This window comes from Spea bombifrons, chromosome 1 (genome assembly GCF_027358695.1).
Source record: "Spea bombifrons isolate aSpeBom1 chromosome 1, aSpeBom1.2.pri, whole genome shotgun sequence".
In the NCBI taxonomy this organism is placed as follows: Eukaryota; Metazoa; Chordata; class Amphibia; order Anura; family Pelobatidae; genus Spea; species Spea bombifrons.
In genome coordinates, this window is record NC_071087.1 from 120478503 (window position 1) to 121032834 (window position 554332).

General features: G+C 40.8%; 3 protein-coding genes and 2 long non-coding RNA genes across 13 annotated transcripts in view; 1 reads left to right on the forward strand and 4 right to left on the reverse strand.

The window, feature by feature from the left end:
* The window catches only part of LOC128471485 (uncharacterized), a 3420-nt gene extending 406 nt beyond the window's left edge, over positions 1 to 3014 (forward strand). The window contains exons 2-3 of the mRNA XM_053453468.1: positions 623 to 865; positions 2352 to 3014. Coding sequence (XP_053309443.1) covers positions 623 to 865; positions 2352 to 3014 — 906 coding nt within the window. The remainder of the gene's footprint in view (positions 1 to 622; positions 866 to 2351) is intronic.
* A 2411-nt stretch (positions 3015 to 5425) lies between these two features.
* Positions 5426 to 23398, reverse strand: CHFR (checkpoint with forkhead and ring finger domains). The gene is made up of 18 exons (XM_053471492.1): positions 23253 to 23398; positions 20623 to 20755; positions 18051 to 18150; positions 17170 to 17279; positions 16883 to 16942; positions 16303 to 16470; positions 15738 to 15917; positions 15143 to 15287; positions 14256 to 14410; positions 13884 to 14046; positions 13483 to 13619; positions 13075 to 13194; positions 12704 to 12787; positions 12342 to 12412; positions 8760 to 8847; positions 7638 to 7745; positions 6212 to 6284; positions 5426 to 5932 (listed from the first exon to the last, which is right to left on the reverse strand). Exons 2-18 carry the CDS (start codon positions 20747 to 20749, stop codon positions 5890 to 5892), a joined length of 1932 nt encoding a protein of 643 aa, XP_053327467.1. The 5' UTR covers positions 20750 to 20755; positions 23253 to 23398; the 3' UTR covers positions 5426 to 5889.
* Positions 23399 to 41471: 18073 nt separating this feature from the next.
* Positions 41472 to 270137, reverse strand: FBRSL1 (fibrosin like 1). Of its 9 annotated transcripts, none has more exons than XM_053471388.1 (19): positions 269608 to 270137; positions 199952 to 200152; positions 171485 to 171586; positions 165174 to 165209; positions 108506 to 108535; positions 64832 to 64880; positions 58802 to 59186; positions 58016 to 58281; positions 56008 to 56216; positions 54456 to 54506; positions 52704 to 52799; positions 52392 to 52463; positions 51564 to 51593; positions 51027 to 51098; positions 49537 to 49669; positions 46756 to 46839; positions 45583 to 45666; positions 44702 to 44927; positions 41472 to 44219 (listed from the first exon to the last, which is right to left on the reverse strand). In XM_053471388.1, exons 1-19 carry the CDS (start codon positions 269902 to 269904, stop codon positions 42956 to 42958), a joined length of 3687 nt encoding a protein of 1228 aa, XP_053327363.1. In that variant the 5' UTR covers positions 269905 to 270137; the 3' UTR covers positions 41472 to 42955. The 9 variants fall into 9 exon arrangements, with proteins under 9 accessions (XP_053327363.1, XP_053327355.1, XP_053327348.1 ...); XM_053471380.1 differs by having other exon boundaries at positions 46762 to 46839; positions 55987 to 56216; XM_053471373.1 differs by having other exon boundaries at positions 55987 to 56216.
* A 284-nt stretch (positions 270138 to 270421) lies between these two features.
* On the reverse strand, positions 270422 to 310535 carry LOC128501858 (uncharacterized). Its single transcript, XR_008355063.1, has 2 exons — positions 310470 to 310535; positions 270422 to 270629 (listed from the first exon to the last, which is right to left on the reverse strand). It is a non-coding gene; the product is annotated as an uncharacterized LOC128501858 (long non-coding RNA).
* A 241380-nt stretch (positions 310536 to 551915) lies between these two features.
* LOC128501874 (uncharacterized) lies at positions 551916 to 553009 on the reverse strand. The gene is made up of 2 exons (XR_008355064.1): positions 552963 to 553009; positions 551916 to 552048 (listed from the first exon to the last, which is right to left on the reverse strand). It is a non-coding gene; the product is annotated as an uncharacterized LOC128501874 (long non-coding RNA).
* Between the last annotated feature and the right edge of the window lie 1323 nt (positions 553010 to 554332).

Genomic DNA, 554332 nt, shown 5'->3' on the forward strand with positions numbered 1-554332 from the left:
TTTTGCATACTGCAAGCAGTGATGCTTCCTTAAGACAAAATACAAAAAAAGGGGGTAATGTGGATTGTGGTGAGATGTGGGAATTGGTAAGGAGATTTTTATGTAAATCCCTGTACCAAAAGTAGCCATTATCTCACTGCTCCCACGCTGCTTAGCACTACTGAGTATAAGCTCCTTGTGAGCAGGTAAGTCTCTCTTCATAGAGAAGGTCTTGTCAAACTGCTGCTCCACAAAACTTAATTGACTGGAACTCCCATGATTCCCAGTTTTTAAAAAAAAGTTCTTACCCAAATAGAAGTTGGCAATACTAAGTAAATTCTAGCTAAACTACAATTAAAGTAAAGGATATGGGCCTTTGTTTTCTTCTTTAAGTGAAAACCTATGGTTAACGTTGGTTTTCAAACTCAAAACCAGTGTTTTATGAGGGTTTGTAGACCACACCTTATCAGATGTTGATCAGATTAGACATGGTCTCTCTGTCAAGCTCTTTCCCACTCTGGTTAATAACATTTATTTTAGTTATCTCTTAAAATTTTTCAAGATCTCTTAATATCTTCCCTCCTCATGCTTTTGAGCCTTCCTGTCGCTAGTTCTACATGTTACTTTCTACTTCACTTTACAGGGTCGCATTCTTAAGAGGAGTGTTACCAGCCCGGCATCTGTATCGGACTGGTTGAATGCCGATTATACAAGTGTGGATCTCAGTGTGGACGACAAAGAGGCTGAAAGTCTAGAGGTGGATTCAGCGAGACAGAGAACATGGAGCATCCGTACCTTTAACAGTCTCCTGCCACCAATACCACAGCTTCAGGTGAAATGGAGCAGCCGGATATCTGCTGGTTCCTTCACTAAACTAGTAGACAGTGTAAGTATATCAATGCAGATTGCTACGATTGTCAAATCTCAGTGGACTATGAGGCGCCCCAATTACAATGCTGCAGCGCTCTGGGTACTGAGCTGGTCTGCACAGGCAGTGTTCACACATTCAGGTTGGGGATAGGTGCTTGTACAAGCTCATATGCACCTTATTATTTCATTTAGGTGTTTCAACCACACCCATTGTTAACAATTGTATAAAATCAAGCACATAGACCGCCATCATAGACAAACATTGGCAATAGAATAGGTTGTACTGGAGACCTGAGTGACCTAAGTGGCATTATCATAGGATGCCCCCTTTGCCTCCAGTCTTTTGTCCCTGCTAGATCTGTCCCTGCCCACTGTGATGTTATTGTGAGCGGTAGATCACTCACATAGTGGGGCTGCTAAAAATTGCCTGTCCTCTGAGGCATCGCTTACTGTAGAGTTCCAAACTGCCTCTGAAGCAACATCAGCGCAAGCACTATGTGTCAAGAGTTTCACGAAATTGGCTTGTGTGCAGCTGCTTGGCCATGGAAACCCAAGATCACTGTGTGCAATGCCAAATGTGAGCTGGAGTGATGTAAAGCACACCGCCACTGGACACTGGAGTAGAGGAAATGTATTCTCTGAAGTGATGAATCACTACCTGGGAGTATGATGAACAAATGCAAATACCAGGAAAACACTACTTACCAGAATTCATTTTACAGTAAAGTTTGGTGGAGGAGGGATAATGTCTGGGCTGTTGGTCAGGGTTTGGGTTATGCCCCTTATTTTCAGTGAATGGTGATGTTAAAGCTACAAAGACATTTTAGACAATGCTATGTTTCCAACTTTGTGGCACCAGTTTGGAGAAGGCCTTTCCCTGTTCCAACATGACAATGTGCACAAACCCCACTGAAGACTGATCGCTAGTCTACATAAATGCTCTTTTTGCTCAGCGGGGGCGAATTCCCACAAACACACTCAACTTCTTGTGGAAAGCCTTCAAAGGGAGTGCCAATACCGTGGTTATAGAATGGGCTGTCTAACAGGTTCATATAGGTGTGATGGTCAGGTGTCCCTATACTTATATAGTTTATTGGGATGTAGCAATAACCTTTTTAGTATATCTTCAAAATATCTCCAGAAACAATCGATAATATGTGCTTACATAATTTTTTTTATTTTTTTTTTGAAGACCCATAATCTGGGCATTGTGATAACAATGTACCTTGCACAGTTTAACAGGGAAGATGCTGTTTACATAGCAGACACGTTTATGCGTTAAAGAATGTGTTTGCAGATGAGATGTGGTTTCATTTCACTGGCTTTTTTATCCATTATGATGGTCTAAGTAATCCATGACATCCATAATAGGTATACTATATTAAATGTCCATAACGCCAATGTATTGTGATTTGAAGTCCTCCCTCTGACTTCCATTAATGTATATTCTGTGTACATGTTTGTGTAGGCAGTGGTTATTATTCCTTCCATTTTTATTTCAGGGTTGTACCGTTCCACCCACTATCTCAAGCCCTCATATTCCTAGAAGAGCAGGCTCGGCTATACAGATAGAGGGCAGTACCAGCCGTTTATTCTCTGAGTCTTCAGACAGCAATGCCTCCTATCCCCTCACCAATTCCGCACAGCTAAATCGCAAACTCCCGTCCTGCAATCTCAAGAGGACCCGGCCTTATTTCGGGTTTCTGAATGGTACCTCAGATGCTCTCCGCTCTTCCAATACGAAAACTACGTGTTCTAAGGAGAAACACCTATGCCAACATTCTGGCACAGAATTCACAGGTTGTTTCAAAAGCCCTATGACTAATGGAGTTCACACCAAAGAGCTTTCTATGGATGTGGAGAAGCCAAAGACTGTTTTTGTAATTTGCGAAGAAGCAGATGACCAACAGCCTCTGGTATTTGATGACCACCTGAGTCCTAGTGAAGAAGTATTATCTGGATCTTTTGAGGGTAGATGTGAAGATGATGCCGCAATGGATAGTTGTGATTTCAGCACCCATGTGAAAGTTCCAGAAGATTACACATATCCATGTACAAGGATCACATCTTCATTTAACTCTCAGTCCACAACCATTAATTCTAGACACAAATCTGCACCGGATACACATTCTCCATTTAACCAGATGGGGTTGGCTACAGACTGATGTTCCTTAGAACGTGTCCATTTATTTAAATGTAAACCTGCAGTTTCTTCCACGGATTTGGCATTTCTTATGGCAGTTAATCGAAGCCCTTCACTACGGCTACTGATTCAAAGCCAACAAAATGTTTTGTGTTCACTTGATATTCTCTTTCTTAAATGCATCATAATTACGTGCCAAACAATGAAAAGAGCAGTTACCACAGAATTAAAATGCTGGCCAAACTTTATATTTTCTGCTTGTAGACATAAATACTAACAAATGTCATGACAATGTGTGACATGGTAACAAAACGATGACTTACCACTATATTCAATTTTTTTCTACTACTGAACATTCTTCATTCATTTCTTTGGCAGCTTAAGACTAATTTTCTTCTCTAGATGTACAGGATACACTGCACAGAAACCAGCTATTTTCTGAGGTTAAACAGTATTTTTTTTAGAACTTGTAAAATGTATATATTCTTGCGGGGTTGAGGATTACAATTTATAGGAAAGCAGCTAGCAAAGAAGTGCACCTTTTTTTCTTTTGTTTAGAGTGATTGGGGTTCCTACATGTAATGCACAAAGCAACATATCGTTGTTAACTATTCACACACAAGAGTACTATGCAATGGGGCATTGGTATCCGTTTCTGGAGTGATATTTATTTATGAATCACCTCCCACCCACCACTACTTTGATTTTTTCCCCCTAGTTATAGATATGTATGTATGTATGTATTTTAGGAAGGTATACCCAAATGGACATTAGGTATTCTGTAAGCACTTAAATGATCACGAACATTACAATGAATAAATCATGCTCTCACCAATCATGAAGGAATAAAAAAAGTAATTTTAGAAAACATACTGAAAAGTACACAAGCAGGTTTTCCACATTGGTGAAAAAAGACCTACAGTCCACTCAAAGTACCAGAGAATGTCTAAAACACATCATTTATATAGTGGTATTAAATTTGTATTTGTAGCCAGAGTAGCTAATTCTTAAAAATCAGGTTTATTTTGAAATAGTAAATTCACACACATCTTCCAAGGAACGTGGGCATGTACAACCCCTTTATAACAAAATAGTAACCTCAGTGAAAACCAAGATGCCTATGAGTATTGCAACAAAAACAATGCATTAACTTTTGATTTAACAGGTCGACAAAGTGGTTTAATAATGTGAAATATCCAACATTTCAGAAAAGGATTTACATATTTTGCTGACTCCTTTTCCGCAGAAGCCACTATTTTTCCATTTATATAGAAAGTTTATATATTGCTTGTCCAGAATCATTTTCAGCAGTCGTGATCAGTAATTGAAATGTAATTGTGAAATAGTGATGTAAAATATTAAATGATTTTGTCCTAAAGCCTGGGGTTATGCGTTTTCCTAATATAATATGCATTATCTTGGTGCAGCATGGTATGTAATTGCTATATTCCCACACTATTGTACATAAAGTCGAACCCTTACTGAGAAATCCACATTATGAAGGTCCCATGTCTATGAGGTTCTGCTGCTTGAAGAGCTTGGTTGGCCCTGTTACATGCATTGTTAAAACATTGCGACATCTTCAAATTCTCACATAAAAAAATGCATTATATAGGACCAGCTCAGCCCTTCTTGCTGGAGAAACTGCCTGCGTTGGCCATAATGAATAATTAAGTATAAGAGTAGAAACCACAGCTCTCCCCCAAACTCACCTGTCATGTCTCCCTTTAGTGGACAAACGTTTGTCTTCTCATCACTATTTTAATAATCTGTGCTGCATTGGTTTGCTATGAGCTAGCACGTGACTAGAGGACATGCTGGCCACTGCTTGATATCAAAAGCTCAGCTCCCATGTTTGGCTTGCTGAGCATTATGGAAGATGGTTTTACAGCTGCAGGGGAGTTAAACACCCCTAGAATGGTCCTTCCATCTGTCAGGACACAGAAAAATCATGGGTAACAGTCATATGACTAGAGACTTTTGGAAGGTCACTCAGAATAATGACCAAAAAGCATGCAAAAAAGGGACAGGGAGCCCAAACCCAGAAGATAACAAGAAACAAATATGTATTCATAGTAACGACTCCTTAATAAGCACCGACCAGGCAATATACAGCAGGCCGAGCTTAGTTTAAAGTAGGAGGAGGAGGATCACAAATAATTAAAAAATTGAACCTGCTTAATGTTTTTGCATTCTATTTGCATGTAACGATTGGTAACATCAAAGGGGTAAGAGTAGTGCAGGCAGATTACCTCCTGCCAGACAACACCAATAGCAGAAAATATTCCCAGGAGAGGTTTGGATGTATAAATGTAATGTATTCCCTCATAATAACAATGCTGCTAATAATTTCCCAGCCTCAAAGCACTATTTCTTAGAGGGATGTAAGGCCCACTGAAAGGAAGGCGTGACAAGTAGACATTGTTACAGTGCTTTGTTTTTTAAATAACACAAATGTTTGTTAGTAACCAAAGAACAAGAATTTCAAAGGTCAGTTATAACATTCATGGGGCACGGCTGCTGCCTCATTGCCCACAGATGAAAAGTTTACAAACTTCAAGGATATTCTACTCCAGAATTAAATTGTTTTTAATGACACGTGACAAATCCAGCTTTTATCATCCCTGCCCCTTCCTCTGGATTACACACAAAGATCCCATCGGTCTCTAGATATTGAATACATTAGCACAGTTAGGTTTAGGTCACTTTGTGTAAAGTTACATGTGTGTGACACAACTGCCATCAATGTGTGAAGCTGTCAACAGCCCTTTGACTACGGAGTTCACAGATAGTGGAACGTTCAGGTTAATCCTCAACACTCCAGCCGGGAAAGCGGAGAAGCACATCCAGTAGCGGGTTGATTGTAGTTGGCTTAAATCCTAAGCGCCAAAAACCATTCAGTTCTTGAAGCGTGTTTGTTCACATATATGGTTGAATTTCCTAAAACAGAAAAATAATTTAAACAAAATGACATCAAACAACCCCAGGGACCGTAAAAAATGCATTTGTTTTGAAATCCTGTTGTATGCAAATCCCAATGAACACACACACACGCACACACACACACATTATATATTTCTTCAGAGTCCTTCCAATTTAGAACAAGTTCTATTTGGGGGTTACGGCCTGTCTGATTTGACCCCAAAGCGCCTCTGCATATGCCTTGTGACGAGCCTGGGCACTGTTCCTCTGGGGTAACGGACAGAACGAAATACTTACATTGCATGGTGCGCTTTGACCTGAGTTCTGCAGTTGCGTCCCCAGTAGCAATTTGGCCGAGATGTCACCGAGACTGAAAAGAAATGAAGATAAATCATCAACAGGAGACCGCTCACCACTTACTGTTATAGGTACACTTATCTAAGGATCAATAGTCCACTCAGACCTCACTCAGATCACTTCAAACTTAAACCATGCAACCTAGCAAGTATGTTTTTGTGCAACATTAGATGCCATCCCCTTACAGAGTCTAATTTATGGCGCTTTACAGCCCAAAATCATAACCAGTGTTAAGCTTTTTATAGTTTGCATCATCATCATTTTCAAAATAGCGAGGCTTTGGAAACATGTATATATCATTAGCTGACTGCTCTTTGCAAATGTCATTGGATCAGTCTCCTGTCTGGTTAAAGGGGCGATGCGGTGCAAAGAAGTACTTCTTCCCTCTATCTCACCTTAAATATATTTTTAATTTGTTTCTACTCCAGGAGCACAGAGGGAGCAAAACAAAAAGGGACCTGTATAATAGCTTCTCCATAGAAATCCACATGTAGACAAAATATAAATGTTCTAAGAGAGTCTACGATTAGTTATCTGTACCGCTGTATGCAAGGTGGCATCATATAAACCAGTGTTCCGGCAAGCACAATCGTTTTAACATTTCTATTGATCTGGAATGTTTTGTGCAGCCTCTTCTCTCTCTTTTGAAAGTAATGCTTTTCGTTTCTGCCCAATAATGACCTTTAAACAAAGACCGTTAAGCTCTCTCTCAGTTGATAGTTACCTGTCCATTGCACCAGTTAACTGGCGTTCATAAGATCTCCCCTGGTTTTGCAACATGAAAGATGCTAAAATGGTTATTGTGGTGGACTGGGGAGATAACGCAAGACCCAGCATCCTGGACTTTCCTTGATTAGTAGACATGCAAACTATGGCATAACGTGGGTCAATACTGACCTCATTCACACTGTCTCCGAATTCGTCCTTACCAAGAAGACATATAATCCTGCCATTAGACTGCTAAGCAGAGCTTCTCAAGCTTTGCTATACAAAAATGGCTCAGGCATTTAACGAGGAAGATGTGAAATATATGTAGGAAAAAAAGCAAATGTTCCTTTTATGGAAAACTACACCTTAACGCAATGGGTATTTGAATTTTTAATTAACTAAATGATAAAATACAACATAGGTGCAGATAAAGCAAGCTACAGATTAAGTACCTTAATCGGCCATCAAATAATACAGAAACGTGCAGGTTTTCTTGATAAACCAAGCAGAAAACTTGATACAATTAAATCTAGCCACAACATTAACCTTAATTTTACATCTGTCTATACAGAACAGGAAGGAACTGTAGCCTGCATGATATACGAGGATGGTTAAATAAACCAAATCTTATTTTCCCTGTTGTCATTGAATGGAGTACCTGGTAAGTCAGCAGCTGGGATGTTTTGCCTGTACTGGTAAGTTAGATCTCTAAAGTTTCGCAAGCCACAGAAGTAGCAGAGCACAGTAGATCCATTTATCCTGTAGTCTGAGAGGATGATAAAGAAAAAAATCAAACACACAAAACAGACACGTCAAAAAGAAAATCACAAACTGGTATATTCTAGAAATTGGTATAACTGGTATATTCTAGAAAAGCCACTGCAAGAATAAGAGCGCAGCCAGCGAAGAGCTAATTCAAGGAGAGGGAGAAGAGAGATTGAGAAAAATGGAAGGAAAACATGGCAACCCCAGTTTAATGAGACAGCTGCCCGAGAAAGCTTCGGAAAAGCTGAAAATAAGTTACGCCTAAAATATATTTGACATTTTAAAAAGGACGTAAGTATTTACTTGGCTGATGTGTAAATTGTGCTACCATTGGATAATCAACACGCATTAAATATAAATATAAACAAAGCATATACAGGCAATAAGTGCATGCGACATCAAACAGATTTCAAACGGCTAGGCATAAGCTGAAAGGACAGTTTAGTGTCTTTGGTACTTTAATATGCATTCTTTACTGAAAAAAAAATAGTACTTACCTTTAGAAGAAAGTATAGCTCTTGGGCTGCAGACTACTGCCCATTCCTACATTCCTCTATTCTTGCATTCACTCAATGACATTTCTATAAATGAGTGGGGGGTCTTCTTAGATCCCCCTGAAACTTTTGCCAGTCAGCACTGAATCACCCATTTTAAAAAGTGTCCCTTTCACCCCTTCACATCCGGTGACGTACCAGGATCATCATGCCCAAAAAAACATCCCCACATCGCCACTACCAAGAATATTTTGTAAAAACTTATGCTTAAGTACATCAAAGTTAATAATGAACACAAACTATAAAATCAGTATTTTCATTTTAGTAAGAATATCCTTACTAGCTTTACACTGCGGTACTAAACAAGGTTAAATGGATGTACGGCACAGATGTAATTTAGACATGTAAGAGGTGCATGAGCACCACCTAGTGGAAGTGTTATTCACTGCAAGATACCCAGGAGATTCAGACTGCCTTAAGCCACTTATTTAAAAAGGGCATCCTACAAGCAGGAGGCTCACCTGGAAGCATAAAAGACCCTCTCTGGACAGCTGCAAGGCTTTCATTAAGCAAGTCCTTCCACGTCAAGCCTCTGGATGCCAGGTAATTCTGAAACCAATTACAAGAGAACCTATTTAGTAACCCTTTTAGTAAGGGCTGTAACTCCTTTAACCCCTTCGAGACAAAGGCTGATTTTACTTTTTGTACCCTTTGTGACAATGGCCTTTTTAACATTTCTGCGCTGCTTGTGTTTAGCTGTAATTTTCTTCTTTCCCGTTTACTGAACCCACACACATTAGATATTGTTTTTTTCAGGACAAGAAGGGCTTTCTTTAGATGACATTGTTTTGATTGTATCATATTATTTACTATTAAAAAAATTATAAAATATGGTGAAAAATTTAGAAAAAAATGACTGTTTCTAACTTTTAGTTGAAAAATCTTTTACTCATCTATAAAAGGTAATGAAAAAACCTGCTAAATAGATTCTACTATTTGTCCTGAGTTTAGAAATACCCAATGTTTTTATGTTTTTTTGCTTTTTTCTACCCATTATGGGGCAATAAGTACAGGTAGCGTTTTGCTATTTCAAAGCCATTTTTTCCAATTCTGGTAATTCTTCCCCCCTTGTGCCATTTCGGGTATCTTTGAACCCGGCCAATGCAATTTACCCCATCAAGTCATATATTTTTGAAAACTAGACAGCCCAGGGTATTCCAAATGCTAGTATTTTAACTCTTTCCATGCACCATATCTACCACCAGTCTTTGTCAAACTTTATGGTAGTCATTTTTTTGCATTTGTTTTGTCATACACATTTTACTTCAGGTATGAATTAAAATGTTCTCGTTTATGTCACTATCACAAAACACCCCAATATGTGTTCAGCAACATCTCCTGAGCACAGCGATACCCCACATGAATGATTTTGCCTGGCTGTTTGGGGGCAAAAGGGCCACATTTGGGGCATGCGCTTTTTTCAATGTTGAACTTTGGCATTTGGGGATCCACTGCCCATGCCCTATTTGGTACATCTTTGAGCCGGGCCATTTCAGTGTGCCCAATAAACCCATATATTTTTGAAAACTAGACACCCCAGGGTATTTCAAATGCTAGTATTTTAACTCTTTCCATGCACCATATCTACCACCAGTCTTTGTCAAACTTTGTGGTAGTCATTTGTTTGCATTTGGTTTTCCACACACATTTTAATTCAGGTATGAATTAAAATGTTCTCGTTTATGTCACTATCACAAAACACCCCAATATGTGTTCAGCAACATCTCCTGAGCGGAGTGATACCCCACATGAATGATTTTGCCTGGCTGTTTTGGGGCAAAAGGGCCACATTTGGGGCATGCGCTTTTTTCAATGTTGAACTTTGGCATTTGGATCCACTGCCCATGCCCTATTTGGTACATCTTTGAGCCAGGCCATTTCAGTGTGCCCAACAAAACCATATATTTTTCAAAACTAGACACCACAGGGTATTTTAAATGCTGGTATTTTAACTCTTTGCATGCACACATTTTACCACCAGCATTTTTTCAAAGTTTGCAGTAGTATTTTTGTGTGTATTTTTCCCCCACACACCTACTTTATGTATGAATTTACAGCTCCTGGTATATGCCGCTGTCACACGACACCCCATAATGTGTTCAGCAACATCTCCTGAGTGCAGTGATACCCCACATGCATGGGTGTGTCATTTTTGGGGGGAACTAAAAGGCCACATTTGGTACGTGTGCATTTTTCTAATTGGAAATTAGATGTGTGGCCATCCTTCCCCCCGTGTTAATTGGGACGTTGTTGAACCTGGCCCATTCAATTTACCCCATCAAATCATACATTTTTTAAAAGTAGACACCCCACGGGCATTTAATATGCCAGTATTTTAACTCTTTCCATGCGAGAATTGTTTTAAGCTTATATGCTATTAGGACTTGCTCACAAAAATATATTTTTTATATATATATATTTTTTTTTTATTTTTTTTAAAAAAAATTTTAACATTTTTTTTCAACTTGGAGGTTCCCCTGATAGTGACATCAGTGGGAAATGATTTTTACATTTTACTGTTTTTTTTACTATTTTTTTCTAATTATTATTAATTTTATTTTATTTTTTAATTTATTTTTACTAATCACACTGTGATTAGAAAGCTGGGCTCCATTGACTTGCATGGTGAATGCAGTACCTGTATTCAACCTGCAAGTGGAGCCAAAGTTCTCTAGATGGTCTGGACCATCTAGCTAAATTTTAAAATTTGTTGGTTCCTGTTACAGGACGGCGGCCATCTTCCTTGATGGCGAAGATTGCCGGTAGCTGCGGCTGTGACCGCTCTCCGGAGCGGTCACAGCCCATCAAAAGGTTAGTGTTTGGTGTCGCTGGATGCCTCCTGATCGAGGCATTCCAGCGACACCATTTAAGTTTAGGAGGCGATCGTCGATCGCCTCCTAAACGCTTTTAAAACGGGCGTCCGCCGCCATACAAAGTATGGCGGATGTTGACGCCCCGTGGAGGGGCCAGAGATGGCCCCTTCGTGCCGATCGCGGCGTTGCTGAATGCCTCGAGGTCGAGGCATTCAGCAACGCTTTTTGGGTGCAGAAAGCGATAGTAGATCGCTTTCTGCACCCGTTTAAAGACGTGCCGGTCCTGGCACGTCAATTGTCGTAAAGCACATGCTTTTCCGTGCCGTGCCAGGACCGGCAATTGTCATTAAGGGGTTAAATGTGTTCATATGTGTCAAACCTCACACTAGTTGTACTAAAAACAACTTGATAATCAAGATAGATCTGTCTCAATAACCTTGTGCGCTCCCTCAAAAAAATCAGCAGAAGCCTTGCAAAGGCCCAAGGCTGGTAAATTTAAGGTCCCAGAAGTGTTATAGAAACTCTTGCCATAGTAGCCAAAAACAAGAATCCTAACTGAAAGTTGATTGAAGACATAGGATTAGTTGGCAATTGTACCACTTCATAAAACAGTCTCTCTCTCTCTTTTAGAACTTAATTTCTGTAACATTGTCTCTGATAGAAGTCTCATACATAAATGGGTTTGGATATGAGAATAATTGAATAGTTAAAGCAATGGGTGAGCAACAAGAAAAAAAGGTCGTAATTAATAATGCCTGTGACATGTAATTATTAGCAATTTCATGAGGTTTAAAATTCCGGTATCTCTCTACAATAGGACAGACATTCCTGGTAGAGTGAGCCAAAGGCTAATTATCTACGTAGCATTAGAAGAGTACATGGAGAGTACTGTGCTGCCATCAACAAGGGAAAGGTACTGGAAGGGGATTATTTGTGCTGATCTAATGGTAGGCAAACTAGACGTCCCGCATGTTTCTCCTCTGAGATCAGGTTCTACGTTTGTATGTACGACCATAAGGAAATATTCCTGTAACCGATCTATTGTAACTATTGCAAGTTAACTCCTTGGTCACGTCTCACTTTTTTTTTTTTTTAATTATTCCAATGGAAATGTTTTTGGAGTCACAAGCATATTAGCCATGTATTTATTTTCCTTTAAATGTTACACAATTGTGATTTTTTTTTTTAAATAATACCCAAACCACAAAAAATAATGGTTATAAACCTCACCTTAAGAATGTCTGACTCATAATTATTGTTGTTAAGTACAGAATCCAAACATTTCTCTCCAAGATTTAATTCTGCAACAAAATAAAATAAGAGATATGACTTAACTATAGTACTTCATGGGAGTGCATAGTTCAATTTTAACTCAAGCTTGATTATATCAGGACAAATGAATGACAATAAAATGGTATTACCAGTCTCAGTTTAAGACAGGGGAACAATCATGGTGTTTTGGTTATTCAGTGGGTTGTAATAACTATCACATAAAAAAACAAATTGTGATTTGTGCTGCAAGAGTAATACATTATCAATCTGGTATTCATAAGAATTAACAAAACACGAAAACAGACAACATAGTACCGTACCACAGAATGGAGCTAGACATCCAAAACAGCCCATCCTGGTACATCCCCAGTACATGTGACAGAACGGCTGTAAACACACAGTGCCTGGGAAAGTGGTTTCAAAATGAAAACATGTTAAGTTACTGAAAAAATGTTTGCTGAAAACCATCATTAGAAAATTCTTGTTAAGATACACACATGTATATTTCTACTGATAGAAATGACACGGTAACATATCGATAAAGCTATATGTATGTGTGCAGATATCTAATCTATACAGACCACACCACTTCACCCTCCCCATACGTGCTAATCATTACTACGTAAGTTAGCGGATAAATGATAAATAAATTCCATATTGTCTCCAAAAGTACGACAACTGGATGACTTACATTGTTGGGGTGCGACATGGGGGTTTTGCTCCCTTTCTGCCCTCCGGTCGGGCATTGGCTGGAAGCAGCAGGTGCAGATCACGTGACTTCCCTGGGAAGGACATACATATTCCTGGACAGCTGCGAGGACAGAAAAGAACGTGAGAGAAAGTGAACAACTTTACAACAAATAATGGCAAAATTTAAGGGAACTCAACAACACAGTATCTTATGGCTGTTGCAGCTCCCCCTGGAATGGTGAGCCAAAGGGTGCCCTGAACATTGTCCTTAGGAATAACAAATTGCAATGTACCAGAGATTAATGTTAACCCATGGCCATGGCCATGGCAAATACATATCACCAATGCATCAAAGCATAAAAACCAAGCATGCTTACAAAAATGTATAAATACAACTCTCAAAACCAACCTGAGGGAAAGTTGGAGGAGGTAGAGGGAGCATCACCTAGAGCTTCAGGTGGTGACAGATACGGTGGTGGTGGTGGTGGCGGCGGCATACTGTGCCTGCCATACCCTGGGCACTGCCGGCACACTGTGTAAGGCTGGCTGCATGGAAAATACAAAATGCAACATGAACCATCCAAAGTATTGGAAATATCCCTTACTAAAATGCAGAACTGGAGAATTTCTAATAAAAAGATCGATAGATAATATAAAAATAATAAAACCGTAATAACAAAAATGGGACTAAAGTCTCGAAAGTGCCTTTGCCAGGACCTACTCTTTTTACATAATTGCACATTCAGGTAATCAGGGAGCAGCGGCCTCAATGAAATCATGTGAAAACAGAAGGCTCCAAGGTCAGCAAACCTTATATCTGAGGATTCACTGTCCACATCAGAAAGCTCCAGCAGATCCTCCGAACTTCCCTCCTCATCCGAGAAAGACCGGCGTACTTTGGGCTGCAGCATGTCCTGTGTGATTTTGTTCCGTGCATCCATGCTGCGTCGGTCTTCCTCACTTCGGCACTTATCTGTATTATACAAGAGGATTTTAAGACGTCCAAATTAGATAAAACACCAAGGTGGCACAGAGGAGGAGGCATTCTACTTTCAGGACTCTAATCCATTATTATTAAGGAATCTAGTCTATTATTATTATGACTACACTGAACTGGATGCACTGGAGCATCAGAAGGGCCATTTTCAGCCAACAACAAGCCTTTATCCCTTAACTACTTGCCTGGGTGCTGGAGCAGATAGGCTTCGACCAGGTTGTTCAGTATGTGGTTTTTGCAGATGCGCTCGACTGGACAGCGGCAGGTGGGACAGAGGGAGGAACGCTCCATCCAGCCGGAGTAGCAGGCAGCACAGAACGTGTGCATGCAGGGCTGCAAACTGGTAAAAAATATCCATATGCTCCGTGAAGTGTTCTCTGTGCCAATTATCAGTTACATCTAATATATCCTAAGTTTTGTGTGAACTTGCCTATGTTGAATATGCCTTTTTTTTTTTAATTATAAAAAAGGAGAACATGTCACATTTGAGATAATCCCTAATTGGAATTGCTTTCACTATTGACTTTGTTATTAGTACAAAATACATTACTTTCTGTATGCAAGAGCGGCTATAGGTTCCTGAAATCGTCCAGGTATCGGATTTCAATACCAGATTTTACGGTTTTATCTAAAATGTGTCAGCTCCCCATTGCTCAGAATTTGATTGATTACCACACTGTTTTCTTACTTACTGTACTATTGGTTTATTTTTACATATAACCTGTATAAAGTGGTAAAAGTTGTGCCGTTGTGCGGAACATTTCACTTTTCTCTATGGAGCCAATTGTTCCATCTTTACTTTCTGAATTGCTCGTTCTACGTATGAACTAACTTTAAGAAAATATTATTGGTTCAAGGCCGTCGAAGTCCAATGAACGGCATAAGGGGCTCAGAACACTGAAACGTAAATTCAGAAATATAGAAATATTCTATCAATGTTGTTCAAGAACATCGAAGAGCCCACTGCAATTATTGACTAGTTCAACTGAATTCAATTCAAAAGTAAAGCACCACTTAAGCCTATGACGAAAGGAAAGCCAGACTGCTCCAATGCCAGAGTTGTCCCCATTACCTGACACAGTCATGCAACAACTCTTGACAGATGATACAGGTCAACGTCTCTTCCATCTTGTCCGGCTTCACACTCGCACCCTTCATTTCCTCCGCTGCACATTTTGAAGTATCGGAAGTTGCAGGATTTTCTGAGCAGTCATCCTCTGCAAAAAATGACCAAACTAAACTAAACTGTAAACTTTTCTCCCTGAAATGTGTTTGCAGCAGAACTGTTTAGAGCCTGATTATCTACTAAATAGTGAAGTCAGGCTTTCATAGAACAGATACATGTAATGTATATAGATAATTGATATCATTAACTCATAGCCCCCCCCATTAGTTTTATCTTTCCCTTGTGCTTATATTTAGGAACTTGGGGAAATTAGATTGTCAGCACTTTTTCTGTATTATGCATGCTACATTGAACCCCATACCCCCCTCCCCAGAAAATGTTTTAAGTATTTATGTCTGCAATGTTATACAAAAGGATCGATCAAATAGGATACGTGCGGAGGTTGCATGGTTAAATACACATGCTTGTCCTCTGTATGCAGCCCATGAACCTTCATACAGACAGCCTACGTAACCGAGATCATTCATTTCATAGCACTAACCTGTCCTGAGCCTCTTTTTTGGAGGTGGAAGATCGCCTTGCTCTGCTGTTTGCACGGTATCCGTAAGGAGATGTCCTGCAGCTGTCTGTCTGTTATCTGGAGCGAGACCAGAACCACCAACTCTGGCTTGAGACTCCTCATCGTGTTGAGGTTGTGCTACAGTAGCTACTAATTCAGTCCCTGTATATTTTAGAGAGGAAACAAATACATCTAAGGAAAGAGAGCAGCAACATAAAAGAAAAGGGTAACTTAATAAACTGGGTAAACTCTAATAAAAGTAAACTCTAAAAAAAGATAAAAATGGATTCTCCAAAAATAAAAGCACAAAGCTGAAAAAGATCATTCTCAGTAGCTTTGGGGTTGGGTGAATAGAAGATTAACCAGTAAACTATATGAGGAATCTATACATCATCTTTTTCTCCATTTATAGAAATAATGTTTAATGTAGTGTAAAATATTCCCCTTAAATATTCAGCTTTATAGTCTCTGGTTCGATTGAAGGCTTAATAACAGAAAGGCCTGCAGTGAATACATACAGCAATAGGATGCTCAGGCCATCACCTACCTGCTGAGAATGGCTGAAACTGCAGTGCAGATGATGGCTCGCTGGCAGAGGTAGTAGGTGTGCTGAAGAGGTTGGAGGTGGATGTTGATGGCCGAGGTTCTTCATAAGACATAAGCGTGTCCTGAGAAGATGACACGGTCTTATCGATTTCCTCAGTGCCTGAGGTATCTGCAAGAAGTGATCGCATGGATTTAGCAAGCATGATTAGAACAGATGAAAACAAATGCATATGCAACGGCTCTTTGAACCTTTTCACAAAGGAATACAAACATTCTTTGGTTGTGAAATTCCAAAGTTTAACCTTCTATCAGTGCTGACCTGAAGGCTAACGTATGCTTGTAAGTCATCAGCAATTTCTAGAGGCTATCATGGCACCATCCTTTCTCAATGAAGAGAGCTCTGTCCATCTTTTCACAGCCTTTGCTGTAGTACGGTTACTATGCCAAAGTTTGAAAACACTTTTCAACAGCTGCAGATCATTTTTGTGGCGATTTAACCACCTCTAAGCACGGCAACTCAAAGTTGGAAAGAGAACTGTAAAGCATAAAATTACAGATGTAAGAAAACATATGTAAAGTACCTTCTTTCTCTTGCATACTGTCCTGTGCTTCATTCAAAGATTTATACATATATGCAACATCTGAAAGCAGACAAAAATGGTAACAGAAATTATCTGGGCTTTATAACCGAATCAAAAAGTGTTTTCCAGAAAGAAAAATACATACCATAAATAAGAGCACAATAAGGCACAGAAAAGGGAACTTTAACTAAACTGAAAGTTTCCAGTATAAAAAAAAAAAGACAAGGGGCATGAATTGCTATTTACACATCTGTGTGCAAGTCATTTAACATTTATTTTGGACTCACTTTGCTCTGGCTCATTTTTCTTATAAACAAGATAGATCACATCCCCGTTTTTCAGCGGGTACGACTGTTTCTTCACCAGCTTCAGCCTGTTAATCACCGTGCCATTTGTGCTGCAAAGTAACAGGATAACACAGTAAGGATCGGGGTGTTTTTGAAAATGGGGGAAGAGCCATGTGAACAAACAAAAGGACATCCATGTCTAGTTCAAAGGATGAGGGGTATAAAAAGCTTGCGCAACAAAACTAGCACGACTTAACACATTCGTCCGGTCTGTAGCGCTGGAATGGATAAGGAACCCCCCATCACACTGATCCACGTTTCTTGACCTACTAGTGCTACTAGTACATGTTGTATGAAATCCTGGTAGAAATTACATATTTGCAAGGGGAAGTCCCATGGAAAAACCCAAATATTTTTCTTTAACAGGAAATATAGTGCTGCATACATTAATGTAGCCTGTACTAAAGAAACATTATTTAATATTGTACTATTAAACTACTTTTATCTGCAGACAGTCCTAATAGTCTGGATGACTTTCCCTGATCCACAAGTGAATTATTTATGGTCACTAAAGGGCCAGCATGAAAAGGTGTTAGCATAGGCTAATATAACAAAAAAATGGTTATATGCAGTTCCTTGAATACATTATTTTAAGCACAGATTAGAACATTTTTTTTTTTTTTTTAAAGAAAATGACGCATCGTGAAACCTATTTTTAATCTACTACTAGTAATGAAAAAGTATCATAATTACATTACATAACTGTAATGTTTTGTGTATTAAATGTGTCTGAAAGCATCTATTTAATCAAATAAAATGGTTAAGTGTGTAACTGTGCCAGGGTACACAGATGACTAGGCTTCGCTCCATTTAGCCGTTACCTGGTGTCTTCTAAGGAAACAAGCCCGGATTCTTCATCCACTGTGATTTTGCAGTGTTCCCCAGAAACCAACTTGTTGCCAGGGAAGGAGAGGTCACAGGCTGTGTAATTAAATTAGACCGTTAAGAAAACAACAAAAAAAAGAGAACATTTACCAACATAAACTTAAATAACATCACTTAGCATGTATTACATTATACTGTCATCTAAATGTAAAGCTTTCAAACTGATCTACATCATTTATCATAACCCATAGAACTCAACTATTTTGCCCAAGGATCTCCACGTGTATCCAGTGAAGTAAAGAAGAAAGAGGTAACACGATTATACCAGGGACGTGTAATTGGCAAGTGGCAGCACTATAGACTAAGTCACTGAGAAAAATCATAACCCAAAAGCATCATAAATGAATGTAAAGTATTTGAGAAACAGGGAGCTCTAGACATGTTTTATAAAATAATATGACGGATATTATCAGCATAAAATTTGTTGACAAGCATATAATAATCATTGCCTACGGCAGGGCTTGACAAATCCCAGGCGCCAGGTCGCCATAGTGACTGAGAATTTTGTCCTGGCGCCTAGATACGGGGCGTCCAACATGCGGCCCACCGGGTAGGCTGGCAGACCAACGTTCATGTAGTGTGGCCCCGAGGTGAGGTGGTAAGACCGCTTTAATTTTATTAGGCGGCCGGCTTGTACACACCATGCTGCTGAGTGGCAGTGCTCAGTGAGGCTCTTCGTCCCCCCGCTTTCAAGATGTGACGCTCAAGGGGGCGGGGCTCACAGAAGAGCAAATGGAGTTGTGGATTTGGTCAAAGTTAATGGTCTCCTCAATGCAGAGAAGCACAGGCAGATACTCATCCGTCATAGAATACCATGAAGGAGGCATCCGATTGGCCCAAAATGTATTCTGCAGCATGACAGTGACCCCATTTAAGACCTATCTTCAGCGTAAAGGACAAGGAGTCCAGAAAATGATGGAATGGCCCCCCACAGACCCCTAATCTCAACACCATCGAGTCTGACATTACATGAAGAGAGAGAAGCAACTCAGGCTGCCAAAATCCACAGAAGAACTGTGGTTAGTTCTCCAAGATGTTTGGAATCACCTGCCAAGTTTCTTAACCCCTTCCATACCGGTGATGTACCTGGTACTTCCTGGTTGGGTGTCACCCCCACACGGGGACGTACCAGGTACGTCACTGATCATGCGTGATCCAGGGTCGCTATGGACGCTGGGATCGCGAGGGGCGGCTGCTACTGACCGCTGGGTGTCCCCAGCGATCCGTAGCAGCCACTCCCCCTCAATTCCATGCACGTGATCACTTTGAAGCGAATCACGAGCACAGAATTAAAATATTTAAATAAAACTGCGGTCTTCAAGGGAAGACGCAGTACAAGAACACTGGTACGGAAGGGGTTAACAAAACTGTGTGTGTGTACCTGGTTCTGTTTTGAAGGCAAAGGGGGCTCACACCAAATATTATCCAATAATACACTAGGTGGCACCTGGATAATAACACAAGTACTGATTGTTTTCTTCTGTTCACTCACTTTGTATTTTGTCAAAAGATAAAAACAAAACAAACAAAAATGAACATGTCTATTTTTGAAAGCATTCTTACTTTACAACATTTTTTCACACCTTCCTAAAACATTTGCAAAGTAACATATATTTTCAGAAAGTCATGTGACCAACCTACTAAACAGACATTATTTCCCTATAAGTTAATTAGCTTAGGTTAGCCACACTAGGAGGAGGTGTCGTAAAAAAAAAAAAAGACCGCTACACGGTTAGTTTCTGCACATACATAGAAACTTAAATCTGAAAAAAAAGTGTGCCAAAATGCAAAAGGTGATCTAATTTTTAGTCCTGCCACAAAATATACATACACACACACACACACACATATATATATATATATATATATATATATATATGTAATATGTTATAACTAAACAAGAACCCTCAGCCATTCAATCACTGGTGTTAGCCCTGTGGTCTGAAATAACAAAATCTGCATAGGGAAATAAATTCTCAGCCATTTCTTTTTTTATTCACTTTTATCCTCCATTTCAATGGCTTCATACTGACACGGAGGAAAAGGACAAGCTCAGAGTATATGTTTATAAACGCCTCTTTTGGTTCAGTAGGTCAATATGATAATGTGAGATATATATATATATATATATATATACACACACACACACAAATATATATATACAAACAATTATATACATACACACATACACAGCTTGAATATCCACACTTCATTGTCAATTTGCAATTAGCATGCCCCTTTCCAAATCTTTCCAAACCTTTCCCTTAATATCTATTTTACAATCAACAAGAATATATAAAAGCATAAAAACAGAAAACAGACGTTAATGCGCGCAGGGCATCTGAATATTCAGAACAAGCAATCCTACCAGAGAGCGAAGCCCGAGAGACCGGGGTGGTTTTACAATAATCTCAGTAAAGCTTGCTTCATTACGGCAATAATAAGACAGCTGAGCTTTTAAAAACGAACAACCGTGCAAGAGCTTAGCAGTGTCAGGTGGTAGGTTACCTTTTTTCCTTCCTATCGTCCATTCCCTTTTGCAAAGAAGGAGTTCAGATGCAGATTCTGTTTCAGCTCCCAGCAGCCTGCTCAGTTTCCCCCAGGGCTTCATCTCCCCAAAGCCTTCCATCTCCATTCACATCTGAATCGGTAAAAGAAACACAATGTGTTAGGGGGCAGGGAGGCCTAAACTTACCCTTCAGGGAGGCTCAAGAGCTCAAAGCTCCCCTCCCCACCATCCAGACACAACAGTAGCAGCTCAGACTGCAGAGAAAGCCATGATTGTAACAATTTCCATCAGAAACACACACTAACACCCCCAACACCCAAACAACAGAAACATGCTATGCGTAAAAATTAACATGATGCCGGGGGAGGGGATCTGTACAGCAAACTAATTTCAATAGTGAGCCCCAAGTCTCATCGGTAGCGCGGCTGAAAGGAGACAAAGCAATCATGTCTTTGGTGACGTTTGAAACCGTTATACGGATTCAGCGTTAAGACAATTAATATATAGAACCATGTGCATTAAAGTTGTCATGGGATGCCACTCTAGCCAAAGGAGCTGCAAACAGTTACAGATGGGGTGTAAATTTCTACGTGCCATGTTTGTGTTGTTTCCCGAATGCAAAGAACGCAGAAGATGTTTTTTCTTTCGCAATATCCAACGACAACATAAAATACGAAATGAAAAACCGTGTTCAGTGATATTGGAGATCACAAACGATTTGCATGTAAAGCTACATAAAGTAGGCACTTTGCCTGGGATATACTTATTGTTGCAGCCTGTATTGTTCCAAGAGGTTTCCCAGTTGAGTCACAGAGTGGGGGCAGAAGGCAGCTGTCTGTGAATGTGGGCGTCTGATTGGGTGATGAGATGCCATGGAATTCGAGAGTGGGACAGACTACAGGCGGGAGGTGTGGGATCGGTTGGGGGAGGTCTCCTTCCTCCTAAATGTGGAGAACTTACAGGAGGGTCACCGTTTACTTAATGTGGATGTAGGAGGCGGAGGGATTTGGCTGGGAAGCAGTTTCACGTTCTGACATAAGAATCCAGAATGTTGGATCATAATATATATCTCACCGGTGGGTTGGACGGGGATATCAGCGTCTTCATTAAGGGGATAAAGTGAAACAGGGACATCCATGAAAATATATGCAGTCAGAAGGAAGGATGAATATGAAAGGGGAGGCATAGCGATGCAAGATGTCGAATTAACGCAATAATCGTTATATGAGCGACAAAAAAAGACAAAGGATAGGCAGCCAAGGGCAACGGGAAGGAGACAATAGAAGATCAAAGTAATGGAGAAAGCAAAGGAGGAAATGGGGGGGGCAACACAAAAAAAGGGGAATAGTAGCCAAAGAAATAGGAAAGCAAGGAGTTAAAGGAAGAGATAATTGAGATAATAGAAAGGAGAGAATGCTATGGAGAGCAAATGGGATACGGTGGGAGTGCAATATGTGCAGCAGGTGACAATAAGGTACCTTGCGTATACAGACAGCAGATTATATATATATATATATATATATATAAATATAAATAAAAGCGGGAAATGAAATATGGGAAGACAAAACCAGAAGATTTATCTAAAAACAAGGAGTGACGGGGCTTTACGTGAGCTCCGTAGGGGAAGAGAAGAGTAAAAGTGAAAGGGATTAGAAACATCATAAGCACATTTGCAAAGTCACTGAGATGGGCTGACAAATACTGGAATAAACCAGCGAAGTTACAGTGATGACAAACATCAACATCTAAAGCAGCCAACTAATCCTTCACCAAGATCCAATCCACCCAGGCCTCGCTGTATATAAGATTGTGTATGGGTTGCCGCATTTTCTTGGGGGGAATTTTTGCTTTTGAAAAAGTGGATGATGACTAAAGTCTTTTAGAGGGGTATAAGAGCTTAGGGCATGTCATTGGCAGGAACAGGTAGAGCAAGAAACAACCTACACTACGGAATGTGGCAAGGAACATTTTTAATGGCGTGCTAATAATATGTGGAGGAGATGGCTTGTGCAGCACTAAGTAGAAAGGTGAAAGACTATAGCGGTGGTTGGTGGTCCTGCTTATGTTTATGGAGGATGGGAGGTAAGGCTCACATTAATGCCAGGCATGAGTTACAGCCTACACTGGGGGTAGCTGTGAAGGGGACATCAGCACCTGCATTTATTGGATGAGTGACAGTGTCAGGAACAGGGGAGTCACCATAACTACCAACACTGAGAGTAAACGACACTCTGAATCTACACCCAATACTTATCCATAGAGTTTGTTGTGTCTAGACAGGCAGTGGATAGCTAAAAAGGGGGTACACAATGCAAATTCCCATGATGCACGGCTGCAATTCAGTGTAAAACACAATGCAAGAGCAGCTGCCACATGGCCTCAGGTACAATCGATTACCTATAATCACTAGTACTGGAGGGGATGCGTGTCTAAGCGCCCCTGGCAGCCCGGCCATGTATGTAGTGTGTGTGTGTGTGTGTGTGTGTGTATGCAGTGTGTGTGTGTGACTTGCATTAGGTAGTGCCTGTGCTGTCTCGGGCTGGGTGTTCGGGGATACAATTGATGGGTGTCTAAGGCCTGTCGCGAACTGCCCCTCCACTCGCCCGTCAATCACCCCATTTCCCCTTACCCCCAACACAGTGCTGAATGTCTCTGAATTAAACCGCGTACATTCCCAGTCCCTGAGGTTGCGGTTACCGACTCTATCTCCTTTCTCCGCCGTCTCCTCTTCCGCCGCCTCCCTGTCACAACACAGCCAAGGCGGCGTCAGCTGATCCGGGGGAGGAGCCTGCACCGTACGTGGCGTCTCCTATAGAAACATCCTCCCTCCCCTTCCAAACTATTAGAAAGAGCTGACATCTGGTGGAGCCGCCTCCGACCATCTTTGTTGTGGGCACAGGTTTGGTGCGTATTGTAAACGCCCTCTAGTGGAGAATCTTGATATCCTCTGCCTTTTCACATGTGAAGAGACTCATGCCTACCAACATCCCCAACGGCCATTGGCACGGCCTGACTTGGGATGACAAGTCGGCCCTGGCACTTTAAGGTTGTCAGCCACTTAATGATTTAACTGCGGCCTACGGCTGGATATGACAAGCCACACACACACATACCTGTGAACTCTCCGGGTTTGACCCAGAGAACTCCTGGAGAAGCACCGCGCGGGGTCTTGACACACCAAACTTCTTGTCCATTTCCCCCTTAAATGAGGGTTTTTCTGTGATACCCAGCATTCTGAGCTCCTAGCAAAGTTGGACATCAGATGAAGAAAGAGGATTTAGCTCCTAAAGATGGGCTATTTTTCATAAATAGGGGCACTTGAGAGGTGTGGTAGTGAAAGGCTTTAACCCTTAATAGCCAATGGCATAACAGAACTTCAGTACCCTGATTAGAGAATAAATACTAGGTCAGCTCTCTTATTTTGCTCCCACAACTACTTACTCATCTGATTCATTCATACTCTGCACATCACAAATATTATGTATTTAAACAATTATTATGCATATATAAATGAATGTTATTATTACATGATAGTTATTACATATTATGTATAGAAAACCAGTGGATTTTGCAGGATAATTACAATCACTGGCAGTTACAGTAAAGGCACACTCCAGGCATCCTATGCACTTTATACAGTATGATGGCTGCATGGTTCCTTTAAATGTTTGTGTGAGGGGAATTTGCAGAATCTCCCCAATCGGATGCCCCCCTTCCCACACACCGGTGCTTTGTGCTCTGCAGGCGATGTGTTCGGCTGAGCTCATCTCCCAGCACATGATATACATCCAGTCAGCTGCAATGCTGGTTCCAGTGAACACGGTGTGCTGGGGTTTGTTTAGATCCCCGTGCGCATGTGTGTTAAGTCCTCCCATTGGTTTTAATGGGTGCACTTTCCTGCCACTGATTGCTTCAAACAGCCAATCAGTGGCAAAAAATGGAAAAGAGAAAAAATGGGGAGTCCATCGATAATTCCCGGTGACCTTGTTTAATTGGTCCAACGGAACAGCTCCATCCCCCCCATGCAGATCACCCTCAGCCAGCAGCCACAGAGTTCAGACCTTGTATACATGATTGGCATTAGTGCTTTTGTTATACATTACTTTGTATATGTGATTAACCACTACAGCTTCTCTCAAATAATAATAATGCCTATAAGGGGATAGAGTGAGCTCCAATTGGCTGTTCACTCTCCTTCGTCCTTTGCTTCACTGCCTTCCCTTTACTTCCCCTCTATTATATTGGCTTGTGTGGCCAGTCACAGGCTGCACAGGAGCTTGTACCCTGCTGGTAAGGGGGCTGCAACCCCCAGACAACAAGGAAGTGTCTTGAAGTGCAATGAGTAACAGCAACTATCCTCTTTTAGAGGAGCTTAAGCGCCTAGTGTTTTCCACCCGTGTTGTGTGGTAATATGCTGTACCCCACATTATATTTTTTCCAGTTTCCAGATATGATGAGTCAATGTCCTAGTTGCCAATAGCCCTGTCCAAGTCACATGTGCAGTGCCTACTTTACAGTGAAGCATGGTTTGCACATGTGTTGTTCCCAGTCCTAGTTGAGACATAATGTGATGCCAACACTAAATATGAACAGAGGAACATCATAAAAGTATGTAGGAATACGTAGAAATATAAAATAAACTTGAAATATTTTTTACAATGTTTTATTTGTGGTGATGTGGACAAAAGTTGGGAGCGAGAAAAGAGGGGCACTTTTTGTATAAGCACTCCAGGGGCCCAAGATCCTTAACCTGGCATTGCATCTTCTCTTTCCTATGCCTGAAATGGAAAGTTAAGGACATCTATATGAGAGCTGGCCTACCGGCACATATCTCTTTGTTAGTGTATAGATTACATAGATCCAATAGATTTTTGTTTTCTTTGACCATATTCTGGGACACACTGTTGTGACATGGGAATAGATGGTTCCTCAAATCACCATTTTCATGGGCACTCTCAGTAGTGAATCAGTATATTACCAATATTGTCTCTCAGAAAGATAGTAGGAACCATGCATAGGTAAGACATGTTAAATAATTAAAACAGTGCCAATAGATTCCGCAGAGAAGTACAGTGACATATACTACAGTGACGTATAGTATAAAAACAGACATAAGCATACCTGGGAACTCTCCGGGTTTGCAGGGAGATTGCCAGGTGAAGCACCGCTTCTCCGGGTCAAGACCCGAATCCTCCGGGTCGCGGGAGCGGGGTCTTGACACTCCCCGCTCCCCCATTTTCCCTTTAAATGGGGGTGTTTCCCGCTGGCCGCGTCCCGCAATGGAAGGCTCCAGGTAGCCGGAGCCCAGAAGTTCCCAGGTATGGACATAAGGTATAGAGGGGAAAAAAATTGTCGGTGCACTAAGCTAGTCCCAGGCTCAAATCATTCAAGTGTGTAAAATGAGGCCTCTCAAACAGGTGTGAGCATGCTCCAAATACAGTGTATTGGCTGTACAGTGTATACAAAAAACAAAAACTTTCTGTGCTTCTCACCCTAATAAAGTTGGCAACAAATATATAAACATAATATAAATGAGGTTTTGGTTATATGAATTGGCCAAAGTATAGAGGGTCCTGGTTTTTAAAACTTATAATGTGAAGGATTGTCATTCATTGTCAAATTCTACTGTTCTTTCAACTACATGTTGTGGATTTGTTTGTGATAGTCCTATGAGTTCTAATTACCTATACCTCACACAGTGTATGTATTTAACAAAGCTTAATACGTACAATGCGATACAGTAAATGCCAAGAGTCAGCATTACTTTAGGGGAGACAACCCTGCAGGGTAGATCTAAGATTCAGGATTCTACGCAAGAATGACTCTAATTGGTCCTTAAGGGATATGCACTTGCTTATGCTCAGGATTTTTTAAATTAATATCTAATTAACCAATTAAGTCTGTGTATCACTAAGCAATTTGTTAAGTATTACTTTGTAAGCCTTTAGAACAGGAATGTTAATGACACACTTCAAAGTATATTACAGATGTCAATCTTGATTACAGAGAAGTACACTGGGTTAAAGATGCTTTAAGTCTGTATGTATGAACGAGACTTTTCAGAGCATTGATATTTATATTCCTAAAACACTAACGTTCTGATGCAGAATGCTAGTGCAGAATATCTTCTGGAGTTAGCTTGGTCCTTCTGGATTCCGTGGGTTTATATAAAGGTTCAGATGGAGTGTGGCCAGAGGCATAGGATTCCTATTTCAAATTCCCATTACGAAATGTCAATATTGACATATAAGGTCATTCCATTCTGAAAAGAGATTGCTAATGCTTCAGTTATTCTTTGGTCATTCAAATGTATTGATCAGGTGATATATTGCCAGAAGAGATTTCCATGATGTAGACCCAATGCAAGTCAATAACCAGAGGATAGGTGATAGGTGTACATGAACTCGAGGCAATACAAACAAGATGTTACCTGAATGGTTTGTAAAGCATGTGTGGAATCCATAGAGAGTGTATATTATAAACAGTGGTGGAATAATGTATGGGGTCTCAGATGAAGCAAAAGTGCTGTGAGAGGGCATGTAGACCTTATTTGAAGATTAACAGCGAGTTCGTTAACATGCATTCTTCATAAACGAAAAAAATAAAAGCACTTACCTCTAGAAACCGCAGCTCAGCTTTGTCGTCTGATGATTTTTGCCACTAGTTAACGGCAAGAAAGGATTCATTGAAATCAATGGGGGAATTTTAAGCGCATGTACATAGGTGCCTCAATTGACCCCGACCCTCTGCATTTGCCAAGCACTGGAGCTAGCTGGCAGTAAGTATATCACAGAAGATGTGTTTGGCGGGAAAAGGGGCAAATGCTTTTGGGGGATTCTGCAGGATACCCCCATATATTTGCAAAAGGGACATAACATAATTTTCCATTGGCTCTGATGCATTTTTTTGCATCTAAATTGGTGCATTGATCTTAGTTACTGGGGTTGGAGAAGGTGCCTTCTGTCTCATTTAACTCCTCCCCTAGGTGCCTCTAAGGTAAGATGAAAGCATTCTTATGTACACTTCTTGCGCATTCCGATTGAGTCTTTATTATTATTATTATTATCTTTTATTTATATTGCGCCAACAATTTACGCAGCGCTTAATACAATACATATATTCAAGGGGTATGACTCGAACACCTTTGGGATGAAGTGAAATGGAGATTACGAGCCAGGCCTTCTCGTCCAACATCAGGTCAAAAGACACGGTTGATGAGTTTGGTGTGGAAGAACTTGACTTGCCCATCGAACACCTCTGGGATGAAGTGAAATGGAGATTTCACTCGAAGACCTTTGGGATGAAGTGAAATGGAGATTACGAGCCAGGCCTTCTCGTCCAACATCAGTTCCTGACCTCACAGATGCTCTACTGAATTAATGAGCAATGAATTTGCACAGAAACACTCCAAAATCTTGTGGAAAGCCTTCCCAGAAGTGTGGAAGCTGTAATAGCTGCAAAGAGGGAACCAAGTACATATTAATGGAATGCAATGTCATAAAAGTCCCTGTTGATGTAAAGGTCGGGTGTCCCAATACTTTTGTCCGTATAGTCTATGTTTTGAGTTGCTTTATTACTGGGCCACTTGGCTGCACTTGCCCCACAGGTTAATGCTGCCTTCACTTCCTTGAGGATTGGTTGGATAGTAACATAATGTCCACCTTGAAGGACCAGCATTTAGACACCCTAATCAATCAGTTTACTATATATTATTAAATAAACCTGAGGACTTTCTAGCTCCTGCCACCCAGAGCCCCCCTTGCGTGATGCGAGTAGGAAGTCAACGTTGATGCCGGTGGTCGGTCTTTCTGACGTTGTGGGTGGGGAGTGTGGTGTGCAACAACACTACTCCAGCAACCCAGAGTTTCCCCACAGGGACCAAGAGAAGCAGCGCTTCACCCAGAGTCTCCAGGCAAAATAAGGGACGTTCCCAGGTTTGCAAATTAGTGCTTGGTGTGTTTGTGACTTACCAGAGCAGAGCTGCTTAACATTTGGAGAGTGATACACATGGCTTAGACAGGGTAAGATTCAGTGCACTACATAATTTTACAGAAAAAGGCTGTGTGGATCGCCTGTTATTATCCATTGGACTCTTTAAATTCAGCTGAAGAACATGCTCCACTGTGCAGCAAATAGATCAGTAGATGGCACTGTTGGTCCATAAAACAAAAATAATGGCAGACGTTCAACACACGTCAGTCCCTAAAATACCTCTCTAAAATGTGTATTGTCTTCAAAAGAAACTTGAGGCTGACAGAGAACTACATGGGGAAACTGATAAGTATAAATGAACATTTAGAAGGAACTAAATTAGAATTGCCAAAATATATTAAACCTGATTTTTTCCCTGCAGTGAAATCAATTTCCTTCAAACCTCTGTTCACCTTTCATGAAGCTATGGTAACGAATCCTGCATCTTCATCCTCTTTATTCTAAAAAAAAAATCCCTCTATACTTCAGGAAATTACTTTTAAAAACAGTCTAGGTCATTAGCATAGTACACCATACCACGCTCTGTCATGGTTTTAATATTTGCTCCTTGTCTTATTTTTTTAGTATCCATTGGGTAATTAATGTTATTATCCGCCCAATTAGAAGGCAGATCTGTATTACCGCTAAGGGTAAGCAATTGTCACAACTCACCTTACGCTTATAAAAGTATAATAGACGTATTGATTTAAATCAAGCAACACACATGCCAATCCCCTATATTTAGGTGCTGTGGCCAGAGTGGGTTTATTTTAAAAAGGCCTTTAATTTTAATTTACTGTGCTTATTCTGCCATTCAAATTTATGTGTGGTAAGAGAAAAAATCTTGTGATTCTAGTGAAACTATCCTGATCTTTGTTCAGTTGTCAAATTTTTACCTACTCTTGCTGTTTTCCAGGAGAACCTCCAAAGCCATATCGTTATTAACCAGGGACATGTTTGGAAAACGTATAATGCAAAGATTAAGTACGGCTCTAAGTTTCATCTATAAGTAATGATAACTTTCGTAACATAGCTTTACACTTGTATAGATCTCTATAGATAGATGGTGTATTCCTGGCAAGCCCAACTAGCTTTAGGCCCAGGGTGGATGTTCCATGAGGTGGTGGCAGCCCCTGTTACGCGGCAACAAATCACCCTATTGTAATCACCAGAGATTGAGGCATGGCCTCCTTAGCGAGTTTACTCTGTGCCATGTACCCTTAAAATGCACAGTGCCAGGTTATGACATCATATGCCAGAACGCGTTCTAGACAGCAGTCTTGGAGGTAAGTGGTGGGGGTTTCTTCTTTTTAGTTTGAGCTAGCATCTTCAAAAACTGGACCATGATGAACCAGCCCAAAGGTGCCAAAGGTTAGCTTCTAGTTAAACAGCACCAAAGATGTGCAAGGAACATACTGCTGTACACTAATAGCAGAGGTAGAGGATGCTGGGTAAGCATGGCGGATAGACGGTGGGTTGCATGGCACAAGCAGAACCAAGCCAGATCCAGAGACTCTGTTTGTTGAGTCACACACAACATAATCGAAACATACTCAGGAAATTGTTTTTGTTAGGGCTTGGCAAGTGAACTGCCTGATTGGTACAAATAAATATGGCCAATACATATTTAAATAACAAAACAGACACAGAGGTGTGTATCAAACACTGTAACATTTTATTTCAAGGCAAACCGTAATGAGCATATAATCCAACTAATAAAATGTGTTAGTTTGAACTTGATAACTGAGTCGATCTGGCTGCAGTCCTGACATAGGCATAACCACAGGTGTAACTTTCCTGCATGGTGGACTCCTTGTCACTCACCAGGGATCGAACCCATGGTGAGTCTTGCACTTACCTCATAGGGCAAGTGGCACCCGAACCAGCCGTACCTCAATTTACGCTAATAATATTCAATGATATGCTTGATAAGGCAGCCCCTTATTGATGCTGAATCATGGGATGTCATCTAAACTCTAGAGCCCAACCCCTGAACCTATGGCTCTGTATCCTAATGAACTCCCAGTCACTCAAGCAGCCCTGTTATTGCTACTGGGCTGTTATACATAATAACCAGCAAGCTCTAACCACCCTTAAACATTAAATTGACCTGACTTTATTACAATATAGTGAGGCAAACCCTTCAATGTTGCTTGCAGGTCTGTTATAAGCTAACTGCACTCTACACTGTCTACTCTACTGCATAGTTGCCAACTGTCCCAGTACTTTCACAGGACGTGTCTGGGAAAATCGCCATGTGCGGGTGTTGGGTGCAGATCATGGATCTCCCTCTAACAGCCCAGAATTAAGGAAGCCCAAGGCCCAGGGGCGGGCTGGGGCGAAACCTAATCTAAACGGCCGCTGGCTGCTGATGCCGCCGGCCGGCACTACTTTAATACTTTTTTTAAAAAATTTAATATGGCAAGCCGGATCGGCTATTAAATGAAAAAAAAAATTGTATTAAAGCAGCGCCGGCCGGCGGCATCAGCACCCAGCAGCTGTATGCGATGGCCGCCAAGTGATGGGAGCAGCGTGAGGGGTGAAAGCTCCGCCCCCTCGCACTCACCTATCACCCCTCACACTGCTCCCATCACTATGCGGCCATCAGATTGTTGGAAATCGAATCTAAACGGCCGCTGGGTGCTGATGCTGCCGGCCGGCGCTACTTTAATACTTTATTTATTTATTTTTAATATGGCAAGCCAATCCGGCATATTAAATAAATTTTAAAAAAAGTAGCTCCGGCCGGTGGCATCAGCACCCAGTGGCCGTTTAGATCAGTTTTCCAGCAGTCTGATGGCCGCATAGCGATGGGAGCAGCGTGAGGGGTGAAAGGTGAATGCGAGGGGGCGGATCCACTTCACTTGACTTGCCCCCAGGCCTTAGGCTGCCAGCCCTCCCCTGCCAAGGCCTGTTTCTTCAGACCTCTGCATCAGTGCCCCTGCACACTGTGTGCTGACAATTGATGCTGAGCACTGGAATATGACATCATATCCAAGCTCTTAGCATGGAAGCTGCGCACACAGCGAAGGAGCACAGCACTGAAGCAGAGGTCTGAAGAAACAGACCTCGAGCTCCACAAGAGTTAAAGAATACAAGGAAGAAAGGTAAGAGATGGGGAGAATAGTTTTGCTTGCCATCTTCTACATTAAACCTAATGTAGTGATTACTTGTCTGCAAGCAAATTTATGTCTTCAGTTTATGTTACTGTAATTCCATCATGTATTAGGAGATGTATACTTATAATATTTATAACAGACAATTGCAGAAAACGGGCTTATTTTCTATTGTGTGTACATGGCATCTTTTTTTTAACCCTTTTGAGTACAATGTCAGGAAAACCATTTTTCATTTTTGTGGAAGACTGAGCTATACATATATAAGTATGTTAGTATGTGCGTGAGCATATGCCAGTGTGTGAACGTGTGTCTTTGGTTATTTTTGTGTGTTAGTGTATGTGGGCATTTGAGTGTGTGAACATGTGTCTAGCGATATTAGCATGTAGAACACTGCATTGGGAGGCGGGTCCCCCGGGCGCGGGCGGTCTTGCTGGGGTTGCGGGCAGGAGAGGGCGGTCAGGCACTGTACCTGCGGGTCCCGGTAATCCCGCGCAGTCCCGCAAGGCTGCCTTCTCGCTGCTCCCTTACAGTGTCTCCTCTCTTGCTCCGCCCAGGAACAAAACAGAGTCACGTGATGGGACGTCACTTCCCGTGACTCTGCCTTGTTCCTGGGCAGAGCAAGAGAAGAGATGCTGTGAGGGAGCAACTTGAGGGCAGCCTTGCGGGACTGCGCAGGAAATCTGCAGTTCAGGTAAGGAGGTGGGCGGGATTGGCCACAAATGTGGCGGGAGCGGAACACCCACATTGCGGGAGCAGACGGGATTGGGCAAAAAATCAGCGGGAGCGGGATTAAAAAAGCAGTCCCGTGCAGGGCTCTATTAGCATGTGTGTTTCAGTATGTTAGCGTGTATGCGGCTAGGTATGGTAACATGTGAGTATGAGTATGCCAGCGTATGTGCGTGAACATGTGTCTTTGGGTATGTTAGAATGTGTTTCTGGGGACGTTAGCGTGAGTGAATGGGCCCAGAATTTACATTTCGGTGCATCCCTGCTATATACTAAGCCAGACACGGAAGTCATAGGCCTACAGCACATCAATTGCTTAGTATATAGTGATAGGGGTTTTGCTGCATTATTGTCAATGTGTGCCTCAGTATATAGTGATAGGTGTTATACTGTTCCCCTGTCAATGTTTGCCTCAGTATATAGTGATAGGTGTTATGCTGTACCCCCATCAATGTCTGCTTCGGTATATAATGACAACAGTTATGTTGTATGCCTGTTAATGTTTGCCTTATGATAGAAGCTATGCAGTTTTAAAGTGTGTGTGTGTGGGGGGGTGCCACAGGATCTGCCCCAGGTGCGCCCCTGAGTGTGTGTACAGATGTTTTAATGTGTGAACATGTGTCTGGGTATGTTAGTGTGTCTGGTTGTGTTAGTTTGAGTATCTGGGGATGTTAAATTATGCCAATTATGTGGTTTGCGCAGAGTATGCAGAGCTTTGTGGCTGGGGGTATGATACATTTTCAAGGGGATAAATGATAGCTGCGCCACAGTGTCCCTGGATTTTGTTCAAATGTTGGCAACTATGCTACTGTACATCAATACACTTTTTTTGAAGCAGGACCAGTAAGCTACATGCAAAGCCTATTACACTAAAACTGGCTACTCGATGACTATTACACGCACCATCATGCAGCCTCTGCATCAATTCCTAATTCCAGGGGTGTTTAAACACACCACTACCGTGTGTAGCAGTCACTCGATCCAGGCACTTGAGGGAGATAAGATGATTATGTGTGCTTTGTCTCAGTACTACCATTTATATTACAGGGTCGGGAAAGGCCTGAGGGCGAAAAAAATACTTAACAGCAGTTACCTCTAGTTAATTCTTTGCTGGTATATTTTGGAAGGATTTGGTAGACTCAGGCAAAGAATTAATATCCAAGCATCACTAATTTTTACCAGCGAAGGAAACAAAATACAGTCCAAACGAAATCACCAGACCTCCATTCACCATAAAATGTTATTTACATAATATCGCAGGGAGCTTGTCCGACGTTTTGTTTCTTTTAGCAAACCAGATCAATCATAAAAATGTCTCCACGGCTTCCATATTTTCCATGGGCCATCACCTGAGCAAGCAGCTAGCAAGCAGACAGCAACCAGACAGCTTGTATGCCCTCATCTAATGCATCCAAGCAAAAGACATAGGTCAGTGTTTCTCAACCCAGGACATTAATAATTCTGAAATGCATAATGTGGGCATTTCCCGTTGAATTTCCCCAGCTATAAGGGCATGAAAATAACTCTCGTTATAGCTAGAGGGGTTTGGCTGAGATGCGCAAAGTGTATGACTGTGTCTCAGTTGGTATTTATATCTTTATCAGTACCGGTACTGATAAAGATCAGATACCGCTGATTGACTACTATGTTTCAAACGTGTGTTTTAATGCCAATGTATTCCTGGGCCACTTGGCTGGGTCTGCCTTGTTGGGCAATCGTCATCTGTAAGCAGGATGTATGTGATATTACTGCACTAGTAACAAGTTTCAAGAAGACTATTTTGAAATGTTTATTGGCAGCTGTATTTTGACCTATAGCAGTGGTGTCCAAGTTTTTTTTTTTTGCAGTGGGCCACTTCTTCAGAAATGTATGTGTGCCTGGGCCGCACTAATTTTTCACTGAGAGAAAATATGGCCTTTTAGCTTTATAATGCATATTAATATAGGGTTAATTTGGCGATAATGAAGAAAGCAGTGGACAAAGTTTTTTGATCAACCTTTATATGTCATTCTATCAATACTAAATTACTTAAACAGTAAAACAAAGTCAGTTTACAAACCATTTAAAATAGCCAAATAAAACTGCACAAGGCTGGCGCACACTGTGGGTACCAGCTGGATTTAAGTTGGATGACGCACACTGAGTTGATCAGGGCTGAATTCACACCGACACCAGGCATTATGGGCCTGGTGCTGAGGATTTTGGTGGCCATTTTATGGAAATAAATAAAAAAAAAAAGACAGAATCTTAACTCCTCAGCATTGATGTATACTGGATAAAGATGACATCAGTGCTCGGCCGATAACACAAGATCATATCTTATGTGATGGGACTGGGAGTAATCAGTACACTAAACACGGGATGCCCGAAGCTACAATTTAGTACCACTGATCCTTTTACTAAAATATGCAGATTGAAACAGAGTAAATAACACAAAACCTTTACTTTTCCTCTCACTAATTTCTGGGCCTTGAAAGTTTTGTCCTCTAAAGTGACTACAAATTCAGGAGCATGTTTTATCTCTAGATAAGTAAAAATGAAATACTGTATTTGCTTGATTATAAGACGACCCTGATTATAAGACGATTCCCCAAAATTTGAATATTAATTTAGGAAAAAAAGAAAAAACCTGAATATAAGACGACCCTATAGGAAAAAAGTTTTACCAGTAAATGTTAATTCATGTAAACTATGTAAACTATTTTTTTTAAAATAAAAGCTATGATTGAGAAAAATATTTTGTTTTTATTTTATTTTTATTTTCCAACCTGCCCCCCCAGTTATGCACATCTGCCCCCAGGCTTGCCACTCTGCCCCAGAAATGCCTCATACCCACTATATGCCACTGTGCTCCATGATATGTCTTTTAACCCTCTAAATGCCACTGTGCCCCATGATATGCCTTTTAACCCTCCATATGCCACAGTGCCCCATGATATGCCTTTTGACCCCCTATGTGCCACTCTGTCTCCAGAAATGCCTTATACCCCAATATGCCACCCCTGCATTTAGGGGGTTAAAAGGCATATTATGGGGCAGAGTGGCATATAGGGAGGTATAAGGCATTTCAGGAGGCGGAGTGGTGTATAGAGGGTTAAAAGGGATTTCTGGAGGCAGAGTGGCATTAAGGGGGTTAAAAGGCATTTCATAGAGCACTCTGCCTACAGAAATGCCATATGCCCCTCATATAACACTCCCCCCACCCCCAAACTTACCAGTGCTGCGGATTCCTCGGTGTGTTGTCCGGGCAGCGTGTAGTCGTCTACGCGAATTGTGCAGACATCTACATGCTACCCCGGCTACATACCGGGGAATCAGAAGCACCGGTAAGTTGGGGGGGGACAGGAGGATCCAGGTCCCCTACAGAGTTGCGGGGGATCTGGATCTTAGTCTCATAGTCAGACCTATTTGAGGTCTGATTATAAGACTAGGGGTATTTTTCAGATCATTTTCTCTGAAAAAAAATCTTGTCTTATAATCGAGCAAATACGGTAGTTCTATTTATTCCTACAGTAAGTAAAGTGTCAGGAGCCTTTACTGGTGTGTGTTTCTGGGTGTCTATGTGGCAGAGCCTGTCCTGGTGTGTATTTGGTCATCTGTTTCCTGACACTTTAAAGTGTCAGGAAACAGATGACCAAATACACACCAGGACAGGCTCTGCCACACCAACACCCAAACACACACATACCAGGACAGGCTCTGCCACAGTGACACCCACATACACACACCAGGACGGGCTCTGCCACACCGAAGCCCAAACACATACACCAGGACGGGCTCTGCCACACCAATACCCCCACACACACCAGGACGGACTCTGCCACACCGACACCCAAACACACATACCAGGACAGGCTCTGCCACACCGACACCCAGACACACACACACCAGGACAGGCTCTGCCACACCGACACCCAAATACACACACACCAGGATAGGCTCTGCCACACTGACACCCAGACACACACACCAGGACAAGCTCTGCCCCACCAACACCCAAATACACACACACCAGGATAGGCTCTGCCACACCGACACCCAAATATACACACCAGGACAGGCTCTGCCACACCGACACCCAAACACATACACTATGACAGGCTCTGCTACACTGACACCCAAACACATACACTACGACAGACTCTGCTACACCGACACCCAAACACATACACCAGTACGGGCTCTGCCACACGACACCCAAATACACACACCAGGACAGGCTCTACCACACTGATACCTAAACACACACACACACCAGGACATGCTCTGCCACACTGAAACCCAAACACACACACCAGGACAAGATTTGCCACACCGACACCCAAATACACACACCAGGACAGGCTCTGCCACACCGACACTCAAATACACACACCAGGACAGGCTCTACCACACTGATACCTAAACACACACACACACACACACACCAGGAGAGGCTCTGCCACACTGAAACCCAAACACACACACCAGGACAGGCTCTGCCACATTGAACCCCAAACACACATACCAGGACAGGCTCTGCCACACGGATACCCAAACACACACAACAGGATAGGCTCTGCCACACCGACAACCAAACCCACACACACCAGGACAGGCTCTGCGTACCGACACCCAAATACACACAGCAGGACAGACTCTGCCACACCGACACCCAAACACACACACCAGGACAGGCTCTACCACACTAACATCCAAACACACACACACCAGGACGGGCTCTGCCACACTGACACCCAAATACACCCAAATACACACACACACACACACACACACAAGGACAGGCTCTGCCACACTAACATCCAAACACACACACACATCAGGACAGGCTCTGCCACACCAACACCCAAATACACACACCAGGACAGGCTCTGCCACACTAACATCCAAACACACACACCAGGACAGGCTCTGCCACACCGACACCCAAATACACGCACCAGGACAGGCTCTACCACACTAACATCTAAACACACTAACACACCCACCCACACACCCCAGGACAGGCTCTGCCACACTGACACCCGCATTAGGGTGGGTTAAGCTACACAAAGCATTAAAAAAAGCTTTCCACACTGCTTTGTTGTTTGTGTATTGCCCCATGTGCATTTATGCCCCCCCACACCTTTGTGTATTGATTTTATGTAATGCCCCCAGCCAGCCCCAACCCCCTTTTCTACTGGTTAATGTAATGCCCCCCCATAGCAATGTGTATTGTAAACAGACACCCACCCTCCCCTTTTTGTATTGATTTATATGTGATGCCCCAACCACCCTGTTGTGTGCTTATAACCCTCAGCCACCCCCTTTTTGTATTATTTGTTGCCCCAAGACAGCCCCCCTTTGAATATGGGTCCCTTTCCACCTATCATCCTAAGTATTTTTGAAATTACTTTTTTTGCTGGCTTCTTACCCTGCAGACCACTCTCCTCCGACATGCTCTGCTCCCCGTCGTGAGGAACTCTTCTGTGCAAGCCCCCCCCCCCCCCGAGTGCCACATCGCATCTTCAAAGGGGCGGAACGAAGAGCCATATTAAGGCACCGGGGGGCATGGTGCCTGCGGAAGCAGCCGTAATAGCATCTCTGCGTGCCGGCCCTGCTCATGTTGGACGCCCCTGACCTACGGCTTATCCATGCTTATAACATGAGAAACAATGTTGTTTTTTTTCATACACCCATGGGCACTAAGCCAAAATGTGGTCATCAATAAACAATTTAGAAAAACTCAGATAATTTGGAAACAGTTTTGCAAAATATCAAACTATTGCGGAGGCATAGCAAGAGATATTTATTTTGTTCAGTTAGATATTTGTTGTCATAGATGCCTATTTTTAAGCTAACTCTGATGTAAACTATGATGAGATAGGCCCTATAAAATAAACCTTATTATCTAGTTTATAATTATAAGGGATCTGCTGTTGGTTAATAATATCAAAGTCTACTGGAAAGATACTTAATGATAAGGTAGGAAGGGTGTTAATGACTATGATACATCGTGGCTTTTAATAGAAGCTGTGGACCTGTTGACACAGTTATCACTACCATTGACGTTTATCGCTTGCAGATTCTGCTGGTTGTAACACAACAGCCTTTAACAACTCAAACTTTGACATGAACATGCACAGATAAGATAAGGAGTAAGTCTCCTGGACTTGTTGCTTCACCTCTGAGAAGATTACAGGCCTTACTTTATGATTAGTTTACAAGACTAAAGCAATTGGGTAGATAACTACTGGCTTCACATAAATAACACTGGCTCAGTTCAGAAAGTAGCGTATTCCAGGTCTGGCATGTACTCAAGCCATTGAAGCCAAGTATTAACTGCAATCTACTCTCTACTCTGGAGCCCAATAATTCAATAACATTTTGGCCACTCTGCATTATAGAGACCGCATCTGGGGCAGGAAAAGCCATTACGACTCTATAGCTCACTCTTTTGAAGGAGTGATGCATATTATTAGCCTGGAACTGAGGGGGAGAAAACGTATAACTTGTACCTACACGCCTTTCCATCAGCATGTTTACTTTATACAAGAAGGGTGTCTACCATACCATGAACCCTAATTTTCCGAAAGCTACATATGCTCTAAAGCATTTAGAAAGCTAACGTTCTAAAGCCCTAAAACAATGTGTGTGTGCAAATGGCTGTACCCTTATTAATAAAAAGTATAAAATAAAAATAAAATATTCTTCTTTCAATTACCAGAGGGGTACTTGTTGCATATGGTGTAGTTAAGGATGTGGCCAAGGCTTTGCAAAACCTATTAATAGTTATTAACCCAGTAATGGGGTGTTCTTTAGAATCTTTCACATAGGGAATGGGCTTCATTTTTTCGCCAATAATGATCGTATACGTCAAAAATATACAGTTGTGCATTTTTAGGTATTCAAATATTAAATGTTCCTATTCTGTGGCATCATGTTTATGAATTATGATCAATTAGCTGCTGTGTTCTGTACCAAAGTTTGGTAATATGCTTTAAGATTTGATTAGTAGGAATGGCAGCATGCTTCTCTAAATATCATCTGAAGGAAGACAATGATGACAGAGAATGGCGCTAAGTGGCAGAATTGGGGCTTAGAAAGACTCTGCTGGGCACAGAGAGGCTGCAGAGGTTTTAGTTCTGCTAAAATTCAACCTTTATTAGTCTCTGAAGAAAAAAAAAAATCAAACGGTGGGAGGTGTTCCTGAACTAGAAATCATCCATTAATAGCAAAAATTCAGAATTTGCTGCATTCAGTACGTATATTAACACTGGCTTCCCAAGGAGAAAAGATGCACCAGATAGAAATCACCCGAAAATGTGCATTTAATTGGTGTATTCTTTTTGTGTTATAATAGCTTATAACGGGTGATTCAGTATAATGGTCTGTATTCTGAAACCTTAACTGCTCAGCTTTTTGGCAAATCTGAGTCTTCATTTGAACACAAATACTCCAATGCAAATTTTCAATAAGATCAAAAGTTGTAATTGTTCCTACATCATAATCTGAAATTGTTTAGGTTACAAAGAGTTTAGAATGAAATAGTACAAGAAAAATAGGGGGGTTTGGAAGCAAATAATACACAGTGTCAAAATTACTTAAAACCAGGGAGTGAAGGGCTGGAGGGCAGTCAGCCGACTAAAGATATTACTTTCTTATAAAAACGGCTAGACAATTGCATACGCAACAAGATTTATGCAAATGTTTCTTATTCTCTTCCATACTGACCTACAACATAATGGACGCGAGGAAAACTCGTTTCTATTGTTCACCTGAGTTAGCCATGACTGGGGGAGTTGGCAGGACAGGTGCGGTGTGAACTCCCTGAATTCACTATCCCTTCGGAAAGGCAATCCCTGGCAAGCTTCTTGAGCTGGCCCTGTATAATTCAATAAGTGGGGAGACTTAAACATGCTTTATACAGGGACATCCAAGCTATTGCTGCAGAAGCCCCCGAATGGGGTTAGCCTTTTAAATGTATATAGCTATTTAGAGCTGTGATGATTTGGCAAAATTTCTTTACATTCATACTCAAAGACTTCAGGCCTTACATTTACCTTCGAGGTCCTGAGTGATGCCATTATTATTATTCATTTTATTATATAGTAGTAGTAAAAGCCAGTGTTGGCCTGTGGCTCCAGTCTCCAGTAGGGGGGCAATGCAGTTATCCAGTCAATGGACAAACTTGACAGTCTAGCCGGTAGATGAATGAACGTTGCAACCAATTTCTTTAAATTATTTCATGCATATTATAAATGCAACCACTAAAATACCTGCATTACAGGTATAATTCCCCAATTATTCAATGACACAAAGAGAAATGTGGATATTATTGGTACCATTTGCATCACCAATGTGCAAAAGTATTATAAAGCCTTTTGGCAGATTTGTTATGCTCCTGACACCATTTGGCCTTTAATGCTCATTTTCTGTTTTCATAGCACTAAAGGCCTGCACCACAATGCCTTCTCCAGCTGGAGGCAGAATACTCTCCAGTGCTGCAAGGAGTAGGAATGGTATTCTCCAACAACATTAACCACGGGTGGGCTACTGTCTAACCACGCAACCATCAGGCTACTGGCCTGACTGTGGAGTGGAGATGTTACACAAATCAATACTAGTTTTATACATCCTCTCCTCAAATAAAGATAAAACGTGTGGATACTGAGCAACTATATGTAAAGTAATTCCTGACATATTACATGGGTAAGCCCAACCAAGGATGATATGCATTGTAGTCATTTGTACAGCTTCAAAGTGGATTACATGTTAAGCAGAAGCTGGTAATAAGGTATCATTTGACAATTTAATGTGGCCAACTTTCAAAAGGTATCCATTGTACTACAAAGGACACACTTGTCGCAAGGCGATGAATGGATTCTGTTCATTTCTCATAAGGACTGTTGGGGTTGAGGCTCCCTTCACATTTCACATCCGGTATGTATTCTGCATGGTCGCAGTTTGGCCGCGCGCTTGAAGATGTGTGGCAAACTAACATTGGTTTTGTAATTGAATTAGTACAAACAGAAGCAAATAAGACACAGAAACACTGGAAATGCAGGATCATATTCCACGGAAAAATAAGGGACCAAAAATTGGACTGCAACTTTAGACACTTTTTCTTTCCACCATTATATATATATTTAGAGATATTATAGATATATTAATATATATATATATTTGATTTTGCGCACTCCTAAGATTCTACCGCTCTTGTATACAGATTTCAATGAAAACACTGCACAGGTTCAAAGCACAAAGGGTTTACAGGGATAAATAAATCATGTCCATTTGAGGTGGCATTTTAGGTTGGAAGTAATCCCACCCTTTCAAAGATAAACCCTGGTGACAAGGGGGATTGTTGCTTCAGTCCTTTTACTGACCACTCCATCCAAAAACATCAACTCTGTTTGACATGGTTACACATTTTAGCTCTTCCGCGGCTATACAGATCATATATTTCCGTTCCAGCGTAAGTCAATCAAAGTGCCTTTTTATATTTTTGGAAGGTGGCAGATACAGACAATAAGGACACAGGATAGGCAAGGCAGAATTTGGAAGTATACCAGTATACCCTCTTCCAGGACCCGCCTCACACCAATTGCATAGTAAGATGATGAGGTGTTTGTGTGACTGCAAGTGTGATCCTTGAAATCCGTGTTATCTGCTTGAGAGTGGGTTCACAAAGTCTGTGGTGGATCCGTTATCATATGAGGTGTACAAACCTAGTAAATCAATATATACAAATCCTGCAAGAATCTAGGTATTTTATTTTTTCCAAGAAAAAAAAAAACTTTAAAATTTATGTAATAAAATAAGGCAAAAAAGCAACTGTTTTGTACATTAATCTTATTATTTTAATAATAAATCTGTGATTTCTGTTCAAAAAATGGTAGCAATAATGTTGATTTGTTAGCTGAATAAAGAAAAATCCATATAATCCTGTTGACCCTTCAATGCAGAAAGCATGAACAAGAAACTGCAGAGCAGTATATATGCATGTATAAATATGCATCGCAAAATCATGTTCAAATCTACTGCATAGAAGGGGATGAAGAACCTCATGTAGTTTATGGAAAGATCAGATATACTCGTTTTCCACCCATATGAGAGGAAAATGCAACTAATATAAAATTAAAGAAAAGGGTATTTTTTTTTTTTTATAGGAAGAGACTAAGAACACCGTAGCGAAAAACAAAATACTGTAAAAACTACAAAAATCCATTTAAAAAGTCCCCCTCCTAAACCCATCCCACTCTGGCTACTGGGCCTCTCGTGTCAAAAAAAAATAGTCACACGACCAGAGACCTTAAGCGGAATCCTTTTTTTCCAGGTTGGAACATTTATCAGCCCTGAAGTTTCCCCCTGGCTAAAGGAAAAAGTGTGCTTAGCCTACAAATGTACATTTACAAAAACAGGAGGAGGAAAAGAAGAAAAGTTTTTGAGCAGTGCACTTTCATAAAGTTATGTACAGGACAAGTTTAAAATTCATGGTTGTTTCCTGTGGGTCTTTTTTTTTTGTAGTAAAGAACTATCGAGCTTCAACTTCCTTGGGGTTTCTAGAAGGAGAGAAGTCCCGAGCCTCTGAGCTTGTGAGGGGATTAGTCCTGCGGGGAGAGGCGGGCCTTGTGTTGCTGGCTGGAACCAAGGGCGGGGGGGCACTGAGTGCTGCTGTGGGTGGGGTCCGATTAAGGAGCCCATTGTGCATGGCGCTAGAAGGACTCAGTCTGGGATAGGGCACGCTGCTCAGATGAGACATGAAGGATGGCATGTGTGGCAGATGGCTCTCTAGTGGGGAGGAATGCAAGTGGTGCATGCGTGCCCTTTCTATCTCTTCCCTCAAGTGCAGTCGCTCCCTCTCATCTGCATGCCTCAGCCTCTCCTGTTCCCTTCTTGCTTCTAGGAGCCGCTCATGGCTGTAATCATGTGGCTCACGGTCTCGGTACGAACGTTCATGGTCATAAAAGCTGGCAGCAGTCGTGGGTGGGTATCGATGCATGCCATCAGCACGAAGGTGGAAATCCATTCTCCTTTGCAAGTCTAGAGTGCGGTAAGCATCTCGTAAAGGGTCCCTTACTGGGTCCCAAGTGAAACCTGCATGCGGTAACCTCTCTCTGCCAGGAAGAGGGCTCATGCCCATGAGGGGTGTCATTACCCTACTGCGTTCCAGCATGTTCAAGTTGTTTAAGTTGTTTAAGTTGTTCATCTGGTGGACACTACCCATTGAGAGGGGCATAGAGGCTGCCATTGTGTGATGCAAGGATAACCCATGTAAAGAAGTTGGGGGTGGATGTGGTTGGTGTTCCAATGTCCTTGCTGAATGAGGAGGCTCTGAACCAACCACTAACACATCTGAATCTTCCTTACGTTCTTCCTTAACTTTTATATCACTTTTGATCTTTTGGAGATCAGTGGGCAAGTCAGATTTCCTTTCGTTGTCTTTCCCGACCAGGTTGCTCAACTTTAAGCTGTCACTCAGGGCTGGTTTCCCATACGGAGAGACAGACTGGATCACTGGCTTGGTGCCATCTTCTGATGACCTTTTGTCATGGATGGAGGACTCTTTAACTGGTGATCGACTCTCCTTGATCTTGTGCTCTATGGGTAGAGGCTCCCGTAAACGGTCAGCATTCTCCCTCTCTGTATCTTTGGACCGGTCCCCTAGATTCCCTTGCCTTAAGGAGTCACTGGGAGTCTGGCTGTTGCTGCGGATAAGGTTGCTTATTTGGTGACTGACCGGTGCAGATGCCGGGGAGGATCTGTTAGAATGATGTCGGCTCTTGTCCAGTATATCCCTGAATTGAAAAAGATAAAGCTAATGAGCATTCTGTATTGTGAGTCACGGGTATAAGACTACATACACTATATATAAATCTGCTTGTGAGATGAGAGTCAAAGCACATGGGTTGGGGATGAACCATGGAGGAAATAAAGGTAGGAAGAGGGAGAGAAAGGCAGTTAATGTGGCAGAAGTTTTACTGCCTAGCTGATAATTTACTAGTTGACCTATAAACACTGAATGTATGTTTAATGTTAAGTGCAGTATCATGAAGCAGGGGCAACCATAACACAGCGTGGGAAAGAGGAATGAGATGCATGTATTATTCGCTTTAGTGACATTTCGCTTGGTTCATATGTAATGCATCTAATGGCAAGTATAGGATTTTTGAATATAACAGAATTTTAGCCACTTGGAAAGCTTAATGCAACATGGCAAAACGTGACGATCACCAATGTAGTTCATGTTTCTGTTAATCTTCATTCTTGTAGTACCCACCTTTCCTTGTCTCTTTCATCCTTTGTGATTGAAAGTTCCCTCTTTTCCTCTCGATCTCTGTCATGGTTGTTCACCGATGAGCTGCGCTCTGGATCTCCAACTTTGGACCACTGTGGAGGGGTTGGGAAGGAGGGGGGCGTCCTGTGAAGCCGGTTCCAAGGTTCATGTGGATTTGTGAAGCTCTGTAGAGTGGGACTGTCTTTGTGAGCGAACAAGCTATTGTGAGCTGCATGGGCAGGAAAAGAATAAAGAATTAAATTACTTCCTACGCAAGAACCTATCTTTAACAGCATGGCCTTGAAGCAGCAGTGCCACTAATCGAATTCAACCATAATGTTAATGTTAGAAATCCTCACTTTTGATATTTATTTTACACAAAAATATTTATTATGCTTTCATGTAGCAATAAAGTTAACAAAACATGGCTGGTGACCATTTTGATTATGTACACCATATAGATCATAAATGTACTGGTAAAGATAACTAAAATGGAGAGTGTAGGAAAAATGACAAACAAATGGCACTGCTGCTTTCAAAGCCACACTTTATGTTTTCCTGAGCTATTCAGCAGCTGATATTGGCAGAAGAGGGATTAGTTCTATTATTGGATCCTTAAGCGGGCACCATAAAGATCAGATTCAATGCTTCCCTGTCTGCACTTCTATGCAAATCACAAGCACAGCACCACTGCCACCAAAGCACATTTAGAATTGCCTTGCAGCATTTCAGCGGAGATGCAAATGAAAGGTTCCCATGTGGCCCAAAATATGGCTAATATTCATCTCCCCTGGGGCGACAGCTGACCAATCAGAACGCAAGGATTATATTCTAGTACCCGGCCTTGTTTACAATTGACTTCAAAGCCCTTGGCCAGTACTTACTTAGAGCATGACTGGCTAATCCTCCAAAGGCATTGCTGCCTAAGTTCCCCAGGCCGCTGAAGCTGCTTGACCTGCTAAATGGATCTGGAAAGGCAAACAGGGATTGAAGAGGCGTTTATCCAAGAGCACTGGAGAATGAAACGCACTCCTGACCCTCCTATTCTAAGCTACCAATGGGGGTTTAGGGGTGGATTTTGTGGTCCCCCGGTTAGCACACAGCAAAAAGATAACTCCAGGATTTGATGGATTCAGCTGTGGTACTGTAGGGAGACTGTTACCTTCATATCATGAAGGAACTAGGAGCAGACGGTGGTCTTTTTGTTCAGTGTAAGCTTGATATGATTAAATCTACTGCTATACTAGACTGGGCATCCAAAACTGTGGCTTGGAAACCGTCAGCAACTGGCAGTGGTGACTTCTGCAAAGACGCCCTGGCACAGCGAGGTTACCTCTACAACTATGTATCCTGAATAAAATAGACCGCATAGCTTGCCATTGTTAGGCCACAAATAAGCGTCCAAGTCTTTGCTGAACACAACTAGTAGAAGGCACTGGCTCAAGGCTGGGCAGATGAATGTAGAACTTTCCTCCTGAAGTTTCCGTTACAGTTTCTTAAGGCCATGCATGGAGACCCACCCAACAAGTTAGGCACCAGCAGAACAAATCAATGAGCCATTTGTTAACTGGTTTCTCAGATTTGTCCAGCCATGTCTGTGTATATGTTATGTGTGCAAGTGATAATATATATCCGATTATTACAATATGCTGGATATTTAATTACTCCCTACATGCGTTGGAACACATGTTTAGGGGCATTTAGTGTATAAAAGGCAATGCTGGAAGCACAGCAGTACCATCAGTGCAATGTTTACTTGTTAGGCGACTGCACCACTTTTACCACCACGCATTACCGCTTAATACTCATGTGAGTGCAATAATACTAATGGAATACCTTACTAGTTCAGTATGGTTTCAACCATAACAGTATACAATTTAATATTCGGTTGCTTGATTCTCACCTTTTCATAGGTGACTGGTTATCTTGAATAATACATGTCATGTTAACTCAGTACTGGACATTTGACCTTTTTTTTTTGGTGGCCCTTGCTCTCCCACCAACTATGCAAACCAGCTACAAACAATGTTGAAATTTGAGGATTGGTTTTTACTTACACTTACCAGCCAGATGGCTCGTGGGCAGGAAACTGCTATGATGCGGGGAAGGCCCAAACGGGGTAGCGGCCGGATGTGTTGGACCTGGTGGAACAGACAACAAGGTGTATTTAGAGCCCTCTTTTTGGGAATAGTAAGACCGTCACCTCCAATTCCCGCACAGAATGCACTTAGACTTGTTCCTTAGCCTATATGCTGAATAGGACAGCCTTGACTATAGATGGTGAGCTTACACACTATTTGTTACCAGCCATAGTTTCCTAATGTGAGTTTTACTATTTGCAATATAAAAAAGTTTTTTTTTCAGGAACGGGTAATTTGCTTTACTCTGTCGAGGTGTTTGGTAACACGCGATGGCCCTGATGTCACAGTGAAGGCTGGAAGTTGCCTGCTTTGCCTAAATGAAAGCGTACATTGATGCAGCCCCTCCACAGATTGTGTGGGAACTCGCAGCCCACGTAGCCTCACAGTCACTCAAACTGTAGATAAGGTACAAGTCTGCTTTAATTATGTCAATAAACATATTGTGTTTGCCATCCTTGCGGAAAGAAACAGTATGGAGGAGGCATATTAACATGTGATATACTGAATATAGGAACTGCGTACAGAGCCCATTCACAAACAGAGCTGAAGATTCTATTCGCTACTCTGTCATATCTAGTTATTTAACCTTAAAATCGTATCTGATATGAAGAATGTGTAAATCCTGAATGTCTGTTTGTTTATACACTTTGTGCACAATTCATCTTTCTCGCACAAATACACTACTTTTAGGTCAAGGACATGTAGCTTTCCAAAGTCAAAATGAGTGGGTTAAGGCTTTAAACAAGCATTTTCCACATGGCGGAGCAGTGCCTGCACCAGGAATGACATATTTCTGCTCCCAGATGATTTCAGTCTGTTAATAATGAGGTTTGCTGAGCACGGGGACCGATTCCAAACACTGCTAAAGCTGAGCTTGTGCAAAAAAGAAAATAAGCCTTCTCCAAGTGAAGACGGCGGCAGAGCCCTTACAGCTGTCTTGTGCTTATTAAATGGAACGATTCTCAGGCGGCCACGCATCCATCTTACAGACTTTGAGCCTGGAGATAGATGGAGCAGCCGAGGGTAACGAGGGAGCTCAGTCAGAGCGATGGTTCATGCTGTGACACGGCTGTCTGATAAGGAGAGAAGGATCACACCGATACTGCGTGTATGGCATTTTATTCTTTGACTGACGCTGCTGTGTTTGTGCCGTGTTATCTAAATAGGGGCCTAGCCTTTACACACACAATTATATTATATACACACATACTATATATATATTATATATATATATATATATATATATATATATGAACATAAAACCTTTGAGGTATGTCTTTATAGCAAATTACATATTCAAATGTTATGCACACATTTATATTCCCCTCTTGCACCAGTAAACATTCGTGGAGCTTTTTGCTTAAACATACATAAAATGGCAACACATCTTTCCTAGAGGACAAAACTCGGGAAATCCAATGTACGATTTCACAACGTAGCCAGCAAACAGTCCATATCATTATTGGCTTAATGATAAATACAACAGGTGATGGAAAAAAAAGCCAAAGTGCTGCACACCAATATACATTTCAAGAAAAATACTTTCTCTTTAAGAGCAATTGTAAAAAACAAATAATCTAACAGGGCAGCGCGAACTTTTGTTATATTGAACAGTATGTTTGAGGAGCCCTTTCCTGTTTGTCTCTGTACCCGGTGACCGCCCCCCCCCCCCCGCAAGTGACTATATGCAAGTATTGAGGTCCCATTAACACACACAGGAACAGTGGGTTGTTTCTAAAGAAGGCAATCTTGTGATTTTTACATATTTTAGTCATTTTCAGACAACCTTCACTATGTATTCTGCTCTGTCGCTGTTTTCCACGTACTCACAATGGGTACTTTACACAATCTTTGTATGGACTACCAGATCATTTTCCTTTATTTTTTACATTTATTGTGGCTTTTTTGCCATCACCTGTTGAACCTTATTTTTACACACTGTGTGGGACATGTTACAGAGATTGCAGTATATGAAATATTGGCAACATTGTTATTCCTTGGTGTAAGTCTATCAACCTTGAATACACTTTATACGCCTAACTACACAACCCTGATAAATACATCAATCTCCAGCTCTCTGCAGGCACCATTCCGGATGACTACAGCTAGTTTTCTATTTAAATTCCACTAAATTAGTGATGTGGGATTCAGTAGCGAGTCTCAAAGATGCTTTCGGAGGAGGAAGCTGTAGGACATCTTGGCCCTCTTTAACCAACTAGGTATCCATACGCTTTCTATGAAACGTGACTGTGAGACATGCATCGTTTCCGATAAAAGATTTAAAGAGATTAAAGATTACCAACCATGAAAGATTCAAAGAGAGCTTTGGCAGATGTCCGTGTGACCTTTTCAAATAAGAAAATTTGTGGTGTTTCAAAGAGACGGTGCCAACAATGTGGCATCATATGCAAATAGGATATTCTCTCATTCAGTATTTCATTTGCATTTGGTGCTGTTTGGGCATGATGCAAATGGGGAGCCAACAAATCTAAAGGTTCTTTTCTGTATGTTTCCTGGAAACGTTGGCACATTTTTCGAAGGAGAATCACGGCCTGGCTGGCCAGTATCAGCAATTCTACACCATTACTACATAAGCATACAGTATATCTGGAGAAGTCTTAGAAAATGGGTCATACACGAGACGGGTTAAAGCAGGTCCGGCTAAAGGAGAGGACGCATTGTTTTTTTTTGCCTTACCGGTGGTGGAGAATAGGGGTCGGGCCAAATCATGAGGGTAGTGGAACCCTGGAAAAACTCCAGGGGCTGGAGGTCTGCTGAACAAGTCAAGTTTGCCACAAATGTCCAGCTTGTGTGGATCCATCTGCATTTGCTGTCGATAAAAAAAATGATAAAGATTAGTTATTTGCCAATGGCATATATATATAGGCTTATTTTTAACGCCTATCTACATACAAAGAAGCATTTTTTTAATAGTGTTTATGAACAAATCTTTTAAATGCCATTAACCATGAGTTGACAATGTAAAGGCACAGCAATTGTAAAGAACGCCACGTTTGTTTTTTCTGAAAACACTGTACTATATTCACACTTTAGACAAGCTAGATGTGTTGCATTAACTCAGAACAAACTATTCCTACAGCCCCTCTATATTGTAAACATTTCATTAGCTAATGAAAGTTGTATCATGTGTGTAATGCAGTTTGTGTACCATTTAAAATATTTTACAAGCTTCAAATAGCCCACACAATGCAAGCAGTTGCATGCTTCATATGGACGTACTGGAAGAGCTTACTTCAACTCATAATGATTGGATCCAAATGCATTCATACAAGGTCACATAGTGGATACCACATAAAATTACCAACAATTCAAGTTTATTTTGTACTTCCCACTACCTGAGAGTGGTTGCATGCTGCCGTTTGGGCCAATAAAAAAAAATAAAATAAGATAAGATAAAAACAACCACAAAGCCACTTCCCACACCGAATCCAAAAAGGGGAAAAATTATCATCAATATTGTAGCCACTGAAAATCATCTGTCCCTATGTTTGATCAGCACTCCCAACAATGTCAGACTTGATTCTCTCAACGGCCCAGTGAAAAGGTTACTGGTGTAGATAGGGCTGTATTAAACGTTCAGATTTATTACAAAGTTTGCCTGGAGCTCCTGCAACCTTCCCCACCACTGCAACAACATTCAGCAGAACTGCCCAAGGCCTCTCTCACTCTTTAATTGGGTTATTCCCTAAAGGGATTTTTTTTTTTTTTCAGAAAAAGTTTAAGTATATTCTTTGTAGGTAGCAATACTTCCATAAAGAACATCATAATCCTTGCGCAGTAAGGTCAATGACGTGAGTCAGGCCCCATCTAATGTTTTGGTTCATTAGGAATAGTCAAGACAGTTTAATATTAATTGATGTGTCTCCTCACATGTCTGTACAGGCTGTTGCATCCCAGTTAAAGAGGGATATAGGACAAGGAGAATCTAAATTCTTTTATGATAATGGGCTGATACTATAGTCTCAGAGTCCAGATAAGCTCACACTTGATTAATATGACAAGGGTGGAAAGGGAACACTAGATAGAGCAACAGTGTATTGCCAATAAACTATTCCAGGCTTATCAAGGTTTGGCAAGCATTCTGACACTGGGGGTTAAATCTTTATATATTGGCTTGTTGCATGACACTGCCCAGATGCAGAAAACGCTAAAGCAAGGCTTTTTACCTTCATCTTCTGCTGGTGGTGATAGATTTGCCAAGCTATCTGCACATGTACTGCACACCACTTGCCTGGTTTCTGCAAAAGCAAGGAAAACTACAGTGAGTGCTGGGAAGGGGGTTATGGCTGCTAGGGGTATCGCCACAAGGCCCAAATATAATTTTAGAATTTCATCAGTGGTGGAGGTTAACGGTAAAGGTTTGCTTTTTGGAGTGCTTAAAAGGGGTTGTTGTAAGAAAGGACTGTACGAATTTAAAACATTTCAAGTTTTTACGTTAACCTGCTCCCCCCCCCACTCCCTCGCGTGACAAAATTACAGCGTAAAAAAACAAACAATATATGTTTTACAACAGAAATTGTAACTGACTGCTGTGCATAGCATGTTCTTTTTAATATATTTTATGAGTAATAACAGAAGAAGATAATTTAAGTACTCCAGTATCTGGCTCCAAGAGAGTCAAACTGAGCTAAATGCTGAACACCAAGATTTGCATGTGAATTCACAGGAAGTAAAAGGATATTCTACATAAGAAGTAAACTTACTCTAACTGATGTCCTGTATGGATCTGTTACCTGCAGAGGAAGCAGACATATTAGTATAGCTACAGCACACACAGTATGTCCCATGTGATATCACTCAAACAGGAAAGAACGATGCAAAATAAATGTGCCTTCCTTGTGCAAATCATTTCTAGATCAATTACATATTTTCATGTCAACAGAAGCTGATATTTGATATGCAAATTAAGTTTAACAAAACTTAAACATTTTCAATGCAACCCATGTTGATCTGCAGGTATGATTTATTTATTGTTCTGGACTACGGTTAAACATCCCAATGTGTAAAAACACAAGGATAAACCGACACACACAGCGCCCCAGCTGCTTGTCAGTGGTATGTTCCAATCCTGCATGTCTTTTGGGACCGGCTTTTGATTGGCTTAGCATGGATGACTATCTGATTACTAACACTTTACTGCTCACTGGTCTGGAACCATTTGATGTAACTTATTATGACAATTATTTCTATATTGAGACATCACATGTCACTTGTTTACGGTATACTGACGCTACTGTGCATTTATTTACACTGGCAAAGGCCCTATTTCATCTTCTGATAATTGGCTGTCCTGTGATTGCTATCCATTGCTTGGTAAAAGGTTTTCTTCTCAAACCTGTGTGCCTGTTAGCAGGGCAAAGTATGTCATGCCCTCTTCTGACATGTAAAGGGCACACGAACACGAGTCTTCTATTCAGTGCTGGTGTATTTTTATATGTATGTGTCAGGGGTTTACACATCTAACTCTCAATGAGTTTATTTCTTCAGCCAGGTTATGTCTCACTTCCGGAAATAATGAAACATCTACATACCCCAGGAGTCTTCTGTAGGAGGGTGTGATGCACCGCGCTGGATCTGCTTGTGATATCAATGGGGTTTGAGGTCTGCAAAAAAAACATAAAAAAAAAGTTTTTTTCTTCCTTGGATAATCCCAACACATGAAAATGATTAAAGCAGAAAAACTTTACGCGATTGTATTAAATAATCAAGATACAGAAACAGCTATAAGAGAAACTACTGTGTAAGCTAAAACCAAGTAACACTAATATCTCTGTTCCTCATATATTATATATATATATATTCTGTATTTGAATATATTCATTTAAATGCAACTCCTGGCTCACCTTCGGCTGAAAAGCTCCCTGAAGAGACCCAAATGGACCTGAATGTGGAAGCATTGGGGGCATCCCAGGCACCGGAGAGGTGTACGTTGGAAAGAACTGAAAAATAGGAGAAAGAGGTTTATCTTAGGTCCCTTCCCAATGTATACATATACACACAAAAGAAAAAAGGAAGCGAGCAGAAGCAGCAGGTAATAAAATATGCTTTTCTGTTGCGACCTCCCAGAGGACACACTGTATTACTACTGACTAGCGGAAAGGACAGTAAACATTTCATTACTATGCATTACCGAGTTCACAAACTTCTTGCTTGTCATGCTGAACAAATCTCACTGATACGGATACTGATAAGGGATAAGATCAGACCTCCTCCGCGCATGTGATCTGGCTCTGGACTTGTTTTAAAGTTTATAGCCCTCATCCGTGGCACATACAGTTAAGAACGCGCACAATCACAATTAATCTTCTCTAATCTTTCTTTTCGCCATATTGGAAGCCGCTTTCACCTAGGGGATATCTTTTAAGCAATATTTGTCGTGCCAATTTCTAGTATACTGATACTTCCTTTCTTTGGAGACACAGAGGTTTATTCTCTGAACAGGGAGATGGAAGCGATGATAAAATTAACTATACAGTTTGCAAGGCCAACTTGGCGCTTTGCTCTGGAAAAATGTGCTCTGGTGGGGAGGGAAACTGGACTGACTCTCTACTCATCCTCACACTTCGGAAAGAAGTACACGGCATGAGGTGCGCTTTTGGCAGCATCCTAAAATGTAATTAGATTAGTATTTCTTTTTATCAGCTACAACTTGTGGTTTAGTAAATAAAGCCAACAGAGTGAGTCAGCCAGTTATTTTAGTGTTTGTGACTCACTGCTGAGCACGTTAATACCTGTAAAATGATATCCTTAAAGATATTCTTCCAACAAAAGTCTTAAACTAAGAATACCATTTTCTATACATTACTGAAGCTTGCTCGCATAGGGAAAGGTTACCATATACACTTTTAGTATAGGACATCACTGTACTTTATGGAGTGCCTAATTCTGTTCAGTAGATAAGCTTTTGGAACATTGAAAATTCTAATCCAAGCAATACAAGTTTATGCTCCTTAAAGGGAAATTTGTAACGGATCACACAGGAATCCATGTGCGACATAACTAAATATAAGTGACATTGTGCCACAATGCAACGCATCCATGCTCACTTGATGTTAACTATAATCAAGTTAGCTCACCTGATGCCAGCTACAAAAACAAAATCATATATCCCTGTGTATTTATAATGGTGAAGCTATCAAAATGTTTAAAATATTAGAATTTCCCTTTAATGGTGGAGAATGAACGTCATGGCCTGATTTAGCAGGGATGAAGCAGGGTCTAAGCAATAACGGTCACCGAGGGTACAGACTGAGTAGACATCAAAATCACCAAATGAATCACAGTGACAGCAAGCAAATGCACAGAGGGGTCGAAACAAATGTGATCAGCTCCAGCCTTGAGGTCACTGCAGTTTTATTTATTTATTTTTAAGATATGGGTACCCTTTGTAATTTCCCATCCGGGGAGAGGAGTCTTAAGCAGTGCCTTGTTATGTCAATCACAAATGTTTGTGGCCTAGCAGCAAGGAAGGGAATTAGATTATCCGCAACCAAAAACAGAAAGAGAACATGGAAAAAAAAATAACTTCAACAGATAAGCTTTGGAAGAATGGGTGCAAAGACCGCAGGTATGCCAAGGAATACTTAGAAACTCACGCTGGGATGGCGGAAATAAGAGCTGTCTAAATTGGGAGCATACTTGTCAAACTAAAATAGAAGAGAAAATGGCAAATGGGTATATGTTCTGACTCTACAGCATTTACATATCAAATTCACAGGTTGAGGCCTTTCCAGTGTAAGAGGGTTTTGCAATGTACTATATAATGCACCAAGCGGCCCTCTGGCACTCGAAGGGTGAAACAAATTGGTGCCCAGGTATGGGTTGCAGAAAGTCCGTGGTACACAAACATTAATATTTACAATGATTTAGTGCTTTGCTACTTGTAGAGGTAACATCTCCCTGATGCTGAGATCTCTCTCAGGGTACAGTCTAACATACAGTATGACATATAAAGCACAACCCCCCAATAAAAACATTGTTATAACATTGATCAAATTGCATTTGGATACAGTTACAGGCTCCCATTTCAGTGAGTGAGCAACTTGGCAGATGGTGAAACTACAGCATTAAATACGCTGCTCCAGAAGGGTCTGTTTGTGGGATAGAGCGGCACCTGCTCCTTTATCTGCTTTACATCTGTATCTTAAGCCGATATCTTGGAATCGGGATAGGAACCAGGTGCAGTATAAGTGAAATCGCTGTGCAATGAGTTTCCAATTAAACTGAAGCTGCCATGTGCTCATGCACAACCACTTAAGGTAATGCCTGCATGATCATCAATTTAACATTGACATTTATTTTCTCGACAAATTCAGACAAAATAGTTATAATTCACATACACATTTTCCTTTAACCACATTGATGGCACCACATAGGTGGTCAGTGCGACTAGATGTGTATGTTACAGGTAACGCATTCAATGGATCAACTAGGCCTCTCTGGCTACTGTCTTCCGGCATTTTCCAGATGTTCCAGTTATGCAAAAAATATTACCACCACTCTATAGCTTATAAACTTTCAGAAGGAAAAAAGTGACAACAAAAACAACACAGAAGCTTTTAAGAAGCTTTTCAGATCCAAGGACCTCTCCGTGCGTTTGTGCCACATGACAATCAAGCACTTCCAAAAAAATATGAGGCAAAACATTACTTTTTTGGCATTCAAAAGTAGTAAAAATTAAGTTTCTAATTGGTTACAAAAGTGTTAAATTAAGCAAAGTAGTTGGAACAGCAACTCTAACAGACAAAATGTGAAAATTCTGAGGTTGGAAACATTCACTGGTCCAGAAAAGAACCCAACATGCAGAAAATTCATGTCAGACGTTAGACAGAGAGGCCTGTCCTTGATTCCAGATACTAGCCACAATGCATATGAAAAAAGGATACAATTAAGCAAAAACAAACAGGAATTGTGTTTAGAAAGAAACCATTTATCTACCCTGTTAATTGTGAAAAAGAAAGGGGAAAATGTGATGACCAGAAGTTAAAATCCAGCTGTGAAAAGAAACAACTGGTCGGGAACTTTAGGTGGACAGATAATGTGCACAAACCCCAATATAACCCCAAAGATATACAAGTGAAGGGAGTGGGGAGTGAAACTGGACTGAGACGCTTTACTTATCCTCACATTTCGGGCAGGGGTACGCACCATGGGGGGTGCATTTGGCGGCATAAGTTGCGTCGGGGGCAGGCTGGAAGTGAAGGGGGTAAATGTGTGCTGGTGCGTGTGTTGGTGCGTGTGTTGGTGCTGGTGAAATTCCGCCCTCAGCAGCGGCACAGAGCCGAGAGGGGCGCCCGCCCGATCCGCAGTCTGAACCAAAAAGCGATTATTCAGCTCTTGCCTGAGAAGTTCATGATCTAAAAGAGACAGAGAGACAAAAAGACACAGAGGCCCATCGGCCCATCAGTTTCCCCAAAAACATAGAAGGAAAAAGCGCAGATATTCACCTGGCATTCCCTGTTTCTGCAGGTCATGCTGTGGTGGTTTTCTACGTGAGGACTCATTGGTGGAGGTAAGAGAGATGCCTGTGACAAAGTACCAATCAGAATCCCCGAATGAGGCTGGCAATACATGATTGGTTGGTTGAATGATATCAACAGGCTGGTATCTAAAGACAAGAAAGAACACCATGAGTCATCTCAGGAGAAAACACAGTGGGGCTTCTTATAATGCAGTATAAACAAGGCACACCCAACTACCCCAAGCATACCCTCCTTCACCAATAGCTGGGGCCTGCAAATTATCTGCTCTTGTTTGGGAGTATTCAGGTCTCTGTTTTTATTTTATTTTTTTTTTTTTAGTTTGCTTACACCCCAGAAAGGTTGTGTGAGCAAAACAAATTAGCCAGAATGACAGACTAGCATGTTTACAACAAGTACAATCATCATTTTATACACAGCTGATTATACACCATGACAAATACCACGTCACTGTTAGAAGTTACACTATAGAAGGAGATCACTACTGTACACACATTAAGACTAAAGTGACCTTAACACTAGGGTAATTCCACTCTGAGATCAGTGGGATGGAGCACACATTTTGTTTTGAACGAATGAACTAATGTCCTGCACCGTATCTGGAATCCAAATGGCACAGTGCAAGCTCGTAATTCACACTGCACGGGGATTTTGAGTGTTCACGGCAAAAATACGTTTTAATGGAAGATAAAAAATGGAAACAGATTAACAGTGGAACATTCCATAACTCCAACCATCCTGCACATTCCGGCTATGATGTGCTATGTCCAGGACTTCATTTGCTTAAGTAAAGGACTGGCCTTTGGTCAATAAACATTCCAATTATTTACTTTATTTTATATGATTCAAATTTTTTTTTTTGTAAAGAAAATCTTAAGAACAAATGTGTTATATTTTGAATCATGTTTTCATATCTAAAATAAACAGATTTCATATTGGTGAAGTCAAACTTCTGGCTTTAAGGACAACACTCTTGACATGATTTTGATACCTCAAGCTAAAAAAAATAAAAAAATCGCTTGTTTGTGACCATCAAGTCCTGAAGTCTGACCCCCTGGTTTACACCATTACATGACTGTGCTTTGACTTTGGGGATATATCTCAATGCTACTGGGACTTTTCAGTGCTTAAGCACATTCTTAACGATGTGTTACTGGTATAAAAGGTAGCCTGGATGGCAATAAACAGGAGTAGAGCAATCTAGGAGTACTTACAGCATTTGCCAGTTCAGTCTTCAGAACAGCAGCACTCTTGTGAGTTAGAGCACTCTGTTTCATTAGAGATTTTTTTTTTAGCCCAAATCTAACAATTTTACTCTGGTACTGACTGCATTTTTTATATAAAGTCAGATGACATACTATCCTGGTATGGTGAAGTATGTTACTTGGTAACTGATCGTTTAACTAAAACCTGACGTGCATTCACAGATGTGATACGCTGCATCACCAATAAGTTACTATAACTTTAATGCACACCCAGTTAAGCACCTGTACCAGTTTGCCCAGCGCTTGGGAATAAGCCTGAGAGGTATATTTAGACAAACTACATGTTGCCATGTCAGCAGAAATATAACCATGGCTTCCTTCTATGCTGTTCTAAACTGGGTGAGGACTGAAACTTTACACCACCCGTATGCATGCTATACATCAGCAAAACAACAAGACAGAAACACCTACCTGAGTATCCTGCTCCAGCAGGGTGGCCAGGGATAACAAGGCCGTTTGTGGGTAAAGTTGGTGGTGGTGGCAGCGTAGGAGGGGCAGCAAACATGGCCGGATGATGCTGGGCTTGAGATCTGAGAGCAAAGTGCGAGGAGGTAGCGAGGTTGGATATGGAGAGAGGCAGGCCCGGTCCGGGAGGGTGATGGGGGGGGACCTGAGGGGAAGGCGGAAGGTGTTTGGGGAGGCTGATGCTTGCTGCACTGCTGGCACTGCTGCTACGGCTGTGAGGAACCCGAGAGAAGAGAAGGTGAGATCAGTGAGAAATCTCTGCATGCCCTGTCCCAGACATACCATACCATGTACGCATTTGAAAATCATCATAAACACAGCAAGTACCAGTTTGTAACTTGCATGTGGTCTTTGACCAAGGGTAGAGCTAAACAATCATTTTACATTTTGAAAATGTGCCAGCACTGGAACTGTACTTGCATCGTCCCCAGTGCAACAGTTGAGTTTAGAACTGACCATGGGTCTTCATAGGCACAAAGGCTTGAGAGACAGGCTGGGTTGCCACCATCAATGTGTAATGCTGCACATATAAACTATGCAGAGGTGAGTGGTTGTGAATGTCCATTTTAATTAAAAATTAATCTAAAGAACACCGCTTTAACTACAGGTATGTTTACATCAACATCTAATGGTCTTACAAGATTGATCCAGGCTAAAGTATTTAAAACATAGCATTGCATTTGTCCCCACGAGATGCATCTATAGCTTCCCTTCATTCATCCCCACCATTACCTGATGCTGGCAATCCCGTTGTGCGGCACCTGCTGATGCACAGGGTAGTTGTGATGGGCAGGGAGGTGATTCTGAGATCGGAATTCCAGGGGAAGCAGCTGAGGCTGAGACAAGGGGCGTGAGTGGGGCCGTGGTTGCGGCTGCGGAGTGAGCCGTGGAGGAGCTGGGGCTACAAGGGTTGGCTCTTTTTTGACCTGCGGGCTGGCACGAGTGCTGGAGGCTGGTGTGGAGGACGCAGAGGTGACTATAGCAGCAGCTGGGGGCGGTGGACTGTGTATAGGTGGGATGAAAGAGACTTCAGTGTTTAATTCCTGGCTGCGCTCCAGCCCCGAGACCTTTGGGTGGTTGGCCAGTTGTGCTTCTGTTTTGTCATTCAGAAGGGCACCTAAGAACATAACACAATGTAGTCACATACACACACATCAGATTAAAAACATACAAGCAGTGTTGCTTTCTTTGTATACTGTGCCAAATTATTTGTTAGAAAACAGTACACTTTTACACGTTGGGCACAAAAGCAGTATACGTTTTTATTGCAAAAGCACATCTTAAAGATGGCTCTCCAAAAATTCCCCTCTTTTATAGACAACAAAACAGTGATATAGATAACTGGTGCATTGTTCTCCATTCCAAATGGAAGCCAATTTACTCTACTATTTAATTCAATTTCCAATCATTCAGACTTTAATTAATTTGAGTTACTGTGGTCACATCCTGCAATGTTCAGAAGGGAAACGCACACACTTTCAGCTTCTGTATGTCCTATTTAATTCAGCTCTCTCGTTAAAAAGGGACTTCTATTAGTCGCGTTTCCATAAAATCCAATTAGTTAAGTCTCTGCATTTGGTTCATGTGTCTTCCCTTTACGCTGAATAGAGGCATTAGTTAATCTAATCATTCTGAACAGATAAAGAGAAACGGACTGAAGAATTAGATTTGAATCTGATTCCAAACCTGCAACGTGTGTGTGTGTGTGTGTGTGTGTGTACACATGTTTGCGCGCAGGTAGATGTGTGTGATTAGAAGGATGTTCTTGCCTATATATTAACAATGTATGGGTTTCCCATGCAACTCTTCTTGTTAGATAATGGTGCCAAGCAATCTGAAAGGTCTTTGTAACCAAAAGGGAGACAAGGGATATAACTGGATATGTGCAGATCAGAGAAGCTAGCTGCTTGTAGTAGGACACGGGCACTCTGTGTTGTTCATGTCATTTGGGGACAAGAACCATGTATGTGAAGAAAAAACAAAGAACCAAACATTTCATATGGGCTTTTTTTTTTTTTTTTACAACGGCAGAGTTGTAGTTTTAACTCGTGGACTTCATTACACATTATGAAGGCACAACCCAAGTGAGCTTCTGCTGCATGAAGAGCTTCACTGGCCCTGTATAATGCATAGTTAAATCTGTTGGATTGCTTAAGTCTCTTTAGTTCAGGCCAGTTCAGCCATTCCAGCTAGAAAAATGACCCAGCGTTGGCACTTCATTATGAATAGCGAAGAAGTTGTGAACCCTCCTGCCAACTCACCCTTTAGTGAATAAATCCCTTTGGTTCAACTCCATATACTTTTCAAGAGGAACTGTCTTGTGACAAAGAATACACCCTTAGAGCAGCTGCCACTATCAATTACTACTTGTCAGATGCTTGGACTGTCAGGAAACATGGAGAAGGCAGTTGTCAGCTTTAATAAACTGAAGTGACCCAGTGATGTCAGTGGTCAGACAGCTGCGGGCTACAGAAGTTCAGAGCGAAGAGCAAAACGCATCATAAACCGAAAGTCATCGGATCCCTTATTAACAGAGACACGTAATGTGATTTACCATGTAAAATGCAAATAGTTATTGAGCGTGAAAACCATAACAATAAAAGATGAGATTTATATGAACACTAGGAGGGGATGGAAAGTGAAATAGTTCATTGTTATTTATGTCAGTACGTTTTCCATTTTCTCCATATGGGAATAATAAATGTGTTGTAGAGGAGAACATGTGAGAGGAATCTGGGGCTGGCAGAGTACAATGGAGTTGTAATTCTTTCAAAATTAGACATGTGCTGCTAGAGCAAGCGGTGTCTGGACCAACTCCCACGACTACTGCTTATACCCCTTCACTCCTCGGGCCCTGGAGTAATAAGCAAGGTATAATACTTTCACATGGCCCAGCAATCCCGACTACTCCAGTGGGATTTACATTGGTTAAATTGTAGTCCGTTCGTGGCCCACCACCACCACACTCCGCAGACCCCCTCCCAGAACCCTTTTAACGCGGACGCTGGGGACGCAGCACCTGCGGTGTGAGCCTGACGGCCGGGACAAGCTGCAGACAGAGATAAATTGACAGGGGCAGCTAAGCAGCACTTTAAGCGACAGGGAACGGATGCCTTGGGGGGAGGGGTGCGTGCATCTCAGAGTGTATGTATCTCCAGATCATGAACGCCTGTCACAAGCACAGCCACGGGAGGACTCATCTGACAGTAAGATGCAGGGATTTATGCCTTCCAGCCAGATATGTGTTACATTAATTGTACTGAAGAAATCAGCCTCTTCTAGAAACGATCTACATGCAAACAGTTCACACACACACGGAGCATCAGCACAAGATGTTCAATCATTAACCTTTACACTGCTGGGTAGGAAACACTCTTCACTAAAGCTTGCGTGCGGATGTCAGGTTTGCTAGAATTTAGTTTTAAAAACGTTGATTGCGTTTCTGGCTTACAAACCATAGTTTGCCCTGACAAGTGCTCCTTCAGCACTCAAGGAGTTAACAGCTACTGACTGTCTACAGAGCAAACAAGAGCCAACCACAAAACGTAGGGCTTGCCGGCTGTCGCTTACTATTCATATTGATTGTCATGTATCCCTCTGAGTGAGTTATTAATCACAGCAATTAAATCATGAACACGGCCCCGGTGTTCATATTGAGCGTCTACCAACAGATCGATAGCAGCAAACCTCCAGAAGCAATTACCGTTCAGTGTAACGTAACTACTATTTATTCAGGGCGTAGCGAGGAGCTGGCCACGCGGTCACCACAGTGCCCTCCTATTAGCCCTGGTTATTACGTCAGCGCACACTAGCCAGCTAGCCTCTTTTCAATCACATCCCATCCATATTCATATTCATCTCACTTTAGAAACAGCCTGAACGTCTAACATGGTGCGGTGCAGTACAGACAGAACGAGGCACGCCGTGTAAACTAAAGCTGAGTGCGCCTTCTAATGAATCCTCAGCCACCTACACCACTCACACTGACATACATCAGATTCCAGGGGAAGCGCACACTCTAAATCCCCAATGAGTATGGGAACTACTGCATTGGGTACAAGGTGGGCAAACATGTCCGTGGGGAACCGCATTGTCTGCCCCCGCTGTCTATTAACCTCCATGTAAAAGTACACCTAAAGCACTCTACATACAGACCTTGAAACGCACTGCTTCTCACAGCTTGAGATGCCATCCGTCAGCATCGCTAGAAAAGCAACGCAGGGGAAAATACTATGTGTATGTCAGGTAGTGGGGCGCCTAAAGCATCAGGAAGCAATTCAAATGTATCATTTTTACCGCAATTAAAAAGTAATTGAATAGTGTGTTTCTTTATGTTTTTTTTGTCTTCTGTCTGATTGCTGTCTGTTTTTCCCATAGAGGCCAACTTTACTTATGGGACTCTGATAGGTGCTGCTAGAGGTACCCCTAGAGGTATCTCTGCACCATGCTTATTGTGCAGGTATAACAGACACAAACATATGGTCCGTAGGCTCAACTTCAAAAGATGAGGGACAGCTCTGTAAGGCAATGGTGGGGGGGGGGGGGCTGGTTTGAGGTCTTATTATATGATATGGCTTATGATATCCTGAATCGTTATTCTCGGTCGGAACGCAGGCACGTTTCATCTCAAGAAAGGTTTTTGAGGGAAGGGAGAAAGAAGACCTATTAGGTCAGTTCACAGGATTTTCATAAAGATAAAACGATACACAAATAAAAGATGCATTTTAGGTGACATTTTTCACAATGTCTCAGCTGCTGGCGAGATTCAATGCTGTATGATCATTATGTGAGTTTTGAGGAGCAGGATGAAAAGAATAAGGCTGGATGGGACTACAATACAGGTCTGTAACCTGAAAACCAAGAGGGGATGAGCTACTAGTTGCTAATTAAGAACCCCTGATTTGTATGGCAGGTGTCCCATACATCCGGTTCCCATGGCAACAGAGCCTGGCAGCATGCAGCAGGGAGTCAAGACTGCTTAACCCTCATGCTGCTCTGTTGCCATGATGCTTCCAAGAATAAAGCGTATTTGGAATAGGACAATTTTCAGATTGCAAAGGGTCAAACTAAGCCAATTATAAAGGCCCCCTAAGGACGTTTACTGAGGTCTTCTTTTGATTTTATAGTACTTTGAACAGACACCTTGTGCTGTGTTGCATTACCAATTAAGTGATGCTTATGCGGATGTTTTCCCAAATATTACGCGGCTTAGTGCACTAAAAAAGCCTACAGAGTAAAATGTTACATACGTATTATAAACCTGTTGTACGTGTATACCATAGGGGGAGTTATATCATAGCTTTCCTGTTCTCTGGATCTGTATTATTATTCCTCCCGCTTATGCCCCCCCCATCCTACTGTTATTTTGTGATTGTTGCTGATTTTTTGCAGCATTTTGAAGGTTGGGATGAGGGGAAGGGAAAGAACTTCAGTACAAGATATTGATTAGGTATATGAGTTGTGCACAAACCTCGGCTTCAATAAGGCACCAACTATTTACAATGATCAGTTAATAAGAATCACTAGCTATATGTAGTTTTGATAAATGCTCAAGTTATATTATACAATGTGATGGTTCCTCTTACAGAACACTTTTCAGCATGCTTAACGACTGGAAAGGTGATCTCTTACTATTTGCAAAGTGTCCTTTAACAAGAGGAGCAAGGCTTGGTCTTCTGAATAAAAACAAAATCACACTAATCTGAAAATCAATAAGGGACCTGGTGCCTGGAACATGGCACAGGGAGGATTAGCACACATTGACCGATTCTGGCCAAGGAACGAGATTATGGGAGGGGGATAAAATACAAATCCTTTTGTGACACAGAGAATTGGTGCTCAATGCAACATTTAGAGCTATGTGGAAAACGGAATCCACGCTATCAACCCAATCAGTGCTTTGATGATTCATGGAATAATATTAACGGAACATTAGAAACAGGGATATGTCATTGTAAGTGCAGCAGTTTTGGTTCCGTGACCATATTAAAGGCAACCCCACACAATATCAGGTTTATTGTATGTTTTGTCAAAAGCTTTTTTTTCCCCCCCAAAGAAAATACTGGTCTACCAAGAACATAATGAAGAGATTGCCGTTTCAACACCAAGGTAATTAATTAGCATTACAAGTATTGTTTGAAAGCGCTCCTGATTTCAGATGTAAATCCCTTAAGAATTGGAGCCGTGATGAATGGGGTTACCATGCCCTGTGGGTTATTGTTCATGCAGAGGTCAGCTGTCCTTGTAAAAATCAGTAGGGAAGTGATGCTGTTGACTCACACAGGAGCAGTTTGACCCTGAGGTCAGTGCCAGATCTCTCTGGGGAGAGAGGCATAAGACGGACGGGCCTCCTGTATTTGGTGCGCAGAAGGAAGATGATGTTGTTTGCTTCTAAGACACGCAAGGGCACTGAAGCTATTGTCTTTTTTTGCTTCTGATCTAATACAAATTGGAACAAATAGAGACTGACAGAAGAGTTGAATTGGATAGAAGCACCAGCTCCATCATCTGATAAGACTTTTGAGTTAGGTTGTTGGTCAAAGGGCTGTTAATAACGTAAGACTTGGGCATATATCACTTCTACATTATTGCGTGTGAACAAAAAGCTTTTATACTATGCTATGGATTTGCCTTCCAAAGCAAGCATCTAGGACGAAATGCTTAGAACAGCAGCCCAATGGACATGATTGTCTCTAAAAAAAATTTTTGTAACACAACTTGAAAGGAAACATACGACAATGCTGGTCCTTTGGACCTGCTTACCTGTGGAAGCAGCTGGCGTGAAGAGGATCTCAGAGCCAACATTGGAGCACTGCGGAGGAGAAAGAAGAAGTGTTAAACACCATAAAATAAACTTAGTAGGCTTTACAAGCAAGCATTACAATTCCCTCACCCCAGCGTGTACCGGGCAGAGAAACCATTTTGCAGCTAAAAAGCTATAAATTCTTATTTTGTCGAGTCTGTCTTACAAATATTTTTGTGCTAGCCTGAAGGGTGCAACACTGAGCCGTCATCCGGGACATACAATTAGCACTTGTAAAATATTAAACCTATTCCACATGATTGTTGTAATACAACGCAGGGGGTAGTAAATTGCAGTCTTCCAACCACAAAGGCCATCTGGGATTACAAAACAGCAAAACCATGAACAAAATGACTAAAGGATAATCCACAAGCTCTATTCTTTTGTTTTTACGTTCTCTGCAAAGAGATTCTTTTAAGTGTCACATTATGGGGCATGTTTTATGTACATCCTATTCAGTGTTAGATTTATAGGAACCTGGACTGCCATTTAAGATCTAGCTGGCAGAGCAACATCACAACAGGGGTTTACATATAAAAAGTCCTTCTGGTACAAAGTGGTTAAAAGGGCAACAAATTGAATAATATCCTTGCCGACTGCTTTAACTTTATCGCTTCTGTTCGCTCATCATAAATACAAAAGACAATATAAATCAAACTGGAAACCATTACGTTTTTTTGTCACTATACAAGTGAATATGGTAGAATACCAGGAAAAGATTAAGAATTCTTATATTTTCATTATTCCATTATTTCCTCTGAATTGCAAAGGCATAGGTATTTAGTTGTTCTTGATGGCTAAGAGGATTTCAGCGAGCAAACACCTCACCCTCACAATACTTCTAACTGCTATCCTGACAATGCTTTTGTGGAATTATAACCACGGAGAGAAGTGAACCTGATAAAAGATCTTAAGTTATATTTTCTTGAAAACTAGCATTTCATCTTGCATTACGAGAACCGGTGAGAGAAACACCTTTGTTTTTCGGGCCACAATTAATATAATCAAAAGCTTTAGAATGATTAGCTTTGGCAGTCTTTTTCTTGCTAGAATGACTGAATTAATTTGCAGAGAGAAAAGTGGGTCCTTAAACTGCTAAAACAAAGCTGGAAGACCTCAATCTACGACGGACTACCTTTAGTATAAAACCATGATCCTAGCGCCCATTATTCTGGTCTATCCAATGCCAGGCAAACCTACTTCGCCTCCCAACTGTTTTGCAATACACTTCTTCTTACGCCCGGTTTATGCATTGTACATTGCTGCAGAATATGAGGGAGCTATATAAATAAAATAGCCTAGAGTATAAAAGTAAAATACAGTTAACGCACGTGCCGGTTGTTTCCCACGTTTCAGATTGTCTTTAAAAGGAAACATATTCACATCTTTCAGACACGTCTTGGCTGCCCTCTCAAACAGCAGCCTTTCCCCTCAGCTGTCTATCCTACCATTTACATACAGACACCAGCTGTTGAGGTTCATCATGCCTGCCTGTCCACCACTTCTCCAAATTAACACCCTACCCACGCCGCATGGGAGCGGATTAATCAGACAGGGGTGAAGAGAAGCCCTTTCATGCAGAGAGCCTGCACGGGGAGCAATCATTCAGCTCTGAAATACTCAGATATCATCCAAATGAAGCAACGCTCGTTAGAGCTAGAAGCAAGGAGGACACAGCAGGGCAGAAAATCTTTAAACCTAGGAGACAGCAGACGAAATGCGGGAAAGGTCTGATTAACGAAAAAAATAATGAGAAATCCTGGAATGTATACTTTTCTCTACCAAACACTACATGACTCGGAATAATGACTGAAAAGGTGATTAATTTTATGTTTGCAGATAAAATTATGTATGAAATTGTGAAACAATAAATTAGTGGCATCCGACATAAAACAGACCTGCGACAAATTTCAAACAGCAGAAACCGAATTTAACCTTTTACACACTACACATTCTCTAAATGTGCTTAAATTGTATTGGGCTGGCACCACCGTTTCATTTTCTTCAGACAAAGCTCTTATAAAGAACCTTTTCTGTGCGATCTCCCGCAACGAAGGATTTTTGGAAGTGCTGGACAGATGAGCTGGAAGGAAGTGTTCAGGATCGGTTACAGAAGGGGACACGGCCAACGCTGGACAGCTTCCAGTGGCTTAACCGAAGTTCAGCTTACATTATTTCTGCGCACATACGATTATCCTTTTTTCCCTCCTGCAAAATGTCACCAATTTAGTTTAGCCTGGGGGCCCATTGGAAGTTTTACCTCTAATACGGAGAAAGGCATTTTTCAAGCTGTTACCACTTAACTGCACTGATACAGTCACTCAGGAGACTCAATATTGTTTACACATCCTGCTCAGTGGAATAAAGTAGTCTTGCCAGAACTCTGCCGGAGCTGCGAAGGAGACGTTTGCTCTCCGTTTTATGAGATTTCCTCAATTTGTGGCCTTCTCAATGGTCGTAAAAACAGCTGTAAATCAAAAGAGCTCCACAAAATTGCAATAACAAGCACAGAACTGTGCTGTGCGGAACATAACTGCAGGCGGCAGGAGGTGGAAGGCAATGGCTGACTTAATACCAGGTGCGAGAAGTTTTTGGCGGTCCTGGAGGAGGTAACGGTGTTTGTGAAGCCCACGAATGAGTTCATGCCAGCTCGAGTAGGATGGGGCTTTGTGTCACTAACCAAAATCCTGTGTCTTTCCCCTCCAGCCACCCTCCCATTCGCAGCATGGTCTTGTTCCAACTGGCTGGGTATGAACTGAGCTTAGACAAATAACTGGGAAAGACATAACACTGTTTAAAGCATTAACAGGAATAGTCAACGGCACGTCAAAACACTAACGATATGAAGCAGTTCTCTTGGCCGCAGAAGCGATGGGTTTAGCAGACTCCCTGGCGGTGATGCAGAGGGATTCTGTTAAAGCTGCAGGACGTCATCCGATGAAACCACTTACAGGAAGGTTTTTTTGGTTTGGTTTATAGTTCTATTACACTGCACTCTAATGAAAGGAAATGTTTGAGAAGTCCTATATGGGATGCCGCAAGAGCATTTGTTGGGTATATCCAAAGTCAAAACTTTAGAAGTAGCCCAACAGAAGGAGTCAGACAACACTCATTCATGGCACTTGCTCTCTTTGATTTCCATCCTTGTAGAATAATGAGTCCTTAATCTAACACATTCAAATTGACTAGGGCTGGTCTCCTTCCCAGCAGGGTAAAGCCTCACGTAATGTTCGTCAAAATATGAGCTAAATCTCTGCAATCGCGTACACACGGGCGTGCATGCCAATTGCCTGGAAGGTGGTCATATTTGACATGGATGGCACAGTTCTCCCAGACACAGATTACTCTGTTGGTTCTTGGTGCGCCATCTCTTTTTCCTGTGCAGGATATGAAGGTACGCTGGATTAGGTGCCCGTGCCAGAGCACCTGTGACAATACAGGCCAGCCTTCTCTATCCCTGAGGCACCCCACGCAACCTGTGCTGGATTTGTCTGGTGGAAATGTAATGGCTCATGTGAAACGGACAGCAAGGCACTTTATTGCTGGCCAACAAGTATGACGTAGGAAAACATAAGCCTTTTTATGATGTGTGGTTGCAATGTTTTCCAGACTAAGATATGATGAGCATTGGCACAAATGGAATATCTTTCTGATGCAATGTGGAAAACCACAAGGTTAAAAAATTAAGTATTAAAGATATCATATGGGAACATGAAGTTCCCAAGAAAATTAATATTTTACTTTAAGTCTTATGAGGACCTCCTTGAAACACAGAACAATGTCCCCATTTGTGTGCTTTTTGTCAAATAAAGCAGTTTCACATAAATGTATTCTAGTCAATCGTGCTTCAATCCCCCATCACATACGATGACACTGGTGGGAAGTGCTCAGTTCTACTAACCAAGCTGCTGTATGCTCTGTGGCCAAGATAATAGTTATTGAGTTCCCTGCAGGTCTCTGCGGTGGGGATTAACCCACAAAGCTGAATCTCAAGGCGATCCCGGTATCAGAACGTGCATCTGCTTTTTTTCTGCTGCTATGTCCCTAGGGTAGCAGCCTCCTAATAATCACTGTCCTGGGGGGCCGCTCTCACACCTCCTCGGAAACAGGATGGCTGCACCAAGCTCTGCAGTGCATATTATTTATGCAGGACCACGAAAGCCACACATCTTTGGATACATTTACATAAATGTTAACACGGAGCTAACAGCTCTGAATTAGGAAAATGGAATCATTGTTACATGGAAGTATTTTGAATTTGAAAAATATAGACACAAGCCATTGAAAAACGAGATATACTTCCAAGAAAATTATTCTTCTGAGCGTTCAATCTGTCTATCTTGATGATTAGTCCATATGTGTGTTACAGATTAAGCCACGGGTGTGTATTAAACTGAAATCTTAAGGTTAATACAAATCAATATTCCGGTTACAAACGGAATAACCTGTATTCTTAGAATCTTAGATTAGGTCATTAAAAACACGTTCAACGTGGCAGAAATATAGACTTTGGTTTGTGTCATTTCTGTTGTGTTTGTGTTATACCAACACCATTACAATAGAGAAGTGATGTGCACTTTACCCAGCACTAAAACAGTTAAGAAGGTTCAAAACATACATTGTGTAGGGATGCACGGAGCATATACATTTGGGCGATAGGCTCAGGCAGTAGAGAAAAGGGTTAAATAATGAATGTAAGAGGAGGAAAGGAGTGTGGAGTGCAGGGAAATCATATCAAGGAATCCCACTGGGTTAGAAAATTAGGTTCTCAATTTTCTTTCAGCTTCAGAAGAATAACATCTGACATACTGTAACCGCCTCACTGCTGGATGGGCTGCGACTGGGATTTCACAGCTCTATCTAGCCTTACAAATGGGACGTTGGCACATGTCCAAAGAATGGCGCTAAAGCTAACAGAAAGGAGAGTTTATGGGCAGAAGACTGACACAACAGACCAGTCCATTAAAAAAAGACCAGAGAATACCAAGTTGTGATATGGACCCTCAACTTCCATAAAAGTAATACTAGCATTATTTAATCTGCTTTATATATTCATATGCTATCACATGTAAAAATGCCATTTGAACTTATTTCCCCTTAAAATTACATTTTAATTTTGATACTCCCGAATTAGCAATGGGTGCTTTCAGCTAAATGTTCCTTCTATAGGCTACTGGGAACTCTTACCTCCTACATGAACCATTTTGAAAATTAAAATAAACGGATGAGGAACATGAGAGAGTATAAAACAGAAACTTCCTCAAGTCTTATCTCAGCTGGGTAGAGTTCTGACCCGAGCCACGTCTATAAAAGTAACATGTCTTGCCACGACAACTTAACTACGTAGTAGATTTTTGGTAAACTTAATATAAACTGCGTTAATGTGTTCCATGCAACAGAATCATTACAGACTTCTATAATAAAATGTGTCCCGCGGGAAAAAAATGACAAATAAAGCCTCCCAACAGCAGTCACTGGCCCTGCTCCCCGTGGCCAGCCCGAAGCTCTGTGCTGCACAGAAAATCGATACCACAGCTGCAAGCTGGAGGTCTGCAGAAGCAGAATTAAACTCCCTCCAAGATGAAAGAAGAGGAGATGGGGCTAATCTCTCTGATTATGCTCTGCGGGGTGGCTCCTTTTGACAGGAGTAGATTGCTACATGCTGGGAAGAGTGCATTGTGAAATGCCCCCGGTCCCTATGGGGAAGAGACGCCATGCTGTAACTTTCAATGGCTCCATCAGCTCAAGCGTGTAAAGTGGTCCCAGTTCCCGCTGGGAACATAGGAAAATGGGATGGAAGCAGGACGAGTGTCCAGGAGAGCATTACAGAGAAGAGAACCATGCAGACAGGAAAGAGCTATTGCTCCATGTGCAAGGGGCACAGCATGATCGAGGAGAGAGAAATTAATGTGCTTCCTGAGGTAATGTCAAGTGACCCAGTGCTTCAAACTGTGCCATTCAAAGCGGAAATTAAAGAGAAAGTCCAATGTCTCAGACTAAAAAAAACAAAACCAGAAACATACAAAAGGAGTTTAGTTGTACAGAAGAGTTGATGAATTTATTCTCACTGCATTGACCTGCCATGGACAACCTGGACCTTTCATTGTAACTCACTATTAAACAGTCCAATCGGTTACGATAGATAGAGCATTATATATATATATATATATATATATATATATATATATATATATATATTGCTCTTTCTATAAGTGATAGAATACCAGGCTTCCGCAGACATGCATTGCAAGCAGCGCAATACTGAACTAAAAGGTAAGGCTCAGCGCTACGCATGTGTTGGCTTCACGGCAGAATGTTTTAAGTTCACATTCAGGTCTGAAGCTACTATACTCCCAGCACAAAGCATCTCCCTCCATTATCAGCCCCCCATCACTGCTGCTCCATGTAGCTTGGTTGACAAGATTCTTTATTGCTTCGCCGCCAGAAGCATTCAAACCATCCTTTGCACACAGGGATTCCAAGTTTCCGAGGTCTCACAAAAAGACAGCAGAGCAAGGGATGTTTGTGTACACTGTCCCTACTTCAAAGTGACACGAAGAAGCCATGTCATGTATAATAATGGTGGAAATCCGCTCGGAGCATTTTGCGGGATGGAGTGGTTTGCTGTATTCCGTCATCGTGCTATTCACACTGAATGTGTAATGCAAACCTTTTACAATACAGAGAGAAAAAAAACAAAAAAAACCCAGAAATTCCCATTGGGAATCTCTTTGTTTTTCAACATCATGTTCTAGAAATAGCAATACAAATTCAGGAGATTCCTATTTATACTGTGACTATCTTAATCATGAAATACCTTTACTAGAGAGTATTATTTTACAGTTCCTCACATCTACATACTAAGCAGGCTTTCCCCCGTAATACCAAAAGGACATTTCCCAACTGAGAGCACAGTGAAGTAACAGGGAATGTCCCATTCTGGACACCGCTCATCCACAGAAATACGCCACTGTCCACTTTCCCAGCAGTTTCTGCAATGATTTTGTTGATTCTTTCCCTAAACTGCTCTAATAATTTTTGGGTGAATAAGGTTCCATTTAATGAGCTCTCTGGGCTTTAGTGAAGAAAGTTCCCAGACAGACTGCATTTTGTATGCTTTGTACAAGTTTCTCAGTCTCATGTCATATCTCGAGGGGATGATCTGGCACCAGGCTCTGCCAAATTACACTCCTCTATCATATGAGAGAGCAGGATAAACATCGCACTTTCATGTGGCCCATTCATTAGTGTGCAGCAACTCCCCGAGGCACTGAGCTGGGGGATGTGTAAACTTTCCCATACAGCACGGTGCTTCAGTGACAATCGACCAACAGCAGCTCAAGCCTTCGGTTAAACGAAAAACATTATGCATATATTCAGGCTTAAGTTAGTTACTTTTTGGGATGGCATACCATGATTCCAAGTCAAAACTTTATGATTTCACAATTTACTGAGATCGATACACACACACACACACACACACACTATTACCATCAATCAACAGGTCTAAAGGCATGCCCGCAGGGTTACTACATCATCTGTAACAATAACAATTTCTCCTCTGCATTTAAATAATTGTAGAGAACTCTTTTTTTTTTTTTTTTACATGAAGACCCATCTCTCACAGACTATTAACCTGCAAGATATATCCAAAGGGATACCTCTGATAAGTTAAAGATGTCCTTTCAAATCTAATGGCACCAGGTATCACAAATTGGAATATGGAGCATATGGCCATAAAGCATTAAAAAACAGATGTATTCTCTCATTCCCTATTCTCACCATCAATATTCAATGCATGGACTATGCCAGATCACAAGAGAAATTAAAGTGAATAAACAACTGCTTTTATATGTATATTATTTATGTAAAGCTTTTCTTAAGCACCATTAGCACATTCCTTGATGAATATCTGCCGATTGTCACAACTATTAAAGGCAGGCACAGAATCCCAATATAAAATGTCTGAGAATGTGGCGCCGTATAAATATCTGAGCACTTACAGCCATGTGTTTATTTACAAAGAATGACATGTGACAGATGTCAGCGTCACAAATCAGCTGCTTTACACAGTGTATACTCTGTATAGTCTTCAGGCGTGTAAAGAGAGGAGGCTGGAGGAATGATGTGGAATCCCTCCAGGGTCTAAGCGGGGCTGGCCTAATATCCTAAGCAAACTATGCCTCCAGCATGTGCACGTAGAAGAGAACCTCATCGCGGTGCCTTAGGCAGCTGCCCACTAGGGCTGAAACAACTAATCGATAAGATCGATAATCGATTATGAAAATCGTTGGCAACGAATTTCATCATCGATTAATCGGATCGATTTTTATCGATTACAAAAAGAGGTTTTTTTCAGAGCAAATGCTCTGAAAAACCCCTCTCCTTATATAATCCGACCTCAAACAGAGATCGGATTATAACACCGGAATCCAGATCCCCCGCTACGCTGCAGGGGACCTGGATTCCCCTCACTGTCGGCCGGTCTCTCACTTCCGTCTCTCTCTTCCGTCTCTCTCCCCCTCCCATCTGCCTCCTCCCCCCTCCCATACGTCACTCTGCCTATCTACCCGGCACCGTTACTGACAGGAACTTTCCCTGCAGCTTCATAGAAGCCTCAGTGTAAGTGAAGGTGAGTAACGGAGTCTGTCTGTGCGATGCAAACCCCCACCGGCTAACAGAGAATCATCCTCTCTGACAGCCGGTGAGGGTCAGCATCGCACAGACAGACTCCGTTACTGCACTTCACTTACACTGTGGCTTCTATGAAGCTGCAGTGAAAGTGCCTTCAGTAACGGAGCCGGGTAGAGAGGCAGAGCGGTGTATGGGAGGGGGGAGGAGTCAGGAGTGTATGGGAGCCACCCTCCAATACACCACCTTGGCTCCTCCCCCTCTCATACGCCACTCTGCCTCTCTACCCGGCTCCCTGGTGTCTTGTCAGAAACGGAGGTTCACAGGAGGCAGAGTGGAGTATGGGAGGGGGGAGGAGGCAAAGTGATGTATGGGAGGGGGAGGAGGCAAAGTGATGTATGGGAGGGGGAGGAGCCAAAGTGATGTATGGGAGGGGGAGGAGGCAGAGTGCTGTATGGGAGGGGGAGGAGGCAGAGTGCTGTATGGGAGGAGGCAGAGTAGAGTATGGGAGGGGGAGGAGCCAAAGTGATGTATGGGAGGGGAGGAGGCAGAGTGGTATATGGGAGGGGGAGGAGGCAAAGTGATGTATGGGAGGGGAGGAGCCAAAGTGATGTATGGGCGGGGGAGGAGGCAGAGTGGTGTATGGGAGGGGGAGGAGCCAGAGTGGTGTATGGGAGGGGGAGGAGCCAGAGTGGTGTATGGGTGAGTTATAGTGGTGTATGGGGGGTATTATGAATTTTTAGGGCATATAGGGGGTATAAGGCATATGGATATTAGGCATATCAGGGGGGCATAAACATATCTGGGGGTAAAAGGTATATCAGGGGGCTCAGTGGCATATAGGGGGTATAAGACATATCGATATTAGGCATATCAGGGGGGGCATAAAACAAATCTGGGGGTAAAAGATATATCAGGGGGCTCAGTTGCATATCACTGGCATATAAGGAGTATAAGGCATATCAGGGGGCACAGTGGCATATCAGGGGGCACAGTGGAATCTGGCATATAAGAGGTATAAGGCATATATGGGGGCAGAGTGGCAAGCTGGGGGTCAGATGTGCATAACTGGGGGCAGTTTGGTAAATAAAAAATTTAAACAAGGCTTTTTTCTCAGTTTTTATTAAATATGAAAAATAGTTAACATATGAATTAATATTTACTAATACCTTTGTATTAAAACCTAGTTTGAGAAACACTGTGTTTGGGTTCTTGTAGCTTTTATTATTATGTCAGTAAAATAAGAAGGTGAATAGAGAGAGGCCATTACAAAGAGATGAAAGTGTAAATTGTACGTTTTTTATTGCAATTTTTCTTCAATTTAAAATAATGTATTTTTTTATCCGATTAATCGATTAATCGACAAAATAATCGGCCAACTAATCGATTATTAAAATAATCGTTAGTTGCAGCCCTACTGCCCACGCAGGGATATTACCGGCTCAGCTCAGTTTGTAGGCAGACGTGTGAAAAAGGAGACCAATTCACAAAAGCAGTAGCACTTGATCCCGGGGAGGGAGGAGAATTTAAATTAAGACTTGGAATAGACATAATCCAACGCAGCTTTCTATATGAGCAATTTTGGAACATACATAAAGTTTTTGTAAGTTTGCCTTCACGATACCAGTACTACTTTCCCAAGTGTACAGTACTTTACAGATATCCGCTTACAATTTCCAGTCTCTGAAAAGTGATGCGTTGCACCTAACCGAGGAAAGTTGCTCAGAAGCTTCCCCCAGAATGTGTCTAAGTACACAGCTGCAGCTCCTTGAGCTAGATGACACACAGATGATCCACGCCATCCTGTTTAAAGCCTGCCAAACCAACTTCTATGCAAACAGTTCATCTGGCTGAACATACACACGTCTAAAGCTTGGAAAAGAAAAATAAATATAATAAAAGTGGAAAGTATGCAGTGTCAACTCTCTGGTGCATTAACAAGGCAGATGCCCCCATCAAGAACCTCTAAGTGGATGCACTGGGATAAGCAGATATATAAATGGCAGCCTCCAGCAAATGTATCCCAACGAAGCAATTGGCTCACGTTGGGGTCTGGAAACTGGCTATGCATAATTCAAGGGCTTTCGCTTGCTGCAAACACACAAGTGCCCCGTGGCATCTTGAAAATCCAGAAGCATGAATCTCCAAACCCTCTAGTTCTATATTGCTAAAGAGGAGTGCAGACTATTACACGTGTCTCTCCCAGCTGAACGTTTAGCTGAAAGTATAGCCATGCAGCACTGTACCGATATAGCATCCAGGGGCATCACCACACTAGAATTCGGTATGATGCCGGCACAAACCATAACTGCATATGGGCAAAGAAGAGAATCTACTATGAATCCATCATGGCATGATGCGTTCTAAAGCCGTCGTACACCTAAACATGACATCGTCAGACCTGGGTTTCTAAAATTCATAAATCCATACCCCTCAGCTTGGCAGAAAAAGCTAATTTTATATATTATATTATAATATAATATATATATATATAATTGAAATGGATAAGAATTATCAAATATTACAGCAAATAATGAAATCAAAATAAAGCAGAGTGTACAGACGGTTGTATGAAAGAACTATACCTGTAGTAGCAGCGAGTTTTATGTACAGAAAGGGTTGACTTTGAACGAGGCTTCAAAGCACAGACAACCCCTTTGACCCGGCTACAGACATATCCCTCAGCTTGCACGTGACAGCAGTGTGCAAGTAGGGAAGCTAAGCTTATCCAGTACAGAAAGACTACCTTGGAAACAGACCATCATTTATTTTTGAAAAACAGCCATGTGTATAGAGGTGTTCATTAGGGCAAAATCTCTAAAGTAAGATTCAACTGTTGGAGGCCAGATGAGTGGATGCATTTAGTGTGTCCAGCTCCACCAAGGGCACTACAGATGTGATACCGTGCTATCTGGTGCGGGTGAGCCACTTGTCACTGATCGATGCTGATGTTGGGGAGATCAAGTAACCCGTTATGAATCCTCATGAATATTCTGCATTGGGTTTTTTTTCGTTCTCAAAAATATCCCCCCCCCCAACATTTCTAGATTGGTATTGTCTGTCAACCATACTTCGAGGCAGTTTAACTCAACAACGTTGTGTCTTTGTTAAAATGCGCCGTGTTTATATATGAACCGTTACAACTGCCCCTTGCCAAATAGGCATTACTGCACAAACAAGTCTTGGAAACCAAAAAGATCTCACCGCAGCGCTTGTAGACATGTGACTGAATTACTTGGAGCGTGTTGGAGGGGTTTGTTGGTCCTTAAGGGGTTAATTGTCTTTTATTAAGTGTAAACAGGGTGTCTTCTCCTGTCCAAGTATCATCAACATTGGCAACTTTTAACAAGCTACAAGTATTTCTGTGAAGCATGCACAATGTCAAAAGAAGCCCTTACTTCTTAACACTGCAGAAAGTCTCATTGGAACAAACCACTTTGTGTAAGGGGGGGGTGGAGTCATGTGGAATAAAACACTAATTTGTGAAAGAGGCAGCTGTGTATTGGCCCTGAGGATATTTGGAACCAGGGCAGAGCACCCCTATGGCCCTTGCACTGTGGTAAAGCCTGCCCTGACTGTGATGTCAAATACTGCTGTGACATCACAATGCTGTGATGTTCTTTAAAAGCACATCCAGAGACTCTGGTTGTTTCAGATTATGAACAGTAGCAGTACTGAGCATAACATTTACCTGTCCACTACAGGGAGTGAAATTGCGCTTTCAATTGAATTTGAAAAGACAAAATAGGCAGAGATTAAAAGGCTTTCATTTGTGTGCACGCAATACCCTGCACATAGGTGCGAGTCTCATCACCTGACCATATTTGACTGACACCCGACAGGTACACATTTCAGCCATCATGGAGTGCACTTGCTTTGGCACTCCTAGCCCTCAGACAAGAATCAAAATGACATTCACGCTGTATGTACTTGGCTGGGCGCTCTTGTGCGGCGGATCTGTACTTTCTGTCTATGGGTTCCAGTCATGCCAGTCCGACAGCTGTAAGACCTACAAGGTGATCGGCCCGGTACTTGCTGGGATAGGGCTGGTATGTTTAGTGATGGCAGAGTTTACTGCCATACTAGAGAGAAGAAGGAGGGAATTGGCAGGAGACCCGTCGGATCCAGATAGACGCTTCCTCTGCGGGAAAAGCCGGCGGTTTGTGCAGTTCCTAATACCTGGGATCCTGTTATTGGCTTGCGCGGTACTACTTAGTATCCCAGGACTTGTGCTACCAGCCTGCAAGCCAGTATCCAACACAGACAAAACCCCTAAAGTCTGTGAAGCTCGCTTACTGGAGATAGCCATACTCACACTATTCGGCTTGTTTTTCTGCATGGCTGCCTGTGTGAGCGCAAACCATCCGGACGGGGACTCTGAGGAGGACCCAGAACTCTTCAGAAATCAGCCAGTTCGTTTAACAGTGGGTGACGAAGTCTTCACGTTCCCGCCACCCCCACCTCCATACTTTGTAGGAGGACACGATAGGTCAATGAGCGAGGACCCTCCTTCCGACTACAGCGTCCTTTTTGAAAGGGGCGACCATGAATCCAGCGGACGCGATGGGGAAAACCAATACAACGTTCCACGGCTGTGCTGGCCAACCGTACAATACATTGACGAGTGTCTCCCTTTGGAGCCACCTCCAAGATACGAGGACATATATCCCACTCAGCCGGATCCTGAACAGAGTTCATCACCGTATTACTCCATTTCAGAATCATCAGAGTCGAGTGACTATGAGCTCGCACCAGAACCCTAAACGTGGAAAGTCTGAACTATTGGGGTTTTTTTTTTTTCTAACATTTCAATTCAGTACAGTTTGAGCTGGAAGCGTCACCCAAAATATCACATCTGACAATATCCAGGTCTGCAGATAAAGGACTGAAATCAGACCGGGTTTTTTTTTTAATCAGTGCCAGCACTGTACATAACGCCTGTTGAAATGTTTTTTTTTTTCCTCCCCATGAGACTTTCCCTTTAAATAACAGATAAATAAAATGACATCTTTTCATGGTTGCCTCTCAAACAGTATCTGTGCGTGTTTGTATGTGTGTGTGTGTGTATGTTGGATATCCTGTGTACGAGGTCACATTATCGTATGGAAATAATTTCTTATTCAAGTAGTGACCATAATACATACAGTGTTGGTTAAGAGCAAGAAGCAACATCACACCTAACATGTTGCTGTGGGTGCTTAACTTTTCGTCAATGTATGATCGTTCTTTATAGATTTTCCCATTCCTTGCGGTCAGTTTCAATTCGTATACAGATCGGTATGCTATATACAAATACATTTTAATTCGGGAGCGGTGCACAAGAGACTACCAGCATTGGTTTTGAGAGAGAATGTGGAAGTGGTCACCTGCTTGTGCTCGGTCAGCCATTACTCACACTATAAACAGAGCAGATGTGATGGCAGATCTGTAGACTCAGCACACAGATTTCAACAGTCTTGCAACTAGCTTCCGATTTCATTACCGCACTTAACAACAACAAACTCCATCTCAATCTCATCGTCAAACGGTCCTTCAGATCAAAGACCAACCGGCTGCTGTCAGAGAGACCAACACCAAAATACAAACAGTCTCCGATTACTGCTGCAGCCGCTCCGATCTTCTGAGTGAGAAGACAAGGATCAGTTTTCAAATTCCATAATTAACCGGCTTCGGCAACCCAAACTTCAGGCAGCTGCCACATATCTGAGCTGTGACCTAAAATGCATAGTGCTATTAACGTTAAGCTAGTGTGTTCCCCAGTAGACCGATATGAAAAAAGCAGCAGCAACAGCCCCATGGGATCTATCTGAAAGAAAAACAAACATTCAAAAGTAAAGGGGATAAAATCAGATATGCTTAATCCATGCTTTACCATACCAGATGGTAGAAGTAGTTTGGATTTTATTTTAATCCTCCTGGGAAGGATGTGCCTTCAGGAGATGTCCCAAAGCAAAGTCTCCGAACAAAGCCCCAGGATGGGTGAATGCCTAATGATCTCCTGACAGATGTACATGGGACTTTGAATTCTTCCCTCTACAATATAATACTTCAAATTCCACATTGAAATCCCAATAAAGACTTCTCATGAGAACTCATTAGACCCACTGTGTACCCCCAAGAACGCAACACATTTAGAACTCACCCTAACCCATAGTATCCGACAGTTTGCTCAGCTATAAAAGTTTATCAGGTAAGAGAAAGATTAGTTTCTTGGTTGCTGACCAAACCACCTGGGCTGACATGTAGAAGCCTGGAAACCTGAACTGTTGGGGCCTCTCTAAGTTCAGGGAAAGGATATCACGTAAAGTTTTTAGGAATGCCTCCAAACTGTCACAGGATACCGGCTCTTTCTGCTTCTGCAAACCAATAAATGGAATACTATTCCTAGCACCGTAGACCAAAGACTTCCCATTAATAAGTCAATTAAAATGTCCCCTTGCTCACATTTCCTTAACTATAACGTGGTACATAAAGTAGGCTTGGGTAGGTTGGTGTCATAGTAACTGAAAGGAAAAAAAAATCTGCCGAGCTGTTTTTATGAGACACCTTCAAAGTTATTATTAAAATGACAGATCTGCTAAAAATGGGTTCCTTAACATGGCAATTATGTTGTCCAAGACGACGCACCTTTCAAGTAAACTTTGCAAGGAAAACTTAAGTTTCAGTAAGGGTGACTCACAGGAATCTGGTAACCGGCGCTTCAAAACCGGGTCTACTTCTAGAAGATGAAAGAATTAGGTAGGACATTAAATATTCAGTTTAAAAAGTCTTCCTTTTCACCCCCAGTGATTCAGTAAAGCACATTATATCGTAAAAAAACAACATGGGAGCACATGTAAAAATGAATAAGTGCTTTTAAGGGATGCTAATAAAATGCTATGAGCTATGTCCTACTATCCTCATAAGCAAGAAAGGGGTTAAGAGACAACACAGCATACAAAGAGAAAAGGAGCGTTTCACAGAACAAAGACATGGATCAAGGTCCAGGGATCTATGCCAGAGTGACAGAGGACAAGTAAAAGCTATTATCTCCTCTGTCTTCATGTATCTTTAATGCCAGCAGAAGGATAGCAGCGCTGAAGTGTAAGTGGAGGCTAAGGGTTTGGTTTCTACGCGTATCATGTTCACGGCTTCCATTTCCAGACACTCAGTTTCTCACCAGCACAAGATGCGCTTTCAATTGCTTTAAAAACCCTAAAGAGCGTCCTCGACGTTCAGCCCTTTCAGTTTGAGAGAGAGCGTGGAAAGCACTACAGAAGTTAACATTGACAGCTGTCGGGAACGGACTTAAACCATCCCGAGGATGAGCTCGTTGGACTGCTTTCCATACAAACATATTGTTAGCAAAGTGCTCAGAGTAACAACGTCTGCAATTAGTATCTTGCTTATGTAACAATTCCAGCAACGCGAGATAGAAACAGTCACAATTTGTTTCGTATTTGCCCCTGGAACTTGTGTGGCCAGTATACATGTAAGCTGAGCATACCTCCATTACTGTAAATAGCAGGGAAGAGCAGAAAGAGTAAACACATAGGAGTTCCTGTGCCAGCTGGAATGTTCCTTGAAGCTGCAGCAATCATTTTAGTTGTATAAGCAGCTCTACCAGTACCTGTCGGTATAAGAAGTACACCCTAAACGTAAACGCAGGCAGTTTATCCTATTTCACGGAGCAAGGAGCTTGCCATGAAATCAGGTCTACGCAGGATAGTGTCCATGACAGCTGTGACACAACGTCTTCTCTATTATAGAAGAAACCGTGTTCCTGCGCATTGTGATCATAGTTAAGATTTTAGGTAGGTTTACGTCTTACACAAAGGAGAACACATGCAACACTAATTGATGACAGATGGTATTAACAGAACGATGGCGCTAGGGTACTGTCTGCTTTTTAAACGATGGAGGAGAGGTAGGGTAGATGCTGACCTTGCCCTACTAACCATGAGTTTTTATTCCCTATATTACAATATCACTAAAGCTGAAGGTATAACATTCTACATGGTATATACATATATAACTCTACAAGGATATACATTTAGTGATCTCATACCCCTATTACATCATACTACCATTCCCGAAAGAACCTCTGCTAGTTCCGACACACATTTATAACACTATTTAGAACTAAGAAAAACAAATTCTTACATGCCACTTTCTAAGGCCAATACAGGACACAAAGGTACCCAAAAATGTATTCTATCACTTAACTCAGTTCTCCATTTTTCCAAGAGGAAAGTGAGTGGGGAAGTGTGAACTCCGTTGTTAGATATGATGGTGCAAAGAATTGTCCAACAAGGAGAAATACTTCAATAAATCATTTGAGAAATATGAAAGCAATTCAATGAAATGTAATTTGAATGGCAATGAGAAGTGGCACAATCCATACAGAGGTCAGACATCATGCCACCACAGCAATCCTAACGAACCTAATAGCCCACGGTGCCTGAGCCTCAGTCTCCGCTGCTAGTTAGCTGGCCTAGCCTTTTCCATATAGCAGCTCGACTCCTTTGAGAGCAGGACTGCTGATCGAGGCCAGCGTGCCAGGTGCTGCCTGAACTCGATTCCACGTCTATCCCACACAGCGCGGGGAACAGGTGCGTGAAACACAGAGAGGGCATCTCGCTCAAATTACAGTGAACAGATTAAAAGGATTGTCACCATGAAGCACAGTCCCACCCTGCCAGAAGATCCACATTTATACCGGTTCCCATGACCGACACACAGGGCCAGCTTCTACTACCCTCGCAACATTAAGGCATTTCCACGCTCTGCAATGTGCACGGTAGGAAAATGCTTCTACTTGCAGCTGACCAACTCGGTCGCCGAAAAGGGAGGAAAACGAAGTCTCATTAAATTTACAAGGACTTTTCAAAAACACTCTTCAGTGTATAGAAAGGCCAAAGGATTAAAGAGAAGCATACTTTGGAGATTTCTTTTGGCTACCAGTGTAACGCTGGCAGCCTAAAGGAAGAAGGAATACGGCCATTTCACAGAACTTCAGTCGAGCTAACTTTATGCCAAATTAACACAATGTAATGTTTACAGCGGATAGGTAGTGAGAAACCAGCGCCAACGCAATGTTACACACGACAGCAATGTTCAGATAAACCCATGTGGGGATCACACAACGTGTAGGACACATCAAGGTAAATTCCAACAAGTCCTTTAATGAGAGGTTTTAGAAACGATATGCAAATTCTATATTTCAGGAGCTGTGCGCTCTATCACTGTCCTTTATGACAAGCGACGTATATGGCCCCCTCGGCAGATCCAGGAGTCCCCCGAGCAGCGCTTAAGAGACCATCCGGAGCCCGGGAGCGAACGTAGCTGGAATAGCCTTTTCTTTAAACAGGTATTAAAACAGTACATGAAATGTAGGCATATATATCTACAATGTGACAAGGAAAGGGTTCATTAATTAAACACAACCCCCGAATAAAAATACCCCTAATGAATCTAGCAGGAAGCAGTCATTTCGCTGCATATCATTTTTAAGTGACTTTGTGGCTCCCAGAGTCTGCGAGAACACAGCGCTTTGCTATAAAACTGCTACACCTCAGCTCCCAAGGACATTAAATCCTTGTAAAAGTGCCTGCATTTTAAGTAGCCGATATTTCAGCGTGCCAGTCTCTGCTTCCCTCGGGAGGAGATTTAAATGATGGGGAGAAGTAAAATGCATAAACCAAACATCGTTATCGCATTATATTTTGGGCGGTGGATGGGATGTGCTGCAGCCTGGAATATAAAGCAGTAGCGGCTACTGCGCTCGGTCACGCCGGAGAACCCGGAGCGGGGGGCAGCGTCAGATTAAACGGACCTTTTGTATGAGGCCATATGGACAAAGGATGGCCAAAAAGAGGAAACAGTATCACTTATTTAAGCAAATTTATATATCTATATATTAAGAAGAAAAGAAAACAAAACACACAGCGCCTGATTAAATAGGATGATGCATTTAAACTGCAGCACAAATTACTTACATGCTGGGTAAAAGTTCTGATGATGAATTAAATGAAATCTATACAAAGCAGCCATCTTAAGACGCAGAAATACAGAATAGCAAGAATATCCATAAAAATCAGTATTACTAGGGAGTGGATAAAATAAAGAAGGCAGCAAGACATCATAAAACGGCACAAGAAGATCTAGTCGTGTATGTAATATTGAGACGGGTGAGTAGTGTATTCCATGGCTGTTTGAAGGGTTAAACGTGAGACCGCCGCATGTGGGTTGAGATATACAATGTGAAATTACACTAATTCCACGTTCCACAGCAATGAAGTCAGAGGGATCAAGGTACGCAAAATGCAAGTAACCATTATAAGGAACCTTCAACCACCACGTCGGATCGGCTGATCCCACAAACGACAAACACATGTGCGCTCGTGCCCACTCAAAGCTGCGCTCCAGCGAAGGCGCATACTGTGTGTGTTCTCTTGGCATCAGCTCTGAACGTTTGAAAACTCTTTCTTCCTTTTATTCCCCCATTGACAGGAAAAGACTGCTGGCTGAGGGGAAACACGCTTTAACCCTTTGATGGACCAGCTAGCCACAATATTCTTCAGCACAACGCAGGACACACATGTTCATTGGTGACATCGCGTATTCTTCAGATATCACTTCTATCAAAGTACAGATGCTTGATACAAATATTGTGTAATAACTGACATAACGCAAGACAAATACGCTGCATGTACGGACATATATTACACGCTTTGTCCCATTGAATATCTATGAGCAGCGTACAGAGAACGTGGAGACTAAGATGCTTTGGCAAGGAAGCCGATGTCAGAGCCGCGCAGGTTCATTTATTCAGCAGCACATAACTGCTGGGGGCTTGTCAGTTCCTCTATTTCTCATATCGGGTTTTAAGTTTTTACAAACAACTCCGATATTTCCAGGGCTATCAGTGAGCCCGGAGCAGATCACGTCGGTAACGTTGCTCTTACGGATACCAAAAAAACAGTCCTTGAAATCCAATACGTTTTTCTTTGTGAACAGAAAACATGACCACTAATGCACCTTTAATCACAACGCTGCACAATTTGTAAGGTCTCAAGCAAAAGACATAAGAGGCAAGTCTGCAATTTAGCGAAACATATTGAAGTATTAAGCATGGATCTATGTTCCTAGGAACACGCACTTTGCTCTGTAAGTGCCCTGAAGGCTAGCCTCGCAAGAGGAGGTGAGCTCCTACAGCGGGGGTAAGAGAAAACCATCGCCCCGCCGCTCCTCCAGCAATGTCACATCTGTCAGTGAATCAAGGCTTGAGTTATTGCCTGTGACAGGTGAACCGTAAGCTGCTAATTATTGCTTGCTGGGTAATCTGCACGGGACAAGGAATATAAAGGGATTAGCAGAGCCTGCTAAAAGAGGATCAGGTTAACCACTGCAATGCCAGAGGGGCTTAGACTCTTCTAACCCAACAGCCGCTTCGTTTTCTGACAGATCTGTGATCTGACGAGACCCCCATCGATTACTGCGCCCATTAAGTCCGTAGGTGTTCAGCTCAATTCTCTGCTACTGAAGAACAAAAGTAGCAGTCTTTGGGGTTTAAAACCCTAACTTCATTAACAGCTGGGGATCGCAGTATGTTAAGAATGTGTCTCTCTGTGACCCTGCGAGGTCCATCAGGACAGCACCATGAATGAGAGTAACGCTTGGAGCTTGACACTGAAGACTGTACTGTACACCAGAAACATTGAGTTTTATGGAATACGAGGGCTTCAGAAAGTCAATGTATCTCATGTACAGTACAGAATAATTTAGCTAAACCTGGAGCTGGCCACTCATTTTGCTCCTCATGCTGCGTGGATCATTGGGGTCAAACTGAGGGACATGCTTTATCCTTAGAAACCAGGAACATTCCCCTCATCCTGATAAGCTGGCTTAATTATTAACATGTTCATTGATAACACAGAATGGTTTCATGGAGATATGTTTAGATTCAGGAATGATAAAATCATGGAGGTCTATCGATGACTTGCTTAAGAGTTTTATTGACTTGGTAGGCTTCTAAATCAGCTTCCAAGATTGTGTAGTAAAGTTAAGAACCATTTCAAAGTCAGAACACATATCTTTAACTCCAACTGAATTGGAGTTTATATCAATGGTTGGTTACGAACACAGCCATAATTACGATTTCCTAATTATGCTAGCAGAGTAGGAACCAGAAGGACACACAAAGCTTAGAGAGCAAACAATCACCTCTCGACTGCTCGCAGATATCACCATTATGGATTTACAGTGCATCCACGTGACTGCCAGCCATGTCTGATGTGAACACTTAGAAGATAAATTAGGTTTATCTTGTATCTCATGAGCACAGAGTTTGCAAGTAAATCAGATTCCAGAAGAGGTAAGAATATAACAGCTTACATACCACATGGAGTATGCAACGCTCTGAGCAGGCGGATAGGATTTCAGTCGCACTTAGAGGTATAAGGTTCTGCGCTCACGCAGCTTTTTTGGGGAGGAAGGCGAGGTGTTATTACATCTGATATTTATCAGCTAACTGGTCTGCGGGGACATTTTTCTAAGAAAAAAAAAATTTGCTATTTTTTTTTCTTATTTGGTATCAGCATGATTAGAAAATCGCTGCTCTCAAAATAAAATAAAACCCAATGAAAAATAAAGGGTACTGCATAGTGTATCGGGTTAACGGGCAACATGCCAAAGCCGCATCGCCCCCTTCACCCAACGTGATGACACCGGGGCTGCTGGAGGCCTGTCAACCCACTGACCCTCTGGAACCAAGCCAAGGGGTGTCTACGTGGTCAAAGGGATCCAATTAAATTATCGCAATTGTAAGACACAACCTGGGAAAAATAAACAAGATATTGGCTCAATAAAAATATTAACAATAAAAAGAACAAAAAAAAAGAAACATCAGTGTTGGGTTACTGTTTATCTAAAAAGGTAGGATATATATATATATATATATATATATATATATATATATATGAATGATACATTTTTAAAATAACTGTTTTTTGCCCATGCTAAATAAACACTTCCTTGTGTTCGGAATCAAAGAACGCACACAGGGTTGTGCAAAGCCGGGAAAGAAACTTCCATCTATTTCCCAGGTGAAATAGAAATCTTTATAAAGTCCACATACAAATCCTAATTTCTTGGGTTTTTTCACATTTTTCCTCGACTAAAGCAGACGGCTGAATCTGTTTAAATCCAATTGTAGAATAACTATTTGTGTTTGCAGCTAGAAGCAGTAGGTTACGATGAAAAATAATTTCATATTACACTCACCGTAATAACTCTGCGATTAGAAACAATCAGATGGGTATTAATAAAAATATTCTGATTCTATCTATGCCAAGAGAGCGGATAATATAAACTCAAGCCGGTATACAGCATTTGTCTCCTTCTAGACGGTATAGCGAAGAGATGCAATGGAGTCAGACAAATCAACTCCATGCCATTCTCCCCCATTTTTAATCTCTCTACTACAAGAAAAAAATGCGCAAAGAACAAAACAATCCCGCCACATCTGTAAAGACATCCACCGCTGGCACTGGAGGGCATGAGAGACATTCAAGGACATTCGTGATCGCTTAGGTTCAGATCCAAACCCTCTTCAGTCTGCAAACAGCTGCAAAACAATCTGCCCCTACGTTTACCAACGCAGATCGAGCGAATGTCAAATTTAAAATACAAACTACAGACAGAAAGAATGTGATTTTATAGCAATAGTGGAAAAATAAACAGAATAAAAGCAACGGCATCTTAAACAATAGCAATCATGAGATCTGATCTGGGTGGAAAGGTGATAATTACATGTACTGTACGCTCGCCAATCAATCGGAGTTCAATGCATGCTCCTAAAGCCTTTGTGTCATGTTGGCCAGATGTGTGACCTGTCCACTTCGGGCTCCTACAGAACCGCATTGTACCAGTTATCAGTTAGATTGCAAGCTCTTTTGACTTTAATATATGTGCATCCAGCATATGTGGTTCACATACAGCGCGCTGGTGATCTGAGCATACACAGCAGGACAAAAGATATAAGAAGGCTACTATCACTACCTTGTGACAGCTGCAGCAGGTAAACAATGACATGGTATCATTAACCCTTTAAGTGCCCATTGTGTAAACGGTTTCATAAAACAGGACTAACGTGGGAAGTGTTTTGATGCATTTGAGAGAGTTTCGCATACATCCCGATTGCGATCACCGGATCTCCGCACAGCGATGAGCAGATCGCGGGCAGAGAGCTCCACTTACCTACGGCAGCAGCTCGACCAAGGCAGGCGAGGAATAAATCAACCGCAATAATCCACAAACGGATCCAAATTCAACGCGGCGTGCAATAAATCCGAAACAAGCGATCAGTGTGCAGCGCGGGGTCCCACGCACTAACCCGGGTTACCCTCCGCTCGGAGGCTACGGGGCATAGCGCGCCGATCCTTTGTACGCTCCCAATGCTGCGCGCTGCGGCTCCTTTAACATCCAAAGCCAAAGTTTCTCTCCAGATCGCAAATCCTCGGCACGGAAGGAACGGCTGGCTTGGGGGAAGGGAGCGGCCCTTCAAAAGGTTTTCCCGCCGTGCTTATTAAGTGCAAATGTACAAACATACATCCCAGGGCAACAACTTTCTAGAGATGAGGCTGCCACACCACAGCCCGAAATGGCCAAGCTAAGCGGTAATAAGAAAAAGCAACGAAAATCCACGCAGGGCTCAGGCGACCTGCAAACAGAACAGGGGCTCCTTCGGCCGCTTAGGTTTTGGGCTCCATGGTTCCGGTTGCTGGGGCGGACAGGGCTGGGGAGGCTCCTTTCTGTAGCGGAGATCTCCAGCGAATGCTCTGCCTGCCGCTAGCTGCTAAAAGGTAAAGAGCAGACAGCTCCAGGCCCAACTAATCCATCCCAGAGAACACGATTGCGAGCTGTTGGCAGTCATGCGGACTCTGTCATCCCCAGCTAGTAGAGGCTGTTAACCTCTTAGGTACCGAAGGCCTGCCTACCTGCCATTCCTTTCCCTCGTATTTTAGTGGGTTTCACAGGGTTCAGTAACACAACGAGCCAGGAAATCAGGGAATAAGGCAGCTTTCATTCGTTTTTTTCAAAGTAACTTATTTGACCACCATTCCTGGCCTCTTTGGGATACAAATGCATAGAAAACTGTAATTTTCCATCAGATATGCAAAACCTAGAGTGGAAACATTAGTAAGTAAATGCCTAAAAGCCACAGGGTCCTGTGCGCGAAATACACACATTCCCAAACCAGGCTACCAGGCACAGGGAAGCTGCCATCTTGGCTTCCTCGCAGTTTATTCAGGCAGCTAAAACATGAAATACATTAATGGCTAAACCGGGCGTCAGTGAGCGTATACCGAGAATCTACAGCCTGCTGGGGTTCCTAAGCAACGTTAACTGGACCTGTTCTCGGGCAGCGTTTATACGTCGCGCAAAGCCATTCCGTCCTAATCCAGCAACAATCCCTATGTCTAACTAACATCACGTCCAGCCGCACACATTCCCAAAGGCGCCGTCCTCCAACTCTTTGGAAAAGGTTGGATAAAGCAAAGCCAGAAAAGAGGATCAGGGTCTAGTGTAATAACTAAATGGAAGCCAACCGGTCACATGGTTATAAGCGGAAAAGGGAGGGATATATACGGTATATATATACAAAGAAACTTTAAAGATTTAAGAAACTACCTAGCAGGGCTTTGGTTTTCCATCGCAAAACAATCACGCCAAGAAAAAATAAGAACGAGGTCAATTCATTTATGATTAAAGGAGTATTTCCAGAAGGGACCGGAAAGTGGACGGTATTAGGTATATAACATGTCTAATGAAAGTTTATCATTCAGCAGAGTAGCTGGAACAGCATCTTAAATTAGGGAGAGAATGCCAGCTGTACCCAGCGTTGGGCGTTCTAGCAGCCACTTGACGGCGGCTTGCACAGATACCGATCAGCAGGCCTGCGTTTGTTTGCCGAGGTGTTATCAAGGTTTGTTCTAAACTAACAATTAGTTCTCCAGATGGTGTTCTTCTGCCTCCTAATCCTTGCCTGCAGATCTATGCCGCGTTACCGCACCTTGTACAGCCCCAGGCATATTACACAAACCACATGCTCTATCAGATGATATTGTGTAATGACAGAACTGTCATATTACATGTATGTTCTGTAAGGAGATTTAAAGCCACAGGTAATCCCACATTTCAAACACACTTATATTTGGAGTAAAGCTTTGCAGGCGTTGGGGTGCAAGCCACATGTAATAGTCATGGCAATGCACGGTAGTATTTTGAATTTGTTTTTAAAGAAGCAAACGCATCAAGAAATCAAGCAGAAAGTGGGCTATGTTACTTTGTTTGATCTTTTACTCCAGGAGCCTAAATAGCGAGGTCTCAAATATTATTATGGGAGGAGATCGCACAGATTATGCTTTTACGCAGAATAATTCTGGGAAGCATGGGACACATTATCTACGAATCGCCTGAATTTAGAGTTAGTGTTCTTTTCACTAGCTAGGGCCCAGATCAGATTCATTACATTGATTTACATAGCGCCAGCAGATGCCGTAGCGCTGACAGGCTCACAGACCTTTGTAGGAGGACATTTGCCAAATACCTGATGCATAATAATTGCCCCAGTGTCGCTAGACACCTAATACTGAAATATACATCCTTATAGCTGCTGAACAATAAAAATCAATAACTAGAAACTCGTTATACTCTCCTGATTAATGTAAAGTTCTCTCTGCCAATCACAATGCAGCCCTCGCCGTACAGGTATTAGTATTTTCATTTTTTCTGTTAGCATACATACGGCGCATCTGCGTCTTAAAACATTCACCACGGCCAAAACTACAAGACTTCTCTGAATAGTATATGAACACGCACATTAACACAACGCTGCACGACACAGGCAGGGACCAGGAACACACAGAAGGTGTAGCGTCTGTGGCAGATCGGGAGCGGACATGCTTTTGGCTAGCACATCAGCTGCATACAGCGCACAGTTTGTGTTAACATATGTGCACACAGAACAAGAGCGAGGCAGATTTCTGTACATTTCCCTATGTGTCACTGTAATAATGAATCTGCCCACCCCCACCCCTTCACACCACGGAATGGGAAAAAAGAAATGTAATAAAAAAGGAACACAAAGGAGCGTGCTCGGCTTTGTTCTCTGGAACATTCCTCTGTAGCGCACACTGCATTTAAACGCTGTCAGCTGCCTGCGGGCATCCCGGCCTGTGTCTCCAATTAAAGGGAACAAGGATCTGCCTCTAGTTTGATTGCTTTTGCCTGGGGCAGCAAACCCTTCTTTATAACAGCAGCAGCAGCAGCATCTAAAGGATATTGGGGAATGAAATCACAGCATTGTCTGTTGAATGCATTAGACGTGGCCTTTCTCGCCTGTCATTTCACAGCATCACTGTTCTCTTGTGCATTACAGCTTCTGGAGGATGTCAGTCTTAAAAATGTACATGATTTCGTTTGTAGATATACACGCTGTTGGAGTGGGTACGCGCCAGGCTGTTACTGTATTTTTGTAGGTCATACAGGTAAAGGACACCTGGTTACACCAGTCTAATTGTGGCCATGCACATGTATATGGTATATATAACGGAAACAAACAGAGGAGAGACGTGCAGATATGGGTTATGGAAGCCCGCTTCACCTCTCACTGGTTATGTAGTTTAATCAAAAATACTACCATATGGAATCCCTGAAATGCACACCATCATAAATAATATAATAAATCTACCCCTCGCTCAGCCAGTTATGCTCCTGGCTGTAAAATGGTTATAAAATAGAAATAAAAAATGTAGTGGGATTTCAGGGTCCAGTGGTGTATGGGTCATACAGGAACAGAAGAGTATGTATCAATCACAACAATTCATACTACACATTAAACTGTTTGCGCTTCCCATCATCCCAGGGGCAGTTTACCCAGTGTCAGTTGATGTTGGTTAGGTAATCATGGCGAAATTAACGGACTCATTTTAGTTTTAATATTTTAAGATATAATTGACCATGAGTATAATTCCCCCCCCCCCATGAAAACTGTGTTAACAGGTTTGGTTTATATATACAAAGGGAAAGCATATGTGTACACAACTGAAGGAATATTATCTATAAGCATAGCACATTTGCAGTTATCTGAAGGCAGCGCTCCTCTTCGGCCAGACGGTTCCTTCCACAGAACATATACCCCTTTGAAGCCCTGAAACTCCCCCAGGGCCTGCACGTCAGCAACACTTCTCTCACTCTATCCATCACATTTACACAAATCCCCTTGGTGGGCTGCCTTCTAAATGTCTTTACCTGGTGCATTATCCCCAGGCTTAACAATCCAATATCAGAGCAGCCAAAGATAATTACTCTGCATTGATGATAAAACACCCTGAATCCTGGCAGATGGGGTAATTTGCATCTTCCAGGGCTTCAGATCAATATGGCCAGCAAGAAGTGAAACCTGATTAGATGCTCGGAGCAAAAGGAGGAGAGAGGGGAAAGGATACTGCCTGTCAAAGAGAGGGCTCGCTTGAAGCAGACAGAGAAACGTCCAATGTGCTTGTGCACATTGTGTAACACTGTCCATGTTTTCTGAGCATGAAACAATACTAAGACCACACTGGATTTTACTACCAATTATTTAAAGAATAATGGAGTTCAGAGCAAAGGAAAGAGTTGATTCCAATGGTTAATAAAAAATTCTGCAGAGGGTAACAGTTACACGTTTTGTGCCCATAACGTTCCCCCTTGACACATTACCAGCGTTCAATGAATGCACTACTCATTTGCCATTAGAAAATATCCTTACCTCTACATTCCAATAAAAAAGCAAAGCATAGTTGAACAGTTTTACAGCACACGCTTCAGCCATATAAAAATTAAACTAGCCATTCATTTACAAAAAACTAGTCTCTTTCTCATATCCTAAATTTCAACGCACTCGGGATTTGCAATATATTGGGTTCTTGCTCTAAGGATACTCCCAACTATTCCTTCCTGTAAAACGATTGTGCCCTTTTTGTTGAATGACTTTTCTGTGTTGACGGAAGTCGATTCTAGCACGCTAGTGACACTTAAGTCATCCTGGCTTTCATCTCCACTTCAGAGTGTTTCTAGGTGTGGTACCTGAGCCCCATCACTATTATTAATGAGGAAATAAAGGGATTTGGGTCCCAAGGGCGTGTGGGGTATGGATCAGTAAATAAATAAAAGCCTCTTTACTTACAATAACCACGTAAAACATCAGATATAATAATTGTGACCAGTACACTGCTCCAAACACATATCCACTTTATTTCCTCCTCCTCCAAAACCCTATATTCCTGTCCCTAAATAACTGGATATCTGCACAAGTTTAGCGATCTACAAGGAAATCAATGATAATACCTAATGTGTTAAGTAATGTCACTGGAGACTGGAGATCCTGAGAATATAGATTACATTTCTATTTCCAGATATATCTATAATCCATTTACAAATCCTTCCGGTTGTTACAGAATCCCACTAATGTGTAAAGAATGGTGCAACAAATGGAATAGAATTAGCCATGCTTGGGTATGGAAGATGGACAATATTATACATTGGAATTCAAGGGAAAATCCTTGATTGTTTTTTGTTTTATTGGCACATGCTACAATGATTTTCAGAAAATACAGTGGTTTTGTGGCTTTGTCTAGAAATCTCTAATAGCACTTTGCGCTTCTAGACAAACACATACGTGTCATTATCATTATTATGGCTTTTGGGAAAACAACAGAATAATTTGCTTGTCTATGTTTCTGATAATCTGAGCAGCATTTCACTTGGTGGCTGCATCTTTACTTCAATAAGGCAGAGGGGGCTATCTTTCGGATTGGAGCGCCTGCAGAGGGGTTCACTAAGGAAACTAATGGCGAGTAATGTTTGTGAATTGCCCAATATTATATAATAGCCTAATAAGCAATAGGTTGGTAGGGACAGCTAAAACACATTAGCTGCTCCTTAAAGATATAAAGGTATCCTTCATAACACTGGCAGATCAGAGATGCAGGAACCACTTGAAGCACAAAGCCTCATGCATCGCGACCAGTTCTGATGCAGGGAGTTAACCAAGAGTGCAGATAGGAATCAACAAGGTCAGCGGGAGTTTGAAGTCTAATGGCTAAAAGACAGCTGCACTCTGGGTCACATATGGAAATGACTAAAGCTATTTAAATCAGCAGAGGTTATTAATAAATCTTCCGCTATTTCCTTAACTAAATAACTGAAAGTCCTATCTCCCCAGCACGTTTGGTCTGGATATGTTGAGGGACCAATTTTGTATCCTTCCTTAGCACACCAGACAGGAAGGACAGACCTCTGGCGTTAACAATGGCTTAACTATAAGTTCTAAGCATTCATATGGCTCTCATTTTGATGGCTGTTCTAGCTTCTTCACAGCTGGAGATGAATTCATGTCGGGTCTGGAAAACAAGCGCTTCATCTTGCCTGTGCTACATAGCATGCAGGCCTCACCAGGGCTTCTTGCAGCTCTGCTGATGCGATATGTCAAATGGGAAAGAAACAAGTTTCCAACATTCCGACGCTTATCTGAAACCAAGAATGCTTCCTTATAAGTGAAGATGCTTACATAGGTGAACAAGTGTGTCTGTTTACCAAAGGACGTTGAGATGAGTTCCTCCTGGAACACTATACCCATGAGAGGTAATAATAATAATAGCAGTAAGAGAGATGATCTGTATTAGTAGTTGTTTAGAGGGACAGCAAAGCCTTGTAGCAAGAATAACACAGAGAAGGTTGTGGATTTTCTGGATGCCCATCAGGTTTAAATTTTTTCAGGATTCTTTCGTATAACTTTTACAAGAGTCTTGGAGATGGTGATCTACCACAACTTGAGTGACAAAAGGTTAACCATCACTAGAATAGGCCTTCTAAGTTTTATTATAGGTCAGAATTTCTAAATCCACCTTTAATATACCCTTCACTAACTTGTCATTAACCTTTAAATGTCATATAAATGTCAAACGGATGGGACCCTTGAGCTATAAAGTTTCCTCTGCAAGTTAATGATGCTTCAGCAAAGAACCAATGTGATTATCAGGGGTTTCAAAATACATCCAACGCACAAGCTGCATGCATCCAAATGTTTAGCTTTGAGCCCTATTCATGTTGTTTTAATGAATGTACAATTCTGAACAGAACATTGGCATAGACCTTTCCCTCAGCCTGTCAAGGCCTTATCTCTGACTGCAGGGTTTCTTGCTTCCCATAGGTGGCCTTGCCATTTTTTTCTTATGCTTTGGTAGCGTTTTATCCTGTTTCCTTAAAACATAACAGCATTTAAGCAGACCTTTTTATTTCTTCTAAACAATACCTCCAAGTTACCTGGATTAGTGTGAGATTATCCACTATCCAAAATGATGACACGTGAAGATGTTACATTTTGACCCAGTGAGCCCAAATCAATCTTAAAGGGGAACGGCCACTTTTTTTCCCTCCGCGTTTGGAATATTTCAGTAGGGTACCTAGCAATGTGGTAGCAGGTTTCTAGAAGCATAAGAGGAAAACAGAGTTTTGAATATGTGTCCTTTAGTTCCTGTTCTCCTAGCAGTAAATACAACGTTTACTCCAGTTATTGTGTGGAGCCTTTCTTGGAGTGACTATGGACACTAAGGGGTGATAAGCCTGAGCTAACATCAGGAGCGATGTACATGAAGGCAAAGTACTGTCACAAATAAACACACATTTTGCTATTTTGGCAATGGGTGGCTTGTATAAGGTCATATGATGAGTGAATGAAACAGGGCTTAAAAGATCTGAAATGGAGACAGTTGGCAGAAACCATGAGCTCCGGCAAGTGGCCCACAGTAGATTGCCATTAATAAAGTGCTACCTCTGACACACAGACGGCCCCCATGTTGTATAGTTCCATCATTAAAATGCACGCCATGCTTGTTTATGTTTAGAAAACTCTACACACCTCTGTATGTGTGGGCTTTGGTTATCTGATTGTTTTGTGTTGTGTATGACTGAAGAACACAGCGGGTGACTGTGTATATGCTTTTAGTGTAAGCTTCCTCTTGCTGTGAGTTTGGCTTAGGAATAAAGTTGTACATTTTATCTGGTTTCCTCTAGGAAAACAATAACTTGTTTATAGCAGGTTTTGGAGAGGGAAAGGAGACAAAATTGCAAGATTTGAAGGGGAAATGAGGTCAAGGAGGCCTAGACTTTGATGTAGAATAAAACCTTCAACACATATTGTGGGCACAGCCCTTCCTGTACTTAACAGTACACATCCATACTTGTCTGCACTAACTCAAATATACACATTTATCAACTCCTCCCCACCGCATTTCTGGGGTAGCTGCACATATGCTAGAAGAGATGTGGCGTTAAAAATGTTTAAATAGCATATCTACCTTTCTAGAAGCTCAATGTGTAAATTGTCTACAGCCTTAAAAGTCCCCGTAATAATAAATTATATATATATATATATTTAATTTATCAGTAGGTCCCAGTCATCCCCCAAAACCATATTGTCCCACTCTGGCTATTTGAATCTTACGGAAGGTATGAATTAGGCGACTACAGATTACATGTTGACATATATGTATGGGGGACATTTAAAACATGTTTATTGTGGAGCGTGTGCGACACACATATACACAACAGATTTTGACAAAGAGGAACAACATTTTATGTAAAAGCGGAGGCAAGCACAGAGTTCAGTGAGTGCTGTCAGATATGGCTGTGATGCATTTACACAGCATTTCTAAAAACGATCCGTAAACTAGATACAGAATCTCTGGGATAGAACATATCGATGCAGAAGAAATTCCCAGGCCCCTCCGGGCACTGAAAGGGTTGAATCTTCCTCCCGACACACACTTCCAAACCTCTGCCGCTCTGCTTCCCTTTAGACAAAGCCGCCCGCCCGGCTGTGCTAATGAAGGAGATGGATTAATTTAACTGGCGGCCTTGGCTGACAGTGCTATTAATGATCTTCCCTGCCCTGCAGGCGGTAATGGGCCCCGCTGGGACTTCCTGGAGATCACCAATTTGTATGGAGGATTTAGACATAACATACTCGCAGGAAAAAGAAAGCAAGCGGCATGGAGGGGGCTGGGGGTGGTGTTAAATTAAAGACCTCTCGTGGGAGAGGGAATTCATCACCCCTCAAAGGCCTTCTCCTTTCAATCAAAAAAGTGCTTTATTGTCAATAGCAATCTGTTGCATTCCCCAGATCACAGGCCAGTAAAATGAAGATTCTGGGCTGACTTAACCCCGTTAAACCTTTTACATTTTTAAAGGCTGTTGAGGCTTGAATGCAGTCTTTCGTCGAAGCCGATACCTTTTATTTGGCCAACACAGAAAAAGATGTAAGCTTACATAAGCTTTTGGAACCTCAGAGGTCTCTTCTTTAGATTCAATCAGAAGAATTCAATTTAGTATAATCTGAACAATTTAGTATAATCTGAGCAATATATTACATTTAACTGGATTATATCTGAATGCATCGCTCTTTTTGGAATTTAACATCCGTTAAGGACACAATAACCCAACAGAGGCTTTGGCTCTGTAATAAAACGACAACAAAATATAGCAGGCTGTGCCGTTTCCTCTGCATTCTGACTTTCCATTCACAGAAATCAGTGGCCGCTTTTCCACTATCCCTGCAACGGTAGAACCCCATAGACATCAAACTGGCTGTTACCATGGTGACACGAGTTTTTCTTGTAGAACACGTCCAATAGTTGCGCGATACATGTACTATTCTTTACAGGGTCACTCAGTGTATGTTATAATACAGATTTTACAACACCGGCTTCCAATATGAAGCTGTTTAGTTCCCCTTGATTTTGATTGCAGATATGGAAACAATCAAGGTGTATTCACCAAACTGTGTAGAAGGTGGGCTAAATTTTTCAACGCCAGTTGCTGAATTGGGCCGGGGGAATGCATAGAAAAACGTTTGACCCTTTCCAGGAGAATTATCACACATTAACTATGCATCATGCAGGGTCCGCTTACCCCATCATACAGGAGAACCAATGGAAAGCCCATGTGGATTGGTTGCTATGGTCAGATCAGAATCACTTTTTATACATTCCCAGTTTATCTGGAACCTACAATTGCGTAGGATTTCGACGTATTTGCAAAAGGTAATAATATGTATTACTCCGATATTGGAAAGACAGCTTGAGGTTTGGCTGCCAATCGGTTTTATTATAATACGAATCGCACAACTACTGGGTTTATTCATGAAAGTCAAGTTGTGGTGAGAAGAAACAAAGTCTAACTCCCTAGTGCTGGCGCTATCGGTGAATAAACTCGAAGGACACAGAGCGTTCCAGTTTCTTTCTCTCTGTACTTTAATGAAAGCCGATTTATGAAAATCAAGCCAAAAAGAAACTAAATTCCAGTCATTTCATCCTTTCAATATATGCCGGCTCTTTACTCTCCGCCCCAGCTGGAAGCAGCCCAGCCACCGTGCCACGCTGGTGCTCCCGCTCTGAAACCCTATTCCTCCGTCAGCCCGTTTCCCATTCGTTCTGCCTCACTCTGTCAAATTAAAACGCAGCCAGCAGCTCATTTCTCCTGCTCTCCGAGTTACAAATTAGTCCATTAAGCTGTCTGTAGCAAAGCCTTCCCCCCCTGTTCCGTGTAATGGCCTAGGAGAATTCCTTCATAATCTTAGCGCTCTCCTGGGATGCCCACGGCGGGTGGGAGCTGCTGTTTCTGGGCTAGAAATCACACATTTCAATGACACAAACAGCACTCTCTTATAGACGAGCATTGCTTGGTTCTGCTACATTTAAATATTAGGTGAGCTTAGTAAGGAACACAAATATAAATATATCACACACACAAATCCCGCTTCTTGGTCACAGAACGGCATATTCATTTTATAGCCGCATTGCCACCTCATTGTTAGTGCTATTTTTATGAGGACGTGGGAGAGGATTAGAGTCTGACGGGCAACGGGAGAACTGTAGGCTAGAAAAAAATAAATAAATAAAACCCAAGCGTTAAAATGTACTTAATGGGCTGATGGCCGCACAGAAGCATGATTTGCAGAGGAGATGATTTTGGAGTACCGTAACAGGAGGCGACGATTTAATATAGGAGGAGAAAAGTCAAGCGGAGAAAAAAGGTGTAGAGAAAAAGGTAAAAGAATGCAGATAGGGCACGTTGTTTTTAAAAAAAAAAAAAAAAAAAAAAAAAAAAAGTGTAAGCCCTTCCAAGTTGGATTAGAAGACGCTGCTAAGAATGTGTGGCTGCTTGGAATGGTGCCATCCTGAACAGATTGGCAGGGCTGATCACAATCACAGCAGGCTGCCTAATGAGTCCCACACAATTTTTCACCCCATATTTTTCCAATAAAAAAGCAGTTAAATACCAACCGCAGCTCCAGCAGTGCCTGCCATCTGGCAGCTTTTATCTCCAGCCATCATTAAAAACACTTCTTGGCAGTTTACACCTCTCTTTCTCCCTACAGATGTGGAACGAATTTTCTGACAACTCTTTGGAGAGAATGGGGATTGGTGGGAGGGTTGGAGAGCGATGTAGCGGGGAGGAGGGGGGGATAAGGATACTTAGCTGCAGCTAACTTTATGGACAGATTTTTAAAGTGCTAAGCGGGCTGTGCGAGCTCAAAGCAAATACTATTACTACTTAGACTGTAAAATAGTAGCACTTGGCACCCTTGTCCTGTTCTTCATTTGAAGCTGCAGCTTAGCCCTACTGCCAAAACAAATTGCAACAAGAGGCAGTTTTCTATGCATTGTCTAAAGAAACATAATCCCCAGCCCTCTTAAAGGGATCCATCCACTGTAATAATGTAATGGGATACGGGTTAAGCCAGCGGATCAGGTAAGCATTAGGAACTACGCACTGAGTTGAAACAATAAAGAAAGCTATAACGGAAACAGCTGTAATTGAAGGAGTCTGCTTTACAATCTGCTAATGTTCTTTGTGAATAGGAGAACAGACGCACTAGAGAGAAAAAAAAGAAATTAAACACAGATGACGGCTTCGCGTTTCAAATTTATCCGGTATGTAATCTGGACAGAATTTATCGGGTGTGCTTAGTGACAATAGCTGCATGTCATTCTGCAGGCAGCCGCCAATAAGCAATACTGACCACCAAAAGGCCAGGCGCTCTCTCTGAGCGCACGAGTAGCTTCTAGCGAGGCAGGAATCCTCTCCTGGAGTAGGCAGAATGGAGAAATCTCACTCGGCTGTGACTGCCACCACATCCCTCCAACATCTGTTGCTTATTAAAGATGCAGAATGCAGAGCTCATAAAGAATAAGCGACAGGGAAGCAATGGCACTTCAGCTGTCATGGCTGAAATCTCAAGGCATGCTTAGTCATCTTGCAGGCTGGCTAAGCATCGTGGGTGTAGCAGCAGAAGAAACTGTGATTTTATTACTTTTACCGACATGACACCATTTTATTTGCCGTATGCAAATGTAATCTTCCACCTTACCAAAGTTTTCAAACACAGGTCAGCGGGGGTATCCACCTTCTGCCGCACGGAAGCTTGCTTTGATGACTACGCAGCTTGTGCAGGGTGTACAGCACAAACGGGATGTGGATATCACTTACAAACCATTTTACAAATGATGTCTTGATTACACAGAACCAGCTTATATAATAACTCAATTTGCCTCAGTCTTGTGGAGAAGAGAGACGACCATTAATAACAAGCTCTGTGGTACTAAGTGTTCAATAAATAGTAATTAAGTCTTATTTTGTATGCAGCACAGCTGTGATATTTGAATAAAGCACCCTTAAATATATATTTCCTTTATAGCCTGCAAGAACACATTTAATTGGTCAACAAATCTGTTTTCAGTGGAAAACACCAGCGAAAAGGAAAGTTAAAACACAATGCATCGTTATTGCACATGGGCCTAAGGAAGCATCAGCCATCTTGAAGAACATGTTTTCTGTGGGTACGTAGATAAAGGCTGACTTACACCTATCATGGCTGATCCACGGCCTGACTACCTAGTGAAGGCAGCAGAACAGGAGTCAGGGAGGGTTGCAGTGCCATGACGAGACTTCCATTAACACTAATTAGTGCTCTGTCTCTTTGATCCCTGTGGAGCCCAGCAGGGCTAAGGAAACATCATGTGCTCCTGGGAAAGCCTTTCCACACCTGCCTCAATTTGTAGAGGACCTCCTGTAATAGTAAACCAGGAGTCGCAGTATTTTCTATACACTGTTGTATTCAACCTAAAGTGTTTCAATTTTAGGTCTGTTAAAAAACAAAAAAGACTAGCACCTAACCACAGCTGCCAAGATGATGCTGACAGCTTCAAGAGTAAGAGAGTCCGATGGCACAAAGCATTGAGACCTGTTTCCCTGATAGCCAGGGTCACTGGAGCCATATTTATCCAAAGGCATCCGAATGTTATATGTCCGTGCTATGTAATGAAATAAAAATAATATTCCTCCTGTACGAGAGCAGATTAGGAATCTGCCCCTTTAAGAGAGAAGGCTCTCAGCTGTGAAGGAATAGACGTTACCATGCCGTCAGCTAATTGAAGACAGCTGTGACACCTTAATGCCATTCCCCAGATCCCATGATGGCTGCTTCCTTTTTGCTCTGTTTAAAGCCTTTACCCGTGAGAAATAATAACATGTCACTATTTGCACATGGTTTAATTTAATGGATTAGAGAGCAAACGTGTGGAGCTCTACCGATTCTCTATAATAGTGCATATACAGTACAGTTACCATGGCAATGCATAATGTATGGTTTTTATTAGCCATACTAGACCATCTCGTACGACGTAACCATGATTTTGTAGGCACCACGCAGTCTAATGGTGTGGGAGTTAGAGATGTACACAGAGGCTCTGTTATATCATAATGCTGCATTGTACAACCCCACACACAGGTCTCTGTGTAGTTATTGCATGGGGTGGCAGCTAATCGCGAGACGCTGGGCTTCTGTGCTGTGCCCGTGTTCTCAATCTGAACACCCTTTCAGACATAGCAGCGCTTCATGGAAGAGCAGCATGCCTCTAGAATCATAAACTCTACCCCCCAACTAGGTGAATTCTCACACAAAAACAGCTAAGGGCCAATGACCGGGGTCACAGTTCAAATAGAGACCGTGTATAGTGCCTGAGGCAAGTTTATGGGTGAGGACGCTTCCTGCTGTTGTAGGACAGACACATCAAAAAAAAGTTCAGTTAATAGATGGATATAATGTTGCTTGTTGGCACATATCATTTTGGGAGTCTTAGATAAAGAGTTTTAAATAATAATAGACATGGTCAAGATCACATCTGATTATTAGAACACTGGCTTCCTTCTCATTCATCTAAAAAAATAAAAAATAAAAAAATATAAAATCACATTCATGATCACACTGAAGCCTAAATCTTAGCTTAGCTGCTAGGGAATGAGAGCGCATTAGTTGGCCATTATCTGATTTTCATTAAGGCCTTGCACACGTGCATAGAGACCGGTTTAAAGGGCACACTGGGAAGCGGACAATAACTGTATTCCAATCGGTGGGAATGCCATTTGTGTGGTGAGCACATATTATGAATACAGTCTAACAGAGCAAGGTGTGCTTCTACCATTCTGGGGCCCATTCGCGTATTTGTCTCCTACATGTAAACACCTGTGTCTTGGAGCATGTCATTGCACATACATGAATTAGGGGATATGGTTAAACAATGGAGTAAACAAATGCAAGGTGCCACTTTGCACAAAATTAAGCTAGTGATACCATGCACCTTATAAATCCCATCTTTAACGGGATCACAGGAATCCTTGAGGACCTGGGTTATGCTCCTGAACCAAACTAGAATCATCATGTCATTTTGTACTAGTCTATTGTGAATTTCTGCTCATAATACAGGGCGGAAATAAGACAAATCATATATACGATTTTCATCCACAGACAATAGCACAATTCAACAACCCTCTGACACTTCAGCAGTTTTTGGCTCACAACGCCCGTTACCCAAGTGGAGTAAAGCTCTGCATGTTTTTCCTAGCCCACGCCATAGTGTTAAAGCACGCGTATATATTGGAATATAAGCAGACATTCATGCAGCGTAGGAAGTTCCTACTGGATCCAACTCCAGCAAAATAAACAAATCTGCTTTTTATTGCCTGTACAGCAAATCTGCAAGCAATTACTTCTAGGACTATGATGATTGGATAATGTGCACTTACTTAGTGGTTATATTTCAGAACAAATCCATAACGTTATAGAAGCCAGCAAAGAACAATTAAATTCTTCCCCCGCCTTCCTTGTCCCCATATGGATTACATCTGCCAGGAACATTGAGCTGATGGGGAACTTCTTAGGCCTTTGCTTTTATTTAATCTCTGTCTAATTAGGCATACTGTGCAGGGTGGAAAAACACACCAGCAGAGCTTAGTCACTGCTTTCGCCTGCATTCATAGTACATATGCTCATTATATTCACCATAATTGTAAAAATATTGTATGTGCCCCACAAATATTAAGAGAGTTTGATTTGGCAGAACAGGAAAATCTTTCAAGGCACATCATTGCCTCTGGATTAGTGCCAATTTTTAGCAAGGTCATGCAAGGCTGAGGATCTGGTTCCTTCCAGAGACAGGTTTACTTATTGCGGAGCGGTACACGTAAATTGCTGCATCCTACATAAACTCATGGAAAGGAACCAATTACTTGGTTATACATCCCACACACTGCAGGGCAGCACTTAACCTGTGTGATGAGCAATACACACCTCCTAACTGCCCCGCATTAGTCAGTTTTTGATCTACACTGACTGGCCTACACACTGGAAATCGGTTGGGGTCTGATTGCAGCACAGACGTCAATCACAGTGACCACATGGTCTCCTGTTGATGTGGTAAAGTTATGCATCAGGATATGATGTCATATGCTCTTTCAATGCATCACAAGGTAGTAAGGAAAGTTCCAGGGCCTGACCCTGTCTCTAACCACACACCCAAATGTGCCCTATTTTTGGCACTGGGGTGTATGGTAATTTGTGAATATGATGTGCGTCCTGGAAATCGCAGCTGATGTGGTCACCCTAGTTCACAGGTAACAGCTGAAATACATGACTGTCTTTCCATGAGAACAGAATGGGTGTATTGGACAGTACGCACAAACCTTGTTGTAGAGAGCATTAAGAAACGTACGTAATACAGTGACTGCCCCAATTACTTCATTTTAAAAGTCCACATTTTTTACAGACTGCATGCAAAGAATTCTAAAAACCCTTCTGTTCTGTTTTTGTCCCATTGCGTCCCTCAGTTTGTAGGAGGTCAGAAAGAGTCCCCCATTGTCTATGTTAAATGTTGGGAGTAATGTTTTACAGTATACCAAATAAGCATCCACATTTTAAAATAATTCATTAGAAGCCCATAGCTTCCCAAGGGTACCTGCCTACACGATTTGCCCATCTCTGAAACAAGGAACTGTAGTCAGAGTTTAGGGGATATCTGGTAACTAATGCCAGGGCAAAAAAAACTCCTCGATCAAATCTCGTCATAGAATATACCGTCTGAAAACACTTTCAAAATTATCTCCTTGGTTTTCTCCAGCTCTGCAGGCACAATTAAAATCATTTTAAACAGTGATGAGATCTGGAGATGCACAGAAGCATAAATTTGGTGGCTAATCGCAGCAGCACTTAATTTCCACGGGCTGTTTCTAATTAGCATTAATGTTCCTCAATAAGGCTGCACTTTCGCTGAACTCCTGCTCTGGCACATAGATCGCTGCTCATGTATCTGTCCTGACTCTACTTACCACCCCCAAGCCATCCTCTGAATACACATAGGGTATGCATCAGAGCTACAGGTCTCAGGTCTGCAGTGTAGATACGCACACTGCATGCAAAATTTTGCATTTCCTCATTGCAAATTCTAATACACAGCGTGTTTTTTTTTTTTTTTACAGTGTCATCAAACTAGAGCCCTGTGGACCAGATCTGGCCCATACCATATTGTACAAAGTCCAACAAGCAGTCCATGCTACTCAATTGGCTTCTTTATCATTAACATCTAAATATTATGTAAACATTGTTTAAAGTGTGTACTCAGAGGATAAAATCGACCTATACAATGATCTAAGAAATAAAAAGCAACCTATAGATATAGAGAACAACTGGGTGTTAAACTTTGCTAACTCTGCCCTATGACATCATTATATACCAGGAACAACAACCATAGCAGAAGATAAACCAGACTTCTCTTCTAGTCCCCCTGATTTTGGCGAGTCCCCTCTAATCCTAACATGGCTGTATTGCTTACCATAGAGCTGAATCAACAGGACTAAGTACTTTTGACCTCCTGAGACTCTCCTTCAAGCTATAGCTATCTCTGGACAGAATGAGACAGCGGTTTGGTGGACAAAAGTCAGGACATTAACATATTCACAAAAATATCAAAAGAACTTGCCAACACGTGGGTAATTTGACACAGTGCTGTATTAACCTATATACGTTGCTAGAGAAGATAAATTACACACAACGGTGGATGTGGTGGCTGTTTGACCAATGCTTTTTCATTTTTCCATCCGCCTTCTACTTTTTTTTTTATTTTATTTTTTTAACTCTTCATGTTCAGCCACCCTGCCTTTGCTTTATCACAATTTTTCTTCTGTCTCTTCACATCGCCCGAATTCAGAGGATATTTTCTCTGCAAATTGCTTTTAAATTAAAGAAGGTGATGAAAGCAATGTGCCGTCTCAGCAATTTCCCAGGTGCACCTAATCTAATTTCATTAAGAAGATCAGGACGAACGATCGCTACGGTCCAAACATTAAGTCTGTCCATTTCTCCATGAAAAGCTATTAAGCCTGCCATGGCGTCCGCGGGTGGGCTCTTTATTATTGCACTTGAAGGCCACGCTTTGCTTCCCCACTCAGCTGTCGGGCTCACTAGAGCACGTCAGAGGAAGGCTGTCAAATGCTCAACACAGTATTCTCGGGAACGTGCAAGCAGACTGCCAGTTACCTTATTCAGAGGCATTTACTTAAACACACTAGGACCAGTGGCTGAAAGGTATTGCTCAATGCCACCATTAAATGCAGCCACTGTTGCTGTGGTGCTTTAACCATTTTTCCCCATTTATTGTATCTCTGATGCCCTGCATTACCCAATGAATATGAGAACGAAATCTGTGTGGTTCCGTTCATTAGAAAACAGCCCCAAGCCTTCTTCTAAACGGAGAATTAAAAAAATTAGAATGTTAAGACATATCAAGTAACCAGGTATACTTCAAGTCTCTTCTCTAAAAAATACCTTTTGCTACATGAATGTTTACAGCCTTGCTTGAGATCTTGCCTGCGGCAAAGTATCAGCTCTTACTCCTCTGGCGCTACCTACATTGTTGTCTGCTGAGACCCATCATCTCAATCCATGGCAGATGGGAACCTATAAAAACTTCATGCAGTTGTTTCTGTGTTTTGAGTTGTTTTTATACGTAGTGATGAGTGGACTCAGAGGAAAAATTAAAAAAAGGGTAAAAACCATCGAAGGAAAATTCACCCAGGCCTTCTATGTCAGGAAGCGTCGGTACAAAAACAGACCTGATACAGTCCCAATGTGTGGGGCAAACAACCAGATTTAAACGTCTCCTGATAACCAACAGGTTAAAGCTGTTTGTTATTAGGGGCAAGGTGAGGTTGTACAAAACACATATTTGAGAAATAAGGGGAATGCCTGTGGCAGTCAATAGGATTATTTTGAATCTTTCTAATGTAAGGCATATTAAATGAAGAAAAGCACCATATGACCCCACCTACATTCTTGGCCATTTTCCAAGTCCAACTATGTGTGCCAAAGCAGATTAGAATATTATTATTTTCAGGCAGCTATCTATAGGAAAAAAAAGTGTTTAATAAGAACTGCAATGTGAAAGGTTAAGTGTCAATTACAGCTAATGGATGACCTCTTACTTCAGGTTCTTGGCACATGGTATGGTACTGCACATCTCCTGCTGGCATTGAGGAACAATCACCAGTCATGGCGTTAACTACATTGGTGTGTACAAAATTGTTCCTGGGCAAACGTTTACAGCATTTTCTGCCACCCGTTCTGTTAAATGCCCCAATGCATGTGTGCAACAAACAGTTAAAATGAAAGCATATTCAGGCTGCTTCGTGCCATCCCAAGCAGGTAGCAGACAATAAGTGAAGTGTTGATGCTTTATATTACTCCATTATGTTAATGCTCACTAAAGTATGCCATAAGCTCCCTCTCATTATGTGTGTATAAACCAATTCTCGGAGGTGTTATTTTTGAGCTAAATGTTATAACTACATAAATCTTGAATTAATGGAGACGTTATCGTTCCTGAAAATGAAGGGTAATTGCTGTCTGCTAATGCTGTTGTTGCTATTAAATGAAGTATATATTTTCTGTGGTGATGTTTAGAGAGCATGGGGCCAAAATGGCAGAACAGAAGAGCAATCCATCAGAATGCAGCCTGATTCTGCTATCACTGCAGAAGAAATACACGCAAAGGTCTTACTTACCAACGCCAAGTGTTGTAGTGTTTTATCATTACATGTGAACTTTTCAAGAAATAATCATAAGAAAAGTATTGACATGAGTGCTTTTGTTATGGACGTTCAAAGATTTTTTGATACGTTCTTGAGGGCCAGCATTCAGAGTAAGGCACAAAGGCTGCAAAATCTCACAGATCCCTTCTTCAGATGTAACCCACACTACGTGTTTATGGCTCTGTATCTAACTCTATAACACTGACCCACCATATCAGTCATTTATTTGGACAATCTCTAGGACCAATATGAAAATATCCGTCATGGTTCTGACATGCGAGGACACTTACATGACATTTCCAAATGTGACTTATAACTGTACCTTTAAGGATCACATGTATTCCAGGTACTGGGGAGAGACAGCGGAAAGGTCAGACCCCTTCGTACCGTTATCTGTGCACGCGACTCAAGAATTTCTTCTTTTCATTAAATGTTGAATTTAAATAAAACAGTGTTTCAACTAATGCCACTTAAACGCAGATACGCAGGTGGGGTTTTTCCTGTAAGTAACGTGCAATCTCTCAGAATGATACAAGTTCTATACAACTGGGGAAAAAAAGGCCTCGATTGTACAGGGTAACGCCAAGGAAATAGAGTAATCACAATCTGGAATTCTATTACCTAAGCGCTCTGCCGGTGACACTAACTTACCAGTCACACACAATCCAGCCTCCTCTGAAGGTAACCTCCGATCTCACATTCTGAAAGCTAATCAATGTTGTTCAGATTTCAATTTCTACACTACAAGGTGAAGTCAAACCTAATCTAGCGGACGTCAGTCTCCAATGTAATGCAGCTGGCTGGGCCTGCCGCTGTAATTTAGACAATCATTAATAGCAGAGCTGTATTATAAAACTACATGCCACTTACAACTTCATCTCAACTCTGACAGGCAGATCCCTTAAACAGCCTTCTGAGCAATTGCTTTTAGTCTATCCAATTGTGAAGAAAGACGTTAACCCCTGAGGTGAAATACTTCACGTTCACAGGTCGTGGTTTAGAAAGCATTTTTTCCCAGTAGATGAGCCCATTTGCAATGACAGGCTAGAGTGACTCTGGGAAATGGGATATTTGGTACCCTTTAGTGTGTGGCTGCAGAAGCACCTATACGGCCACTGGTGACATTACCAGACATTGGCCACGGTGGAAAATCCACAGCCCTATTTCAAGACCTTATGAGTATTGCATAACCTTAAAGCACATTTTTACAACAGCAATCCACAAAACACAATACACAGATTGCATTACTACATAAACAGCCTCAGCACCCGCTGATCAATGGACATCTATGTATGTGCCTCCTCTGTGTCCCCCACAGCCCAGCCACATATTTAAAAGGGGTAAAGGTGGATGAGGTACATTTCGGGGGAACACAGGTGAATGACGCAACCGCCAACCCCCTACTTATGGATGCTTAACTCCATTAAGCTAAAAACGGGTTTGCATCAGAAAGAATATAGCACACACACACGGAAAAGAGGAAGAGAACCCAGTCTTACCTTATCGTCAACATCACTTTCGCTGTCACACTGCAAATAAAAATGAGAAGAGATGTAATTAGAATATCGTTCCAAAAATTAGGTTTTTTTTCATAGCATGGAGCCAAATTACTTAAACCTTAAAATGTATGGTTACTTCTTGTTCCCCAGTTTCCATCTTGAAAATTCAAAAAATAGAAATGTGCATGTTAAAGCTTTCTCTGACATTACACTGATGACAGAAATCTTACACAAAAGCAAACAATATCAATATGTTTATTCGGTTAAATTAACCATTAAAGTAACCTTACTGCAAACGTTTTGCCTTTGTCTGCAAATTCTTTTTGCAGCAAAAAGCAGAACGTTTGTATCTCTTAAAAAAAAATAAAAGTAAAGAGTGCTGTCTTAAATCATGGTTTGTGTAGGATTAAACGAGGACTGGTGGGTACAAAAGGGAGAACTTTTTCTGTGTTCATCAAATGAACTTTCCTGTTAGGGAACCAAAAAGACAGAGTGATGGAATGAGCGAGACCAAATGAAGAAGTGAAACTCTGGCTAGATACATAGAGAAGTTGCGGTACTTTGCAGCACTGAGTATCACCGCCACCGCACTGTAACCACTGGTTTCAGTACATTGCTGCTTAACCACTGATATAGCCACGGCAATAGAAGTCAGCTCTCTCACTACTTGGTTTCAGGATGATGACTGACATAGCACACTTGGCAGGGGGGAGGATGGGGTAACAGTGATATGCTTAACACCCTAAAGTGACAAAGAAGCAAAATCCCCAGTGGAAACATAAACCTCAAACCTAAACAGAAAAGATAAGGTTGAGCGCCTTTCAATGAGCTTGTCCAGATCTTTGAACAACAATGTACCCTGTGACTAACCCTCCTTCTTCCATTAAAAAAGTGCATTTATTGTTTAGTTTGATTTGGTAGTCTTGGACCTAGATTATATCACCTGTGTTAAAACGTATCACTTATCCTCAAATTTTTGAATGGGAGAATTAGTATTCAGTTAGTGGTGATACGTTGTTTTCTGCTGTGTTCGGTGCTACAAAAAAATCCTTATTTGATCCATTTAAAAAGTGCTTTAGTATAGTTATGCCCCAAATCTGAATAATGCTGGATGACATCACTGACTAATGTCCGCAGACATCTTTAGAGACGCACCACAAGATTTTATGGAACAAGCCAACCATGAAGCTTTTCAGAAGCAGAAGAGGAAAGGTACTGAATATTAAACTCTCGGAATTCCAACAATAAAAAAGATCCATATAAAAATTAGTAAATGTCAATTAAGCCTACTGCATTTTTATTAAAGATTCCTAGGGAGGAGGCATGAAAATGTGAAAGGCTAATATCCCTTGTGTAAAAGTAAAATGATCAGCTCAAATTGTGGAAATCTCTGCCAAATATATTAAGGTACTGATGCCCTGCAAGTATAGACAGTTTTGGCAGAAACAGCATAGAGATTGCTATAGAATGAAAGCCGGAGGGTGGAGGAAACGTACCGACCCATTAATGTTTATATAAAACTAAACAAATGGTAATAAGGCATCCAATTTTCCTCTAATAAACAAACTGCTTTCAAGTTGACCTGCAAGGGTTTCCCAGGGACCTCTTTGCAACAGAGTATTACAAATGGAAAAAGGGACGAAGAATAAAAAGGAAAAAAAATAAAGAAAAGGCTAAAACAAGACTCAAGTCACACAACGAGTTTGTACACAAGCTTTGCCCCGGAGGAATGTCAACAAATGAGAAAAAGACCTGCACAAAAGAGATGAAAAAAGTCCTTCAGTTCTGCCTCCCACGCAGCTGTTGTCATCAGGACAAAAGCCCTTGTCAAAATATCGAGGTAAAGAAATGTGTAGAATAGCAACTGATGACAGCTCTGGGAGTGCTCGGTGAAAGACAAGAACCTCAATTACCTGGAGTTTCCAAAGGACCCTGTTAACACTCCCAGAGGAGAAGTGAAACAGTAAACAGCCCAGTGGGCCTCCTTCAGAGAAGCTTGTAAAGGGATTACTTGCTTAGATGTGCCAATTGCCTTTTAATTCCACCAAGAATGTTTGCAAAGCAAAGCCTAATTGCCCCCACATTTTGTAAACAGAACCCTCCCTTACAAGGTTCAAGTTGGGACGCTTCACGCTTGGAAAGTGACATAGTCAACAGAAGATATTGTTAGGCAGCCCAGAAACTCTTCACAAAAAAGGAAGAGAGCTCTTTAACGGCCCACTTCTAAAAATAAAACCTTTTACAATGTGTCCATATCTAGCCTTGGTGATGTCGTGTATAATGGCAGCAGACCCGGATCCCTGGGTGTCTAAAATCTGGAGACAACCTAAACAACACACTAAAGAAAGAGAATCAAGACTCCAGATTGCAATACAGGCTTAGATCTTTTATCGGGCCACCATAGAAAGAATTATAAAGTTAAAACAAGCTTTTGGGACCTCAGAGGTCTCTTCTCCTGATGAAATATGTATTTTCACGACTTAGTTCCTATGTGAAAGGTTCAGGTGTATTACAAATACAACCATCTTACCGACCACTGGAGATGATTTATAAAAGGTACTGCACGCACTTTATATGCGTAATGTCCCATATCACGCTTGTGACATGACAATGCACACCCTGAATACGTCTGTTGAAACGCGATTCTGCTACTTTGTAAGTGGCGTTCTAATTTTCCTGTTTTTATCTATAAATATTTATCCATGGGTAATCACTCTTTTTATATTATGAGATTTGTGTAACCACAGGTTTGCATATTGTTCCCTCCGTTTTGCATCTGTTACTGTCCATTAAATTCAGCATTAAAGTTAAAAAAAAAAAAATTTGGAAAAACATTATCAGCCACTAAATGCACACGTATGTGCATGTGATACATGTATTAGAAAGTCATATGTCAATTCTACAATGGACTTCACTTCCTATAGCAGCAGAGAGAGCTCATTTATCTGTGAAGCGAGTACAGATTTAGTCTTAAGCAAAACAGCAAAATCAATACTGCTGTGTTAATTTATGTGTAAAATAAAGATCAAATGAGCTCCATTTGTTTCAATCAATGGCGCTGTGCGGCATCATATAAGAAAACGTTCTAGGACGGGACTTAAACCCCCTGGCACCACATACTTATTACACCCATATTTTATTGCTTTTTGAGCCAAGCTCAGCTCTTATAAACAAGCAGGCTAAACGATTACCTACAGCTGTCTTATAATGAAAACCGTATAGTAGACTTCTACTGCTGCTCTGGCTCCCGGGTTCATATAACCAGCTATATCGAGACTCGGGCAATTTTAATTAATGTGCAACATAAACAAACACACTGATGATGCTAACATTTGGATAAGAAGCTGCTTCCTCCCGCTCCCACTTTATATCATGTGCATACTCCTCATATCATCCGGAGAAGCGTCTTGGAAGGTCCCAGGGATCACTTGTGGTCTACAAATCATTCCCCCATAGCTCCGATATAACAGAAATGGTTTACCACAATCTGTTACATATATAACATAGGCTCTGTAGAGAGATAAACCTATTAAAGCCCAGTTGATAATGTTGATCAGGTGGCACATACACAAACACAAAAAGGAGTATAGCTACAATTAAACCTGTACATCATCCCTCCTTTGAATGCATGTGGCTTCTAATGTTTTCACATTTGGTAAATTAAAGGTTTTGCTACTACTTGACATGCATGTGGTTCAGATGTGTAACATCAACAGTTAGGTGTGACTTTAGAGACTGTTTATGAGTGAATCTATACCAAAAGTCTCTGTGTGAGCGGATGAAGAACAATGTGATATTTAAGAGCTGGAAACAGGCAGTGTAACATGTGGGAGGTATGAGCTTAAGTTTTCAGCTGAACAGGCCCCATGTGCTAACTCATTAAATGACAGAAAAGCAGAATTCTTTGTTTCTGCTGTAGCTAGGTCCTCCACTACATATACCTCCTCCCCACTATCCAGATCCGACTCTACTAGAGCTTGGCATGGGGATGGAGATGGGTGGAGTGGCTTGTTCAGCCTGGCACAGATTTCATGTCTGCAGGGGTACTAGACGATGATAGGAGAGGAGGGTTTTATCCGGAGCCAAGCTGACAGCAAAACCTGCTAATGGGACTGAAAGCAGCCGCAGAGCCACAGTGCCAGAACTTCCAGCTCCTGCCAAGTCAGGAGGGGATACTGATTTATTGCAGCAATTTCAGCACTCTATCCTTTGGAGGGTCCCACAAGCCATTTCTGGATGGCATAGAGCCACTGAGTTCAGATGCAAAGCTGCCCGGCAGCAACACGGAAATGAAGCGGGACTGGAAATTGAATGCTGTCTCGATCTCGCCCCAGGCATGAGAGGGCTCTCCTAGCTCCAGCGGCTTCTTGACAGTTTGATAAAATGAGTCCGGGCCTCCCTGTGGCCTTCAACAGACGGGCTGAAGAGAGCCAGGCTGGAGGTATGAAGAACAGATTGAGCCTTAGGCAGCCCTTATGTTTTCTCTTTTTTTCCTTTTTTTGTGTTTAGGGTAAAAGGCTTGTAAGTAAAGCAACATACTAATAAAATAAAAACCCACATAGTTATACATTTTAATGCAGCATTGCATTATCTTTAGGGTGTTTGGATGGCAGATTCTTTCTAGAAATCCGTCATGCACGCCGTAATTATACCCATCTCCTCTTTCTACTCATACCCTTCCCATCAACTAATTTACTTCTGGTTTAGAGGGAATTGGTAAAGAGCGTTATGAAGTTTGAAGAAAAACAATAGAGAAACACAGTTGGAGCATTAGTGCTGTCAGCTGTGGATGGCCCTGAGCGGCAAAACTCATTTCGAGAGGCAATGAAGCATCTTCTGGTCTGTTTGCTGTGTGCTCTCATGAGCCCCTGTAGTGAAGCAGCAATCAAGAAGTGGATTTCTGGAGTGCCCACGAGAGGAGAATATTGAGAAGAACACTAAGGACAAGCGTCTGAGTCATGTAGAGTTTCCCTATCCTTAGAACAACAGAAAGCAGGAGCATAAAGTTGCAGTAAAACCTTTAGTTCTGGGCACTGCAGCCAACATGCCAGTGGATTCCAAAATACAAGCTCCCTGAGAAAAACCTCACAAAAAAGCTCAAGATTGGACACACTGGTACCTTGCAATATGATTCCAAATTAAAAGCACAAAATGATCAAAATAGTTCTGCAAAGGATCTATCCTTAGGCAGTACATCTCTTACTGGCCTGCATCCTGAACTAGAATCCCTCCCAGACAGGTTTGATGTGCTTTTCTACTTAGGTTCAAAGCACTTAATCATTATGACCTGGGCCAAGTCATTCCATGTACAGGCACATAAAAGAAGCTCCCCTGGTGATTCAAGTTAATAACGATTAGAAGCAACAACAAAAAAAGTAAAGAAGGGCAGAAAAGATAAAGCACTTGAAAAAAAATACACCAACAGCTTCTTGAATTCTGAAAATGTAAGCTGAAGAACAAATTCTGCATTTCTGCATTTCTTTCGAAAAAAAGTTCTTACATAATTTAGTGAACAAATTAACGTTGGGAGGAACAAGAGAAAAAATTGATTCTTCACTGTTTTCAGCCCCCTTCTTTACATGGTATAATAAAGACCAATAAATTCAATGGAGGGTGGTGGACTAATTTTAATACATTTTTTTGCTAAGATGCAAACCCAACGTTGACCTGTTATACAGATAGACGTATGGGGTTTTGTCATTGTCATTAAACATGAGCCATTAAGAAGGTTGAAGATTTGCCTGTGCTTCTCAAGGAGACAAGATCTCCAGTTGTCCCATTTTCTAGAGGTTTATGACATGCCAAGTGGCAACAAAAGAAAAAGTTCTAAACCGGCATTCCCGTTCCAGTAGGCATCTCGGGGGCAAAGCGATTACCTGGAAACCATATTTTGTTACAGTGCTTGATGACAGTAGTATTTGAACAACTTGCACTTAAATCTGATGGGTACTAAAGAACTGGTTCCACAAAAACGTCCACTGGAGTCTGATATTTTGTTACAAAACTGGGGCTATAGAATGGACTTTGTGAAAAAAACATGACTTTAAACACAGATGGGAGATTTTTATAAACCAGTAATTTCCCAAACAGTTTTACTATTGTTTGTTTGCCACCTCGAAAAGCCATTTAAATGTTTTTGGACAAGGTTGCTGTAAAGAGTTCAAGCCAAGGACCTGATCAGCAGTATCTCTGCAGAGGTAAACTAGGACCAAGTCCCTGTCCCTTGTGCTAAAACTCTGCAGAAGCCTTAATGTCCATTGTCTAACACTGCAGAAAACGACGGTGCTATATAAATCAATAAATAATAACTTTGGTTTTTTAAAACAGTGCAGACAATGGCAACATTAAAACTCCGTATCCTGCTCAGGGAAAAGAATGTGTAATTGGTCCACGCTTGTCACTAACCCGACATTAATCATAAATCCTCCTCCTGCCCCACTTCATCTAGTACACAAGTGCGCAGTCCTCGTGAAAGAGACATTTCTTAGAAAGTATACATAGTAAATCAGCCTTTATCTGTTCATTTTATCTCCGGGCCTGTCTTCTAAATTAACACGGCTCCCGCATACCTCCCCTCATAAACACCATATTTTTTAATTTAAAGCGCAATAGCCTCTCCAGCTCTGACTTTGTAATGAAAAACGGCAATAATTACCCAGCGTAAATCTCGCTTTTCCGCTTACAGTGAGCGTTGCTCTAGATCCAATCGGCTCTTTTGCTACTGAAAATAAAAAGCTGCCTAGCAACTGCAATTATGAAGATACTTCCTTGTCAAATGAATTATATTAGCGAGAATAAATCTTCTTAAGATGCGCGGGACTGTTATCTGGCTCCAGTCAGACACTCGCATTACTGGTTTTATACGTTGCACTCTACTTGATTAATATAGGTAATCAAATTATATTGCTTTCCTCTGTGCTCTCACATTCAAGGCTATAATGTTTTCAATGACAAAGTTCATGGCAAAAAAAAAAAAAAGCACCTTGCTCTGCGTCTGCTCTTTATTGTAGTAGTAAAACACCATTTTCAATTTAGTGCTACATACTATAAATCAGTGTGCGCCGATAGGCAAAGCTGGGTGTCGTTAAGACATAGCCCAGGTACACCCCAAACCGAGACAAGCAAAAGAGATTTACTCCAAGTCAGGGAACTCAACAGGACACCAAAGAAAACCAGGTTCCCTATAACTTATATTATTCTCGGATGTCTACGGGAGGCTTGCATTTACACCTAACAAAAGAGGAGACCGCTTCATAGCGTAAGTCCCAATGACACACGAACATCTTGTCGGACTGTAAATCCTTTTGATCGTTAGGTATTCAGAGTCTGTTCCAAATGCAGCAGAACTCACTTTGATATTTCTAAACACGTGACTCAAGATTTGCAAAGGAACGTTATTTGATCCTGCTGGCTGACACAGAAAAGATGGACGAAATCACAGCATGATGAATGGCAGCCGATGTTCCTATTATGATGTTGTGGCATGGAGCATACCGAGCAACGGAAAAAAGAGGGCATTGTTAATCTCGCCTGGAGAAGACTTTAAAGCCTTGCTCAACACGTACAACGGATACGAAGAAACTGTTAAATATATCACAAAACGCATTTTGCTTACTCAGTCCCCTGTAGCTTTGCATGAACCACCATTGAATCAAGATGAGAAGAATGGAGTAAACAACAATATGTCTACTGACAAATGGAAACGGATCCAAGGTTAAAAATAAATAAAGATATATAAAAAAAAGGAGAGAGGAAAGATAACAAATATCAAACACTAAACACCAGCTGGCAGAAAGCGATACAGAAGACGAAAAACCCGCAGCAAAGAACAATTCAGATGATGTTGGAATTGTCGGTATTTTTATTCTGCATTTATAGATTAGTAGATCTGCGGTGTTTGAGAAAATGTAAGGGAAGATAAAACATTTTTTTTTTTTTAAAAAAGATCATTTTAAATAATTGATCTCTTTGGATATATACTTTCCTGGCTAAAAAAAATGAATTCCAGTTGGCTCTGCATTATATAATAAATAAATACACACATATATATATATATATATATATATACATACATATATATATTTTGTACTATGATGCACAGAACTTGAATATGTACTGAATACCTTTAACTGTACTTCTTCTCAGTACCCGTAGCACTCAAAAGGTTAAGTGGGTCTCATTTCGGATGATGAGTCCCGTTTCATTTGTGGCCTTCTCCTCTTTAATTAAAGCAGATGAATGTTTTAGATGGAACACTGAAATCTCCCATTAAACTGTCACTTTGGCTGTAGGTGATCAGACCTTTCAAGCTGAACAGAATAATTTCTTATTTAAGTAGCACTGCATCGAGTTCATGAAGGTGCAATTAGCTGACTTAGCTTGTTTTAGAGATCCCTCATTTCTTAGCGTTCGATGTGGGGATCACACTAGTATGAAAACCAATGTATTGTACACAGCCAAGAGGATCTGCTCTTCAAAATAACCATTGTCAACAGCCTTTATGTGACACTTAAAATGGCTAGTAACAGCACTCTCAAACACTAAACCATTTTATTCTGGAACATAATAATAATGTAAAGTATGAGTGGGCGATCCATTGGCTTACAGTGACAGCCTATTTTGCTACACTGCTGAAAATCTAAAATATATTTTAATGATATAGTACCAACAACCATAACACAGGCTACCCTTCCTAAAACATGTCTTGCCAAGGAATCATCCTTCCACCTATTGTTGCCCTGCATTTTCCATGATGCTCAGCCGACATCAAGCTGTATACACGGCCTATATATATATATATATACGGTCAGTTTAGAACCACTTGTTCTCTGCTCCGTTAATATTTTTATCGGTAGATATCCAGGACAGCCATTTTCTTTACTATTTTGATAACTATTTTGAAAGTTGCCACTCTATAATTTGGCAAAATATATGGTTCCTCAAAGTCGATATTATGGGATTTCAGGATAACTGCAGCAATATACTGAGCTATCTGTAAAATTACAGATTAATGGGCATAAATCTAAGAAAGCATATGACACTGGTCCAACAGAGATCATTGAGCTGATCTCCCCGTGCTGGAGCTGAAAAAGAGGCAAATATTCTGAGATTGTCCACTTCATGTGATATTACAAGCTATTAACACCTTTAGTGTTCTAAAGAAGTATTCTCTCAGCATTTAGAACACCATAAAGAGAAGGGAAACGTGGAGCGCTGTTATTCAGCTGAATTATGCGTCCCTCACATGCATAGTACAATATACAATATCGGAGCCAATGATGTAGCCCGTAGACCAGGTGTACAAAGGGAAGACCTATAGCTCCACTACTAATGGTCAATAAATTGAAACAAATAAGTTAGAAAATGAAAGAGAAAAACTCAGATTCCTCATACTGGCAAGATCTCATGATCTAACATTCTATACTTGAATAAAGTCAAACCACGTAATGCTACGGTGCCACCATAATTATCACGTGAGTGGCACAGGATTCGGAGGTGCTAGAGAAAACACTCGTAGAGGGGAAAAGTGCCCTTTTCTGCACCTCTTGGAAATGACACATTTGTCTTTGTACGTATAACTTTGGTTTGATAATGCTACTGTTTGTGCCAGGATAACAGGGCTTCCAGACTAGTTGGAGTCACCGTCGGTGCATTTCCTTAAAACGTATAAATTCTCCAGCAGGTCCAATTCCTTGAAGCCAATCTCTACACAGGGCACAGACTCACTTTAAGGCCAGATAAACCCCAGATACAATTAGGGAAGCTGTTTCTCACTGTACACTTATATACACGATGAAGGCAATTTACTGGCAATGAGAGCGAGCTGGGTACATGAGCTACATTTGAACAATGATGTGGGCTTCTTTTGGACTAGAAGCCATATTTAAGCACCAAGGAACCATCAATTAATGAAAAGAATCCAACATAATGAAACCACAACAAAGCAAACCTTCTAATTAGTGTGAAAAGCTCATCTGTAATAATTGTTATTAGGTGGGCTGTACATTTTTTCAGCACAGTGATGATGTGAGGGCCTGGGGACAGGTCTATTGTTGGTGGGAGGCGATGTGCCAGTTTCTTTGCCCTTGTTTGTTTGTGTTTTCTCAGATCTCCGGGGCTTTTCTTGACTCTTTACGAGTACACGACAATTAAAACCCTCCCTGGGAGTTTGCAATGATTGTGAAAATAGCATATAGGCTGGCAAAACAACCATACGGTAAAGTACATGTATGAAAACTGGTACAGCATTTCACAAAGTCCTCAATCATAAAAGAATGACCTGCTTCATATAGCTGCATGCGTAATATTCAGCAGGAATACACAATTATAGGCAAGCAATGGGGAAAAACGATGGTAACGCAGGGAAATACGCATTTATAAAGTAAAAATATAAAAAAAATTCTGACGTGCACATTTGAGTATATTGATAGGATGAGTAGGACTTCTGTTGATGTAGAGAACAAGACTAGGGGTATGATATTCTTTAAATTGTGCATTTACGAAAAAAAAAAGTGCACACGTGTATGAAAATAAAGGAAAAGGTTGAGCATTCTCATTAACGCATAGTCAAGATCATAACGGAATACATTATTAGATCCTGCTGAATTAATGTTTAACTGCAATAAAGTCAAAATTGAATGAGGCAATTAATCAGAAAAAAGGAGAGAGAGGGGAATAGCTGGCTTTGATTTCAGCCCATTTTGAATAAATGAGCAGAGCGACCTTCACAAGATGTCCGACAGTCACACAGGTGCTGCGGTGGGAGAGAAATTAGTCTTCTTGGAATTGAGGGCCTCGTGCTGTGAGTCAGAAGGCTGAATTCACTCTTTGGCTTAAAGGGGAAGCATCATTCATTCTGGAAATAGACATCTTGGATATTTGGTAAAATAGAAATAAATCGTTTGAGCGTTGTTGCCATTGATAAGACGTTTTCAGGTAACAGAGATTAGAGCAAACAACTCCACCGTCAAGTGGATGCTTTCCATGTAGAAGATGCTTTCCATGTAGAAGAGGACATTGTTAAAGCACCCCATAAACACGTAATATATTTTGGGGTTAATAACGATTCTTCTGAATCATACCTTTACCAGCATTTCAAATGGCCAAAATGGCCTTTGTTTTAGACAGTGTGGATAGGGGGTAGTGGTTTACCAAGACTTTTTATGTCACTTTGCGACTGCTAGATAGTGATTTATGGCATTCAGAAGAAGAATAATGAATTTTAACATATTCCTATGAAGCATACACATGATACCTCTAGACTCAAAGGCAGCATCACCTGTCTTATAGTGATGTACATTGTGAATACCATACACTGCTACGGGCACCAGGGAAGGAACAGAATGTATTACCCGTGCTGCTCACACATTGTCACTGTAGTCTATTATGAGAATTGTGCTGCTAAATTGTTTGGTCTGGTGACAATCACTATTGACCACACATTTGCTTGTGTCCCCAGTCCATGGTTAGCTGTAAAACACAGACTCTCAGTTCATGCAATTAACAGGCACACGTTATGTGTTATGTCTGTCCAGTTATCACTGCATAGGCACTTAGGGCAACACATAAGGACTCTACAATTCTGGTGTTGCCTGGGTTATAATTTAAAGTGTGTGTGTGTGTATTTAATATATATACATATACATACATACATCTGTTACACACTCAGCACCCACTCACTACCTGCACAACTTCCTCATTCTTATACAAAGTTCCTGATTTTAAGTGGTTATTTGCTCAAGGTTACTACAGTTTGGTATATTTTACTGTTGTCTTTTTAGCTTTACATTTCAGTGGCAAAATGTTACAGATCACATCATTACCATGTAGTAAAAATATACAATTTAAGTATCACTACATTAAACAAAAATGGGTTAATCAAAATGACAATTGGTAAGCAAACTGTTTTAATGGCTAGTTTTGGGATGCCACAGCATGGATTAAGACTAAAACGGACAAATCCCAGGATCTATTCTATCAGGTCACTTAAAATTATTAACTGCTTGAGGTTTTTACGTAGAAATCTATGGACATGCCTGGCTCTTAAATTTAAAATATTTTCTGTTAAAAAGTCTATAAAATAATATTTTTAAATGCTTTTAATTATTATTGTTATGTTTAAACTGAAGTGTAATGCTATGATCGGCACAGGATTTAAAGGAGATGTATTTGTAATGTGTATGAACGAATAAAGGAATGGAAAATGTGGACTTTTAAGAGAATGTGACACCAAAAACTGGAGATGGATTTAATGATCCTAATGTCTTTATCGCTATGGTTTTTGAAAAGGCTCTTGGTTCAGCAATTCATCGACACACTTAACTTTAATTTTACTCTGGAAGACCAGACCTTTTCTGGAAAAAACGCTCATTATGCCTTTGTCAGACACAGGGTACACGTGCCAAATCTCAGAACAGAAATGACTAAGCTTTGCCACTAATCTCAAAGCGAGTCAAACGCAGCTTCAGGGAGTGAAACCAGTGACCGTTAGAAGATGTCAGATGGCTTCATGTGAAAGGAAGCCATCGCCTTACAGTAAGCGACCCGAAGGTTTAAAGAAGAGCTGCACTGGAAGGGTTTTTAGGTCACAAGACTATTATTCTCATTTATTTTCATATTAGGCTAACAAGGTGCCATGCGCGGTGAATGATGAATAACAATGTAAAACTCCAACCGTGATCTGCCTTCAAAACAGCAAGCAACGGCAACTTACTTCTTCACCTATTCACTTTACAGGGGCATTTCCACGCAGCCGCATCTCTCACACTCTACAGAGGGTACGGACTATAAAAACACGGACATGGGATATTTCGGTGTGCTACTTGGTGCTGGAACCAGTGCTGAGATATGTACCAAATAGCACAGGGTCATACATGCGCATTCCTTGTACAACTACCTCCGCAGTTTATGGTCTGTTTATTAGGGTCAGCCAGCACACCCTGACTCTGCACTAATAGCAATAATGACATAATTAAAGGAGAATTTGCTTCTTATTCACAGAACACAAGAATGCCATTTGGCTTGCAAATGTCAAAGCAGCTCCCCGGCTCGAAATATTTGCACGTGTGAAGGATTCTTTAGCCGCAAACAATGTCAGTGGTGCAGCGGGGAAGAGGAGTCGGTACATGCGAATGGCAGCTCTAACTGCATTTAGAATAATATGCCCCAAAGACAAAGGAAAACAAAGGCAGACTCACGTTAGACAAGTGAGTGCTCATACACTGGGGTGAGAACGCGCAAAGATAACATCAACAAAGCAATTAAGCTGCAACAAAAACAAAACCCATTTTCCTCTTTTTTTAAGAACCTGAATGCTAATTACAGAGCTTTACAGCACAGATAATGAGGTGGCTTACAGCCTGGTGCTTCTCTAACAAAGACATGAAAAATTCATGAGCAGGAGAGGCCTGTAGGCTGATCCCTCAGCAAGGCGGCTGTCCTCGAAGGTTACGCAGCACTATCTGGTGGTCTGGGTCCCAAGCTATGTATATGTAGCTTCGGATAGCCGTGTTAGTCCAGTAGTGCTGATTGAAGAAGAAACAAAAGATGAGTACTGCAATATTAAATAATACCTTTTTACTGGACTAATATTCCATTTGAAGGATGAGCTTTCAAAAGTATCGACCTCCTTTTATCACGTCAAAAGCAATACTTTGTAGCCCTTTAGTTGGAATGACTCCATGTTTTCAGAAGGCGCCTCAGTGATTCCTTGACTTATACCGCCACAAACCTTTCAAATATTACCTTTTCAATATATGGACTGAAGGAGCAGAAAAACTCACAAAGCATTTCATAACTCATATAACACTTTCAATCCATCAAGTAAAACTGGTGTTTTCACACAACCATAAAAATCACCAGTGGGACGCTCCACTCATCTGTATACAGACAGACACAGCTAACGTCCAGGTTTCACCGATCCCACTCGTATTATTCAGAGCCAAGCCATGAGACACCACACACGGACTCTGAGGGCCGCAATAAGCAACTGAAAACACTATCCGAGTCATTTAAGGGGCTACAAAACCAGGATATTTACAAAGAAAATTAAATCTGCATTAGAAACACCCCCCCCCCGAGAACAACGATTACAATACAATGTGAATGATACCACTACATGTACCCCATTAGTGGCTAACTATACTAGAGGGAACCTGCAAAATAGTAAAGGATTTAACAACCACTACTAACAGAGGATACAGTGTTAAAAGAAATATTCCCTGACAGCCACCCAACCTAAAATAAACACTCGTCCATCGAAAACTGCTGAGTGAATAAAACATTATTACTACATCGAAGACCTCGAAATAAAAGTACTGAAGGGAAAATTCAAAAACACATAAGCCATTTAAAACAGATGTTTAACCATTTCAGCACTAAAGACACCAGGCTTAACATCATTTAACAGACATCGCTTCGTCTAAAGATATATGTATGAGTTTGTTTGGTTTAACAATTCCATGATCGCCCTCACTTTCTCTGCCCTTACAATTTCTTCTCACGCTGGCTAAACAAATTTAAGACTGCCTCAAACTGCTGTGACCTATACCTTATCACTCTCTGTCATCTTCCTTAACCCCTGCCATGCTGCCCATGTCTTATTAGTTGTTTTGGGTTTAGTATTGCTTATGATTTGATAAAGTGAGGTTGATACTCTCGAAAGCTCATCCTTAAAATGGAATGTTAGTTGAATAAAAGGGTATTTTATATTACAGTACTCATCATTGTATACGTGTGTGTGTGTGTGGCCAAGGGTGCGTGACACTTACCTTTGACATGCCTGCCTATAGGCATGAAGCGCTGGTAGTTTCAGTGCGGTGACCAGCAGGATGCCCAGCCAACAAGTGCAGACCATAAACTACATACATTGCAGCTCTGCTCTTACAGGGCACAGACCTAGGACTCTCGCCGTATATCATTTGACCCACTTCCTCATAATATGACTCATTTCTACCCACTTCACTTTCTGCGTGACCAGACTGATATTAACCTTTCTTGTGTGAAGGTGCACAGTGATGCCATTCTGTGGCGGCTTCTTCCCCTGCATTTTTCGTGCTGAAAAGTGTGTCATAGCGTCACCGTATTTTTTTTTCATCGGCAATAAAATCAAAGTCATATCCTACCTACTGCAGGCCAATATAAATATCCAAGATAAGAACAATGTCCTCTAGGAAACATCACCTTTGACTAAGTATCAATAATAGTTGGTTCCAAGTCAGTTCTCCTGGCATTTGAAGAATAATGTTGTAAAGAATAAAAAAAAAAAAATAGATGATAAAAAAAAAAAAAAAATAGCTTTTGCACCCAAACTACAGGCAGGCTTGGAACTCTCTCTTATTGACTGGTAATTTTCTTTTGGCTTGCAAGCCTTGGTAACATCTTTCCTATACCAAAGACAGATCATTTATTCAGTTTATAAAATTATTATTTTTTTTTTATTATTTTTATTGTAATAGACAAAAAAATAAGCTTAAAAACAAAACAATATTAAAAAGAGAAAGTACACAGGTCCTATGTTATCCCGTATATTTAAAAAAAGACTAGCGGACTGTATCAAGAACAATCTCATCACTGGATGCCTTCTACCCAAAACACAATATTTGGTTATTAACCCCAAATTATGTTTTATGGTTCTTGTCCCAATAACAGCATCACGAAAGCTTACCATGGGATCATCATAATTATCATCAAAACTCGCAATCTGCCTGCTCCCAATCCAAGTTAAAAGCAGTTCCTACATAAGTTTATGTGGAAACCCAATTATGTGCATGAGTAAGAGATTATGAAGAGCCTTGCAATAGAGAATTGGCTTTTCTCTTATAATCTAACACAAGGGTAAATCAAGGTGGGCATGAAGAATTGGCAATAAAATGAAAAGCGACTGATAATGAAACTGAATTGAAATCAGCAAATAGTTAGTGTCGTGGGAAACAAACTAACACATAGAGTAATGGGAATTCATCTGAGAATATGGATACGGTTATGTACCTTTCTTTAGAAATTGCTATTTACTTGGCCAGAGGGGGGCTGAGCTGTATACAGTCTCATTAACCCTACGCTTCCAGGGTGGTAGATAACTTTTCTAGCACGGATGATGTCACAGTTCGGTAGCCATTAGACACACAGACACTGTTTGTCTTCAACAAGATTTAGCTTTTGGCTTTTAATAAGGAGACCTTGGAGACTGGAAAAAAAGACAACTATCTGCCACTCGATAATTAGATCACAAGTTTATGTCTTGACATAGTTGCTCCTTTTGTCTCTAGGGCCAAGATAAAGCAGCCTTTATTCTCTGTTGATTTCCGCGATCAATACAACTGACCTGTCCAGCAAGGAAAAAGGGCCAGATCGGATCAGATGATTGCATCTTGAAATATAACACAATTTTGAACAGGAAAATATACGATCCGGTGCCCACACATTTATGGTTCAATAGACTTCTAGAGTTAAGTTCTTTGGCAAGTGCTATTGTATAGTGTTTCTGTCCAGAGTTTCATTTCAAAGGAAATTCTCCACCATGAGTGAAATGGTAATGCTACCCAAAATCTGTATTTAGTGAACCTTTGCAATGTGGAGGTCCAATGAAATAAGTACATCTTAGAGTCTTGGAATTTAAAAGAACCATTACCATCTACTAAGAAACAGACAGCCTCACATTATTCCTAAATATATAGGTTTATTTACTAACTGATGACTTCAACCAGACCAAGACCTTGAACTCTTCCAAAGAACACGGACAGGGAATTGGGTCAGTTCCCGCTCCAACCAAAATAAAAAAACACATATAATTCATTGGGGGGGGGGTTTTGCTAGAACAATGTAACTTTTATATACTCTGTCCATATAATGGTGACCTTGTCTTCCTTTTTTTCGTAACCTGCTATAAGGCTAACACGATTTACAAGTGCAATGTTTCAACAGCACTACCTCCAGTGCAGTACTCTGTAATCAGCCTGTAATGGGTCTCTAGAGAAGCTCCCTCGAGTACAGTAAAAGAGCAGGATATTAAGCAAGGATAAAAAGAATTGAAAAAGTTCTCGTTGGAATTTATGGTTATCCATAAAGGGCCTCAGGGAACTGCGCAGGCAAGGTGAAAAGGGAAGTGAACGTGGCGTAAGAGAGGACATTTGAAATGCTCACCAAGGAAAAGTGCTGGCCAAATGGTTTTGAGTAAAATCACATTTCATTATATTCTCTTCTCCAGAGGACAAAAAAAAATATATCAAATGATTGTAGGATTTAGAAGATTAGGGAAATACTCACATATAAAGCCAGGTCTCCTGTTGGACCAGTGGATATTGCAAAATTTATAGAAAGCATAGAAAAACGCATTCAAAGTAAACATTCAAAAGAGCCATCATTTATCTGAAGAGCAGAGCAAAAGCACAAATGTACCAACACCCCTTTCTTAATGTGCCAGGTTACAGAGGGATGATTGATGGTGACAGAAGCACACAGTGTTTCTACTGTATAGGGAGAGGTCACCCCGGGTCACAATGATAAAAGGCTCCAGAGAATGTTTGTAAAATGAAAATATACTTTAAAGTTAAGTCCTTAAAGCGAGGTATGCCTGTACAGCATAGTATAAGCTTACGCTAGACTCTCTGGTCTTACATACAACAGGTAGGCTGTTATAGTGGCACACAACCTTTGCGAGAACAATAATGATTTGAAAACAGAATTATTTCATTCCCGGGTTTATGTGTTAAAGATGGAGCCTTCATAAATCTTGTCATTGAGGGCCACCAAAAAGCCTTTAGCTACCAAATACCAAAAGTTAATTTTAAACCTTTCATTACACTGTGCTCTCCAGTATGTGCAGCAAACAAACCATAGCAGACCTCTTATTATTTCTTCTAAGTTTAATCACATAGAAACCTTTAGGAAGTTTTTTCAGTTTTTACAGCAACAGCCTACCAATGCTTTTGTCCCGAGACAATTGTTGTGGAAGTGGAGTAACGCGCGTGGACATCAAGACATAACAGCAACACTGTTTAAGGGAAGAAAGTGACCCTTAATCGTTTTCTTAGCTTATTTAATGCCAGGGCACGTCATCGATCATTCACTGATTGTTTTTCTGTGACGTGCCTGTCATGTCATTGGTCGTTAGGGGTTAACGTTAAGTAAAATATTTTAAAGAATGAGTAATTTGAGTCCCAAGCGACTCTTTGGAGGTATTCTGTTAAGAGTATAATTCACGATTGTCAGTACATTAGTAACTGTATCTGTCAGAGTGATGCATTTACACACACACATACACAGACACACACACACACACAGTTGCATACATGGCATCAATATGTACAGCACATTTCAATGCGCTTTTAGACTGGCTGCTGTACCTAAAAGACATGAATATGGAGTAAGTGGTTTTCAACATAAATCCCTTCCGTTTTCTTTATGAAATCACTTATTCTTTTACATTATGAGAGGGTTTATGCTTCTCTGGCTTAAAGAGCGGGAATCTCTGTGTTGTATTAAAGTAATCCCCTCATGCCGACCCCTTATTACAGTGCATTCTTTGCCGAGAGACAGCATTTTAAGTAGATTTCACAAGTCAGGCCCAATTGTATATAAAAAGAGTACGTATTTTTGTCATTACTCCAAAAGAAATTCTCTTGCAAAGAGGCCTCTAGATGAACAGTTGCATACTATAAGGAACATTTCCCTTTTTTTTTTTTTTTTTATTAGAAACACTTTTCTTAGTGACTTCGCTAGGAAAGCGCGATAATAGCGACAAAAACAGTAGGAAGTGTCTAGACTAGGGATTCATGTGGGGCAGAGCTACAGGAAATGAATACAGCAACCTCACTCCGAGATGGGGGAAACTTTCATAGTCCAGTGGAACTATACAATTTCTCCACCTATCAAAATATACAAGATATACGGCTGTGCCCGCGAGGCACTAAAAAGTATTTTCAGATACCCGCTAAGGCTATAAATTCCAGTTTATATTTTTTGCCATGAGAGTTCTCTGCAAATCCATTCTGGGGAGAAAACCCTTACTATCAACAAATCCTTGTGTGGGCTTCCAGCAGGGCATGGGTTAAATTGCTATTTGTCAGGCAAGACAAGCTTTGCCAAACTGATTGCAGCAGGAACACGCAGAGAGCGAGGCGTGTAAACGCTACGGGTTGTTTACTGCCTGAACGGCTAATGTTGCGCCGCTTCGCACAGCTCGGCTCTGTATTGATCGGTATAAGCAGCGTGCTACAAAGGTCAATAAAGAAGAGAATTTCTCTATTACAGCAGTGTTTCATGAAAGCGATGATTACTATAGCCCTGGCATGCCTTCAGGAAGGAGGAGGAGGCGGCAATAGACATGAAGAAAGGCAATGTTATGCAAAGTAATAGGGCTTTGACTGCAATCCAGAAAGCCTTCGGTTTTATTCTAGCACCCCTATGCCATATACAATGCATGTAGAGATAGACTCCACGAAAGGGAATCCCAAAAACCCTTCAAGCCATATTGGAATATAATGTCATTCATAGCCCATACGAGTCCACACGGAGTTTACCTTAACACATGTCGATAAACACAATATATTTACAAATGTGCTTTTTTTTTTTTATATTGTGGACATAGAATAAACCCCATTCTGGTGGAAAACGTATTGGGAATTATTGGCAGTTGAAGTAAAAACTAATAAGTTGAATAATCAGCGTGCACATTTCATTGGTTGCTATGGCGATTGCTTGAAAATCTCTTTATAATCCCATTTAACTACATTGTTTTTATGGAGAAGAAACTCCATATTTTTTGGGAGTGCTTGCCAGACACAGAAGAATTTTCCTTCCAATGATTTTACAATAAACTTTCTTCGTAAAACATACTGTACCTGTCTTTAAGTGATAACGGTTTGGTTTTTATCCTTAATCAAATAATGTAGTTCACTGCTCATCCGTCCTGATAAAATTGCAAGCACCTGGCCTTAAGAAACTTCATGAAGTTCCTACAGCAGAGGTGATGGGTCTAAGAAATACCAACAAATACACAAAGGGTCATCCTGATATATATATATGAACCAGAGTGAAAGACTTCTTACCACTGAGCTCTTGTGAGAACATTCATCTAGCCTGCTTGAGAAGTAAAAAGTTTTGGATGAATTTTATGGTATGCAGGAGAGGCAAACTAACATTTGCAGTATTTTTTTCCATGGTTTTCAGTTATAGTGTACCTATCTAAAACAACGTACCTTACAGACAATCAAAGAAACCGTAGGAAACAGGCACAGATTCAGACGTAATATTTTTCTTCTGCTACATATTCGCACTGGTTGGAAAATACAATAAAGTTTAAAGTGTTGATGGCAGTGAAGTCAAAATCAGCTTCCATCTGATTATCTGCCTGTTCCATTTAATCTATTATGAAAACTGGTAAAGCTACATGTCCTGAACCTAATTTAAGACATCAAACCACTAACTAAACCTGCTAAAAAGTTTTTATAGTCTGGCAGCCATTTATGAGTCCTTTTGCAATGACTGCTCGAAGTCCCTATAGGCCGTAGTCTACCAACCTGAAGAGTATGCATAATCTATAATACAACAAGACTACATCAGAGCCACTGTTCATTGCTAAAATCATACCAAGTGGAACTGACACACCAGACCTGCTGCTGAATTTTGACAAGAGGATTTTATATCCTGAACATTAATAACGTGCAGGGGAAGAAAAAGCAAGAGTGAAATCCTTCAATCCCAGGAGAAATTCCAGCTTCTCCCACCTGCGCTCTTGAGCTCAAATCAATTTTCTTTCAGTCGATAACTAGCGCAAAGGTTCTGACCTTCATTTGTGCTCCAAATACTCAATTGGGGATGTAGAACACATACCAATTAAACGATTCAGCTAAAATAAGGAGGACATGAACCAGCAAAGCTCCTCCAACAGCCTACAGGGATGTGGGGTTATCGGCTTGGGGAAAAGATAATTTATAGAGCTTAATACTTTGCGAAATGTTCTCGTGATAATAAGATTGTAAGATCGTTTTAATATCTGGAGTCATGTTGAAAAGGTCACTTCTCATATTTGTATGCCTACCTTGGTCATGTAAATTGGATCTGTTCAAACTAAAGGAAAGTGGGATTTTCACTCTTCTAATGTGTGAGTAAAGAATGAAAAAAGCACGAGCCAGGAGTCTGGATGGGAAAATGATTCACTCTAAACTTACTCTAAAGGCCTTACATTGAGCTCCTTTAACTATACAGAGATGTTAAAGAAGCAGTATTTGCAACTTTGCACTTGTTTTCAATATAGTTACACTGAAAACTAGTAAAATATGATGAATGCAAAATATTTGTATTAGTATATATTTTGGAAAGGACAGTACTTCCAAATCCTTCTCTTCCTCTTCCCTTCCCCCAATGTCTCACTTTTGTAAGAGCTCAATTGTTTGGTGGGCATGAGTGCATCACAGTATTATATATATATACACACACAAATATACAAATACATAACTATAAAAGGTCACAGTCTGTTTTCTAGTACTTTAAAAGTTTAAACATGTGCATTCTGTAAAATGTTATTACAGTAGCATTTGTGCCAGCATACAGGGACATTATATATATATATATATATATATATATATATATATATATACGCTTCCAGTGTAGTACTTCCAAAGTGTACTTAATGAGCATCACCCCCTTGGGATTTCTTAGGTATGACAGTTTTGTAGATTATACCCAAACCTCTCGGGTGCGTGTGCAGGAGCAGAGCAGGGGGCAGAAGCAGGAATGGATGAGCAATATAGGCTGTCACAGATGTTCCCACAAGGATATCTGTGGTGTAGATGTCTATACAAAGCTGTGTGGATAACTGATGGCTAACCCCATCCGCATTTTGGGTGTTGGTACTCCAAAAAAGAAAATTATTATTTTTTTTTTATCTTGCCGCAAATAAGATGTTTTGACAGAGACTGACTTACCTACTAACAGAAGGAAGAGAGCAATAACTACAAAAAGAGAGCAACAGCATCATTACTTGCTATAGACTACATTATAATCAGCTCACTGTGCAGAATAATTGGAATCTTAAAATATAAAATACAAGTGCTTCACAGAATACCCGTGACTGATCTGCCCCTCCGACCTGAATGACAATGGTCAACATCAACATTTGTGAAGGGAACCTACCACGTCATATGGTAACCTTTCAGGTAGAACACACTCATAGTGAGAAGCAGGAGAGATTCACTGTGATTTTATTTACGAGTCCTTTTTTTTTTTTTAACCGAGGATTGACCCAGAATTAGTTGAATGAAAGCGTAATCTGGTTAGACTACGGACCGGAAATATGGCCTGTGGGCTTTACAACACATTTAAAAGGTCTCATACTCACTGGCATGTCCTGAATATTTATTGCATAGCTATTACAAAGTAGTACATACATGCATCTAAAAAACAAGAGCCATACATTTTTAATATTACAATTAGATTAAAAATATGTTTTCCCAAGGTTTTTTGGGGGGACACAACGAGATGAAAGAAGTTTCTGTCAGCAATAACCTACATTACTGTATATAGTACTGTAGCTTAGCCTCCTCTGTAAAGCATTTTAATATGTTTCTAAAGGAGACCTACACTACATATCGGTTATAAAGCCTCAGGACAGAGTGCATTTCAGAAGTGGAACCTATATATATAGTGATCGCGTGAACACTTGGCTTTGGAATCTAGTGTTTCCACTGCAAGGATCGAGAGTTAATACATTATCTTCAGTGTTCCCTATATTGTGTACATTTAATTACAACTCATTGAATTAACTTGTATCCCTCCTTGTCGTATCTAAAAGTATTGTCTTCCATTCTAGATTAAAATGTCCGAAGCAGTCACGCAACATTACAAACAAATAATTGCCAGACTATCTTTCCCGAAGTTTAATCAACAAAGTCACTGGAGCAAGTGGTTGAAATATAACGCAAGTTCCAAGAAGGGGAAAAGTTTTAATGAAAGTATCGTGTGTATCTGTGCCGTGGGATTCCCTTTCCTCCAACGTTCACCCCCCAATCAAGCGGGGAACAGGGAGGAGGAGGAAAAAGTCTCATAATAAAAGGTTGATTAATTATGCACTGTATCTGGGACTGCATATCATGAAAATTCCATTCTTGTTTACTCAGCTAATTTACTTTTTATGAGTGTTTAGGCTTTAAAGCAAAACAAAGCACTAATTACCCAATTAACGAGCAATTAAGTTACTGCAGCCTAATAGCCTGTACAGTGGCTGCCTTTATGAGCTTGATGGTGAGTTAGAGACCCATTAAACAAATTTATACACAGCTGTAGCAAACACGACATACCCAGAGATGTTACATTATGCACTGATTTTTTTTTCTGTTCCGCCAGCATCAATTTGGGAGTTGATACAAGCTGCATTACAATGCGAGCTTCCGATCTCCATTAAACAGTATCCCTCAAATCTCTTCATTCCATTGTAGGAGGGAGTTCATAAGAGGATTCCCAAAAGAAGTGCAGCTTTGGGCTATAGGAATATGCATCAGACGCGCTTGACACTAGCGGTATAACAGAGATTGCTTTGAATTTGTTGATCTTTCATTTTATTGGCTTCCATTATAAAAATACAAAATCCCCACATACTACAGCGGGCCTTCTTATTCCTTTCTACTCTAGATTTCTGACACGTAGCCCCCCTGAGTGCACCGAAACACCACTGAAAGTTTTTCTGCTGCTTCACCGCCGCTGGATAGACCTGCAATCTATTAGTTTGGATGGACTGTTCACTGTATTCTTGCTCATTATTTCATGGTTGGTTGCTCTCATTTTCCAAACTAGCAGAATTTGCTGTGTTTTGCAAAAGCCTTGTCCAGATTACATGGAGCAATCATGTAACGTCTCAGCCAGAACCTCCCATGGAGGACAGAAGCAGCTGTTGCTTCATTACTGAGAAACCGGACAATTACTGCAGGGATAAAGCAGAAATATCAGATCCCATGGAAAAGCAGAACACTATGGAAGGTATTACTGGCACGATGCTGCATCAAAATCAAGAAGCTAAAAACACACAGAACTTGCTTGAATATGTCTCTCTGCGGCTATTGTTTCTAATTTCTGTTTAATTTTCCTTTCAAATATGCGTAGATAAATAAGAAATATTACTTTGGGATTAGGCTATGCAGGCAAGATTTTCTTGAATGACAGCATGTCATCAGATGATTTTTCATCTCCGACTTCAAGCAACTCCATTGATGTTCAGCTAGCCAAAGAGGCTAGCAAAGCATTGTGGAAGCTCTAGTTCAGCAACATGAAGAAGCTTGCATGTTACCCAGCTGCCTGCAGCAAAAGTTAATACAAGGACTAGGATTTTGGAAGATGACAGTTCTATGTTAAACACAGTTTATTTTGGGATAATTATTTAAACACGGTTTCTTTTATGTAGGATGTTGGCCAGAACAAAGAGGAGACGGCACCGTGGCACATCACGGAATACAGACAGAACTTAAGTCTTCCCTTCTGTCTTTCCTCCTAATAGATTGACACTGTATGTTTATGTGTATGTTTTAGTAAATTTTAGTAACTTTCTATTCTCCTCTATGTATGCCATATATTGCAGTTAGATTATGCAAAACTAATTAGGGTTCTTAATATCTGGTAGTCATTCCACTGAACCATTTGGCCTCAAAGCTTTAGGTTAGGTTCTAGACGTACAAATGCACAAACACACGGATCCCACGTAATAAATCTGGAAAATAATAAAGGTGTACGCGTGTAAACGCATTCAGGCTCAGGGATCTGTGTTATTGTGTTCCTGTTTCCCAGCAATATACTACACATGAGAAAATGTGGGCCCATCTGATCATAAAAGAAGTTTCTAAAGTACCGTGAGATAATGAGAATCTGATTTTTGTTTAAGCTGCTACAGAGGCGTGTGTCAGATTTTGAATGCAATATTCTTTTTCTCATTAGCGCATTTCCCATGTAGACCTTCAAATGCGCTAATAATTAATGAGTCTGTGTCAGAAAATGAATAAAAGATTCCTCTGATGCTCCACTGTACGGGGCTGACCTTTCGCAGTGTCTACTGTATTAATATATTCTTGTGTTGTCAAGATTCAAAGAGCTAACTGCCTTATGAATTATTTATAAACACAAAAAGTCTTAACCAGAAACAGTGTTAACATTAATTTCTAACCCTCTGTGTCACAGCAAAGCCTGCCTGCATTCCATAATTGAATTTTGGTTTTAGACAAGCAATCACAGAACCCGGTTTTGTTGCTGTAAGATGGAAGCCAGCAAGAGCAACACTAAAGGAAATCTTACATCTGGGGTGCTGTGTACACAATATGAAAGGATGCCATTTATCTTTCCCAAAGCCTATACGAGACTGCTGAGACAGCTGAGCGATGGGGATAAAATTGACCGTATCAAAGGTAACCTGGGGAGAAATTATCTTAACTTGATCTGTCATATTTCCCAAATTTTATAGTTTCATGCATTAAATAAAGCCAGGGTTTAAAGATTAAAGGAACCATACCGCTCTGTCCATTCACTGCTACAGGGTCAAGTAATGTCACCTAACATGACCCCACCAAGCTCCTGCCACCCAGGGTGGTCTGACCAAAGTTGTTTGAAAACTCTGGGGCATCCTTGACTGGCTATAAATAAAATGTAGCAAAGTTATCGATGCTTTCCTTGAAAGTTCCCCTATGGCGCACAGCATGCCCAAGGACACTGCCATAAAGGGAAACTTCGAGACACCTACATCTACATGGGTGGTGATAGGTATTGTAACAAAAATCCAATGCAGAGGTGGGTGTCCTGTTGTTGGACTCCCACCTCACTCAGTCGGCAGCTTGCTAAGGATGATAGGGATTGTGTAAAAAAAAGTAAAAATACCAAACCTGAAATCTATAGCACAAATCATAACTGTGTAGTTGATCCAAGCCACAAAGATTTGCTTTAAAACCCTTCCAAACACTACTAATTATATTCTAACCTGGCGCAACAGAATGCCAGGGCTCAAGAGCTGGCTACATGCCTTAGACCAACACTCGCCCACTCTTTCTCTCTACCAAGCCAATTTGGCGACCACCTCAAACCCGCATCAATGTGCAGCATGTTCTCCCTATCAGTATTATATTCACAACAGGAGATCTCATGGCACTATCACAAAAGGGGAGAGTGAAAACAAAACTGATACCATGCAGAATGAACACACATTAAACATATTGATACAGAAGCAGAAAAGGATCCTTTTTTGTCAGTTTACAGACTATTCAGGAATAAGGCGAGGGATCCAGTACTTGTATCAGCACAGTCTGAATCTGAGTCTGAATCACACAGCACACGTGAACAGCTAACGGGTTATTAAAAGATATAAACGGTGCCTTCTCATTACTTTTAATCAATAAGATTATACCGGCCAATGATCAGCTGGCCATGGTGCTCAAGTCACATTATGTGGACACATTTAACATACAGGTTAAATGCATTTTTATATTTCTTTTAAGAAGCTCCATTAAGATAAATGCATACGTATGCAAGCTTAATTCTTACCAATGAAGAGGTAATGAGCTCACTAGAGTGTTTCCTGTGCAACCTATATGAAGAACGCTCAATCTTTTTTTTTATCGCTAGTATCAGATTAAAATTAAGTCTTCGAAACAATTGGTGTTTTCTTTTGAAATACACTTAAAAGACAGCTACATATTGACCATTTATATGTGTTCTAGCTGTGTTATCTTAGCGCAATCTAGTAGACAAACACTCTGACTACTTATTGTACTGCCTGTTATAAACAATAAAGAGGCTCATTGTTAATCATCCAGCTAGATACTCAAATCTAATTAAAGTCTATGGAGGAACAGACTTCATTAGCACTGCCATAAAGTGTCAGCTCGGTGTGGTGTTTGAGCAAGGAAAGTGAACAACAATATCATATCATAGACAACAATGACAGTTTCCAGATACAGAAAGTTTATTGGAACAAAATGGAATAAAAAAACAGATTTCTTCCAATGTCAACCTACATTACTACATCCAGCACTGGATTTTAGGCTCATGGAGAAACTTTGTTTTTTTAACATGAGAAATGCACTTTATAACAAATAGCACTGTTTTTCTAATCCTTCACTGTATTTTCCCAACCATATACATTTGGATTGTTAAAATGAATGTTATATATATATATATATATATATATATATATATAACCTGGGGTGGTGTCAATTTTAACTGCTACCAACTAATACCCTTCTGACTTACTCTGAGATTATAGATATTGCTATTAATTGCAATTGTGAAACACAGCAAAAAGCTGTAACACACAAAGCCTTAGTATAAAATAATGTGTATACCCTCCTGACACTAAAGAGCTTACACGTGAGGGGACTAAACAGAAGTGACTATGTTATGGGGTTTAAGAAGCGTACCATAATTCAATGCCTTTCCCTGGCTCCTTATACACATATTTCATATGTATAATAATTTACACAGCTGCCAAATGCACAAATCCACTAAATACGTTTATGAGAAAGTCTTAGTGGAGTCTGGAAAAGAAGGTTTTAAAGAACAAATCCACTGGTTACAAAATCATCAGAGGGTTAATGTTACCCCTAGGAAGCCTGAGATAACTATGGCGCATGGGGGCTTTAAAAATGTCCCCACCCTTCAGTGCTAAATTCCAAGAAACAGACTTTTTCCAACTGCTGGAAACACTTTCACATAATGACCATCTGTTCGCTTAAATCTCCTGCCAAGGCTGGAATTTATTAGCTGTCCTTAGCTCCTTTGCTGCACCGGCAGGAGAGAGGTTAAGCACTTACAGGAGGCTCCAGCACACTCAGTAATAGCCGGATCCCTGCTGATTTGTCCAATGTGGCTGCACACATGGAAAACCGGTGGCCAAGCCAACTGGAAGCCGAGAAGTTTATATAGCAGCACCATAAATGAGGTTTGAAAATGACTGATACGTTGGGACCGACTTTTGGCTCAAACTGTGCCCCGCGAAAGGCGTAATCCCCCAATTACAAATTATAAAAACTGGCAAGTAAATTTGTATGTGTAATTGCTTGCGAACTCTGTCCAAGGATGCCCTGGGCAGTTTTCTCTTCTATTCTGCACATGGCATAGATGCAACAGGTTTAAAGAGAAATGAAGACAGGCGGCTTGTGGCGGCTGGACTGGCATCATAGCGGCATATACCACTAGGAGAATGGGAAGACCAATGCAAATTTCCAGGCACTGTAATGCAAGAAAGTCATTCTTTTTTTTTTGCCTGAAAAGAATAAGCAAACAACTTGCAATGTATGTGTTTACTACCAACTACACCTATATAATATTACTGATTCCAATCTATCAATGAGATTAATACTAAATACCTCCAAGGCGACACATACAATATGCTTGGCGTCCATATAAACTAGCGACCACAAGCCTGGATCATGTTTTATTATTATTATTATTTAATCTCCCCGTGCAACACACCAGACTAAGCTCGTAAAAATCAGTCTGTTATGGTCTTTTAAAACAACATGACACCCTCTCTGGCAGTTATGACATAACCCTGCAGCCTGTTCTTGTTACGGGGCTGTTTTAAGTGCCTCCCTAAATGTGAATCCAATTACCAGAGCCTTTGTTTTTTGTTAACAAAGGGACTGTGTTTTGCGTCCGTCTGGTCTGGATTCAATCATTTCCTCCAGAAGGGAGCTCTGAGTACACCACCTTGGGATGCCTTCTTTAAAAACAGCTTTGGGGAAGGTGCGTGAGGTGAAAGAGTGAAGTTCTTCATCCAGCAGAGCCTCAGGAAGACAGGCCGTGGCCAAGCATACAGTCAGCATAATGACTCTCGCAGGACCCGAGTTGGCGGATTAGAATAAAATATTTTCTGCCGGGTTTAGGGATTAGAAGGAAAAAAAAAACAGTAAGTGCTTTTAAATTCTTCGCTGGACTTTGCGTTTGAAAAGACTTCCAACAAAAGACTGCATGAGTCAGAGTGGAAGGTGTTCACCATCTTCTTTATGGATTAGGAAGATGTTCAAAAATACAGAAATAGCTGAAAAGCAGCGAATGCATCAGAGACAGTTTGGCGTTAAGGTTTTACCACGTAGGTACAAGAGGGATGAGAGCATAACTGCGCATGCATAAGAGAAAAATCACAGTATAGCCATTAGTGGGTGTTAGTAAGTATGAGTAAAATAGTCACTCACACATTTATGCTAAAAGATAACAAAATACACAGCACTGTGGCTACACCAAATAAATATCTGATACTAAGTACAGCGAACCATACTATGAATATTACAATACCTGCACCTGTCCCTTCTCAATATACAGTATATGAATGCTGACATCATACAAAACAGTATTGACTTCATAGGTATCTGGGTGAGGCAGTGGCTTTCAGAATTCCAACCAACTCAATCATCAATGGAGAGAAAGTGGAAATACCTGTGTTACTGAGAGTGGCTACAACTGTCTAAATGTGGCGGTGGTGGGCAGCAGGAACGGGATCCCGCATGCCCACCACCGTAGGCCAGCCAAATGGAACTGGGTTTCAGCGACTTATGGCAAACGTGGCATTCTGCGTGTTTCTGCATTGCATAGGGTGTTGTGCTGCCTTCCCCTCCTACGGTGGTCTTTCTGCGTTTTGTAAAGTAACAGTCTAGTCCCCCAAACGCTATTAATAATGTATGTTCAGAGTCCACTTTTTACCGCAGCAGCTGGAGTTCTGTCTCATTTAACCTCTTCCGCACTAGTGTGTATTCCTCTGGCACATGTTCGTAAGCACTCCATCGAAGTCTGTGGGAGCGGAGCTATCAATGACATCTCTGAGCATACCAATAGTTAATTACATTACTGACAAAATAAATCAGTGTAGTTCCGCTGAAAGCTGTGACATGGACAGTTGTTCTCTCTAATGAAAGAGGTGGTTGGGGTGGTGTGGTAGCCACTGGCTGGTAACATGCCATTCTTTGGAGTTACACATGCCCAGGCAAAGCAAACAACCATATCTGCCCCGCAGCTCTCTGTACTTTGTTTACTAATTCTATAAGCTTAATTCCATTAAATATAGATTTACAGATAACAAACTTACTGCTAATTCCTACCTCCCACCCTGGCTAATCCTCCTCACTATGCCCGTCACAGGTAGTCTTTAACCCCTGGATACAAAAAACAAACACGCAAGAACCAAGGAAACATAATAAAAACTGCTAGGATAAAAAAAATACCCATCCCACATAAGCAACATTTTTCATTTACTTCAAAAATACCAATAGCCTTTATTTAATGATATATGACAATTAAAATGAAAAGCCTAGAATGACAAAACATTAGTTAAAATAATATGGGACATATAGGAGGGCACATATTTTTGATTTATTAAACTCCCATTAATGTTACATATTTGCCATTGAGTCAACTTTATGGTAGGAGCATTAATTAAAAAACAAAAAAACATTTACTTTCTAGAATATAACTAGTCCTTATTTAAACAGGTCGGGCTGATACCTCGGATGATCCTCCAGCTGAGAAGACCTTGCTTGGGTCTAATCAAAGCTTAAGCACAGAAATCAGGCACATTGTGACGTCTATAAGTTAGTGTAGCTTTTCTGGGTAAGTACATGTGTCAATACGTGTCTTTTTTGTTTCACATGTATTATCCCTATCTTGCCTTTCACGTGACCCTTTGTGATGATTAGCGAATAAAAAGTTCAGCTTTTCTTTTATCTAATAAATTCAAATGAATTCCTACGAGGGTCTCAGAAACAACAGCATTATCTTTACAGGTATTCTACACGAGACTAAACCTTTCTACTGTTTACAGGAAGAGGGGACATTTTAGCAAAATTCAAGAAATTACAAAATGTTATTTTAATCAAAAATAATTTATTTTTTGGGGGGATCTATAACTGCATTGATCTTTTAAAAAACAAACGAACAAACACCTATTTGATAAGGTTAATACTGATGATTGACGGCACTTTAACAGGTGTAAAGTTCAAGGCACTGCTTGTATGACATTACTTGACAGGAGTCCAGTAAAAACCCTCCTGTTTAGAATCTTGAAATTCTACGCTGAACAATCATGTTTTAAAACGTGTGCGTCTGTGTGTAATCGTTTTTGACGTGGTCTATCTATACCACAAACTCTGGATTTAGAGGGGACACACGGCAGCCTACAGACAGAATCGCACATTCTGCTTCTCCAAATCCCTTCGAAATCCCCACAAGAATGGTCTTCTCGTCATTATGTGAAATGTTTTTGGCTGCATGTTTACAAACAAAATAAACAACTATGTGGATCATCTGTCTACAGCACACATCACTACTAGATTGATATCACTCTTTTGTTAAGCTTAAGGGCTTCAGCATCAAAACTTCCAACTGTCTGTGGACCCAGTGAGCCTTTCATGTGTTTCACGATAACATTTGTTTAAGCTGTGATAAACGCTTTGTTGATTCCATGCAGCTGAGCGGAACCGGAAGACTGCAGGGAAGAGAGTATTCCGATCCGAGTGGCTGTGTGGCTGCTGTCCTGGGCTTTAGATATTCTCAGACAACATCTATTACAACGCGCTTCACATTGTGCGATGCAGACACAAAGTCACATTGTCTACCTGGAACTATGATCAATTAGTAAGATAAGCCTCATACATCATAAGTATCCAAGTTCCACATTGCATTTTCTGGATACATACTCAGAAGTTAGTTTATGATGTAGAGAGCTACCTAATTTATTCCTGTGAATTAACATATTGGTGGCTGAGAACCTACTATAACTATATCAATGATATGATAACATCTAGTCCCCCGAAGGTCTATTTTGCTGCTCACTATTTTATTTTTATTTTTTTACATATCCTGGCTTTCTTTTGTTTTCTTTAATTCAAACACAAACGTGTTATAGAATTGAGGAGATTATGATGCCAAGAATATTGATTCTGTAATCATTTTACAGTGATCTGTGTGTGGGATTATAACCATGCTGGGAATATACATTTCCAACCTAACCTCTTTAGAGAAGTACAGATAGATAGATAGATAGATAGATAGATACAGAGTCTTGCTTTTCCACCATATGGAGACAATATTTTATCTGTCGGTTAAATGTAACTGTCACAATACATTTGCTCAGAATGAAACCAACATAAAATAAGTGCCCACTATATGATGAACCCACATCTCACATCTTCTTTGTAGAAGCTCAGAATGTTTGGTGGGTGTGAGTACAGAGTTCTGTAGCCACAAGAAGTCACGATGATGTGTGTCTGAATAGCATGTGTTTAATTTATAAACGGTCTAAAAGATGCATTCTGTATATAAATCTTACCGTTACAATAACAGATATATTATATAAGATATACAATATACATATATTATGGTACATACCCTAAACTCAAGCTGTCACTTTTCAGCCATTTGAAGTTTTAGGAGGTATATCTTCTCCTCTCAGGATCCAGCTAGACGCTTTTAGGAGTCTGGGGAGCATTTGCTCGTAGAAATTACTATAAAGAACCAGGACACCTCCTGCCCTTGTCTAGGTTTGGCCGCAACGAGTAACTACTGTCCCTCAAAATATATGTAATATAAAATGTGGAATTGAAGGAAAATGGTAGAATACAAATATTAACAGAAGTGATTCTCATGGAATTATTTTGCATTCCTTTTTTCTCCTCAGGGATTTGAAAAATAAATTAACAGAAAAATGCAGCCATGGAAAAAGAAAAAAAAGAAAGATAATGATAAGGATTTTAACTTGTGAACAGGTGTTTTTGTCATCCGGGAAATTGCCAGTTGCCAGGCGAAAACGTGGGCCCTGCTCAGTTTTATTTCAATCTCAGCTCCTTTTATTAAAATAATAACAGGCTTTATACTCCTAGGGCTGTAATTAAACAAATGCTATGGAAAGAAGGCCAAACGCTCACAGCACTGGAAAGGAAATGTCACAAGTACAAAGCTACATGACTGGCTGGCTGGCTGCGTGGTGCTGTGCACCATAGGAAGGCAGCATATAATGCAATATTTTCCTTTGAATTTAGGTAGTCTGTAGTCTGTGTGTTGCCAAAGCAGCGTGCTAAACTCTGACACATTTGAGAAATTAGCAGAACAAATAAATATTCAGGCTTCGCACTTCAAGAAGAAATCTAAAGTGCTTTCATGTGTAATAAAGTGCAGGTATATACGCATAATAGGTGGAAGGAGAGCACTAAGCTTAACGCGTTTGCGTCTTAGATGGAGCTCATGAGGATGAGAAACTCGGGGGGGGGGGTGTTGGAGTTTAATTTCAAATTAATTATGAATTGAATGTGCCATACTTTACATAGATGCATAGTTACTAAAGCTGATCAAAGACCATTGAGCCCATCCTTTTCAAGACATCCCTAACTGCATACAGGCTGACATTTCTTGTGTTAAAGCACTGAGTTTATGGATGCAGGGGGCAGATGGCCCGTGGTTTTAAGTTCATATATGCATTTGTTGCTTGGAACAGGTATTATACTCAGTGGCAAAAAAAAAAAAACAGGTAATGGTGAAGCACACGTAACATTAATACGAAGTGCTCTTCTCAGCGGCGTTACTGGCAGCTGAACCTCAGGTTATATCGCTTGTATGTTAAGCCTATCACTAAACCACAGCTAGGACAGCAGAAAGGAACCCTTGGTTTTTTTCTTGTTGAAAGAAAAATGTCTGGGAAGTGGCTGCACACGGGGGTCATGTTTACGTAACCTCTTGTTATTAATAGGATGCACTAGGGGCAGAACATGCTCCCCAGGGCTGGATGGCGGAGAAAGGCTAGAGCAAAAATAAAATACACAGATAAAAGAAATGTGTGTAGTGATGAGTGAGAAGGCAGCCCAGCTGGGTTAAAATAATGTCCACCGAGACACCAAAGCCGACTGTAACCGATATATCATTGGCCCATTTCTTAGTTTGTTCACTTAATATATAACATCTTTTGATTAATAATTATTATTTAAAACATCCATAGGAACAAAAATAACACAATGGTATATATAAAGAACAAATAAATCAGACTATAAAATCATAAAGAACATTTTGCTAACTTTCAGCAGCTGCATATTGCACACAAGCAACCTGGTGCAGTTGGGACTTCACACAACGGCATTTCCTCATTTTTCTACACCATCAGTCATTGAGTCACAAAATGTCACATCTTAAGACCTCAGAAAATGTGCATCCTTCTTCCCACCTGATCATGGAACATGCAGTGGGGCCATAGCCCTTCACCGCTTACATCTTTTGGGGTCAGGCATGGCTGCGGTGTGGAGGGAGGGTGGGAGAGAGAGAGGGGGGTAGAGAGAATGAGAAAGAGAGAGCGAGAGGGAGAGAGAGAAATGGAATTTCAGCAACATAAAACATCTTTTTCTTGTTTCTACATTCAAAGGAATAATAGGAGTAAGTATAAGTCATTTTAAATGAATAATGCCTGGTAAGAAGAAAAACTATATGACTACTTCTAGTTGTGCTTTTTGTTGGAAAATCGATATAAATATACATCCGAGTATAATTAAGTCTAGCCTAGCCCATGCAAAAAAAAAAACACTGTCATGATGATAATACATGGATGGGGAGTGGGTAGGTTATCTTGCCCATAAAGGTTACTATTGCGGCATCTCAGAGGATAAGCACCATGCTTCTTGGGTGACTTGTAACCATGACAAACAGAAGATAACAAGGATCAGAGGGCAGAGGCAAACCCTGAATGAGAAAACATCATGGTTTCTGTCACTTCTGACAAACCTCCTTAACACTGGGCAGCCATGGGGAATCATCTAATCACTTTGCAGCTTCTATTAAGCCTAAGACAATCTTCAGAAGAAATGTGATTAATCCATGCATGACAGCTTAAAGGTCAAAGCCAGAATGCAGAAGAGTCCTGACTGCGAGGAAAGAACTGACTTATTTTTATCTCTTCTTTAAAAATTACAGCAGCCATGAAGTGGCTCAAAGAGCAGAGTAATGAATGCCATAAACCTGCCTCATAAAAATGGCATTCATGCGGTAATACGGCAGGTCAGATGCGCAGGGAACATTTCATTAAAAAGTCCCCTTCATTTTGGCCCACGAGAGGCTTAAAACTAATCATATAAAGTGGATGAATGACACCATTAATGAGCATTAATATTTTAAACCTTCAATAGTACAACAGAGCAAGGCTGTTATATCGAAATTATACCACGTTATTAGGCAATGCAGCTGGATGTCCGGCACTTGAACCGTCAGTAACTCTCAGTGGAAATATTGAGATGGACCAAGGTCAATAGAAGAAGCACTTCACATGCTTACATCCAAATATGATGCTCCAAATATACATCCTTATATGATGGCTGACCCTTCTCTGGTCCAGTCAAAAGGGTGAACGCACACAACCTTCCAACAAAAGGAAATGAAAAGGGAGAGAGAGCAGGGTTTTGCGGACTCTCTCTCATTATGATTTATAGGGTGAATGGGTAGATAACTCTTAAACTACATTTTTTTGATTCACTGACACGTAAAACAATTAAAACATTTTTTGCCGCAAGGCAGTCGATAAATTTTCCTGTTTGTTTTTTTTTTACTTGTTCAAAATAAAAACAACGTGTATTTCTCTCTAGCCTGTATCAATACTTCTGCTGAGAAAATAGCATTTCAAGATAGCTAATTCCCCAAAATTCCTTTTGTTTATACACATTAAGGTAATCTGGATTTTTGACCAATCCTAAAGAAACTGAACATAAAAAAGCTTCAACACAAATGAAAGGTGTCAGCCCAAGCTCATACTTTTAGGCGTGTAAAAGGTGACAAGCGTCTAGAGTCAGAGATATTGGCAGATATCAGAAGTATTATGTTTTGTGACAAGTGACAGAAGTTGATCAGCAATCCCAATGAAGATTAAAAGGTGGCCATCACGAGAAATACACAGCATGGACAAGATGATTTCAGTATATGCCTATAGTTGGAGAAATCCAGTTTTACACAAACTGCTACACACACTAGAATGAGACAGCTAGGAGATGAAGTATACTGTGTAAGCAGACTGTATGTGCATCACTACATATTAGGACAGCAATTTATCCAGCGCACAGAACACTTAGTCAACTCATTACTCAAGTGTTTACACACAGCACCACTGTTAAAGCACATTCAAGTCGTTGGAACGTGATAACTATGACACAAGATATCAGTTTAGAATTAATGTAGTCCACATCAAATATATTTACCTCAACAAATGCGTCAACCCAAGCCTCTCTGAAGTGTGATAACACTATGCCGTAGCCAAAATACTAATGAGCCTGTAACACGAGAATGACTGAACAATTAATCTTTTCAAGATAAGTTATCTTAGTTTTGTTAAAATCTGTGTGTTCTTTAATTCAAATAGGGTATTGGGAGAGCTTCTATTGTTTGTTCCTTAAATACTGTGTATGTATGTCTCAATTTTGGACAGACAATACATGCCCATGTGATCATATACAACTATGTCACTGTACAACTCACAGGACAAGCCACATTTCATTACATGTTCATGTTATAGAGATATTATCTACCATATATTATATCGATAGCTGTCAATCAAAGAGCCAAGAAATCTGATTGGTTAATTCTGCCAATTTCTTTAATACAAACTGTTGATTGGTTGTTAACACATACTTTATATTACCCACAAGTTGGAGATGCGACCATCATTTGCAGAAGCCATCAAGCATTCTATTTAGGCAACCTAGTAACCTTTTTGAGTCCTACAAACCACACAATGTCAATCACATCATCTCAAGCAGCATGAAAACAGGGTTCTGCTTACACTCTTCAAGCACTTCATAAAGGGGGATTGAATACAAGGCATTGATGGATGTGTTCCTACATGGAAGCTTCTTGATCACACCTGGGAACTCTACGGTTTGACCAGATAAACTCTGGGTCGCTGGTCACACCAATTTTCCTCAATGTGGGGCTAGCCCCACACGTAAAATCCACAGGACTGCCTCACTCCTTCCCGAAAAGGGAGGGCTCCAGGTAGCTGAAGCCTGAATGTTCCAAAGTATTTTCATGGTAATCAGTGTTCAAATATAATTGTTTAAAAAGACCTGTGTGAAAATTGTGCTTTAGACTGTGCAGAATATACTTGGATCATATTTTTAACACCTGCTATAATGGATAAGTATATTTCCCGCCTTTGGGGTCTTTCTCAAAAGGAAATGGAGGTCATGGCAAAAGTTCTAATAATGCACATGGACATCTCTCTGATCATACAGACCATTCTAGGAATACTCATGTAAAAGAGATGAGCAGTAACGGAAAGCACTCACCGTGCGAGCATTTAATCTCAGAATTTAGTTTTACATTCTACTTCCCAAGTGGGAAGCTCACCAATGAACTGAAAGAACAGTTGTCTGTTTGATAAATGATGGATTGATGTAAAATGATTTCCTCTTGCTAAGATCCAGCAATTATTTTCATCTTACAGTGCATGTGTCTACCTCCCCGCAGAACTTTATGAGACGCCGGGAGATTTGCCAGTCTCATTTCAGAGGTCACCTTACGGATTCCATCTCTGAATTGATATCAAAACTACCTTTCTGCTCTATAAAAATTCAAACATGCTGGAGCTGCCCACACTGAATCTCAATGACATGTAAATGTGGTGAGCACTCACTGGTACACAGCGGCTGGCCGGCAGAAGGAGAGCAACCATGAGAAACACAGACCCGTTCTTAAATAAAAGTTTAATTTGACTGACACCTATACATGAAATATAACTTCAACTTTTTTAAGTTGTAGTAGCCTAAAACCTATACCACAGAAATTGGTATAAATATATACTGTAAATATATACTGTAACGGCAAGAGTTTCTATGTATACATGTACCTGTGTCATGCTGCAGAAGGCCAATGCATCATTCCAAGTAACCAGACAGGCACCAAGCGTGCCACCATTTGATCAGAAGAACCAATAAGCTTCTAATGCGGCATGTGGACTTCAGGTTGTAACTTTGCACCCATCTAAATGGAGAACTCAACTACAGGGCATGATAAGCGCAGGCAGACTGGACAATTCACAATACTGGTATTTACAAAGAAGGCAAATAGGCAACATCAGGTAAAAGTTGTAAGTCCTGTAAGTGTTATGGAAATAGGAAATCAGCATTCTCTGCTTATCTGCTATGCTTTCCTTGTATGCACATTCAAATTCCCTGCCCAGTTTATAGGCCGTACATCTGTACCAGGCTACTGAAAACATTTTTTTTTCCTTTTCAACATGGGGACAGATTTATTTATCTAAATAGTCATTTGTTTTTCTTCTGGCTCTGGCATTTTTTTTTATTTATTCATATATAATTTTATTTTTTACAAAAAGTAACAGAATCTTAGTGATCATGAAGACAATGTGTGGGGCACATGATTCATCTTATGCTAAAGAAAAGAACCATTGAGGGAGAATTAATGTCTTTAGCTGGAACACAAACTCTGCACAGAAGATGAAACCCATCCGCAAAATGAATCTGAGAGCTGGAATGAGAGCTGACAGTTAACTCCACAATTAATGGAAGAAAGGAGCGAGTGATTTATGGAGCCTGTTGGAAGTGAGGAGGCTGGAAAGTGTTTCTGACAATGGTAATGGTAACATGAGAAAAATAACCAGGAAGCATTTATCTTGCAAAAGACACACTTTAATAATGAATCCATTCTCTCTCTATTATTTTAAGCTGCTGTGTAGAATGTGTGTACTAGGCGCGCAGAAGATTCAAAGTCAATTATCTGAGGCTACCTCAATACACATTACTACATATACACATTGCTGATACCATTACTCATAAGATAAAGCGAGTGAGGCCATCGCCTTCAAGGTGCTACAAGAAGTGTGACAAATTCTACAAAATTACAGCCGAGTTATCAGCAATTCTTCTATTTTTATATAAATAAATGAACACGGATGTCTATGAGTAGCACAATGCAAATGGTATACAAACCAACAAGAAAATTGTGTTGGTCGAAGACCTGTGATGGATTTTTATTTCTGCTTGGGTTTAGAAAGCCCTACATTGGTATTTTATGAAGATTTAATACAGTCTAGTGCTCATGTCACTCTTAGATAAACAACCATTATATGTTCTGTAAGTAAAACACCAGAAGACGTCAGAGACGAGCAGATGCAGAAAAGGTCATCACATGAAAACATGTGTGGGGATACTTTTCTGCTGTTCATGTCAGATAAGTCCCATAACGGCATCACTGAAATAAGAAGGAAATCTCCAGATTGGAATTTGGTCATTTTTTGGAAAGGAAAAAAAAAATGGATTGAGACACAGATAGTTAAGAAAACATTTGTGTCACAAATCCCTGTCCGTTCCTTAAAAGACTAAGCACACCTGTAACAGCATAGACAAGATTGGACAGGTAAAAACAGGTGCATCTGTCTGAGCTTTAACTCAGATACTGTAATACAGATATTTAATAAACGCACATGTAACCAGACAGCTTTCTCGTTTATCTGCGCTGAATCCCACGGAAGGAAGTAATAGCTGCTTATCGAATGAACAGATCAGAAAGTGGTAACTCAACCAGGCGGTCTCTTTTTCTTTCAAGCTGGAATGCCTTATTCCACTAAACCTATTATTTTTAAATAAAGAAATTTGTTTTCCACAGCCTCAGTTTCTACAGGTCTGCTGTAACAAAAACTTCCATCCAAATAAAAGTGGTTTGTTATGTGTTGCTTAGCTGCATACATCTAGAGCTGTGTGATGGGAGAGAAAGGTGCTAAAAGGAGCAGCGACCCAAGCATCAAAGCTCTGTCAATTATTTTTATCCCTGCGACAGGCACAGTCCTCCCCCTCTGCAACTGTGAAAAACCACCCATATGGAATCACTAGCTTTTTGTGATTTATCATTCCTGGTTATTCACCCTGGGACACGGAAGGGTTTAACCAATGCTGCTTTGGAGCCCATATATACCAACAAGGGCTCATTGGAGCCACACTTTACACTCCCCAGTAAAAACATTTGCCTTGGTCTTTTTCTAAAACACTGGGAATTGCTCACTGGTGTTAGAAGCTGCTTTCCCAACTTTTTAACATTTTCTACTGGAGCCAACTGTTACCGATTTCCTTCATCAATCTCCCTGCGCCAGCTCTTCTCGCAGTAAGACTTGTTGGAAGCCTTTCACCCAACATGGCTTTGAATTTAGTTGCCATATTTTGGATTATAGCGCATGGTAATGAGCACTTGTGATCTAGTAAGACTATTTTTTTTTTAATTGTGCGTTAATGTGTATTCTAAAATGCGAAGCTGTATCATTTCATCTGCTGGTGGGAAAGGTAGCGGAAAGCTAGACGTTGCAGTTTAGTCAAATATAAAAATAAGATCTGAGTCATCAAATTACTTTGAAAAAAATCTGAAGCATATTGAAAACAGGATATTTCAGAGATGAAACTTTTGCACACACTATATATATAGGTGACGTGGTTTATGGGTCTTTTCTGCTGGAACTGCATAATTAAAGAAACGAGTGTAGGACGAGGTGCCGTGTTTATATTGTTATCATAGTAGTAACAATAATAATGAATTTACCCTCGAGAACACACTGGGGCATTCAAGGTGCATTGCTATGATAGGAAGCAGACATGTTCAACCGTATTAGTAAGCAACGGATGAAATTACCAGTCTTCAACGGCGCAGACAATTTTATACCAATTTGGGGATGGAAGAATGGAACGGGAAATAAATCCCAAAAGGCAATCAAGTAAATCAGGTAATTATATCCTGGAAGGGCAGATTGCATCATGGAAATTAACCACACTGCTGCTTGTACCGCCGAGACAAGCAAAGCTTTCACACATCAATTACACGTTATCATTCTGAGTATACATTATACTTACAGACAAGCAAAAGCAGTTTCTAAATTCTCCACAGAAATGAACAGAAAGCTGATCTAGCATTAGCAACGAATTATATTTACCTTATTAGTTATCATCCCCAGGTAATGATGTTTGTTTACACTCCAAACTCGACACGATGTGGGAATCCTATCCCTTAACTGTATTCAAGACTGTGAAACAGAACATTCTATAATGGGCGCCCGCAGAAGTTTTCCACTTGAGAGTAAACGGGGAGCCAAAATAAAAGCAATAATATTTCCTTCCCCCTTTCTGCTTCTCCGCAAACAGAAAAAAATTATAATAATAATAAAAGCTATGAAAGCAATACAAATGTAGGCACAGTAGCTTACTGCCGTTACTTCACAGAGAACTATCGCAGCTTTTAGCATAACTAAATTCATTAAATTAAAACCTTTTTTTTTTTTTTTTTTTGAATGTCAAGTGTCGTCGTTTTGGAATCATCTCGTTTCTAAGTTAAATATGCGATCAATCTGTGTCAGAGCCTGTCCCTGAAGTTCTCTGCCTTTACTGTACCAACCCTTACAAAGGCTGCCTGAACTATCAGCAACATACCAACAGGGCAGCGAGACGTGTATATATATATATATATATATATATATATATATATATATATATATATATATATATATATGGTATATGATAGCCGAGTATTTGAACAGATGAATGGAACAATTCCTCGGAATTCCCCTCCATGCATTTGTTCCGCGTCCTCAGTACATTTGTACATTAAAGCTGATTTTCCATTTATACCTAACCTGGTGGAATTATGAAATGCATGGTGTCTGGCTGGAAAAGGAGCGCGCCTTGCTCGCTTGTGTCGCAGTGGCAGGATAAAAACATTGCTGGTAATTCACAATGAATTCATCTTTACAGAATTAAATGGCTTGTAAGTGCGATCTATAAAACCAGGTCAAAATGATAAATACCCAGAAGTTCATTTAATTCAGAGAAAAGGAAAAAAAAAAAGACTCTGGCAGAAAGACTTCAAAGAGAATAATTACTTGAATGCAGCTTTTAATTCTCGCTACTTGCAAAGAGCGACTATATGTAATAATGATCCATTTATCCTCTCAGCCCCTGATTAAGATTCCTCTGTGGGCTCCGAGGAGTGAAGAAGCAGATAGTCCATAATGAGATTGCATGCAATGATGCCTTCTTACCAACCACGTTAGCATAAAGAAGACATTTCTCCTCCTCTTGCTGTCACTATAGCCATGTACTAACACAGCAGGCTAGAAAGATTATATTTACTTTTCAGAAATTATGGAAAGATATATTTTGGGACACTTTTTACATAAATTATTTTCTTTTTTTCTTATTATAATAGTCACAGGTGTTCTGTGTACACATAGGTCTGCTTGAGGGTCTTCATTCATTTACATGATAGCAGATCCAGCTACAAAGACCTCAGAGAGAAAGACTCCATGTGGCTCTTTTAGCCTGTTTAGCGAAATTACCGACACATTAGTGGCAAAGGCCGGTGGCAGGAAACCTTTACGCTAAAGAATGTTTACAGCCAGTAATGAAAAGTAAAAAGGGAAGGATCATAATTAAAACAGAAACATTTTATCTGTAATGACAGCTTTGTTTCTTGTTTGGAGAATGAGGAGACAAAATGCAGATGAGCAGCTTACACGATGCTGCACATGTTCTTAATTTAACAGCCGAGTGCTCTCAAATATTTTATTCTTAGGAACAAAATATCCAGTTTAACTTATCAATTTTAAATGGATTAAAAGAAATAGATGAACTACAGAAGTATGAGGTAGCACAGTGCATCTGTATATAAATAAATATACTATCACATGGCTAATGTACCCGATTAGATAAATAAAAATAATTCCACCCGTCACTGATTTTGCTATATTTGGTGATATTACAAGAGAAAGAAGGTTTAAGGGGGGTTACGGAGAGAACATACTGGGGGGGGGGGAACCACAATACTTATGAAGGACATAGTACGAACCACCTTCAGGTAGAAAGAGGAAAAGCACTCTGCAGGGTTTCTGGTATGCACTCCATCCATGGCCACATCACTGAACCGCAAACATAGTCCCTAAACGGTAAGTTGTCTGTGTGTTGAAACCAACATGATCGTTTAGTAATTGTAATCATGAGTCTTTAAACTAGGCCCTAATGTGTGACAAGAAATTAGGGGTTTTGCAAGTCGCATTCATAAGATAAATTGTTAAGTTGACTGACTCCAAGCATGGAGTGGGTTTCCCAGAGCAAGGAGTGGAATGTGGATACTAATGTCATTTGAAACAAATAAAGGAGCAGACTAAACCCCTAATGAAGCAGTAGTGCTTGGTGAAGCATGCGTCAGACGCAGATGGTTCCTTTGTTACCCTCCATTCCTTATGTTATGCATTATAATTCAATCGTACAATAGTTGTAGGTCTCCACATATACAACTTCTGTTGAGGAAAGGCCACCTCTACGTACTATTAGTGAGGTTTAGTGTCTAATGTTGGGTGTAAATATTCAGCGATAGTGTTCACTATATTGAGGCACTTGTCGCATATGAACGCTTTGATTTTTACTCAGTGATTGAATTACAATACCTTAGGATGTTCATTCATACTACTCACACACTGCATCCAACCTGCTATTTTAGAGTTTCTCCTTTTGGATTATTAGTTTAGATATTTCTTCTAAGTTATATTTTAGATACTATTTAGGATTACATAATTGTGTTGGGTATGCACAGTAGACTAAGACCTATTATACTATACTCATATCTAGCGTGTTTAAAAACTCCGCTAACTCAGAAACCCCGTGTGCAGTCTCTACGTGTTGCTGCTGTAGTTTGCAGTGTGTGGGTAACCTCATCAGATGCTATCAGTCAGTTCCAGTAAAGGGCAATCAGATGTGAGGTTTCAAAAAGATGTGCGTGACAAGAACATTTTCACACCGTCTTATGGGGACGATTGACTTACATTGGCCTCCATTTCACTTGATTTTTCCGCTTCGTGAAGTGTCTCGCTAACCAAACTAGGGAAACTTTTGGTCACCGATACAGGCAGGTATTATTAGATAGCTGAACTGTAACTTTCATTAATATCCCTCATGAAGATTAGACATAACACAATGTAATTTCATACTTTGATATTTAAAAGAAAAAAAAAAGTACATCCTTCTTAAACTAATATAGTTTAGTATAGGAAAGTATACCATAATCCCTTATTGCAGATGTTAAAACCAGCAAAAATATGTTCAAAGGGACAGTCTGGTGTGCCATACAGCCTCACAATGACCAATTCATACTATAGCACATTGTATATATACACTATATGGACAAAAGTATTGGGACAGACCTCAATTATTGAATTCAGGTGTTTCAATCAGACCCATTGCTACAAGTGTATAAAATCAAGCACCGAGCTCAGTGAATTTAAATGTGGTACTGTGTAAGGATGCCACCTTTTCAGTTTGTGAAGTATAATGCCAAGTGTCGGACCAATGCCGCCACTGTGTGGAAGAACTTGACTGGCTAACACAACGCCCTGACCGCAACACCATTTAACACTTTTGGGATGAACTGGTACAGAGATTGCTGGCTAGGCCTTCTCATCCAACATCAGTGCCTGACCTCACAAATGCTCTACTGGATGAATGGGCAAAAATTCCCACAGAATCCAAAATCTTGTGGAAAGCCTTCTCATAAAGGCTCCCTGTTATGTGGCAGAAGGATTATGGCCCCTTGGACATGTCATCCTACGCTACTGGTCAAAACTAATAAACAATTCTTCCTAAACAATGTACTCCAGCACCTAGATACAGCACCGAACCAGATAGCAAATAGCAATGTAAGGGAAGGAACAAAGAAAACTGACAGTCATTATTACCGTATAGAAAACCATATATTTTTGTTTGAATTTAAATTATTCATAATTATATAATTTAAAACAATCCGTGCATCACATTAATACTTAAGAGCATTTTTTGGGGTGGGGGGCATATTCCATATCAAATAGCTGTGGCTTAGCAACCTTTCTGACTTTCATGGTCCCATAACATACAAATGAACAGGGCAGGTGGACGTGGAAATAACAAATGATGCGGGGTTATATGCCACGAAAGCGTATTCAACCATACTAAGAAGCTAGAAATAGAAGACTGAATTACTATCAAGTAAATGAGACGTACTTTTCTTCCCCAATGTCATATTACTGGTTCAACTATAATAATGCCGACGCTCCAGAGTAATGAAGCCACTGGTGTGAATAATGAAACTTTGATGAAGAAAAGAATCAAATGTATCTTTTCTTCCTTCTTTTCACTATTTAGAAGGGAAGGAGAGGACAGGGATGTTTGAACAATGTTAAGCTATTATAAGTGTGTCTATCAATCGTACGGTTTAAACGGAGTGGCTTGTTAGGGAAATATTCTGTACGTTGAACGTTATGGGGCTTAAAGGCTATGAAAGCAATAGTTTCCCTTTAATTACATTGCCTAAAAAGGTATGAACCTGACAGTTCCCCTTTAATTACATTGCCTAAAAAGGTATGAACGCAACAGTTCTCCTTTAATTCCATTATCTAAAACGTATGAACGTGACAGGCCCCCTTTAAGTACAATGCCTGAAAGCTATGAACGCGACAGGCCCCCTTTTAACTACATTGCCTGAAAGCTATGAACGCGACAGGCCTCCTTTTAAGTATATTGCCTGAAAGCTATGAAAGCGATAGGCCCTCTTTTAGTACATTGCCTAAAAAAGCTATCAACGCGACAGGCCGCCTTTTCAGTACATTGTCTAACAGCCTACTCAAGGAACAAAGAATATTAAAATATATCATTTAAGGCTATATATCAGGCTAACATTTGAAATGGCAATTCAAATAGGGGACACAATGATCCCTAAAAATATGCGATGAAACATAAAAAGCCCATTAAGTTTCCAGGCATGATGGTATCATGCACAGTTTATACCAGTCCAGCACCTGTCTGCTCCCAGTCAGAGGTATTTGCAGTAAGATCCTACTCGTTTCAATGAACTTTTTATAGGGTACTAATAAACAGTGGTGTACCATCTTAGCATTAGAATGCCCCATTTAATAAAGTACATGACTTATATACATCAATGTCTACATTGTTCAAACTGAGAAGACAACATTTATGTCATGTAAATGGTCTATAAGATGCAGCGGTAGGGCCAATATTCTCCCTGTTAGAGTTCATTGCGCCTACAGCCCCAGCAGGAACTGAGGGAGGAAGCAGACAGGAAAGATTGAGTCCTTTTGTCTCTGTACCATATTTGAAGAAAGAGATGCTCGTGCATATTTAGTTTTCTGGTAGGAGGATGAAGATGAACAAGAAAACGTTATGGTTAGCATGATGGATATCCAGTACATAAAACACATTCCACTGCTCAACATGAAGAGTAAAAATGTATAAGCACAGCCGAAGGAATATCAAATAAAACACAGCACATAACTGAGGGCCAGAACGTAGAATGAAGAGCCAGAATATGCCTCCATACAGGTTTTGTGAAAAATGTAAGCACCTAGAGGGGACATATACAGATATTTACACCTTCAGTGAGAAATCTGCTAAAGGGCCTTTGTAACAAAGCAGAGAACAAAGTGACTTTATGGCTAACTATTTCTCTAGAGCGGAAATGTCTCCCTCTTGACTTCAGCACCTGCACTCAAGAAGTCAGGCACAGTCTGTCTTAACATGGCTTTTGTCTAAACTGACAATTCCTCAGACACTGCGTTGAAAGCTTCTTGTCAAATTCTCTTTCTTGTCGATAGTGGAAGTCAAATGTCTGTCTGCTTGTGGGAACTGGATCCTCCTTGACTAGCAGACGGCAGATATTTACACTGGTTTTCTATTCCAAGGACAACTTGTCTGTGCAGGGAAAGCCTGTGAGCACAAACAGGTGCTGGTGCCAAGATGCACGAAACATTCAAGATAGGACCTACAACCGAGCTCTGTTTCCTGAAGGGAAATTCATTTTGCCATAACTGTATTACAAGCTCTATTGTACGGTTAGGCAAACTTCGTAGGCTTTAGTCTATGAACTCAGATGATGGAGTGTAGGACACTAAATTCCACAGCCAGTTTATGTGGTGTTTTAGAGCCCGCGTGCACCCAAAGCGTTATTGTTTGGGCCCTAAACCCAAACCTCTTGTCCTTCTTTCCTCTGCTGATGTCCCCCTTTTCTAAGGCGCTCAGAAAGTATAAATAATGCATGAGCAGTTGAAAAAACTAGATGGACCAAATGGTTCTTATCTGCCAGCAAATTCTATGTTTCTATACGTATACATAAATAACGTCTATTTTCATTTCCCTTGATCTTAGCAGGTGAATTTCAGCCAAAGCATATGTGTACACGTTCCCTGCTCTGTAAAAAAAAAAAAACAAAAAACAAACAGACAAGGTCTACTCAACACTCAAAAGGTTTGACATGAAAATTGACTGAATTACACTTCCTATTCGCATCACTGGAGACGGTTTAGTTTATGGCCTAACAGAGGAATAATAGCCAACAGCCTTACAAAGTTGCCCCTTGGCACCTCCCTATTGGCTTATTGTAGGGTAATATGCATTTTCATGGTTTAAATTGGTTTCTCAATCTTTAATTTTAACATTAAACAAGAATAGATAAACATTAAGGATACCGGTGTATACATGTATATATGATACAATGCAAGCAAAATAAATTATACTTATGTCAATATGGATATCACGTTCTACGAGCCGAGTCCCGCTGATAAGGTACACGGTGCAATTTGTTAAATAAATGTAAAAATTGCACTTTATTTTTTATTAGTAATTAGCACACTATGCAGTTTAGCTTTGAAAAGTTGTTTGGATCTACATCGTATTTTGCTATTCACCGACACAAATAAGTATTTTCAGGATTGTGACTATTACCCTGAAGGTGTTAAGCACCAGATTCCCTCCACTTTATTGTAACAATACAGACACTGCCAAGCGGGGCTGCGGCTTTTCACAAAGACAATAACAGCTTATATAGCTCAGCCTTTAATAAAGACCTAGAGAAAGCCGGCTCCCTAGCAGAGGCGGATAATTGAGGGGTTAATTACCCAGGCAATAAAGTAGGGTTTATGATTTACGGTGCACAGCCAGTCTCAATATTCCAGCAATAAATAAAAGGCTACAGATAAGGAGAGCTGCAGGCAAGGCAGGGCCCAGCATCTTTAATGGGCAGTTATATGACCCGCTGTGCATGTACAGCCAGTAAATCAGCAGAAACATCTTTTATGGAGTCCTGGCTTTTATGATGTCATTAACTTTCCTCCTTATACTTTAAAGCTAATGAAATAAAGTCATGAGGAGGGATCAAAGATGAGCCGCTGCTTTGGGGGAATCTTGTTCTATTCTGTTTCAGTCGCTGGGGAGGGTTATATATCTGCAGTGGGACCGGCTCGGACGCAGATATTGGGGGGGTATTTTATATTGTGCCCTTGTCAGAAGTAAATAATTGCTTTGGAATTACCAGCCTCCGGCATATATATGATTAATAGAGCTGGGTGAAGAAATACACAAAGAACTGTACGTTTTTATTACCCAAATGCTGTGAACGTTACTTTGAAAAGGCATCAAGTGCAAGAATTTAAAAGTATAGACACGCAAACGTTTATTAACTGGAGCGAAACCGCTAGATGCAAGAACCATCCCATGTTCTGCCGAATCTTTGTTCTTGTTGAGACAGACGCGCCTCCTAGTATATCGTAGTCCTTTGAAATGAATCCATGTAGCCAGATACGGATGCCATTACGGTTTCGGAGCAGCAGGGAACAAATTATAGCGTCTTAGATATTTCTTGCTACTGATCTTCCTGTATGAAGCGGACACTTTATGCCTTAAAGTTCATACGCAGACAGTGACGGCGTTAATGAGCCGTGCTAGCGCCCATCTAGCCTAGACCAACCATAATGTGGCTTAACCCTTTCAGTAAAAGGAGGCAGGCATTGCATAGATTGACAAAGAATTCTTCATGCTAATCACAATGAAAAGGTTAAATATTAAAAATGGTTTTCAGTACTGTTTGTGACTACCAATAGTTTTTGTATCTATCTATCTATCTATCTATCTATCTATCTATCTATCTATATATTTATATATATATAAACACAAACACACACACTATGGCCGAGGGATTTACAGCCCAATCATGGTGTGTTATTATAATAAGGGATTATTGAGGAATAGGCAGTTCAATCCTCTGGTTAATGTTAGATAAAACTCCTGTCAATATTATGAGTCAAAGTGCCTCAGTTGATCTGTTCGGCTTTGAATTCTGGATGTGTTATCTTGGTTTAGAGGTCACCAAACCCTGGGAATGGTGGCCAAGCATAGTTGCTTTGTAATAATTAGTTTTACCTCAAGGGCATGAGGACCTGGTCGGCAAGGTTTCGTACACGGGCATCAGTGTTTTTCACCACAATTTGTGGTGTTGGTCACCTTGTTGGTTCCCTCCAGAGGCAGATGGAACTGTTTCATACAGAACTCTGCTCTCTTACTGCTCCTTCATGATGTACACCCTCTGTTGATTCTGAGCGCAAACATATGTTATCATATCAGGGCCCTCAACACTAAAAAAGCGCATACCATGCAATGGAGCACCGAAGAAGGCCGCTCCTGCCACTGGATCACCAGGGTTGGAAGAAGAATAAAGGAGAGAGAGGGAGAGAGAGAAACGTTAGAGATAGGGAGAAAGGGAAGTGTGTGCTAGGATGCTTGTGTGTAAGGGTAAATGTGAATATGTTTCTGGCAAGCACGTTTATTTTGACAGTCAATAAATTACTACTTCTGTTTTGGGCCTAAAGGGAATAAAATGGCTCATTCTACCACACTTCACCACATTGTTTTAATTTTCTTTTTTTAAATATAGCATCTTTCTGCAGTAGCTTTAAAAACGTCCGCTATGAACTATGCCCGTGCCTATCCTTCTGCGAGGACCTGTGGCACAACATTATCTAATGTATTTCCTGTCCTGAAGTTTACCTCCACAAAGACCACCCTTACAATTGCTGCTTGGACCAATCAACAACAATCAGCAACTTAACACTAAGGTAGAGATACCTACACTGCGAAGAACAAAACAGATCTAAAGAATACTTGGAAAGGGTGATTGATCTGCTTTGAAACAACCAATATAAACAATATAACTGCATTAATAAGGAGGACAGCCTTCACAACCTCCCACTCGTGGTAATGGGTAAATTGCATTCATTCTTTCTCTCCTTTTTTCTAAAGTAGATGTGCTTTAGAACAAAAAGGAATTTAGTGAAAGAGCAGATAAAAGGAGGGAGTATGAAATCAAAGAGACTCAATCAAATGAAGTCTTCTGGACTAAATTACCGAGTCTATACCATAGTATGTTCAGCCAGTGGAAATTATTTAGCAACAGCAAACACACAGGCCAAAGACCTCAAAGTCTTTATCCAGGCCACATGACTGATGTGTTGCCATCCCTGCAGTGTTTAGCAGCGATTCTTATCTGTTGCTAGAGGCAACAACCAGGGTCCCAGCATGGGGTCCAGCAGCAGGTCTCCTTGCTGAAGCAGGCCCACACAGGGACAGACAAATAGGCTTTTCAGCCGGACGGGTCTCATGGGGGGTTTTGACATAAAGGGACCCTTCAGAAAGGCTGGAATTGTCAGTCATTGGTGGATTCATGCTGGGCCATTAGCTTCTGTTACTAATTTGCACTGGATGGAGGAGGCTGAGCTGCATGAACACCTGCAAGAGGCTCTGCTGTGAATTGTGGGAATAGCTAATTTCCACAAAAGAGATGGCATGAAGGGGCCAGGCAGTCACTGTCCATTTATTTAAAGGGCTCTGAGGGTGCCTCTTGGAGAAACTGATTTTTGTGAAAAAAAACAAACACTTTATGGTGTTTGTAAGAGTAGATATAAATGCAGTAAGCCAAGAGCACTTGCAGGTTAAATATAATATAATGCTGGAACATCACAAAGTCAAGTTGGTAATCTATAAACCTCATAACCACTAAGCTTTATGGGAGGATGTCTTGTATGTATGAATGAATGTGTATTTTTACAGCGCTGTTGAATACGATGGCGATATATAAAACAAAATACTACTACTACTGGAACTGGTATACTTAGCGCTTTACGGCTTAGAGTATAATAAAGGAGAGATATATTAAGTGCAGCCATAAAAAGTACAGTAATCATGCAGTTTGACGGGGGTCATGTCAAAATCTCAAAATCAAAATGTCAAAAACCTTTTCGCTCCAGACTTGCTCTACCTACATAGTTTTAGAAGTGTAATGCCATAAACAGATACTTGGACACAAACCCTGCACCCATACATGGTGACTTACTCTTTGTTAAGGAGCGTCTGAGCAATAATCAAATGCACACTTCAAATTATTTTTCTCCAAACCGTAAAGGACGTATGGTCTGATCAGTAGAGCTAATGCCTTTCTGTTTAAAAAGCGTGACCTTCCACATTCAGAGTGACTTAAGCCAAAAACATCATAATTTCCTATCCCAGCACACATTGGCTCATCTGTGGTTTTATCAGATTCCTTTGCTTTACGATTCCCAGCATGCCTTCAGGCCTTGCCAGACCAGTCCCTGGCTCTCAAATATCAACGCCTAAAGCCAACAAACTAAATAATGGATAGAATATGTCTTCGTATTGTGTAGTGTCTGTCTGGCTTCAGTATTCTCACGGCTCTGCTCCATCTCCCCTGGCAGGACAGATGACCTGTTTTCACTTATTATTACATCCCACTTCTAATTCGTTTATAGGAAACAGCATCTCTGCAAAGACAAAAGGCTAAGATAGCTGCAGTCTTGGATTTACTACTGCTAAATAAAATAAAAATGTGGAAAGCTCAGTAATTGGGATTTTCAGTCTTTTTTAATCTTGGCTTTGGTTTGTAACGCATCACTAACCACGTACACCTTCCTTTATAACTAAAGATAGCAGGATCTACAGTCTACCACTACTAATCCTTGCCTCAAGTTAGTATATTATGCAAAGCTGCCTGATTTGAGTGGGGGTACTTATGGATGGCTATACACATATCACTGATCCTGAAACGTACATTTTTGATGAGTCCATGATTGAAGAGGACATTTTGTCACATATTGCAGAAGATTCAAACAATCAACAAGAAATGAATCAAGTTCCCATTGTCTCATAAAATGCATTTTAAAATTGTACACAAAGCATCTGGACTGCCCACATTTGACAGTTTGTGTAATTTCTTGTATGTGTTATGCTTCAGTCTATGGGGAGAGATGTATCTATTTGTAAAACGCCTGCTGCCACTGTGTTGGCATTAAACTGCCAAGTCTGATCTGTCATCGGTTGGTGCGACTGAGTCTCTAAAAATATACAACGCTAGTTTTCTTATGTATTTTACAGATGAGCACTGATAAAACCCAAAATTTACATTCCTGTGTGTTTCAAGCAGTAGTGCTCCATCTAAAGTGAGCAGTAAAACACAGACAGGCTTCAAAAGGGACCGCTGGAAACCCATGCTGCGATCTGTAATCAGTGTAATGACAACACTGGAATCGATATTTTGAGTGCTGGGCAATGCAAGAATCTTGGTTTTCTTTAACACAACACTGGAAAACACTAGAATATCTCTCCTTTCCTCTCATTTTAGGGGAAAGACGATATGCAATTGCCAGACACATACATATTAACACACAGCCTGCAGCAGAATCGCTGCTACCGTGCGCTCTGCACCATGAATATTTTTAACATGGATTAACATGGAGGCTTTGACGTTGCATGGATTGCATATGCAGGAGCCCCCAGACGAAGCGCTCAAACTGGCCTTAGAGCTAAAGAGAGCATCTTTTCCGTAAAACTTTAATTGGTAGCCTGACAGTATCTAATTTGTACAATGTGGCCCTGGCGGTGTTGTTAATAATGCATCAAAAGCGCCGCCCTAATGGATTACCACATGCTACTTCGATAAGGAAGGGCATTTTTTTATTTTGGATATAGCGGATTCTACAGGGCGGACTTGACAAACTGGTCACACAAACAGTTTGTAAATGCAGCAAAAAGGCTGACACAAGTGATCATGATTTATAATCACTTATAGTGGGCCAAGCCCTGGGAGCATCTCCTGCAAGATGTGCTTGGCTGGCCCAGTACGATAAATATTGAAATCCTCTTACGTGCTGAACTATACATTATACACATACCTGGGAACATCCAGAACATCAGTTACAGGGAGTCCTGCCCTTTCAGGATGCGTTTAGGCGATCCCGCTGAAGTTGCCGGTGGTCCTGCTGATGTAGCAAGCGGCGGTAGCCCCAACATGCAGGAAAACACTGTGGGTGGGGGATGTCGCAACGACACTGCCGAGACCCGGATTTTCTGCGTGGTGACCAAGAGATGCACTGCTACATGACACTTGGCAGTGTGGGTCCTTCTTATCAAATAGTGGAACCAGTGAGTTATTTGGTGCCACTGCAGAAAACTTACCTTTTTTGATTACTAACAAACGATTACTTCTCTTACACTATTCTTTTATAGATGAAATATATTCAACCTACCCCAAGCCACGCACTGTGGTGGGGGAAAAGTGCATATTAAAAAAAGAAATCTGTTAATCAGACCGGTCACCTTAACAAGGTTATGCTTGGCTACTGCTGTAGAGCAGAGGGTTAGAGGAGCTAGTTATTCTTCAAGTTACAGATGACAAGCGCTTGTTTTTTAGTTCAGCAAATTCTTAGAAAAAGCGTTTTGCAGATGTTATCTGGGAGTGTGGTGGCCGTGCGATAACCGAGTGATTTCCGTCACAGCCAGCCTGAGTGTTTCTACCGCACTGCATTAGGGAAACCACAGCGAGGGAGCCCGGGCCCCCTTGTATCATGCCACAGAGCCCCAGGAGCGATGAAAGGGTGGGAACCTCAGGTGATTGAGTCGGCAGGAAACCAGAGGCAGACCACAGCCTGCGTGCAAGCCTGACCACAGATAACACAATCACAAGAACGAGAGCTTTCAGCACAGACACCTCTTCCTGTGTGAAGGCCGCTTTCTTCATACTTAATAGGGATGTGGAGACTGTGCGGTGTATACTTCCAGATAATTCTGTCGATACAGGCCAGCGTGTTTATGACATCTATTTTCACACCATTATATGTTGTATCATTATCCATTTGGTGACTGATGAAGGTGTTAGAATGACTGTACAGGCATATATGAACTGTACAATAAACACTATCACACTTATAGAGAGATAGCGGGTGAGACAACACAAGCAGAAGCTCCTGGCATTACAATGAGAAGTTTAACAAATTATTAATGTCTGTGTCAAACGCACAAACTGCTAGTCGCCATCTGCATGGCCTCAGGCAGTTTGTAGAGAACAGAGACTAGAGGATTCAGATTTTATATCAGTGTACATTCAAACTTGCTTTATAGAATGATGTGAGCGATTAATCAAAATAAAACAGATTAGTAAAGTAATATGACAGCAGAAAGTATGTGACACGTATGCAACATTAATTCAATCTTTTAGTAAAAAGTAATAAACGCAACTATTCACTTAAGTCTATAAAGACTGGATGATTGGAGCTTTTGATCAGCTGACACTGCTAACCGTTTTAACACTAGGGGTACCACAGGCTTTTATCCCCCAAAAAAGAGAGAAGGTGAGAGAGGGTAAAAGGAAAGTTGTTTTTGGCACTGGAATTTTTATAAATTCTGTATTTTTAATAAAGCGCCTGAATAAAGTTCTGCGTGTTGTGTCTCTGATCCCACAAACTGATCTAATACCCCAGCAGGTGGGGAGGGGGGCACGTACAATAATAGGACAGCTATTTATAGAAGAAAATTTGCGCGTTTGGGGTTTAGTGAAAATCCTGCCACGTCCACTGATGTGTCAGGGTGAAATCCGGTTATCTCTGCAGCCCGCATCCCAGCTCAGATCATAACCTCCCCTCCCTCCTCCTCCAGCATCTGCACAGAAGCCAAATCCCCCTGTACTCAATTTTCACATCTCCTTAGACAAGTGGCGGATTATTTACGGCTGTTTATTCCTCTACCTCCACAATGTGCAGATCCGGTAAGCGTGCTTATCCCTTGTGACAGGGCTTCAAAGAGACAGCTTAGAGCATTCATTCTTTAAGGTATTTGTAACACACGGAGGAAATGGGATCCTGCTGGATATTACCGTCTCTGTGGGTTTAGCTGCTGATCACAGAAGATGCACAAGTCACTTCTCACCAAGAACCCTCTTAGGCCGATTTGAAAGTGAAGCAAGGCGAAGTTCTTTGTAGACCATTGGACTATGCTCTTTGTATGAGCACAGCACGTGTCTTTCTCTGACCTTCGTTTTAGGCAGCGGTATAGGGGCAGATACATCAGGACCAGTGCAGCACCTAGTGCTAGCCCATACAAGTGTAGGTACAGGTGTTCAAAGAGCACACAATGTAGAGGTCTCAATATTTTGCTATAAAGGCATGTACTGCTTAGCTTTAAAGCATGAAATAATTTCATTTTATGTATATACAATATAATAAAGCATTAAATGGATATCTGAACTGCAGAGCTATCCGCATCACATCACGTAAATAGTAGGAAGAAGATTAAACTGGATGCATTCTAACGTAATATATATATAAATAAAGATTCGTTGAATCAGTTTAGCCAACATACAAAACTGGTGGCTGTCTTTTGGTCAACTACTTATATTGTGTTGACAACCTTTGCAGAATAGTATTAAAAAGTGTATTTTAAGACAATTCGGATGCAAACGCCGTGACCATCGCTGACCAAAGTGCAGCCACATAGGCATGCTGCATTCTTATAAACACAACGTTGACGCGTTTAATAAGAAGCGTCACAATGACCTAGACGCCAGTTAGCACATATATGCGTGCAGTCTGCTATATTCTGAGCTGTTCAATTTTTACTGTTCAGCATTTGTCATTTGAAATCTCCTTTCCTCTCTGTTCAAAGCCTGCCATAGGAAGCTCTACTGCTGAAATGCAGGTTAGCAAGGCCGCTTTGAAGCTCTTAGGTATAAGCGGAGGAAAATGCTGCAAAGAAAGAACTTTTTCTGCATGTAGGCAGTTTGATCTTGAGTTTTTCTCTCATTAGTTCTTTATCTGTTTTGGCTTCTCTCTGCTAGAACATGTTCTATATGAAGCCCGGCACCAGCCATGCAGGGACCCAACCATCGGCGGAATGGATGGCCTGGTGAAAAGAACACTGAGAAGAGAACAGTTCCACCTTACACACCTGATAAAGAAATAGAGCAAAGCTCATTTCTCTAACATACAGAGATGTTCTTCACGTGATTTCATCTGGGTTCGTTACTGAGCATTATAAATAATTGTAGCTTTACTTTGAAAGGGCTCATTAAGAGCGATTCAATTTAAAAGAAAATGGAAAAACTTCCTGATCAAAGTAAACGACTCGTATCTTACGCCTGACATTTTTAGAAAGATCAAGAAAAAGACAGCAGGATTTATTCCAATGCCAGGAAGCACGGAAAAATGTCTGTTTTACAAACACGCTATGTAAACAGCTTGAATGCATTTACTGTAAAATAACAGGACTGCCACCCCCCCAATAAGCAAGCATGGTAGTTCTGTTGCTTAAACAACATTGATATTTATATGGATAGCTACAGCATCCAACATGTACAGCGGTACAAATGTATTAAACACACAGCGTGGGGTGGGATAAACGCATGAAGGTTACCTCATCCAGGGGATTTTTTTTATTTTTAAAGTAGTTAATGCAAGAATCCCCCTTTAAGAAGGATATTGAGGGGGTTCATAAAGAGCATTCCACATACTCTTCTGTAAGATATGGGAAGAAAAGAGTCGACTTACTGAGTAGCCGCGTCCAGAAAGGGATTGAGCGGAGCTCTGTGAAGGAAAGAAAGCAACGTCAGCAATGAGAACAATAGAAACTTTCTTCATTTTTTATAAGCCACACTTAAAATCAAATTGATCCATCGAGCACCAAGATATCCCGTAATATTTGAAGCTCCAGGGGTACCATGCGCTACTCTGAAAAGATGATCAAACCTTAAACCCCCAGAATTCCAGAATTCCTTGCTGCTGCCTGCAAAGAACACAGCAATCTGTACAAATGAATGGTTGCTCAAATGTGAATTATGAGTCAGCTCTGTTAAATCGGCAAAAATCTAAGATCTTCGGCAAAAATATCTGCTTCAAAAAAAAAGTATGCTTTATAATCTATCCAGTGAAGTGCAATTTATTTAAACACATATATTATGACCACAAACTTGCTGCTAGAATACAAGATTCAAAGCACCTGCATAGGGTGGAAGCACTCAAGGGTTTGGATGGGTTATACTAAAGACATGAAAGTACAGCGTTACGTGTTACACATAACAGAAAATACACACACGAGACAGCCGCTGCAACGTGAACAACACAAACAAGCAAGATCTTTGCATCATATGGCTCCAGATCAGGCTCATCTGACTACATACAACGTCCCAAGATCTAATTTGGAAAAATAAAAGCAGCACGTACACAAATCATTAAGGAATATTTCCAGTGTAATGTGATTTCATAGCTTGCAAGAGCAAACTTCTCCTCTTCCACCAGAATGTCTTAATGTGCACTAATGTTAGTCAATTTTGGTATATTGTCAATTTTAATATTATTGTTAATTTTCCCTCTAACTGCTGGTGCTTCCAGAAGTAGGGCTGAGCTGGGCCTGATAGTTAAATCTGTGAGATTTCCACCTTATCTATCCAAACAAGACACACTCTTTTGTACGAGACATTCCTTGGGGCTGTCCTTCATAATGCAGTCATATCAGAGAGGTGAAATGTTCACGATTGGGGAATATACCCCAAAATTGTTTGCTCCCATTCCTTATTTGTTCCAGCAAAAGGCAGAAAAACATATCATTAAATTACTGCTGTTCCATAACCTTACTTCCTTTATTAATACAGATCTATCATTCTGCATTACGCAGAAGAAGAAGAAAATTATCTCTATAAATATTAATATAGTTAATTGTGATAATACTGTCTACAGAGAACATTTTATATTGTATTATTTATTATTGCTTTTACTAATTAATAATTTAATATAATGGAGAGGAGGTAATATGAAATATCCTTATTTTATATTTTTCTCTTCTGCTTTAAGGCTTTAACCTTTCAGATACTTTTGTGCTTTCAATTGGATTAAGTTGTGTGTGTTTACACTATTGTAGCGTAATTAGGCTATAAACATTTGTTTGAAACATAAGGAAACTTGAGATGGTTTTCTCCAAAGGTCTGGAGGAAAAACAGATTGCACATGGACAACTTTGCTGCACGTCAAAGACCACATTACCCTTCTCACTTTCGTGGATCTCAATAGACTTTACTACATTCAAACTGGAGCATGCGATCCTCGGTTACTGGAAACTCGGACTCCCCCAGTCGCCTCTACTGAAAGTTTTAGTATATGGACTGCTTGCACATGCTCAGTTGCACCCATGCAAGCCAACGAAGCAGCAGCTAATTGTATTTATGCTAGGAAAACATTAGTGTACACCCTTTGATTTCATTGGGCTTTAACTGTATGAACAACGATACATAAAACATAAAAGGTCACGGTAAAGACACAGAACATATGTTCGAGTTTATGACGGCTTTGGTAATGTATGGGCTGCATTTTCATCATATTTAACCTTTAGACAGAAAGAATAAAGAAAGAGAAAGTAAGACAGAGAGAAGGGAAATAAATACATTTGAGAGAACGCAGTGTGAAGGCACACTAAAAGCATTGCCGGGGGGGGAAGTCCACTTCAACCCCACAACATCTACAGCCCATACCCTCACTTCAATAGCGTTCTAAACTCCTCCGACGCCGTGAATTCCAGCCACCCGAGCCATGTAGCAGTGTATGAGGTCATCTGATCGGAAGCTCCTCCATCACCCTAATCTCTTCAACTCTCAAGACACATTCCCCCCTGAAGGGCACAGCCAGCATAGACTTCCAATAAACTGGTAAGCAGCGTTTAGTAAGCGTCTGGTCAGAGAGTGTTTATACCCTGAAATCGCCCAAGGGTAATGGAGGAGCATCAGACCCGGGGAAAATGATTCACCAGTCTCTTGATAGTGGAGAAAATGTTCTTCCAAAACGGTTGAATTATCAGGCAATCCCACCACATATTTAAGTATGACCCAAATGATGCCACAACCCTTTTTTTAATGGGAGCTTGGTTCTCATTGAGTAGAACTGGAGTTCCACTGAGCATGTGCAGAAAACATACCACTGTATGCTTCCTGGTAGAGCCCTGTACGGGACTGTTTTCTTAATCCCGCTCCCGCTGAATTTCTGACCATTACCGCCTGCTCCCGCAACGTGTGTGTTCCGCTCCCGCAACATATGTCCAATCAAAACATTATTCACAAACATTCACTCATTCTCTCAATCATGCATACTCGTTCATACAAACTCCCCCACCCCCTTACCTGAACTTCAGATTTCCTGCACACTCCCGCAAGGCTGCCTTCGTGTTGCCCGTACAAATCTCTCTCTCTCTATATCTCTCTCCTCTCTCTCTCTCTCTCTCTCTCTCTCTATATATATATATATATATCTCTCTCTCTCTATATATATATATATATCTATATCTCTCTCTCTCTCTATCTAGATATATATATATATATATCTATATATCTATATATATATATATCTATCTATATCTCTATCTATCTATATCTCTATCTATCTATCTATATATATTACACATTCACACACAAAATGGGCCGGAATTACTCTTCGACCAAAACCAAATTGCAGGATTTGAAAAAAGTAGCAATGTATGAATCGTCATGTTTCTCCTCCCCTATAAAAATGCTGCTAAATCAGGGATGGATCTAGATTCTGGTTTCTCTCCTGCCCCCACCCCCCAGCTTTCCCTTGCAGTCATTCAGCAGGGAAAAGGTTAAACGCGCAACGAGCATACATGTGAATAATGTAGCTGCATTTTCCATTTTCTGCTGGTGACTCAAATGTGAGCAGTGCACCTGCCAACCTTTCCCGCTAAGCCAATAATTGCCAATTTAATCTTTGCCTCTTGGTATCACTCATGTTTAGCCCTTGCTGTGCCCTGAATACATCTTCATTCATCTGGGGGGCCGCTCTTGACAATTAGAGTGTTAGCTTCAACTAACTAGGGCAGGCGGTTTTGCAAGGCCAGGGAGACAATTATTAGTCTATTTTCCCATCATGTAGTGGGTGTGGGGGGAGGGGGGAAATCAAGAACCTGTGACAATTGCAATGAGTTATTTCTCTCTCCCCCTCCCCTCCCCTCCCCCAGCCTGCCTTCACCTTCAGAATATTTCACATTATCACAGCTTTACAACCGCATTCAAATTTTCCATGTTCACAGGGACTGAGGCTTCTATTTAAATGATAATGAGGGACAATCCATTCAATTGAGCGAGGGAGAAAATCCATTAAAACACAGGCAGCTCTTAAGCTGGGTCATGAAACATGAAAGAAAAAAAAACCTCCAGCCCCTCCCTTCTTCCTCCTCTTTAAAAGCCATTATGAGAGACCATGTATGGATTTTTACACGGCCCAGGACATCACTAAAGATTAAGGGAACAATTACACAGAGACATAAACAATATTTAGGTGCCTGGGGATGGAGACGCAGGATGCAGGAAAGGGAAGCCCTAAAGCAAACACTTGAGAGTTAACTCATTAAGTGAAGTACAAAACCTGCCACCGCTCCCCATCACCCCCGTTAATGTAAAGAAACGGGATCTACCGCTTGTCGAAAAGCAGATGGGGACAGACAGAGGGCAAGTCAATCCAACATGTCAGCAGGAGATGTAACGAGCCATGCCCTGCTAAACAGAAGGAAGGAATTCTAATTGGCAGCCTTACTTATAAAACTATCTGCCGAGTGCGATAAACCCATCAAAATGCCCCGGCCACAAAGCTTGATTGAGCGCAAACTCATGGAGCAGCATGACAGGTTTATGAGGTTGCCATGGATACCCTACATTTTTCTCCTCCACTATTTGCCCAAATAGAATTCTGGAGTGTTCCATTCCTCTAAAACGTGTGGGGAGCTTCAATTGTATTAATTGTGGAAAACAATTCTATTTTGCTAAATACACATGAAATGTATTTTAGAGGCTATGTGTAAAGAGGATTTCACTGCATGACAACACAATTATAATGAAAAAGTATTGACTGGAATGCTATCCCATCCTAACATGCAAGGATTGCAATTAATGTTATATTACTGAATTACAACAAAACCGCTGCTCTCAATCCTAGGCTTCTTCTCATCAGCGAGATGCATAGAACCCTCCCACACAAACACACGCACATACACACACACATACATGCACATACACACATACACGCATCCCTCCCATAACTTTTGCCTGTCAGAGCTGTCAACTCAAACACAGCTTTTATCTGCCAGGAGCACATTTCTCCTGACATTTTTAAATAAATACTTTCAGCTCCTTAACACATTTGCAGCAAATACCTCCTTCTCCTTAATGTCATGTTTCTCTCCTTGCAGAATATGAGCCGGGACACTAAAAGCAATACATACAACCACGTGTGTGTCTGTGTATTAATCACAGTGTTTTGATAACGCGTAGTGATTTGTCTGACCACGTACAGTAGCACAGTGTTCATTACTGTCGCTATCTTTAATCACTACTTAAGTGCTCATTAACCCAAGGAAGTAGCTGCTTATTACTATAGAGTGGGTAATATTTGGGTAGGGTGTCTTTGAGCTATTTGAGTGACGGGGTACTTGAATGGACCGGCTCCTATGTGCCTGCTGACTGCTGACAGAACAACAGTTCATTCCATACTGAGCGATTCATCCATCTGTAGAAGGGAGCTGGTTAAATCCAAATGTTATTGTTTTGCGAGCCTCAGAGACTCCCCCCCTCCTTTCCGCTACTTTGCATTCTGAAAAAGAGGCAGTGTTTTCAATTTAAAATCTAAATTAGCTGTCCAATTGAATCTGGCTGGCATAAAGCGTTCCTTGTGACAGGCTGTAGCTATGAAACATATTTTACATTAATAGAACTCAACATGACTCCCACGTGTAGGGTGGAAGCTGGAGGGGGTGATGTGCTCTGCTATTGAAATGTTAAATCCAATATTGCAGAAATTGCAGGCATTTGATTTTTGTTCTCTCGTCTTACTTAAATCTCTCTGGAATAAGGGGCAAATGTAGTTTTAATTAGTTGCAGGAAAATATGTTGTAATGGGGAGACCTGCTGATTGCCAACATGGCTGTTTTTCTGCCAGTGATTAAAATGTCATAATGTGGAAGTGTCCAGTCTGCTGTGAGCGGGTATCGAGTTCTCCTCAATCTCAGGCACACAGGCAGCAGAAGACAATGTGTGTCCAGGAAATGTGACTTGCATTTAATTCCTTTTAATTTTAAGTTACTCTGAATATACAGTAGTATTAATATTATGGCAGTATAGTATACCAAGAACCAGTCAATGGGCAGGCAACCAAGTACTATAAAGGTGCTGCATTTGGTTTAAGAGAGCATTGTCCTGGTTGTGCACGCTTGACAATAGGGATCAGACTGCAAATCTGGTTTACCAGAGAAAATATACAGAGGACTTCAAAGTACCAGGGAGCAGTAGACACATCATGATGGGGCTTTGAGAATGATTAATTATGTTAGAAAACTTAGTGCTGAATTAATGAAAGAGGAGAAATATATTACATAGATGGTGTGTGTGGAGGGGGTTGTCTGGCAAATTCCCTATTCATCAAGCACCTTTCGAAGGCTGCGTATGATGAGGATTGCACTCATAATCAAGAAGTTAGCAACTGGCATAAAGTACAAATGTGTTTCTAAGACTTGCTAGGGTCACTCTGTTAAGTTTCCCCAGCCGGCAGGGTCTAGCAGACCCTTTAACTTTTTTACAGAACTAAATTCATAGGACATCCCAGCCCTTAGTAACTACACCCAATATGGTATCTGCAATGTGAAAGACAACTTACTCAAGTGAGAATGAAGTTGAGTACCAAATACTTTCCCTCCCACGTGAGATTATTAACCTGCCCAATGAGGTGTCTGGCATGAGGCAGCGTTTGGTGGAACTTCCTATGGACATCACAAGCAGCTTCAAGCCATTTGTTTGATATGATATGATACTTACATCACTGAGACGGTCATGGGAGCTGCTACGTTGGGAACTCATTGCTTCCCTGATGCCTCCATCTTCACTGTTCCTGCCATTTCTGTTCCTGGAGCTCTTGATCTGCAAAAGAACAGAAAGTGAATTTATTAATTTGTAATGCTGCTGTAAAGTCTGTATCACCATCACTGAAATACTGCGCTGGACTGCCCTGTAAAACAAGGCTGAAAAGCAAATATTCCAGGACCACAGATAGTCCAACACTGCTGTACCTTGTCAGAGAAACATTAACAATGCACTTTATTCACTGAAGTTGCACTGTATGAAGCACATGATTCAATTGGTGAGAAGATTGGTCAAGAAAACTTGAGATTACCAATACACTGTGCAGGACCAGCCAAACTTCTCCTACAGCAAATGTGGCACTGGGGCTGGCCCTTCACAAGGCACAGTGAAGTTAAGCCGAAACCACAACTCTCTTGCCAACTTCTGCTTTAGTGAATAAACCGCTTGTACTACTTTGTATTTCTCTTAAAGGAATGTAAAATTATATAATAATTATACAACTACATAATACTCAAACACTGACTCAAACAATCAGTATGTGGAAATCCCATTTTCTGTGTCTTTCTAGTTTAGCTCATTAATTAATCTGTATTTAAAATAACAGCAAGGCTGCTGCATACTGAAGCTGTCGGACCTAATGAGGCTGCGCACTGGCAATCAAATTAGAGGCTTGGCTGACGTTATTAACCTTCCTGAGTAAATATCAATTGTTAGATGTGCCAAAAGGGGTCCGGCCCGCTATGTGCTGCTAGAAATTACAAGGACCTCTTTGCAGCTGTGACAGATCGTGTTCATTTACACCTGCTGCCTGCATCTGCGATGGAGAAGCCTGCCTAACCTCATCAGCAATTACTCTAATTAGTTAAAATTAAGAATTTGCAAAACAGAGCGCCCCCTACAGTTCTGCAAGGATCCGATGTTCCGTGCATCACGTGAATGAATACGTGTTCAAAGGCAGAGGTAAGAGGCGTTGGGATATGCGCACAGCTATCCTGTATATGAGACCAAGGACCATATAATAGAAGTTTTAATGAGCAACAAAAGGGCTGGTGAGATGGGCCAAATGCTTACTAAATAGGCCTCAGCACATCCGGCCTGTAGCTCATATAGCAGTATAGACGGACAAGCTCCATCCGGGAACTCCATCTGTCTGATTATTTTGACCCTGAGTAGCTAAAGGCTGCCCATTTAATGTGATTTCCTACAACAAGGTGTGAGTATCAAAAACAAACATTTGCATTCCAACAATTTCTGCTTATCCCAGGACAAACAAATGGACAAAATAACACCCAGAGAAGATGTGATCTGCTCTTTTGTTTTTGAGCCAACACAGGATCACATGTTCTTTTCCTCTGAAGTGCATGAGTGCTAGGAATAATCGTATTCCACTACTACGACCTCCATCTCTGCTACTGATATCTCATTGCAAGAATGACACATAGCTGAGCTTCAACCCGCATCCTCCCAGTGCAGCATTTAATCACAAAGTAACCAAAGCGTAATGCATCTTTCTACGATTGTGGCGTCCAGCCAAATAAAAGCTTCACGCTGGGCATTCTGCAAGGATGTAAGACCAATGCAGAATACTAAATTCTATCATTAAAGCTCCAGCCTTCGCTCCTTGACGCATTAACCAAAATGGGAAAATGTTCTGCTAGCAAATATTTTTGCAGCAATGGCTTTTGTTTTATTTATTATCTGGACACACAATACAAATACAAGTAAAGAGTTGTTGGGCAGGATGAGTGCATTCATCTCACCGAGCTGCTCCACTTCTCCATTTTCTTACGGTGTTTTGGGTTTTCCAATGCCACCGGAAAACCGTGTGTGATAAGCATCACTTTTCAGATCACAGACAGGCTGCCCTGGCTCATTATTAATAAATACACTTCCATTTATCAAAAGCTCCCTTTGAGCTCAGCAGGGAGCCTTGGGGCAAAAGGAGACAAATTCTTTTCTTAAGTCATTCTGAAAGGTGGCGGGCGATGGGACCCTAACCCCCATTAACTCCGCAGAGTTCGCCTGCCCTCACAAGGAGGGAGAGGGAGATGCTTCTGCAGCGGTAAACTCGCACTGATCCCGTGCCATCTCAATATATTTGTTCATTATCTTGCGCACACACAGAAGCATTTGGAAATGTACTCGGGGCACAGGCCAAATTGAATCATCTGCCTTCATTTTCCGCACGAACCACGGCTACAGCTGCTGCAAACAGGCTGAACGCTTATTTATCCGTCTAACAGGCTGGTTTCCCCCTCGTTCTTAAAGGTGCAGGCCGTACGTTCCGTGCTGTACAGCTACCGACGCATTTTGGTAAATGTCCCAAGGGTCAGGCCAGGCACAATGTCGAGCAGTAAAGAGTCACACAGACCTACCAGGAGATAGAAGGTGCTTAAGGTACTAGGCATGATTTATAACTGCTACATATACACTGCGTGCGTTAACTTTGGTTCTCTCATCATGACTATGTTCAAAAAAGCCTAGCGAGGACCATCTACTGGCCAGCTAGCCACACCGTCCCACATGATCACAGATATAAAGGGGTGAAAGCACGGGATGGCCAAAGCCCAGCACCAAAAATACATCTCTACTGCTGGATTTCATCCACCTCGGTGTGAACCGGGGCCCAAGGACACAGCATTCTCTCTTATTATGATTGGATGCATCACAGCTAATATCTTGCCTCCGTTATTTCCTCACTAAATTACCTTTAATGACCATCGGCTCCGTTAAAAAGGCAATTTACTGCCTTAATAAATACAAATGGACATTTTAATTACAAATATATTGGAGGGTATCAAAAAAGCTTATAGAGATTAAATTGGCCAAAACTCCAGATATGAGAACTTTCCGGATCATTTAAAACAGACAAAACTGTAAAGCACAGAATATGTCATTTATCTGTAAAACACTAACTGTAGCGAGAACGGCACAAATTAAAAACTCAACTATCTCATCAAGTCTCTTCCACTTAATATTAGGGAAAACATTACCGTAATTTACCGGAATAGAAAACTTTTTTGAAGAAGAGGAAGAAAATAAAAGATGATATCTTCTGTAAACAGCCAAAATCTTCAGTATGCAAAGACACTCTTTATTACCAAGATGCCTTTTTGTTGATAAAATGATAAATGTTTGCCTTTTTTAGTAGATTAAACAGATAAGAGGTCACTGATTAACTAAATGAACTAAACACATTTGTTACTCAAAGTAAAAAAATACTAAATTATTTTGGAGACTTGTAACGTATCATGGATGAAGACACATAGTAACGGAGGTTTTCACACCAGAACAGGCTCTCTCCCGTCCTATGCAAAAAATACAGTATATACAGCGCCTTTCTCCCAGCGGGACCCAAAGCTCTCGGTATGAACCCAATCGGCAGATGAATAACAAAAAGTGATAGACAGATAGAATTTAAAGCACTAACGTCACTGAATTAATGAAGTGCAGTAATTTTACACACTGCCGAGCAGATTTTTAACATGCGGATTCCAGTGCCTTTAGGAAGCCATCTGGTTCTGCAACAGTACCCATAGGAAAACTTAATAGCTAGAAAGTAAAAGTCTCCTTTAACCAGGTCGCCTCTTTGTAAGTACGGGTGAATATCACTAGCTGAGAGGCGGAAATATCAGCAAATAGCGCAGCACAATTCGCTGACAGGTCTCGTATACTATTTTTTGTTTAAAGGGACTATCCAGTCATGATATCCACTTTAATGCATTTGACAGCTAAGACAATCCCTTTTCATTTTTGTGATGTCCACTTTGGGGTCTAACAAGACTCCACCGTGAAGGTGCCAAGGAAACGATCCCTGTGCTTTCTTGACACTGATTGCTTGCTTGAAAAGTAAGATCAGAGAGGAGACGGGGAGCTGCAGCTTCTGCATAAGTATTTCTTCTGCAGGGCAAATTCATGTATAAGAAAGTAGTTACAGAAGTATTTATAGTTCAGGAGGCTCCATGAGACACTGGAGCGCCCCTTTAAACAGCAGTCACACCAAATGTTTTCGTTCTTTACCCTGTTCATGCTCGGCAAACAGCCCACTAGACATGATCCGGTTCGCAGGTGTTGGCAGCACATGGATTGTCATGGTTCACCTAGGAGGACACAGGGACTTCCATATGAATGAAAAAAGGAGAGCCTTTCGTGCAACCACCTTCCGTGTTTTGTACAGCTGCCTTCCATTGTACAACTCGGCTAAAACCCATAACAGCCAAGTGTTCCTGCATTAGTTGGACAGTCCTGGTTTTTTAATCAAGTCCTACCACACAGGGTTGGCCGGCATTGTAAGGATTGAAATAAATGGGCGGACTAGTGATAAGATACACTACTCGATATCTTCCAAATAAAGCAGTTGTTCTGTTTTTGTGAAAATAGTGTTTATAATGTGTCGTGTAAACGAGGGCCTAAGTGATAACAATCTCCCAGTTTACATTACTTTCCAGGGGTGTTATCACGCCAAAGCCTCGCTACAAGCCTTCCAGACACAGAAGACAGCTGCTGCTCTGCGCATGCCCGCTAAAGGTAATTAAGATGTTTTTACTTATTTGGAGGCAGATTTTTCCTTTAAATGGGAACACAGAAAAATAGTGTCAATGGAATAAACCATCATATTTTTAAGCAAAAAATTACAAGGCCCCCCTCATTACAATATTATCGGAAGACAAAGAGTCACGCAAGGATTGGTCTGTTCATTATCAAAGGCAACGCATGCAGCAAAATATATGACAGAGGAATAGAGACTTCAGATGTAATTGAAAACGGGCAGCTTGTACATTCGGAATAAAATACATGCTCTGCTTGTAGGGTTGTTAAGTAAAAATATTAACATTTGGCTCTGGAACTGAGAGAAAGCAGAGAGCAGTTGGCCAAAACGTGCCCTCGGTGTCTCAGAGTAGAACGTCTGATGCTCTCAGCTCCTAACGAGACAGACTGGGAAAATTCCCTGGCTTGCTTGGATATCTCCCGCCGAGTGTATCTGGGCGCTTTGGCGATCGCGTATTCCCCTAGAACCTCAGTAATCACTTTGAATGGCAAGTTATTTGCTATCTGGGCCACATCGGTTTTATGGCTTCGTCGAATTACACAGAATAGGTCTCTGCGCTTAGAGAAAAATCTGGCCTTTTCTTCTCTATCTCAGGTGCTAAACTGTAAAAGATTTCAATGAAAAAACAGAGAAAACATTATGGGCAAATATATAAATATGACACAAGACAGTAAAAGGAAATAGCCCCAACCGGACCTCCTCTCAAACCGTTAAAGAATACGGATGCTTTAAACCTCACAATCTTACGCAGCATTAGAACCATCATTCCTACCACTATTTAAAGTCCAAACCATTCCGGGAAACATTTTTGGTTCATTCATAATTTTTGCCAGGAATACTTAATCGTGTGACATAATAACAGACACTCATAGGTTGTTGCCACAGAAACGTGTTTATGGAGAAATTTCTCTAAACGTTGACTTGCTTGGTAGCATTACCAATACGGCTCTAAATATAAGACGCAGCGAGCCTTTATCCTACTGCAGAGCGTTAAATATAATGCCCCAAAATAACTTCATGATCAGCGACGGGCGCCCGGGAAATGGCCACATAAACGTTCCTGTATACTGCCTAGAACCCTAATGAAATGTTAAAAGGGGTATATCTATTTTAATAGTGGAATGAAATGACAACGCTACAGGAAAGACCGGGAAAAAAGGGTTACACCAGAAACAGACTAACTATAAATAAGAGACACCAGCACAGCTGCACAGGAACAACGGCGTGTTTGTGGAACGAAATCTGTTCGCAGCTATAATTGAACTGTACAGATCTGTGCAGAGATCACTTTGGAGCAGGGCTTAAATATCAAACATTTGGTAGCGAGCAGAGTCCTAAGGGAGCTGCGTAAAAGAGTTGGGAAAACATTGGGCTTTTTTGGAAGGAGCTTGGTTTGAAATTGTCAGATCTGATTACAGCGTATGTGAGGCGGCTAACTTCTCTAGAGGGTAATGAAGACTTTGCTATGGGGCCGATCGGAGTGTATTGCAAGGATCGGTATACATAAGGATATCAAATGATTTTACGATAATAGAGCTGAGGAATTTATAATCCCAAATGCTTTAAAAGGGAAATCCCACTAAAAGCAAATTTATGTAAGCTGCCATTAGTAAGACTCCGTGTACATAAACATTTATACAAATAATGTGGCCAGCAGCTAGTAAGAATGTTCATGTTAATCGTTATCGGTACCTTTATAGTACGAACAATGTATACCGTAAATAAAGAGAAACTGATACATAAGGGCTTAGGACCTAGAGGAATATCACAAAACCTGTAACTATAAAGGGGTAATTGGGGATGGCCCATCATAACGCATAGTCAAGGTGGAGAATGCCGACATGTCTCTTGACAACTCTTGCTTTAGTAAATAAACCTCAAAGGCGCAATACCTCAGCATTGCCAAGGTTTTTTGGGGATATTTTTTCTCCAGTGATAAAAACAGAACTTCCTTACCTGACTCTACAAGGCAAACCTTCCTAGGACAGTCCAGAAGGCGAGGCCAGCATAGTAAGTGAATAACTCAAATATTTTACAATCAAACCTTACTGCATTGGGTGGTGGGTAATAAAGTAGTCAAGTTCTCGTCAACAGAATAGGAAATCACTGTACAGTGTTATTGTATGAAGTCAGGTCTTATACTAATAAATGGGGACACCTGGAAACTCTCTGGGTTTGCTGGGAGAATCCGGTTTAAGCACCGTTTCTCCAGGTCACAATGGAGAGTCGGGGCACTCCTCGTCTTACCACTTTCAAATTTCAGCATGTAGGGCTAGCCCTGCACCAAACCTCAGCAGACTGCTGACTGATGTCAACGGGGCCGCCCACCGATGTCAACGGGGCCGCCCACCGATGTCAACGGGGCCGCCCACCGATGTCAACGGGGCCGCCCACCGATGTCAACGGGGCCGCCCACCGATGTCAACGGGGCCGCCCACCGATGTCAACGGGGCCGCCCACCGATGTCAACGGGGCCGACCACCGATGTCAACGGGGCCGACCACCGATGTCAACGGGGCCGACCACCGATGTCAACGGGGCCGACCACCGATGTCAACGGGGCCGACCACCGATGTCAACGGGGCCGCCCACCGATGTCAACGGGGCCGCCCACCGATGTCAACGGGGCCGCCCACCGATGTCAACGGGGCCGCCCACCGATGTCAGTAAAGCATCCCTCACATCCCAAAAAGTAAGGGCTCTGTGCAGGCGAAGCCTGAATGAGTATAATGAAGAACACTTTAGTGTTTAATGTCTGCTTTTGAGGTGCTTAAGAAAGCCCATCAAATGTGTCAATCTTTGACACGCCAAGCAAAGGATTGCAGCATTACACACTCAGTACCCTACAGGCAGCCACAGTTTTTCAGTCTATTTACAATATTCAGTTTTTATGTAAACTGTCATTGTGCATCACATGATGAATCATATGTACAGTCCTGAGTATTCCATTTTAATACGCAGCACTCGTTATTGTAAATAGTTCTGCTACACATTTTCGGTGTCCCTTATTTCGTTAAATAGCGTCAACAATTTACGCGGAAATTCTCAAAATACATATATTCAAGGGTATGACAAAACTAGAACCAAGAGACTAAGACAAACCAATACATTAAAGAGGACCCTGCTCGCAAGCTTACAATCTTTATGAGCAGCCAACGTGGGACAAAAGTCTGCTGTTAGTCACCAAAGAGTTTGTGCAGTTCTTTCTGAAAATGACTGCCAGAGTCCAGCCATCCCTGGACGTCTTTCTTACACAGGTTTTTGGAACAACATGGAGTAAAAGCCCCTGATCCCTGAGTGACACACAGGAAGAACTCCTTGCGTGCCATTTGAATCAGATGGTGGGGAGCAAATGCGACCCCAGTTATTACACAATAAAGAAAGACTCTGTATGGTGACCGACGAGAAGAAGCATAAACAAGAAGATCACAAGGCTTGAGGTACACGCACACTATAAGAAACACTCTATTACTAAATGACATCAATAGTATAGAAAATCCATTCAGACTGCATCAAATTCTGCCATAGTGGAAGATGGCAATTCTATGAAGGTCAAGAGTTGCGGTATTTGAAAGGTATATAATAACACACAAATATTACAGCACTCGATCACTTATCACCCCATTCTCCTTTCAACACCCTGATACCATCAACCTATTCACCTCAAACCACACAGCTACCCATCACCCCATTCTCCTTAGAAACACCCTGATACCATCATTGTATTCCACTATGGCACATCATTACCCATTACCTATTCCCCTTAATGCTACACCAATAGTATTTCAAGGTTCTTCACCAAAATTTTCTCTCTGCTATTTATATGTTGATATTAATTAAGAAGAGGTGATGATTATAAAATGCTGGATCACTGCTTTGTCAAAATGGTACAAGAGGAAATAGGCATTTCCCATGCAGCCGACGGCATAGAACACATTAGAAACATATTGTATGCTGAATGTGGGATTAACAGATAAGGGCGACAGTCGGTAGGGAATGAGCACAGATGCTGTCTCCAGTTTCCATGGTTCATAAAAAGAATCATGTCGATATGGTAGCACCAATAAAGTCTATGCTAGATGTCTCCTTTTACTAGTGACACGTGGAATATAAACACACCTGGGCTCAACATCTACCCTGAATAATGGAGTTTTAGAGGAGCAGGTTCTCCAGCTCAATGACACATAACACACCACCTCAACTACAATTAGCAGGGCAGAGATACAGAACGGTTACAGCCGAAACAGAAAAGCTTATCCAATGACTAGGTCTTTGGGGGACTCGGTAGCCTTAAGCACAAACATAATTCTTTCAGGACAATAAAAATAAAGTGAAATTTTAAATGCGTGGCAAAGACATTCTAATAGAACCTGCACAACAATAACACGGCCTGAAATCTGCTATTCTTAATTAGCTTCCAGCACGGCTGGGCTTTGTAATCAGCCTTTGCTGATTAAATGACAAGAACAGCCTTCCGATGCATACGGTGATTGGTTAATGCGCTGTTTCCAAGGTGTTACATCTAAAATTGCCTGTGAATTGATTTCTTTTATTGAATTAATAAGTGTTATCGTACAGTACAGAAGGTAATATTGCCACTGGATGTGAGCGATAACGTATAATTACAGAGAATCAAAGCCTAATCGGCCTAGCCGAGCCAGGTGTCAACGTTTTAATTGTAGTTGGGGAATGTGCTGTAACATAGAAGATTAAAAAAAAACAGACAGCAGACGGGCCTGAAGCAAGCAAAACGCGAGCCTCGTGTCATTATAATGCACCATAGGTTTCACATCTTTCACAGGAGTGTTCTGTAGGTTATGTATCGATTACATCCCCATCAATGTTTTTGGGAACCCTGAGATTTTTTTTTACTATAAGATACAAATAAATAATGTTCAAAGGTTTTTGAATCATCCTGCTGTGATTTTGCGCAGGAATGAGAGAGTTATGTTTGCAAATGAATAAACAAACACAGATGATTAGTTAAAAGGCCAGGCTGCAACGTACATCATGAAGTAATAAATAGCGCTTCCCTATGAATTGTATAGCTGTGTGTAATTTCGCAATAAATGCCTACGCATAGGATATAAAACATTTATTTCACAGATATATGCAGTGGTCGTTCAAATATGGAATGAGATGACGCTAAGCTGTCAGACAGCTGGGCTCCTTCTGTCTGTCCTATAAACCAAAGGCCTACGTACCAAAAGCACCATTTAACATGCAGAAGGTCAGACTAACTGCATATATCAAGTGTTGAGCTATGGGACAAGGCAACAATATGAAGACGACGGTGCTCAGAGATGTAGAAGTCCAGCCAATACACCACAAAGACACACAACGGACTTGCAGTGATTCATACAATCAGTAAGCATTCAGAGAGTGACCTTTATTCCTGGCATCACAGAAGAGTTGGTGCAGGATAAACAAGCTTGTTCCACTGTAAAACACCATGTAACAAACACACAAGGGGCCAGCCAGGGCCAGATGTACCATAAGGCAGCGTAATGGTTGCTGCATATTAGCCATCCATTTTTACCAAGTGGTACCGAATTTAATAGGATATCAGCAGCAATATTAAACTGTCATTAAGCTAAAGCCACCATTGGTTTCATAATGAATTTTTCTTTTAAGAATCATTATGGAGTTAAAACTGGCTATTCCACCAATGCTATGGGCCGGTCTAGATTAATTTAACCCTTTGTGTAAGCGGAGACGTGTTACGTATAATGAGAACAGCCAGGAATGCAAATACAAGCCATCTGAGCACCTGCCCTTTAAAATCAATCTGGGGCAGGAACTCTCTGTGCGAACGGCTCTGCGCGAAGCGGGCTACTAGCTCTACATCAATAGATGTTTTATGCTTCTAATTTAAAGCTGACAAGCTCAATATGTCTTAGAAATGGGTTTTAATGGAAAACCAGTTCACTAACCATAACTGATGTATGAAAACTGAAAATAACAAATTGGTTATAATTCTTTATTTAACATGGTTTGGATTTGCAGGCTGTTACAGAGGGAAAATGCCATACGCTGAAAAGGTAGAACCTTTTATAAACATTTTTTCTAAACAAACGAGAAAAAAAAATGCAACTCACGGTCATCACAACCTTAAGGGATTCTATGATGGCGACATTACCTTATATCTATTTCTAGAGCGCCAGCAGATTCCATTATGTTGGTACAAAAGAAACGTTACCTTCTACAAAACAGCGAAAATGGATACAAAAAAAGCTGGGTTTATCCTAGACCAAAATCTTTGCTTTTGTATAAAGCAGAAATGAGGAGCTGGTGGGGGAAATGTTTTGTCAAATCGTCAAGCCAAACGAAAAATGTTTGTGCCGAAGCCTCAGAAGTGCAGAGAAAAGGGGCCAAACATGGCCTAATGTAACACGCCAACCTGTACCAGTTAGCAATATCTTGTGCTGAAAATATGAAGGAGTAAAAGAAAGACAAATGGATACAAGCTACACAAACACTGCCCTTGGTAATAGGACGCAGCGTATCGTCAGTGAAATGATCTGCAGGATCTGGTCTGGCTCACACACGGTTGGAGATGTGGGGGTCCATACTGTGTTCCGGGAAGAGTGGCATGATTTATTAATTCTCGGTGATGCTGCATGGTTACAGTGAGGTGGGCAATTCACCACGGAATGTGGGGAAAGGATTTAAGAAAATATGTGTCTATAAATCCTATATGAGCCCCAGAGATTTCTGCTATTATTCACTCATGCAAGAGTTTTCCCCATGGTGACCTAGGAATGTTTGACATGATATACTGTCTCTGAAGTACATGTATCAAACTACCGCATAGAGACATGGAACGGAGACCCAGTAATGGATTTCATACGTTAATGACATGCAGATGCCGAGATCCGAGTAAAATTGGCCCATCAGAGATTAAGCTGTCTACCGATCCCTCCGTGTTCTTCCTCTTTATAAAACGGCAGGACCATCATTTCATGTGAGCCCCGAGTCAGGCTTTAGATACAGACAGAAGGATATGGACCTTGATGTCACCCCAGACACCACTTAAATTCCTGACCTCCCTCAGGGGAAAGCCTTTGTCTCCATCCCAGCTCTGATAAGCAGACACAGCTCACATATGCTGTTGGGCTCATGCCATATGAGCATTACTGTAACTTTGAGTGGAAAACAGATTCTGCATCAAACGCAACAGCACCGGCAGCTGGAGCAGGAGGTTTTCTCATGTAAACCACAGGAGCCAATCTGAAGAAGAATTCATGGAGTTTAAACCACTCTTCTTATTAATACAAGCTTGCTCGGGCAACAGTTTGGGTTATGGCTGTTATGTATTAAACAGAACGCTAGCTGAATGTGGTAGTAAAAGTGAAACCATCAGAAAGAACATTATGTGGGTTGCTATGGTTACTGCACACCCTTCAACACTAGAATTGCTCTTTATTCTAATGTATATTCGTATGTGTGCCGTATATAACTAGAATTGCTCTTTATTCTAATGTATAATCATGTGCGGTAAAATTGTTCTGTTTTTTTAAAAGAAAAGAACACTCCGAACGTGGAGCAATCACAGCCGGTACAGAATGCTCCTTCTGATTGTTTAGCATTGACACCCAGGCCCTAGAAGCGCTCAGAAGAAATAAGACCCAACAGGACTTGTAGCGCTAGGACACAGAATATGTCTGTACCGTGTTCACAGTGAAAATAAGGAATACGAGGCAAAGAACAGACAGCAAGCGCGTGTGGGATGCCTTCTGTTTCTACCCACTGAATTGCTATACACTTTCCCCACAGTGTGGCACCAATGCACCACCGGTACGAAGAACACAGACACCTCTAACTGTGCCCATCAGCCGCACGCAGGAAAACACGCAGCTAACCGGGTGGAAGTTCATTACAGTTTCTCCATAACGACACTGATATAAGTCACTGGTTTCTTTACAATTACAGATCTGAGGTGGCTCTTTGTATGAGGGGTTCATAGAGATGGGGATGTTCCAAACGCACGCTGAACATGGCTATCCCACCAAGCTGCGAGGCTGCCTGGGTAATTCCTCCCCACTCGTGATTACTGGGTCCTTTGCAGTAGGCTGCAGTAATTAAGTCTTGCCCTGCGTCCCGGAGGAGATGCACAGAAGGTTAGTGATCCTTAGACATTACATGCTGTTATTTATAGCTGATTAAGGCCTATTTATCTCTGTGTAAATGTTGCCAGAGATAGGATGGATCCTGCTGCACATCTGCCATCGATTAGAATTCACCAGCTGTGTGTCACCAGCTCCGCTGCAGGGTAGGGAGAGCCAACGTTTAACCCTTCAGTTTCCCAGGCAAACCTTTTCTGAAGGGCCTTCTATTCACCCAAAAGATGGGTACGAGTCTCAGCAGAGGTATCAATACGGTCTTCTGACACAGGTCTAAGGCAATTAATCCATGCGTGCGGATATAATCTATATATACATATATATGTATATATATATATATATGTGTGTATATATGTGTGTGCATGCATCTGGCTAGGCAGAGGTGAATTAGTATACATTTCATTAAAATGATTTTCACACAGAGGGAGTCTGGCTCAGAAGGTACGATTGATCTAGATCATACACAGTGCAGAGAGTCAAAATAACAGGGGTGTTAAAGATCACTTGAGCAAGTCTAAGGAGAACACGTCCCTCTCTGCTGCCAGCAGGTTCAAAAGAGCCGTTATCTGCAGAATGTTATCCCGTTTTTATCACTCCCCAGCCCTTATCTAAACCAAACAATCACTGAAAACAGCAGCAGATAAGGGAGCCTGACAAGCTAGTTTCAGCTATCAATCCCAGCCCATGAGAATCGTTTAAAGAACCTTCTGTGCTTTAACCCATTGGCCCCAATCCTGCTGCAATCTCTACTTTATTAATTGTTTTATTTTTAACTCATTCGAGGTTGAAAGAAGAAACATTACCAAAGTTACTGGCGCCCCGGATTCAGAAGGTCCCAATCCATATCATTTAGCCTGCTGTTGGAGATTAGGGATAGTGACAGGTGCTTTGAAGAGAGCATATTAAAGTACTGAAATCGGCTTTTTTTTCCCCCAAATGAAAACGGCACTTGTCTGGGCCAGAAGTGGCAGGCCTGCTGCAGCAGCTGCCCTCATCCTCCTGCTTACGGCACGACTTTTGGTGGCAAGAAAGCGCTCCCATTGAAATCAATGAGAACACTTGCTGGCATGGGGGTCTGCATACACCTCTACCTACAGCTGGGTGGGAAGGAAGGGGCAAATGCATATGAGGGATCCCCCACAAGCATTGCAAATTGACACCATGAAAATTTAAAGGGGCCATACAGCTATGAGTTAAAGCGCATATGGCTGGAGTGTCACTTTAAAGCTTCAAGAAGTCTGCTTATTGCCTGAGCTCTGAAGTGAGTTGTGATGAGCAGAATACACTGATACAATTGCAGTTATGTATAAAGATTAGTTCTATAGCAAAAGGTCTCCCTATAACTATAAGCCAGTATTCCACCGGTGGCTAGTATGATAAGACCGCTTATCATCCTAATAGGGCTGAACTCTACAGCGACGAGCTGTCAGATATTTTATCATAGAAAACATGTATTCCATATATTCTGTATTTTACATGAACACAAAATGGAGTCAGAGCCATTTTATTTTACTTAATCATGTAGTGATTATTTCTTTTTGTCCTTGTTCTCTCTATAATTGAGAACAAAGAAGTATTCATGTATATAGATGTTTCAGTAAGTATGATACAATTAATATCATCTTCCATGAGAAAGTTAAGGAGTAGACGCTACATATCCTTGGGAACGTGAATTCGTATGGGGGATACATGGTAAGACTACCAAGTCCTGAGTTACTATCTAGGAGGTAACACCTGGTGATAAGGGTGACCAAGGATAAATTCCAAACACATATGTAATGGTTTTAAGTTAATTCTTAGACCAGAGCGTCTCTCACAGGTAAAGTAAGAAATTACAATGGTGTAAATATGAGTAGAAATCCTAATTTTAATGGGTAAAACCCACTGTTATGATTGGAGAATTCCAATCAAGAGGTGGAGGCTATGATAATAAGCCCTGTCTTTAAAAGCTAAGGTTTTTAATAATTAAGAACTCTCACCTAAGAAACGGACCTTAAAAGAACTGACCCTGTGATAGATAGACCCGGACGGGCTGATTCACCAAATAAACCGCAGAGAATTGGAATTTTAAGATCCTGACACCATATTTCACTCTTGGAGTTACTTTGAGTTCTAACCTAAAGTGATATTCTTTCCATTCAATTTCTTGCCACTGAACCTGGATTAATTTCTACAAGGACCAGTTGGATCACAGCAACAAGTGGTGGTAAATATAATCGTTTTATTATTCTGAATAGAGATGAATTTTGTCTTCTTCATATAGAATTCCCGGTTTCTGGGAAATAATATATGGCATTATTGTATATGGCGGCTTGTGAGACTGCAGCTTATAACCCGTGATAATAACAATAATGAAAAGGTATTTTTACCTGTAGATGAAGTTTGACATTATTTGCATCTATTAGGAACTTCACTAAATACTCTTAGACATTATTAAATTATTTTAATTTGTCATATTAGTTGAACTAATATATAAGAGAGATAGTGATATTTTTATTACTGCCCTGATTATTATCAATTTTTGGTTGCTGAGTGGAATGGAAATTAATTGTGTGTTAGACTCATAAAGTACCAATTCATATTGATAACTATCGATAATATACTGTTTTTCAATTGATTCAATTTTTACATGTTTTAAGAACTTTGTGTTTTATATCATGCACTGTGTGACCCATATACAGATTTTATAAATTGCATTTACAATAAATATTTTTGATTGACTATCTTGGTGATCTATATCTGATTTGAATTATAATTTTCGGCGATCTGAAAGGATTTAGGATCGGAGATAAAATATAGGGTATCTCCTTAAATTAATCTTGTGGATGTGGTACCACAATGATTGGTAGCGTTGTTATTTTGCGTATGTGATAAAATATTGGTTTTGCCTATTTTGTCTCATTAATATCCCTAACAGAGCTACTTATCCTACCTGGAATGTCAAAATAACACCAAAGTGCATCTGAAAACTGGGCTTTTATACAAAAGATTTGCTGGGCTGTGGTCATCACATGATATGGCAGATTCTGCCCACTAGCTGTTAAAGGGACAGGCTCACATTAGTGCATGTTAAATGGTTACCATCCTACCACACCGAAACAATACAGGGTGTTTTGTTTCCTTAAAAGATACCACATGCTAGCAGACACGTCCACTTAATGCTGACACTCTTGTCACTTTGATAAGATTAGAAAAGTGCATTTGCTTTATTTGTGCTGACAATTACACAACCTTAGAGATTGCAGGGATTGGTTACAACAAAATCAGGACAGGGAGCGATAAGTGCTGGTTTTACACAAAAAAAAAAAAAGGAATTATAAAAAGTAATTTTCCAACTTCACGTAGCATAAATAAGATTAAAAAGAAGCAGACCTGTGGGCTACAGATTGATTACTATTTTAAATAATAGATTATTTCTTTTAACAACAATACTAATTTAAGACCTTGCTTTGTACAATGTATGCGTGTAAAAAGTACATAGAAGTCCGCTGGAGATTATATATCTCTATATATACATATATATATATATATATATATATAATTAGATCTGCATACATTACAAAAGGGGGCAATTGGTCATTACAAACTATGTTGGTCAGTAAGCAGCAAAGAAACATATGTTTTCCATGCACCCAGTTAGCGTAATACTAGGACTGATCACATGGTTACTTTTTTATCTTTAGCATCAAAGAGGTTAATTTCTTACAGTAGTCCACATAATGCTAATTTACCGCTTCCACTCCCTGGGTGAGCACAAAGGAGCCAAGGTGTGACTGCGATTACAAAGTTGCTCTTTAAAGCGCTCGTGGAGGAGTGACCACATAACAAAGGAGTGAATGACGTGCCCTAAACTTATCCCAATACGCCAATACAGACAATGCCATAACGTGCATGGATTTATCCTCGCCCTTTGTAGTCACTCCTGAAAGGCAGATTTATGGCTCATTCTTTTGGGTGCCAGCATGTAACTGTCTGTGTGAACTTGCCTGAAGCCGGGTCTCACACAGATTTATTTCACGTATATCTGTATTACAGGTCGTGCCCTATGAGGAGGCAGAACCCAGGCTTCACCTTCAATGTCCTTCTGTAACCCTTCGCATAAGAGGCAGCCACTAACAGCAGAGATTAGTGCCTGGCCAGGCACACCACGCAGCTTTATCTCATCTCGCTCTAATGCAATGCACTTGTAACTCTGAACTTGTAAACACATCCGTGTGTGATAAGAAAGTAATAACGCCCTGGCAGCTTTTAGATGTGCCATTCCTTCTCCAAATGGATTTAGTGCACGCTCCTCCGTTCCATCAGCGAGCAGAGCCCCGTGTAACCGATGCTGATCAGGACACGCTTACTCTTTGCTGGCATAGAAACCTTTACTGGACAGGAAGGCGTCCGAATAGCCAGAATATGATGTCTTTTAAAGGTAAATATGCGATAGTTCACTTTACGTCCAATCATAATACAAACAAACCTTCATTCATTCGCCTTATAAAATAATCCTGAAACACAGATGACAATCCCTTCCAAGTCAAAATACAAAAATGAAGCACACACACTCCAAGCTTCAGTAAATGTACTTTGGGTAATCATCAGGCTTGTAATCACATTACACAATAACGCCCATATTTAACCGATTATAGTCCACATACACCGAAATACCTTCATTGTCCTCTACACCAGGGCTCGACAAATCCCATGGCGCCTAGGAGTTTGTCAGCCTCTAACATCCACAAAAAAATGCCCCCACGTCACCACGCGGGGGCGCTGCTGCAGCCACTCAGAGCCCGCCCCCGAGCCTGAGATCACTCCCACGGAGTGATCCTGTAGGCTGAAACCGCGATTGCAGGAAAACCTGCAATAGCGTTTTCAGCTGCCACAGGCTGCTTCAGGAAAGGGGGAGAGGGTTCCTTGGTCTCCACAAGAGTGTGGAGGCCAGCCCCAACACCCCCCCTGCTGCCTGATCGCTCCATGAGGGCGACAGTGCAGCGTTAACCCCTTCAATTCCACAATTGTATATAACTACTTGTATTGTATTGTAACTACTTTTGGTTTCTAGATCACTGGAGTAATGATTTAGAACTCATTCACCTGCCAATAACGCTAAAGACATGATCTAAAATGAATCCATAATGTCACATCGCAATAAAGCACACGTATTCCCGCGTGTAAACACCCGTGGGGAGATATCACTTTATAACTACAGCATGCTATAACTTTAACCTCCTGACAGCTCCTGTAATAGAATATTCGAGGGTCAAAATTCCTGAGATCCGTCACGCCTGACCCTACCAGTTTGAAGCCGTTGTTAACCCCCTTTTGGCAATAAAATTCTCTGACAGTATGCGTGATATGCTTATCTGATCAACAATATGAGAAATACAGCAGAAAGTAAAATACTCACCAGGTTCACACACGTACATGTTTGTAGAGAAGGCGTCAAGAGGGGTTTGCAATTCATGGGACAGAATACATACTGAGGAGTCACTTATCTTATAATACGCTGGGTTATTAAATTGATCAACAATTAAGTATTAATGAGCCACAAATGATAAGGAGGTAGAATTCAGGGACATTTGTATCGGCTATCTTATCTGTGTGTTTGTGTAACATTAACCAGAGCAAATCACGCGCCCAACCCCTTTTAATCTCTCCGAGCTAAGGGTCTGATTACAGAACGCCAGGAGCCCAGAACTTTGTTCATTCATATCTAGTAATGTAGCAATAATGGAGCGTGTTTGTGTACAGAAAGCAGGCACCCTTGTTGGACGCATTCACAGCCCCACTGGGACCCCTCTCTTGCTACAATATTATTAGTGACATACTTGGCTCAACTGTTCCACATTACTGTGATAAATAGCGCTGCTTAACCTTTAGAATCCCTCAGCTAATACACATAAAATGCCATATGCACCGCGCATGCTAGCCCTAAGTGAGTTTTATAACTACAGAGGTCACAGGAGGCTCGGCTGAAAGCGAGCCTGGCCTAGGCACCCCGTTTCCCTGGTGGGACAGGGATATCTGTCATCATCATCATAACCTGGAGGCCCGCAGACTGTCTCGTCTGTATACAGAGAGGGCCCTGCACCATTGATGGCTCTTGATGGCTGTTATTTGTAATTTGTCAACAAGTATACACTGAAACTAAAGAATCTATAAAAAATAAAATCTAAAACTTTGTGATATCCTTCAGCAATATTTACTGTGCTCACCCAGTCCTCCTTGACCCAGACCACAATCTCACATCAGATTTGTGTAGATGAGGTGAACCGGGAGGCATTTTTTCAGATTCCCGCAGATAATTTTGAAAACTGTGCCAACACTGCATGTGAGATTCTTAACCCTTTTCCCCGTATTGTGGTACTGTGGCAGCGCTGCCTAGATTTTGTTTTCTGTGAAAAGGTTTTAAAAATCACCAAATCTACTAAACATTGCAAAAATTTTGGGGAACAAAAGCATGCAGAAGCACATTGGCAATATATCTGATTTATGCGCAGAACGTTCTCTAAGCATAGAGGGTTAACAGTAGAATCCAGTAATTAAAACAACAGTGTCAAAAAACCTTAGATTACTAATCAGTTGTTTGAATTAATTTGAATAGTAATTGCATGCTAATGGGTTGCCGTCTGTAATATTTGTGCACAGTGAACACAGTGTTACAATGAAGAATTTCTGCTCTGTCTACTGTCTCTTCCTGCCACCCATCTCTATCTCCAGCGGGCAAATCCGTTTCCGTGTCTTTATTTATTGCCTTTTTTCTCACAGTTCATGGATTGTCAGGGATTGTTAACTGTACTGAACTGACATAAATTCCTGACCGTCATCCTGTAGCGACACTAGCGCCGCAGGCTGCAACAGATATGTCTGTTAACAACTTTCACTCAATTTCTTTGCCTCTCAGAACAGATGGAGGCTGAAGCTGTCACTTGGGGCATCAGAAGCCAGAGATTTCACTGAACAGCACTTTAAATGGACAGCCTCCACCTGTACAGGTAGACTATAACCCTGACACATGTGCAGGGACCGAGACAAGGAGATGCAAGGAAACAATGTGTGGATTCTTCTGCTAATCGACAGATCCTTAAACACATGAATAAGTACATGAACAGAGAGCTACTATTACAACGCAATCAGTTCTGCTTGTAGTATGGGTGCACAAAAGTGGGCTTTACATTAAGGTCAGAGGTGGCTCTCTGTGGAAGCGGACACTGTATCAGGTTCTCCAAACAGTGAAACCGCTCATGGGAACGTGCAGTGCTTCACTGCCATGGACAAGAGCCAAATCAACACAATAAGGTTTCACTGCCTTTGAGGAACCTGATACTCTGCACCGTGCTTAAACTTGACAAGATCGGCTTGCAAGATGCTCAGATCCTGTTCCATGCCGTTGCACATCATATTACCGACTCCTATGGAAGCTGCAGGCCCTTAGATCTCAAATGCTAGAATTGGAAGTGTACACAGAAGATACATTTATTGTATTGGCTTATAACGAAGTATAGCACTGAAGCTCAACAAAGTTATCAAATGTGCCACTAATATATAAATTGGCCGGTATTTATACTCATCAGGTAGGTACAGGCAATAAGATGACTTGCCATATGGCATATTTTTAAGATATTCATAATAAGGCGTAAGCTTGATATGGCTCTCAAACACTTCTCAAAGCCTCCTTCCTTTGTCAAAAATAAAGATAAAAAAGGTAGAAACACAAAAATAAATCTGTGAAATAAGATTTTTCTCAGCATATTTATTTTTAGGTGACAGACTCATGTTGTGTTAAAGCCTCAACTTTCCTCTAATTGCTTTGTTGCACCACTAGAGGGCACCGCAGACACAAAAGTCATGATGTTCCTAACCAGAAAGTCTTCCATGGGCACAGGTGGTGCTGTTTGCTCACAAATAGGAATTGGGTTTGGATTCCTCTAGGATCCTCTGCAAACATGATGACATGAAGGAGGAGAAGTTACACACCACACAAGGACAGGGTTCACTGCTTCCCATCTCATTTGATGTAACGTGCAGCTCTGCACAGCATATACAAATCTGCTCATACCCTGCAAAGCTTACAATCTTTGGGTCAGTATAATAGGAAGAAGAATGGCTCACCCAGTGCCAAGAACTGTTGACATTAACACGTTGTGACGTGTGCTTCTTGCGAAAATATTACTATATGATGTCACACCGAGAAAAAAGAATAAATAGGAGAGAGATGTCGACTTGCTTTTCTGATGGCGTTGTGGTGTCATCAGTTATAAAGTAACGGTTATATCATAAGTAACATGAGTTGCTTTGGAGCGAGCGTGAAATGCTTCTCCGGTGGAAATCTGGGGTAGTGCATTCCAAAGAGTTTCTCTCATTGCTGGATGTCCTCATGTGTCAGTCGAACTGCTGCTTTCAGTGTGACCTAAAACTGGCCTGTAAGCAGTTACCCCTGCCAAGTGTTCCTGGGAGGCACGTCATTTCACAGATTGATGGGCACATTCTGTGTGACATGGTTACGTATCCAGTGGCAGGGGTATAAGCGAGACGTGTTCACTGCGCTCTTAAAATGACATTAAAGGGAACCCAGTCTGGGATTTATGCAAAGGTACATATGGGTGCAAATTACAGGAAGGCGTTTTTCTAGGTGATATTATAGAAGCTGTGGTGTCTGGTTAGGCAGCATTAAAAGAAAGTCTTCACATTACATGTTTGAAATACACCTGCAGCAGAGAATCCTCAAGGTATGCAGCACGGAGCTCTGCTGGGCAAAGGAAGCAGCACCATGCGCCGCAGGATGCCCTAGTGACAGCAGTATGATGATTGATGGCAAAGCACTTCCATGTTACTATTCACGCCATCGGGGTATTCATATGATCCTTAACCGTGTAGAAATCTGCTTTTACCGGTTACCAGTTTTCCGTGTGCCGCACCATCCCAACAACTCGGTTTACAGGGTATTACCCGTTACCCTTATAGTAAACCGCTGCCTTTTATTGTTTATAGACTACTACACAGGTTTTTATATTATGAAGTCACACATGTCTCCGATCCTTTTTTATACTAAGACTTTTTAGTTGGGGTGGTGGGGGTATCAGCCATCTGGCAGTATAATGAGAGCTCTGTTCTCGATAAAGCCTCCCACGTGTAGCTGAAAAGTAACCTATTCCAGGGAACTGGATGTAGGCCTGTCCTCATTTCTTAAAAAAAAAAAAAACAACCTTAGGTGTAAATCCTTATTTAATTATAAAATGTATGTTTTTTGTAATTATTATATTACAGGTTGCATGAGAACATTACATCCAACAAAATCAAAAAGTTTGAAGTCACCGCTTAATGGCAGCTCCACTACTCTTCTCTAGTTAATGGGACAGTCTAATGGCCCGATGAAGAATGCATATTAAAGTACTTTGTATGCACTTAAATGGGATTTATACATCTGTGACAAAATTAAAAGACTTCTCTTGTGGTATATCTTACAAACTGCCTATCACAGGGCGCTTTCCACGGGGACCTGTTCTGTACATGTGCCAGGGCTATCTTTAGAATTGTAGCGGGGATTCTTACTGTGCATTAAATTGCATATACCGGTAATTGCTGGAATGTCCTTCTAACGGGATAAACAAAAACTATAACATTTTCACATCAAAGAGTTGGCCAACAGTTCTATGTATAGTGTGACATCAAACACCCAAGAAGATGCAGTTTGAACTAAATAGGTTCTTGTTTGAACAAATCTCAAATTTTATGCCATATTTGATTAAAGATACAGTAATTTAGTTTGATGGGAAAAACAATTAGTATTATTTTCCCGAGTTTCATAGTAATGGTCATTTTGGGAGCCATGGCACGAGATCTTGCATTTCTAGGATCCCTGGTCAGTCTCTTCCTGGCATGGTGATGTTAACGTGTTAAAGGTCATAGGAAGACACCGTCCTTACACTTTTAGAAAAAAACGTAATTTGCCTACAAGGCGCAAATAATGTTATACAAGACTAGGGCTACAAAAGTATGTTCTAGGGCACAAAGACGAGCTGCAAGCCTGGAAAGTGTTAACTCAGTGCAAACATAATCTTTCCTCACTAAAAGGTTAGCTGGAATGTCTTGTGAGTGGAGGTGATGAGAAGCGAGAGCCGGAATGCAGCTAATTAAGGAATGACAGAGGACAACGGGGAGCCGGCCATGTAACAAGCACTGAATTAACTGCTAAGTATACAGACGCCACCGGGAAGCCGGCCGCTCCGCCAACCTTGAACTCTCAAGGCGTTTTAACACTTTTCCTGGTTTTACTGGATTCAGCGTAATTATATGTATAGATCTTCAGACACTAACTTGCAGGGCACAAAAAGGCTTTTTATGCCCCATCCTCTTTCTTCCTGCCTCTATAATGCACATTAACATACATTAAACCCGCAATAAAACATAACCCTTGCGTCGCTAAAAGGCGCAGGTCTGAAGAAAGCATTAATGATGTAGACTTAAGAAGACTCCCCGGCCGCCTCTGATTATCAGACATCTCGGGAAAGAGTTCTGGGGCAGAACGCAGCAGTTTGTCTTCGGACAGAGAAGACACAATCACACGCAATGATTTGTGAATACTAAGCTGCACCGAGTAAAAGAGGCTCTCGTGATTATTATTAATAATATTATCATCATCATCGGACTGATCTTATTCTGCAGTTTCATTGTTAAACATATAGATATTGTGTACACCTATGAAGTTTGATGTATAGCACCCCAAGGGTTTAGCCAAGAATAAAACAATATTTTTAACATTACCAGAAATGATAAGATACATTATGTATAGAGGCACCACAAACTAAAAAAAAAACATACTGACATCAACTTGTCTTGTAGCAAATGCCAAAAAGATTGGTCTGTGAAAAAAATGGTGCAAAATCACCATGTAAATCGCGGTGCATATTGTGTGTAAATATTTGTCAGGTTTCTATACAAGAAATCACATCTTAAGTGTCAGTCTTACATCTGCCAGATCCTAAATCATGGAATCACATGGTTATTTATGCAAGCCGCTAGTTCTGTTTATACATACCACTATGCCACAAGTGTGTACACGAAACGGCATCATATTTAAGCCCCAGAATTTCATCTACGTACATCTATACAGCTTGCTGGAAATGATATAAAAACTAAAGCCAAAATACATGGAAATATTACAAGAAGTGCGTTAAAAAGTATAAATTGGCAATGAAATCACATTAGATCCTCTATCCATGCCCAAGTCCCCCAAGACATGTTCTATTGCAGTAAATAAGGGCTGATTACCTGCCGGCTCACCAGCTGCAGACACACGGAGCGCCTGATGCAATCGTGACATAGGATTGTTTGCAGCGCATCTCTCAGGGGATGGCGAATAGCACGCTGAACACATATAAATCTACACAAATACATAAAGATCATTTCACTTCCATCTCAGGCCGGGTTATGTAGAAGAGTGGCTGCGGTGCAAAGCTTGGAAATGATCACAATCAGAAGCACGACAATGAACCAGTCAACAGGAGCGTTTCAAAGGACACTCGACATCATTTAGTTCAGAAGGAGAAATACATAAAACTATTAGTGATAGCAGAGAAACTATACTTTTCTGCAATTTTGCTTAAAGTGCCTTGTATACTGTAGGTGTCACAGCTTAACAATGACCAATTTATATTCAGCACCATCTACTAATTACAGTCATACCCCACATATTTTTATGTTCAAGAGGGCCACATCCACCCTTTCCATATTATCTTTTTAATACTACTGGCTTGAGGGGTTTGTAGTTTTTGATTTTATAAATATCATTTTTTACGTATAGTGGTGAGGCTAAGGGGGACATAATTTTTTTAAAAAAAAAAAAAAATATATATATTTATTATTTTTTGCACTGTGCCCAGAGCCGTATGGCTTGATCCCTTTGGGGTTCTCTCATACATTTTTTATGTAAACTTGATTTTTTATTTTATTTATGTTTTACATTGCCCTTAATTTTTTGGAAAGGGGAGAAAACTTCATTGCATAAGGCGGTTTAGCACCATAAACACATCCTATATTTTTCTGATTTTTTTTTTTTTTTTTTTTTTTTTTTTTTAGAAATTATGATAAATCACACACACTTGCATATCTCTCTACATGCTATAAGTGAAGAGGTTAAATGAGCCCACCTCTGTCACAAGTGATTAACTTTTATTTACATGGTGCCAACGTATCAGGTTAAATTAGCCACTTCTACTTATGACCTCCTGGAACAGCATTACAAATACAAATCTGTCCAACCCTGCAATATGTGCCATACATAACAACGTCACTTGTTTATATGGTTACAGCAGCTATTTATATGGTGCAGTGAATTCTTTTGTGCAATAAACTGAAGTGTAACCTTGATCCGCTAATTACCCAGCCAATGTTTACAAAGGGATCATCATAAAGCCTTTCGTACAAAAGTTACTAGATCTCTAAGGGGCAGGTTTGTTACCTTCAGAGATTTCTATCACCCAACTATGAGAATCTCAGTGGGTTAAACCGCAGTGCAGTCCCACTGATTCAGCTCCTTGGTAAGCAATATAGCCATGTAAAATATATAGGACTCGCTGAGTGATATATGTATATGTATAGTGTGACGGAATCCCCAACATTTATGCCTTATATAGGTGTTTCAAATTATAATTACTGGGCTGAATTCTTGCTTTATTATATCACGCCACAAAAGCCCCTATGTTATTCTATAGAGCTTATCCGTTAGTACTGAAAATAAAATCATTGAATGAACACGCAGGGGGATCACTCAAATAAAAGCATAACTTCTAGCGGTGATTAAATCTAATGATGAAACCAAACCGCCAGACAGACCCTAAAAGCTACATTTTCCAAGTGTCGTACATGATCTGTCGATTGTTGGCGATACCGTTTGACGCTCATGTGCTGAACTTCAAACTACAAGTTAAAGCTTGCACCAAAAGGTGGGACATTAACCCAAGGCAGCCGTAGACCGTGAGGAAACCGGAGACTGGCTCTTTGTTGTCTAGTCTTGTAGAACTTGAAATGTGGAGGAAGGAGTTTACAAGGAAGGGTAAGATTATTATCCGTATGGCTTCCAATGGGGGTCACCTCCTGTCCGGAGTGCTTGACCTTATCCACATCCTGATTTCACTGGGGAAGAACTTGTTCCAGGAGCATAGAATGCAACACGGGCTGCAACACTTCCATTATATAATATCTATTGTATTTTTACAAGGATCTAAACACCGGGAGTAATCCTTAACAAGCGTCACACAAGTGCTCGGCATTCTTATCGGTGTAATAAAATGGTTCGCACACGCCTAAGGAACAAGCAGCTGTATATGGAGAGCAGATTACAATACCCTTTGGACCTACATGAGTGTGATAACTACAACTGTACTAAATATGTACCACAGAAAAAACAAGTTTAGCCTCATCACATAAAATAATTTGTATTTCTATAGCGCCAGTAATTTACACAGCACTTCTTATAATACATATATATCAAGACTAGAGTAGGCGAAGACAAATCGATACATCAGGTATTACATTAGGCCTCGTTTACAATCTAGATGGAAGGCAAGTTGCTCACATTATGAAGCAAACCTGCTATATTGAAGCATGCGCAAAATCCACCCTGTTCACAAGTTCATTAATGGAATTTATTAGGACACAATTCTAAATCAGAAGGGAACATTTTCTTAAAATGATGCTTTTGGCAGGGTACTAAGCACTGAATTATAACAAGGTATGTACTAAACTACGGAGGTAATAGCGATGGAGCTACATAACTTTACCCAGACTATGCCACCCCAGCAAACGATGCCATACCTAGAAGCCCCAAGAGTGAAAATGACTACCTATCTTCTGTCCCATGTGCCACTAGTTGGTAAAGCTCCATAGAATAATTACCACAAAATGCCACTGCATTAACCACATCGTTATCATCACAGCAACAAGACAATTTCCCAAACACTTCCAGAAACATACCGGTATATGTGACAAGTATAAAACGCATAACGCTAGGTATAAAGCATGGTAAAATAATGAGGAGGGCGAAATCCTCTAGCTTACACAACGTATCCACTAGCAAGCCCCATCTGGATCTGATACACCATGAAATAACTTAAATACTTTACTAACAATCAGGCTAGAAACTCACCAGATGGATCTTATAGCAGTACTTCTGGAAACAGCCAAAATGCATAAAACTAACAGGATCCCTCACTTAGGTCATCTGTACTTATGCAGTAATTTAAGCCATATTACCGCAGCACGATAAACACCGATTAGATTTCTTTAATAAGCTTATCATACGACAGGATCCATGCTTCGAATCGGACGCACACCCGTGACGCAAACAGTGTTTGCCTTCTCTGAAATACATGTCATAGGGCCCGGTGCAAGAAACTGCGATCAATGAGACCTACTCTGAACAACCACCCTTTTAGATAGAGACAAAAACCACCAGTAACTTGGCAATAACATTTGCTGGCAACTACTGTTTGTGTGTCTTGCTTTTAAGGGCCGTATGGTGATGTAATCATATTTGAGCTTTTAAATCGGAATAGAACATGTGTCACGCTTAACACCCCTTTTTTTAGCATCAGTTGGAGAATACATCTTTCAATCCCCAGGGCCCACTGTAAGTGACATTATGTATGTGTTGGTATCGGAATTCGTACTTTTCCAGAACATGGCAGCAGCATGTCACACAATGAATACAATTTGTGATACACAAACATTGATCTCATGTTTGATCTGCATTTACATCACATAAATACAGGGGGGGGGGGTTTATAGCCTCCTCTAACAGGCATTAGGAACAAAGTATAACAGCATTGACCCTTTGTGTTCCAAAATATCTCCTCTAGAAAAGGTGGTCTGCATAGCGAAGAGTTAATGGGATTCAGTTCTCTATTCTTAATGAGAGCCTCTAAGCTTATTGCAAAGAGCAAAGCTCGTTCTCTCTGCTGCCGGTGTCCACAGCGTCTCGGCATATAAGGTGCCCACCGGCAGCAGAGCGGATACTGAAGGCAGAGCCCTTGTGATGGAGAGGCGGCTTTGGAATACGCTAATTCTCGCTGTGGATTTTGACTTTCCCTTCTCTCTGCACTCGGTGCTGTGGGATCCCCTGGTGGATTGGGCGAGCAGCTGTGAATCTAATGCAGTCACAGATTATTGCTGCAATAGAAGAGACAGCCATCTGTGTCCTCTTCACAGCGTGCTGCTGCTCCTTTCCCCGAGACCCCGCAGTCCCCCCTCTCACTCCTCCTTTACTGGGCTGGCAAATAACTCACCATTTTGACAGTGGGGGAGAACAATGAGCTTCGCTTTACAAGCTCTTCACATGTATGTATGTATGTATGTATGTATGTATGTATGTATATATATATATATATATATATATATATATATATATATATATACACATACATACATATACATAACACCGTGAGATGGCACCAGCCTGCTCTGCTTCTAAGTACCTTAGAAAATCTAGCAACCTGCACACTCTACAGCCAAACCACTTTGTTTTCATCAATAATTTAATAGCCGCCTGTTTAGAACAAGAAACCGAAAACAAGACTTTACAGCTAATGTAGTACACATTTTTTTTCTGTTATTTATCTCATTTAGTTTGGACTTTGGTTTAAACCAAAGGGGGATTTTGTCAGCAAGCCCCCATCCTAGCAATGGCAGGATTAATGCATGCAGGAGTCTAGTGTTTTGAAGCAAAGCCATCGGACCAGGTGAAGAGATGTCGAGCGGTACCTGATTGGAAGATTTCAGGGGGAAGTTTTTCTTGTAGCGATCTTTCCCCCGTTCTTGTTCTCGCTCGGAGCCCCCTGCATCATGATTGTGTCCATTCTCACTCGGCTCTGCCGATATATAGTTCCCCAATCCTCTGGGTTTCTTAGCCGGGTGCCTCTCAAACTTCTTTTTCCGTTCAGGCGGCTTTAACGATAGATCTTTCTGCAGAAACAGAATTGGATGCGATGTATTTAGAAAATTAATAAAAAACAACTGGGAAAAAAGAATAGTAACATTATTGATCAATATCTATATCAAGTTCCATAAAGCTGTACATATTTTTCACCCTGATAAACATTGTTTCTTTTACATGACACGCACTTCAAGACTAAAAGAAAACAACTGAAATAAAGCAGACATTTAAATGTATTTTTAGCAAACAAGCATCAATTGGTGAGCGAATGAATGAAGGCTTTAAGCTAACTTGTAAATCCGTAAACACCCATACATCATATCACCGCAGACACACTGGGATGGCTTTGGCAGCTTTATCAAGCTAAACAGGGCAGAAAGAATAACTATGAGTTTGAAATGTATGCAGTTAATACTCGGGAACAAAAATCTAAGAAAGAACAACTGATGTGAGAGAGATCTCACATACAGCACAGATAGCACATGAGATCATCAAGAATGTATCTGCAGTCCAAAAAATTAATATTCACGGCAGCATCCATATTATCAAATATATAATAGTAATATAATAATATATAATAGTAATATATAATAAGAAAGTATCCCGACGAACCTGTTTGCGTGTATATTTGCTTATAGAGAGTAATATTTCACATTTCACAATATTTTTACAACACCCTAAAGGGGGTGTTATAATCTCAAGAGCAACAACCTGCTTATGCTTCATAAGCAAACAATCAAAGCAGAGTACATGCCCAGAGCAAGTTTATTCACGATGAAATGTGCTCCACAAACATTTGTCATGAGACAGACCACATGCGCTTCTGTTCCAATATGTAGGAGGACGTGTATAGCAAGCACGCGTTTCACTGAACCAAGGAACAAACAAACGGAAATCTAATCTGGCTGTCAAAATAAGATTATTCCAATTAACCCCTTACACCCCACGTATTCCTAGTAAGGCCATGAGTGCCACAGACAGCACCTTTCAACTTGAGTGGTCTTCTGGCACCTGGCGCTTTGAGCCTTGGTTAAGACTTGCTGAACGGTCCAGCGATCCAGGCACTGCTGGAACTTCATTACTACGGCCGCCTACCTGAGAACAGCCGAGGCATTAAAGAAAACCGGATTGTCACTCCAACAGCGTAACAACGGTGCCTGCAGACACACAATATTAAAGGCGAGAGCGGCCACCTAATGATGCTTTTGCTGCCCTTGTGCACGGTTCCACTGTCCGGTAGAACAGATGTGGAGAGTTGAGCCAGATATGCTATAATGTCCTAAAAATATATGTCTGCATTCAAATGCCCATTATTATTATGTTTAGACTTATATTTCCCAGCACTAGCATCTCCTCTGTCTACACCAAATACACAGCCAGGTCATCTCATGCAACTTCACACTTCTTTTCCAAGATGCATCACTGAAGCCTGTGACGCAACTCCCCTGTCAACATCACTAGTAAGTTGTAACACTCTTCTGTTTTCTGACCCTAAGCCTTTGGAACAAGAGTGCCAGATTCTCTGGGTACCACAACATAAGCAGTGGCAGCTCAATCAACATGCTTGCCACTAATTAACTCACTTGTGTCCAAGGCAAGCATGAACTATAATCCTTTGAGGCCTGGCATTTGACAACCTTCTCTAGGACTTGAGGTCTCTTACATTCTCATGATTCCTCTAAGAAATATGGACTATATGTGGAGCCACGTGCCATGATTCTGTGATTCTACAGTTCTGTGGACCAGACGTACAGAACAAATGAAAGCGTAATTGGATTACATTTTAAAATATTATACTATTTATTGGAAATCCACCCAGGTCTGTGCTGGCTTTGGTAACACAGAATCTATTTTTTCATGGTGGGATTTTGAGCCACGTAAGCTTGTACTAACACAAATGATTAATTCCATGCTTCCTATCTAGCAAGAAAAAACAATAAACGCAGGGTTAATAAACCTCTCATGATTCCTTGGCCCGGTACCAAAAAGGGAGAAAGGTGTCCTGAAATATGTAAAAACATACTGTGTGTACTAATAGCTACAATACCAAATACACCAGTATGTTTATTCATACAGCGGTACGTACCCATAGCCCTCTCTACGCACTGTAGGTGACCAGTTTACATGTATGGTGCCCAGAACAATGTTTGCTTTGTGTGGCTGGAGATCAATTTACTGAGTGCAGAAAACTGGATTACATCAAAGCTTAGAGGAAGAGATCAAAACAGGAAACCTAAGCGCTGAGGGACAGGACATGGTTTATGTCAAGGGCAGCCCTGTAATGAAAGGGGACAGATTCTCTGACATCTGGCATAACTGTACGAACAGCAGCAGCCTTTTCAATTCAGGAAACAGCTTCTATTTGCGCAGAGGTGGCCACCTACAATATTCCATTAGGCTTCAACAATGGGAAATACAGGAAAAGACTGCATCACCCGGGTGTTACAAGAGTGTCCCTGTAACTGTATACGACATTCAGAGAAACTTGTTCAGTTATAAAGCGTTGTATCCTCTAATTCTGACATTTGGGAATAGCTGTGCCATTTCATTCATTTTCTGATGCTCACTTTAATGTCCCTCAGCGTACTAGGTTACCCACCAAACTGCTAGCTCGGTTATGTGGAGCTAGCTAGCCTTCGGATATTCAAAAAGCCTAACTTTACGTCATTCCTAATCTTAGCTCCACTTAAGCCAATCCTCCAAGACACTGTATAAAGGAATCTTCCTTCATTAATGTAAGTCGCGAGTGCCCTAGCATCAGAACACTTCCCAAATACTAAAGGTTTTGAGTTACTACACCTCCGTTCCTGCAGGACACAAACATAGGATATTTTTTATAGAAGCTCAAACACATAAGGATTTCTTTAATTTAATATGATAACGAAACCATAAAATTGTGAAGAACTCCCAGCTTGTCTAATGCAAAGCAGGAGCGTCAGTGATCAGTGTTACAGAAACGCATGCCATTAGGATGTCCTATCCCTCTAAGAGTAGTTCATGGGGACGGTCAAAAAGGGATTTAGAGAATTCCGCACTTTATTTTCAGGAGGTTGATGCCCTCTGGTAGCTAATGTCTGATTACGAGCAATGTAGCTGAAGTTGAAAATCCTATGTTTGATTATATACCAAACAAGCAGTGTACTTCCTAATATCATGTGGCAGGGCAAATAGTGATCCCAGGGAGATATCTCCTGCTGTAGGGTAGAATCCTCTTGACCATTCAACCGCAGCTGGCATGGAGTCTCCAAGCAGAAACAGCTTGGGTAAAGTGCTGTGATGTCTCAGCAAAATGGTTAGTAGTATGCTCTCAAAAATCTCCATATACAATGTTTATATTTACATGTAAAAAGGTCATACATGACATAAGGTCATCACTGAAATATAGCTTAGGGCTACACAAAAGGTACGGGACTCACTAACATCAAATTCCAAGGGTCTGAACTGGAGTCACCAGAGGGGGAAGCCCTGCTGCCCCGGGTCAGTTTCTTATCCTCCTCCCCTAGCCACCACGTTCCATGGCGTGCTGAGGACCGTATGTCCAAGTATGCTACTTAATAATAATTTCATAATATATGTGATTATATCAACGCTGTACACCTTATTGTGGTGTACAAGACAAGCCACATATTTTGAGTGGATTCGTGTTCGTCACAACTTTTAGCAGAAGACTTTATTAAAATATGAGGATAGGAAGACCAACAAAAGAACCCCATTGTATTTTATTACAATAAATCGATCAAATAAAATTAATGGAAAACATTGGGATATTTTATTAAAAGATGATGTTTTAAGGTCTTTGCTTCCAGAGGCTGGATCTGGAGAAATTGTGGATGCTGTATATTTTAACGTTAGATACTATTTTGTTTAGTATATTTTGGTGACTATATTCATGCTGATTTCTTCCATTTACATCTTCTTTGCGTGGTCTTCTTGTCCAGCCAATTATCCCCTGACTGCATTATTGTTCAAAAAGGTGTTGTTTCTTAACCTACAGTTGATGGACACCACTAAGCACGCAAATCGCTATTTTTTGTTTTTATACAGACATGAGTGGCTCCTCTTTTGAACCCAACCCAGCAGTGGGTCCGAGAGAAATCCATCTCCTAGCAGCCTAAATTTTGAAGATAATACAAACCATATAGCTAAGGGTCATATTTCGTAGAGTAGAAGACTTCAAAATATGTTGTCTCCAGGAACATTTGTACCCGCAATGTAGCATTCAGCAGGGTTAAACACAAACAGCCCCAACTGTGCTTTACTAAAGACAGCAGCTTTAATTAAATTAGAAAAAAATCCCGTTTATTATCTTTATGTAACGCTCCCACTGCACTAATTAGTCTATAAGCTTGCAGCTGAGATTCTGGTTAATGTTTACAGCACTTATCCTTGTATTAATAGCTGTTTGTATGCAAAGTATATTTATAGGATGATAATGTCCCACGAGCGGTTACTGTATGTACATAGTGCAGAAATAAATCAATGCGCATGAAGCATTAGAGCTCGTGGCCTGTGTGCCTGCAGTCAGAATACAGAGTATCTGTCCATAGCGATTATGTACTCATGTATTACGCTGGCAGTATGCTCCTAACAGCTGCACACTACCAACGAGGTGGTCAGGGCTCATGCCATTCAAAAGAGCCATAAGACCACTGAGGTCCAGGACGCAAACAGGATTGGAGATATAATTAAGGGGGGGGGGCAGCGCATACTGATTTCAGGGGAAAAACAAGACGGCCAAACCAGAAATTACCAAAAAGGACTAGAGGTAATGGGTGTTTCAGGAAATAACTAATGGAGATGTTATATTATATCTCTATTACACTTTTAATTTGGCCAAATATCATACTGATCTAAATATACACGAGGAAGAGAGGAGGGCGAGACAGATGTATGTATGAAATAGGAAAGGTTCCCGTAGGTCCCTCTGTATGTCTGTGCTTACTAAAGGCGGCTGATTTCTAGTAGGTCAAGTGCCAGTTAACCAAGTCTGTTTTAAGATCAGATTACACATTATTATTAAATATGTATCAGGTCAGGAGCTGTTGGCAAACTGCTGTAACAATCTAGTGTCAGAACATCCAAATGAGTCGTATGAATGGGGAAAGTGGCTGCCACCGGTTTGTGTACACAGTCAATCAATACTACTTCCAGCTGCCAATTACATGACGGGAAGAGGGGCACAGAGCAGCGGGTTTAAATCCTTCGCAGACCACTTCATCTACACCAAGAACTAAACAAAAGGGAGTATAACATGAACATGCATGTAACACGTATGCATGGAAGAAGAAATGGCACGCTTGTCAATGTTTAGTCCCCATAATACACTCGGATCATAACAATGCAGAAACTGCTAGTATACAGTATATGAAGTTTGACTTAAGTGAAATAATATTGTTGCACAAAAAGTGTGTGTGTGTAATATATACACACACATACAGTACTGTGCAAAAGGTTTAGGCAGGTGTGAAAAAATGTTAATTTTCATCATTTAACAAAACGTAAAGCGAGTGAACATAAGAAAAATCCAATTTGAATCAATATTTGGTGTGAGCAACCTTTCCTTTAAACCAGCACCCATTCTTCTAGGTACACTCGCACGCTACATTTTAAGGAACTCGGCAGGCAGGTTGTTCCAAACATCTTGGAGAACAAACCACACTTCATCTGTGGATTTAGGTGCCTCAATTGCTTCTCTCTCTTCATCTAATCCCAGACAAACTGAATGTTGAGATTAGGGATCTGTGGGGGCCATTCCATCACTTCCAGGACTCCTTGTTCCTCTGCTGAGGATAGGTCTTAAATGGGGTCACTGTCATGCTGCAGAACAAATCCGGGGCCCTGAGATGCCTCTATGATGGTATTGCATGATGGGTAAGTATCCGCCTGGTCCGAAGTAATGGTCGCCTCAATCTGAGAAATACAAATCCCCCACTCCATTTACAGAAACGCAGCCCCAAACGTGCAGGGAATCTTCACTGCTGCCTGCCAACAAACCGCCTTCTGCTACAGCCAAATATTTCACATTCTATAGAACCTGCTGCCCGGCTCAGTAAATGCGTTTCTACCTGCATATTAAATTGATCATTAGGACCCGTTTGATATAATTGTTTATTCATCCGCCTAACTATATGCCTACAAAATCCCTGAATCGATGCTTTTTTGAAGGCAAAGGGTTGTCACACAAATATTGATTTGATTTGGATTTTTCATCTGTTCGCTAACTTGGCATTTAGTTAAATGATAGGTATACCTATTAACATGTCTATTTTTAAAGCACTCTACTTTACAGCATTTTTACACACCTGTCTAAACATATACAGATATATATTATTAAATCTATAGCTTAAGAAGAACCAATTCCGCTGGTTTTGTATGGTTCTCTTTTCAATGTCCATGCATGCTTGCCACTTTATCGTTACACGTTCAGCGTAATAATCACTGCTGAGCACTAAAAGATTTAAACGCACTCGTCTGGATACATATTTCTGTAAAAATCTATGGAGTAATGGTGACGGCTTTCACACCTTGTTAGCAAACACATCTTCTTCGGAAGTTAATTACCCTTTCTATTGCTTCAGGTCTTTTCATGCAAAAGGTGCGCGGTTTAAATTACACAGCGGTATTTGGTGTGAAGAATCGCTGGCTTGTTATTAGTTTAGCACTAGAAACTGATCTTGATATGAAATAGGATTACGGGTTCACCTCGTGTGATTTTTTTGGTCCGGCTCAGCACCGACAGGCTGTGGTACGATTAGCGACCGGATGAAAGTTTGGAGCTCTCTGCTTAGCTCGTTTAGTTGGGTCCCTCCTCGCTTTCGGACGAATTAAACTAATTGAACGCACAAGTCTACTCAAGATTGTAAACTCACGAGTAGGGCCCTCGAAGCTCATCATTCCTGCCAGGAAGGTACCTTAAGGCTAGATGGCAAGCTCATGGGTAGGGTTCTCAATCCCTGATGTCTCTGTATGTATTAATGTATGTTTGTTATGTACGTGTTAAGTTGTACAGCGCTGTGTACTTTGTTGGCATTTAATAAAATAGTATTATACAATGATTCCAAGAGGAGCGCTTTCCTGCTAGTGACTGGCTGCTTCAAGTGGCCACAACTGGATCCAAAACCAGACAGTGAGGGGCCGCTATGGTGAAGGGGCTTTTTATTTTCCACCCTCCATGTAAAGGAAGCAAATGACCTATAAAGTACTCTAATATGCCATTACCATTGGGGAGGCAATGATTCAAGCTTACCGTTGGGTACCAATCTGCACTTGGGGGGGCGCGCGTTCTTCATTGGTATACTGAGTGTAATTGGAGAGTTTTGCCAGATGGACGCCATAAAGCTGGCGACTAAAGCAATCCAGCGATAGCGAGTCACAAACATGGATATACGTCTGATCCAGAGCTTACGTCATTACAGACGCAGCCTTAATACAACAATTCGCGGCTTCCCTTTCTGATGGCCAAATCAGTATTCAGGGTCTTCTGTGACTAAATCAATAAGCAAAATGAGGCATTACGCGTTGAGCATAGCCTGTCAGTTTCCTCTAACCGTATTATCCTCCATGAATGTATTATCTGGAAGTCACAAATCAAACGCCTGGCCAGCTTCGTACTGCAGAGGTTGCATAGCGGCTGCAATAATATTCTGATGGAGATGAGAGGTGCTATTTGGAATAAAACCATTCACATTTAAATTAAGGGAATATACCTACTCAGCTGGTAGAACAGCATCCCACAAATCATCCCTAGCACTGCTGAATGCCCAAACCATTTTCAAAAACAATAAACTGCCTTTATTCATCATTTATCAGGGAATGCTCAATTTGTCATGTGACCAAAAAACCAGGCACTGACAGGTTGTTGCTGTGAGAATTGAAAAAAAAAAAAAACAGACATTTATAAGAAGGAAAGAAATGGGCCAAAATTGTAACGGTGTAAAATCCCATGACAACGGTGATAGATTAATGCAATTTCCTACATTTCCAATCCAAGAACTCTGCTACCTCCTAGGAGCTAATTTATTATAGTTATTTATATAGTAACAAAAACGTACAGAGAGCTTCCCACAATACATTCAAAATGTAAGAACCTGATTTATTAGGTAAGCAGGGCCCCACTAGCGTATATATATTTCATACACGGTATAGGGCATAATCTGACAAACACTGGAACAGGAGCCATAATAACGGGACAGCACTCGCTCGGTAAGCACGGCCAGCAAGCTTTTCATGAATGAAGAAATCCTGCACGCTGCAATACGATTAAACAAAACCACTACTTGGAAAGGTAAGAACACCGTCCCGCCAAGCCACGCAGTGCTTTAAGGTTATTTCTTATAAATTCTGTAGTTACAGCACGTAATAACAGACTGCGTCTGGAAGCAAATCAGAGACCGGAATGGATGCCTGACATTTATTAGTGGTTTGAACTCGGCTGATTATACTTAATTTCTTAAACCCAGTCAGCAGAGCACAACATGTAGAGGAACGCTCGAGCGATAGCCGGAGACCTCCCCAGACCTTCTACCGACTCCATATAACATATAACGGGTGGGAATGAGCAACGTGGCAATTCTTTAACACAGCGCCGCTCGTAGTAATATAGAAACAGATGAAGAGGGAAACGCCATGAAGTCATTCTTCTTTCTTTACATTATCTGTGAAATAAATGACTTTAGGACAGCAGAGCTCCCGTGACGACACCTTGCAGGAGAGACATCTCCGGCACGCGTCTGGCAGACACTGGTGAGGGACCGCTGATTACATCTTCACTTTATTAATTTTTTTACAGGCGTCTCTTCTGGCTGCACAAATAGTTTGATTTGCACTTGTTTTTTAATAGACTTATTGTATATGCCTTGCTCATGTACATAACATAACAAGTACTTTTTCTATAGAATTGGGTTCTGTGAATAATAAAACTGTATATATATAACGGAGACAGTATTTACAATAAAAACAAAGATAACACAAGATCCAGGGCAGTCTCCATCAAATCGAAAGCTTTTGACATAAGTAAAAAATGTCATAATGACAGATTTCATATATGCTCCTCGGGTCTCCAACCATCAATCAGCGCACTCAAAGCCAAGCGCTGAGCATTCTGGGTAATACGGAGATTGAGCTGTCCGTTACAATCAGGAATATGCATTTTTATATATTAAAATGGATTTAATGCGATAAAACCCATGTGCCGTGACTTTTGCAAGGACACTCTGCCTCTGCTTAGAACGCTTTCATTGGCTGATGAGTTAAAAACCGAGACGCGCTGTACACAAAAAAGACTGAGACGAGGCACCTAACTAAATCTACAAGATCATTTCTCCTTTTCTTCTTTTTATTTTCATTCAAGGCCCTTCCTTAACCCAGGCTGTGTGTGACCAATGTTGCTATCTATGAACAAGGCGCATAAAACATTGATAAAAGCGTGCCGTAGGTGAGCGGCATTTAGCGCGTTACCCCGTGCGGGCTTATTACAGGGTAAGGATTATAATAAAACAAAAATTAGTATCCACCGATTTAATTACTAAATCTGACCATGTGTCGTAGGACCCAGCACTACACCCAGAGGATAAAAATAGAGACTTTGCCGTGAATATCTTGTGTGCCTCCCAGACGTCGTATGTGTACACAGCAGATAAACACACAGAACATGTCCAACCTCAGATAAACGCAAACAAAATCTGAGGCGTGAGTTATAAAAGGAATACCAAACCACAGCCTGGGAATTCCACGCTCGGAAGATTTTACAATTTCTAAAGAAGTCTCAAAATGCTAAAATAATGTTGCCTAACAATGTATTGTTTTAGGCATGGATATTTTTTTATTCAGAGATGAAAGATTTATATTGAATATATATTTATAATACAGAGTGTGGACCCATCTTGGTTATCCAAGTAAGGATCCTCTCCTAGAAGTTTCACATGTACCCTAGTGGAGGTTCCATTAGATGCCCAAGCTTGGAGGAATTCATTAACATTTTAGTCTCAATCCAGGTTTAAAATTTAAAAGGATTTTAGAAAAATGCTACCCAGTCAAAAGACCCTGTGAACAGTCAACAAGGTCAACCATCACGATCCTCTCTCTTCATATAGGGAATCTTAATAAGTATATAAATACTTAAAGTACTATTAATGCAATAAAATACTAGTGTAACTAAACAGGTACTTAAACGAGCATTTCCGGTAATAGCGCTAAAGGTAGCGCTGGCTATGCGTTACCCCGCAGACGGCTGATATACTCGGCCTTCTCCAGAGCAGATGTGATAGGCACTGCGTACAAAGAGCGCCTGCGGGTTTGGCCGACGTCCAGGTCCCTCTGTGCGACAGAAACAAAAGGATGACCAAAGCCTCGGCGCTGGCCCCGGCGATTTACTGACCAAATCTCTCTGCTTTTGGCAGAAGCTGCTGGTCGACGTGCTTTTTGTTTTTTTCTGCGTATGAAGTACATTACATGTCTTATGTAACTTCTATGATGGCTATACCATGGTGACACGTGCTTATAATATATAATATATAGTAACACTGCTGAAGTAGATAAAAACCCATGAGGGTATAGTGAGCGTTCGTACGATCATTAATGAATTTTCCTTCATGGTTCACTCACTGGCTTCATTACAACGCAACACAAAATGTCTTAAACAGCTGACGCGCAATAAGTCGCTGTAAAGTCATATTTCCCGATAAAGCAGCGTGTCTGCGGAAACACACACTAATGCTGTGCAGTAAGTAGTAGAGCTTAAGTTATCAGTGTTTTAGGAGGGTTTCACCAAGATATTCTCATCTGAAGAGTCATTATTTCTTGGGGTTACCTGATGGCAGGAACTCTGTAGTATATTTAAAATAAGATCTGCTGTCTAAATCAACATGTTAGAAATGTATAAATGCTTGTATGATAATAAAAAAATATATTCCGACTACAGCCGTGCGACAAACCAAAGGCAGTGCGGCGAGATGGAGTCTAAAGTGACAGCAGGAACAGAGAGATATATAAAAGGAAAAACAAAAAACCTTTCCAGCATTAGACATTTTACCGTGCTGCTGCACTGCCCGTGTTGTTATTCCGCCAGGGTGTACAGGGTTAAAGTTTAAGTAATGAATTAGCGCTTTGCTCACAGGTCCGATTGTTGTGCCGTTGGTGCGGCCTGTCGGACAGTTACGTGTTTACGTTGGTGTAATACAGACTCTGCTTTGTACACAAGGCTGCCTCAGCGAGTGAACTTGAACCAGGAATGTCACGATACACATGTACACATGTACACACAATAACCAGGGTCAGCGGAGCAGAAAGCAATCCTCGGGCACAGCGCTTTTCTTTGTTAAGTAAGCACGTCGCGCCCTCCGGGACAGGCTGAGCGCTACAGGTTACTTTATACGGTGACGGCGCTAGCTGCCCGTGTGCTGCCCCACAGAACCCTCATTCTACATCATGGAGACAAAGGTAATTGACATGCGATGGTTACGGCTTCGCTCTTTACTGCTGCCGTTTTATTGTGCGCATGTTTATGAGCCAATTAAAGTTTCTCCAAATGTTTCTCTGTGTTCCATTACTAAGAAAACCAAACAAACGCTCAGGACCACGTTTACCCTCAGACCCCAATTTTAGGAAAATACTCTTTTTCTCTCGCTAAACCACAGCAGGGTTATATTAAGGTTGTTGGTCGTGCCGGATTTTTGATTAGGCAATGCAGGATGCTGTCTAGGGTGTTCTGGAGCTCCAAGTAACCACGCCTGAAAGCTAAACTTTTTTTTCCCCTATTTGCTGGAGAACCACAGTTCTACAATGTCTATCTCACTAATGTCTCATGGTGAAGGGACAGAACTGCACAGTGAATTATTGCATAGCAGGACTACCACACCGTAGCAGTGGCAGAGTGTAAGCGTGGGTGCGTACGAGCGCGTGGCAGAGTGTAAGCGTGGGTGCGTACGGGTGCGTACGGGCGCGTGGCAGAGTGTAAGCGTGGGTGCGTACGGGTGCGTACGGGCGCGTGGCAGAGTATAAGCGTGGGTGCGTACGGGTGCGTACGGGCGCGTGGCAGAGTGTAAGCGTGGGTGCGTACGGGGACGTGGCAGAGTGTAAGCGTGGGTGCGTACGAGCGCGTGGCAAAAACAGTGGTTTTGATTTTTTTCAAGGATCCAAAGTTTGGGGTGTTTTATAATCAGGGTAGTCTTATACTCGGTACGGTAAAATACGGTAAAATCTTCCAATCATGTGCCCCTATTACCACCCCTTCTTAGTATACCTCCCCCTCTACATAGGGAAGACCATTGTCTTCTGAAATGAAATAGTAAGACAACTGTGCTAGCTTACGAGACAGCAAGTAACATATAAAGAGAAAGACACATAATACACGCAGGTTACCCTAGAGCCCAGGGAAGCAGCTCACATCAGTGGCATGGCTGAAAACTCTAACAGATTCAGCTGCAGGAGTGACAATATATTCACAAGTACTTTTCCCAGTCGAGAGAGAAAAAAAAAAAGAAACTGAAAACACGTCCAGAAGCATTTGCACAGCCAAAGCTTACTCCTTGCAGTTGAGTAATTTTCAGAAATCAAAGTTGGCTGTAAGAGCTCCGACACGCTTTCTTAATCCTTTCCAAACAATGGGCGGTTGCCACAGTCAACAGCCATCACAGGCAGATCAAAGGTTACACATTCATTCCAGGCAGGGACAGGGCTCCTGGCACTCAAAGCCTCTCCGGCATATGCCTTCTTTGTAAATCCTCTTAGTATATCCTTCATAGGGGGGGTTTAGGGGGACGGGACTGGACTCTCAGCTCTACCAGCAAAGGACGGGTTAATTCCAAAGCTAGAAGTGCAAAAAGAACATTTTTCAGGAAGAAAGAAAGTATTTATTTGGCTGGAACGGAAACATCCAACTGGTGCCCATAGCTACTTGCATTCATCAGGAAGCCGACCCAGCTCCCTGCCAAACTCTCTCTTTAACCCCATCTACCTAGAAGATTTCTCCAAATGCAGTCACCGCTTGGGCCAATAAAGAAATAAATACGGACGCCTCCCTTTAAGGCGTGGGGTTTTTTCTCCTCCGGGAATAAATATTATAGTATGCTTTATCAATATAAATGAGAAATATTAATCATGATTCATAAATACATAGCAATTGAAGGACTGTTCTTTTTGCTTTGAAGGGTATGTCTTCCCTGGAGGGCTGACCTAATTCTCGGCAGAAACATTTCACGGAGATGCCATAAGGATACACGCTCAGTTTCTCTAAGGCACAATTCATGTCCACAATGTTTCTCTCTGTTGCCAAATCCGGGAAGAGCTCCATTTCTCCATTGAAGTAGAAGCCACAAAGAAGGGGAAATGATAGCAAGCTAGACTCAAACTAAAAGGCAAACGCATCGAAAATGGCAATAATCATTTATTTAAGAAGCAGAAAAATGCATCAAATAATCCCTCTGTCATTCCAAAAGCACAAATAAAGAGAAAACGAAATGACGCGCTTCCTTCTCTGTTCCTGGTAAACGCGTGGACGGCTAATCACTGTATTCGCAGCACGCCGTTTGCAACAGGAGGGGAGGAAAATTTGGGTGGCATTTATGTGAATCATTGTACAGAACATACACCTGGCAATAAGAGTAATGCTCCGCCGTCTCCACTTGTACTTTCATTGTTACGGTTTTGTTTATTGGGATATATGTGGCTTGAATTATTATTATTATACATTTTTTTTTACACTGGCAGATTCCGCTGCCTCTTGCTCTTCTATCCGTAAGAACATTTTCATGGTGCTCATTTTAAAAGCGTTCTACAAAGCATGACATTGTTCCGAGCTCGCCCAGCTCCCTGTGGGGGTGACATGATTGCCGGAGTTGGGATGCCTGTCAGTAGCCTGAATGCTTCTCCTTCTCTACTGTGTCTGTCCAAAGGAGACGGGGAGGAGGGCAGACACAGGGGTTGCTCATTCAGCTCCTATTCACGGGCTGACCTGCTGCCCACATGGGAGGGAAAGCACAACGAGGCCTCTCCATGTCAAGTGTGCTGGCGGCTGCAACTGGCTTTAGCGAGTGCATATCAATGCACGGCTGTTAACCAGCGAGAGCCATCAGGGAAGAGGCACGGATCGGAGGACTTGTGCCGAGTCTATGCCAGATATAAACTGGGAGCCAGGAGGCTACCCAACCCCATCTGCAAACCTCAAATCATTCTCCTCCTGTGTCTACTCCATTTACGCTTTCCTCGGCTTTGTTCTTAAACAGGAACGCAAGGCTGCTTTGATTTGGAAACCGACTTCCCAGTACAGTAAACTGGAGAGGTATAAGTGAAGATGGCTCCTTGGGTAGACACTACAGAACAAGTTACAGATTGGAGTCCGGGAGGACAGCTCGTCTCCAGTAACTGGTGTAGCTTGAATACACAAACACGTTTCATACATCCCTCACAGGAATCCACGCTTTTTGTAACGCTTATTGCTCACTTACGGATCCTCTTCAGTTGCAAAAGCCAGCGTTGTAACTCCTAATTGATGGTAGATGTTAATCTTATTAGGCTCTTGTTTTAGCGGCGCAATTTATTATATGAATTGATGTATTACAATGATAAAGTGTAGCGTGGCAACAGGATGATGTATAACTGTGCCTTCGTCATAAACGCCGGGCTACTGTGACCCAATTAGTATCGTCACTTGATTAAAGCATGTTTGAACCAGGCCTCCCGAACTAAAGAAAAGTGGCCTAACATTTAGTTAATAATTACCACCCAGACTTGGTATAAGGATGGTTGAAAAGGGCACATTGTTCAGCACACCCCATCCATGTACAAAATCAAAGTCAGAATAGAATAATAGACTAAGCTTATTGTATTGAGCGTAAGAAATAGCCCGATTATTCTATATGCTTCTCCCAGTTCATGTGATGCTCCAGTGTATGAGGGGACTATTATCATACATCAGATTATTTGTCATATCACGCATTTGAAATCTCACTCCTAATTGCCGGTTCATTAACCCTGTTGCTAAAAGCTCGTGAATTTGTTGCCACTGGCATAGCTACTCTTAGAGCTTTTAAAGCCACACGCAAGCCCTGTCTTTATTCCCAGGGATTAACTTTTAGCCGTGTCCATCTAAATTATTAGACTGTCTGAGCAGAGGGGACAATAATGACAGAGTTGCTGTCCAATGAAAAATAACAGGTTACAGGGAAAACGGTCCTGGTTTCTCGGTACAGAATCCCATTATCTTGTCCCGCAGGGCACACCAGGAAGAGGAAAGCGTGTGAGGTTCTCAGAGACCTCCGGGCAACCTTTGGTTACGATCAGTATTACCGTTTCCCCCGCTTTAAAGGGCATTTATTAACTCTGGATGAACCTGTATTATACATAAGTACTATTAGATGCATGATTTTATAGCATGCCGTTTACATTACACAGAAAGTCAGTTGGTATTGTAAAGTTATTGTTCAGGGATTGCTTTGCACTCAGTACGCAGAGGACTTAAGGAGACAAATCTTGACTAGAATATAAAACTGGGCCAGACTTAGGTCAGATATGAGGTTTATGTACAAAGAATGATTCTGATGCAATCAAGTAAAGGGAATGTCCCTGCTGATAAACATTCAGCACCGTTCTTTATCCACTGACCCCGGGAATATCGTCATCAAACAGCTTGAATAATGGTTCTTAAAGACAAAGTCCCACAGAAAAAAATAACCTTCTTTGAGCATTAAATACAGTGCCGTACCATTGAAGAAAATGTGGTTTTAGTTTTACCTGGAGGCTGCCATCGCATTCAGTCATGAGATTTTGGGTGGCTTTCTCCGACACTGACCATGCTAGCGAAGCCCATACAGCCCATTATGTTTCTGGTCGCCCTTGACGTTCGCACAGCTCCTGCGTGAGACTCGGGCCTTTTTAACGGTCAAAGCATGTATGTGTATGTGATGCCTACATACGGTGATACAATATTCACACACTGGGACAGGACCCATATCGCACCATTTCCTATACAGTCCCCTATGTGGTAAGGCCAGCCTCTAATAGAAATCATCCGTAACGTAGATTGGAATGACAAGAACAAGTAGACATTTATATAAAGACAGATTTAGCATATATCAAACATATTGCCGCGTCTGCCCGTTGTTAGCTTTTAGATAAATTCTGACGCCTAACTGAAATTGGCCATTTACCTTTGGCATTATTGGGTAAATAAACCTTTATTTTCTAAGTTTTAATCATTTCCTGAGCATGGACTGTTCACGGTATAATATATATTATATGTTGTGTTGTATTGGCGCTCCCATCTGGATACAGTAAGAGGGGGCTGCTCACGCCAGACACGTAAACCTGACTGCAGTCATCACGACACAGGCCCTGACGGGCAGACCACACGCAGCCCACACGCGGCCCACACGGCTCATAGCGGTTATCCACCTGTAAACATACCAGTTCAGCGGGGATTACTGGAGTAAACAATGTAGATGCCTCTGCAGGCTTTACCTTTTCAATACCCTTTCCAGCTTACAAACCAGAATCTGAAAAGAATGGATGAGATTAAGCTTTTTATACCGCGTTACACAACAGCATATTTATTAATCCTTTGTTGAGAAGTTAAAAAACGCAAAAATTCTTCCCACGCTTGTCATCATGCGGCATGAAAAGGCTGTCAGGGAGTTCACCTGCCCACGCAAACGTATACATAGTGTGTTTATTGTGGCTAGCAGGCAATCATGGGTTAAAAGCCACCGGGTTCATTAGCATAACGGCTGTCAAATGTGTAAACATTTAGGAGCCAATTCAAATGATTTGGAAGTCAGATGATTAATACACAGAAAGATTTTAAGAAAGGGGGGCGTGGTTAGCTTGCCGAGGAAGATGGCTGCTTAATTTGAGAGCTCCTCGCCACCCGCTCTTTAACCCGCACTTTGCACCTATTAAGTCCGCTATGGGCAGGAACAAAAAGGCTCCCTCGGACCCTGGTACCCCCGGGACCAGCAGCCGGCCTCCTGCGGCTTCCCTCCGCGAATATTTTCATACCCCGGCCCTGCTTCATTCGCAGCCGGAGGAGCCTGACATGGCGCCTGCCGCCACGTGCTCACAGGCCTCGGACGAGGGTTTAACTCACCAGCGCCCTGGGAGTCCCCCGGAGCCTTCTGATCGGGACTGGCGGCGCATCTTCTCTTCGCTCCCCACCAAGGATGACTTCAGCCTCCTTGTGACCGAGGTGAAGGAAACCGTCCGGACCGAGGTTACGGCGCTGCGCGCGGATCTCTCGCGTCTGGACGCAAGGGTCTCCACTACCGAGACTAGAGTGCGTGAGGTAGACCGCCAGCTTTCCGCACATCAACGCTCCTGTTCTTCCCGGTTAGCCGCGTTGTACTACCACTTGGAGGACTTGGACAACAGGGGCCGCCGCTCTAACATACGCGTGCGGGGCCTACCCGAGGGCGAGCGCCCCGAAGACCTCAAGGGCATACTAGACCGCCTGTTTGCTTCAATCCTGGGCTGGCCTGCTGACGCTGGGCGCAAACCCATCAAGTTTGACCGGGCTCACAGAGCCCTGCGCTCCGGTGGTGGACCGGGTGACCCTCCTCGAGACGTCATCTGCTGTCTGCACAGCTTCGCCCTCAAGGAGGAAATCATGCGGGCGGCTCGAGCCCATCGGTCCTGGTCCTTCGAGGGACACAAGGTCTCCCTTTTCCAGGACCTCTCCAGGCTTACGCTACAGGCTAGACGGGCGCTTCGGCCGGTAACGATGCTCCTGCAGGCTCACCAGCTCGCCTATAGATGGGGATTCCCGTTTGCTTTGACGGCGCGCCGAGGTACTACTTCTGCTACGATCCGGGCTCCCGCTGATGTTATCCCCTTCCTACGCGCGCTGGATCTACCATCTGCTGATGTGGAGGACTGGCTCACCGGGGACCCGTGCTCGGGTTTGCCCCTACGTGGGAACCGTCGACCGCGACCAGCTCACCGTGACGCGGCGGAGCACGACCGCAACTTGCCGCAGGAGGCTTGACAGCCGCACACCATGATTCCTGGCCCGACGACGGCGGTTTGTGCGCCTACGCCTCGACTCTCTGGAGCCCCACATCTGTGGGCCGCATGGGTACTTTGTTGCTCCCGCCCTGCGGGTCGCTTTATTGTTTGACTTTTTTTTTTTTTTTTTTTTTTTTTTTTTTTTTTCTTGTTCCCGGTGTTTCTGTGACTGCCCCGTATTGCCCCTGGTTGCTGGCTGTTACTGCGGCGCGTTTCTGAAGTGTTTTACTGACCCCCTGCCCTGTTTTTCTTTTCTTTATTTTTATGTTTTCGCTCGCGTCCTGTAGTTGCGTGTGCTGCCCTATGCCTGATATTGCGCCGCTGACGCCATTACTGAGCCGCCGTGGCTTATTTTATTTTTCATTTTTATCTTTCGCCCCGTTACTGCGCTAGGCGGTTTCGGCTCTGTATTAGATCTGGCCTCCTTGGCTAGCCCGCCCTGGCTGTTAGGGCGTGGGCTGATGTACGCTCCGAGTCGGCCGTTCCTGTACGTGGGGGGGGGGGATTTGGTTTTTTTTTTTTTTTTTTTTTTTTTTTTTTTTTCCGAGGTTCATGCACTACACATATACACGCTTTCTGCACCCACATATACACGTTCTCGGCTCCGTGCCGTCCTATGGGGGCGAACCGCTCGTTCCCTGTGCTGCCCCGTGCACCGTGTCTCGCCTCCGTTGTGCCCGGCTCCATCCCGGTTTTTGTTCCCTCTCGACGGTGGCATCGCGCTCATGCGCTTCCGGTTTCTGATGTCTCCTACTGCTACCTCTATATTTATCTCTATATCAATATTTCCATATGCACACCTATATGGAAATATATATATATATTTTTTTTTTTTTTTTATTATTATTATTTGTTTTCTTTATTTTATTGTTCTTGTTCCTTCCAAGCTGGGTCGGTTGCCGCCTCTGCTTTCTTTTCCATTTCCTGCCTTCTCACAGGCGACTGTTTCGCTGTGGTGCTGTATTACCGCTCTACAAGGCTGGGTGGTGGGATGCTCTGTTCTGTTCATTGATATTTTAGTGCTATAAACGGTTTTTACTGTTGCATTTCTATTGTTGCCTTCCTTGACTCCTAACTTTTCTGCCCCGCGCGGGGTATCAGTGTCCTGGTAGTGTTCTATTGGTGGTCCTTGTCCCTCGGCCGAGGTTCGGGTTTTCCACCGGTAGACGACACGTTTGCCCCTAGGCTCCCTTCCCCCCTTCTGTCCTAGCTCCCCTCCTCCACCTTCCCCTCCTCTACTTCCCAGGTCCATCCCTCCTTTCCTGGGTGTCGGGTCCATCGCTGTCCCCGATGGCTTTCCAGCCGGCCCCCCTGACGTTCTTCTCTGTGAATGCCAAGGGTCTTAACATCCCTGAAAAACGCTCTCGGGCACTTAGGGACTTTCGCCTCCACAAGGCTTCGGTCGTTTTTCTCCAGGAAACGCATTTTCGGGCGGGGCAGGCTCCCAGTCTTCGCGACTCCCATTATCCCGTTGGCTACTTTAGCAATAATCCCGACGCCAAGACTAAGGGGACTGCCATTCTGATCGCTAAATCTACCCCGTTCATGGTTAAAGACTCTCTGTCTGACGCGTCCGGTCGTTACACTTTCCTGAAGGGCACTATTGCCGAGGTTCTGTACACATTTGCCAGCATCTATCTCCCTAACCGAGGTCAACACACTGCCTTGCGCTCCATCCTAGCATCCCTCTCCTCTTTTGCGGAGGGGATTCTGGTTTTGGGTGGCGACATGAATGTTCCCTTGTGCCCTTCGCTGGATACTTCCAGTGGCTCCTGTTGTGTCCCCGCAGGTCAATTGAGGTCCGTCCGCAAATCGTTTACTGATGCATGCTTGATAGACTGCTGGCGGTCCTTGCACTCCCTGGATCGTGACTTCACGTTCTACTCCTCGCCTCACAACTGCTACTCTCGCCTTGATTACTTCTTCCTCTCCCAGTCCCACCTTGACCTCTTGTTGACGTGCTCCATCCTGCCGATGACGTGGTCGGATCACTCCCCCGTGCTTCTGACCCTCTCGTCCCCCTTGCATAAAGCGAGGGAGTGGACGTGGAGGCTCAATGACTCCTTCTTGTTAGACGAAGCCCTTGTGGCTCGCGTGCGGTTGGAGTTGGACCAGTATTTCCGGGAAAATGTTACGCCAGGGGTGCCTACCCCGGTGGTATGGGAGGCCCATAAGAGTGTCATCAGGGGTTTCTTCATCAGGGAGGGCGCACGGCGAAAGAAGTTGCGCGCGCAGGAGGTGGATAGGCTTACCGCTCGCATTGCGCATTTGGAATCCGTACATAAAAGGGCTCTGACGGACGACGTTCATAGGGAGCTGTTGTCCCTTCGGGGTCAACTCTCTGACATCCTGAACTCCCGTTTTCGGCGGGCCTCCTTGTATAGTCGCCGGTTCTTTCACGAACACGGCAATAAGAGCGGCAAGCTCTTAGCGACGATGCTTGCTCCCCATAAAAAGACTACCCATATCCATAAGATTCGGACGGCGGCGGGTACGGTATCCTCCTTTCCTTCCCGGATTGTGGAGGCCTTTCACTCTTACTATACGGCTCTCTATAACTTGCCCCAGGGGGTCCCTCGGGGGACGGAGTCTGACAGGCGCACGCTCATACGCCGCTACCTCGAGCGGCATGTCCGGCGCAAGCTTACGAGCGCGCAGGCCGCGGAGATTGACCACCCACTCTCGGTGGAGGAACTTGCTCTGGCCCTGAGGGCTACACAGACGGGTAAATGCCCGGGCCCTGATGGGTTGCCCCTGGGTTATTACAAGACATTTTCTGACAACCTGCTCCCCCACCTGTGCACAGCTCTGAACTCCCTCTTGGAGGGCCACAGCTTGCCCCCCCAGACCCTAGCGGCCACGATCACCGTTATTCATAAAGAGGGTAAGGACCCTTGTCTGTGTCAGAGCTACAGGCCCATTTCCCTGTTAAATACCGACTTAAAACTTTACGCTAAGGCCCTGGCGCTGCGACTTGCTAGATTGCTCCCTCAGCTGGTACACCCCGATCAGGCGGGGTTTCTCCCTCGCCGTGAGGCCCGCGACAACACTATTCGTCTCCTTAACATTGCCCACCGGGCGGGGGCGGGGGCTCATCGCCTTTTGTTCCTCTCCACCGATGCCGAAAAGGCTTTTGATAGGGTGGACTGGACGTTTATGCGCGCTGCCCTGGAACACATGGGTCTGGGCCCCTCCATGCTACGGTGGATTGCTGCCCTCTATACCGCGCCCACGGCCCGGATACGAATTAATGGCGCCTTGTCGTCGCCAGTGTCGATTGGCAATGGCACTCGGCAGGGTTGCCCTCTGTCCCCTCTTTTGTTCGTGCTGTCGTTGGAGCCCTTTTTGGAGGCCGTTCGTTCGTGTCCCGATATTCTGGGGTTTCCTGATGGTGGGGAACACCACAAGGTCGCCGCCTATGCGGACGATCTGCTCTTTGTGGTGGATCGCCCTGAGATCACTTTGCCTCGCATCCTTGCGGAGTTTCGGTCCTACGGGGAACTGTCCAACCTTAGAATAAATTTCTCCAAATCGGAAATTTTGAATCTCTCCGTGCCCCCGCAGCAGGTTCCTGCTCTCGCCTCCAGTTTTTCGTTTCGCTGGTGTCCTGGGAAGATGAAATACTTGGGGGTTTGGCTGACGACTGACGTGGCCTCGTTATACGCTGAGAATTTCGCCCCCTTGTTATCTGCTTTGGCATCGGACCTCCAGCGGTGGATGCCCCTGTATCTGTCCTGGATCGGCCGGGTCAATGTAGTGAAGATGAACCTGCTCCCGCGGGTCTTGTACTTGTTTCAAACTCTGCCGGTTCGGCTCCCCCGGGCATTCTTCGCTTCGGTCAGCGGTGATTAAATTTATTTGGGGAAACAAGAGTCCGCGACAGCGGCTCTCGCAGCTTACTCGACCGAAATCGGCGGGCGGGCTCGCCCTGCCAGATTTTCGCCGGTACTATCAAGCTGCCCACTTGCTTCGCGTGGCAGAGTGGAACGTGGTGGGTCCGGGGCGGAAGCCCTGGGTTGCGCTGGAGCTTGGTGATTTGCGGGGTAGGGTTCTGCACGCCCTTTGGGGTCCTGGGGTGGGGGCTCGAGTGGGGTCGCACCCCTTCGTGTCGGCGACTCTGTCGGTGTGGAGGGCGGTAGGATGTAAGGCCGGGCTCTCTACGTCGCCGTCGCCTTTGTTGCCTCTTTGGGGCAATCCGGACTTTGCCCCGAGTCGCCGTTGGGGGCCTGAGGGGTACATGGGACTCCCCCTTCCCGTCCGCGCCCGCGGGTTATTGTCCGGGGGTGTGGTTATGACGCTGGACACTTTGTGTCCGGACGCGAATTTTTCCTGGTCTGACCGTTTCGCCCATCTCCAGGTTACGCACTACCTTGACACCCTCCCCAATCGCCAGTGTTTGACCAGAGAGCTGACGTGTTTTGAGTCCTGGTGCGCGGGGGCGGGTCCTCCGAGGGGGGGCGTTTCCCTACTTTACTCTCTCGTTCTGTCCTCTGTGCATGCTGAGCGGCCCTCTTTCTGTTCCCGCTGGGACTCCCTCGGCGTGGCGGACCTTGCGGACGGGGACTGGGATAAGATATTTATCCTTACGCACAAGAGTTCCAGGGCCACTAAGGTACAGGAAACAAACTATAAGATTTTGACACACTGGTACCGTACGCCTCAGAGGCTTCACCGTATGTTTCCGGACTCCTCCGATAGATGCTGGCGATGTGGCGGGGCTGAGGGCACGATGCTGCATATATGGTGGGAATGTCCCCTGATCCGACAGTTCTGGACGGAGGTCCACCGTGTGATCTCTGAGCTATCTGATGCCCCTCCCCCTTTTCAAGCACTGCCTATGCTTTTACACCACACGCACCTCTCCCTCTCCCAGTATAAGCGCTCGATTGTGCGACATTTATTGGATGCGGCTAAGGGCCTCATTCCCCTCTACTGGAAGCAACAACGTGCTCCGCCGGTTGGGGACTGGATGTTGAGGGTCGAGGACCTTAGGAGGATTGAGGATCTTTCCGCAGTTTCTGTCAAGCAAAGAGAGAGGTACACAGCCACTTGGTTTCATTGGCTTTCGTATGTTTCCCCACTTGATTTGTGAATTAGATTTTTTCTCTTGGGCACTTCCTTCGTTCTGGGGTCATCACTGGCGTTGTGCTTTTGATGCTTTTTCCGTTCGGTGCCTTAATGCCTGATATGTCCTCTTCGAACGCTGACGGTGCTGTTTTTCTGCTGTGACCCCTGCGTGGGTTTTTGTATGTTTTGTCCCTTACTCTGCTCGGGACGTGTATGGACTTACCCACCCCTCCCTTCCCCCTTCCCTTTTTTCATTCTGTATCCCATACCCCGTCACCCCTCCCTTCTACCGTATTCTCAAAACTTCAATAAAACTTGATTTTGCAAAAAAAAAAAAAAAAAAAAAAGAAAGATTTTAAGAAAGAATACTCTAAAAGAGGCGATAAGTCAGCCTTGATATAACAGGAGACGTGGTAGCCTGGGATGTATGTGCATTTACCCTAAAATATAGCCGAGAGGACACATCTCTGTTACAAAATCAAAAGTGTTAGCCAGACACGTCTGACTGAGTGCCTCACAGGTACCAACGCCAAGCTGTGTCTACCCCTGATTATCCTCTTCTTACAACAACTCAAGTCTTCCCAAACCCCAAATAATAAGCAGACTACACGGCCTGAACGCTTCTTACCTGCCGTCAAATCCTTTGTTTCTATTGTGTATTTGTGTCTATACACACACACACACACATTATATATATATATACACACACACACACACAAACACACACAGGTATATGTAGATATATGTATACGTAACCTAATTGTAAACTAATTGCGCTTACAAAATGCAAGATGACTCAAAGCGTATTTGCCTTTGGCACGGTCACTGAACAATAGTGTTAGTTGGGCCTGGAGACTTTAGGAACAAGCCATATCTGCTGACAAAGTGTGTTTTCAGTATATTTTTATGTACGACAGTATTATATTTCTATTATCAGACAGTTCTCCAGCTGGCGGCAAGCAGCGTGCCTGGAGCCTTCCCAGCTTATTACTCTTCAAAGGTTTTGGGTTTTTGTCACTTTAGAAACGATTTGCTCATTGGCGTGCGTGTCCAAAACACACCGAAATCAGCGCGATAAGATAGCCGGGCGGCACAATGCTGGAGCGCTATACGGCTCTGCGTCTTCATGGACTTTATTTCTCCTCCGTACCAGCCACGCAAGCTGCTGCCGTGCACTAAATACTTACATCAGAAAGCAAGCAAAGAAAAATGTATTCAACTTATTACAGGCAGCGGAATAATACAGGCTTTTAAAGGACTGACACAAGGTCGAAGTGCTTTGCCGCAGCTCCAAAAGTACTTTTTCCCCGTGCTGTTATATGTGGGTAATATTTACACTGGCAAAAAAATACAAACACCGCTGTCATCCGGTACCTAGAAACAGGTAAGAACCATTCGGCCCTTCTAGTCTGCCCATTTTTCCTGATGTAAATACATATACCTTAGTTTCATGGTAGATTCAGGGCAGCTTTATGTCTATCCAACGCATGTTTAAATGTCTTCACTTTATTAACCTCTACCACTCCTGCTGGGAAGCGGTTACACTTATCTACCACCATCTCAGTACATTACATTACGTCTAAACCTCTATGACCACACGTCCAAATATTTCTACTCCTTTGAAATAAACTTCCCTTTGTATTTACATGTTTCTATAACGTGCTCTCTCTTGTAACAAGTAACGATATGCAGGGCTTTAATAGTGGGTGTGGCAAAGAGGGGCTAGCCAATCAGGAGCAGCCCTGCGGCTTGTCCATTCTAATGAATGGGCTTCAGGGGAGGATGACCCGTGACCTCCACTGTCTCAGTACTTGAGATGAGTAAACCAGTCTGGATAAAGTTTTATCAGAAGTGACAAGCAATTACAAACTGTACCGATTCATTACCATTTCCTGACCTCACATTCGCCCTTTCCTGACAGCGACACAAGGACCTTGTCTATTGTCACAGCCTTAAGCAGACAAATATTATATATCACATGCTATACAATAACATACAAGCACACACGCACTCCCATATAATTCAGTCTGATGAAATCCCCCCTAAAAACATATACTGCTCATCAAGGGAAAATATATTTTATTCAACTGACATTATCTCACAGCAGCACCAAATACAACCGAATGATGTGTTTACAGTAACAAACAATTCTGCCTTATTGTGTAATATAACATAATACAGCATTAACACGTGTATAATGATTAGAATGAGGTCCAGGCAAGCAAATGGGCACGGGTCACAACAATAAAATGGGTATGAATGCCCGCTTAACAAAACGAAACTGTGATGTCATAACACTACAATAACAACACTACTATAATAAAACAATAGGAAGCACCGGCACAGGGAATATCGTTTAAATGTTTACAGACAGGCAGACATTATGTGAAGCTATATACCGGTATATATATAAATATATAAAACACAAAATGTATGTGTGAACAGGAACACATCTAATAACCATGGCTCCCTGGGGTTTGTCAAATCTTGTAATAAGATATCATTTACACAACTATGAAAATATAAAATCAATGGCAACATGTTCAGGCACCTGCTTCAAAGAATGCTTACCGATGTTGGTTTGGAGTAACATATTTAAACACGAAACCCACCTTATATTCTCGCAAAATATGATTACTAATTACTAATACTAATTACTAATGTCTCCACCCCACATGGTAAAAAAAAAAAAAAAAAAAGGATACATTAATGACTTGAGCTACTTGTGTTATTGGCTCAGTAAAAGAATAACCAGAAGGGGAGCTGCAGCTTCTCCCTAAGATAAGCGTGTTATTTATTGTTTTTAAGAACACTATACATATACATGTATACATAAAGCACTTTAACAGCATTCTTATTTGGCTGCTGGCCAACTCTCTCCCCGTTCCTTGTCCATCCTCTCTTCCTCACTTTACAGAGAGACTTTAAAGCCATCAATCCTGTGTTTGCAGACATCAGTCTGGTTACGCAACAAGAGTCATTATGTTTCCTGTAATCTTATTACAGTGACAAAGAAATCTATTAGCATGACTGTGACTATTGGTAATTGAACATCTTTTTGCTCATTCAGTAGGTTAAATTCATAGTGCTTCAATAACAGCCGCCAATTTGATCCTAGTCGTGCTTTTTGTTTGTTTTTATCAAGATCTGTGCAATTACCCAGAGATACTGCTTGTTTAAAGTAAGCACTGCAAACAGAAAAACCAACAATCTCGGTATCTAGTCGTCCCAGCAAAGATGACGATGCCCATTATTACCCATCAGTAGAACACCAACATGCATAATGCGGTCTCTATATTCGGGGGGAGCTAAACCTATTTATTTAGGATCTGGGGATAGGTACCGTAAGCTACGGCTAGGCGCCAGCAGTGATGTTTTTCAAGGGCACCTGGCACTGGGCTGTGGTGTATGGAGCAAGTGTTCGCCCGCTACACAGTACAGCCATTCATTACACTCAATGAAACAGAAGAAGAAGAAAAAAAAAATCACTCAATTTCCAACTAAGTCTCTGCAGGAAACAAGCGGCGTACCCCCCTTCCAAAAAAAATGTTAGGTACAAGACGCTCTATTGGTAATGAGAAGAGGCGATCTACATACCGACAACTCGCATAGAGTTTATAAGCCATGCGGGGCAGGGGAGGTTTCATCGCTCCTCGCTCACATTCACGGCACGGCACCTCTCCACCGAACAAACCGATCCTTAACTTTTCCGCAAGGTTTTGCAGCACTGAATAAATAACTATAATACCGAGTCCGTTTAACACGCATTATACTTCTTAATAAAAATTGCAGAACAGATTTGCTACGGGGAAGTAACACTGAATATTTCTTGATGGATTTATATAGCACTGTCATATTCTGCTGCGCGGTACAAAGGGAGAATAGAGTGCTTGGGAACCTTCTCCTCTTCATACACGTACTGCCATTAACACACTCCTTCTGAACTGAAATGTTTCAAAAGAAGTGATTTCTTAACAAAACAAAAGGAGGCTGTTGCAGAGAATAACATTTTGACAGCTTCCACGAGAGCCAGCGACAGGTGAAGCCATGGGCAGAGCGGCTCGCTTGCTGTAGCACTAAATGAGGTGTGAGCCATTCCCTGGTGTTTATGGCAATAAGCTCCTTGTCTGTGAACACAAACATGCTTTTCAGGGCACAGCGGATGGTGATGATAGAAAAAGGTTGGGAAAAAGATTTGCTCTATTTGCAGCAAACCAAACGGTACACGGCGGGAGTATTCCCTCGACACAGTTGAGCTGCTAAAGTTCACTGCGCTATTTAAAACCGCATTCGCAGCAGTTCGACAAACACGCGAGGGCGTGCAAACCCAGGTGCCAAATCACTTTATCAGGAGATGCTTCATATACGTACACAACGCTGCGGAAAACAAATGGGACCCAACTACCGACACTGGGGCAAAAATACAATGCAGATGTCCTACAGAAAGTCTAGAGCTGGACGAATGTCATTCAAATGTCTACGAGCAGCGATGGCGCCCTAAAAGAAAGACGTGTATGTCTAGTATTCTCAGAGCTGTCCTTAACCATCAGCCACAGACTGGTCTGCCGACATCAAACCGGTATCTGCTGCAAAGCCCTACATGCAATGGAATAAAACGGAGAAAAGGTACCAAAGATGGAGTTCTACAATATCCCTGGCACAAAAGTGCAAACAGGGGAACTTATTGCGACATCGTGACAACATATTGAGAAACCATACATAAAAAAAACTAAAGAATTCGGTTATACAATGCAACCTTAGGAGATCATTCAAAGCAATGTCACCATACTACAGAATTACATACCAAACATATTGCAGAGACTATCGCAACGTGTTTTTTAAATAAACTATTTAGTTAACAGTGGTTATTTTATGATTTAGTAAGCCTGTGACAGATTACGTACACCAGCTGTATATGAGGTGTCTGTCCTGTGATTGTACAAATGGGCCATGGTGTTATGTCCTATAAGATAAATACCCTAAATCACTGTGAAGATCAGATAGCACAGGAAGGTATATGCGATACATTGCCAAATATAAAGAATATACCCACAATATCTGCCATTATTAAACCTTTGAGTGCCATATGACTGAGCAACGCATAGGCCTAATGAAGGAAAAGAGACGGAAAAGACATTCATACCTACACAGGCTACCAATGGTTCAAACGGGAAAGCTGCTCTATGTAAGGGCACAAGGCAGGACAGCAAATGTAAATAAATCTATTGAGAGACCATAACGACCTGGACCCTAAGAATATCTAGCTTGAGTTAAGGCAAAGTCATTATTACAGGAAAACCACCACGCGTCCAGTGACGTTGGAGACCGAGCAGCTTGAACCTAGCCTTTCATCTGCTGGCATTGCAGGCGCGATCTTAGTGGGTCATATGTCTTTAAGATGTTTTGTGGAACTTCCAGATTACGTCCTTCTCCACATGCTTCTTTCATCTCTGTAGATACCGTGCCAAGTGGTTCCCAGCCAGAGGCAAACCCGTGCAAATCATATCTGTCAGCGTAGTCTGTGCTTCTGACGCCCTCAATATATACAGAGACACGATCATTCCATCCATTACATTTACTTTCCGCTTCCAAATTCAACAATTTGGGTGATAATTCACAATTTCTTTTTTTCTAAGGCGTTGGCATAATTTATAAAAGAAAAAATGTTTTATCTTTAACCTTTCAACGAACATAGTCGTAGAGTTTACCCTCTGCTTTGGCACAAGCTTTTTTGCGACTTCTCCTTCTACCATACATCGTGACATGCACCGCTAAAAAGCCAAGAACGGGAGAAACATTTGAGTGACAGACAGTCAAGAACGAAAAAGAATACTTCTCAAAATATCAAAACAGTTCAAGGTTTACTTCAATCACAACTTCGTAAGGGAGCTGGCTTGTTATAGTCCATTGACCTTGGCATGTCTACCACACAGCTAACAGCCAGAATACATGTATTCCAGGTGGTGGTTCTTGTGCGCCGGTGTGGACAAGTTGTCCGGTTTGCAGAAGACTGAACATTCATGATCCTGTTCTCAATGCCTGAGCTCAAGAACATCATAAATGTACAGACTCCATGTGGAATCTTATTATCAAAACCACACTGAAAAGCCTGATCGGCTTAAAAAAGCATTCTAACATAAAATAGTGGATTTCCAATCTGCGTGGACACATTTGCCGTGTTATGCAAAATTGTGCGTCTGTCATCACAGGGATTCCAATCCCTGCTGGAGTCAGATATGGAAAGAAAGTGATGTCTGTCAGCTACAAGCTACATCAGCCCGTCAACCTGGAATGACTGCAGAGAACGAGTGCCGATTATAATGCAGGCTTAATAGTGGTTAAACATATTAGAATATATTTATAAAGTGTTTCTGAGGCAAAGTCCCAAAACTAGGGCAGCCACCGTGGTGGCCAACAGTATGTTCCTGCAGCTGCCCTACATTCCGCCCGAAAATGGCTCTTTTTAAAGATGGTCCTCTCTGCATGCGCAGTGCTCTCTGCACTTGATAAAATGAGACAGAACATCCCTGCGGAGCCTAACATGATTCTGCTCGATAAGGATCAATGAGGTTGGCAGAGAGCCGGCTAGCTCTGTGATGAGTCTATTGATAGCCACAGGAAAAGGCATGCAAACACGGCAAATGGGTGGGCTGGGCAGGAAAAGGGGGCAAATAAAATCATCACGTATATTTTGTCATTTCCAGATAACGGGTAGAAAGAGAGAGCTACTTATACGTGTTACTTGGAATAGCACGATGACCTACACAAAAATGCCTTAAAAAAACAGCCTTATCTTAATAAATTACGCACACGAGTCTGTGCCACAATTAGTCATAGGGGGCATTTATTATTTTACCGAAGAGCAGTAGTGGGGCAAGTTCCTGACAATACGCTGGCTCTGCTAATAAAAGGACTGGCAGATTCCGGGTGGGAAGACCGAGTATTTTTGTGAATAAGTGGTTCGCTGTCTGTAGGTAATGATATTAAATACTCCTCTGTATTCATCCCCTGCAGATTAAACCTCTTCGTTTTGAAGATCCCCTAATTCTTACTGTTCATTCCCATAAGATTCCAGTCCCCTGCTGCGCCGCGGTGAATAATTTAGCCGGCGCTGACTGTCGACGGTTCTAAACGTACAATATGTTTTTATAACATCAGGAATCTGACAGTAACAGAATGATGTAGTGTAATAAATTATCGGGTTCATTTCAACAGAGCGGCTGCTAAAATTCACCAGGGACAGAGACACTGTTCTGTTTTTATGATGTTTGTTTTGAAAGAGCTGTGCTGAGGGAAGGAGCCACCGCCACGTGAAGTTTGATCCGAGGAGCTAGAATAAATGAGCAGGAGAAGCCTGGAATGAACCATGCACTGGGGAAGAGGGAAGGAATGCAAATTCCATCATAACGAGACACAAATTTGGAGCCCCAGAGGACAAATTACTTAACTCTTTAGAGTCCTGAGAGACTAGAACTCAAAGACAAAAAAAATTAAAAACACAAACACATGCGGAATGTGTGTATTAGCAAATACGTATTTCCAGACTCACGTCAGACAAAGGGCACTAATAGATTTCAGCCCTTATATTTACAAAAGGAATTCTACACTGTGTGATAAAGTCGGATTTTCACCCTTAGCCCCCCTGCCCATCACAGGGTAGTATTTCCCAGACCTCTGGTGTAGAAATTCAGAAAAAAAGGCAAATTGTAAATACGGTGACTATGACAAAGACCCAAATATCACTGCCGATCCACCAGCCCTACTAATGCAAACATCTGATCCCAGGTTTAGTTTAGATTAGATACAACGTACATTCATTTTGTATGTTTGCAGATCTATCCATACTTTGTATCCAACCTGCCTCAAAATATAAAAACCAGGCTATTCTACATTATTATATGGACGTCGTCTCAACATTCAAAATCATTTTAATAAAAATAACCTTGGAATCCTTATGATGTAGCTTATAACATAGAGTTGAAGGAATCTATTGTGGAGTATCTGGCAAATAAATACAAAAGGCCATGACTGGCACATGGATTATCTGGCAAAAGCAATAGTAACAATGAGTTTTACATTTATCTGGGACACAAAACTGCCTCTGCCATACCATATTTGCTTCGCACAGCGCCTCCACTCTGGCAACCTCCTCTTCTGTTCGGCACTTCCACTGGGACATCTATGAAGGAGCCCCGGCGTGACATGGCCTTCCGGTGCTCAGTCATAAAAGCCCCAGTGGAAGCTCCAGGCAGCAGCAGAGATTGTCTACGTGCATCGCGCAGACGTCTACCGGCTGCCCCCACTAGACACCAGGGAGTCTGGAGCACGGGAGACAAGTCTGGGGGGTAGAGTGTCATATAGGGGGCCATAAGGCATATCTGAGGGGCAGATGTGCATTACTGGGGGACAGGTTGGCAAATAAAAGGAAATAAAAACAAGAAATGCATTTTTCTCAGTTTTTTTATTAAATACGAGAGCATAGTTTACATGTCCTATACGGTAGTCGTTTCCTAAATTAATATTCAAATTTGGGGGGGTCATCTTATAATTGAGTTAATCCTGTATATATAATAATATATGCATAAACTTACTTAACACAAGCTTTATAAGCCTCTTGTTTCCTGCTTCCGATTTAGACACAGTCTAACCAGTTTTTTATGGCATGATGTGCACATTTCTGTTCATAGATATACTCTTTGGTATCACGTTCCATAAAAAAAGTCACAAAATACCGTAGTATAAAGACTGGAGTATCCACGGTTCTGTGACATCTTTCTACATGACCCCCAAGGGGGACCCTGTGACGTGGCTTTCTTTTACCCTTTCCTGTAGCCAAAGGCCTAGTGTTTCTATCCCCAAGCCATTCTTCAAGGTTCTGTCTAACTCCCCTGTAGGGCGAAGTATGCGGATGTCACATCTCAGTTAATTCTGGAGCCAGCTGCTCAGGAGCCTGTGAATGCTAGGAGAACGCGGCCAAGCAAACAACAGCCATTTCTAGGTCAAATACCGCACAACGTCAGTGAAGCAGGGCCAGTGAAGCAGGGCCAGTGAAGCAGGGCCAGTTTGCTGCGCTGATTGCTGAATATAGTATTTGCCACAGCCACCTAGTTGATACACAATACAAAGAGATAAAAAGCATGGAGTGTTTTTGTAAACACAGGTGCCGTTTGTTCTGAATGGCAGACAGCACTGAGATCACCTACGTATAGTTATAAAACCCGGGGTGTTTGCATGTGCTGGGGTGAACCAATGCCAGGCGACAATCCTCCTGCATGATATCAGAGGGCTCGTCCTGTAAATACACAGCTCCGGTTCTCCTTGCAGACATTTCTTCATGAACACCAAATGAGAAGCAATGCTATGTCGTTTAATCACAACCAGAGACGGTTCTGTACTGAAAAGCAATGGAAAACATTATTGTTTTCCAGGAGGCAAAAAGGCAATAACATTCCTAGTGCAGTGGGACGCAGTAACAATGTAATCCAATCCAGGTGAGGAGGGGAAGGTTTCTGATTTCATTCTAGATTACTGCTCTGCTTAAAACCACTTTGAGTTCTCAGTACTGTGAAAATGATCCTCGTTAGGCATCTAAAATACTTCAGAACGCTGTGTGTTCCTGCATTCCTTGGTGATACTAATTGCTCCGTGTCTCAATCAATGTGTAGTCTCAGGCAGGAACATCTCCTAATGTGCATTTAACCCAGTAAACAGGCCAGGGAGGAGAACAAAAAGGAACGGGCATAGCAAAGAGCCAATAACTAGAAGGGCCCGGGCCAATCAAGGTTTCCATTATATGTGCGATTGGCTTTAAATTAGCCTGCTTTTCCGATCGAGAATGATGGATTTGTCATAAAAGGGGCAGACTGGATAAGTATCAGTATTTTCAGACAGATACTGGGCATTATCTGGCTCAGGGCTTAAAGAGAATAATCAGCAATTCTATAACCTTCTCGTTTTACTCCACTTTGGCTCACAGCCATGTCCGTATGCTCACTCGATCCACTAGAAATTGAAATAAATAAGGATTTCAGTACCATTATATATATATATATATATATATATATATCTTATATATATATATATATCTTATATAATATAACGCATCCTAAATAATAGATTAGATTTTTTTCTTCACCGCTCCCAGTCTTCCAGCTAAGCATGGCCGCTTCGGTTGGGAATGCTGCTATCATTCTATGTGGGTTTACCGCAGAGAGGGGTATATCATTTCACAAACCGATGTGCGTGTTTAGAAACCCACAGGAACATGTGCAGATTCCGCAGGGTGAAAGTGCTAGATCCGGAACAGAGGAAACAATATCAAAGTTCCTGAAATCCACACGTCCATAGGAGATAAGTTGTGGAAGTTTAGTTTCCGCTATCCTCGTAGGTTTACCAGGGTCTTCAGTCCCAACTGTAAGAAGTAGAATTAGGTAGGCTTTCCTATTTTGTTGGAAAACGCGACTAGAAAGCCACATGAATGGGTCATGTCATCCAGTGCATAAATGGGCACCAGAGTCCCACGTCCATGCCACTTTCTATAAGAAACAGACGATTCAGCTGCCACAAGCAATAGTAATTCTGTATAAAGCAGTCAATGCAGCATCTCTAAAAGGACACGCAAATGATCTCCCACTAAAAAAAAAAAGTGTCCTGATAAGAGAAGCGCATCTTTAAACTATTTCTCATAACCATAGACAACATGAAAAGAAGCAGCAGCAGAGATGAAGATGATCGGGGGGGGGGGGGGGGCACACAACATTTGATGGCACGTTAGAAACCAACAACATTCCTCTCAAAGGACAATATTCATCCAATGAGTGGAAAGTACCTTCTTGATGTCTCTATGTACTCATCACAAGTACTCCTGCTGACAGTGATGGATGGTATCATTGCAGGGAGCAAAAAGGCTTTCTAGAAACAAGCAACAAGTGACAACAAATGCAATTTCTGCTGCAATTTTAGTGGAGCTGAGTGGGAAAAAACACAGCGCATGTAAGAGGCAACTCTCATGTATGGTTAACCCATTGAAACCCATCTACTCAATACACAGCAAGGGCATCCAGCAATGAGAAAACTGTTATGGCCTGTCTAGCCATTGTACAGCGCTATGGAATTTGATGGCGCTATATAAAACAATAAATAATAATGGAGAGAACGTGTGAAGAAACACTGGAAGGAAGTGGCCTCCCTTGGAGTGTATAACTTAAAAGGGTCCGATCCTCTCTCCCCGGAAACATACAGTGATACTATAGTCAGCTATAATGTACATTAAAGTGCATATGGCTGGAATTCTGCTTTCAATACAGATTCCAGGTTATTCACTTTACACCCTTAGGGCAAACGTTTGGTAAAATATTTTAACTATCACTGAAATACTTTTCAAAGATGGTATGTCTTAACGAAGCTTATTGTGAAAATGTCACAATTTTGTGTTGAATGTTTTATCACCTCTTCTTACTGGAAGCAGGCAGATATCTGCTCCTCTGGAACATGGAGAGGGTTCTTGGCTCTCGCTCCAATGGGAGTACAAAACACACATAATAAACAGGACATGGATTTTCAGTGTGTAATAACACATTTTGTACAAATATCCCCTCACCATTGTTATTTTTCTTTTCCCCACCTCTGTGGAAATTTTGCCCACAAGGAAGCAAGAAATAATATTTGTAAGAAAAACATTCAAGCATTTAAAAGGATTACAGTCATTTTAGTAAAGTGTAGCTGTGGGAATTTGCCAACAAAAGCTGCCATGGGATTCTGCTATGTAGGTCAGGCACAGAGATCTGTAATAACCTCATTTTGCTGGTTATTAAGACAATACTTTAAGAATTATAATTGCTACAAGACCATCATACATAATAAACTATGCATATTATATATATATAATATATATATATATAATATATATATATATATATATATATATATATATATATATACATATATACATATATATATATATATACACACACACACACACACACACACATATATACATATATATATATATATCTACTGATAGATCGGTGGATATTTGATACAGACAGAAATCAGTACAGGATAGGATGTTAAATGTGCGACTTTCATATGGCAATAGGAGTGTAGTTACGTTAAAAATTATGTTATCTGAGGAATTGATAGAACAATTTACATGAAACAAATACATGGTAAGATAGAACATATGGTTTTATTACTAAAATTACAAAAACATATAAGCTTAAATTTAAACCATATGTGCCATACGGAGGTGAGAAAGGGGGGTATTATAGCAATGCAAGTATTAACAGGAAATAGGACCATTCAGAAAATATTTAAGGTCTTAATTAAAAATACAGACTCGAGATCAAAAACATTCCTTTAGAAGCAAGCAGGACTTCTGGCCAAGTTACATCAGCGTTATGGGGTGTCCTTTACACCAACCTACAGAGCACATTGTGGGTGCGAGCTCAGAACTGGAAATGTGAATCAGGGTCAACAAAGTGCGTATGAATGAGTATGGTTCGGGATAGAACTGGTAAGAGCATACAGCAGGCAACACCACAAGGCAAACTCTAGTCACCAGCCTCAGTTGAGACAACAGAATAATGTCCAATGACGCTCTTTTGGCTAAGAGGCAGAGGATTATGGGAGATGTCCTCCAACAGCTAAAAGGCTGCAGTTTGGAGACCTAGGTTAAAGGGTAAGTCCCATGCTAATGAAGTCCTTCCTTCCCCAGACTTTCATTAGTCAGAGGGTCTCGCTAAGGTGTTTAGGACCGAGAGAATCTACTGTTTGCCACAAAGCAGTATGATAAAGGAGTCAGGGTGTTTGTCTAGTAGTTTGGGCTAAGAAAACAGAGCTAGGACAAACACGTGACTAATATGCAGCTGTCGGAAAACATGCAAAAACAAATAGATTATGTCTTAAAAAGAAAACTTAATACTTTTGAAAACTTATTTGAAGTCTGATACTAGTAATAAAAAAATAGTGGGAGCTCCCCTTTAAATTAGCTGCGAGCACAGTACACGGGGCTGGAGCCAAGGCTGCTTTGATCTCTACAGACTTATCACTTCCTGGCTCCTAAAATGAAACGAGAAAATAGTAGGCTTTGGGATTTTTCACAGAAGTAAAGTAAAGGGCGTTACAAGTTCAAGTATAACGCAAGACCACAGGTGGGGAACGAAAGCCTAGCTTTATATCCGAAGCATTTCACACACATGAGTAGGGCTGCAACTAACGATTATTTTAATAATCGATTAATCGGCCGATTATTTTTTCGATTAATCGATTAATCGGATAAAAAAAACAATATGCAAATTTTTCGTTTATTTAAAAGAATTTAATGAACTGGATGTTAAAAAACAACTTAAAATTTACATTAACATTCTTATTTTGTTATGATGTAATAAAAAACAATATTTTCAAAGTACAAGAACCCAAACACAATATTTATGAAACAAAATAACCCCAAACATTCTGAAAAGAGGTGGACTATTACTGTTCAAGAAACTTTGCCCCAGCACTTTGCACTTTGCACCCAGCACTTTGCACCCAGCACTTTGCACCCAGCCCTGGCACTTTGCACCCAGCACTTTGCCCCCAGCACTTTGCCCCAGCCCTGGCACTTTGCATCCAGCACTTTGCACCCAGCATTCAGCACTTTGCACCAGCACTTTGCACCCAGCCCTGGCACTTTGCACCCAGCACTTTGTACCCAGCACTCAGCACCCAGCACTTTGCCCCAGCCCTGGCACTTTGCATCCAGCACTTTGCACCCAGCACTTTGCACCAGCACTTTGCACTTTGCACCCAGCACTTTGTACCCAGCACTCAGCACTTTGCGCCCAGCACTTTGCCCCAGCCCTGGCACTTTGCACCCAGCACTTTGCACCCAGCCCTGGCACTTTGCACCCAGCACTGGCACTTTGCACCCAGCACTTTGCACTGTGCCCCTGCACCCAGTCTCCAACTCTGCCCTGCACCCAGCCCTGCCCCCACACTCACACTCTGCCCTGCACCCACTCTGCCCTGCACCCACTCTGCCCTGCACCCACACTCACACCCTGCCCTGCATCCCCACCCCCACTCTGCCCTGCACCCAGTCTCCCACTCTGCTCTGCACCCACACTCACACCCTGCATCCCCACCCCCACTCTGCCCTGCACCCAGTCTCCTGCCCTGCACCCCCCACCCCCACTCTGCCCTGCACCCCCACCCCCACTCTGCCCTGCACCCCCACCCCCACTCTGCCCTGCACCCACACTCACACCCTGCCCTGCATCCCCTGAAACCCCACTCCCACCCCGCCGTGGACCCCCACCCCCGCGAATCGCTCTGTGCGAATGGAGCCACTCGCACAGAGCGAACCGCTCTGTGCGAATGGAGCCACTCGCACAGAGCGAACCGCTCTGTGCGAATGGAGCCACTCGCACAGAGCGAACCGCTCTGTGCGAATGGAGCCACTCGCACAGAGCGAACCGGAACACGTCACATCCGTCACGTAGCTAGAAGAAGGCGGAGACTGCAGAGCGTGTAGCAGAAGCGGGGAACGCTCGCGGAGGTAAGTAAAAGGAGCCGAGTGCTCCAACAACGAATTGATCACTCGATTAATCGATAACGGAAATCGTTATCGATGATTTCCGTTATCGATTATTATCGATTTTATCGATTCGTTGTTTCAGCTCTACACATGAGGGGGATTTCAAGGTGCTGTTCCACCTACTATACAGAATGAACACATTTGTAACTAAATCCTGCATTAGGAATATAATTCATATAGTACCGCCGAATGAATAATCATGTTAAAAAAAAAAAAGCCTCATTCCTAATTGAATGGGTTCTACGCTTCTAAGTTACAGTATTGCTACGTAGGTCTTTTAAACAGGCACGCCAAAACTGATTAATACCTACACACCAGTTTATTTAGGACCCAGACACGCTAAGCTGATTCTAACTTAAGTCCTCCAAGGATGATGCATCTATCCAGTCTTGTTACCTTTAGCGCTAGCTGAATGTGAATTTATTGATAATAACCAGCGATGAAAGAAGGATAGAGCTTTGTCTGTTATTTTAACACAAAGTTCGCTTTTGAGTTTGAGGTGTTAAGCCAATGATCTGTGTGGTAGGATTACAGCTTGGAGAGGAGCCATGTGGATGGCCTTAAGTGAACTGTAACCAGTGCTGCTCTTATCAACAATTTCCTCTGGTGCCGTGAGATGTAATTGAAGCTTTGGGCTTATGAGTGGCAGCTCAGGAACAAGCTAATGTCTTCTTCTGATGAGAGCCCTCGTCATAACAATCAGAACTGTTAGCAATTGGGAGAACTTTCACTTTTGACTAGAAGATTCAGATGGAATTGATATAATACAATTTGAACTTCCTTCAGATGTGAAAGAGGACCATTCCTTTGAAGAGAAAAACATTGTAATGATTCTAAAGAGAAGCCTCTGTGTACTAGTCATAACCTGAGGCTGTTTGAACAGGGAGAGGAACTGAGAGGGAAGGAGGGGACTAGGGGAAGAGAAATGAGGAGAGAAAAGAGGAATACAGCGAACAACACTGAGAGAGAACAACTAGAGAATGGAAAGGGAACAAGCTGATGCCAAACCTCAGGTCATAGCTAGATTGCAAATAGACATCTAACCAGCAAAGTAGGGCTGAAACAACGAATCGATAAAATCGATAATAATCGATAACGGAAATCGTTGTCGACGATTTCCGTTATCGATTAATCGAGTGATCGATTCGTTGTTGGAGCACTCGGCTCCTTTTACTTACCTCCGCGAGCGTTCCCCGCTTCTGCTACACGCTCTGCAGTCTCCGCCTTCTAGCTACGTGACGGATGTGACGCGTTCCGGAGGTAAGTATTCTTCATGTCTATGTGCACGGATCGCACAGAGCCACTCGCACAGAGCGAATCGCTCTGTGCGAATGGAGCCACTCGCACAGAGCGGTTCGCTCTGTGCGAGTGGCTCCATTCGCACAGAGCGGTTCGCTCTGTGCGAGTGGCTCCATTCGCACAGAGCGGTTCGCTCTGTGCGAGTGGCTCCATTCGCACAGAGCGGTTCGCTCTGTGCGAGTGGCTCCATTCGCACAGAGCGATTCGCGGGGGTGGGGGTCCACGGTGGGGTGGGGGTGGGGTTTCAGGGGATGCAGGGTGTGAGTGTGGGTGCAGGGCAGAGTGGGGGTGGGGGTGCAGGGAAGAGTGGGGGTGGGGGGTGCAGGGAAGAGTGGGGGTGGGGGGTGCAGGGCAGGAGACTGGGTGCAGGGCAGAGTGGGGGTGGGGATGCAGGGTGTGAGTGTGGGTGCAGGGCAGAGTGGGAGACTGGGTGCAGGGCAGAGTGGGGGTGGGGATGCAGGGCAGGGTGTGAGTGTGGGTGCAGGGCAGAGTGGGTGCAGGGCAGAGTGTAAGTGTGGGGGCAGGGCAGAATGTGGGGGCAGGGCTGGGTGCAGGGCAGAGTTGGAGACTGGGTGCAGGGGCACAGTGCAAAGTGCTGGGTGCAAAGTGCCAGTGCTGGGTACAAAGTGCCAGGGCTGGCTGCAAAGTGCCAGGGCTGGGTGCAAAGTGCAAAGTGCTGGTGCAAAGTGCTGAGTGCTGGGTGCAAAGTGCTTGCTGGGTGCAAAGTGCCAGGGCTGGGGCAAAGTGCTGGGTGCAAAGTGCCAGGGCTGGGGCAAAGTGCTGGGTGCAAAGTGCTGAGTGCTGGGTACAAAGTGCTGGGTGCAAAGTGCCAGGGCTGGGTGCAAAGGGCTGGGTGCAAAGTGCTTGCTGGGTGCAAAGTGCCAGGGCTGGGGCAAAGTGCTGGGTGCAAAGTGCTGGGTGCAAAGTTCTGGGGCAAAGTGCTGGGTGCAAAGTGCCAGGGCTGGGGCAAAGTTTCTTGAACAGTAATAGTCCACCTCTTTTCAGAATGTTTGGGGTTATTTTGTTTCATAAATATTGTGTTTGGGTTCTTGTACTTTGAAAATATTGTTTTTTATTACATCATAACAAAATAAGAATGTTAATGTAAATTTTAAGTTGTTTTTTAACATCCAGTTCATTAAATTATTTTAAATAAACGAAAAATTTGCATATTGTTTTTTTTTATCCGATTAATCGATTAATCGAAAAAATAATCGGCCAACTAATCGATTATTAAAATAATCGTTAGTTGCAGCCCTACAGCAAAGCAGAACCTAATTGCGAATCCATGCTGGGCTTCCTCTTACAGAGGCTGGGGTTAAGGATGTGATTCCGCACCTGCCAGGCTACTTGCAAAAGCACAAAAGCTTTTCTGCATGATTAAAGAGAAACATATGGCCAAATGGAAAGTGAAGTCTGTGCCAATTTGTCCGTTCCATCAATCAAACCAGTAATAATAAATGCTTTTGTCCATAACCATGTCCTTTTGTCATACATGTACAGAGGCCTTTAAACTTTATGTAGACCTTCCCTAATTGCTAGCCTAAGCGGATTACAAAGACAACAGTATTGAGTACCCAGTGAAGGTTCTATAAACACGAGGGCTTCTTCCAGGATTAGATGTTGTTTCTTCTCTATTAAGACACAGCTCAAGGTGCCATCTAAGCTTGCCCACTTTTATTTGTACATTGTGACTTGTTTCAGTTTAAAGCATGGTTATTCACAGTTATTTAAAAAGGACAGTTTATTGTCCCTGGCAGTCTCATAAAAGGAGAATGCGCATTAAATTTCTTTGAGTACTTTAGTATGCATTATTTAAAACTTAAGAAAGAAAACAACAATTTTCCTGAAGGAGAAGATGCAGCTTCAGATCTGCAGCTCCTTGCCTCCTACATACTCATGATTGATGATTCTCATCACTGATTGGACATTTAAAAGCACCAGTCAGCTCTCATATGCAAGCCTGGTTATTTTGATATATACACACATTTTTCTACCCCCCAGTATGTTGGCAAAAGTATGGGAGGGATCCAAAAAAAAAACCTGCATCCAGACATTAGCGACCCTACGCTCGACCCTGCCTATATATGAAAAACACAGCACTAGTTAGAAGCCCATTGTTCATACAAAGTACTGATATTTCCACCAATTCCACAAGAGTAGCAAGAAAGAGCAGTTTAAAACATAGGGGATGCACCATGGGAATTGTAGTCCACCAGCACCAGGAAAATGAGTCTGCATATCCATGGTCTAAATCCAGATCAAACATTTTGAGGAACCAAGCAGTATTTAAAAGTGGCCCAGGGCAGCCAACCTGAAGTAAAAGATGAAAGCCAAAGAGCTAAACGTCCCTTAATAAACCGCGTTACAATAGAATTGTAGAATTTCCCTAGTGCTACGACCGTGCTCTGCTGGAACAATCAACATTAAAAACACTGGCTATGATGCTGGTTGTTTAGAAGCAAGAATAGCTTCTTGAATAGCCAAGCGATTCCCCCCATTCTCTGCTCTGTGCGTGTAAAGTGAAGCAGGGATGCAGGTAGGTAAAGCACAGAGACCCCGTTACCTCTGAGCGATTCCCCCATTCTCTGCTCTGTGCGTGTAAAGGGAAGCAGGGATGCAGGTAGGTAAAGCACAGAGACCCCGTTACCTCTGAGCGAGTCCCCCTCAGGTGAGCTATATGTCAGGCAAGCAGCGGGTTCAGGCGTCTGGCTTGGTACGAGATGCAATAGCAGCTCCGCTGGAAATGTTTATTGTTTCGCTATTTAAACACAAAGCCCCCTTCAGATGCTGCTCAGCTCCTCATCCCCCGGAGGAGGCAATGTTAGTAATAAATTCATTCTCTATTATGATTTAAACAGCTTTGGAAAGGCATATTTTGAATGTTTTCACTCGATTGTCTGCCTCTCGAGCTGCCTGTGCATTCAAAACGACTCCCCTGCGGTTGGGAACTATTCCCCTTCTACATAAACGTCACCGATATGGCTGGAAATTTCTGCTATTTGGAAGGGATTAGCAGAAAAGCTGTTTAATCCTTTTACTTACATGAATGTGTAAACACCTACAGGCATGTTCAACAGTAGCAACAAAAGAGGTATTTTTAAAGGCGGAAGAGTGATGGCGTGAACTGGTACTTATCGAGAGATATTATTATGTGGTCATCTCTGCGGACCCTCTGTCATTATGCACAGGGGGTGGTTTTCAGCATCGCACAAAAGCCAAGAGACAATTCCACCGCACGTAGGAATTGATTTCCCAGGCAAGAACAAATATACGTGAATATATGTGTATATTTCAATAAACGCAGGGTCAGATATACCCATCAGCAGAGGAGGAGTATGCAGAACCACCACTAAGCAAATAAAACATTGATACATTCTTATATGTGCGGGGCATCGGGCAGATTTCCATGGGAACTAAACTTAATCAACATCTAGCCATCCGCAGACTGCTTCGCACACGGTTTGCTTTGTACTAAACGACCTACTAATGGCTTCCTCCATGACCAACAGCTTTAGTCTTCCTGATGATCTTAGTGCTATTGCTTTAAAGCCATATTAAACTGTGGAGTGGAATAAAGCAGATATCAGAATTATTTTTAATTTATATACCATCGCCATACTCTGCATCACATAATAATCTGGATTTACAGAAATAAAAGGCAAGGAGGGCCCTGATCAAATGACCTTACAAACCAGACATTTCATCTCCCACCTTTCCCTCTATTCCTTTTTGAAGCTCTCCCTCTGGAGCATGTGCGTCATTGTAAGAATAAAGGAACAGATACACGTGACACTTTTAAGAACCCTAAAAGTACAATACTAGAACTAAAAAAGGAAAACATTTCAGATTGAAGACTATCAAACAAGCCAAACACAAACTGGAAACAGAGAGATTAGCAGGAAGGTGGCAAAACTTAAATATTACAGAATCACTACATCAATGTCCAGAGGTAGCGCCATTCAGCCCAAGTGCAAGTCCAGCCAAGGGGCCAAGTAATATATTCTCACAAGCGATATTTGGCGGACAATCTGCTCGTTGGCTCTATCCTTTGCATATTGACCAAGAGACTGCATAGAAAGCCCATAATGGGTGTAGAAGAAAAAGATCCAGTACGGGGTCTTAGATGTGACCTCAAACCTTCAAATCAGAGCAGCCCAAGGGCAATTACCCCCTTGCATCTTTTGCTAGCTCTCCTCTAATAAACGCTCGTCACGCGGAATGATTACACTTTCACTGAATTCTACACAAAGGAAAATAAATCGTTAAAACTAGTATAATTCGGGGAAATATTGAGCCAGAAAGGATCCGTTAGGGTTTTATTGTGTTTTATAGGACAAAGCATGTAGGAAAGGCATACAAAATCTCACCCCATCAGCATGTTAACACAAAATGCCAGATGTCAAAATATTATTAGGGGTCCCATTGGGGTATGGCCTCCATAACGAAGCAGAAAACTTGACGGTCCTGTAGCATTTCCAGCCTCTGGCAATCGATGTCACAGCTGGAAATGATTGCATCGGAGCTTCCTATACACCATTGCCAGCAGGTGATTAAATATACAACACACCTGGAGACACATGCCTTGAACTCCATGCTAGGTCATAATTTAAAGTTCGTGTCCCTAAAATATAATTTTAAAAGCAAACTCTTCATCTAATTTTTAATGCTGTACTTAAAGTAATGTTTAAGCAAAAGCCCAGATCATGCACACAAAGTGTGAAAACTTTCCTTAAATCGATAGTTACAGAAGACAACCAAGGGGGGTTTATAGGCTCTAGCACCTTATATATATATCTTATGACCTAGCCAATTAAACGGTTGGACAGACCAGGCGTACAATTAAATAAAATAGGCCAATTCAAATTATAAAGTGGACTTGTCAGGTTAGGTACTGTAAGCCAAGTAACTTAGCAATAAACTGTAGGTGCCAAGAGTCTAAAGAAGCTAGCTTGAATAGAATCTAGTAGAAATTATATATATTATTATATAAAAAAAACACAGCTTCTTTATACATGGGAACTGTAAAGATTAGGGGGGAAAATAACCAATCCAGTCATTAGTATGGTCAGGCAAAATGTGGCCATCGCTCTTGGTGTTAGTAACACCAACAGGATGATGACTTGCATAGAAAACACATCTTTACAGTGTATACCATCATATTCTTCTCCAAATACAACTGTTCTAAAACAGACACTGAGACTCAATACTAGAATAATGGCGCTGGAAAACACAAATAAATGACATTCCTGGTGCCCCGTGGGTTACCGGTCTATCCAGAAACTCCTCACCATCTCAACTATGCCCGGATCCTACTCTCAGGTTTCTGTGGTTAAGGAAAAGTAAAGCACAGCAATTTCCTGGTGGAATCTAGGAAATTAGCTTTGGAGCAAGTTCTGCAGCTGGCCTATGCACAATTCAGAATAAAATGAGAAACAGAAGTTTCACTGAAAGATAGAGAGTATTTGGAAAGCCTGATGCTAGAAGTTTGGAGAGAAGAAGGACGGCTTGGGACAGCTAAAAGTCCAGGGTTTAACTGCGTAACCTCAGCAGAAAAGAACTTTAATGCACGGCAGAACAGCGGTCAACAAGGGACACTTCACTACATGGCATGCAGCCAACATGTGCTTACATCCACAACGGTGCTTTAAAACGAAGAAAGCAAGAACTTGAGTTCATATAGGTAGAAAACCAAACAAACAAACATACACCCTGCTGGCTTTAACTGGAGCAATAAAACAGAGGAACAAGAAATAGGAATATTTGTAGTCACCCATATTTTAGGGATGTAAGGGAAGTTTTTTTGTTCGCATAAACTTCAATGTGTTTACTGGGATACACTTTTGCCACTGGCTCAACTCAAACACCTGACGCCCCCCCCCCCACACACTTCTTTCCATGTTGTAACATTGTTTGAGCAGGACCCGCATCACCTTTTTTGTTTCAAGTAGTCCAAGTTATGTGACAGCTTATGTCCTATTTATCTGTTGTACAGCGCTATGGATTGTGATGATGTCATATCAATAAATAACCTGCAATCTCTATAAACATCTCTATAGAACCATTTAATGGCAGATAAGAACCATTTGGCCTGCTAGTCTGCCCATTTTTCCAGATTTAAAAACGCAGACCTTAATCAGATCTTATCTTATATTCAAGATAACTTTACGCCTATCCCATGCATGTTTATGTTCCCTCACTGTATTAGTCTCTGCCACTTCTGATGGGAAGCTTTTACTGTTATCTTCCACCCTTCAATAAAGTAAAACTATCTTACATCGCATATAAGAAACTGATCGTCTGATGGTAGATTAGGACTTTTTGTTCTAACGTTCTTTAACGTTCCCTCCAGTACTTTGTTAATCTATCACACCTCTCTTCTCCCCTCCAAACTGCACATTCCCACCTCATCACATTTTATTTACAGAACACCAACATATTCCGCAGCTCTGTACGAGGAAGAGACCGTGCCCTGACCCTTCGTACAGCAGACAGACAGCTGGTATGAAAACGCAGCATGGGTCATTGTACGTAAGCCGTGGCAGGGATCCGATAAGCCAAGTCATTGCACACAAAGGGTAGAGCTATCAAGGGCCCAGTCCTTGGGAAACAGCTGAATAACACACCTATTGCCAAACAAATTCCTTCTCCTTATTTTGCCTCATTACCAAAGCTTATGCTGACAGCAGGGAAACTAAACTCCACTTTGTCAGCCAGATCCTGCAGCTGGGAATGGCTCCAAGGAACAGGGACTGAAAAATGAGCTCACAAAACTGGTGGCCGGGACGCATAAAGGAGTCTTTCTGTACCAGTCTCTAATGGGGGGAAAAACCCTTGTTTATTTACTTTACACGAGAACAAGCCAGTGATGAGGATATTTATTCAGTCCTACTGCTGAAGGTTTACACAGCCAATACATGAAGGAAAAAAGGTTATTCCAGGAGTTCAATTCTGTTTAGAAATGAGATGGAATCATATACACAAATATCATGTATTCTTAGCTTAAGGTTCCTTAAGGGTAAAAGCTCTGAAACTTATAGTTCTCAGAATGTTTAACAGTGCAAAGCATTTATTGGGATTAAGCGAACACATCAATGCAGATCCGAGAGCTGGATTACCGCATGCGAAGCGCTAAAAGGATAACCACGTAGAAGTGATATGAACTCGCAAGGTAACGGCAGCTTGGTAGACTGAGGACTAGCACAGTCCCGAAGCATTTTGTTGCAGTGTGTGACAGGCCAGGTAAGCTCACCGAGATGGCAGCATCACACAGTTCCACTTCCACAACAGTCGGAGAGCCGTGGTCGATGGAAGGTCCATGCCACTGACTGCTGCATGGATTCAGATATTTGGCAGCACAGCCTCTTACAAATAAGAAATTGTAATCTAACCTATTAGACCAGATTCTTGTGTCAATAAACATGGCAACTGTGCCAATAGCAAAAGTCATCATGGGTATGTTTAGAATTAGTTTAAAACAGACATGTAAATCATGGTGACTTCTACTCATTGCACTATATTCTTACAGGGATCCCCAAAAAATAAAGAATTGTGAGCCTAATTAGGATTTGACTACACCAGGTTATAAGGAGTTTCTTGTGGGGTCTCCGATACCTGAAAAGGGCTTAAGGAGCCCGTACACAGGGAAGTAGACAAGTAAATGGCAGTAGCATCATGCTTTTGCTTAATGGAGCTCACCTCCTCCTGATAGCCCAGCCTTCTATGTTTAGGGGTTAACAATGCATGAAGAAGAAGAAATGTAGCTTTCTCTTAGGTCACATGCTGCCATAAATGTTATCTGGAACCATGGCCAGGCAGGTGGTGGTTCTTCCTGTAAGACTGGACACTATTTAATGAAATATAGCTTAACATGTTTGTGAACCCCTGTGGTATTTAAAAGGTCCCAGTGCAAGTCTTGTCATCTGTTTATTTAATGAGACGTATGGGTGACACCACATGCCAATCCCAACAACAAAGGTATACATTAATGTCACATTATTCCCTCTCCAAGGACAGCTTGTCGAAGAGACAGAGAGCGAAACGAGCAGCCAGAAGCCATCCTCGATGTTGCGTAATTACAGAGTTGCCGTGTAGACTTCATGATGAGGCTGGCTGGGTTTTTGTGCGTAAGCATCTATTAATTAGAAGGTCTTGTAAAATCTAGTAACGTTAGAGAATTCTATCTGCCATGGAAATGTTGGTTAAATGTGGGTGTGTTGAAAAACACACAAGCCATTGCAATTTTATTTAGATTACAATACAGAGCACATTGCATTTAAGAATGACCTATGTGGTTTGAATATTGCAGTTTCCAGCTCTCATCATTTTGCAACCTTGTAGATAAAATGTTTAATAATAATTATGTATATTATACACACACAGATATACCTATTAAATGCACAGTATACAGCCCATTACAGCTCCACCAAAGATAAAGATACTTAGCACTAATTTAAAGAGAACACTACTCAACTTCCATATACATTGAACGGCAACTGGAATTAGAAATTGTATGCAAGTGTATATATATATATATATACACACACACATATTATATTATATTATATATATATATATATATATATATACACACACACACACACACACACACACACACACACACACACACACACACACACACACACACACACACACACACACACACACCCAATTTTACTAGGTTACACGGGGGGGGGGAAATCATACCAGAATTATGAATTTATATGAGGAGGAAACTGGGATTCTACGGTTGCCGTCTATATAAAAACGACTTGTAAAGTGACCATCCGGGAGAATATATAATGTGAACAACATAAAACAAATAACAGCCTTCCCAGGATCTATCGTTATGCAAAACAATGTTTTAATTTCAATGCAATAGACTGAACATTGCAGGTTTTTATGTCAGCCACGGGAAAACAGAGTTTTAGATTTATCTGTTTTTAACCCCTCCATCCATTCAGAGATTTGGGCTGGGGAAGTGATGTTAAATTAGGCATCCTCATGTAAGTGCGTCTGTTGATATTAGATTTGGCTCTTTGTACATCAAGGAGCTCAAGATCTCCAGGGCTGTCGGAGTGTCGGGAAAAAAAAAAAAAGAATTGATTCCCTTTTTCTTTACAAATGTTCTTCAAAGGAGAATCTTACAATCAGACAGAAAAGGGAAGCCTCTTGCAAACATACTGGAACAGCGCTGACTCAAAGGACATGAATAGCAAGTAGTGTCTCAATGCACAGGCACCAGAAGGAAAGCAGGCAGGATGCAGGCACTTGGCATGGTTACACATGGAGACCCAACCAAGAATGGCCACCTGGATGACTGTAAGACCGCACGCTGGGCCCTGTTTGTTGTTTGGATGCATGGCTTCACTGCCTTTATATCACCTGCACCAAATTCCATATTCAGCATGGCTATTATTTGCACGTCATACAATATTAAACACGGTACTGGCTTTGAAGCATAGCCACTTCCTAGGTCTCACTGACTTAAGTCCTTCAGGGCAAGGAACGAAACATGGTTATTGCCATTACATTTTTTTTAACATGTATTCACGTACATATTATGCATTTTATATATTACATATACACAGTACTGTGCAAATGTTTACGACAGATGTGAAAAACCGCTGTAAAGTAAGAATGCTTAAAAAAATAGACATGTTAATATTTTATTTTTATCATTTAACAAAATGCAAGTTAACAGAAGAAAAATCTAAATAAGATCAATATTTGGTGTGACCACACTTTGCCTTCAAAACAGCATGTAGGTACACTCGCAAAGTCAGGGATTTTGTAGGCATATAGTTAGGCGGATGATTAAACAATTATACCAAACAGGTGCTAATGATCATCAATTTAATATGTAGGTAGAAACACAATCATTAACTGAAACACAAACAGCTGTGTAGGAGGAATAAAACTGGGGGAGCAACAACCAAGCTCACTAACAAGATGAGGCTGCTGAAGACAGTTTAATGTCAAAGGTCATACACCGTGGCAAGACTGAGCACAGCAACAAGACACAAGGTAGTTATACTGCGTTAGCAGGCAAGCATTTCGAGGCAGCCAGGGGTTTCCAGATGTTCTAGCCACGTTCGTTCCAAGAAGCACAAAGAAATGGGCAACGTTGAGGATGGAGGGCGCAGTGGCCAGCCAAGGTGCAGTGCAGAAGATGACACAACATGCTTACTTTCCTTCAAAACTGAAAGGGTGGTCACACCAAATATTGATTTGATTTAGAGTTTTCTTCTGTTAACTCACTCTGCTTTTTATTAAATGATAAAAACTATTAACATGTCTATTTTTTAAAGCATTCTTCATTTTCTTTACATCAGCCTACAGTACATTGCGGTACTATATTTGCATGTTATGTGGTAATTATGAGGTCTAAGAATGACGCCGCTTGTCATGCTTAAGCCAAGGAATTCAATTCCAAGTATCCAGGAAAGTAAGGATCAGCAAACTGTAACATGTGCTGTGACAGCTCAAGAAGCGTAAGCGGAGGAGGGCAGGGGGTGGAATCAATCAGCGCCTATTGTAACCACACGGCCTGATCAGATAATCATGTTTTATTGAAAACCGCCAAGGGATATGAGCCGAAACAAAACGTCAGCGAGGTGCACACCACAGCCTGTTATTACGCCGGTACTAAGTTATCAGTCGGTGTACTGGCAGTGAAAACTAAGGGAATTTGCATTTCTTTCTTAAAATTTGTTGAGCTGAAGTCAGTCTTCAAGGTAACCTGCCTCTAACAGCGGAGCAGTCACTTACTGCCACTTTCTTACATTTAGCTACCTAATAATGAAAAGTAGTTTGAGGCGAAAGAGAGCATTTCCAGTTATACGTCCCGAAATAGCAAATCTCTCGAGAGTTTTAAAGCATTGTAAAGGGGGTTAGAACAGCACCCCCCAGCATACGCCCCGGGCACTCCAAGCAGTCAGTACATCATAAAGTTAACACGCTGAAATCTGACAAAGCTGGGGGTTAAAAAAAAAAAAAAAAAAAAAAGACTGTTCATAGGGACCATGAAAGGTTTCCCTAGCGAATAACACAAAAAGGTAATGTGCTGATAATTACTATAATAAAGTTTTAACTGTACATTCCGGTGCATTGCAGAGAACGGTAATGACGCCCTATTGACACAATGAGATCGGTAACTCCCTTCTGAACAGAGCCAAGAGAAACACCGAGCTCCGCTTGTACACACAGAAAACGATATCCCAGAAGCACTGTCACAACTTGTCAAGATAGGCTGTGAATACTCAATAAATAACCCTTTTCTAAGCATGAGAGGCGGACGCCTATAATAACATAAGTAATAGTCATTGCTCCATGTTTAGCCGATTAATCAACAGGACACTGGGGATTAATAAATAGCTATTCTGGAGCAAAGTTCGAAACCTAGGACAATTGCTACCGAAACCAATGGACTGTCCCTGCCAATTGTTGCATTTACCGGTATGTATAGCATGACACATCCATATGGCTCAGAGGACTAATATATATATATATTATATATCAGGCTGCACACTGTGGAGAGGAAGTAATCAGACACTCTGCAATTAGCCTAAGCAAAGGATCCAATCTTTAAGTGCCAGATCCGGTGCATTTAAACATACCCTTCGATTTCATCCCCCAAAGTCATGGAAAGCAGCTAACGCGCTACCGCTTAACTTGAGCTGTAATTATTTCACTTATTAAACAATCACAGGATCCCTTCTGAATACTTTTTATCTTTTCAATGCACTCAAATGACTCAGAAACTAGCACTTTCTGGGAATCACATGAGACATTTACTAACTGGCTTTTAAAAATCATACTTTAGAATTGTCTCTTCTTGCAGATATTTCAGTCCAGGACCTCCTCATTTTGATTTCTCTGAGTATATCTGTCTTGGTTGTCTTGTGTTACACAATGAGTGATGACAAGTGAAAAAGAGGGATGCGTTTCCTAGCGACCCCATCTCTTGTTGCATTACCTATCTGGTCCCATCTATTACCGTATGAAGAGCACGGTCCCGAAATCAGAAAAGCCCAAAACAGAAAAAGAGATGCTCAAAAATCATGACGGGGCCAACCCCAGGGTGGTGCCTAATTTTTTGCGCCACTTTATATCGGTGTTACTTCTGGCTCAAAATTAATTTGACGTTAATTTATCCAGAACTGGTCAATACGATTTAAAAGAAACACACACACAGAACAGCCGTCCATCTTCAGATATGACCTTCAAAAAACTCCATTCGCGTTTAGGATGCATGCAGTGTTTCTGCTTAGAAAACCAGAAGTTCTTTTAATAAGTTCGTTGGAATCTGCACATCCTGGAAATCTATTCATCAGAGCAGCATGAATTATTACATCTTCAGCGATGTGTGTCCTCTGTAACCTCCAACAGAAGTAGACAATGGCTTCGTTCAATTTCTGTTATCCAGCCTTTTTCTGCCCAGTACTATGTTCAAGATTACAGAGGATTCCACGATCCCTTCAGCCACAGAGGGGGGATTTCTACCACTCCCGTGACACATTTTTCAAATCCCCATTAATGGAAATTAAAAGAACAGTCATAGAAATAATATTTGAAATCTTGGTCCCATAAATAGCACATGTCAGACGCAAAAACAACTTCTAGAAGCAACAGTAAAGCTTTAAAAATGAATCCGTTTGAAGAAGTGGGTGGGTAGAGGTCTGCGCCTGAATACCTCCTTTATGAACCAATAAGTCACGTTATTTTCTATTTTTTATATCAGCTCTCCGCTTTATTACACGTCCGCAGGAAACGGCAAGGTTGGCGGAGCCCATAAAGGGTTTTATAAGTCGTTTTCATAGCAATCTTGGATGAAAGTAAATGCACCTTTAAAACGTGAATTCCAACTAAAGATAAGGAATCTTATTTTCTATATTTAGTTAGGGTTTATGGTGCCTGCCTATCACTACCTGCTCTTATCTGCTACTTACTACTTCAACAGCCTGCCGGTAATCTCGACACACAGCCTTCATTGTAAATAAAACATATCTGGCACCAAAACCACGGAACATATAAATCGGAATAACCAAAGTTATTTTCCAGCTCCGACGTTCACATAGGGTCCATGATTCACCAAAGGCATTGTATTTCATGCTGATTTGCTTCTTCCATGACACGTCACAGGACGTTGACCTGGAATTCCACCGTCAAGCTATGTTTATTTGTAATGCACTTCATTCAGGTCAAGAAACCTCCCCAACATTACTTGTGCATTAGGTAAGACCAGGACAGCCCCCGCTGGAGAAGCTCATTGGGTTTGGAGAGGTCAGGAGGTAGAAATGTCCAACGTACTTTGAGTGAACGACCCCCAAAAACTATTATGGCTTTCTACAAGAAACAATACTTGCCAAGAAATTACCGGCATAAAACAAATCTTTTGAAATTGTACTGATATACTACTGTGATTCGTCCTACAATTCTGTAAACAAAACGAACCTATTGTAGAATTCTGAACTTCCTGCTTCCTGGAACTGCATGATTATTCCTCCCCTCTGCCCTAATGTTAAGAAGAGCTCTGCTGCCAATCTCAAACTCCATGAGACACATTTTAAAACTAGCTATAAAAAAACCCCCACAAGCTATAGGTGGTTTCACTACAATAATACATCCATAGTGTCCGTGGTGCCCAATCTAAGGCACCTATTCTGGTGAGGGAACCGGTTAAACTATCAACCACCAACAAGTCTGACTATTTGCACAGGGACTCTGATCACATCTCCTGTGCAGCGAATGGATTTATAGAGTGAAGCGGCAATATTTACACACAAATTATCCAAGCAGTTGCTAACATGCTTCCTCATTAAGCGCGACTGTGATTGTTCCATATGGCTACTACTTCCTATATTCCATGCCAATGGCAAGCCCGGAGACAAACACTTAGAGAACGTACCTTAAGCTCCCATGTGTCTGAAATATAAAACAAAATATAAGAAGCTGTAACCCGCAGGGTTAATCCAGCAAGTCACACATTTATCAGGGAGATCCACTCTGCCAGGTCAGCTATATAGAGGAGTTTATACGTAAAATAAAAAAAACTGAGCCGGACAGCTTACTGCCCCTGCCAACAAGTTTACTGTGTGTCCAAATGGGGAGAAAGGAGGAAAGAAAGCAGGAAAGAAAGAAAGAAAAAAAGAAGGAAAGAAAAATGAGAGAGAGAGTGGGATAAGGAGTAGAAAAAATATGAACTCTCTCTCAATTTTTAAAGAATAGAAGAGCATGCATGCTATTAAAGCCGCACATCAGGGAAAGAGGTCCGAACATTTTCTACAGTACGTGGCGACAGTTCAGGAAACATGAAAGGATCCCTTTGTATAGAAACACATCTGACTTCTAAACAGAATTTTACATTATGAACCACATTGTATTCCTTTTAAAATGAATCAAAATTTCAATTTAGCCTGGCAGAGTTAAAAAAAAAAAATAGTGTGTATTGAGCAAAAAAAATGAATGTATGCAAGCGATTTGCAGTTTTCACGCAGTAATGAAAAGTCATAATTGGTCATTTTTCTCTCTTTCATATTTGCTTTTTATCTCGAGCCTCTGGCAGTAGCGCTGGGCCGCCTGCCCTCGCCTCCCTCCGTGGAGTCTAATAACTCCATGCGCTCCCGGTGTAGCAGAAACTTGGCATGGATGCACATTTGAACATAAAATACAGTATTTTCCCCGGCCGTGTTAATCCTAGGTGGCAATTCACTCCGCCGCATGCGGCACAGAAACTGTGGCAAGTAAATCACAGCTTCGCTTTAATGGGCTGCAGCTCCAGACAGTAAGAAGGCTCTTGGTTTCAATAATGCGAGCCGACGCGCTGACACGAACCCCACACCCATCCCAAGAGCCAAATCCACACGGATCGCAAGTCAAGAAGACGGGATACAACGGGAAGGATTCTTATGGTTGTAATTCACACAATCTAACGCCTAGAAAAAGGTATCAACCATACCAAATTTGCTAATGATATTCACGCTGCAAACAAACTTTTAACACCGTTTGTTGCCAATTTTTCCAATGTTTATTATGAAAAGGTGTCACTTTATAGATCACAGCGAATAATTGTCATCAGCAAACTTCTTCTTTCTTCCCATATTCCTTAGGTTAAGGAAAATAGCTGGGGTTGGGGAAATGTGTGGGGGCCAAATGCACATGGAAGGAACCTGCAGAGCCCCCATGCAGTTAGAAGGGTGGTTGGTGGTTACAGGATGGTGGTGAAATGATGCACTTCAGTACTGGGCTATTTAGTATCCCTTTCCCCGTAAGAAATCTCAATAGATGTAACTGCGAGCAGGCACATGGAATCCTTTGCTTCCGTCTATAGCAGGTTGGACTCCGCACGCTGCTAGCTCTAGATTTGGATGAAATAATCTTCCAACGTACATTAGTCACTTGATGAAGCCGAGCTGTCCAACGCAGGAGTGAATTCTCAAATTATCTGAGAACAAGATTTCCTCAGCCGCGGTTTAAAAAAATAAAAAAATCTAAATTGGTCGCTCAAACTTCGGGAGAAATGATCGGATCTCATAAATGTAAAAGCTAACTTATTGTAATTACTGCAGTAAACGACGCAGGGACACAGGCCGTGGTCATGAAGAAACACAGGCAGCACATTAACCGAGGTCAGTCTAAGCGAGATGGCCTTATGTGGCTATGAATTGACAATGAATGAAAACCCATACGGTCCTCTTGTTAGAGCTCCACTCACGGGCTATCTGATCAAAGTTTTTTTGCCCCGCTGCTTTCAGATCACTACAGATGTTCAGTCAGAGCAAAAGGTCTCTGAGCCGGACCGAGACGGAAATAAGGCAGCAGACATGGAACAAAAGGAACCAGGAATCATGGAGCCGCCACTCCAGGGGCAGAACACAGTACTGCAGGAAAGGGCCGTAACAACGAAGAAAGAGAAAGCAGAAAGGAAGTAGAGGACAAGGGAATTAATATGAAGCAAGAGGAAAGAAGGCAAACACGTAAGACAGTAAAAGCACAGAAACGTTTGAAACGTGTAGAACATTTTCACATGTCTACAGGGAAGGAGGGGAGTTGCGAGACATTGACAGGTGAGGACATACATTGGTCTCAGGACTGCTTCTGTTTTAATAAAAGGGAACAGCACTAGTTTTAGGAGCCGAAAGCACAATAAAGAGAAGAAAATATAATTTTGCTGACACTACGGAGGAAGGAGTTCTGTCCGTTTGGTTTAAAGCCAAAATGGAAATTTGGTCAACACCCAAATATGAAGAAGAATCTACGCAGGATTTCCAATCCTCAAAAAGGTGTTTGGAGAAAAGCACGACAAAAAAAAAAAAGGACTCCGGAAACATTTTCTTTGTTGGTTTGTTTGTGCGGTTCCTATAAACAGACATCTGCGTTTTAACGATGCTAGAAGGGAGGGAGGATAACGTGTAAAGAGAGTACATGGCATAAAAAAAAAAAATCAAAGTCACATCAAGGTCTGAGGCTGTCGTAACGACAATACGGAGTGACTTTATTCTAATCTGATGTCAGACACTGCAGATGATAAACAAAACAGGTTGTTTTTGGCAGAGTCTGTATGTAGCGTACGGACCATTTACCTTCAGCGCTGCTACAACATAGCAGAGAGATCAATGGCTTTTCAAGCCCTGCCGCTCACTTCATCCTCCGTCAACCTGCTCTCTCTGAACAAGGCCAGACCAAGTCAGAATTAAAGGTTAATGATCGGCAATAGCCAAGACCATATGTCTTGCGAAGGGCAGGTTCCACTTTTTATTTAGAGCACTACTGAGCGCGCCGCAAACCGGCTTCTGGCAGCAAGATAAATGACACCGCGCTGACCGACCTGTTGGATTCTTGCGGGGCTTAGATATTATCTGAATGGAATATGTTCTTGTAATTATACGAGCTTGTGAATTATGAAGGTGGAGAGGACACATTATTCAGTTTTCTGATTGCATCCATTCCTTACACGGCCCCCACTTAAGTACAGCACGAGCTGCGTTTATTGCTGGCAGGGAATGGCAAAGCAATTAACCGCTTTAGGAAATCATCGGAAGCAATGGCATTTTGAAACACGAATAACTGCCCTCTATAACCACAAAAATAAAAATATTATATATATATATAAAAAACACACTTCAGCTTGGGCTATGAGACATAATATTGAAGAGATAGCCACTCTTCTTTCTTCCTCTCACCCAACAACCTGTCCCCTTGACCCCATCCCTTCACACCTCACAAAGTCTCTATGTCCATCTCTTGGTCCATCACTTACCCACCTATTTAATCTTTCTCTATCATCTGGATCGGTACCATCTGCCTTCAAGCATGCGCTAATCACACCAATTCTAAAGAATCCTTCCTCAGACCCCATCTGTTTGACTAACTACCGCCCTATCTCTCTGCTTCCTTTTACCTCTAAGCTGCTTGAACGGATTGTGTACAATCGCCTCACTAACTTCCTCTCCTCTAATTCCCTCCTTGACCCTCTACAGTCTGGTTTCAAACCCCTTCACTCTACTGAAACAGCTCTAACAAAAGTCTCCAATGACTTGCTCTCTGCCAAAGCTAAAGGTCACTACTCTATTCTAATTCTACTGGATCTCTCTGCTGCTTTCGATACTGTTGATCACCACCTTCTTCTTGACCTACTTGCTTCTATGGGCATTCGAGATACAGCTCTCTCCTGGATCTCCTCATATCTGTCTAACCGTTCCTTCTCTGTCAGCTTCTCTGGCGAGACATCATCGCCCCTTCCTCTTTCGGTTGGTGTCCCCCAAGGTTCAGTCCTTGGTCCTCTGCTGTTCTCTCTTTATACTTCCTCTCTTGGCAAACTAATCAACTCATTTGGCCTCCAGTATCATCTATATGCAGATGATACCCAAATCTACCTGTCTTCTCCTGATCTCTCTCCATCTCTCATGTCCCGGATCACCAGCTGCTTGTCTGCTATTTCTTCATGGATGTCACAACACTACCTGAAACTTAATCTTTCTAAAACGGAACTCATTATCTTCCCTCCCTCCATCTCCACTCCACTATCTGAATTCTCTATCACCATTAACAACACAACTATCTCTCCTACTAACCAGGCCCGATGCCTTGGGGTCATCCTTGACTCAAACCTCTCCTTCATCCCTCACATTCAGTCCCTCGCCAGATCCTGCCGCCTGCACCTAAAAAACATCTCTCGTATCCGCCCATTCCTCACCCAAGAATCCACAAAAACTCTGGTTCATTCACTTATCATTTCCCGTCTTGACTACTGCAACACTCTTCTGGTTGGCATTCCACTGTCTCGACTCTCTCCACTACAGTCTATCCTTAATGCCGCTGCTAGGCTCATCTTCCTTGCACGTCGCTCCTCTTCTGCTTCCCCCCTCTGTGAATCCCTCCACTGGCTCCCAATTACCTTTAGAATTAAATTTAAGATCCTGGTACTGACATATAAGGCCATCCACAATACTGCTCCTCCGTACATTTCTGACCTCATTAGCAAATACTCTCCTACTCGATCCCTACGTTCCTCCCATGGGCTAAGGCTCTCCTCCTCACTCATCACCTCTTCCTTTTCCCGTCTACAAGATTTCACTCGAGCTGCCCCATATCTCTGGAATCTGCTCCCAAGGAACCTTCAGAATTCAACCTCCCTCCCGACATTCAAGAAACATCTAAAAACCCATTTCTTCAGAGAAGCATACCATCTTAGCTGCTAGAACATCCTTGTCATTGATACCCCCACAATACCTCTCACCCTTTCTCTATGCCTTATGTTTATCACCCCATTTTCCCTCTAGATTGTAAGCTTGCGAGCAGGGCTCTCTCCACCAAATGTATCGGTTTGTCTTAGTCTGTCAATTCTTGTCTTGTCATATCCCTTGAATTTATGTATTGTATTAAGCGCTGCGTAAACTGTTGGCGCTATATAAATAAAAGATAATAATAATAATAATAATAATATTGGCGCACCGAGAATGCTCCATATAGAATAGAGAATACAATCACTTCATGGCTGTGATTTTAAAGCGAGCGGGAATGCTGCAGCGTTCTTCTGTGCCGTCTGATCAAGGGTGGAATCAAAAGTCATCTAGCCTAGCGTGGATGCAATATTAGGCAAGTCTGCCATGACGTGCGTGTAGTCTGAGTCCCGAGCATCGTGTACAGGGCCGGGCAGAATGTTCTAATAAAAGTACGAGGGGAGATAGCTGGCCCTACCCTCCTTTACAACAATCAAGTCACGACAACAAAAGTGTTCCATAAGGAAGGCGGGAATAAACAAGAAAATGCTTACCAGACCTGACACCAACACAATCTGCATTGCCTTTCCCACGTTTACAAGAGTAATACTTCATCGGGCTAATAAAGCGCAGCCTGTCTGCATATGTGTTAATAACTATTCTTGTTTTATATAGCGCCATCATATTCCGCAGAGCTGTACACCTTGTTTATGATGCCTTCAAGAAGAAAGCTGCAATATCCTGTTTTACTCAGTCACTTATTTGAAGTATGCATTGTCTCATGCGAAGGGGATGCTTCACAATGTTATTATATAGGATGAGACAATTACTCATCCTCCACAGTGGCAGCACAAGTGTTTGCAGTCCACGTAAAGAAGGCTTCCATTAAGATAAACATACAAGCCCACCTTCCACTCCTTGAGAGAAAGAAACCCTATCATTAAATAACATGAGGTCACCCTAATTACTGGGGAACGGAAAGTCTCTCCACAACAGCCGCCGCGGCAGCTTCCCACACACATCATCCGCCTCCTGCGTACGGTGCCGGGCACGTTTCCCAGCCGTCTCAGCTGTCGGGTGCTGCCGTGCACGCGGGGAACTTTATATGAGAGGCGTCCCGGGGATGGTTCTGGGGGAATCTTGCACTTCTTGTTATTGTCAGATGCAGCTGCAGGCAAATGCCGAGGAACCCAAGGAACGGCAAAGGCTTCTGGCCGAGACACACTGTGGTTTGGCAGCGGAGAGCGTCCACCGAACACGCCGGTCACAGACACGGTCTCTGGGAATCCCAGACACCGCCACTATCATGCTGCTTCATTTACACAAAAAAAGCCTTGATGAACACAAGACATGGAAACACATATGTTTATAGATGTAACTTTAGTGCGGAACATGCTCACATTACTTGGAAAACAACACGTAGCAAAAAATGACGACATTAGGCCAGTCTGGAACCAGCTTGGATCTCATTCTAGTATAGATTGATTGCTGTGTAGGGTTTGTTCACATAGGTCATGCCAATGCAAAATAAATCTTAAAAAGCTTAGAAAGTCCATGGAAAGTCTTTAGATCTAATGGCCAGGGCCCCATCTCAATATGTGAAGAATCCCAATGCACAGTGAATAAATAACAAATGAAATTAGCACAACCAGGGGGCTCCTTTTAATCAGAGCAATGTACACCATGCATTTAACAAGATACACACCCGGGCACCAGCGACTGCAAACGGGTTAAATACTGTCAAAGCTAACCATGGGCCACCTAAATCACCCAGAGAAGGTCAACCCACAGGGGCAAATTCCATTCAGTCACACAGGGGACGCTATGCATGAGATCGGGTCCAACCCCTGCGCCCCGCGACTGGTCCGGTCTCGGGTCATCTGAATCACTTCTCAGAATATCCTTCTGTGCTGTGAGAATAACGCAGCTCGGAGACTCGCCGATCACAATGACACTCGCTTAATGTTGAGCGAAAGGACTGTAAATATTTGCGATAACCTTGCAAACTATGATTTAAGCGCATGGCTGCAGGGTAAAGACATTCTTGCACAGCTGAGAGGTTGGAAACTGTTTGGATAAATGAGCTTTCTTTAAAAAAATGTCTACATCAGTTCAAAGTCCTCTGGGAGCTTATTAGAAAACTTTGCATGTCTGGTGTCTGCTGCGTGAGACCTATAGCTCTGCGCAGAGCGGCAGAACATTTTATTTCCACTGCCAAAAGTCAAACCTCTATGAATCGGTAATAAAGCTGCAGTGTGATCGCTTACAAGAAAAAGCCTGTACGCCACAAGCTTCCCAAAGGCTTCACCTCCTCACCTCCCGATTTCCATGGATCTCCGACAACATACCCGGGAACTAACCCTTTCAGTGCCTCGGGGACGTGCAGCGCAAAGCAAGTCCACAGTTAGAAGATTCGTTATTATGTTATACTTATACAGCTTCACCCGTTACAGGGAGGGAGACCCCAATATAGACAGACGCCTTTTGTTTGCCTTTTTTATTCGATGGATCGTTTGTTAAAATTAAGAAACGTGCCCACTTTGAAAGAGCAGGACGGACCACCGGAAATAGCCCACAACTAGATGCCTACAAAAACACAAGAGGCAATAGCGATGCCAACTTTTCCATCTACTACAGAAGAGCGAGAGTATGCAGAAATATTATGTAAAACTACATAAAACGTCACAATTCTATCACTCTATACCAGATAGTCTTCTCAGAGCCATCAGTCACAGCATGATCAGCGAAGCAGGACATTCAGACACAACTCTTCGCACGATGAAGTATCCGCAGCTGTTTACAGGATAAATCTTCAACCTCCGAATGTTTTGACTGAGTAATGAATGAAAAGTGTGTATTTCGGCCATTAACTTTATGTTGTGACAGGTGATTTTAATGCCAACTGAATGCCGGAAGCTAGAATTGCATTCCTGTGCCAAAACAGCGAGGGGGGAGGGGTGACGGTTTGGATGTATAACCAAAACTTACAATCCGGTTTTTCAGGCTTGGCAAAAAATATATTTTCTTAAGTAGGTTTGAAGGGAAGCCGTAACATGTTAATCACCGGTGCTGAAAGCCTTGTTAAATATTGTGCGGTACGTGCGAAACGGGTAGATCTGGAGCAGGGAAGAGGCGGCGCAGCGACCGGCCGCCCAGTAATGGTTACCATAGCTGTTCCCGTGGATGTTTTTGTACCGACATCCCGTTCTTAACCAGGCACGGCTAATTGCTAGTCTCAGCTGCTGCGGCTCACAGTATATTGTACGATTTTAACGGCACCTTTCACAGCTTATCAGCCTCTCAGCTAAACGCTCACAAAATTTCAACACATTAATCCATCAAAGAGTGCTCGCCGTGCCGGGGTTACTCTTACTGCGGCATCTTAAAGGTATATCGACTAAGAGACGCCTCAAAGGAAAAACAGGCTACTTCCCATTAACCTTTCACAGAAGTACGATGAGCCAAGCACCATGTTGCTCACCCCAACAGCCTGCAACAATATATTGTGTAAAGGTTATTCTAAACAAAGTAAATACAATTTCTAATCATTTCCCACGTCAGAGCGTTTAAGGTTTAAAACCTACTTTCAGTCATCCATCATCATTGGGGGGGGCAGAGTACTTCCTAAAGGCCATCTCCGCAGGTCATTAAATAGCAATCTAATGCCCCATAAGGCCCCACCGATGGAGAATTTGTCTTCTCCACTGACCGAAGCAGCGGCAATAAAGCTCTCTCAATGAAACCAGTTGAAGAGCTTTCGGCATATTAGTCTGGCAGGTCTTGTTGGAGAGAACGCATGATGGCTGGAGCGTCCCTTCAAGGTCTGGTATAAAGTAAATTCACTTGCCTTAGTTACTCGAGCCTTTTGGATGGATTAAAAAGGTGTCAACACCTCTTGTTTTAGTCTACAGTCTTCCAAATGTATTCTTGTTTTCAAGACTTGGCCATGTGGACCGTTTGTGCCTCAAACAGCCCCAAACATGTTGTTTTGTAATCTAGTAGGATTCAGTCCACCAGCCAAAGATTTGGAACGTTACACTTTCCCACAAGAAAGGCTACGTGACATTGTGTGAGCGGGGAGTCGCTTGGTTTCACACTCACGGACAATGCCGGGCGACTTCAAAGGATTACAAGCGATGGCTCATGGAGCACTCAGTACATGCGTTTCATGACAAAGGGTGCTATTTCAGGAGTAAACACGTTCTGGTTTTGAAGAGGCACATTACATTTCTGTGAATCTTTCCAAAGTCAGTGGTTTTATTTCTCATCACACACTGGTAGAGCACTGTGTATTGCTCAATAAGTCTGCATTATATTGTCACAATTAGCCTGTGATGAGAGGTAACTGCTGTAATTGTTGGGAATGCGTCATCTTACAATGTATTCCAATCAGTGAATCAGACAGCCTCACACATGTGCCGGGCCGCCTACTCTGCTTTCTGCCTGCTGCAGCTGTCCGACTAATGCTAGCGGGCTGAATAAAGTACTAGGCCTACAGTTTGTACAGCCTTGGGATTTAAAAGGTGCTGTTCCACTTAACCATTACATTGTACCACCTAGTTTCTTATGCAAACAAGCATTTCTTTCCTCTTAACCCCTTAAGGACAATGGGCGATCCCTAAACCCATTGAAAACAATGCATTTTGAGCCCGTACATGTACGGGCTGTCATTAAGGGGTTAACGACATTAAAGACACAGAAACAGTCAAGATGCACTTTTGATTTCTTTGGCAACAGCCTATCTGTGCCAAATTTGTTAATGATTTGGATTTTCTTCTAAAGAAGAATGCATAATAAAGTGCTGTGAGACTTGTATTCTTCCAAAATTAAAATAAAATGAATGTTCTTCCTCCGTTTGACCGTTAGCTTCTTGTGGCCATCATGAAGTGAAAGGAAAGTGCTTCCACTTTCCACACATGACATACATCTACTGTTGGGTGTTTAGTTGGGGATGTGGAAAATGGGCAAACGCATATGGGGGGAGTCTGCGGACCACAGTATCACATGCATTAAAGCATATATGATGGTTGGAGTGTCCCTTTAAGTTATACAAGCATTCAACTCTGGAGTAGATGAAACAGGACCTTTAAAGTAGCCAATTTTACCTGATGATCTGGGAGTCTTGGATTAGCCCATGGATTCCTTTTTGCACATGTAAAACTCTACAGCGGCTACAAGTGCAGCTAAAGCTACAGGGGGACAGATTTCCAGACAAATTCACATTCAGCTGCAACGCAGTCACAACGACTGTGGCAGGATTAGCAATTGACATACTGGACTTCAGCCAGATCTTGCTGGCCAACATCCAGGGCAGCTTCTAGCACTTGGTTATTGCAAGTGATATCGCAACCATCAAAACACTGTCGCACTGTGTCACTATGTAGTGTGGGGGAGGGGCGGCCCGGCCCTGCCCGGTACAGGATTACACGCTGCCAAGTACAGGAGATGTGCCTATGATACCACACAAGACATTCAACTCCATGACGTAACACAAGAGCTTTGTTATGGAGGATTGAATGCGCCGCAGAAGACTTTGCCAAGCAAACCCTAAAAAGACGTATAGTCTTGTTTGGACCCTAAAAGGACTCTCCAGTGTCTCGCAGAACCCTATGGACAATTAATGCATATGAAAGTGTCACAAAAAGGTCGTTCTGACGCAAAACATCCACTACACCTTCCTTCCTCCTTAGACCCCGGTAACGTTTCCGGAGCCAGTGCTGAAGCTGAATGGCTGTAAGTCTATGCGATTCTGCAGACCCCCCACCATGCATTTGCAAGGGAGACATTATGAACATTTAAAGGGACCATTCAGCTATCATATGCATTAAAGTGCTACCAGACGGGCTTCGAAATGGCATCTAAACCTTACGCTGATGTTTACAATGAACACCTTCACAGACTTAATCCTAAAGATTTTTGAGCAGTGCTAAGCAGAAAACTCTACTAAATAAATCAAATGCATAAAACCCCAAAAGAACACACTGACTGAGGGACAGTGACGGCCCCTATGCTCAGTACAGCGACGGCCCCTACGCTCAGTACAGTGATATCTAAGGTTCAGGATACACGTCACTCCTAATAAAAATCAAAAGGATTAAACAAATTGCTTTTTAGCGGAATTGCTTTTTCTACCGTTCTAGTTACACAATGGAGGTCTGCAGCCCCTTTCCCAGCATACTGCGCAGCGACGTTAAAGCCGTGAATCAAACGTGGCATCTTTTGCTAGCGCCAGATTTGCGCAGATAGAGAGGATCCCCCTATAGCTGTATTCGCTAACACCGGAGTCCGAACACAATAGCACCATATCCGGAGTCATCAACATTACGACCATCATTCTCATCCAAGAACAAACACGCTTCTCTTATTTCTTATTTCTCTAGAGAAAACCTGCCGCTCGCCCCGGTACAGAACTTGAAAGTGACACACATGATCAAAGACCATTCACATTCAGGAGATCCTCTGATATTCAGATACACGGCGATTCAGCACACAACGGCAAAAAAAAGACGTTCGTCATTTTACATCAACTTCACGGAGGTGGTGGCCGCTGAAGCCTCCTGGTGGCTCACCGGCTTTTAAATGGCATTATTACTTAATATTTAGCGTTAAGTGTCTCCTGCGGAGATTAAGTCTTTAAATACTCCAGTGCTGCTGTGACAATTGACTTCTTGTCCTTGGCACACGCATGGGCTCATCGGCCACACATTCTATCTGTTCTGTCAAAGGAAAGGAGAGCATTTCTATTTTCTTCCAATAGTTTTAATAAGAAATGTAATATTCATAAGAAACTTTTCATTTCAAAAGACCACCCTGTTAGATATAAAGACTGGAGTCATCCACCGAATCCCCGGACGGCGGTCAGGTGGGCCCACAAATTTAAAGGTGTTGTTCCACCTGCAGCATTAATCGAAAGCTCAACTCCTTCACAGAAATGATTTTATATATATATATATATATATATATTTTTTTTTTACAGTTCGTGTCAGCATAACGTAGAAATGGCCGCAATGCAATCGATGTTAAAGAAATACAGCATCGCTTCTCTTTATTTTTTCTGTTGAAAGCCAGGAAGATCAAGGAAAAGCAAACCAGACCATGTCTTCCAATCTAGCGGGCCAGCCACACAGAAAAATCTTAATCATTTCAAAAGCGACCATAATTACATGCGCCAAAGAATGCCGGTAATCTGAGGTTATCCTCAACACAAGCCAGCTGGGATTCATCACTTAGATGCTCTATTAAAACGTACAACCGAGGAAGCGGGAATCCAAACTGGTTTAACGCTGGATGTACCTGTATCCTGAACGGAATTACCCATTAAATTCATTTCGGATTCCTGTAAAGCAATCATATGCTGGACTGCTCATTCTGTAAACTAGTCTACGCCATATATTATATAGGATTAGTAACAGCCAATAAGTAAAGGACATATAATCCAATGTAATTGCAGCTTTTACAGGGAAATGGTATAATATACAGGCAATGCAGTAGCGAAGCTGCTCAAAATACATGAGGCTAAAATGTATTGAACTGGCATGGATTTAATATACTGCAGGACAACTGCCCTGTCCTTAATCAGTCCTTGTTTTAGATTTAGGATAGCATTACGCCTGTCCCCAGCATGTTTAAGTTTTCTCACTGTATCAGCTTTTACCACTGCTGCTGGGAGGCTGTTCCATTTGACTACCACCCTCTCAGTAAAAGAACAATACTGACGAAAAACCATGCACGGTGCATTTATAGAGATGAATTTGAGGAGCCAAGTAGACATGGCTCCTAAAAACGTATATGACGGCTCCTCGATTTTTATATAGATTTGCTGAGCCCTTTGCAGCATAGCTATAAATGTCCAGACGGAGAACAGCGTAGTAAGGTGGTTAAATCAAAGGTTAAACTATAAAACACAATAGAAAACAAACACTTCTCCTGAATGGATAAAAGGGGATGGATATTAATGTAACAAGCGGATGCATGGATGGTCTCACTGCTTGAAATACACACCTAGTGGGGCTAACATGACGTGAGACACATCGACAATAATACGACTGAAAGCATTCTGATTCTGCCTGAGCATACATGAGTAACCTATTCGCTTTATGATAGTGGGACTGAACAAAAGTTTTCATAATGTTTAATATGTGAATGCATTTGTTCTTCACAATGCCCCTAAGAGAGAAAAAAAACACAAAACAAAAGGCACTTTAATTACTAAAAGAACGGCAGAGTAGAGAAGAGGGCCAATTCCTCCTAATCATTGACTGCCATAAAACGTGAATGGAATACAAAAGGATGAGAACCACTCGACGTGAAGAAACAAAATGATACAGTTTCAGCTCCCAAGTACCCACTTTCTAAAGACTGCAATTAAAAAACAAAAATAGACGGCAAAACGGGAAGTTTGGTGTAGGCTGGCTGTAGAAGAACGTCTAAGGAGTACATGGAGAATGCCAGCTCCTGTCTACGACCAGGAGTCCTGTAGGCTTCGAGTCCGCAGAGTAAAACTAAACATCGCCCTTCCTTAGCTCAGAGCCGTGTAACCCTTTAACCATTATTATTCTGAATTCTGTTATTAGACTGAATTATTCCCCTGCAACAGACCTCAGGGATATAAGGGAGTGTGGGGGACCCTTCTAAAACCAGTCGCCATTTGGGTGCCAATGCTTTGCATTTCACAAACTTGGTTGATGGCTCAACTATTGTGATGAAGCAAGATCCATACATGACAATCTATTGCTTCCCAGTACAGAATAAAAGGCAAGGACATTAATATTAAATAGATTAATAGGATCACCTCTAGCTAGCCTGCTGCAAAATAAAAGCTTTGAAAGCTTAAAATAAACCCACATAAATAACCAAATGTATCAGTCTAAAAATGACATACAATAATCATTACCCAGCAACTTGGACTTGAATTCACATTCCCTTAAATTGGTGATATTTAAGGAAGATAGATGTTTAACCTCACGTACAAGAGAAAAAGAATTGTTAATCTAACATACACACACGATATATATTTTATGGCATTGCCAGGCCAAAACTGTTGTACTTAGGACAGAAGAAAAAAAAAATCTCAAGCGCCACAAACGCCATGAACTAACGTATCTACACGAACCAACACAATAAGATATCGGAGATATTAGAAACGCAACAATGTCTATTAGAAAGCAAAGACCTAACGTCTATTCTTTCACTGGATCCATATTACATTTTGCAGGTCGAGCTGTTTTGAGAGATCAGCTAAATAGACGGACCCCGTAACTCTCAAGATCCAGAAGAAACACAAAACATAAAGGGCACAAACTCAGAAGGATAAAGGGGATACTTTAGTTTGTGTTGCAAATTGTGCCAATGATTGTCAGCTAGTGGAAATAAGGAGACAGTACACCATGACATCATCGAGATTATTAGACGCGTGCAATACGGCAGCGATATATGACCTCTTTTCATCAGCAGAGATAAGAATCTCACCCCGTACCATGACAATTTTGAGAAGTATATATCCAAAAGGGGAAGAAAATGAAGACAAATATAATATGCTTGATGAAGTGCTTAAGCGAAAGCGGAGAGGATGTTTATCAAACAGATTTACAAATCAGCAAAGAAAAAGAATTCCGGGCTGCTTTCAATCTACAGGCAGAAATAAAAATAAACATTTCTCCTCTACTTTGTAGAGACAAGTACTGTTTACTTAGTAAATGTTGTTTATTTAAGAAATGGTGACTTGCCTAAAACATACTTGGAAGTCAGGTAAGACCCGCATTAAAGGCAACTTCTCCAGCCTCAGCGAACAAATCACCAGCGACAGAAATATTTCTACAAAAACGGTCAGATAATAACCTTTAATATGATTTTCTGTCACTCAAACCAACGGGGAAAACAGATTGTGTTTCAAATGCTCGTGCCTTTCATTTATACAGTAAACTAAACCATGAGATATATAGCTATTAGAGATTATATATATATATATATATATATATATATATATTATGTTTATCTACACCCTGAACCTCCAGATTGTAAGCTTGTGAGCAGGGCCCTCTTAATGTATCAGTCTGTCAGTTCTATTCTTGTCATATCCATATGTATTGTAAGAAGCGCTGTGTATATTGTCGGACCCTTGGCATCTGATGCAATGATAAAAAGCGTCTGCGTTGGGGAGTTGTGAATACTGATAGCTCATCATTTTTGTTGTGTATTCCCTATTGTCACGTTCATCATAGAGCCACTTTCTTCCGTCCTTGATAGCAGGTGCATGTCGGGATATATCTGGATAGTGAGGGCTAGGGAATACCGTTTAGGATCCAACTGTTAACCCCATGTATGCCATGCTTTAAAACATACATATAAAAAAATCAGCAATAATCTTTGTTACTAGCAGTCTTTCAGATTACATGCTTCAGGGTCACGTGCACATTTCCGGACACAACACATAAACATCAAAAGCTCCGAGGGCCATCACGATGCAAAACAAGTACAACGCAAATAATAATGGAGCCACTTCATAGCAATTCAAATAAAATAACGCGTTCGCACTTCAGCAAAGAGAACTTTTACCGAGATCACTCAGCAGACAAGCAAACATTTACGCATTATTTTACCAACCCAACAGATTCATTAACTCATCAAATCTCCTCCAAAAACATATTTGTACAGCACGGCAAAAGAAGAAAACCAAAAAGGAGCAGAGAAGGTAGTTAGCTTTTCAATTACGGTCTTATCTATCACATCGTGGGGGATAATAAGCACATGTAATGTCATGTAAAGCATTCTTTATTTACACGACATGTCATTTTGTACCCAGTGTAAATAATAATAATAATAATAATAATCCACCCCTGAAGCAGAGGCCCCGATAAGTAAAACAAAAGGGTCATGTAGTATGCCAAGAGCTGTGTAGTTAATGAAGATTGCCGTACGTTTCTACACATCTAGAAGTGAAATGCTGATTGCCATATTGAAATATTAGAAAATGATTCACTGCAGGACATGCTACACGGCTGTAAAACGTTATTGGGAAGATATACCTGTCATAATTACTAAGCAGTGACGGCCGAGCTGCCAGCGATAGTAGCGATTACGTTTTATTGACTAGGAGTGGAGGAAGTTCTCTATTTTTTTTTTATTTGCCCCCCACTAAAACAATTCTCATTCTTCTTCCTGGTAAGGCTAGAAATCATTCTAAATACAGCGTGCCCTGGAAACTTTTGTAATCCAGAATAAGATTACTATTATCTATCTCATATAATATAATATATATATATATATATATACATACATACATACATACATACATACATACATACATACATATACTCTAACAAAGCTACACAAATCTTGGCAGACATTGAATCCAGAATGATGTCAAATATTTAAAAAAAAAATTTAAGTGCAAAAGTGCATTTATAGCGTACAAATACAACAGAATGAAAGACGAAACGTTTATACATTTCCACAAAAGGCGTGTGAAAGAAATCTCACCAACTTAAATGTACAATACACAATATAACCGAGAAGAAAAACACAAACAGACAAGAATTCACAGATACTCGAGGCAGCAAAGCGTAACGCATATCGGAGGCAATCGCTACAATAATTACAGATACCGTGAAGTTTCATTCCCAGACACTCGAGCTCTACACGGAAAAGGCTTTAAATATCAAGACCACTAGCGGTTCATCCCGAGTGCGTAAAACACTGTTACGGGCACAATATTCAATTCTACTTTAGCAGCGGCATTAACTGCATAACGTCAAGGACTAAACCATGAAACAGCAACAGATACACCCTGCACACCCACAACAAACAAGGTGACGCGACCCGCTCTTACCTCTAATGCTTCCAGGGTATTGAAGCTGGCGATTGCGAAGCCATCAATGATATCCTCCTCCTGAGAGCTGGATTCTCGCCTCTTTCGCCTGGGCGGTCTGGCGTTTCGGACTGAAGCAGCTGGATTTTTCCCATTTGTCCCGTTCTGGTTGGAATTTTCCTTTCCCAGGCCCCTTTCTGCCTCAGATCCGGAGGAAGGGCTCTGGTTCCGGGGATCCCTCACAGATGGGTCTCTCCTCCTCACCCTGTCCCTTTGAGATCGGGATCGCCGGCTCGGCTTTTTCACTTTGACATCCATTTTTCTCGTATTCAGAAAGAAAAGACACAGCTAATTATAAATCCACAGGGGAAATCCACCAAGTGACCTTGAATCCACAAATCCAAGCACCAGCACAAAAAGGTTACTAACAACAAGCCGCAGCGGCTACTTATTAAAGGGAAGATATATATATATATATATATATATGTGTGTAAGTATATATATAATCCAAGAAGGTATTGTGCACTTTTCCTCAGTAACACACAGACCTGCCTTGTTCTATACAGGCCGTTTAGCTCTCGTCCGAATTAATATTATTATTAATGGAATATTCAGCAAGCACTCGTGTTGCAACTTTTCCTCGCCATTAAATTGCCACAATATCCCCCATTCGCATGGCTCAGACCCTGCCCGAGATCCTTTAAAGGCTGCAGCAGCATCCTGGTAAGACGAGGAGGGAGGGGGGTCACCAGTCCCTCATGTTGTGGTGGTTGGTGCCGGAGGGAGGGAAGTCACGACACCCCCTCCAAAAATATATCACTCTCTTTCTTCCTGCTTTCCTCCCGGGGCTGATCAATAGCACGGCAAATGGACAGAAGGAACCACAGAGGGGAGAGGGGGGTAGAAGCCCAGATCCCGATCACAGACACTGGATGCCGCTTCTCTCAGTTGCCGTTGCCATTCTCTGTCTCTCTCCCTTTAAAGACCTTCCATTCTTGATCCGGATGGGGTGCAGGACGGAACCCCCTTCTCGCGCCCCGATCCTGAAAGCAAACACAGATGGGGGAAATGTTAGAGCAGCGATCAGAGCTCTTAAAGAGACAGGAGGAGGTGGAGGAAATGTTCTCCTCACCGAATTGTACAGTGCAGCAGGAGAAGAAAAAAAAAAAAAAGCCCAAAGCAGATAAGTGACGTACTTCCGCCAGCCTGTAATTACCAGAGGAAGTGAGCGACTTTATTAAAGAGTTTAGATTTGCCTCTTCGGGTTAACCCTTCGACAGCCAAAGCACAGCCTCGGTCACGGCGTGTCGATGTGCTGCAGAGGTCAGGTGAGTCAGCCGCGAATATCGCAGATCTGTGATCGCGATAGTCGTGAAGCGGTCATTTATCGCTGGCTACGAATTTGGTGGATTGGACTGTATTGCCAATGGCAACTGATTTACATACAAGCGCACGTCAACCAGATCGGAGCCCTGCTGTGCCTGCCCTTACCTAGCTGCTCTATGAACAATACCATGTGGATGCAGCATGCACATAATCTATAGGGGTTTCCCGGTTTACAAACGTCTATAGCCCCTTATCACTAGATGTTATATATATTATGTAAAGGAGATCAGGGTTGGCCAAATACCCTTCTAGACTGTAAGCTCTTTTGAGGACAGGGATTTGTGCAAATCCAATGGAAATCAATAATTAGAATGCCCTGATCAGCGTAATTTATAAAATCTACTGCTGACAACAATCGGTTTGCTCTCTTTTCTCCTGCCATCCATGGATTTATTCCCAACCGGCCCCCACACCTGCATATCACATAGGGGTTCATTCCCAACATTGGAAGAATAGTCTACATAAGAGCTGCGGTTTCAACGCTCTGGCTTAGTTATTAAGAAGGGTCAGAAGGGCTGATTTGGCCCTGCATGATGTATAATTCAATGAGTGACGATCCTTAGAATAAATCTCCATGATTTAACTATACATTACACAGGGCCAGCCAAGCTCTTCCTGCAGCAGAAGCTCAATGGAGTGGAGGAGCTGAAACTCTCCTTTAGTGAATAGATCCCAGAGATCCATCTTTTCTTAGGATCATACCCATCTGTTGAAATCTGGAATAAACCACATTCACCTTTCCAAACCAATATAATTTTCACTTTTTGCCGCAAAAAACCAGTTTATTTTAAATTTACATTAAGGATACGTTACTTTGCTTTCCCCGCAAGCCAATCGGAGGTGTATTCAGAGTACTAAATAAATGAATAACTAGATCTATCAGAGCCTTTGAATTGAATTAATCATTCTTCCCATTCAAAGACAGAATTCCTCAATGTACTTAATGCATTTTCCCATAATGTCTACTTTCAGCTGCATAGGAATATAGAAGCAGTCATTGTAACATTATGTATATTACTGATATAGTCAGGTTTTCTAAAGCTTGTCCTCGGGTATACCTTGTAAACCTGTTTTTAAGCAGATAACTGCCTGAGCTCAGGTGATTTAGGCCAACTGACCAAGTCCTGCGTTTGCAACCAGACTGGGGCGCAGAAGTTTCCAGGAGTTGGTGGTGACGCATTTAATAAAGATTCGTTTTAGAGGATTTGGAAATTCCTTCCTCAAATCCATACCATAGCGACCCCTTAATTGCCACACATTATAAAGGCTACGGTTATTCCTGTGAACAAGAAACTTAAAATGTTAACTGTATGTCCAGCCTTCAACAGGACTAATCCCACACATATCCAGTGACAAACATCATAAATGATCACTCCAAATTTATGTAAAATGCACCATGGAGTCAAATTATCATGATCATTGCATGCTTTTTGTTGTTACTGGAATCAAAATATAAGGCTCCTGTCTATCTACATAAGTACACTTGCACATGCGCTGTAATGCTCCCATTGAACTCAATTGGAGTTCCACTTGCATGGGGACCTCAACCAGTCATGCTGTAAATCCTACTTCACATTGTCATTTCCCATTACACTGTTCCAAAGATGCCAATGTTGCTACCTGAAATTCTGAAAACGCAAATATAAGTTTAAAAGTAGCATTAAGCAAAATCAAAAGTTAACCTGATGCACTGGAGTTAAAGAGTTTCAAAAGCACATCATTCACACACAATAGTTCTATATAATAACTGCTCCATAACACAATTTACACACAATAGTTCTATATAATAACTGCTCCATAACACAATTTACACACGATAGTTCTATATAATAACTGCTCCATAACACATCATTCACACACGATAATTCTATATAATAACTGCACCATAGCACATCATTCACACATAATTCTATATAACTGCTCCATAGCACATCATTTACACACATGATAGTTCTATATAATAACTGCTCCATTGCACATCATTCACACACATGATAGTTCTATATAATAAATCTTGCCCGCATATGACTGGCTGTGGGGAAAGATGAGCAAGACTGTATTGTCTCTCAAGTTTACTATAGGTTTGGTGATGAAATGGCAGATTAGGCGCACACATCTTAAACGGTCCATTATTTGGCAGGTTCTGACCTGGCAGTATGTCATTCGGGTCTGTCACAGCAATTGGTGCTGCTAGTTTTATGTAACTGTAACTCAGACCCTATTCAATAATCCTACATAGACCCATGGGGGGGGTATTCTTTACACATCAGGCAAGACCTTATAGTGGGGTGACCACATCAGCCATGATTTCCCACATCATTTTTACATATTGCTGACCAGCTCAGATAAAGTGCTGCCTTGCATTATGGGGGAATGTATAACTGAGTCTATACATCCCACATACTGCAGGGGAACGCTTTACCTGTGCTGCCATCATTATGAAAAACGTATACGTCTCCTGGAAAAATGGCCGATGTGGTCACCCTACCTTATAGTCATAAAGCAAGCCATTAACAGTTTGTGTCTGCTGCAATCCAAAAGAAAGAGGTCATATGACAGTCGTTAAAATCTAAGCATCTGTATATTCCTATGAGAGGTTAATGGCATTTCCATGATGAACTGTAAGCTTAGTGGACAGGATTTCTGTCAGGCGCACTACTTTACAGACGAGAAATGTAATAATGATCCCACGCATTGCAAACAACAACTCCACGGCTGTGCTGCCGGCAGAAGTGAGGACTTTTTGGGGCTTTTTCTTAAATTACTTGTTCGGCTGACTGTGTATTTATTTTTATATATATATGTATGTATATATATATATATATATATATATACACGTGTGTGTGTGTGTGTGTGTGTGTGTGTGTGTGTGTGTGTGTGTGTGTGTGTGTGTGTGTGTGTGTGTGTGTGTGTGTGTGTGTGTGTGTGTGTGTGTGTGTGTGTAAGCCAGTAACCAACCTCATGCTCATCCGTCCCACTAAGCTGTCTAGCACAGCAGACATGAGCTGTAAGGGTATAAAAGATGTATAAATTGGATATAGAGGCAAAATATGTGATTATTTGCATATACCCACCCAGGATCCCTGATACTAGAGGATTTCTGTAAGTTTCCATGCCTCGTTATTTATTTATTGTATATGGACACTTTTTTTTTTTTAGATTTTGGGTTATATATCTGCAGGTATCACTCAATTTTCAGCTGATCATTCAATCCTTCGTGTAAATGTGTGGCAAGATAGAAATACCTTGGTAGCAGCTGCTCCCTTTCCTTGGCTGATGGAAAACTGCTCAAGATGCAGGGTTTACACAAGCCACACTTAACCCCATATCTGCCGGAGCACACGCAGCACACCTTACTACTTCCCATTTCTTTTTAGATAGTAAGTTATAGTGAGTAGGGCCATCCATACCTTGTCTCTCACACAAATATTTTTATGGATAACCCCAATAAACAGCACTCTGGAATTCATTGGCCCCTGAATTATTAATAATCCAACACCATTTTTGCAATGTAATTTTTTCAAAATCCCTGAAACAAAAAATGTCGTCCTAACCTAATGCCTGATCCTCTTAATTTTTTGAAGCAGGCAAACAGTAATTACTGGTATACATAATACACGCAGGCACCTCTACCCCAATGTTCATTCTTTGTCACATGAACCCTTCATGCATCCCCAAAAATGCTGTATTGATACATGCCATCAGCAGAATACACACAAATACACAATTTCGGAACAAAGGAAAATAATAGCATCCCAAGCGACACTGTCTGTGAGTCAAATGTGCATTTTGTCTTGTCAAATCAATTTCTATCTGACAACAGAAAATACATCAGGGGTTATATTCTGAATCCGATGGCTTTCTACAGTCATGCTCATTATGCATTACAGTTCTGCGAATGCTAAGTGATCAGAGGCTCTAAAATGAGATGCATGATAAAGGATGCAAAGCCGCTGGCACGGGAAAGCAGTGAGATTACTAGCCAAGCCAGGGGAACCGTTAGCGATGCAATTTGTGCAGGTTTACAGTGCATTATACATCCGCGTTATAAAAGTCTCTCTCTTCTGACCCAAAATTTTAGAATGTCTTTTCATTTTTAAAGCAGCTTTATAACGTTCTCCGGTCCTAAGAAGCAGTCGATGAATCTAAAATGACCTGTGTGGTCCCCAGTACCAAGTTAAATACTCTTGCAAGTGAAACTTTTAAGTATAGAAAAGAGGAAAAAAACCAAACAAGAATGAAAGTAGTAGACTGTGGGACTTTCAGTATGAATTTCTGAAACATGCTACATAAAATGTATACGCGGGTATCTCGGTTGGAATGAGCATGCAGGTAAACCGGCATCAAACAAGGGCACAGACCAAGTTTAAGGAAAGTCCAGAAGCAAATGGTCCTTATCTGATCCAGCTTGTATGTATCCATGTTATATTGATTATAGCATAGATATTCCAATACAATACAGTGGATTACAATCCCAAATTTGAAACAAAAGTGTAGTTTAGCCTATTTTAGATTTCTAGTTTGTAAGCTTGTTTGAGCAGGGCCCTCCTTACCTCGTGTTTCTATAAGTTATATACTACTTGTTACGTCCCGTTGTACAGCGCTGGGGATATGATGGATATATATAAAACAAATAATAGTACTAGATCCACTCCAACATGAACAAATGAGTTTTGGTTTTTTAGGTTGGGGAGCCTGTGCTGCCTGTGAAGCTATCACACACACGGCTAATTCACTAGTTTCGTTTGTTTTTGCTTCTCGACGGAAAGCTTTTCTCTATATCCCACTTAAAAGAAAGGAAGATTTCAGAAATACTTTTTCCCACACTTGGAAAGGAAGATGCTGAAATGTCAACAAAGTAACGCAATGGATGACTCCTTTCTTGACCATATGGACACCGCTCACTAAACGTTCATATATGAAATCCATAAATAGATAAACATACAGGGAGCAGCAACATCAACCAGCCTACCCATTTACCTACTTAAGATTGTATTTTTGCTAAACAAAATGTTTTACAAAGACAAAGGTTCCCCCAAAGCATGGGTCACATCAATAAAATGATTTTAAATTCAGAAACCATGCGCTTGACTAAAGGACCCAAACTAATATGATACACCCAATTTACAAAGCCATCTCTCTCGCATTTAGGCATAAAGAGACTGCATTGACTCATCATTTAGGGCTGTTTTTCCTTCTCTTCTTCCAAACACTTTTACATGCTCTTCCCCGGGTAGTTTGTGGAATCCGTTGGTATGGTTAAATTTCTATTATATCTCGCATCTCCAAGCAATGCACATGATTCGCATTGAAGTGCCAGGTACGTGGGACAGTTATATAGCCGCGATCTATGGCCGCTCCATAAAAGACTTATGATCTAGCTAAACATGCTCTGATTGTTTAAACATTGCAAGACATTCTCTCCAACCTAGATTAAACAAATCACTGGAAGCACCCTGCTTGCCACTGGTAAAACGGGATTTGGAAGTTTACTGCACAGCATACTGTATGTGGGCTCAAGGCCCGTCTTCTTGGGAGGGTAAAAGTGCAAGCTCAAGCAAAGCCTCCTGTCTTTGGGTCAATGCGAGAGCCCAGAAGGCTCCTCTACATCCAAATATCATACTGCTCCATGGCTGGCACAACCACATCTAAATAATGAGTAAATCATGCGTTGGTACCGTTACTTGAGCACAGGCTGGGTGGTCAACACATGGGTTATGCCATAGAGAAATGCGGGTATCATTAAATGTCTCTTTTAAAGTCCAGTTGGGGTCTAATATTGCATGGAATCAAGTTATTCTGAAATGCTGTAGAAAGACAACCAGATTATAATATATCTTGTTTTCAAATATCGGAGAGGTATTAAATCAGTTATCTTTCCGTCGCAGATTAACTATGCATTCACACAGTCAAATTGCCCTTTCCGGCTGACGAAACTCACCGGGGCTCTTAATGCACTGTTTTGCATTTTATTGCAAATCACCTCGCTGTTTCGTTAATAAACCCCTCCTTGGCTGGGACACCCTAAAACATTCTGAGCGTTTGCCCCACTGGATGATTAGTTATGACTAAACCAAGTTTTGTAGAAAACCAATTACGTTTGTAGACTGAGATAGTAAACATTGGATGCAGAATAACAAAATGGCTGTTTAATGGAATAATTGCTGTCTGCATAATTCACACACAGTGATTTATAACGACAACTAAATCTCTGCCTATCTTTCATTTATCCACAACAATACGAGCAGAACAAGGATTTCCAAACGGCAGTAGAGCATCACAGACAGAGGCTTCCTGTCATTTCATTCCCAAACGCTTTGTTTTGTGGGCTGGCGACAGTCTTTGTAATCAGACAGTGAAATGGCCAACACTCTTCTAATAACCTTTCTCCAACAGGAAAAATTAATAAGCCCCAGGAAATTAAACTGGGGACATTTCAAACTGTTAGAGACGAGCGCAATAAATTGACATCTTTAAATGGACTACTGAAGTGTACATGGACCATAAGGCCCCTGCCGTACTTGCTAGGTTAATAAAATGATGATGGTCTCGGCACAATTTCTCACATGCAAAACAGCTGGGAAACATTTGAATGTTTAGCTTTTTAGCTGCATATTCTCTAAGCACCAAATATGCTTGTGTGACGATATCCTGGAAATCTGCCTTCAGCTGGGTCAATGGAAATTCAAACTGTGGCATTCCACAAAGAGTAACAGAGAAAGTCATCTCTTTCAGCAACTGCTAGTTGTCATCCAAACGATGGAGACACACAAATTTACAGAGTACAAACGAATCTGTGCGGCAGACGTGGCCATGTCGTGGTATGTGGCAAGCCAATAAAGGGTCGAGTCTGACAGAAGTCAACTGACTGGCTCGGTTATTCACTTGTCATAAATGAGAAGTCATTGCTACCTTGTCTCTTAGACCCTAGTCAAACCTTGGCTTGGCTCTGCCACTAAATTGGTAGCTTGCTCACCATCACAATGTAAATTGATAGAGAGACAGACATAGAAAGCCAATAGTGAAGTAGAATATCTCATGTCTTTTTATACTTGCCACTGACTAATGGAAATTTCAAACCATTTTCATGAAGGATGGATTTGTATGAATGTAGTGGTTGGGTTACCAGACATCACAATTTTTTCCATAGGCATTTTATGTTTTTTTCCCCTTTATAAATAACCTTTTGGAAGTAAAATTGTTTTAGAAAGCCCTCACGATTATTAAGTACACTGAAAGTAGCACTCCACCACTGGGCATTCCTAATTCTGTAAGAATCAAATAACTGTGTATGGAATTCACATTCTAGAGCCCTAGGGATAATCAGATTTGCTGCAAGAGGTCATACTTTCGATGCTATAAATGTTCTAGGATGAAATGTTCCTGTTCTTACAGCTTGAGGACAAAAGCATGAAATCAGAAAAACGCAGCTCTATGTGGGAGGATTTTTGGGAATCCTGATCAGGAGAAGTGTTCATTTGATGTCATGTCTAGCAGCAGCCCCCTCCTCGCAGTTTATATATAAATTACTGGAAGGCGGACAGGGTATTTTGCACAGAATCTGACTAAATGTGCAGCTTTGCTTCTGGCTCACGATTAACAACTTCTGTTTTAAATATCAAAAATCTCTGAAGTATGATCATCTCGATAATGACTAGTACACATCATTAAGAACGCTTGCTCAGTTGAAAACCCATGACAAAGATGAAAGAAGCTTTATGTTACTCACACGACCTTTATGCAGAGACTCGGCGTTACCAAAGTATTGACATGCGGAACAGCTCAGAACCAGGCTAATTTTTGTTAATGTAATTAAACATTTCTATCTGCTGGAGGCCATTGATTTACAACACATTGCTGGGCTAATCTGGAATGAAGTAGTCAAGCATATGTTAGAGTAATATGTGAAGACAAACTAATTTACAGCACCACTCGTATCTCCTACTTAAAGACCCGCTTAGTACATTTCTATACGCAATAAATATGGAAAGTACACAACCGGCATCCACGTGATCTGGAATGTTTATTATTGCTAAATGGAAGACTCTGGAAAGCTGCATATAAGGTTATAACTTTGCACTGGTTCAGTAAGCGACCGCATGTCTTTTTTCCAAGGTCGTACATTACAAAGGATTAAGAATGGACCTCAAAATAGCAGCTAGATGGGGAGTTCCTCTTTAGCTTGCTAAATGTGTCTTCTGCTGAACTAGAATTGATAGCCTTAGAACTCCCTGCTTGTGTCTGACATTTCTTGGGAGTTTTTTTTTCAATGGACACCATTTCATAGCCTGAAGCAAGAACATGTTCAAATCAGAAAGAGAAGCTGACACTGATGGCTTTGACAAAGCAAACTATGAAACCTAACAATCCAAGAGAGTTCTTCCTGATGCACGGTCAGGGTTGGGACATTGTGTTGCTTGCCCCTCTGGCAGCGAAAGAGTGCAGACAAGCAACAAGCACAGCTCGGTGTTTTTATGCAAATAGCCAACTGCTGAGCCTTGACTGATTCTTCTGTCTTGTCTCCTGTTTTGGCATGGACTTCCCCTTGAGTGGGCAGACAGATTACTGTATGTTCTTCTTAACCACTTCATAGCACAAACACGCCTTAGCTCTTTATGCAGTGCTGCTGGGGTTCTTAAATGCCTATCATAAAAATAAATACAAGCTTCAGCTGGGTTTTTTTCCATGTTGTTTTTGTTCTTTGGAACAACACTGTTCATGTTGGTTCAAATGACTCATTATAGACAGCATCAGCTCAGAAAAGGTTTATATGAGAGTTGTACATATAAACAAAGTCAACAAACGGACCCTGGGACATGTTTTCATTAGGCTCACAGTAACTTTTAGTAGGTAAGCACATTATTGTAGGGAACAAACCTGTTATGGCCTTTCTGGCAACAATTTCCAATCTAATACGATCTTAATCACATTTCCATCATAATGTTTCCCGTATGAGGCCCATTCAAAGCTAATATGGTGGCAGTATACGTAAGAGTTATTATACACTTTTGGAGTTTCCCTTTGAGCCATTCCCCAGCAGACATTCATAACACAGCTTCTATTTCCACAAGTGACCACAGTCTTACTAATAATAATATGAAACATGCTTGTTTTGTGATGCACTTGTGGTCTTAGCCAAACCAGTAGGTGATATAACCACATCTAGCAACCAGAATTTTACAACAGGAAATAAGTCATGTGAATATACATACATATATATACATAACACATAACATGTATGCACACGTATCATTTTTCCGTGAGTAGGATTTTATAATGAATACTAAACTATATGTGATAAACTTGGTTGTATGAAATTTGATTGGGCTGAGTGAGCCACTAAATTTAATTTAAAATATTTTTACAGAAAGCATTGTAGAAATAATTTCCCCTGCTTTACAGCTCCTCCAACAAAGAATTCCTGTTACGGTACTCTTAGAGGTGGTGTATTGTTCTGCTAAATCTTTGTGCCGTATTAACCATGATCTACCTTTGACCAGTTGGCAAACATCGTGACCCATGTTTTTTCAAACTCCTTATGTAAAGGGCTGTCATCAGGGGGTACAACCAGTATTCATGTATGGGACATGGGCAATCGGGGGGCTTCCCTTATGTGCCTCCTTGGCCGCTGCAGCTGGCTACCCAGAACTGGGCCCTCTCTTTAGCTGCTGCTCTGTAAGGGTTATTTTAGAATACATGGAAGTTAATTGGCAGCTCAGAACTTTACAGCCACAAACACTTATAAAGAGGTTATTACCTGAAACCCAGCTGAACACTTTGTTTGACTTAGAGGCAGAAAGGCACTTCTGACAGCAGGCTTAGTATCAGAGAGATGATTATTTATCCAGGGGCTTAGCAAGCCAGCTCTCCAGACTCTGTGAATTACAGCACCAAGTCTGCACATAATGTAGATAACCATCAGAACATGGTTCTGCCAGTGACAGCAAACCATATGACAAGCTCATAAACTGCAGGGAATAGACAACCATGCAACAGCGCTCCTCTTATCCCTCATTTACACCACAATCAAAGAACAGGTTTTACTTTGCATTTTACTGTATTACATCTACACTAAACAATATGATTTAAAGATCGAACGTAGCAGAAAAAATATGCACTTTAAAGAGCTAAATTTAATCCTTGCAATTGCAAGCCAGAAATGCCACCTTTCCAATGGCAAAGAAAATACAAAGCCTAGCAAAATACATTCTGTTAACCCTTTATCTTTGTTTCCCTGCAAATATCTACCTGGCACTTAGTTTAGTAAGCAGGCCTGGGAGATCTCTGGGTTTGACCAGAAGTCTCCAGGTTAGTTTCCTCTTTCTCTGGTCAAGAAAAAAAGTGGATGGTCATGCCTGCTCCCTGTTCTACCAACTCCCCCTCATACCCACCCACAAAAGACTCTAGCCCTGTCCCATGTATGGGTAGCCGCACCACGAGGAGCTCCAGGTATATTAATAAGATGCGCCCATAAGCCATTTGTCATGATCACACCCCAGTCCACATCCCAGGCCTGCAAACCGCTTGTTGGGGTCATGCTGGTATATAACACTTGAGCTAGAGAACTCACAACTGCACGCAGGTTCTCCCATTTGTCAAGCTGAGCGGCTGATGCGCTTTACTGGGGTTACCAGACTGTTCTCCTATAATGCTGACCACACTACCTACAGCCACTGAGTACTGATCACCCGCTATCTGTTAAGAGTATTTAAGCCTGTATCCTGCGCTCAGTGACACTTTGCCTGCTGATCTTGTTCTGTGGTCTGTTGGTTTAGCATTGATTTCTCGCCTGCTTACCTGGCTACCAATCTGTGCTGCCTGTCCCTGAATCTGGACCATCTGACTGAACTTCTGGTTTACCCTTCTGTACTGTGTTTCTGCACCTGGCTCTGTGGCGACTCACAGGGTTTGTATGATTTGTGGCCTGCAACGTTCATTTTATGAGAGCACTTTCCCTGCAACCGGACTCCACTGTTATACAGTGTCCTTGTGTGGGATCTGGACACTAGTAGGACAATCCTCTGATTGTATGACTATATCATGCGGCACCGGTGTGCTTGATAACAATGCCGCTTTCCTCCTGCAGTGGATTTTGGGCTAAGCTATAGCAGTAGGAAGGCTTGTTTTGGGGAAGACAGCTTACTATGAAACCAGGTCAGGGGAAATGTGAATGCGTGATTTGTCACATATCTATTAAAACAACAAATGTAGCAGCAGATATAAAGGCAAAGGATAAGAAAAGAAAAACAACGGCATCCAGTGTGAAGAATTACAGATAAGTCTGTCATTTGTCAAGCTTCAGTTAAACACTGTGGGGGTACAGAATCTGGCTGCTGTGTTAGATTCCACACACAAAATAAAGATGAGAAAGACACACACATGCATGTTCTCCAAGTTTTAACCACGATTAATTACTGCCCATTATTAGCAGAATGTGTTTAATCACAGGCTGTGCTGCTCGTAAAAAGTATTCTATTGTCTTGGGATTTTACATTGTATCTGTTTGAAGCGGATGCTGCCTCAAGCAACTTGGCCTTGTAGTGCTCACATTCTTAAAGTATTGAGTTTACAGTCCTTGTCCTACAAGGATTACTTTGACACGTTCTCTCCTTTAGTTATCACCACTCCATTAATTCTCATTTGCGTCTGAGCCCAACCAGAGGAGGTGTGATCACAGTTTGGCTTGATATGTCTGAGAACTGAGTGAGAGATAAGATGCTATTACCAGTTCATGAGGGGGGAGGGGGGGGCAAAAACACACTTTAAGCAAAGCCAACAAAAAAACCTAAATACCCTTAAATAACAGAATGGGGGGGGGGATCACCCACCCAGATACATTCCAGATCAAAACAGAAACAACCTATGAAGCACATCATGGCTATCATAGGATGCCCGTCTGGAAAATATGGTGCATTTGACAGATATTCAGAAATATGCTAAGCTTCCCAGCATTTATATGGTTAAGGCAAGGTCCATTACAGCTAAGTCAATTCTGTTTACAAAAGGAAAGATTCCTAGACAATTAAATAATCTTAACTATCGTCTCTAATGAATCATTACAGGAACGTTTGTTTATATGCTAAGCCCATTCAAGTAACCATTTACAAGTGGCAGATTGGGAATGTATGCAACCTCTCAGACTGTACATGCGTTTATGAGCACGCTTGTACAGAATCCTGCTGCTCCAGACACGCCATTAGGATAAAGTCACCAGGTAAGTAACCGAGTAACTGTTCTCGTGAACAAACTGCTCTGATTTCACAGAGACGAGGTCAGTGAAGCAATCACAGCTTGTTTCAGTTACCTCTGCAGTTAAATAGTCATGAATTACCCTTTAATGAAAACCCCTCCATGAAAACTCATGACCCTTCCATTATCCACTGGGCCCAAAAGGGGAGTTCAGGTTGGGTAACCCAGTATTTACGGTAACGATGGCCAGAAGTCACTGTGTGTACTTATACTTTAAAAATATACTGTCAAGTAAACAGCCAAACCATGCTTAAACTAAAAAAATGGCTCATATTAGTGAACTACAGACTTCCACAAGGCAAATGGAAGGAGAAGCAAGGAAACAGAAGGGCATTATGTTATTCGTCTGGAGAGTCTACTCGACCCAGACACTGAAGAATTAGATGATCGACATTATAGGTAAATACACCGGAGCTACAAGAAAAACAAAGCCTTAGCAGGGAATTTCTTGTTTGCTTTACACTCCCGGACCCATTTTCCTATTGTCGAAAACAGAAGAAGATGAACCAAGATACATAAAGGCACCAAAAGGAAGCCGCTGCAGACAGTCACACAGATCTCTGGATCGAGACATGGAGATACATTGATGTGAATCCAGTAGCATTATGGTCAGCTCCTATGTTCCTCCATGTTCCAGTTATGAGAACGAATAATTTTTGAACAGATTCCTGGATTGCACTTAAAAATATAAAAAATAAATAAATTATGGGTTCATTTCCAGGCACCAGTGTAATTCTCCCCTTTCTCCCTCAGTTCTTAATCTACCTGACCTTGAGCCTACACTGTGTTTATATTTGTTTTTTAATCTTATCTAGAACATTAAACACATCAATCTACTGTATCAATCGTTTTTTATTTTAACCATACGTAATGGATTCTACTTCCATTGTGTCTATGCGTGCTGGATCTTTCTCGCGGACACGGATTCCCTCCCGTAATGACTAGTTTCATGTACTCATCTTGGAGTGTGGGTAAAGCAGTCCTTGATATACTCATTTCCACGCGTTAAAAGGTCATTGTAGATTGTCAGGAGTCTGCATTACAAATTCACACAATTGTGTTTAAACACAATTGATCTGACACCTTCAAAATCCTACATTTTATAGTTGCGTGAATGTAAACTTATTTATTCGGTGCTAATGCATGTGCCTAATGCTCTACAGTTTTCAGAAAAAACCTTTTGTCCAAGGTCAGAAGTTTCTAGTATGAATATGTGGGAGAAACAGATTCCAGTTTACACTTAAGGTTTTTCTCATGTGTAGTGTTCTACATATTGTAATAAGTTTTACTTTGTGTGGATGTGTGTGTGTATATATAATTATATATATATATATATATATATATATATATATATATATATATATATATATATATATATATATATATAGATAGGGGTATAATTATGTAGGTTTTGCACCCCAACTCTTTTTTTGTGCAGATGACCCCAGTTAGAAAAACCCCAGTTAGAAAAACGTCTTCCTAACAATTACATTTATTGACATAATAATAATATTACGTCATTATGATTGTTCTATTCATGGAATGTGCCTCTCCATGTGTTACTATGGCTAGGATTTTCTAGTGTTTTACAGAATAACTGCCATTGTTCCAAAATAACTGAAGACAACCCCCCCCACACACACAAATGTCATGCATATCATTATTATTGGGCAAATGTGCTGGGCTCCCATGAGTGGAAATACTTGCTGCTTTTCCAGATCAATAAAATAAGCAAATTGTCGGTAAACCCCACAATATGTTACCAAATCACATTTATATGTTACAATATTATTATTATTTATATAGTGCCAATGGTTTACGCAGCGCTTAATACAATACATATATTCAAGGGGTACGACAAGACGAGAATTGACAGACTAAGCCAAACCGATACATTAGGTGGAGAGAGCCCTGCTCGCAAGCTTACAATCTTGAGGGATATATACATATATATATTATATATAAAGTTGCCATAATTATTGATCTTTCCAGTTCTACTTTGGCAGCCATTTATACCGTGGCTGCTCACTTCACAACCGCTACTATTCTGTCTCCCACCGAGCCTAGTGACAAAATTAAAGGGACAACTATGGTTACGCTAACCATGAATTCCCCCTGGACATTTTTTTTCTGCATAAAACCAAATCTTTGTATAACTTTCATATATTCCGGTAACTTTATGACAGAAATGAAGGTACTGATATGATTCACACATGTACAGGAACCTTTTTGTTACATCTAAACAGCTTGCAGGGAAACTTGTGTTCAAGTATTAATCAGCTCCCTTAAACATTATCATTGAAACAAACTTAACGTTCGGTAAATGTATTAGGTATTAGAAGGAAATGCTTAGCATGTATTATGGATATTTATTTTAATTTGCAAAGCTGGCAAATACATAGCGGTCCTGTTGCTACAGTCAACCAGGCAGCACAAAACTATTTCAAACATAGCAAAGCACAAAGAAAAAACGATCTTATCTTAATCTCCTTGGATATGTTTCTTTTATGTCACCTAGTGTTAGTAACGCAAGGATTTACAGCGTTCAAATCACCCACTGAAACTATAAAGTGAATTCTCTCCAACGCTGGCGTCACCCTCAGATCTGAGGCTGTTTATTCTTTTTTGTGCTTTGATTTCTTTTATTCTGATATACAGCCAGAAGGGCATGAATCAGTAGGCATACATTCATATTGTACACACGCACTTTAATGCATATGTCATGTTCTGTTAGTTCTTGCTGGGTTTCTCCCTCAGCGTCACTTATATATCACGGTGGCCCGCTGTATCACTAGTCATTTGTGAGAAGCATCCAAAATGCTTGTTGTTTAGTGAAACATCGCAGGTATAATATTAGAGCTACATGGGGGTAGGGGACATGAGACATCCATACCCTAAAATTGAGTAGGGTATGGATGTACATACGTAGACTGACCCTGAACCAATTCATGTTCCACCGCCGTCTTGGCTAGAAGAAGTGAACAGACTGGCACAGTCATTTGTCCCAGTTGAAAATGTAATCCTTCTTATTTTAGCATCCTTGGTTAAGACTTTTGTTTTAAAACCTGGATTCCTAGCAGTACTCCTTTTCATGGCCTCCATCCATAGAAAATGCTAAACTGTCATTTAAAAGATGTGCCCATGCATTTCAGTATATAAACCTGTCTAGTGGCTCATTATGAACTAGCTGCTTTAAGTTCAACTCCTCTTTTTTTTAATGAAAAACAAGGATCAGTGAGGCATAAACTTTACATTTTTAAACCCTGACAAACATAATAACATAATAAAGAGGAATACAGCATTAGAGCCTAATTTCACTATGGGGCTCATCCAACTCTTTCCGAAAGACACTTAAAGAATTGTCAATGGATGAAACTAACGATTACACAGAGGCAAAAAACATCCGCATGTGCTACTAATAACATGGGATGTGGCCGATAGTTCAATAAATTTGCAAACCAAAATGATATATAGAGCCACATAAACCAACTATAAAAACAGCACTGATTGAACTGATTTAGTAGGCTGTAAAAGATAGAACCCTTGAATGGTTGGGCACACTGATCCTTAAAGAATACGCCAACAGGGATAAGGTGCAGCATATAGCAAACAGAACATATTTACAGGCAAGATCAGTATAATAGGGCAGTGTATGGTGTTCTTAAATTTGGTCAGTCCCAGATCTTGGGTGGAACAGGGAGCAGAAGCAAAGTTCCTAGAGAATGGCATAGGTGGAATGGAATGAGACATCGGCTATTACCACAGAGTTGCTTCAAGACTGACTTTGAAATATATGTATACAGAAGACTATAAGAAAAAACATGATACAGTAAAGCAAGAAAGAGATTATTAGAAATGGAAGAAGCAAGAAAAAAAAACAACAAGGGAAGATTGTCGGTGACTGGAAACAAACACTTTTAAGTGGGGAAAACCAACATTACTAGTACTAGTATTACGAAGCTGGTTTCTCTTGTATCATGAAACTGTTTTTAATCAGACTAATCCTCTCACATTTACACACCAACAAAGACACGCATTCAGCATTCAATTTTATGCAGCGATGGTTTGTTTTCCACTGTATAAGCGGTATTGTTCTGGCGAGGCTTAACATATTCTTCCCATTTCTAAAATAATAGATCAATTAATCATGAATGTGTTTAGGGTGTAATTAATACTCTGAGGTCAGGTATTGGTCTAATATATTGGAATCTTTGATAAGTATAATTGATTTAATGAGACAGCTAGCTGTTGATTATGGTGTAATTAACCCTATTGATTATTTGAGGCACTGGTAAGCAGCGCACAGCCATTCTGAAATGTATGTATGCTTTAGCTTGGCCTCAACAAGCAACATTGGACTGCATGGGACTGCATATAATATCTCCCATGTCATGTGTCATTTCTCTCAAAACTCTACCTATTGAAATGTTTGCGAATGAAATAAAAACAGTCCTACATGGCAGCTCATTGCTAAAATGAAAATTAGTATCATGGTTCCATTTGGCACACTGTTAGTTAACCAGTAGTTCTCTAGCTGCTTAACAACATGTCCAAAGCTTAAGGACTGTAATGCAACAGCTCAAGATCTTCGTTCTAGGAAGGCTTGTTCACCTCATTCGACATCTGTAAGGTCAATCAGTATTTGGCTGTGGCAGACACTGAACGCACCCACGCGTGACAGAAGTGTTAGGTGTATCATGGCAGCAAATGTACAAGCCTCTTAAAGGAGTTGCTTCTGCACTCCACCAACGAAAACAGATTCATTAGAAGTGTTCCAATATCGACTTTCTCGATGGATAACAAAAGTCAATATTTACATTCATACACTTAAACATTACCATGTGACATCAACATTTGCATTTTGTAAGTGTTCCAAAAAGCAAGTATCACATAGTAAACGATTAAGGAAGCAGTTCCAATTAAAACACATGGACTAAATCATCCCACAATGTATTTTAAAAAGGATGGTTGTGTGGTCCCATCAGTCATATGGATATACAGGGCTTTCTCTACAATTCCTAGGTGCTTTCCATCCAATAATGAATTAAACCATTTGTACTAATTATATTCTTCTTGTGTGATTCATTTGTGCTTGAAAACCAGAAATATTGAATTTTTTCAGCCATAATAATTTGACCAGGTGTTCATTTCACTAAACTACAGGGACGATAATTGCTTGATGAAAATCCTAGAACTCGTAATCTCTAGGGAAATTTTCTGCACATTCCCCTGTCAATTTAACTTGACAGGTTTCTTACTACCGCTTGGACACTGTCAAGGCCGATGTTATGCCTATGGAGTACTGAAGGGTTCAGGTGAACTTGGTAGCAACTTGCAGCTTCATTAATTACAAGCAAACAGTCCAATTTGGGAGGTCGGTGGGAGTGCATCCCCTGCAGCATATTCCATAACCAAATTATTTAGCAATACCAAGGTCAAGTATGGAAAACATACAGTTTTTGGAGGTTTAGTTTAGAGTTGAAGTAACCAGAAAACTCAAGATGAAGCTACCTTCTCTGTACTTTACTTACAGATTTCCTGGAGCTAAAAAGCTAAATAGACAGGTTCCTTAACCACAACTTACATGTTTAAACCACTCAAAGTTCATACAAATCATATTATGTTTACCATAAGCTTTTTCTCTAGATCTTTAAGAGGACAAGGTCCACCTGAGAGATGCTCTTGGTACAGAGTGCAGGGAATGCAGATTTATCTTGTGGTAAGAGCGTTAATAGTCTTGTTCCCATACTAACACAATCCTTCTAGATTGTAAACTCGTTTGATCAGGGCCCTTCTCACTCGTTTCCGTAAGTCAAATTGTTATGTTATATACTACTTGATATGTCCTGTCTACCCATTGTAAAGCGCTATGGAATTTGATGGCGCTATATAAAAAAAAAAAAAAAAATAATGAGATCAAAATACATATTCATTATTAAGAGTGACTCCAAACAAAATGACATTTACTACAACTGCACAGACATATGAGGATTGTGAACGGCTCCCACATAAATCCTTGTAAAAGGGATGCCCGTTTCTGATCACTGCTGTCTCACACTGCAAGCATAAAGCCAGTCTATGGAGCTCTGTGTACATAGTCACAAAAAACACTATTAACATATTAAATAGTTCTGTGTGTTTTCAGTAACCCATTATTATTATTATTATTATTATTATTATTATTATTATTATTATTATCTTTTATTTATATGGCTCCAGCAATTTACGCAGCGCTTAATATATACAGGGTAAGGCTGTTCATCTTGCTACAGTAGAGTTCTAATGAATATTTATACACGTCCCACTGCTAAAATAATTTGTGACTTTATCAGGTGTGTTATCAAAACTAGGGCTGCAACTAACGATTATTTTAATAATCGATTAATCGGCCGATTATTTTTTCGATTAATCGATTAATCGGATAAAAAAAACAATATGCAAATTTTTCGTTTATTTAAAAGAATTTAATGAACTGGATGTTAAAAAACAACTTAAAATTTACATTAACATTCTTATTTTGTTATGATGTAATAAAAAACAATATTTTCAAAGTACAAGAACCCAAACACAATATTTATGAAACAAAATAACCCCAAACATTCTGAAAAGAGGTGGACTATTACTGTTCAAGAAACTTTGCCCCAGCACTTTGCACTTTGCACCCAGCACTTTGCACCCAGCACTTTGCACCCAGCACTTTGCACCCAGCCCTGGCACTTTGCACCCAGCACTTTGCACCCAGCACTTTGCCCTGGCACTTTGCATCCAGCACTTTGCACCCAGCATTCAGCACTTTGCACCAGCACTTTGCACTTTGCACCCAGCCCTGGCACTTTGCACCCAGCACTTTGCACCCAGCCCTGGCACTTTGCACCCAGCACTGGCACTTTGCACCCAGCACTTTGCACTGTGCCCCTGCACCCAGTCTCTAACTCTGCCCTGCACCCAGCCCTGCCCCCACATTCTGCCCTGCCCCCACACTCACACTCTGCCCTGCACCCACTCTGCCCTGCACCCACACTCACACCCTGCCCTGCATCCCCACCCCCACTCTGCCCTGCACCCAGTCTCCCACTCTGCTCTGCACCCACACCCTGCATCCCCACCCCCACTCTGCCCTGCACCCAGTCTCCTGCCCTGCAACCCCCACCCCCACTCTGCCCTGCACCCCCACCCCCGCTCTGCCCTGCACCCCCACCCCCACTCTGCCCTGCACCCACACTCACGAACCGCTCTGTGCGAATGGAGCCACTCGCACAGAGCGAACCGCTCTGTGCGAATGGAGCCACTCGCACAGAGCGAACCGCTCTGTGCGAATGGAGCCACTCGCACAGAGCGAACCGCTCTGTGCGAATGGAGCCACTCGCACAGAGCGAACCGCTCTGTGCGAATGGAGCCACTCGCACAGAGCGAACCGCTCTGTGCGAATGGAGCCACTCGCACAGAGCGAACCGCTCTGTGCGAATGGAGCCACTCGCACAGAGCGAACCGCTCTGTGCGAATGGAGCCACTCGCACAGAGCGAACCGCTCTGTGCGAATGGAGCCACTCGCACAGAGCGAACCGCTCTGTGCGAATGGAGCCACTCGCACAGAGCGAACCGCTCTGTGCGAGTGGAGCCACTCGCACAGAGCGAACCGCTCTGTGCGAGTGGCTCCATTCGCACAGAGCGATTCGCTCTGTGCGAGTGGCTCTGTGCGATCCGTGCACATAGACATGAAGAATACTTACCTCCGGAACGCGTCACATCCGTCACGTAGCTAAAAGAAGGCGGAGACTGCAGAGCGTGTAGCAGAAGCGGGGAACGCTCGCGGAGGTAAGTAAAAGGAGCCGAGTGCTCCAACAACGAATTGATCACTCGATTAATCGATAACGGAAATCGTTATCGATGATTTCCGTTATCGATTATTATCGATTTTATCGATTCGTTGTTTCAGCTCTAATCAAAACAAACCTGATCTGCTCAAGATAACGCTTCTCAGCACAACATATGCCAGGCACTGGATGAATTACAAGCCTGCTCTGCAGATCACGGTGCTTTTATGCGAACTGACACTTATTACACTTTCCAAATGTCACAGCGAAAGCACCGCAAATTGTTTCTAGATCAACCCAAAGTCGTATCATGCTAGCAATAAACTGATAAACCCCAGCTCCAACAGCTATGAAGATCTGATTACACAAAAAAACAGCTGCATTGCTCTATCGCTGGAGCGAAACTGCTTATCCTTTTAGCTCCTTAACCCTTTCGCAAAAGAATGTGATCCCTTTGCTCACAGATGCATGGACATGTTCGGCAGAATCCCCCCTTATGCAACTGCCTTCTTCCCTGCCTCCCAACGCCGTAGCTTGCAGGAGAAGCACAAACACATCTTCTTCTGCCTGTGCCCACGGGGTGTACTCACTCACCCAGCCAGCCAGCCAGCTTCGTAATTCTAGGGGAGTCTAACGAAAGCCACAAGCTTAGGCAAACAGCATTGATTTCAATGGGAGCACTTTCCTGCTGCTGATTGCCTTCCTGAAGTGGCACTGGAGGGAGTGTGTGGCAGTTCTGTAGCTACATCTCCTTCTTAAGAGAAATAATTTATATTTTAACAGGTCGAAGGATACATTCTAAAGTACTAACAAATTACTTGAGTCTTTTTATTATACAGCGGTTTTGTGATACACAATATAAAATGGATTTTCCCGACACTAAAATGAGAGAACAATTTAGCGGTTACTAGCTTATATCAGCTTTCAGTTGAGCATTTCATTCTCCCAACTGCCATATAAAAGGAGTATCATAAGTAATACACAAGAGAAAACGTAATAGCTTCGGTAGGGAACGGACTGCTATGGTGTGTTAATGCAGTATAGAGGACTGCTTGCTTGTCTCCTGACACCCAGCATTAATGGTTCCTTACAGTAGATGACTTCTATGTCTTTGACAGAATAAGTTCTATAATCAGTTTGAATTCATGACAGAAAGGGAGGAGCTATTCTTCTAATAGAAGATCCCACAAAAATCATTAGATTCCCTACATGGGAACGCCGGACTTCTCACAAAAGGGCAAGAGGAACAGACATTTTTCAGATAATTCCACTGAAATTTGGCCTTCTTAGGGACAACAGGGTACTACCATGAGTCTGTCCCACACTACATCAAACCAAACAGGTCCTGTGGTCCCCAGAGTGGGCTAAAGGAATCATTAATGAAGGCACTTGTCCTGACCATTTCCCCTTTAAATGGGGGTGTTTCCTGAGATGTCAGTGGGACAGAACTAAGGTGGATCGGTCTGGGATCACACCCTGACTGCCAAGTGGTTGGGGGGGAGTAGTACGTGAAAGGGAGTCTCTCCTTCTTGCGTTGCGCCCCCCCCCCACAGCTAAACTCTTATTGGTTATTTGATCTGTTCTGCTATTGGTTACTTATTTTTTCTGTATGTCATTTTGTCATGTTGTATACCACTTATGTCCTGTCTACCCTTTGTGGAGCACTGCAGAATTATATAAAACAATAATAATAAATAAATGCACTAAAAGCGTTTTAGTATGAGTACTAATTTAAGGCATTCAAAGAATCCCAAGGGTGCTGATGAAGAACAGAGTAGCACTGTCTGCAGGCAGAGTGTTGAGAGGACAAAGTAAAAATACAGTGAGGCCACAGAAGCTGCACTGATAAATATCTTGGTCCATCTGCAAAATAACTCTTTTATTGAGAAAACACTGGCAGCTATTCCTATTGTAACAGCTACCTCTCATCACAACGCCAACTATTATACTTAAAGATATTCTTAGAAATATCAGATGCAACTGAATATTCTGAACAAAAGTGTAGTAAAAATGGTTAAGTTAGTTTGACAACACTTACAAGACAAATAATAACAGATACCCAAAACACCTACAATCAGACATGATGTCGTATAAGCACAACCTTACATAAAAACGCTAAGAGTTTAACAATGGGAAGAATACACCAATCATGTTCTGGCCTCCTTGCCCGCAATAATATCAGATGTCCTCTGTGGTCAACATGCACGGATCCTCAGTGAGTGGGGCAGCCGTTTATTTTCTGCAGTCACAGTGTGTTTTCAGTGCACTTAAATACTGGTTTCGAAGTTCTATTGTGACATTTCCCTGGCTGCATTTGATCATCACGGCAGTGCTATACCGGCCAACAGTTTCAGAGCACAGGAAACAAGAGCGATTCTTCTGAGACTTGCGCTGCCCCACTCCGAGGATCGGTTTCTACAATGACACAAACACATTGGGCCAAGTAACATGCGATGCTCTCTACCCCTTTGTTGACTTATCTTCTGACTTAACTGAAGAAGAGCTACATAGAGAAACATGGAAGCATTCAAAGGTCTAGCAGGCGTGATTTTTTAGCTACCGATTATTTGGAGTGTAAAATGAAGGCAATTTTATGCCATTTTAAGTTGTTTATTTCAAAACTTATAGTACAATTTACAAAAATTACATTCAATGGTTGATCATACAGGAAAAAGACAAGAGCAATCAACCTCAAAGGCTTCCCTTTTTTACTCTGTTAAACCCAAATAAATGTGGCTTATTTACATAATACACACCTAGGAGAAGGAAAATATAATTCATGACAAAACATCCATCAACTCTTGATCTGTTTCTATTATTATTTATGATGTTTTCAGCCCCCTAACCCACATATTTTTTCTTCTTTCATTTGCTTAAGCAACCACTAGGGATTATTAATCCATCATGCGGCTCTTGCATTGGCAAATGAACTTCCCTGCCGATATACAGGAGATCTAATGATAGACTGGGCTGTTCCCCGTCAGGGGGACAGTGAATCTGTGGTAGTTGTGGAATGACAAATTAATTGTGACGGAGCTCGTTGAGAGCACTTAATGGGACACTTCAGCCATCTTATGATAGCTTAGTGTCTCCTTCAAATAATGTTTTTTTCCTCTTGCAAATTCGTGGAGCCATCCTCATCTATGTGTTTGCCTCTTTATTTTCTCACTTTTCTGGCAACTGACCCTTTAACAGTGTTTGAATGGGTTGGACATTCTTCTATCAATGGCTGTTTTATGTGCAAGTCATCTAACGTGGTGTTCCTCATTATGTGTGTGAAAGGCCCAACAGCAATGTATGTGGGAGAGACAGGCCAAGCATTACACAAAAGTCCCACAGACATACTATCAACCAGAAAATAATAGATACACCTGTTGGAGAGCATTTCCGTCAACCTGGGCACAGCATACAGGGTGTAAAGCTACTAGTACTGATGGGATTGTTTCGCACCCAGAGGGGGGGGAAAATACGGGAGGTCAAACCAATATGTAGGTTTAATGTCCTACTCACTGGCCTCGATACATCAGGAGATATAACCTTACAAATTAATAATCCACTCACAAACACTCCTCATGTATGTCATTATGACATCATGAAGGGATATGTCTGGTTATGAGAGATCCCTGAGGTCCATAAATTTCCCAAAGGGATCTCTAATCAAAACCTATTAGGGCTAAATGAAAAAAATGAAAAGAAAAGAAGTGCTTGTTACCTTCTAGCTCAAAAAGTTTAAGTATTTTATTTCAGGAATAGCTTTAGCCATCTAAAAACCCATGAATGGGTACTACTGCATTACTGTATTTAGGGTATGTTACTGAGCATAACTTTCATAATTAGCATCTAGAGTAACTTGGATGCCAACTGTGCCTTTGAAAAATAAGGCTCTGCCCTCCCAATCCTTCCACAAGGGTAAAGGCCAAAATTACGGCTGGTCCTTTTGTTTTGTTATCTTTAAAATGTGTCTCTAGGATAAAAGTAATTTTCGTTTTTTTAGGATTTAAGGTCAAGCCCCCAGACATTCCAGGGCATACATTTCAATATATTTGTATCCATTGTCAGGAGTTAAATTAGAGTATAATAAACTGCTAACCCACATTGTGCTGCAAACATGCTGTGTCGAACAAATAATGAATAAACTAATAACATTAAAAACTAAAAACATATGGCAATAACGTAGACGTGTTCCGTAACAGGAAATCATCACCATCAAAATGGATACAGAACAGAAAAGACCTTAGTGAAGGAGGATGTCGCTTTTGGATGGAGGTAACCAGAGACCAAAATAGATAGCTTTATGATAGTCTCAAAGAGGGACTCCATGACATTGACCCCTCCGCCCCTTGCCTATACAAAAAATAAAGGGAATAACATATGCAGCGTCATTATATGAACTGATAGTTGTGCAATTATATAGTAAATTTAAAAGAACCCCAAGCCCAGAAACCAATTATTCCCACTTTAATGCGTTCTTCTAATCTAGAACAATATAGGAATATACCATAGCTACCTCTATGGTCACCAAGGAGATGAAACCTGTGCTATGTGTCGTGTACCATGAATCAAAGATAAGGCTTCCAAGTGTACAGTTAATCACCCACTTATAGATCATATGGTATTCTATATTTGCAGTAGAGGATTTAGGTTGTTGCTTATGATTTGTTCCATCCATATATATGAACATACATGTAAATGTAAAGTCATTCACGCAAAGATCACACCAATGCTTTTAGAAATCCTTCTGCATAAAGCCACAGGAGGAATCCCAAGCTTTCCTTCTTCAGAATCGCTTCGGAGGAATCTAATGGTAGCCTGTAGATCTCAAGAGCGTGAGTCAGCTCTTCCGAATTATCAAGATCTCAAAGAAGTAAAGTTGCATATTAAACAAGTTACATCCATGCTTTACACTATAGAAAAGGAAAAATATAATTTAAAGACTACTTCTGTGGAAAAATCACTGTGTTTTTAAAGGTTTATGCTTACAAATGAACCGACAAAAGACCAGCGTGTAATATTAAACAGCATGTATTTTACATCTTTAAGATCACTTCAATCTAGGTCAAACAAGTGTTTTGTAACAAAGGTCTGCTTGTACTTTATGGCAACACCTCTTTACATCAGAGGGCACACTGATACAGAAGAATGAACAGTTGCTAAAGGCAATAAAAAAAACTGTACAGTATAATAGACTTGTGAATTTGGATTCTCACAAAATGGGAATGTAATGAAATCTGCATATTTCAATTCATACGACTCTCAGAAAACAAGGCAAGATCCCCCTATAAAATGAACAAAAACAAAGCAAAAAGCTTCCACTCTTCGCGTTCTCTTACACTCTCATAATATCTCCCCATCGTCTCTGCCGACCGGTTCCGTGTCCAAAGATAATCTACAGTGAACTACTGCAAAAAAGCAGTGTTTCCAGGGCACCGCCATTACAGGTTTATCCCCAAAAAATAAATGTTAAATATATGTGTGCCACAATTATTGGCACCCCTATGAATTCATATGAGAAAATTATATTTAAAGTATATTCCCAGTGATGTTTTACTTTTTTTTTTAGTTCACTTTTTTTTTTTAGTTCAACTATGACTTCCTGTTTCAGTGGAATAAATAATTATTAGGTAACACATAGGCCAATTTCCCTTAGTCATTCATCACAATGGTTAAGACCAAGGAATATAGCTGTTACGCGTGGCAAAAGGTTGTTGGACGTCACAAAATGGGAGGTGGCTTTAAGAAAATAGAAATGTGTTGGCAATTCCCATTTCCACCTTTAAGAAGTTCCAGTCTACTCAAAATGTTATGAATCAACCTGGAAGAGGACGTGCGTCTAAAGTGGAGGCTCTTTAATGTTTTGGGGCTGTTTTTCTGCCAGAAGGCCTGGACATTTTGTGAACATGACATTGTAGACCCTATCAAATAATAACAGATATAAAATAAACACCTGACTCCCTCTGCTAGAAAACTTAACATGGGCTGTGGTTTGATTTTCCCCATCAGGGCAATGACTCAAAACATACAACAAAATGAACACAAAAATGGTTTACTGACCATAAAATCAAGAGGCTCTACCATTGGCCATTCCAGTCCCCTGTTTTGAACCCCACCGAAAACCAGGGGGGCGAGTTCACCAGTACCGATTTAGGAATTTGCAGGATCAAGAGAAATTCTGTAATGAGAATTGGTCTCAGATCCCTTGCCATGTATTCTCAAATCTCATCAGGCACTATAGGAGAAGGCACAGAGCTGCTATCTTGGTAAAGGGAGGCAGCACAGAGTATTTACTAAAAATGTGCCAACAATTGTGCCAGACATATACCGTATCGGCTCGAATATAGGCCGCACCCTAAAAGTTTGGTGCTATTTTAAAGAAAAAAATATTTGTAAAATTTCTGGTATCTATTATGCAGTTAGTCAGCATATGTTATATATAAACAGAAAATTGGAAAACCAATAGCCATTAACTCATAATGCACCTTACTCTATAGACGCTGGATCGCGCATCATCGATGAAGTACCTGGTACGTCCTGGTCTGTGGGTGACACCCAACCAGAAAGTACCAGGTATGTCACCGGTATGGAAGGGGTTAAGATGAATGGGCGTAATATATATATTCATATATACACACACACATACTATATCATCATATTTTTATTGTGCATTTACATTTCAGACCATTGCTAAACCACCTGTAGACACAGACACATTTACTGTAGAACACAACATATTTCACATTAAGAGACAAGAAGCTGCAATAAAATATTATTTGCTAGGAAATTTGATTTTGTGTGGGAGGGGAGGTTTTGCCTGGGAACATGGTGCTAGACAATTCTGAACAATTATCTTGGTTTTATCACTCATATAACAGTTTCTGTTTCTTTTTCATTCTGCTGTGCTAACCAGCTAGTAAATCACAAAGTGGAATTTTAATGAGACCTTTAAAACGCTCTTTTAGCATCATATTATACTGCATCCTTGTTTTGGCAATGTTTCAAGAAATATTTAGCAGGAGGAAGCTTAGGAAGCCGACGCACATGTATCATATGTACCTGCACATTCTCAGGCTAGCACTACTCTGTGCTGTCTCTGTTTTAAACACTCTTTTGGATTGACAGGAGCCAAAATAACGCTGCTTCATTGGGCAAAAACCGCAGACTCTACAGCGCTATTCATAAATTTAAATATATATAAAATAAGTGTGGTTCTGGACAGTGTAAACCTTGGGCCCAGAGTCTTACGGTTTTGGCCCTGGACAGTGGGAAAATACATCCCCGGGGGAAGTTTATTTGCATAGTGTATTTTAGGTCACTAGTGTGGAGTATGCAGGGGTGGGTTGGTTCTCCATCTCACTACCAGTGTCTCTTTGTACTAAAGGATTCCGTTCAGATCTTCTATGGAATTGGTCCTGATTAATGTTGATTGCAGCCACCGCTTGGCTGTTACTTAGTAGTGCAGACTAAAGCTGGGACCCCCTATTTTTGTTCTATGAAAGAGACACTGATGGACTGCATTGTTAGTTTTGGTTTTTATTTATTTGGTGTCCAAACAGCAGACAGCTGTAATATTATTTAGCAAGTGCTTAGAGCAGCAAGGACTTTATTTCAATATGTTTCTATCTTCTATGTGTCTCCAGAGATGACTAAATGCAGAAACAGGTCTTGACAAGTGTATTAGTTATTTGAAAGCTGTAGTTAGCCGAATATAGCCAATCATATAACTCCCAGGCTAGAGCACCTTCGAATAGCTTGAACTCATTGACCAGCGAATCTTTAGGAAAAGCCTTCGGCTAAGTATTTCTGTGAATGATCAAGAATCTAATTGAGCATGTTAATGACATGATGGCACTTTCCAGTTACTTGAGACGTGTGCCTGGAATGAGAACAAATGATTCTGTCTCTAGCCAAAGGAAAATAACAAAGCTTTATAGCATTTTGCCAAAAATTTTACATCCACCAATAATTTTTTAATGGACTGCAGACAGTGCTTAAATGTTTGATTTTTCCCCTTCCTTTGGCATTTTCAACTGGTTTTTTTCTAGATTAAAATTGTTTGTACAACCGTTGAAGCCAATAATATTGCAAAACAATAACTGTAAAATGAATGTGTTTTTAAAAAGTAGCAGTAATGCCTAGTTTTTGTTTTAGGCATCAGCAAAAAAAATTGTCCCTTCCCAGTTATCCATGGGATGGTAACCTTTTCAACAAAACTCAAATGGTTTGCTCATATATATATTATATATATATATACACACACAAATACTGTTTCTGCTCTGCTCTTTAAATTGTCATGGTGTTGCTTTTGCAAACAAATGGGATGGGGGACTCTGTACAAACTCTCCATATGCATTTTTTCTTCCAATCAGGTCCAGCGCTGGCTCAGGGAACGCCGCTCAGTCCGCCATGCACATTTGGCTAGTTCAAAAGCAGCAAATCAGTGGCCAGAAATGTCAGCCTGTGGAGGAGGAGGGCAACTGCAGCAGCGGGAATACATCGTTTGTGTCAGGCGCTTTATTTTTTTATATACAGTCCTAAACTGCAATAATATCAGTTTACCTGCATCAGTTCATTACGGCGGTGTTATTATGATGAAGAAACACCCTTTTAAAACCACTTTGCCTCTACAGATGTGTTCTTTCATATTGCGGGTTTAAATGACACTTTGTAAGTGGCAGGTCAGACATTACAGAAACACATTACATTTCATTAAAGCAAATTACATTAGCACTTGGGAAATCAGATCTGCTTATGTATTCGGCAGGTGGGTCAGTTCAGAGATTTTCTGGAAATCTCATAAACAGCATGCAGTGTGTCACGCGTGTATAAAAATCCAATTTATGCACCAATGCTTGATATACTCAGCCCTGTCTGAGACGTAGAGGCTTCACACCACAGACTATATTATGGTCTCAGGACAATGAAATACTACCAGTATAAAATAGCAAGAAATTGATTTTCTGTAGGAAAGTGAAAATAAAGAACATTAAATGGCCCGACTTCCTTTATCTCTCTCTGGCACATCCTTGGCTGCTTTCATGCATTTCAAATTATTTTAACCCTTCAAGCACCGTGCAATTTTTGCAACAGGCTCTTTTTCTTAAAGAGACACTCCAGTGCTCTATGAAACCTATTAATGTACTTTGTAAATACTTTATTATGCATATTTTATTAACTTTAGAAAAAGCTGCAGCTCACCCCTCCACTGCCCCTTTGAAATTGCAGCACATGCAGGATCTTGTTAGCTCCTAGAACTTTCTGAGGGACACTCAGTTATCATAAATGTGAAAATCACAGCTGGAGTGTCCATTTAAGCAGCCAAGTAGCTTTCCAGACTCCAACGCTCCCCTGATTATTAGCCAGTATGTGGCAAATGGAATTTGTAGTTCAAAAACAGCTAATGCGCTACCCATTGAATAAGTTTGCTTCAAATTATGTTATGAAAAGCTCTTTTAAGATACAAGAATGTGGGCAGTAAATGCTTTTAAACAATAACATTCTACACGGTTTGTACAGGTATTAATGAGCTCTGAGCGAGGAGTGATAGTACCCGTCAGCCCCTGATTACTGCAGGTCCTTCTAACATCTTCACGATGCCAGCCGCCACTCTGCCATCCTCACATCCCCCTTAAATACGAATTCCGCTGCTTACGCCTAGAGAATGTTCTGTTAAGGAAGCAAACTGAGATTTCCAAACAACGAACATCCTTGAGGATTGAAGTGCAAGCGCATGCCTTTGGCTCCTGCACACCAAAGTAAATCTTTTTCTGCGGCTTGAATGTGTAGGAGGAGCAGAATACAATCTTTATTGTTAGCAGATATGGGATAAAGTCCAAGGGCTGATGTTACATTTATTTCTTGTCTAGAGCAAACTCAGACATGAACTTTGGTGAGCCAGTAGGGTTAATTGTCAACACCACGAAAATGTACAACGCATATGAAACATAGAAACACAACTCAAGGTCTCTTTAATAGCTGACAAATTATCTGATATTATTTTGTAACATATGTTACAAGTCTGTATAAGCAGATCCATGTAATGATCCAAATTCACTACCAGAGCTTGTAAGGGTTTTAACCAAGGAGCAGAAAATATTTCCACCATATGCTTAAACCTACTCTTCAGAGGTTACAATCATGCTGGGGTTTTAGCTCTTACCAACAGGTAATTAAACAACTAGCAGCACCTATGTGTGTCATTAAGATATATTGCAGCCCTCCAGGCTTAGGCTCCACATACACCTAACTTAAGTGTATATGACCAGGTTTAATTTGTTGCTAGACTAAAGGAAAACTTTTAAATGGTGCCTTAAATACAGATTCTCAATCACACTCACTAGCGGCTTAAACTTTCATGAGTCCATTTTCAAGCAAGTTTGAGTAACATTCAGATAAAAGCAGACCCAGTCTATTCTCAGAGGTACTTTTCTCCAGTTACCAGAGCTGCACTTAATATTTTCTTTCCATTTTTAACAATTTAGAATTCGTTATGCTCCGGATATATTCATAGTTTGAAAAGAAAAAAAACACCAAACCCTGCTGGGGAACTCTACAAAGAGTCATTCAGGCCTAGAATAACTTCCTGGCCTTTAACACACGGATTTAGATATACTCTGTAACAAGCTAATAGGCCTCAGAAACAGGTGTATTTAAGTTGTGATCATGTGACCCCAATTGCACACAAGTGGATTACATTCACATTATTGTGCCAATTACATTGAACTTTAACAGGTAATTAAGGGGTGTCAAAGCAAAGGAGAGCAGGATCATGACTTTTCAGGTTTGGTATTAGCAAAAACAATAAATTATGCAGTGCAAGAGACACACATGTATTGTACTGCCTTTGGAAAGCATAGTGCCTGTTATGTATAAGACACTGCTGGGTTCCGAGAACTCTTCTCTCTAGCTGCTTATAGAAAGGTGCCTGCAGACTTTTTCATCTTGCATCCCATGCTAGATGCATTTTTGGTATATTTTAATAGAACAATAATTACAATATGTACCAAGCACATCTGCCAAATGGCATAACATGTCTAAACTGTGCCATATTTTCCTCCCCCCAACTGAACCTTGCCATTTTCTTCATAGTAGCACTCCACTTTTGTGAAAGTGACACCTGTGGTGTTCCAGAAGCACCTTAGATTTTTCAGTTTGGGATGGATGTCCGCATGCTGGCCCTGCTCGGAGAATTTCCTTGCCTATTAGCATCTATGGTATAAAAAAAACTAACACGTTTCATCAAGGCATACATTTATTAAATATAAGTTAAATATAATGAATTTATTCCTGATTGGGAATATTTATGTGTATTTATTTTCAAGATTATTAAATATTTGTGTTTTTGTTTATGTGTCTTTACATGTATTGAAAATTTATAATAATAAAAACAAAAATTAAAGGAGATTTCAACAAAGGTTTAAGAAAGATCTAACTGAAGTACTCAGCTCTTCCAGCTCATGATCAACTTCAGAGGATCTCAGAGTATAGAAAACTTCCTGGCCTCAAGGAACTCAACAAAGTTCTTAATGCATTCAGCAGAGACATGGTCAACATATGATGCCTGGTCTGTATGTAACCTGTGCCGATTTAGCTCTGCAGTAAGGTCAGCAAATAACCTGAATAACATTTCTCAGTGCTCACCGTGGCGATCAGTGAATTGATCTTTCAAACATGCAGATAACTACTTCAAGTGATGAACCTGATTTACTGATCTATAGCCCACAATAGAAGAAACAACAGCAATACTAGGGAGATGGATTTGGCGCATTATATACAGTTCGCAAAAAGTAAACTGTAAATAACTACGTCTGCACCTGCCCCAAGCACCACATCTGCAAATTCACCAATTTAATGAAATAAACTGAAATAAATTAGATTAATGCTGTCAAAGCAAAATAAACTTTTCTCTTTCACCAATTTAGTGAATCATAGAGCTTGATATGTTTGGGGTGTGAGAAGTGGAAAATGCCTGAAGAACATGGCTCTTTTGATTAATATACATACTTATATTAAGCCCTTTAGTGCTACAGCAAATTAACTTCATAAAAAATTATTCTTCAGATCTCAACTATATTCACTTGACAGAACAGGAAAAAAAAACCTTTATCCAGCAGTGATTATTGTTAAAATGACTTACAGATATTAGGCAATTTAAACAGACCTCTAAATAAGTCTTAAATCTTTCCCACTGCTAAGAATAATTCAACTTTTCTTTTTTGTTTTCTTTTAATAAAACATTATTCCAGTAGGTTTTATTATACAATTTAAGTCCTCAGGGTTGTAACTTTAATGCCAAGCAATGTATATTTTTGGTTTTATATTATGCTGCTAACAATAAAGGTTATCTCCCTGTGAAGGCTACAAACCTTTGTACAAAGAATTTATTATTAGGAACGACTGTGGTATGTACTCAATTTTCTGGACAGAAGTCATTATTTCTTGCTTTGCAAACCAAGGAAGCTATCAACATACGCTACAGGAAAGTCCTATTACAGTGGAGTGCTTAAGTGCAATCTTCTGATGACTAATCTTCCCAAAGAAACCACAAAATAATAGTGCATGGGAATAAAGCTTCAGTAAAATGAATCTGTCACTTTCATAAGGTTTTGACAACATTGAATGAGTGTGCTGTATATTTATCATATATATTTACACATAAACATGCATAGTAGTTTTTATTGTAAAATATTTGGTTTAAATATTAAGGACAACGCTAAGTTTGGCACGTGAGGCAGTCCTTCCAAGCAGAGTCAAGCGAGGCTTCTTGCCTCTGTATGTGTGAATGAAGTAGAGCACTGAAATAATGAAGTCATATCCCAGGGCTCTCCATTACTCAGATATGCAGAGGCCATGAGTGTGAGGGACAGCAAGAGTCCTGCTTGCCTAAAGGCAAATGACCCGGCAAATCCTAAGAGCAGCCCTGCACCCAAGGCTGACGGCTTTCACCAAGAATCTTTTAAAAAGGTACTGTTCTTCCTTACTCCTACATTACTTTAATTAAATACAATTTGATATGTTTTGCCAAGAACACTTATGATTTCCATAGCCGAAAAATAATTTCTGTGGTTTTCATGTATTTAAACTTTCAGAGGTAAGAATAAAATGGCAGATCAAGTTGTTATGGTCTTTCTTCCGGGCTCAGGTGACAAATGGTTGCAAACGTGAAAAGCCAGTGCAGACAGACATTAAACTTTGTACAATACAGCAACAATGGCTAATTTGTTTGTGGGGTACTGCAAAGGCAAAGTTGTTTATTTCATTATGGGACCCCAGCAGGGACTTTAATATCTAGTTGAGAGAATGGACAGAAAAAATGGGGTCTATGCACTAAAGGTAGAGTTAACAAGAGGGTTGTAGTTTCAACCCTGGCTGGCCCTGCATAATGCATTGATAAATCCATAGTCATATAAAACGTCTCTTTGCACATGATTTATACATAAAGGGGATGCTTAGCTAGAGAAAAATGCCAATGTGGTCCCTTCATAATGAATAGCAAAGAAGGGCAGTTGTAACCATAGCTCTCCTGCACACTTTTACTTTAGGGAATAAGCCCTATAGATTTGTTTCCAAAAGCTCTTTAAATGGCCAGTGAATTAATGACAAGCTGCAAGTCAGCAGAGAGAGCACTTAGTGCGCTATCATGCCAGACACAGACTTATGTTGTGATGCATGTAATTAGTTACTTTTAAATAGATCTTGGGCTTCATTCAAGCTTTTGCTAAAAAGGAAGATTGGGCACCAAAATCAAACTTACAAGTAAGCATTTCAACTGAGACCACAAATTCAGAAATTGCACTGCTAACTACTCAAACGCACATGCGCATTTAGCGTTCATCTCATAATCACAAGTCCAGACCACTGGGCATTATAGGGAATATGTCTAACCGACATTACCGCAGGACACGGTCACAACCAGTGCGCCACAGCCATCATTTTTCTGTTTGCCAATGTTTATTTTGTATACTTACTTCTGTGCTAAATTAATATGTTATGCTTTTGCAGCTACTAATGTATCAACTGATATAATAATAACATTTACATGTATGCATACAATACTGGGACAAAAATAAAATACTCTTTTAAGTGATTGTGAATGTGGTTTTGTAATATAAACATACAGATTTGGAAACTTGTCTGAGCAAGGCCCTCTTCAACTTTTGTGACTGTAAATCTAAATTGTTGTGCCCCCGCTGCACAAGAACACGCTATATAAATCAAATAATAATAATACATGTAACTTCTAAATCAATCCACACATAATTGCATTGAAATGGTTGAATTGTCGCTGTTTTATGGATTCTTTCCATGTCCTAAGATGTAAAAACATATGCATTAAATGTTGTGAGTCCCATTGAATCACTTAGTAAAAGTTATTTTTGATTTCAGTGTATATTTTTACTTAGTGGTCGCAGTCTAGAATTCCCAATCGCTGTTTAGGGTTTAGTCAAGGAGTTGAATCACAAACCATGTATCTGAATCCCCCCAGTGCCACTACGTAGGAACTGGCCCAGTAGTTTAACTACCTCTCTCTTATGTAGCTGTACATTCCCTGCTGTGCAAGCAATTACTAAAAAATACTTTTTCTATAGTATAGCAGGGCTTCCTTACCTCCCTGGTTGGAAATCTAGCATGCTTATGGGTATCCACAAGACATCCATTTAATTTGAAGACACCGGGGCTCCATCTGGGAGGAAAGAAGCCTGCTGATTGGTCTATGACGATCAGCCGCTTTTAAGGGAGTAAAAAAAAATTTGAAAAAAACGATTAATGCCTTTAGGCAGCGATCAGATCCTTGGTGTAGGCAGCTACCAGGGTGACCGGTGTATGTTGCGAAAGCTAACATGATGTTGTGATTGTCAGCTGGCAAATGAAAAGCCTGTTTCCCGGTTGAGGTCAAGGTGTCCCCCAACTCTAACCCCCAATAAAAGAAAAATAAAAAAAAAACCCCAGAAAGAACAATATTTTATTTAAAAAATATATGTATTCATTTTTTTAAGGTAAAAATAGGTTGATAAGCTTCTAAGTATTACAACTCCAAACACCCTTAGCCAAGGATAATGGGAGTGAGGGTCAAAAGCAGATGCCCCAGAGTGACATTTGTAATATATATATATATACACACACACACACATATATATGTAATTCCTTTTTATGTGTATCTACCCTGCGATATGTTGGGCAATCTACCTGCATGTTCAACCAGGGGTCGACAAATTTGGTTTGTATATAGGAGCAAGACAAAAAAAATAGAAGCAAACATTTTTCTTCCACAATATTTTTATTTTCATATATTGCCTCCCTGGCAATACAACATAAAACATACCTTTATTCAATGCTCCACCACTTTGTACGGTACTGCGGTTCATGGTAAGGGGTATTTTACACCATAAAGACTCAAGCTTATATGAGAAAAATTGTCTTACACTTACATACAATAACACACACATGGTCACATCTTATGCTCACAAACACTAACACCTTACAGTAACACTCATGCTAACATGCTAATGCTATACTGAAACATATACAACACCAAGCACACTAACGCTACGCTCTTATACACATTCACACATCAGCTACAATATACATATATAAAAAGACACCCTAACACTATGGACACACATACACACTGATTCTGGCACTACACATTTACACACACTCACTGACTCTAGCACTATACATATACACACATACACACTGACTCTGACATAACAGTATAAACAAACACAGACTCCAGCACATACATACATATATATATATATATATATATATATATTACATTATATATATATACACCGGTATATTATACACACACACTGACAATACAGTATACAGTTACATACACTACCCCTTCATATTTTCTGCCATTGTAGGAAAACTTAGGGTGCCGGATACACAATGGTGGCCCCCCTTGTCCCGCAAAACCCTGGGAGACAGAAAGTGGTTTGTGATGGCCCGGGGTTTGTCAAGCCCTGCGTTCATCCACATTTATAGGACAAATCTATTTAAAGATGGTGGGAGTTATTAAGAAAAGTATTAGCGGACACAGTACTCAGTCTCTGGGCATTTACTGAATACTCGCCTTCTGATTTCATAGAGATTAATTAAATCAGATAACCAATTCCGTGCCATAATATATTAGGGCTACCCGCAGACTTTTAACACGCCTCCAGCAAATGGGTATACTGAATGAACATTGATTAATTAAGAAAATGTGCACATTAACACAGCTGCAATGTTCTCCTCCAGCGCGGAAAGTGTTAACCAAATGAACATCAAGGGTTACGTGATTTACTGTGGAAAACAAACGATCTAGCTCACCATGCTAACGTGCACTGTGACATGTGATGAGATAAAGAAAAAAAAAAGGAAAAGCAAATATCAGCTCCAGGGCACCTCTCATTCTTATCTAAACAAAAGCTGCTTCTGAATCCTAAGCAAGTAAGAGAGAGAGAGGCCTGAATTTCTCCTTTCAGTGGTAATTCTGGGACTCCCAGGAGATAGCTCTAGCAGCTGCCTCACAGGACTTTCTCTCACCTCCGGGACATCACTGAACATTACTAATTTCTGCAGAGCTAGCATATTCCCACAAGAGGCTTTTTCTTTTCCTAGTGTTCCCTTTTCGTGTTTGCTTTGAATTTCTGTAAGATCTCTGCTCTGTCTGTATCAACATTGTGTTGCACCATGCAAATGACAGCCGACTAATAAAAACACGCAGTTTAGCAAACCTTGCCCTTAACTCTTTCAAGACCAGAGGAGATACAGCTGTGCTCACCCAGTTGGCAAAGACAAATGAAACACTCTTCTGCTGACAGGCAGATATTCCAAAATTGGAAAACGCACAGATCCCTAATGTTCAACAATGATGGATTACCTGTAGCTGGGAATGATGTACTATGTCGGCTTCAAAATAAAACATAGCCATTTGTTCTAAAGCCCCAAAACAAAACTAAAGTGCATAATAAAGATAAATATAATAATAACACCAACAGGCAGTGAATAAGCAAATCTTTGGCTTGGGAATAGAAGCAATAAGTCATCCCCTTTCTAAAAACCTATACTATTTTTCAACATAGTGCCAGTATTTTTCCACGATGACAAACCATGTCCCTATGACATTGTTTGCAGATCATAAGCAGTAACTCCCCAAGGACAGGACTCAAAAAGACACAAAGCTTGGCAGCATTAAAATCTGTGAACAATTAAGGGTTTTTTTCAGTGACTTGGTTCAATAAAATAAATCCTCAAAGGCTGTTACCAGAAACCCTCACGACATATGTGTCTGGGGTATCCTCAAAAGGAGAGCTTGCACAATTATGATTGGAAGCCCCTCATCAAGAATAGAAAGAGATCATAAAATCCTGCACTGCATGCAGGATGGGTTTCCAAGGACCAGATAGCACTGCCTATGTTTTAAGATGTTGATCACAAGGCAAGTGACAAGACCACACCAGTGATGTAACGGTACAGATCCTGGCAACAGGCTGATATAACTCCTGCACTCCTCTCTTACCCCTAGGCATCCCATACATAATAGCAGTTAAAGTACAACTTCTTTGTGGAAAAAAAATACTATGTTTTATTATGTTTAACCCTACACTAACTTATGTTTTATCAGGCAAAGCATTTTACGGCAGGCTTGGGTTTGTCGTCTCATTAAGAAGCACCAAATACATTAACATATTCTTTAATTCTAAGCAATGCTAGGAAAGGACCATGACCTTAGATACAGCAGTATTCAAGCATCAACAAAGGCTATTTCAAAGCCCTGTTATTAAATCATCAACTACAATAAATGTATTTTCCTTAACGGTCAACGGTTGTAATTTGAACCATTTTTAACAGCGTCTACAATAAACTTCCTGCTGCGTTCATCAGGTTACACAAACTATTACCTTGGCGTTTACACCAAGATTAAAACAAAACATTAGATTGGAGTGGAAACATTCTAGCCCAAAGAACTAGCCCTGCGCTATCACAAGCATTTCCATCAAAACGATATATCGCTGAAGGAATTGCATTAGCTGTGTCTCCAGACTGTATTATAGTCCTAGACCACTTGAGAATTCAATCTTCAAGAGAGTTCCAGGCTCGGTCATCAAAATTAAACTGATTATTGTTACTAAACCACAGCCTAACAAATGTATTGGACGCTTCCAATGCAAAAGGCTGCCAACTGTGTGGACTCAAATAGTGAAACCATTCAATTAGATTTGGCTGCATTATTACGGCCGGTTGACGGGCAATATATTCAGGCAATGCACAAAAATAAACATTTTTGACCTGCGATCTGTGTTCAAAGATCAAAAACAAAGGGATTATCCATGTCAGTGTGTTTATTTCAGGGGTTCTTCATGTTAAAGCCCCTGCTCAGCAGTTTGCTGAATAGGAGGCAAGTAATCCTCCTGACACCACATATTCCTCCATTTCCTGACATCTTGCTCTGTAATACTACCTGCATCATTAATGGGATATCACAACAGTTCTTGCCCTCTAAACATCCTCTTATTTCCGGTAGTCATTGTAAGAATACCTAAATACACCATTATGCCTCCTTTCTTTAAAAAAGTCATCCGATTTATTGTTCGACTGTCACCCAGACAGACGCCAAGTTCTTTTTCATACTTAATAGGGCTGACTTATGGGTCTATATATTAGACAAATTTACTGGACGAGCTATATATTTTTGATATCTTTACTGAATACAATACACAAGTAATAAACATTGTAACAACGCATGTATTTTCACACCATATATCAACACACTTGTGTACCAAGAACAAACAATAGACAATTTCTACTTTTCCCATAATGTCTTATTTAACGTGCAGGAGGCATCAGCCTAATAATTTTTTTTGCAAACTAAATAATTCCGAGAGCATATCGAACAACCAATAGACCAGCGCGCCCACACTCATGGAAACTGGATGTGTATCCAGGCAAATCCATATATATGTTTCTTAAACAAATTGGATTGGTAAGTGTTTCAGGCAACAGACTGTTAATTTAAAGATTTGATTGACCTTTGCGTTTAACACATTTACACGTCACACCCAAGATTACAGATTAGATTGTCAGTTCTTGGGAACAAGGAATGCATCTCCTACTTACTGCCCTTCTAGTATTTAAGTGTACAGCGTCCGTGCACTGTCAGTAGGTATTGTGTGTGTACGCTGTGCTACAGAAACACTGGAGTGCAAGCTCCTCGGGCTAGTGTCTGCGGCTCTCTGGGCGAACCCCCCTAGTGCAAACAGTATATACTGCATTTCACAGCACGCTATCTGTAGCTAGGGGTCCATAATAATCACTCCCTACCACCACCTTAAACGTCGTTACAAACAGCACGACTCAAAACACCCTCAAATCTCCCCGAGTCCCGGTATAAAGGCACCGGTGACATGACGGTGTCCTTCAACAAAGATATAGAATGGGTTACTTAACTGCACGGCGGCGGCTCCGGGCGGTCTCTATGGGGACGGGTTGACAGGCAGGCACGGAAAGGATACCTCCGCCAGGCGCTAAAGCAACTAGAATCACTCCGCTGCACCAGCCTCTGAAAGAAGTCCCAAACACAGGCTGCTTGATTGTGTTTGAGGGAGGAGGGGGAGAGGGGCAGAATGTGGAGAGAATTACACGGGAGAGAGAGAGAGGTTCCCGAGTACTGGCTACCAGCAGGAGTGAGGGTGTTAAGTGAGGAAAGCATGTAGTGAGCGCTGCCAGTTAGAGAGATTTATGAGAGGGGTGAAATGAGTCCAAGGGTACAGTCTGTCTGTACTAGCTGCAGGGAGCGTGAGGCAAGAGAATGGCGTTCCAATGGCAGACTGCGTGTCAGTGGGGTGAAGGGAGAAAGAGTCCCTGGACAAAATGGTGCAAGGAGGATTGTGGAAGAGAAAGTGCTGGAGTTTGGACTCCCTGTTGGGGCAGGTCTCAGGAGTCTAGAAAGTTTTCTGGGGGAGAGAAAGCAGAGCACAATCCCATTGCACTGAGCAGGGAGAGTGGGCCTGTAGGTAGCTTGGCATGCCTTGCCAACAAAGCTGGTGATCTCGATTTACTCAGGTTTTCTCATTCAAGAAAGGGCTGAACATTCTTGCACAATGTATAATTCATGTGGTTAGGCTTTCATTAGTCATTAGAATCCATTTGGACCCCACATAGAGCAAATAGTATTGTGTGAGAGTTGATTGGAACATTGGAAATGTGCTATGCATTCTCGCATTTCCCACTGCCAACATGTCACTAGTTAAAGCTACATTAAAATAAGTTAACGCTAACGTCACCACTATAAACTGCGGTTTGTTCTTGCTACCATACCCCGGAACATCAGATGACCTTGAGGTTCTTGAAATATTACCCTCTTAATAACTCATCTTGAAGATTCCATGTACTGGCTCGCCAAATGTGTCAACTAAAAGGCTCTAATACCTGTCCTCATGGAAACACTGACCTGTTATTTAAAGGTTCAATTAATTATGAACCATAACGTACTGGAAGAAAATCACCACGTGGAAGTGGTATATGGTCACGTCCATTCCATTCCAGTCTGTGTGACCCTGAGAATCTGTCCCTACACTCAAGAGTTTCCAGGGTATGGTTGTAGCTCCCATTTCTGTCTATGCTGCTGGCTTCATGGCACAGTTTATGTCAGGGGTGTCCAATGTGCGGCCCGCGTGAGATTTCCCAGCCACACACATAGATGGCATTGCGTGCAGGCCCCATGCCCCCCAGTGCCTTAGTGAGGCTCTTTGTCCCGCCCCCTTTGAAGATGTGATGTAGAGGACTGCATTGGGAAAACGTTGCGGGCGGTCTTGCTGGGGTTGCGGGCGGTCAGGCACTGTACCTGCGGATCCCGGTAATCCCTTTTAGTATCAATGTATCCCCCCACAACCTTGTGTATTTATACCCCCAGCCAGCTCTCTTTGTGCATGTATGCCCCCACACGTTTGTATATTGATTTTTATGTAATGCACCAAGCTAGCATTTCTCCCTTTGTGTATTGATGCCCCCACCACCCTTTGTACTGGCTGCTCCCTTACAGTGTCTCCTCTCTTGCTGGTCCCAGGAACAAAACGGAGTCACATGATGTGACGTCACTTCCCGTGACTCCGCCTTGTTCCTGGGGGGAGCAGGAGAAGAGATGCTGTGAGGGAGCAACTCGAGGGCAGCCTTGCGGGACTGAGCAGGAAATCTGCAGTTCAGGTAAGGAGTTGGGCTTAATTGGCCACAAATGTGGCGGGATTGAGCACAAATGTGGCGGGAGTGGTAAAAAAAATCAACGGGAGCGGGATTAAAAAAGCAGTCCCACACAGGGCTCAAATGTGATGTAACGCTCAAGGGCTCACACAGAAGAGTTTCTCATGACGGGGAGCAGGCAGACCTTGTCGGAAGAGAGCAGTCTGCAGGGGAAGGAAGCCAGCAAAAAATGCTTAGGGTGATAGATGGAAGGGGACCCATATTCAAAGGGGGGCTGCCTTGGGGCAACAATTAAATAATACAAAAAAGGGGTGTCTGAGGATTATAAGCACACAACAGGGTGGTTGAAGCATCACATAAATCAGTACAAAAAATGGCCACCAAAATCCTCAGCACCAGGCCCATGATGCTCATAATTCAGCCCTACCTCCATTGTGCATCAGCCATCTTAAATCCAGCTTCTACTCACAGTGTGCTTCAGCCTTGTGCAGTCTTTTTTGGCTAAACTTGTTCTAAATGGTTTGTGGACTGACTTTGTTTTACTGTTTAAGTAATTTAGTATCGATAGAATGACATAAAAGTTGATCAAAAAACTTTTTGTCCACTGCTTTTTTCATTATCGCCAAATTAACCTTGTATTAATATGCATTATAAAGCTAAAAGGCCATATTTTCTCTCAGTGAAAAATGAGTGCGGTCCACGCACATATACATTTCTGATGGAGTGGCCCACTGCTGAAAAAACTTGGACACCCCTTGTTTATGTAGTACTTTTCAAGACTTTCTTCATAGACCATCATTAGTCAAATGGTCCTCCAAAGGGTATTTACAGCATAGCAGTGTTGCAGTGTGTGACCTTGTATTACTGACCAGATTATGGTGAGGTGTGAAAATTATACAGTTATATCCATTATTTCACGAGTATCCGCTTCACTTTTAAACGTAAGAATATACAATTGCTGGAGTTTCATAATGTTGTACCAAATAAACACACATAAAAAAGCATAGAAAATGTGAACATAAAAAAGATCACCTTATTCCCATGCGCATTAACTTTTTTTTATTGTTGTAGTCTAATAGTCTTTTGACTTCATCTACAACCATAAGTACCAAATCTTAGGAGAGGTTTGTTACAATTTATTGGTGTAATGTAGGCTTGCACCTACTGCAGTGTACTAATGCATTGGATGCAATTAATTTAAATCTTTTTTAACTAGTGTAGTTATTTTTATAGATATTTGGCTTAAAAATAAAAACAAAGCTCCCTCAATAAACCAGTTTGGTGTCCAAAATTACAAATGTCAGCTGGTTTTCAGCTTCTGAGGTGTCTAGAAGAGCTTAGTTAGGGTAAAGCCAATTCCAACTGTATCTTTTCTACGACTCCAGCGCGCCACTACTTTTCATATTTCGGTAACCAATGTTCAAAACCTCCCTCTTTATCTGTGTGCCTTTGAATGGCAAGCCAAGCAGGCAATGGTCACTGGGTACAGCAGAGGAGTCCTGTATGACTTCAAGAGAGGACAGGATCTCATGAAGGGTTTTGAGCTTGTCTTGTGATAGTTGGGTGCGATCTGCAGCAGTCATCCTCACTGTGGATCGCCACTTCGTGGTACAGGAGAGAGGTACGGACCCATCAGAACGCCAGAGTCTGGGAGCAATTGCTCTTGTGTGCTTCTCCATTAACCCATCCCTGTATCTGCCTGTCCTCCAGCTCTTCTCATTAATCGTCAGGAGCAGGTGTTCTCTAACAGGACTATTAACTCCAAGGCATTGTAAAATATTTTTATTCAAATATTACATAATGTTTAATGGGTTTTCATAGTGTTAAAAAAAAAAACTAAGTTGAATTTTTATTGATATACAATATTTTTAAGAAATGCTATGGGCATACTTTAGGTCACACATCTGTTAAAATGATGTGTTACAATGATGCATGCATGCATTCCAATAAATTAAAGTTTATAACAGTGACCGTTCCAAGCACTATTAAATTCTTCCGCACATCAAATAGTAACCTACTATAAAAGAATGTTACAGGAACAAATTAGTTTTGTTAAATGCAATAAATCCCATTTGTAGCAACAAGAAAGAGAGTATACATGTTATTACATCTCTTTAAAGTTACGCATTTATCAACTTAGATCTAGTTTAGATCTAACTATAGATCACATTTTGTGTGTGATCTATAAATATATCTGCTGTTTGGATCCTCAGCATGTAAGATTACAAGGAAGAATTCCCTAACAAAATCAGATTTTTTATGCTGGTCTCTTTACGTTACATTTAGTTATATAGCTCCAGCAGGTTACAAGTCGATAAAATAAATTAAAATCACAAACAATAACAAATTGGTACAAAAGGAGAAGAGGGCCCTGCTCTTGTGAGCTTTCAATCTAGTCTTTTCAGGGATACCCCTGATTATGATGTTATTATGGCGTGATCTATCCTCTGGATCCACCAGCTTCAATTTCAGTTGTACTAATTCCTCTTTTAAAGTGAATTGTAAGTCAGATACCTCATTATGAACTTCTGTCAATTCATCAATGTTTTTGTTGTAATATGTCTATCTGTCAGTTGTCAGTTGTGTGATATCTGCCTTTATCTGCTCTCTTAAATGCTGCATATGCTCGCTGGGCTTTTCTTTCATCGCATGTGGCAGTGATGTGTGCCGACTATTGCCTTCAAAGTTGGAGAGCCTGGCGGGCTAAAACGTACCTCCTCGTGTGAGGTACCAACTTGCTCAGGATTTGTCCGGGAACTGGACTGCTTGATGTGATATTGGGAGTTATGCGTTACCACTGTCAGTGTCTGGTTTAGTATATAGGGATGGGAGTAATGGTGTATCACCGTCAATGTCTGAAATCATATATAGTGACGGGAGTTATGCAGTACCACTCTCTGTGTCTGTCTTGCCATATAATGATAAGATATATACTGTACCACCCTCAGTGTCTGGATCACTATATAACAGGAGTTATACTGTTGTGGGTGTGGTGATGAGAGTTGTGGTATACCGCTCTCAGGATCAGTATATATTGATGGGAGTTATACTCTACCACCATCAGTGTAAAAATGTGAATAAATCACTGGGTTTGGGAAATATGTTTTACATATTTTTTTTAAACAGCAGTTCTTATATTACGAATTTCCTTGTTATTTATCTACATTTCTCAAAATAATAATAATGTTTTTCTTGGGAGCAAAATGAGATAACTACGGCTTTGCCCTGTCGCTTAGTGGCTTCGGTGAAGTGAGAGCACCGGATGTCATTGATACATTCAGTTTAATCCTGTTTGGGGGTAAAGCTGTCACTGACAGCCTGTTTGGAGCCAAAACATGCTGTTTGGGAGCAAAGATGGCAGTGACAAGCTGTATGGGGAAACAAATGGCACTAATAAACTGGGGACAAAGGTGGCACTGACAAACTGTTTTGGCACAAAGATGGCACAAAGATGGCACTAACAAGCTGGGGACAAAGACGGCACTGGTAAGTTTTTTTGGATGCAAAGATGGCACTGACAAGCTGTTGGGGGGGGAAAGCTGGCACTGTGTGAAGTGAGTGAGATGTTACATGGTGAAGTCAGGGTTCCCAAAAAGGTGAAGTGGTCACCATAGAAAATGGGTGTGGATACAGGGGTTATGTTTGTTAAGGGGAGGAGTTGCCAACTTAGCCAGACCCACCTGGGGGCCCCCAAAAAACAAAGGTATCAGTGACCCTAGGCTAGGTCTTGGAGAGGGATCAATGAACCCAAATAGGCTGCCTATTTTAAAATTTCATTTTCTGGGACTTATGCAGTAGATTCTATTTGTTTTATTACTTTCTTTTGTAGCTCACTTATAGCACTAAAAAAACTAGATATGCTTCTGTTCATTACCTAAATTCACACTTTAGTCACAGTGTTGGATTGTGGACACCAGAGCTACTAAATGCAAAATGCTACTAAATTCAAGGCAACATTCTATGTGTGCTGCCAGCCATATGTGAAAATTAAACCTGTCTTGGAAAATATAGCCATTATAGTTAGCCTAGCATGGACAATCCCAGAAAAAATACAACTACAATTTTACATAAATAAAAAAGGGTTATGAAGACCTTAATTACAAATGCATATTGTATGACCAAGAGCTGTAATTGATATCTTTGGAAAAATACATGATGAATGTGATTTATAGTGTGATAATATGCAGCTGGCCCCATTGAGTGAAAGTAAGGTGAGATTAGCTCACATCCCAGAAATGTACAGCTGGGTGTATAATCAGAGTACAAGCATTTGGAAGAATGGAGGCAGATGACAGGTTTGTTTTGAGATACTATTATTATTTTGGTAAGAGATTATAATATTTCATAGAGATTTCAACATAAGCAGATGCAACATTACCAAAACATTACAATTAAAAAGCATTATAGGCATTTTTGTGCATGTTAAGATGATTCGTATTTTTTTATTATTATTATTATTATTATTATTATTATAAGGACAATTGAGGACACCTTAAAAACAGCATTAAGTGTGAGACTGGTGTGAAGCAAGTCATTTGTGATTTAATGCCGTTTGCATTAATGAAATGTGTTGGTTGGTTTTAAGTAATAATTGTTTATCTTTCATTTTGGTGGTTAAAGAAGGTGGGAAGTCAAATAATGGATGTTTGGGCAGTGGGTTTATTTGGGGATATTAATGTTTATTAGGTGTGAGCTTACATGAGCCCTCATTTATATAACGTAATGTTTCTTAGTACAATTGGTCCTTTGCGTATCATTCACATTTAGATGGAGAGTTGCTATGGGGGCTAAGAACTCTCAACACCTATAACACTTGGCGCAGTAGGCCAAGAAAGCTGGAGAGTTTGTAGAGACTTTAAGGGTTTAAGGAGAATGGGGTTATCAACTGTGTCAAAGCAGCCAAGAGGTCTACCAAAATAGAAAACATAATCCTAAAAGCTAGCTTTGTGAAAACAGAGAGTGCTGTCACAATGAATTATTGAATGTCAAAGTTAATGACAGATGCAACAGAGATAAAAAAAAGTAGCTTTGAGATAAGGAGAAGTAGATGAACTCCAAATAGTTGAATGATTTCTTTAAATTCCATGCAAGCCTTTGTTGTAAAGAAAGTAGATTGTGAATTGACCTTTGGCCTACAGGCATATTTCAAGTTTTTTCTCTTTTTTTAGGGCATGAACAACTTACCATACTTTATAGATTAAGGTCTGTCCTCAAATTGTAAAAACATGAGTGAAATTTATTATAGTTTATTTAAGGTTTTCCATATATTTTCTGTGTTTTATTACTAGTGTTATACAACAAGCTAATTATTATAGTTTTAACATAATGGAATGCTTTGACTATAGAATATTTGTCCTTTGTATGTGTTTATACTGAGCTATATCGATGTACAATCTACTAGGCATACACATTTTGTACGCTCTCTGTCTGAGCAGTAGCGGGGAAAAAAATCATAAATAAATCTGTTTTATGGCATACAAGATAAATCTGTAAATGAAATAGTTGTTCATCTGAAGCACAAATCTGCTTGAGCGTATGTGAGGTAGTCAGTGAACCAGTGGATTGATTGACACACTAGTGCTCATACAGGCACATGGAAGTGAATGGAAGATCCTGCTTGTGGGTTAGACCATGTGTTACAGAGACTAGCTTCTTTGCCTCAGAAGCACCTTTTCAATAGAACTCAGGCAGTTGAGCTCATAACTCGCCTCCCTCTCACTTAATTAACTAAAGGGAGAGTGTGCAGCTGAAACATTCCAGCTCACCGACTTCACGATGTATTAAGAAGGGTTAATCATGGAGAATTGACAGAATTCACTTGCTAGAAGTGTCAAGTTGCACCTGTATAATACATAATATAATCAGTGGAGTGATTCATAAAAAATACATGACTGCATTACACACAGTTAGCACTTCTTGCGAGAGAAATTCATCCACTCATAATGAATGGTTAACACCACACATTTGAATGTTTCAACCCACCAAAGCTGAAGAGCTATCGCTTGCATTCATATATACTGTAAACCCATAATGTTTCGCATCACTTTCATTTTACTGTAGATACTTTTGTAGTAGTGAAGTTTTGCAATGGCCAAACCACAATGCTGTTCCATAAACAGGTTTATATGGGATGTCCAGAGAGGCACAGCAAATGTACAGTATCTATGAGCATATACAATGAACTTAAGTTTTAAAAAAGTTATTGAATTTAGAACATCCCGTGGCTTGATTTTTCCATCGGCAGCCTGCCATTGGCAGAAAAAAAACAGAAGAAAGACAAGATGTGACATAGGCCCTACAAGAGGTTGAAAAACAGAAAAAGAAGCATTGATTTGACTATCATCACTAGACAGATGGCAGTGAAGCCTGAAAGAATTGATTATGTTGTCAGAGAGGAAGTGTAGATAGAAAACAGCAGGCGGCTGATAACCATAGGGTTAGCAGAGAAAAAAAGTAAAGGCAGTTTTAGTGGTAAGTTGGAAACTAGGAGAGAACTGTGAAATAAAATTGAGCAGAATGGGGATTTTGATTTTGTCTTGAAGTCTGTGAAGGTAAATAACACTTGTAAGTTAGGAGTGTCCCTCAGAGTAAGCAGAATATTAGCAGCTTGAACGACACAGAAAGAGAAGAGCAAACATCCCTTACATTTTGGAATATGTGTTTGACACATTGCTCAATACAGTCCCAATGGAACTTTGGAAGTGGAAATCGGCGTGTCAATGATTCATTAAGAGATCGAATGTATTTTGAGAGAAAGTATCAAGAGAGGCTTTCTTTGAGGGATGTACACAGGATTATGCTAAATGCAATAATATAATAATATTAAAGATATCATTTAACGTTGGAGAAAGTTAGAAGAAAACGAGCAGGGTATGGAATTCTGAGAAAAGGCAGTCAAGTGGTCTGATGAGAACAGAAGGTCGTCTTTATTACTGGATATAACAAAGAAGTAAACTATCCTTTGTGTAAATAAATAACTATGGATTTTATGGGCAAGATAGAAGGCATGGAAACCTGATGAACTCGAGTCTAATGCTTTTTATCGATGAAATAGGAGATAAATCATAAGTGGTAAAAGCGGTAAACTAAATTTTATAAAGAAGACCAAAGCTTAAGCGAAATACTGTGCATTTGGCAGGGGGAAAAGATCTGCTGCATTTTGTTCCCAGTATTGAATGTGTTAATGAATCTTGCACAGTCCAAAACAGAACATGTTATGCCTCTGTTTTGCAGTCCTGTAATGCTTGTCTCTCCCTCTGATAACAGCACATACATTTCCAGCTGACTAACCGCTGAATGAACTGATCTGAAAATAAGCATGCTTTCCTTTAAATTTTAGCTGTCAGCTTCCATTACTTTGCTTACAGTGGTGCATTTCATCCCAGCCACGTGAGATGAATCTAAAAGCAAGCAAATTGAAAGGACAGAACACCGGGGTTACCACTGCTATTTTCAGATCACATAAAAATTATTATATAAAGTCCGTTGGCCTTGTAAAGACAGCCCAGTAAATGTTCCTATCTTGTCTGATTTTAACCTACCTCAGCCTTGCTTGCTTTTTACTTTGTACCGGGAACAGAGAGACTTTGGTTGTATGACAAATAAATATGCGTGGCTATTGAGAAATGCATTTGGGCTCATATATGTGCCTTTGAAATCAATAATGTATTATGTCACCAAAGGTTACCAAATAGTAGTGTTAGCTTTATATCCGATTTATATGCATTCGCACACTTCAGCCTCTAATATGTTTCAGCAAACAGCGATGTCCTTGCTATTAAGTGTACATTTTAATAACGAACACAGAGCAAGTTGTTTGGTAGAATTATGCTGGTTTTGAAAGAACCCTAAAGAAGATTAGAAAATGTCACATCAATTAAATGTACATAAACCAGTATAGGGCCAGTGGTTTAAGGAATTTCTGGATTATTATGTTTAATGTGCTCATTATACAAATATTAGTTCTGATGGAAATTATGAACGATATTGTCACCTGAAGTTTTCTGTGTTTTTCTTTATGTATCATTTTGTCTTTTATTTCTGTGAACGTTTTAGGACAATGCATGATTAAACAACAATGGTAAGAGAATAAAGTGAAATCTCCAAGAAAAATATGTCTGCTCCTAGCATTTAAACACGCAGGGCACCTCACTGAATCTCAAATGATATCTGGAATTGTCTAACAGATTGTTGGTAGTGGGTAGACATAGAACTGAAGAAGAGAAGGCCTATAGATGGATAAAGCATTGCTTGTTTAAAGAGCAGATACACCCCAACTTTGAATGGAACTTCCTTTAAATTCCCCAATGTGTATCCTCAAGCATAATGCAGGTTCATTTTGACTTCAGGCTTTTTTTTTTTTAACGGGAAGTATAGTGATCATAACAATACTGGTTTTGAATATGGCATTTCTACATCGAAGTAAACATTGACTCTCCTTTAGGGATTGCTTGCAGATGGAGTAGAAAGCCTGCCAAAGCAACTTTAAAATTAGATGGAAAAAAGGAGTACATGAAGTAATGTTTCAAGGGTACAGACTGAGAGATCCAAGGGAACTATGAAGTAATTCTTTGTAAGCGAAGTAATGCATCATGGGATAAAGTTCTAGCTGATGAAAAATGTTAACATAAGATAGAGACAGTTTTAATGCTCCATTTAACGTAAAGCTCCCATTGGAGACCATTACACAGATTTCAAACAGAAGAAAAAAGTTTTTTATTGTTCCATCTTCAAATCCACACTCAGATTGATTGTGATATTGCCACCCTCTAGAATTCTGTAGCATTGCGGACAGTGCTAGTAGGCAGAGAGTAGGCCAATTAGTTTGGCAAGTACCACATTTTATACCCTCCCCAACTCTCCCTATGTTTTGCTACTCATGTTCAATTTCCTCCTACAAAGTCCACCTAGGGACAAAGGCTTGCTTATTAAATATGGTAAATATGAATGTGATAACAGAAGAGAACCAAATGGCCCACTTAGTCTACCCTTATAGGAATAATATTTACTTCCTTTATATAACTTTATACTCATCTCAAGCTTTCTTTAATTTGGTTACATTGTTTGCCTGTACCACTTCCACTGGAAAGGTATTCCACATACAGGGGCATGGTAAAACAGGTGCTGTGGGTACATAGCACTCAGGCCCTTGGGAACCAAAGCTCCCAGTGGTATCATGTATTGAGCGTTAGGTGACAGGGCGAGTGCATGCTGCAGGGAAGACAGGTAGGAAATGTGAGCTACATGGACAATGGGAGAGGGAGGAGTAGTGTGTGTTAGTGTATGGTGTTTGAGTGTGTGTGCATATGTATTAGAGTATGGTGTTGGTGTGTGAGCGAATGATGTATGTTACTATTTGTGTTTGAGTGTGTTACTGTATGGTGTTTGTGTGTGTTAGTATGCGGTGTGTAGTGTTAGTGTATCTGGATGTATTTAAGTGTATAATGTTAGCGTGTGTGTGCGTCTATCAGAAAACGGGGTAAGCAAGAGTCAGCCTAGGATTAGGATTGGGAGAAAGAGTACACGTGTGTGTATGTATGTGTAAGTGTATGGTGATAGACAGAGTGGGTGTTGGACCAAATTTGCGTGCTAGCATGTCCTTCTTCTCTCTAGATTAATGATGTCCTTTTTGGAGTTTTTTTTAGGAATGTTAAGGAAATAATTCCTCCATCCTTTTTACCAGGCCGTTCAGCAGTTGCACTCCAGGGAACCTGATTGCCCATTAGTTTGACTGGATACCTGGTATGTGCCAGTGGGCATTAACCTAGGCCTAGTCAGCCAGAATATACCAATGGTCTTACCAATGACCAATAAATATATATAAAAAAAACAATGACGCAGAATTGTAAATTATTATTTTAGGTGTTAGAGAAAGTGAACATTTCAGTGAAGGCTAGATGTACCTCCTACCAACCATAACACCAGTACCTAAAGATTATCTGTCTGATTCCTTATTGTAGTTAAAATGTTATGGCCCAACCGCTAACATTTTAGCTTATCGTACCCCAGGGGTCCACTGTAACCAAGGTGCTCAGCAACATTACGTGACCCTGCAGTAATAGGGTTGAAAGATTGAGAAAGAGTGTTTCTTGGTGTTAGATGGATTGTGTGTTAGCATGTGGTGTTAGAGGGTGTGTGTGTTAGTGTGATAGTAGTGTATTTATAGGCATGTGTGGTGTTAAATTGACTATATGGGTGTTAGCATATCGTATTTGAGTGTGTATGCGTGTTAGCATATTGTGTGAAGAGGTTTGTGGTGTTAGAGTGCATGTAAGTGTGTGGTGTTAGAGTATATAGATGTTAGAACATGTTTAGCATTAGTTTAGTTGAGTGGTGTGGTGCTTACTTGAGCTGACAGTAGGATTTAAATGCAATTGTCACTGGAAATTATGGAAAAATTGACATGAAATGCTCCACATAAATCTAGGTAACTTACTAATATAAATAACACAAGTGAACATGCTCCTGCACAGTATTTTTACCATACATTATTATAGCATAGTCGGGTAGTCTATAGCACTCATATATTGCTTCCTTCTATACTGTAATTAATTAAACCAAAAGGAAAATATATACTCTTTTAACTATACTGTAATAGACTATTTCACAGGAACAGATGTCTCAAGCAAGCAACGATTAATAGTATTTGCAGCTGCATTTCTGTGCAGTAATAAGGTATGCCCCTAAATATCTACTATAGGCTTGTATTGTTTGTATTGCCGTTTCCTATATGTACTATATCCTGTGTCTACACATGCTTGCTTGATTGTTTGTTTGTGGTGTGTCACAGTCCGGTACTTACATGTAAGTGCGTTTTTGACGTTTTAAGGTATACTGTTTTTATTATTGATTGCACAAGTGATGTTAGTGGTGATTGGGTTGTGCACAGCAATGCAGTCTTTTTTTGTTTATGATTTTTTTGTTCTGTCGTGAAATAAACTCATAATTTGACCAGTGGTGAATTAAGGGATTTGTGGGCATGGAGTTGAATACTGTGCAGCAGCAAATGTTTCCATCCTCTTCTTGGATGAGGTTGACTTCACACACTGTAAAAACAGAAGGTACATGGGCACATAATACACTCAGCAACAGGCATCCAGGCTTGTACAACAATACATGGCGCCCAAGAGGAACACTATGGTATATCAGCCTATCAATCAATCCCCGTCCCATAGCACCCTCCTGACCCCTCCACCTCGGCCTTACGACAACCTATAACTTTGAAGTATTGCTAATGTTTTGTTTGTGTGGCTCCACCTGGGCAGTTGTTTTACATTACTTTTTTTTATTTGGTGTAAAGAGGCCCTTTTACTAGCTACACAAATGTGTGCAGCAAATTATTCATAAATAGATATGTGTAGAATAGTAACATAGTAACATAGTTCATAAGGTTGAAAAAAGACCAAAGTCCATCAAGTTCAACCTATATACATATTGTGTCCCTACCGTGTTGATCCAGAGGAAGGCAAAAAACCCTTATGAAGCAGATGCCAATTGCCCCATACCAGGGGGAAAATTCCTTCCCGACTCCAAATATGGCAATCAGAATAAATCCCTGGATCAACGTTCTGTCCCTATTAATCTACTATCCATAACTTGTGATATTATTGCTTTCAAGAAACACGTCCAGGCTCCTTTTAAACTCTTTTATTGAGTTTACCATTACCACTTCCTCTTACTGTAAAGAACCCCCGTCTGTGCTGGTGTAGAAACCTCCTTTCCTCCAGCCGTAGAGGATGTCCCCTTGTTATAGATACAGTCCTGGGTATAAATAGGTCCTGGGAGTGATCTCTGTACTGCCCCCTTATATATTTATACATAGTTATTAAGTCCCCCCTAAGCCGTCTTTTTTCTAAACTAAATAACCCTAATTCTGATAATCTTTCTGGGTACTGCAGTCCTTCCATTCCCCTTATTACTCTGGTTGCCCGTCTTTGAACCCTCTCCAGTTCCACTATATCTTTCTTGTACACTGGTGCCCAGTACTGTCCTCAGTATTCCATGTGTGGTCTGACTAGTGACTTGTACAATGGTAGAATTATTTCCTTGTCATGGGCATCCATGCCCCTTTTGATGCACCCCATGATTTTATTTGCCTTAGCAGCAGCTGCCCGACACTGGTCGCTACAGGTAAATTTACTGTTAACCAAGACTCCTAAGTCCTTTTCCATGTCAGTCGTCCCCAGTGTTTTCCCATTTAATACATATTCCCAGCCTGGATTTTTCTTCCCCATGTGCATAACCTTACATTTATCCGTGTTGAACCTCATCTGCCACATCCCAGCCCAAGCCTCCAACCTATGCAGATCCATTTGTAATCGTGCACTGTCCTCTATTGTGTTAACCACGCTACAGAGCTTAGTATCGTCTGCAAAGATTGATACTTTACTATACAATCCCTCTACAAGGTCATTAATAAATATATTAAAAAGAATAGGACCCAAAACTGACCCCTGTGGTACCCCACTAGTAACAGTCACCCACTCAGAGTATGTACCATTAATAACCACCCTCTGTTTCCTATCACTGAGCCAGTTACTTACCCACATACACACATTCTCCCCCAGCCCAAGCATTCTCATTTTATGTACCAGCCTTTTATGTGGCACCGTATCAAATGCTTTGGAAAAATCAAGATATATGACATCCAGCGATTCTCCCCGATCCAGTCTTGAGCTCACCTCCTCATAAAAGCTGATCAGGTTAGTTTGACAGGACCGATCCCTTGTAAACCCATGCTGATATGGAGTCATACATTTATTTTCATTGAGATACTCCAAAATAGCATCTCTTAGGAAACCCTCAAACAGTTTACACACAACAGAAGTTAAACTAACAGGCCTATAATTCCCCGGGTCACTTTTTGTCCCCTTTTTGAATATTGGCACAACATTTGCAATGCGCCAGTCCTGGGGAACAGACCCGGTCACTATAGAGTCCTTGAATATTAGAAATAGGGGTCTGTCTATTACATTACTTAACTCCCTTAGAACGCGGGGGTGAATGCCATCTGGACCTGGTGATTTGTCTATTTTGATTTTTTTTAGGCGGCACTGCACTTCTTCCTGGGTTAGACAGGCGACATGTACTGGGGCATTTATCTCATCCTGCTGTATATTACCTGGCATTTCATTTTCCTCTGTGAATACAGCAGAGAAGAATATATTTAATAGATTCGCTTTTTCCTGATCCCCGTCTATAACGTCTCCCTCATTAGAATATATACTGTACAAATAGATATTTATTAAACAAAACTATAAGTGTTGTAACGCTCTAATGGATTGCTAAATGAGTTCACAAAATTGCAACATTTTGTTAAGCCACACAATTATAGTATATTGCAACTGTATTAATTTATCTTGGCAAACTCTTGAAGTTTTCTGTTTAGCTATGTTTTCAATAATAATAATAATAATAATAATAATAATAATAATAATTTCTTAAGACTATATGTAGCTTTTAAGAAATATAAATTTACTGAGCTCCATGATCTTAGAGGACTCCTTGTTATTCATTACAACCTTTTAGGCCTTTTTATGTAAGGCTCTTAGAGTGAGTTGTTTGAATTATTGGAGTTATTTACTGCCCTACCTTTCCATGATTAAATGGCCCCTAAATTCTGACATCATTGAGTGTCACCAAACTTCAGCAAACTGTGTTGCTTCAATCAGCCCGTAAATACATCGGCAGACCTTGCTTGTGCAAGAAAATCACCTTCTTATGTGAAATACATTGTGGAGAGAGCTCCTAGTATCTGTGGGGTTACACATTTTGGCAATTCTTTGGTGCCAGAGAAAAGTGTGATGTGCAGGATTAACAAATCTGCATTTTAAATATCTTAGCTATCGCAGTACATGCGCTTATTTTGTTTGCCTACCAGTGGAATTGTTTTGGGGTGTTTGGTTGAAATGGGACGCGACAGGACAGCTGAGATCGGTGTCTAAATGTGGCACAACTGTCTGCCTCTAATCAATTTGTTTTTTCTAATACCATATCCCTTTTGCCTTCTTGGGACGGATATGGCTGATACATTTTATTACACTTCATACACTTTTTCCCCAAAACAAAATTATAAAAATCAATTAGCTCATAGTTATAGTTTTTTGTAAAAACTGACTGTATTTTCTTTTAGCCTCCTATTGTGTTTAGAGTAAATCCTTTTCTGCTTTACCTTCTTTACAGTGTTTAATATGCCCTGAAACCTTTGGTTGTAGTAAACAGTAATAGTAATTTACATTAAATAAAAACTGAGTCCATCTAGTTTAAAGCAGCCCAAGTCAGTCAGGATGGAACTTCACTGCAATCTTACTCTGTGCACCAGACGATATGTTATTATATTGGTTGCATTAAACACGTAGAAGTGTCACATTTCACGGCATACCTGGGAGCACTCTGGAAGTTCACAACCTCATTGTCTCAAAGTGCAAGGTCAATCAGACCAACTATTAGAGATAAACTTGGACATTGCTGATCTCTAAATCAGTTTCAAATTGGAAAATCATAGGAAACTCATCAGTGTCAGTCCTATACCAGACGTTGCCCCAGACACAAATTCTCTTGGGTGTCCTATTTTTTTTTTTACTTATTATAACCTTATGTTTTTATACAATTTATTTTTTAAACGTTACTGCTTTGTCTTGGTGTTGATCTAAACATTATTGTAACATTTAGGGCTGTAAAAAAATGTTAGAATCATATATTGTGAGATTTTAGAAAGCAGAGGGCATCAGCCTCTGTAGTGTGTATGGGACGGTTGGTAAAATCATTGATCTCCCTTTTAACTGCCCCCCTCTTGAGCAGCAGCACCTCGGCCTTGGGTTTGCAGAGGAACCACCACCCAATGAACCTGCCACCTTAGGCCTAGTTGTCTGCTTCCCATGTAACCATTCTCTTGCGTTTCTACATATTTATATAGTTATATTATTTGTATTTATATCATATACTCATCATATTTACAGGGCTGGCCTGGCCTACTGGAAAACTGGGCCGCCCGAGCAGCACTGGGCCCAGACTAATGTCTATTCGGCCTAACGGTCGCCTAAAGCAGGCCCGCAACTAAGTGCTGTTGAGCTTGCATACTTTGGGAGGAAACTCTTGGTGGTAAGCCCAGTGCTGCTCAGCTGGCCCCCAGACCAGAGAAATTTACAGGTAAGGGGGTGCCGGAGGGTGAATGGTGTGTGAATGAATGTATAAATCTTTAGCGGAAGAAATGGGACAGGCAGGCTGTTTGGGGGGCAGAGGTGGCACAAGCAGGCTGTTTAAAGGGAAGAGGTTCCAGGGGCAGGCTGTTTCAAGGGAAGAGGTGGCACAGACAAGCTGCTTACGGGGCACTTACAAGCTACTTGGAGGCAAAGATGGCACAGACATGTTTAGGCGAACATACCACACAGACAATCTGTAAGAAATGAAGGGTGCCTTTAAAATGTGATATTACATTTATTGCATAATGTTTTGGGGCCGATTTGGGTTTCTATAAGGTGAGATATCTGGTTTTACAATGTAAGGTAATTTGCATAGTAATGCATTACAAAGGGTTTGGAACAAAGGCTCCAGCAGAGGTGGGATACCCCACAGGGGGTCAGACAACTGAAGCCGATGTATATTAACATAACTGTGTGCATGTTTGCATAGACTACCTGTCTCCTCCATAATTGGGTCATACAGGAAATCTCTGGAAAGAGGGGTTGGGTGAACCACTTTCTGGGAGGTACAAGGAATTCTGGGATGACTAGTTAGGGGTTGCAATAGTCAGAGGAGTCTGAGTGAGAGAGAAAGGAGAGTCGGAGAGAGAAGAGTAAGAGAGAAAGAAGGGAGAAAGAGGAGTCTGAGAAAGGAGAACGCAGCGAACAGAAGTGTCCTGGGTCAGGAGACTCAGAACGAAGCTGCGCAAGATGGCGTTCGGGAGAAGCCTGTGAGCTGAGAGAGGTTTCCCAAGAATGTGCTTAAGTATCCCTTTTGTTTTGTGTTATTGGCAAATGTTTTCTGTATGTTATATGTTTTATAACCTGTAACAGTAGCCTAATTCAATATCAATATACATTTTTCTATACGCTTGTATTTGTGCTTTATTCGTCACACATTCCCTAAAAGAATATCCCTGTAAGAGGGTCATAATTTCTTACAAATCTGGAACAAAAGTGGCACTGTGGGAAATGTTGCATGTGAAATTGGAGTTTCCCAGGCCATGTGATTTTTAGTTACGCTCTTGGTATGGCTTGTGGGCACATGAGCTGGACCACGCAATAAATTATGTGGGTGTTCAAATATTTCCAGGGCTGCTTTTCATTTCCAGTCTGGCCCTGTATATTTAAATCCTAGACAGAAGCTTCCGGATTTGAAGTTTCTCTTCAAAGTGGTAGTCATTCCATTATTCTTTAACATGCACTCCCAGTGCACTCTACTGTAGCAGATGGGTTCAGAAACTTACTGAACAGGTTATCCTGTCAAATCACTTAAGTAAAGAATGGCCAAGCAGCTAAATGTTTCATAAACCCTTTAAGGCACAGACTGACATGCGGATGTCAATCTATAGGAAGAAGAAACAAATTGACTGACTGTTCTTTTAATATTTAATGAGTGTAACAAGATCCCTTAATAATTCTGGTTGCTATTTAACCCGCTTGTTCCAGAGTGATTTACTATCATGTAACTGTTTATCACAATCGCCTTGTTATCGTGTACCATGTTAACCGGTCTCCCAAGTTGCTTACCTTTTGGAACCCCTCATTACAATAATCAGGTCCCTGAATGATTTACACTCCCATGAACATCTTACGGATGTACAAGCTACTAAGAGCTTTATTGCCTTGTAAAACCTTACTACAGTAACCCGGCTTCATGAGGGATTATTCCCATGACAGTGTTGATTACAAATAGAATGGAGGACCTTATTATTACAGTAGTCAGGTGCCATATTCTATACAATACCCACGGTTTTGTTTTGCAGGGGAAGGGGCAAGTCTTTCTGCCTAACTAAATGTGTACAATACAATAATAATTGTATGTCTGTACATTCTCACAAGTGCAAGATACTTGTCAACCTATCCCTGGCTTTCCTGGGTGCATGCAAAATGAATACTTTGAGATTGTGTTACATAGTGAAACACAGAAGTTGTGCATGTTTTGCGATATGTGAGACCTCAGCTAGTCTCATAGATACAGATCATAGAGGTTTATCTTCAGCTCAGGAAATATTGTAATTTATTATCATCTTATTGTCCTCTATCATTGTGCCAAAGCATCATAATACAGTTACCAGGCTGTTGAATTTTGAGGTGCCCTCTGACAGAGGTTCCATAGGGTCTTTTGCACCCATCTAAGCAACATTTACAGTAGCCATGCTTGTGCTATTTCTTATATGAAAACCACCTACAAAATGCACATTCCTGTGTGGCCTATTGTACTTATAGTAAGTCATTACCAGACACCTTGTCCTGTGTGCCTTATTGTACTGCAATTTTATTATAGGAAGAGGAGTCCTATGTGTCTTCATGCCCTGTGGCGCTCTATTACTGTAGCCAAGTTCTGAGTGATTTATTGACTTTAGCACCTTCCTACAGTTACCCGGCATATGAGAACCTTATTCCTCTGTAACATTATTAATGTGGCCATCTCCTAAGTGCTTTATTATACTTTAGGACAGTCTTTCTGTAGTTACTAGATTCCTGTGTCCTTTTATTTAACCCTTTGTTGTGTTTTAGGACTGTGTGTACCTTTCTGTTCTGTAACATTGTCAAGTAGGAAGAAGGCATCAGTCATTATACATCAAGCTCAACAGCCAATAAAGTACAGGGTTGCAGTTGCATGGTATACTTTTACAGTAGGCGAAAGCTTTCTAAAAGATGCATGACATTCTGTCGGGCACTAACACACTTTAATAAATATACTGTGATATTATCCAGCCACCTCTGTTTATGACAACTTGTTTCTAGAATGTTTTATGGTCACCTAGCCCAATACTAACTCCTCTCCTTTTTCCCTTTGTTTACATATATGTCTATTTTTTCCCTTCTCTACTTACTTATTCACTGATTTCCCTTACTTCCCTACCCTTCTATTCCTGTAACATATTACGTATACAGCAGGTTAAACACCATCTCCTTATAGATATTTCGAGACCTTCATATACTGAACAAATAATAACTGGTACAAACTCATTGGCCCAGAATTCTGATGGAACCTCTAGACTGTAAGCTCGTTTGAGCAGGGCCCTCCTCACCTGTTGTCTCTGTTGAATTTGTGAATTTGTTATGTTATATACTACTTGTTATGGCTTGTCTATCCATTGTACAGCGCTATGGAATTTGATGGCGCTATATAAAACAAATAATAATAATAATAACTGAATTGTTACCTTTTCAGTGCCTATGATATTGTATTCCCTAAAACATATCCCTTTTTTCAAATTCTGCTTTTCAAGTAACACAAAAAATCCAATAAAACCTAAAAAAACAATAACGTGCAGGAGGCCTGCTGAAAAGTCAGACTTATTCATTTCTATCTGTAGAACAAGTTGTTTTTCTTTTTTTCTTGATTGATATAGCCCCATTATATTCTGCGATACATAACAATGGTTTCTTGATACAGAGCAATAGCTTAAGAATTATTAACTGCAACATATTTGATATATAATCATATCGACTGTGTCATCATTGCCACTAATAGCGTACATACTCGTTCAGTTTCCATGTGCATTACAGTCACAATGTTGCAAAATGATTATATTCCACAAGTTTACCTTCTAATTTAAGACACAAATGTCAGGAATTACCAATTACCACCTCATTCCATGATGCTCCACATAAAAGCACTTGTAATGTTACAGAAGGAGTTTAAGGCAAAAATATTTCTTTATCTTGATTTTTTTTTTACCCTATGTGTCATTGCTAATTTAGGAAAAATGTAGAAATCTGCCTAACTTCTTGACAAGTGATATGTATAATTAGTTAATAAGTAAAATACAGATCTCTTTCTGTATTTTTAACAATAACAGGGAATTCATTATGTATTCTATCTATAGATTTTTTTCAAATGTATTTTTTTAGCAGATGTTTCACACTCCTAGAAAGAAAATGCCATTTTAATTGATATGCCCAAGGGAGACCATTGAGATCTGAAAGGCTGCTGATAGGAAAAATCATCAAAACTAGGTACAAATCAGCAGGGTTTGACAGAAGGGGATATGCAGACCCAAAAACCTATTTTTTTTCCATTCATAATAATTACATTTAAAGGTCAACTTTCACATCCTAGATGACTCTGGATTCCAATTCTCATATAACATTAATCATGTTGCGCTGTAAGTTTTACTTAAGTGGTAAAATATTTATATATGTTACCGGTATTTCCTTTCGTGGGAGCTTCTATTTTGATGTTTTAAATTGCTGCTTCACTGTAAGATAATTATATGTAAATCACCCCCGTGCAGGTAGCAGGCAGATCATATTTACCTAATATTTGCATCTCTTTCGGGTATAAAGTGTTAGTGGTATTGGAGAGTAGAGACTAAAGCACTGACAGTATTGTCACAGGGCGCTGACAATTGATTAACTCAAGGACCTATTTTCTGTCTCAGTCAAGTTTAAGAAGTTATATGGGTCTTGGGTGCATTGTGTAATAATCAAATAGTTTTGCTTTATTTTTCTCACCCTCATAGGCTGTAATTACTTGCAGATCTTTGCCACAATCTCTGGTGTCCTTGTAGGGGAACATTGCCTATCCCTAGATAAAACTATGTAATGCAGACATCAGGGCTGACCAACTATCTCTGTATGGGCATTTACATTCTAGTATGATGTCGTTAACCAATTATCATTGTGTTGAGCAACAAGCACATTGCAAATCCAATTTCTTCAATCAGAACAATGTCCAATTAGTACACACCTCAAAAAATCTAATGCCTAAGTCCAAAAGTATTACAGAGGTACCAGGGTGGTCCTGAGAAATACCCCACTTGTGTATGCAGAAAAAGGCTCCACACTCAAATAGAAAAAAAAACGAATTTATTTAATACCCATAAATTCTAGCAAACATCCTACGATTGTTTCAGCTTTACATACTTGGCTTTTGTCGGGTAAGGGCTAACAAAAATTCATCCTGCTTCCTAAATTTTTTAACCTTACCCTGACCAAGACTGTAAAAGACATAAATTATTTTTTTTCTGTTAGAGTGTGTGGGGTCTGTCTGTATACTAAGGGCCACCCTGGTACTCTGGCACCTCTATAATATGACAAGCACTATTCTAGCAAATCCAGGAAAGACATGGATTGGACACATGGAATATTTCCCTTTTTTATTCTATATTAAGCCTCCCTACAACTTTCCATTTTGTCAGTGAAGCAATGCATTATCTGAGATTCTTGCAGCTAATGAGTTCAATGCGTTTACAAGGTGTGATTTCCTGTTTCCACTTTTGTGCAAATCCTTTAAATATTTGTGGCGGGACTGTTGCTTTAAAAACATTGTGTTTGCCTGGGCTTCTGCTATCCCTCCTCCATCTCTGCCCTTGGGAATGAAGGCTGTTGACTTTGGCTGTCGGCTTCTTGCAGTCGGAACCTTTGCTCACTTCTCTAGCAGAAGAGAGCTCGTTCCCACTCCCCTCGCTGACATTCGCAAACCAATCCCATCAGTAAGTGCAGGAACCTCTAATCCCTTCCTGTTACCAGATACCCTAAAGGCTCAGCTGCCGCCTTGAAATATTAGGCCTTTTGTGTTTGGCTTGGAAGCAATCCTGCAATCCAGGAAGGTGTGTAATGTGCTACCCCAAAATAACAGGAATGCTTAACGTTTCGCCCGACAGTGTACACAGTGCTGAGTTGTTAATTGCTCAGTAAAAGGCAAGGATTCAATATAACCAGTGCAATACTGGTTTCCATTGCATTGTAATAGCCTGTCCTGCAAATGCTATTCCCTCCAACCACTTTGTCCATGTTTTACTTGCTTTAAGACCCTAAACATTACTTGGCCCTTGGTTTTGTCTTATGTTCAGGGCAGCCATATACTTATCTCATTTATAGCTTTTGTTGGAAGGCTATCCTCTCACCCTCTCAGTGAATTATCACCTTTTCAGGTAACAGGTATCCTGCTGTCCTTCTAGTTTTGATGGTTTGACTTAAATATTACACAATTCACTGCTTACATTTTAGAAGTCCAATTTATGTAACTGTAGTCCTGTGGTTATCTTTTATCTTTATGACCTGTAATTTCTCTAAAGACTTCAACCAACATTGCAACATTGGGTTTATTCACTATTGAGTTGCAGATGAATTGAGGTAAAATTGAATATATCATCTTACTTCACTGTGCATTATGAAGTACAAACTCTGGAAACCTTCTCCTGCATGAATGATGGATAACCTGACCCAATTCATAGTTCAATCCAAAGACTTTTTGTAAAGAGAAACTTTTTTTGGGATGCCCCTTTTTTAACCCATAGTTAAGTCACAGGAACAAATGTTTAATCTCACCTACCATGCATTGTTTTGTGAACAGAGCACACTGAATATATAATAAAATGTCCATATTTGATTAGTGTTAGAAATACAAAATTCTAATTCAGTGCTTTGATAATCCATTCATAGCTGTATCATTCCTCATTCATTTTGTATCAACTTTTAATACTATGTAATAATTACTGAATCTGTAAAACAGGGTTGTCCATCTGTAGAGCTTTTAAATTCACCAGGAATATGGCGATTTTTACCCATACAGATATTGATTTCAGCTATTTGAATTGCCATTAAAACAAGAGAAATTTATTTTGAAAATAATTACATTTTTGCTACTGTTCTACTGTTCTGGCCCCTAAAGAAGCTGGTCCCTGCATACAAGTATTTGTTCTCTCACTAGGAGGATGAAGATACATGTTAGGTGATATAGGTGCTATTACTAGAGGATAGAAATGTTGGTCAGGTGATGTTGCCAGGCTTGGTATTCTCTAACAGGACTAGGGGTAGATTAATGGCGGAGCCATGGAACAATTGCTCAAGGGGCCCTGCATCAATTGCTCTTAGGCCCCTGCATTCTGATGAGTCTACACTTCTCACCTGTCCCTTGAAGAGGCGATCCAATCAGGTCCCACAACATGCGGCAATCACCCTCTCTTACTGACACTGCGTGCCTGGAAATTACATCACTTCTCGGCACGCAATGTCAGTGACGGTGGATGATTGTGCTGCCTAACGTGGGCCCCCGGCTTACTGATGTGGAGCTCGCGCATTGTGTAAAGAAACTCTTCCCCCGCCCAGTGTGCAGGCTCCACAGCGGTAAGCCACGAGCCCATTAGGTGGCTGTTGTGCCACTGGGCACCCCCCTGACAAGTGGCATCTTTTAGGTACGCTACTGCAATTAGTATATAACATAACAAAATGACATACAGAAACAACAGGTGAGGATGGCCCTACTCAAACGAGCTTACAGTCTAGAGGGAGTAATACAAGAGATAAAAGTGCCACTGTTAGGGATGGAACAGCCACACTAGTATTACACGAGAGGGACTAGGAAAGGTGAGCTAAAAGAATATGGGAGGAAGGGTATTAAGGCATAAATTCGTAGGCGTCCATAAAGAAGTGGGTCATGAGGGATTTTTTGAAGGACTGAAGGCAATGGGGAATATGGGCAGGCAGGCGAGGGCATTACAGAGGTTAGGGGCAGCTTTGAGAACGCTTGTAAACGTGCATGAGAGCTAGAAATCAGAGGAGAGGACAGACAGGAGACCATCAGACCAGCAGAGAGAAAGCTTAGGAGTGTATTTAGAAAAAAGTGAGGAGATGTAATGTAAAGACTGTCGGATTAAAATCAGCTTTAAGTAATTTTATGCTTTTTTTGCATTTAGTTTTGTTGTTTTACTAGTATGTACACTTTTCTATATACTCTTTCAAATTTGGTTACAAGATAGATATATTTGAAAGTATTTTTAAATAAATAATTGGAACAAATAAAAACGAGCAAAATGATCTTAATTTTATCTTTTAACCATCTGGCAAAATATGTTTATGATGGGATGTCGGACTACAGTCCGTAAAGGCTATAACTACAAATTTGTTAGGTAATTAGAATATCAAGTATATGGGAAGTGCCTGATGGTTATTCCCATGTACATTTATTACCACTCCATAGTGGAATTATGTGCTTTGACAACTTTATTTGACATGACTGACTTTTTTTTAAAAAGACTGCTCAAATTGTGCTAATGTTGGAAGAAAAAACCGTATCATCCTAGGGAGGGATAATTGGTGATGATTTCTCTTAGCAGTAAATAGATAAACACTAACACAGGGGTATCATTTTCTTTTAGGCTCCAGCGGCTGTGTAAATACAGACATGTATATTTGTAATGGATTGTGATATCCAGCAATGAGGATCCCTATGTGTCAGCAGGTATTACACACAAAATAAAAGCGCTTTCACTCACTGGAGCCAGATGTCACAGTAAACAGTTGCAGAGTATGTGCAGTGGTGCAGAGGTGGGCCGACATTTCTGAATGACCTGTCCTGCTGGGTTGGTTGCATCAGGGAGTCTTTGTATTGGGTCCAACGTTAAGCACTGGCCAGCAGAATGCGTCTTCATCAATAGAACGAAAGGGCTGCGTTCCTTGCTCTGGGGAAACACTTTTGCGTGAGCTGAACAAGGAGAGAAAAAAAGGAAATTCATGCAGCTCTGTGGGTATGTTTTATTGTTACTCATTAGATTTAAAGTACAAGTTTTGGGAATGGAAACAATATTATTTGATAATGTTACATTTGAATAAAACTATTGAACTTGTGCAAAAAGCCCAAAATCGTTTAAGACATTTTTTTCATGTAATTTTGGCTCATTTATTTTCAGATTATTATTACCCTTTATTTAGCGCCAAAAAATTATGTAGTGCTGTACAATTTTATTAGGGCAGTTAACAGGTACATAACAAATATATGCATTAATACATATAGACACATCAGGAATTAAGAACCGTCCTGAGAGCTTGCCATCTATCCTTTTATACAAAGTACCTGGCAGGAATGGTGGGCTTTTGTTTGCCCTGCTTGTGAGCTTGCTCTAAGGGAGTAGTATGAGTAATTGAGGAACAAAAGGAGTTGATGTAGACAGTAGAAGTTCTCTTGTAGCAGTAATAATGGCTAAGTGGTTTTAGGAAACAAAATGTGCTCAGTTTCAGACGATGGTTAACAAGAGGGGAAAAAAGATGAATAAGATATTTCCCAAGATAAATGTTTTTGGCCAAAAAAACAGTGTCCCCAAAATACATACTTGGTACATGTACAGGAAAAACATGTATGATAGAAAATATAACCCAGTAAAGTTGTTTGTAGATCTGGAAAAGTCCAAATTAAGTTGAATACCTTTTTGATTCTCGGAAGGGCCTCTGTTTAGATGGTTTCCGATGGTGGTTTGCAGACTGCTTGGGATGTTTCAGGAAAGATTTTTGATTCTTGAAAAGGCCTCTCTTCAGATGGTTTCAGATGGTGGTTTGCAAATGGTTTGGGATGTTTCAGGAAAGCTACAAGAAGGGAAAGATACAATTAATTTTGTTTCCTGCCTTTTTTGGTTTGAACGATTTTTGAGGGCTTTTTTTTTACTCGGAAATGAAATTACCCAAATATAAGTCTCTCTGTTGCCTCACTCTGCTGACCTAAAATAGAATAGAATCATTGCACAATAGCACAGACTAATACTTCCTTTAATAAGCCCTGATATTTTTACTTTTAATGTAAGAAAGTTCTTACTGTAAAGAAGCTTTACTTTACTTTGGAACAACCTCCCAGCAGAAGGTTTAGTTTTAGAGTAGGATTTTTTCAGGATATTTTCAGTATAGATATCTATGACATTGCAATGGTTAACCATAGCCTTTTTTCTTTTTCTGTACGCAACCTCTTGATTGTTTCCTGGGTAGGTGGCGTTTGCTTATACTTAAGAGCACCTGTTAGATTTATTGGCCTCATGAATGCTTAACACTTGTACCCACTTTGAACCCTCAGCACACTAATCACAGCTTGTTGTAAGCCTGCCTGACCAAGCAATTAACATCTTCTAATTAAATGGCAACCAGCCCAGAAAATGAGTGAGGGAGGGAAAGAGATAACATGGCTAAAGCCGGCAAACAAATGAGCATATCCTAATGACATTTCAAAGGGTTTGCCATTTGTTTTTGTTTGTTTCCTTGGGGGCCCTCCACATTACTTTACATTCATACGGACGCATGAAATTGGCAAAATCCTTTAAAAATAAAGTTCAAACAAATCCGAATACACAAGTCTAAAAACTATTTCTACTGCAAGTGGAAAATCTTTACACGGGTCAAAATCAAGCCCTTTAAATACACCTGTCACATGTGCTCATTCTTTTGTCTTATATGACTTAGAACATGAAATACCAGTAATGCATTGCTTGGTTTTAATATATCTGGTACTAAAAGTGTAAATCCTGCTGTTCCCTGAGAAACTGCCGGGGCACCTCTGATTACGAGCATTTAAATTATGTATAAATATTGCTGCAAAGAAATTCTTCACTGGAACAGGGTTTTCATCAGACACAATGCTGTGGCTTAATATTAAATCCCACCTATATGTACACTTTTTCCCCACTGCTCAATCTGTGGCAGGGAGGTGAACCACTGAAATGTGCTCATGGTAGGGTCAGATATGTCCACTTAAGCACAATGATTTTATTGTTAAAGAATCACTGTATAAATCAAATCAAACCACAAAAAAGTATCCATGGGATATACAAAATCCTAGTGCCTGTAGAATTCTCTATCCCCAATAGCCGATAATACAGTATGTCCTGCTGCAGAGTAAATGGGTAACTATATTTTACAGTAATCCCTTTGTACTGTTTTTTTTTTTTCTTTTTACATAGGTTTATTAGGAAATAATACAATAATACATGTAGTGGATTGGAGATTGGTAGTGTTGTATACAGTAATGTAGGTTAATTTTGACAAAAGCTTGATTTTTATCTCATTTAGTTCTATGTGCACCCCATCAGTGCCATCAGAAGTTATAGACTGCCTACTTAACTGTCGATGTGGCCCTCTGTGTGTCTCTCTAAATAAAATTCTTGAAGACACCACTGTCTGCACTTATTTCCCACAACCTTAATCTCTCACAGACACATTGTTGGCTCACAAGTACACCATATGCAGGATAACATCAAAGGCTTTGCCTCTGTATTCTGAAACATGAGTTTCATGACCCTAGCATTTTGAATAATTATGGAGTAAGTGGGGTAAGGCTTTTTGAACAAACTGGAACTGGCATAGAGATCTAGCTCCTCTTAAAACATTCATATAGACTTGTATTTTGCATTTGAGATATTTTTAGGACCCCACATTAGAAGGTCTGCTTGTCTCAATGGAACCTAGAGGTTTGGCATTCCCATTCCTTTCTCAAAGGCATCAGTTGTTGCAAAAAGAGCTGTCTGGAGTACTTTATTAAAGCGCTGAAAGAAAACTGAAGTTCACATTGGGTACATATAACCAATGAAAACGCTCAGCTGCAAAAAACAGCAGCCTTTGTCTTCCTGGACATTATCTGCAATTGATGACCATCTTAATGGAGTGTCCTTGCCTGCTAAGAGAAATTGTCTAAATGCTGCTCTAGGATAAATGTACCATTAACTCTTTGACTACCAAGGCGCTTTGACGAACAATGCATTCCATACACACCTTAATGTGTGATTTAAAGTGCGTAAAGGAAAGACTACATTAAAAAAATGTATTTTTAAAAGTACATAATAATTAGTTATCATTTTCACCTAAGAATCTGGCACTTAGAGTATTTGGAAAAAAGTCAAAAGCGGTAATCAGAATTATTATTATTTCATAAGTGGAGCTTGTCTGAGAACTTTGTTCTAATATGATAATGAGAATCTTAGTGTATAAAAATAGAGAAGTTTACGATAATTACACTGATATCAATGGTTACAAAGCTCCTAACTAGAATTGCGATCTCTGGAAAGACAGGATAACATTAACTATTCTGTAATATGAAAAATCAAGATAGTAGCTGTGCGGAACAAAATGAACATTAAAATTAGAGGCAACCACATTTTACAGCCAATTAAATCAAAATTTTGCCATATAATTCTCAATTAGGGGTGCAAGTACCGACTGGGGAGATATCCGCAGTGATGCTTTAAACTGCAAATAGTGTCATGGCAGCTATTAATTATTACTGGCCTCTATAAAGAAAAACCCACATCTGTGGCTAGTTTTTACAGATTGCTGTGCTTCATTACAGGCCCTCATTTGAATCTGATATGTCTTATAGATTTTCTTGTGATTAGTTTCTATTACAGGGTGCTACATCTAGTCCCCAGTCAACAAAAATCACTCTTTTGATCCACAGTGGAGGCCTGACCCAAGGCATTGCCCCAACTGCCCCAGGCATTTTCCCTTCAATGCTGTTTACCTTCAATCCATGGACGAGGACCCCTGGATCAGTGGATGCCCTAAAAATGCTTAATATGTTTATGCAATATATATGAGGAAAGTAAATCAGGAGTAAAGGGGAGCCCTCTCCACTAAATTGGCTGTATAGCTACAATGTAAAAGCACACAGTTTTAGTGTAATTTTCATATAGATTGACCCATTTCCTTGAGTGACTGCTTGCCAGGGCAGTTTTGTAAGACTATTTGCATGTTCCAGAATGTATATGGAAATCCCTTTTAATTACTGAGTTTAGGTGTGTCAGCCACACCCATTGCTAGCATCACTCATGGCAGTAGAATAGGATGCCAGCCTTGCCACAATTCAGTTTGTGGAAATTTTGCCCTGCTAGATCTGCCCCGGGACATTGCAAGTGCCATTACTGTGAAGTGGAAATGTCTAGGAGTGACAACAGCTCAGCCACAAACCAGTAGACAATGCACACTCACAGTGAAGCTGGCAGACAGGGCTGCCATTAGGAGGTACAACCAATACTGGTGTACCAGGCCCAGCAAAGCAGGGGGTCCTTGCCTTTCTCCTCTTTCAACTGCACCTTATTGGCTGGAAAAAAACATCTATCATCTGTTCCTGCTCTGCCATTGGCCATTGGCCTACAGCTCACCTAAAACCATGAGTACAGAGGAGTGCCAACTTCATGAGAAGCATGAGACAGCTGGTATGTTATTTCTTATTTTCTATATCATTGTCTGTCTTTTCCTCTTCTTATCTGTCTTCTTCTTCCTTGTGGGGTACAGGGCCCATGTATCCAAATTGTGAGGAGCTGGACAGGACCCATTTCACCCAGTTTAACACAGCCCCTGGGGACCAGTATGGGGGTGACTTGGTACCTCAAGTCCTGGAGCAATTTAGCAATTTTTGTGCCATGTCGGTTCAACGATTATTCTCTTTTCCTCTGAATAGTGTACCCACGTAAACTATATATTGTTTTTTCAAGGAGAGATAGAGCTTTCATTTGATACCATAGTTAGATGATTAGCTGAAAATTTAGAGTGAGAAATTTAGTAAAAACTACTGAAAATTAGAAAAAAACACCTAATTTTTTTTATAAATTTTCCCTCTGAACTCTCACAAAATTAGGTAAAGTGATGGAAAATCCCCTCCAAGTTTATCAAAAAATACCTAATTTATATAGCTTTCCCATACTTTCCCAGCACTTAAAGGGAACATACTATAAGGTGTACATTATGTAGAATTTTTATGCTTATGGCTTAACAGGTTTGGGGGTTGTGAACGGGGGCAGGAGGGGTATACTGAGTAGATGTTGTCTTAGGGCAATGGGATATAAGGTTTTTTCTTTTTTTATTATTATCTTTTTATATATATATATATAATTTTTTTTTATTTTTTCTTTTGTATTTTTATATATCTATTTTTAAAATGGTTAGAGGTCCTCTTAGGGACCTCTTAAACATGTTATTAATACCAGTGATGTCACAATGACATCACTTAGCTCACTTTATTGTTTTTTTTTATTATTGTATTGATTATTTTAGTGATTTTAAAAAAAAATAATTGTAAAATCACTAACCTTTTTTTTTTCTCTGTTTTGTTTTTCAGCATGGGAGGAGTGTGAGAAACATGGTTGATATTGATATGCATAATTTTGCACCACAATCAAAGTGTACTCTCCAGTTTTAAATTGGTAATTAATGTTGTTGGGTTCGTCTGCCAGACATAAGAAAATGAATAATCACATACTCCCAACGAATTTTAAAAAATATATCTGTAATATGTAGTTAGAATACCTGGGAACTTGAAACTCTCCTTTTTCTTGACATGGCTAGTTACATGAGGTGCATGGTTAGCCAATCATAAGGATGAGGCTGGTCCCAGATTGCATTAAATGGGTGGAGGTTGAACTGGGTGGCTTAATGATATGGTAGATATGGGTAAGCGCCAGTCTCCTGCCCCAGTAATAGAGAAGAGGTAATAGAGGTGATGTGGCACTGGTTCAGTGTGAAGTAATGGGGCAGGTGGGAGGGAGAGCTGTCAACCTGATCTTATAATGGGAGATGAGAGGGCGAGTGTGTGTGTATGTATATGTATGCATTAATGTGTGTAAATGTATGGTGTTATTGTATTGTATGTGTGTTAGTGTACGTTGTCAACATGTGTGGCCATATGTTGTTAGCATGAGTGTGTGTTAGTGTATAGTGTTAGCTGGTGTGTGAGTATACGGCATTAGCAAGTTTGAATGATGTATAAGTGGACCCTTTGATTTTGTAACAAATTCCATCTGCTACTAATGTCTTCTGTAATTGTTACCAGGCCTGTGTAAGGTTGCTTATTTGCTTGGCAACTATGCACCCTGTGTTTACTCCATGTTGAATAACACAGTCATTTAGACCCAAAACAGTATAAGTACTTGGGAAGGGGACCCCAGCACTTTGGGTGCTGCCTTGCAGTATGCCGGTTGCATTAATGCATAGAAGCAAATCAATTACTCAGTCATACATCCTGCATACACAGGACAGCACTTTTTGCTGGTCAATGACATGTGAAATATATATACCGTATGTCATGAAGGCAACAGTGGTCGCTCTACAACCAAATTCTGAAGGTCTAAATGCTTATAGTATAATATTGGACATTTTTTTAGAACCTAAATAATGCATGAATTCATTGTAGCACATCACGCAGGACTGAAAGAACAAGCTGTGCATGCATCTGGATTAATATTAGGGTGTAATCCTATATTTGGTTTGTTGGCGGATGGTACTCTCTTCTGGTTGTGCTCCACCTACTGGCAATGGTTGGGTTATTCTCTAACATCTGTTGGAGTCATTCTGTAGCTTTAAGGCCACTCTTTTTAAGCTCCCGGATCAGCTTTTCAAATGCTTTCTGATGGGCCATGTGCCATTTCACTCAACTGTTTTTCTTTTCTGTCCAGATTCTGTGCAAATCATTTAAGCCTTTTTAGTTTTTTCATGTTACTGTGAGCCACATGCTATGTAACTTGCTTTAATTAATGAGATTGTGTTTTCTTACCCAAATCCTTTTCAGCATTTTATCCACCCCCCTGGAATAAGAAGCTTAGTTGTAGGTGAGCTTTAGTCACACAAGAGGTTAACTGTGAATACTCAGGCCACAAACCCATCCCTTAAGGGACGATAATTGATATCATGTGGGGAATTATTTCTCCATGTTAACAGAATAACTCAATTCCTGCCGTTCTCAATATGAGGTCAGATAGCTTATTAACTCGCATCTAATTATTTGTGTAATTAATTTATGGACGGCTCATCAATTTGCACCAATGCATGATTTAAACAGCTGCTGGGTTTATGATTCTCAGTGCCTTATGTTTCTAAAATCGTTAAAATATTTTTTCCCAATTCGTTCTGTTGCCATAGCTCAGGCCTGCATAATTCCACTTCTCAAAGGCTGCATACAAAACCAGGTTGTTAAAGTAATAGTTAACAGACTGCATTGTGACACACAAGGTTAATTAAGTAATTGCCTGCTAATTAGAGGAATCTTAAAACTTTGGCTGGATAATGGCCCTGGAGTACTGTGTTGGACAGCGTTTTCAACTCACTTTTAAATGAACTGGCTTTACAAAGTTAAACCATATCCAAGAAAGAAACTAATGCCAGTGAAAAGGTTATGCAGAAAATCCTGATGATGTGTTTATGTACTTGACTATGCATAAGACAGGGCTAAATTCTTTCAGGAGAAACTCCCTGTGACAAACTCTTCAAACCACATAGGTGAATCTGTGAGAGAGAATGTTTGTTCCCACTTCAACATCTACGACGTTGAAGCATAGCTCTCTAACTATCCCCCAATTTCCAGAACTCCTGTGGAAATGTATGCATGTGGTTGAGAAGGGTCCATGGTGTTTATTCCAGTAGAAAATACCCGAAACGCTTCTGTACAAAAGCTTTAATAATCGTAGCTGTGGTCTGTAATGCACACTGTCTGTGACCCATGGTGCTGCTACCATATCAGCATACCTCCTAGGAGTCCATCTTTGGGATCCAAATCCATTTTAGACTCTTTACTCCCTTGATGTCCCTCTTTTTTAGATGCTCTTTTTTATAGCGCCAACGATTTACGCAGCGCTTAATACAATACATATATTTAAGGGGTGTGACAAGCCGAGAATTGACAGACTAAGACAAAGCGATACATTAGGTGCAGAGAGCCCTGCTCGCAAGCTTACAATCTTGGGGACCATAGTGTTTTGGAGACCTAAACAACCATCAATAGGTCACAATATCACTTCAAAATCTTGATGATCGCTCCAGAAACAAAATGTTGGGAGTTACATATAAGCAGTTAAGAGGGCTCTCATTAAACTTTGAGGAAGAAAAGTGAACCGGTAAAGTAAATATATTTACTGGATACATCTCCCTGTATTTTTGTTCTGACCCCCAAAAATCTAGATTTAAAAAGAAAATCATTTCACACCAGTTTATAGAGATTCAGCATTAAAGACACTTGTAGGGAATACACAATATTTGAATACATGATCTCCTTTGTTAGGTGTCAGTTTCTCTTCATGTTTTATTCAGCAGAACCCATTATGGTGAAGGAATTCGCTCAGTAGTAATTAATATCACTGTTAAATATTTATATATACTTGTATCTAGAATGGGAATTCAGTCTAATATAGCTGATATATGCAAGGTGTAATGTGGTAACGGTATGAAATTCTCCACTTCTCGGGTTCCGTGACAGTATACAATGGGATGGCTTTATTATACTTACAGCCATTTGTGATGTAGTCATAGATGAGAGGTTATCTCCTGTGACCTAATCTGCAAAGCAGAAGTCGTCTCCTTTTTAACACAACTTTATAGCTTGTGGTGAGTAAAGAGTAGGTGCTGAAACAGACCTGTTATCTATTGAAAATCCTTCCGTGCCTTTCTTAACACAGCAATCCATTATACCGCGAGGTCAGGTGTCTGGTCTATGTGAGTTAATAAGAAGCAAGGGAATGTATACATAGGGAAAATACACCACAAAGTAAAATATATACAAAGTGATAATACTTGTTAAGAATTAACTTCTTTGCTTTGTTTCATTTGCTTCACTCTCTCCGCACTCTGTAGCATGCAATCACGTCCTTTACCCCAACACCAAAAAAAACAAAAGTACTTGCCACACTCTGCAGATTAGGAGGAAACTGTCAGAGTCAGTGCGATCTTCCCTCCTTCTGACCCTAGCGTCATTCGGTGTAAGATGTCATCACACGGCCAGGGCAGGGAAGGAACAAGATAATTTGCCAGTCCCCTTTGTCCCCCTTCACTGTGCCACATCTCTTTTTTCTTCCCTCATGTAGTTTCGGTAATGATCAAATAAATAACACATGGAAACACAGCATTGCAGGTATAGATCATCTTAACAAACCCTGTATTTGCAGGTATAGAGTAAATAAATACCTCACGGAAACCCAGCCTTACATCAGAAATGAAAGTATAGAATAAATACCCTAAATTGTAGGCAAAGATCACATCCCCTGGCACCCAGATTACACACATAGGACTTGCCATAATTTCTCCAAATAACATATCTGTGTCATCTGTGTTATCTTGTTAGTGCCCCCCAAACAGCCTCCCTGTGCCATATTTGCCGCGGACAGCCCGTCTGTGCCATCTCTGCCCCCAAACAGTCTGGCTGTGCCATCTTTGCCCCCCCAACACTTATACATTTATTCTAACACACATCCACATCCATGCTAACACTTTTACATATATACATACATACATACTTATTCACACATACTCATTCATACTCCCTCCCGCACCCCCATCCCTCAACAACAGTGCAACAGTTTGCAAAAGTGGACCGTGCAAAAGGGTGGCCGTGGTTGTTGTAGACTCAAGGGGGAGCTATTGCGGGCCCCCAGTAATGACTGGGCTCAGGCAGTTGCCTCTTTTGCCCTGTGTTAAAGACGGCACTGTCTGTTTTAAAATTAAACTAGAATGGTGTTGGTGGCAATAACAATAAAGACTACGCTATCTCTTGCAGCCTTGACAACAAAGACTGTACATTAAGGGACTTTGTAAGTTCTTTAATATGCATTATTCAATGTGGTTCCCTTTAACGCAGCCAATCAATGGCAGGAAAGCGCTTCCTTTGAAATCAATAAGAGCATTTTCTGTGTGTGCACACAGGAGGTTTCATTAGCTGACTGGCGGGGAGTATTACACATGGATGCAGACAGCAGGAGGTGTGTTCCACAGAAAATAGCAAAAATAGTTGAGGGACAGGAAAAGTGGCAAACACTTATGAGGGGATTTAGCAGAATCCTTTCATGAATTGACAAGGACAACCACATGAAAATGTAAAGCGACCACTCTCTATCATATGCAATAAAGTGCATATGGTGGCTAGATTGTGCCTTTAATGCATCACTACCACTATGGGAATTAAATTGATGTGTTATTCGTGTGATAATACCACAAGTATGCACAAAGCAACCTTGGTTACTGCCTTGGACCTTTGGCTAAGTAGCAATCCCTGCCAGTGGCCACATTATATTGTCAATGGCCACTGCAGTACCCTTATCATGGTTTTCTCATTGAAGTGGGAGTTTGCAGGCGTGTATGCATAAGAGAAATTTCAACTTCAGAATTTCAGAGAACTCATTTCTACTGCTCAAGAATGCAACGCTTAACATTGTGCTTAGTGATCTTTGACTTGTGTGCAGCCACTTGGCCAAGTAAAAACTTTTCATGAAGCTCCTGAAGCAATGTGCTTGTACTGATGTTGCTTCAGAGGCAGTTTGGAACTCAGTAGTGAAGGATGCTACAGAGGATAGGTGATTTTTACCAGCCGTGAGATGCAACACTTGGCGTCCCTACTGTGTGAATGTGCGTGATCTAGCACTTTGTGGCTGAGCTGTTGTTACTCCTAGAGGCTTGCACTTTACAATATTATCACTTACAGTGGACCTGGGCAGATTTGGCAGGGCAGAGATTTCACAAACTGACTGGCAAAGGTGACATCCTATGACACTGCCATGTTTAAAGTCACTGAGCTCTTCATTATGACCTATCCTTCTACCAATGTTCTTCTATGGAGATAGCATGCTTATGTGCTTGATTTTATACACCTATTTTATACACCTAATTGAAGCACCTACACTCAATAAATTACGTTTAGTCATATAGTGCAGTGCTATAGAAAATGATTGTGCTATAAAAAATAACGAATAAAGTGTATTCTTCATCAGTTTGTGGTTTGCTAGAAGGAACTGTATTTGCATTCCATTAACTCCCCTCTGCGACCCCTGTTCCTCGCTGTTGTGGGAACCTGGACAGGATATCCAACATCCTTTGAAGATACCCTGCCTGGATGCTCTCCACGTTTTCATAATACTAATATTTATCTAGCATCTGCCCTAAGAAAAAGTTACATTTTCTGGTATGTATGCAAGATGCCATGTTAACCCCTGAATATAGGCATTTGCACAACATTACCTATGGTATCGAACAGCAAACGCCATGTCTACTTTTGGTGTGTCTAAAGTTATTTTCTTCTATCTGCAAGTACTTATAACCTTATCTGGAATACAAAGTGTTACACTTGAGACCTTGCTGAAATGCAAACATAGCAGGATTGTCTTCCAACTCATAATTTTGTCTTTGGTATTATTTTGAATTCACCCACGTAACAGAACATGCAATTTTATCCTATGTGCACGGTAAACATATTGCTTTTAAAACTTGAACTGGTTTGCTGTTACTAGGAGAAAGAATAATCTTCAAGGCTTAATGAGAGTTATCTAGTTTAATGTTATCTGGAACCCAAAAATAGGAGTTAGATTGATATGTGTATGTATGTGCATATCATATGAGCATACCTGGGACCACTTGCAGGGCGACTCCGGATGAAACGCTTCTTGGGTAGTGGATGCATGGAATAGCCCTCCAGCAGAGGTGGTAGATGTTAATACAGTGAGGACATTTGAGCAAGCATGGGGTAGGCATAAGGCTAAGCTAGATATAGGAGAAGGCCAGGTACTAAGGAAAGTATTCAGAGGTTGGGCAGACTGGATGGGCCAAATGGCCGTCACTTTCTATGTTTCTATGTTTCTCTGGGTTGCAGGAGCAGCAATTTCCAGAAACTCCCCCACAAAGAGCTAGCAAGCCCATGTGAAAATCTCAAGATCTCCCTCATCCTTTATAAAATGATAAAATGATAAAAGAGCAAATGTAAAAGGGACGAATGGTAATATTTTTTAATGTCACCTCTCCTCCTTTCATTGTCTCTTTAAATATCTCTCATCTCCCTGGCCCTTAATTATGATTTTTTTCATGCCATTCCATATCATCAATCCTGTCCTTGTACTTATTAAATCTCATTTAGGACTGCCAGGAATACTTGAGTACCTGGACAGCCATTTTTATCCATTTTAACATGGAACACAAGCTATGGCATTTTTAATTGTGTGCCCTCCCCATGTGTTTTTTTTTGTCTGCCCTAAACCTATTAATTTCTCTAGGAAATATGGCAAAAATTACACAAAAAATAAAAAAATGACTTTCTCTACTCTAACTAAAAGAAGAACTTCTTTGAGGAGTATTTTGTAGTTTGTATTTACAACAAAATCAGCCTTAGATTGTCTTTATAGAGATAAATAGAAAAAAAGTCTGCTGTTGTCTATTTATTATGATGAAAACCAAATAAATACGAAACCTTTAGTATTGATATATTTTACATTTTATTCATTTTGCTTTGACTATTTCTCTCTTTTTTTTTACTGCTGACATTTAATTGATGGTCGACTAATGAGGGTCCTGGGGGTTACAGCAAGAATTGACTGCCGTATAGCACCACGCATTCTCTTTCATAGCACCCTCTGTGATTACACATCTCACAAACGGAGTTGAAGCAAAATATTAAAATTAAAGATTCCGAAAATGGCATTCACTCAAAAACATTAAAATTTGCCAGCCCGGAAAGTTTATAAGGATAAAAATATGCAAAACCAAAGAGAGAATTTTCAAAGGTTATGGGTACTGCATAGCAAACCCACTCAAGCATGTAAAGAGTTTATGAATCCAGCCTAGTGTCACTGTTTACAAGGATACTTGAAGGAGTAATAATACTGCAGGCAGCAAGCTAAACAATGACTGTTTCATTCCTAGTAGCTGGGCTAAATTGCAAACAGCTGGTGTCGCGTTTGAAGATTTCTGTAACATATCTATCCGAGGTATTTTGACTGGTTTTAGAAAACACACAAATATATAAATAGCCAGCTTTAGTCATCTAGACAAACTCCATCAAATGAGACAAATAAACAAACACATTAAAGAAAAACGCAGAGGTGTTGCAAATGAAAGCTTAGAACAGTAAATAAAATCAGAAAGAACACTTTTTAGCTTTCATGCTGCAAAAAACTTAAAATACCAGTAGCCTTGGCTCACATAATTCTTGTTTCATGCTTTCGCTTTGGAATAGCTTTGTGTTCATTGCATAATCATTTCTGAGAACCTACAGCCACAATTTTGAGAGGGTGGCTAAAGGGAACACTAGTTCAAGGTCATCTAAATTATTTATCAATATAGATAGCTCTCCCCCTTCTCAATACCTTATGTTTCTCTTCACCCCTTTACCTTTACCTATGTATCAGTTTGTCTTAGTATTTCAATTCTAGTTTTGTAATACACCTTGAATATTTACTGTTTATTATAAGAAGCACTGCATACATTTTTGGAGCTATATAAAATATAAATAAATAACAATAGATATCATATACAGTGGCGTAACTAGAAACCACCGGGCCCTGATGCGAAAATTCTCCCCGGGCCCCCCAAATTCAAGAGCTAGTCTGTGCCGTCTTTGCCCCTTGCCCTCCTCCTTTCAACATAAAACATATGTAAACACACAAATCACACACTTACTTATGCTCACTAACACACATTCCATCACACCCCACTCACACATCCATGCCCACACACACTAACACAACTATACATCCATGCTCACACAACACACACAAGTACATTTTCATGCTCACACACACACAAGTACACAACCATGTTCACACACACACAAGTACACATTCATGCTTACATACATATATACACACACTTACTGGCTACTTTATTAGGTACACCTAGCTAGTACCGGGTTGAACCCTTTTTTGCCTTCAAAACGTCCTTCATTCTTTGTGGCATACTTTCTACAAGGTGCTGGAAACATATGGACATGCTGGCATCACGCGGTTGCTGTAAATTTGTCAGCTGCACATCAATGATGCGAATCCCCCTTTCCACAACATCCCAAAGGTGCTCTATTGGATTGAGATCTGGTGACTGTGGAGGCCATTGGAGTACAGTGAACTCATTGTCATGTTCAAGAAACCAGTTTGAGATGATGTGAGCGCTGTGACATGGTACATTATCCTGCTTGAAGTAGCCATCAGAAGATGGGTACACTGTGGTTATAAAGGGAGAGACATGGTCAGCAACAATACTCAGGTAGGCTGTCCCGTTTAAACGACGATCAGTTGGTACTAAGGGACCCAAAGTGTGCCAAGAAAATGTCCCCCACCATTACACCACACTGATCCAAGTCGGAAGGGCCCTTTCTGAACAATTTTGAACCGGTACGAGGAGACAGGATGAAGGGGTTGCACTGGTTTCCCTAGAGGCATGGGGCTGGTCACAACTGCAACCGCTGCAACCCCTGTAGTTACACCAGATCATATAAAATGGGCAACACTGAAGGTTGGACCTGGAGTCTCCATGTTAAGCCCTACTTCACCAGATCTCCGGGTCAGTATTTTACAGTTTAGTGGTCAAATCTGGGAGGAGTTTAATCACTCATGACCCCAAAAGCAGGACAGAGGGGTGATTCAGTTGCATAGTGACAAATCAATACTGGCAAAGTTTAGAGGTATGTCCAATTATTCAACCCATAAAGGTCAGCATTCATTACAACTAAAATAGTCCATATGATATACGTTTATAATGGTATGACTTTCTGCAATATTTTTTCCTTATTGTTTATAATCACATACACTAAATTCATAAGCACATGCTTTTACTGTATCTGACATGACTTTTATTCACTGCTGTCTTTGACGAGACTCTAGAATCTTTTTGATCTTAATCTCTGGCTTTCAGGCTTATCTTTCACAAGTGTTTGTGTATGTATACATAATACATCTTTGTTTAACAGTTTTCTGCCTTCAGGGCCAGCTGCATATAGACAGTGTTTTTGTATAACATCCAGAAAAGGTGCTAAAGCGGATGAATAATATTGGATTATGCCGTGATTTACAGTATTTCTTTAGCGCAAGCTGAAATACTAGCTTTGTGTAAATGCCACCCTTGGCAGACATCTCTTGGTCGCCAACCACATATTGTTGCTCCATATTAGAGAAAATTACTAAATTTATTTCTGTTAATGTTTTTTTTATATAGCTTTGCTATCCCGAGGGTGGCTAGCTTCTAGGCAACACCATAATTCTGATTATATTATAGGCCTCTGATATTTTAGGTTTGCTTTATTTCTGTTGTTTTGAGCAGTTCCATTGGAATTTACTATATGGAGGTCAATGATTTCAAGTTTTAGGATTTATAGTGCTAGTGCACTATGGAGCATGATGCCTAATGCCATGTTTCTGGATCAATGAGATTTATAAACAGCTTTATTTGCCTTGATAAATAGCATTTCATATGCAATAGTTAATTTTGTCTTTTTATTTTGTGGAAAGCACGTAAGAAATATTTGTTCATGAGCAATGCCGCTTTGGATGGCATGATTGTGTACCTTCAGGAAAATAATACACAGAGAAAGACTTCCATTGAGTGGGTTCCAATGATGCAATAAATGTTTTATATTTATTTTTATATATGATTTACCTTAAAAATGTATGAATTATATTAAAAAAACAGACAGTGTAACGAAAGAAAAAAGTGGCTAACAGGCTGGTGTTTCATTGAGGCTGAACACTTTTTTCTTTTTGGGGGGTTATTTTACAGTACACACTTGACAAGGTTTTTGGATTGCCCTGCGGCTTCCTTCTTGGCAATCAGAAAGGTGTCTTTGGAATCAGCTCAAGTGCTGTGTGTCGATCTTTCTCTAGAGAAAGCGTGAGCATATAAACCAGCTCTATGAGTTGCTAACAACACAGAACTGGCAGCTGTTGTTCATCATGGGAATTCAAACACAAAGTAAATTCAATATAAAACACATGACTAGCATACATACTTCTAATCATACCTGGAAACCCATTATGAGAATAAGCAGATTCTGAGAGTCATGTAGTCAGAAGCTGATCATTTGTTATTCTATTATATCAACTTATTTATTTATATGCAAGCATACGATCAGTGCTTTTCTCACTGATATATTATACCTGGACTTCTTGCCTGAATACAGGTGACTTGATTCAGAATATCTGAAGCCTGACAAGCCCTGGTTTGTACCATCATTTGAACCATTTGGTTGCTGCCATTAGCCATGTGCTAAAAAAGAATCTTTGTAAAAGACTTGTGGCATACAAGGATCAGGTGTCCCCACGAAAACCGTCCCTGCCCCTCAATAAAACCAGTGTAAAATACAACAATAAAGACAAGGAGAGACAAATATATAACTAGATTTATTTTTAACTTTTTATTAAAAAAATTGACTGACTCGGGCTAAGCTATGGGGCTGCTGAATATGTTACTTACCTTATTGACAGTGAATTCCTCACCATCCAGTGTGGCCTTTACTTGTTTGAAAACCCACAGAATAATTATGTTATACATTTCGTATAATTATTATAATTTGTGTTGTCAAGTATGGTTTGTCTTGAAAAACAAATATAGGTTGTAACTAGGGCTGCCCTTAAAGTCGGTGGTCCCTTTTGTTCTTAGGAAGGGACACGTGGAACACCTACTCTCTTCCACACTTGTGATCTCTGTGGGTTTGAGAAGCACAGCTTTGGGATATGACATCATATGAGCTTCCCATTACTAAACTGGCAAAGCCCATGAGCATGGCCATAAGCAGAGGCACCAAATTGCCCTTCTAAGTGTAGGAACCATGCTTGCCCCTGCTTAAGGGTGGTCCTGGTTGCCACCTAAATATAACTGTAGCAAAACTACAAAAATTGTCCTGGCCACAAGTGGAAAAAAGGTTTATAGAATACAGAACTGAAAGGGTTAATAGACTACATTGGCATATACACATCAGTTTGTAAAATCTAAATATTTTTTTGGATGTACTCGTCCATTTAAAGAAATTTACAAGTCTGATAGGTGCTGAATGAGAATTCTGAAGCCAGCACAAAGGAAATTGTGTTTCTGAGCCATGTCCCTTGGCAGAGGATTGTAGACCTCTAAAAAGCAAAGATTTCATACAGGAGGCTTCCGTCTGCATCCATATAAAGTGCAATGAACAAACACTCGGTTTTCCAGTCTTCCTCTGGATTTCAAATCATTCCCCTGAAGTGATGGCTTCATTTCCTGCCTCACTTAGATGCATCCTGTCAAGGTACAAAATGAGGCTTTGTTAACAGAGAGTTGGCAGGAATCCATGACAGAACGCCAGTATAGAAGTCTACTTCTAAATGTGTTCTTAACATGCCAGAAGTTTGGACTTATTGCTAGATAAAGTCCTATTAAACTGTAGCAATTTGTGTATATATATGTGTGATCACATTGCAGGCACTAGAACAGGAAAAATGAATAAATGTATTAAGTGTATATATATATATATATATATATATATATATATATATATATATATATGCTTTTCTGTCAAAATCTTCTTTGTCCAGTTACAGCAATGTGATGTTTAAATTTGTCAACATCTGTGCTAATCTGTGTTAATTACTAATGTACAAATAATAATGGAGCACATCATTATCCATTTACCAACGCTACCTAGTGGCAGTCAGAGTCTGCAGCCTCCCACATGCTGACGCATCCAGCGTCTTTCTGGCTGTACTCGTACTCAGTTGTGGATGTCTTTGGCTTATATTTAATCTTATTTATTCATTCAATTTGAGCCCTCACTACTTACCTCCACAGCGGTCATTAGGTGTTCAGGCCCCTGTGTGGACTCTGGCGCCCTGATATATAGAAAGATTTTTTTCCTTTCTTTTTAATTACAACTAGATTATTTATGTGCAAGTGCAAACAAAGTACCCTCATTCGCAAAGCCACACCTCTCTTTTCCTTCCTCCCTGTGAACTATAGATCAAATAAACAACACATATAAACAGCACTTGCATCACCTTAATAAGACATAAAAACCCTATTTTAACAGGAATACATAAATAATGTATGGAATCATGGCATAGCAGGTATAGATAAAATTAATAACACACAAACCCAATTTTGCTGGTATAGATCAATAAAAAATCAGCATTGAAGGTATAGATCAAATAAACAGAATACAAACCCTGAATGTGCAGGTATACAATAATAATGTATGGAAACATAGCATAGCAGAAACAGATCAACAGAATAACACACAAACTCAGCTTTGCAGGTATAAAACAATTGGAAAACACATATAAACTCGGCATTAAAGGTATAGATTTAAAGAAACTAAATTACAGGCATCGATCACAGGTTGCACACCCCAAAGGCCAGCCCTGGCGTCCACTTAGAACTTGACCAGCACCCAGATTACACACACAAATTATAGCCCAGCCTGAGCCAACTTTGTCCCCTAACAGTCCAGCGTAAAACATCTTTGTCCGCAAACAGCCCACCCTTTGCCATCTTTGTCCCATAAACAGCCTGCATGTGCGTTTGCCTTTTCCCAGATCACTTAAACATCCATGATACACACAAACACTTATACAGTCACTCACTCATTCACTCAATCATTCATTCTCTCACTCATTCACACCAAGCATTTACACATATTCATTAATGCATTCTCACATATCATTCAAGCAATTCATCCACACTAATTCATTCTCTCACTCATTCTCACTCTTTATTTATTTCAGTATTCTTACTATCCACTTTCTCACTATATATTCCCCCTCCTCTCCCCACTTCTCACTATCTACACCCCCCTTTGTAGTTCACTTACCTTGATAAAGTCTCGTGGTGGGAGCGCAAGGCCTCCCACCACTGCAGTCAGGGCAGAGACGAGGCGGGTGGTGGTAAGGAGCCAAGGAGATAGAGGGGCGGCGAGTTGTCGCTGAAAACTGTGGCCTTGGTAATAGGATGGCGTCTGGCACCTAGGGTGACCACATTTTATTTCAGCCATTCAGGGACACACTATGAAGCGCATGAGATCACACACACACACACAGGTGTGTGTGTGTGTGTGTGTGTGTATATATATATATATATATATATATATATGCGTTAGACATGCATTTTTAACTACATAATATGTACTTATCTCTTTGAAGTAAAGGCTGTGATTGAAATGTGATTTCAAAACAACATATTTATAATATATATAATTTCTAACAGCAATATATACCGTATTGGCTCGAATACAGGCCGCACTTTTTCCCCCCACTTTAAGTCTTTAAAGTGGGGGTGCGGCCTATATTCGGGGTCTAGCGCCCGACGCCCGGGATATGCAGTCCCGGGCGCCGGGCAGGCAGCGGGGTTAGGATACAGATCCCCCGCAGCGGTGCAGGGGACCTGCATCCTACTCCCCGATACGCTCAGACAGCCTCCCCTGCCAGCACTTCCCACGGGGGGGTGCCGGCACGGGAGGTTGTCTAAGCGCATCGTGCGGATGCGTTTTACCTCTGCACCCCCCCCGAACTTTCCGGAGCAGATTCCCGGGTGTCTTGCGGGGTCTGCGGGGGACATCTACGCAATACAACTTCCGGTGCCGGCACCGGAAGTTGTATTGCGTAGATGTCCCCCGCCGGCCCCGCAAGACACCCGGGAGTCTGCTCCGGTAAGCTGAGGAGGGGAGGGGGGCAGAGGAGGACAGTGGTAGCGTATCTCGGGGAGGGAGGACAGTGGTAGCGTATCTCGGGGAGGGAGGACAGTGGTAGCGAATCTCGGGGAGGGAGGACAGCGGCAGCGAATCTCGGGGAGGGAGGACAGTGGTAGCATATCTCGGGGGGGGCAGAGAGGCAGCATGTTTTTTGGTGCTTTTTTAAAGAAAAAAACTTTTTCTTTAAAAAAGCACCAAACTTTTAGGGTGCGGCCTATATACGGGGGCGGCCTATATCCGAGCCAATACGGTATATTTATATATATATATACATACATACATACATACATAATGTTGTTTATTGGACAGAAAAATTCAATATTAATATGTATATATCTGATTGTTAACAGCAATCATACTCCTATCATGCCCAGGCAACCAGTACATGCAGGAATCTGGGTATGCCTGGGCATTATAGGAGTGTGATTGCTGTAACAATCATATATATATATATATATATATATATATATATATATATATATATGTGTTAATATTAATGTTATTGATTTTTTTTGGTCCAATTTTAGTGTGTTACTTACTTTTAATAAAAGTGTGGTTATTTTTTCTGAACCCTGTACCCCATTTCTGACTATCTGACCCCTCTCCCCCCCTTTGTAGTTCACTTACCTTACAGAAGTCCTGCGATGGGATCGCGAGGCCTCTGTCTCCCTGCTCTGCCGCGGTGCACCCTGCTTCACTGCTGAGCGCCGTCATATTCCTGTGCTCAGCATGACATGCCGGCACCTCAACAGAGAAATTCTTCTTCTCACTCGCAGAGGAAAGGAACACAGTAAAAGTGAGGCTGTTTGCAGAGTGCGTGCGTGCAGCTAGAAAGAAGGCTGAGGCCAAGCTAAATGGGTGAGGGAGGTAGTAAGAGTGTATGAGGTTAATGGAGTTATGGAGTGAGTGTGTATGTACAATTTATGTATGTATGTTAGAGTATGTGTATGTATAACTGTGTGTGTTAACATAGGTTTGTATGTGTGACTATGTTTCAGACATTTGAGACATGGTAGTAATTTGTTTTGTGTTTTTTTTTTCCACACACATTGAACTTCAGGTATGAATTTACAGCTCCTGGTATATGTCACAGCCAAACAACATCACCATATGTGTTCAACAACATCTTAAGAGTACAGTGATACCACCCAGGATGACCAGATGCCAAAATTTAAAAACTGAAACGCGCACCTGAAAATGTAATGTTTTTTAAATTGTATTTTTTTATTTTATGTAGTTATTAAATAATAATTTAATGAATTAAAAACAAATCGCACAAAATTAACCCTTAAAAAATGCATAGACCTTCCATCTGATTGGATGTTGCTGATGCTGCAACGGAATAGATCATGATCGCTTCTAAAGCTCTTGCCAGGAGAAAGACAGCATGCTGATTTTGAGGCATTTCAGCAACACTTGCTGAGTATTGATCGCTTCTTAAACCCTTTTTCCAATAGGGCAAATGTGATCGCTCCTTAGAGTGATCGCGCTGGGCCTCTACATTTTGATGTTGAGGCATTGCATTCTACATTTAATTAACAGGAACTGCAATATGCGCAAGGCTAACCTAAAACAGTGATTTTTTTAACTTATACTGCCACAAACCTTTTACTCCTACATAGTAAATAGTAGTACTATTACCGCTACATAGACATGTTTATTATATGGACAAAAGCAGAAGAAAAATTTAAATTAACTTCATAATTTCATAACTCATTTAACATTTTCCATCCATCAATCAATTATCTCTACACTTATAGACATGACCATAAAAATCCCCAGTGAGAAGCTCCACTCACCTGTATATAGAAAATTCACAGACAGATGCAGCTACCTCCATATCTCCAGCTTTCACCCATCCCACTCTACGTAAGTTATTATTCACAGCCAAGCCATTACTACTGCATATGCTCTGACACTGAGGACCATAGTAAACAGTTGAAAACACATTGAGAATACACTCAGAACACATATTACAGTAAAGTGTAAAGGATGGCGTTACTTTGTGATATCAGGGTTCTAAGCCACAGACTTTTAACAGTTCTATGAATATGCAGCACAATATCTGGATGGTTCCTTCACAGACTGAACCAGTAACACTTGGCAGATAAATAGGTCAATGAATGTGGGATGCAGAAATTAAGTATCCCAGGAAGGAAATATGCAGAACTTTGAACTGGCACTTCTCCAGCCTGACATGTTGGAGGAGGATACGAACATTCCTCAGATGAGTATTCAGATGAGGAGTGTGTATCAGGATATCATCCAGATATGCTATCACAAACTAGAGAGTAATGTCATGGAAGATGTAATTTATAAATTCCTGGGAATGGTAAAATTACAAAGACGATCAAACAGTTCTGGTATGAGGAGTAGCGGCTATTTGCTCTTTACTGTGGTGTGATTTGAGTCCACCATGATCAATACATTGTCTCAGGCTTCCATCCTTTTTTCCAATTGGGGATGAAGATTTATGAATGAATCCTCTCTTTAGATTACCGTATATTCCGGCGTATAAAATGACTTTTGAACCCCAGAAAATCTTCTCAAAAGTCGGGGGTCGTCTTATATGCCGGGTACTAACCGAGTACCGGGTACTTACGGAGCCGGAGGTTCCCACGAAGCCACCAATCTCTAGGGGAGGGGCGAGCGGAGAAGCCGCCTCCCCTGGGCCGGTCTTCAGGGCCGCGCCGAGGTAGGTGCAAGATGGTGATCTCCCCAACTAGCCCTGATCAGCAGGGCTGGTTGGGGAGATCACGACCTCCCTCTAACTAAACCAACATTAGGGAGCTCGAGGTCTGGCACTTCAGACCTCGGCTTCCCTGCTCCCTAATCACTACGTGCCGGCTATTGATGCCGAGCACGGGGATGACGTCATGTCCCGGCGCTCAGCATCAATTGCCGGCGCGTAGTGATGAGGGAGCAGTAAAGCAGAGGTCTGAAGTGCCAGACCTCGCGCTCCCACAACTGGATGGAAGAAAGAAGATAGAAGATAAGGTAAGAGATGGGGAGAAAGGGGTGTGAGTGCAGTGTATGTATGTTGGTGTGAGATGGTCAGTGTATTTGTGTGTTTGTAAGCTGGTGTGTATATATATGTGTGTATATATACATACATGTGTATATATATATACATACATGTGTATGTGTATAGACACATATATACACACACATGTGTATGTGTATACACACATATATACACACGTGTATGTGTATACACACATATATATATATGTGTGTATATATATATATATATATATATATATATATATGTGTGTATATATATATATATATATATATATGTGTGTATATATATATATATATATATATGTGTGTATATATATATATATATATATACATGTGTATACATATATATGTGTGTGTGTGTGTAAAGGCAGGGGTGTGTGGTGAGGGCAGTGTATAACTGTGTATGTATGGACAGGCGTATGTGTAGATATATATATATATATATACGGGCAGTATAAGTCTGTATAACAACCAGCCAATCACCGGTAAGGTACATCGCTTGCCGTGATTGGCTGGTTGTTGTACGCTGGGTAGAGGGGTAGTCTTATACGGCGAGTATAGCCCAAACTCTATACTTGAACTGGAAAAGTTGGGGGTCGTCTTATACGCCCAGTCGTCTTATACGCCGGAACATACGGTATCTTAAATATATTTTTCGGGGTGTCCGACCGCCAGCGTCGAGGTCAGAAAACAGGATCTGGGGACCTTGCTGCCGTCCAGCATCATAATGCCCGATGGCGCATTGATCCCAAGTATTCTGTACTTACCCGCTCCCGGTCCATCGGCGTTCCTCCTGTCTGTGATGAAGGGGGCGCAGTTGGACTGGTCCGGAGGCGGGATCCTGGGAGACTGCCCAGAACTGCTGTGATGCGGTCCAGGGGGTGGAGCTTGCAATGAGCACCGGATTTAAAAACCCCGGAAATGCTCTATTCAGTACCCTGTTGTGGTCTCCATGGCCTGAGTGTTTCTCTGAAGTCCGTTACCAAGTTTTTGACCCTTTGCCTGCCTGACAACTCTTTGCCTAGCGATTTTGTACCTTTGCCTGTATCTCCTGGTTTCCAGTTTTGGCTCGTCTCACTACTCGCTCTGTTACCGACCTGGCTTGTCTGACTACCTGCTTTTGTGTACCGACCCGGCTATCAGACAAGCCATTTTATTTAACCCCTGCTCTGCTGTGTTTGTTCCTGGTTCCTGGTGTCGTGATTCCTGCACCTTGCATTTCAACTCGGCCCTTTATCTATCTGCTGGCACCAGGCCTCATCACTGTTGGAATCATCCTAGCCCCAGCTCAATGTCACTAGGGGTCTCCCTTGGTGGTGGGATTCTGGGTAGAAGAACTTCTGTGGTGAGTGCCTTGGTGTTTGTGGTCATGACACATAGGTTTTGTCTGGTGTTAGGGAGGTATACGCAAGCAAATGTGTAGTTCACGTCAGAGATTGTACCCTTAACCGATATAAATCTGCCCTCCAGATCCCCTCTTGTATCAGCCACTGTAAATGGTATGTGCTTAGAAAGTAATATTGGGACTCCATGGGGTTGCTAAAAAAGGTGGTGGGGAGATAAGTTTCCTGAATACAAATCACATCTGCTCTCGTAGAGCCATAGCTCTCTTATGCGGCGGAGTTCAACCCTCTACCATTAACTGTCATGAGGCAGACAGATTTCATATATGCTGTGATGCCATAGTCAGATTTAGCTGTGCAAATGTAGGGAAAATAGGAAGAAAGGGAGTTGGCAGGGGACTACCTTTTAAAGTGGTTACTGAGTTCTTGACTTGACTAATCATTAGACATGCGCAAATAGCTAAAAACAATGGACAATATTTTAGTTAGTTTTTGGCCCATTCATTTTTCTGCAACAAGTTACGTTTCCTGCCCATTAAGTTAGGACCAAAATCCCATGACTGACAACAATGGCAAGCCTCCAGGTCAACAGATAATCCAAGACACCCACCAGAAGGTTGCCGAAGTTGAACAAAGACCCAACATGGTCTGTGTAGACCGTGCTCCCCCAGCTGGCTTTTTGCACACATTGAGATGAATCATAATAATCAATAAAAACACAATTCCAACAACTCACAAATTATTTTACTATAAAAGAATCATGGCAGAAACATAGCAGGGACACATAATGCAATGTTCCCTGACCAGGGGTAGGAATTAGACTGCTCACATAGTGTGTATGAGCAGCTAGAAAGAAGCCTGCGGGCAGAGTTATGGGTGAGGGACTGAGAGAGGGACAGAGTAAGAGAGTGAGAAGGTAGGGGAGTGAGTAAGTATGGCCTATGTATGTTAGAGTGAGTGTGTATGTGTAAATGTGTGTGTTAGCATGAATGTATATGTGTGTGTGAACTAGATGGCGTGTATTAGCACGACTGTGTGTTAGTGTGAATATGTCTGTGTAAATGTGAGAATATGTGTAAATGTATGTGCCAGTGCTTATGTTAGTTACAGGGGGTGATGGGGCCAATTGGTTTTACCTGTCCCCTAGGCCAGAAGGTGCCAGCACTCTTTTGCTTGTGATAATGTGATCATCACATACCTGTCATCGCATTTTTTATTGAAGCCACACATCTATGGAGTCTAAATACTAATTTGGTGTTCTCTCAGAAAAACAAGGAGTTAAATGCGTAGCAAAAGATTGCTGTTACGATAATCACCTGCAAAGTCTGCATTATCATTGTTGGTTTAAAACCTCACAAAGCTGCATTTAATCCTTTACTTTATGAAATAGATAGCCTTCTATCTATCCCAAGTGATATTGAATTCTCTTACTTCATTAGCCTCTGGCCTCTCTGAGAACTGCGGCTGCTGTAAACTGTTGGCAACGCTCACATCGTCATTACTGCAGCCCACAACTAGGAGCTATTTGGCGGAAGCTATTAATGGTTCAGCTGAAACCATGGTTTAATCACTGAGCAGAGCAGCTCTGAACCATTCACTATGTAGCCAGAGTGTCCAGAACTGAGGAATCCCTCCTCAGTCCAGCCTTATTCATCTCCAATTTCCAGTCAGATGCTATAATGTACCAAGTAGGTGTGATAGAACACGCCGAATCCAGCCAGCATAAGCAAAATTGCAAGTTCTTGTTGCAGTGAACTATATTGTATATCACTCACTAGAAGGTGTTCACTGTTTTCTTGGATAATGGAAATTTCACAAGTGCTCTGCCATGCTTGTCTTCCAGGGCCTCTAACAAAGCATGTGCTAAGGACATTCTGAGGTATTTGTTTTTTAGCTGCATAGTTGGCGAAATGACAGAGATTTATGTGATATAAACAGTGAAGGGTCAGAATATTTGATGGGTGGGTGTACATTAGGGTTGCCATATCAGCCATTTTTTAAGCAGAACACATACATTTCACATGGAGCCCACCAGCTAAAGTAACTCTTGCAGTATGTGGAATGTATATGCTTACATATGATCAAATCAGTTACTCAGTTATATGTCATACATACTGCAGTACTTTACATATGCTGGTCATGAAATATATTTACGTATTCATCCAAAAATGGCTGATATGGCAAACTTAGGTTACATGGTGGAGTGTTTATTTAGAAAACCCCAGGTTAGCTAAAATATGTAATTAGGAGAGGGCTGGCACATTCTGGCCCAGGATGGCAGGTAAAGCCAAGTGGCCCCCTTGCCCACCAGGTAACTAATACTCACATGTGAGAGTTATGAGTTCACTCTTGTTTTGTAAAATGTCTGTTTGCAGTTCCTATTTGTGTGTGGGATCATCAGCACCAGTGGTGTGTTGTCTATCTGGGTATGCCTATGCGGACTACTATACTGTGGAGCCTCAAGCTTTATTTCTTGTAAGGTGTATATTTAAGTCCCTGCACATTGACTTGTTTAGAAGTATCAACTGTATCAAGTAGTAATATTACTCACATTTCTTGAAAAAGTACCCCAAACCATTAGCAAACCCTGTTTTGGGTCAACTTTACATGTTCACATAAAATATAAAATGAATGCTTGCAATTCTTCAAAATACCACAGTTTCTCCCAATGAAACTATATATCTATCCTGTGTTCTGTTAAGTGAACACTTCTTTTGCAGGTAGCAGCTATGATACTAGATAGAATGATCCTTTTTTTGGATCACAAATTCTTAATCTTAGACAAATTTCTGTGTTAAAAGATAGGATACTGTAACATTCTACATCCAGCATTCATTAGAAATCATCTTTTAATACACCCATCTTTCCCCAATGCCACATTTGATTGCATTGAATTATTTGGATAGAAAATGTGCAATGACTTATTGGGCACTTAAAAATATGAGGAAAACCTACTATTTTGTCATTTCCATTACAGGCCACGGGCTTGATTCAATGACCATCTAAAAATTTGATTTTTTTTATTTTACATTTTAAAATCACATGTAGTAGGAAGCTATTCTATTCCTGCACACAAATCCACAATCACTAAATTTAGATGTTTAGCAGGCATTTCACATTAATATCACTGTTTTTGCAGTTGCAGTCTAAAATCTGCAGGGATACGTAGCGTTTTTAGCTTCCGAGGTTATGTAGGTTGCGATAGCCATGTTAGACCAGTAGTGTAAATTTTAAAAAAAGAAATAAGTATTGCAATATAAGTAGCTTCCTAGGTAAACTGTGTTTTTGGATTTCCCTCTTGCATGCACCTGCTTGGTAAAATAGGGACAAATCTGGTGTAAGCACCCCCCTCCACACACACACACAAAACTGGCTATGTTGCCATTATGGTAGGTCTTAATCTAGGAATCTGAGTACAAAATCTGTAAACTTTTGCTTTTCAAATTAAAAGAAACGCTATTGAAAGTGCTGTACATAGACACACTGTATATGTCTCAACTCCCTTTCTTATACAGTTATGCAGCACTTAATCATAAGCACAATTCTCCACAACATGTCACATTTGGAGACACACAACAATCCAGTTACTAACTATTCAAACAATCTAGATAGATTAAGGTAAAATACTCATTAATGTATTAAATTGTGGCTGAATTCTGAGGCAAAGGTAGTTCCTCATGATAATGCGGATAACAGGCCCAGGTTAATTGCACACAAAGTGATGATCATGTTTCCTGGATTACTTGGGACAGTCCCAGGTAACTCTGGGAATGGAAGAGGCTGCACTGTGTGGAGGACACGTCAATGAGGATGATTCAAGGATGATTCCAGCAAGACCATCTGCTTCTCTTCCCATGTGACCTCATGACCCCTGTGCTTTCAGGATGAGCCCAATATATATATATATATATATATATATATATATATATATAATTCACCACAAAGGGTGAGCACTGTGGTTCATTTTTTGGCATCTCACACAATTCCCATTTGAATAAGCCAACATATGTAGTGGAGGACACTGCTGAATAATATACTCTACAAGACCAAAGACTTAATTTAATACCATCCACAAAGATAAGAAGGGCACTTTTCATGAGGAATGAAGCCATGGGTAATGCTATGAAAGCTAACATCTGAAGCAAGATAATCATATGTTAAAAATGTGAAATATAAGGGTTATACAGAAAATCCCCTGATACTTCACTAATATGGAAATTGCAAGAACCTTTCTGGATCACTGCCAAGTACAGACACCTCACTTCCTCTCCAGTCTAATCTCTGATAAAACAGGAAGACCTTGATCATCCCTCTTGACATGAATAATAATGCATCTTGTATACTGTATGACTTGAAGTCAGGGTTGTGAGGAAGGCTCTTTATGTTTTTTCTCTAGAAACAAAAAATACAATGATTGTTTTACAAGGGCAAGGGGAAATGTAACAGGAGAAAGGTTCAGTCTTCACTAGTTGAAATAACTAATTGAACAGAGACTCGTGAAAATGGAATCTTTGTTCCCTGAGTATTGTTACAATAGAACTCTCCTGCAAAGCATAGCCAGCTGCTTGTCATTTTAAAATGAACCAGAAATATTAATGATACGGCATGCTATTCCTCACATGCATTGAATCATTGTCATGACCAAAGGGACCGAAAAATATATGAAATGAAATTATAAAAAATACAAGTTGTTAGATCTCCAACCTAGAGTGTTCAGTCAACAAGTGCATAGACATAATTTACACTTATTTTAATCACCTTTTTATGACTTAAAGGTAATGTCAGTGGCGGAACTACCGGGGTTCGCAGGGGTCGCGACTGCGACCGGGCCCTGGAGTTCTGCCAGTCAGGGGGGCCCAGCGGTTGCTGAAAACGACCGCTCGGCAACTCTTGGGCCCCCCTGACTGACAGAAATCCAGGATGCCTCCTCTCCCTGCCGCTGCCGCCGCCACCGCCGTCACCTGCCTCAGCGCTGCCCAGAGTGCAGTGTTGGGAGCGTGAGGCGTTTGTCTCGGGTGCCGGCGCTTCACACTGAGCGCCGGCATATGACGTCATATGCCGGCGCTCAGCAGTGAAGTGCCTGCACCCGAGACAAACGCCTCACGCTCCCAACACAGGAGTTGACGGTAAGTGACCTACAAAGGGGGGGTAGGGAGGGAGTGGGTAGATTGTGAGAAGGGAGGGTAGGGAGGGAGTGGGTAGATCGTGGGGTGGGGGTGGGCCCTTAACAGATTCTCGCACCGGGGCCCTGAGGTTTCTAGTTACGCCCCTGGGTAATGTGATTACCCAATAATTACCAGGGCACCCCATGAAGTATCCATGTGTGTGTGTGTTGTGTGTGGTATGGGGGGGACGGTTCTGCCCACTCCACATCCATTTCTGCTTGTTCATAATTGTGCTAGCTCCACATTCTCCTGCCCTAATCCCTCATGGATTTAATGTCCGATTTCGCCATCAGGCAAGGCCGTCTGCTGAAGAGCCCTGTGAAATGCCATGTACTAGACCCTACTGATCTCTTTGTCAATGCCGTCATTCACTGAAGAACGACAAATGATGCATGACAGCGAATTTACCTGACACCTTCTTGGGGACCAAACCCAGAGGTGAGACATGTAATTTATGAAAAGGGGGGGAGTAAAGGAGCCTGCAATGCTACCTTTGGCCTCCTTAAACAACTATAGCTATACCTACATCTCCAAAGATTTGATGTTACTTTGTTTCTTTTACTTAAGCTGTGGATAAATGAAGAAACATTTTTTGAACAACAATCCAACCTCAAAGTGACTTATTCAGCTCTAGATCTCAGGACTGATTTTGGCAATCAATTAGAATTGTGTTGTAGTTCATACTCACCAAGTCTGACACAGGAATGTGGTCCTGAGGCAAAGGCATGGCTGACTGGTCTTTTAAGAGGATGTTCTCCTCTGCTGACAGCCCTCTGTGTCTTGCTGCTGCGGCTATTGAGTGGCCTTCCCCCGCGCAGGCTGCCTTGAAGGTCCCGCCTTACAGCTATTAGGACCCTGTTATAACTTATCTGTAGGGCCATCTGCATGGAGTTTCCTGACAGAAAGGATCAGCAAAGGTTCTTCAGGAATGTTCTTTACAGGGAAAAGTTCTTCACCAGGACTCCAGAGTGAAAAGGGGTAAGTCCCTCCCTGGCCCCCAGTTTTATCCACCTTTGAGCTGTAAGAATGTTGCATCCACCAACTAATTAACTGTTGGCATGCCCTTAATTTCCAGCCTAGGCCAGCAGTAACCCCCACCCTTTTTATAGTCCATGGAGCCCTATTCTAAAGTATGCCATCTGAAACCATTCTAGAAACCATAATAATTATCAGGACCCAGAAGCAAATCTAGAAAACATTGAAATTATTTAATTTCCAGAGGCACATCTATGAGATATATATCTCAAACATCATTCTTTATTAAACAATTATAAACACCAAGATTGAATTGCACTCATCGCTGTTTGAAAGAGAATGACAGGTTTGCTTTTGAAGACCATGGGCTGACAAATAGCTGCTACACTCACATAATAGAATACCAGCTAATGCGTGTAATTGAGATATTAAAAGATACCTCATAGTGTGTCGGGTATAATTATCCATAGGATTACATATCTCCTGTGTTCTATATTATCTTTATTACATACAGCTGGGGTACAATTTCCTATATGTCACATGCTTTATTAAATTATATATTATTAATGACCATACCCAAACACATTTGTTTACTTTTCCATGTCTCTCCATCTAACCATATGTGTAAAACACTACTAAGTAATGCTAACAGTTCGGGGATTTATTTTGATAAAAGCATTGCTTTGCTTTGAGAGGGATCCAAAAGTATAAGAAGAAAAAAACCCACCAGAAGCTTTAAGAGAGGAAAAAATGTCAACCATCAGATGACTAATTCAGCTCCTTTAATTTTTCATTTGTTCTGGGAAGCATGAAAGCATTTAGAAAATGTGTTTAATCTTCAAGCTCTGAATAAGATATGTTCTTTAATAGAGGCAGAAACAGAATTCTGAGGAGCTTTGATGAAGCAAAATCACTAATATTACCCAAGGAGCAGTTACTGGATGCGATACTCTTTCAAGTACTGCAGTTGGGCCTTATAGAGCTGGAAGATGTGTGCAACCTGTAGGCCGTTTAGCATAAGCATTACTGAACAAATGTGCACATTATGTTTTTTTCTCTCAATGGGATTTAAACCACCGCCAGTTGTATTTGTAGAGGAATCTGTAGTACTTTATGAAAGAGAAAAAACAGCAAGGTGAACTGATGGAGGAGCAGTGGCTAAACTTTTCACTGCTAACAACACAACCACTTTTGTAGTGCCTTATCTGTAGCTTTTTAAATGGATTTTGTGTTGCGGTTCCTGATCTTTATCTTTTTTAACTGACCTGCCTCATGGATTATATTTTGCCCTTTATTCTTATGTCGGCCGGTTTTGGCAACCACTGTGTTTGGAAACTCTGCCTTATTCACATGAGTCCTGCTCAGTCAAGCGTAGCTACAAGTATATTTTTTGAGAGCTAAGAATAGCATCAGTAGAAATGCTTGTTTGGACATTTACAAAACATCATTGAAAGCAACAGGACCTGCTGAATCTCCCACATGATGGAGATGAAAATCATGCTGGCTTTGAAATGACTGTGAACACAAAGCCACTTGTGTTAATGGCCACATAAGGCACTGCTCTCCCTGGTTGGTGTGATTTGTTACAGCAATTATGTCTGGAAGACAAGTAGCACTGTGCCAACGCAAACTTAAATTCCTTTCCCTACACGAGGACGAAAATGATCAACCTAACTGACATATGCGCTATCTTTTTCAGAGCATAGGGGTTAAAAGAGTCAAATTTATTTTGAGGAGACTCGGGTCAAAGCAAATGCACAATAGCTTTTTGGAATTCTTGCAAGGTCCTAGCAATTAACACATTTAGAACATATTACTAACTGTTTGAAATTAAGGTTAGAACTAAAGTGGATTGACAGCTCTGTTTGGTAAATTAATTTTTTTTAAGGCTAAGACACCACTTTCCCTTAAAAACACTAGAGCTGAAACAACGAATCGATAAAATCGATAATAATCGATAACGGAAATCATCGATAACGATTTCCGTTATCGATTAATCGAGTGATCAATTCGTTGTTGGAGCACTCGGCTCCTTTTACTTACCTCCGCGAGCGTTCCCCGCTTCTGCTACACGCTCTGCAGTCTCCGCCTTCTTTTAGCTACGTGACGGATGTGACGCGTTCCGGAGGTAAGTATTCTTCATGTCTATGTGCACGGATCGCACAGAGCCACTCGCACAGAGCGAATCGCTCTGTGCGAATGGAGCCACTCGCACAGAGCGGTTCGCTCTGTGCGAGTGGCTCCACTCGCACAGAGCGGTTCGCTCTGTGCGAGTGGCTCCACTCGCACAGAGCGGTTCGCTCTGTGCGAGTGGCTCCATTCGCACAGAGCGGTTCGCTCTGTGCGAGTGGCTCCATTCGCACAGAGCGGTTCGCTCTGTGCGAGTGGCTCCATTCGCACAGAGCGGTTCGCTCTGTGCGAGTGGCTCCATTCGCACAGAGCGGTTCGCTCTGTGCGAGTGGCTCCATTCGCACAGAGCGGTTCGCTCTGTGCGAGTGGCTCCATTCGCACAGAGCGGTTCGCTCTGTGCGAGTGGCTCCATTCGCACAGAGCGGTTCGCTCTGTGCGAGTGGCTCCATTCGCACAGAGCGGTTCGCTCTGTGCGAGTGGCTCCATTCGCACAGAGCGGTTCGTGAGTGTGGGTGCAGGGCAGAGTGGGGGTGGGGGTGCAGGGCAGAGTGGGGGTGGGGGGTGCAGGGCAGAGTGGGGGTGGGGGGTGCAGGGCAGGAGACTGGGTGCAGGGCAGAGTGGGGGTGGGGATGCAGGGTGTGAGTGTGGGTGCAGAGCAGAGTGGGAGACTGGGTGCAGGGCAGAGTGGGGGTGGGGATGCAGGGCAGGGTGTGAGTGTGGGTGCAGGGCAGAGTGGGTGCAGGGCAGAGTGTGAGTGTGGGGGCAGGGCAGAATGTGGGGGCAGGGCTGGGTGCAGGGCAGAGTTAGAGACTGGGTGCAGGGGCACAGTGCAAAGTGCTGGGTGCAAAGTGCCAGTGCTGGGTGCAAAGTGCCAGGGCTGGGTGCAAAGTGCTGGGTGCAAAGTGCCAGGGCTGGGTGCAAAGTGCAAAGTGCTGGTGCAAAGTGCTGAATGCTGGGTGCAAAGTGCTGGATGCAAAGTGCCAGGGCTGGGTGCAAAGTGCTGGGTGCAAAGTGCCAGGGCTGGGTGCAAAGTGCTGGGTGCAAAGTGCTGGGTGCAAAGTGCTGGGTGCAAAGTGCTGGGTGCAAAGTGCAAAGTGCTGGGGCAAAGTTTCTTGAACAGTAATAGTCCACCTCTTTTCAGAATGTTTGGGGTTATTTTGTTTCATAAATATTGTGTTTGGGTTCTTGTACTTTGAAAATATTGTTTTTTATTACATCATAACAAAATAAGAATGTTAATGTAAATTTTAAGTTGTTTTTTAACATCCAGTTCATTAAATTCTTTTAAATAAACGAAAAATTTGCATATTGTTTTTTTTTATCCGATTAATCGATTAATCGAAAAAATAATCGGCCGATTAATCGATTATTAAAATAATCGTTAGTTGCAGCCCTAAAAAACACCCTCCCTATTCACTATCAATAAAAATCATAGCCAGCAACCCTGAAATCGCATGCACTGTAATGATAAATCCCTAGCTTACCTCCCAACACTTCATATGGCCAAGGATGGACCCTTTTATTTAACCAGGTGTGGTTACAACTGGTTTACCAAGACTTTTTATTTGAATTGGTAACTTATTGATAGCTATTCATGTTCCTGTGCAAGCTGCTTTCAACGCAAATTATATATTTTATTTAGAAAACAACTTTCCACTGTTTCTATACATATCACTACGACATTTTGGAGAACATTGTGAGCTGTTAGAAAAAAAGGTTTGCCCATTGTGTTCTGCTAACCTTAATGAGTTAACTCACACGGCTTCTGAGCCTACTGCTACATAGGATTGATTCCTTCTAGTTATGTACACTTAACGAAAATCCACAACCATTTTGACTAAATAAGGAATCCTTTTTGTGTTTATTTCAGGAAGTAATCAAAAGCTATGATATTCCCAAATTGCACTTGTATAGTGCTGTAAAAATACACATCCACTGAACTATAATGATTATCGGGACAGACTAGCGAAGAAAATTCTAGATCTCTTGGCTGTTCAGCAAGGTAACTACAGGTCATTTGCTATTATTTTCCTACAATTTTTGGCTGTGTACATGTGACGTTGAGTGGATATTGCATACCTCCTAAAAAACCCTTCTTTGGAACCAAAATCACTCTGTCCCTTTCTCCTCCCCTGATGTCCCTCTTTTCTTTATGAGCTCAGGGTGTTTGCGGCGTATGAGCGCATTACAGGGTTCTCCAACTCTAAAAGTTACAAAAATGTGTAAAGACATAGCATAAACTATGTTTGCATATTAAATAGTGCAAGTAAAATGTACTATTGTTCTCCCAATATGTTGCAAATAAATAATAAGTCTTGTGTCCGCGTGTATGTATATACAATATGGGCAGAAAGAAACTTTCATTGTACCCAATCCAAGATAGAAAGCATATATGCGTTGTGTTGTCCCATTTGAAAAACAGAGAAAAACAGAAGTAGCGAGGCACTGACAGTTAATCTACATATATACAAAGTGTTTAATATGTGATGATATTAAAAGGTAAGCTCTGATCACATCCTAACTTGTAGGAAAAAATAGTACCATAATATGGGCTTTTTTTCTTTATTCCAATTGTAGACCAGAATTTTTTTTTTTTTACATGGGTATGTAACTATTTTTGTTACTGCAATATATTTTGGTGTTTTATGCAATCAACTGTAAGTGCTGTGCCAGAGATAAAGGATTAGCAGGGAGAGCATAAGACTTTTCTAAATCATTTCACACATTGGAAACCCCTCTGCTGGTGAAAGGGTCCTATAGCATAGCATGTCTGCTTACACTGATGTTCTTCTGCACTCACTGGAGAATGAAAGGTATTTTAATGTGAGCCACATGTATGAAAAGTGACTGGAAATATCTGCTGGCTGTAAGCAGTGTTCTCTGTTTAAGCTATTGCCCTCTTGCCTTTTAAAAGAAGCTTCTGTCTAGTACGTTGTCAGAGGAGGAGGAATTATGGGCTAAAATGAATGAGTAATGATTTACTAAGAACACATTGCACGAAACGAACATTTAAAATTATGATCTAGACCTATTCTATCCTCCCAAAAGATATGGGGTCTTCGGCTTTATGTAATTGCATCCAGGCAGAAATGAAATACAGGCCCTTCAGTTCAGTGCAGGGGAGAAGACATACATTTGAAATGAAAAGTGGAATGTCTTAATGAATAAATGAATAGACTGAAGCCCATGTGGTTTTAATAAAACGAAATAATGCTTGTATCTTCCAAACCTTCTCAGCAAGGGCTATCAAGGACAATGTGCTGAGGGCTGCGTGCCTCACCAACACAGGCAAATATCTTCCCTTGACATCACAACATAGGTTTTCCAGTCAATTTACCAGAGTAACATGTCATGTGCAAGACCTCAACTGGTTAATATTCATCTTACTAGGTAATCTAAGCTAAAAGACATGTTCAGGAGGTGAAGGTTTTTTTCTCAGTTTAGTCTAGAACCGGATTTATATCCCATATGCAACCCTAATATCTTTGAAATACCATATTAAAGATACTGTGTATGACCTCCCTTGTTCGTGTTTGTTGATTTACTCATTTTATGTTAGCTAAATAAAATCCAGATGTTTACTGTTGGATTCTGGAGTGTGCTGATATTGGGATTGACTGATCAGGGAGGTATAGAATCTAGAGGTGTAGCCCTTTCCTGTAGTGTTTTACATCAAACCAGATCACACAAAAGACCAAAGGGATGTCTTGGGCTTAGGGTTGTCACATCAGCCATTTTTTTCCAGGAGACATCTAATTTTTCCATGTTGCTTACCGCCACTTATAGTATAGAAAATCCTGCACTAAGAAACATCTCTGAGTTGTGTTATAATCGGGTTTTTCCTGATGTCTCTAAATAATAAATAAATACATTTGCAGTTTCCATCTCTGGCATCAAATCTTTCTTGAACAAAGCCACATCAAAAAGTCACATTCAAAATAAGCTACTATAATTGGAGTAAATATTGCATTGTGTCTGCTTAATATCATTTTAATGGCTTGAAATACATATTTTTTTATACTACAATGGAGGAGTACTTGGATTCTATGCAGTATGATTGCTAAAGTGTTACATTGCCATTTAGTACTACCACACCTGTGGAAATAATTATTACTTGAAGAAATGACTTGATCCTGTTGATATAATTTACATCTATTCCCAATTGTCCTAATGTAGCTTATGTTTTACAAAGTCACAACCAGAGGGTCCCATTCAAGTTTCCCATGGCCTCTCAGTAAAGATTTAATCTGAATCCTATTTGCCCGAATAGGAAGTTGCAACTCTTCCTGATCCCTATGGCCACTGTTTTAGCAGGCTGCACATGTGTTTCAATCTCTAGAGTGAATTCACATCCTTGCTATTTGCCAGGATTTGTCTTGTTTCTTGAGCAGCATAGAACACAAATGAAAAAAGACACCCCTAATATTTTATTGATATTTAAGTGAAAAGCAGAAAACAACCCATCATGTATAACTTATATGGGCGTAAGAGTTGGTGATAATTAGGACTGTGACATTTCCACTTGAAAAGCTTAAATGGGATTGTTACACATACCCAGAGTGTGATCACTTAGGATAAAATGTTACATTGTTGCACCTATCAGTTGTGAAACAGTTTAAATATATTTTGATTTTTTTTTTCTCCCCTAAATTAGAACCAAACAGTGGGATACAGAAAAGAAACGTGTCGCGAGTGGGCTTATGATCTAATGAACTGAACAGCGTCTCAAATGGAATCTTAAATTCAGCAGGCGTGGGTGTAACGCGTTCCATTATTATAATCCCTGCAAATTGCTCTGTGCAAGAGAGCTTTTGTTCTAGTGTCAAGTGGTTAAGAACCATGGAAGACAAGATTTCATTACAACAGAGAAACTTAAAACACTGCAAACCCCTGGGGTGTTACATTAACCCCTTTATTGTTGAAAGGACTTGCAAAGCAGCTCTAAATCCTGATAGCTACTTTCTTCTCCTTTACAAACTATTTTTGTGTTGACCAATGTTGCCCAGTGTCACATGAAGGCAAATATTTACCTACTGTGTCTTTTTAAAATTAGTTTACATGCTATTACATTTTATTGATAAACTAAATGATTTGTCACATTTTGACATCATTTATATAAAGAAAATTAGATCACTAATTACTAAAACTACACTAGTGCATTAGTGTGAATGGTACTAGGATATCAGCCATATAAATATGCCCTACCAAGCTGCACAATATATTGATGTTTGCTACTTATGGCATCATTTATTTCTGGCCCATTTTTTGAAGATGCACTCCAATCCAGTGACTTTTTCTTTTAGTGCACCTGTCGGCATAAATACAATTGACATTAACCGAGCATACAACCCCCCCCAGCAATTATGTATGGAATAGTATAGTGTAAATTCATGTTTGAGTGTGTATTTAATGGATTTCAGCCTACTGTGGCTTATAAGGCCTTGGACATAAGTGTTTGCCCCAAAAAGGTACCACCCTCAACAAAACACTTCCCTAAAGTAGACCACAAACTGTAGTGACAGGAAGGTGTTGGAGCACACAAAAGTACTTCAGTCATGCTAGTCCACATCTAACTACCTGGCCTCAAATGTCTAACACACTTTCTTTCCTCTAACTCTCTGCTTAACCCCATACAGTCTGATTTCCATCTACAACACTTTACTGAGACAGCCCTCACCAAAATGATAATGACAATTTCCTTACCACTAAAACAAAAGATCACTTTATCCTCAACCTCTCTGCAACCAATGACACTGGTGATCACCCTCTTCTCCTGCAAACCCTTCATTCTCATGGCATCCACTGAATGACTCTCTCATGGTTAAAATACTTCCTCTCTGACAGCACTTTTAGTGCCTTGTCCCTCTTGTCTATAGCTATTTGTGTGTGTCAGTTCTATGGCTCCTACTCTTCTCTGTCTACCGCCCCTTAGTTATATCTTCTTTTAGATTCCAGTAACATCTGTATACTGACAACATTCTAATTTAAATTTCCTCTTCTAATCTTACTGAGGTGCTGGATAACATCCCATTACCTGAAGCTAAAATCTTCAAAACTCAGCTTCTGGTTATTTTCACATAGAAACAAAGCATTTTCATAGCAGATAAGAGCCCATCTAGTCTGCTTGATTTTTTCTTTTGTAAAGCCTTAAACCTTAACCAACCATTGGTCTTCCTTTAGATACAGGATAACCATATGCCTTGTGATATCGACAATTACCGTATTTGCTCGATTATAAGACGAGGTTTTTTTCAGAGCAAATGCTCTGAAAAATACCCCTCGTCTTATAATCGGGGTCGTCTTCTAATCAGACCTCAAATAGAGGTCTGATTAGGAGACTAAGATCCAGATCCCCCGCACCGCTGCAGGGGACCTGGATCCTCCTATCGTCGCCCCCCCCCCCGCACGCACGCACGCACTTACCGGTGCTTCCGGAGGTGAAGTTGGCAGCGGGGGTTTGTATGCGTCCGTCGCAAATACCTTCCCCGACTGTCAGAGATCAGAGTTCCAGAGTTCCTGATCGCTGACAGCCGGGGAAGGTATTTGCGACGGACGCATACAAACCCCCGCTGCCAACTCCACCTCCTCCCGGCTGCCGCGGAATGAGACGTCAACCCGCTGCCCCGGCAATACAGCAGGAAATTGGAAGCACCGGTAAGTAAGTAAGTGTGTGTGTGTGTGTGTGTGTGTGTGTGTGTAGGGCATTTCTGGAATGCCTTACACCCCTATATGCCACTCTGGCACTTAGGGGGTTAAAAGGCATATTATGGGGCAGAGTGGCATATAGGGAGGTATAAGGCATTTCAGGAGGCAGAGTGGCGTTAAGGGGGCATTTAATAGAGCACTCTGCCTCCTGAAATGCCTTATACCTCCCTATATGCCACTCTGCCCCATAATATGCCTTTTAACCCCCTAAATGCCAGAGTGGCATATAGGGGTATAAGGCATTTCTGGAGGCAGAGTGCTCTATATAATGCCTTTTAACTCCCTTAATGCCACTCTGCCTCCTGAAATGCCTTATACCTCCCTATATGCCACTCTGCCCCATAATATGCATTTTAACCCCCTAAATGCCAGAATGGGATATAGGGGTATAAGGCATTTCTGGAGGCAGAGTGGCACATAGGGGGTCAAAAGGCATACCATGGGGCACAGTGGCATATAGAGGGTTAAAAGGCATATCATGGGCCACAGTGCCATATTGGTGTGGCAAGCCTGGGGGCAGATGTGCGTAACTGGGGGCAGGTTGGAAAATACAAGGAAATAAAAACAAAAAAAATATTTTTCTCAATCATAGCTTTTATTAAAAAAAATAGTTTACATGAATTAACATTTACTGGTAAAACTTTTTTCCTTTAGGGTCGTCTTATATTCAGGCTTTTTCTTTTTTTCCTAAGTTAATATTCAGATTTTGGGGGGTCGTCTTATAATCAGGGTCGTCTTATAATCGAGCAAATACGGTACTTAATCTGCCCAACAGATCAAGTTTGTTGCCTTGGTGTTGCACTTGACTCTCCTCTTTTGTTCACCCTTATGGCCAGTTGCTTTAAAAATCCTGCCACTTTCACCTGCAAAATATCTCATATTTGTGATTTCCTCCCTCAAGAGACTACCAGAATACTAATCAATTCCCTTGTGATATTGCATCTGGATTATTGCCACTCCATACAAATCAACTTACTTATCTTGTCTTTTTCCACTCTAATCAATCCTCTCTGCGGCCTTCCTCAACGCTGCTGCCACTGCTGTCATTTTCTTATCCCTTTGTTCTTCATCTGCCCCCTACTTTGTGAGCTCAGCGGAGCCAGGCCTCCTTCTGTACCCCTGTACCATGTCTTAACCATTTTTCACATTGAATATTGTTTATGTTTTTTGTTACCTGCCCCGCTATTATAATAGTATTATCTGATGTAAATCTTCATAAACAAATGTAAGGTAAAAAAGGGGGATGATAGATGGACTAAACTAGAGGCTTAGTGAAGACAGTCCAGTGGTTAGGGCAGAGGTTTGAGAACGACGATACAAACTGTCAGAAAGCAAACAAATGGGCATCATGAGACAGGACTGTGTACTTCTGACATGGTAGCAGTGTTCAGTTGTGTTACAGTGTTTAGGTGTCCACAGATAATTGAGTAAAATTGTGAGGCATGGCTACAGCCAGGTCTGGACTGGGGATGATGAAGCAGTGCGGGAATTGTAAGGCTGGCTGTTTGTAATCCTTTCTGCTGAGAGGATATCTGTTTGTGATTTTCGGATCAGACAACTGAACCCCAGGACGGGACTTCTCACAAGGCTCAATTCTTTAGCAATCTTGCACTTTCGTCTTCTTATGGCAACTAATTGGTTGTGAAAGAGGTTCTAAAAGGCCCCATAAGTTCACTTTCACCTTCATAATGCAATCTTCAGTGATCTTTACATAGAGCATATTTAATGTTGCCTAATTACAGGATTCATCTCAGAGTGAGGTCCAAATGTCCTAATATCACTATTGAAGGATGATCTTGGAGGTGTGGATTGTAATATGTGACTTACCATGATAACTATTCCCACATACACGTGGATTTTTTTTAAGAAATATCCCTGCAACTACTTTATTGTAACATAAAAATAATAAACTCGTAGGCTTACAAGCTTTGGACATTAGCAAAGACCATTATTATACATTCCTATAAAAGTTTACAACGATGTCACAGACTAATATACCTTCGTACAAGACTGCAAATGTCACACATGGCAAAGTCTCCAGTTTAAGTTTTATATGCGTCCTTAGTAGCTGTAAATTTCCTTCAAATAAAAGCAGTTACTAACTATTATACATTCAGAGAACAACTGCCTAACTAAAAGGTAAGAGGTTACCAAGTGGTGCGTAGAAGCTGTTTATACATAGTGTAAAAGCTTTATATTTACTGCTAATTAAATGGTTCACTGAACTGATGCTAATAAGTATAGGCCTTGGTATATTTAATTATGAAGGGCAATAAAATTCCAGCAATTACCTGAAGATCAGTCTGTGTGTCCCAGTCCTAGGTGTAGGTGACACATAATTATGTAGTGATGTTATTGTAGTTCAGGTGATGCTGCCATTACAAAACATCAGGAGAACTGGGAAGAGAGACTCAGACAATACAATCAAAGGCCATGCAACATTGCAGGAGGGGGCTCATAGCTGGAACGTCGCAAATGTAGCTAATAAAACCAGTATATAATACCAGGGCTGGAGGCAACTAGGAATAATAAGGGAGCACCTGTTTCTCATAATATGTAATACTAAGATGCTTTAAGGAAGAATGGAGTCTTGTAGGTAATATTCATCAAAGAAAGTAATCTCCCTAGTGAGTGCAAAAAAACTGAAACAATCTTAATTGCTCTGAGAAAGTCTGTGTAATAGAAGCTACCAGTACATGGTAATGTGTTACAGAATGGAGGAATCTGACTGGATGGAAACATTGAGAAGGATAAGAGGGAGCAGCTAAGAAGAAATCCCACAAGTGCATCTAATTGGGATGCCGGATAGACGTCTGTTCGGCCGGCCCCAGGACCAATTAAATTTGTAAGAGAGGTAAGGGAGTGTGGGAGAGTAAATGGTGAGTTGGCGAATGAATGTTAGTAGGTGATTGAATGAATGAAGTTAGTAATTTAGTAGTGAGGAAGTTAGTTGTTTAGGGGCAGAAATGGCATAGGTAGGATGATTGGGGGGCAGACATGGCACAGGCAGGCTGATTAAGGGGGCAGAGTTGGCACATACAGGCTGTTTCAAGCGCAGAGTTTGAAGCAGGCAGGCTGCTTCAGGGGAAGCTGGGGGGAGGGTGTGTGGGGGCAGCGGTGCCACATACAGGATCCGCCCTGGGTGCCAAATACTCTAGGTATGCCCCTGACTGTAGATACTATAATATATTTGCAGTGGCTACTGCAGGGGTTATCCAAAAGGTATATTAAGGGCTTGATATGCAAAACTAGAGGATAGTAAAATAGAAGTTCAACAGAAACACTACTTCATTTACAATTTGAAAAAAACAGATCAGCTCTAGTGCATATGGCACTTTTCATATCTCATGCATCATTGGTGTTACTCCTAATACCATCACATTTAAAAATCTAATCTAATCTAAAGATAGCTTTATTAAAAAGGATACCTAGTTTTTATCTTTCAGCTTCACTATATCAGCTGAAGAGTTCTTATAGACCACACAGTACCAAAGTCCTGTTGCATAATTGATTAACCTTTATTGTTAATGCCATAAGGAACGGTGTGATTAATACATGTGAAGTTGGCAATTTACTCTTGAAGGAATCTGAGCCCCAATAAATTTGCTTTTATTTTAACTCTAGCTTTAGCAGAGGCAGAGCAAGTTGTTAAGATGACTAGGGGGAAAATGTTGTGGGAAGAGAGGCATTTATTCTAGTACCATATCTGTTTCTTATATTTTTTTCATTTATCTTGTCTTAACATTTTGCATACTTCCTAAAATTTCCCCTTTGGCTATTTAAAACACTAATAATAGCTTCATCCTTTCTTGATAAAGGTTTCTTAAAGTATTTATTTCATCATCATTTGTATTTTTTATTTTAGAGTGGTATTTTGTGACACTACTGTTATGCTTGCTTCTCTTTTCTGTAAAGCACAAATAAGGGCTTATTCAGGATTTTGGAGCATATAGGTGCTCTACTGGCCAAAAGAAGACAGCTGTTTCGTCCTTAATGGGACTCGTCAGCATGAGTGGTGATCTCTAAAGGCTGTCCTGTTGCCTACCCAGAATCCCTTGTGGTTGTGGCAGCACCATGAGATTTCTGAGGGAACAAGCCTTCTGGCTTGTCCGGTGTCTGTAGATGAGTGTTTAATAATGCTTATACATACCCCTAAATTTTAGTGGAAGGGTTTTCCATCACCTTTACCCACCATAACTTAAGTAATGGTATGTAAAATAACAAATATTTGCTACATTTGCTCTGCATATCAGGGAGAAGAGGGGCAAAACAAAGGCTTAGGGAGCCCTTCAAATCATACAGGTGCTTAAAGATACCTCTCTAATATGCCATTTTAGGAGGTACAGTCCATCATTGCCACCCAAATCCCTCTGTCCCTATTTCCTGCACTTATCGTCCTCTTTTGTAGATGCTCATAATGTTTACAGGACATGACTGAATTACAGTGCTATATGTACCTAGAAGTCCCAATAAATGAATCTATAAAAAGCTTGAGATGGTTTTATTCCATTTTGTAGACCTGGAGGATGCCATTGTTGTTAATCATGATTTTTGATTGCTAAGCTCCGCCTACTCACTTATGCATGTACCAATAATTTGTAGATTACTATAACCCCTTGTTCATTGATCTCCCTGCTTTCCATGATTTTCAATGGAATAGCGTCATAGGTGTATTGAGGCCATTTATCAGCAACCATCACTCCTGTGTTCCAATGGCACGTTGTGTTTGCTAATCCAAGTGTAAGCTTAAAAGGCTAATTGATCATTAGAAAACACTTTTGCAATTATGTTAGCAACAAACGTCCTTGTTTTCCATGAAAACAGCCATGTGACAACAAACTTTTGAACGGTAGTATACGCACACCTTCTGTACAACTCATCCATCTTTGCTCATTTAGCAGCTACTGTTCCATCCCAACTAAAGCTCTTCTCACTTACTACTGCATATCTGTGGAAATTTGTCATACTTTAACTGAAGGAACTCCATTTAATTGAAGAACTAAATCATCTTACAAATCTTCACATGCATCAGAAGACCTGTAAACTGCGCTTACTACCCCCCTGATAGTATATGAATGCCCACTCGCTTCCTACTACTACTTAGACTATAAATTATATGGGGCAGGTGCCTCCTTTCCAAACATAATCATACCTATTGTACCCTCATCAAAATGTCAGTAGACTACTGTAATTATACAATGGACAAAAACACTGCTGAATCCACAGAAAAAATATATATTTCAAAACAGAAAAATACAACACAGAAAAAAAAATACACTGTGGTTGTGTTTTGCTACATTTCCTCTACATATCAGGGAGAAGAGCGGCGAAACAAAGGCTTAGGGAGCCATTCAAAGCATACAGGTGCTTAAAGATACCTCTCTAATATGCCATTTTAGGAGGTACAGCACTTACAGTGGGGCAAAAAAGTATCTAGCCAGCCACCAATTGTTCTCCCACTTACAAAGATGAGAGAGGCCTGTAATTTACACTATAGGTACACTTCAACTATGAGAGACAGAATGAGACAACAAAGTCCATTAATCACATTGTCTGATTTTTAAAGAATTTATTTGCAAATTATGGTGAAAAATAAGTATTTGGTCAATAACAAAAGTTCATATCAGTACTTTGTTATATACCCTTTTTTTGGCAATAACAGAGGTCAAACGTTTTCTGTAAGTCTTCACAAGGTTTTCACACACTGTTGCTGGTATTTTGGACCATTCCTCCATGCAGATCTCCTCTAGAGCAGTGATGTTTTGGGGCTGTCGCTAGGCAACACGGACTTTCAACTCCCTCCAAAGGTTTTCTATGGGGTTGAGATCTGGAGACTGGCTAGGCCACTCCAGGACCTTGAAATGCTTCTTACGAAGCCACTCCTTCGTTGCCCGGGCGGTGTGTTTGATCTTGGCCATAGTGGGGTTTGGAGTGTGACTGTTTGAGGTTGTGGACCGGTGTCTTTTATACTGATAACAAGTTCAAACAGGTGCCATTATTACAGGTAACGAGTGGAGGACAGAGGAAAGTCTTAAAGAAGATGTTACAGGTCTGTGAGAGCCAGATATCTTGCTTGTTTGTAGGTGACCAAATACTTATTTTACCGAGGAATTTACCAATGAATTCATTAGAAATCCTACAATGTGATTTCCTGTATTCTTTCCCCCATTCTGTCTCTCATAGTTGAAGTGTACCTATGGTGAAAATTACAGGCCTCGCTCATCTTTTTAAGTAGGAGAACTTGCAGAATTGGTGGCTGACTAAATACTTTTTTTGCCCCACTGTATGGTCTTACATTACATGGAAACTTAAACTATACATTATTTTCATTTGGGCATGGGGTATAGGGAACAAATAGTTGGCTATATATAATATGAGAAGTCTGTGTCTGGAAGATACAGGAAAAAATATGTTATGTATTTATTACAATACCAATTTAAATGATACATGTTCGACATGGAAGAGCTTAACTTTTTGGGTTCCTGTGGAAATTAAAGTGTTAATAACATTCTGGCATTACCTTTCTACAGCAGCATTGTATTGGGCTGTCAGCACCATTGCCGAAGGGAGTAATGGAAATTGAGTTGTTGTGTGGAAGCATGAAAGGTAATAAATTTGTCTGTCAGTACTTTCCATTCGAGTGACAGATTTAGTTTGTTCAGTAGGCTTGGCCAAGCAGGGCTATTATTGTAAAACAATTCATCTGCCCCTGATTGTGAGGCTGTCACTTAACAAATAAACTCAGGTCACCTCGTTGGGACCCGCAGAGGATATCCATATCTGAAAGCATACATTACCAAATTACAGTTTGCATTATCTTTTGCCCATCATGTCAAAGTGTATTATACGTAAGACTTGCCATTAATCTACATGCCTGTTTCTGTTAGTTCATCACTATTGGGATGAAGAATAGATACGATGCATAAAAAATGATTTGGTTGGTCTCATCTGAATATTAGTAGATATATGGGCCAGCAATTAGCACCAAGGGTTACCTTCATGGAGCAAGAGATACAATGAAATCCATTCAACTACCAGGAACTATTACATTATCGTTAACCTAGTTTCTATTACTGATGCCCCCTAGTAGTTTTTTTTAACTATTAGTGGATGCAGTGCAATATAATAAATATGAACTTTTTGTGTCTTCAAAAGATGGATATAACTATGCTAGTCCAAGAAAACATTGATATTGTTTATAGATGAACAGTTACAAAAGCTTTTGGGACCTAAGTGTTTCTTCATCTACTTTGGTAACATTTCAAAGCTACCAAGTTCAGCTGTAGACTTCACTGACTGTGTGTCAGGGACTTACCTTACCTATGTCTGTGTTAGTGGAGTTGGGTGCTGCCCCTTGCTTTGATGCAGTTTTTGTGTCTTTCTGGTTGAGTGTTTTTGCATCTTTCTATTCCTCCAGCACACACACATCTGGCATCTTTGATAGTGTCTGCATGTACCCAGGCTTCAAAATGTTGCATACTCCTGTAGCATTTCTGGCTGTGCATATACTTTAATATTGACACTAACATTTTCCTCACCTGTATAGTGAACCACTATTTCCTGTTTTGTCTTGTTGTCTTTGACCGCGACAAGCCTGTTGATATAATTTGAACTTAGCATGCCCTACCATTTGCCCTGTTCCTTGACTGTGAACATATCCCTCACACCGTACTACTCTAGTATAGATTGAGCAGTAGAACAAAAAAGGAATGACTAGGAATGCATCCATATCTTCTCTGAAGCTCCGTTTTCTTCTCTGTCCTAATCCTCTACTGTCTTCTTTCCTTGTCTGCTTCTCCCTTGTAGTGGAGACACAGAACTAGTAGGGCAGCCATCAACCCCACTGTCCTGTAGGCACGGAACCACAAGGAGTACCTATGCTTTGGTATACTTACATTTAAAGGGGTTGTGTTACCCAAATCCACCATAAAGGGCTTGGGTCTATATGAATAGCAAAGGTAATCTAGGATTATACTTTGCACTGCTCAGAGATATAAATAGCCTCTTTTATCCAGGTGGCTCCAATACTGGTTTGGTGAACACTGCAGTGCTTACAAAGTACTTTCATATGAATTGTTTGTTTAGATGGCTGCTTGGGACACTGAAGTTTCCACTTAAAGTGAAAACATTTTTGGTGGGGTCCTCTCCAGCACAGGCCATAAGTTAATGATGCCAAAACTTAGAGTTAAGTGTTTGTTTAACACAATTGTCTCTCCAATTCTTCCTTTGATGGGGCCCTAAAGATCAATGGAGTCATAAACAATTGATTATCCTACTTATGTAGTAGTGCCAACTCTGATCCAACGTCAGCTTTTGAAATGTATTCCATGAAGGAAATCTACTTCTGTATTGTGCTCCAAAATTCCTAATGGGCATCTGTAGGTAATAATAGGTCTTCTTTATAATAGTACAATGTGTACATACACTTACAATCTCTGCTTTGTAATGATTTCCAAGGGAACTAAATCCATAGTTGATAATTAACCCTAGAATTATTCATCTGTAAACTGAAATGGCAGACAATTACCGGCTTTGTACTGAACAAGTCATTAGCTTAAGTTTTATTGCCATACATGAGGTTTACTGAAGACTAGACTAAATTTACAGAGGTGTTTCAAAGTGGTGCAGGGATACTGTTTTATTAAAAGAGATATGGGGAAACGATTATTCAGCAGTAAGCATTGGCAGAGGTAGACCTTCTCACACAAACACAGGAGTCAGGTAAAACCTGCACACTCCACTACTAAACCTCCTGACCACCAACATTACTCACTGTTGTGCCACCGATTGACACATGAGTGACTGATCTTGTCACAAGATTTGAATGATGTTTCTCCTGAGATTTTAACCCTGAGTTTGAGATTACAATGAGTGTGATTGCCCCTGAGGATATAAATAATGTGGCGGGGACTGGATGAACAATTACAAAAAACATACAGGATGGTAAGGCAATACTTGATACCTGTGATCCGCAGTGCAGTAAAAATACAAAGTGCACACCAGTGGCTTCACATCTATGAATTTGGACTACTTTATTTACACAATAAAGTTCAATGATAAAGAATATCCATGCATATCATGAGTAGCTAGTTGGCAAATATACACTGGATAACAAGATCCTTTGTTTCAGTTGCCCCTGCTAGATCAGAAAGTACAATGCAGATAGAACTTTAAGACTTCCGCATAAAGGTAAATGAGCAAAAAGGTGGCATATGTATTAAATCAGAAAATAAATTGTGCTGATAGGCTTTTTTTTCATAGAGATGTGTTTTTAATTTCTTATGATGGGGAGAAACATAAAGCAATTTACTTTTTTAAACATAAATTTATTTTTAATTAACATTATTTTTTCCAAATGTGAGTGATTATATTTAACTAGGATAATACAATGTTCCTCTAAAGATAGGCAGATTGAAAGACAGATATGCTGTCTTGTTACTACTGAGGGTAATATTGTGTTTTCAGTATGGAAGCCAAGCTCCTACCATACAGCCAATAGCTGCTCAGGGATCCTGTTCAAGTCCAATGTGGGAGTCATAAGGTCTCCCGAAGATCAGTGGAAGAAGGTCATAGTTAAAGTGACAGCACATTAATTATTTACCACTCCTATTTATAAGCCTACTTGGCTTTTTTTTCCAAGACAAGTCGTTCAATAATTAAATCTGTCTGTCTTTAGCAGAACAATAAGTAGAAGTCCTCTCTGAGGGCTGTTACTTCTGAAACAGAATGAAATGACTCATACTCTTCTTAAACTAAAATACTTGATGCTGCCTTGTCCATTCATGTTCCTATATGACCCAGATTTCTCAGCAACCAGGTAATTTAATGAAATTGTAATTTAGTCTGTGTGCATATTACTTTGGTGATGTTACCTCAATGCCCAAGGCTTCCTTCTGTTCAAAATTGTTTGATGCAAATTATACAAAACTGTCTTGTGTTGTTTGTGTATGCATGTATGTGTAAGTGTATGTATGCATAAGGTGCTAGAGTGAGTGTGATTGTGTATGTATGTTTGTGTTAATGAGCATATGTACATGTTACAGTAAGATGCTAGAGTTTGTGTTATTGTATGGTGTAGATGGATGGGTGTCATTGTTAGCATATGTGTTAGAGTGTTTGTGTGTATGGTTTTTAGCATAAGTGTGTGTGTGTGTGTGTGTTAGTATTTCGTTTCAGCATGTGTTTGTGTTGGTGTAGGTGTCCCTGTATGGTGCTAGTGCCAGGGTTGAGCCTGGGTTTAGGGTTCATAGAGAAATGCATAGAATGTATATGCACTGATCAGCCATAACATGACTACTGACAGGTGAAGTGAAAACCACTAATAATCTTGTTATCATGGCATCTGTCAGTAGGTGGCATATATTAGGCAGCAAGTGAACATTTCATCATCAAAATTCATGTGTTAGAAGCAGGAAAAAGGATGCATCCATGTATACTTACAGTACGCAACTTACAGTACTTAAAGGATCTGCAGATACCACAGCACACCTTCAGAGGTCTAGTGGAGTTCATGCCTTGACTGGTCAGGACTGTTTTGGTGGCAAAATGGACACCTACACAATATTAGGCAGCTGGTCATATCTATCTATCTATCTATCTATCTATCTATCTATCTATCTATCTATCTATCTATCTATCTATCTATCTATCTATCTATCTATCTATCTATGTACACATCCCCTCTAAGCAAGACATTTGAACAGCTACAACAGGGGAAAGCAGGGATATAACTAGAAACCACAGGGCCCCGGTGCGAACACTGTCCCTGGGCCCCCCAACTTCACCAAGCAACATTCCCACAGTGCCACGTGTGCCCTCAAAGAGCTTGTGAGTACCTCATTTGCCCTCAAAGTACGTGCCACGTTTGTCCCAAGTAGCCTGTCAGTGCTCCCCATCTTTGCTTCGGCTTGTGAGTGCCATCATTGCCCCTTCTCCCTCCCTCCAACTTACACTATGACACATATATGTAAACACACTTACACAAATTTACACATAACACACACACTCCTGCTAACACACACTCCTGCTAGCAAGTCCTATGTGGGCGTATCAGAGCCGGCCTTAGGTGTTCTGGCGCCCTGTGCGGACTACTCCTCTGGCGCCCCCCCATCCCAAAAAAAGAAATGAATAAAAACTTGTAACAAAACCCCAATCACTATATACTACGCCAAACATTGATGTGGTGTAGGCCTACCACTTCATTGTCTGGCTTAGTAGTAGGGATGCACCGAAACGAATTCTGGACTGAAACCGAAAGTGCAGCATTTACCTGGCCAAAACCGAATATGACCCCCTCACACCATAAAAAAATCTAACACTTTTATTTAAAGTAAGTAACACACCAAAATAGGACAAAACAATTAAATAACAATAATATATATATATATATATATATATATATATATATATATATGATTAACAGCAATCACATTGCTGTTATATATATATATTCATATATATATATATATATATATATATATATATATATATATATATATATATATATATATATATATATATGATTAACAGCAATCACATTCCTATCATGCCCAGGCATACCCAGATTCCAGGATGTACTCGCAGACTTGGCATGATAGGAGTATGATTGCTCTATCTACCCCTTCTCACTCCCTTCTCCCTATCTACCCCCTTTCCCCTGTCTCACTCCCCTCTCCCTATCTACCCCCTTTCCCCTGTCTCACTCCCTTCTCCCTATCTACCCCCATCTAACTATCTACCCTTTCTGCTCTTTGAAGTTCACTTACCTTTCAGGAGTCCGGCAGTTAGATCATGAAAAAGACATTGGAAATGGTACAGCATAACACCCATCACTCTCACACATTTACCAATCCACACATATACCAATCCACACGCATACCAATCCACACGCACACCAATCCACACGCATACCAATCCACACATATACCAATCCACACATATACACTAATCCACACATATATACCAATCCACACATATACTAATCCACACGCATACCAATCCACACGCATACCAATCCACACACATACCAATCCACACGTATACCAATCCACACATATACACTAATCCACACATATATACCAATCCACACATATACACTAATCCACACATATATACCAATCCACATTTACCAATCCACACACATACCAATCCACATACACTAATCCACACATATACCAATCCACACATATACCAATCCACACATACATTAATCCACACATATACCAATCCGCACACATACCAATCCACACATATACCAATCCACTCTCACTCTCACTGAATGCTTTCCTACCTTTCCTCTTTTCTCCTTACAGCTCCTTTTCCTTCTCTTCGCTCCTCTTCTTCAGTTCTTCTGTCTTTTTCCGGGTCAGAGGGCACGGACAGCGGTGGGCGCGGCTTCAGTGTTGTGTGCCGGGATCTGACAACAAACCCCGGCGCACAGCAGCTGTTGCCGCGCGGATCACAAGGGAGCGGTATCGGAGGTCTTTAACAGACCTCCGGCTCCCTTGAGTGATTTTAAGCCGGGTTCAAGGGAGATCCTTGAACCGGCCTAAAATCACGCAATGGAGCCGGAGGTCTGTTAAAGACCTCCGATACCGCTCCCTTGCGAGCCTGCTCCTCCAGCGGCGGACAAGGATCTCCCTTGAACCCGTCTTAAAATCAGTCAAGGGAGCCGGAGGTCTGTTTAAGACCTCCGATACCGCTCCCTTGTGATCCGCGCGGCAACAGCTGCTGTGCGCCGGGGTTTGTTGTCAGATCCCGGCGCACAACACTGAAGCTGCGCCCACCGCTGTCCGTGCCCTTTGACCCGGAAGAAGACAGAAGAACTGAAGAAGAGGAGCGAAGAGAAGGAAAAGGAGCTGTAAGGAGAAAAGAGGAAAGGTAGGAAAGCATTCAGTGAGAGTGAGAGTGGATTGGTATATGTGTGGATTGGTGTATGTGTGGATTGGTGTATGTGTGGATTGGTGTATGTGTGGATTAGTGTATGTGTGGATTGGTATGTGTGTGGATTAGTGTATGTGTGGATTGGTATATGTGTGGATTGGTATATGTGTGGATTGGTATATGTGTGGATTAGTGTGTGTGGATTGGTATGTGTGTGGATTGGTATATGTGTGGATTGGTATATATGTGTGGATTAGTGTATATGTGTGGATTGGTATACGTGTGGATTGGTATACGTGTGGATTGGTATGTGTGTGGATTGGTATGTGTGTGGATTAGTATATGTGTGGATTGGTATATATGTGTGGATTAGTGTATATGTGTGGATTGGTATATGTGTGGATTGGTATATGTGTGGATTGGTATGCGTGTGGATTGGTATGCGTGTGGATTGGTATGCGTGTGGATTGGTATATGTGTGAGAGTGATGGGTGTTATGCTGTACCATTTCCAATGTCTTTTTCATGATCTAATTATGCTCTAAAAGTACATCATAACTCCCATCACTCTATACTGTTCCATACAGTGGCAGAGCTGGGAGGCAGAGGCCTTGCACCCCCACCGCAGGACTCCTGAAAGGTAAGTGAACTTCAAAGAGGGAAAGGGTAGATAGTTAGATGGGGGTAGATAGGGAGAAGGGAGTGAGACAGGGGAAAGGGGGTAGATAGGGAGAAGGGAGTGAAACAGGGGAAAGGGGGTAGATAGGGAGAAGGGAGTGAGAAGGGGTAAATAGGGCAGAAGGGAGTGAGAAGGGGTAGATAGGGCAATCATACTCCTATCATGCCAAGTCTGCGAGTACATCCTGGAATCTGGGTATGCCTGGGCATGATAGGAATGTGATTGCTGTTAATCATATATATATATATATATATATATATATATATAATATTGTTATTTAATTGTTTTATCCTATTTTGGTGTGTTACTTACTTTAAATAAAAGTGTTAGATTTTTTTATGGTGTGAGGGGGTCATATTCGGTTTTGGCCAGGTAAATGCTGCACTTTCGGTTTCAGTCCAGAATTCGTTTCGGTGCATCCCTACTACTAAGCCAGACAATGAAGTGGTAGGCCTACACCACATCAATGTTTGGCGTAGTATATAGTGATTGGGGTTTTGTTACAAGTTTTGTTATAAGTTTTTATTCCTTTCTTTTTTTGGGATGGGGGGCGCCAGAGGAGTAGTCCGCACAGGGCGCCAGAACACCTAAGGCCGGCTCTGAGTATAAGTATATTTTTGGCAATTTATCTACTGTTTTAAAAGGGAGAGGACAGACAATGACACCCAGATCTACATTGCTGTGCTAGAAACATAATCTTCCTTCTAAGTCTATGACTTATCACAGCATCTCAGATTTACCCTGTCATCCACATTTCAATTTGTTTAATGCGCCAAGGATATTTAAGTAGTGTAACTGAATCCCTTGTAACCAGCTCAGGGCAGATGTAGCTATTGGACCTGTGTAGTGCATACAGTTCTTTCTTGTGTGTGTGTGTATGTGTATATATATATATATATATATATATATATATATATATATGTAGTGCCAGAGACAGCTCTGGGCTGAGAATAAAAATCTCTGGCATATTAGCAGTTACATGATGTGCTGGTCTTATGCCAGAGACCATTGGTTGTGCAATTAAAGTAAGGTGCTAAATATGACTCTGCAACAGATTTGAAACCTATGAAATGGTAGTACTGGTGTTAGTACTGGTGTTAACACATTTTTTGTTGCTATAGTGATAACACATATTTTTAAACTTTGTACTTTGTACTAATTTTACATAATGTGCTTTCTTACCAGTCCAGGCCTGAGAATGGAAATGAGACCGTCTTGGAATTAGGCAAATGAGATGATAACACTTTGATTTTGCTCCAGTCTCAATGTCCCTGAGTGGCAGGGCAAAATCACAGGGTCGCACAGTCTGGAGCTAACACATTTATACTCTATGTTGATTTGATAAAATATTAGACTCAACAAATAATTATTTTTGCTACCAGTATGTCATGGTTACTATCACTCAAGACTTCCATTATAAAAGTTATTCAGCAGCAGGCTTCATCACTGCGAACAACAGTTCCCAGAGCAGGGAACTGCCTCCCATTCGAGGTAGTCCTCGGGAACCACCATTCATGATCATTTATAAAGGGATGACTTGCATTCTCAATGAATTCGATGCTCAATTCATGTGCAGTGAGTGCTGCTGGTCGGTCAGAGATTGATCAGGAGCCTCAAATGTTTTTTTTTTTAAAAGAAAAAGAACAAAAACAAATAAAGGTTAAAAAGAAATGTGCGAACAGATTGAGAGCTGACCGACACACTGGCAGACATTATGGCGCAGCCAACCAACCCCCCTGCAAAAAAACTCTGTGAAATAAACACAAATACAATACAAAAAATGATAAAAATGATAACAATAAGAAAAAATATGCTACACCCAGTGGAGTGATGACTCTCTGTGAATTACAGTTCCCATCACCCTCAACCAAGCTGATGATAAGGATGATGGCATTTGTGGCCCACAAAAGCAGGTGCATGAAAGGCCAGGAATACTTGTGAGAATGTATCTTTTTATATCTTAACTGTGTTTGTGCAGTATATTATTATTTAACCCTTTATTTCTTCATTTTTCTAATTCAAGCAACTTACATTAATATATTTTATAGCACTGAATGTGTAAAGTCTCCAAGTTTTGGGACACAAAACACCCTCAGTAGAGAAAAGGTTTAAATAATGACACGTAAAGGTATCTGAGGACTGGTATTATATTCATTTGGTAAACATATCTGATGAGTCCCTACATAGAATCTGCATGATGGGCCATTAAAGGGTTAATATTGAAACTGCCTCAGGGTCAGTTCATTTAGAATATTTCTGAGCATGCACTTGACACATCCCTTAGGATCTTAAAGAGCTAATGCCCTTTCACTTGAGAGATCAGCATGACTTTGCTGTGACTATGAGTTTCCTTGGCAAAATGTCGAACTTCCAATACCAAAGTCCCCAAGCTTAAGTGTGGTGACTCTTAAAACAAATGGCATTGACTCATCTTATATATCAAAAGATGTAGCAATGTTCTTTCAGGCGCTGTTTTCTTTCCATAAATCTGATGCAAAGTGACGACTGATTTTGCTTGTTTGCAGTCAGCAGATATGGTTATATAACTGAGTTAGTATGTGTCAGAAAACACATTTTCTGACACATTTTCATGCAAACCTTTCTGGAATGTAAATTCTATTTTTCTAAGAGAGAATGCATATACAATAATGATGGTAATCATTAACTTTTATGTAAATATTGCCAACAATTTACACAGCGCGTTTTACAATACATCCGTTCAAAGGGTATGACAAAACTAGAACTGGCAGACTAAAACAAACTGATACATTAAAAAGGGTCCTGCATGGATAATTATAGAGATATTAATGTTGATATATAATGCAGAAGATTTACATGGCTAACAAGTAGCTGATTAAACTGTTCTTTTGTTCCAAGAATTCTGTAGATTCCTCTTGTTGGGTTAATGAAATGAACAAGATGTGCTCTTAATTATGAGTAATAAGTCAAGCTGAAATAAGTTGACATGGTTGCTGAGTAAGAGGTTTTCTCAGTGCTGTGCACATAGTTTGAGCAGATCTGTCAGCAGTTGCACACAGAGTAACTTCTTACTTTGGTTGTAGCCGATGCTGACTTTGAGGACAAAAATGTTTCAAACGTTTGATTTTTGTATTCTGGACTACACTGTGATCAGGAAACACATTTGGAAGTGCACATAGTGGGACAATTGTCTCCTGGATTAAACTTTCATGGACCATCCCTGGAAATGGGGATTCCAACTATTCCAGACTCTGGGGCTCTAATGCTTGATTTCAACAACCTCTGGCTAGCCATAAAAGATTGTAACCATTTCTTTAATCACCAAAGTCCTACTTTTTAATAGTTTACACAGTTTTTAATGCTAGTTTGACATTTAAGGCACCATGTTTTACAACAAATGGGGGATCCAGGGACAAGGGTCATAACTTGAAATTATGTGCTACTGATACATTTCAGGGGGTCATAGGAGGTTGTTTATAAAACTTACAATATGAAAAAAACTGTCATTGTGCTATTATATATTGCAAATAGACTCACATTCACACAATTTAAAGTCCTACATCTGTTCCATTAATACTTGTATTTTGTCACAAAAACTTCACAGAATTAACGGTCAAATCCAAAGTGGCAGCATTGCATGTGCAGCAGAAGAATGTGTGTAGCTTGGTAGGTTTTTAGATTTAATTGTGCTGCAATGACTATTGAGGGCATTGCACCTATCTTGCACTTGCTAGAACTTCATCACTCCCAATATGCATTAATAAACAAACAATAAAATCAGGATCTTGCTGTATATATTTTTGTTTCCCTTAGCTGTCCCTTTTTTGCCCCCTCCCTTCTTCCAACTGTTTTGTATACTTATATGTTGTTGTATAAACAATAAACTTTGATTTATATAAAAAAGCAATAAAAACAAACATTGAGTTAGAGTTAAGAGAAATGTACATGCAGATTAAAATTTCTAGACAATTTTAACATGCTGCAAATAAACAGAAACCTCCCTGCTGCCAATGTGTAAATAAAACGAATTAATTCAGCAATTAAAATTAAATAATACTTTGGAAACCCTAAGCACTGCTTGTTAAGAGAGGGAGAGATACTAGTAACATGTTTGCTACACTAACCCAATAATGGTGCGTTCAGACAGACTAAAAAGACTCCCTGTCCTACCACTGCACTAAAGCCTATCTACCATAAGGATCCTCACCTTGGGAACCGATGAACAGGTGGAGAAACTCGAGGGGGAGTAACTAAAATGTCCCCTATACTTATTATCAACAAAAGAGAAGTAACTCCTAACTAATTAAATAAATATGATGGAGAGTATATGAAGAAATACACTTTATGGATAAAAGTATTGGGACACCTTACCATTAAACCAACAAGGACTTTTATTACATCGCATTCTAAATACATAGACATTAGTATGTGGCCGGTCCCCCCTTTGCAGCTATAATAGCTTCCACTCTTCTGGGAAGGCTTTCCACAAGATTTCGGAGCGATTCTTTAGGAATTTTGCCCATTCATCCAGTAGAGCATTTGTGAGGTCAGGCACTGATGTTGGGCGAGAAGGCCTGGCTTGCAATCTCTGTTCCAGTTTATCCCAAGGTGTTGGATGGGGTTGAAGTCAGGGCTCTGTGTTAGCCGGTCAAGTTGTTCCACACCAGACTCATCCAACCATGTCTTTATGGACCTTGCTTTGGGCACTGTGCTACAGTCATGTTGGAATAGAAAAGGGCCTTCCCCAAACTGTTCCGCAAACGTGGAAGCATAACACTGTCCAAAATGTCTTGCTGTGTACCCTTCAGGCCTTTCTAATCCAATATCAGTACCTGACCTCACAAATGCTCTACTGGATGAATGAGCAAAAATTCCCACAAAAACACTTCCAAAACTTGTGGAAAGCCTTCCCAGAAGAGTGGAAGCTGTTATTGCTGCCAAGGTGGGGTGGGGTGGGTTCAAATTTATATTAATGCCTATGTATATAGAATGCATCAAAGTCCCTGTTGGTGTAATGGTCAGGTGTCCAAATATTGTATTATTTTTAGGGTTATTCCCAATTGTATCTTCCCAGGGATGGGGATTGTTGTGTGCAATTTGAACACGATGCCTAACTCCTGTGTTGAGTAATAAAACTATTCATGTGTGCTACAGTATCTTCTCAAATGTTGCAAAGAAAGCGTCTGTTTCTGAAAGAAAACGACTAAAGTTTAATCTCATATGATCTAGAACCACAGGAATGAGCTCCGCAGTATGAAACTACAGTGTAGCTGAATATAATTTAATGAATGTGAATAATAAAATGATATGCCTGGCTCATAATGCTTATCCCTTGGTTTGCAATGCATTTCATGTCCTGATTTAATCTTGAGCAGGAGGTTTGGGAACAGTACATGACTCTGATTTATGCATCAAAGCAATATCTGAACTAAACTTATATCAGAGGAATTTGAATCAATGTTACAGATATTAATACTGTCCCCAGCGTTTTATGCAATTTTTCAGCAGAAAAGGTACACAACATGAATATTATATTATTTTGTATGAGGATCTGCACCTGCACTTAATTCTCCCACTTCTCATGCATCTCTAGCATTCTATGTTCAGTGAACCTCTAGTACCTCTAAGTAAACCCTTCTTTGATATGATACATAATATAAATATAAAGCTGGCTTCAAGTTTCTTGTGTGTAATAACATGGTTCTGTACTTACAGGTGCTGCTATATAAATGCAGATGAGAAGGAATATGGATGTTAGAGTCCCACCGGAATAATATCCCCTTGCTCTTCTTTACTCATGCATTCCTAATCACTTCAGGTTCAGTTGCTTGCAAAACACCTATATAATCTGAATTGCCAGTCCTTCGTGACTGTCGTTTAGAGAAACAGAACTGATTTGTATAGCAAAAGAGGTCTCATAAATATTGGGAAATACAGCTCAGAGCAGTAAAGTCAGTAAAGAGGAAAAAAATGTAACCTTACCTTAAATAGATGAAGCAATCTGTCCAGTTGCTGTATATACCTTAAGTAGAAGAGTGAAGGTCCTAGGATCAAATACATTAGGGTTGATTCAATGCTCCTGACTAAATTACATGCAAAGTATCATTCTGTATACTAATGTGCAGAGATATTCAATGCTCCTGACTACATGTGCAACAACTAGCATAAACAGCTAAAATGTATATGTGGAAACAACTGTATCACCACAACATGAATTGTGGGAATGATAAAGCCACTTAACCTCAACAAGCTGAATTACAAAACCATGTTGTTTAAAGCTGTTGGCTAAGTTCCCAGACTTATTCTGGAAACTCTGCCAACTAAATAGTAATAGCTAAATGAACATTTAAAGAGTTGGCTAAGTTCCCATTCATTTTTGGGAACTGTGCCAGCTCAATAGTAATTTGTAAATGGCCAATTAAAGAGCTGTGAGAGTTCTCAGAATCAGTCTGGGAAGGTAACCAACTGCTGTAAGCAAGATATATATATTTTTATCTTTCCTTATATATCATTGAGGGTTAAATAGTTTTGCTGTTCTCACAATGCATGTTGTGGTTAAATGTGCTCGCTGCTGTTTATTTTTGCTTGACTATGTAGTTCATCGTATGGTGCCTACATTTAGTTTAGTCAGGTCTAGTGGATGTTAGATGAAAATGTTGATGGTCTAGAATGTATTCATTTTCGTCCTTCTACAAAATGCACTCCACATTGAATCAATTTTAGGGCAAATTTTTAATGGTTTGAATGTAGCATTTTCTGTGCGTTTGTACCGATAAATGTACTGTCGTCGTTGCGGTTTAGTGTGGTCACTGAATTGCTTAGAGCTCTGTTTTTTTTTTTCTACGGCTGCTGTAAATTTCAGTTTAGTCAGGTCATTGAATCAACCCCATTTATTCCACTCAATGCAGGGGAGTTGTAGGTGGAAAAGACCAGAGATACTAATTCACGAACAAACTACATGAGTATTAATTTGCAAACATCAACTAAGCAATGCTGGTTATAAAAGACATTCATTATTTAATGGTTGTTTTTGTTATGTTGACAGCCTGATTTATTAAATTGAGAGTTGTCCCAAGTTGTTTCTTTCATGCAAACAAGCAGCTGGGCAAAAAAAGAGTCTCTTGGGGTTTGTACTCAGGTCTGCTCAATGAAAATGACTCAACCTTGGTTATTTGAAAACAATTGTACCCGATTCCCTCTCCCCTTGCACATAAATATCAATCCTTGCATAAGACTAGGCAAAAAAGTTTTATCTAATATTTGTCCCCATAAATGTTCTTTATCTGCAGACTTTGAGGCTGCTGTCAGTCATGTGATATTTTGGGTGACTTTCCCTGCTCAGAAACCACAATGAATATATTCTTTATGATAATGCTAATGAAGCCTGTTCCTTCATGGACTTTTATTAGGGAGAGTGTCCAGCTGGATGAAAGACTGATTTATACTGTTATGATGAGGAGTCAGGTTATTTGTCTAGTAGATTGGACTAAGATAACAGAACAAATGCAAAATGCTAATATGCACCTGCCTGAGAATATTATATTATGCAAAAACTGAAGCCACTTTTATAGTTTTATAGTCCCACTCCCTGCCCTGTTCTCCTCCCACCTCCATACAAGGTTAAGATGTTTGGAACTAGCCTTCCCCACATTTATGATTAAGTTCCCATGGATGGTAATCAACCCTAAACTCTAATTTGAGAATCAGAAGCAGATGCCTCACATAGATGCATATGCATTATTATGCTGTATTTAGTCCTTAAGAACAAAAGCTAGAGGAAATATATATATAAGAGTTTTAATATTATATACCCACAGTATAAAATGATTAAAATTACATTTGAAAGCGAAATATATTACAATAAGTAATCTATTTCAAATTATAAACATGTTATTCCTTAGGGTTTAAACCAGGCAGGTCAGTATTCCACGTCTCTGTCCTGGGCTTGGGGATAGACTTGTGCATTCATTTTTGTACGAACTTTATTTTTAACGGAAATTGCCTGTTTCATGCGTTCGTACAAATCAATGAAAACAAGCGCGATCTCAGCCGAAACTAATGAAAACGAATTGCAAAAGTTATGACAGTTTGTTTGGATTGGTTGCAAGGTGTAGCCGCCATTACAAGCCATGTTGGCGCTTCTTGACGAGGTAAAGTGGGATGGACTGTGTAAGGGAGTTTTTCCTTACCTTTTTCACTCTGGCCAATCAGCATTTACAAGGGGAGGGGACAAGCATTAAATATAAATGTGCTGACGCCATTTTAACTTGTCAGTAGCAGCAATTACAAACTAGCGAGAGTTGGAGTGTGAGACAGTGACAGCTTACCAGAGGCTGAGATTGATGCTCATTGCTCAACTACCATACTTAATAGTTTATTTTAGTGCAGAAAATGTACTGTTGTACGGTGGATTGGAGAAGCTGTAGTGGCTACCATAGTGTATTACAGGGACTGCAGCAGACATTTTTCCCCTCTCCTGGGTAAAGTGTAGTTGATCATTTATGCTACCAGCCAAACCTGTAATTTGTGGACAAGTCAATGTTTCATATCAACAATTTTTTTTAATTGATTAATAAATATTGGTGACAAAACCAGGCCCAGCGCTCGACTACTGCAGCTGCTGCACCCCTTTCACTGTTCTTACTCTGTGGGAGTAGTAATTCTATAATACTGGGGCAATCCAGTGCTGCTCCACGTAGCGGCATGTGCCTATGACGTGCCAGTGTCTGTCTGCCCAGGCCCAGCTCTCTACTACTACTGCTGCAGGTGCAGCAGCTGCAGCAGTAGTAGGGGAAGTTTTTTTTTTTACATTTTTGTAATGAAAGATGAGCCCAAAAGGTGTCTGGAACTTCTCCCTTTTGGGAACGTCCCCTAAATGTTGTTCATTCTTATACATTTTGTTGTACTGTTGAGGGTCTAACCAAAACACTTTTTTTTTTAAATGTTGGTTGATTTCCATTACCTTCTCACTCCCCTGAACAAAAGCAGCCTCCTGGAGCCAGGGAAGCTATTATTAATTACATTGCCTAATAAACTCATTTGGCTCCCTGCCCAGCTTCCAGAACATGCAATAGCCAGTGTACCGCCACTCTGTAATTATGTTTATATGGAAAGTTAATTTTTGTTTTCATAAATTGATTTGAGGTTTCTGGAAGCTATTTACAGATAATTAGCTTTAGCCGCAGAGGCGGATGAGAGTCTAGTTTACAACTTGCTGCCCTGATTAGACCACAACATGACCTTATGACCTCACTGCATTTTGATCTGTCAGATTGATATGAGACTCATATGTGATATTGTCATTCCCTTGATGTTTACATTCTCAGAAGGGTGCATTAGTACGCATAATTACCTTGAGAACATGTTATATGTAGAATGGTTCAGATAGAGGCTCTGTGTTTAACAAAAAGTTTTTAAAAAATAACTATTGGTCATAGTTATCACCTAATCAGACAGATATTTGAGGTGCTAATTAAGTAACAAAATATATTAACTGACTTAAACGGGCAATCTAATGTCCCTGACAACGCCTCTAATGAAGAATGCATGCCAAACTACTGTGGGCACGTTAAAATGCTTGACAATGGTTGGCTGCTTCAAGCAGTCAATCAATGGCATGAAAGGACTCCCATTGAAATAAATGGCAGCACCTTCCAGACATGCACGCTAAGGTCAGAACAGACCCCGGAATGCAGCATTCACCCTAGCCAGCACTGTAACTGGAGGTGAGTATAACACATGCAGGGAGAAGTGTTCAGACGGGTGGTGGAAAGTGGAATATGCATATGAGGAGATTCTGCAGAATCCCCCATGCATTTAAGAAATAGACCACACGAAAATGTAAAGGGGACACGCATCTATCATATGCGTTAAAGAGCATATGGTGGCTGAAGTGTCCCTTTAAGTCTAACCAGCTGAAAAATTAAGTTACTGTTGAGCTGGAGATTGCTAGACTCCTAATGAGGTTGTTCAAGTTGCCATCAAGATGCTGATGAGACTACTGCCTGGTTGTTTGTTGATTCTGCCAGTCATTCAAGTTGGCAGTCAAGTGCATCAGTTGAGTTGGTTGTTGACTATGTCATTCATATTGATTTTAACCCTTTGAAGTTGCAAGGGTCAGGACACATTTTCTCCCTGGGAGGTCAGGCCATTTTTTTGTTTTGTTGTAGGTAGATTTAGGAGGCAACTGTAGAAAAGGCTTTTACTTTACCTAAGGAAACTATATATTTTTCATTTGTGACACTTTTTCAGGTGCTTATGTAACAGCTGCCACTGTTTTCTCCGAGCTCCTGCCAGTCAGCTGGCATCAACATTGAGGGGCTCACTTTAAGTCAGGTGTCTGGAAAAAGGTCTAGGAAAAAATGTGTTTGGCAATTCAGCGAAAGCCAATGTTTGTGGGGCAGAGCCTGTGAGTATAGACACGGATTTGCTGGGTGAGAGGGTAATCATTCCTACACAAAGTGATTTTCCTACTTGCTCCTAGTGAGGTGGATTTTTGGTCACTGTTTGGTCAGTCATATATGTCTAGTTTTTCCCCCCATTCTCTTGTAGATATGTTGGGTAGCCTAGTATGTATTCTGGGCAGGGCCGGCCCGACAATGGAGCCGAGTGGGGAAACTTCTCCAGGCGGCACTTTGCCGCCCCCAAGCCCTTTTTTTTTTTTTTTTAAAGCAGAGGAGAGAGAGGGCGCCGAGTGGTTTTCACTTACCAAGTTGGCAGTACTTGCTCTCCCCTCTCTCTCCTCTGACGTCATTTCCGGCTCTCAGCATTGCAAGCCGACACCGAGACTGAGCAGGGAGACTCGCCGCAGGACTGCTGAAAGGCAAGTACAGTAAGTAAGGTTAGGGAGGGAGAGGGGAGATTGTGAGAAGAGGGGGGTAGGGAGGGAGAGGGGAGATTTTGAGAAGGGGGGTAGGGAGGGAGAGGGGAGATTGTGAGAAGGGGATAGATGGGTTGGGGGTGGGGGGTGCCTTAACAGATTCTTGCACCGGGGCCCTGAGGTTTCTAGTTACGCCCCTGTCCCTAAGGTAGCTATTTTTTCCTTTTGCAGGTTAAAGGAATGCATGTGGAAGTACTTCACTTCTTTTTCATTTCAGTGTGGCGCTGTCTATATTTCATCTAAATTGTCACTTTGATGAGCACACCCAGCCAACTGTATTGTATATGACAATCAAAGTAGAAAACATACCGGTAATAGTCATGTTGGCAGCTAGCCAGTTCAAAGCAAACACTTTCATGTTTGATGAGGACAATTCTTGGCTATTTTTAACAGATTGATTACAATGAAAATGTATTTGGGTGCTGGGCAATAATATAATTAAAAGAGTATAATGAAGCTTAATAGCCAGTCATCTGATTTCTTTTTAATTTTATTTGTTTTATAACAATGTCTTACCCCCACAATAATTTATTGTGACATATGACAATAGCTGTATGTGAGCAGTGTTGCATTTTTTTACACAGGGAAACCGATCATATTATAATTCAGCTTTAAAGGAAAACAGAACTATATCTTGTTCTATGTTATGTTTTTTCTCACCAGAATTTTTGGAGTGTCCTCTTTAATAAAATTGCAAAACCTATAGTCACTATTTTGAAGCAGAACATTATAAAATGTAACCCATTTAGAGCAAAGACTTCAGTTAAAGGGACAGTTTACTGACCTTGTCAGCCCAACTAAAAGGAATTCATAATAAAGTAATACAGATTTGATTGTGAAAAAGAATATTACCTTAGGTAGAGCTTATAGGTAGAAGCTTCAGACGTGCACATGCACTCCTCCTCTGTGGTCTGACGATTCTTACCACTAATGCAGTGGGGGTGATTTCTGCTCATGTGCACGAGGAACTGAACTGACCGCTGCTTGCATTAATAAGATGCATATGATTGCTGGAGTATCCCTTTTTGTGGTCATAATAGTTCTCAAGTGTTATATAAATGCTTATCTATACACAGGGCCGGCCTTAGGGGTGTGCAACTGATGTTTTAATTTAAGTCCCGGGCAGAGACGGCGATCGGTCGCTTGTGAAGTTTTCAGCAACCGCTCGGCACCCCTCACTCTCCGTGACTCTGTTGCGGTGCCGGCGTTTCATGCTGAGCACCAGAATATGATGTCATATTCCGGCGCTCAGCTGTGAAGTGGGCACCACAGCAGAGTGGGAAGATGGACGCCTCGTGCTCACATCGCAGGACTCCGGCAACAAGGTAAGTAAGAATAATGAGAAGCGGGGGCAGTGAGAAGGGGCAGAGGTGGTAGATAGTGAGAAGGGGCAGAGGAGGGAAGGCGGTGAGAAGGGGGAGAGGTGGTAGATAGTGAGAAGGGTCAGAGGGGGAAGGCAGTGAGAAGGGGGAGAGGGGATAGATAGTGAGAAGGGGGAGATGGTGTACATATTGAGAAGTGGGTACATAGTGAGAAAGGGGGGGAAGGCAGTGAGAAGGGGGAGAGGGGGTACATGGTGAGAAGGGGGTACATAGTGAGAAGGGGCAGATAATAAGAAGGGGAGGGGTAGATGGGGAGAGGGGGTAGTGCGAATGCGTAAGAGAATGAATGAATTAATGTGTGGATGAATTGTGTGAATGCTTATGAGAATGAATGAATTAATGTGTGGATGAATTGTGTGAATGCATACAAGAATGAATGTGTGGATGAATTGCTTGAATGATTTGTGAGACTGCATTAATGAATATGTGTAAATGATTTGTGTGAATAAATGAGTAACTGTGTAAGTGTTTGTGTCTATCATGGATGTTTAAGTGATTTGGAGAAATGCAAAGATGGCACATGAAGGGTGGGCTGTTTGCCGACAAAGATGTCTTACACTGGGCTGATAGGGGACAATGTTGGCTCAGGCTGGGCTGTAATATGTGTGTAATCTGGGTGCTCATCAGGTTCTATGTGGGCAATGTGGATACCAGGGCTGGCTTTGGGGTGTGCAACCTGTGATCTATGCCTGTAATTTAGGGGTTATCTATACCTTTAATGCTGAGTTTATATGTCAATTCGAAATGATTTATACCTGCAAAGCTGGGTGTGTTATTCTGTTGATCTGTATCTGGTACGCTCTGTTTCCATAAACTATTATTGTAAACCTACAAACAGAGGGTTTGTATGTCTGATTCTGTTTATTTGATCTATACCTTCAACGCTGAGTTAACGTGATTTTCAATTGATCTATACCTGCAAAACTTGGTTTTTGTGTTGATTCTGTTGATCTATACCGGATATGCTATGTTTCCATGCATCATTTATGCATACCTGCAAATATAGGGTTTGTCTGTGATCTATACATGCAAGTGCTGTGTTTGATCTATAGTTCACAAGGAGGAAGGAAAGGAGAGGTATGGCTTAGTGAACGAGGAACAAAGGGACTGGGAATGATTGCATGGGAGAGGACCTCTCAAAGTCATGGTCAGGGTGAGAAGGGGGAAGACTGCACTATCATAGCCTTCCCCTAATCTGCATTCAGTGTGGCAATTTTTTTTTTGGTGTGGTAGCGGAGGGAGTGATTGCATGCTAGGGAGCGTGGAGCGGGGCCCAAGGAAATGCTTTCTGGGGTCCAATTTTTTTAATATTTTAAAAAATGTTTTTTCCTTGCTATAATATGTAGGATTTTGACTATTGTTAAAACGAAAACAAATAAACCCTATCTGTGCCAGTCTATGTGCTTTCTATGCATGCAGTTGCCACTATGTATATTTAATGGTTCTCTGTGTTCTGCTTGCCCTGCAGATGGAACATACATTTCTGACCCTGGACATGTACTATTAACGACCTAACAGTCTATTTACTGTCAACGATATCACATGCCTCATGGTCAGCTTGGAAGCACATAGCCTCTTCTTGTTGAGTTATTTTGGTGGCTTTCTAATATATGCAATGTCTGGAAACTGCCAATGCATATGATAGAAAAAGAAATGTTAAAAGGATGCTGGTCTCATAAGTAAAGAATCTAAATCCGTCTTGTTACAAATAAACGTACCCGAACACATACTTAATATCAACCATTGAATCATTGCTCAGATATTAGAAATAAGAGATTAGTGTTAGAAGTTGGCCTTGATGGTTATCATGCTCTGCTGAGCACTGACAGCTTCATCTCACTGTGAACGGTTTAGAAGCTATTTCATTTTGTGATAAGGATAGCTGACTGTGATATATTCAGTCCCTGTAAGGTCACTGCATCCAGAAAAGCTGGGTCACTAGTACTGATAATGTGCAGGATGAAAGACCTCTTCCTCCACACTAAGCTAACATTGGCAGGAGTAGTGAGTACTAAATGTATTTTTCCAAATCATTTGTTACCCTTTAAGTGTGGGTTGTCACTGTGTTTATACTGTATGTACGCATAATAAACAAAACATTTCACTCTGTCAGTGCATCTGCTCTGAACCATGAAATCACTCAATTACCTCTAAATATATAAAGCGGGACTTATTATGGTATGAGGTTAACAATAAATACAATAAATATAATATATCCCTGCACATACAGTAAACTGTCCCTGGATGTACAAAAAGCAATGAGCCATCACTTTACAAGTAGCTGTTTAGTGTAAAAAGTCACATACATTGTTACATTTATATTCTACCATTGTGGTTTATATCCAGTTAAATAAAATATGGCTTACTGTACTTCTGTAGGTTTTAGAAAAGCACGTTCCTTAATTCCAGGTTTTGATATATTGAAAAGACTAATTAAACAAAAGGGTTTTTTTCTTGTTTTTAAATAAATGTGTCTTTTTTTATTTATTGTTGCTTTTAATAAACCCAGTTGGATATCTTTTTGAATCTTGCAAGGGCCTCCCTTCAGATGGTGCTTTGCAGAGGGCTTGGGATGTTTTTTGTTTTTGCACGGTTGTAAGTGCAGTCTAACTCTTTCTCCATCAGAAGCAATTCATACTCAGTAGGGTGTGCCCGTGACAATGCTGGCTTCTGCCGACAGGGGAGAGCCTCCATTTGAGGAAAGGGGGATTACCTGTTCTTATGGATAGTTGAAATGTTCTTAACGTATACAGACCTCGTTGTTTTATTTTCAATAAAAATAGTCTTAAAAAGCTAATTTAGTTTATTATTTACTGAATTAGCTGTACTCTTATTTCAAGCATGATACTTTTATATAGGCTGCACTGTAACAAAATACCGTATTTGCTCGATAATAAGACGACCCCCCAAATCTGAATATTAATTTAGGAAAAAAAGAAAAAGCCTGAATATAAGACGACCCTATAGGAAAAAAGTTTTACCAGTAAATGTTAATTCATGTAAACTATTTTTTTAAATAAAAGCTATGATTGAGAAACATATTTTGGTTTTATTTCCTTCTTTTTTCCAACCTGCCCCCCCAGTTATGCACATCTGCCCCAGAAATGCCTTATACCCCCTATATGCCACTGTGCCCCATGATATGCCTTTTAACCCTCTAAATGCCACTGTTCCCCATGATATGCCTTTTAACCCTCTAAATGCCACTGTGTGCCATGATATGCCTTTTAACCCTATATGCCACTGTGTCCCATGATATGCCTTTTGACCCCCTATGTGCCACTCTGTCTCCAGAAATGCCTTATACCCCTATATGCCACTCTGGCATTAAGGGGGTTAAAAGGCATATTATGGGGCAGAGTGGCATATAGGGAGGTTTAAGGCATTTCAGGAGGCAGAGTGGCATATAGAGAGTTAAAAGGGCATTTCTGGAGGCAGAGTGGCATTAAGGGGGTTAAAAGGCATTTCATAAAACACTCTGCCTCCAGAAATGCCTTATGCCCCCCATTTAACAGTCCCTCCCCCTCCCTCCTCCAAACTTACCCGTGCTTCTGACTCCCCTGTCATGTAGCCAGGGCAGCGTGTAGAGCTCTACGCGATCCGCGTAGAGAACTTACGCTGCAGCCGGAAGGAGGTGTGGCTAGCAGCGGGGGTTGTCTGCGTCCATCGCGCAGACCTTCCCCGACTGTCAGAGAGAATCCCTGGTGCGGGGAACTCTGATCTCTGACAGCCGGGGAAGGTCTGCGTGATGGACGCAGACAACCCCCCGCTACTAGCCACACCTCTGCACACCGGGGACTCAGAAGCACCGGTAAGTGGGGCGGGGGGGGGGGAGACAGGAGGATCCAGGTAATGACACTGAATGAAAGTCTATGGAGCAACAGACTTCATTAGCATAGCCATAAAGAATTAACTCAGTGTTGTGAGTAAGCAGGGAAACCCACTCAATAAATCACATGACAGCCTCAAGGTCTGTAGACAGAGGAAGGTTATTTCCAGAACATTTATGTCAATTCTAATCTACGCTGTTGTACACAGCATTTTTTTTTGTATTTTTCTAACTACAGAACTTCCCATTTGCAAAATAAAAATGCATAATATAATGTTTTCAGTTAACTGTCTGTGTTATGGCTCCTGTTGTAGCCCAATCTACTAGACAAACACACTGGCTCCTTATCATACTGCCTGAAGTAAGCAATACAGTTGCTCGTTAATCACCCAGCCAGATGCTCTGACTAATGGAAGTCTATGTAGGAAGAGACTTCATAGCATTGCTATAAACAATCAGCTTAGTATGATGTTGGAGCAGGGAAAGTCATCCAAAATATCACATGGCTGACAACAATGATATCCTTTAGTGCTGCAGATAAAGGTTAAACGTTTATTGATAAGATAAGTTTATTGGAGCAACACCAGATAAAACCAGGTTTTTGTCAACACTAACCTCCATTACTATACCGTATACAACACTGTTTTATTTTCAAGGAGAAGATATTTTTTCCGATGAGACTTATCCTTTAATAAACAAAGAAGAGGAAATGACCAAAGAGGGACACTTAGTTTAGATGGTGTGGATAGAGGTGATACAAAGTACAGGCGTAATCATTTAAAGACAATCTGTCGGTAGTCAGATAAAGTATAATGTATTTCATTTAGATTATTTGTTTTATATAGCCATTATGTACAGTTTGTAAACACATTATTGTGGCTTTTAGGTCAGTAAAACTCATACACTCAACAAACATTCAGAGCTCCTAGAAAAAAAGGCACCTTAGAAGAGGAAATATGGACACAGGTTTTTGGCTCATGTATAGACACAAAATAAAAAGCATATAGATACACAGACACATAGACAGATGCACTCACTATGGAATCTGTTGGGAGTAAACAAATAAAATGCAATAATAATAACTAGGATACTAAAGAAGTGCCATAGATATGCAGTGTTCCTCACTGAAGCCAACAATACATATGTATGTATGTTATTAGTTGGGAACTGGCTCTCTGATCAGGGCAGGTGAAAATGAGAAGCTTTCAACTTCTCAACGTTTGTATGAAAGGATTTGGAGGGATATACATCTTTTTCTCATTGCATGTTTTTGAGTACATTTTCCTAGGGTTATTATTATTAATTATCCTTTAGGTGTTTCCAACAAAACTAGCTCATGGAGAAGCCCTGTGGTGGAGATATGGAACACCAGTATTTCAAAAATCAATACTATTTAGGTACATGGAAGTCGTGCAGGCAGCTGGCTCAGTCTCCTGTTCGCAGAGGTCAAGTCTGTAGCTTAATCAGTAGAAGTGCCCATTTCTTTAAGCCTGGGTAAGTAAAATGTTTCAACAATAAATAAAAGAAGCACACTTGTATTGCCCTCAATAACACAATCACGTTATGATATGAGTGGAGTCTTATGTTTTAATATGTTTTCGATTACAACAGGAAGCAGCAAGTATTGTTATACAACCAAAGTTTTTGCTGCAGAGGCAGAAGGCATTGCGTTCAAGATATGCTTTTTCCACATTCTGTCCTCTTTTAATTTTTCGACAATCCTTAAAATGTTCTATTTCTCCTGCTCCTTGATACTTGTACCATGTTTATAAAGCCCTTAAACTTTTAGTTCAATTTTACATTCTCTGTAAGGCAGATTTGGTTGACTCTGGTTTTGTTGGGAATGTTATGGGAAGGAAAAATGTTTGATGATCATCCATTCAGCTTTGATTATGTGACGTCCGGTTGTTAGGCATGCTAAATCTATACTTTCTCATGCCCTATTCATTCTCCACTGGTGCTCTGCCAAGAACTGGGTGGGGAAGGAGATTGTGGGTTTTGCCAGGGGATTTACAACATGCAGGTGGTATAAATTTGACCTTATCACCATAATATCCAATGTAATGGTGAAATAAGCTTGGACAACTTGTTGCTATGGTGATAAGACCACTCAAACTTTGCCTCTGAAATCATCCTTTATACGTAAACCTTTATTGTGTTTTAGGCTGCCTGTTTTGCATATCCTGTAGAGTATTTGACCATTGTTAATAGTAAAGTAAAATTCTCCAACCTATCAAATTAAATAAAAGAGCACTGCTGTTTTCGTCACTTCGTGCTTCATACTAACACCAATCATTAGTGTGACTTTCTTGCTCTTCCTGTGACTGTACGTTTCTCCTTTAGAGTAAAAGCAGAAGGCTCAGTCTTAGATAATGAAGTTATCACTCGGTGCCATGCAGGGATACCTATCTTCTTGGCACTTTGCAACATAACAATCAGCGCTGCCCATGGCTGATATGATTCCCCAGCCGGATGAGTGCAGCAGTGATGTAGCAATTACAAATCTGTGCATCACAGAATGCAGGCAGCAAAATGGGGGTGATGTTGCAAGTCTGTGGAGAGCCAATTCTCAAGTATTACAGATGTCATGTACCAATGATGCTTTAACAAGTGAGCTTTGTGCACAACCACTTTATGTGACACAATAAAAGTAACAAAATGTAGTCAATTGTATTATTTTAGAACTATACCACTCATTGCATTTTTAGGTTTCGAGGTTAGTAACTCCGGGACCCGGCCAAATCAACAGAACTACATCCACTAAATACAAACACACAGCTTATGTTTCATTTGTTCTAGAAAATGAGAGGTTAAACACTTTCTGCTGTTTTCGAAAATGCATTTGTAAAAGAGTTTGAGTGTAATTTGCCATTGGTTTGGTACATGTTGCTGGCTGGAATTTCAGAAGCTAACATTAATGCTCTGAATTAGCTTTTAGCTGTCACTGCTCTAGAACAGATTGATATTACCGCTTGCTTTATAGGCTTTGAAAACATTTGTATCCTTGCGGGTCCTATTTCAGGGCCATTAGATTTATTATCTCCCAGAGTACTGAAGCTGCATCTTTTTTTTCTCTGTATTGTTGCAAAGCTAAAAGCCAGAACCATTTCCTAATAGGCAGAGAGGATAAGGAAGTTCTTATCTTAAGGTTTCCTGTACACCCAGCGTGAAATGCAGAGTCTCCAGGTTTAATGACTTTGCTGAAACCTTCCTGTGAATGGGTATAGATCAGAAGCTCCCAGTTGTAATACATAAGATAAAAATAAATGGTAAACATAAGTAATGCAAAGATAAATGTGTAAGTGTCTTAACAAAGGACCGTATACACAGGGCCGGCCTTAGGTGTTCAGGCTCCCTGTGCGGACTACTTCTCTGGTGGCCCCTCGACAGAACAGAAATTGAAAACTAGATAGTGAGAAGGGGAGCAGAGGGGGTAGATAGCGAGAAGAGGGAAGATATCATGAGAAAGGGGGTAGTAAGAATCTTGAAATAAACAGTGAGAATGAGTAAGATAATTAATGAAATAATGTGTGGATGAATTGTGTGAATGGGTAAGAGAATGAATTGTGTGGCTGAATTATGTGAATGAGTGAGAGAATGAATTGGTGTATGGATGAATTGTGTGAAAGCATGAGAGAATAAATACATTGGTGTGTGAATGAATGCGATAATTAATTAATGTCTGTATGAATTGTCTGAATGAGTGAGATAATTCATGTGTGGATAAATTGTATGAATGAATGAGAGGGTGAATTAATTAATGTGTGGATGAATTGTGTGAATGAATTAGAGAATGAATGAATTGTGTGGATGAATTGTGAGAATGCATCAATGAATACGTGTAAATGATTTGTGTGAATGAGTGAGAGAATGAGTAATTGTGTGAAGGAATTGTGTAAATGACAGAGTGATGAGTGAGTGACTGTATAAGTGTTTTGTGTATATCATAGACACTCCAAAGGCTGGCCCTGAGTGTACAGTATACTGCAGAACCTGACCTTGATGAAACAAAATGGCACCTTGGAAACATGCTACTGACACCTCTGTTATGTCATTCCGGAGCGTCTGCACTTACTAGGAAGGCAACTGGCAGAGATACTGCACAGCAGGAATCATTATTTTTGATATTCTTTTTTTTTTAAATGACTGTTGTGCAGCAGTGATGAGGGGTCATCACTAATATATTTATATCAGTTTCCACTATGCTACTGCTTTAAGTCCACATCCTCACCAGAGGCAACTCACTGAAGCTTTAGCTGCTACTAATCCTGGGTTTAGTGAATAAGACACTTAGTGATTAGATATGCTAGGTTAAAAAATAGGCATTAGCATAACAATGTTTTACAGACTTCCAAAAAAACTATTTAGGACAGCAGGTACTTTTGACAACACAGGGACGGAGTGCCACAACATGGACTAAATCAGCTAGTAGCTTTCTTTAGCCTGTATGTTAGCTCCAAGGGCATACCTCATGTTCGGTGGCTCATAGAATTATCATTTTCTAATCATAGTACCTTCCAAAAACAAAATATTTTATAAGGTGCCCCCATCAGCCATATTTTCAAGGACACATATAACCCAGTATCAGGATTGCACATAATACACATCTCACATGCTGCAGCACGCAGGGCAGCACTTTATTTGTGCTACAGGTCAGGAAGATGTATACATATACATCGGGAAAAATCTATATGTGGTTATCCTAAAAGCATACCTGCTAACAATCTCAAATTTCCCAGGACATAAGAATATTGCCTATGCACAGTGCATTACACTGAGCACAGGCAGCATTGCATTTTAACTGTGTATGTCTAAGACACACACAGCCTAAATGATGGTAAATGAGCTCCAAATTACCTAGTATCTGTACGGGGTAGCCTAGAGCTCAATGTTGCAGAGTCATGCAGAGTACCTGGCCCCCCGTCCCCTTTGTCCTGGGATCCAGGAAGGAAATGTTGGTGAGTATGTAAAAGTAGCAAAGTATATAATATACCTGTTATATTTCTTATAATAGTGCAGTTGCAATAAACTTGCAGGGAAACAGAGAAAGGGCAAATGCATGAGGAAATGCTGCAGTAACCCCCTACACACTTGGGGGACACCATATAAATGTAAAAGGACCTCTTAGCTATTTTATGCATTAGTGTTTATAATGACTGGAGTGTCCCTTTAAGCTGATTGATACTCTCAACAGTAGCACATTGGTATCCCTAAAAATTCCTCAATTTATTACAGCCACACATGGCTCTGATATTAACAATTGATTGTAAGCTGCTCTGATCAAGACGATATTGTGGGTGACTAGAAAAATCAATATACATAGCAAATTCATTACATTGTTAACATCTGACCACTTGCAGAGCTGTGGCATACTATGGATTTTAATTATTCAGTGTTCGCTGCCTCTTGTAAATTCTGTAATCAGCCTCTGATCTAAAATGTGGGTGTCTATTTCACAGTTTTGTCTAGATATTTCAATGTATAATTAACCCATTTTCAATTAACATATCACATCTTTGTATAATTGCTTCTCTTGCTACCTCCTTCATTTTATTGTGGAAGAATAATTAGTATTTTTTTTTCTTACCTACTGACTATTAACCCTTAAAAGCCCAAATGAATATTGTAAGTAAACTACTGGCCCAGATAGAATAACCAATGTTTTTCCCCAAAATCTTTATTCACCATTTCTCTGCAGAATACAACCACAAAACCAACAGCCAAAATAAGGAAGATTTACTGGAATGCACAAGATTACAGTAAAAACAATAACAATGGGTATCACTGAAGGTTATACTTAACTATTTAGCCAAAATGTTTTTCTACGTTTGTTTTTTCGATATGCCACCTTCTCAAGTGTTCAATTGGTTTAGTGTATCTACGTTGAGGATAGGCAACCTTCCTTAGATGTCATATTAAAAGCCTAATTACCAATAGACAGATGGGATAACCCTTTAACACTGGTTAGATTTAAACCACCCCGTTGAAATTTGTTGTATCAAATATTTTAATGGTGCTTCTGTTATGGCAGGTTAACAGGACAAACTGGTTGATCAAGAAAATGCATATAGTGCCCAATGGAGGTCTGAGGTACCATGGCTTAAGTCATGTGACATAGCAAATGAAAAACAGTCTGCATACTCCTCCTAGTGGTAATATTTAGTAATGGCTTCTAGAAAACCTAGGAAGCTGTGCTCATATTGCTTTACTCGAAGCAAATTCAAGAATATCACACCTATTGGACAGTAGAGTTGTGGTTAGCTCTCAAATCATACAGCTAGCATGTAGCATGTGTTTGACCTCCTATAATACCTGGATGCTCCTTTCTTCTAAAAACTAGGGGATACCTATTGTGTAACAGGAAGGATATGTCTATGTGCTCCTTACCAAGATTTGTAGAACTATATAAACTGCAAACTTTTCTCAGTCTAATGTTCTTTCTTTGCATATTTCCTGTAACTTTAAAACTCTGTGGGATAATCTGCTCTACGTCTTTCTGTTTGTTCTGTGAGGCTAGACAGATGATCTTCCACGATCTCAGAACCTTCAGAAGCAATGAGAGAGGCCCAATGGAATATCAGAGGAGTTATCATGATATTTGAGTCTGATTAATGGATTACGCAATTACTGCGATCATTTTAAAACGACTGCAACATTGCCCAGGAGCTGTCTGCTCAATCACAGCTCTTTATCCCCTGATTAACTGATGCAGATTTATTCCCAGGCAACCTAGTATTACAAAAGATTAGCAAGGCACACATCCAAGCAAGACACTTTGCACGTTATTTATCAAGTGAGACAAAAAGGGCACTCAGAGCAACTGCTAGCTGGAAATTTTGCTCGCACTTGTCAGGCACAATTTAGGAACAACATTCCAGTCATTTCTCAAACCCTAAGCCAATCTATATGATTAGCCTCCAGAACACCAGTACTATGAGACCACAGACCTTTTACAAGGCAGTACTCAGCCAATTGCCTTGGCAGTGGGTTTTATTGGTAGGACCTCAGTCTTTTTAACCCTTCAGAGGTTCTTTGTTAATGGTTGAAATGTCCCATTTGTGTATTCCCATATCTAAGCTTTTGTTGCCTCTTGAGATAGAGGCCTACTATGTTTTCCACTTACAAAATCAGTATCTCTTTACTGTTTACTGATACAAAAAAAGACACAATGAAGATTTTCAGGTTGTGTAGTGTAGGGTACTTTATGCCATCACAGGATACAAATGGCCCTCCTATATGTTTATGGGCCCCATATGTGCCCTCCACAAATATGATTTCTGGAGATACCACTGGTTCCTACTATTGTTATTTACAATGTTTTTTTTTAACACACGCTTATGTCTATGTTGGTAGGTAAATATTAACGGGACATGACATGCACATTGTCCCTTTGTCCTGATGCAGGTATTCTGGCTACTGAAGCATTTCCTACTTGTTCCTCTAGTTCTGTACAGCCATACCCTAATTACAATCTGTCAACACTGATAAAAGCAGAGCACACAGTCAGCTAATTAAGCGTTACTTTAAGGATCTAATATTGAAATTCTGGTTGCTAATAGTATCAGCTGAAAAAAAATGTTTTATGTATGGATGGAAGGTTTGGGGATTACCAAGCAACAGAGCTCATTTCACAGGTGACGATTTACCAGCCACAATAAAGGAAAGAGCAGTATAGTTTACATGCAACATCCACAAAAATGTATTAAACCATAACAACTGAAATTCCAAAGCAAACGTATAGTTTGCTGCATGTTGTGTGCTATACTGTTCTGCTGCAAACTAATTTGTCTGTCTGAAGTTAAGATTTACTTGCCTGTACAAGTCCCATTTGCTGGGTTGCTTGCCTGTGCAAGCCCTGTAGTCTATGTTGACTTGCCTGTGCAAGCCCCGTAGGCTGGGTTGACTTGCCTATGCAAGCCCCATAAGCTGGGCTGACTTGCCTGTGCAAGCCCCGTAGGCTGGGCTGACTTGCCTGTGCAAGCCCTGTAGTCTATGTTGACTTGCCTGTACAAGCCCCATAAGCTGGACTGACTTGCCTGTGCAAGCCCTGTATGTTCACGTGCCAGTGCAAGCCATGTAGTCTATGTAGACTTGCCTGTGCAAACGCCATAGGCTGGGTTGACTTGCCTTTACAACCCTGATAGGTTGGGTTGACTTGCCTGTGCAAGCCCCACAGCCTGGGCTGACTTGCCCATGCAAGCCCTGTAGTCTACATTGTGTGTTTGGTAGAGTGGACAGGGTTTATTGTGTACGTTCTATAGCCCTGATGTAAAGTACTGCATCACCTACAGTAAGAAGGTTTTCAGCCTATAACAATAACACCCCCTTTCAGTTTAGCTTCCAGATACTTTGACTGCCAGGACTTATACAGCTTTACTTAATACAAAAGTCTATGATCAAACATTATTTGTAATCCAAATACTGTTCAAAGGGTCAGGGGAGAATATGGTCAAAGTCAAAACACCTGCCAAAGGTTGGGACAGGCATAGTTCAAAGTATGAGTTTAGCCAAAACTGAGAAAACAATATGCACACCTAAAGACCACCAAAAACCAGGCTGCCTACACAGAAGAAAGACAGTGTCTGGACTAAATAGTACAATTGGTGCAAGAGACGTAAGTTAATATAAAGGTCACCAGAAGCTTTCGCCCACATTTGAGGTTGAGTAAAAATTGATGCAAGTAACCTGGAAGACGCCAAATGCTTAAGCTCGTGAGATTGTACCCGAGGTAGCTGGTAGGTATGTCCCTGACACCTGACTATATAGCTCTTGTATTCTGGATGGAGTTCCATACAGCAGTTAGAGATTGAGTGATGGGACAAAATTGTGAAAACACTTGTGCAAAACTCCTATTGTTAGATTTGTGCATATATGGACCGGTTTCTTTCATATAACCACCATGAATTGGTAATTGTCTCTAGCTCAACTCTTCATTACACCTAGCATGAGATGTAAGTATGATAGATATGCAACCTGTTTACAGTTTCTCTGTTATAGTGTATTTTGTACATATACATTCTGCTTTGTGTTTTCTGGTTTTCTCTTGATTGTCTCTGTTCCTAGCCAATCTGAATTGACCTAGCTGTTCAGTTTATCTTCAGTCTGGGGCAGCATCTATAAGGCCATGTTTTCATAAAGGATCTTCTCCTCAAATTTGAGGTCACTTCTCAAATTGTACCATTGGTTCAAAGAAGGGTGTACTGAGCACGTGCTTACTTTTAGATGGTGCTTTGGATCAGTGCCAATGGTAGGTAAACCTGTAGAACTGGACATAGGTAAAGCTACTGTATATCATTAGCTAGACCATTAGTTTTATTCTCCTTCTACTTATTGTTCTGATTATATTTATTTTACATTTGTTATGACACAAAGCTTATTTTCATCTCACATTTTGTGACTCAATGAACACATTTCTGAACCACATCATCATATTTTGCTGCTAATACCTAGGAGCATGAGAAGATTTTCCTCAAGGTTCTGATTCTGGAAATCAAGACAGGTTTCCCAGTGCAATTAACTCTTAGCTATACATTGCAATTGCAGGTTGCAGTCTCATTGTTTTTTTTTTTTTTTCTTGACTAATGTGGATATATTCTTTCTCTAATAACCTTCTACTCTTTTATGCTTTTCTGAATAATGACTGATTAAAGGTCAAGGCATAAAATTCACATGCAGGCAAATATTGGATTAATGGAAATATTACATTCTCTGTCTGCCTCTTTCTCTGTCTTTACCTTGATAACTTAATCCCTCTGTTTATTTAAGAGGCTTTTAAATCCCAGTTGTACTGACAATGTATCTGACCACAAAGCCGCATAGTCAATTAAACTCAAGATGATTTCCAGAAAACGGCTGGTTTAAAGGGGAACGTTTTTCTCCCATATGTGGCATATTTAAATTGTCAGCAGGTTACCTAGCATTGTGCATCAGGGAAAAGTTTTTCTAGGGTGCGCCTTGTTTTCCCAGTGGGGTTTATATGCAGAAAGCCATTGATTGCTGGAGCCGAATAAGACTTTCCCTATACAGACATTGGATGCTAAGGGGTAGAACCAGCCAGGCCTGACATCAGATGTGCTGAACTTGAAATCTGAGTATTGTTGCAAAAACGTACACATTTTGCTGCTTTTCTGACAATACATTGATTGCGCAAGGACATCTGACATAATTTATCACAGAAATATTTATGTGAATATGTCGCACCCTGCCCCATGTGTGATGCAAACTATGCCTTGTTGCAGTCTGCAAGAGGCTACCATGTTGCAACAACAAGCTTATCAAATAGTAGATAATCATGAGTAGGTGAGTATTTGTGTGAAACATAGGAATAAATAATGTTATTATTTATGGAACTTTTGCCAACCAATATTACATGTATTTTAATTGCAACCATAGGATAATAGCAACTACATTCCCCCTAAAGTTGCAGCCATCTATCAGTGTAAATGTAATCCTGCATTCTTCCATTATACATTATGTCTGAGTTATATAGCCAAGTGTCTTTACTAAAGTTTCAGTTTAGCTGAAAGCTGTTGATTTTTAGAGTTTTAAGCTTTTCAAGTATCCCATCAAGTTGTTTCTAGTTGCATCCAAAAGCTATTGAGCCACTTTTGAAGGGGAACTATCATGTCAACACTTAACTGACTTTTTTCTTTTATAATCATTGTGATTGTTTTGGAAATATATAGGTTAATTGAAGCTGAGATTGGCAGCAGCCTGTGGCAGCATTATCTAATCAATTTCCTTATCCTGAAGTTTCTCCCTCCTTTGCACCCTGCCCTTACAAAGTCTACTTTAACCAATCAACAACAATCAGCAACTTAACAATAGCGCAGAGACAACTTAATAGAGAGAAATAATCAAGCAGATCATAAGAAAAGTAAGTTAAGTTATATATATATATATGACTTTGAATATGGTTGTTGGTGCAAGATGGGCTGGTCTGAGTATTTCAGAAACTGCTAATCTACTGGGATTTTCACGCACAACAATCTCTGGTGTTTACAGAGAATGGTCTCAAAAAGAGAAAATATCCAGTGAGCGGCAGTTGTGTGGACAACAATGCCTTGTTGATGTCAGAGGAGAATGGGCAGACTGGTTCGAGGTGACAGAAAGGCAACAGAAACTCAAATAACCACTCGTTACAACCAAGGTATGCAGAATACCATCTCTGAACGCACAACACATGTAACCTTGAAGCAGATGGGCTACAGCAGCAGAAGACCACACTGGGTGACACTCCTGTCAGCTAAGAACAGGGCTACAATTCACACAGGCTCACTAAAATTGGACAATGGAAGAATGGAAGAACATTGCCTGGTCTGATGAGTCTTGGTTCCAGCTTCGACATTCAGATGGCAGGGTCAGAATTTGGCATAAATAACATGAAAGCATAGATCCATCCTGCCTTGTATCAACGGTTCAGGCTGGTGGTTGTGGTGTAATGGTGTGGGGGACATTGTATTGGCACACCTTGGGCCCCTCAACTGAGCTTTGTTTGAACGCAACAGCTTACCTGAGTATTGTTGCTGACCACATCTATCCCGTTATGACCATAGTGTACCATGCACCATGTCACAAAGCTCACATGATCTCAAACTGGTTTCTTGAAAATCAACTTGACTATTAACTCTGTTCAACTCTTTTTAGTATACATACTCAAAGCACAATGTTTGGAATAGGTATATGGTAATAAGGACATGTATATTTGTAATACTGCAAGCAAAAAAGATGATAGCTAAACACATTCATTATATCAGAAATCCTTGGTCAAAGTCAGATGAGCACATTCTCTGATCAGATGGAGAGTTTGGTAAAATCCAAATATGAAGGTTCTCATTTTGAGAGGCAGAAAAATGAATTTCATAAGAAACTTTTAGAGACTGGAAAACAGCGTTCATAAAAAAATCTAAGCGAGTGTGAAACGTGAAAAAAGTGTGTGTTCCATGAGTGACTTTTATAGGTGATAGTTTGTGGCAGGTAATATTTAAATGTATATGGGTCATAAGTACTAATGTCTTTTTAAGGATTTCCAATGCACTGGAAATGCATCGCTGTACTTACTGACTTTACTATGATCCAGCAGTTAAAATGAACGGGCTTATTAATAAAACATGTCGTTCTTCCTATTCTAGCTGATATAGCAAAGCAGTAATTGTAATTCTGAAATAAGACACCTGTGGCTGTAGAACATGGCTGCGTATCATTGTGATATTAATTACATAAAGTGAGTGTATGGAGCTTATTTCCCTGAGTGACAGGCCTGTGAATGTACCTTGACATCTGCCAAAGGCATGTTAAGCATATGCAGAAATGTTCCTGGGATTCTGTCAGTGACATCCTGCAGTGGCTGTGGTGGATAATGCAATAATATTTGTGTATACCAGAATTAGCTTTTTCTGTATCCGTAATACATTTATAGTAAGGGTTCTCTTTAAACACCTGGGAAAATAATGATAAATGATAAGGATTTAAGTTTAATTGAAAATAGAAAATGTGCATTATTTAAAGGACTACTCCAATCATTATAGGCATTTTAATCCAAATAATACCTGTGTCCCTTCTAAATGATAATTTCCCCTTTTGCAAAAGCATGGAAGGATTCAGCAGAGCCCCCCGACCCCATTGCCTTCGGCCCTTTCCTTACTCCCAGCTCCTTGGCTTTCAGGAGACATGTTCGGCCAAACAGCTCTCACACAGTGCACACGCGTGGTTAATGTTCCAGGGGGGAGAGTTTAAGAATTCTTGTTCCAGGTTTGACTTTTACAGTTGCTGGTTTAGAACAGGTGAAACCTACATGTTTATGGGTCATTTTAACACTTTTCTGATGCAGTAGAAATGAAGTGACTCATAGCTACTCTACTTACTGACTTCAATATGTTCCCGCAGATAAAACCAATAGGCTTATTATAAAACATTTCTTTCTTCTTGTTCTTGCTGATATTGTAGGTATTGCAAAGCAATTCCGAAATAAGGTATGCAAATCATACATAGCATTCACGCTCACACACACACAATATATTCCAGCACAGGAATTTTAAAAACCCTGAGATGCGCATAAAGCTATCCTAAAGAAGTAAAATAAGAATAGACTTTATCTTTGGAATTTTGCCTGGTTTATGTTTCGTGTTGGTGGTTTCTAGGTGGTTGCTGGCTCAGAATCTGGAGTTGGGTAGGGGGGCATCTCGTTATACTCCTCTTCTGATTGTTATGTTGTGGTTGAGATTGGGTTGATATATGTATGAGAAGAGTTATCATTGTCTGGGCTTGTAACATGTTGGGCTGTTATGTGGACAATGACTTTAGTGCTGTAATTTATTTATTTATCATACATGTGGCCAGATTTAACTCATAACATGGTGTTGGTGTGTTTTTTTTCAGTTGAGAGGTGAGGTTATTAAGCCCATGCCCACAAATTGATGGTGCAACAGTCATGTTAGATGTCCTGGTCAGCCAGATATTAGGCTCAGTGGCATAAGCCTTAGTAAAACCTGATTCCAGTAGGGGCAAGTGTGCTTCCTTGTCCTACACCATGGATGCTTATGTCCCTCCATCATGTGATGCAGCCAAAGCTATGTTGCTTTAGAGTCTTGGGGACAACCTGAACAGTTCTTTTGGGGCTGCTTCCCTGAATTAAACTTCAGCAGGAAGGCCAAAAGTGGAAATCCTACAGTGATACCAGGCATGATATATGACTAGGAAAAAAAAGTGAAAGGCTGATAAGTGAAGGTTGATTTCAAAGCTATCTAATTGGCATTATAAGGAGTAGGAGATTGAAAGCACAGTAGATGCAAAACAAGTTACTGTATTAATAGCCATGGATGTACTGTTGTGGTGGTAAAAAAAACCAAACAAAAATAAAGATATACTGAAACCATTAGCGATTGCAGAATAACGATAGATTAGATATCATTCTAATATAAATGTCTTTTTCCATTACTGAGTTGTATAGGGATATGAGAGTAACTGAACCCATCAGGAACAGAAGATCACAGCAGGTTTGATGTCATTCAATCACATGTCTTATCTAAAACCTCTCTGATTATCAATGCATGTCCTTACTTTTCCTTAGGCAAAGTGACATGATGCCAGTTGGAACATATAAACCCAGCAGGCGTGATATTTCTCATTTCTTTTTTAAACAGAGCCTTTCACAATTTCTAGTGGGGAAAAGCTCAAAGTACTTTAAGTGGTATTATCACAATATATATTTTAATATATTCTGCTTGGTGCTATAAGAAGGTACCCTATAAGTATCTCCAAAGCACTAGCACTTATTAAGAAACCAACATTAAACACTATAGTTAGTTGTACTGAATTAATTATGCTCAAAGACGTGAGGATGACATTTCGCCTTTGAAATTCTTATCGGGTTGAATTACACTGATGAGATGTGATGCCTCAATGTATAGGCTGGAGAAGGAGATCACTTGTCATTTATATGGGTTATTCATCCTTCTCTTTGATCACTGTTTTCTTTCAACAACACATGTTAGATAAAAGTGCCATCTACTGGACATAAGTAAACATAACCCAGAACTGTATCCGTGTCCTTACTGATGGCACTGATTAGATGCCATAATTTATCAGTTCATTTGCATTCCCTGCCCTCTTGCTCAGAGCCCTAGCATACCCCAAAGACTTTTTTTCTTGAACATGTGATGTTCCCTTTTTACAGTTTGTGGCTGTACTGTTTATTTTCACATATAACAGGACCTGAAGAAGGCTGGAGTTTTTTTTTCCAGGAACCATGTACACTTCACATTGTTTTTATTTCTAGTTAACTACTTTTGGACAATATTTCTGGGGTTTGAGAAACCATTATGCTTAAATGGATCTGTGGCATATGGGGCTGGAAGGTCTGCCTGTCCACACTGATACCAACTACTTTTATTCTACATGAAATTGCTTTTCATTATTTTAGCCATACCTCACTGGTTATAATTAGAATAGTCTTACTATTTTCCCCTTCCTAGAGTATGTAGGGATGTGTTACCTTAAGTACTACTAATTTTCTGGTATATGATAGGATAGTGGTCTATGCTTCCTTCCTGGGCCGTGTATAGGGTAAGAGAAGTGGTAGAGTGGTGCTGCCCTTGTCAAGATTTAGTGCACTTACATTTACATACAGATCACTGGTGAAATATACAGCAATTTGCACAAATAATTTGCTGTGGTATAGTGATGCCTTGATCGGTTTGTAGACAGTGGCTGCATAGACCTCTATATCACCCTGCAGAAGTCCCATTCTAAATTCCCATTCAGTAGATAAGTAGAATGCTGGAACTCAGAGCAGATACCAGTTTTGCCACCTGTTAAAGGTGGTCCTGTACCACCCAGAGACCCGCTTTACCATAAGAACAGTAGGATTATTCTTACACATCTGGTTCTATAGGAAAAAAATTACATTCCTTAAGTATAAAACTCATATCTGCTCAGTGTATTAATAAAACCAAAGTCTTTTTTTCTACTGCACACGACACAACTAGCTATGCCAGTCCAAATAAGCCATTATTCAGCGTGTTTCATTGCTACTGTGGTCTCTGGGGATTTGGCTGTGCTCAATGTTTAGACTATAGCTTTATGGGCAAATGATTATTACATGGCCAGAGTAACCTACTGCTGGGGGACAACATGTCCCAAGTGGCTTTTCAAATTTTCTAAAAAAAACACTTTAACAAGGTCTAAAACTCAGCCAAAACCAACAGGAGTAGCTGTGATGGTATACAGTCTTTGAAAAAGAAAATACACCCTCTTTGAATTCTATGGTTTTACATGTCAGGACATAATAACAACCATCTGTTCCTTAGCAGGTCTAAAAATTAGGTAACTATAACCTCAGATGAACAACAACACATGACACAGTGTCATGATTTATTCTACAAAAATAAAGCCAAAAACAGCATGACCATGGTACTAGTAGCTGGCAGACTATCATGTACCTGTTCAACATGAGAACTTTAGTTTACAATAGCTGGGGTGATACATATTAGCCACACTTATCCCAGTCTACAATTCCTATGGTGTTCAACTGTATATCATGGGAGCTGCAGTCAACAACAACAACATTTGTATGTAGTGTAGGCCACTAGCAATATTGGTGTAGTCAACAAAATTTAGGGTTTGTTATGTAGACTTCACCGGTGTAGCTCTCACCAAGCCCAATCTACAGTTATTGGCTACTATCCCCATAATAATTAACTACCAATGTTGTTGCTTAACATTATGCAGTTGCAGTCAGGAAAAGCTTATGCTGTGAAGTGTGGCTCTGTGATCCACAGCGAAGATTCTGAGGTATTACAAAAAGAGTATAGTTAGAGGGTAATAAAAAGGGACATAAAGGCTTGGAACCACAATAGGTAGTATTGCAGCAGTTGCGGCTAACATTTGGCACTCGAAGTTCTGTTATTACATTTCTGATAATGTTCTGCCAGTCAAATGGATGGCTGAGAATCACGAGGTGTGCATTCCACAGCAACTGCAGTACCAATGCATTATGATATAAAAGCTAACCTTTGGCACTCCAGTTGTTTAGTCACTTTTGCATGATGCTGACCAGACTGGCTGAGAGTCATTGGAAATTTTGTCTCAACACCTGGAGTATTAACTAACGCTAGCTGCAAAATATGTCTGAGATAAACTACTCTGTGTCTGCAACATGCAAACTATGTCTCTGGCCAGGGCTAGACTGGGAAAGAAAAGTAGCCCTGGAAAGATTTGGACACCAGCCCCTTATATTTCATTGCATGTTCAAGCTTATGTCCATCAAGCTGCATAGACATCAGTGCAGCCCCAGTGCTGCTCAGCCAGCCCTTGAACTAGCCAGCCCACTGGGACATCTTCAAATTTCCAATTTGACCCTATCTCTGCCCGGGCTGAGACTGTGCCTGTGTAGGGGAGGAGACCAGCTAGAGTAGGGGTTTCCAAATGTTTTCAGCAGGACACTTCAGAAATGTATGTGTGCGTGGGCAGCATTGATTTTTTTGAGAGAACATATGCCTCAATCTGCCCAACCATATCCAGAGTGTATAATAAAATTGTACACACAACATAAGTTGTCGTGACGTAAAGGTGATGGAATACCCCTCCACTTAAAATTAAGGGGGTAGCCGAGGCATCATTAAGCAGTAATCTACAACCACCAGACAACCCCAGAGACTTGCTGTTCCCACATAAATCGGGTAGTGCTGCCACCACTGCAAAGGATTCTTTGTAGGATTCTTTGTGTGCCAATGAGGTTAACAATGATCACCTTTTTGCCTCTGTATCCAATTTATACATGGACCCCAAGAGTCAGATCACCGCTTATGGACAGTTGTTTCGTCCATAATGGGACTCATCAGAATGAGATTGGATTTCTTAGATAGTTGAGTATATCCCACTTTCTAAATGATCCCGTAAAATATATGAGACACCAAAAAAAATTAACGAGTCAATGGTGGACTCTCAGTTACAAACCTTTAACAACAATCCTAGTTGAATTGTAAAAGTAAATTGTCCAAGCACCCAGCAAAAAATCAAGAGAAGTTCCACCCCTATAGGGTAATCCTTCACTCCAGCTGTATAGATAAGTCCATGGAAGATGCATTAAATTTGATCATCACCATGGTTTTTACACCCTTACTTACAAACACACACAGCACATACATACTTATTTACACTTATACATGCACAACATACCTTTGTTGGCTCGGGGGGCGGTTAGGCTGGTGTCTGCTCTGCTGCTCCCTCAAAGCTTTAACTTTTTTTTTACTTTTGTGAATTTATCCTGCAAAGGGGGTTGAGTTTGGTCCATCACAGGATTACCTTATCCCGTGTTTACTGCTAGAAAAATTGTATAATGTGTAGAGTAACAGGGCTGTCTTGGATTTGGGGCCAGGATGCAGCTGCACAACCATCTAATCCTGTTGTATCACTGGGTCCACTCTAGTCCCACAGCAGTTTTATGTGTAAATGTGAGAATTCATAAGGCTAGTGTAGCAGAATTATCAACTGCTATTACAGCATGTTAATAAGAAGCCATTTGCTATTTTTTGTGACTATTTAGGTTCTGGAATGCACCTTTAAATATTTTATATAGACAGAACTGTAGTAGTTTCTTTTTTTGTAGCAGCAACGTTTACACATTCTTGCAGGTCTGTGTCCTAGCTGACCAGGGGTGAGCTGGCTTGAAGGCTGGGAAGGGGGGGCAATTGGTCCCTGGGATTAACCAAATTTTTCAGATAGATCTGGTCTGAATTGGGCTGGCCCACTCTTACATGCAGGAGCCCAGTTCGTGGTAGAGTGTCAGCTCACATCTTTTGAAGGAAAAGTCTAAACACTGGATACCTTCAAGATCAGTAAGTGTGTTCATTAATGTGTGTTAACTATGGGAAGGAAAGGGGCAAAGGGCCAAGGTGCCACTTGACTTTACTTGCCCATTCCAGCCCTTGCCTGCAGCTGAATGTTGCTGCACCTTTCAGGAATGACGCAAGTCCACATTGCTCACGATGCAGCTTTTTACATAGCTGGTAATTTGCTTTAATCGTCTTTGTATGATCCCCGGAGCGACCTCGTGTTTTGTTTTTGCATCTGTTATGTTTCTGACTCTGGTTTTAATGCCAGATTGGGCTACAGGCCAAGTTCCTGCAAAGCAAGCTTGAGTGGCTGGCATTGCTCCAGGCCTTTATTGAGGGACTAACTATGCACCACTGTAATTTAACTAGCAAAATGTGGCAAATCACTGTTATTAATGCCAATAAATCTATTCCTGACAGTTGACAGTATTAAAATATCAATTTACGCAGTGTAGAAAGCGTTAGGATAAATTTGGCTGGCTATCGTTGTAGTGGAGTAATGTTAGTCATTAATGATTTTAGACTGAATTTTTTAAAAAGATTCAGTCCACCTAACGCCACATGGTTAGTAAACAGCTGTTCTTATCAGTCTTTGAAACATTTTGTATGAAATATAGTCTTATTTGCACCCGACAGCATAAATAAATGTATATGTAGATATTTATTTTTTCACACATAGTCAAGTATTTTGGTGGCATTTTGTTTGCAAAGAAATATATTAACTATATTAACCAAGAGTTCTCAGATATGGATATGACATCATACGCAACAGGAAGCAGTGCACAGGATGAGGTAGCTGCTTTACCAATATTTTTGCTAGCAGAGTGCTCCACTGGACTGCCAGGGATCATACACCCTCCTGTGTTAGAAAGTAATGTCTGTGACATGGGGAGGAAGGGGCTGGTAGGTCAGAATGTCATAAATGAAGATGTGGGTGCTCGGAGTTGATCAGGATTTTTCCTCTAAAATAAGTGTAAAGTTAAACAAGCATTTGGTTACAGCGAACTTACTTTAGATGCATTGTAAGACTATACCCTGACACAAAATAAACGCAAAAAATATATGCCCCATTTGCAGGTAACATAAATATTGCTTTATGATTAACCGTTCAATGTCCTTAAAATCCTGTATTGAAAGAGTAAATGTGCGTTTTCAGGAGATTTTAAGTCTTAATTTTGAGCGTTACGTTTCCTTCAAATACATACAATCCATGTATTTACATATAGTTTATTAATCATCTGTATTCATTGTCCTCTTAAAGTATAAATGTTCAGTATCCTCTTGTGGTGCTTCAAGTGATATACAATGAAGCCAGGGCTGTAGGGCGATGGTGTGCATCCAGTACCAGAGTTATTTTCTCCTCTGTAGCCAACTGGCTATTTTTTTCAGCACTCCTGCTATTTCACTCAGTGTTTGCTCATCGTGTGTGTGTGTCAGGCGGAAAAGAACAGCTAATCCTTTATACCACAGTCGAACAGGTCTTAACTCATCTCCCAAAGCTCCCTGTCTGTAGCGCTCATCATACAGATCCGAGAGACACACCACCGCAAATCCTCCCCTTGGATAATTATTGCTCTGCATCCGTAGCAGGCTCTAAGGCCTCTCACAGTAATCCAAACCTCTGTTTGTCCTCTGTATATTCCTTGGTGGCTCGTACGCCCGAGGCAGGTGATTAATAATATCAAGGCAAGGAGAGAGCGGTTAGGGAATACAAAACATCCCAGTAAATGTTTCTTATGTCTTATTGCCACTGTGTGTGTTTTATTTTTATAGCGTTCTACAATAATAGCATGTGCAGGGCCATAGGGTTGTCCTTTAACGACCCACTCAAGCCTTGTTTTCATATGCATTGCATGTTCATGTGATTGGCTCCCGCCAATCGGAGTGCTACTGAGCATGTGTAGCAAGTATACATCTCATTGTTTCAGTAGAGGCAGCCAGATGTTAAATACGATAATCTAATTTTCTAACTTTAATAAATAAAGCATGCATTCGCTGATTTTCATGTGGTATAATGCTTTGAATTCCATTCAAACCTGACTTTAATATGTTTTAAAAAATACAATTTTGGGAACTAGTCTGCTCCTTTTGGTGTCCATCTGTGTTAAAGTATCTATGTTGCTGTCACTGATCACAATACTCACGGATTATTGTCACAGGTTGTTTTTATAAAAACTCATTGGGGCATAGCAAGGTGCTCCATTCTGATGGCACATTAGTTGTGTTTGTGTCATAACTGTTCTTTAAATGCAATGGAAATCAACACACTTGAAAAGTTGTTGGGATCAGTGTTGAGTACATTTGGGCTCAGCAACCTGATTTGTATGATAATAATGTCTACACTGTTCCTTCTTCTTTAATACTACATTCCTTCTATTTATATTGCCTATGGGAAATTCGGTTGAATTACTATACAATGATTAACACAATGATATATGAACACTCGAAAGTGCTGTGCCATCTGTTTATGTTTGTTAAAACTACTGCGTTATTCTGTGGAGCATATTCATCTGCTCATAAATAGGGCTCCATAGAATAACATTTTAAAAGTATAGACTTCCACCTGATAGTAAATCAAAAGGATGAAGAAACGCTGTGTTTATAGATGACTTTTAAAATACAATGCTTTCCTTAACAAATACAACAAAACTGATAGCAATACTAAGCAAAATAATGCAAAACATACAATTATAAAGTAGCTTAAGACAGTTAAATAAACAAAAACAATATCATTGTTTGTGTTACAGAATAGCTATGCTTTACTTTTGATTTAACTTTACTGTATGCTTCTCTTACTAGATGGGTTTTTAGTGAATGTTCAACTTAGAAAAATTGCACAAGCAAAATTGTGGATGCGTGTGTGGGAAGAAGTCATAATGTTTAAGGAGACCCAAGCAGTGGGTGCTTGGTAGAGTATTTGGAGTTGAGAGACGATTTGGCAAGTGCTTTATAGGTAAGGGTCAGCAGTTTACATTTACATTCTGGAGGGTAAGGGGTGCAGAAATACTGGGATAGTGGGGCACAGCCCACTAGGGGGCAAGTAAAGCCAAGTGGTCCCATTGGCCCCTTGCCCCTCAAACATACGCACTAGCACACATATGTACACACACATACACAAACTTACACACTTACATAACACTTATGTTAACACACACTCACTCTCACACAATTTACCATACACATTCATGCTCACACAGACATCCATGCTAAGACACAAACAACTAGACATCTATGTTAACACTTACACATATATATGCTAGTACACAAACATGCATAGACATCTATGCTAACATAGACTTACACATCCATGCTCACATACACTAATACATACATTCTATCCATTATACAGAGCCAATTCACCTCTTTTTGCAGTAGAAACTCAACAGGTACAGTTGCATAGTGAACTCTCCTGCTTTAGTGAATAAACGTCATAGATGTTATGTTTTTTTTAAATAAATGTTCACAAATGGGCTTGTGTTTTTAATTTCTTGTGGAAACTATAGTGCCTGGATAAAAATGGTCAGAGCTTGGGAAAGCTGTTTTGTTTTTAACTGCTCTGTGTCAGGTGAGGTTTATACATACCAGTACCCTGCATGGCTTATAATTAAGTTTTGCTGTAATTGTACCAAAAATAACAGCATACTACTTGCTAATTGAGAGGTATGAACATGTCTTTAGGGTTATTGTTTTTATCTGAAGAATGCATGGGGAGGATGGAGGGTAATGCCACTGAGAACTTCTGCCGGTTTAACACCTCTGTAATCACCTCTGAAAGAAAGATTGGCCTATATAGAGACGGGTAAATGGGAAACTAGTTATTCCAGTTATTGTAGAGAGAGCAGGCAATGCAAATAAAATATAGGAGCGAAAGCACGTCTTGGGAAGAGGAAAGGAGAAAATAGCAACCAGATGTGGCAGAGGGAATAAATATTGAGAAGAGGCAGAGAAAGCACAGCAACTGAAGTGAAATATAGAGTGCAGATGAGGACACAAGAAGGTGGTTGGGGAAAACATACTAACAACAGAAAAAAGGCATGGATTGGCAAAGAGAAAAAAATGTTGTGAAAGTGTATTCTGCAATATTATAACATGTGAATAATGTTAATACAAGACAGAATTCAAAATGTCAGGTTGTCCTGCTGAAAATCACCACATAGAGCTGCGCCTATAGATAATGTTCTGTGGCCCCTTTAAACTTTCTATGATGTGCCCTTGCAAATGATGCTGCTGAAACCCTTGCAAAGATTCTGCTCAATATTCCCCTTTCTGTTCAAACACTAATCATTAGCAAGAATCAGCAGACCATAGAGGAAAAGCCCATCTCCTGCCGCAAGGCACCTCAGGTAAGTGGTTTTTTAAAAAAAATATTTTTGATGAATTCATATTAAAGTACTCCTAGAGTACCTAAATATGCATCCTTCTTTAGTGTAAGTGTCCGGGAGAGTATACGGTCCCTTTAACTAAGTGGAGAGAAATAGAGGATTAGTGTGCAAAGGACTAAAAAGATTTAAATGGAATCCATATGGCCATAGGCAGGACACCAAATCAAGAAGAAATAGTTGCCAATTTTGACCAGTGTGTAAGTAGCAGCAACTGACAGTGATTACTTTTTAGACAACTTTTCCTAATATTGCCAACTAGCACCCTGGATTGTATACCCCTGATGAGTAAATTAAAAGGACATAATCCCTTCTATTCATACATATATATATATCAGTCCACAAAAGATGCAAACAAAACACTGGTTCAATAGTATATCTATTTCTATAATAAATGATCATCATCTCTAGATATATGTATAGGATCTCAGATGATGACATACTGTATATGGGATTTGCTCTCCTACTAATAAATTCTGTAAGGTTGCAGAACAATGGGCCACTGTTGGTAGCGCTGTAAATGCGATGCACTATTACTTAGTTTATGGTCTATGTATGGAGTCTTAGATACAAAGAACTGCTTGTAAAAAGCAGGCATATGTGGTCGTAAAACGGCATGTGACATATGAGAGAGACCACCTATTACTGTAGTCTAATATGAGCATTTGACGACAGACAAGAAGCACTTAGCCCACCAAGCGTGTTTGTCCAAGAGTAGTTGCCAAATTTAGTCAGAACATATTCTAGGTGCATTTTTGTTCTTTAACAAAGTTTCTTGTCATTCTAATAGTAATTAATGTGGATGCAAAGCCGCAGTCTTTCCTAGATTGTCAAACCAAGTCCGGTGCAACAATTTCTTGGTGGGCAAAGTTGTCAGTGGGGTCCATTCACTAGAGGGAGAGTGATCAGGAGAGTTTGCAGAAGAGTGTGTTTCAGCTTCTTGGCTTCACTATTTATTAGGATGAGATTCTGCTGTAGGAGAAAATGGGCCTGGCCTGTGTAATGTATAGTTAAAATTGTGAGATTTCTTCATCCCTTGAGAATTCTGGGCTAGCTAAACCTTTTGCTGGATAAACGTGCAGGGGTTGAAAGAGTTCAAACCACAACTCTGCTGCAAACTCTCCTGATAACTCCCCCTTTAGTGAATAAAGCCAGTGATATAGAAACAGTTGGAATACATTGATCAGCCATAACATTATGACCACTGACAGGTGAAGTGAATAACACTGATAATCTTGTTATCATGACACCTGTCACTGGGTGGTATATATTAGGCAGCAAGGGAACATTGTGTCCTCAAAGTTGATGTGTCAGAAGCAGGAAAAATGAGCAAGCTTAAGGATCTGAGAGACTTTGACAAGGGCCAAATTGTGATGGCTAGAAGACCGGGTCAGAGCATCTCCAAGGAAAGAAAAGCAGTAAACCAGTGAGAGGGTCATGGGCAGCCAAGGCTCATTGGTGCACGTGGGGCGAAGGCTGGCCTTTGTGGTCAAATCCAACAGACAAGCTACTGTAACTCAAATTGCTGAAAAGAGTAATGCTGGTCCTGATAGAAAGATGTTAGAACACATAGTGCATCGCAGTTAGCTGCTTATGGGGCTGGGTAGCCATAGACCAGTCAGGGTGCTCATGCTGACCCCTGTCCACTGCCCAAAGTTCCTACAATGTGCACTGAGCATAAGAACTGACCCTGGAGCAATTGAAGAAGGCGGCTTTGTCTGATGAATCAAGTTTTCTATTACATCATGTGCATGGCCGGGTGTGCGTGTGACGCTTACCTGGAGAACACCTGGGACCAGGATGCATCCATGGAGGCCCCACCTTGCAACTTACAGGAATCAAAGGACCTGCTGCTAACGTCTTGGTGCCAGATACCACAGCATCAGAGGTCTAGTGGGAACCATGCCTTGATGGGTCAGGGCTGTTTTGGTGACAAAAGGGGTACCTACACAATATTAGGCAGGTGGTCATAATGTTATGGATGATCTGTGTATTATATCATGTCTACAATGAAGGAATAAAAAATTACCAGTTTGGACTGGGATACCGTATCACTTGAGACACTTATTTAGTGTGCCTTGTGGAGAATCCTATGATTCCTGCTGGAAACATATGTTGGAGTCAGTTGACTGTCCCATGAAAAAGGTACTATTTTGTCTATCCACTGCATGTGCAGAACATGTCAATTTACAATCACCAATATCAATGTGCAGAATATATAATATCAAAATACGTAATGTTAAACACTGTTTTTATGATTTGTTTTAAATGTGATTATTTGGATCTTTAGATACACTTGTGCATTTTTTATATTTTTTAAATGTATTATTTAATTATTATTTATTATATATAATGGGTATATTTTGTCTATTGCTCATATTAAAATGCTGGATCATTCATCAGTTCCATATTCACAACTCCTTTTTTCAAGATATTTTTGTTGGTCTCAAGAAAGTTGGTGAATATGATGCTACTATTTGAAAATTACCAGAATATTAGTTAAAAGGCTGACAGATAATACTACTTCATACAAAAATATAAAATAATCTGCAAAAAAAGTAATAATAATCTGCAAAATGAAAATCAAAAAACAAAACACTTTATTTCTATTTAAAAAACCTAAAATAGTAAAACATATGCAAATTTCAAAATAAAACATTTCAGTTCTATGTAAAAAAATCATAAAGATATGCAAAGTACAAAATAAAAAATAATGTTTAACTATATAATGCTTTTATTTATTTAAACTGAAAAATCATATTCAAACATATATATTTAGTTTTTTAGGGAAACAAAGTGACTAAATTATTTCGTTTCACTCAAGCTAAATAAAACAGCTTGCATAACTGTTTGTTCATAACAATTTTGGAATCTGATGGCGCAATATAAAACAAATAATAAAAATAAAAATACATTTCCTGTGATTTAACCCTATGAAAGATTGCCTCATTTTCGGAAGGGTGCCCTAACAAGAACAACAGGGGCCCTCAGCAGTTGCTTTATTGGCTTATATGTCAGTGTCACCTTTGATTGTTTCCCTTCACTCATTTAAGAGAGCTACTTAATCCTTTCCATTATAGGGAGACTTCTGCATTGTAGGTGCTACAGGAAATTGGCAGCTGTCATGAACTTGAAGGAGCCCCTGCTGTTAAAAAGCATTTATCCGTTAGGGGTAGAGCCAAGGGAAATACTGAGCATATACGGATGGATACACCAGCCAAGTGCAGCAATCCCATTTCATTTCAGGCGTTCCATTCTTTCCTGGTTGCTCTGGGCAACCAGCTTGAGTGGGGATATTGTTTCTTACATTAAAAACTGATTACAGCTTACCTCACTGCCTCATACTGTCTTAGAAAGGATTAGGAGGGAGCACAGAGCTGGCTTAGGCGTTGTGTTAACAAAGCCTCAAAGGCACCTGCAGATTTCCCTATTCGTGAAGTGATTAACTTATTTAGTAATGGCAGAGAAATGTGAGCAGCCGGGAAGCGCTACTACTTATTAAGTGGTAGAACCACTGGTGCACTGAGAGCAGCAGCTTTGCTTTTATTATGTTCTGAGTGGTTCCTTTTTTTTTTAAATGAGCTCGCTAGGTTAAAAATCGCCGTTTCAGGCAAGCTGTAGAACAAAAGTAAAGTATAGCACTTAGTAATGTGACACATTTAATTAAACTGTGCTATTATAGAAAGCGGCCATGCACTTCTATTTAGATGTTTCCTGTGAAGAGCAAGGAAACTGGGGTTTATCTACATCTCTTGAAGAAAAAAAAAAAGGAGATGGACGTGTTAAGCGTACAATTAAAGATTCTTTGAATCTGGTTAGTGTTTGGAACATGCAGGAAGCTAACTTGGAGGTTAAGTAAATAAGTAATACTGAGAAAAGCCATATCATTTGTGTAAATTTAAATTGAACAAAGGCAAACTGGTAAGATTGACAGGTTGGTTGTACGCCTGTGTTTATTTATAATGTGTAGATTTCTTAAATAGATAAGCTGCAATTATTTAACATTTCACACTCTTGTTACCAAAGTGAGCCTGAGCTCCTAATATAAATAAACATTGTTATTGGAATCACTGACCTCATCTCCACTTTAGTGCAATGTTAAAAGAACATGGAACCAGTATTCAAAGTTGATTCGTTTTATTGGGCCAACATAGAAAAAAATGTAGAACCATCTAACTTCATGGAGACGGATTGGCTAAATAACACTGGCAGAGGCAATTAATTTTAGTTATATTCATACAAACCTGCATTCATTTATTCTGTTCTAGATGTACTGTACATATGTAATACTGCATGAGACTGCCTCTTATTCTCATACTTTTTAATGTTATATTGATAGCATGTAGCAATATAATGAATCTATAATGCTGTACTGTCCAGTGATACTGAGTATGCTCTAAGAACTAATGATATTGTGTTCCTTAGTACGATAGTTGTGGCAATCTACGCACAGCCCTGTATACTGATGTAATCCACTGAGATTCATTGGGCACACCTTAATTTACATGACAGCCTGGCATGACACACTGAACCTGTTTCCAGCACAAATGGATTAGAATGTATGAATATTAATATACTGGCATAAATCAGTTTAGTTTTATGCTTCATAAAGACTGTGCCCTATTCGGCTGAGGGTACCAGATGGATCTTCTGCTGTTTGCTGTGCTCTGTTTGCTGCCACTTCCAAACCCATTTCAGTTTGGCTGCTAGTCTAAATCAGAAGTGGCAAAAGATGGAGCTAAAGCAGACATGTGACAGTAAGAGCAGGCGTGTAGCCAGCCCAGCAGATGGTACCAAGAACAAACAGACTTCCTGGGGAGATAGCAAAGGCACCTACAATCCAGAGAATATATGCTTTTCTGGATCCTATAATTACTTTAACCACACCTACAAAATTATCCATTAATCACAACTATAAGGATGAGATTATCTTGAAAGATGCCCATAGAATATACCCGCCAGTTGTAAGAATTTGAATCTTGAACTCTAACGATTAATTGCAGATCTGTGCACTGACAATATATTTAAGAACCCTTTTATTTTAAAACAATTGCTGGAAGGAAGCACAAAGATGTGAAGCTCAGAGGTTGTGAGTAATATTAAAGACACTATCTAGCTGTTGCAATAATGTACTATTGTCTGTACAAATTACTGCCACTACAGTTAATGAGCTCATTTATGAGCCTGATGGAGGTAATTAAATTTGAATATAAAACCGCAGCTTTCTTGTTTAGTGCTCTTTCAAACCAATATTGTAATGGAAAGCCATCAACAGCTAATAGGCGCACAGATCCTGACCAGGGCTGGGCCTGCTGCCCAGAAATCTCATGTATCAATAGTGACAGATACCGTGTAACATCAGTGCATGTGCATCCCTGTTGAAACAGCAGGCTCATTTCAACTAGACGCTCATAAAACAGGTGTACCAGGTGTATTGCGTAAAGGAGATGAGGCACCTGTCAAAAACAGAAGGGATCAGTTGATTCATCACAATTTGACAAGCTCTACACATTTTCCATAATGAGCAGTAAAATATTCTGTTGGAGATTTTGGGTCTTTTTTTCATGCAATAGATGGTAATACTAGAGGGTAGTCAATCGACATATTAAATGGGGTAAAAGTAGTATCTGAGCCTGGCATGTCATAATCCATTGATGGACTTGTATCATTCAGGTCTGCACAGAGAGTCAGCTATGTCCCCTGTTCTATCTGCAGCACACAGTGGTGACTATGCCATCAGTGTGGTAGTTTGGTCATTCAAACAAAGTCACTACTCATGCCAGCTGAACTCTATTCCACTGTAAATGCTGCAGATGGTAGCGATAGCTTGTTGCTGTGTCCAAAAGAGCCGTCTGGTATAAATTGAAGCCTGGATGCTGGTTTGTATACTTGTTGATAGCCTATGTATCGTTTATTCAGGGACAATATTTCACAGAGCGGGAAGTCTTATTTGGTAGTGAATAGAGTAATCACTGTAATCTGTGCGGATTATGTCTGTGATTTGTTGTTCCTGGAAATGTCTCTATTGAGACGTGATGCTTGAACAGAAAAATCTATGTTAATTATGTTTTCTGCATTACTGTGTATTTTGCTATGCCATGTTCTACAGTGCTGTGTTACAGGTTCTGCACCATAAGAGATATGAATGATTTTAAAGAAAATGCAGGTCTTGCAAACACTGATAGTTTCAGTGAGTTTAAATGTTAATAAATGTTTCAGGGCCGTACTGGCCATCTGGTAAACCATGCAAATGCCACATTTTTCCATATTTTATCCTCACCAATGAGCTAGTTTTTAATTAAAAAGAAGCTAATTGAACCACTCCGGCTGTTAAAGGGTTCTGGGAATATTTTATCATTTAAAAAATTGGGTTCATAAATACACAGCTCCCCCTGCTGACTGTAATACGGATGTTTTTGTATCTGAAAGCATAATGGCTCTAAGTACGGTATTTAAAAAAGTAATCAATGTTTGAACAATGCATTTATTTTTTTTGATCATGCCACCCTAAAATCCTCCTATCGTCTGGATCCTTTTTTTCTCTGGAGTCTTACCATGGTACCAGGGAATACCAGGGTGTACCAGATAATTGTAGGCCAGCCCAGTGGCATACTTGGGGGGGGGGTTGGAGTGGTCCGCCCCAGGTGCCACTCATCAGGGGGCTGCACTGGCACACAGCTGTCCGAAGTCTACCTTTTCTGCTGACTGCTTCTGTGTCTTTATTCGGGGGAGAGGCTGTCCCTGTGGCTCTGCCCTTTTGCGGAAGTACTCCGACAAGCCAGAAAAAGGCAGGCAGATTTGCGGAGAAAGAGATGAGGAGACAAGCTTTTCTTATTATATGAATCTATCTTCATTATTGTGGCCTCTCTGAGAACTTCCACAAAAGAGTCATGGAGACAGCCTTTCCCCAATTCCTCCAATCGCCGGAAAGGGTGTGCCCGGAGGCTCCTCCCTTTTATGGAAGTGCGGAGGAGGCCAGATTGCTGAGATTCAGACAAAGACAGACGAAAGAAGAAGTGTTCCAGTTAATGTAATTCACATTTAGATATGTGTGTGGCGAGACACTTGCAAATTTTTTTTAGTGCCTTCATTGGAATTTTCTGATTATGATGGAATTTGTGGTCTGCAGCAGTTAGTGTGTGTCGAGTGACTACAGTTGTTCTATCCATTGCTATATATTTCCAAGACACATTAACCGCATTCTGAATTCTATGTTGTGAGCACCTGTGGCAACGCAAGACTTCACATAGCACACATTATAAAAGCTTTCCAGCTGCTTTTTATAGTTCTTGAAATGGGATTACAAAATTACACGCATTTGTTTTGATTCCCTGACACAGGATAATGTCAGGAGGTCACTTATAGTTCAGTGTTCCTGATGCTGTTCTATAGATATTAACTATGGCTCTCTGTCAGTCTTCTGAATTTACAAGGGGTGAACGTTGGGTCAATATTACACTTGGGCTGATAAACCTGATAAGTCATGGAATGAACACAAGCCATTGCAATGCTCCTGTGAGCTTGTGGAAGCCAGATATCTCGAAAAGGAATCAGCTTCCAGTCAGCAGCTCATCCGTGTAACTCCATGACAATAGAGGAGAGTGACTATTAACAATAACGTTAACATTTATAATATACAAGATTGACAATAACATTGAATGGAAACTCCAACCATCATATGAACCATACTGCATATGATAGGTGTGTGGTCCCTTTAAGTTGTCATAATGCCCCTTTCGTAAATGTTTAGGGGGGTTAACACAGAATTCTCTCATACGCATTTGCCCCTTTCAACACACCCCAGCTAGTTGCCGTACAGGGCTGAACATACCTCCTTGCACATAATATGCTCACCTCCAGTTAGCTCCAGCAATGACAGGGAACGCTATGTGGAAGGAGCTCCAATTGATTTCAAAGCTCAAGCTCTCAATCAGTGGCACAAATTGTCACATCATGGTAGAAGGCATCTGTAGCAGCAGGGTTGCTGCTTCTACCTCTGGCAGGCTTTCTTTAAGAAAGTATTCATATTAAAGTACTCACACAGTGCTTTAATATGCATTCTTCTTTAGAGTGGGCGTCAGGGACACTGAGATGTCGCTTAAACACATGTTACTGGTACAAAGTTGAAAATCTAATACATAGTAACAGGTCAATAATACTATACATTGCCTTCTATTAACCTTTCTGAACAGCTTTTGTCAGTATTGCATTTATGTTTTGCTTTCCAAGGATCCCGAAAGGGCTATTGTGCAGTAGAAGCTGATTTCAGAGCTACTGTTTGGGTGTGAAAATCCCACAATGTAGCCACAGTTTAATGGTTGAGAGTGAAAAAATACTCCCAAAAAGTGGGAGTTAATGTGGGTAAAAGCAAAAATATACATAAATAAGTTTTTGTGAGTCATTTGTAACAGACTAACAAATTGGTTTGTATGTATAAATGATTGTGCTATGTGTTTTTCTCTGCTTTTTCACTTCACATACTTACATTTTGGAAGAAGTTGCCACATTTTTTAGAAGATAAAAGATATTTTTGTGTTTTCTCTGCTCACCCATTTTATTTAGGTTGTTCATATTTACTTCATTATATAACACTAGTCAATCAGATTACTGAAATCTTGCAGAACCCAGAACCTGGCCTTTGACACCTTACACATGATATATGTTGGAAAAAAGATTTAATAATGAACAAATTGAAGGTAATAACACATAACCGGGTATGCTTAATATAATTCCCTCTGTTGCCCTTGTAATGGCACCCACTGTATAATGAGCTGCACATAGAGAATAGTAAAGATAATTAACGCTAATGCTGTATAGATGGTGTAATCTGATGGTAGAGCATAATATAAATTAAAGTCCTGTCAGTTCATTTGTCTGTGTTGAACATTAACTATGTGAGAAGGCTGATATTTAAGCTGCCAAACCAAATATGTTGGATGTTTACAGTTTCATTGTGACAGAGGAGACATATATTTCTCCATCAAGGCTGCAAGAAACAATGGAAAACTGCGAATGTGGAGGGAAGAGAAGATAAAGAAGAAATATGGTATAAATAAGTAAAAGAGGAATGGTTATCACACACAAAAAAGGAATACATTGTGTGGTAAATCAAGCAGAGGAAAAACATGACAGAAAAGAGTTTTGACAAAAAGTAAGAGTTGAAAAGCGAGTAGAGGGACTAGGGACATAAGGAGCAGTGAGAAGAACTGTGAAACCAGTGGTCAAACGATAGCTCCCTTGGTGTACCTCTGAAGTATTCAAGCCCTGCTAACCTCCCAGCCAGTTTTCTCTCTACTTTTGTTTATTTTTTTTTTTTAGATATCTTTCTCTTGCCTATTTCTCTACAGCTTTCCATCATATATATGATGCCACACCCTAGTACTCACTCAATTATTGTATTGGCTCGATTATAAACCACACCCGATTATAAGCCGCACTCTTAAAATTTTGTGCTATTTTAAGAAAAATTTATTTTTAAAGAAAAAATATACAAATACATAGATATTCCCCTCTGCTCCTCTGATATGCCACTCTCGCTGCTCCCTAGTGGATGTCAGGGGGCATAAAGCATATCATGGGAGGTAGAGTGGCATTTGTAGAGGGCAGGGTGACATTATCATGAAGTGCCGGCAGCGGAGGTTGTCTATGCGCCTGGCACTTCCACCGGGGCTTCTATGGTGGAGCACTAGAAGGTTATGTCACGCCGGTGCTCCATTATAGAAGCCCCGGCGGAAGTGCCAGCAGTGGAGGTTGTCTACACGCATCCTGCAGACATCTGCTGGCTGCGCAATGCGCACAGGGAGGTAATAAAATACTCCTTGGGTAGGTATATTTGATTTTATGCTGCCCATCCCTTGCTAATTTTAAATACACAAATTCCTAGTTGTGCCTACCACTCCATCTTGTTCCCAGTGTGATGAAGTGGGGTATCTTTAGCCTCCACCCCCTTCCCATTGGGGTGAGTAGGGTTTGCAAAAAGTAAAATTCTTTTTGGAGGGGCGCAGACCCTATGCCCCCCATCCCTGTCACTCTGTGAGAAGCATACTTTCTGAGAGCAAACTGATTATCGCTGTATGTAATCTATGTTTGCCCTATCTCCCCACTAGCAGTTCTGGACCAGCTTATTGAAATTTGCCTTGCAGGCTGGCGTTGATTAACCTATCCTTCCGACCGCCCAGGGTGCTAGGGCAGCCCATTTCATAATACAGGATGCTGCCACGTGCTGGATACACACATCACATGCTACACTTCTAAATTTTGGCTGATGTAAAAGTTGAGCATGTCACTAATCATTTTCCAATCCAGATACAGCATATCTATCATATACTTATGTGAGACTGTCCCTTTTCGAGACCCATATATCTCTGTCACAGTGTTCTACACCCCTAAAAGTCACCTTAATCAAACTTGCCAACTGTCTGGATTTTCCTAGGACAGTCTCTATATTTGAGGCACTGTCCCGACAAAATTTGGTCCTGGCATATGTCCCGACTAATGCATGTCTCATCCCTCACCATGAGCAGATCTCTTCAGCAGCAGCAGCAGTAGCCCTGGTGCAAGCTGTACTGAGTCCCTGCAGCTCAGTAAAGCTGTAGGTGAAATGCTAATGGTTTTCCTCTTTCTCATGAGCAGGCCTTCCATAGTGTCTTCTCAAAGGGGCGGAGCCTTTTGCACACACCCTCTTCGGCTGTTTTTGAGGCTCTTTGAGGCTTAAGCCCAAGAGGCTGAGTAAGAGCGAGTGTAAGAGAGTAAGATAGCATTATAGAGTGAGCAAGAGTGCGAGAGAGCATGAGTGTGAGTGAGAGAATGTAAAAAGCTTCAGACAATAAGAGTGTGAGAGAGTGTAAATAAGAGTGAGTGAGAGAGAGTGAGTGTAAGTACTTGAGAGCTTGAGAGAGTGAGAAAGTGAGAACATGAGAGAATGTGAGACTGACAGTGTGATTAAGAGAGCATGAGTGACAGTATGAGAGAGAGTGCATGTGAGAGAGAGTGAGTGTGAGAGCTTAAGTGAAAGAGCGTGAGAGAGTCGGGGAGACTGTGGGAGAACGTGAGAGAGTAAATGAGATTGTGATAGAGCATGAATAAGATTGAGTGAGAGTGTGTGAGTGAGAAAGCATGAGAGAGTGAGTGAGAGTGGGAAAGTATGTGAGCACATGCATGAGGATGAATGGGTGGAGTGTGGGAGAGTGAGGGAGGGTGAGAGTCAAAAAGCAACAAAATGCAAAAAGTTATGATGATGATGGGCGATTGGAGTTATGCTCTGCCACCATTAATGCCTGGTTCAGTATATAGTGATGGGTGTTATGGCAGACCACCATCAATTTCTGGCTCAGTATAAAGTGATTGAAGATATGGTATACTACCATCGGTGCTTGGTTCAGTATATAGTGATTTGAGTTATGCTGTACCACTGCCTGTGTCCTGCTTGCTAAATAATGATGAGTTATACTGTACAACTATCTGGCTCAGTATATAGTGATGGCTGTTATGGTGTACCACGATCAGTGCCTGGCTCAGTATATAGTAATGGGGGTTATGCTGTATTGCCCTCTGTGTCTGACTTGCAATGTAATAATATGAGTTATACTGTGCCGCTGCCTGTGTCTGGGTTACTGTATAATGATAGGAGTTGATGTACCATCATGTGTCATGATATATAATGATAGAAGTCATGCTGCACCACTGTCTGTGTTTGGATTACAATGCAATTGTGGTGTACTTTGTCAGTCAGGCTCAGTATATAATGCAGAGTTATACCACCCTTAGTGTCTGGCTTACTATATAATGATGGGAGTTATGTTGCACTACTGTTTGTGACTGATTCACTAAATAATTCTAAGGCTTATGCTGTACCACAATCTGGGAATATATACTTTACTCAAAATAACCTGTGTAAAGGTTATTAAATTTACCTGCCTGATATAAATTGTGCTGAAAATGTAGCTACTGCATACCAAGCATGTATGCTAGTATTGATGGAAACTTGTTGATATAATCTGGACTGTAATAACTAGTCAGAGCTAAATTGTGCTAGTTATATGGGTTGTGCAGAGTGGGTGTGGTGAAGTTTCAAGTACATAATTGATAGCTCTGTTGGAAAATATACCTTGAAATGTTTTTCAAATGTTGGCAACTATGGATTAGCATGTACAGAAGCAGCAGAAACAAGTAAAATGTGTGAATAAAATACAATATTTTTCTTCTATTGTCAATTACATAAATAATTATTCGCAAAATAAAAGTACACACATTCACATAAAATGTCTGGGCAAAGATCTGGTTATGCCTCTAAGTGCACCCCCCTAAAACAAAAGTGCCCTCTATGGTTAATTAAAATACCGGGATGAGACAGTGTTGGTTAGCAGTGAAGAATTTATTTGAGATGTCCCTTTACATCCACAGTATTGTCATTTTCTAAAAGAGACTTCTGCCCCTCTATGATAAGCTGTCATCATTCCCTCTAGAATGTACAATCACACGTTCATATATACTACAGTCACTCTAAATCCCAGACTGTTTTGGTGAAGGAACAGACCTAGTAAAGTACAGAGCCATCTGGCAATCTAATTGTGTCCTCCAAATGCTCCTACATTCTTTTGACAATACTTTCAAAACAGCTGCTTTCTCTTTGCTTCCATCCCCCATGCCTGATGAGGTTAATAATAACGTTGAATGCATATGTACAGTATTAGCTTTCATGGTAACATGCATAATTAAATCCCCAGAAGAACAATAGTGCTTTGGGGAAGCAAACTTCCTTAATGTGCTGGGCAAAGAGCCAGTTTTTAGCAGCTGTTGAGGTTTGATGTACAGATTTTGGTTAAGTGAATAATTTATCATGGATATTATCAAACATCTTGGTAGTTTGTATGTCTGCACATATGGCTCTGGAGACTCCTCTTGTTTTAACCAGATGCTTCAGGGTCCTTGATCCTTTCAGATTCCCTGACTCGTTGGCTAGAGATGTTAGAGGCCACCTGGAGCGGAAGTGGTTAAATGCGCTACATAGTCTTGTGAAGAGCTATTGCAGGCTCCAGTGTGAGATTTTCCAGCACCAGTTGTAGAAATCCAGTAGCTTATATTAGTGTCAGTGCGTTACTTCTAAGTTGAGTGATGGAAATGCCTCCATCCAGCAGATATGTACTTGATCTTAAGCAGAAGGAAATACATTTACTCATGTTATGCTCTTTTTTGATTAATTTTGTTTCTAACCATGGATACTTCCAACCTTAATTTTTAAACTAACAAATATGTCTAACTTGTTTTTGTACTTTATTTTCTACATTGGATGTCAAAATGAATAGTACTGAATACATTCTTACCAAAGCTGTTTCTTCAATTGCCTTCCTAAATAGCCTAAAATGAAAAGTTTCCTCTCTTGCTGTTCTCAGTTCATCTGGGCTCTTACTTAATAGATAACACTGTTTGTGCAACAGCTGCTATGTTACCAACCCCATTGCATTCAACCAGACATTACCAGGAGGGATGTTTTGAATTTCATAAAATCTGAAATACCATTACATAAGTTATGGTGGGTAAAAGGTGATGGAAACCCTTCCACTTAAATTTAAGGGGTAGTAGAAGTATTATTAAACACTCAACTACAGACACCAGACAAGCCAGAAGGCTTGTTTTTTCCCTCAGAAATCTCATAGTGCTTTAGCAACCATAAGGGATTCTGGGTAGCCTTCTGGCTTGTCTGGTGTCTGTAGATGAGTGTTTAATAATACTTCTACTACCCCTTAAATTTAAGTGGAAGGGTTTCCATCACCTTTTACCCACCATAACTTATGTAATGGTATTTCTTAGCTACCCCAAACCTCAACTATTAAGCCAGTATCACAACCTCATGCTGACGATTCCCATGAAGGACGAAACAGCTGTCCATGAGTGGTGATCTGGCTATTGTACTTCTTCCCGAGTTTTGTCTAAAGGCTGTCTTGTACAGCGGGCAATTACTTTCAAGGGATCCATGTATAAAGTGGATATAGAGGCAAAGGTGATAATTGTTAACCTTATTTGCATGTGCCTACCCAGAATCCCTTATGGTTGCTAAAGCACTATGAGATTTCTGAGGGAAAAAACAAGCCTTCTGGCTTGTCTGGTGTCTGTAGATGAGTGTTTAATAATACTTCTACTACCACATAAAATCTGAAAGAATTTAATTGTCAAGGTTACTTACCCACCTGTCTATATTGTACAACATGGTTGTTCAGGGAGGTATGTCTGGTACAGTTGCAAGTATTACCAATCAACCTGCAAGGACCATAGTTTAAAGTAATTGTTTTCTGTATGGCTTTATTAGTCTCTCACATTATTGTGGAGATATTGTGGCCCACTCTACTTTACAATGTTGCTTCAATAAATTGAAGTTTACGGGCATTTGTTTATGCACAACTCTCGTAAGGTCCTGCCACAGCATTTCCATCAGGTTGAGGTCTGGACTTTAACTGGGCCATTGCAACACCTTGATTCTTTTATTTTTCATCCATTCTGTTGCACATTTGCTGATGTGCTTGAGATCATTGTCCTGTTGCATGACCCAGTTTTGGCCAAGCTTTCACTGTCAAACAGATGACCTCACAGTTTACTCTAGAATACCTTGGTCTACAGAGAAGTTCATGGTTGACTCAATGAATGCAAGGTCCCAATGTAGCGCTGTGCATTATGGTCAAATATTTCCACTTTGGCCTTGTCTGTCCATAGTACATTGTTCTAGTGCTTGTGGTTTGTTTAGATTCAACTTTACAAACCTAAGATGTGCTGCCATGTTGTTTTTCAAAAACAAATTATACTTGTTTAGTCTATTTCTAATGGTACAAACATGAACTTTCACATTTAACATGATAACTGAGTGTGAGATGTTCACCTTGGGGTGAATTTGCTGGGATGTCCACTCCTGGGAAGATTGGCAACTTGAATGTTTTCCATTTTTGAATAATCTCTCACTATAGAATGATGGACTTTAAATTGTTTGATAAAATGGCCTTATAACCCTTCCCAAATTTATGGGCAGCAACAATTGCTTCTCTAGAATCATTGCGGATGTCTTCCTTGGCATTGTGTTAACACACACCTGAATGCTCCAGACCAGCAAACTGCTAAAACTTCGGTTTTTACAGAGGTGGTCACATTTACTGATGATCAATTAATGAAGGGCATTTGATTAGCGGCACCTGTCTGCTATTTAGCATCTTATGGCCTATGGAAGCAATAAGGGTGTACATAGTTTTTCACACATAGCTTCTCCATTTTGGCTTTATTTTTGTAAAATAAATCATGACACTGTGTACTATGTCATGTCTTGCTCATCTGAGGTTGTTTTTACCTAATTTTTAGACGTGCTAAGGAACAGATGAATGTTATTATGCCCTGATATGTAAAACCATGTTTTTTTATATTATACATATTATCTTTTATTTATATAGCACTAACAATTTATGCAGCATAAATCTAGAAACATAACTAGAATCTTCCCAGGATAGGCTACCAGTAGCTTTCACTCTTCTGGGGTAGTGGCTTTGCATTGGGGCGGAACTAGACACAAATGTGATGGGGGAGGCTGTGAGGTTAGCCTCAAAACTCCTGTAGTAACTGGCGTAACTATAGGGGTTGCAGCTGTTGTAGCTGTGAAGGGGCCTGGTGCAACCCCTGCGACCCCTTCTTCCCGTCTCCTCGTACCGGTTTAAAAATGTTTAGGAAGGGCCCTTTCTAAACTATTTTGAACTGGTACGAGGAGACAGGAGCATATCTGGGGTCATGTGACGTCATATGACCCCGCAGTGAAACCGAGGCTGCTCGCTCAGTTTGTGAGCAGCCGGATAACCGGAGAGGTAAAGCAGGGCCGGGAGGGAGTTGGGATGTATGTATATGTGTTTGTGTGTGTATGTATGTTTGTATATGTATGTATGTAAGCATGGATGTGTACTTGTGTGTGTGAGCATGGAATGTGTAGTTTTGTGTGTGTGAGCATGGATGTGTACTTTTGTATGTAAACCTGGGAACTTCTGAGCTCTGACTACACGGAGCCTTCTCTTGCGGGACGTGGCCAGGACTGCCCATTGTCGATGTGAGCATGGAATGTGTAGTTTTGTGTGTGTGAGCATGGATGTGTACTTTTGTGTGCAAACCTGGGAACTTCTGAGCTCTGACTACCTGGAGCCTTCTCTTGCGGGACACGGCCAGGACTGTCCACTGTTGGTGGGCGGTCCTGTAACGTAGGTGGGCGGTCCCACTGACGTTGAAGGGAAATACCCCCATTTAAAGGGAGTGTTTGGGTTTTGAACCGGAGAAGCAGTGCTTCACCTGGCGATCTCTGGGTCAAGCCCGGAGAGTTCCCAGATATGTTTGTGTGTGAACATGGATGTGTACTTGTGTGTGAGCATGGATTTGTACTTGTGTGTGTTCCCAGAGTTCCCAGATATGTTTGTGTGTGAGCATGGAATGTGTACTTTTGTGTGTGGACATGGATTTGTGTGTGTGATCATGGATGTGTAATTGTGTGTAGGGTGAGATGGAGTATGTGTTAGTGAGTATGAGTTAGTGTGTGTAATTTGTGTGCTTACATATGTTTTATGTTGGAAGGAAGAGGGGCAAGGGGCAATGATGGTACAGACTAGCTGTTGAAGTTGGAGGGCCCGGGGCGTGGTGTTTGATTTTTCGCATCAGTGCCTGGTGGTTTCTACTTATGCCTCTGCATTTAGTGTAGGGAAGCCAGGCAGGGAGTGGACAAAACTTGGACAGGGAGTGGCTGTTTACCAAATACAATTAACATTCATGATTTCAGTTACTCTTAGCCCATCAGGAAGGGCACCTGCACCCTCTCAGCTATACAGGTATAGAAATAAGAGCTGGTTGACAACAGTAGTAAAGTTAAACGAAAATAGTTCTCTGTAGAATACAGTGTGAGTATTCTCTGTCATTCCTTTTATAGAACCTTTTGAATGTTTACACATTAAACTGTGATTAGGAGCAGGTTAGAATTTGAGAAGTGTGTACTCTGCTCTCCTGTAACAACTTACCAGTAGTGCACCTTTTAAGTGCAGATGGTAACTGAAACAATGTAAAATCATTCTCCACTGGCAGTGAACACGAATGCATAAAAGCCATTCATCCCTTATTTATGAGCACTAAACCAAATCTTTTCTGTTCTGAAGTTACAAAAAGAACACTTTCCAATATTCAATGTGAAGGTCTACACTGACACCTAGTGGTTACCATAATATTATTTTTCAATATTGGTAGACATGTTTAGCCCTTACGTGTCAACCTCTCAGTGAAGCAGCTTGAATCCAAAGTTATTATTATTATTTACTGTTTTATATAGCGCTATCAAATTCTATAGCGCTGTACAATGGGTGGACAGGACACAACAAGTAGTATGTAACATAACAATTTGACTTACAGGGACAACAGGTGAGGAGCTAGATGTTGCAAATAGTTTTATGCTGTAACAATATGTTTGTTGTAACGGCACACTTCAGTGTCCCAAGCAGGCTCCTGAACAAAGAGTTCGTATTAAAGTACTTTCGGTATTTGACGTGTATAGCAAGTAGGTGTGAGACATGGAAAGAGTAGCGGATGCAGAAATTAAAATTCTGGACCGAAACAGAAAATTCAGGATTCGCTGGCTGAAACCGAATATGACCCCCCAACTTTTATTAAAAGTAAGTAACACAGCAAGAAAAACAAAAAAAATCGATAATATATTTATACGGTGTATATATTATATATATTAATAATATTAATATACGGTATATATATGATTGCTATAAGCAATCACACTCCTATGATGCCCAGGCATAGCCAGATTCCAGCATGTACTGGTTGACTTGGCATGATAGGAGTGTGATTGCTGTTAACAATCATATAGATACGAATATTGTTGTTGATTTTTCCATCCAATTTTGGTGTGTTACTTACTTTTAATAAAAGTGTGGTTAACACCAAAATTGGACAAAGAAATTCAATAAAAATATTAATATATATATATGATTGTAAAAAGCAATCATACTCCTTTCATGCCCAGGCAACCAGTACATGCTGGAACCTGGGCAATCACACTCCTTTCATGCACAAGCAGCCAATACATGCTGAAATCTGGCTAGCTGTCCCCATTGTGTATTGATGCTGCTAGCAGTTTTGGGTCTGCACATATCTTACAGCCTCCCTGTGCCATGCCCCCCTACACCTACACATCCCCACACATATTCATTAATTTACTCATTCATGTACTCATTTATTCACAGATACTAATCATTCACAGATACTCATTCATTCCCTCAATCATGCATACTTGTTCATACACCCTCCTCCACCCCCTTACTTGAACTACAGATTTCCCGGTGCCATTTGCAGACTTTCCGCTGCTTCTCTCTGCGTTGCTCACATTCTATGTGAACAACTTCTCTTGTCCCACCCAGTGGAAGCAGGAACGGAGCAGAGTCATGTGACATGAGATACATTTACGTGAGTCCGCTGGGTTCCTGCTTCCCCTGGACGAAACGAGAGACGCTGCTGGCACACACTGTGGGAGCAACACACAAGTTTTTGCCGATAATGCCATTTTTGGACGATATGTTTCGGTTTCGGCCACTGATATATATCAGTGCATCCCTAGGTTTGACTGTTTGTGTGACTGTGTGCAATGTCTGGTAATAGAGGGGTTATTTCTCTGAACTTGCTCATGTCTGCTAATAGAGGGGTTCAGGGGCGTACCTAGAGTATTTGGCAACTGGGGCGGATCCTGTATGTGGCACCCCCCCACACACGAGGGTACAGCATAACACCTATCACTATATACTGTGGCAAACATTGACGGCGGTTAAGCACAATCCCCATCACTATACATTAAGCCAGACATTGACAATAATGCAGCATAACCCTTATCACTATATACTAAGCCAAACATTGATGTGGTGTAAAAGCCTACCACCAGTGTCAGGCTTAGTATATTAATAGGGATGCACCGAAATGAAAACTATGGACCGAAATTAGACAAAAAAATTCAATAACAATATTAATACATATATCATATATATATATGATTGCTATCAGCAATCACACTCCTACCTTGCCCAGGTTCTAGCATGTACTGGTTGCCTGGACATACCGTATTTGCTCGATTATAAGATGTTTTTTTTCAGAGCAAATAGAGGTCTGACTATGAGACTAAGATCCAGATCCCCCGCAGCGCTGCAGGGGACCTGGATCCTCCTGTCTGGTAACCTCAGCTGCTGCTGGCACTTCTACCGGGGCTTCTATCACCAAGCGACGGCGAAAGTGCCGGCAGCAGCGGAGGTTGTTTACGTGCATCGCGCAGACCTTCCCCAGCTGCCAGAGAGGAGAATTCACCGATTCGGTGAACGTCTGCGCGATGGACCCAGACTGCTGCTGCTGGCACTTCCGGCGGGGCTTCTATGTGCTCAGTCATAGAAGCCCCGCCGCCCACCACCTGCTGCCCCCACTAGACACCAAGGAGTCAGAAGCACTGGTAATTGGGAGGGGGGTTATATGGGGGGCATAAGGCTTTTCTGGAGTCAGAGTGTCCCATGATATGCCTTTTAACCCCCTTTATGCCACTCTACCTCCAGAAATGCCTTTTAACCTCCTATATGCCACTTTGCCTCCAGAAATGCCTTATACCCCCATGTCCCATGATATGCCTTTTTTAAAAAGGCATTTCTGGAGGCAGAGTGGCATATAGGGGTTATAAGGCATTTCTGCAGGCAGAGGGGCATCTAGGGGGGTATAAGGCATATCAGGGAGGCAGAGTAGCCTATAGGGGAGTATAAGGAATTTCTGGGGGCAGAGTGGCAAGCCCAAGGACAGATGTGCATTACTGGTGGGGAGGCAGGTTGGCAAATAAAAAGAAATAAAAACAAAAATAAATTTCTCAATCATTGCTTTTCTTAAATATGAAAAAAATGTTTACATGAATTAATAAAGAAATAAAAGTTTCTTAGAAGAATATAATTATACTATTATTAGTATTTATTTTATTAGGACCTTTTAACACTTTTGCTTTCTGGCATTTTAATACAAATAATGTGATAAAAAGAATGTTGTATAGTTATTTGTATGGCAAATAGTGTGACTCAGGGATGTATAAGGGGTGCGTGTGGGTATAAGAGCTCGACCGCGAGATAAACTATATGGGGCTGGTCTCCAAATGTTTCCAGGGCTGCTTTTCATTCCCATTCCGGCCCTGAATAAGATCAATAATTACTCATATTAACTTACATGCTGTATAGCTATTAATATGTTCGATTTTATATATAACTTTATAAAATCATATATTTGTATTCATTAAAATATTAAACTATTAAATTAATCATATGAAGTAAACAATCTATGTACATATAAATAAACATCTATAATTTACAAAATATTTAACATTATAAAAAGAAAAATATAAGAATTAGCCATCATATATATTTATACTTAAACAAAAAACATAAAAATTAAATATTATAAACAAAATACATGTATATATGTATGATTATAGACTTTAGTATTTGTTAAAGCTATATACTGATTAAATATAAATATATTAATATAAATGATACTAAGTATATTAATACTAAATTAGTGATGTACAAAACAGAATAAATAGTTAAAAATGATGTTAAATAGATATATACATTTGTATGAGAAAAAAGTTATAAATAGAATAGATCATAAAAAATTTAAAAGGTGAATTTCTATGTTCAACCTTAAGGTTTTCAGTAAATAAACCCACTTCATCTCCATCTGGCCTATGTTACCGACATAGTGGAAACACTATGCCCAATATTTTTGTTTTTGATATTATTCATGTTAATTCATTCCTTTATATAGTGGTCCCATATACCGCATAACACAGGGACAAGTCAATATGTATATTAAATTGCTATGTATTATCTACACGTAATAATAGCTTTGATTTTGTATTCTTATGTTGTGTAATTTGAATTTCAAGGGATGTATTTATTTTCACACATTACTTTATTTCTATTGCAAGCACTACACATTTTGGATCATTTTGCATTTTGAACCCATAGAAGATCGAAAATTGTTTTTTATGTGCTTATTGGTAAAATTACCGTATTTGCTCGATTATAAGACGACCCTGATTATAAGACGACCCCCCAAAAACTAAATATTAATTTAGGAAAAAAAACAAAAAGCCTGAATATAAGACTACCCTATAGGAAAAAAAGTTTAACTAGTAAATATTAATTCATGTAAACAATATTTTCATATTTAATAAAAGCTATGATTGAGAAAAATATATTTTTTTTAATTTCCTTTTATTTGCCAACCTGCCCCCCCAGTTATGCACATCTGCCCCCAGGGTTGCCACTCTGCCCCCAGAAATGCCTTATACCCCATATTTGCCACTCTGCCCCATGATGTGCCTTTTATTCCCTTATATGCCAGAGTGGCATATAGGGGGTTAAAAGGCATATCATGGGGCAGAGTGGCATATAGGGGGTTAAAAGGCATTTCTGGAGGTATATATATATATATATATATATATATATATATATATATATATATATATATATATATATATATATTGTGACACAAGGTCTGGTAAAGTGGTAGATGGCAGGTATATTAGACCAGCCTTGGTCAATAGTAGTCTGCCTTAAAATATGTCCCAGGGAAAGATGTTTGACTACAAACTGCACTACTGGCAGTTTGCAAAACATGGTAAGGGTCCCTGGGGCGGAGCATCTGGAAGAGCAGGGTGGGCCAGTGCTCCAACAGCACTAATTGCTGTATTGGTCCAGTCCAGAGCCTGCGTTCTGGACAGAAGCTCCACAGGTGTGGGGTAAGTAGCAGCTCACCTGTGGCTGATTAATTAGCAGGCAGAAGGTAAAAGGGTTTGAGCCTGATTCAGAGAGGAAACCACTGTTATGCCAGCTAGGAGAGCTGATAAACTGAGGGGTGGTTTCTCTCTGCAAAGCCATATTGATGGTAAATTGTGACCTGTTTTGTTCTAAGTGAAGACTGTTATTCTGCTTACAACTGCTGCTGTTTGTTCCTTGAAAATAAACGTTGAAGCTGAGCTGGATGTGTCCTGGACTTCATTTACCCTAGAAGACTGTGGTTACAGCCAAGATCCTTGACAAAAGTCCCAAGGAAAAGGGAGGCTTGTCACATATGGTGGAGAATGCGGGCATCCACTTAAGTCTGTGGGTAGAAGTCAGTTACAGCTCAACATGGAGGATATTATCAAGGCGTTGATCCAATCCACCACTGTGCAACAGGAGGCTAACAGGAGAGCTACAGAAAACAGTGCAGTTCTGCAGCAATTGGTACTGACCCAGGCAGAGAATGCTAAACTCCTGGCCAAAGCACAAATAGAAAGCACTGAATCCTTAGTGCAACAGATTGCAGCGGTACAACTTGAGGCATTTAAAGTAACCCGTGAAGAGCAGCAAAATGCTACCCGTGTGCTACAGCAGGAGATCCAAGCTATTTCTGAAAAGCTGGACTTGGACCCTGAGGCGAGATCCCCAGGACCAAAGGTGATTCGGGCAAGCCACTACCTCCAAAAGATGACTGCATCAGATGATGTTGAGGCCTACCTTCTGGCATTTGAACGCACAGCAGAGAGAGAGAAATGGCCGGCTACCGAGTGGGCAAGCATACTGGCACCGTTCCTGAGTGGAGAGCCGCAGAAGGCGTACTATGACCTAGAGCCTGCAGAAGCAAGCGACTACAGAAAATTGAAAGCTGAGATCCTGGCACGTCTAGGGGTAACCTCTGCGGTACGTGCCCAAAGATTCCACTCATGGGCATTTTCCCAGGACAAAGCTGCAAGATCCCAAATGTTTGACCTCATACATCTGGCCCGGAAATGGTTACAACCTGAAGTCAATTCACCTAGCCACATTGTGGAAATCCTAGTGATGGATCGATTTTTGCGTGGTTTACCAGCAGCCCTGCGTCGGTGGGTCAGCCAGAGTGATCCACATACAGCAGACCAGCTAATTGCCTTGGTGGAAAGATATGTGGCTGCAGGAGAACTGTTGAGCCCTACTTCACCAGATAAACCCCGCAGTTCTAAGCTCAAGGATTCTGCAAGACTTGGTAAGACTGTTCTGGGTTTAAGGGGGGCTGAAGAACCACAACTATATTCACAGCACACCAGGGACAATACTCCAGGACTCAGAGGGTTAATCAGACGTAATAGGCCTGGGAGAGGAACTAATTGGGGGTCAGACTATGTTGTGAAGTGCTTTAGATGCAATGAGGCTGGTCATATGGCTAAGGAATGCCCCTTGAAGGATGAACCTATGGAGTGCAATATGGGTAAAAATGAGGGAATGCATTCATTTTTGTTTAATTGTGTTGCGTCTATTAACAATGACTATGATAACCCTTATTGGTGCTATGTTAATGTGAATGGAAAAATGTCTAAAGCATTACTTGATTCAGGCAGTATGGTCACATTAATAGCAGAATCTGTAATACCCTTTGTGAAGTCTGATCATGTACAAAAGGTGGGAATTATCTGTGTTCATGGGGATAAGAGAGAGTATCCCACAGCAGAGGTAGATATTGGAACCCCGTATGGTTCTCTAAAATACAGAGTGGGTGTAGTACCTAGACTATCCCAGCAGGTGGTAATAGGTAGAGATTTTCCCCATTTTCTAGAATTATGGGCCTCTGCAGAAAAGAAAGGCCAAAGCTCATCAGAATTTAACCAAGCTGATGAGGATTATGTGTTTCCTTTTGCCAATACCGAATTGGATTTTGACCAACGGGAGAGACACCAGGGCAAATCTTACTACCCTAAACCAGTACTAGTGGGGGATAACCCAGTACAAACTAGTGAGGAGCCGGCTAATACTGCAGAGAATGATGAATTATTAGACATAGGGATCAGTCCTGGTAACTTTAAAAGCGCCCAGTGGGAAGATCCCACTTTAGTTGCAGCCCGAAACAATATAAGGGTTGTAAATGGGGTTGCTGCTCAGCCAGGAGAAGCACTGTCATTCCCTTATTTTGAAACGTTAAATGACCTAATCTACCGTGTAGAAAAGAAAGCTGCAGATACTATTAAGCAGCTGTTGGTTCCACAGGCTTTCCGTAATATAGTATTGAAGTTGGCTCACAGCCACATACTAGGAGGACACCTTGGAGTTGAGAAAACCAGAGAGAGAGTCATTAAACGTTTTTACTGGCCTGGAGTGCTTGCTGCTATAGCAAACTATTGCTCTTCATGCCCTGAATGCCAGCACAGGGCCCCGTTCAAGGCTTTTCGTAGTCCACTAGTTCCCCTACCTATCATAGATGTGCCCTTTGAAAGGATCGCTATGGACTTAGTAGGGCCACTGATAAAATCCGCTAGAGGGCATCAGTATATACTAGTCGTTCTGGACTATGCAACGCGATACCCTGAAGCCATACCCTTACGTAATTCTTCTGCAAAGTCAATAGCAAAGGAGCTAATGCTGATGTTTAGCAGAGTGGGTATCCCCAAAGAAATCCTGACGGACCAGGGGACCCCTTTTATGTCCAGGGTCACCAAAGAGCTATGCAGATTCCTGCAGGTTAAACACCTTAAGACCTCAGTATATCACCCACAGACTGATGGTTTAGTAGAAAGGTTTAATAAAACCCTTAAGAGTATGTTACGTAAAGTAATTGACACTGACGGGAAAAACTGGGACTTTTTATTGCCATATCTAATGTTCTCCATTAGGGAAGTTCCGCAGGCCTCCACAGGCTTCTCTCCTTTTGAATTGTTGTATGGGAGGCATCCCCGTGGAATGCTGGATATAGCTAAAGAGACCTGGGAGCAGGAGAGCACACCCCACCGGAGTGTAATTGAGCACATAGCTCAAATGCAGGATAGAATGGCTACTATTCTACCTATTGTCAGGGAACACATGCAGAAAGCTCAGCAGGCCCAGAAAAACAGTTATAACCGTAATGCTCGAATCAGAGTGTTTCAGCCTGGAGACAGGGTATTGGTACTGGTCCCTACAGTAGAGAATAAGTTCCTGGCAACTTGGCATGGACCATACGAGATAATTGAGAAAGTGAGTGACGTCAATTATAAAGTTAGGCAACCAGGTAGAAGAAAGCCTGAGCAGTTGTATCACGTAAATCTGCTGAAACCTTGGAAAGACAGAGAGGTCTTGGTGGCTTTAAAGCCTTCAGAGCCTCCTAAGGGCGAGCCAGAGGTAAATATAGCCGAGACGCTATCTATGCATCAGAAGCAAGAGGTCAGGGATTTTATCAGAAGAAATAAGGATGTTTTCTCTGTAGTCCCAGGAAAGACTAATGTTATCAAACATGACATAGTGACAGAACCAGGGAAGAGGGTTAATCTCAAACCCTATAGAATACCTGAGGCCCGGCGGGAGGCTATAAACTTAGAGGTCGAAAGAATGCTAAAACTTGGAGTCATTGAGGAATCCCAGAGTGACTGGAGCAGTCCTATTGTATTGGTGCCAAAACCTGATGGCACATGGAGATTCTGTAATGACTATCGGAAGTTGAATGGCATCTCAAAATTTGACGCCTACCCAATGCCAAGGGTTGATGAGTTAATAGAAAGACTGGGTAAAGCACGGTATCTGACAACTCTAGACCTGACAAAAGGTTACTGGCAAGTCCCTCTCACGGACCGGGCCAAAGAAATAACAGCCTTTTCAACACCCAGTGGCCTGTTTCAGTACACTGTATTGCCATTTGGGTTACATGGTGCGCCTGCCACATTCCAACGAATGATGGACAGAATTCTTAAACCTCATACTCGCTATGCCGCTGCTTATTTGGATGATGTTGTCATCCACAGTACAGACTGGGAATCCCATCTTCCCAGAGTTCAAGCAGTGCTTGATTCTATCCGCTCGGCAGGTTTAACTGCCAATCCTTCCAAATGTACTATTGGTTTAGAAGAGGCTAAGTACTTAGGATATTCAATTGGGAGGGGATTGGTTAAACCGCAAACTGCAAAAGTGGAAGCCATACAAAAATGGCCACAGCCACTTACGAAAAAACAAGTAAGGGCATTTTTGGGTTTGACTGGTTACTATAGGAGGTTTATTCCAGATTTTGCTACCATTGCTGCTCCTCTAACTGACCTTACTAAGGCGAGGTACCCAGTTATGGTTAAGTGGAGCCCTGAAGCAGACAAAGCTTTTAAAAGACTGAAGGAGGCTATCTGTGCCCAGCCAGTCTTAGTAACTCCGGACTTCTCCAGAAGCTTCATAGTTCAGACAGATGCTTCTGATGTGGGCTTAGGAGCTGTCCTTTCCCAGGAATATCAGGGTGAAGAACATCCTGTGTTCTTTTTGAGCAGGAAACTAAATCCACAAGAGAAAAACTACTCTATTGTAGAAAAGGAGTGTCTCGCTATTAAATGGGCATTAGAGTCACTTAAATACTACCTGCTAGGTCGGAAATTCCGGTTGATAACAGATCACGCACCTTTGACTTGGATGTGTCAAAACAAAGAGAAAAACTCCAGAATTACCAGATGGTTTTTAAGTTTGCAATCCTTTAATTTCACAGTGGAACACAGGGCAGGCCTCAAACAGGGAAATGCTGATGGCCTTTCCAGGGTACATGCTCTGATGTCCATGGTCGCTCAACCCCTTAGGTCTGAGCTGGGGGGGAGGATATGTGACACAAGGTCTGGTAAAGTGGTAGATGGCAGGTATATTAGACCAGCCTTGGTCAATAGTAGTCTGCCTTAAAATATGTCCCAGGGAAAGATGTTTGACTACAAACTGCACTACTGGCAGTTTGCAAAACATGGTAAGGGTCCCTGGGGCGGAGCATCTGGAAGAGCAGGGTGGGCCAGTGCTCCAACAGCACTAATTGCTGTATTGGTCCAGTCCAGAGTCTGCGTTCTGGACAGAAGCTCCACAGGTGTGGGGTAAGTAGCAGCTCACCTGTGGCTGATTAATTAGCAGGCAGAAGGTAAAAGGGTTTGAGCCTGATTCAGAGAGGAAACCACTGTTATGCCAGCTAGGAGAGCTGATAAACTGAGGGGTGGTTTCTCTCTGCAAAGCCATATTGATGGTAAATTGTGACCTGTTTTGTTCTAAGTGAAGACTGTTATTCTGCTTACAACTGCTGCTGTTTGTTCCTTGAAAATAAACGTTGAAGCTGAGCTGGATGTGTCCTGGACTTCATTTACCCTAGAAGACTGTGGTTACAGCCAAGATCCTTGACAAAAGTCCCAAGGAAAAGGGAGGCTTGTCACAATATATATAACTGCTAACAGCAATCACACTCCTATCAAGCCAAGGCAGCCAGTACATGCTGGAACCTGGGGATGATAGGAGTCTGAGTACAGCCTCCCTATGCCATGCTACCACCACCACCCCCCTTACACATCCATAATAGCACACACTCATTCACAAACATTTAAATACTCATTCATTCCATTAATCACACATACTTGCTCAAAAACCCTCCCCCACCCCCTTACCTGAACTGCAGATCTCTCACTCGAAGACTTCTGCAGGGGCCTGGCTGTGCGAGCAACTTCTCTGGCCCTGCCCCCAGAGGAAGGAGGGGGGAGGCAGAGTTATGTGATACTCTTCTAGCTTCCTGTTCTCCTGCTGCTCGTGACCAAAGCCCGTTAAGCAGCATGGCCCCAGCGGACATTTTGAGGTCTGATTAGAAGACGACCTTGATTATAAGACGAGGGGTGTTTTTCAGAGCATTTGCTCTGAAAAAAACTTCGTCTTATAATCGAGCAAATATGGTAATTTTAAATTAGGTGATCCTTTTTATGTGATTTGGGCCTTCTCTGGAAGTATCTGTCTCAGATCTGGATCTTTTTGTAAATAGGAAATATGGTTGGATTATTTTTTTAAATAAATGTATTCATCACATAAAGAGATTACATGTTTTTCATTTTACCACCACACTATAAGTGTTTTTTCACACGTACACCAACGTAGATCTCACATCTCTTGGTTATTCTGTATTGTTGTATACTGTATTGTAACATGGTTTTCTATTATATATATATATATATATATATAGTTCAGCTGACTGGCAAGTAGTATCCAAATACCTTGGTCAGTAAAAGGCTTTGGTCAAATCAGATTCAGAGTGGAATCAGGAACTAGACAGGGACAGAACCAAACCATCAGGATACGCCAAGGCAATGATCCACAGCAGGCCGGGTCAGCACCGCATAGCATGAAATAGGGCACGTGTAGAAAGACACCAGTCAGGCCCCATTCAGGCTGCGGATCTGCTTATCTCTAGATTCCCCTGTGTCGCTACAGTCCCCCCGGTCTCGCTACAGTTCCCCTGTCTCGATACAGTTCCCCCTTTGCTGTATCCATTCCTGGATTTCCTTATGCTCTGCCGCTTCTGATTCTTTGATTCCAGCCCTGCACTTAGCTTCAGCTTCTGTTTCCTTTATAAGTTGTGCCCCACACATTTGTTATGTTTGTCTCAGTCTGTAGTCTAAAGGTATGTCCTTGTCTGTTCTGTGTTTAGATTTAATGTTTAGGTTCAGCTTTAATTATTCAGTAGGCAGGGTTTAGTGTTAGGACCCACCGATATATTGGAGTACTTTGGCGTAGTGGTGGGCTAAGATGTTATGGCCGTAAGATGTGACTAAATCTCCAGTTGTTATCAGATAGTCCTAGGCTAGTCCTGTATTTTTGTGTGTCAGTCTTTTATGTGCCTTTGCTCTCTTTTCCCTGAATCATCTGAGGATTTGGTTCCTCTTTCCTCTCCCCATGTCCCGCACAACCCTAGATGCCCACCCGGGAGAGTTCAGTCACCCTGCACCAGGCCCTGTTCAACTCTGCTACTGCGCAATAACTCCTGAACACCATCATTGGGTGCTCTGGATCATTAGTAGTCTGTATGGACCCAGTCCCGACAACACCTCTGCACCTGAGTGCAACTGGAAAGGCTAAACATGCTTTGTTTGTGGGAAGTCTTTCTCCATCAATCACTTAAAATCCCCACTGCTATGGTGCTAGCTGCAGAATCCAGGCTGTATACACATGCGCATGACATGTGGGACCGCAGCAAGGGCCTCTCATGGCCCGTGACGCAAGGTACGCTGACCAGATACATGACAACCTGTTTCTTTGCACATTATTGTGACTTAAGGCTACAGAGGAATCATATCAATCAAGCACACTTAGGAAGTATAATTGAACTTATTTTTCTCATTATTTTGTTCAGTTAACTTATCATACCCACGCATTATCAGAGTAGTCCCGTATCCATCATTTCCATTCTAAGTACTGTACATAGCAACACCCCCACCAGCAAAGGTGTCCTTATTTGGATACCTGAAACATTGGCGGTATGCTATACAATATCTGCTTTCATATTATACAGTCATGTGAAAAAGAAAATGCTTCCTCTTTGAAATCTATGGTTCTACATATCAGTACATAATAACAATCATCTGTTCCTTAGCAGGTCTAAAAATTAGGTAAACACAACCTGAGATGAAGAATATGGTGTCATGATTTTTTCAACAAAAATAAAGCCAAAATGAAGAAGCCATGTGTTTAAAAACTTCGTACACCATTATTGCTTCTATAAGAATTATGCTAAGTAGCAGACAGGTGCTGTTAATCGTCAGCAAGTGTGACAACCTCTATAAAAGCCAGAGTTTCAGAGGTTTGCTGGTCTGGAGCATTCAGGTATGTGTTGACAATGCCAAGGAGGAAAGACATCCCCAATAATCTTAGAGAAGCAATTGTTGCCGCCTATTAATCTTTGAAGTTACATCTTAGACTCTATAGGCCTCAGTTAGCCTGTTAAGTTCTGCCAGCATGCCAGAATTAACTGAAGCAACGTTGTAAAGAGGAGTAGGCAAAAATTCCTCCACAACAATGTGAGAGTGATAAAGTCATACAGAAAAATGTTTTTTTTTCACTGTGAGAAAATATAGCCTTTAATAAGATATGCAGATTAAAATAAAGTAAATGACACAAAACCTTTACTTTTCCTCTACCTTTGCCTTTAAAAATAATAAAAAAGTTAAACACCAAAATTGGACCAAAAAAATTATACCAATGTTATATATATTATATATATATATATATATATATATATATATATATATATATATATATATTGTTATTGTATTTTTTGTCCAATTTTGGTGTGTTGTCCAATTTTGGTGTGTTAACCACACTTTTGTTAAAAGTAAGTCAATTCTCCGTTTATTGAGAAATGCACAATGACAAGGTGTAGAACAGTATGAGAAAAACAGACAATATGCATAATGGATACATAGCATGTAGAGTTAGACAGAGCCAACCGCCGTGGTAAGACACAAGGTGAGCTGTAGCGTTCATACAGGCGGAATGCAGGTATATAGCATACCAGAGTCACAGAAGCTCCATTGGAATCAGGGCTACATAGTATACTGAGAGGAGTGACTCGTACAGAGAGTAAAATACAATTAGTACATATACAGTACATGAACAAAATGACTTGGCATGATAGGAGTGAGATTGCTAACAGCAATCACACTCCTATCATACCCAGGCAACCAGTAAATGCTGGAACCTAGGCATGATGGGACTGTGATTGCTGTTAGGAATCACACTCCTATCATGACAAGTCAGCCAGTACATGCTGAAGCCTGACTAGCTGCCCCCTTTGTGTATTGATGCTGCCAGCAGTATGGGGTCTGCACATCACTTACAGCCACCCTGTACCATGCCCCCCCACTAAGACATCCATGCTATCACACACACACACTCATTTATTCATATACTCATTCATTCTCAGATTCATTCCCTCAATTACGCATACTCATTCAAACACCCTCCCCACCCCCTTACCTGCACTGCAGCTCTCTAGATGCCGCTCACAGACTTCAGCAGGGGGCGCGGCCTCCCTCTGTATTCTCTTGTACTGCACATAGGAAGCAGGACTGGAGCAGAGTCATGTGATGTCACATACATTCACGTGACTCTGCTGGGTTCTGCTTCCTCTGTGCAGTACAAAAGACCCTCCCACAGGTAAGCAGCAGGGCTCTTGTGATCCCGGTTGCCCTGGCTGCCGATCCCACGCGGGCCGCACTTCGAGGCCCCACGGGCCAAATGTTGGACGCCCCTTTAGGTAAAAACAAAATTGCTATGATAAAACAAAAAAAATAATTTCCCACAAGCCAAATGACCTACAGGGTTTATATTTTGTTATGCCATGTAAATAACTATGACTTCTCCTACATCTGCTTTATTCTGGAAATATAGTTGTTATGTTCACTAGTTGCAGGCCAAGTTAACTAGTTTATAAACCTTATTTAATATATTACTTTAGATACCTATTTGGAAAAAAACCTCTTCCTTAATTATAAAATGAGACTCCATGTAGCAAACATTTTTTAGCCACCAGATGGTAGTATTTAACTTTTTAATGACAAAATAATTCAGAACAAATTAAAGCAATATTAGTAGGGGAAAGAAAGGCTGCTCTCTATAAATTAATCCTTTACCATAAAACACATTGGAATGCTTGTCATTTCATTATTTATTTTTGATCGCAAGCAGTACCATTTACTTGTAAAAAATAATGTCTATCAGAACCAGCATTAACTTTTTCAGCAATTTGAGCTACAGTAGCTTGTCCAGTGGATTTGACCACACGGGCCAACCTTTGCCGCCCATGACCCCTTCACCAGTTCACCGCTTTTCCTTCCTTGGACCACTGCAGAGCGGAAACAACCCACAAGAGCTGCAGTTTTGGAGATGCTCTGACCCAGTCATCTAGCCATCGCAATTTGGTCCTTGTCAAAGTCGCTCAGCTCCTTAGGCTCATTTTTCCTGCTTCTAATACATGAACTTTGAAGAAATGTTCACTTGCTGCCTAATATATTCCACCCAGTGACAGGTGCCATGATAACAAGATTATCAGTGGTCATAATGTTATGGCTGATCGATGTATATAGTACTATATACTATAATGTTATAGTATTAGTCCCAGGCACAACCTAAGTGAAGTCTTGGTCCCCTCTGTGTTCCTTAAGAGATCATAAATGAAAAACAGGATATCTGAGTATGGTCCGTTAAATGGGGCACCAAATGCATCTACTAAACCCGTATTATATTTGAGATTAAATACTATTTACACTCACATGTTTAACTTAAAGACCAGGCTGTTTTTTTTATTTTTTGTACCCTTTGTGACCTAGGCTGTTTTAACATTTTTGCTGTGCTCGTGTTTAGCTGTAATTTTCTCCTCTCCTATTTAGAGTACCCACACAATTATGCATTGTTTTTTTTTCAGGACAAACGGCTTTTTCTTTAGATACTACCTTTTTGACCATACCATCTAATTTCCTATAGAAAAAAATTAAAAATAAGATAAAACGCCCCACTTTTTCTCACCTGTATTTGAAAAATATTTTACTCATCTAAAAAAGCTAATAAAAAAACTTGCTAAATAGATTCTACTATTTATCTCGTTTAGAAATTAGTTTAGGTATTGGGCAATAAGTACAAGTAGCGTTTTGCTATTTCGAAACCATTTTTTCCAAATCTCATCATTCTGCCCCATGTGCTATTTTGAGTATCTTTGAAGTCGTCCAATGCAAACCCCATCAAACCATATATTTTTGAGAACTAGACACCCCAAAGTATTTCAAATGTTGGTATTTTAACCCTTTCCATGCACAAATTCTACCACCAGCCTTTGCCAAAGTTTGTGGTAGTAATATTTTTTGTATTTTCACATAAATTGTACTTCAGGTATGAATTTATAGCTCCTGGTATATGTCACTGCCAAACAATACCCAATATGTGTTCAGCAACATCTCTTGAGTACAGCGATACCCCTATGCATGGGTTTACCTGGTGGCTTGTTGGCTAAAAGGCTACATTTGGGAAGTGCACTTTTTTCCAATTGTTGATCGCTTTCTAAACTCTTTTAAAATGAGTGTCCGCCACCATACAGTGTATGGAGGACATTGACTCCCCGGGGAGGGGCCAGACATGGCCCCTGATGCCGATCTTGGTGTTTCTGAATGCCTCAACATCGAGGCATTACAGCAGCACTGTTTAAGCAAAGAAAGAGGTCTTTTAACTTTGGCTTTAGTTACAAATTTACATAACTTTTACCTTCCATTTGATATATAGAATGGAAACACTGTACCTACGGAGGTGGCTGTTTGAGTTGGCTAGCAAGGGCAGATTAACATTAGGGCAAAAGGGGAAGTTGCTCTAGCTCGCAAAGGGCCCCCTACATATTTGCCTGTACAACAGGAATACAGTGCTTCTTGCACTGCCTGATGTAGATGCCCAAATCTACAATGGGACTTTGTAGATAGGCACAAAAACCCTCTGATGACTGATGTACCTTTAGCAAGTACTGGCACCATGTTCAATGCTTTGTTTAATACTATCCAATTCCATGTGCTGTATTTCCTAGATTTCATTTTGTTTCCCATGTCCTAGCACACGGCATACATTTTTTTTTGTAAATAAAAGTTTTTATTCAGATCCAAAAAATCAGGTAAGATACAGCAAGAAACAACGGTACAGACTCCAAGACATGTGTTAAAATGTTACAGGGTACATCATTCTGAGGAAGAAAAATGGACATGAGTAAGGTTGCGACAAACATAGAAACCTTGGAAGTCGTTTTATGTATGAGCCGTAACATTGTAGATAGTAGGATCTGAGATTTTGCTGTTTATGTATAACAAGTGAGCAGCGTTAGGAAGAAGGCCGATAAAGACATGAATATGTGTCTATTGATTCAGATAATTTGCTCACAGAAGGAAGAAAAAAAAAATATAACAAGAATATAACAAGGTACATTCGATCGGAGCATATTTCATGACACAATTTGGTATGTGATGTGGGTCCGGAAGAAACGGAGATCAAGAGACTGGTGAAGTACTCAGAGGAAATATAGTCGCGGAGGGCATTGCGGAGAGAGAAAGATCCCCAATACATGTGCATTGAGTGGTGAGACTCTGCAGGTGGAACGGTGGAAGTTGGTCAGGCGCAGCTGATGTATGTGTGGGTAGTGAGGCACGGTGTGGTATGGGTGCATAAAAAGTTAAGGGGCAGTCGGCGCCCTGGTGTCATATTGAAGCCATGGTGTCCAGACCCTTTGGAAGTGTAGTGGCGTGTGTGAGGCATTTTTCCAATCAATAGTCGAAAATACTTCTGTGAGTAGAGGGGGAGAGTTGGCTTTCCAATGTCTCGCAATGCATAATTTCGTAGCTAGGAAAATATGTATTATTAATTTGCGTTTAGAGCTAGGGAGAGGGTCTGGAAACATGTGGAGGAGAGCGGTTTCAGGGCTGGGCTCCAGACGGATACGGAGAATAGAGTGTATGGTGGAAAATATCTGAAGTCATAGAGGTACCAATAGCGGGCATGACCACCACATATGGAGCATGGTGCCCTCCTGACCACAACCTCTCCAACAGGATTTAGAGTAATTAGCGATCATGTGGGATAATCGAGATGGTGTTAGATACCAGCGGCAGCTAACCTTTTTCTGTAGTTCTAAGTGGTTTAGACAATGGGAAACACCTGTCATCATTGTTTCCGATTCCAGCCAGGAATCGGATGGAAAAGTTTGGTTCAGTTCTCTCTCCCAGGCACGCATATGCGGGAGTTTGTCGGCGTAGAAACTAGAGACTAACAGAGAGTACCAACGGGAGATTGCTCCTTTTATCTCAGGAGCCGAGCGGAACAAGGAGAGAATAGGTTGCAGTTCGTATTGGGATGATGCTATCGGGGAAGTGGAAGATGTAAGGACATGTCGTATTTGCAAGTATTTGAAAAAGTTGCGATGCGAAATGTCGTGAGTTTGAGTGAGATGTGCAAAGGGTCTCAGGACACAATTGTGATATAGGTCTCCTAGAGTTTGTAGGGTTGGGCGCCGCCAACTGGAGATTTTCAGGTCTGGGATCATGAGGTCAAGTGTCTCTAAGGGGGAAAAAGTCTAGCCAGGGAGGGGAATCGTCGTGAATGTCGCTACCAGATTGTGAGCATGTAAGAGGTAGTAGGTGGAAGCGGGTGCAACGGAGGATGTAATGTACGTTTGGTCCACAGAAGTTGTGGAATGGAATGAGGAGAGATATAAGCATTTTCATGGGCGATCCAGGCCGGTGCATTGGAGGAGGCATGAAACATCAGGATCGGAGATAGAATACAAGCCTCATGATATGATTTGATGTGTGGTATCCCTAACCCACCACAAAGCCTGGGGGAGAATCTAGTGCTGTTAGCAACGCGTGATTTGCCTTTAAGTCTAGTGAAGTCTATAAAGTAAGATTGTATGGAGTGTAGTAGAGAGGGGGGGTTGGATAGGGACAGTGCGCAGAACGTATAGGAGTTTAGGGAGAGCAGTCATTTTTAGTGCGTTGATACGTCCTAGCCACGATAGTTCATAGCTCCTCCAACGTAATATGTCTAGTTTGACTTGTCGCCAAACAGAAAGTAAGTTGTGAGTATTAAGGGATTCTACGGTTTTGGTCAGTTGGATGCCCAGATAGGCTAGGGAGGTTGTCTTCCAATCAAAGGAATAAAGTGTAGAGAGGGTTCGTGTTTGGGATGGGTCTATGTTAAGACACAAAGCTTGTGTTTTGGAAATGTTGAGTTTATGGTAGGAGACCGACGCATAAGTATCAAATTGGTGTAGGAGTGCAGGTAAGGAGTCCATGGGTGAGGTAATAGAGGCCAGAACATCATCGGCAAAGAGACCGAGGATACAAGGGGGACCGGAGTCCATAGGGAAGCCTGACATAAGAGGGTCCATACGAATATGTTCTGCTAGTGGTTCGAGTGCGAGTGCATAAAGGAGGGGGGATAAGGGGCATCCCTGTCTGGTTCCATTCGTGATTGGGAATGGATGAGATAGGAAGCCTAGCATGGAGATACATGCTGATGGAGAGGTATAAAGGGCTAAGACAGCTTGAATGAATAGGGGGGGAAGTCCAAATTTTTTGAGGGTCGCTGCTAGAAATTGCCAATGGAGCCTATCATTTTCTGCGTCGAATGATACTAAGAGTGTGGGGAGTTTGCCGCGATTAGCTGCCCAGATCACATTGATGAATTTCCGGGTATTATCAGAGGGTTGTCTCCTTGTGACAAAATCCACTTGATCAGTGTGTAATACGGATGGGAGAAGAGGACATAATCTATTGGCAAGGATTTTAGCATACATTTTAATATCATTATTGAGAAGGGAGATGGGTCTATAACTAGAGCAAGTGTCTGTGGGTTTATTGAGTTTGGGTATTGTAATAACATGGGCACGTAGGTTTTCTGAAGGAATTAAACCAGAGGACATATAAGAGCGGAAGAGGGTTAACATAAATGGGCCTAATGTGGAGAGATAAGTGCGGTAGTAGAAGGAAGTGAACCCATCGGGACCTGGGGCAGAAATTTTCCTGAGTTGGGCTACTGCTCTTTCGATTTCGCAGAGTTCTATTGGAGTGTTGATGCTCTCTGCTACGTTTGGGGGTATGGAAGGGAGGGTGATTGTTGAGAGGTAAGAATTGATGTCCGGGGGTGTGGGATGAGGAGACATTAAGACTGACCATGTGGATGAGTCAGTAAATTGAAGTAGAAGTTGAGTTGGACTGGATACACGGGAAAGGCATACAGAAGGACAATATAAAAAGGAAGGGGAGCATAGAGTGTACCTCATGGAACCGCGCCTGACCAATGTGTTGTGTGCCATAGGTGTGTTGCATTAAAGAAAAAAAACCAAAAAAGAACTATAGATATAACAAATCAACCTGAGAGACCAAAAACGAATGGATTCACGAGTCAGTGTGAGTGCCAGTGCTATGGGTAGCACTAGAGGGTGGGGGGGAGAGCCGTTATCGGGCCCGAGACCTAAGGAGGGTGGACATGGAGAATAAGGTATGTAGTGTGAGGCTCCCCGTCACAGGCAAACATAGCAGGTAAAGTTTGGAGTTAGCAAGGCACTTAGCTGAGTGGTGAAAAAGTAGAGTACACTGCATGCATTTTAAACACTCTGACTTTAGTCTGATCTCAAGATGTTTGGCCTCCTTGTGGGTCTATAGTGAAGATCCTCCTCCACCTCGTCTAGTCTTTATTATGACTTCAGAATCTTAATCCCTTGATGTGAGTAGTTATTAAACCCATTCCATATTGTGGTCTGTTCACTAAAGAAGGGATGTTGGTTTTGACCCTATAATCTCAAAATCCTAATCCATATCTCTGGGAGTAGTTATTAAAACCATTAAGAGATTATTTTTTTCTGGTTTTAACATTAGAATAGTGACACCTCCACTTCACTGTTCATTCTCCCCAATCCTATAAATGAAGTATGCCTGCAGCAGTCCAGGCTCTTCTGATACATTAAAATGGTTTCAGGAATACAAATGAAAAACAATTAAACTCATCTAAAGGGTATATATAATTACACCTTTTTGTATGCTTGGAATAGAATGCACTTGAAATACATATTTCAAAGCACCTAACCTGACCCCATTGTAGCCTTGAATCTACACATTTAATTAGCATCTGGGAATGTGCTGTTAACTTGGTTCTGGATGCTGTGCTGAGGCTGAAACAACCAATTGAAGCAGATTTTACATTCAACACCATTTCATGGAAACCCCTGCAGGTCTGTCACTCCTTTACTGAATTTCACACCATAAATATCTATTTCAGGAGTAAGTAGTGACAACATTACAGCTGCTAAAATGCCTGCAATGTTCTATCTTATGCCACGAGAGAGAGATCCAAACTAGTCCCTGTCTATTACACTGTGACACATGCTTCTCATGCTACAAAATAACACAGGGTACTCAAGAACGCATAGCAGCAAACTGTGTGTGAAATCTTACCTTTTCACCTACTGAGGGATGTCCTACAAGGACTACAATCTTTTATTTGAGAATCATGTAAATAAACTTTAATTGTGCTATCTTTAAATATGCATTTTATATTATCCTGGAAACCTCCAGTAACAAATGTGTGGTTCACACTGCCAACAGCTTATTACTTGGAATTAAATCTAAAGAATGTAATAAAACCAGTAACGAAAAGTAATCTGAAACGTAACTTTTAATAATTCACATTAAAAGTAAGTGACACATAAAGAAACCAAATTGAAAACAAATAATAAAACTCCTATAAATATCTTTCTAGGACAAAGAAAATATTAAAGAGTATGCATAGGACCTGTAATTACTGTATTCCGTAGCCGCTGCATTCAGTGTATCCCTATTAAACTATGGCTTCAAAAAAATAAACACATATTCTGTTACTACTATAGCATAACTTGCTATGTTACATTTTCATCAAGGTTATATATCAGGACCAAGTTTGGTAGGAATAGTCCTGGACAACATATCAGTAGCCAGACGTGTTTTGTCTACAGCTTCCTCAGGACCAGTTGCAGCCCTCAAACACCTGAGATCAATACATTCTCAAACGTTATCGGTGGCGTATTAACATACTTCCCATATACAAGAGACTCTATGGAAATGCAGTACTATATTATTAAGTGGTATATTTAGAAATATAAAAGCTGAAAGCAGAGAAAAAGCATTCAGTCCATCTAGCCTGCCTGTTTTTTTCTACTGTAAAGATTTCATCCGTCATCATGATAGCCATATGCCTATCCCATGTATGTTTTAATTCCTTTACTGTATTAAATTCCCTTACTGTATTAAACATTAAATGGCAAGGCTTAATATTTATGGCGCTTAGTAAATAAGTAGGATGGGTTTTATGCAAAAAAATATTACTAGATTCTATGTCACGCTGAAGCAGTGGTTCCCAATCCTGCTCTCAACACAATAGAGAGATTTAAAAAAACTGGACCTTTGGTGTATATTCAGGACTGATTTGGGAACTGCTCTACAAAGGCTAGTGTATAGAGGTACTTGATTTACTGTACACAAGGTCATTATAAGTTAAATGTTAGTTTACATGGAATTCTGGTGTCTAGTGGGGGCAGCCGGTGGACGTCTGCGCGATGCACGTAGACAACCAATGGCAAGGCTTAATATTTATGGCGCTTAGTAAATAAGTAGGATGGGTTTTATGCAAAAAAATATTACTAGATTCTATGTCACGCTGAAGCAGTGGTTCCCAATCCTGCTCTCAACACAATAGAGAGATTTAAAAAAACTGGACCTTTGGTGTATATTCAGGACTGATTTGGGAACTGCTCTACAAAGGCTAGTGTATAGAGGTACTTGATTTACTGTACACAAGGTCATTATAAGTTAAATGTTAGTTTACATGGAATTCTGGTGTCTAGTGGGGGCAGCCGGTGGACGTCTGCGCGATGCACGTAGACAACCTCTGCTGCCTGTTTGTTCCGATGGGGCTTCTCTGACTGAGCACTACCAGGGAGGAAGATCTAGGTCCCCTGCAGCGCTGTGGGGGATCTTCCCCTCTGGCAGCCGGTGAAAGTCTGCCCAACAAGGGCAGACAACTTCCGCTGCTGCCAGGACTTCCGCTGGGCCTTCTATGATGGAGCACTGGAAGGTCAGGTCATGTCATGCGGAGAGGAGCACATCGCACAGACGTTCACCGGCTGCCAGAGAGGAGGATCCAGGTCCCCTGCAACGCTGCGGGAATGTGGATCTTAGTCTTATAGTCAGACCTCTATTTGAGATCAGTCCTAAAATCTTGTGGAAAGCCTTCCCAGAAGAGTGGAAGCTGTTATAGCTTCAAGGGGGTGTTAACTAGATATTAATGTCTATGTATTAAGAATGGGATGTCATAAATTCTGACCCCGTTGTCATAAAGTCTTTGATCGTTGTTGGTGTATATCATTGTACAAAGGTTGTTTTTAGTTGTTACAATATTCCTATAATATCTGCTCACCTGGAGATCTCATTGGAGGTGCTCATGGAATTTTAGGATTCCACTTTTCCTACTAAACATCCACACATCTAGATAAAACTTTGTAAATCCATTTGGTATACAGAGGCTCTGTCAGATATTATTAAGCTAAGGATTTGTGAGTTTGATTCAACACGATGTTGGAATCAGCACTTTTTCCTCATGTAGCTTCTCTTAAAGGCCCTGCACCCAGATTTGGTAGGATCATGCCCTATGCCAACTGGGATGATATTTATGATCCTGATACCATCAGTAAGGTGCTCAGTTGTCGCTGCTGCTTGCCACTGTAACTAAGCTGTTTGTTCCACTGCCTTTATGCCCTGAGTCCTGCTCCATTCCCTAGTCCCAATTTCCACCCACCCCTGGCTGCCGAATCCTTCCTGACTTTTTTTTACATTTTCTACTTTAGGATTTGTTTCTTTGCCCTGCAGTTTCCCTGTCTGTACTGCTCATCTGTTGCTGACCCCTGCTTGTCCCCCGATTCTGGCTGCTAGACATATACAGACTGTTTTCTGTCTGACCATGTCTGCCTTGCCCCTATGTTTGTATCCAGCCCTGCAGATACCTTGCTATGCTCCATGGTTAGCCCTACAGGGCATGTAGCTCCACAGTTCACACATACTACTGTCCTATAAGTTCCCTGCAAAAAGTTCCAGATCGCTCAGATTCAGGTAGGATGGTTACCAGACACACAAATGCACTAGTGTAGATAAAATGCTGTATTTTAGAAAAACAAGTTGCAGTTAACGTTGCAGTTGCATTGTTAAAGGGACACATCAGCCATTGTATGCACTAAAATGTATATCATAGTTGTGAGGTCCCTTTAAATATATGTGGTGCTCCTCTTGCAAATGCATGGGGGGATTCTACATAATCTACATAGATGTAGGCGGTGCACAGAATACCAATATTACAACAAAGAAATTGTGTGCCAAACTGTCGGGCACAGATTTGGAGTGCTTATTGAGTGCCACCTCTCACACCTAAGGTATTTGCCATGCAGGAGATATGTTTGGCCAAACACATCTCCTGACGTAGAATAGGCTTATTGCCAGTCAACTCCAGCAGTGATTGGCTTCAGTCAGCCAATCAGTGGCGAGATTTGTTGGACAAAGTAGTAGGTGGCGAACTGCAGCTTCTTCCTAAGGTAAATATTTAAATTTGTTTAACCTTTTAAAGAATGCATAGTAAAGTACTCATAAAGTACTCTAATATGCATTCTTCTTTGGCGAGGCTGTCTGGGACGTTAAATTGTCTCCTTAAAACTGAAAACAATATCACTATTATGGGATTTGTATTAATTGGCACCAATAATAAATACAGTGTGATTCCGCCTCACATCAGTACTTTCAGTAAAATTGAAATTGTTCTGTTATCTTTACTAAACCGCAGCTAGACAGATAAAAGAAGCACCATCTGTCTTTTTGTTATTGTCGAGTTGAAAAAATGACTAATGTAATATGTGTTCTGTTATAATCCCATCATGCATAGCAACTTCCAGTCAAATCATTCATGCACATCACATCTTGTCTAGATTTTAATGACCATTTAACGATCTAAAAGTACTGATTTATGTGTTTTCAAAAATAATTAGCAATATTTTGGTTTTCTACATGCAGTATAAACACATTTTTTTTTGTTACAATAATTTAACGTCCTACACTTTAACTAATTCACTACAAAATAATTCCGCAATGCATTGTAGAGATGCCATTAATACATATTTCAGTGTATCTCTGTTGTCCAGACATACTCTCCAGCTTTCAAATTGCATTCCACATTTGTTATGTTCTCTCCACACCTTGAGGGTCAGCTCAAGTGGGGGAATCCATGTAATCTGGCATAGAATCAAGTACACTCATTTTGACTCAAGGATTACAGTATCCTTTTTCTCTTTTTACCCTTAAAAGTATGGAACAGGTTTTGCTTGAAGATTATTATTATGCAGGGCTTCCGAATTTCTCCTAAATGTAGTTTTTCTTTGCCAGATGGACAGCTAATAAGCCCCTCTGGATATGAATGGGGTGACAGAGCTTCTTAGCTACAGATGGCATTAAAAATTGCAACCAATTCATGGACAGTTTCAAGCCGTAATAAAACATGGGACATGAGTGTCAATATGAACAAATCGTTTAATCTAATCTATTGTGCATTCTGTTTGTGTTGGTACCATGAGCTTCTGGAGGGGAAGCAAGCGATGGCACACGCATTAACGCAGGGCAGAAGGGGAAACTGCCCCTTAGGCCCGAAGCAACTGTGACCAGGCCCGCCACTCTAGGGGGGCGGGCAGCCCCCACCAGGGGCGCCTGCCCAGAACTTAAATTAAAACATCAGGGTTTTTTTGTTTGTTTGTTTTTAAACTTTATTTCACATAATCCATGTTAAATAAAGTAAAAAAAAAACCCTGATGTTTTAATTTAAGTCCCAGGCAGGGGCGCCGAGCGGGCGCTCGTGAAGTTTTCTGCAACCGCTTGGCGCCCCTCACTCTTCATGACTCCTTTGCGGTGCTGGCGTTTTAGCTGGGAAGCGTGCACCGCGGCAGAGTGGGAAGACGGACGCCTCGTGCCCCCACCGCAAGACTCCGGCAACAAGGTAAGTAGGGGGGGTGCAGTGAGAAGGAGCAGAGGGGGGGTGCAGTGAGAAGGAGCAGAGGGGCAGTGAGAAGGAGCATGGGGGGGTGCAGTGAGAAGGAGCAGAGGGGGTGCAGTGAGAAGGAGCAGAGGGGGCAGTGAGAAGGAGCAGGGGGCAGTGAGAAGGAGCAGAGGGGGGGCAGAGAGAAGGAGCAGAGGGGGTGAGAAGGAGCAGAGGGGGGCAGTGAGAAGGAGCAGAGGGGGCCAGTGAGAAGGAGCAGGAGGAGAGGGGATAGATAGTGAGAAAGGGGGAGAGGGGATAGATAGTGAGAGGGGGTACATATTGAGAAGTGGGGAAGGGGGTACATAGTGAGAAAAGGGGGAATGCAGTGAGAAGGGGAGAGGGGGTACATAGTGAGAAGGGGCAGTTAAGAAGGGGAGGGGTAGATGGGGAGAGGGGGTAGTGTGAATGTGGACGAAAATGAATGAATAAATGTGTGGATGAATTGTGTGAATGCATACGAGAATTAATTTAATTAATGTGTGGATGAATTGCTTGAATGTTTTGTGAGACTGCATTAATGAATATATGTAAATGATTCATGTGAATGAGTGAGTAACTGTGTAAGTGTTTATGTCTGTCATGAATGTTTAAGTGACTTGGGGAAATGCAAAGATGGTACATGAAGGGTGGGCTGTTTGCAGAAAAGGTGTCTTACACTGGGCTATGAGGGGGCAAAGTTGGCTTAGGCTGGGCTGTAATGTGTGTGTAATCTGGGTGCTGATCAGGTTCTGTGTGGGCAATGTGGACACCAGGGCTGGCTTTGGGGTGTGCAACCTGTGATCTATGCCTTTAATGTGGAGTTTATATGTGAATTCTAATTGATTTATACCTGCAAAGCTGGGTGTGTGTTATTCTGTTGATCTGTATCTGGTACGCTCTGTTTCCATACATTATTATTGTATACCTACAAATAGAGGGTTTCTGATTCTGTTTATTTGATCTACACCTTCAACGCTGAGTTAACGTGATTTTCAATTGATCTATACCTGCAAAGCTTGGTTTTTGTGTTGATTCTGTTGATCTATACCTGCTATGCATACATACATTTAAGGATACCTGCAAATATAGGGTTTGTATGTGATCTATACATGCAAGTGCTGTTTATATGTGTTTGATCTATAGTTCACAGGGAGGAAGGAAAGGAGAGGTATGGCTTAGTGAATGAGGGACAAAGGGACTGGGAATGATTTCAGGGGAGAGGACCTCTCAAAGTCATGGTCAGGGTGAGAAGGGGGGAAGACTGCACTGACTATCACAGTCTTCTAATCTGCAGTCAGTGTGGCAGTTTTTTTTGGTGTGGTAGTGGAGGGAGTGATTGCATGCTAGGGAGCGTGGAGCAGGGCCCAAGGAAATGTCGGTGTGGCAGAGCCTGTCCTGGTGTGTGTGTCGGTGTGGCACAGCCTGTCCTAGTGTGTGTGTTTGGGTGTCGGTGTGGGAGAGCCTGTCCTGTTGTGTGTGTCTGGGTGGTAGAGGCTGTCCTGGTGTGTGTGTTTGGGTGTCGGTGTGGCAGAGTCTGTCCTTGTGTGTATTTAGTCATCTGTTTTCTGGCCCTTTACTTTCTGTAGGAATAAATTGAACTATTTAATTTTTACTTATCCAGAGATAAAACTCCCTCCTGAATTTGTAGTCACTTCAGAGGACAAAACATTCTAGGCTCAGTGAGAGCAAAAGTAAATGTATTATGTTATTTACTCTATTTCAACCTGCGTATCTTATTAAAAAGGATTAGTGGCACTAAATTGTGGCTTCAGGGGTCCCGTGTATGATGACTTTTTTAGACAGATTGCTCCGCCTAGAGAATTGGCTGAGCGCCGCAATTCAGTTGGGGTGGTCTGAGGTCTGAGTTTCTTCCCTGCTGTGCTGTGAGTCTGTGATTGACAGACTCACTCGTTGTGAAGGTGATCTGACCAGCCAAGGCCCAAGGAGTGCCACACTGCCACTAGTTTTTTTTTTTAAGTACCAACTAAATGGTCAAAGATTAGTTACTGTTTTGAATCTTTCATTAAAGATATAGCGCTTTATAAATTGCATGACATTATGATTCATTTATTATATATTTATGTAATGCTAATTGATTACAGTGACAAAAGCATTCTGAAATATAACTAATAGACAACAAGAAATGGTATATTACATTTCTCAGAATTTGGTTTAACAAAAAATAAATAAATAAATAAATAAAAATGGGCTGCTCAGTCTTAAATGCCCGGGCCTATTTTTTGTCCCAGTCCGGGCCTGGTTATATGGACGTTATTTCTCTGCACTTATTTATTATTTTTTTTGCATATAAATAAAGGTGATTGTACTGCATTTCTGTTTCCATCTGGTTTGTGGTTCCTGACACCCCCTTCTCTTTATTTCTCCCTTTTCTCTTTATCTCTCCCCATTCTCTTTAGCACTCCCCTTTCTTTTATAGCTCCTCGTTCTTTGATCCCTCTTCTCATTTATCTCCTCCTCTTTTTCTTTCCTTTCTGTCTCTATACTTTCTCTTTATTGCTCCCATTTCTTTTTATCCCGTTTTGTTCTCTTTAGCTTCCCACCTTTTCTCTTTATTACCTCCATTTCTCCCCTTTCTCTTTATCGTTTCTGCTTTTTTCTCATTACCTCACCATTTTCCCTTTCTCTCCCTTTTCTGTATAACTCCCTTTCTCTCTCCTTTTTACTTTTAGCTCTCCTTTTTTTATTTTATCTTTATTAAATGTTAATTTGCTTAAAGAGACATACAACTTACAAAAAAACTTGGAAAAAATGTTTGGATCCAAGATACAGAGCAAAAGTGTATTTAAGTGCCCCAGTTTCAACAGGACTCCCAGGACAAATTCTGACTTAAAGGTACTCAAATATCACCAGATAAGTGCTGCAAAACTGTACAGATCCTAATACACAGTGATGGCCAGTAATGGGGCGTGAAGTATGATGTGTGATAAGTGTGAGGGGAGTGATGGAACCTTAAAGGTAATGCCCCTTCTGTGATGTCAGAAATTGGCACCAGAGCTGACATAAATGATTAAGATGCCTCTCTGAAATGTTTTCACCAAGAAAATACAGCAAAATGATATGTTATTTTAAAGTTTATTTAAAATGTATACCATGGTAGTACATAATAATATAAAAACCGTAAGAATAAAATTGGAGATTCTGGTCTTTATTCTGCCTCACTAACAAAGCTGTGAGATATGCGTTCCTGAGACCAACTGCTAAGTCTGTATTGACCAGTACTCACACAATGAAAGTTCAGCAGAAAGTGTCAACTCAGCAAAACTGACATGTAGAAGAGGATCTCATTAAAGTTTTAATCTTCAGGCTGACAATCCTTGTAAATATGTACAAATGTGCAGGTGAAAAGACACTAGCTATTGCTAACAAATCACAGGAAATGGCTAAATAATTGATTAATCAGTTTAATAAAATGCTTCAAAACAAAAATAAATCATATATAAAAGGATTGGACTGAAGTAGCAGCTTTAGGTAATACTGTACGTAAGAACATAGCAGGAGGTTCAATGTCAGCTCGAAATGATATTGAGAGAAAGAACAGAGTTGGCAAAACAAAACTGTGACATCTATCCAGAAATTGAACTGTTGTAGGGAGTGTGGGCCAGGCTGTTAAAAGTACATTCACAGGCAATCAAGTCAATGGAAACCCATTTAGGGGGCACTTTTAGAATGGAATATAACATGTCCTAGAACTACTGACCTTGTGACAAAGAACAGTATAATCTGATAATTACTAGACTTGGGCACCAGGGGGCTCTTCGTGTTCGTCTTCGTGCTCGTCTTCGGGGAAAAAAAAATCTTCGTATTCCGCGAATATTCGCCCGTTCCTGTCTTCTCTTCGGGCGAATATTCGCGGACATTCTTCGTGCTCGTTTAATCTTCGTTTTCCTCCTGGTTGCCTAGCAGGGGTTAATACGGGGTTAATAACACATCACAGCAGCAGCAGCTGCCGTGAAGGTACGTGTGTGCAGCTCTATTGGTCGTTTCGGCAGGGGGCTGGTCTGGCATCAACGAGTGAATTGCAGAACTGCAGAATGCACTTCATTCGTTGATGGCAGGCGAGCCCCCTGCCGAAACGACCAATAGAGTTGCACACACATACCGAGGTGTACTGTCCATAGATGTTTAATAAAAGAATAGGGAATATTTTACATTTTTAAATTGATTTTGGACCACTTTACATGCCTAACATTTGCTACCTATTTACAATGGCATACTTTGCAACAACCCAACTTACTTATTGGACAGGACTGGAAAATAGCAGGACTGTCCACCAAAATCTTGGGTGTGTTGGCAGGTATGCTGATGGAAAAATGTTGGACAAGAACTAAAAAATAGCTTAGGGTTAATGTACGGTTATGTTTAAGATTAGTAGCAGTGCACTGGTTTGGTTAAAGATGGATTATGTCTAAATAATAATAATTTAATTTTAATGTTTTTTTTAAAAAAAAAAATAGGGGTTTATTTAAATGTATTTTAAAGTTAGATTTATTATTTAGTACTTGATTATATTTATTAAATGTTTATAGTAGCGTTACCTACCGAGCTATAACTACCTATGTGTATTTGCATTTTGCATACCTAGTTTAGCTAAATTAGATGGGACAGGACTGGAAAAAAGCAGGACTGTCCCTGAAAAAGTTGGGTCTGTTGGCAGGTATGTGGATGGAAAAATGTTATAGGGTGAAGTGTGAGTTATAGTGTTAATGTAATGCTATTAGTGAGTGAAGGCCAGGGCAAATAACAAGGAAAACGTCCTTGTGTTTTGTGCATTGTAAGTGTGTGTGTATGTGTGTTATGTGTGATGTCACTGTGTGTTATATGTGTTATATGTGTTATTGTGTGTGTTATGTTTGGTTGGTTGTGTATCAGAAGGAAAATAATGAAATGGAAAAGGAAATGGGAAAGGCAAATGAGTGGGCAATTGGCGACCCGCTCACCTGTTTCACCCCAGGGCAAAGCACCCAAACACTGTCAGTCTTAGACGTTTGGCAGCAGACTTCCAGAGCTCAGACACAAGGCCCTAGCGTAAGCTGGCCACTCCGGCGGAGGTAGCAGGCGTTGCCACACCGCAAACAGAGGCAGCCAGGGGGGAGAAACTGCCCTTACCATTAGGGACATTTTGGGCATGACTCTAGCCAGGAAGCGAACTGGCAGAGAAGAGATGCTGGCACCACCACCACCACCACCACCACCACCAGCAGCATTGAAAAATTGGAAAGGCGAATGAGAGGGCAATTGGCGACCCGCTCACCTGTTTCACCCCAGGGCAAAGCACCCAAACACTGTCAGTCTTAGACGTTTGGCATCAGACTTCCAGAGCTCAGACACAAGGCCCTAGCGTAAGCTGGCCACTCCGGCGGAGGTAGCAGGCGTTGCCACACCGCAAACAGAGGCAGCCAGGGGGGAGAAACTGCCCTTACCATTAGGGACATTTTGGGCATGACTCTAGCCAGGAAGCGAACTGGCAGAGAAGAGATGCTGGCACCACCACCAGCAGCAGCATTGAAAAGGCGAATGAGTGGGCAATTGGCGACCCACTCACCTGTTTCACCCCAGGGCAAAGCACCCAAACACTGTCAGTCTTAGACGTTTGGCAGCAGACTTCCAGAGCTCAGACACAAGGCCCTAGCGTAAGCTGGCCACTCCGGCGGAGGTAGCAGGCGTTGCCACACCGCAGACAGAGGCAGCCAGGGGGGAGAAACTGCCCTTACAATTAGGGACATTTTGGGCATGACTCTAGCCAGGAAGCGAACTGGCAGAGAAGAGATGTTGGCACCACCACCACCACCAGCAGCATTGAAAAATTGGAAAGGCGAATGAGAGGGCAATTGGCGACCCGCTCACCTGTTTCACCCCAGGGCAAAGCACCCAAACACTGTCAGTCTTAGACGTTTGGCAGCAGACTTCCAGAGCTCAGACACAAGGCCCTAGCGTAAGCTGGCCACTCCGGCGGAGGTAGCAGGCGTTGCCACACCGCAGACAGAGGCAGCCAGGGGGGAGAAACTGCCCTTACCATTAGGGACATTTGATTCATGACACTAGCCAGGAAGCGAACTGGCATCGAAGAGACACTGGCACCACCAGCAGCAGCAGCAGCAGCAGAATTGGGAAAGGCGAATGAGTGGGCAATTGGCGACCCACTCACCTGTTTCACCCCAGGGCAAAGCACCCAAACACTGTCAGTCTTAAACGTTTGGCAGCAGACTTCCAGAGCTCAGACACAAGGCCCTAGCGTAAGCTGGCCACTCCGGCGGAGGTAGCAGGCGTTGCCACACCGCAGACAGAGGCAGCCAGGGGGGAGAAACTGCCCTTACCATTAGGGACATTTGATTCATGACACTAGCCAGGAAGCGAACTGGCATCGAAGAGACACTGGCACCACCAGCAGCAGCAGCAGCAGCAGAATTGGGAAAGGCGAATGAGTGGGCAATTGGCGACCCACTCACCTGTTTCACCCCAGGGCAAAGCACCCAAACACTGTCAGTCTTAAACGTTTGGCAGCAGACTTCCAGAGCTCAGACACAAGGCCCTAGCGTAAGCTGGCCACTCCGGCGGAGGTAGCAGGCGTTGCCACACCGCAGACAGAGGCAGCCAGGGGGGAGAAACTGCCCTTACCATTAGGGACATTTGATTCATGACACTAGCCAGGAAGCGAACTGGCATCGAAGAGACACTGGCACCACCAGCAGCAGCAGCAGCAGAATTGGGAAAGGCGAATGAGTGGGCAATTGGCGACCCACTCACCTGTTTCACCCCAGGGCAAAGCACCCAAACACTGTCAGTCTTAGACGTTTGGCAGCAGACTTCCAGAGCTCAGACACAAGGCCCTAGCGAAAGCTGGCCACTCCGGCGGAGGTAGCAGGCGTTGCCACACCGCAAACAGACGCAGCCAGAGGGGAGAAACTGCCCTTACCACTAGGGACATTTTGGGCATGACTCTAGCCAGGAAGCGAACTGGCAGAGAAGAGATGCTGGCACCACCACCACCACCAGCAGCAGCATTGAAAAATGGGAAAGGCGAATGAGTGGGCAATTGGCGACCCACTCACCTGTTTCACCCCAGGGCAAAGCACCCAAACACTGTCAGTCTTAGACGTTTGGCAGCAGACTTCCAGAGCTCAGACACTAGGCCCTAGCGTAAGCTGGCCACTCCGGCGGAGGTAGCAGGCGTTGCCACACCGCAGACAGACGCAGCCAGAGGGGAGAAACTGCCCTTACCACTAGGGACATTTTGGGCATGACTCTAGCCAGGAAGCGAACTGGCAGAGAAGAGATGCTGGCACCACCACCACCACCAGCAGCAGCATTGAAAAATGGGAAAGGCGAATGAGTGGGCAATTGGCGACCCACTCACCTGTTTCACCCCAGGGCAAAGCACCCAAACACTGTCAGTCTTAGACGTTTGGCAGCAGACTTCCAGAGCTCAGACACTAGGCCCTAGCGTAAGCTGGCCACTCCGGCGGAGGTAGCAGGCGTTGCCACACCGCAGACAGAGGCAGCCAGGGGGGAGAAACTGCCCTTACCATTAGGGACATTTGATTCATGACACTAGCCAGGAAGCGAACTGGCATCGAAGAGACACTGGCACCACCAGCAGCAGCAGCAGCAGCAGAATTGGGAAAGGCGAATGAGTGGGCAATTGGCGACCCGCTCACCTGTTTCACCCCAGAGCAAAGCATCCAAACACTGTCAGTCCTTGGCGTTTGGGAGCGGACTTCCAGAGCTCAGACACAAGGCCCTAGCGTAAGCTGGCTACATTGGCGGAGGTAGCAGGCGTTGCCACACCGCAGCAAGTGCAACCAGGGGGGAGAAACTGCCCTTACCATAAGGGACAATTAAGGCATGACACTAGCCAGGAAGCGAACTGGCAGAGAAGAGATGCTGGCACCACCAGCAGCAGCAGCAGCAGCAGCAGCATTGGAAAAGGCAAATGAGTGGGCAATTGACGACCCGCTCACCTGTTTCACCCCAGGGCAAAGCATCCAAAGACTGTCAGTCCTTGGCGTTTGGGAGCGGACTTCCAGAACTCAGACACAAGGCCCTAGCGTAAGCTGGCTACATTGGCGGAGGTAGCAGGCGTTGCCACACCGCAGCAAGTGCAACCAGGGGGGAGAAACTGCCCTTACCATAAGGGACATTTGAGGCATGACACTAGCCAGGAAGCGAACTGGCAGAGAAGAGACACTGGCACCACCACCAGCAGCAGCAGCAGCAGCAGCATTGGAAAAGGCGAATGAGTGGGCAATTGACGACCCGCTCACCTGTTTCACCCCAGGGCAAAGCATCCAAACACTGTCAGTCCTTGGCGTTTGGGAGCGGACTTCCAGAACTCAGACACAAGGCCCTAGCGTAAGCTGGCTACATTGGCGGAGGTAGCAGGCGTTGCCACACCGCAGCAAGTGCAACCAGGGGGGAGAAACTGCCCTTACCATAAGGGACAATTAAGGCATGACACTAGCCAGGAAGCGAACTGGCAGAGAAGAGATGCTGGCACCACCAGCAGCAGCAGCAGCAGCAGCAGCAGCATTGGAAAAGGCAAATGAGTGGGCAATTGACGACCCGCTCACCTGTTTCACCCCAGGGCAAAGCATCCAAACACTGTCAGTCCTTGGCGTTTGGGAGCGGACTTCCAGAACTCAGACACAAGGCCCTAGCGTAAGCTGGCTACATTGGCGGAGGTAGCAGGCGTTGCCACACCGCAGCAAGTGCAACCAGGGGGGAGAAACTGCCCTTACCATAAGGGACATTTGAGGCATGACACTAGCCAGGAAGCGAACTGGCAGAGAAGAGACACTGGCACCACCACCAGCAGCAGCAGCAGCAGCAGCATTGGAAAAGGCGAATGAGTGGGCAATTGACGACCCGCTCACCTGTTTCACCCCAGGGCAAAGCATCCAAAGACTGTCAGTCCTTGGCGTTTGGGAGCGGACTTCCAGAACTCAGACACAAGGCCCTAGCGTAAGCTGGCTACACCGGCGGAGGTAGCAGGCGTTGCCACACCGCAGCAAGTGCAACCAGGGGGGAGAAACTGCCCTTACCATAAGGGACATTTGAGGCATGACACTAGCCAGGAAGCGAACTGGCAGAGAAGAGACACTGGCACCACCAGCAGCAGCAGCAGCAGCAGCAGCATTGGAAAAGGCGAATGAGTGGGCAATTGACGACCCGCTCACCTGTTTCACCCCAGGGCAAAGCATCCAAAGACTGTCAGTCCTTGGCGTTTGGGAGCGGACTTCCAGAACTCAGACACAAGGCCCTAGCGTAAGCTGGCTACACCGGCGGAGGTAGCAGGCGTTGCCACACCGCAGCAAGTGCAACCAGGGGGGAGAAACTACCCTCTCCATTAGGGACATTTAAGGCATGACACTAGCCAGGAAGCGAACTGGCATTGAAGAGAGACACTGGCACCACCACCAGCAGCAGCAGAATTGGGAAAGGCGAATGAGTGGGCAATTGACGACCCGCTCACCTGTTTCACCCCAGGGCAAAGCATCCAAGCACTGTCAGTCCTTGGCGTTTGGGAGCAGACCTACAGAACTCAGACACAAGGCCCTAGCGTAAGCTGGCTACACCGGCGGAGGTAGCAGGCGTTGCCACACCGCAGCAAGTGCAACCAGGGAGGAGAAACTACCCTTACCATCAGGGACATTCGAGGCATGACACTAGCCAGGAAGCGAACTGGCATTGAAGAGAGACACTGGCACCACCACCAGCAGCAGCAGAATTGGGAAAGGCGAATGAGTGGGCAATTGACGACCCGCTCACCTGTTTCACCCCAGGGCAAAGCATCCAAAGACTGTCAGTCCTTGGCGTTTGGGAGCAGACCTACAGAACTCAGACACAAGGCCCTAGCGTAAGCTGGCTACACCGGCGGAGGTAGCAGGCGTTGCCACACCGCAGCAAGTGCAACCAGGGGGGAGAAACTACCCTTACCATCAGGGACATTCGAGGCATGACACTAGCCAGGAAGCGAACTGGCATTGAAGAGAGACACTGGCACCACCACCAGCAGCAGCAGAATTGGGAAAGGCGAATGAGTGGGCAATTGACGACCCGCTCACCTGTTTCACCCCAGGGCAAAGCATCCAAGCACTGTCAGTCCTTGGCGTTTGGGAGCAGACCTACAGAACTCAGACACAAGGCCCTAGCGTAAGCTGGCTACACCGGCGGAGGTAGCAGGCGTTGCCACACCGCAGCAAGTGCAACCAGGGGGGAGAAACTACCCTTTCCATTAGGGACATCTGAGGCATGATTTCAGCCAGGAAGCGAACTGGCAAAAGATACTGGCACCACCACCAGCAGCAGCGTTGGAAACGGAAAAAGGTGAATGAGTGGGCAATTGACGACCCACTCACCTGTTTCACCCCAGGGCAAAGCATCCAAAGACTGTCAGTCCTAGGCGTTTGGGAGCGGACTTACAGAGCTCAGACACTAGGCCCTAGCGTAAATTGGCTACACCAGCGGAGGTAGCAGGCATTGCCACACCGCAGCAAGTGCAACCAGGGGGAGAAACTACCTTAAACATTAGAGAGAAAAAATTTAACTTTCCAAGCTAAGAGCTGGGTAACCCAATTTGGGCAGATTGAATTTAAGAAAGGCAATCTGCTCCATGAGATGAGGTGCCATGCGTGAGCGCTGTGGACTCAGTATGTTTCCAGTCATAGAAAACACGCGCTCACTTTGAACAGTGGTTGGCGGACATGATAGAAGCTGCTGCGCAACCCATGAGAGTGCAGGCCACACACTCTTCTTTTCATCCCAGTAGCTAAGAGGATCAACATTAGGAGCAGAAGGAACTTCACAGAGGTAAAGTTTGACCATTTCAGCAGCACTACTCTCCTTTCTGCTGCTAGCTCTGTCAGATGGTCCAACTATACTGCCAAGTGCCTCTTCCCAAAACGCAGCTGCTCCACTCAGCTGTGTTGTGCTGCTTGTGGCACTGCTGCTGATGCTGCTGCTAGGGGTAGCAGACCACATCATCTCTTCCTCCTCCTGCACCTCACCCTCCTCGGACAGCATTCCCATTTTACGCTGCCAGTCACGCACCTTGTTGACCAATTGCTCCCGGTAGCTACTGAGAACATTGAATTTCAAAGCTAGCTTTCCCTTAATTCTTGGATCACAAAGGCACGCTAGCATCATTTCGGGACTCTCTTCCATTCGCTTGCGAAGGTGTACTTTTAGCAGATCCTTCAGCTTCCTGACTATGGCTGCTACGTCAGGATGTAGAGTGCCACCTTGAACAGCCTCACGGTTTCCAAGGAACACATCCATCTTGCTGCCTAGATGGGAGAACACTGGGATTACCTGGGCCAGACTGGCAGTGTTTGAGCTTAAATTTTCTGTGGCATCCCTGAATGGTTTAAGGACTGCCACTAGCTGGGCGATCACTGTCCAATCCTCCCTATTCAATGGAGAGGTAATCCCTATATTGTGCTCTGAGGCAAGATTATGGATTGCCCTCTGCTGCTCCAAAATCCTCTCTAGCATGTCTAACGTGGAGTTCCACCGTGTACTGACATCCTGACGTAGGCAGTGTACGGGAAGACCTGACCTCTCTTGCTCTTCCCTCAAAAGTTGGCTAGCCTTAACACTATGGTGAAAGTGCCCAGCGATCTTTCTGCAGCGGGACAGAACTACTGCTGCCACATTAGTTCCTTCTGACATTGCTGCCTTCACTACAAGATGGATGATGTGGGCTGCACAGCGCACACCAACAATATGACCATCTCGCAGCGCTTTCACCATATTGGCACCTCCGTCAGTTACCACAAAACCAACTTCAACATTGGTGCCCGCCTCTGCTCCCACCCAAAGGCTAAACATTTTCCTAATCGCATGCAGAATATTTTGGGAAGTGTGCTTTTCATCCATCACTTCTGCATGGAGAAGGAATGATCGGTAGCCTGCTGCAGCAACTTCCTTAGACACACCGGGCTGCCACCAGTGTGCTGTCAAAGAAAGAAAGGCATGCTGGGCGCTAGGTGCACTCCACAAATCTGTAGTGAAATGAACACACTGACCAGCAGCCTTGGAAAGCTCCTCTTTCACTGCTGCAACACAGGACCGATACAGCGAGGGGACAATGTTCCTGCTGAAAGTGGAACGTGACGGAACTGTGTATTGTGGAGCCACAGCCGCCATCAATTGTTTGAAAGGCTCCCCTTCAATCATGGAGAAGGATGCCCCTCCAACAGCAATGAACTGACCAATAAGTCGCGTTACTTTATTGGCCTGCTGTTTGGGCATCGTTCTCTTGGAGTGGAATGCCCCAAATTCTTCCAGGGTGGGCTGGGCATGCAGTGCTCCAACCTGCCTTGGTCTCTGGCTGCCAGCACTAGTTGCTGCTGCTGCTGCTGCTGCTGCTATTGGCTCAGAAGAAGAAGCTGTTGGGGTTTTTCCACGGCCACCAGCTATGCTGCCTGCACTAAGTTTTACCTCTGCATCTTTCCCCAATAGCACAGCGTTGTGTTGAGTGCTGAGGTGATGCTTCATGCTAGCACTGGTAAAATGGCCAGACACTTTCCCTCTGCTTATTAGCTTCCCACAATGTTTGCACTTTCCATAGCGCCCTTCTTCAACATTTTCAAAGTGCTCCCAAATTGGGGCGCGCATAGCCTTGGAGTGTGCCTTGGGTGCTGCTCTTACTGCTCGGGGTGGATGAACAGAGGCAGAACTAGTGGTGGTGGGACTGGTGGTAACAGTACTGGCCATAGTGGGACTGCTAATTGCTTTAGATTTGCTAGGTTTTGCTGCTGCTGCTGGTGGTGGTGATGGTGATGATCGTAGCGGAGAAGGTGGAGGCTCAGGGGAAAATTGTGCACTAGTCATTTGGACACTGCTCCCTGAGGAATCTGATTCCTGACCACTCATCTCCTCTACTTCCTCTGGCTCATAGTCTAGCTCTTCATTAGCCAGATCGAATGGAATTCCTGCTAGGCTGGAGCTAAGACTGATATCGTCGTGAGACTCGTGACTAGTAGTAGTGCGAGCAGGAAGAATAGACTCTGCACTTGGCCTCTCAGTCTCAGGCTCCTCTGCTACCTCGCTAGGTGGAGTTCCACTATGTGTAGCCCTCTCTCTAACTGTCTTTACAAAAATTTTGTAAGGACTTGGTGGCTTGCTAGAGGTACTAGGAGGACATGGCGTGGCGGTACCAGTGGGAACAGTAGGCGCAGCACTAGTGGTGGTAGAGGCGGTAGAGGTGGGGGTGGTGGTGGTGGTTTTCCCTACAAAGGAATGAGATCGCTTTGGTTTGGGACCCCTCTGAGTCTTGCTGCTAATTTGGCTCTGCTTGGTACCTTGCATGCTGCTGGTGGATGGGGAAGATGCTGCTTGGGGCAAAAGGCACTTCTTTTTAGTCACTGGGCTGGTACTACTTGTGCTACCCTTTAACTTTGAACGTGCTTCTGGTGCTTTAGGCTTTCCGTAAAAAACCATAGAGCTTGTGGGCCTAGCCGCACTACTACTGCCTGCTTTTGGTGCCTTTCCTTTACTTGATGATCCTTCAAGCAATGCTTCCCCAAATGATAAGCGAGAGCTTGGCCTACTTGGCCGACTAGACTGACGCAAAGGCTGCATCTTAGAACTGGTGGTGGTGCTGGTGGTGGTGCTGGTGGTGGTGGTGGTGGTGGTAGATGGAGCTTGTCCCTCCTTAGTCCCAAAAGGAGGATCCATTTCAAATTTTGTGTTGTGTGTGTAGTGTAGTGTAGTGTAGTGTAGTGTAGTGTAGTGTAGTGTTTAAAAAACTATAAAAAAAAAATAAAAAAATAAAAATAAAAAAAAGGAAAAACGAATTAAAGACAAAAAAATTAGAGGAAGTTCTCTTCAGTGCTACTGCTTAAAAAGTAAAACTATGCACTACTGCACTGTGCTGTGTGCAATCTGCCAAAATCCTAAAGTTATTTAAATTATTAACTCAAGATTAACTATTTAATAACTAGCAGTATTTTATTTTTAATTTGAATTTACACGGGCCTAAGAGCTTAGCCTACTACTATGCTAGCCTAAAGCTATATTTCCTTACTATAAGTCTACCTCTAGGCAGACGCTCTCAAACCCACTAAGCTAAAGTGAGGTTAAATCAGATTCAGTATATGATTTATTAATTAATATTAAGTTATATAATATTAATAGATTAGAACTAATTTACTTATATATTATGTATTATAGATAGAAGAATATAGATTATGAATTAGAATTTAGAATTAGAATTACTTATATTATAGATTATGAATTAGAATATTATTATTTATAATATATTATAGATTAAGATTAAAGAAGATTAGAATTATTTTAGTACTACAGCTAGTAGCTTGAAGCTTTGCTTAGTACAGCTCGTCACAGTCAATTTTTCTTGAAAAGAATTAGAAATAAAATAAAATGTCACAGCAAAACAGTTATCTTCACTGCTTGCTGCACTCACTAGCCCAACAAGTTCACTTCACTGATGGACTGAGGTGAGCAAAACACTAAGGGTACTTTTAATAAAATTGAAATAAAATGTAAAATAAATGAGAAAATCTTTGCAAAACAGTTAACGTCACTGCTTGCTGATCAAAAAAAAACACAGCACTTATGCGGCTGCACTCACTAGCCCAACAAGTTCACTTCACTGATGGACTGAGGTGAGCAAAACAAATGAAATAAAATGAAAGATTAATTAAGAAAAATTGACTTGGTCTCTTACTGTTGCTAAAACAAAGCACAAACTATAGAGCTGCAGCACCAGTACTAATAAGATTAGCTGAACTATACGCTAGTAGTAATTAATTAATATTATTACTTTTATTTATAGCTAATTTAATTAAGTATTAAGATAAGAAAGAATTAGAGAATTATTGATATTACTGATTTTAGATTAGACACTAGTAGATGTTCTGAATGTCTACAGTACACTCTACACTAGTATACTATTACTAACTATAACTGACAAATATATATATTTTATAATGAATTCAATTATTAATTATATTAATTAATATTACTGATTTTAAATTAGACACTAGTAGATGAATGTCTACAGTACACTCTACACTAGTATACTATAGTATATATATATATATGACTGACAAATATATATATATATATAATATTATAATGAACTATTAAATTATAGATTCTATTAAATTGTAATTTATAAATTCTATTTAATTTATTTAAGCAGGACAGGCAATAGGCACTAGTGCCAGCCCAGGGCAAGGGCACCCCAGTGCCACTGAGGCACTGGGTGCACTGTCAACTCAACAGCACTTACACTAAAGTTGATGACAAATTAATTTTAAAAAATTAAATTAATCAAATTATTATTATTAAATATATTAATTAAGTAGCTGTCACACCACCGGCAGGGAGACCCGCTGGGTCCCCCGGCCGGCAACAGCAACCGCCGCGAGGCAGGGGGAGACCCCCCGCTTCGGTCCGGCAGCCGCAGCTGCCGCGAAGAAGAGGGAGACCCCCCGCTTCTGAACGGCAGCAGCAGCCGCCGCGAGGTAGGGGAAGACCCCCTGCTCCCGCACGGCAACCTCGGTCCCCGCGCAGAAGGGGGAGACCCCCCACTTCTGCACAGCAGACGCGGCCGCCGCGGAGAAGGGGGAGACCCCCCGCTTCTGCAGGGCAGGCGCAGCCGCCGCGGAGAAGGGGGAGACCCCCCGCTTCTGCAGGGCAGGCGCAGCCGCCGCGGAGAAGGGGGAGACCCCCCGCTTCTGCGCAGCAGAGACAGCCGCTGCAGATGGAAGGGGAACTTACCTCTTCCACGTCGCGTTCCCAGCAGCTTCACAGGTCCAGCTCTGGTGTCCGGACGCGTTCTTCTTCACGGCAGCTGCGGCTGCCGGACCGAAGCGGGGGGTCTCCCCCTGCCTCGCGGCGGTTGCTGTTGCCGGCCGGGGGACCCAGCGGGTCTCCCTGCCGGTGGTGTGACAGTAGCACTGAAGTGAGGATGAAGTACACAGTGAGAAATGGCAGGCTAAGGCTTACCAGTCTCACACAGAACAGAACAATCTCTCTCTGTAACGCTCGGATGCAGCACAGCAGTGTTGCCAAAGCAGTCACAGCGAAAAATGAATGGATCTCTCAGGCAAGCTCTGGTCTTATAAAGGCGCCTTCAGAATTCAAAAAACAGCAGCACAGGCATTGGACGAGACCCTTAGCGTTACGTCACAAGAGTGAGCTGATTGGACAGACGAGGATCAGCTCACTCCTGTTTGAAATTTTGGCGGTTGCGCGGCAAAAACGAAGACGATCACGAAGAATCTTCGATTCTTCGTGATTGTGAGTCTTCGTCTTCGCCTACGGTTTGCCGGCACTGTATTCTGTTCTACGTTCCTTCGGAACGAACAAAAAAACGGCCTCTTCGTGCTCGTTTTCATGTTCGCCCGAAGACGAATGCACAAGTCTAATAATTACCATCTTTGATGCTGCAACACTGGAACAAATGTAGATTGTAAACTTATTCATGTTGAATATGTGTTTTCTAAATTGGGTCCTTATGCTAGATTTTATTTATAGATCTAAAAGCAGATGATATAAATAATAAACAGATAAGTATATCCTGTGAATTTAACCTCATTTGGCGGTCTGCTTTAGAATCTGCAGTGATTTCAAGTATATAAGCTCTAGCAGTTTGGAATGAGTTAAATGAAAGAGAACTCCCACTATTACGATAAAGGTTTATTTATTAACTTCTTATCCCTATTACTAATTCATCAGAGACATCACAGCCTGAGGATAATTATCATGCAGAACTGAGGTTAGAAACGCTTGCAGTGCAATGCTCAGATTTGCAAGTTAAATGCCCTTAATGGGAATCAAATCACATTTACATTTTTTAAGCAGAAGAGTTGCTGTTGGTTTTTGCTACTGGGAAAACTTGGTAAATCTACAGAAAACATTTCAATTTTTCACAGTGGGATAACTGCTACTTCAACCCCCCTGGAATACACTGAAAAAGTTTTAAAAACTGACAAATTAATCTCAGAGTCCTAATTAACACTGACTATTTGAGTTCTGGTAAATTGACCTTTACATAGGGGAGCTGATGCATGGCACTTTCAGATTACAACCCACCAAATTTTGATTGTGGTTTTACAGTTGAATACCAACGCCTAGCACCTCTAATGACATCTCGTTATTATGCATCTACGTAACAGGGTCAAAATTTTAAAGATCAGTTTTGATGTGATGTGCTTAATGGCAAACAACAACCATCCTCAACACTCTATTTTCCCTAGTGATTGCTCTTGATTTGGGACTTTGTTCTAGAATTGCTCTTTATGAATATGTTCTATAATTTTGTTTAGAGGGGCTTCCTTTAATGGTCTAAAATGGTCACCTTCTAGGATAAGCCACTGTGTAAATTACTGGTGCAGTTTTATAATGGAATAACCCATAATCCTAGCAAGGGCCCTGCAAACCATTGATTTTCAAATCAAACTATGCTGGCTGTGACATCATTGTTGCAGTCTTCTGAGCTCCAGGCGGTTTCTATGTCTCAATGAGAATACAGAGGTTTTCTAGGTAAGTAGGAAACCAACTGTGTCAAAGAGAAAGGTAAGTCAAATTAACTATTTAAAATTGTTTAAGATAAAGCATTAAGTGTGTATTACATAGATATTGTGTATACTTAGTATGTATCACATTCATACTTTATGCTTTATTAAAAAATAACATAAATATAACATGTAAAATAACTATCAATAGCTATTCAAAACATGAAAAATGTCACACATCCTTCCTCTTTTAAGTTAAAATAGTTAAAATAGGCCTTACAAAGACAGACAAACCCTCTTGAAGTAGATTTTTTAGGATTTAGTGGCCTAGATTTTTCAAAGGAATTGGTTCTGCATTTTTTTTACTCATTTGAATTAGTTCAGTTAATAAAGGACACATGTAGGGCTGTCATATTTAAAAGAGAAGAGACACAGCTAATAGACCGTATAGCTGGGTTGGTTAAATGTAGCACTGTAATATCCCTTAATGAGAAGCATATATGATATTTCAAAATTAAAGGGTAAGTCAAATTGAAAATTTTTCTCCTTGAACATAAAATACAGTATTGTATACAGAATTGTAGACCAGCAATATCTGTCTTTTTCTCCTATTGTTCCAATAAACTTCCTTTATCTGCAGACAAAGAGGTTGTCATTGTTGTTAGCAATGTGATATTGTGGGTAACATTCCCTTATTAAACACCACACTGAGCGGACTCTTTATGGTAATGCCAATGAAGCCTGTTCCTCTATATACTTTAATTAGTCAGAGTATCTAGCTGGATGATTAATAATGAGGCATTTTATTGTTTACCACAGGCAGTACGATACGTCAGAGTGTTTACTAGATTGGGCTAAGAAAACATAGCTAGAACACATATAAATGGTGACTTTGCGTGACATTATATCATGCACAAACTAGAAATTATCTGATACTAGTAATGAAAAATGGTGGGGGTCTCCTATAAATGACCTTTGAAACGCTCTGGCCACTACTCCCCTAATGATGTCTAATTTATATTCTCTCAACCATTTCTCCGTTGTTTCTATGTTAAACAGGCATGTAGTTGATATTGCAAGGCAACAACTTAGTAGCTTCACAGCTAGGTCTTCTACCAAAAACACTATCTTTTCAAGAGGTAGTACCCTTGAAATTCCAGTTATTTGGAGGAGAAGCTAGGAGCCATCACGAGGTAAACCCTGCCAGTAATTAGGTCTAAATGGTATCAGGGTGCAAAAGGGAATATATACATAAAATAATCAGAGTGGTGGGGAAATTAGTGCTCAGTTTCAGAAGGTGGCTAGCACACCATGTGGGATGTAACAGAAAGGCTACAAGAGGAAGAAAGAGGTGAAATAAGAGTAAGTTCTTTTATGTAAAAACGAGTTATGGCTTATAGGAGGCCACAGGCGATGGGTCCAGGACAAAGAAGTGTACATTTCAAAAAGTGAATACCAAAATTTGGTTCTAGTGGCCCATTTTCTGCATGCAGTTGATTGCTAACATAACAAAAACTTTCATGGCAATATCCCTACCAGCTTACTGCTTGAGTCTGCCTTTTAGTTCCCTGACATGACCGGTTTGCTCTGCTTTCTACTTGTGTGATTTAAAGATTTCATAGATGCAGTCATAAGCAGCATGTTTTACTAAATATTAATACGCTTATTGCACAGGGATTTATTTACAGGGATAACATTTTAAGATATAGCGATATGAAAAAATATTTGCCCCTGCTGATTTCTTATATTTTTGCAAATTTGATAAGGTCCCTTCAAACATGATCAGGACAGCCAGGAGATTGTAACTTAAATAGCAACAACAAAGAAAGTCTCCCTCCACTTTAAAGGTATGTTTCCCCTCTAAATCAAACCGGTTTTTGACACCACAAAAAGAACACAAATTAACAGGTCTATTTCATTCAGGAAGCTAACTCACATTAGTTCCCTTACTACCACCAGTTACTAAACCAGCTACTCTGGGTTCAAGTACAAAACAAAGCAAATATACATACAGTACAATCTTTTTGGATAGCAAAGTCTCTCACCACTCCTTGGCTTTTAAAGGCAGACAACTACCTTGCAGGTCTCCAAACACACTATCCCAGCGCAGCCTGATCCTGAGACCCCTCACTGCTCATTCAGACTTACTATATGCTGTAGGTCTGTGCTAAATAGCTAGGAGAAGATGTGCTAGCATGGATACAATGCTTAACCATTCAATAGCTGGGATAAACTGCTCATTGTATCCTCTGGTTGATTTATACATGGTCCTCGACTCCATCACACATATTTGTCACACTTAAATGTTCAATTAGGCTTTCATTTTGCTAGACATACCCACACATGATTACTGCCAGCCCTGTTAAATCTAAGCATTGATCAAATAGAACATATAAAAGTGAAGTAGGCTAAAATGTCTCATAAAGCAGCACATGATGATTCAAGAACAGATGAGAAACAAAATCATTGACATCTATCTAAGACATCAATTCTAAGGCTCTGGCCCTCCAGCGAACCATAGGGAGATCCATTATCTAAATGGAGAAAACATGGAACAGTGGTGAACCTTCCTAGGAGTGGCTGGCCTACTATGATTCCTCTAAGAGTGCAAGAGTCCAAGAGTGGAAGGCTCATCCAGGAGGTCACAAAACAAACCAGACTAACATGTCAAGAACGGCAGGCCTCACTTGCCTCAGTTACGGACAGTGCTCACGATTCAACAATAAGAAAGAGAAAAAGAATCCATTGGAGAGTTCCAAGGAGAAAACAACTGCTGACGAAAAAGAACACAAAGGCTCCTTTCACATTTGCCAAAAAACATCCTGATGACCCCCAAGACATTTGGGATAATATTCTTTGGACTGATGACTCGGAAGTGGAACTTTTTGGAAGACATGGGTCCTGTTACATCTGGTGTAAAGCTAACACAACATTCCACAATAAGAACGGCATAACAACAGTCAAACACGGTGCTGGTAGTACAATGGTCTTGGGCTGCTTTGCTGCTTCATGACCTAGGATACTTGCCCAGACTCATTAAAGATTACTTTCCAGTTATCACAAATGTTTGATTGCGGTTGCTTTACCTTCAATAAATGAAAGTTGCATTTTGTGTCTTACGTTAAAGTTACTTGGATGATCTGAAACATTTAAACGTGACAAATAAGCAAGAATATAAGAAACCAGGAAGGGGCAAATACTTTTTTTTACAGTGCTGTATTTGGAACTTCTGATGTAATTGTCTAATGTACAAATCATGTTTGAAAAAATAACAGAAAATCACAATGAAAAAAACAATTAGCTTTCAGAGAAGGCACTGCAGAGATATTGATTGCCTTTCAAAGCCATGCAAAATTTATTGGATCCTTTTAAGTGCCTGCCACAAGGCTGAAGATATAAACACAAAGATAAATGGGGAGTTGAAGTAAGGGAAACAAGTATAAAGGGTAATAGGACATGCTGGTCATTATATAGTCCTGTGTTTTCACATTTGAAAAGTTATTTCCAGCTTTTAAAGGAGTAGAAGTGACAGAGTGTTATTCTTTGAGGCCTTCTTTGAAAATAAGTCTCCGTAATAGTATTGTTACTTATTGATTTATATAGCGCCCCCATATTCCACAGCACTGTAGCTTGTATAAATAGAGCATAAAATGTAGTACATCACATAACAATACGGAATTACAGAAACAAAAAGGTAAGGTAGGTCCAGTTCAAAGGAGCTTGCAATCTAGAAACATAGTACATTTTACCTCAATTTATCCACGCACAAACATTGTCAGTACCAGAAACGATCAGAAGTACCATTTACATATAAGCATGGACCTTTGGAGTTATAACTCAATTTAGTTTGAGTTATTTAAAGGCTTAAAAAAACGGTCTTGTCACTAAAATTGTAGTTTTATTTTTTAATACATTTTGGAGGCCTTTTTGCATGGATTCCAATTCATTTTACTACATGTACACTGATGTTTTTATGTAAATCATGTGTATTTAATGCTAGCTCATGTAATGCTATAATTGTATGCATTACAACTGAATAGTATTAACTGTGAAAAACAGAGAGTACCGTATTTGCTCGATTATAAGACGAGGTTTTTTCCAGAGCAAATCTTATAATCGAGGTCGTCTTCTAATCAGACCTCATTCTGCTGGAGCCATGCTGCTTACCGGGCTTTAGGTAGCTAGCACAGTCCTCACATAACTCTGCCTCCCCCTCTTTCCTCTGGGGGCGGGGCCAGAGAAGTTGCTCGCACAGCCGGGCCCCAGCAGAAGTCTGCGAGTGGGGGATCTGCAGTTCAGGTAAGGGGATGGGGGAGGGTTTTTGTGATTAATGTGTGAAGTATGTGTGATTAATGGAATGAATGAGTATTTAAATGTTTGTGAATGAGTGTGTGATAGCATGGATGTGTAAGGGGATGAGGTGGTAGCATGGCATAGGGAGGCTGTAATCACACTACTATCATCCCCAGGTTCCAGCATGTACTGGCTGCCTTGGCTTGATAGGAGTGTGATTGCTGTTATATATATATATACCTCCAGAAATGCATTTTAACCCCCTATATGCCACTCAGCCCCATGATATGCGTTTTAACCCCCTATATGCCACTCAGCCCCATGATATGGCTTTTAACCCCCTATATGCCAGAGTAGCATATAGGGGTATAAGGCAAATCATGGGGCAGAGGGGCATATAGGGGGTTAAAAGGGATATCATGGGGCACAGTGGCATATAGGAGGGTAGAAGACATTTCTGGAGGCAGAGTGGCATATAGAGGGTTAAAAGGCACATCAAGGGGCAGAGTGGCAAATAGGGGGGTATAAGGCATTTCTGGGGGCAGAGTGGCAAGCCTGGGGGCAGATGTTCATAACTGGGGGGAAGGTTGGCAAATAAAAGGAAATAAAAAATATATATTTTTCTCAATCATAGCTTTTATTAAATATGAAAAAATAGTTTACATTAATTAATATTTACTAGTAAAACGTTTTTCCTATAGGGTAGTCTTATATTCGGGCTTTTTGTTTTTTCCTAAATTAATATTTTGATTGTGGGGGGTCGTCTTATAATCGAGCAAATACGGTATTTTAATTCATAGAGTGATCCTTACTGGAATAGTCCATTATAAAAATAAAAAAAAAGACTTGGACAAAATTTCTAATTTATCAGTATAAAATCCGGGGTAATCCTAATTCATGCAATTTTTTGCAGAATCATTTTTCATTTTTCATGGATGTAATTCCCACAACACTGAGACAGGTAATGGATAGCAGAGGGTAATAGGAGATTAAGTGATGCCCCAGAAAAAGCCAAAGAAGGCTTTATCCTGCACTTGCACAACTGATCATGGCTGTAATCAGGAGAAAGCCAGACTTCTTTCTGACATTCTCAGGCACACCGCTGTCTACTATCTGATTAACAACACTCTCGGTTCCTAAGTCGTTCTCCCCTGCTGGATGAGTGAAAAGAAAATTCATTTTTCAGCTGCAACTTTAGAAATTATACATTGATTCAACATCTCGTTTCAATAAACAAACAATTTCAGGAGAAATACTGTGAACCTCAGTCAGTGAATTAAAACTATACACTCATATATACGCTAATTTGAAGCATATTGAGTAATAAAGGCAGATTGGAGGATGTAATATAAAATCAAGACTGAAGCCGCAATAAGAATTGTGAAGTCATAGTTTATCGCCATTATATAACCTATTTGATAGGCTGGAGTTAATGAAACAGGAGTCATTAATAGGCAACTTATTTGTGACAGCTTATGTTAGGAACTCTTGCATGCAGTTACCTCCCCACAGTCATATCACTGTCCATTACTTTCCATTACTTTTCCAGGTATGTCTTGCTACATTAGAAGGAGTAGGTGATGGAATGAACCTGGTAATAAATCAACTGTTCCACTTTTGTCAGTTACAATAGACTTCAGTGTTTATTTCTGTTTTATTATTGGGTATAGAGTAATGGATGGATGATAATAAGCACAGATTGTCAAAACAAGCTTCAATGCTCTTTAGTATATCTAAACATCTGTTAGCTGTAACCAGGGACACCATCCAAGGCCCCCTGCATTAGTTAGTACTCCCTCCAAAGCCCCTGTTAAAGCCACATAAATCTTAGTGAGCCACTTAGTGAGACAGTGCTTGTCTCACTACAAACAATGTTATTTGGCTTTGCCATTATGCATGAAGTCATACTGATAAAACATGATCAGAAGATACTAAAATGAGACAATCATCAATTAATTTATTATATAATTTGTCCCTTCCTAACACAAGATGCCACCAAGGTTCTTGTCCATGCCCTCTCGCCTTGACTGTTGAAACCCTGTCTTAGCTGTTTACACCTCTACAATCCACCATGAACTGATTTAAGTATTTAACTACCAGGGAACAGACAGAATTTTAACTCCTCAGCATCATGTGTACTGGATAAAGATGCTAGACACCCAAATAAACACACACCAGGACAGGCTCTGCCACACCCACACACCAGGACAGGCTCTGACACCCACACACACACACACACACATCAGGACAGGCTCTTTCACATGACACCCACACACCAAAAGAGGCTTTGTCACACCCTTGTGTATTGATTCCACCACACCTTTGTGTATTGCCCCCAGCCAGTCCTCATTGTGTATTAATGCCCTCACCGCCTTGTGTACTTATGCTAACTAGCCAGCTCCCCTTTAGTATCATGTCATCATGACTGATGCCCACAGGGAACCAGCCCCCCTTTGAATATGGGTTCACATCTATTATCACCCCACTTGCAACAACTTTTGTTCCTGACTTCCTTGCTCAGCTTGCCTGGTCTGTCCTCTCCTTTGACTGTTCTTCCACAGGACTGACTCCAACTGACACACAAGGAACTTATTTACTTTAATAATGTAACATAGCACTTCTTTAAATAGAAATTATGTAAGGTCACTTTGGCCCTTCTTGCAAGAGAAACTTGGGATTGACCCTTCATAATGTATTAGGTTGCTGAGACAAACAAGTGTGTATTTCAATTAAAAACCATCAGTAGTAAGATTGATACATTTTTATTGGGAATGTCCGCTGAGCCTACTCCCGAATCACACCCTTATAACAAACGTGTTACAGTATGGTCATGTTTGAAGCCATGGATCTAACTAATTTTGAGTATAAGGTTAACTCTGCAAAGTCTGCAGAGGAAAGACATAATTAATATACTAGCTCTGTTCCAGCAGCTACGTTCAACATTAAGAATTTCTTGGTCTCCACTATTCCCTGCAGCAGGTTTCTCATCAATGAAGCCAAACAAGGTTTGACATGAGCATTGACCCTATAAAACCTTGGAAGATCAGTAATGAAAGTTGTTTGATGTACCGAGACCCCAGAGTGACATAAGGATTTTTTCTGAAATGATGCTGAGAAATAGCAGTGTACAAGGGCATATACCAGCAGCAATTTGTGCTCAAAATAGATTATTAAGTTGGCTACTTTCTTTGAAACTGTCGCCCTATCCTCTGAAAACCTTTTACTTTAGTTGGGATACAAAATCTGATGTTGTAGGAATTGATATAAAAGATAGCAGTAAAGAAAGATCTTACTTTTTTATTGAGCTTTACACAATAAATATTACTTTTCTGAAATAGACCCTGAAATACTTAGAATAATGGAAGACAATATCCTTCTTGAATATGTTTACAAGTTCTACAACTAGAAACCTGGACAGGTTTATCCATAACAGAATTGGTGAATAACTTTAGCGGAAAGGATTGGGGAAGCTTGGTCTCTACCTCTTTCCAGAAGTTCCCTGTTGATTTAGGGAAGAAAAAAACTTGTATATTCATAGTTGCAAATATGATTATAAAAAAGTTGCTAAACATTTGTTATGAGGGACTGTAACAAGAATAGGCCCCAGGTTGATCCTGAATTATTTTTTATGAAAACCATTTTCTGGATTATTCTCTGGTCAGGTTGGTTTTTCGTGAATAGTTCAAAATGGGTATTCTACTGTCCACCACTGATATTAAAGGGAAAGTCTGTTACCTTGCCAAACATCAATGCATACTAAAGTACACAGTAAGTACTAAATACGGGCCACTATCAGGAAAGGAATAATGAAAGTAGCTATTGGTCAGTATTGGGAGCTGGCAGGACCCAAGTACAAAGAAGTACAATGACTTCATATAGTGCAAAATACGGACTTGCCTAGCAAGAAGGAGAAGATGGAGATTGCTGATGCTTGCAGACGATGACCTTGAATTGGCCTGGAATTTGCCCATCCATGGTATAGGATAAAAAGGGCTTCATCAATTTAAGGAAATTTCACAAGCACATGTACTGGAATGTTTATGTAAATTCTATGGAAACTGTGAAGTGGAGCACACTGATCCAAACTCTTCTTCAAATGCCCCATACCAGGGACTCAAAATACACTAATTAGAAAACCAAAATTTCACAGCATCACCTTGGAGCTAATTATTTGATATATACACTCTGCAGAACATGTGAGGGAATATAAAGTTCATCATCCATTATAACTCTTTGAACTGTCTCAATATTTATTGTATATACATACACTGTTTAACTCTGAATAAATATGGCAAAATGTTGAGATTTGTATATTTGGTAGAAGTATCAATAATCTACTCTATCATGCCCCATATTAAAAGTGCTGTGTGTGCAAAGTTCAAAACAGCCACTGAGCGTCTGCAAGCAGGATTGAAAGCGGCCGTCGTGCGGCACTCATACTGTGTCTGCCACCTAATGAAATTAAACAGGCCGGCGTTCGCGCACCGCCCTATGGCCGTGCCTCAGCACTTCGGGCTGCTTAATTTCATGAACGCCGGCCTCCACCGGAGTGTTATATGGGGGACATAAGGCTTGTCTGGAGGCAGAGTGCCCCATGATATGCCTTTTAACCCCCTTTTATGCCACTCTGGCTCCAGAAATGCCTCTGCCTCTCTTTAGGTACGCTACTGCTCTTGGGTGCTGTGTTTATCACTCTGAGCTTTCTACTTTAGATTGACATGTGTTCTACTAGTCAACGCCACATTTTGTCTTCTCAATATAATGAACAATTATTGTTAAAAATAAAACATAATATTCACAGGCTTTTATTTTATTACCAAAATTCACTGCAGTATAGGTGTAATTCAATTACAATATTACATTTTTACATTAAGAATCCTATTGAAGGGTTCAGATCAACAGTTCTGAATATAAATTACAGTTGCTTACGTAATCCCTAAATAATGAATCTCAGATAATAACTTTGGCACCAATCTAAGCCCAGTTAAAATCTTATCGAGTAACCACAATATTGATACAAACCTCATGGTAATTACAGAAAAGTAAAGGCTGTTCCTGTTTAACTTAAAATTGATTACTGAGAAAGCCACTGGGAAAAGGGAAGTTAATTCAAATCGTAATTCTGACATTTTCTGTCTATATTAGAGACAAGTAAGTTGATTCACCAGAGGGTTAAAAAAACAAGTCACAATAATGATTTTTGGGTTAGCTGAATGCAAGCAAATGTTTGATGGCCCAATATATGAAGCTTACAGGATTACATTAATTGCTTTATGTGAAAATAACAAGCAAAATTGCAGTTGTGTTGCAACATTTTAATTAAACTAATATAAAATGGAAATGTCCTCACTAATGTTATTTTACTATTATTATTTTTATGCGTTTCGTCAAATAGACGAGAAAGACAATAATTTATCCCCTTTCCAAAAAATTGCCAAGGGAAAAGTTGGATGAACAGTTACCTTTAGAGGACGCTATCAAGTCCTCAGTCGAATGGATGCACTCCACCATGGCCAGCCACTCCCCAAATGAAGGCACCTCCGATGTGCATAAAATCTCCCCTTTTGTCTCTGCATCTGCAGCATCTCTCTGACACCCCAGGATAGATCCTATGCAGTGCATGGGGAATTTTGTACCATCTGGAAATGCATGTTCTTGCATATTGGTGGACAGCACGCATTTGTGTGTTAGCTCAGCCACTTTCCACCATTGTTGCTCAGTTAAGGTCATTCCGAAATCTCTTTTCCAAAGTAGTATTTAATATGGTTTTTGTGTGTGAAGATTTGAGGTCTGTTAGTAGGTGCTGTATCCCTGAAGCCAGCCTTAGATAAGCTCAAATTGTGTCGGCTGACTCAAGGTCACCTCCGGTCATTCTAGTGAGGACAGAAAGTGGAAAAGCTGTATGCAGTTGTAATGTTGTATGCAATCAGGATAGCAGGGGCACCAGTAATGTCACGTAACTGTTTGATTTTGCTGCCTTGGATAATGTGTGCTAATCTAGGGTGAGGGTTGTCTTCAGGAAATAATTTAATCAAGCACTCAAGAGACCAGGTGTTAAATGTATGTTATGGATCAGGGATAGTAAAGACGATGGAGTTGAATCCCTTTCCAGATACCCCATGTGGGGGTCACCATGGGGTAGAGGTTGGTTATTCATGACTCTCTGGGAGGCTCCTACCCAAGCAGCAACCTGGATTTGGACCAGCAGAGAACCTATGCTCTAGAATGTTGATGTTGTCGATTCCACCACCCGTGCCCGATGAGCAGCTTTATAATAAGTTTCTAATTACGAGAAACCCAATCCACATTCCAACCTTTGTTTCCAAACAGCTGAATGACTCATTTGCCCCTCAGCTTGTATGTGCCACATTTGGTCCCAAACAGCATCTATGTGCCATATGTTCCCCCAAGCTGCTTGTCTGCACCATCTTTTCCCCAAACAGCCTTTCAGTGCCCCCACACTGCTTGTCTGTTCCACCATTTTCCCCAAACAGCTTCTGTTCAATCCTTTTCCCCTCAAACAGCTTCTTTGTGCCATTGTTGCCCTCTAAATAGCCTGCCTGTGCCACCCTTGCCCCCAAACAGCCTGCCTCTGCAAATGCCTGCCTCAACAAGCCTGCCTGTGCCATTTTGCCCACTAAACATCTTGCATGTGTCATTTGTGCTCAAACAGCCTGTCTGTACCATTTCTGCCCACCAAACAGCCTTTCTGTTCCATTTTTGCCCCCAAACAGCCTTTACCTACTATTTCACTGGGAAATCTCTAGGAAATCTTTATGTTTCCTCATAGGCCAGTTCAGTCCTGTTGTAAATATATATAGTTTTATGGAGTTGAAATATGGGACTGCTGCTGTGCATCAAATTAGATGTTGGCCTAGCAAAGTGATCTGTAACGCGTTCCAATTTTGACTCCACAACATCCAAAAATATGCCATACCCATGCTTGTGGGGTATTGCTATACATGATGGGGTGTCCCTGAATATGAATCATAACTATTTAAAGTATTTGCACATACTCTGGGAAAGTAATATACCGAAATACAAAAATGTGTTACAAATGGAAACTTTTACAGCAATGTTTGGCACAAATTGGCACTAAAATGGTTGTATAAAAAAGTGCCTGTTTTGGTTGTCAACTTTCAAAAATACATAATTTTGTTCAGCACTTTTGTTTTTTTTTAGTTGCTATTGGGGCTGTAATCAGTTTAAAAAAAAAAAAGTTTGTAAACATTAATTCAAATCCTTCATACTTAGCATTGTAACAACCAAAATAGGTGAAAATAACTTGTGCTTGTTCTTTTGCACTGGCTATGTACGTATAGTTTTTAAAGGTGAATGGTTTTTTTTCCCCCACCTTTCTTAGATTTGCTTTAATACTGAGTGATGGTTTATACACATATGCATGCATACAAATTTGTATGAATGCTCGAAAGCAAGGAAGGGCAACATTTTTGTTTGAATTTTGTTGGTGCTTTAACTGTCACTCACACAATCACCCACTCTCTCATTTACACTGTCTCACACTCTCATTTACTCTCTCTGATGCTTTCTTGGAATGTCCCCCTACCTTCTCCACCAACCACTTCTGTGTCCCTGTATCTGTGCCCCCGATGTCTGCTTGTCATCCTGAATATTCGTGTTCATCTATCTTCTTCTTTCTGTCTTCATTTTTTGTCCACTGCTCAAAAAAATCTTTGTTGTTCGTTTCTTCGAGGACAATGGGACATGATATTCCGATGAACTTGATGCAAAATGACAGAGCTTTTGGGCACACACTCTCCCCTTATTGGAGGAACAGGGGAGAGGATGTGCCCGTAAGCTCTGTGGTTACTGTGGTTACTTTGGGCAAGATAACAGAGCCTCAAAGCACACAAGAAGTCATCTTCACCTAGAAGTGGACAAAAGAAAGAATAAAGAAGAAAAAGAAGAGGCTGTAGCAGCTTGGTACAGGTTTCCATAGAGTAAATTAGCCTCTTTTGTAACCTGCCTACTGGTTGAACAGACCTGCTTTCCAGAATACATCAGTGTTAAGGTGAGTAACCAATGCTTTGTTTTGAATCCCAATCTAGTGCTAACGTGTATAATCCCTTTTCAGTTGATGGAATTTCAATATTTTGGTATAGATCATTTTCTTTTTTCCATCATTTTTCATTGATGTTGACTATGTACTGTTATTTGAAATGCAATTTAATTTTAGGTTCATTATTTCACTCATGTTCACTTTAAACCATACCCCAACATTGTAATTGAAATGTGTCATGAGGTGGCCATGTTGGACTAACAGCCCAGACCCCCACTGATTTTACAGCTCCCTGAGCCGATCAAAAAGAGCTCAGATGATCTCCCCAAATGGCTCATAATCCCCACTGCCTATGAGTGGAACAATGCCCAAAAATCAGGACTGTCCTGAGAAAACCAGTACCCTTGAGAGAAATGTTTTAAAATGTTTAGTTGACCAGATATAATAAATGTATAAATGTAGATATTGCACTGATTAGGGATTTCATTTCAAGGCTCCAGCACAGGACAGTAGCTATCATTAAGGACTTGGTCTGCCATTTAAAGTCATTCAAAATAACAACTGGATAACTGATGCAGGGGTATCCCCAACTAACTCTCATTCATTTTACATCTCTGTGCCCCACACCAAGTAACATGTATGATACTTTGAATGCAAAATAAAAAATAAAAAAAGAAACCACCAAAATAAATTAGTAAGAAGAATGAGAACATTAGTCACAATTATGAAAGATGATGGACTACAAAAATAATGTATACAATGTAAAGCTTACAACAAATAAATACAATTAATGATATAATAATAACTAATTTGAGACAAAATAAATAACAGCAGCAACAAAAATCCAATAAGTAAAACTGAAGTGAAATGAAACTAGTTCTTCTGTTTTGCTCTCCGTAAAGTAACAAATACCACCAAGATCTGCAGGAAAGATTAAAAAAAAAAGTAGCGAAAAGGATAAGTCTTCTTTGTAATATCAGTATTGGTTGAGGGCTTATTTCCATTGATCTCATGCCATGCTTTAAGACTTTTCAAGGAATGCTGTTTGGTTAATCATTGACTGTAATCTTGAAAATAAAATGGAGAGATAAGAGTTTCCAGACATTTCTGAAGACGGGAAAGAAGGATTTTTGTAAGGGTACCTGTCTGGTTGCAAGGAGAACGAGTCCTTTTTGTGGTGGTAGCATAGCCAGTATGGTACTCATAATGAGTGGTTCATAGGTTAGGGGGCGTCCTTCCTTCCTGGTTCCCTCTTTGTGCATATGCCATTGCTTCCACTTTCTTCAAAGTGATCAAGTGTCGTGTCTCTCAGAAGATATTCTTCAGATTTTGCAGACATCTCTAAAACACATGTCTTAACGTATTTGGTTATCCAATGCCATTTATAGTCTCTGTATTTATGTGATGACATTGCATACATGGTAGACTTGTCTGCGACTGTAGACTATTATTTGAGTCACAACACATTCTTCTTTCTGTAAGGCTTTTTTCAACAGGCCTCCTAGATGATGCAGGTGTCAATGCATTGCAGTTTTAACAGGAGAAGCTGCTGGCAATGATGAAGCAGGGATATTGCCATGTGATTATGGATTTATAGGCCCTTTCCAGGGCAGCTCTTGCATTACTCTTGCAGTTGCAGGTGAAGTTAATAAGCTGCCTGTTCAGCTCAGCAGCCGTTTTCTACAAAGGAACCAGGGAATAGCCAATTATAGCTTTTTTATTGTTGAACCTGGCACAGTACAATAAATAAACATTGAATGTTTTTTTTAATACCATTTAATGATCTTGGCATTGCTAGTTTGCAGAGTCGACATCACTTTTTGGATTAAAGTTGTATTATTAAAGCTCAAGTCACACCTACTTGCTCAGGAAAGTATCATTTTTCTTTAAAATTGCTTTAGCAGTTGCACGCTAATCTATATAAAATACATCATTTGTAAGTCCAAAGCTATCGTAGGTAATAAAAGGCCAAGGTTGTGGGACAGGAGATAGCTGGTATAGTCTATAGGTGAGGCGAGGTTAGAAGCCAGGAGGTCAAACAGGGTCAAGTGGGTAGAGCGAGCTCGCGAACTACTGCAAGGATGAATGGTGCCTGTACCAACACAGACACCACAGCTTGGAACACACAAGCACTGACTGAAGCAAAAGCAGGCGTTATATAGGGTCAGAGAAAGAAGCCCATGACATCCATACTTTCTTATAGAGGGATCAGCTCTGACAGACCAATCAGGAGGCAGCCCTGGCATTGAGAACACACACCCCCTGCAGCAGAAGAGAAGTCACACCGTAGGACACGAGGACGGGCCTCACCAGTTAGCTTGCACCATCATCGTGGCAAGAAGCAGGAAGGAGACAGGAGCTCCATGCGGAAGCAGGCCTCGGGCACTGACAGATCCTTCCCCTTACACGTGACCTCCAGGGGCAGGAGGACTAGGGTGGTCTCTAAGGAAAGCACAGAGCTTAGCAGGTGAGCGGATATTCAAGACTGGTTCCCAGGAGTGCTCCTCTGGTCCATAACCCTTCCAGTGGACGAGGTACTTGAGAAGCCCCCTGTGTGGGAATCCAAGATCTCTTACACTTCTTATACACCTTGGGTAACAAGTGGCAAAGGAGGTGGTCGATGTCTATTGGTGTTGGGATCGGATTTTTTTCTAAAAGGGACCTGTGGAATGTCGGATGGATGCGCCAAGAGTCAGGCAAGCACAGATGTACTACCACAGGACCAACCAGAGCAGTGATTTCAAAGGGACCCAGATATCTCATGCTCAATTTATTGATGGGACCAGCTGGTTGAATGTGGGCTGAGGAGAGCCAGGCCAAGTCACCGCCTTGATACGTTGGCAGTGTGGATCATAGACGTAGAGGGATCAAAACTGGTGTTGGCTCAGAACGTTGTGCAGCTGATTATTGTTGGTGTATTTGGCCAGCGGTAGCATCTGAAGCCAGTTGTCCTTTAAATTGGTGAAGTAACAGTGAATATAGTGTTCAAGGACTTGGTTTACCCTTTCCATCTAGCCGTTGGATTGCAGGTTGTATCCTGAAGTTAGGCTATCATCTTTAATTCTTGGCAAAAGGCAGACCAGAACCGGAAAGTAAAATGCGTGCATCGGTCTGACAAAATGGATTGTGGTAGCCCATGAAGCCGGAAGATGTGTGTAAGGAATAAGTCTGTGATTTTTGCTGCTGGATTTTTTTCTTACACAAGAGAGGGCCACAGCATAGTTCAGCTTGGGACTTAAATCATAGTTAAAGAGACCACAGATAAAGCTATGGGGACTATCATACAAAATAAGCTTTGATACTACAAAGCTGAGTGAAAGCTACGAAAGCTAATTGAATGACCAAACATAACTAGGTAACAGTAGACAAGACAGTATCTCAGCTGCTGTGGGTTTAGGCTGCTGATTCGAGGATCCAGACACAGTAACTCTAAGCAATGTAGCTTGGACACTTACTGATTGACTATGAGAAACATTTTTACTGGCTGATCCTATCACATGGCATGAAGTAAGAAGCTCCTTCTGACGTCACTGATCATAGTCCAGTAATGGAGTCTTTGCCTCTGCAAACAGCCCCGTGCACCAAGCGGGCCCCCAAATCACCTAGCATAACACTGCACTGACTTTCAATTATATTGACACAAGAGCAAGTGGAGGGCCTCTTAACACCAGCAGTCCACGTGGTGAATGCCCCTTTTGCCCCTGGCACATTATTTAGATTATAGATTATATAGATCCAGCATGCTGAACAGTTCTAAAAGGTTTATGCTAGCATTTCAACTCTGTATGTCTATAAGCACACTTGATTTTTTTCTTTCGTTAAAGGAACAATAAGCTTTTACCATACAAAATCATTTTTTATCGGTTTGGTCCACACTAAAAAAAACAGAGTAAGTAGATAATCACTAATTGGGCGACTTCCCAGTGGTAAAATATTCCTAGATTTCCTTAAAAGATATCAGCTTTACACCAACTGCACATGTAACCTATCTGTCAAAGGTTTTATGTTTCTTGCCTGCTAGTTCACTGTTTTTAAAGCGGAAATATCAGCCTACTGTGTCTCATCCACCTCACTGCATGTGGAGTTTTTTATGCCCTCAGCTCCTGCCAAACCACAGAAGTGTGTTTGCAGCTATGTGATTTGAAACCATTGCTTTTTATCTCTGTGTCCGACTGTGTGAGGGCTATCATTCAAATACTTGTGTCTGACTGGCTCGCTAACCCTATTTAAAGGTGTAGCCTCATCTAAACCATTTATTCTTCATGCTAGTCATGTTAGGCAATGGGAGTCCAGCAAGATTTATCTCCGCTGGTGATGCAATACTGTAATACATTGCAAATATTTTGTAGGGAGCACTAGATATAACCATAATTGTTTTGCTTCTGTGGCACAGAATAGCCACTTTTTTTTGTTTTAACAATGGATACTCACAAGAGCAGAGCCCTTCCCCTTCTATACCAGTATGTACTGCAGGTTGTTAATACGGTAATTTTTGTATATAACAGTTTTAATATTCACTCTCCCTGGTGTAACAGGATCTGCCGAGGGTGCCATCACCATGTAGAAGCAGTCCCCAGAGTGAAAGAACGGTACCATGGAAGGTCACCGGTTCTAATTAGATGAGTGCAGTCCTCAGAACATACTGAGAGATACTCAACTACCAAACTTTTTTGTTTCAGGAAATTCATCTTTATCCTATATTCACTGTGGAGGAAGGTTCAGACTGCTGTTATATGAAAGACTGCTTCTTCATGGGGACATCTGCGAACATATCTATTATCAATTGGTGACATTGATTTTTTTATTTGAGAATAATTCAAAGTTTTTTTCTGCTTTATAATAATGAAACCTATCCATAAGTGCACCATTGGATTCTTCATCAGAATGTATATACAGTATCCCTATAGATTGATTTTACAAGTAGTTATATAGAGTAGTGCATTAAAATATTCAGACACGGGTATATGTTTTTTCAATAATTCCTTTTTTTGCGAATTAGGGTATTTTTGAGGGTTGGAACAGGCGTAGCTGGACAATGAATAAGCAGAGCCTCATGGTTACATATTAAGAGTTCCTAGGCCTGTTTATGGATTCAAGAAACTTTGATCCATCTCATGTGGCTGGGGAAAAGAGCAATGCAATATAGAGGGCACTTCATATTTATTACTCTTCCTTACTCAGACTTGAATAATAATAATTGTATGTGCTGCTTGTTTATTTTGTGCAGGAGCAATGCTTGCCCTTTTAATTAATCCCATGTTTAGCTATCCAAAAAGTTTCCAATTTTCATTACAAAATAGAAAGATCAACTAGCATTTGCACATTTTGCTGCAAGCAAAACATGGAAAACCTTTTTGCAATTCTCTGGTGCACAGCTATTGGAGTTCCAGCGACTGCCTAGTTTATTGCCGATGCATCCCTTGGTTTGCGTTCTTTCAGATTCCAGAAGTAGAATCTGTTATTTAGCTTTAGTGTGCTGTGAATATAAAACCCAATACAAGGCATCAGATGACATTAAAAATGCAAGACTAAACTGATATGAATGAACATATAGCCTGGTAAACACTTAAAAGCCACTTTAAACTTTGTGACAATTCAAAGATGACAGACTAGGACTTACTTGCAACAGCCATCTGTCATCATCTGTAACAGTTTTGCCTGTCTTGGATTTAAATGAGTGATAGACCCTAATCCTTTTGCCATCACTTGAAATTCTTTACAGACTTGAGTAGTAACAAAAGAAAAAAACCTCTCAACCGAAAACAGCAACGAAAAAGAATTATTAAACTTTTATATAAAAAAGTATCCAGATAATTGCAGGCTGTATGAAAGAAAAAGTGCTGAACTTAACATCTAAAAGACACACAATATGTGAGAGTGAAGAATTTGTCATAGTTCCAAGGAGTTATTTGTTGGTAGATCATCTACAATTTACTTCTCTGGACTGGTCCAAGCTATTGTCATGCCAAAACAAAATGTTGCCCTATTGATACCAGTGATTCTGCAAAACAGCCACACCTTGTATTGGTAAACAAAATGATACTGTAAGATATAAAGCCATACAAACTTTTCAACCTTATTTAGACATGATTACAGACAGAAAGATATAATTGTATTGTTATGGAACCAAAATAATATCTATATATATATCAGCAAGAAATGTTTATGGCTTTAATGAATATAAGCTGGCTCTGACCAGTATAAAGGGTCAAACCTCACGCAAATATGCGAGAGACGCAAGTAGCAGTATTTTAGGAGTTTCAGTACCAGTTAAACAAATATGTACTCTATGTTTAACTAACCGCAAAGATATCCGGCTAGCATTTTGTTCTAGTTACAGGGAAATTGCCTAATATTGCCTGATGTTTGTTTGTAACGGTTTTCTGTCTATATCCGTATGGTTTTAAGGAATTAACCAATTGATGTGATTTACGTATTAAGACATCCTTCTTTTTAGACACTATATAACCTATATCCTGATTGTAATAAAACAGAGTGATTTTGGACCTGACCTAAGCTGTGTCGTGTGTCTCATTTCTCTCTCCGTGCACGTACATTTATATTTATATAATTTGGAGCAGTTCAACAAATGAAGAAAGGCTTTATTGAAAGATATCCAAAACAGTATCTCAAGTGGTTGCATAAATATGCTGATGTATTTAGTGGTATCACGAACATCTACAGATGCTCTTGGACTAGTATGGTAATATTAGATTTTGTGTTGGTGTGAAAATAAAAAAAAAATAATCAACAGCCAAAAGCAACAGAAAGAAACACAATTCCAAGCCAAAAATAGGAAACTGACCAATACATGTCATAGTCAAAGCAGCTCATCTGTTGCAGCTCACTTGTCATTCCTGCTTAAAGTATAGAAACTTTATGGGAACAAACAAAGTTGTTTTTGATGGAGATGTTTGCTGGTCATCTTCATTACAGGCTTTTGATTTTATTGGTTTAGCCATTATACTAAAAGTTAAATTTGAGTTGGATGAAAAATCATGAGCTATGCTTTATCTTACTTGAGAACTGTCCTTGTCCTGCTCCTTATATGAATCTGGAAGAAGTGTAACTGAAACAAGAGTCGGCATAGCTATGCATGGAGACTAGCCCCAAATAGGAATAGATGAAACTAAGGTGGGTAGATGTAAATTCTTTATGGAGTAACAAATTAACATGTTTATTTTATGAGAAGGGCCAAGTTGACACTGCATAATGCATTTTTTTGTTTCCCTGCAATTCACCACTTTTTTGTGTATGTAAAATTCTAGAAAACACCATTGTTTATTTGCATCTAAAGATTGTAATTCTTGGAGAGATTGCAAGGTCAAGTTGTAGCTGATCTGTCTGAACTACTTATTGTGTACTTTTCCTTCTATGTAACTTTATGTGTGCATTGTATACTTTGTGGTTCTGCATGTTGTGTAACATACCTGAATGAGGATCAGTTACATTTTCATTTAATTGTGAGAAAAAAACAAAATAGAGCGTGACATGTTCTAAAATATCTCTGTTGATTCTTCTAGGAAAATATGTATGTCCATGCATATATTGTATTACCTTTTCTTTGTTTCATGTCTAAGAATGGATATACATCAAAGTCATTTAATGAAACCTAAATCTGCAGACATTCTTGGATTCAACATATACTCTAGCTCTGGGGTGTCAATCTCTTTACTTTGGGGTTTTAAAAGATTTTGGGGATTTGTTGAATTACTGGCTTTTAATAATATACCATAATGTTGTGTATTTACGAAAGCTGATGTGTGCAATAGAGTTGATGTTTAAACTCATTGTGCATTGTGAAGTGCCATATATGAGCTTGCCTGCATAATGAATAAGTCAGACAAGATATATTACGGATATAACTAGGTATTATATACTGCTTGGTGATGTATTTCAAACAAACATGAAGCTCTATGTTCAGAGGATGTCTTCCACCAGCAGCCATAAGATGTGTTCCTGCTATTCAGGCCAGCAGTGCATTAGTTGAACAGCTCTCCTGTGGGCTAGTAAGACTGCTAATGAACACTGCACAGGTGTAACATTAACATTGTTTATGTGCCTGCTCTCCGAGTCATTCAGCAGTAATTGAAGGGAAAGAGTGTTCAACTTCTAAAGATCTGCCGGGTTTTCGTAATTAGCATGTTTTATACTGCTAGGCGCTTGGAGGTTTCCAACAACTTGCATCCAAAGAAAAGGATCTGTTCCACCTATAAAGACGTGGTGATTTTGGCTTTAGATTTGCACTCTCAATAACTGGGAATAGCTCTACCATTAGGTTAAAATTGTGACTACCTATGTCAGGGACAATTTACATAAGAATGTTTAGATTTCTATCCTAAGGGAATCTTAATTTTTGTTTTAACCCTTTTTCCTTTTTATCTTAGGATAATATGCAATCTTGTTTATTTATTTTATAAACATAATTACTTGGGGGTCTGCCACTTCCCCACATCCTACAGTACATTTTCCAGAGCAACATACTAAATATGCCACTAAACTTTAAAAATAACTTGGTTATTTTGAAATCAACCCTGCATATAGTACAGCAGAATGATGCCCACTTACAATTTAAGAAGATATGTTGTTCTTGTGGAGATCACCATATACCTTCATGTATTATTATTATTAATAATAATAATAATAATATTATTATTTATATAGCACCATATTCCACAGCTCTGTACAGGGGATGCACAAATCATAACAAGTTGGACTTGCAGAAATGTAAGGTAAGGAGGCCCCTATTCAACTAACAGTCTAGAAGGAGTTGGGTGGTATACTACCCAAGAGGTAAAAATGCCAATGTATGAGATGGACCAGCCACACAAGGGTATCTAATTGTAAACACTAAATAAGAGACTTTTTTGAAGGACTGGAGACAAAGGTGGAGTCACATAAGCTGAACTAAGGACATTCCGAAGAATAGGTGGTCCTAGAGAAGTCTGGTACATGTGCATAAGAAATCAGAGCACAGCAGAGATGAAGATCATCAGATGAGTGGAGGGACCAGGTGGGTGTGTATTCGGAAATAAGTGAGTGTGTATTTCAAACTGAATTCTGAAGCCTGCAGGCAACAAGTTACAGGAAGAGTTCTATTGCCTCCGAGCTATTTAAGATGCAATGGTAGAGCAATGGCGTGGTACTTTGACAGATAAGTAGGGTCCAAATAGAGCTTTTGCAAGATGGGGTAATGGTGGAGAATGGGAAGAATCTATAAGCAGAAATTGAAGGTCTTTGGGTAGGGACAAGAGCGGACGAGAGACTGGGTAAAATTAGATGAAATGGGATCAAGGGGACAGGTGGTTGGGGAAGAAAAAAAGGAGAAAAGCAGAAATCTAATTTTCAGTGAGTGCAATGTAAGATGGTACCTACAGTTAATCATTATTTATTGATTTATAAAGGATCATCATATTGCCCAGGACTGTATAATGGGTAAACCTAACATAACAGTGCATAGCATAACAATTTTCACTTACAGAAACAAAAGGTATTGAAGGCCCTGCTCAAATGAGTTCATAATCTAGAAGGGGTTAGGATAGATTAAGTGTAGCCCAGTATAAACACTAGATGTATACAAATTAGTACCACTCTATTGCAGGAGTGGGATTAGGAGAGGTGAGTTATTGGTAGTATGAAGGAGGTAACCTATCAGTTGATATGCTTCCCTAAATAAGAGTTCTTGAACTCCATCGCTGCATCAATTACTACCACTACATTCACAATAGCACTTTTCGGTACACATTATACTGTAACATGCTGATAGGCATCTCATTTAAAAACCCATTACTATAGGAAACACTGTTATATATATCATGTATCTAACTATTGTCTCTTGGACTTAAAATTGTCCATACAATAAAAAAGAAAGCAATCTCAGCACCTCTACAAAGTTAAATTTTTTTTTGTATTGTTGTCCATATATTATTCTTTATAGTTTGTTGTTTTTACTTACGCTCTGCAGCAAAGGAAGCATTTATTAGAAATGTTCTGCCACTGGCTTCCCCCGAGCGACAGAAAAATAGATTTTGTTTGTTCCCTTGTATGGCTTGCCAGCTTGCTTACATTACATTGATATGTAAGTATACTATGTGCAAGTTCAAGTGCTGCGCAGAGCCCCAATACTCCGCTTTCAAAAGAAAAGAAAAAAGATGGGTATTGTCTTAATTGATTTAACATCTTTATTTGCCAAACCAGGAGAATGCTGCTCCAGTAGGAATATTCCTGCATAATAATAATATGCAACCTCGGTTTTTAAAATAGTAAAGCACTAGATTTACTGGTTTCATTGATGTGACTGAATAAAGTATACACTACCGTTCAAAAGTGTGGGGTTATTTAGCGTTTTTTTTTTTGTGTAAAACAATAACCTTTCTTGGAAAAGTGTTTTCTAATGATCAATTAGCCTTTTAAACTTAAAATTGGAGTGATTTTGGTGATATCTGTATGTCTATAAAGATATTCCATAAAAAAATCAGCTGTTTCTAGGTACAACATTAACAATGTCTGCACTTTTTATCTGATTCATTTTATGTTATTTTAATGAACAAATTTTGCGTTTCTTTAAAAAACAAGGACATTTTTAAGTGACCTAAAACCGTTCAAAGGTAGTGCATGTATCTTTAACTTTTTGCAGTTTTTACGCTGGAGGGTTACTGACTTCATTCATTATTGCATTCATTATAAAAAAAAAAACTTTCAGAAGTTGAAATGCTATATTCCAGAGCGACCTTGCTTAATTTTATGTTTTTCCCATGTTTGTACGAAATAACTTTCTTCTCCACAGCCCATGCTGTATGTAGAGTTACATATCAATGTTTATATCCTTTCAAAATATGTTTCAACCTTACAGCTAGGATTTCTAATCAGTCTCAGAGTTCAAAATGTGTTTTAGATTTCTAACATTTCAATAAACACTTTTGAGCTTTTACTGCCAAAGGAGCTAAAAGAGGATTTGATTATAAAATAATAATTTCACAAAACTTTTTTTTCCAATATATTTAGCATGCTCATTACCTGCCTAGTGCTGTACATCTTTTTTCAATGGTTATACATAAGGAACAGCCAACCTTAACCTTTTGTGTTGCATGTTAAATGTATAAACATTTAAAAATAAATTAAACTTAATGATGGCAACAATACTGACGTCATATCCATACTTCATATCCATACTTCATGAATGAAAGTATTAATTAATAAGTAGGTCAAGCAACAGCCTTTTGTACTATAATCTGCTTTAATGGTTCTTCACAAACTAGGTTTAAACCTTACAGGAAGCAGAAATGACTAATGGTCACTTCCAAATAATTATGGGAAAATTTACATTGATGCACATTCTTTTGGGGAGCAAATTCTTTTAAACGTCCCCTTTAACATGTACCCAGTGTTGTATTTGGCCTTTGTAAAACCTTAAGCCTTGATAAAGTAACAAGTCCTGTCTGGTCCAAGTCTCAGGGGTTGGAGTTTGCTTCTAAATTGTGTGGTTCAGACATGTAGTAGCACATTATGTTATGTGACCCCTCGGGCAGGCATATGTCTCTGTGCCAGACATGTGGAACAAAGGTGGCCACCACAAGATTTTCTTGCAGGACAGTCTGCCTCTGCTGCACGGCAATTTGAAGATGTGGTGAAGCAATTAATGGGAACTGCAAGATCGGTTTAATAAATCAGATCATCTGTAAAGTCTGCTTTGCTGTATCTTGCTTTTTAAAATAACTGATTAGTTTAAAACTTTCTATTTGCTAATTCATCCACATGCCACACACAATTTTCCCTTCTAAATATGACATTTTGCATGCCTTTATGAGGCCATATCGGATCTGCAGACCTCATAAGTGGAAATTATTAAAGTTGCTCTTGTTCATATTTTTGCTAGTTTTAAAAGGCCACAGTTTTTATGTATAAGCCATCAGGCATTCAAATGGTTTGACAAGGAAATACCAAACAACATTACTGGCCTACATGGCCTAAATTTCCCTTTTTATTGCAAAATTGAAGCCCATGGAACAGCGCAGCTTAGGTGGAGTGGGCCTTGACAGAGCTAGGTGGTGTGCATAAGGATTGATTTAATTTAATTGGTTCAAATTTGTTATGGGTGGGGTCACTATCAAGGGTATATAAGTGGCAACCATTTTGTAAACAGTCACTTAACTGCTTTTCCAAATCCTGGTTGTTCCACCCTCCCTCCCTTTACTAGTGGGTTGTGGGGGTGACTACCTGTTTTGTCACAGCGGCGGGGATAGTTGGGGATTATTGTTTAGTACAGTGGACTTTTTGGTTTGGTTTACTAATTTGACTTGGTTCAAGTTAGGTTGGTAGGTTTCGAGCTGGCCTGTGGCTCAGAACCTGGGGTGGTGTAGGGGTGTCTCGGTATTCCCCTGCATGGTCTATAATTTGGTTAAACAGTCTGGTAGGGGTGTCTTGGTATGCCCCTACTGTGGTCAATGTGTTAATGTGGAGGCACCTGGTACGTGTTGGTGCCATTGTTATACGTTTAATGTATTTATTATGTGGTGGTCTGTTTTGACAATGACCTTTAAATATTGTAAATGTTAATAAAGCTGTGGAAATTGTATTTGCACCTAAAAAAGTGTGTGCGTTATTATTGGGTATAGGGTACGGTCATCCTGGGCACAATCTCAACTATGCGCTTGTCAAGTGTGTATACTTATAGTGAAATATATAAACTGTTCAAACAAATATAGGGTATGAATGATAGTTGGTTTGCTAGTTATTAGAGCTGGTCTGGATAAAATATTTAAAAGGAAATTCCTTTCTAAAGGAGTAAGAACTGATTCAGTTAAATAGAAAACCTAAAGAGCTGGTCAGATTGTCAGAAATCAGAAACCAACAAATAGGGATCGGTGCATGGAAGAGGAGTAGAATTTCTATTCAACTAGTAGAGGAACGCTGAGATCCTGCCATCTGAGACTTTATATAAAAATAAATTACCCCCATATTGTTTAGATATTACCAACCAATGTCTCTCATGTATTGCGGCTCATTTTATGTTAAGATAAAAACTGATTTGATGTGTGTTACTTGATTATGCAATAAAAGTGTTATATTAGTGTTTAGCCTTGCCTAGAACTTGTTTTTAATCATGAAATAATCATGCAGTTTGTGGCATTTGCAATCTCGTGTGTGCTGTATACAAAGCAGCTTTCACTGTAGTTCTGGCACGATTGTTGTTCTGTAATAAGAACTAGACTTGTGCATTCGTAATCGAAAAGCAAAACGTACACAAACACAGCAGCGGCAAAACGTATACGAAGACACACAACACGAAGAATCTTCGTGTTCGTCTTCCTTTACTAATCTCCCTGGTCCCTTCCCCGAGTAGCCTACCTTTTATCTATGCAGCTTCGCAGGGGTTTACGGGAGCGGAAATCCGTAGGTTCGCTGTCAGGAGTGCATATAAATGGGGAGAAAAAAACAACAATAATAGTGCAATATGTACACACAATCAAAAAATAAATAGGGTATCAGATCCACTCACAAACAAGTTGGACAAAGCAGGCTCATCAAGGGTTCAGTAGAATATCAGCAGAATTTATTGGCTTCTAAAATCTATAAAAACAAGGAGACCAAAAATGGTGCAGTGTCATCACAGAACATGAGTCAGGAGGTCTGGATACACTTACAGTTGGAAGGGGCACAACTATATAGAGATAGTGTGCAAAAACACAATGTAAACAAAGGACTGCACTGGGAGGCGGGTCCCGCGGGACCCACCAAAAAACTTGCGGCGCGGGCGGTCTTGCTGGGGCTGCAAGCGGGAGCGGGCGGTCAGGCACTGTACCACCTGTACCGGGACCTGCGGGTCCCGGTAATCCCGCGCAGTCTCGCAAGGCTGCCTTCTTGCTGCTCCCTTACAGTGTCTCCTAGCTTGCTCCGCCCAGGAACAAAACGGAGTTACGTGATGTGACATCACTTCCTGTGACTCCGCCTTGTTCCTGGGCGGAGCAAGAGAAGAGACGCCGTGAGGGAACAACTCGCGGGAAATCAGGTAAGGAGGCGGGCATGTGGCGGGAGCGGGCGGGATTGGCCCCAAAAGTGGCAGGAGCGGGCGGGAGCGGAACACCCACATTGCGGGAGCGGGCAGGAGCGGGATTAAAAACCGCGGGAGCGGGCGGGAGCGGGATTAAAAAAGTAGTCCCGCGCAGGGCTCTAGTCCCAAGTCAGCTGTTATGGTGATAATGAAGCTCTCTCAGCTCTCTCTACGCGTTTCGCCAATAGTTCGTTGGCTTCTTCAGGAGAAAATAATCAAATGCATTGACATGTGTATGATATGTGTATTCAATAAGAGTATTGTATTGTTTTGCTAAACACCTTGATGAAGAGTGTTATTGGAAGCTGCTTTTGATTGGGGAGTATTCAATATTTTTTATTGGTTTTACACGTGGAATTTGGGTCGCTTTTCTTCTCCAATAGACTCACTCGCACGGCCCATTAACTCCTGACGGCGAACCTACGGATTTCCGCTCCCGTTAACCCCTGCAATGCTTCGTAGATGACAGGAGTGGAAATCCGTAGGTTTGCCATCAGGAGTTAAAGACGTTTTTGCAGAAGGAAGACAGGCCAAGTTGCTCCTGCAGGCGACCAATATAGTTGCTTGTATGGACATTTAAAATCCTGGCGCCAAAGCTGCTGCATAGTGCATACCGTGTTAACCCTGTATTAACCCCTTCTACAAAAAAACGAAGAAAAAAACCAAACACGAAGAATGTACACGAATAATCGCCCGAAACGAACACAGGAAGAGCGGAATATTCGTGGAATACAAAGATCCCCCCACGAAGACTAACACGAAGAGTTAGCCGGAGCCCAAGTCTAATAAGAACACAACACACAGCTTACTTCTCTATATAAAAGTATTAACACATATTAATTATATAGTCTATTACAAGCACGTTGAGCGGTGCTTTGTACTTTCCTCTTACACATTCTATGAGATATGAAGTTCTCCAGTTGGCTAGATGTGTCTGAGTTTAAACACCGTGGGCTTCCTCCCACCTTCTTTTCTTGCTGGTCTGCAAGTGAGTTATCTGCTGTTTCCCACACTTGCCGCTTGAAGTCTATTAAGATTTCACAAGATCTAATACAAGACGACAGGCAATAGGGGGAATTTAATTTAGTGATAAAAAACTAATCATATCTCAATACGTGAACATGGGATAGTTATCAGTCCAGGCAGATTGTTTTCATACTTCAATACGCTCCCTGTTACGAAGCAATTAACTGTGTCTCCATTGTGAGATCAGGCACAGAATGTACAGATCTTTTCATCCTGTGAACACGGTCCATGCCCCTCTACCTCTCGGTCTGATAAGATATAACAGTATGCAAAATCTTTTTATAGTCTGTAAATATTGGACTCATAATTAAAATTCCACAAAGAAAATGGCAATTTTTCTAGTGTCTACATTTCAGCCATATTTTTGCAGTTAAAATGCAGTACTTAATTTTCATCTCTAGATTGTTCCGATGAGTTTTGTAGGACATTAAGCAAATAAACCATAGCACACTGAACATTTTATTATTTCCTGTGCAGATTTAACATTTTGTGTGCCAATCACATTTGTGATACACAGTTGGCAAAAAATGTCTAGAGTGCCAATTGTGTGTCTTTTACATGGTGGCACAGTCCGCACTTTCCATTTTTCTGTAGCGAAGTGGAGGCTACCAATTGACTTCTGAACTGATTAGCTACCATCTTACCAGATCAATTTAACAGTAAATGTGAAACTTCCTTTAATGAAGATATCTGTGCTTTTCTAGACCAATCAGCAACTTCTCTAAGCATTAAAAAAGTAAAATGAAGATCCGATCACTGCCAAGTCAAGGCACAAGTCTGCCTATTGAGCGGGAAGCACAATATTGCAGCTTGCTACCTTGGTATCAATGGTTAAAAAAAAAACTGAAAGTGCCAGCATGCTGTCAGCTAATCAATTGTGAATTCAGCTGGTTGGCATTTTAGTAAAAAGCCTTGATTTCTTCCAGGTATGTGTTGCGGTGTGGCTGGAGCAAGTGCTGGGAGCCAGGCCTAGGGCAGCACCCAACCTAAATACGCTACCGCATGGTAGGGGAAACAACAACACCTTTAAGGGCCCTTGCAATGTATAAAACTGCCATGGGCTTCAGCAAGCTTAATCACAAAGAAATACATTAAGAACTAGGGCAAGCATGGGGAACCCTTGCTGTTTATTCTTACTAGGCACTGATGGAATCATATACCTTATATTATATTCCCTCATTCTTCACTATAATTAGTCATATCGCACAATATTGGAGACTACACCCATTTTTTTCTTCTTTTTTTTTTTTTACATCTGTCATAGTATATGGGATCTCTTCACATGTTGTACAGGTTTGTATTTTTTGTTTGTTCTTCATGTGACCACAAGAGTGCACCAGAGCAAAAAACATTCATTCACCCAGGCCTCCATTTCAATGCATTATTTTTTCTACATCTAAAACTGTGTTAATTAATAGCCAGGTTAAACTGAAAGCCTCCTGGGGGGGTGGTTACTGTCAGTGGCAGGACAATTAATAGTTAAATCCACACACTAGCGCTCCATGTTTCCCTGAGGGGAGCAAGTTTAAGCAAGGGAGCAAGGCTTCCTATTGCTTAATCATTCTCAGATAAGGATCGCTGGATGAATTATGGATTTGTGCTGAAAGGAACCTTATCAGCAATTTCCTTTTTTATTTGTATCCTTTGTTTCAAATAAAAAAATGACAAAAGGGCTTGAGGGAATGAACAGAATTCAGAACAATGCAATGTCCTTTGGAAAGAATATGTCTTTCAGTACATTGGATTTCACCCTCCCAAGTCTAAATTTTCAAAACAGTGTGATGCAGGGGCTGAGTATTCAAAGGTCCTAAGTATATTACTGCAAGCATGGGTAATATTAGCCAAATAACCTATTACTATGTGATCTACAAATGCACCCCCCCCCCCCCCAAATGATAGGAAACGTGGAAGAATGTTTAATATCTACTGAAGTAATATAATGATATTTTAGAGGGTGTGACTTTATGCATTATCTCTTTGTATACTGACCTTGATGACTAGAGCAACGCCAACAAATTAAGAACACTATTTCAGGGGCCTCATTGGTCCCAAGTACAACGATCATTTCTAAAAAAAAGGAATTTGTAAATTAAGATATGATTTTGGGTGTTTGCAAAACCTCCTATTCTGTCAACTAAAGGTTTCTTGGCCCCTAGCGAGCAAAATCCTGGTGATAATTTACATACCTTCCACATGCCCCCATATTTTACACTGAGAGATACCACGTAAACTCCAAAATGATTTTGCCAATCTTGTTCATTGCCATAATTAGCTAAGATGCCTGACCACTTCCCCACAGTGCATGGTCATCAGAGAATGACCAATACGCAGATGTTCTACTCCTGTCTTAATTGTCCCACTGTCACTCCATCCCATCTTTTTTTACTGTAATTGAAATGAAGTTGAGGTCAACCTTATTTTTCCTTAATTTCTGGAAGAAATGGGAGTGGTAGGAAGAAGCCTAGCATTTCTGAACAGGTCATTAAAATCCCATGTAAAAATCATGTAAAATCCCTATCATGGATTTCGTTAAAGCTAGAGCAACCTAAATTAGACATTTACTCCATAATTATGTTCTACTCTGTGATGCCAGTTATTTTCAGTGACCCTGCCAATGGACCCCACGGCACCAGCACAACAAGACCTGTATTTCTGCTGTGTAGGCAAATACATAAATTACACAGCAGCCATTGGCTTCCCTTGCAACCAACAACCCTTGGACAAATGCTCCATTGGCCCAATTGTTATTCTGCCAACTATTAACTAAGCCTAGTTATTTATATAACAAACCCTGATTGAACTCCATAGACTCCAATACACTTTGCTGGATGACAATCAGGGTTTGTTATATAAATAACTAGGCTAAGTTAATAGAGTTGGCTGTGGAGTGTAAGCAGGAAACATATTCAAGTACACTTCCTGCTCATGTTCTGGAGCACTCCCATTGGAGTCAGTAGCAGCTCAGATCAGTAATTATAGAAATTAATCAGAGTCAGCTGATTGCATGTCTGCTAGTTGAACATAAGTGTAACACTAGCCAACATTGGCTGCCTCTACTTTCATATACCGGAACAGCAGTGCTACTGATTATGTGCAAGAAATATACACAGGTATGCTTTCCATCCTCAGTATGAGGATGGGAAGCAGCAGAGCGAGGAGTTATAAAAGTCTAATTTTCTAACTCCAATAACTACATTTGTGTGCAGTACAATGCATTTGGAAACCGCATTTGTGCAAATGGGGCGAAACACTTCTCTTTTCTCTGCGAATTGGCAGATTTTGTTAAAACTAAAATTCATAGGAATTTAAAAGCACAAGTCAATTGGAGGCCATACCAAATATACATTAAAATGTCTCTGTGTGTGTCAGGTAGAAGGGTATAACCGTACAGATGCCAGTATTAAAATTTGAGACTAAAGTAAAATGCTATCACCTCTGTCTGAACCTAATAAGAACTGTAACACTCTGTGTTAATGCTGCATTCACAGTGAGCCCCATAGACATAAAGCAGCGATAGCATTGTGAAACTCTGCATTAACTGGAAAGTGGCAGGTAGTACACTCCGACAATAGCTATTGTATGATTATAAAGTGGCTCATAATCCGCAGTCCGATGCCATTGTGGTGACAGACAAAATTAACATAAAATCAATTAATATCACTGGCACATATACAAAAGTTCTAAGATCTAAATTTCCCACAGTTCACTTGTTTAATGAAAGAAGCAATAAAAATTATTGTGAGTTAATTGTGCTTTCTTTCTTAAGCTATTTTTCTGTCAGGAAGAAGAAAGTCATACTTCTATACTTAATCAATCATAGTTGACTTTTTAAGTGCTACTGACATGAGTGAGTCTCATTTAATTTTATCATCTGTGCGCAGTGGTATATTGCAGACATTCATTGTCTCTTGCCTTTTCCTTACAGATCAGTGGCTATTGTTCTGTAAACGATTTTCTGCCTTTGCTATAGTGTCCTTTAACAACCCAATACCGTATGGTAGACAAGAGAGGGAGGGCATAAAATAAAGTTAACAAATCATATTTATGATACATTTTATAATGGAACATTTCCCTTCTCCACAAACCTTCATTTCTCCGTATTGTTTATTTTATTAATAATACTGCATTATTGTTAAATGATCTGTCCAAGGCTCACCTCCCTCCTTCCCACCTATTCTGCAGGAACTACATGGATATACAAGTGGACCAACTGCGTTCCTAAAGATCGCATTTACACTTAAATGAATAAATGCCTTATCAGTTTGCTAGTAAGAGCAATGTGTTAAACTACTTGCCACAGTATTTATTTATGCCTCCTCCATTAAGTTATTCCTCCCTTTTGGTGAAAAGTTCGACTTAGTCGGTGACAGGTCCCCTTTAATTACTTCCAAATCTACAGTTTTCTTGAGGGTATTAATTAAACGATTACTTTCCATAGGAAGTGTTGCTCCCTGGTATAATTTATAGTCAGATAACAGTATCAGTAACTAAGTGGTGACTGGATTAGTACATTTTACTACCGCCTCAGACCTCTTGGCTAATGTCCACCATGCCTTTTTTCTAAGAGAACGTTTACTCATTAGAGCAAAAACGAGTTAATACGCTGTATTCTCCTCTTCCTAATGTAAATTATATTAGGAGATGAATTACAATTACAAGTAGAAGATTTCTGTGCTGCTTAATCTAGACACACAAATGTCAATATTTGTAAAGGGTTTATTTGATGATAATTAAAGGGGCACTCCAGTTATCATATCCACTTTAAAGCATATGATAGCTGAAAGTCTCCCTTAAATTATTGTCCCCCCATGTATTTGCCGTTTCCCCGCTACCCCAGTTCTTCTGCCAAACATACCATGGCATGTCACTGAGCACTTGGTATATACCCATTGCCAACCAGCTCCATCACTGGCTTGTGCAAGGGTTCCAATGAGTGTAAAAGGATCCATATGCTCAGAAAGTTAAACATAAGCACCTTTTCTCACACTGATTAGCTGCTTAAAGCAGACACAATGCTATGAATACTGGTCCACAAAGTAATTTTTTTCTCCTCATACAGGTTAAAGATTACATAGTACTTTAATATACATTCTTAATTTGTGGGGCTGCATGAGACAGTAAACTGTCTCTTCAAATACATTGTGTGTATTACACAGAGCTGCCTTCCGTTTGTTCCCTGAAAACCCAAACATTCTGTCGCAAAAAGATTTTAATATTATGTCTAATTTCCACTCATTTGCATTAAAAATCATGTTGTTTGGTTATATTGATCATATTTTAAATTCCCTAGGATTTTAGAAATCTGTCAGCCTCTTTGCATAATATGGAGATTCAGGCGCTGCCACAATTAGGACTGGCTGATGAATATATTACTTCAGCTGTAAAGCAAAAGGATATCACATTTATTGCAAATATACCCAGCATCTTTATTAATTATAATGAAAATGTAATAACACTCATGGAAAAGATTTTAGTTGCCCTTGCTATGTCATGATTGAAAAAAAATTATTGGTGACAATAATTAATATTACTGATATTATTTTTCTTCTGATAATCAAATCAAGTACAGGATTAAACATATATTGTATTAACATACCGTATACAGATGTTGTGTCTGCATGGTAACTTATGCCTTAATACGCTTGCACTGAAAACCAAATTTACTTACTGACATATACCAATCTACATTATTATTACTGAAAACTACTGGCGATAGTCACCATATGTTTTTTGGACTTCACAGCCTGGAGAGGACATGTTAATGCTGACTAGGACTAGCCGATGTTTTGGGTTAATTCTCTTTCTAACCTTACTTGGCTTTTCTGATTGTGCAGTTTTCCTATTTGTAAAGTATTTTATGTTCTTGAAATTGTTTCTTTTCTGGCAGCTGACACAAATTGGTCTTCGAGTCCACTGGACAAAGGCTTGGTTAGCTTGTGCCCTATAGCATTATATACTTGAGATAATTGGCACTCATAGAGGCAGTTTAACGCTTTATCGCGTGTCCACCTGCTGGATACGCGCGGCTGAACTGTGCAAAAGTGTAAGCATGTTGCATGAGACCACATGCATGTCACCTATTAGCCGTCAACCTTAAAGTGCCAGGGTTGGTTTTCAGCCCCAGTCTGTTTCTCTCTGAAAGTACAGTCTGTTTCTCTCGTGTTCCCACGAAGTCCCCTAAATATCTGTCTATTAATGACATTGACAAAGCTGCTGTCAGAGAAGCATTTTAAGCGTGTCACAATCATACTACACATGACAATTATGTAAATAACCTCTCATTGCGTTAGGTTAAATTAGAGTTTCATAGCCTGTTTCTGGGAGACATATTGAAACATCTACTGACTTTAAAAAATCCCTCCAGTTATTACCATCTTCTTTTATTGCCTGAAATGCTGAAATATTCACTTAATCTCAGTGAAATCTCATTTGTTCCTAAATGATGTTGAACTCCAGGAACAAGCTGAAAGACTTTGCTATAAGATATAAAGTGGCAACTTATGTGGTTAACGAACATATAGGCCCATTAAGCGTTAAGCAGCAGTAGCTCCCACTGAGCTATTTCAACTAAACGTCTCCCATATTGTTATAAATGTGTATTAAACAGTCAGGCACCAAGAGTACTCCAAACTGTAAATGCCAAGACATTTACTAAATGTATGCCACAGTGGCATAATAAAAAACATCCTAACACTGAACGCTGACTAATAAAAAATGAACAGAGTTGTGGATTATGTCCCAGGGCTGGATTTAGTTTTCAGATGCATCTAGACACAAAGGCCACTGGTACTCTATACTGCTAAAAAAGTAAAAAAAAAAATCAATCTATAAGAATGGGCATAGTATGAAGGGCATAGGCAAAAAGGCCGTGATGGGAAATTGATGAGAATGTGAGTGGAGTCTGAGCAAAGTGGCCGGTGAATAAGAAGTGGGCTATCAAAAGCACCTTCTTTCTTGTCTAATACAGTTTTTTTTTTGTTTTTTTTAAACATGGCATTCTAGAAACATGGCTTACTAATGGATGTTCCTTGCCTACTATCTTGGACTTCTACGAGTTGAGCTGGTATTTTTGTGAAGTATCCTGAAGCATATATACTGAGTCATTTAACCTTTTGCACCTTCTGTTAAGCCGTTTGGATAGTAATCATGAGCATTTATGCACAGCTTGTTTCGAATTTGTTCATTGACATTCACTTTGTTTTCAGCCTGATCTTGACATCTCACATTAGTTCTTGCATGTTCTTACCCTGCTTCTCACTTGGTGTTTATTTTACGTATATGAAGCAGTTGAAAACCATGCCCATGAGGTACACAATGTGCACAAACCCAAAAAGCAGATACATTTTTTGCCTAAACATTTCAGATCATCAAATCTTTCGTCTAACCCCACAAGACCTGACTAAATTAAATGTGCACGCCATGCAAAGAAGAATTGATCACACTGCACATGCACAGTCAAGCAAAAAGAAACCCCAGCAAGGATGTTTAACCCTTTCAGTGTTAACACATGTTATGTACCATAAGATATCAACCACACTACTAATTACACAATACTAACTATGAGCAAATCGTCCAATGACGATTGTCAAATGCACTGCTACCCGTTTGCACATACATATCACCCCTATTTAACAAAATGCCCATCATACATGCATATAGTCACTATAGGTATCCACCAATCACCAACAACATACCCCCTCATCTATAAAGTGTCTTCAAGTCACAAACAGGACCACAGCCATGTTTCTAATCAGCCTGTTAAAGACACAAAGAAGAAAATGTAAGGCAAGCAGCATTTCAAACCAAGCTGTACTGCTCATTATGTACAACAAGTGCCCATCTATCATAGTTGGCATAGTTAGTGTATGTTAGTGTACATTGTCAGTGTATGGTGTTAGAATGTGTGTTACCACTGTAACTTGATGCCACTTTTATCAATGGACTTGCTTTTATCAATTTGAAATTCTAATTCATAATTAAACAGTTGTTTGCTTTGGACAGGAAACTCATCGGAAATCAGGGAGCTCTAATCTATGGAAACATTGTAAACACCCGCATATCCAGTATATGTCTTTAGTGAAACAGGGTATTGCAACTATTATAGCTGCAGAGATTAAATTTGAATATATTTATTATGAAACTGATGAGAATGGTTGGTATAGTATATAGTCTGCAAACTTAATGATGCTTTATATACCCTAGTAAATGTTTATGCTCCTCCAGACTGCCCAGTGAAGTCTCTTAATAGTATTACACATAGATATGAGAAAATGTTTAAGTGAACTGTAATTTTCGGCGGAGATTGAAACTGTATTAGTGATTTAAAACTTCATGGAAGCACGGCAGTAAAATAGATCCCAGATTAAAATCTTTTGCTGATGCATTTTTCTATATTCTTAGTTAAAACAATCTATATGATGTATGGCGACTTCAACAGCCTTGAGAAATAGATTTTACCTTTTTCACCAAAGCATTAATTGAACTCCATTGAAAATACTTGTTTAGAAATGTGAAATATTCAATACGAAATCAAGATAAAATTGAATGCAAGCAGGATATTGCCTAATATGCCAATATTTGAAAAGCACTCAGGGGCATCCTGTGGGGAGCCCTCAGAATGCATTGAGGACCCCTGTGACAGTTCTTTCATATGGCTGTAGCATACCGTCACACACACATACACACACACGGCGCGATCAATCAGTGAGTTATAGTCAGGGTCCTGATCGGGGTCTATAGAGAGCCCAGCTGCATAATGGAAATTCCCAAGAGACGTCAGTGATGATGTTGCCTGAAGGAAATGAAAACCATATTAAATGTAGCATCACTATAAAAGAAAGAGGGGGGTGATTATGTTGCAATATGGGGTGATAATGATAGGGGATAGAAATGATGATGGGGAGGAATATGGTGGTTGGGTATAATGATTGTGGTTGGGTACTTGGATGAATTATAATGTTGGGCTTATGATAATGGTCAGGGGCAGCTCTACACTAACAAATACATACATACATACAGTCACTCTAACACCATAAACATATATACACATACCCACTAACATTTTACACATACATGCATTCAGTTACAAGTATATGCACACTTTAACTCCATACACTTACATATACATACACACACCACTGAAACATCCAACCCATACGCATACATACACACACATCCCCTCTAACACAATGCACTTATACACACATACACATAGCCACTCTAACACCATGCACTTACTGTACACATATAAACATACATGCATACACACAAGCACTCTAATAACATACACTTAAATATACATGCACACGCAATCTAAAACCATACCCTTACATAGAGTAAAACATTTTTTACAGAGAAAAAATGTGTAAGTGTATATTGTTAAGAGTGGCTGATTTTTTAAGGAGAGCTACAAGTTTATTTGCAATGTTTATTACCTACTGTGAAGAACATTAATTTAGTTAAATACATTTGAAAGCGGTTAATTTCATACTTAAGGTGCTCATTTGGTCACAGCCCATTACATGATTTCATGAATCACAGTGATATTGGGAACTATGTGTTTTCATAGGTATCTGAATAAGAGTACTGCCTTTTAGTATATTTTAAAATGCAGGATTTGTCCCTATTCTAAACAAAAAAATTGGGGCCAAAATACAAAAATGGCACCTTGAAATATGGGGCTGGTATTCAGTTATTTCTAGGACAGGTTTTAATTCCCAGTCCAGCCCTGTGGGCCTTTCTAATCAGTTCCGGAATCTTCCATGTAAAACACCAGGATTACTTCACTCCATTTATTTACTTTGATTCATTTCATGCATTACCTTTATTTTTCTCTATACTTTTCTCTATTACAATTTCAAAAAATATATATCATTTTAATAAAATGTAACTTCTTCATTACTGAGTCTCTTTATTGCCTGTAATACCTTTTGATGATTTCTTGCAGAGGGAAAATCCAATTTTACCACTTCACTTCAGACAAGTGGAAAATATGGGTAGCTGGCATGGTTTTAACACTATATCTTGAACTATCAACACTTTCTAAAGGGAAAACTCAAAGGGAGCAATGTTTTTTCCCTGACCTACCAGACATAAAGCACAAGGAGAAATAAAGGTTTGTTACACTGTATGCAAAATGTATTCATAAAAAGGAGCCTTAGGTTATGAATGAGCGAAGCCTACCTGTGGAATTATTCTCTGATATTATCTGAAATGCAAATAAAAAGAACCCAGTGTTGGATAACACAAGGAAAAGCACCCTCAGGTATAAAAAGTATGATTGGGCATAAAAGAAAACAGAAAAGCAGCTGCTGGTCTAGTCAGAAGTAAATTCTAGGAGTAGGACGTAATACACACCCGAGGATGCTTGGGAAATGTTATTCCCATGACAAAATCATTTATACTTTCTAGCTCTGGCTTCTTCTCAGCAAAACAAATAATTAGTGCAAGCAAGGTATGTTTAGCTAAATATCTACATGATACATGGATAATATTTATTTCAATATTTAAAAGATATGCCTAACCCCCTCTTTCCTTAACCATGATTCTCCTTTTTTGTGCACTTTCACAAATGATTATTATTATTTATCACTTTATATAGCGCCAGCATATTCTGTAGCGCTGTACAAAAGGTAGACATGACATAACATGTAGTATATAACATAACAATTTGACTTACAGAAACAACAGGTGAGGTGGGCCCTGCTCAAACGAGCTTACAGAATCAGCTAGAAAGAGTTAGGGTGTATTACACAATAGGTATTGATATATTGTTTTTTCAAGGTCAGATAGAGCTTTATTTTGATACCATTTTAGATGTCTACAATGGGAAGACAGGAAATAACAAGTAGTATATAACATAACAATTTGAGTACAACAGTTGAGAGGGCCCTGCTCAATCGAGCTTGCAATCCAGTAAACCACTACTTTCTTCATGACGTTCTATGCCATCAATATGGATTGTTAGGCACTTGCTTTCATGACGGCATAGAATGTCATGAAGTTTTCAAGGGGTTACATTTGGAATGATGTTAGCTGATATATATAGTTACATCAAGTTATATCAACATAGTATAGTTACTGGGAGTTCACTGATGAGGAAGTTGTCAAGAGAGTTTGCAGGAAAGTTGTGGTTTTATGTACCTGACTTCAGCTTACATCATAAATTGCCAACCTCGGTGAACTTCTGCTCCAAGAACTTGGAGCGTCTTGTGAAAAGCTTATTTGAATCAATGAGATTTCTTGAAGGTTACCTAGTAATTAAACTATGCATTATCCGGGGCCCGTTTCCTGCATGGATATTAAACTGGGATGGCCTATTATAATGCATTCTGTGACACCAGAACTCTTTTGCAAACTTCTTAAGCCTTTGAATCAATTTTATGAAACAAGTTACAATCTAGACAGCTGATGTGGACTAGAGGAAAATGATTGAAGATGTTTAAAGTTCATATAATGTAAAGGCCATTAGAATTGTATATATATACCTAGATCATCCATAAAATAATGTGCATATATCTGACCCATGGGACAGTGGCGTAACTGCAGGGGTAGCAGCGACCCCTTGTTCCTGCCTCCTTGTATCGGTTCAAAATTGTTTAGAAAGGGCCCTTCTGACCTGGACCTCTTTCTAAGCTATTTTGAACCGGCACTGGGAGGCAGGAATGTATTGGGGGTCACGTCACGTCATGTGACCATGGAATGACACCAAGGCTGCCTACACAGTGTGTGAGCAGCAGGACAGAAAGCTGCAGGAGAGGTGAGAGGTTAGCTGGGGTGGGAGTGGGGTTCTCTATGTATATCTGTTTGTACACATTTATGTATGTGAGCATTAATGTCTATGTTACCCCTTAATGACAATTGCCGGTTCCGGCACGTCATGCACGAACATCAGGTTAGTGACAATTGACGTGCCAGGACCGTCATGACTTTAAACAGGTGCAGAAAGCGATCTACGCTTAAATGGTGTCGCTGGAATGCCTCGATCAGGAGGCATTCAGCGACACCAAACACTTACCCCAGGACGGGCTGTGACCGCTCCGGAGAGCAGTCACAGCTGCCGCTGCAGGTGATCTTCGCCATCCGCAAGATGGCGGCTGCCCGGTAAAAAAAATAATAAAGATGAAAAAGTTCGCTAGATGGTCTCCAGACCCTCTAGAGAACTCTGGCTCCACTTGCAGGTTGAATACATAGTTACATGATTAATCAGGTTGAAAAAGACATACATTCCATCAAAGTTTAACATATCCAAGTACTCATAGCTGTTAAACAAGAAAGAGAACTAAACAAAACAAATTAGATGAGACCCAGTATAGTCCCAAAGATATTTTTAAAATCCTTCTCTGCCTCAAAGGCACCCAGATCTTTCCCTGGACTTGTATATGGTAATTCTATCCAGCCATAGGCATCTTTTCTTTAAATTAAAGAAGCCCAATTAGGAAAATAAATCATCAATCTATTAAAAAAAACAGAAAACACCATTGGATTGTTTGTTCAAGTTATGCTTTCCTCTATGTAATGTATAATAGAGTGCTGTCAAAAATAAGCATGAGTGAAACATGCAAAAAAAAAATCCAGTCTATAACAGAGCACTTTATTGTATAAAATGCCTGTGGTGCTCCTATAGTCTGCTCAATATGTGTTATTTATGGACTAAATAAAGGGCACTGTTGACTTGATATATCGGTACTGGTGCCATTACTAAGACTGCTGTATGTACCCATAGGTTTCCACTGAAGAACACGCTCGCACTAGGTCTACAATAATATAGTGCAATTTTATTCGCAAGGCATAGTGAACAATTAATGTGCTGTCACTAGTGTGAGTGTTGCTACTCGTTTTGGTTATTTAAATGTAAAGATGCCTTTGTTGATCTGTCATGAAGTGACTGAAGATCTGTGATTTCATGTGATTTAACAATCTGTTTATTTCACATTTTAAACATTTGCTAGCTGTTCACCTGCATATTATTTAGACAATTTTATTCTAGTCTTGGAACCTGTGAATATAATGTTGCTGCAGCAGCTGTAATCATCAGAAGTACAGCGTATTGCAATTTTCATAATGAACACAGCCATCCTTTACTGACCTAACTATGGAAAGTCATGTTGCTAAATAGGACAGCAACACCTCTGAGCCTCTTATCGCCCAACTTTACCCCGCTTACATATCTCTTCTGCTCAACTCAAGCAGCTCCATTGTTTTCTGCATCAAACTTCCTTTGTTACAAGCTTCATTAAACATGTAGATCGATACCCTGCATAATACAACCTCAGAGATAATGAAAACAAATGAAAGTTGCAATGTTAAGGTGATCAAGGGGTCAGGCTTTGTCTGGGAAAACCCCCTGGGGAAATTAATACTGAGTTTATATGATTCTGCATTCAGCTATTTTACAGTGATTAACTTAGCCGCCGAGACTGTAGCGATTGGAAGATTTTGTTATTGTTTAGCCATATGCGCGCTTAAGCTTTCATCATTGCATTTTAAAGCCATCACGAGAAATTGCTTGCTTGATTTATCGTCTCCTACTGTAAACATGGCTTTATGGCTAACACTTGCAAACTTTATGTGATTCTTTTTTTTTTTTCCTGCATTCAACATCAGCTCAGATATATAACGACAAATAAAATATGTCAGTGTTTGCTTAAAATATATAGGGAACCTTCTGGTTGAACGGATGATAGCGAGTGGCAGAATGTGAGACACACGCAGTGAAAAAAAAATCTCATGATAAAAGAAAACAGTCATAATCATTCTAGAATAAGTAGTTTTCCTCAGTAAACTGGGATCCAGCTGCTGCATCATTGTGATGGATAGCAGTTCAATCTATTAAAATGGACCTGTCACATAAAAAACTTTATATTAAACGATGTAGTAGATAAAAATTAGTACTGTCATTCTATGAAAGGGGTCAGAAGCATTTAGGGCATTTTTAATAATGCATTTTCCTTTTTATAACATGTCTGTTGTAATGGGATTTATTTGCTTCCCAAGTATCATATGTTACATTTGCAACCAAGCAATTGGCAATGCAATGCAGGTGGAGAATGGGGACAAAGTGAGTAATGCTCCCATTTACTAAACTCATATACATAATGTATTATGGGAAATGTGACCCTACTTTTGTGCATATAATATTTAATGTTTTAGGAGTCAATCCTATTGCTAATTGATTATGGAGGAAGATATAGCTCTTGATATACCGTATGACTAATTGTCCCTGTTTCACCCATGTACCATGGGTTCCTTTCCACCCTCACGACTGCAGGTACTGGATCAGGCGGGAGTCTCTATGTTGGAACAACAAGTGCTCAATCAAGACCATGCATGGAGCTGGTAGATTCAGGAGTCTCTGATTGCAGATGGCTGTTATTGTCCAGACTAGGACTGGAAGATAGCAGGAGACAGAGATGGGGACTGGCAGATGGCAGGATACTGAGTGAACTATTCAGACATAATCATGGTTAAACTAGCGCAGGTCATATATGGAGGCAACCAGAGCACAGTACAGAAGGATAAGGAAAAGGGAAAAAATAGCAAAAAAAGCAAAATCCAAGACAACGTCCAAGCCAGGTCAATATCCACAATCTGTCAGGCCGACAAAAGGTACCAAAGCAAGCAGACAAAAACACGAGTCCAAACAAAGGGTCAGGGAACAGGTAACTGCTAAACTGCAACCAGGAACAGGAAATCAAGGCAGGACAAATGCTCCACCAAAGGAAGGTGGTAGCAACCCCAGTATATAGAGGCATCTTATAATTAAATAAGCCACAGGTGTATCAGGAACCAGAACAAGGTGACAGGGCAACACTAGAATATTACAAATACTGTATGTTTTTCCTTGCCTTTTTATTAACCTATTTGATGTTTTGTGAAAAAGACAAAACATCTTTAAGTAATTTCATTTTTCCCTTAAAGAATGGGATTTGCAGCTGATTTTGGATGGTGGTAATTTTTATGTAGATGTGTAAGTGCCTGAGCCCAAGGAAATGGGTAAATCAATGAACTGAAGCAAATCATAATCTAGAGCCATGCAAACTGCCATCCTTTACAATAAAGCATTCCGATCATATGAAATGCCAGACAACAACACTGCATACTTTTTAAAGTGTTTCAGAAATGATCTAGCCATGCGAGAAAATGCAAAAATTCTGCATGGCTTTTGTGACGTTACTAAGTCCGAAAAAAGCTCTATGGACTCAACCTCAAATGAAATGGTCACAAACAAACAGATATCCACTTTCCCTAAGAAGTAGAATTATGTTTACATGATCATGTTATTGCCTCACCAGCAAATATATTATCAAGGATTACATAACCGCGTCTATTTTAACTCATTTAAACCATCACAACTGATCTAATTTAACTAGGGTATTTATGGGATTTCTATTGACTTTCACAAACTCCAACTGGTTAGAAATTGTTAAAGATAATACACAACCTAAGGGTGATTCTGCCCTATGTAATATTGTAGCGCTGCTGTGTGTGGAAAGGTGACCTCATAGCCATGACTACAAAGCAATATCACTTAAAAGATTAAAAACTTGGCAGTCTAAATTTAGATATATTTAGACTATGTACGCCTGTGATACTACTCTTAAAAAGGTATTGGGGTTTTGTATGAGGCAGAGTAATTGCTATTATTAAAAAGAAGTCATTTTATTCAGATTCATTTTTATGAAAACAGCACACTCCTACAGCTAGATGGGCTATTGAACTAAAGCAGGATTTTGTATCGCAAGACCACATGGAGATAAATGTAGCCTTTCAGAAGTACTAGAAACAATGTGCTAACACTGCTAAGACAATTTTGATCTCGTGTGTTGATTTTTGAATGTCTGAATTAGAAAAATCATTCAGGAATTTAAGATTCTTAACAACATTTTCAGACACATTTGCACACCATAAACATTGTCAAAGGTGATATATTTTATTGGGTCATCATAGGGAAATAAGCTTTCTGGACCTCAGAGGTTGCCCCATAAAAGGTTTCACCTTTGACTCTGTCTTTTCCTGGACTAGTATGGCAATTATCTATTTTCTTCACCATAACTGGTATTCATTATACAATGGCATTATCCTGTAAATGATATCTTAGCTGCCCTTGTTAAATCCAGTGACTTCACAGTCAGTTAGGATTTCTAGGGGCTGATTTTTTCATAATATTTCATCATATTTGGCCTTGTCTGCTTAATCTACTCTAGGAGTTTTACAGGAAATGTGTTAATATCCAAATGATGCATAATTATCCAAATGCATTGTTAAAAACACTTAAATAAATGTAATGTTACTTGATGACCTTTATTGCCGCTCATCTTTATCCTGGCTTTTAACCAATTTAAATTGAACCAGCGATTTACCCTTCTTGATATTTCTGAGGTCAGGTTTTACGTTATCAGTTTAGATTGATACATAAAAAATGACTTAATTTGTATATTATACATCAGTCATCCAATATTAAGTATAGAACTCCTTCCACTGAAAATGTTAGGTAGGACAGCTATAAAACTTATCCAACATCATAGAAACATTGCTCTACTATACAGATTGGATATCTTTTTTCAAGTTCTTATGTACTTTTTGTTGCAGAGTTAAGAATATGGTCCCTTTATGAATCTTCCCTGCCTTCCATATGTCAAGGCGCTTCAATCAGATTTTAGCATAAAATGGTATATACTGTAGAGCACCGTAAATATGGCAACATACTTAAACATTTCATATTGCCCATATCCTCATCTTTCACCAAGCATTAGGAATTTCAGTGTGGCAAGGAAAACCTTAGGTTTTGCTTAGGAGATATTGTGGGTAATTTATAATGGTTTTACCAATCCAAATCTCTGTCAAAGTGAAGGACATTTGCACTTGTAACAAGATACAATAGCCTAGCGTGACAAAAAGCATCATTAGCAACCCTCATATCTACCTATCCTCCTGATATCGCTTCCTCCCTTTTAGACCATGTAACTTCCAAATAGGGCCGCTCATGTAAGAACAAGGGAAAAATAAAAAATAAAACCAACAATAATAGTATAGAATGTGATGACTGTGCAATTAGGTGGGTAACCAACCAGTAACCTGGGTAACTAGTATTAGTAATCTGGTTGTAACTGTGGTCCTACAGAGGTCCTGTAAAGCCTGCTTTGAGCTTATTTGTATATCGGTTTTACTAGTTTTGAAGAGCCAGTTTACAATAACACGCATTATTAGGTTAGGTGTGCAAAAATAACCAACACCCCTCCAACCTACTCTTCTATAATACAAAACTATTTCAAAACACATCCAAGCATGTGCTCCCGGTTTTTCATGCTGACCCATGGCACTAGTCACGTTCATACTCCAAGTTTCCCTCAGACAGGTTAAGCAGTGCTTCTCTGGTGGGTCATGGGAGACACTTTGAGGCACACCCCACTCCCTGCCCACTTCCCTTCAAAAATGGCTTGTACCCAGTGGGACCTCCTACTCGCATCTCGCAAATGGAGTCTCTGTGTTTCCGGAAACACCCTTGTTTTAGGAGAGGGACACCATGGACCAAGTGGGCCACTATCTGGGACCTCAACATCACCCAGCAAGGCCAGCACAAATGGTGGCCTTCAAAAACATAGCTTTCTGTCTCTACTGAATGTACCATTTAAATCTTAACATCCCAGAAACCAAATCTATTTATTTTCACTAAATTAATTTAATAGAACATCAAAGCAGATTGTGAATTAAACCATTGGGGAAAAACATACATAATGTGATTTCTGCAATTCAAATGCCTCATTTGTCACTTATTTATATAGATAGAGATTAGATACACAAAGGGACCACCACAGTCAATGTTAATGGTTCTAAGAAGAAATCCCATCGTTCTAATCTGGCCCATAGCAGCTATTTCTTATTATGCCAATACATGTTCTCTGTATGGCAGACACAATACATTCAAATTATGTTTTTCTGCTATGTACTACTGACTGTCTCGGCTTCAGTGATTTGGCTGTACACATTCGCTGCGTCAAACAAATGGGTTTGGTTTATTTTCCTAGATCCCACAAGGCTCTAAAGGCTCTTATTAAATTTCCCCCTGCTCCCTCTGTACTGAATTTATGCATCATAGATAATATTCATTTGGTTGTATTGTGTTGTATCTTTTCAATTTCCAAGATACACTTCCTCTCCTGTGGAGAGCAGTACATGTTGATGGAATAAATATACCGTCAACGAGATGTAGTCACAGTGGGAGAATTGTAAGCATTAGCTTCTGTGTGCCTTCATCTCTGATACACATGCTCAATTTTGCTCATTCTCAACGCAGTGTAACCCTCATTTTCTTGAAGCCAACATGGGGCAATTTCCAGACCAAAAACCCCCCCAGCTCTATGTAAACATATAACACATCATTGCTCTTGATTATGTAGCTTTAAGTGTTTTATTCCAGTCCAGAGTATTCCCACAGATGTGACTGCATGGGTCCCCCTAATATCACTGCTTCTATGGGAAGTGGTTAGCTGTTGCTGCTTATTGCTTCTTCCTAATACTAGTGTGACTTGGAGTCCTTACAAAATAATCCCATAACACAGCAGTCTGTACTCTCGGTGGCTCCAGTATGCTTTTCTCCCGTCACACACTCTCACATCCCTGTCACCTCCTGGTTCCAGCCTACTGCTCTCCCTGCTTCCATTCCCCACAACTCATTTACAAGCCAAAGCAGCTTCGGGCTGTCAGTTTGCCCATGTGATATTCCATTACTGACGTTTTTCCCCCCTCAGAACTGTGCAGCAGATTTTTACAGCTGAAATGTTTTTCCATTACAATACATACAAACACACACATACGGTAAGAATATATATTTACAGCACTAACTTCTGTGCATGATTTTGTGGTGGTAAGAAATGACCTAGAAAGTTAAATTATGTAATAAAGCACTTATTTACAGCTGTGACAGCTGCAATCAAGGTCAGATTAAGTAGCTTGGGACCCTGGAGCATTATACAAAAAGGGTCCCTTCTTTTCTCATGCCCTGATGTTTTTCACAACACAAATAAAACCTAATAAATATAAAAAACTAGATTGTAAATTAGCTCTATGTTTTAACCTTATACTTGCAACCATATGCAACAAATGTTCTAGTACACAATCTTTAAGCAGAGGTACTTAGATGGATAAATTATATAAAGTGTATTTGTTTAATGCAACATACCATAGAAAATAAAACATTTTCTACCAAGAAGCAGGTTTTTAGAACATGAATTGATCAAACATGTGCGAGGTTGGAGAGGGACAACAATTTTTCAAGGGGTTGAGGGGATTTAAATCGCAGTTTTTCCTGTGTATGTATTGTTCAACCCGTATCAAAAACATTTTTACATAGTTTTACATAGTTTCATTAAAAAAGCCTAGTGTATCATTGCATGGAGAGCAAGAACCAGTAGCAAGAACCAGTAGTGCTCTTGCACAGATATCACAAGGTACTAAGGTTATTAGCCATGGGGTCTGGGGCCCTCCTGAGAGAGGAAGCACTGCTTGTCCCTGTCCCTGGACCCATCGAGGCCCCCACCACTCCAAGGCCTTGAAGCAAATGTTCCATGTAACCCATTGGTTAATCCGACCCTGGCTGCAATTTACACATTTTTAATTTAAATATTTTTAAAATCAGCAAAAGAAAAATATATTCTACATTTGTCAGAGATGGTGAGTTAATAACGCTTCTTGCACTTTGTAACTGTTAATACACAATTAGATGTCAAGCTCTGGTGAAGTACCCCACTTTTCAATAGCCAATACTAAACTTTATAATCACAGGTTTGAGGGGACTGTTATGCAAAAGTTTTAGATTAGACCAAGAGTGACCAAAGAAACATCAAGCTCTTTAGTTGTTTACTAGACCCCTAACATGACAGCCTTTTGTGGTGTTCAACTTGTGCGTGTCTAGCTGTTACAGTTGGCAGACATAGTTCACTATTTTTTGTACCAATAAAAAATATGTGCTAAACTAAAATTATTAAAGTTTTTGCTGCTAAAGAAGTTCTTTGATAAACATAAGTTGAGGTGAGATATTAGCATACGGGTCCCATACAGAAGAACATCAAGAAACTCTTGTTCTTGTATTCATGATTTGGAATTTGTGACACCAGGAGACAAAAGGCATTTTACAAGGTTTGGACTAATAGGTGGTTACAAATGAGATTGGAGAACATTCCTGCATTATCTTGTGCCATACAAGTCTTTCTTCCTGCAAAGTAATTTCGGAAAAGCTCCCCAGTTCTCTTGATTGCAGTCTTGGATTACTTCTTCAATCATGGCTTATCAAAGGTTTCCACAAAAGGCAACACACCAGCAGTGTCCTCAGGGGACACCAGATTTAGAAGCAATTTTCAGCAATACATACCCATTATGCTGTGTCATCTGACAAACAGGAGGGGGTAATATAATCTGTGATATTACATGTGAATTTATGGCGATGGTCCAGGCATGGTGTTTAATCAGTAAAAAAGCTACCTCTTCCTTAACACTATCCTTATGGTAACACAATAACAGTGTATTTTTATATGGTAAGAAGATGAGAAATATTATTTCTTAATTCATAAAGTTAATTTAAACCTACACGTTTCACTTAATTCTAAATTTTATTGTACATCAACACATTCCTGGTCATTATTAAGTTTTAAAATTATAATGCAAAGCCGCCCTAGCATAGAAATTCATCACCCTCCATGAAGTGAAATGTTCAGAAGAGAACTGTTATAAATTTGAGGGTTTTGTGAACTGACCCAATGGTTGGTTATGTGTGTAAGGGAGTGCTTGCGTAGCTGTGTGGGTAGAGGGTGTTCAAAAACCAGTTACTCCTCTCAAAAAGAAAAAAAAGACTTGTCTGCAATACACTCAGCTCATTCAACAGTGGAGTGTTTAATGTGTTGTGAGATGCAGAGATGCCCAATGTCTGCTTCTCACTGCACTAAATAATAGCTTTCTGAGTTTCTTGAAGGCTGCTGTTTCATGCACACTCATCTGTGACCTACATCAAATTAAATGCTGGCAGAAGATGGCTGTTTAATATTCAGGGTGGCTGCTGCATTAGCACTCTTGGCTTCACCTAGGAACCTAATTACCTCTTCTCCCGTTGCACTGCAAATACTTTGCTCAAATTCACAGACTGACCTGCTATTACATAGAATTTAAATGTTGGACATCACTAGAAAAAGGAATCCAAGGCATGGGGTACTGAAAAGTTTCAGCCATTAGCTATAAAACATTTTTCAATGACCAGACAGGTACAGGGTGAATGGGCTGTATTGGGAGCTTCAGTGATTAGCAGTGATTGCATTGAAATACTAAACGTGTCTGTTAGGTGAAACTAAGGGCTAGCATGGAATAAGGGCTGGCTATGATTCCATTCCAAACATTTCTTACACTAATATATATATATATATATATATATATATATATATAGTGACAAACTCTGTTAGGTTGGGGCCATAAATGTCATGTCTAGGGCAAAAAGGTCAAAGGAACACTGATTTGGAGCAAACTGTGCTGTTTATTTGCTAGTGCACAAACCAAACACCCAAAACAAATTCATAAAAGAAAATCCTAGCTCCCAGCTTGAGCCTTCTCTGGCTATACCTTACTGGTCTAGTCTGATCAGCCTAAACACGTGCCACAGACAGCGCACAGTCCAGGCAGGTAATGTCACACTTGGCTCAGGGGTTGTCTTCAGGCACCTTGCCCTGGGAGCACAGGGGATAGATATAGGAGCTTACAGTCTGGTGGTAATTTAACAAAATACACAAGGTCACATGTAGCTAATGTTTCATGGCAGCAACTATGGTGACAAGTTGGCACTTTATATGGGTACTGCGATGGCAACATCCCATTTATGAAACAGCTGAGATCTGTGATAGAGCATCTGTCTTAACTAGAGATCTGAGAGCCAGGAGCAGAGATATCACGGTTTGTATATTTTGAAAAACATGTTAATCTCCAAAGTTATCCAATCCCTGATATGTTTTAGAATCAACAGTAGTGCTACTATCATCCACATTTGTTCGAATTGTATTCAGTTCAGTTCATTACAAGCACTAAGTGGAAATGTTTGCTTCAGTATTGTAGTTTTGTTTACATTTTTAAACTGTCTTAATCCCTAGACTGTTTGGTGCTGTTTGTTATATGTTTGTTTCATTAAGTAGTCTTTAGTATGAAACTAACATATGGCATGCATTTGTTCCAAGTATTTTAGCTAGCTAGTAACTAGCTGAGGTCTACTGTCTGCCCAGTACCATTGGCTGGATGTCTGTCAAGTACTATAAATCAGATGTTTGTCCAGTACCATGCCACTGGCATGGCATGTCCTATACTCTTTCTGGGAAAAGGTACAGTAGAGAATCCACATTGTTCTTTTAGAGAATAATTTTTATCTTATAGATATGGGTTGTTCATTTTCTTCTGGTTCAGTAAGGGCCATATCTCAATAAAGGATGATCATTTGTATTTTACTTTGAAAATGGAAACAGATGTAACCTAATAAGAAGAGTGAGAGCTGTTCAGTAGAATGAGAGAATACAAAAGAAAGTAAGAGACAGAGGCATTCAACTCTTCATTGAAAAGTGCCTAAACCTTCTACTCTGGAAGATTACTGATCACAGAAATAGATATGAATAAGAGTTCATTTTACACAGTTTTTTCCCTGAATTGCTATTTTAGGTTGATCTTCTTTTCTTACGCATGTCTAATTTTTTAACACCTGTGACATACTGTGTCCTATTTCAATACTCCTTGATGCCACACATTGGGAATACATCACCTGGATATGACCAGTAACCCATTTCCATGCAGCGCAATAAAAAGAGATTAAGGAGATAGCTGGTTACATGATTTAGTTCTATTTTAATCCTTTCTGTAAGAGGATTACACGAGTGCCCCAGCATTCTATAGCAGTTCTTAAAAGATGATTAAGCCAGGAAGCACTTTGCATGACACCCATGCTTCACTGCATATAGGTAACATAACACTGATATTTACTGTTTGTTTTTTGTTTTTTTTAGTGGGCAGGAACCCTTGTCTATTAAAGTGACCAATTTATAATAATCATAAGAAAATGAAAATGCTAAGCTAGTGGCCTGTTCTTTTGGCTAAGGTAAATTTAAGATGTCTCTTAAGACTAAGTAGTAAATAATTTTTAATAAAAAAAAACAGTATCCTCTACTATATACTTCTTAAGATTAAAACATAGCTATAGCACAGAAAAAGTATATAAAGGAGTATAATGATATGGAATTAACAACAAGGTGACGTTAGGTTTGCCGACTTGATACCTTCAAACAAGTGTAAGGGTCTTACAAGATCTTAAATCTATAAATCTATACTTTTCATGTAAAATCGGAAATTATTTAGATTATTTGTATTGCTTTTGTTTTTAAAGATGAACGCAAAATGGATCTTGCAAAGCCTAACATGTTGTTGTTGTGCCTTTTAAAAAATATTTGCACAATAACGTTAGACATTATGTAAACAACAATATTAGCAAAACAAAAATCTTTCTAGGGCATCAAGAATGACAATATGTAAGCGATTTCTAAGCATAAATAGTTAATTGGGATCAAGTGACTCATGTTGCCATAATAAGGCCCCTCAGCCCTAAGATTTTTTTTTATAGTACTGCCCTTGCACATATATATATCTTACTATTGGCCTCAGATATGTATACAATATGAAGGGGTGAACACCAGACTTTTTAGACATTGAGACAGTAGTAGTAGAGGGAAAACTCAGAGAAGATCTGTGTCAAATCTTTAGTGTTCTGAAGCATGAACATCACCCTCCCAACAGATCAGTGTCAATATATTTTAGGAATTTTAGTAATCGTTGGTTTTCCTAGTGGTACTAGTTACAAGAACAACTTTTATGCATCCAGTAGCCAATATGTTATCAGATAATTTGGTTGGGTGAGGATTCCTTTTCTAAGACCTTGCTTCTTTTCAGTGTGCACATGTAGTATAGGTGTACATTTATAACTTTATAGTACTTTGAAGTGTGTGCATCCAATAAGCAATTTTCATTTGAATAAAGCACTGACCGTCTTGCTAAAATTGTACTGAACATGATTCATGCAGATTCGGGTTGGATTTTTTTCCCTCATCTTCATTTTAATGGCACTTAATTTGCAAAACACTGAAAAAAACCTCCATTAACATTGTGTGCTTCGGTAAATCCTCAATCCTTCAAATCTGAAGACAGGCCTGCAAATTAAAATGTGAATGTTAAGTACTCTTCAATTGCTTGGGAAGGAAGAAGGGAGCAGTGTACTATCCCTGCTAGAACCTTGTTAGTTTTCCCTAACTTCTACAGCTGTGTGTGACAACAGTTTATATTTAATTCAGCATGCGTTGAAACTGCTAGTGCAATGCATGAGAAATGTTTAACTTTATTTGAATTAAAATGCTTAGTTAAGTGCAAAATATGTAAAGTATGTAGGCTGATGAAGCTCTGTCAAGAAATACCTGTAAATATAACCATTTCACTAGGGTAGCCACCTTTCTTGCCAAAAAAAAATATGTCCATGCTAATTTGCATAATTAATTATATATGCTTGACATCACAGAAACATAATGTGCACCTACCCCCCCCCAAATATTTCCTGTCACAGAAACACAATGTGCACCTACCTTCCCCCCCAAATATTTCCTGTCACAGAAACATAATGTGCACCTACCCCCCAAAAAAATATTTCCTGTCACAGAAACATAATGTGCACCTACCCCCCAAAAAATATTTCCTGTCACAGAAACATAATGTGCACCTACCCCCCAAAAAATATTTCCTGTCACAGAAACATAATGTGCACCTACCTCCCAAAAAATATTTCCTGTCACAGAAACATAATGTGCACCTACCCCCCCAAAAATATTTCCTGTCACAGAAACATAATGTGCACCTACCCCCCAAAAAATATTTCCTGTCACAGAAACATAATGTGCACCTACCTCCCAAAAAATATTTCCTGTCACAGAAACATAATGTGCACCTACCCCCCCAAAAATATTTCCTGTCACAGAAACATAATGTGCACCTACCTTCCCCCCAAATATTTCCTGTCACAGAAACATAATGTGCACCTACCTTAGTTTACTTTTATCAGTGCAGGCGGGAGTAGGGACAAAAGGATTTTTCTTCCGAGTCCACAGGCAGCGATCTTGCACAGGCTGGCCGGTCTGCGGATGATGCCAGACTCCAGAGTGCTGGGGGAAGTGACGTCATGGAATTAAACATCACTTCCCCCCAGTGCTCAGCCTCCGCCAATCACCGGCACGTAGCGATGCGCTAAAGACAGAGCGCAGAGAGTGTACCCCCACAGACCAAAACCAGCACCCATATTCTACTGTTACACATAAGTTACATATAGTTCTTGATATGTATAACTTTTCAGGAAATGCTTTTTGACATTATATGTACAAAAAAACCTACTGTAAATTAATGCTTTTCTATGTACATTTATCCCTGAACTCTTTACAATTAAATAATGGCTTTTTGGGTTGTGTCCTATCCCTAGTTATAAATATTTCACCATCATGCCACATCCATAGAAATAGACAGGGGATCTAACTCACTAATATTCTACAGGACTGTACAACGAGATTTATAGAATATTAAAGCAAAATATTTACAGTTATGAGATTGGTGTATGGTAAAACATGATAAAGTTTAAATAAATAGAGGAACCGTAAACATCATAGTAAATGCATTTATGAGTATTTTTCATATTATCTACAAAAATACATAAATCCTCTCCAGCAAAATATGTCTGAAGAATCCCCCCAAAAAATAGAAATTAAAGAAAATGCATGTGACATAAGCAGGACATATGTCTCCTTAAAATAAACCTTTTGTTAATAAGCTCTTATCAGCATAGAAACAGATAGCTATGAGGAACACTACTGGAAGGTAGAAGACAGGGATAAGGAGTACTGAGTCAGAACCTTCATTGACACAATACATTTGGACTTGTGATTAATGAAAATTGTTTCTTGTGGATCTTAAAGGCTGCCGTGCTATCACACTGCATGAAATGAGACGATGGATGAATCCAAATGTCAGCAAGCAAACACAGCCTTCCGAATCACTCTCATAAATCTCTCTGTCTTCCTCTTCCTCGGTGTGTTTCTTGAGACCTTGTGAAGTACAACAGGGAAATCTTTGGCTTGTGAAGAAATACAACATACAGAATTGAGGAGGTCAATAAGTTCACTAAACTGAGTGACTAAGGACAAATGAAAAGAAAATAAATGGATGAGCCACAATAATATGTGATAGACAGAACGTACAAGTAGATAAGTGTAATAATGTATCATTATTCTGCAATGTGGAGGTTTCCCATTTCTATTTAGGGGCAGTTTGTCATTGTCACACATCTTAAAAGAAGAACTGACAGTGCTTATTCCTAAATACAAAGTTTTACATACACATGGAAAAACTCACAATTACTGATGATGGAAGTTATGGGTTGGAAAGAACTAAACTAAGAAGAGGGTACGATATCAGCTTGGGACTAAACACAAGTCCCCAGATTTAAACTACCAGAGTAGTGTTTTCAAACCAGTGGCATAATTTTTTTTACTGGCAACCAATGCCATTGAGTGATCCATTAATAGATACATTTCTACATTAGTCAACAGATAGATCAACTCAACACTAAATAAAGGGCTAGACAACAAACTCTTGAGGGAAATAATACCTTTTTTTCACTGTTGACTTTATTTTTATTAAAATGGCCATAGTGACTAATGGTCATACCCTGTAATTTATGAACCTGTTTGCTAAGTATGTCTAGAAGGCAAAAATCCTTTCCATATAGCTGTTTGTGGTTGACCTGGGCCCTAAATAACCATACCATTTGGTATTACTGGAGGTATTATTGCCAAAAAATGAAAAACTAAATAAAATCTAAAAAAACTAAAAATACATTTGTTTTCACCAGATTCCAATTTCTTGCATGTCTGAAATAAGCAGAGTTTAAAATAGTTAAAAACTCCATGTGAAATTGGCTTACTAAAGTTTTGTTCCACTGGCGGAAAAAAAGACAATTTATAATAAAGAGGGAAAGATAATATACAAATTCCCACAATTCCTTATTTTAAAACAATGCTACATTCAAAAAAGCTGACCTTTAGAAAAAACAGTTCAGGCTCATTACAGATACTGATTGCTACTTTTTAGCTTGATGTTCTGCTTGTCACAAGAACTGGTTCCTAGTACCCCGATGACTGTAAAATTAATTGTATGTGAAAAACGTCCCTATTTTTTGACGATGGTAGATAAATATGATTAAGGCCAATATGAGTTCTATTTCTATAAGATTCTCATTTCAGGTTATAACAATATCTGTTGATTGAAAAAACTAATGAAGCACTCAAAGTTCCTCATTGCACATCTAAACTGGCTTTTCAGTAAACATGAGGAAGGGGTTATTTATATATTCTCTTCCAAAACTGGGGAACATTTATAGGAGAGGGCGGCTCTGATTTACACATATTGGGCCACTTACTGAAACCTTTTTTGTGTTCTAATTGGATTCCACATCGAGGTGCCTAGGGTAAGGACTTATGACAGAATGACTTTCTGTGTTCCTTTATTTGACTTGTATGCATTTCACCGCTTTTCTTTCCTTGGACCACTGCAGACCGGGAACACTGCTCTGACCCAGTCATGTAGCCATCTGTGAAGGTTGCTCAGATCCCTACGCTTGCACAGTTTTCCTGCTTCTAACACATCAACTTTGAGGATGACGTGTTCACTTGGTGCCTAATATATCCCACCCACTACCAGATGCCATGATAACAAGATTATCAGTGTTATTCACTTCACCAGTCTGTGGTCATGATGTTATGGCTGATCGGGGTAATTTCCGCTATCAATTACCACTCAGATTCTGCACTCCTTACCCCAAAATTTGTTCTCTACATGGCAATGTAGGGTTGCATTAGTTGCATTGATGTCTGTCACCAAATTTCAAATAGCCTTCCTCTGGGCCCATCCATAAGAAGAGCATATGTCTCCTTTAACACAATAAATTACATGGGCTGGTGATCACACATATTGCTGTGTGTGGGAAATTTTATGCGGTGTTGCCAAATCAGCATATCTAGAGCACAAAGAATAGAAATAAGTATCCCAGAGTGGTACTGAATTCGTGTTCTCAAGATTAATATTTCTCATTAATTCACCCATCTCTTACAACATAAACAACATTATTGATGTGTGTAGATACACTACTGAATCCTCTGGCAAGAAAATCTTCTACGTATAAGCTGGGCATATATATTTATCTTGTGAGATATTTTGTAACGCCTCCCAGCATCCAGTCCGACCTCCTCTTCAAAGATTATTTACCTAGTTTGGCTGCTCATTATAAAAGGGTTTTACAAGTGCAGAAAACCTGATCCCTTGGAAGAGGAAAATGTGTGTAAAAAGTGGATACGCAGCAAGTTTGCTAAATGTGACACAGTTTATCCAGCGCGTGAGTAATGGAGCAGTCAGCATTTGACTTTCTGCAGTGCGGAGATAAATTGAGGTGATATATTAAAAGTGCTGGCCATGGGAATTGCAAAAGAGCCTATCCAATGTCAGGCATGGGAAGAGAAGGCCCAGGGACAGGGGGGAATATGGGCACTCCGCTTACCAGTTCAAAAGCTGTTTTGTACTACATATTAAGTGTCACAGCTCTAAATAAACAGTTCTTCTAGAAATGTTAAAAAATAAAAAATAACATCTACTTTGGAAAATGACTCATGGCTCACTGCACATAATAAAATATTTTTAGTAGGTTATAAAATGCCAGATTTAATTTTTAAACTTTTGCCTCTTCCTCTCCCCATTTCTCCTTCTCACTTCCCTCTCTGCTCTCTGTTTAACCCTGTTCTCTCTATCTCCCACCCCTCTCCATTACCTTTTTCTCTATTCTCTTTCACCCATCATTCTCTCCCTTTCTATCTTGTTTCTCTCTCCTTTCCCTTCCCTCTCTCCCTCTCCTCCTTCTCTGTCATTCTCCCATTTCTCTCTTCCCCTTCTCTCTATGTCTATCAAGTATACAATGATTGGATAAAACGTTGTCCAAAATGTCCTGGCATGCTGAAAGATTTCCCTTTCCTGGAAGAAAGGGGCCTGGCACAACCCACTGGCATAATTTTTTCCTTTCTCCTCGTAGCGGTTCAAAATTGTTTAGAAAGGGCCCTTCCAACCTGGACTGCAGCGCGGGCAGCCAGAGGAAAAGCTGCAGGAAAGGTGAGAGGTAAGCAGGGGGTGGGAGGTGTAATATATGGATATATGTATGGATCTGTACTTGTTTGTGTGTATTTTTGAGCATGCATGTGTATGTGTGTGTGAGCATGCATGTGTACGTATGTGTGTGTGAGCATGTATGTGTACTTGTGTGTGTGAACATGCATATGTAGTTGTGTGTGTGTGTGAGCATTCATGTGTAATTGTGTATGTGTGTGTGAGCATGGATGTGTAATACCTTTATCCCTCCTCCACCAAAATGTCCAAAAAAAGTTATTTATTTAGCCCCTTAGCACTATTTCTGCTGGAGGGGCAAGTAACCAATTGACCAAATTGTGCTACCATATCAATCGACCAAACCACCCTAATAACAGAGTGAATTGTGTTATATTAAAGAAACAAATATATTCTTCCACTATATTTATCCACGTATAAAAACGATTTTCACTTCCTGTCACATGATCACTATTTCTCCTATTATGTTTTTTCCCTTTTAGGAAAAAGATAAAGCTAAGCAAATGTAATTAGCAATGTAGGATTTGCCCCTCATGGGACTGCAGTAAACTGGGACATAATACTTTCCATTATATAAAGAAACAATAAGATTTGATTGCATTCAAGTTAAATATTTTGATTGAAAATTATGATTCAGGTTACTATAAAGACCTCATAAGGGATATAATCCAGGCTGATACTCTTTTGTAGCCTTAAGATCAACAAACACATTTATCTTTAACCCCTTAAGGACAATGGGCGGTCCCTAAAACATTGAAAACAAGCTTTGTACGGAGCTTTGTACGGGATTTGTCATTAAGGGGTTAAAGTAGGTTTTAATGTGAAGGTCACAGCATATATCATAGACCTGATATTTGGCACTTTCTACTTGTAGTGGTTAAGAAACTACAAAGGAAAAAAATAGCAAACAAAGACAAAAAAATATAAGCTGTCCTCCTCCTGGCATGAAGTGCGAGATGCAGCGCTACTAGCGTATGATCTTAATAAAGTATTCTTACAGGACATAGGATAGTAGCATTTACGTCCACTGGCGTAGCATTTGGTACTCGTTGCAAAAATAATAAATAATACATTTTAGCTAAATATCAACCGACACACTAATTTTATACCATGTAAAGAATCATTTTGCTTCCTGTGGAATGGCCCCTTGAGTATACAACATACTTACCAATATTTGCCAAGCTATTTCACACTGACAGTAACCACACAGAGGTCATTCAGTGTGTTCTAAGTGCACCTACTACACGTGAGTCCCGTCATTCACAATTCCTCCTAGACTTGTTAAGTCTATTTTCTGCTGCTAGTATATTGAATCTAGTCTCACTCTGACTCTATCCCTTCTCCATTTTCTTTGTCTTCATGTCTCCAGTTCAGAATTTCACGTGACAAACAATTACCGCTTCTACACAATCACTATAACCTCTTGTCAAAAGTTAAACAAGCTTAGTTGTCACTCAGAGCTCTATGCTGGCAGTTTACCTATTAATTGGAGCGGAAGCTGAATGTTAACAAGGTTTTTCTATAGCATGGTGATCAGTTTGATGCTATGTAGATCACACTGTTATCATATTCTTTTTAATAAAAAAACAGGATGCCAGCATAAAATACATAAGTAAAGCACTGTCACAATGTTTTATGGAACACCAATCTTCTCTTAACAATAACAGTTAAATTGTGGTTTGCTTTTAGATGTACGTACACTATTTCACATTGTAACATGGGCTAATGTGTTATGAATTTCAATAACATTATAATTATTTAATCAGAACTCCTTTAGGTAAGGAAAAATAATGTTTTTTTTGGAACACAACAGCATTTAAGGTTATATTTTTTTATGTAAACTGTGTTTTTACCCTCTGCAAACTTTGGGAAACTGATTGGCTTATATCAGTGGCAGGGGTTTTGCATTTTTATTTTAATAATTTTAACAATGTGTATGGGATGAACACTGATACAAACAATTGGAATTTGCTATATTTTTTTAGTTACAATAACTCCATAGTTGCACTTCTTCAGAATAGAGTGTTTAAGCACTTAGGGTAAAAATAAAATTGTGACAGTGTCCCTTTAAGACACTCTACTGTATACATCAATAATTGTTTTCCAAATTATGTTGTTTTTGTGCAGTTTGTACCTTGTTCTTGCCTCTTCTGACATGAAACCTCCATATGTTCTTTAGACTAGATAATAGAAATTAGTATCTTTTGAAATAATATTGCAGTGCCAGGCATTCTTTAGTAATGTGTTGTTAGCGTGAAATATTCAATGGTTAGCGACATACAAACAATTCATAGCAGGAAGGCGGCATTTATAAAATAACCCCTTCCTGGAGGTCACAAGCTAAATTAATTGGTCTACAAGCATTGTGGTTAAACACAATTGCCTACAGTGTATGGAATGTGGTTAGTACTTGGATATGAATACAGAAAAAAATAAAGTAAAAAATTGTAAGTATCATTAAAGGTTCTTGATGTTTTGGTGATAAATATGTGGTTACAGAGAAGGAAACATACTGTATTTTGCCAATGCAATCTGGGGTTGCACTGAAGCCTTCTGTCACTTTCATTGGCTTGGCATGTCAATTTAACCTTTTTTTATAATCATTGCCCTACTTGGCGGGGATCCTAAGATTCTACTTACGGATGTTGATGGTGTTCTTATGGCAGTGTTCCATTCCCACACATCTGTTTGTCTTGCAAAAGAAGCAGCAACTGATTGACATTTGTGACTCTGACAAAAAGAGTATGTTTCCCCAATAGTTGGCAGTCTTACTCTGCCATGATGTAACCTTTCTATTGGAAAATGAACCTTAAAGAATGTCAAAGCAGAAGAGAAGTGAAATATGCATTCCCTAATGGTAGATGACAGCCGTAATGGCGATGCGAATGCTTTTGAAATTGACTGTTTTTAACATTGTCTCTCCTGACATTTTCCTTATTTGTATGTTTTATCATATTGAAAAGCAGATGAAAAGGAAGATGGAAAAAACCTTCACACCCAGGCTTCCCAATTATAGGCAGCTTTATAGCCAGCTAAAAGAAGAAGCCTTTCGTTTTTCTGCAAGAAAAGAATATTTTATATGCTTAAGTAAGAAAGGTTTATAAAATAATCAGGTTCCGCTGTGCTTTATCCAACCATAATGAGCCCTTCTCTATAGAGTGAATTATATTCTGCTCATAGAGATTCCTCCCAGAAGTCATTTCAAGTCCACACTGCACAGAGCAGATAAATCTTGCAACTTGACTAACCACAAGGCATAGAAAAGTCATCCCTCACTAAAAATGTCAATGTCAAGTCGATTTCCTGAAACATGTCTATTTATTTCAGGTTCCCCGTCGTTGTTCCAGAAAAAATGGGATCTAAAATCTCATTACTTTTATTGTTTAAAACTAGCAGTACAGGGTCAGGAGGTAATGGCACAAGGTCATAGTTCTTCCCTTAGAATATTTAATCTAGTATGGCTTTGACATAAGGTCAGGCTGGCTGCCCCTTGTGACTTTAATCTGACAACTTCAGTGTTCAGGAAATGAATATGCAATTTCATACTGTAATTTTCATTATCAAAACAATTTGACAGGTTTCAGGATATGGAAGTCATCATTGTTGGATATGTAAATAAAACTGTAAGGAACTCAGAAAGGGATGTTTAGATCTATGTACAGTATGTCAGCTAATGAAGGTTATGCAGGTTATATTAGCTTCTCAAAACATGTTAGTGTTGTAAACTATGCGTACATATTTAACGTGGCAGATGAAATTGCTCGATTTTTTCACTAGAGGCTTGCTATTAAATTTCTTTGCACAAGGATGCAGATTTTCAATGTGTGTTACATACATCTATACCTGAGAAACGAATGCTGCACATACCCATCATGAGCTGGCATGAAGCTAAGCATTTCTAAGCAGGGACTCTACAACCACAGGTAATGTGCTTGACTCAGTTGACTCATGTTGACCCTGCCACACCTGAAAACATAAACCTTGGGGCCTTACTTACCTTTCTTATTCCTTCATTTTTATTTGTACTTACATTATTCCCAACTCCCAATTTACCAATCTGCTGGATAACTAAACAGCCTAAGTGGCTATTTAGAATCTAGAATTGAAGCCATAATTATATACATTTATACATTGGTCACGCAACGTAACCATGCAAACCATGCAAACCTGAACCGACCATTTATAAGGACAACTTCGTCCTCAAGGATTCATATTGTAGTCTCTCAGAAAAGATTCTTATATACCATATGTACTGAAAACAATTGAATGAAGTGATGTGATTTGGGGATCAGACTCCTTGGAGATGATGGGGGCCCTGGGCATTGTGGAACAATGAACAGCTGCCCATTTTCTGCTTCCATATTATGCAGATGGTGGCACAACATTAGGTGATATGCCCCGGCATCCATTCAAAAGCCTTGATAGTCCATAGTAAGGGATTGCTAATTATTGCAGTGTAAAAGAAGGCATGTGGCTGTAGAGTTACTTTAAATATGGAACCCCCGTGACCATTCCTTGTCTAGAGGAATGGGTTGCCTGGTCCCCTTTTGAAGTCATGAAGCCCGTTGTATATGCATATGCAGGGGGTCACTAGAGATCATGTTACAATTATTAATCTGGTTTGTCTAGATGATTTTATTTTTCAAGGCTCACACCGAGCTGCCCACCAATGCTCAAATTCTATGAGACATTTTCGAAAAACTAAACCACACCAATAAACTCTCCAAAGAAGTGAGCATTTTTTAAGTTTTCATTTTAGTGAAAGATTCAGCCTCTTGGAAAAAATACACTACGTTGAGAATGTAAGGCTGAGTAATAACCTTTGCTACAGTGCATTATCATAATGCATATTTTCTGCCACATGCAGGAACATTATACCTCTCATATGTCAGGCATCATCAAATATAGATGACTATGCACACTGATTTCTGGATTATATTACATCTATGATCTGAATCCAGATGGAAATCTGATATTATTACTGTTGGCTTTCGTAACATTACACAGATGAATATACTAATGTATGTGTTGTTGATCTCCAGGATAAATGTAAAAAAAGCTATTTTAAAAATAAATCTAATTATACAATGTAGGCACACATAAAACGTATACCTGTACTTCATTTTGACCACAAGCACCGTCACTGATATGTCACATGAACGTCAACAAAGGATGATCTGTTTGCTAATAGCTAAATCAGACTTCACTAATTTGGTGGCTGAGATAAAATAGATTGCCAAGGCCTGATAACTTTTGGATTGCTTAGATCAACAAATTACTAGAGTGGAGACAACCACTACCAGGAATACCAAAGTCCCAGTGGCGGAACTACCGGGGTCGCAGGGGTCATGACTGCAACCGGGCCCTGGAGTTCTGCCAGTCAGGGGGGCCCAAGGGGTGCCGAGCGGTCGTTTTCAGCAACCGCTCGGCGCCCTTCTGTCTCCTCTGCTTCCTGTCGTCGCCACCGCCGCCGCCTGCCTCAGCTCTGCCCCGACTGCAGTGGTGCGAGCAAGAGGCGTCTGTCTCGGGGGCCAGCGCTTCGCGCTGAGCGCCGGCATATGACGTCATATGCCGGCACTCAGCAGTGAAGCTGCGTTCACTGCGGCAGAGAAGCGAGACAGAGGCCTCGCGCCCCCACCACAAGACTGCACGGTAAGTGACCTACAAAGGGGGGTAGATAGTGAGAATGGGGGATAGGGAGAGGATAGATAGTGAGAAGGGAGGGAGAGGGGGTAGATAGTATGAGAGGGGGGGTAGGGAGGGGGTAGATAGTATGAGAGGGGGGTAGGGAGAGGGTAGATAGTGAGAAGGGGGTAGGGAGAGGGTAGATAGTGAGAAGGGGGGTAGGGAGGTGGTAGATAGTGAGAGGGGGGTAGGGAGAGGGTAGATAGTGAGAATAGGAGGTAGGGAGAGGATAGATATTGAGAAGGGAGGGAGAGGGGTAGATAGTATGAGAGGGGGATAGGGAGGGGGTAGATAGTATGAGAGGGGGTAGGGAGAGGGTGGATAGTGAGAAGGGGGTAGGGAGAGGGTAGATAGTGAAAAGGGGGTAGGGAGGTGGTAGATAGTGAGAGGGAGTAGGGAGAGGGTAGATAGTGAGAATGGGGGGTAGGGAGAGGGTAGATAGTGAGAAGGGAGGGAGAGGGGGTACATAGCCTGAGAAGGGGGGAGAGGGGGTAGATAGTGAGAATGGGGATAGGGAGAGGGTAGATAGTGAGAATGGGGGGATAGGGAGAGGGGGGTAGATGGCGTGAGAGGGGGGTATATTGGGATGGGTTGGGGGGGCCTGAACAGATTCTCACACCGGGGCCCTGAGGCTTCTAGTTACGCCCCTGCAAAGTCCTATGACTAGAATACTGTACCGGTACAGTGAACGCAGCCATGATTGATGCTGCGCTCCTGATGAATAGTGGAGAATCCTCTTCTCCTGCGGTGGTCGCGGATGACCGCAGCTGGCATGTAGTTCTGAGTAGTGCACATGTGCAAGCTACTCAGCTAGATTGAAAGGACAAAGCTTGTTCCTATATTTAGGGGCACACTCAGTATTAATTTCTAGATGTGCACTTTCTTCTCCTATATGTATCTTCACTTACCTTGTAGCCCTTGTACATGCAAGAGTTATCTATAGTGTCTGGGTGTTATTCCTTGCAATTGCCTTGTCCTGAGCGTTGCACCATTTTCCAGTTCACCTTGTCTTGTCATACTGTACCATGGTCATTTGATCCCAAACCGTGTACCAGACCTTGCCTTGCCTTTCGTTCCTGCCTTATCCCTTTGTACTGATGTTTCAAATCCAACTCAAAATACATAATATACCCAACTACAGCCTTGACTACTCTACTGAGCCTAGCTGTTCTCTTGTGATGTGTTTTGCCCATCAGGTGATTGCACTCTGCAGATAGGGATACCTGGTCCTCAAGGCTTAACCGCTGGGGAACCACGGTTGTCTACGTGAACATTGGACCTTCTCTAAGGACAACGTTCTGCACTGGGGATCTGTACCCTAACACCTTTAACTGGCATCACATACATGGAGATATCCAGTGACTCAACCACAAACTGCTCAGAGGAGTCCACTAGTCTCTTGCAATCCTTTTCTATTTATTTGGTTTTATTGGCCTGCATGCTGTTTTCTTTTCAGGACAATCCCAGTACCTTTTCATTGCATCATGTTACACTCACGTTGTGATGACACGCGCAATGACGCTACAAGTCTTCGACACTCGTGTTATAACGTCCATGCCGCTCGCGAGGTTCTTTTCTGTTTTTGGGCCGTCCTTATTGCTGTTTAAACCCTGAGTTCCACTTTTTCAGTGCCGGAGTATTTTTGTCTTCTTCTTTTGGCTATTCCTGTGTCTACCATGTACCAAACCTTTGCCTGTCTACCTACCTCGATCCTGTGCTGCCAGCCCCAACCTTGGAAGACCTCGACTTTGCACCTGTGCCGTCTACCCCGACCTCGGAATTTCTTTTTATGACTTTGGCCTAACAGAAAACCACCAGTTGTTGGTATTCATATACCCTCTCTGCATCGTGGGTCCAGTTCTCCTGTTCTCACTGTACCCTGCATAACACATCTATACAATGAAGAGACTATGATTTTGCTCCACCTTTGAAATCTCGTTTTCTACAACTGAGCTTATTTTTTTATACACAGTACACCACTCTCCACACACACTGAAAAAAGTGTTAAACTCAACATAAAAACCACTATCCAGTTATAACACTGTTCATACTCTCCACACCATGTTATCTCTCTCGCTCACATAGTGAATAGTATAAGCAAACCAGCTTACCTCACCAGCCACTCAAAGGCCCTAGGACAGGCAGGAAGAAAACAAAAGTTTCATACCCCTGGTGAAGTATAGACATCTGGGTGTAAAAGATAGGACTGACAAGAAGAAAAAGTGGAGCCTACCAATAATCTACATGAAAGTATCAGGAGGACATTCACAGACCAGCAAAACAATTGGATGGAAAATATAGGGACACTTTTTTTTGAACCCTTTAGTACCTCTTAAGAATTCCAGCATTATCAATCATTCACTATCTGGATATTTGTTTGTTCATCAGTCCTTCTTGATATGCCACAAAGTCTAATAGAGAGGCTCAAGGTTCCAATACATTGAGGTATAAATTAGCAGGTAACAATACAAAAACAAAGCATAACTGACACACAAATCAAATTCTCTAGACATCACCCACAGGTCAGCAGCCCAGTCCCTTAGCCTCCGCAGTGACCCTGTTCCAAGGAAGAGAAAATACATTCTTATTTCGCTGTTTCATGTTATAAGAGATGTTATAAGAGATTCTTATTTTGCTGTTTCATGTATAGTCTCAATCAATGAGAATGCATGTTACATCATCACTTCCAAAAGTGGCAATCCTGTACAATGTGATTATTTGCATTCCTTGGCTACTCAATGCTTGTCTCCATATCTGGAGACAAAAATCAAAAAGCATAAAGTTGTAAGTAGTAAAATGTTTGCAGTGTTAAAAGATTAAGTCCAGATTTTGCGAGGGAGAGAAGAGAAAGAGAGAACTGCTTATAATCAGCTGATGTAGGCTCAGGTTCTCTGCTTCCAGGCTAATGTAAGTTGTGATGCATGCTGGGAAGCTCACATGAATGTATAGCTGGGTTGCTAGGAAAGGCACTAGCCTTGATAAGATGTCATTAAAAGAATCCATGTTGTCAATGAGGTATGAACTTGCTCAACATATGTAACTTAAATAAAGTGGTTTCTGTAAAAAGCAGCATATGGGTTGGTTGGTTAATTGATGAATAGACCAACTGCTAATAACATGCTTTCACTTGGATTGCTAAGGAAAGCAGTATTTCACATTGAGTGATATGTCAATCAATATTGGACATTTCTGACATTAGCAGACAACTGGTTGCAGACTGTCACGGCTACTGTATCTGGTGGATACTGTAGTGACATCAAATTAAAGCAGTCAAGACGGAATGGCATGCTTCCTGGCATTTACCCGTTAATATAATTTAAAAACAAGATTTTCTATTGATTGGAAGAGACGCTTGGATTTTTTTATTAGTCAATGAAAGAATGCACCCAGTGGCACCTTACAATCAGGGGCATCTGTCTAACAGCATTGTATGTAAAGTTAATAATGAACATTTTACTGTCAACTACTCACATTTTGTTAAGATTTATTCTGACCAACAGTACAAAAGACAATTGTTGAGATCCGGAAAAACCAAAATTATACAGCACATTCATATTGGCTAAAATGGTTTGGTTACCTAAACACAGCGTTATAGTAATCTGTGGAACATACATTGTTTAAATTCTTTATACAATAGTTTGAATTAAGTTAAGTTTAGATACTTTGTATAGGGATCTCAGTCTCCAATATTTGGACATTGGTGATGTGGATCTCATTTACTCTTGGTCTACCTTGAAACATCTGCTGAGACTATACTCTATAATGTCCCTTGCAATGTTGACCCTTAAATGGCCTGGCTGGTCAGTGTGGTGTGATCCTTCACTTTCAGCAAAATAGTCATATAAAAAGGTAAACATGTTTAAAAATATACAAAGACTAACTTGGTAGGAAAAAGGTGAGCGCCACTGAATATATGTTCAGAAGTGGGATTTGTAAACAAAAGTCATACATCCTATATGGTATGTCCCCTTTTCCATGTAGGTGTTTTATGTTTCATATGATCATCCACACCTCTATTAAGAAACAGTTATGATCATATGGTTTTGACACAACAGTTCTTGTGCCAAAATTACCAAAGCCCCTGTACTCCTTATGTACTCTGCAGAGTGTTTCCAAATGAGACATTCTGCAAGGTTATATGTACTGGCACAGTAATCTTTCCAGCAAGCTAGAGTGCCAATTATTAGGGCATGCTGAGGAAGAGGATAATCCTGAAACCATTCTGTTTGGGATGAACATGGGATACTGGGAGCAAGCAAATGTTAAAAACCCCTCTTCTATTCTAAAGCCCATCAGAGCAATATATAAACTGTTAAAGTACAGTTTGTGGAAAAATTACCTTAACGTATAAAACAGATTATTACTTATATAATTCAAGAATTCAAGAATGTGTCTTATTGAACATTTTTATTCTGGCACAATTCTTAGCATGTTTAAGTCTATGACTAGCAATGACATATCATATATGTGAAACATCGAGGTGTTTTCAAAACAACTGTCCAGGCTTCATTCCCTTATCCAAAACAGCATTTGAATTAACCAGCTGTCAAAAAGACCAACATGCATGTTAAACACTGGAATGGATGACATGACCTGCAACTATAACAATGTCATATGTTTATAATTAGCCATTGCTGGTATTTGTGTCACTGATCACTATAAATATTGAACTGGCTCACAATCCTATAATAGCTATAGTGTATTGTTTCATAAGCATCTAACCTAATCACACCATTTTACCATCATCTGCACATCCATGTCAATACTCGCACCGTCATGATCTTCACATAGTTCTGCAGGTACTTGGTCTATGACATATGGTAGCAATATAAACATTGTGT

Excerpts from the sequence above, each read along its gene's own strand:
- CHFR (XM_053471492.1), bottom strand. The coding sequence starts at position 20,749 with ATGGAGATGGAAGGCTTTGGGGAGATGAAGCCCTGGGGGAAACTGAGC. Across the intron at positions 18,151-20,622 it reads GACGATAGGAAGGAAAAAAG|CCTGTGACCTCTCCTTCCCT; the intron begins GTAACCTACCAC and ends TTAATTACACAG. Across the intron at positions 16,471-16,882 it reads CAGTATGCAAGAGAAAGAAG|ATACCTCAGGCACTGAGGAA; the intron begins GTACTTTACATA and ends CACTTCTTGCAG.
- FBRSL1 (XM_053471373.1), bottom strand. The coding sequence starts at position 269,904 with ATGGATGTCAAAGTGAAAAAGCCGAGCCGGCGATCCCGATCTCAAAGG. Across the intron at positions 49,670-51,026 it reads ACCACCAGCAGAAGATGAAG|CAAATGCAGATGGATCCACA; the intron begins GTAAAAAGCCTT and ends TTTTATCGACAG. Across the intron at positions 45,667-46,755 it reads GAGCCATCTGGCTGGTAAGT|ATCCATTTAGCAGGTCAAGC; the intron begins GTAAGTAAAAAC and ends TTGCCTTTCCAG.